At 36.9% G+C, this 576,716-nt stretch overlaps 1 protein-coding gene across 2 annotated transcripts; it reads right to left on the bottom strand.

The window, feature by feature from the left end:
* Positions 1-102,215: 102,215 nt before the first annotated feature.
* Positions 102,216-427,414, bottom strand: NXPH1 (neurexophilin 1). 2 transcript variants are annotated; one of them, XM_003921250.4, is made up of 3 exons: positions 426,216-427,414; positions 425,202-425,365; positions 102,216-114,799 (listed from the first exon to the last, which is right to left on the bottom strand). In XM_003921250.4, the coding sequence occupies exons 2-3, from the start codon at positions 425,253-425,255 to the stop codon at positions 114,038-114,040; spliced, it is 816 nt and encodes a 271-aa protein (XP_003921299.1). In that variant the 5' UTR covers positions 425,256-425,365; positions 426,216-427,414; the 3' UTR covers positions 102,216-114,037. The 2 variants fall into 2 exon arrangements, with proteins under 2 accessions (XP_003921299.1, XP_074235607.1); XM_074379506.1 differs by lacking the exons at positions 425,202-425,365; positions 426,216-427,414 and adding an exon at positions 410,904-418,988.
* Positions 427,415-576,716: the final 149,302 nt, after the last annotated feature.

The following is a 576,716-nucleotide window of genomic DNA, read 5'->3' as shown; positions in this document are numbered from 1 at the left end:
CATTCTCAGCAAGCTGACACAGGAACAGGAAAACACACTGCATGTTCTCACTCATAAGTGGGAGGTGAACAATGAGAACACATGGACACAGAGAAGGGAACATCATATAATGGAACCTGTCAGGGAATGGGGGACTAGGGAGGGATAGCATTAGGAGAAATACCTAATGTAGATGACAGGTTGATGGGTGCAGCAAACCACCAAGGCATGTGTATAACTGTGTAACAAACCTGCACATTCTTTACCTGTATCCCAGAACTTAAAGTATAATAATAAAAAGTCCTCAATCTTTCCTTAATGTTTCTATCAGGATATAATACACTGTGAGGTTTTATGCACAAATTCACTGAAACCACCCTTTTCCACCTCACTAAAGTTTCCTGTGTTGCCGAACTCAAAGGCTATTCTCATATTATTCAATATTCCTTAGCATATGGCTTCAATAGACTTGATTTATAAAAAAAAAAGTTTTCATTGGTTTCTAGGAATTACCCTTAACTGGTTCTCCTCTTTACACACTTGTTAATCCTTCAGTCTTCTCTCTCACTTCTCCTTTATTCTTTAGTGTATTTATGCTGAGACTGATAGTTATTTTATTACTTACAATAGCTCCATTACATTAGGCTCTTTACCATCTTGTTTATTGCCATATTCCCAGAATCTACAGGCCAAACTGACTGGGCTTAAATCCTCATTCTGAGTGAGCAAACTCCCTGCGCCCCCAACTCCCACCCTGCCAGTCTTTTATGCTACTAAATAGTAAAAAATACTATACGCTTGAGGATAAAATTGAGTCAATATACGTAAACATGTTTGAAGCATTTCCTGGCCTAGTGTTAATACTCAAATATTAACACATGTTAATGCTTATTGAATAATTTATGAGATAAATCATTTAAAAACTAGGTGTTTTAAGATAGAAGAGTTGGTATTAGGTCTACGTTATTTTCTTCTCTGAGAAAACACTATAAGAGGATATACTCTTTACAGGGTTAACCATGAATACAAAGCTAAAATTTAAAAGAATAAATATGTTAAAAGCATATTATTATTGATTCAATTTACATTTGATCAGATTAATTTGATTATGCTTTGTTATCGCATGTCAAGAGCAAATGTCTGATAATTAGAAATACATAGCATTAATAGCATAATCATTGTTTTCTTATTTTGATTCAAAATAGACAGCAATACATGGTCTTCCACTTATCTCAAGTTGAAATTAATCAAAAGTTGATTTGCTCAGTTTATCAGTGAACTTGGTATGAGTTTCACTGTAGTAACAAATCCAAATATTACTGTAACAAATATTACTGTAGTAATATTCTCAGTGGATTTACCTTAAAAGACTAGTTTATTTTTTCATTTATATCACATATTCATTATAGACTGCCTGCAACTGAAGTTCCTTTGTTTCTATTTCAGGACTTAGGGGCTGCTTCTTTATTCCCAACTACCTAACTAGAGGCTTACAAGTTTTATGGGAGAAGGAACAGACACCATAACAAAACCATACAACGGCTCAGAAAACATTTGTTTCCAAGTGCTACAAAGCTCCTTTACTCACATTACATTGCCCCAGGCAAATCATATATCAAGCCTTGTGTTAATGGGGCAAGAAACCACTGTATTGTAAAAAGGGACTGTGTAAGTCACATATCCAAACAGTACATTAAACATGTGTGGTATACGATCCTAACATAATGAGGGAAAAAGTATACTTAAAGGTCTTCTATAGCAACTTTAAAATTGTTGGAAGTATGGTACATAAGACGTGGTTGTGTGTGTATGTGTGCATGAGATCAGAGTATAGATTTTATATCATACTCAAAAGACTATTTCCATAGACAAAAGTATATTTCATTACAATTTACCAATCTAGTCAATCTTGATGAAAATTCATGATAAATGAAATATTTGGTGACAGAAAATACTATTGTGAAACTGGCAAAAATAGGCAACTTGCCTGTGCCACAGGCTGTCACTCACTGGAAATAGACATTAAGGCTCTTTGATCAGTGAATTTAGGAATTTCATATGACTCAACTTTAAAATTTATTTTCCTATAAAATATATACATTTTCTCCTATTGCTTAATAAATTCATGCAGAATTAGCTATACCAAGAACTGAACTAAAAGAAAGGTTAACTCGGTGTCATTTATATTTTCAAGCAAGATATCCAGAGACAAATATGCAATAATTTTTGTAATTACATGGGAGTTTGCAGGGGAAAGTAGTAATTTCATGGTGACATCTAGGGAAATGTGATGATTTCATGCAGATTTAATCCCCTGTCTCTAAATCATCCACAAATACTCGGTGGAGTATTAAAAACAGCTCTCTAAAATTTTCAGTATTCCAATTATGAAAATTAATGAACAGGTAAAATAGAGAACTTTGAAAGTTAGAGGACTTGAACCTAGAAAAATTAAGGTAATAATTACATATCCTCTTAAAGCACACTCTTTAAATACATAAATTTAGATAAAATTTCTTTTAATGAAACAATTCCCCATGGACAAATTCATAATTCCATTTGGCAAAAATATAAATTTTCCCATGAATAACACAAACAGCTGTCTGTCAAGTCATCTTACAAACTTTAGTAAATTTTGATGGCTGATATACTCCTTAAAGTGACTCAGTTAATTTTGAAATTTTTAAAATACCATGCTATGACATAACTTGATCTGTGAAGATGTGGATATTGTTCTATATGACCTTCAATACATAAACACACAGCTAACCAGGCCTTTAACTTCAGGGTGTAACCCACATATAAATGGTGAACTCTCAATTCACTTGACACATAGATTAACCTGTAACAACTGACAGTTAATAAAACAAGCAAAGACAAAACACAAATCTTTTAAAGGGAGGGTCAAGTTATATCCTACATAAAGATTTTCTTCAGTCTTGCATTGTAACACAGCTCCTCTGGGACCTATTATCTCTTGGTTTTGTATTTTAACTCATAAGAATCTTCCCATTTGTGAAAGAAAAGGATATAAAAGAATTCAGTTAAGGGGCCAGTAGGAATACACAAGAGAAGACAGCTGTCGGTGTTCATGAAGTCTCTCAACTAAGCTGTAGCAGCTTAACCTTCCTTGCTCATCTTCCAGTCTCCCACATAAAGCATAGATGCGAATGAATGTATGTACTTAGATTTTTGGTGATGATGATGAACCAGACCAATACATAAGAAAAACATGACAAAAATGACTTGAGCAAGATAACCATTTCAATACTGAAACAAACTCACAATTTTAAAGTCTGCTATAATTGGTGAAGTATTTTTTTTGAGAAACACAACTGGGACTATAGAAACAAGTTTACATAATAGGAATGTTTTCAGCCTGAGTGTATTAGTGTGTAAAGTTGTACATTTACATCTATACATTGATATAAACTCAGGAATTATGTCAATCACAAATCAAACGCTCTCAGACTTTCATAATAAAATAGATATATACTAATGACACTAGGTATGTACTAGTGATAGGCTTCTTTGATTTTCCTTATTAGTGGTAAAATGACATGAATCATAGCAATTCTCCATATAATTATCTTTTTCCTAAGTTGGCCTGGCTCATTGTTTTCTCTGACATATCGCAGTTGGTACTTAAAAAGTACTTCATACATTGTATACTTGTAATTATTAAGCACAGTGTTTCCAGAACATAGCAAGGGATAGAGTGGCACAAGGAGTCTGGAAAGACAGGCAAGTAGTCAAACCAGACCATGCACAGCCCTGAGGAATAAGTTGGATGGTATTCTAGCAGCAACAGAAAGATGATACACTGTTACCATAAGTAGTGTTGGATATGCTCTGATTTACATGTTTAACTTGTCCTTCTTGTGTGTATGAGGAGAGTAGTTTGGAAGTGGGCATGTGTGGAAGCAGGAAAACATTTGGGGAGAAGGCCTTGATGTCAAACGTAGGAGCTTGGGGTGATGAGCTACTAAGGATTTGCTAGCAATGTAAGAATAGGACTGATCCTATAATTTTAAAAGAGAACTCTGAGAAAGTGTATGTTGGAAGGCTATTGTAATAGGCAAATAGGATGAGGTAAAAAAGCCACTACTAATATTTTAAATTAGTTAACTGATAGAAACATCAATTTAGGAAACAAAAGATGTTTGACAGGATTTGGGATAGCATCTCAGATAAATCTCAAAGGTATAATAAAAATAGTGTAAAGATACACAGCAAATTATTGAAAATCGTGTTTAGGGGAATGATCTAGATTTGAAAACCATTAAAATAAAGTTCTAAGAACAGACAAATTTACTCAAGGCAAATGTTAAGATAAAACATAAGAAATGGTTACAAAATCTCAAACTGCTTATATTTAAGTAATGGGTCAAGGCTGAAAGCATGCTCCAGTTCTCTGAACAGCCTATAATAACATCTTAGGTAATCAAATGCATAATGCATCAGCTGATTTAGTGCTGATGACTCTATTGATGTCCCAAGATTCTAAACAACAAATTGAGGACATTTAGTCCCTTTAATATCTTAACATCTGATAATCGACATATTCTTAATCATTTGTAAATGGCTTTACTCCAGTGGCTCCATCAATAAAATAATGAAGGTTGAATGTTCATATTTTGACTAATGCTTTCAAGGACATTAGATGGCACCAGTTGATGGTGGTCAGTTTTTAAAAATTACACCAGTCTGAGCACAAATCTGGTAAACAAATTGACATTATCAATATGGAAATAGATGTCATAAAATAGCAACTGATCATGACTACCAAACTCAAAGGACAATGATAAGTTCAGTGAAAATATTTCCTGTAGTGGGTTGAAATGACCTGGTACTCTTTGAGGTTCATTTTTAATTTTCTTTGCATTGTCATGGCAATAATCGGCAAAAAAAAAGGCACGGTAATTTTAATTTCCTAAGTCCAAAATTGTGGTATTGTAAATATGCCTGTGGATTTTAATCTCTCAAGAAGTTAAGCAGTTAAGAAACACAACTTGATGCTGTGACAAATAAAATTATGGTAAAAATTATATCACTTCCGAGGCACAATTGAACCTTATGATTGCAGATAAGGAGTTATTAAATATCCCATGGTAAAGCTGATTGCAAGTGCAAAAATAATGGGTCTGTTCATGATACTAAGTTTGCATTATTTTAAAGCAATATTTTGATGTAAAGCACCTCATGAAGGCAGCAATCACTTACTAGTTTTTCACTATTGTGCCTGGCACTGAATAGATTGTATAGTATTAAATCAAGATATGAATGGATACATATAAGAAAGCGTACAATGCATAGCCATAACACTTTTGCAATGTATTCTAAGAAAGGTCTTCCTGTCCAAAAAAAAGCAACAGAAAACCTAAGAAACCTTAGTTCCTGTTAAAGTGATTACATTATTTTATCCACAATCGTATCAGTGTCTCTATATCTGAAGTTATATTTCACATTTGATGATTTTCTAGAAAAGATACTGACTTGTTTCTCAAATTAACTTTACCCTTAAAATAAAAACCAATTTATAACTGTAGCATATCCTTAAATGGACTGAGTATGATGTGTTGTTGATGAAAGACATCCTTGATTAGACTATGTAGTTAACTGATGGTGCTGGCTAATGTGATCAGTGTACATAGTTGAAAGAGTCAATTATAAAACTGAGACAAATGACGTCTAATATTTTAGAATTCTACTTCAAAGTGAAATAAATGAATAGTCATCCTGGTGTTTGGATTCTGTTTGAAATGTTACATGTGCCATATTCGAGCAAAAGATGCAATTAACATCATGGCTGGCACTGTCATTGCATAGGAAACACTTCACTGGATGTCTGTCAAAATCCAAGCAGCTGTCAAAATTTAACATAAAAAAAACACATTTTGAAGAATTTCTTGTATACTGAGGTTAAGTCAAACCAGTAATTATACAGATACAGACAGTATGCAGACTAGAAAACTAATATATTTGCACCCAAAAAAATAGTTTTGCTTTACTCTTTCTTGAGATTTTTTTTTAAGATTAGACTTCGAAAAAGGAGCAACTCACAAAGATGATAATACTTCTATGACATTAACTTGCCATTCTAGGAAGAAAAGGCATTTTTCCCCATTATATGACACCTCAGATATCATTAATTTAAAATGTAGGGAAATTTTATTCTTGTTCACAAACCAGGCCTAATTTTTCTCTGAGGTTCATTATGAACCAAAGTAAGTGATTTTTGTGCTTTGGATGATATATTACATCATTCTCTAAAGATTATTGGGTTTCTATAAGGAAATGTATTCCAATAATTTTGAGGAGGAAGCATAGATACTTCACAAAGCAAACGAGTAAGCTTACAAGTAATGACAAACCTCAGGGACCAGAAATCGTTAACTTGTTTTTACGAGTACATATTTTCTTTTTTGCTTTCATCATCCTAGAAATAAAAAGTTTCTAAACATAAAATCCAAGAGAATATACATTTAAGATTCTCCTTAAAGGTTTCAATTTGAATAACAGTTTCTGGAGTGTAGTTGGCATTTCTCAGGTTCTTGTCTGTGAAGCAGTTTTAAGATAAATTGTAAATAAACATGTCCCAGATCTTTTGCCATGATCTTGAGACAGTCATTTTACTTTCCTTATTTCACATTTCTTTAGAAATGTTTTATTTTCCCATTGAAGTTTTGGAAAAACAAAACATTATGCAAATATCAATAATACACTGGTCCCAATAGATACTTAAAAGGCTGATTCCAAGGACAAGCATGAGAATCTGGTCCATTATATAGCCTTCTTAGAGATTAATACAGCTCTTATTTGATATATTCGCCAAAAATTCATTTATTTGGTTAGAGCGGAGCCATGATTTACACTGTATTGATTAGGAATAAATCATATTGGTATCAGTAAGAGTACTCTCCTTTGGAAGAATTAAGAGTGAGTAGTCCGATGAGCTTCATGTTTTCAGAATTTTAAAATGATCAACTCAGTTAGGTGAACTTGGGGGAAAGATTAAGTTGACTGAGTAGAGCAGGAAGTGTTTCCAAGAATAATTGGGAGCAGATGCACAAACCAGGCCTGATTTTTCTGTCAGGTTCAGTATGAACCAAAGTAAGTGATTTTATGGGTTAACTGAAATTATCGAAATTGAATATTCAGCATTGGGTTCCATAGCATGGAGGCCCATTGGCTAGGTTGGCATTAAGAAAGATCATCTCCCCTTACATTTCACTAGAGTCTGGGAAAGGATCTGAAACTGTAAGAAGTCACTGGAGCAGGAGATAGACTTCATCTCTCAGGCCAGTCTTCAAACATAATTCTGTTTGGCAGTAACAGGAAATGATAGTAATATATGAATCACTTGCCATTTGGCTTGGAACAGCCAAAATTTTCCTTTTTTTTCTTTGACCGTGTAAGTTATTCTGGTTCCTTAACAATATAAAAGATAGATGCAAATTTTAAAGAGTTGTTGGTGTTATTATTAATAGGTGGAAGTTTAGATGACTGATTAGAAAAATAAGAGAATAGGGATGGGCATGGTGACTCATTACCATAATCTTGCCAGTTTGGGAGGCCAGAGCAGATGTATCACCTTAGGTCAGGAGTTTGAGACCAGCAGGGCCAACACATTGAAACCCACATCTCTACTAAGAATAGGAAATTAGCTGGGCATGGTGGTGCACATCTGTAGTACCAGCTACTCTACTTGGCAAGCTTAGGCAGGAGATTTGCTTGAACCTGGGAGATGGAGGTGACAGTGATCGTGCCACTACATTCCAGCCTGGACGATGAGTGACAGTCCTACAACTCAAAGAAAAAAAAAATAGAATGGTCATCAATTTTGTGTACCATATTTGTGCCTGGGTACAAAGGCGTAGGATGACATATGAGATGTGAAGAAGTTTGACCAAAAACAAAAACTGTAGCTTGGAATGGGTGGCTAAACTCTGTTCCTCATTAGCAATTTTCTGTCATTTAAGAGAGAAAGGGAGGGAAATGTATGCAATTCAATGGAGACTTCAACAAATGGTGTTGGAACACTGGAATACTCATAGTCAAAAAAACGAAACAACATAAGACTCATTTTATATAAACATAACTTAAAATGGATCACAGATGTAAATATAAACTTTAAAGCTCTATAAAGCTTTAAGAAAAAATACAAGAGAAAATCACTGGGATCTAGAATTAGGCAGAGTTCTCATGCTTGACATCAAAAGCATAATCTGTAAAAGGGAAATTTGACAAACTATATCATCAGTCAACAACTTTTGCTCTGCTAAATGTCCCGTTAAGAGGATGAAAATGCAAGATACTGACTGGAAGTAAATATTTGCAAGTTACATAACCAATGAAAGATGAGAATATAGAATATAAAAATAACTTCTAAAACTCAATTTAAAAATCCAATTAGAAAATGGGAAAAATCATTGGTGTGAATGTAAGATTGTATAGCCTCTGGAAAACAGCTTGATCATTTCTTAAAAACTAAAAATGTAACTGTTACATAACCTAACAATTGCACTCCTAGGCATTTATCCCAGAGAAAAGAAATCACACACACATACACTGTACACCAATGTTTATAGCAGCTTATTTGAAATAACCAAAAACTGGAACCAGCTCAAATGGCCTTCAGTAAGTGAATGGTTAAACAAGCTATGGCACATTCATATTAGATAATGATGGTGATAAAAAGCAACGAACTATTGATACACATGACAACTTGGATAAAGTAGAGAATCATGATAAGTGGGGGTAAAAACCACTATCAAAAGATTCCATACTGTATGTTCTGGACTAATGTTTGTGTCCCTGACAAATTAATATGTGGAAGCTCGAATCTCCAAGGTGATGTGTTTGGAGAAGTCACCTTTGGTGGTTAAAGTTAAATAAGGTCATGAGGGTGGGACTCTCATAACGGAATTAGTTGCCTTATAAGAAGGAAACACGAAAATGTTGGCTGGCTTTTTCTCTTGGCCATGTGAGAACACAGCAAGAGGTAGTTATCTGCAAGACCAGAGAGGAGCCTTCACCTAAAACTAAATTAGCAAACACCTTGATTTTGAACTTTGCAGCCTCCAGAATTCTGAGGAGATAAATTTCTTTTAAACTACCTAGTCTATGGCATTTTGTTATGACAGCATGAGCAGATGAAGGCAATATATGGTTCCAATTATACAACATTTTTGAAATGACCGAATGATAGAAATAAAGAAATAATTAGTGGTTGTCAAGGTTTAAAGAATGGGTGGAAATAGGAGAAAAATGGGTATGGCTATAAAATGAGTACCTGAGAAATTGTCATGGTAAGGAAACTTTTTTATCTCAACTGTGTTAATGTCAATATCTTGGTTATACTAGAGATTTGCAAGATGGTACTGGTGGGAGAAACTAAGAAGTGTATGAGATTTCTTTTTATTTTTTCTTATAAGTATATACCCACAGGGTGTCAAAACAAATGTTTTTTTAAAATACTATGAATCTCAGAGAAAGAAAAAAGTTACTAGCATCTAATACTCCCAGCAAGAACCAAATCATTTAGATGAATCAGGACAAAATTTACAATCACATGGAGTAATTAAAGGAGAAATGTTTCATTTTTCTGCTTACTGAGAGGAGCAGGATTTAGCTTGGAAAAAAATCTCAAAGCAAAGAAAAATTTTTAATTTTCAAGATAGTGTGTTTACAATAAACCATCAAGAATCTCAAACGGAGACCTATGTTCAGAAATTGCCAGAGATTTTATTGTTATGGTGATTTTCTCTTTATGGTATTATGTAACAACATTTTATTGTTCTTGTTAGACAAAGTTCTAACGAGAAAGAATTCCCTGGGTCATAACTTAAATCTGTAAAATATTATTGGTAATTATGATTAACAAAAAGGACTTTGTTTTACACTTTAGATTTGGAAATGAATGTCAACCTTCCTCTAACCAAATAAACAGGTTGGAAATGACTTGGTTCCCGTTGAAGGTATTATCACTCGTCAAAAAGTACAAAGGATGGGAAGCAACTGAAATCTTCACTCTTCTGTTTACTATTTTATCCTTTTACCAAGTACATTTCCATTAAATCTTTGTGTTATGGACTGATTTCACAGCAGGAACACCCAGCAACAGACTTTAGAAAGGAAAGAATTGTCTTTTTAAAGTGTAAAAGAATCCATGCATTTATTGATTTTCTTGTCTTTCCCTTCAAATTTTTTTGAAATATGATCAAAAACGTGTCTCCATTTTATATACCACAATTTTCTTTTAATAGCTTTTTCTCTACAACAGAGTTAGAGCTCTGCCTTCCTAACTAAAGAGGAAAAGCTGTCTCAAAGGAAAAACAACTGCAGAGCTAAGCCAACCCTAAACCACTGTTAAACGTATGAACATTGGAAAGGTCGGAGAAAGGCTTTACAAGGGGCTCAACTCTCTCTGCCTTCATGGCTCTGCCCAGTGGGACCTCACTAGATGACATGGTTTATGTTTTTTGCTCTCTCCCAGTCATCACCCACCCACTCCATTTCCATTTTTATTTCCTGCTTTTATTTTTTTTCTGCTTCACTTTTTTTTGCCTTCTGCCTCTAATCTACCCATGGTATTACCTTGCCTTCCAGTCCCTGCTGTCAGAAGACAGTCTTCTGATAATTTGGGTTCTTTTAATGTGTGTGTACTAGCTAGTTTCTGATACTTCATACCCAGCAACAAAACTTGCCAAAATATGTCAACGAACCCAAAGTGGGGAACCTTACAGCTATAGGAAATTTGCGCTCTCAAAGCTTTTTTGAAATTATTTTTAGACAGTTCTGACAAGTAGAAATAGCTTCTTTATATTTTTGGTGAAAATATGTGCCTAATCCTTCTAATTCTAGTCATGGGGCAATTCGAGATAGGTTAATCCCCCCATATGTCATAATACTTGAAGACAGTAAATGTCTACCCTATATTTTCTCCTTATTATGTTTGTCCTAAGTTTTCTTGACCCATTTCTTTCTGAAATGACTGTCTTTTCAGTGTGTTTTTTAATTGATTATTACGTGCCGGATTATCGGCCATTAAACCATAACTTTTTTAAAGGCCTATGCCCTTTGACTGCTAAGTATTTATGACAGTTAAGCATGAATTCAAACATTGGCCCTGTCATCTACTAACTCTATGACCTTCACAAGTAGCTCACCACCTCATTGCCTCAATTTCTATACTCGTGTGATACTAATAATGTAACTACATATCTCACAAGGCTTTCACATAAATTAAATGTTCTCATACATGCAAAAATGTTCAATAGCAACTGGAAGATACTACTCAATACTACGATCATCATGATCATCTCACCTGACAGTCCTGGAGAAGAGTTTGGTGAGACAGAACTATCTCCACTCTCACTCATCACTAAACTTCTTTAATATGGTAGAAACTCTGATTTAATTTTCGATGTTCCAATAACATAAGCCACAAAATGTCATAAGAATTTATCAAAGTGGGCTATAGGCAATCACAGAAGGCATTATTGAATAAGTTGGTCATGAAGCAGATGTTAAAGACCTAGTGGAATTATTACACAATTGGACAGAGCACTGCCAGGATCTTTGTAAGTAAGGGAATACCGATGCAAGGATTGTTCTCCTATCCCAGTACTTAGCCTGGCATAATTGGAGCAGAAAAGACAAATGGGAGAATGAAGGAAGACAGTTTTGGAAAAGTCGATTGAGACCACCCAAATAAGAAAACATGTTGATTTCTGCCAGAGTGGGAGTTCTGAGAAAAGCATGGTCGGTGTCACTCTAGGTTTCAGACAGTAGGAGCGAATCGAGCATCAGTGTTAGTAACGTCTAACAGCTTGCCTCTGGAGTTTTCAGCTTCTTTAACTAGTAAAATACTCTAAGTTAGTTTAACTTGATTTTTCTAGTGCCACAAACTCTTCTGAAATTACAGATTTTGGTCCCTGGGAAAAGATGCTTTTATTGAAACAGATTTCTGTTCTTTAGTCTATAGCAAAATCTGTTTTATTTCCATATGTAGCTTCATCTCTGTAGAAAATTTTGTGTGATTATGAGCATGGTGCTATTGTAAGTTATATGCAGTGTGATTCAAAGGAACATGGACACTCTCCTTTAGACAGTTTGTCTAGTAAAAAACTAAATACACTCACTAAATCTTCTCTGGTTTCGTGACTGAAGAAATTTTCCCCAGAGCTTGGCAGTAGCAACCACAGAGGAAGTTACTGAATTCCTACCTGAATATGGGTCCTGATTTTTCCACCAACATAACCTAACCATTTCCCCTTAAAGGAATTTTAGGTTGAATAATAGAGTGTCAATAACTGAGGAACTGCATCTAGCAGCATAGAAAGATGAGTTGAGTTCTGTCTGTTTGTATAGAACAACCTGCTGCCTTAACTTCTGCAATGGAGAGAGCTATAGTTCATTCAGAAATGACTTTAAAATGTGAAACGGCTTTCATCATCACTGAGTCCCAAGTGGGGTCCTTGACAGCTTCACTCTGGTGCTGCTGAATATCCTAATGTGGAGGAGGAAGGGAAGAGATGAGCCCTGTTGGTGAGATCATCATCCCACAAATCACTCTTATTTGCAGATGTGGCAACCCGTCCTTCACCACCCTGCTAGCTATTTCTCCCAGCTTCACTTCCTAAGACACAGTATTATTAGAAATGACGTCTTGGCACAGAAAATGCCAATTCTCTAATGCTGTAATGACATTTCTGAAAGTATTGTCTAAGAAATGCTCTATGAAATTGTGTTTTTGTGGGCCAGGTCAGTGACAACAGAATAAAAGAAATAAACTCACCAAAGTGATATTTTATTACATGAAGAGAAATCATCATAACTAAGAACCTGAAACTGAAGTTAACACTTTATTTACTTGTCAGGAAATGAGAATAAGATAGGAAAGAACCCATACTTTATCATTTCATTCTCTATCTTGTAAAAGAAAAAATTCTGGCTATAAACAAGCTGTAATTATTCACTATTTAAGAAAAACAAAATAATGTAGTCATTGTATATAACAGAGACATAAATATGAGAATCATACCATAGCATAATTTTTTAAAAAGCAAATTTATCTCCATTTGTGTAAATATATAAAATTTTACCTAAATTTAGCATTCATCAATAAAATATGCATATGGCTTAATGTTGGGATAGTCGCATGTAAACTTTTAGAATAGTTGTAGATAAATTTAAGCAAGCAAATACGGTCTATGCATTGTAGAAACTGATCCTGTTAAGTACACTTACATGAAGCAATTAATGTCCAGAGTCGGTGTTGGGTTTTTTTGTTGTTGCTTTTTTTTTTTTTTTCTATTAAAAGTACTGAATATACTCCTTCCTTGTCTCCCTGGAACGTCATGATTCTTCAATAACACTGGATTTAATTATTTAGATTTAATTTGATTACTGTTAAATTTTAAAATCAAATGAAATATTACCGATTTAAAGACATCACAATGCTTAACTATTAATGAGAATTCAAAAGTTAAATAAATTGTAACATTTAAAGATTATTGGTGGTTGAAAATGTATGCTCTATTAAATTCTTTAGTATACTATTGTTTCTCATAAAATAATATCAAAATCTACAATCTAAATGAAAATCTGCACCTTAACAGTGCTCTCATTTTCCTCACCATCAACAATGAAGAACACCTAATAGTATCTAAAGTGATTTTATGTATTTTTTAGCACATCAGAACTACATAGACTCATTGGATTTTATATTTAACTATATTTTCAGAATCTAACAAATAACAAAATATCCTGTTCTGTAGTAGGAACAGGTATCCACCTATATAGTATGATACAGAATAGTTTCACTGCTCAAAAAAAAATTAATGCTCTAACCATTAATTCCTCCTTACCTCCAACCCCTGGCAAACATTAATCTTTTTTACTCTCTCCATACTTTTGTCTTTCTTAGCATGTTAGATAATTGGACTCATGCAGTATGTAGTATTTTCAAATGGGCTTCTTCCACTTCGTAATATGCATTCGAGAGTCTTCCACAGCTTTTCATTCCTTACTAGCTCATTTCCTTTTATTGCTATACAATATTCCATTGTCTGTATATAGTTTATTCATCCAGCTACTGAAAGACATGTTGTGGTTGCTTCCATGTGTTGGCAATTATGAACATACTGTTGATTTAAACATCCAAGTGCATTTTTTTGTGTGTGTGGGCAGAAGTTTTCAATTCTTTTGGGTAAATGCCAAAAATGTGATTCCTGGATTGTGTAGTAAGAGTCTGTTTAATTTTGCATGTTTAAACTGTCTTTAAAAGGGGCAACATTAGTTTGTATTCTCACCGGCAACTGAATGTTGAGTTCCTGTTCCTCCATAATTCTCACTAGCACTTGGCGTGTCAGTGTTCCACATTTTGGCCATTCTAATAGATATTTAGTGGTATCTCACTAATTTACATTAAATTAAAACATATGATAATATAAGATGTGGAATTTTTAAAATGCTTATGTAAATGCTTATTTTCCATCTGTGTATCTTTGGTGAAACATTTGTTCAGAGTACTTGGCCCATTTGATAAGGTCATTTGTTTATTGTTCAATTTTAAGAGTTATTTTGTATCCTGGATACAGTCCTCAATCAGACATGTGTTTTACAAATGTATTTACCCAGTCTGCCTTGTCTTCTCACATTCTTCAGTGTCTTTTGCAGCACAGAAGTTTTTAATTTTAATTAAGTTGTTTATCAATTATTTTTTCATGGATCATATCTTTGGTGTTACAACCAAAAAGTCGTCACTATACCAAATCTGTGTTTATCCCTGGAATCCGTATTAATTTTATGGCTACTTTGAAAAAATTTTACCCCATATATTCTCATTGGAAATGCTATTGAGAAATTGCATTTTTGTGTATCATGTATTGAATAGATCACAATGTCCTAATTATCTTATTCTACTTGTATATCTATTTTCATTTGGATTTTTTGTGTAAATATTATGTCTAAAAAACTTCCAATATATAACATCTCACAACAGAAGTCTTCGATACAGACATTTCTTATTAATAATTTGATAATGAGAACTCTCTGGCCTTTGTGTGCACACATGTGAGCTCTGTATGCACACATACACCATGTGTTCTTTTTCCAAAATTGCAATGATTTCTTAAATTTTATTTTTGTGCTTTTTCAATTGTTCATTCTATGCTACAAAATACACATATTTCAACAAGCTGAATAAGAAATAGCAAAGTACAAGTTTGTTTTTCACTGTCCTGCATTATTTTGTGGATTTGATTTTTGTTGCTTTTCTCGTCAGAGACTTAAAGGACTGTATAAGAAGTTTTAATTTCATCCATTTTTACCAGTCTATTCTCAAAATATCACTGAGTATTCTGCATAGCAATTACCTCAGTTTTCATTAATAAGACTTACAGCTAATTGACTTTCTGATAAGATTTTGTGAGTTTTTAGGATTAAAAAACTTTAGAAACTGCTTTCACTGCAAAGCCCTACTAAGTATTCCTTCTCCAATATTACTACTGCTAGTTTCTTTTCCTGAAAAGTGGCCTGTATAGAAGAAACGAATAAACTGACAGTATTTCACATTGCTTGGGGCTTAACAGAATACTGACTCTTTAATTATTCTGCTTCTGAATAGATAACATATGCACATGGCACAAAATTCAAAATATTTAAAGAGAAAGCACAGTAAAACAAAGAACATCATTGGTCTCCCTGCTTCCCTGTTTGCTAGACGCCCATTTTCCTCCCAGAGGCAAACACATTTTCTGTCTCCATATAGAAATAGCCTATTTATCTGTGTGTTTGTGGATGTGCGTATATGTGTATACATACACACAAACCCTTTTTGTATTTATGTGCATCAGTTAATTATTGCTGTGCCATTTACCTGCCACCTTAAAATTAGTGGCTCAAAAAAACCATTTACCTGACTTGTGATTCTGTGCTTTAGCATGTTGGGCTTCACTTCTATCACCTTGCTTGTTTTTCTGCTGATAGCTTTTGGCATCACTCATATGGCTTGCTATGAAACTTCAGTGAGAGATCCAAGATGGCTGATTAGTAGCAGCTCGGGATTGTAGCTCCCAGTGAAACCGCAGAGAACGAGAGGATGCCACACTTACAGATGAATTTTGTTGCTCACGGACCGGGAGATTGACAGCAGAGGAGGCCCACAGGTCGCCAGCGCAACTGTTGGGGCTGGCGGCGCGATTCTCAGTGCAGAGTAAACGGGACTGGCTCCCCTTTGGGTCGATGTTTGGAGCTCCGGGAAGGCAGAGTCACCTATTCAGCTGATTGTAAAAGGGGCTTAAGAGGGAAACCAGACCGCAGATTCCCAGGCAGAAAAGCACCAGGAATCTTAACGCCGCTGTTGTAGCCAGTGCAGTGAGTTGTTCAGATTCTGGCTCTGGGAACCAACAACTTGGATGTTGACTCAGAGACCTAATTTGAAAATCAGTAATTACAAAGATGACAGGTGGATAAATTTACAATGATGGGAAAAAACCAGCATAAAAAGGCTGAGAATACCCAAAATCAGAATGCCTCTCCCTCTACAGGGGATCACAGTTCCTCATCAACAAGGGAACAAGGCCTGATGGAGAATAAGTGTGCTCCAATTACGAGAATAAGGCTTCAGAAAGTGGATAACAAGAAATTTCTGTGAGTTTTAAAAAAAAAATGTTCTAGCCCAATGTAAAGAAACTAAAAACCTTGAAAAAAGGTTGGACGAAATCCTAACGAGAATAGGCAATCTAGAGAGGAATATAAGTGAATTAATGGAACTGAAGAATACAATATGAGAACTCCACAAAGTATGCACAGGTTTTAACAGTCGAATTGATCAAGCAGAAGAAAGGATATCAGAGGTTGAAGACCAGCTTAATGAAATGAAACAAGAAGACAAGATTAGAGAAGAGTAAAAAGGAATGAGCAAAGTCTCCAAAAAAATATGGGACTATGTGAAAAGACCTAATTTATGTTTGATAGGTGTACCTGAATGTCTTGAAGAGAATGAATCCAAGCTGGAAAACATTTTTCAGGATATTATTCAGGAAAACTTTCCTAACCTAGTAAGGCAGGACAATACTCAATTCCAGGTAATACAGAGAACACCACAAAGATATTCCTCAAGAAGAGCAACCCCAAGACACACAATCCCTAGATTCATCAGTGCTGAAATAAAGGAGAAAATTCTAAGGGCAGCCAGAGAGAAAGGTCAGGTTACCCATAAAGGGAAGCCTATCAGACTCACAGCAGATCTCTCAGCTGAAACCCTACAAACTAGAAGAGAGTGGGGGCCAATATTCAATATCCTCAAAGAAAAGAATTTTCAACCCAGAATCTCATTTCCAGCCAAATTACGCTTCATAAATGAAGGAAAAATAAAATTTTTCACGAATAAGCAAGCACTCAGATTTCATCACCAGCAGGCCTGCTTTACAAGAGCTTCTGGAAGAAGCACTATACACAGAAAGGAACAACCAGTATCAGTCATCCCAAAAACTTACCAAAAGGTAAAGAGTATCTCCATAATGAAGAATCTATATCAACTGATGGGCAAAATAGCCAGCTAGCATTAAATGAAAATATTAAACTCACAAATATCAATATTAATCCTAAATTTAAATGGATTTAAATGCCCCAAAGACACAGACAGGCAAATTGAATAAAAAGTCAAAACCCAGCAGTATGCTGTATCCAGATCCGTCTCATAAGCAAGGACACACAAAGACTCAAAACAAAAGGTTGGTGGAAGACTTACTAATCAAATGGAGAGAAAAAAAAAAAAAAAACCAGGAGTTGTAATTTTCGTCTCTGACAAAATAGACTAACAGTAACAAAGACTAAAAGAAAAGAAGGACATTACATCATGGTAAAAGGATCAATGCAACAACAAGAGTCAATGATCATAAATATATATGCACCCAATATAGGAGCACTCAGATACATAAGACAAGTTCTTAATGACTTATAAAGAGACTTGGACTCCCGCACAATAATAGCGGGAGACTATTCGACAGATCAACAAGATAGAAAATTAACAGGGACATCTATGATTTGAACTCAGACCTGGAACAAGTAAACTAAGTGAATATTTATAGAATTCTTTACTCCAGGTCCACAGAACATACAATATCACATTACACCTATTTTGAAAGTGACCACATAATTGGAAGGAAATCACTCTTCAGCATTTGCATAGCATTTTACAGACTTAAATGAAATATTGGTTGGCTGCTATTTTCTCCCCTTATTCCTTCCTGTCTCCACTGTTAAGCACAACTATTGGCATAAAGAGGTTTTTAATACCTATTTTTAGATTACATTTCAGCCTGAGCAATAGAGCAAGATTCCTGTTCTCTCCCCCTTTCTCTTTCTTTCAAAAAAAAAAAATGTGGCATGAAAAAGTCTGAAATTTTAAAGGAAAAAAGGAAATCTAAGTAGTAAACCAAATGTACCTGCAAAGCAATGCCGACTTGGTATGTTTTTTCATTGATTCTTCACCTCAAGTAATTAGTGTAAATATTGTAATTTCTACTTTAGACATGAGGAAACAGTTCTAAAGATTGCAAGTATCTTGTGCACTATCTCGAGGCCAGTGTGTGAGAGGCAGGATGGAAACCATGGCTATTTCATGTGGTAGCCTAAAGAGACAGTGTAGATAGGACTCAAGTCACCTTGCTTCAGCGAGTTGCCCTGGTTTCTTTCCCCTTTCTTCTACCTATGCCCTAATTCTTCCATCCAGTTCCACAGCCTAAGGACTTCTCACATATTTTGTGGCAAATTGGATATGCTAAGAATGGTTGCAGATGAGGAGACACATAAGGTGAGGTATGGGGGAAGGCTCAGGGAGCTTCCATGCCCTCTATGGGCATGCTACCCTCCATGTGTTCAGTTAGGGGGAAACTCTGAACCCTGTCCTTCTCTGTTTTCATGGAGGTTTTCATTATGTAGGTGTGATTGATTAAACTGTTGGCCTGCCATTGGTGATCAACTTAACCTTCAGCTGTTCTCCCTTCCCTGAAGGCTGGGGGTGGGGCTGAAAGGCACGACCCTCTTTTTCCCCAGCCTAGAGTCTCCATTTCAAAAAAAAGTTAACCTCCTCCTTGGCCTTGAGCCCAAGAGGTCACACCTTAGTCTCCAGAGTAGCTGGAACTACAGCAACACACATATATACAAACAGTTATGCATTTATTCTTTTATTTTTTATAAAAGGGGGTCTCTTTGTGTTGCCCAAGCTGGTCTCATCTATGTTCAAGCAATCCTTCTGCCTCGGCATCCCAAAGTGCTGGGATTAGAGGCTTGAGCTGCCACATCAAGCCACAGTTTTCAATAGTATCAAATACCTGGCAATAACATGAACAAAAGATGTGCTAGACTTTGTTGGGAAGGACAGCAAAGTTATAGTTTAATGCAACAGATAAAAAACGGAATCCTAAGAGTCCCCCTTTTGCTTACATTGAGGTAGGCTTCAGGATAGACTTTGCAAGCGTATGCATTAAAGATATTTCTAAAGCACACCCTGCTTTCTAGTGCTATAAGGAAATTAAAAGATAGTCCAAGGCCCGAACATGTTATACATAGTTTTACTCAAAATATCATCACCACACAAAATATCTAAGAAACTAAAGAAATTTACCAAAAAAAAAGTAATTTTTTTGTAAACTCACTTTTAATGTTTTGGCTTCAAACTATGGTCTGGATGCCTAGTAGGCTCCAGGATATAGCCTGAAAAGTATCTTTGGAGAAATCAGTTAATGTCCCATTAGGAACTTTAAAAAAAAAAGAGAAACTTCAAATGGGGTCGAAAGGCCCTAATTACATTATCTGGCAGTTGGGACTATGCCTCTGTTTCTACTTGGACTCACTCTCATCTTAGAAGAGCTAAGTCCAGTTTCCTCACATGGATGTCTCATCATGACAAGAAGGCCAGAAAAGATGCAAGCTTCATGAATCCTAGCGTTGGAGCCCTTACAAAGTCAATTTAGTTGCGTGCTGTTGGTCAAAGCCAGTCACAGAGCCAGAACAGATTCAAGGGCTAAGAAAATAAACACCACCTCTTCATAGGAGAAGCTGCAAAATATTTGACATGTTTTCCTAAGGGTGTGTGTACATATATACATAAATGCATATTCATACAAATGGTGAAATGTCATACAACTGTTCTGCACCTTGCTGCTCTTTCTACTTAATATCTTGGTAATGTTCCTATGGTTACATAATAGATCTTTATTTTTTAGTTGTCCATTAGAGGTCATTTGTGTTCTTTTTACTAGTCAAATTAGAAATAATAGTCAATGCTGCAATTATTTCTTATGTTTATTGCTTTTCTGCATATGCTAGCTTATCTATAGGATAAATGCCTGTGTTGGCTTAATGGCTATTTGCACTTTAAATGTTGACATATCTGTAAATTTCCTTCTGTAATGAGTTGAATTGTGTCCTTCCTTCCTCCCAAAATTCACGTTGAAGGTTTAGCCCCCAGTACTTAAGGATGTGACTATTTTTTTAATAGGATTTTTGCAGATGTAAATAGTTAAGATGAGGTCACACTGGAGTAGGATGGGCTCCTAATCCAATTTGACTAGTGTCCTTATGGAAAATGGAAACTGGAAACAGGCACACACACACGCACACACACACAGCCATATGAAGACTGAAGTTACGCTGCCACAAGTGCCTGGCAATGCCAATGACCTATCTGAAGCCAGGAGAGACCTGCGACAGATTCCTCCCCGATGCCTTCAGGGACAGTGTGGCCCTGACAACACCTTGATTTTTGACTTCTGGCTTCCAGAATGTTGAAACAATACATTTCTGTTGTTTAAAGTCACCCAGATATCGGGTATTTTGTTATAGCAGCTATGAAAAAAAACATGCCTTCCATGGTTGTGGTAGCAATTTATGTGTTCACCAGAAAAATTTAATGAATGTGCCCTTTATCTGCTTGCTTGACAGTTTTTTTTTTACTTCTGCTAATTTGCTAAGTGAAAATATATACCTTGTTTTAGTATTTTTCTTTTCTTTTCCACTTTAAAATGGAACATCTTTTAAAATACCTTTAACTGGCATATGTATTTTCTTTTCAGAGAATTAGCAATTTGGTATAACCTAGGTCGTAGAAATAAAATTTCAATACTGTTTTCTCTAAACAATGTACTTCTCAGTGATATGATGGCTCTGTAGAATTTTTAAATGTGCTTATTTATATAATACTGAAATCTTTTTCTTTTCAAGTTAGTCTTATGCAAAAATATTGAACCTTATCTCCTCCTTCAACCCACCATTTTTTTATGCTCTTGTTTTGGAATAGTTTTGTGTTTGTGTAAATGTTAGCCATGCTTCCTCTGAGGGGCAGGAAATAGGTATATCTGTACTTGTTTGAGTGTGTATGTGCCTGCCAAAGTTGAGGGTAAGCAAGCACAGAGACAACTTTGACAGGGAATGTATGATTGGAAGTTGGTGCAGGTGCTTGATACTATGATTCTGCAACAATTGCCCTTTCAGGGAGAAAATGGAAGCTTTGTTCTTAAAGGGATGAATGTCTCTTCAATCCCTATTAGTTAAGGCATAGAAAGGACTAACAGGTTCCAAGGACAGCAATGACCCTAACCCTGAGGGAACTGCTGTATTTTGGAAGGAGACAGTAGCAAGGTACCTATGAAGGGCCAAGCCCTTTGTCCTAATGAAATGAGAACCTAAAACATTTCTATGGGTAAGTGGTCTCTGATGCCTTCCATGCTGAGTGCCAAGCCCAATTCACTCTTTGTATAGTTACTAAATAATGATCCCCTGTCTTCTCACTGCATAGACTTGTGTTTAAGACTTTTCTGAAACATGGGGATTTGTTCAATCTAGTTAGATTTAAAATCTGATGAAGATAGTAGTCCAAGTAGAGGTTGACTTTTTACAAAATATTGTTACCCTATAGTTTGGGACAGAAATCCCATAGAATATTTGTAGTGGAAATCACTTAATGGTTTCAAAGTGTAATGCATCCAAGGTTTTATTGCCTGAAAGAGCACTGACCCTCATGGAAGATCACAAGGAAGTCATTCTTAAAATGTACTTTAAGCTAGTATTGCAAATCTTTCTCATTTTTTCTCCCCATCTTTTTAAAGATTCCAATGACAAACATACTATCTAATGTTGTTTTTGTTCATTTCCATAATTTTGGATGCAACATCCAATAGATAGGCAGAAGAGATATGACAAAGAATAAAAACTGTTTACATAAAGTATAAACTGTTTCCTAAATATAAGACTGCATCTATTGATAGACTACAATTTAAAATGTATATAACATCTTTTTCTTATTATCAAATGCTGTGTAACTAATCACTTAAAAAATTAGTGGCTTAAATCAGTGACAACACTTAGTCTCCTTGCAAAACGGCAATTTGATCAAGGCTTAGCAGAGGCAGCTTGTCGGTTCCACTCAGTGTCAGCTGGGACAGCTTGAAGGCTGGGATGGAATCATCATAAGACTTGTTCACTCACAAGTCTGGCAGCTGATGCTCCGAAGACTCAAACAGCTAAGGGCTTTAATAGCTGGAGTTTTTCACGCATCTCTCCTTTTCTTTTATGTGGCCTCTAATAGTAGTAGTCTTTCTAGTTCAGGAATCCCCACTGCTTACATCTGATCTTAGAGCTCCCCAGATGTATTTCCCAAGAGAAAGCTGTGTGGAAGCTCAATTCTTTTTGTGACATAGACTTAAAATATACTTCCACACCGTTCTATTCATAAAGGCAGTCACAAGCGACACCCAGGTTTAAGGAGAAGAAACATTGTGTCCAACTCTTGATCGGGTTTGACAAGCCCCTGGAAGAACATGTAAGACAAGCAATATTGCTGGAGCCAATTTTGAAAAATGTGCTCTGTCTCACATCTCAAGTTAATAACCGATTTCACCCCGTGCAACTTTCTTCCCTCTTTGCAATCCTGGATCCTATGCATTACTCCTCATGGAAGTAAGTAAAATCAACACAAACGACTGCAATAAATCAGGCTCTATCTCAAGTATGTATTTTCTTTAAATCATAAAAACATGAACTAGGTAGGATGGAGTTAATGTATCCAGTTTCTTGCCCCAATATCTATTTTCTTGTGTTTCTTAAGTTGCTGCTCTGTTTCACAAATAAATCAATTTTTTATAGTACAAACTTCTTAGCATGTGCAAGTGACTGATTCATTCGGTTCATCATAAAAAAGAGTTTTCCAGGGTTAAAACACACCTGAACTGAATGGCAGATTTCACTCTGGTTCCTAGCTTTTGTTTATGTCTGATTCAGCTAAAACTCAGATTTCTATTTTCTTCAGCTTCCAAAGCGTGAATAGTAGGTAGTGAAGAAGATTAAGAAGTTAAAATAAAAAAATAGGAAACCTGTTCCAGGACTGCTTTGGCAGAGCTTTGAAGTTCATGGCTGGGGGGTAGTTATGAGGCTACAGATTTAAGCTATTTGTAATGAAAGGAATGGTTTTCGTTTCACCAGCTAAACTAAATTCTTGCCTTTAGAAATAATTTTTCTCCAGAACTAGTGTCATGATATAAAAACTTTATTTTTTTCTTGCTATCACGTTCAGTCTCTCCTAAAGTTGAAAATGAGAAATTTTTAGTACATTAAAAATGTATTTTAAAAAGTTTTATCATTAATATTGTCAGGAAGTCAATGTTTTTACAGAGAGATGAATACATGTAGCAGGTCATGAATGAGTATCCACTTCAATTCAAAATAATTTATATAACCTATGTGTACAAGGGATGCTAATAGTTACAACACAGATTTCTAGTACAATAGCAGAAAAAAGCCCTGAATTTATAAATCGGAAGCAAAATTTGATTCCCAAGTCCATACTTGAGTTGCTCCTGTGAACTTCAGAAAATCCCTTAATTTATTTCTTCATCTGTAAAACTGAAATGCTAGCTGCCTTATTTCGTTCACTATTATGCTGTAAGCACAAAATGGGATATTATATTGAAATTGTTTTGAAATGTATAAATAATGGTATGATTGCATGATTATATGGCTAATAATAAATTTGATATCTTCTCACAATCTGTATTTGTACCTTGATAAGAAACATCGCCATTACTGTCACAGAGTCCCAAAACCTGGACTCATACTAAATGCTTTCTCTCCTAGGTACTCTCTATCCTAGGTGGTTTTTTACATGCTCTCTTGTTGCCAGCCTCACACGTTCCCTGCTTCTGATACTGACTAAATCAATTCATCCAATACAACTTAATTATGAAGGTTCTCCTCTGAGAAACATTTTCTGACATGCCAGTCATATTAGATAAGTGGAAATTTTGATGAATTTTAAATCGCTTTCCTGGAATTCCTTTTGTAATATGCTCACTGACTTAGGGTGAGAAATATCTTTACAGCATTTCTAAGCTGATAATAAAACTGATACCTTATATATGAAAGGCAAAAATAATTAACCTCTTATTGTTAACAACTTACCACCCTATTAAAGAAAATCTTAAAAATCAAATTAACACAATTCTGTATTATATATTGTCCCACTATAGTATAATAAAACCAGACAATTTTAGAATAGGAACAAAAGAACAACTATTGGTATTTTAAAGGCTGCCCTAAATTAAAAATGAGTTAAAACTGAATATAATATAAAATCACAGAGAAATAATATTTAAAATATGTATTCTAAATGACACAGCAAAAATAACATTTTAAGTGCATAAATTCTAATAAGTAAAATGTAAATGTAATATCTCAAAAAATATAAATACGATAAGAAAATTAAGTTGTAAGTCATTTAAAAATTAGAAGATATAAACAAAATAAAAATAAGAGTTGTATTTAAAACCATCAATGTATATTCAGTGCAACTGTACTTGAATTAAAGCTGCAAATTTCTGTGAATTCAATGTCTGCTCTTGGTTAGCTTTTAGGTGCCAACTTTCCTGGATTATGGGATACTCGGATGGTTGGTAAAGCATTATTTAATCTCAGTGCTTCAGTAGGCACTGAGCCTGTCTCTTTCTGCTGAAGAGAAACCCAGATGTGTTTGCTTTTGATTAGAATAATTGGGCTGCCCGGGGAGGTCGGGGCGGTCTTTGAGGTTGTTTCCAGAGGAGATTGGTGTGTTGAGTCAGTGGACTGAGTGGGAAAGATCTGCCCTTAACGTGGGCAGGCCTCATCCATGTGCTGGGGGCCTAGATGGAACAAAAAGGTGAGGGAGGGAGAATTCTTTCTCAGAACGAGGACATCCTTCTTTCACCCCTGGATCTCAGAACCCCAAGTTTTACACCAGCAGTTCCTCTTGGGGTCCCATCCCCTGACTCTGGGGATTATCCTCAGTCTGAGAATAATACCATTGGCTTCCTTGGTTCTGAGGTTTTTGGACTTGGACTGAGTCACGCTGCCAACTTTCTTCGTTTCCAGCTCTTCTATCCTGGGACTTCCCAGTCTCTATGATCAAGTGACGCAATTCTAATAAATCGGTTTTTATATTTCTCTCTGTGTATTATGTTGGTTTTATGTCTCAAGACAAAGACTAAAAGCATTTTAAGGATGAGTATTTTTAATTGTTTGGGGCTTTTTTGAATTGGCATTCTGTGGACTTAAAAATACAGTAATAGAGAGAGCATTGATAGGCTACGGAGTGAAACTTTTATAGTGATATGCAAAATATCTAAATGGAATATTCCTAATCAGTCATTTATAAGGAGCAAGGAAATGAGTGATTCTGTTTGATACCTTTCAACACTTTTTGAAAACTAGGAAATATAATTGTTACTTGGTTGCTCTACATATGTGTGTATATATATATTTATATATAATTACTAAGCTTTATTGAGGCCTCATATTAATGTTTATGAAACATAAAGTGTCAAAATCTTCGACTGGCAAATTACTAACAGAATGCATGTAAGAATGAATTTTTAAACTTAAGTCAAAAAAACCTACAGTTTATCTTTTTGGAAACTCAAACATTTTAGTAAAAATTTTTATACCAAGTTTCCACAGAAGTCTGAAAATACATCCTTTTTTAAAATTTATTTTAAATTTTATTTTAGGTTCAAGGGTACATATGCAGATTTTTTTATACAGGTGGTAAATTACATGTCACAGGGTTTCATTTACAGATTGTTTCATCACTCAGGTGATAAGCATAGTACCCAATAGGTTTTTTAATCTTCACCCTCCTCCCACCCTCCACCCTTAAGTAGACCCCAATGTCTGTTCTCTTCTTTGTGTCCCTATGCATTCAATGTTTAGCTCCCACTTATAAGTGAGAAAATGTATTTCATTTTCTGTTTCTATGTTTATCCTATACACTTAAAGTCCTCCACCTCCATCCGTTTCTGCAAATGACATGATCTCATTCTTTTTATGGTTGTGTATTCTGTGTCATATATGTACCATATTTATCAAGCCTACTATTGATGGGCATTTAGGTTGATTCCATGTCTTTGCTATTATGAACAGAGCTGCGATGATCACATATGTGCATTGTGTCTTTATGGTAGAAGAATTTAGATTTTGGGGGGTATATACCCAATAATGTAATTGCCGAGTTGCATGGTAATTCTGCTTTGCATTCTTTAAGAAATAGCCAACTGCTTTCCACAGTAGATGAACTAATTTACATTCCCACCAGTAATGTATAAGTGTTCCCTTCTCTCGACAACCGCACCAGCATGTCATTTTTTGACTTTTTAATCATAGCCGTTCTGACGTGTGTGAAATGGTATCTGTGGTTTTGAGTTGCATTTCTCTGATTAGTGATGCTAAGCATTTTTTCATACGCTTGTTGGCTGCACGTATGTCTTCATTTAAATTGTCTGTTCATGTCCTTTGCCACTTTTTAATGGCATTGTTTTTTTGCTTGTAAATTCAAGTTATTTATAGATTCCAGATATTAGACCTTTGTTGGATGCATAGTTTGCAAATATTTTTTCTCACTTAGTTGGTTGTCTGTTTACTCTGTTCAGTTTCTTTTGCTGTGAAGAAGCTCTTTATTTCAGTTCTATCTCATTGTCAATTTTTGTTTTTGTTGTGAGAACACATTCTTTTAAACTGAGCATGTGACTCAGACAATTTTAGACAACCAATTGCCTACCATCGGGGTTAGCAGCATTGAACATCAAAGCGACACAGGCTGACTCAGCATATATTCATTAATTGATTTAAAGAACTTGAAATAGAGCTCAAAGACTATGAGATATTATGTTGTACTGACTGCCTTACCCGTAATCTGCATTCCCTTACCAATTAGATGTAGTAAATTATATGTGGGGGGTATGCCCTTGAATATGTGAGTCTACTGTGTATGGAAATTTGTGAGTTCAATTCCAACCAAAGTCAATACATAGAGCTCAAAGCCATGGAGAAGCTTATACATGAAGAAAGCACCATCATAAAATCATGGCTCTTAAATACTAAAGTTTTCTCTTTTCGATGCTAACTTGCCTATTCATAAAGGTCAAAAACTACAGAGGAGCTGAGGGTCAGAACAATGGTGTTAACATGCCAGAAATCTATATACTCTGGTTTAATGGGATTTTCCAGGTTTTTGGCACTGATTTTTAAAACAAATAAATGGTGATATATATCCTGCACTCTCTGAATAGTATTAATTTTGTATCATTTTATGAGGGCATTCAAAAACTTTCCTGGTATAACAGTTTAAGTAGTTCTTTGGTGCAAACTCCTTAGTCATGAACTCGTAAATCCCAAAAACTCAAATTTTAAATATGGGCAGGTTCTTATATACTATCTTCATACAAAGCATAATCAAAAGCAATATAATACTACCATTTGGCAATGTCTTAGTGGAAAACAATAAAATCGAGACTCAGCCAGCTATATAATACTGATAAACTTAAAGTATGTGTCAAGTGAAATTCCAATAGAACATGATTGTCATAATGTACAGCATTGATTTTCATCCACAGAAATGGAGAATTCACTCACCTTTCCCAGGGGTTCTCACAAATACTTGGAAGCTAAATACTGAATATAAGATCTGTATAACTGCCTATGATATATCTCTCAGAATTCTAACACCCCAGCCTTTGCCCTTCAAACTACCACACTGTATTTCACAAGTGTTTCTTTGACCTAATGCTATAATCTCTTCCCTTTGAAATCAAGATGCTGATACGAAAAGGATGGTTTGGTTTGATTATGTCAATTATAATCATAGCCTAAATCCCATCTCTTCTCTCATGTTTAGGCACTACTGGATTATAAACTGAGAAAATCGACCTTTCATTTCTGTTAAACTTTAGAGATGCTCAAGGAACTAGTCCTTGTTTGTGAAGCCATCTAATTGCTAATCTATAACCCTCTTAATATGTTATGTATTTTGGATTGATCTATTGCCAGCTGACCTAACACTGCCTGTAGCTATATTAATCCTATTATTCACATCCTATTATGGAGTATCAGTGAAACTGCTTAATGAATTCTGAAAAGCTTGCTTGCCAGATACTAATATTTAGGATGATTACCAGTATTCATTCTTGTATTCCTAATTTAAAAGCTTCTGATTGTATTAAGTGTATATGGTAGGGTTCAGCATTTCTCTTCTCCATAACTATCTGTGAGCTGATGTTAGGATTTTGGAAATACCAGTTTTTATAAATATTACCATACATATTGTTTTGATCCCTCTTGATGTTAAACAAATTCACAAGGTAAAAATTTTTAATATATTAAGAGATTAAATCCTGTTGTAAGGTAAAGTATGGGATATGGTAGAATTAAGTAGGGTTTATCAAAAGTAGATAAAATATTCTAGAAAAAGGTCTGCATTTTGAGTTCCTGATATATTCACAGTACCATTAATCCTATAATAGGATGGATAAATCTGCCTTGCATGATAAGCCTAGTTGTTAAGAAAAGTACATTCTCTATTGAATTAATCACTCCATATGAAAGTAGAAAGTATCAGTCTGAATAACTATGATACCTTATCAACTTTAGTTTGATGAGTGGCTAAAGGGAAGTAATATTTTTTAACTCCAGTGAAATGTATTGCTAGCAAGACACTTTTTATTTAAAAAACAAAAAATCTGGAGAAGTATATACACAGAAAATATTGATGATAATATTATATTTCATGGAAAAGAAAACAGATGAGGTTTTATAGTGACTAGGATTCTGGGGACCAGAACACATGGTTGGATTTGCTGGTTTGGGATCTGCAGAAGGAGAGCAAATATTTATACAAGGAGAGCAAGGCTTAGTACCAGAGAGCTATGGAATTTGACAGTTAATGACAAATATATACATATTTGGGCACTATTGCATATCATTGCAATCTCTCTATAGAGAATCTGTCATGTAGAAAAAGTTAAAGAATCTAGAGCCATCATTATCCTCCAGTATATACATTTTCTCCTTTGCCAGATCATGACGACACCATGAGCTATATTTAAAGACCAGCATCTTACACAAAATGTTGCTTTGGTCTTCTAGGCCTCGGTCATCAGAAAGACCACCACTTTGTTCCCCACTGGGTGTTAGAGTGTGAGAGAAGGATGGAAGTAAAATACTAGACACTTAATTAAATTAAATGGAGAGATATATCTATTAGTATGTTTTAAATATTGCTTAGAATATACATATTTAAAACAAGTTAACTGTTTACATGACATTCAAAGTTAAGTTTGTATCTTGTATTTTCATTTTGTAAATCTGGCACTCTAAAACAAGGGTCCTAAACATTTGCGGAAGAAAATACAGAGGAATCTATACCAACACTGCAGGAAGTTTTTCAGCTATGGCTCTTCTTGTACTAGCCAACAGTATGGATGATTTATCTGAAGATATGGCTATGTATAATAAAATTATTTGTCTTACTATTTCACCATTTTGGTGGACGCTGCTTTTTTTCACCCCAACATACTTTTTAATTTTTGCTTTGAAGCAGTATTGTTTAACTCGGCCTTTTGGAACATGATTTTAAAGAAAGACTGTATATAAAAGTAAAGTACTATTGAATTAAATGAGACCTTTCTCTGTACAGGTGCAATTTTCAAAACAGCAAGAGAGATTTTACACAGTAAAGTAAAAGCATTTAGAATTGAAACTCAAACCAACTAAAATAAATTCACACTTCAATTGTGACCTTCATACCCACTAAATGCATTTTAAACAGTAGGTTGCTTTTCTTTTTATGGCATAGAGCTGCATGTAATCATAAAGAACAGCAAATGTACGCACTGAGCCAGTTAAGCAGGGAACGTGGAGGGTCCACATGCCCCCCCACCCCCTGTCAGCTGTGCTTCTTCCTCGATGTTTATCTTAAAACTAGAACTAAAGTTTGATCTGCAGCACAAAGTTAACATGAAGGAGGCAAGTAAATTTTGGCATACACCCACTTTTGTATGTATGCCACAGTTATCCAAAGTGGCTGGGTCTGGTTGAAAGAGCACTGAAGTATAGTTTAAATTACCTGGAAATAGTAATTTTGAGTAAGCATCTTATCTCTTAGCCTTTACTAATAGTCTTTTAAACACAAGCATTTGTGTTGGGTGCAGCAGATCATGCTTGTAATTCCAGCAGTTTAGGAGGCTGAGGTGGGTGGATCACCTGAGGTCAGGAGTTCAAGACTAGCCTGGCTAACATGGTGAAAACCCATCCCTACTAAAAATATTAAAAAAAATTAGCCAGGTGTGGTGGTGGGCGCCTGTAATCATTGAACCTGGGAGGCGGAGGTTGCAGCGAGCCGAGATTACGCTGTTGCACTCCACCCCAGGCAACAAGAGAAACTGTCTCAAAAAAATAAAAAATAAAACACAAGCATTTGTTTTCATAAAATATGGATAATGAAGATGTACAAGATATGTAGTCACTATTTAGAATGTTATTTTATATGACGTGAATATTTGTGTCAGCTGTAACATAAAGGGATAGAGTCCAAAAAAATTGCAAAACTATGTACTTAATTTTACTGCATAAATACTAGACATGAAATTTTAAAGTGCTTTAGGAAAATATTTGAAAAATTTAGAAATAAAATTTTTGTTCCTGTGAGAATGTGACCATAAACACATATATAAAATATATATAACTTCCGTAAGAATTTTTGTGTAAATATAGACCAGAGACTATGCTATAATTATAATACAAAAGGAGCAGTGTCAATAGAGCACTACATATAGTGTTATGTTAACACAGAAGGTAAGGTTGGTAATATGCTGGTCCATGAAGCTCTCTCAAAGAAGAAAACATGAGTGCTAAGCAAGCAATCCTGTGAGCAATGCTTCAGAGTTGGTGATAACAATCTGAAACTAGTTCTCTTGGCTTTCTAAAGATGAAGTGCTCCTGTTGTACCAACTCCATAAAAGCTGAGAGTATTTTAACAGTACTATGGGTTCTCTGGTGTCCTGTTGGTGAATAGACACACATGTCGTGTAGTTTCATCTGAGAAGGTAGAAGATAACAGAGCTAAACGATGCTTTAGATCTTTTTAAAATTTCTTACAGTAGAAGAAATAGCATAACCGTTGACTACAATTTTAGGACATGCTGTTATTAGTCTTTGTGTATGGTCAGTGTAATGACTTGAGTTCCTCTGCTTTCTTTGATGAAATATTCAAAACAGCAAATAATGTTTCTAATTTGGTGGCATTTAAAAATATCTGTGGCATCTAAATTCTATAAAATGCTATTCTAAAATAAAGATTAAAAGTATCGAAATACATTTAAATTTTAATATTACATAAAATGTGAAATGTGTTCTTTATACATACTTTATAATAGGTGTATTTAATCACCTATAATTATTGCAATTTATTTCTACATAACGGTCCTTTTTAAAAACTTAAGATACATCCAATGTTTCTGAAATTTCAACACATCTATTTATTCAAACTATAGTTTGTTTGACATTTAGCCTGGCCGGAATCACCAAGATAAATAAATACAATTTTATTCTGGGAAAAATTACAAATATTGCAATAACAAACATCAAAAATCTGGAATTTTTGCTTTATATACTTAAGGATAGGGAGGAAGAAAAGAACAATATATTTAAACATAATATTTAGCCTCATTTTCTGAAAGGAAAATTCAAAAATTATAATTAATGCATATGTTTTTTGAAACTTAAATATTGCTTTGAGTGTAACATAAATTATATTCATTTTGACACCTTATAAGATAATTCATTTATTCAAGTTGTACTTAATTGAATGTTTCGTTTGGGACAGACATTAGGGATACAACAATGAACAACACAAACCAAAACTTTTGGTTTTAAGTAATGCAATTCCTAGTGGCAGAGGTAGAAACTGACTAAAACACATAAAGAAATTACAGTATTTTGATACTGATAATTTATATGGCAAGATCTAAGATAGAAAAGAGGAGGAATTTATTAGAATGGGTAAGTGATAGTGAGGATTTATTTACGATGGTCAGGGATGGTGACATTTACTCAAATCTGGAAGAAAGGGAAAGGGTGAGCCTCAGTGTTGGTAAGGAGAACAGGTGTGAAGGTCCTGAAGTGGAAGCATGTTTGAGTTGTTGAAGGATTAGCAGGAAGATCATCTTGTTGAGTCTTGAGGCCATTTTAAAGACCAATATTGGTTCTTTATCTGAGACGAGAAAATATTGAAAAGTTTTCAAAGAAGAATGACATGACCTGATACTTGTTGAAGTTTCACTGGTAGCTACTATGTCAAGTGAAGATGTCAAGCAGGCAAGTAGGCATGGATATATAAATATACATGTGCATATTTAGACATATAGGCTTATAAATATATAAAAGATTTATAAATATATTACCAGACTCAGCAGCATAGAGATAGTTGTATCAGTTATTGGATCTATAACTTCTCAGCTTCAAATTCACCTTTCTTCACTCTGCTTGTAATAATTTTTTTTTTCTTGGCAAGCTGGTTCCAGGTACAGCTAAGTAGAAGGTTTCAGAGGAAAACTGAAGAAGTAATGTCTCCTTTTCTTAGGTAGTGAGCTGTTCTTAGAAGCCCCCTGCAATGAAGCAGACAGAAGCACAGAGTAGCTCCCACTGGGTAGCTTCCACTGGCACCCCAAAAGTTGGTTTCCCAGAGGGCTCAATGCAGTTTCACCCAATATCATCTCAGGCAGCTGCCCAATACATTCCAAACTGCAGCATTTCAGCGACCTGTACACCACCCAGCTGGCCATAGCCATACCCTCTTCAAGATTTGGACCTTACACCTGGGGGAAAGAAGTCCTTTTCTAGATTTGTTACTGACTTGGATGTTTTGCTTAGCCCTAGAGATAGTGGCTACCCTTTATAGTTGCATTCCTGCATTCTTCACAGTTCTCTTATCTCCTTAATAGGTAATTACATATTGTCTATGATAATTATTTAATCTTCTGTTGAAATTTCTACATGGTTCTATCTATCCGACAGATACATGCTGCTACAATGGTATTTAAAGCCAGGAATCTAAAAGAAATGTAGAGTATGTTGCAAGAAAAGAAGCTCAGTTACCCAAAATGTAAGGTTTGAGCAGAAAAGAAAGACTAAGGAAAAGGGACTAAGAACAGGTGACAAAACAGAAGAAAGACCAAGAAGAGATGGGAATCTAAATGAAAAAACTGTTTCAAGGGCAAGTGGGAGTGATCAGTTATCAATGCAACTGATAAGGACTGAGAATTAACCATTCCATTTCAAAATATGAGTCATTGTGACCTTGACAATAGTTGTTTCCATGACCGCTTGAACATAAAGGCAGACATGCACAGATTCAAGAGAATAGGAAAAAAAAAAACTAAAGATTAAAAAAAAAATAGAATAGCTCATCATTAGAGAAACACAAAAAAATTAAAAATAAAAAAATAGAACTTAATTAGGGGAATTATTATAATAGAATATCAAGTGAAAGGAAATATATGATCGAAAGAAGGTTGTTTCAGTTGTTATTTATAATAGGGAAAATAACAGCATGTCTCATCACCAATGTGAATATCATTTAGATGGAAAAACTATTGATGCAGGAAAAAGAGACAAGTATTGTTTTCCCAAATAATTCAATATTGGAAATTATTTGTAATGATCATCCAATAAATTAATGACGCACTTAGAATTAGAACTCAAGATTCAACCAAAGCCGTGGTTGCTACAAGAAAATCTTTGAATCACACATTGTAATGTGAAAGTGATAAAAATTATAATTAAACATATATAATTTGACATATATAATTTCATACAAAAATTTAAGAACTCAATATTAAAACTTTCTACTAAAAATAGTTCATTTTGAAAATAGTTTTAAACAATTCAAAGAATTTATGAAATTTTTATAGCTTTAGACATTTGTTCAACTTAATCATTAACTTTTGAAGTTCATATAACTATACATATTATATATGTTCACAAATGAAAAAATATGCATTTAGGTGTGTGTATATCTAGATAATCATACATAAAAACTGAAACAATATCTGCATTTAGTGTGGCCTTTAATCATACTATAATATATGCAAATTATTTCAAGAAAAGAGCCATAGATAATTCAAGTGGTATAACAAGAAAACTATGTTAATAAATGTGCTTACTATATTTTCTATTACTGGACTTGAGAATAAAGAGTTAACAATTTTTTTAGACTAGGTTGCACTGCCTTTTCACACAAAGGCATGATTATGAAACATGAGACCATGACTCTCCTCATGCAAGCTCAGTTGTACACTACATCTTCCTCTCCTCTGGAGAATCATGTTGTGTACTATGGACAAAAAGTCATGGAGCTCTGATTAATACAAACCACAATCCCTTTTGAGTTCCCACTGAGTTCTTCTGTGTAGCTCAGCCCTGATATTTTCAAAATCCTCATTGCGTGAGGAAAATAGCCAGTAGGACTTAGAATCAACATGAATGTTGTTCTTTAAAATCATGCGTATCTTCCGGAAGAATGTCTTTTTCTTTGCTGTCTCATATACACTACCAGCTGAAACATGGGACACTGACAGAAAATAATAGTGACACTAGATTTCCCCAAGTAAACACCCAAAGAGCATATTAAATTTTTGTTTTCCTTCTGGATGACATAAAGTCTTAGATCTATCTTTTATATCCTTTATGAAATATGGTAATGCTTTACTTATTGGCAATCTGACTCATTTGATGAATATGCTACAATAAGTGCTTCATATACTTATAAAGTTTCTAGACAAGAGTAACTGATCATTTGTAGTTGGCTACTTTTTCTGTTTTTAATCAGTCAACTTTTGCATTAATTACAGGTATTTATACTGATTTATATTAGCCAGTGTCAATACGGCTCAAAGATCCCCTTCGGATTTCTGACATCTTCCTGAGCCCTGAGCCAAATGAGATCATCCATCTGAAAAGTCTGGCTGCTTAGACATCAAAATGTATCTCTACAAACATTAGTCCCCCTCCCACTTCACAGAAGCATTCACTACATAAATATGTATAGACTGTAAATGACCTTTTGTCATCTGCATTTGGTTGTGTTGATATTATCTTTGGATCTCCAAGTCATGTATTATATAAGATATTTTGCACTATAAAATCTGTTTTCAGGATGTTTACTATGAACCACCTTTAGTCTTCTTAAAAAATCATGAATGGCTTCATATGGAATTCAATAATACATTAATTTGCCCACCACTTAACTTCTTTATGTGCTATATGCTGCAGTATCATTTTTCATATTCACATATGTTTATGAAAATAGTTTCAGATACATGGATGGCTGATTACTATGAGTTACACAAAAGAGCCTCTGAAATATATTGTTATATAACTTTTAGATTAAAAGATGTGTGTAAATGTTTATGGCTATCTGATATGGGAATTGATCAATCTAACAAGCTTAAACTGCATTATGTTCCACAAAAACAGAACCTTGAGGCAAAGCCATCAAATAGAAATAGCAACATTAATCAAAAAGACTCTCCACGATAATTGTAGCTTTAATAAGTGTATTGAAGCAAAACAGTTGGTTAACACTGTATACTCTGCTGAATAAGCAAACCCATCTTTACATTTGCTTTAACAGAGAATCTTCCCCAAAATAATGGACTCCAATCCCTCTGAGAGCTAATTTCTACCATCAAATCAGCCTTGCTTTTCTGCTGAATATTACAGTTCAACAAGTATTTATGTACTAGATGCTATGCTGAATCTACGTCTTTCTTTTTCCTTGGGAAAAAAGAAATAGAACAAGCACACCAATAAAATTCTTACTTTTATTATTCTAAAGTAAACTAGTCATGTTTTCCAAGTTTGTTACTGAATGGCCAAACTTTGTAATTGATGATTAGTCACTGTCAAAATAACACCTTTTTAATTGGAAAATTATCAGAATTATTAAATATTAAACAAGAGCCCATTTATGCTATTCTTACTTTTTCAGTACAAGCATGTCCAGCTATACAGAGCATCAGAAAAGTTAGCCACTGTGCTACTTATTACCCATTGTTGATTTTTTTTAAATCATGTTTGAGGACTTTATAAAGTATTTCAAGGCTTCCAGATACTTCATGGGTAAAATATGAACATCTAATTTTAGCTTTCTAATGCTCTATTGCTATAACTACTCAAAAAATCTCAGGATACTTTGATCCCCAGCCTCCTTGCATTCTCCTTTGATGTCTCTTACTTTCCCATTTCTGAGCAAATTTTGTCTTCTACTTATGGTTTACTTATGCCATCTTTCTAGTAATCAAATATGCCCTTACCACTCTGTATTTTGCACTGAAAAATATATTTATGTTGTGAGATACTCTTCAGTTAACAGAAGCCAGATGTCAATCCAGGCACTTAATATTTAAGACCACCTTTGTTTATTGTGGGTGCATGCATACGTATTATATATGAGTGTATCTGTATATCATATTCCTGCATAAAAAATACTCAGGTTAATGTCCCATATTTGAAGGGGCTATAAGCAAATTGATTAATTGCTACTTTCATTAATAGCTATATTGTAAAGCATAATTACCTAATCTAAGTAGAATCCTGTTATGTTGAAGTGTCATGCTGAGAAATACTGACCAGGATGGGTTCCTTCTGCCAAATATCTGTCTGTATTATTTACACATGCATATAAATTTCAAACTGATTATCTTTTACTGAGACAATGGTGAGAATAATATAACAAGGAGATTTAAATTAAAACAGATATTTTTCATGACAACAGAAATGCAAATGCGATCTAATAAGCTAATGGTTATTCTCTAGTAATAGATATCAACTCAAGTCTAGCTTGCGCTAGTGTATATATGTAAGATATCTACATTTCCTTCTCTAATAAGATTCCTTAGGGTGGGAATGAAGTCTCATCTGTATTTTATAATTCTTTCATAGAAAGAATTTGTTGCTCAATAAAGAAGTGATTATGGTAATATAAATAGTGATGTAGCTTAAATCTGATAAGCTGTCATGCTTTCCTATAAAGTGCTCTACTGAGGACAAAACAACCTGGAAAAACAACTTTGACTTTTTTGGACATGAGGATAATCAGGTAACTTTTTAGTGACTGGGGAATCCACGATCATTAACTTACCAAGATTTGCCACCTATAATATCAGAAAATTGATAGTTTCCAAAAATACTGTACAGAGTTTCATTGTCCTATTCTTTCTACTTACATCTGTTTGTGAAAGAATCTATTATAAAATTTTAAAATGAAAAAGATGCCATTATTGTGCCACATATAGGCCCTTACTTAAAAAAACTTGATACAATTTAGATTTTTAAGTGTCTTAGAAAAGCTAATATTTATAATCTAGGGTTGCTATCTGATTTTCATTTTGCCATCTTTCCAAACTAGAAAGCATCTTCCTTGAAAATACATAGAAAGTTTTGCTGCAGATGACAGAGTACAATTAGAAAACATGTTGTGGTGTTAATTCCTAAATGAAAATCTAGTATTAACACTAAATGGTTATTAAGAAAACCATTTCTCGGGTAGAGCCTTATGCCAGGTTACCGGTTATCAGATAACATAGCAAGGAAGCAGATGTGGCAAGGGAAAGAAATACTTTTTAACAAGCAGTTAGCAAACTAAAAAAAAGTTAGGCATTTGGGTTGATTCCAGGTCTAACTTTTTCTTGCATGTTCATCACATGTACCCCAAAACCTAAAATGCAATTAAAAAAAGTTAGGATGTTTATTGTGTTATGTTACTTATAATTGGTGAATATTTTTCAATTCAAAAACAATTGGAAAGAACAGCAAAGCAAAATATACTATTTAAGCATGACAACCAACTTAACTAGGAGGGGAAATCCTCTTCTGTTTGGAAAAATTCTAATTTTCTCATAAAAATAGGTACTATCTGTTCTGATGAATTCAATTACAAGCACAAGAGGAATAAAACATCAGTCTTAATAATGGATTTCAATCTGGGATGGAAGACAAAAATAGGCACATGTATTAAAATATGTAAATTTCAGCAGCCTCATAGTATCATAATATGTTTTTAATGTACTTTGACAAACTGGAAACAACCAACATTAACAGAAAATAATAAATGTGGTTAGTCTATGCATCCAGTTGTTAATTTACAAGGGGTGACTATTATATTTCTTGTCATGCATTTATAATGAAATAGCAGCTAAATAAATCTGAAAATAGTAAATAGTGCTGTGATTGGATTTATCATCACTCCAGAACCTAAAAGAAATAAATGGGAAACAGCAAGAAATCTTATATCTATATTACATATTTCATTATTAGCACAAGAGTTTAATTGAATATGTGGAAAAGTTGCCATAGCCCTGGGAAGATATATTCTATTTAAGCTGTCAATTACAAACTCCATCAACTTAATGGAACTGATGTTGAGGTTTCCAGGTAGATTGAATGATATTGCTAACTCCATTCACAAGGAATGGCCAGTGTAAAATAGGATTTTCTTAAGAGACAGGGGAATCATACTGACAATTAAATCAACTTTTAATAATGGAAATGTCACAGAAATGGAAGTCCTATGAATCATGAATACTTAAATGTAAAGGTAAAAAATGGTAGATTAATTTGTAGACCTTCCTTTACCCATTTGGCAACCTTTAATCCACTTTATTTCAGTTGTAATCCCAGTAATGTTATTCTGTTCTTAAGTGCTACAGAAATTGAATAAACAATAGTCATGATCAAATGATGAGCTTGCATAGATAAAACTAATTTTTAAAGGTATATTTCTCACTTTGCAGAGATGCCATATGTACCAGTTGGTAACAATAGGTACTGTAACACTACATTCGTTTTCTATTCATTTGCTTATTGAACCAACCAATATTAACAAATGTTTACCAAATGCCAGGCAAAACAGGTATGTTCTATATATAAAAACTCTATTCAAAGCTTTCTTATTTAGGCAGTTCAATCATTTAAAGTGAGTGTTGAATCCCAGTTACCAGTATTTGGGAAAGAGCAGAGATTTGGTAATTGTTTCTTAATATTTATGGGAAAGATGGTTTTAAAAGTAATACCTGAATATTGATATAGCAACATGATTCATCCATCATTCATCTTACTCATTTATGCTTGTTAGTGCTTACATGTTTAAACATTTCTCAACTGAATTTATCCATTTTGTAAAGAAGAGATATGTATTACAATGAGGAAGTTCTAACTATGAGCACTGCTTTGTATGGAGATACTTCTAAATCACTAGTCAACAAAAATAATGTTTTATATAATTCTAACACAGAAGCCTCAGGTTTTTAGAGCTATTAAGTATTACGTAATTTGCTGCAATTTGGGAGAGAAACATGTTTGGGCTGGTTTACATTTATCCCCCTTCTCTTGGAGGAAGAGGAGTAATCCTGCTCTGCTACTTATTATTTAAATGACTTTGAGTTTGTGTCTTAATGTTTCAATTTCCTAAATTAAAGCGGAATCTTCTTTTCACAGGAAGTTGGAGTAATGAAAATGGCTGACCCATAGATGGTATTCAATATGATTTTTTTTTTTTTTTTACTTTGTGTATTTACACTTGGCCAATTTGGAATGTTTTGAAAACTTTCACATTCCCTAGCAAAAAGAAAGAATATCTGCTCTAGTTGAGATGTGATCCTCCTTTCCATAGCTGCATCCTCTGTACTTAATCAGTAAATGGAGTGTGACTTGGCTCAGATGGAGGCCATAGGGGGAAGCCACTGGAGCAGAATTCTGATGGTTTTAAATCTGCATCTGAACTAGCTCCATGTACTTAATAGCTTTCCATCCCACCCTGACCAGCCATATTTCAAAGAAGAGAAAATTCTCAACTCCCTGCCATTTCTCTTATTTTATCTCCTTATATTTTTCTCCATCAGCTAAAGATGAATGGATGGTCCTCCTCCAATTAAAGGCCATACTCCACCTGGCCTCCCACTCCTATTCCTTCCTACAGTCTTTCCTTCTCTCCTGGATTTGGTCCAGGATTGTTAAGACATTCTGAAATCTCTACCATCTCCCATCTCCCAAGAAAAACATTTAATTCCTGGGGTCCCACTTAACTACTAATCTATATTGCCACTTCAGATTTACATCCCAACTTGCTGAAAAAGCTCCTTAAATATACAGCCTGTCACCATTTCCTCAACTCCCATTCACCAACCTCAACTTACTCATCCCTGGCTCTTCCCTTCCCAGCAGTGTACCAGGACTGCTTTAGGAGAGAGTATTAATAATCTGCATTTTGCTAAATGTAAAGGATGGTGGACCTGACACAGGCTTTTTTGTCCTCATCCTTCTCATCTCTGAGCATTAAAGAACACAGCTGACCCCGAACTCCTTGAAGTGCTCTTCTCCTCAGCTTCCGTAACATCAAAATCTTCTAGTCTTTATATCTCTGATTTTTCTCAGTTTATACACAAGTTGTTCTTCTTTCCTGTCTTACCCTATGTTTAAATGTCAGTACATAGCTCTTTAACTTCTTCCCAGCTTCATGCCTTCGCCCTAAATAATGCCAACCATTTCATAACCCTTAATACCACCAGTTTGCCAAAGATCCTTTATGTCTCTATCTCAAATATCCATACTGACTTACGAAACTGATACAGAAAATCACTTTGTGCTCTAAGTTGCCACTGCTCCATTCCTCTTGGTCTTGAAACCATGTCCTCACCTTTCAGTTGCCCTTTCTGTTAAGTTGTAGATTGTAGATCCCCTTTTTCAATAATCTTCCACACAATCATACTTACCATTGTAAGTAACACTATCTTACAATTAGAATTAACCCAGGCTGCATTTCTCTGTGCTCAAACTAAGGCTGAACCCTCCATGGCCAGCCTAGTTCCTGGGTGTCAGAATTAGCCACATCATTGGGCTCTTACTTGCTCAAACATGTGGCTGTTCTGAAATTTCAAAAGCATACTTTCTTTGCAGCAGTCAGCCCCTAAAGTTAACATTAACTAGGAGAGTAGTAAGATTCTCCCTTGTTTGGAACACAGAGGCTGTATTGGTGTGAGTGAGAAAACATACAGGTTTGGAGGACATCCAATTGTCGTCTACTATATACTGCAGTAGTAATAAAGCATCCAGACAAAAAAGCTGAGTTGATCGCATGTCTGCTTGACATATATCTTACTTTACATATTTATTTTTACTGTTCTTTTTTTCCTATTTCTACCCAAAATAACTGCATAAAACTTGCAAAGAAGAGACATGGAGTTATCAAACTTTCTCAGAAAGCACCCTAAGGTTTTGAAATTAACTCATGTTTTTAAAGTGGAAGTTAATTCAAAGTTAGCTTATGCTTTTTATCCCCAGAGTGGGATAAGTGTGCAATTGATTTTAATTTAATATTCATGGTGTATTACAGCTGCCAAAAAATTTAAGTTGTGTGTTTGTGTGTGTGTGTGTGGTTTTTTATTTTAAAGAATGAAAGCACAGCCTAGACCTAACTTTACCCTTAGAATTATTGCCAGAGTTGCAAGCACACTCTTGAATAGAAAAGAACATATATTTAGGAAATAACTGTACAAACACATTTTTAAAAGGCTGTGCCTCCACACCACATTCAAAAACGTCTATGTGCCAGGAAGACCTCAAGCAGAGCTTTTTCTCTAAGTCCAGGTCTATTTCATATAAAAGTGCTGTGATGGGCCAGGAGTGATGGCTTATGCCTGTAATCCCAGCACTTTGGGAGGCTAGACAGGCAGACCACTTGAACCTAGAAGTTTGAGACCAGTCTGAACAACATGGCAAAACCTCATCTCTACCAAAAAAAAAAAAAAAAAAAAAAAAGGTAAAAATTACCCAAGCATGTACGGGGTCTGTAGTTTCAGCTACTTGGGAGGCTGAGGTGGGAGAATTGCCTGGGAATCAGGAGGCAGACGTTGTGGTGAGCCAAGATGGCACCATTGCGCTCCAGCCTGGGTGACAGAGCAAGATCCTGTCTCAGGAAAAAAAAAAAAAAGTAAAAAGAAAAAAAGTGGCTTATACAATAAAGTTTGATAGTTTTGTGTCAATTTGCAAAAGAGCTAGCACTTTGATGCCAACTCTATTTGTGTTTTAACCTAAACATTTAGAGAGAAAACAAAGCATGTAACAGCTTTCCTTTTGATCTTCAAATTGACAGAAACATCTATTTTCTCAATAAATTAAGGTGGTTGAGGTCATTTAAAGTCAAGTAAGAAAAATATAAATAACACAGAAGAATAAGTTTTTTATGGTGTATTTTGTTTTTATAAATGTTTAGTCCAAAAATGTCAAGCATACTTTGTAAATACTTTACTGTCCCAAAGATGCACCAGATTAAAAAGATTCAAAGGGATGTATAAAGACAGAAAATTTTAGGCCATATTTAAGTAGCTTAGCTGGATAAACAAATCACAGTGGAAGAGGAGTTTGTAAGATATGTCAAGGATGATCTTACAGCAGTCTATCAGATTTGGACATACCCTATCTGGCAGAAAGGTCACCTTCCTGGAACTTTGACCTGACCTCTTTAAGCAGGATGAAGCACTATTTCCTCTGTTCTTTGGTTCAAATGAACACAAAAATCTCTCACCACCTTAAGAGAATATATGAAATACTTCTTTTCCTCCTAAACTGATAACTCTGGGAAGGTAGAGAGTTTATATTCTTAGATTGGATGGTTATTAAATGACTAGAGTTTTCACTATATGCATCTTTTATTTGGTTGTACATGACTGTTCTTGATGCCTTTGCAGATACGTAGATCATTTTTCCTGACTGCTTTATGTCCCCAAAACTATTTTATTTTCTGAGGCCATATGTTAGTTTGTAGACTTTTTTAATGCTTTATCCATGCTGTTGCATTACATATGCCCATAGCAACTTATTATTCTTAAATCTAGTGTAATGAGTACATGGAAACCACACTGGGATTCCCTGGATTAAAATAAGACTATGGAGATACTTCCTATGCATCTGCCTGGCTATGACTCTTGGAAAAGGATTTGGTTACATCTGTCTGCACTTCCCAGTGGCCCTCCTTACTGGCCATTTCTAACATGTCTCAGATTGAATTAATTTCATCTTTTATTGAATAAGTATTGGGTTTAGATTTATTTCATCTGTGAGAATGCTGAGCCTAAGAAAAGATTAGGTTATTTATTTAGGCCTACACAGCTCTTACTGACAGAGTAGAAATCAGACTCAGTTCTGTGTTTTTTTAATATATGTGTTTTCATTGTGCTTTAGTTTCTGGGGTATATGTGCAGATCATGCAGGATTGTTGAATAGGTACATACATGGCAATGTGGTTTGCTGCCTCCATCCCCCTGTCACCTTTATCTGGCATTTCTCCCCATGTTATTCCTCCCCAACCTCCCTTCCCACCACTGTTCCTCCCCTAGTCCCCGCCAACAGACCCCAATGTGTGATGCTCCTTTTCCTGTGTCCATGTGTTCTCACTGTTCAACACCCACCTATGAGTGAGAACATGCGATGTTTGATTTTCTGTTCTTGCATCAGTTTGCTGAGAATGATGGTTTCCAGATTCTTCCATGTCCTTACAAAGGACATGAACTCATCATTTTTTATGGCTGCATAGCATTCCATGGTGTGTATGAGTCAACTCTGGTTTTTCATCCCCTGCAATTTCCTTAGAATAGATCATCCAATAATGCCTGTCTCCTAATAGAGACTCAGTACTTTTTCCCAGGTATTTTTATATATAAAGAATAGCAAATGTCTTTTGCTTTTGAAGTGCTATGAAAAAGTTAAAAGTATATTGTCTGGAAGCAAAATTAAATAGCCAGTATTTACTGAGTGTATTTTCTGTGGCAAATTACAAGATGGTATACTTCATCTATTTAATATTCTATCTTGTTAGTCTCCTTGAGGAAAAAGCAGGAACAATCCCATTTTAAAGACGAGTGAACTAAGGCTCAGAAATTAATTATATCATAGTGTTACTTAAATATAAACAGTATACAAACCTTTTTATAACAAATTTCAAGATGCATGCCTTTATTAATATACTAAAATTTTAAGATACTGAAAGTCATATACACAACACAATGCCACATATTATACAGTGTTCTAAAAGTCATATGTTGTAAGTAAATATCACATAAGGAGATAAAAGATTTGTCATAAGTTGGGTTTTGTATATATATTTGTTATTGTTCATGAAAATTCCATCAACAGACAATACTGGGTATATCCTCAAAGAAAATAAAACGTAGGTGATAGACAAATCATCACATGATTTATTTAGGGGTTTACAGATTCCCCCACTCTAATGACAAGGGCATATTCACATGCCTTTTCCAACAAATAATGCCCTGTTGGAGGCAGTACAACATTTGAAGCCAAACAAAGATGGGATTGCATGACCTCTCCATTTTAATGTGGTAGAATTTTAGGCAAGTTATTTATAATCTGTAAGCTTTACTTTACAATTGGCTAAACGAGACTAATGCCATTCGGTATCACATAACTTAGCCCTAAATATCTACTCAGGCTTAAATTACCTTGAGAAAGTAATCATTTCTTCATATTCCAGAAACAGTGATCTATTTTAATCAGCTGATTTTATTACATGATTCTAGCTGTTTTGTTGTATTATTTTAAAATACTATCTAGCAAAAGCAATGCAGTAGACACCACTCAAAACATGGTTGGAAATAATTACTACCCATTTGACTTACAGTATTAATAGAATTGCAAATAAAATATGCATAAATTGTAAAGAGAAATGAGCATCACCAAGTCTAGCCAAAGATGCTCAAAAACCTCATTTCAAAAGGGCTAGCATATGTTTATATGTTATTTCTTGTCTTAAAATGAGTCTACCTATGAAAGAAAATTGCTAAATATGGGTAAAATTTTTAAATTATAGTATTAAAATTAGTAATCCATTAGGTGACTGCATTTGCAAAGTAGGAATCTTTTGAAAATCATTTACAATAGTGATGGTGCTGATTTGGTACTGTAAGAACTACACTAATCTATTTGCTAGAAATCCAGGTGTTCTCTCCTCCCTTTCCTTACTTTTTATTTTCTACTCTTCCATTCTCCAAGAATGACATTGTACATATTACAATGTATTGAGATCACTAATACATGGTTATTTGATTTGCTCATTAGCAAATGGGCAATTGTTCATACACTGATACTGTCATTTCAGATGTTTAGGCTTGATTAACAAATCAGATTTTCACTTCAGACTGAAAATAAAGGGGAAAGTTGGTATCACTCATTTCGCCATCTTCAGGTATTTAACTACTTAAAAATCCATTTGTAATTGTCAAGGCTAACATTAGGTTCTATTCACTGCCACCATTTTAAGTGGTGACAAGACACTTGATCCTGACTCAAAATCCCCAATTAATTTCAATAGCGATTCTGAATATGTATTTAATACCAGGATCAAGGGTGACGGATTCTGTTCTCATTTCACAGAATCTTCTAGTGTTATCACAGGAATTATTCCCCCAAGGACAACCACCTAGATAGACTGAAACAATTGTGTGAAGGGTTGCTTTGTATCTACTTCATTTTTAACAGCAAATCAAAGACACCTAATTAGATGTGCTATTTTATTATTTCTCCATTTTCAAAAGTAAAGACTTAAAAAGAATTCATCTTTACTTGCTCTAATTATCAAGTCTGGTGTTAGCGCAGATAAAAAAAAATTTGGGTGTTGATTTCCCTGACATTTCAAACTAAAAATTTCAGGTGAAAAAAATACTATTAGAAACTTAGTTATTTGTAATAAAATTACGTTAGCTCTACTTCACTTGATTGCTTTAGAACTAGAGCTTTGAAATCTGTCACAGGTCTTAAAAATAAATTTGCTTGAGTAGCTGAGGAGAACTGTATTAAAATGCAAATTTCCAGCTGTTAATATTTCTTCAAAAACCGATAATCCCTCAAGGCCACCAATATGTCATAATACTTAATAGAAAAATATCCCTTAGGCAGAATGGCCTTTCTAAGTTGCCTTTTGATTAAACTTAAAATATTATATGGCAAAAAAATAATAAAAATAAGGAAATGTAAATGTAAGACTCAACTGAAATGTTGAAATGTCATTGATTATGCAACTAGAAGGAAGAGGGAGTAACACCCATCATTAATTTGTAATGTGCTCTGTTTAAAGATTAACCAAGTAACAATTGTAATATGAAGTGTATACCTCTTCTAACATAGCTGAATAATTATATATAGGTAATCGTGTTTGTGTATGCAAAGATTCTCAGTTCTGGAACTGGCAATAATTATTTTGGGAAAATATACTCATTAGACAAAATGACAAACTAGACAAAGGAATTAAATAGGTACACCTCTAAGTAAGATTTCCAGAGGTACTAGAATGCAGGAAATTCAGTTGTATAAGGAGTTTGACTATTGTTGTAGTGCTTTATGAGACAATTTTTTAAAATTCAGCCAAATCTCCAAAGATTTCTGTGTATCTATTAAAAAATAACCCAAATAATGTAAGCCTATAAATAGATGACATTTTTAAAGATATCTTTGAGTTTCTCCTACTTTATTACTAAATCAAAGCTTTTATTTTGCTTTTAATAACTTTGAGAAATAATTTGTTTAATTTAGGGACTTTTGGTCCAAAAATAGGTAAATGTAAATACCTCTAAAATTCTTTCATTCAAAGGTCTTTCTGTCATATGAACGGCTATTATTTTTGTTCCAAGGTGTTATCCACCTACCAACAAATGGCAACAAAGGGAACTAATTATCTATTTAAGTATGTGTGCATTGATCAAAGAAAATTCACATTATCTACTATGTACTAGACAACCTCACAGGTGCAACTGAATGTAAATGGTCCCAGATTGCAAATAAATAACAAGTTAGTGTGTGGCATTTCATGCTTTAGATCTTAAATACTGTGATAAATAAAACACCGAATGGTGTTTACAGTTATTAAAAAAATTAAAACTTTGTATAGAAAACAAAACTTCTCATTTAATTAATGTTCAACTTTTTCAAATAAACAAGTTTTTCACTTAATGCTGAATAGATTGATCTTTATGACCTGCTTCTTCTAACTACTCTTCCTTCATATTTTTTAAATGAATTTATAGTTATGTATGCCTCTTAAAGTAAGAAAACTGACAAGAATAATAAATCAGAAATCATACCATATTTGGCATTTGTCTAATAAATGACCCTTTAAACAATCAACTTGAATTAGTATTTGGAATATTCTTAGTTTGCCAAGACTATTTGGATAAAATAAATAGCAAATAAAATAATTTACTTTATAATTCTCAATTACTAAGATGAAGAACTTGTGACTATGATAGCTATTGTTTCTCAGTACTTTAACCTTTAAAATGTATTGATTTTTTAATGAAACAATATAATAATAAATGCCTGTTTAGGTAATCAGAACAAAAATACCACATACCATATTTACTCTGTAATTACTTAATAAAATTCCAACTTCCCAAACTACTGTGGGGAGTTTCATGGGTTTGGGAGAATTAGGATATTTGTCCAAAATTCCACATTTTTTACCATAAATTTTCATCACTATTTCCAGCAAATTTGAAATGGTTGTTCTGACACTTGACTTCTCCTAGCTTTCTGCTAACTATACTTGTCAAAACATTTTTCCATTTCTGATTCAAGAACTTAAAAAAACACTGGAACAGTATTCTGCAAACAATTTCATTTTTTGTGAATCTGAAGTCACCTCTTCATTTTATAGAATAAATTCTAGATTTCACAGAAAATCGGCTTTCATAGTTATGTGCTGTCTATGAGAAAATAAATTTTAAATAAAATGACAAGGATGGCTTGGAAATATGGAAAAAGTTATCTCATGTAAACAGCAATCATAAAACTGGAATATCTTAGCATTGTACAAAGTAGATCTCAAGGTAAAAAATGTTACACAATATCAAGTGAAACACTACATATTGTTAAAAGGAACAAATCAACTAAAAAATAAACATTCTAAACTTGTATGCATTTAATAACAAAGCATACAAAAATAAGGAAGCAAAAACTGAAAAAGCACACTACCAAACAACTACCAAAAAAAAAAAAAAAAAAGTAACTGCAATAAACCCATTTTTTTAAATTCACAGGTACCATTCACCAAGATACACAACATGCTGGTTTACAAGTCTCAATAAATGACACAAGATTGAAACCTAACAAATACATTTCTTGCTACAATGGAATTGAAGTAGAAATAAATATTGACTCTGTAGAGAATTCCAAAACATCTAGAAATTTTTAAATCTTCTTTTAAAAAATCTTGTGTTTTGAAGAAAAAAATCACAAATTTTTAAAATTTTCAAACAATATATAAAAATTTAGATAATGAATACTAGAACATCATATGGACAAAAATGTATACCATGAGATATTTGAACTTTCCTACATTTCTGCCTTAAACATGAAGAACCAGAGAAAATTAAATTTAAGGAAGGAAGGAAGGAAGGAAAGGAGGAAGGGAGGAATGGAAAAGGAAGAAAGGAAGTAGGACAAGAACTTGATGAAGTAGAAAACAAAGAAAATTACAAAGGTAAAAGCTGGTTTTTGAAAACAAATAATGCAAAACCACTAGGGAACCTAATCAAGGGGAAAGGAAGATTTTTTTAAAAAAACCCAACTAGCAACGTGAGAAAAATAAGTTGGAATATTGCTGTAGATCTTACTGATATTAAAGGGATTATAAAAAACAAATTTTATGCCAATAAACTGACAATGTAAAAAATAGACTAATTATTTATAAAATGCAACTTACCAAAACTAACTCAAGGTAAAATAGAAAACATTAATAACTCAGTATCTGTATTAGTTCATTCTCACATTGCTGTGAAGAATCACCTGAGAATGGGTAAATCATATGTATCTCCAACTGATTCTATTTCTCTGGTTGGGCCCTGACTGATTAATACCAAAATACTTAAATGGTCTGAGCCTTCATTATATAAAGATGATTTCTGTACTATAGAATTTTTCTTTTATATATTCTCACAGTGATCGCATGCTGGATCAGTGTTGGTCTAGCACCCAGTAGGTGGTCATTTTTCTATAGTTGGCTTATATCCAATAAGTATTATTTGCATATTTCAAGGTCTGTAGCAGTATCCTGAATGTTTGGAAATATGTCAAAGATCTTACCTACTCCATACCCCAAAAAAGTGATAGGACATCTGGAAGAGTGTAATATCACCCAGGCCCTAAAGAGTAGAGTTTTTAAGAAAAAGAGTGAAGGGTATGAAGGACAGCCAGAATATTCAGATTATTTGTGATCACAGAATGAGTTTTTGAGTTTTGGTAGCTCTGTCACCAGACTGGAGTGCAGTGGCACCATCTTGGCTCACTGCAACCTCCGCCTCCTGGATTCAGGCAATTCTCCTGCCTCAGCCTCCTGAGTTGCTGGAACGACAGGCATGCACTACCACACCCATCTAATTTTGCATTTTTAGTAGAGACCGGATTTCACCATGTTGACCATGACAGTCTCCAATCTCTTGACTCGTGATCCACCCACCTTGGCCTCCCAAAATGCTGGCATTAACAGGCGTGAGCCACCACACCTGGCCCCATTCAATATTTTTTAACTGTATCATGAAAACACAAATTGAAAATAGATTTAAGGCCCAGTAAAGGTAAGCAAGCTACTGACACTCAGAAGAGAGATCTTCTTGTAGGTTTTCTAAGAGTAGATAGAATGCAAGTCTCTACCAAACAAATATATTTATTTCAAGATATCTTGGAATAAATCATGGCTAACCAGTTTAGAAATAAGAGAACAAAATTGAATGAGCAAAAAATAGATTTCCGTTTTTCTTTGTAAGCCATTCGTTAACTCAGGTAAGAAGAAAAAATGTAGCTGATTAATTTAGGTAAGAAGAAAGTCCATACCTTAGTTCTGTCAATGTTTTAGAGCTGCTCAATAATTTGAAGTTTATGTTTGTATTTTAGGTTTTGATTTTACTGAGTAGAGTTGTTTTTTTTTTTTCCACATAGGGTGATGCGTCATCTTCAAACAAAGACTTAAAAAATAAAAGTACATCTAATCAATTGCCCCAGAGGTCCAAATATCCAAAAATACCTCTTTTAGTTTATGGTGATAAAATTGTCTCATCAGGGTCCCATCAGTTATCTTTAATATCTACACAAGCAATTGATTAGATTCTTTATTAAGTGCAGGCTATCATCATGAGTAAGCATATCATATAATCTTTATACAATTTTTTATGCCAAAAATACAGCAAATCTTCCCCAAAAGACTTCTAAAATTAAAATGCAATCCACTATGAAAGCTTCCTAATCCTAAAGTTACTTTTAAACATAGTTTTGTGCTACCAGCTGAGTTGCTGATTTTTTAGCTCTCTGTTATAAAATAATTCATTTTTCCTGTTTGTGATCCTCTACCTTGCTGGGCAGCCACATGCCTGGTAGGATTCTTTAGACCTAAACTAATTGGCAAAAATCCTCCTGGGAAGATGGACTTGTAGTATTTTAACATCTCAGAGTATGTCTGTGATCTCGCCTATGTAAGGGCTACTGGACATAAGCAACCCAATGTTCAGTTTGTCAAATGACTCAATTAATATGAAACTACATTGTTACTGTTAAATTTTTCCTAGAGCCCCCCTGGTGTTTGCACATTAGCATCTGAGTGAATATCATCATTTTTCTGAGTTTATTATTATATTCACAACACAATCTTTTTCTTACATTCAAACTAGAATATCATTCTTTTATTTTGCAAGTTCTCGTGGAGATTATATACTCTCCAAGTAATATTAAATCCTATAGAAAGGGATAAATTGTTTTTCCCTAATTAATTCAATTTGCTTATGCATATTTGCTCTGTCTACATGTTGTTCTTTTCTTTTTCCTTCTTTCCATTCCATGCTTGGTGACACTTCTCTAAAAAGAAATTAGCCCACTGAAAGTTTAAATGAAATGTATATTCAAAATAAATGTGTTCCTACACTTACATATGAATGACCTACTCCCTCATCTCTTCATATCTTGGTTAGCATGTAAATCTTGCAAAACAGCTCAGTTTTGAAGTGTCGAAGTTTTTAAAGTACGATTATAGAATAATAATGCTCTTCAATCACATATCACTCTAAACTGAGACCAAGAGTGACTGAGGGGCTTGCCCTCATGATCTCAGTATGATTTAATGTTCTCTTAGTTATTATTTATTTTCCTTTCTTGCCATTTGTTATATACATTTTTTCCTTGCAGGTCTGGGTTTTATATTCTGCTTGTAAAATATTTCAAAGTAAAATTCTATGTACTGATTAATAATTAAAAATCTGTAACTCACATAGAAACAATCTACAACTAAGTTCGTTATACCAAGTGCTCAACAAGTCAATGCTGCCAGATTTGGTAAGGTGCTCAAATTGATGTGTATTCAGAAACAAATGCTTATTGCATGAAACTTATCTATAGAACACTAATAACCCAGAAGTGAAATACCTAAAACCAATGTAACCCTTGTTAGACAACAAAGCAACTATAATTTCTTTACAAGTATCTCAAAATCTTCTCAGTTTATTACGAGACTTTCACAGTGGCTCAATCTTTAAAAATCTTACTTTATACACCATATTCATCATCTTCAAAGTGATTGAAGATTATTATTTAAAATTAAGTTCTTACTAATTTCCCATAACACAGTTCAAATCCCCTTAGCTATGCAGGAGAGTAAATGAATTTTTGATTTCGGATAGAAAGCTTCCCAATAAGATTTTGTTTTCTTTCAAATGGAAATAATTTCATACTCATGGAACGGAAGAATATTATTAATATGACCACATTGCCCAAAGAAATCTACATATTTAATGCAATTCTCATCAAATTACCAATATCATTCTCTACCCAGTTAGAAAAAGCAATCCTAAAATTGATATGCAACCAAAACAGAGCCTGAATAACCAAAGCAATCCTAAGCAAAAATAATAAAGCCAGAGTTTTCACAATACATGACTTCAAACTACACTATAAGGCTATAGTAACGAAAACAGCATGGTACTGGTATAGAAGTAGATCAATAGAGCATCATAGAGAAGCCAGAAATAAGGCTGCATACCTTACAACCAAGTGATCTTTGACAAAGTCAACAACAAACATACACTGGAGAAAGGACATCCTACTCAATAAACAGTGCTGAAAAAAATGGAGAGCCATATGCAGAACAATGAAACTGAACCCCTATCTCTCACCATAAAAAGTTAGCTCAAGATGGGTTAAAGACTTTAACTATGAGACCTGAAGATATAAAAATACTAGTATAAAATGTATTTTTTAAAAAAACTTCTGGACACTGGTCAAGGCAAAGAAGTTATGAGTATGTGCTCAAAAGAAAATGCAACAAAACAAAAATAGACAAATGGGACTTAATTAGATGAAAAAGCTTTTGCACAGCAAAAGAAGTAATTCATAAACAGAAAACCTACAAAGTGGGAGAGAATATTCATAAAGAATTTGCCAAAGGGTCAATATCCAGAATTTACAAGGAATTCAAACAACTCAACATGAACAATACCAAATAACCCCTTTAAAAAAGTAGACAGAAGACATGAACAGACATCTTTCACAGGAAGTTATACAAGCAGCCAGCAAACACATGAAACTGCATAACATCACTAATGATCAGAGACATTTAAATCAAAACCACAATGAGATAGGATCTCATACCAATCAGAGTGGCTATTAGTAAAAAGTTGAAAAACAACATATGTTGGCAAGAATGCAGAGAAAAGGGAATTAGTATAAACTGTTGGTGGGAATATAAATGAGTACAACTTTTATAGCAAACATTATGGAAATTTCTCAAGGATCTAAAAATAGAACTACCCTTTGATCCAGCAACCACGCTACCTGGTATCTACCCAAAGGAAAGTACCGTTATATCAAAAAGACACATAAACTCATATATTCATTGCAGCACTATTCACAATAGTAAAGTCATGGAATCAACCTAGGGTACTCATCAATAGTGGACTGTATAACAAATATGTGGGTCATACACACTGTGGAATACTACACAGCCATAGAAAAAGAATGAAACCATGTTTTTTGCAGCAACATAGATGGAACTAGAGACCATCTTCCTAGGTAAAATAACTCAGAAGCAGAAATGCAAAAACCAGGTATCCTCACTTACAAGTGGGAGTTAAACAATGGGCACACATGAACATAGAGAGTCAAATAACTGATATTTGAAACTTTGAAATGTAAGGGAAAGGATCAAGCAATGAACACTACTTGATTACAAAGTACACTGTTAGTGTTATGGATGCACTAAAAGCCTGGACTTCACCACTATGCATGTAATATAACTACACTTGTACCCCTAAATCCATACAGATACAAAATTCTTTAAATTGGGTTTTAATTTGTAAATCTATCTTTAAAAGTTAATTACTAAGAGGAACTATGAAACTCTAGGGCTATAAGATAAATTAGGTTTCAAGATCACTTCCAAGGGCATATATATACACATATATATGTGTGTGTGTATATATATGTGTGTGTGTATATATGTGTATATGTATGTATATGTATCTTATATACACATAAATTTACATATGTATATATGTAATATACACAGAAGTGTATATTTGGCTAAAGTTATTATATTTCTACATTATAAGTCTTTTATGGCTAAGTTTTAGAGATTGACTATAATTTTAAGATGATGTAACCGTTTCTAGGATTACTTATGTTTACTATCTGAATAAGGATTATAAGAAAGAAAAGAAATTTCTGTTGCGGAAATACAGCAATTTGCAGCTAGAAGAGTCTACTGTTTATTGTAATTTAGATATATCTGGAAGAGGCTGGTAAATATTGGATACTGCCTAAATGTGGTTTTATTCAAAGTAATCTATCATGAAAAATAAAGAGATCATTTCACGATATGATTTTACTGGTGTGACTGTGAAGCAAACATTATAAATCATTTACCCTAGGCTAAGGTCATTAAAAAGAAGAACAAAATCATTGAACTACTGTTGCTTGAGATAACACTGTTTGAAATTAAGGGATAGCTAGTTCTTTCATTCTTGTCATTTACAGGGAGCTATGCTATTTGAACAAAAAAAAAAATTTTTTTTAAAACACTCTTCATGCAGCAAAGAACTACTGTAATTTAAAAATTGCCACTCACTAATCTTCTGTGAGTATGATATCTTATATCCAATACCGAAGGCTGGCTGCCCAAGAAAAACGAAAAACAGCCTGTACTGTCTGGACATTCTGGCTGATACATTAGTTCATGAAGTTTAATAAAAGTTTACCCTCAAGTAGCTTAATATTTAAAATCAAATTTCTTCTCAGTAATTGTTTTATAATATAATTAATCAGTCCTTGGAACCTATCCATTTCTCAATGAAGAAAGGAAACGTTACTAAGAAAACAAGCATTCAGTATTTTTATGTAATTACTTGGCAAACAATGCTAGCAAGAACGTTCACTACTAAAGCTCACATTTTTAATTTCCCAAGGCTTTGGGTCTATAGCACAAATGGAAGTGAAGGAAAGTGATAATGATTTATCCTGGTGAATTCTAGTCAAATTGTTTGTTTCTGTGTTCTTTCCTGGAGGGCAGCGAAGACAGTATGATATAATAGGAGTACCAGGCTGTAAGTTAAGAATCTTGGCACTAATTAAAATTAGATGATGTGGTTACAATACAGTCAAGAAATCTATTGGTGATTTGGGGGTGTACAGTGGATTAGACTAAAACTTTTAGTGGTCTAAGGGTTGAAGGAATAAGATATACATATTTCCTGACAAGATAAGTCTCTTAAGACTAAAAACTTGCCCTAGTATGAGATTTAGTTATGTCTGCAGTAATCTAATTTTACATTTCCTCCATACATGTAAGTATGTATCCTACTAAATAAAATTCATTTGAAATGTAACCTGGAAGTTGCTGTGAAAGTGACGGATCAATGAATGATACTAAACAGAAGAGACCCAAGAATCACACAGTCCTCAGTGAAGTAAGCCAGTTGCCAGACCCTTGAACAAATACTGCCTGCCACCTGCCCAGATGTTATATGATTTTTATTCCCACAAGCAATCTTCTGATCATTTTCAGTGCTTTTGATAAGATACGTGCGCTGTAAATTATGTCATCTGGGAGCTGAACTTAGAAGTTAGCATCTCATTAGCATCACAGCAACATTCTCTCTGAGAACAAAAATCCCTTCGATAGGTTTTATATTCTCCTGGCAGAAGGTAGACAGTTGTTGACATGTGATGTTTCAATGGTTCTTTCTTCTATCTATCTTGCTCCAATGGCTCCCAAAAATTTTTTAAAGGTATGATAATTAATAGTATCATGGATATCTGGCATTCCCTAATCTACCCTCTTCTCCATCATCTAGAGCAACAAAAATAATTGTTCATAGTGGACTAAAAACGAAAATATGACAAAAGGACAATTGGCTGTCACAATGTTAGCTGACATAAGAGATACAGCCATTTAAGAAACACAAAGACATAAAAATTCAAACAGCAAAAACTTCAATGCCAGTGTAAACCTAAAAATAGTTGGTAAAGCAGACAAGAAGAAGATGAAAAAATTTTCAAGGTAGAGCTGACTTTTCAAAAATGTTCATGGTTTCAGGAGCATATGCACTATTTTCATTTCTCAGAAAATACAACATTTACACATTAGTGTAATGGTTAACTTTGTGTCAAATTAACTTGGCTACAGGATGCTCAGATAGCTAGTTAAACATATTTTTGTGTGTCTGTTGAGAGTATTTTCAGAAGAGATGAACATTTGAATTGATAGACTGAGTAAAACAGATGGCCGTCCCCAGTGTCCTGCATAGGACAAAAAGGCCAAATAAGGTTGAATTCAATTTCTGCCTAATTGCTTGAGCTGTAACAACACTCTGCTCCTGCCCTTGGTGCTCCTTGTTCTCAGGCCTTCAGATTCTCACTAGAATCTATACTATCAGCTCTCTGGCTCCGAGGCCTTCAAAATACACCATCAGCTTTTCTGGGATGCCAGCTTGCAGAAAGCACGTAACTGGACTTTGACTCCATAACTATGTGAGTCAATACATTATAATGTATATAATGCAGAACTTAATATACTTCCTAGAAGATTATTCACTAAATTCTTAGGAGAAAAAGTAGCTTTTATATAAATATATAAATGTGTGTGTGTGTGTGTGTGTAAATATATATATATATATATATATATATATATATATATATATATATTTGAGATGGAGTCTCACTGTTGCCCAAGCTGGTGCGCAGTGGCACAATCTCTGCTCACTGCAACTTCCACCACCTGGGTTAAAGCGATAGTTCTTCCTTAGCCTCCCAAGCAGGTGGGACTACAGGCATGTGCCACCACACCCAGCTAATTTGTGTACTTTTAGTAGAGATGGGGTTTCACCATATTGGCCAGGCTGATCTTGAATTCCTAACCTCGTGATCTGCCCACCTCAGCCTGCCAAAGTGCTGGGATTACAGGCATGAGCCACCGTACCCAGGCTAGCTTATGAGGAAGAAAAATTCTTTCTCCCACCATTATACTCAACTTACTAATTACAAAAGAACTGACAAGAATGGGAAACACTCAATGTGTTAATTTACTACTATATCCCTTCCTTTAGAAATATATTCGGATTTTAATTGGAATTATTTTAAAAGCATCTATCATAAAGCTTTTTCAAGCTTTATGCTTTATTTTTTTCTTTTACTCATTTACTTTTTTCTATAACACTGCTACGTGTATGGTTTCAAAAATATTTGACAATCCCAAGAACATGTGCAACAGCATTAAAAGGTCTGAAAGAAGCCATACAATGAATAGATGTGCAGTGAAATTTACAAAAATGTGCACTGACATTTTAGAAGAAGGCCAAATTGTATTTTAAAGCACAATAACTAAAGAATATTAAATAATCTGAATCTGTTTCTACCTGCGTCACACTTGAACTTCCTTCTTCATTATCTCAAGTGAATTGTTTTGTGAACTTTTGTCAGCCCCACTCAACCTCTGCTAATGTTTTACTGATGTTTTGATTTAATGTAGCAGATATTTGATGTCTTCTCTTATTTTCAAACATCCATTTGAGCCATGTGGGATTTCTTTCTATTACTTTTCCCAGATTGTGTTGGAGTTTGGACAATAGAAAGGAGATAATAGTTTGCTCTTGATCATTGCATTAATAGAAGAAAAAAGTACCACTAAACTACTATATATGTTCACTTCGTATCCTGCTATTCTGATGAATTCATTTAGTTCTAAGAGTATGTTTTGTGTGTGCAATCTTTAGGGTTTTTTACATATATGATTATATCATCTGCAAACAGATCATGGGGACATGGATGAACCTGGAAGCCATCATTCTCAGCAAACTGACAGAAGAACAGAAAATCAAACACCGCATGTTCTCACTCATAAGTGGGTGTTGAACAATGAGAACACATGGACATAGCAAGGGGAGCATCACACACTGGGGTCCGTTGAGGGGGTCTAGGGGAGAGATAGTGGGAGGGAGGGTGGGGAGGGATAATGTGGCGAGAAATGTCACATATAGGTGACGCAGGGATGGAGGCAGCAAACTGCCTTGCCACGAATGTACTTGTGCAACAGCCTTGCATGATCTGCACATGTACCCCAGAATCTGAAGTACAAAAAAATAATAAAAATAAATTACCAGTAAATGTGGAGATAAAAATACTTATAAATTGGGAGATTACATATTGTAAGTTTCCCCAAGTTGATGTATAGGTTCAAAATAACCCAAATGAAAAACTGAGATTTGGGAAAATAAAATGTCAATTCTAAAATATAATTAGAAATGCAAACTGCCAAGAATAGTCAGCATTATCTTAAGGAAATGTTGGTGAACTTACACAGTTCGATACCAAGACTTAAACTAGTATACAATAATGAAAGTATTGAGGTGCTGTCACAAGGATAGAAGCATGGTTTGGAGGCATACAAGAGAGTCTGGAACAGTCCTATACAAATGGAGATGTATAATTTATTATAAAGCAGATGCTACAGTGCAATGGAGAATGAATATTTTTCTCCATAAACAATCATGTTTAACTGTAAATGTATAACAGAAAAATAACAAAGGTGGTCTGCTCACTCATACCTGACACAAAAATCAATTGCATGTGGGTTGTTACTCTAAGTAGGAAATATAAAATCAAAGAACTTCTAGATGACAGAAAATAAAACCTTCATAAATTTAGGATAGTTAAAATTTTCTGAGATGAAATAGCACTGGATAAAGTAGAAATAAATAACTAAATGACTACATTAAAATTAAGAATTTCTGTTCAACCAAAGATTTCATTAAAGAAGAAAAATCAGAAGATAATTGTAACACATTTAATGGATAAAAGTCATGAGAACATATAAAATGCTGACATATCAATAAGAAAGACAATTTATTAGAAAAATGAGAAAAGATAGAAAAAAATGGGTTATGTCAAGAAAGAGGATATCCAAATGACCAACAGATACATGAACAGGTTTTCACTTCATCAGTAATCTGGGAAATGAAAACTTAAAGCATTTAAAAATGGAATCACACACATTTTAACAAAAGGCTAAAGTTAAAGGACTGCCAATACTACATATGAAAAAAATGTGGAGCATCTGGACTACAGAAGAAAGTGCAAGAACTTTGGAAACTCATGGGTAGTATTCAGAAAATGTAGATTTACACATATAAATGCAGCAATGTCACTCTTAGAAATGCATCATATGTGTACAAAAATATATAAAAATATTCAAAGCAGCATTACTCATAATCTAACACTGGAAACAACCAGAGTTTATCAACTATAGAATGAAGATAAAAATTACATTTGTACCATATGTAGTATTATAAAGCAATGGAAATGAACTAATTCCTGCTAGATGGAATAATAATAAATATAGTAATTCACAAACAATAAAATATGTAAACACAAATTAAATTTATAATCATAAACATAAAAACATAACATAATATGTTTTTAAATGTAAATTAGGTAAAACAAGCCAGACTCAAAAAAGTAACAAGGAAATGACTCTCCTATTATAAACTTTTTATAAGCAAAGCTAATCTATGGTATTAGTAGTAGGATGGCGATTTCCTCTGGAAATGTGAAAAGGGGTAGTGATTGAATGGGAGCATCAAAAGGCAAAGCCATTTCATTTCTGGACTTGGTAGTGCAACATGCTCTTTTTACTATGTGATTATTCTTTGAACTGCTATGCTTATGATTTATGCATTTTATACTTTAGTAAAAACTTACAAAAGATCCAGAAACAACAGCAGAAATAATTACATAATAAAAATGCTGGAAATAAAATTGAGAAAATCACCCAGAAAGTTGATAAAAAAGATGAACAACAGAAAAAAATAGATAAGGAAATAAGAATAACAATCCAAAAGGTTCAACCTCTCAGGATTTCATGAAGGAAGTAAAAAGAAAAAACAGCAATGTGTCTCTAAAATAATATTCAAAGAAAAGTTTCACAGAAGTGAAGTGTAATTTCTTGTCTGGCATTTAGCACAATAAATGAAAACAAACTTATTTTAGGTCTCATCACTATAAAATTTCAGAAGATGAATGATAAAGAAAATACTGTAAAGGACTTCAGGGAACAAAAACTATACAAAATTTGAGAGAAAATAGGTTTATACTTCTGAATAACAACTCATTAAGTCATATCTCACAATTATGCAGGCAAAGTTATCAGAAATAAAATATATTTTAAAAATAGAAAATCCCATGTCCTTTTTTAGAGAAACTAAAGAAAGATGTGCAGCCAGTACTAAATGAAGGTATATACCAGCAAAAAGAAAAACCCTGAGCAGGACACAGGAGCTCCAACCAGGAGGGTGTTACAGGGAAGTCCCAGATAACAAGTTTTCAGAAACTAGGGAGCATCCAAGCTCACACTAGAGCAGAAAGATAAACTCTGAAGGAATATTTCCAAGAAGAAAAGAGGGAAAATAATTTTAATATATTTGAATGTTAATAAAATATTCTATAATTTTAATAACCATTTTGGTAAAATGACACAGAAACATAAGCAAAGAAGAAAGAGCAATTATGAATTACAGGAAATCTGAACCAAAAAAAAACAAATAAAACCTATAATATTTGCACAGCAAACAATATTTACACAACTATAATGTGAATGTTGAGTATTTAACAACTGGAGGGAAAAGCAGTAGACACAGAGCCATCTTTAACTTCTAATAGTAAGTCAATTTAACATCTAAATTGGATGACTAAAATGTGTAAGTGCAAGCACATCATTCACATCTATAAAGTGACAAATTTGTTTAGGAGTCTTGTAAATATTGATGACTGAGCCAAGTATCTATTTTCCTAAGCCATATACATGCATTAGTATGATATAAACAGGCATAATTTGTAAGTAAAACATTGTCCCTATGCTCAAGTATATCACAATTTTGCTTATATGTAGGAAAACTTACCTTCACAACATTTAAAATCTCTTCAATGTGAGTAATATTTACCACCACCAAATATCACAGATTCTTCCAAGTATGCATGTAGGAAACTTCAGAAACTGGTTTTATCTCTGAGATGGTGAACTTGCAATTCATAGCAGCTCCCTCCAGATGGTGGCAGTGTCTTTCTTTCTGCTTATACAGGTATGGCAATGTAAATACATACCTTGTTCCCGAACTTAGAATAGTTCTTCTACTCACTTTAGTGAATGTGGAATTTTGATTTCCATTTATTATGGAGCAATTAGGATTCAGATGTCACACACTGGTAGCCAGTGACAGAAGTTTTGAAAAATTTCCTCTTATGTTATATCCACACCCTCGCCCCACTGCCCAGTCTCCACCTGATAAGGTTTGGCTGTGTCCCCACCCCAATCTCAAATTGTAGCTCTCATAATCTCCACATGTCAAAAGAGGGGATCCAGGGGAAGGTAACTGAACCACGTGGGCAGGTTTTTCCCATGTTGTTCTCATGACAGTAAATACATCTCATGAGATTTGATGGTTTTCATCTCATGAGTTGTGGTGCTTTTGGGAAGGACAGTTTCCCTGCAGACACTCTCTTGCCTCTCTTGCCTGCCATCATGTAAGACATGCCTTTGCTCCTCCTCAGCCTTCACCCGAATTGTGAGGTCTCCTCAGCCATATCAAACTGTGAGTCAATTAAACCTCTTTCCTTTATAAATTACCCAGTCCCAGGTATATCTTTATTAGCAGCATGAGAACAGACTAATTCACTTCCCTCACGCCATGAACTCTATTCATATGTTTACCTGATCTACCTGATCCCTAAAAATAATTGCTTTAGTATTCCTAAATCTCTAAAAGTAATCCTAAGTATAATCTCTTATCTGCCTCCCATACCTCAATTAATGCTACTTTGATGGCAGGGTCTGTCTTATATCATTACCTTTATCAAGCTAGATTTCACAATCATTATTGCTCTAAAGTTAGAGGCATAAGTATGCCATTTATATCTTCCAATTGCATTTGCTTCTTGTATTCAGTACAAAGGAAGGGGAATCCCTGAATGCAGCTTCCTGCTCTCAAGATTACTAATCTATCCTTTCTTCAATGCTTCCCCATATTATTTTGCTGCTTATATTTAGTTAAATTCTGAATTGCAAGAACTATAAACATAATTTTTCTATAGATGTGAGGGATTTGGGATTCCTATGTACTGAAATAATACTGTAATAAAAATATTATTCATTTTAAATAGAAAAACTAAATTAAGGCAGTCAAAATACATTGTTTTAATCTCTAGATTCACTTTTAGTGTCATAAGTGTCTTCCTATGTGGTTTAATAACCCATGTAAGCATTATTTCTAGCCACAAATGCAGACGTGAAAGTCAACAGCATTGCTGTCTACCAGAAATATCTGTGAGGATGAAAATGTTCTACATATGCAGTGTCCAATGTACTAGCATGTTCAGGAGAGGAAAATGCTGCATATGCTCTCCTACTTTTGGAGCACGACAATGTGCATTACAGAGTAAGTGCTCTGAGAAGGCCTGTGTGAGAGAAACTGGTTTATTAAACCCATCACTTTCCAAATATATTTAGCCAAGGAATGCTCCATGTGAGTTAATACCTCTTGGAACTTTTTTCCAAGGAATGATTTTTCAAAATGCAACTGGGAAGTTGGTTTGGTAAATCAATATTTTTGATACAAAATAAGTTCAGAAAATATTCTAAAAATGCTAATCAGATAGCACACAGACTCTAATGTCAGACTGGGTTGAAATCCTTGCTCCATGGCCTCTAATGACTATGTCACTTTGGGAAAGTTGCCTACAAACTCTGTACTTCAACTTCCTCATCTGCGACATATCTATAAAACAACAAAGAGTACCTACTCACAACATTATTTTGAAAATAAATGTTAAAATATACAAAGTACTTAGAACCATTCCTGACATATTAACATTCTCAATAAACACTAGTTCTGATCATAATGTGCTGTTCTTTTGCAAGGTTTTATTATTTATCATTGACTGGTATTAATGTCCATAAAAAAACAAAATTATGTCAGCATGATGATGCCAAAATCAATGACAGTGCAATGATCATTCACTCCACCTTTGCTATAACCACTTGATACAGGCAATGAACTAGAACTTGAAATGTGGAAAAGGAAAAATTAGCAGTCACAGAAATGGGAAAAGTTTAGAAACTTAATCTGTAGAAGTCTTTAAAATGATACCTATCAAGGTTTGACCTAGAATTGTAACTAGGTCTTCTTAATCTGGTTTTTACATTTGTGAGGGAACATAAAGCAATTATTTCAATGTAGATAGAGAAAATCAAAGTAAATAGCCAAATAGCCATCTGATGAGATACCATTACCCCCTCTTCATCTACACTGCAACCTCACAAATGCATTCTAGAACTGGGATTGTTAGTTGTAGGAAGACCTAAAGTTCTTCATATTTTACGATCATTGAATTTCACACCAACATTATAAAATGTAAACAATGATTATATACAAATAGCTACTTCATTAGTCTAATAAGCAATCAGTGGCAACTTTTGGCAAAAGACAGAACCACAAACATGGATTATATTAATGGAACTCAGTTTAGAAGACAGAATAACTATAGATTATTTTGGCTTATTCTATTTGTCCCATTCTACTCATAACTGTCATCTTCTCATAGCCATTTGCCTCCTAAACCACAGGCAAGAAAAGTAATTAATAAAGTCCTGTAAACATATTTTTAATATTTCCCACATTGTATTTTAGATGTTACAGTTCCTTGGCTTAACGTCTCTATTAAATTCTGTTAATAGAGTGAATTCAAGTTTTAGAGCAACACATACAGCTATTCCTGTCTGTTGTCATCTCAGAAAGCAGACATTTGAAGGTATTAACACTACAGAAGTGATCAAAACAACATCATAATAAAGGAGGCTCCTTTACAATAGCTTCTCTCTCAAGGCAAACATTTCCATGTAACCACCATTTCTAAATATTTTTTATTTCTTGAGGTCCAAAACAAAATAATGACTTTCCTACTTAGAAAGGCTGTATTTTGTTTCCTTGAATATATGTTTAGTTACGATTTAGAAATAAGGACTCTTATGAACCTAGAAATGCTAGAGCTATAGGAGCGTCTAAGTGCAAAACCCCACAGGGCCAACATATACTAATCATATAATGACATTCAGTGGAGCATTCATTCTTGGCAAATTTTAGAAGCATTAAAGTTTATTACTGATAGTCCTCTAATTGGGCCTCATCCAAAAAATTGATGCTATCTCCTCTGACTTGGCATTCTATGGCTACTTCCCAGCCCCCTAAGGTTTCCACCTCCCACTTGTGGGAATTCAGCCAGTCTGGCAGGAAAAACTCTGCTAAAGGTCTAGCATACTAGCAGATCTGACTGATACGTTTGCCATAGGTAAGCCAAGCCAGCAGAAGGTGATATAAAAACCTGTGCCATGAATATGAGGAAGATAGCAGCAGGATAAGTTCATTCTCAATCTACAAGTGTAAGGTAAGGTCATAAATAAAATGACAAATCACAAAGATGGAATCCAGTGAAAAAGAGAAATTTCGTGAGATGATACATCATTTATTTTTTAGTAAATTCAATCATAGTAATGGGAGAAAATTAAATTATGCCCTAAGCCTCCCTTCCAAACACTAGGAAATACAAAATTTAGACCTTAGAGAACATGTGTTTTATCATCCTTACCGACGAAAAAATTCTGCAAAAGCTCAAATGTAGTACTCAAGTGCATGTGGCCAAGTCACTGGTAATTCCTAAGTAGATCTCAGGTTTAAGTCTCAGTACGGACTTCTACTCTAAAATATTTTTTGCAGTCTTCTATAAATAATGCTCTTCCCCATCACTTTTGGATAATTGAACTCAAAGGAATGACTCACATCAGGCAAGGATAGAAGAATAGTAAGATATTGGTAGGTAGAAGAAACTTTGCTGTATCCTATAAATCATTTCATTTGTGCAACTCCATCTGGGCCAAGAGCCAGCCCTGACTTTGCAGCTTCTGTTATCAGTGTTTTCTCTAAGTAGCAGAATGGGGAGGTGAAAGGAAAAGAAACAGCCTGAATTGCCTAGCACTCTGCTCTAGACCTGGGACTAGCAAAATTTTTCCGTAAAAAGCTGGATAGTATATATTTTAGGCTTTGTGTGGGATAAAGAGTTGCTGTTGTTGTAACATGAAAGCAGCCATAGATCTTATATGCAAAGACATGAATGCAGCTGTGTTCCAATAAAACTTTGCTTTAGACACTGAAATTTGAATTCCATATAATGTTCATGTGTCACAAAGATTATTCTTTCAATTTTTTCAACTATTTAAAACTGTAAAAGTAATTCTTAGCTTTCATGCCATACAAAAACATGTGGTGAGCTGAAGGTTGTCAACCTTTGCTTTAGAGGAACATGCAGATGCAGACAGAAGTGATAGAGGGCACAACTGCCACATAAAATATGCTTACAAAAAAGTTTGTCTGGGTTCAGTGTTATAATGCCCACCCAGCTATGTCCTTTATAATAGCAATAGCTATCCCTCAGATACATTTCTTAATTTCCTTTAGAGAAAACTTTTCCAGTCTTTATGTATTTCTAGAAACTTCTTGATGCCAGAAACTGTCTTTTCTCTCCATTGCACTTTGAGTTAGGTGCTCCACAACCACTGTCCTTGTTATTAAGCGTGTCAAGTGCAGTTTCTGCAGTCAAATGTGTGCTTTTCTTCTCCTGCCTACACTTACCCTAAATGACACCCTATTATACCAATCAGAAGTGTAACAAAAAGTTTCAGTTCTTTCCAAATCTGAAAGAATGATCTGTGGCAAATACGAAATGCCCTTACAAAGCCAAGCAAGGCAATTTTTTAAAAACTGTAATGAGTTTCAGGTTCATGAAATGTGATATTGACAACAGCAGAAATAAATTGCTCCTATTTAACTGCCGTCCAGCTCAGAAGAGATGAGCATCGGCCGTGCTCCAACAACGCAGCAGATGCTGGACCCTGAGAGACACACTCTATTAAGACCAAAGTGCTATTAAGGAGACAGACTTATACAGTAAAGTTGGAATGGGTGGAGGAGAGGAAGAATGCTTCAATCTATACATCTCAGGGACTTGACAGCACTTGGCTTCTTAAAAATCTGTCTAAGTAAAGTTATTAAGTGGCTGAGAAATGTACCATTGGCAGCCAACCTGGGACAACAATGGAAAATGGATAGCCAATAGACAAGACAGACAAGTAAAAGGACCAGGAAAGATGCCTGCTCACAGATTCTGAGAGGTAATAAACACTGCAAATGGGATTTGTGCTGCATCTTTCAGCACTAAGAAATAGCAGATTCTGAACAGAAATTAAATAGCTGCATTATCACCTGCTAGTTCCTCAATATGGTTGTGTTAGAAGATCTGAGTTCTATTGGGAAACCGTCTGAAATTTACTAGTGTTAATAAATGTGCTGAACAAAGTCAAAATAAAAATACCAAAACAAGATTCAATGGAAGCTCACTTTTCATGAATTGCAGTAGACGATTAAGACTAAGAAGAGTAACACAGTGTGTGCCTTACTTCCCTATTCTAAGGCTTTATCTAATGCTGAAACAAATCTGATTAACATAATCGAGCACAAAACTAGTAGTTTATAAATGGATAATGTAAGGCAGGCAGTTTGACAATTTTACTTCTGTCACTTAGTCTGTTATGTTGAAGTATTACCCATAACAAAACATACATTTTTAATTTGCTACAATCTAAAGTGCCAAATATATGTATCTTCCCTTATGGAAGAGATGCGTGGAAAGATTTGCATAAGAAAATTGAGGCTTATTTCAGAGGCCTTATATAATAAACTAAAAGGCAAATCAGAGGCACCATGATAGATGTAAACAGCATTAGAAAAATAGTGAGGAATTCTGGGTTCAAACCTCGACTCTACCACTAACTAGATGCCTGAATTTTAGCAACTCCATTTTCCTCTCACTTTCTTCATCTGCAAAATTAATAGATGAAAAGTTTAAGAACTCTTCCAACTCTAACATTTTTTGACTCAAGATATTCTTACAGTGACTGATGTAACTAAATGTTAGAAAATTATAGGTAAAAAGTTTTATAGAACTTAAAAGTCTTATTCTTGAATTAACATGAGAAAATAATGGATAGTAAATATCCATGGTTATGTTAATGTTTGCAAAAATTAAAGGTCTGAAATGAAGTTTGAAAGAAAGCATAAGATAGGCCACATCTTATCCCACAGATGTGTCTTCATTGGCCTGATTGTATAGGACCACAATATTTCTTAATTTTTTATTAATTTCCAACTTTGAGACATACAGAGATATCTTTTTTTAAAAAAGATGCCAGATCCAGGAACATTACGTCTTTATTCCTATATGGCAGCAGTGAACTGAGAAACGTTATTCTCCTGAGACAGTGAATGATGTCCTCCATTCATCATCATCCTCTCTACCACTCCAGATACTGAAGCCCAGGGTCAGCTGCATTTATTATTATACTTGCACTGTCAGTTTTCTTAAAGGGAAATATGAAATATTTGTTGGACTCATGTCTCTGTCAAACTTTAAAAAGAAGAGAAAACTTCTACCAAGAGGACCACCACATTCAACTAAACTGGAGGAATACATACACCTTCTGACAAGTGAATTATCACTGCTTACAAAACCTGCAAAGAAAACAATTCAGAAAATTCAGTGTAGGTAGTTAAGGACACCATTATATGATAGTCTCCACCTACTTCATTCATATATACTATCTGCTTAGTTTTTGTTGGCATTTAATTTTCAAAACTTGGTCTGAAGAGAGCAACAATGGTTTGGATGAAGATAACTCAATGGATAAACAAGTCATTGAACTTCTTTAACAGTCCTCTCTGAAAAATCACAGCTGAGTTTTATTTCCCAGCATTTTATACAACTCTTTGGATTTAAACAATATAGTTTCAAATGTAAATACAGAAGCACTCAGAGAACTATCTCCCTAAACTTCTGTAAACATTACATGGTGGCATATTTAGCTTCATGAGGAGGGATTTCTGTTAACTAAATTAGATGCATCCATGGAGTGGCATATACTCCCTCTGTTGGATGAGTCAGGAGTGCCAGGATACTTGTATATAAAGGAGACTAGACTAGAATAATTTTAAGGACTATATTATTAGAAAAGTGAAGGGGAAGAGCTTGTTTACTTTGCAATGCATTTCTGAAAGTTAATCCTCAAAGACAGGAAGAGTTGCTGCATGTGTCTGACCATCCCAAGTGCTCCCTGTCTTACAGATAAAGAATCTACCTGGAAACACTAATTCAGGTCTGGGATAGGACCTCTGTTTCTCTTAGGTTGTAAAAGCTGCCCAAGCTATTTTGATCATCCAGTTTTGGTAATAACAAGTATTTGTGTTGTTGTTCACATGAATAAAGTACATAAATACTCACATTTATGTATTAAGTTTCTTAATTATTCAGACTTAGAATCTTAGTAAGGATCCCCCTTCCACATGTCTAACAAAACCTATTCCATTGATTATAGTAAAAGAATCCCTTGAAACTCATTTTTAAGTATGACTTGTAGAAAAGTTGAATCCTATAAAGTGCTTCCTTTGTGTCTAGTAAACGGCTTTACTCCCAACCAAAGTAAAGCATTACAATAATTATAATGTACTTGTAGTAGAAATAGCCAAAACAGCAAGCAAAAATAATATATCTATCCTTTGATGCTTCATGTATGTCACATACAAACTTGAACAATGCATAGATTTTCATCTTTGCTAACCTTCACAATAACCCAGTGAGACTGACATTATCTTTCCCATTTTTTAGACAAGGAAACTGAGGCTCAAGGACATTAAATAACCTGTAATTCGGCTTGCAAGAAACAGATGGTTTCTGTTTCTGTGATGCCCAATTCCATACTGTTGATTGCTTCCCTAAGCACTTCTGACTACAAAAGAAACTCACACACTTCCAAACCTAACTTAGTAAGAGGGAGTAAGGGAGTAGCATAGCACTGGGGAGATTCAGGCTCATTGATTTCTGTCCCCCTCTCCCCTCCTTGATACAATTATCCCTTCACCCATGCTGCCTGAGTGAGTAGTTTCTCCAGGCTGTCAGACAATGCAGTAACAAGCAGTCGGTCATAGAACTCCCTTCTTGAATAAAAAATTAACTGAAATTATGAGAACTTGCTTTCTTCATTTCATTTTAAGTTACTATTTTTCCCCTACTAGCAGTACTGAAAAATACTAAGTAGCCCAGGAGTACCCAGAAGAAAAAAGGACCAAAAATCCTTATCCAGTTTTGCTTTATTTTATTATCTTCTTTGATTTGTAATGCACTACAATTTCATCTACAATTTGCACTCTCATTTTTATAGCAGATCAGTTAAAGATAACTGGACAAATGCTTTCCTATATTCTGAAAGTCAATTTTAATACTACTTGCAAATGGGACTTGAATCTTACCAAAAATTCTCTCTCTCTCATCTTCCTTTTACTTATGGGGCATTTCGAGTGCTGTAAATCAAATAAGTCGTATTTAAAATATACATGGACTTTGGTTTATCAGGTTTCTATCATGCAAACTAAGATAATAAACTGAAAAACATGAGTCAAAGAACTCAAATTTTGGTAACTCCTTGACACCAAATCAAACCTGAATTGAATATTAGACAAAAGCTATCAAATAGGTTTGGATAACTTAAAAATCAAACAAAAACATCTTCCAGTTTCCAAATATATCTGAAATGTGAGAAGAATCCCAACTAAACTCATTAAGAACAATGTGGTACCATTTGATATACCTGTCCTGAATAACTGATGACTTTCTGTCAAATTGTGACATAAAAGAAGATTAAGACAGGAAAGTTAGGAATGGTTGTATGAAGTTAAAAGACATACTTTGAAGTGTTGCTTGTGCATCTGTAAAACTCCAAGTAGATTGTGAAAATATGTATAAATTAATATACATATATATATATCTGAAAGAGTATTCTGTAATATATTGTAATACTCAGCTGTGCACACTTTTGACCCAGAATTCCCTAGTAAAAAATTTCTCCTTAGGAAATCGTTACTCTCACACAGATAAGTCAAGGATGACCATCTCAGTTTTATTCAGAATGCATCAGATGTCCAACAATAGGAAACTGATTACATAAATTGTGATACATCCTTATAATCAAATACAGAAACTAGATTAAAATTATATTGCATATACATAAATACAAGATATATCAATGTCATGCATTGCAGGTATGGGTACAAGAAGCCTTGTATAGTGCTGTTTTTCTAACTCACCCTGTTTCTATGCCCTATTTAACAATGACGCAAAAACCCACCTTAATTATATCTGCCAATAGGATATCCTATTCCCTAACAGTACACATGTCTCCAGTTTACAAGGCCAAAACTGCTATTCCTTCTTCTGCTATACTTTGTTCTGGACTCTACTTTGTGAAGTACGAGAACCCCTGAGAGCCTGGTGGTCTGAAAGGCCAAGTACAGCAAACCCTGAATCGGCCTTTACGCTCCACACAAGGTCATAGCTCACAATAACCATGACAACCTGAACCCATCTCAGGCCCCATGTCCCAACCTGTGGGCAAGTAGGCCAGGCTCTGAAACTTCCAAATCAACCACCCCTCTTCTTTGCCTAATTCTGGGGGAGATCCCTGGGGCAGACACTGGCTCTGCCCGTATCTCTCCAACCTTTCATGTTCTCCAGTGAACTACATGCATAAGGGATTTTTTTTCCTCTCAGAACCAGGGAGGAACTTTCTCCTATGTAGCAGGCTGGAAATTCCAGAGAATTATTACTGCTCTTCCACTGGAAAAGGGCTCAACTTACTGGAGTTGGTATAGGTACCCCAGCTTCACCACCACTCAGAGGATGAGGGTAGGTGGTGATAATTTGAGTCAGATGTTTTGCACCACTTTAGTTTCTGCACAGGATTGAGCTCCAGTCACCCCTGAGGGAGCAGGCTGGATAACGCATATTTTATTTGTCTCCTTTCTGTCCCTGCATCGTTTCCCCTCTTCCTCATTGGTATTACCTGTATTTCCCAAGTGAATCTCTGGCACTCAAATCCTTTGTTCAGTGTCTGCTTCTTGGACTAAGCTAAACTACATGATTTTCTTTTTCTTTTTAAATCTGGACACTTCAGCCTCTTCAACTCTCAGAAACAGAAACAGTCCCTCTCAATGAATGAAGACAAAGTAAATTTTCTTTGTGACCAGGAAATACCAAGGTCTCCAAAGATGATCTGAGGCAGGAGAGCTCAGTCTCTGGACACGACAGCCCCAGTTCCTTTCTTGTAGTTTTAAGGAAAATATATTTCTCTCTGTACTTATTTTTTTTTTTGGTTTTCTCTAGCCAAAGAGGAAAAAAACAAAGATAGATGTCTTCTCTCATATGGAAAAATATTATTCTATAATACTGTGGCATAAATATCCCATTTTTATTTTCACTGTGCTAATTTTTATATTCATATACAGCATAGATATTTACGGAAAAAATGCCAGCTAGCCATATATGAAACAAATTACTCCAAACTTTAGTGACTTGAAACCATATTTTTTAATTCTCATAATTCTTCTGGTGTGAGTTGATTTGTCTGGTAACTACATTCAGAGATCAGACAAATGTGAGTGGACTAATGGAGTAGACGCATTCATTTGTCCAGTGCTTAGCAGGCTCCTTTTGAAAGAGTTTCTCTAGAATGTATGAATAGGAGTAGAATTACTGGATTGCTTGTTATCTGTACTTTCATTTACATTAGATATTGCCAAATTGTGTTCCATTAAGGTGGCACCAATTTATATTGACATAGGGTATGAGAGTTGCTGTTTTTTACCTCCTGATCACCTCAACATTTGCAATGCCATTGCAAATGACAGCATCATTGGCATTTGATACTATAATTCTTTTTGATTGGCATTGAGAAAGTATTTCAGTTATGTGCTATTTGCATTTTCCTGTTTACTATTAAGAACACATACTATTTCATATTTTGTATATATGTGGGTATGAGTGTGGTTTTGGTTTTCTTTTTTAATTTTAATTTTTTTGTATATACTTATACAGTGTGATATTTTGATACACATATATAGTGAAATGATTAAATAAGGTGAATATATTTATCACATCATATACTATCATTTTTGGTGATGTGAACAATTTTAATCTACTTGGTAATTTTTAAGTATACAATACCATATTATTGACATTCATCATCATGCTCTGTAATAGATCACTGGAACTTATTCCTTCTAACTGGAACTTTGTACTCTTTATTGAACACCCAGGTTTACTTTACTTTGAATTGTCTTTTTCTACCTTTTACTCATTTCTCTTTGGGGTTGTCTCTTGTGGAATACAAGAATTTTCGTATATTGTAAGTCTTGAATTTTTGAGAATCTTATGCATTGCAAACATTTTTTCTAGCCTGTGGTTTATCTTTTAAATTTGTGTATATACCATTTTGGGGGGCTCAAATGTAAGCTATTCCATTTGTAATAAATTATACATGTCTTTTTATATTTATTGAGGTTGGGTAATCTGAGGCATTAATCTTAAGCATAGTGTTTAAAATGATACCAAAACTCATTTCTACAGAATAACAAGCACAATAAAGTGATTATCCTTTTCAGTTTTAAAAACATAAATTTATTCATAAGCGTTATCTTTCTTCTTTGAAGTTACACACATTTTGGAAATTGCTTTTTCTGGTAAAAGGGAGAATTTTGTTGGGACTGATGTCAAGCTAATTTTTATTGAGGAACTTCTTTTTTATAACACATATTACAATATTTCTAATAAATCTGCCTGGTGTATTGATTCAACTCTAGAGGTCATAGAGTCAACTACCAAAGCGCTTTCTATTAAATAGGGATGAATACTTTCTTGCTCAATAACATTTATGATTATAGAGCTAAGATAATACTCAGAACTTGTGTGAAGACCTGTGCTAATCAGCAGCAGCCCATGATAAAATAGCCTGGCCTCTGGTACACTGCTGGCTAAGCTCAGCAACAAAAAGGGAAAGTTTTCCTCTGAAAGCAACGAGTGCTACCCCCAAAAGCAGCAAATAAAGAGAAATACATTTTTAAAGAGCTATCAAAATATGAGTCGATGAAAACTTTTTTTACTCCCCTACTCCAAGTCTCATGAAAATGTTGAATGTGACAAAATCTAAGTACAAAAATTAGCTGGGCATGGTGGCGCGTGCCTGTAGTCCCAGCTACTCAGGAGGCTGAGGCAGGAGAATTGCCTGAACCCAGGAGGCAGAGGTTGTGGTGAGCCGATATCACACCTTTGCACTCCAGCCTGAGTAACAAGAGCGAAACTCCATCTCAAAAAAAAAAAAAAAAAAAAAAAATTCATGCATCTCATAAACATGTACACCTACTATGTACCCATGAAATTTGAAAATAAAACAAAAATACTGTAACAATATGTAGGTAACTTTTATAGACATTAACATATAGAAAATGCATACTTACCAAGTAAGTGTTCACATTTACTTTTGTAATGGTTGTAATGGTCACTCAGGTGTCTAATCTTTTGACTTCCCTGGTCCACACTGGAAGAATTGGCTTGGGCCATGCATAAAATACACTAACACTTATGATAGCTGATGAGCCAGAAAAAAAATAATACTCACACAAAAATATCTCATAATGGTTTTAAAAAGTTTATGAATTTTTGTTGGGTCACATTCAAAGCCATCTTGGGCCACATGTGACCCATGGGCTGCTGGTTGGACAAGCTTGGTACATCCTAACTGTGATGCTGGGTTCTGAGAAGAACCCAGGTAGATTTTAGGTTAGTTTTTTCTGCTTCTGTGTTTAAAGCACCCAGTTTCATATTACGATTTTTACAGTGCAAATGAGCAGATGATACATGTCAAAATTGTCTAAGAACTCACAGGAAATTTAGCAACTAATCTACCCTTGCACAAAATTCTCCAATCTGAAGAATATACGTAACCCATTGACTGTTACGGGATGTCGGTCTTACAGTAAACAGAAGGCAATAGCCAGAATCTCCATGATTCTTAAAGTCTATTAAGGATACAGATAATAAACACACAAAAATTAATAACTGTGTAATAAATCAGGTTATGATGTGTATTGTGTGGGAGGAAGGAAGCAGAATAAGACGATGGTTAGTTAGGAAATTACATTAAGAGTTGGGGAAAGTGTTTTTATAAGAGAAGGATCTCTGATAAAACTTGAGCAGAGACAATTTTGAAGTAGATTTGAGACATCAATGAATTACTTGATCATCTGATGCCAGTTGGCATCATTTGCCCAGTAAAGTTTCCCAAGATTCTGCAAGCCATATGATTATGGTATATGATTGCATGGGTGGGCTCTGTTATCAGTATCACTTCATAAAATTTAACATTAAAGATTTATAAACATGCCACTTATCATAGCACACCAAAACAAAATGAAATATGTTAAAAGGAGTAACTATACTTATCAAAATAATTTTATGAGACTAATGACATGGAAATACTTCCAAATCTATTCAATAATTTTATGAGAATACTTAATTATACAGAAATAGTCCCAAATATATTCAATGGGAAAGAGTTCATAAATATAGGAACAGTGATAGTCTGCATTTATTTATATTAGTACATATGGAAAATTATATGAAAAGCTATGCCAGATTTTTAACGTGTTATCTTTCGGGAAGAAATTATGAGTGCTATGCTTTTTATTTTCTTTTGCCTTTTGATTTATTTTTTGTTAAAATAAAATTTTATTGTAAAATAAATGGCAGAAATTATTTAAAAAACAAAACCAAAAAAGTAAAGCCTAAAATTGTGTTTCTAGATTGTAAGAAAAACATAGATTTAAGTGATATTTTGATAGTGACTTTGACTAAGGGATTTTTTTTTTTTCCAATGCTAAGGGAAGAATGCTGTAGGTCAAATATACCCGTATATTGGGGCAGGTTTTATATCACCTTCTTTGGCTTATTTTATCTCATTCTGTAACCTTAAAATTCTTTGGCTTATTTTTTATCTCATTCTGTAACCTTAAAATTACTTTCATTTATTTACATATCAATGAAGTTTATATGTTCAAACTGCGTGCTTATATATGAACTGTATATAAGTTTACATGCTCATGGGGGCATTGTCATTTATTTTGCAACTCCTAAGATACTCTGATTAAGCTGAACATTAATAGATGATGACATGAAAAACTGTTTAATGCAAAAGTGACGTTTTACCCATGTCTTATGTGTTCTCCGAGAAGCAGACTGTCAGACAAAGATTTTAGTGCAAGCAGTTTATTTTGGAGAGGGTCTGTTGGGGAAAGGGAGTGGGAAGGGAAGGGAACAAAGGGTGAGCTATTCAGCAAATTGCCACCACAAATAAAAAGATCTTACCAAAACTAGAAACAAGAGCCTGTGGTATTAACACATCAATTTCTCCCCAAAATTTATTGAGGGCTGCCTCAGTGGTTTCTAGTTTTCTGCATTTCCGGTACCCTTTGAAAAGATAAGAGTGAGGAGATATGAGAGGCTATTTATGTCTATTGCACTCTTCTTCATGATGCATTCTTCGGAGGTTCTTTAAAGGATATGTCTGTAAACATGATAGAAATAGAAAAAATGCCAAGTTGATAAGGAAGATGGGGTAAAATATGTAGATTATTTTACAGTATTCTTAGAATAAAAATTATGCTTATGATATATTTTGCCATGGGAAAAATGACACTAAGTAGTAGTCAGGAAAAAAAATCCTAATGGACTTCTTACACTATTCTAAGATATTTTTACCTTATTCTAAATGCAATTGGAGGCCACTGCAAGATTGAAACATTTCTGAAGAGTTTTCTGATGTAGAACTGGAAGAAAAGGGGGAGAGAAGAAAGGGAAGCAGCAAATTAGGATCCCAGAGATAATGGTTTGCATAGACAGTGATACAATGAGAAGAGAATATATATATGAATATGTTTGAAAAATATTTGGGAGGCAGAAAAACTAGGAAGAAAAATTTTACAAGAACAAAAATAACTTCCAAATGTTTTCCTTTACATGCTGGATGATGTAAAAGCAAATGACAGAAGCAATCAAAGGCAATATCTTCACTGGTCTGAAATCAAGATTCTTTATAGCTACTGCTGCACATTATGGTATTTTGTACACTAGATGCGTAAAATTATTATTTAAGTTGAAGCATGTAATTCAATTATAAAATTGAAGGAGGGAGTGGTAAAGGGAATTAAATATTCATTAGGAAGCATTTCCCATCGACCACTTGTTCATGCTTAGATCAAACAGATGTAATAATTTCTTGTTAAATTCATCACTTTTCATTAGAAGAGTAATTGTAGTTGGTAAAAGGTAATGGTTACAGTGTGTTACACAATTAACAGTGTGAAATGAACTAAAATATGCTCTCTATAGATGATTTTGTTGGAACACTAGATACTGAGTTTAGGATTTATAAATGTAGGTGCAATTCTGACATGGCAGGCCCATGGTGCTCAAGATAGTCTCTTTACAAAGTGACACCAGTCTTATTCTTGCCATCTTGTGGAAGCAAAATGGTTGCACCACTGCTGCACATGTGTCCCTGTTACAGGAAATGAAGGGAGAAAACAGATCGGAGGTGCTAGCTGAATCTGCTCCCACCTGGCAACTTCTCACAACTCACCAATCCAAGTTATTTTATACATTTACCCTTTGAGATAAAGAAAAGCTGGGAAATGCAGTTTTTCTTTTCATTGGAACATTGCAAACATTCACATATCACAAAGAATCAAATGAAAGTGAGACCCAATATTCTAAACATTTGCAATAGGTAAATTGTAACTCACAGTTTGGAAACATTATCATATTAGTCCTTCCTTTTTTGCTATTTTACATGTGGATGCCATCTCAGTCCTAGCGTCATTATTAAGAGGCCGCAAGTACAAGTACTTTACATAAACTCATCCATTATCCAGAAATGTGAATTCACAGAAGTGAGGAAAAGGTCTAGATTTTCTGGGATTTTTCACGTAAATAAAATAAATTTTCCAACTTTCATAATTATTTAACTTGGAGTGTGAGATCACTGAGAGTGTGAAATAACACATTTAATTATCATTAGGTGAATAAATGAAGATAACAAAAAATATATCATACCGTCTTAAAACTCCCAGGCAAACTAACATACAAGAGTATAATTTTTATATGATATATACCAAATTGCACAAATATAAATCATCGAATCAATGAACCACTGAAACTGGCAGTTTCTAAGTGGCTTAGCAATGCAAGCAGTTACTGACTATTCAAACAGAGACAGCAGATTCACTGATATATGTCAGATCTTTAAAGCTTCTATAAGCTCTTTCTTGCTGATGACTGTTTTCAGTATTTGTAGGGAAAACTTCAGTGGTGTAAGAGTGCATAAAAATCCAGAGACTAAAATTCTGCAGTCAGACACTATTGCAATGAACATTCTAAAATCAGAATATATATATATATATATATATGGAATGGAAATTAAGTAATTGAAACAATTACAACCAGATTTTCTTATCCAGGCCCAGAAATGAAAGCCAATACAAATAATTTAATAATTACTATAAACTCTTCTACATCCTACACTAATTTCTTGCAAAAGTCTGAGAAAGTTGCAGTGCTACCACGTAATACCTCGCACATTTCCAGGCAGCTGAAGTAAAATGTTTCAAATCTTAATTGAGGGACCATACAGAGTCTCCAGAAATGCTATTTGTAATACTAAAGAAATGCTCAACTACAAATGAAATATGTTGAATTACTCGTGAAAATTCAGACTGAGCACTAATGCTCATTGTGGGTCAAATGACGTCACTTGTATATATGTTGATGTACACTCAGCGTCACATCCTTTGGTCTGACACGCCTACTTAAAATTGTTGAGCATACATTGGATATATTTTTGGTCTCTGTCCTTTGGTGGTTCAGCTTCATCAATATTTACTACCATTTTTAAAATTCAGAGTGCTAGTTTTAAGGAGAAATGATCTGTATGGGAGTAATTTGTCATCTAGTATATGTATCTGCACAGTTACAACTTACTGTTTTAGGAGATACTATGGTATTAATAGTTGGGATTTGAGGGTTTAATTCTAGCTGAGGTGAAGCCTCAAGGTTGCCTTTTTATGCATTTACCATAAGAGGGAGATGACCATGAAACATACCGTTTGCTTTGCTTAGTGAACATATGAATGAAACAATGATTCCCTAATTTTGTATTTAAGAAGTTATTTCCACAGACATCTGTTTATACCGACTAGTTTGATGAAACATGTTTCCCGGAATTTAGGAAATTTTGGCTTTGAAGTAATAAATGTCTAACTTATTTAATTGTATATTGTTAGGAATTTTCCAATTACAAAGTCAGTCCCTGCTTTGTAATACCTTTGGTAACTACCCTTAGCTTGATACATCATGTGCTTTCTGGTCTGGCTTCTGCCTACTTCTCCAAGCTCTTAACACTTTTTCCTCACATTAAGCTATTGTCAATGTCATGGTTCCCTCACATGATTGAGTCTTTGATTGCTGTGTCAGCTTTCTGAAATTCTTCTCTTACCCACCTGAGCCAATAAACACCTATTTACTGTCTATTGACCCCTTTTAATATTCAGATCAAGTTTTACAAAGTCTTTTCTAATCCGCCTATGGCCTATCTTAATCACATCCTTCTTTGTGTTTTGCTTGCCACTCAAGAAATTCCCCAATTAAATGAATAAATACAAAATTAAATCATAATTATGAGATAACAGCAACGTAATATATTAAAAGAAGCTTTTCGTTCAAGTAAATTGGATTTTTAAAAATGTGCATGCCTCCTGGGAAAATAGTGACCTTCACCAATTTTTCAAGTATTTGAAAATATTTGATAAGACAGAACTATGATTTGTACTATAGAGATTCAAATACCCCAAAATATGTGAATGATTTAGTAAATTTTATGTCCTTTAGTGTGTAAGTAAATGTGATGTGTCCACTTAACACTAAGTATAATATTATCCTATAGTGTGATACTGCTTTTCACACAGTATTAACATTATTTAAAGGATTCCACTTTATGTTTATTCCAAAACTACCTGTCAGATAGTGAACAGCTTCTGTTTAATTGATAGGAATGAATGTCTATAAATGTAACCACCAACAAATTTCACTAGAATATTTTTCTACTCCTGCTCAAAATCTTACTGCATTATCTCCATTAACTTTAACTCATTTTCTGATTGAGTCTTAAGTCATTATTGAATTTTATTAGGAGATCCCTCCATTCTTAAAAATACACTCAATTGTTATATTGTCTGGATATTGTTTTGGTTCTCTCTTAAGAAAGCTCCTTTACAAAAATAAGGGATTATCTCATTGGTTGTGAATAAAGTGAGAAAAGCCGTAGAAACACTTTCAGAAAGCAAGACAGCACAGGAGACAACGTGGGTCTCCCCATGTGCCTCTTCGGAGTATGTCCTGGTTTAGCACCAGATGGATAAAACCGGACAGCATGGCAGATGAAAGGGGAATTCCCCAGTGGAAGAACTGTTTTCACACTCTCACACTGCCAGGTGTACTGAAGACAGAAGAGATCAGAACTTGTTAATGGAACAAGCCAAAAAATTCAGGAATTTGCAAATTGAACAGGTGAAAATGTAACTGGTGCTAATTGAAAGCTAATTATCATCAGCTAGCAATTGGCAACCAGGTGTTCTAAGTCACCTAAAAGGCAAAGCAGGGAGGACTCTGAAGATACTTTGGCACGGATGAGATCAATACGTTTCCTGAGTGAGTCCTCAGTATAGGAAGATTAGTCTGTTTATTTTTGCTGTTTTGGTGTGCCTAGGGACTAACCATGAAAGAGCGATAATTGCAAAGTAAAGTAATTATGAATTGTGGGTAGAAAAGCACCTTATGTTTTTCAAAATTGGACTTTTCCAAGTGAGTAAAAGCAGAAACATAGTAACTGTCAAACTCACTATGGACCGTAGGCAATTCTGAGAGAACACAGACTTTACTCTTTAAGCAGCACTAAACACAAAAAAATGCTAACCAACAAACATGCACAGATCTATTGACACATTATATATTCTTTTATTTATTTTTTATTGCATTTTAGGTTTTGGGGTACATGTGAAGAACATGCAAGATTGTTGCATAGGTACACATGTGGCAGTGTGATTTGCTGCCTTCCTCCCCCTCACCTATATCTGGCATTTCTCCCCATGCCATCCCCCCCAACTCCCCAACCCCCGCTGTCCCTCCCCTATTTCCCTCCAACAGACCCCAGTGTGTAGTGCTCCCCTTCCCGTGTCCATGTGTTCTCATTGTTTAACACCCACCTATGAGTGAGAACATGCAGTGTTTGATTTTCTGCTCCTGACACATTATTTATTCTTATAAGGCATGTTTACCTATTCAGATCAATTGGGTAATGTGTTCAGTGTCGTAAAGCTGGTAGTCAGTAAATTTAAAATTGTAATTCAAATTGACTGATCCCAAAGTCCATTCCCAATTGTTATACCATCCTGTTTTTGATGGAAAACATTCTCATGCTTAAAAAACAACAGGTTTCTATTTTTCTCCTATGAATTTCCTATCTCTCTAATAATTTCAATTCATAGTGATTTAAACGGTTTATATTCAAGTTTGGCATGTATATAGAAAAGGCCATACACCACAAGTACTGCTTAATGGAACAGATCTACCTAACTCTATCCACCCACTAAATAGATTTCTACTAGCAGTTCAGAAATTCTACCATGTTCCCCTCTGACCCTACTCCTCACAATAGTAACCTGTAGCCACACTCTTATCCCAAGGGAATTATCCTGCAAGGGATTGAACTTTATATAAATGGAATAGTAACAGTTTGTATGCTTTTGCATCAGACTTCTTTCACTAAATATCATGCTCTTGTGATTTATTCTTGCTATTATTTTATGAGAAATACTTTTAAATTCATGACTATATAGTATTCCATTACACTAATTATCACAATGTATTCTTCCATTCTACCTTTATATGAACATTGGGGTGGATTATAGATTTGCTTTATTACTGTTAATGCTGTAAACTATTTTTTAAATAAATGTTTGTTACATTTCTGATGATCAAACAGTCAGCAATGGTAATATTGAGTCACAGGGTTTGGTTAGATACAGTTTTACCAAATATTATCAAACAGTTCTGCAAGGTTGTTGTATCAATTTACACTCTCACCACCAATCTATGAGTTGCTTTGCTCTACAATCTTCCGAACCATGAATAATAACCAGCATGTAGTTACAACCATCCATTCTGGTGAATGTGCAGTTGTAGCTCATGGATTTAATTTGCATTCCTCCACGGTCTAATGAGATTAAGTGCCCTTTTGTATGTTATTTTAGCTATTTGAATATTCTCTTTTGTAATGTACCTTCTTAAGTAGAAAGTATTTTTGATAGATTTTTCTGTCTTTTAAATTGACTTGTAGGAGACTATTACATATTCTAGATGTAAGTACCTAAACCAGAATATTGCAATGATATTTAACTCTATGAATTGAGCTTCATTGATTAGTATTGTATACAGTCTGTGAACCAATTTAAATAGAACTAACGTTTGTACAATATGGAAACTTCCAATCCAAGAATATATTGATAGGTCCTTTCATTTTATTGAGTTTGGTATAATATGATAATGTATTCCCAACTCACAGAAAAACTTATCAGAATCCCACAATTAAATATATTTTCTTATCTTTTAAGTGTATACTCTTTATCAGACTAAGGAAGTTCTTTTCTATTTCCAGTTTTTCAAAAGCGAAATTGGATAAAGAATTTTAACATAGATTCAACATAGTAAAAGCATAATCTATCAATTATCAAAAGTATACATTCCTGGATATGCTATTCATTTCATATGCCAATGGATTTGGTTTGCTAATGTCATGTTAAGGGTTTTAACATGTATGCTTATAATGAATTTGTTCTATCATTCTTCTTTCTCATATGGTGCCTGTCAGATTTTATCACCAAGATTATGCTGATATTTTGGTGTTTTCCCTTTTCAATGTTTAAAGAGTTTGTAAAAGGATGATACTTATTTCTAAAAATTGCCAAAAGAGTTATTTCACCAGTAAAGCTATTTGAGTCTAAATTTTTTCTTGGTGGGAAGTTTTAAAATTACGCCTAAAGCTTAATATATGTGCTATTTATTATTTTGTTAGTTTTGAATATTTTTTAAGAGTTTTCCCATCACCCCTACATTTTTTTAAACTTAATAACAGTGTTGTTAATATTACTTTATTAGCCTTTGAAAGTCTGTAGAATATCTAATTTTATTTTCTTATTACTAAAATTTATAATTCATACTGCTTTTTTCTCTCTCCCTCTCCTTTTTTCTCTCCATCTATCTTACTAAAAGTTTATTAATTTTTTTAATCTTTGTTAAGAACTATTTATTGGCTTTTAAGACCCTCTCTATTTTATTCCTTTTTACCATTTCATTGATCTTTGCCACTGCCTTTATTATTTTAATTCTTTTAATTTCTTTAGATTTACTGCACTGTTCTTTTAACAACTTATTGAGAGCAATAATTATTTTTAATCTTGTTTGTAATATATTAGGGCCATAAGCTTCTAAGTATTGATTTGCTTTATGCTACAATATTTTAAATGGTATATTTTCATTATCTTTCAATTAAAATCTTTTTATTCCATTGTGATGTAATTATTTAGTCATTAGATTTTTAAAAGAATTCCTTAATTTTCAATTTATTATTTCTTGCTTAATTTCACTGTCATAAATAATCATCTACAATATTTCTGGAAATGTCCTAAAGCTTGCTTTATGCAGCAACATACAGTCAATTTTTAAAATGTTCCATGGACACCTGAAAAGATTTTGTGATCTGCAATGTCAGCTACATAACACCTATGTTATGTATGTATATTTGTGTATTTATATATACATTTCTTACTACATTTTTAAATCTTCTACACACTTAATTTTTGCCAATTTTGTTCTATCATTTGAGAGAAATTCATCTAAGTCTCACAATGTGATGGTGAATTTGGTTAATTTTCCCTGTAGATGTACAAGTTTTAGCTTCATATGCCTTGAAGCTGTATTACTAGGTACATATGAATATAAAGTTGTAGCTATAGAATCATGTGTCTGTTCTTTTGCTTATGATTTAGCAGTGTTTAGTTCTCACTAAAACTCATGCTGAAATTTAATTCTCAGTGTAACAGTGTTTGGAGGCAGAGCCTAGCAGAAGGTGTTTGAATCATGGGGGGCAATGCCCTCATGAGCAAGGGAGTGAGTTCTCTCATTCTCGAAAATAGATCAGTTCCTGAAATAACAGGTTGTTATACAGTGAGCCCAGCTTCTAGTGACCCTCTCTTTTGCTCTTCTAATTCTTTGCCATGTTGTGGACACAGCATATGGACCTCACGAGAAGCCAAGCAGATGCCAGCACCATGCTTTTGGACTTTTCAGTCACCAGAATCACAAGCAAAATAAACTTTTTTTTCTTTTCTTTTTTTTTTTTTTATAAATTATCGGTCTCAAATATTGTGTTATAGCAACAAAATGCACTAATACCAGTGTATTAACCATTTTCCACTATCAATTATTCTTATCTCTAGAAAGTCTGAGTTTAAAAATCTACTTTGCGTAATATTGGATAACTCTACCAGCCATTTTGCTTAGTATCTTTTACAGCATTTTGCATTTAGTCTTCTAACAGCTTTATATTTAAGCTGTCCCATTTATAAAAAATATAGAAATGATTTTGTTGTTGTTGTTCAGAGGGAATGGACCATTCAGCCTTATTCTGGCATTAGCTTCTGCTTCAATCATACCTTTGTAGAAACCCTGCCATCAAGAACTTGAAAACCATAGGATTAATTTTATAAATGGTCTTTTTAACATTTTTTGAGTATTTTTTAATTTTTCTGCCAGTTTCAAACCAAACAGATGTTCAATGGAGGGGGCATCATTTAGGGAAGATAACTCCTGAGATGAGGCCATATGTCAAACCATAATTATATAAATCCATTGAAAGCTAGTTTGAATATTTTCATTGCTGAGCCATTAGTGCAACAACAGAATGGTAGCACCTTCCCTTCAACTCTGCTGCTACTTCACCCAAAGCTATAAGTGTCGTGGGTAAGAAGGCCCCCCCTAGTTACAATCCTGGATCACCCACAGGGAAGAGAACATGTTTCTGCGTTATCAACCCTCATCCTTACACACATACTAAAGTGGAGAAAGAAACTCCTGAAAGCTTTTCTTCCACACAAAAAAGCAAGAAGCATTAAATGCATGTAATATGCTTCTAGGGACATTGATATTCTCATTATTAAGGAAGCAAAGTAATGTACTAAGGGTGCAGTTTCTGAAAAGAAAGAACTAAAACAGCACAAATAGAAACAAGACAAATACCCACTTCAGAATTGCTAGCAGAAGGTGAGGAGAGGTTAAGTACCAAGCAGTTTCCAGGAAAGATTCATAGAACTAATTCAGCTTATGCTACGTTGACAGGAGAAAATTCAGGTCCTTGCAACGAACCATACCAATAGTTTAGGAAGACGAGTGAGTCCTCCTGCCCTACAGACAGTAGGTCACACATATGCCAGGTAATGCTAGATTATTCAAGGGTTCATTATCTTTTTCATGAGTTTCCCCTTAGACCTTTGTTCTAACTTTTCTTTATTCATGTCCATAGTTGGGTCATTTCGCTGCTCATTAGCATCTAAATTAAAGAGTTACAACTTAGGTTAAGTTGAGATTTGTGAGACGCTCTGAGGAAAAGAAGTGGGGGAGTAGCAGCAGGTTCAGGAACATGGCTCAGCTGGTGGCTCAGAGTGCCAGTTGTTTTCTTCCTGCCTCCACATTCCCTCTTTAGAGCACCTCTCCATTCTCACTTCCTAAACACTCCTCTCTATGCCCCCAGTGAGTGGGCACTAGCCCTCTGCTTTTAACCCACTCAAATGGGCTAATATTTGGCCTACGATGAACCAATTAGGATTTTTTTTACTGTGATTTTGAAATTGTGTTGGAGCCATTAGGTATTGGCTTTTTTTTCTTTTTACATTTTCTTTTTACATTTTAATTGCTTCTGGGTTACAAGTGATTTTTGGTTACATGGATGAATTGTGTAGTGGTGAAGTCTGGAGTTTTAATGTATCCAGAACCCCAATAGTGTACATTTTACCCACTAGATGGTTTTTCTGCCCTCATCTGCCTCTCATCCCCCCAACTCCTGAGTCAGCAATGTCCATTATACCACTCTGAATGCCTTTGCACACCCATAGCTTAGCTCCCGTTTGTAAGTGAGGATATGTGGTATTTGATTTTCTGCTTCTGAGTAACTTCACTTAGAATAATGGCCTTCAGTTTCACCCAAGTTGCTGCAAAAGACATTATTTTTAATGGCTGAGTAATATTCCATGGTGTATAGATACCACATTCTCTTTATTCACTTATCAGTTGATGGACACTTAATGCTGATTCTGTATCTTTGCAATTGTGAATTGTGGTGCAACAAACAGTTGCACCACAATTCAAGTATATATTTTATATAATGACCTCTCTTCCTTTGGGTAGCTACCCAGTAGTGGGATTGTTACTGGGTTCTTTACTGGAGAGATCGCATAAATCTGTGACTAAGACCTTCAGTTTATATGTAAACAGAACTAGACTTTACAGAAGAGAATTAAAACAGTCATATAGAGAGGAATAGGGTAAGAGATTATAGCAGGGCAGACCTGGAGAAAGAAATGGCACAAATACTTTTCAATTCCTGATTCTTGTACCTTTATAGTGCCTAGCCAATCTTCCTACCCTTGAATGTAGTAAGTGACTCCTTAACCTTTCCAACAGAAAACAACAACAAAAAACACTCTACTTCCTTTAGTTTTAACTTAGTAGATTGAGTTAATGTGCTTCTCTCTATAGGACCCTTTGGATTCAAAAAATCATGACAGGTACTATGAAAAGTTGAGGTTCAAATAGTATTAATTATTTTTGAAAAATAAACTACCACACATCAGGAAATGATGTTGCATCATATATGCAGTGAAGTGTCACTAAATATTTTATACATATAAATATATATATAATTGAAAAACACGTTTTAAAAAGAAACTGACAGGTTTATGAAGGTTGAATTATGGGTAAATGTCTGGTCGTTTGATTAATGAAGCTGATAAACTCTCAGCACAATGCAACTTTAGCTTGGATTTTATAATCAGTTGTAGCTTTCACTTAGAGAAATTTTACTTTACATGATGAAAAATTTTTTCAGACATAAAAGAGATAAAAGATTGAAGAAGTAAATTAGTTTTATTAAGGAAGACAGAGTCACAGGAGCAGGAAAGGATACATATTTACCATCCATAATAAGACCTGAAATCTGGAGGTATTCCCCTTCTGGTTTCACCGGAAGAAAAATCACTATTTCCTTGAACAAGCAGAGAAAAACTCTAACCTTTTGCTACATGTGGTGAATTATTCCTAATCACAAAAGGTGATGTTACTTTCACCTGCCAGCAGTGTGGTGGGCCCTTCAGACCCCAACTTCCATTCTCTGCCACCACCACTGCTAAACTACTGAGCCCTATAAATATTTCCATACCTGAGTTCTCTCTCTCTTCCTCTCTCTGTCTCTCTCACACACACCACCACCACCACCACCACCACTATAATTTGATATGTTGAATGCTGCCCATCCTAATCATAAGTATGTGTTTGATTAGGGTCTGATCTATAAAATACCCGAGTAAGATATGTCAATAGCCCTCACTGAGTACAGGATAAAATATACACTCCTTAGCATGGCATATAACTAAACTAACTCTGACTTTATTCTAACTAATCCCAGATGTCAGAACTCAGCAACCTCCATTTCACCCTGTTCCATTGCACATACTGTCCATTCTACCTGGAATGTCTAATCCCCTCAGTTCACCAAGTCTATCAGTTACTTATAAAAACTCAATTCAGATTCACTTCCTCTGGAAGCATTCATGAATTACCACTTCCTCCCTACTCTCTGACACAGCATGGCATGATTGTTTATTTACTGCAGATTTTTCTCTATCCTAATGTAACCTCTTTAAGAAAGGATCGCTGACTGTGCTGCCTATCTCGCTATCATCTATGAGTGTATAACCTATAACGTAAGAGTCATATATGTCAATTTGATAGCTACTTACTAATTTCTACTTGTTTTTGATAGCTGATACCTCTAAGAAGTTCAGTTTGACTTTTTAATAGGATTACAATTTAACTGAAAGTTGGTTGCATCTTACTTTGAAGCTAACTTATTTTAATGGATTATTTTTAGAGATAAAAAAAAGCATATTATTGATGTTAATTTCCTTTACAATCCGTCATTTATCTAAACTTTAGAATGAGTGGTCTCTCTTCACAAATGAAATATAAATAGTGTTTAAGTGTTAATGATATTTTAACAAGGAAAGATAACAATTCTATGCCGGACAAGAATACTATTCATTAGCCTGATAATTTTAATTAGCAGCAAAAGTAAAAAGGCGTAGCAAGGTTTTATTTTGCCCATAGGATGCTGTTATTCTTGCGCGGACACAGTTTTGGTTGTATTAGCAAATCCCGTCAGGTGTCTAAAAACCAAGTCATTACAAAGTTTTGCTCATCTTGGGAAATGCTGCTGCTCATCTTTAATAAGAAATACTCTCCCAGGACAAATACTCCTAGGTGGAGGAATCTAACATTAGATGCAAAGCAGTGTGATTCTGCTCAAGATGGCCTTGAGATGGAGCCCATTTGTGGATTTTAGCATCCATGAAATTGGAGGAATAAACATACCTTGAAAATGGTTTTATTTTCTTTTAGCTAGCAGGATAGTACTTTCTTGCTTTGCTGCTTCTTGAAAGTTTTTGGATCTTAAAATGGCATTAAAAGCTAGAGAATGAAAAACAAAAACTGCAAGCAATTGCCCAGCTAATGTGTGCCTTGGATGCAAAGTCGGGGAAAAGTAGAACATCTTCAAAGAGTGTAATCAACTTGAAATGAGTGATAAAAATTCGATTATCTACCAGTGCAAATTTGTGCATCAAATTGCCGTCATCTATGTACGGCCTAGGAACCTATTTGCTATTTTAAGATTGTTTTGACTTGCAGTGAAAAAAACCTATTCATAGAGTTCAAAAACATTTTTAAAAACTATTCATAAAGAGTTCAGAAACATAGGTTTGTTGATGCCTACCAAATGTGGTTAAATGCAGCACACATGAACTTTCAAGTAAATTCTCTTCTTAATGTAATTATCTTTTTACTCAAAATTTAAAACAGATTACAGTAACATTTTTAAAGTATATTTATGGGATGATGATAGATGTTTCTCAAAACAAGAAAATATCAAATATATATTTGATATTAATATCAAAATATAAAAACTTATTTCATTTTCAAAAAACTTTAGAAAAACTTTGAGTAAACAAAGGCCAAGGGATTTCTTTATGTTGGATGCCTTAGAGGCTTTACTAGACCAACATGCTTTTGAGAACCTCCAGGAAATAAATGATTTAGCAAATTCATTTGACCATTGCATCCTTTTTCCACAAGTATCACAAGAAACTACTGTTCTACAGCATGTCCCTAATAAACGCCACATTTAAGTATTTGTGACCAACTGGTAATAAGAAAGCACAATTCCTATGGTATTTTGCTGGATTTTGCCTGTTGATTTTGACATTTGTTTCACTTCAGTTGCTATTGAAATACACTGCAGTGATTGAGGGAGAGCCAACCCTCCGCATGATGTCAAGAGTCTTCTAACCATATGGTCTGACCATTTGGCTTGGGAATAAATAAAATCAGTAATGTTAAAGGAAAATCACAAAATTTCATGAAGTTCATTTTAACAAGCATTTTTACTCTCTTCTTCCATTTGGGTTAAAAAAAAGTATTATAAACTGGATGTTGTATAACAACCAAAGTTTATAATTTCTCACAGTCCTAGGGCCTGCTAAGTCCAAGACCAAGGTGCCAGCAGATTTAATGTCTTGCAAGGGTCTGTTTCCTAGTTCACAGATGGTGTCTTATATCTGTCTTTATAAAGAAGAAGAGCCTAGAGGGTCTGGTCTCTCTCAGGCCTCTTTTCTAAGGGCACCAGTCGATTAATTAGTCCTCTTAAACGAATCATCTTTAAAGGCCTGCCTTTAATACTATTACCTGGAAAGTGAGGACTTCAACAGGTGAATTTGATTGAAGACACAAATATTCAAACCACAGCACATTAACTCCACAGCTCATTTTTTACCCACATCCACTTCCATTTGTTTAAAGCCAGACAGTGGAATTAATTCTTGCCAGTTAACTATTCTCGGTCCAGTCACTCTGCAGATATCCTGGGCTAGAAGAATTCATCGGTCTCTCATTTGGCCCTAAACCTCTAGAACTCTCAGTATTAATGTAGTAAGAAACCAACATAACTCGAAGCTATGTAAAGACATTGTTCTTATCTTTCCAGACCTAGTAAAATATCTGTAATGTCAACAAAAAAATGACTATTCTTCTGGGATGCAGTTGAATGGGTACTTAAATGTAATGAATTTGTCTGTTTATATTTCACTGGTTTCATTAACTTTTTTAATTTGAGGTTTTAATTTTAGAGTAATACAAGTTTTATGAAGGTAGAGCATTTTGCATGTTGTACTAGTGGATATACCCCCAGTGCCTGTAACAATGCCTGGCACATAAGAGACATTATAAATATTGTTGGGTGGGTGAATTAATTTTAGAAAATAAATTCTTACATCTGATATATTAGAACCCTCTTCTGACTATTAGAAGCAAAAGAAAAATTGACAAAGACAAAGGAGATTGGTAATTCTGATTTTATGTAACATCGCTGGATTCATTACTGAGTTCTCAGGTTCAAATAATAAATTCTGCCTTTTTCAACTATCAGTTAATGCCAACTGGCATCACCTTGCCCTTTGAAATACAAATAAAACTAGCTTTGTCGACCAAATGGGAACAGAAATCTCTCTCAATCTCTCCTTGAATTCTTGGGGACTTGGATCCCCTGGTCATCAGTGGCTTCAAGTTCTTCTTTCCTCTTACTTACCTCAGTTTGTCTTGCCACCCACATAGGTTGTCCTTTTCCTTCCCCGAATCACTCCCTGCTGCAAGGAATACTGATTTTTTCATTCCCCACATCAGCCACTGTAGTTGTCTGTAACCAACTTTCACTGCAGATTTGAATCAGTGCATAAGGTTTACCACACAGCAAAGTAAACAAACAAACTCTCTATCTCATCTCTTACAATTCCTTTGGTTATCCCACTACAAAGAGAGTGCAATCAGACATTCCCTTCACAGACTCCAATGTTCCCATCGGGTCACTCTTTCTCATGTTGGTACTTCTTTTTTTTTATTTTTTTATTGCATTTTAGGTTTTGGGGTACATGTGAAGAACATGCAAGATTGTTGCATAGGTACACACATGGCAGTGTGGTTTGCTGCCTTCAGTCAGCCATCAAAAACGATGAGTTCATGTCCTTTGAAGGGACATGGATGAACCTGGAAACCATCATTCTCAGCAAACTGACACAAGAGCAGAAAATCTCACATTGGTACTTCTTATGCAGACAGTTGAATATAAGGATGGGGGTGATTTTTCCCCATAGCTGCATGTGAGAATTCAGTGAAAAATTCTCAACCAAATTTACTTTAAACATAATTTTTTATTGTTTGGTAGAGTTTGATTTCAATCCCACCTCATACCACTCTCCATAGCACCCACAGACAAATGGTGGTGCAAGGTTCTGGGGTGAAATTCAGGTGTAGACTTCTGAAAGTTGGAGCATTTTTCAGAGTTAGAGCTCTATCTGCCTTGATACTGATGGTTGTGGAGCCAGTAAAAGAAATGAGTTATAGCCAAGGTGGTATGGAACATTTGAGAGCTTACTTTCAGTGTCCTATTTCCATTATAAAAATAGACAGACAAAAATTTTCCAACACTATATTGTTTGTCACATTTATTTTGTCTTATGAAAGAATGATCAGAAAAGAAAATTAGGTGTATTGAGAAAAATAAAAGAAGAAACGACCCTATTGGTCTACCACTGAACAGAACTACGCTAATCATTTTGGTATATTTCATTCTATTTTCTCAATCCAATGTTCCTTTATGCAAAGTTATTAAAATCCTGTCTGTAGATTCATTGATAGATCCTGCTTGTTCACTTCACATCTCTTAAGCATTTTCAATAATTTATTTTCAATATTTTCACAATAGTTTATTAAGTATCCTATAATTAATTATTCTGCTAATAGATATTTAATACCTAGCTAATATTTCGTCATTAAAAAAATCTAAACATATTTGTACCTAAAATTTGCTCAATATTTGAAATTCTTTCATTAGGACTTACCCTCAGATGTTAAATTAGCCCCAAAATATAAACATTTTTAAGGCTTTTTATTTTGTTGCCAATTGCTACCAAAAATGTTATCTTATTTTTCACATTATGATGTTTAAAACTTTTCTACATCAGGTTTATTCTTATTTGATATGAACCAAATATTTGCTGCCACCAGGGCTGTTAAACTTGAGAATAAAAGAGCTGACACAAAGCCTTTGTATTTGGCATGAGGTCAGTGGAGGCTTCTGAATATCTTTCATCATCCTCTGTTTGACTGGGATGATGTGGTCTCTCGGTCATGGAATAGTCACCTGGCAGGCTGTATTCCTCCAGTTACTAATGAAAAATTGTGATTGTGCTTCGAAATGATGATCTTTTAGGGTCCGTTGTTATCTTTACTTAGTGGCACAGTTATCTTTTGTAACATCTTTCAAATAACAAATACATATTTATAGTAAAAATTGAAAAAATAAAGAAAAGTATGTGAAATTTTTAATTAACTTTAGAATAAAAAACCAGCAATGATCTTTTTAAAGATTTGATACCTTTTCTTCTGAACGTATTGAAACAACCAATGCAAATCACAACCAGAACCATGTTTTACAAACAGCCTGCAATAGTATTTCAGCTAGTATTAGATTATGAGCCTTCTGCATGCCTTTGAAAATATGAATTTAAAAAGCATATAGTGTCCCACAGCATAGATACACTACAATTTATTTAACAATTCTGTTAATGAGCATTTAATTTTTTTTATTTTTGCATGGTCTTTTGCATGTTAAGAGGTGTAATAAAGGTCATATACATGAATATTTGTATATAATTTTGATTATAACCTAAAGATAAATTATTAGATGAAGTATGAAGGTTTTAAAAGGCATTAAAGGCAAACTTTCAAACTTCAAATGGTTTATACCAATTTCCTTCTGCTGCTGCAAGAGCAGCAACAGATGCCAAATATGGACAGAGTATATAGCAATTTAATTAATATTTATTAATACCCTTCTGTGAGCATTTTAGGAAATAATTAACAATTAAAAACAAGCAAATGTACAAAAATACTTACATTGTCTAACTCTGACTTTTCATGAGGTAATACCAGTTTTTTAAGCAATAAGAATGTAGTTTAAAAAAATAAAACTAGGCCACAGTCTTTCCTTTATATGCATTTTGTTTTGTTTTGAAAGTTATTAAGAAAAGAGGAAAGTTGCCATGTGTATTACTTTTCTTCCAAGATTCTTAAACATTTTTTGTTTTATGAAAAATTCCAAAAATTTCATGTAATAAAAATAAGCTTTCAATCCTCTTGGACAAAATTTCACTGTTTAATACAAATACAATCCATTATATTAATGTGAATATATCTTGGAAATATATGAAATATATTTAACATCTCTAAGATAGACTTATATATAAGGGCATGTATTTTAATTTTTTTTAAGTCTTACTTGTTGAAGAAATTAAAAGCTGAGCGCTGTGGCTCATGCCTGTAATCCTAGCACTTTGGGAGGCTGAGGCAGGTGGATCACCTGAGGTCAGGAGTTCGAGACCAGCCTGTCCTGTCCTGAGTCTAGGATAATTCACCACCCAAACCTCAGCATCACCCAATGTACCCAGGTAACAAACTTAACACGTGTACCTCCTGACTCTGAAATAAAAGTTGAAAATAAGTAAACAAGTAAAAAAACAAAAGAATTCCATAGGTTTCTTTGAACAATCTCAAACACAAAATATACCATATGTACCAATTAAATATTTTATTTACAGCATATAAAATTATAAAGCAAAATATGACATTTTAAAAGCTGAAGATTAATAATTTTAGATTTTCTAAAAATCTGTTCTTTAGCATAGCATATTGTACATAACAGAAACTGAATAAACTGATGAAAAATGTGTTTTACAACATTGGAAAACATTTTCATTTTTATGTTTCTCATTTGCTTCACATTAGTCCACTTATTAATCTATTATCCTTGATGATGTCACTTTCTGTAGGTACTAATAATTTTCCCACTGGACCAAAATTATGGATTAAATTAAGTAATTGCTGGACAGATTCTGGCAAAGCAAATAGTCAGTGTGGTTTCATTGCTCAGTTCATAGATAGATTGTAGCAAAGTATATGTTTACTAATGTGACCATGTACATTCTTTGAGGAGTGGATAGGGAGATGTAGCAATATATATTAACTATAATTGTATGCATTTTAGAAACAGATATATACTATCTACACATGACATCTTGTTGTCTCAGTGTATATATTCCCTATAATAATATGTATTACAAAGAGAAATGTATTCTAGTCAACAAGAATATACTAATTTTATACAAAACAATAGCTATCTAAGTCAGATAGTAACAAAAAATCACTTATCCACATGATTACCATTGCAAGAGTCCTTTGTCCAGATTTATAACTCTGACATGGGCGGAAAGATTGATGCCCTAAATGAACATCACCAGTGCCAACTGCCTGGGGGATGTTAATACGATCTAGGATCACAAGCACTGATTCAATCCAGGGCTTCAGAGGCAAAGTTTGCTTTGCATCATCAGCAAACTTGGATGGTGCATCATTGAATTCGGGCACCTAGTCAATTCCAAATTGATCTGATAATGGAACCCTTCCTTTTTTCATTCTTTATAAATAAACCCAAATAAGCCAAAAGACAGGTGGTTCATAGTACAAGAAAGCAGCCATATGAGTGTCGCAGAGCTTGCACATTCTCAACTGTAAAAATTTTCTGAGATCAGTGTTAATTAATAGTCATGGTTTCTTTTTAAAATAATGGTAAAATGGAGGGCCTATCAATAATCACTAACCTAGCATTTTTCAGTGTTTCTCCAATTAAAAATTCCCTTGTCTACTTACTTTTTTTTTTTTTTTCATTTCTCAGCAGCCTATTACACAGATTCTGCTAAACTTGACTTTTTTGCAAGTTTCTAATGCTGCCCACAAATAACCTAGACTGTAAAAGATTTAGGAAGTGTAATTAAGCATTACAGCCTATGATGCTTACCTTAACCAGTATACTTAACTTGATTTTCTTATTGCAATTTACAAAAAAGATGCATCAGTCTTGGGGCTAGATGATGGTAGGCCAGATATTCTCTTCAATGGCCACACCTGACTTGAAAAGCTCTTAAAAACTGCTAATGTACAGGCTCTACCCTCAAGATTCTGATTTAAGTGTCATAGAACAGAGGACTGAGCATTCTTTTTCCTTTAATTTTGATAACTGTTGGTTGAGATAGTTGAGAACTATTTGTTTAGAATGAAGATAAATTTATATACACATCAACATAGATAGTGAAAAGAACAAAGTCATCTATGAATAGCTTTGACTCTAGGAACTTCAGAAGCCTATTTTTCTCATTTCTATAATAACAACTAATAATGTGGTGGTGGTAGTGATGCTGGTGGTGTGATTTTTTTAACGTTTCATTTGAATTCTCAGGTTAAAAGATATCCTATAATACATCAATAATAGCAGCTAGAATTCATAGAGTATCCACTATGTCTAAAGCTCCATGCTATGTTACTTTATAAATTTCATCTTACTTAATCCATATAACCCTCAGAGGTGTGTATTATGACATCTATTTCACAGATTAGGAATCTGAGACTCAAGAGGGGTAAAATGATTTGCACTAGGTGAAACCAAAACAGCTTAAAAAGCCAATCTGTATAGAGCATCTTTCTAACCTCCTCCCACTTTCCAATTCTACATCCAATTTCTCAACATAAACTAATCTGGTTTTAGATCAACTTATTCTGGAGTCCAGTCAACACATTTCAGAGTGTAGAAACTGTACTCCTCAGCGACCTAAAGTAAAAAATTGAATGCTGACACAATTATCTGTATTTTAGTTTCAAAAAAGATTTTAATGGAGCAAACTTTAAAAGAATAGCCTCAAAAATGCATACTAACTACCTTTTCTCCCTCCCAGAGGACATGAATCCTAAATGAGATGTTTCCTGCCTGCAGAAGAGCCATGGAAACAGAGAGATATTTGAAGCCATAAATATGCTTTGGGGTGACGGTTTACAGGATTTACTTGCACATAAATCATCTCAGAAACAGACCTAAATCCCATGCATTTCCATACAATTTTCAACTACTAGTAAACAACAATCCTGAACAAAAATACTCTTTTAAAAAAATGAAAAGACCCAAAACAGTAGAATCCTTTACCATAAGCTGATACACAAAGTTTGTTTAAAAATAAAATTTTTTCCTCTACACTAAATATTGCACTAGCATAGCTTCAGCTGAAGATGATCAACCCATAAAATGCCATGCAAATGAGTAGAAGATGAAGCTCCTGTGAGTATAGTCCTTAGCATAAAAAATAAAATCACGTTTATATGTTGCATTCCCAATTTATCACTTTCCTTTTTTACAAGAAACAGCTTTTCAAAAATCAGGATTAGGGTCATATTTATTTTCTTAACAATCGTGTGTAGAATACTTTTAAGCTAATAGTTAGTGAAAACATGTATCAATAAGCCCTTTATCTTCAAATATCAAATGAAAAGAAAGTTTTCTAACATAAGAAAGCAAGAAATTCTTCTGTTCATATTATATTAGACCTTTTCTAGAAAACTTGATACTCAGCATTTTATCTCAAAGTCGGAGAAATAAACCAGGTTCAAGGTAAAAGAAAAAAAAGTTTGGCACAAAAAACTGTAATTCAATCCTTTTTGCATTTCTCCAAATTAACTCATCAATTCAGTAAGAGAAAATATGTCTAAAACATTTATCTTGAATAATTTCAGCTCTCTTTCATTATTACTATATTAAATGCTTGTTATTTTTTGTTTCCCTTTTTAATGGACTGCATTGGCCTCCTATGTAGACAGACTTCACATTGTATTTAATGAAAAATAACATCAAAATGGAAAGGCTGACAGAATAGAAGGCAGAAGACTCAGGTTTCACTCGAGCTTTCTAGTCCTCTGTCTTAAATCCATGATGTAGCGTAACATTTTGATTCTTTTCATCTCTCATATTCTGATTTTAATGCCAACCTGAGAAGATAGCTTTGAAAACAAAATAAAATATCATGCATTAAAGAATTTTCAAAAAAAATAGATCCGATCAATTAGTCTGTTAATGAAAGGACAGTAGTCAAATAAGTATTTAAAATTCTAGGTCATTCACTGTTTATATTCAAATTTAAATGTTTTAAGAAATCCCATAGTCAAAAAAATTTTTGCAATCTAACCATCTGACAAAGACCTAATATCCAGAATCTACAACGAACTAAAGAAGATTTACAAGAAAAAAACAAACCCATTCAAAAGTGGGTGAAAAATAGGAAGAGACTTTTCAAAAGAAGACATTTACAAGGCCAACAAACATATGAAAAAATGTTAATGGTCATCAGAAAAATGCGCATCTAAACCACATTGAGATACCATCTCACACCAGTTAGAATCGCCATGATCAAAAAAATCAGGAGACAACAGATGGTGGAGAGGATGTGGAGAAAAAGGAACACTTTTACACTGTTGGTGGGAGTGTAAATTAGTTCAGACATTGTGGAAGACAGGATGGCCATTCCTCGAGCATCTAGAAATAGAAATATCATTTGACCCAGCAATCCCATTACTGGGTATATAACCAAAGGATTATAAATCATTCTATTATAAAGAAACATGTACATGTATGTTCATTGTGGCACTGTTTACAATAGCAAAGATCTGGAAGAACACAAATGCCCACTGATGATAGACTGGACAAAGAAAATATGGCACATATACACCATGGAATAATATGCAACCATAAAAAATGATGAGTTCATGTTCTTTGCAAAGACATGGATGAATCTGGAAACCATCAATCTCAGCAAACTGACACAAGAACAGAAAACCAAATACCACATGTTCTCACTCATAGGTGCGTGTTAAACAAGGAGAACACATGGACACAGGGAGGGGAGTATCACACTGGGGTCTGTTGAGAAGGGGCTAAGGGAGGGACAATGGGGGATGGGTCAGTTGGGGAGCGATAACGTGGGGAGAAATGCCAGATATAGGTGACGTGGGGATGGAGGCAGCAAACCACCTTGCCATATGTGTACCTATGCAACAATCCTGCATGATCTGCACATGTACCCCAGAACCTAAAGTACAAATTTAAAAAAAAATCATACTCTGGGACCTTCAAAGCTTTACTAGCTCAATATTTTTCCAACTAATGTGATGATGCCATTTTTCAAATATAAGCATCTTGCTGCTTAGATATTTTATAGAGCAAAAATTTGGAAGATGATGTAGACTACATTACATTTAAAAGTATAGTGACACTGTTAAAGCTAATTTGGAGCAAAGTTAAATTTTAGTTAAGTTTGTTATTACAGCTGTGTTTTACACTTATTGTTTAGGATAAAGGTGATGCCCAAAATGTAAGTACCAAACTTTAAACAAATAGAAAATTCTTATTTAAGGTATATTATGATGCTATAATTCTCTATATTTTTAACATTATGATTAGTTAAAAATAATGGATTTTCTTCGTTTTGTCCTAAATTACCCCATATTTTTTAATAGGAAAAAACTAGATTAACTTTTTCTATACTTTTTTCTAATATTTTAACATACTTTCTAAAAAATAGAAATATCCCTCCCCTGCCACCTCTCCAACACAAATTGTGGTATTTATGAAGAAGAATGCGTTCTATACACACTCCTGACCTCTCTCTACTCCTTCACTGTCTCTGCCACTTGGGAACACAATGGTATATCTGACAAATTTGAGGAGTATAACTGTGCATGTACTCAGCTCACCCAGAACAAGCTGGCCCTCAAAAGTAGAAATTCCTCTCACCTTGCTCCATTTTCCATGGGAAGGCGATCCACATGGGAAAGTTTATTTCCCCAACCTTTGGGTATGTCAGCCCAGTTCTTGGGTGTGGATATAGACCCATTCAGCATATCTTCATGCAGAGTCTCTATCAACAAGAGAGTTGGTATTTTGGCCTGCAAATTTATTCTTTATCTGTCATATTGTGTAGAATGGAGAAAAAAAATGTTGCTATTGTTAGGGACTCTCTTTTCAATTCCAACAATCTATCTCACACATTCTTATCAAAATCCTTAGGAAAAAAGAATACTCAAAACTATCTACTTGCTTCACAGAACATGCCTATTGGTGAGATATTCTCAGTGGAAAATGTTAGCTTCACACTGCTCTTATATTTTCAAGTTGAGCATTCAAAGTGCTTTGGACTAATTAAGAAAATTGTGAAAAATACGTGTCAGCAAAGCACTCATACAATCATTTTTCTCTATACAAACAGCATCAGTCTGGGTCCCCTAAATTATTTGTTATTCATCTTATTATGAAACTTAGATCCTTTACTTAAGTTGCACAGTTGATGTTATGGCTTTCAGATAATTCTTAGCCTATTTTTATTCTGTGTCCAATTACATGTGTAAATATTACCTCTGCTTACCTACAGTTATTAAAGCCCTTTTATTGCCTGTCCTTCCCAGTCTCACTTACCTACCTTTCAAATAAATTACTTGCATTCGAACTAGAGGGAGCACCTAAACCATAATGCACTTCATTCTATCTAGAGGCAAGATACTTTATTTCTTCATCTGGTTCACCAAAGCAATTTATCTTTCATATCATATCATGCTGATATGATATGGTATAATATAACTATATTTATCACGAGATAGAAATTGTTTTTACCCCTACCATGTGTAATTTCTTAAAAAAAAAAAGTTTGGTGTTTTCACCACCTATTATGATGTCTAGAGCATTGTAGGGGCTGAATAATGGCATAATTTTCTTACAAAAATGACTGCAATAAATAAAGAGCCTCATATTTAAAATATTATTTGATTTTCTCAATTCTAATACCAACAGAGTAAGAAATCAGCAATGTGCAGAAAAAGACAGATACACTTGGGTAGGGTAAAGCTAAGCAGTCGTTGAAAAATGAAATATTCGGAAGAAATTATAGCCATGTATTAGTCTTGTCAGTTAAATATGTCATTTATCATAAAGTAGTTGTTTTATGTGAAAATCCATATGCTTTCTAAAATGTCTTCCTATGCAATTTATTCACTCAAAATTTAAAAATTACTAAAAATAGTTTACCTGGTTTTCATAGCATTAAGGATATCTGTATTGTTTCACACATTATACCCTACTAATGTCAAAATATGCTATGTGCACATTCTTTATCTTACAAAAAGGCAAATCTCTTTTTTCACTTAAAGGTGTGAATAAGTTAAATGTAAAAAGATTTGAGTACACTACAAAAACATTAATCAACATTAGTCTATTCTTAAATGCCTATACTATAGGCATATAGGCATCTACATATATAGGCAGATGCTAGAAGTAAATAGTCACCTTGACCCTCAATTTACAACTGCAGCTATGTCAAACCTCTGCCATTGTTTTCAGTACTTGGTTAGATATTTAATCATGACCCCATAATTCAGAATAAGGGTATAACTAAGAAGTAAGTGCATTTTAAAATGTTAGCATGCAAATGCTACTATACAATATTAATGTATCTAGGTCATCAGAGTTAAATATTTAATGTACATTATCTGAAAATATTTGTATCATCTTCAAATATGAATAACATTAGAGTTCTTTTCTTAAATTTCTTTGTATACTTTACCAACAAAAAATAAAATATATACTCAGAGATCTATTAGCATATTTTGTAGACAAGGAAAAAATTAATACCAAAACTTCTGTTTCATTATGTCCAAAAATTAAGACCAAAATGAAAGCATAAAAGGAGCACCTAGTTTGGAATCAGACTCAAAGTCCACTCTGTTAACCTCTGTGAATCTGTTTCACCATCAGTAAAACATGAGTGATTGCATCTATGGCTCTCACAGGTTTACTCTCTAGGATCGAAGGAGGGAATATGTAAAGTGCCAAGGATAGTAACTGGGACCTAATGTGTTTTCAATACATGTTTCTACCTTTTCCATTCAGTTATCAAATTGGAAACTGATCACTCATCTATGCTATATAAGTACTTCTGTAGGACACTTGCAGAGGGTAGAGGAATAAGGTAAATGCATCTGCCATTGAGTCTACTGATCAGAATATACCAACTCATCTTGCCAGTCAGTCCTGGTATTATATTTTTATCCTGTCTAATCTGAATCTTTAAAAACAAGTTTAAATTACTTTATTTTATAATAGACATGACCCTTTCTAGATTAATATACATCATCAATTCCCAGCTCCAAAGAACATAAAACTCAAGCAAAGCCCACATTTCATAGATTAACACAGAAACGGAAACTTAGTAGGATAAATATCTCTTAACATTTTTAAACATTTGCAGATAATTATTTGATTTTCTATATAATGAAAACGTCAGAATAAAGGTGAAGTATAAAGATGACTTTTTTATAAATGGATATTCTACAAAGAAAAAAACTCAGATTAGCCTCATATTTTTCTGATACATCAACTGGAACCAGAAATGTAATTTCTGAAGACATGATGAGGCAACCCTCTGAAGCAGAAGCAATTCATGAAGAAACTGAAAGCTAAAGCCTATCTGCTGACAGCACTCTCAAAAGCTTGGGCTAGAAGTCTTTTATTGAAGATGTGTATGAGTGACACACCACAGTGTCCACTATACCCAACTGCCTATAAGAAACACATTGTAAAAATAAAGGCATGGGTAGGTAAATAGTAAAAGCATTTTTTTAGGTCCACTATGAAAATACTAACAAATAAACATGGACTGGCTATATAATATTTTAAAATTATATATTTAAGATTGAGAAATATTACCAAGAGTAAAGAAGAACATAAAAAGTCTTAATTTGTCAACAGAATGTAACATTCTACATGTGTATATGCCCAAAATAGTTTAAAACTACATGAAGAAAAAGTGTCAGAAATAAGTGAGGAAATAATAAAACTAATACGGATAATGTCAGATTGTAATACTCTTACTTTGGTAATGAAAAATTAAGTATGCACAAAATATGTAAGACTATAGAATAGCTAAGCATTATTAGCCAACTTTACATAATTGACATTACACTACTCCATAACAAACAACAGGAGGACACACATTCTTTTCAAGGGCACATTAACAAGCCATCCACTAAAATAGACAGCCCATATGCTAACCCATAAAAGAAATCTCAGGAAATCTAGAGAGACAAGTCACCTAGAGTGTATTCTTTAACCACAATAAGGTTAAAGTAAATATCAATAACAATACCACATCTGAAAAATCCACAAATATTTGAAAATGAAACAACATTTTTCTAAAGATAAAATGCGTCAAAAATATCATAATGAAACCAGAAAATATATTGAAATGAAGAAAAATGAAATCATAATATAGCAAAATGTATACATAGAAATCAATGGAACCAAGTGGTGTGCAAAAGTAGACTCCATATATATGTTTAATCGTTTTTTTACAATGTTGTCAACATAATTCAGTGAGGAAAAGACAGTCCTGTCAACAAATAGTGTTGCTGGAAAAAAACTATGTTCATTTGAAAAAAACCTCACAGTTCACACAAAGCTACCTTTAAGTACATCATAGATGAAACCAAAGAATCTAGAACTCTAAAATTTCTGGACAAAATAAAGAGCAGGCAAAGATTTCTTAGATAGGACATCAAGAGCACAATAACTTAAATAATGACAAATTGAACTCTGTTCTTCAAAAAACACTATAGAGAAATTATTTGCAATAAATTTATGTAATAAAGGACTGTTATCCAGAATATATAAAGTCTACAACTCAATCTTAACATTTTAAAGTCAATAACTTTAATATTATTGAGTTTAACAGACACTTCACAAATGGAAAATCTATAAATTGCCATTAAACATCTGAAAGATACCTAGCATCTCCAATAAAGAGTAAAATACAAATTAAAATCATAATGAGACCCTATTCCATACACATTAAAATGGCTAAGATTTTAAAAGACTGACAGTGTCTACTGTTGGGAAAGCCCTGGGGAGACTGTAACTCACATAGTCCGTTGGTGGGAATATAAAATGTATAAAACCACTTTGTAAACCAGTTTAACAAAAATTAAAGGTAAATATACCCTATTAAACAACCCAGAATTCCCTTTTTAGGTATTTAACCGAAAGAAATGAAACATAGGTCCACACAAAGGCTTGTTGACAAACATTCAAAGCAGTTTTATTCATAATAGCCCAAAACTGGAAGCAACCCAAATGTCTATCAACAAACAAATGAATACACAAATTGTTGCATTTCTATGCAATGGAGTATTACTCAGCAATAAGTAAAACCTATTGATTCATAAAACACATAATGAATCTCAAAAAGATAATGCAGAGTTAAGGAAGCCAGAAAAAAAGAGTATATATGCCATGATTTCTTCTATATAAAATTCTAGAATAAGAAAAACTAATCAATAATGAAGGAGGACTATTGGGGGTCATGGGGGTTGACTACAAAGGGGCATGAGGGAATGTTTTAGGAAGATAGAGATGTTCCATATCTTGATTATAATGAAGGAAATTACATCGTTGTATACAAATTTATTGAACTGTACAACTAAAATGATAGTACTTTATTGTGTGTAAATTATGCCTCCATAAATATGATTTTTAAAATCTACATTCACACAAGATGTCATTTTATATGTATGATTGAGAGCAAATACCATGATCAAATACTCTTAATGTGCATTCCCTTAGAAACATTTCCTGAGACAAAAATTTGAATGAAAGTAATTTATATTAAAGGTGATTATATGTGGCATCAATAATGTACTGAAGATGTGAAACAGAAAAGAAGAAGAAATTCAGTAAAGTGTGTTAGTACTGTGGGGCTTGGTGAATTCATATACAATACCCACATCAAAATATCTCTCTTGAGATTATTGGTTGAGGACTTCTCTGGTAACATGTGGAAGAAGCCAGTTCTTGAGTACCAAAGAACACTATTTCCTGAATGCTTCTGTCCTGCTGTGCAGTTAGCTGAGCAGGCTCCAGTGGACAAAGGAAGCCTTCAGGAGAAGAAGTCCAGGTGCTGGCAGTTGGAAATTGAACTAATGTGGACTGCAGTGGTGAAGAGAGTAGTGACATAGGACAGTGTCAGTGTCTGCTACAGCAGTGCTGGAAGAGAACACTACACAACTTAAAGTTCATTGCTGACTCAGGAATTTTAGACATATACATATTAGAGTTAGAGACAACCTTGTATCCTTTATACATTTATTTTCATTTTGTTTTCAAGACTAACACACCTTTTAGATTATAAAGATGTAAGTCAAAACAAGCTGACCACAAATTCGAAAGTCAAGTTTATGCCATTCAAAGATGCTGGAAATAGTTGATATCTTTGAATGTTATCAAATTAAATCACACCATTGGAAAAAGGAGAAAAAAGAGAAATACATTTTTAAAATGTTTCAATTATTCATTCCTGCAGTGATCTTTATTTGACATTGATAACAACATCATCCCCAGGATCCCTTATGAGCAGAAATATATTTAGGGAACATATACTATTTAAGACACTTAACTTTTATAACTACCAAACTATTATTCTACAACAAAACACTGAATGCTATCCCAGAGGCCTATAAATATTAATGTCAATTTCCACATATGAAATTGTGGAACAAACAAAAACAAACTTGTATTATTTTGTTTTGTTTTTAAACAATAATATGAGAAGAGTCAGCATCAACTGACAACTATAGCTGACTATTCAACCACCACATACATGTACATTTCTAAGTAAATATCAGTTCTACATATGTAATCTTCAAGCACAATATTTTTGAATCAATTGTCCCACTAAAGTACATCAATATGAATTAAATGTAGTATCCAGTGTACAATGGCATACCCAATTACATAATTAATTTTTTTCTAGACAGATTATTAAACCTTTCCATTTTGTGGTTTATAGCTTATTTCATGGTTTTCAGTTTAATGTCACATTTCAGGGAAACATGAGTTCAAGTCCAATGTTAGTGCTCACAGATTTTGAAAAGGTTTTATAGATTCACAAGTAATTGTCGTGACAACATCTGATTTTAAAGTATGCCACAAATATGTTTACAGACATTTTAGGAAGAAGTAATATTCTAAGTTATTGTTTTGTTTATTGAACTTTTATTCAGAAGTTTGAAAATTTAAAGATAACTTCAGCTGCATCAAAAATAATTTTTTAAATTGTAGATGGTTAAGTACAAAACAGATACTTTTTAAGTAATCTTCCAAAAATCTTTCAAAATTCTCCTTTATTAATATAGCTAATTAGCTAGTAGCTTCAGTCCCACAAATCATTTTGTTACTCCTTTATCATTTCATTTTGTTGTTACATTTTTTTTTTACATTTAAAAACACTTTTGCAAATATGTTGGAAAATCGAATCTCTTTTTTAAGTAAAAGGAATAAATGCACAATTTGGGGAGTTTCATGGTCTCCATAAAAGCCAACTTCAGAATCTCTGACTTATTGGCAGATTATATGTAGGTATACTTAGATATGAATAAGAAATAATGATTTAAAATGGAACATAAAGAAATTTACATGTTATTTTATTTACTTGTTCCTTTTAATTTACATAATAAATTTTCTCTCAAATTTTCAACACTGGATCAATATAAAACAAGTTTTATACCTGTTGAATGGGTTGTTCATGTATTTTTAAATAGTAACATCTCAAGAAAATAACTATGTAAATCTCATAGTGCTTTTAAGAGTAAGTGACAATCAGAATGGACTCAAAGGAGATATAGAGTATTCAAAATGTAAAATTAAATTATTTCCCTTCTATGGATTTCAAAGGGACAGATCAAGTGTACTAGAAGAGAGAACACAGGGGCACGCACATCTGTAACTTTCTCCTAACATCAAAGCAGATTTTTAAATGTTTGCTTTTATAAAGCATCTTTCTTTATTTGTAACCTGAATGTAAAAAATAAATAAGGCATCAATTAATGTCTCTCTTTTACACAACACTACCAAATCAGCCAGTTAATCCTAGGCTCCACTTTTGTACTATATGGAGGATCTAATCATTCCTCACTGCCAACACTACTACCCCCATGGTCTAAATCTAAGCCTTCACCATCTCTCATCTGTGTATTATGCTAGCTTCACATCTAGCCTCACTGCAGCCACCCTTCCCACTTACAATCCGTTTTCCAGAGTGCAGAGTGGTCCATAAAGTAAGGCAGGTAATAGCACTAGTTCTGAAGATTTATTTCACATTCACAAGTAAAGCCAATATTCTGCTCCCTTTCTTAGCTAATTTTCTAAGATTCTCTTCAGTGTTCACTCCACTCCAGCTACACTGGTCCTTTTGCCTTTCACCAAAAGCACACCCAGTAAGCCGCTGCCTCAGACATTTACAATTGGTATGCTATGTCTTATAGAATGCTTTTGTACTAGATATCCTTATGACTAGCTCCCTCACTTCCTTCAAATGTTACCACAGAATACAAGATCCACCTTTCCAAACCATCAGTTAAAAAAAAAAAAGAAACTAATAAACCCCTACCTCATACCTCTCTTTTGTCTTCCTAACACTCATTACCACCAGATGTACTGTTTTTTTTAGTGAGTGCTGTCTTGTCTCACTAGATTCTGAGCTCCATGCAGTCAGGGACTTTGTCTATATTGGTAACTGCTATATTTTCAGTACCTAAACTGGTGTATAACGCGTGTAGACATTCAGTAAATATGTCAAGTGAATACATGAATACTAAGAAGGTCATACAAATGGCTTGGTTCTGTCTCCTTCTTGGCCTCCTTTATGTCGTATTTCAGAGGCCTCGGCAGTGGCAATTAACTATGGCAGTGTATATTTTTGAGTACAATCTCACAAATACCTGATGAAAATAAAACAAAAATCCTGTGATCCAAACAAAGAAAATGAAATTTACCAGGCATTAGAAATTTACCAGGCAATGGAAATTTTACCATGTCTGGAAATTCTGGAATCTGGATCATATGTGTAGACCATGACCCTAATATAGAAACATGATTTTATAGTTGTACAAGTAGGCCCTCTCAGAGAGAGTGGAGAAAGTATAATTCGGTGTGATGGAAGAGTGTTAGATGTGTAGCTGATGAGTGAGATTGGGTCTTATTCCCAGTGCAATGCATCTCCCATAGCACAGGTGTGTAAGATTTCCTAAAATTTCTGTGTCTTTTAGTATGTCAATGCTTGAAACTAAGATCTACACTTATCCACAAAGTGTAAAAATTCCATTCTTGAAGGGGAAGGGGGGAAGAATTTTGAAGGCGTGATTAGCAAACATATTTACCCTCAACCATCTCTTTCATGCTTCTATAATTGTCCTTTGAAATTAAAACCATTATTTATGAAAATCATTTAAGCCAATATTAAAATGTTGAATTTCTATTAGATGGAAAGCATCATATAAATGTTGCAAAATCATCTCTACATTTTAATAAACTGCATTGTCCTTCGATATAGGTATCTCTATATTAAAATCTCACTGTTTCACTGTGTGCTAGCATTGTACTTTTCCCAAAATATATATCATCAAATTCCATCAAATGATAAAATAACATCTATTTCACGTTAGTCACATAATCAACTGTGAAAAAAGTAATTTTACCTTTCTGTAGCTTAACTTTTTGTCTTAAACTCAAATTCTACAACATGGAAAACACAAAATCTCAGCCAGTCGAAGCTATTTTCAACGTATCTAGAGATGATTAGAACCTGTTCCAAAGGTTACATACAACTCTCACAGGGTATACATAATGCTATGGTGTTGGCAGAAGCTAGCACCCAATTCTTAGTCACCATCAGCCCACACTGGCCTCCCAGAAACTCACATCCCATCTAGTCAGCAGTAGTCAGGTCTGGTAGATGATAGTTCCTATATACTACTTGTTCCAATCTCAGGGCCTTTTTGGTACTCGGGGCTCTGTCAAGTTTATGCCACTCTGCTACAACAGAAAACTTCCTGCTGTTCTCATGAGACTTTTGACACCCCTTTCCCAATGGTCTAGCTGCTCCATACAGCCATCTCAGCTCTGCTGCAAGGCTTACTGTTTCCTCCCATTCCACTCCAGAAGCAAGTATCCCTCTGCTGTCGGATCCCGAAGCCCCAAAAACTCAAGGCTCTTTCGCATGGCCACCGCAGCATTTATAACCTTGCTTCCACCAGAATTCCTTTTCTTCACAGTGTGAATGAGAAACACCTATTCTGAGTTGGTGAAATGAGTGAGGAGAAACTGGCTCTGCATGACCTTAACTTTTTCCAAGTAACTCCATTAGATATGATACAGAATTTACATCCTTGTGCTTGAAGACATTTCTTTTGATATACATAACACAAGTTGAAAGAAAACAAAGCAACAGACAGAGAAACGTTTTATGTCAAGACCATTAGCTCTAGCAAATTTTCAGAATAAATTTACCAAGAATTTCCAGTGTTCTTATTTGGTTTTTGGCTCTAATATAGCAGAGGCTTGGATGTGGAAAGTTGTAGTTGTCTAATTTGGGGGAAGCCCACATGGCACAAAGAGGTGAATGTGTATACAGGAAATGGGGGCACATACTGCGGAAGTCCCCATGAAAAATAACTGCATGAATAATACCTCACAAGTACCTGATGAAAAGAAACAAAAATCCTATGAACCAAAGACAACAAATATCATTTTAAGGTCAACTAAACTTCTAGTGTTTTGAAATTTGTAGAGAGTGAAATAGTTTAGACTTGAATGTGTTTCATTTTAATAAAATTTACTTTTTTCTAAAATTAGTGGAAAAATAAGGTGACTAGGTTCGGTTAATGAAAAAGAGTTCATATGTTGAGTTCATAGATTATTTATAACATGCTACAATTTGACCATGATTCTAGTTAACATAATGGAGTATAACTTGCCTTCACACTTATGGTTCTCTTTTTTACATGAGCAAAACATGAATAAGTTTAAAAAATTGAGTATAAGTGTCACTGTCATAATCATAGTACCAGGGCACAGTAGCCAAAAGCATTCTGTGTATTCCAATTCCTGTTTTTGTGTATAGAGCTGGGTTTCTAAGAAACTTGAGAAAGTCAAGTCAGCCAATTGTTACCATTTTGGGTGTGTGTGTGTGTGTGTAAGAATAAGACCTTAAAAGCAAAAAAAAATGAAACATATCAGAAGAGAGGGTTAAGCAATCTTTTCAAGTCTCCTCAACTCACAAGCTTTTTGCAGAAAATACACCCTCATGTGTTTTTGTTTTGACTAAGAATACCCAGTTCAAAGCCTATAGAAGGGGAGAAAGATTTACTATGATATGAAATAAAAACAGTTGAATAAAAGCCACATGAAAATTACCTGAGTCATTTTTAAGGAAAACTTAAGTCACATTGCTGTAAGTTTCCTAAGCATGCAATGAGATTCTGTGAAGGAATCTTGAGTGATACTGAATTACATTATAACTCCATTCATCCCTGACCTGCAACTATCATATGTATCAAACTCAGAAACGACTCTGGCCCAAAATAAACAATTTTATAAAAAGTAGTTTGGGACCAATGCTAGCTACCATAGCAGTGGATTGGCAGAGGCAACTACATTGCATAGCTGGTATCTGCCTGAGAGCGACCAGGGCTGGAATTTGCCACAGGATTGTGAGGGTATCTGAGCAAAGAAGAGAAATAGTGAACAGCCAAAGAAAAGTAAATTAAATGAATTATTTATCTATATTCCATATAATGATACCATGCTTATATTTACATTAAATGTGCTAATTTTGTGTAAAAGATTTTTTCAATGAAATTTGAAATTAGAGTAACAGAGAGGAATAACAGTTTAAAAAGTCAGCTTCTAGAGTCTAGAGACGGTGTTTGACTCCTTATCACTTAAGAGCTGTGCTACTTCAGGCAGGTTACTTCATGTTCCTAAGCATCAGTCTCTTCTTGCAATACAGGCATGAGAGTACCTACCTCACAGAGTCATGATGCTTAGTGAGGGAATAGGTAGAAACTGCTTAGACAGCAAATAGCCCACCCGTATGTGTTCAATAAGTATTAGCCATTATCATGGACTTGTACTTCTTTCTCTTTTGGGCGAGGAGGTAGTAAGAGAGAATAGCAACTTTTTACCTCTGTTAACGTAAGTTGTGAAATATTTTCAACCTACTTAGGAGATGTCACTTGGCCATGCTTTCTACCAAAAACTGCTATAAAATGCAAAACAATTTGATTTTGGTAATAAAACTGGACTTCAGAAAATTCACATGGTAAATCTTGGCAGTAATAGAAACAGTGATAGATGTTTTATTTATTTTTTTTAAAGTACTTATTCGGCAATAGCTGCATTCTGACAATTTTCTTTATTTCTTTAAATTATCACAATCACAAAGGCCAAGTGTACCTTGTGTTTGAGTGGAAGAGTCACATTATATTTGTCCCTTTGAACTCCTAACATAAGATTAGGAAATAAAAAGCCAGAGACTATTGGGTGAGGATGTGAAGAGAGCTGTACGTCTAATTCAGTAGCTAGATTTTTGGGTAACAACGCCTGGCCTCCAATGGCCACAGCTATTCTAGCCACCAACAGAAAGTCTCTAAGTCTTCCACAGCCATTGCATCTAGAAGCTTTACAGTTATCCTGCAAACCATCAGTGATAAAAGGCATATTGTCACTGATGCAGAATAATAAATATAAAGGGACTTTTGGTCAAGCATGGGACAACTGGCTAGCTGCTTGGCACTAGAGCTCTCCTAAATTAAGGCTGTTTCTTAGACCTTGCTCACGGAGCAAATCCTAACTAAAACTCTCTTATTAGGAGTTTTCTGTATTTCCCATCCTAGTAAACAAAAATTATAAATTTGTTAAGTAAAATATTTCTGATATTATTGCATCTAAAACTTAATAATACACTGCAATTTTAAGCTGTTGCTCTTATGTACCCAACCCCAGCAATCATTCTTTGATATGCAGGGAACTCCTGAGAAAAGCCTGACCTTAAAATAAGTTTTTCAGGATTTCATTCAGTCTGTACTCAATTTTTATATTTAATCTATACTCAATTTTGGTTGCCTAGAGATTGAGTAAATGGTCATAATTGTATTCAAATTAATGTTTATTTTTAAATTTTTGAATCCATATACTAACTTGTAATTTATTTGAATAAAAATGTAAAGAATAAATGTAAAATAGGTAAATAGATTGATAGTTGAACAAATAAATACTGGTCTAAAACTGGTGAATCAACCAAGTCTTCCAATGGTTTATAAATACAGCCATTAGAATGTGTTTCAGGCTAAAACTGAGCTTTCAAAGTTGATGGTGGAGATGGACATTGTTTTTCCAAAGAGCTGTTTATTGGTTAGGCTGCTTCTTACATATAAAGCAGTGGGGAAAAAGTGAAAATAAAACACTTTCTCAGGCTTCTCATGATATTTTTAATCTATTCTGTGCAAAAATATGGCTTACAATTTATTGCTGAAATGTAGGAACCTGAAAATTCCCAGTCCACACTTTTAACAAGTATCTCAATTACTTGCAAAGTAGTCAGAATTTTACTACGTGCCATTACCGGGTATGCCCCTTCCACTAATTCAAAGAAATTCTCCTAAGAACCGTGGACCCAAAAATGTCCAACTCAGAACATAACATGACAATTCATTGTTTTTGTTTCATAGATAAACCAGTACTTTGTATCATTTTTCTTCCATGAGGCAAGAAGCTACAATAATTATTATAATAATTTTGATTTTACTAAAATATTTTTGAAATGAACAATATGAGGTGACAAATCCATGTTTGTGTCAGATACTGTCCCTTTCCACCCAGAAGTTTTTTTCTATATTACAGCAAAAGCATGAAATAACATTTGTTTCTAGAGAATGTTATTTTCTTAGTGATTCTTAAATGTTTTTTTCCAAATAACAAATGCATTTTCTAACATAGTTAAAACTTGTCCAGTTTGTTTAAGCAACAAGTTGGTCTAATAGTTTTCCACTGAGCCTTTGAACCTTGATATTGATCATCTTCCTTCACCCATTTCCTTGTCTAAGAAAGGAAGAATATATTGGGTGCGAGTACATTTCTTTGAAAGTTCTGTATCAATCATTTTTCTCCATTACAGATAGAGGTGTTGTTGATACAGAAGTTTGGGATAAGTGTGTACTGGCCCAGAATGAGGGTCCTGAAAGTTTAGATTTTTTTTTAAGATTAAAATGCTTGTTAGAAGTTTGCTACATCTTTCCTCCTTTTGTTTTTCTTGTAAAGAAAAACCTCAGAAAATCATTTCAGTTCTTTAAATATTAGCTGTGTTCTGTGTATTTTTAAAACTGTATAAGCTGCATTTCACTGGGAAGTTAGAGAGCAAGATAGATGGAGACTGAAGCATTTCTTTGTCTCATTTTGAATTTTGGATTACAAAAGGACTGATCAGACCATACAATGAGAGTCTTAGTCCACTAATCAGATGATCCCTTAAAAATACATTTTTCCTTTCTCACTTACTCTCATGTTTGCTAAGAGACAACTAATTCCTAAGTGATCACTTTTAATAAGTAAACTCCAGAATGACAAGATTTATCTACGGCAAGCATGTTCAGTAGCGAGAACTCATTAAGCTCTTATTGCCTGCTGTGCCACAGAGATGCTGCTCTAACATTAGCTTCTAAATTCTGCAGTAAATTAATTAATATAGTGATATAAATGGTCATCTAGATATTTTGGAGCATTTCAAAAAATGGACATTTAACAGAGTAATGGATATTCAATTTGCAGTTGAAGACTCTTGTTAGTCAAATCGGTTGAGTTCTCACTTTAGAACTCTGTGGTTTTGTTTCTCTTGCAGTACTTCTATTATTTTCTACATGAAAACAGACTTATTTCCAAGTACCATGAGGGAAAGATAATAATGAATTCATGTTCTTAATGTGACATATTTTGTTAACCTTTCAAGCACTTCAAAATCCAATTCCCAACTCGCGGCTTTTAAAATTGGTCACCTCACATATTTCTTCATCTGGTTATTTTGCTGAAATTGTGTACAGCAATTTTTTAAATAAAGTTAATGTCCATAAACAATGCAATATAAATAAGTTGATCCAATATGCTACAGGTAAATTGAGCACTGAGGCCCTCCAATGTTATCACAATTTCTTCAGGTGAATTGAGTCATTACAGTATAATCAGAAAAATTCAGCCACAATCTTCAGGCATCTCGACTTTCTTTTAAAGCAAAAATAATGCATTCACTTTCATTCTTCTGCTAAATAAAGACTGGACAGGAAGCAATTCAACTATTTATAATTAATTTAGGAGCCCTCAATTATCTCCTTATGTTCATTGATTTTTGGTATTCTTGAATACCTAGCATGACAGCAAACCAAAAATGTGTGCAATGCTATATGCCACAAATTCCCCAGGCTTCAGATTGAAACTCTGAAGTTGTTTTGACTGGGCAACTAATAGCAGTTGAGATAGTTCTGTACAAATTTAGAGATACGAGATGCAAAGCCATGACTATATTCCAGCACATTCTTCTTGTCAGAACCACTTAAATCACCATCTTACACAAGTACATATTGAAACTCAACTTTAAGTGTTTTATTTTTATGTACATTTCATTTTGTCCAGAAATAAAATATCTAAATACAGACAGACTGTAATGTTTTATATGTATAGTTTTCAACAATACTTGATCTGAATAAATGCTTTGTACATTAGGTTTGTTCTTTTTAATGGATTTCACAGCTACATTGATAAAATGAATTCCTCATATCCTTTTTTCTTAACCAATAACAAGCAGAGACAAGTACAAGTTAATATTAATAAGCAGCTCAAATAACACTTGGTTAAACTATGTACAATACAAACCATTCATACAAATGAAGACTAGGATATTGAATCTGTTACAATATGTGTAGTAAAGATAAGACAGACACTTACAACTTACATGGTGTCTGCCAGGCATTTCCCTTCTTATATAATGATCAGAACTTAATTTAAGCAGGCTTAGCTGGTCTCAACTTCACAAAAGTCCAATGATTGGTGATGAAAGTTGTAATCCCAATGTCTGCCTACATGTAAATTCCAAATGTTTGCTCATCTTTACTGAGAACAGGCCCCTTTCATAGAAAAAAAGAGCCATCTTGGACCACCTTGAATGTGCCTACTGTATGCTGGAAAAAAGTTACTACATTTTGTTGTGTTCATAAAATAAAGAATACTGAGCTCTAAAGACACATTTTTTTTTCCGTTTTAACAAGCAGATACTCCTACAGTAGTATTTACCAGTACAGCTACTCCAAGCAGCAGGAATGCATGAGTGGGGATAATCAATTAGCATGTACTCAAGACTTTAAAGGAGATTTCCATAACAGCGAGTGTTAGAAACATTCTCTGTCTAGTTAATCCTTCTGTTTGATGATAATTGATCCTGAATCATTATGAGTCAGACAATGAAAGCCCTCTCAACAGGAATCATGATAGATGCAAGCTGAAATGTGCATGACAGTGTGTTTGTGTACCTCTATATGTGAGAGCATGTCTTCAAGAGTGACTTCAAAATCTGTGATGATTTACAACTATACTGAGGGATGAAGCTGACTGGGAAGAAATTACATCAGATTGTTTACCACTAGTGTATTTGCAGCCAGTTGACAAGAGCAGCAGTGTAGACACATTCCAGGCAACAGATGTGACCTTCTTCTTTGAGGTAACAGCCCTGTCATATGACCTTTAGTTCCTCAGGCTTCAGTCTCACCCCCATGTTCACCTTCATCCCGAGGGAAAGTAAGGTGTGTCACTGTGGTAGTTGTAGTCAGGGCACACTTTCTGTACCAGTTTATAATCTGTACTATAAAAGGAAATGTAAATACAGATCACCTTAAAGGGCTTGGAGCAGAGCCAGGATACATGACTTTGGGTCTGCTCCTGGTAACAGGTTTTTGAAGGGTCATAGTTGCAGAGTGTGTTCTTGGTAGCCTTGTCAACCTTTTCATATTCAATGCGACAATTAAAAGACTTGGAATCTTTGGCATCAATCACAGTTTGTTGTGCCAAGTCAAATTCCACAATTTTTGTAGGGGGCACCAAGCTGACAGATACATTCCCTTGACCAGTTGAATTATGCCTGAAATAAACACTAAATGTCCCATTGCCATGATCTACAATTTTCCCAGTTATTAACAGGTTCAGCTTCACTGTTTTGATGTTGGAATGAAAATCACCCCATCCAAACATTTTCTTAAACTTGCCCGTTTTAACAATGGGCCTTCTCTTGGCCCTGGGCCTTGGCTCTTGAAGGTCTGTGGAGTTCCTCAGCCAGTCCCAAAGGTCTTGCTCAGAATAAGGTTCTGGGGTATCATATCTCAGGTCCAAATCTGTATCATTCTCTTTGCCATGAAAAGTCTGTGACAGAAGTCGGCTGATAGACAAGTCTTTGCTGCTTTCTGTCCATATGTGCTTTAGTGTGGATTTGCTGCTTCCTGATTTCAGAAGTTCTGACTTTCCACCATTCGTTAAATTGGCACATGTGACCTGAAAACAGAAGGAAAAAAAGGCATTTACATCTCTTCAACTGAGAAGAACACCCAGTGCACAGATCCAAGTTCTGAGTCTCTGAATTAAATAATTATACTTTTTCTAAAAGCACCATAAGTATCTGGCCAACATTTATTTGTGACAAAATACCACTTCTATTTTTGCATAACAATGGAAGAGGGAAAATGTGGGTGAAAAAAACTAAATGTGATCTAAAAATTTATATAAAACCATTGGTTAATGGAAGAAAAGGCCACCCAGCATGAATAAAGCAAATTGAATTTAAATATAAACCAAACTATTTCGTAGTACCAAAATTCAAACACTTTTAAAATCAAACCTTATAAATCATCATGTTCTTTTTCCTATTTCAAAATTATGGTAAGTTTTAGAATGGTATAATTCTCTGAATACAAAGAGGCAAACAGCACACACCAGGGCCTGTTGAGGGGTGGGGAAGTGAGGGAGGGAACTCAGAAGACGGTCACTCGGTGCAGCAGACCACCACGGCATGTATACCTATGCAACAAACCTGCACATTCTGCACATGGATCCCATTTTCTTAAGAAGAAATAACAAACTGTATTATTCTCAGACATATGTCAACTTTAGTTATCCATATTAGTCATATTAGAAAAGTTAGTTTTTCAGAGAGACTATTTTAACTGGTCCAAATAAAATAACATGTTTACTATCACCTATAATAAGAAAAGAATATACTGAATAAGACATAATTTTTTACCTTGCAGAGCTTAACATATGGTTTAGGAAAGTGACGTTTAGTTATTTTCAGTTCTAGAGAAACCAGCAACATGTGGTCAGTGACTGAGAGGTCACTTCAGGTTGAACCATGAGAGTCACAAGCAGACACTCTTCTCCTAGGACCCCAGGATTATTTCTTAGGAAAGAATTGTATCTCAAACTGCACCAGAGATTGAGAGGAACCAGTGACTACAATGACTACCTCGGCCTATACTTAAAGCAGTGACTTCTTATCCTGACATAGAAGAATCTAGGACAGGAGCTAACAGAACTAAGGACCCACAGGAACCAAAATAGCCAATACCAGTAAACGATTCAACATGCAGACTTGCTGTTTTAAGGCAAGGCTGCTGAAGGGAGTCCCCAGCTACCCATTAAAAAGCCACATTTCACAATAAATTTATATTGCCATGCCCCCGGAGAACCAGTTCTGAGTCTTTTCTCAGATATAAGTCTGATTGCTACTCAGCAGCTTCAGTCGACCCTCCAGTCTCCTTCCAAACTGTTCTCAAAATGAATGGTCATTCCTGCAAAGCTTTTAAAAATTCAGGCCCATTAGGAATTACAGCTGCATTCTAAGGACACTTCCCTAGACTTAGCTGTGCAGGACTCTTGTTAGAATACAAACATGACCTGAAAATAGCCTTTTACTCAACCACTTGTTGCTGAGGGAATGCACTCTCAATCCCTGGGGAGCAAGACCATAAACTTTAGAGCCAGACTCCCTGGAATTTCCTCCCAGCTCTGACACTTCCAAGTTGGGTGCACTCGGTCAAGTTATTTCACTTTCCCCTGCCTCTGTTTCCTGAATCTGTGAAATGTAGGCAATATGATGTCTGACTCATAGGTTTGTGAGGACTGAATGAGCTAAAACAGGTAAAACCTTTAGAACAGTGGCTAGCATTTGGAAAGGGCTCTATAAATATAGCTATTATTGTGAATACCAAGCTGCTGTTTAAAGACAATTAAAGAAGCAAAATAATACATATGTAGATCTTGCCTGGGAATAGACTTGCCCAGGATTACCCAGCCAAGTGCTTAGAATGTGGAAAAAAATGGGCTCCCCCAGGGACATGGATGCAGAGAACCTTGTTCATCTAAACTAAAACAAAAGCTCTTAGATCTTGTCATCCTTTTTTTTTTTTTTTTCAAGCCAGGAGGTAGTCTCTTCTTTGCCCTGTTCAAACTGAGAGTGATTGGATGATTCTCACCAAAGAATACCAGCTGAAGCTGTTATCTTTCCAATAACGTGAGTTTAAAAACCCTGCAAGTTTATCTCCATGAAAATTCATTGCATCTGAAATAAAATGAAACTTGATCATGCATTTGTATCCCATGACAACACCCCAAAAAGTCAAAACTGAAACTTTGGGTAGGATAACATAAAAACTATCAACGATTTTGGCAGCTAGCTTGAGTACAGTTGCATCTGCTGTGATCCCCAAAGAAAGAGCCATGCCTTCATGGAAAGATGCAGAGGGCCATGGTGTGCAGAGATGAAGGAAGAACACATAACACTGTCTAGTGAAGAATCAGATTCTGGATTATAGTGGAGGGCAAGGTCACATCTAAGAGAAAAATAGAGCAGCCCCATGATATTCAGTCAGTCTTTTTAAAGTGTCAGTCACCCAAGATAAGCAAAAAGCCTGGTGTGGAGTCAGATATGGCTATCAAATTGCCATTACTGGTCTTGGGGAAAATACAAGAAATTGAGGCAAGGTTATCTTTGCTGCCAACTATTTTTTAGCTCTAGATACTTCCCTTTCATTTTTCCTCAACTCTTGTTTGGTACCACTCCTTTCCCCTATGCACCCAAACCATTTCCTGTTTACAGATTTTCTTCATACCAAAATATTATCCCAGAAATGGACCACATTGAAACAGTAGAAATGACTAAAAATAGCAAAATGGTTGCTTTAGCAGAAGTAATTTTTAATAAAAATGAAACTTTCATTCCTTGGGAGAGGAGAATTATCCATACGAATATATATGTTTTCTTTTTTATTATTATACTTTAAGTATTATTTAAGTATTATTTTAAAGTCCCTCTGTTTTCTTAAGAAAAAATTACTAAACTTCCAATCTATCCTGACAATAAATCCATTCCCCTATGGAAAAATATTTACTCTCACATCAAAAGTATAACCCTTAGCAGTTCCAGCATTAATATTTTTCATTATAATTATAAAACCAACAAAGACAACTACAGCTCTCCCATTGATTTTTCTGAATGTCCTGCATTTCAAAAGATACTGTTTTTCTATAATACAGAGTAGCTATAATGTAAAGCTTAAAACTGACATCAATTGGTGAGAGTGGTGCATACCTTTAGATTAGGGAGAGTGTGTGTGTCTTTTAATAAAATCTAATTGATTAAACATCTGAATTTGCACTTGCCTAGTTATATAAGCGTTGCCCTTAACACAGTCCCTACATTTATGCCTCGGTATAAAATAAATTCATGTGTATCCTCTTCTCTGAATTTTGCCTGCAATTATATAAACAGTTTCCCATTGTTTGTGTGGCAAAAAGAATAAATACAAGCGGGCATTTAGTAGTGCCTTAGTACTTCTTTCTCAGCATCAGCACAGGGCTGTATTGAGATGCTTTCATGATGCACTGGCTAATGAAGCAGTAATGAAATTATCCCAAAGAAGGAGGAGAAGAGAGATTTACAGTTCAATTTACCGGTAGCATAAAGGGAATAAAAGGAAAAATGTGGAAGTAGTATATATGGTTTCAAGAGGGAAGAATCAATCTATTCAAAAAGATGCTAAAACTCTGACATTCAAATAAATCTCTGATTTTGAGGTAAAATAGAAATTGTTTAGTTCTATAATTTTGTTATCCACAGCTGTAGTAATCATGAGTATGCACTCTGGAGTCAGACTGCCTGAATCCCAGTCCAGGCTCTGATCTTTAACAGCTGTGTGATGTGGGCAAGTTACTTAACTTGTTTAAGCTTCACTGTTTTTCTCTTCTAGGGAAGAGAAGAATATCCATCTTCTTCACAGGGCTGTTGTAAGGATTAAACGGGGCACTCCATTTAAATTGCTAAGGACAGTACTTGGAACACTGTGAGTGTTCAATATTAGTAGTACTAGCTCTTGTCATCAATATTTTTAACCTCTGAATCTACTACATAATATTTTACACAAATTATTCATTTGTAATTGGATTTAAGATCAGAAAACCTTCTTGAAAGAAAATCTTCCTTCACTATAACCACAAACATAAAGCTAACAATTAAAACAAAAAAAAAGCATGCTGTGGGGGAAGGGGAGAGAAGGAAATGGGGGGAAAAATGAACATAAAGTTTTAATCAGGTTGAAATAAATTACAGAGATCTGCTGTGCAACCTCGTACCTATAGCTAATACTGTATTTAGCAGTTTAAAATTTTGTTAATAGGGTAGAACTCACATTAAGTGCTCATACCACAATAAAATAATTTTTAAAATTAGTATTAAGAAAATGTATATATTGAACTCTAAATAATGAAACATAAAATGTTGAAAAGAAAAAGAAGAAAGAAAGCATATATTTTTCAAATTGCTGCTGTGATTACCCAAAAAATACAGCAAGTAAAATAAGTAGTTGAACTCAAGTTAACAAAGGATGAGCATAAATTTAGCTATTGAACAGCTTAGCTTCCAAATGCAATCAATTATTTGCCTTCAGTAGTATAACGGGAAAGGCTTCAAGTGGTGCTAACAGAAGCCTCTCTAGAACATCCTGGTCGTGGGTAAAGGAGCAAAGCAGGTTTCAGCGGTAACCATCATTAACACTGTCTTAAATATTCTTATTCTCTCAGTCCTTGCTTTTTGCTTAGGTTAGGAAAGGAGTAGGGCACTGTATAAAAGAGAATATAAATCTGGGGAAAAACAACAGTATGATTCCTTACCAAAGTACCCAGAGATATTCAATACTAAAAACCCTGATTTCTTTTGTCTTATTAACAAAACAGCTATATGGTGAGACTACATGAATAGAGTGTAATAAAGAAATGCAAACATAAATGGCACATGGACCTGGATCTCAAGAAGTTCACAGTTTAATGGAGGAATCAATTAAACCATCACAATGTGATGCGACCAGCACTATGTGAAACATTCCAGGAGTCATAGTCAAAGTTGAAAGGTAGAGAAGGTATCACAGAAGAGATGATCCTTAGATGTGGGAGCTAAAAGAGGCTTGGTAATGCAACAGATAGTGCATGGGCCACAGTAGCTCTTCCAATAATACAGAACAGGGCCAGGCATTATGGCTCGCACCTGTAAACCCAGCACTTTGGGAGGCAGAGGCAGGTGGATCACAAGATCAAGAGATCCAGACCATTGTGGCCAACATGGTGGAACCCATTTCTACTAAAAATACAAAAATTAGCCTGTTGTGCATGGCTGTAGTCCCAGTTACTGGGGAGGCTGAGGCGGGAGAATCGCTGAAACCTGGGAAGCGGAGGTTACAGCGAGCTGAGATCCCGCCACTGCACTCCAACCTGGAGACAGAGCTGTGATAAACTATTTTCCAGAGTGGCTGTACCATTTTAGCATTCTCACAACATAATAATCAATAAATGATTAATTCAGTGGCTCTGATACTGGCCACCATTTGGTGTCATTACTAATTTTTATTTTGTCATTCTAATAGAGGTGCGGTAATATTGCATTGCAGTTTTAATTTGCATTCCCTCCTCCCCTGTTTTTTGAGATGGAGTCTCACTGTATCTCCCAGGCTGGAGTGCAGTAATGCAATCTTTGCTCACTACAACCTCTGCCTCCTATGTTCAAGCAATTATCCTGCCTCAGCCTCCTGACTAGCTGAGATTACAGGCACGCTCCACCACGCCCAGCTAATTTTTGTACTTTTAGTAGAGACGGGGTTTTACCTTGTTGGTCAGGCTGGTCTTGAACTCCTGAACTCGTGATCTGCCTGCCTCAGCCTCCCAAAGTGCTGGGATTACAGGCATGAGCCACTGCTCCTGGCTACTTCTTATTCTCTAACTAAAATTTTATGCTCATAGACAAACATCTCTCTACGCCACCCACCCCCAGCATCTGGTAACGACCATTTTACTCTATTTTTATGAGTTCAACGTTTTTACACCACATATAAGTAATATCATGCTACCAGTAGATTTTCAGCATTCTTACCACACACACAAAAAGTATGTGAGATAATGCATATGGTAAATAGCTTGATTTAGCCATGCTACAATGTATGTATTTCTCATAGCCTTATACTGCACACCATAATTATATCTCATTTTAACCTACATTTTACTTAAGCCAGAGGAAGTTGGTGTTTTAATACAACAAAAATACATTTCTTCCTGTAAATCGAAACAACAGTGATATATCACCTCACACCTGTCAGCATACTGTTGTGAAAAAGTCAAGCAATAATCAGTGCTGATGAAGATGTGGAGAAAGGTAACAGTTTTATGCTGTGGATGGGATTATAACTTGGTAGGGGGATTATAGAAAACAGCATGGAGATGCCTCAAGAAACTACACATAGAACTACCATTTGATCCAGCAATCCCACTTCTGGGTTTAAATCCAAAGAAAACGAAATCAGGGTCTCAAAAAGATATCGTGTTTTATGTTCATTGCAGCATTGTTCACAATTGCCAAGGTATGGACCTAAGTGTCCATCAACGGATGAATGAAAAATGAAGATATGAAACATATAGTGAATGAGAGATATGCATAATGGATGAGAAAGTTATTCCATCTTAAGAAAGAAGGAAATCCTGTCATTTGTGACAACATGGGTGAACCTGAAGGACTTTGAGCTAAGTAAAATAAGCCAGATAACAGAAACAAATACTACATGATCTCACTTGTATGTGGAATCCAAATAAATGTAACTCAGAAACAGGGAGTAGACTGGTATTTGCCAGAGGCTGAGGAATGAAGGAAATTGAAAGCTGTTGGTTGAAGGATACAAACATTTGATTATAGGATGAAAAAGTTATGGAGTTCTGATGTACAACATGGTGACTACAGTTAATAACAATGTATTCTATACTTGAAATATGCTAAGAGCAGAGTTCTCACCACACACACACACACACACACACACACACACACACCCCACAAAAATGGTAACTATGTGAGGTAATGGATATTTTAATTAGCTTGGTTGTGGTAGTCATTTCACTGTGAATATATAAATTAAAACATCCTATTATAAGCCTTAGTGTATACCATTTTTATTGGTCAATTATATATCAATAAAGCTGAGAATAAATAAATTTAAAGAGAAAAAAGAACAAAAGTAACAGCAAAAAAACAAGCAACAAAAAAAGGAACATCATTTCTTTCATGCAAAGCTGTGCTTCAGGAACTGCAGAGCTGCATTAACAATGGAAAAGCAGAAAAGGAGATTTATGCCTCTCTCTTAACCCAGTAGGCTCAGGTAGCCTGTATTACATAGGCACTAAGAGAATGGGCTTTGCAGTCAGAGATCATAGGTGTAAATGCAAATTGTGCTACTTCATCCTTGTTAACCCCTTAGAGCCACATTTTATCCAATAAAAAAAAATGGAGACAGTATCTAATCCGTTGGGGTTTTGTGAGGACAAAACTAAAAAAATTATATGTAGCACATATCATGGGGTTAAATGCATGCTTGTATGAATTCTTCTTGCCACCCAAACAATGAGAAGCTATTCTACATAATTCTGGATAAAAATCAGGGAAGAGGATATGCATTTATTTCTTTCATTTGTTTTATACTAAGGTGTAAATATACGGGCTACAAATATAAGGCATACATACACCATTTTATGTAGTTTGAGCACAACATATGAGAGCCATTATGCCAAGTTAGGTTAAGAAACCATGAAGAAAAGGAAAACAAGGCTTTCAGAATGTGCACTACTATTCTATTCTTGTCTTCTTGCTAGAAACATTACATCTGCTCAAATAGTTCAAGCAAACTGAAGTAGAAATTAGCATAATTGTGACAACTCTGTGGTCATCTTTAGAGGTACAGTCACACACCACCTACTTATGTTCAGACAAAGATGGACTGTATGTACAATGGTGGTCCCATAAGATTACAATGGAGCTAAAAAATCCTATCACCTAATGATATCTTGATGATCCTGACCGTGTGTAGGCCTAGGCTAATATGTGTGTTTGTGTCTTAGTTTTCAACAAAAATGTTTTAAAAGCAAAAAATAATTAAAAATTTTAAAAACAGAAAAATTTTTCAACAAAAATGTTTAAAAAGCAAAAAATAATTAAAAATTTTAAAAACAAAAATTTTCAAAACAGAAAAATTTTAAAAACAATAAGGATGTAAAGAAAATATTTTATACAGCTTTGTTGTGTGTTTGTGTTTTAACTGAAGTGTTACGAAAGAATCAAAAGTTTTAAAAAATTAAAGTTAGAGAAAAGGTATAGTATGCTAAGGTTAATTTTAAAGAAAGAAAAAAGAGAAAAATAGGTGGCTGGAAGATGACCAAATAGGAACAGCTCTGGTCTGCAGCTCCCAGCATGATCAATGCAGAAGGCTGGCACAAGCAAAGACGCCCTCTCTCACCACTCCTATTCAACATAGTATTGGAAGTGGCCAAGGCAATCAAGTAAGATAAAGAAATAAAGGGTATTCAAATAGGAAGAGCAGAAGTCAAATTGTCTCTGTTTGCAGATGACATGATTGTATATTTAGAAAACCCCATTGTCTCAGCCCCAAATCCCCTTAAGGCAATAAGTAACTTCAGCAAAGTCTCAGGATACAAAATCAATGTGCAAAAATCACAAGCATTCCTGTACCCCAATAACAGACAACCTGAGAGCCAAATCATGAGTGAACTCCCACTCACGATTGCTACAAAGAGAATAAAATACCTAGGAATACAACTTACAAAGAATGTGAAGGACCTCTTCAAGGAGAAATACAAACTGCTGCTCAAGGAAATAGGGGAAAACACAAACAAGTGAAAACACATGCCATGCTCATGGATAGGAAGAATCAACATTGTAAAAATGGTCATACTGCCCAAAGTAACTTATATATTCAGTGCTGTCCCCATTAAGCTACCACTGAATTTCTTCACAGAATTAGAGAAAACTACTGTAAATTTCATAAGGACCAAAAAAGAGTTTGTATAGCTAAGACAATCCTAAGCAAAAAGAACAAAGTTGGAGGTATCACGCCACCTGACTTAAACTATACTATAAGGCTACGGTAACCAAAACATCATGGTACTGGTACCAAACCAGATATATAAACCAATGGAACAGAACAAAGGCCTAAGAAAAAGTGCCACACATCTAGAACCATCTGATCTTTTACGAACATGATGAAAGCAATGGGGAAAGGATTCCCTATTTAATAAATGCTGTTGGGAAAACTGGCTAGCCACATGCAGTAAACTGAAACTGACCCCTTTCTTATATCTTACACAAAAATTAATTCAAGATGGATTAAAGACTTAAATGTAAGACCTAACACCATAAAAACCCTAGAAGAAAACCTAGGCAATACCATTCAGGACACAGGCATGGACAAAGAGTTCAGCACTAAAACACAAAAGCGATGGCAACAAAAGCCAAAATTAATAAATGGGTTCTAATTAAACTAAAGAGCTTCTGCACAACAAAAGAAACTATCATCAGAGTGGATAGGCTACCTACAGAATGGGAGAAAATTTTTGCAATCTATCCATCTGGTAAAGGGGCTAATATCAAGAATCTACAAGAAACGTAAATTTAGAAGGAAAAAACAAACAACCCTATCAAAAAGTGGGCAAAGGATATGAACAGACATTTCTCAAAAGAAGACATTTATGCAGCCACCAAACATATGAAAAAGCTCGTCATCACTGGTCATTAGAGAAATGCAAATCAAAACCACAATGAGATACCATCTCACTTCAGTTAGAATGGATTATTAAAAAGTCAGGAAACAACAGATGCTAGAAAGGATGTGGAGAAATAAGAACACTTTTACACTGTTGCTAGGAGTCTAAATTAGTTCAAACATTGTGAAAGACATTGTGGCAATTCCTCAAGGATCTAGAACCAAAAATGCCATTTGAAGGATAAAGACTGGCTAAAGAAAATGCAGCTCACATATACCATGGAATATTATGTAGCCATAAAAAAGGATAAGTTCGTGACCTTTGTAGGGACATGGATGAAGCTGGAAACCATCATTCTCAGCAAACTATCACAGGAACAGAAAACCAAACACTGCAAGTTCTCACTCTAGGGAGAACAGGGAGGGGAACATCATACACCAGAGCCTGTCAGTGGGTGGGGGGCTAGGGAAGGGACAGCATTGGAAGAAATATCTAATGTAGATGACGGATTGATGGGTGCAGCAAACCACCATTGCATGTGTACACCTATGTAACAAACCTGCATATTCTCTACATGTAACCCAGGACTTAAAGCATAATTTTTAAAAAAAATAGAAAAAAAATTTTTAATTATAAATTTAGTGTAGCCCAAGGGTTCAGTGCTCATAAAGTACAATAGTAAAGAGTGTTGTCCTAGGCCTTCACATTCCCTCACTACTACTCACTCATGGATTTACTACTAACAGACAATAACCCAGAAAAAATGTTTATAATTTATGTCACATTCTTTTAAAAGTTATAGGGAGTATCTCACGTAAGGAACCCTGGGTACATGGTTATAATAAGAAAACGTTTAAAATAACACATTGAAAGACTATTTCTTTGCTCAAACAGACACTTCAGCATCACTCTTGTATTGCCCATAAAAAGATTTGAATTTGTCAGTAAATCCAGATGTCTTTCAAGAAGAGAAATGTTGTATATGTAGGAATTGCTTCTTTCTATCTGAAATAGAGGTCAATGTGAATGATTGTCCATAACAAGGCTATTATATGAATCGTAATAGGCAAGTTTTTAGCTTCTTAAAATCAAAGTGCAGCTCTGTCTAGAATAAAATAAATGAGGAAGGATTGACTTACCCTCCTACCACATTTTCAGAGTAATATATGTATAGATATTTGTACCTATTAGATATCAACATTCCTGATATATGTACAGATGTTCTCATACACAACTTTGGTATATAAAAACATACTTTGTGGCAATAATAACATAGCTTATCCAATAGAAGTCCAAATTCCTTAGGAAATAATGACTTTTATATTTTTTATACGATATGCTTAAAACCCTGTAATTATCCAGAGTTTCATCTGGAAGCCTTTTGTTAGAAGGAAACATTATATAAATTAAGTGATGGAGATGAGTTGCGGAGGAATAACATTCCTGTGACATTTAGATCTTAGATTCAAAACTCGTCTAGTGTCAAAAACTCTTCTAGTGTCTTTTTGTTCAGGGCATTGTGCGTGCAGTGCTCAGAGCTTCCTAGGTTCTGAGTGGACAATGTCAGTCAACCCAGAAATTTTTAAAAAAGAAAGATGAAGGTCCTGGAAATAGAGCCTCTCCACATTCCTATAAAAGTCCTGTAAGCTGGGAATCTCCAACTCTCTGGAGCAGAGCAAATCCAATGTTCTATTGTGGCATTGTCTAAGAAAAAATAAAGTCTAGTAGATAGAATGGACATCTCACCCTTTCAGCAAAGGTGAGTGATGTTGGAGTTTGAGTTACATAAAGAATTTTTTACATTAAGTAAATAAATACTTTTGAATCATACCTTGGTCACAGCAAGAAGTGGTAAAAACACATCCAACTTAGAGCACCAGGCCCTACAATGGATTTTTTTTTTTAAGACAGAGCCTCACTTTGTTGTCTAGGCTGGAATACAGTGGCACAATCTTGGCTCACTGCAACCTCTGACTCCTGGGTTCAAGTGATCTTCGTGCCTCAGCCTCCCAAGTAGCTGAGACTACAGGCATGCATTACCACGACCAGTAATTTTGGTAGAGACAGGGTTTTGCTCAGGTTGGTCTCAAACTCCTGGCCTCAAGTGATCTGCCTGCCTTGGCCTCCCAAAGAGCTGAGATTACAGGCATGAGCCACCGCGCCCAGCCTACCATGGGTTCGTAAGTATATTTCAGGGAAAACACAATTCATGCACTGAGAGAACTGCAAACAGCACTATTTCCATAAGAAAACTATTCCCTTGAGAATTCTTTCAAAAAGCTCTTCCCTAAGAAACTTAACATCCATTCCTTGCCCTTCTGCTTGACCTTGCAAGATTCCTAGCACTGAGTTACTATACTCTGCTCTCTGTAGATCTCTTACCCAGTTACTGCCAGATTTAGAATCAGATGCTACCACTGTCCACAAGCCCAGGCTAGATTTTGCTCTGGTCTTGCGTCAAACCTTTCCTCAATTCCCAGTTTCTTAAAGTATGGTGTATGAAATCTCATACTGAAGAGACATGTGCTGATGAAAAAAAGATGTTTAGCCAGAGAGACCTCATAAATAAGCAAAAAAGAAAGCCTCTGGATTTAGATTCTGTTAAGAAAAGTTAATCAGACATGAAACTGAGTGGTGTTCCTGGAGTTAAAAGAAAAAAATATATCCCTTGGCAACAAAAAACAAGTCTTAAGTAAACAGTTCCACTAAATCAAAGAATGGTATTCACACAAGCATTATAAGATGAAATAGGTCATAGAATGAGGCAGAGAGAACTGCAAAATGATTGGGGATGCTGTAAGATAAGTCACAATACAGAGGTTGGATAAAAATTTGTATATATTAAAGCTCAGAAATTCCCTCAACCCTCTTTTAATGTAGCTCAAAATGGCTTACTCATTATTAGTAGTTTGTTTTGACTTGAGCACTGTGATAGAAGGCATCATAGGGGAACTGAGAGAAAAGGTTGTTGGGGGAGACTTTCCTCTCCTAGTATGTCCCTAAACTCACTGAGAAGTAGTTTAATTGCCCTTTTCAAAGAGCTGGGTAACACTCCATCTGCCGCTAGAGGGCACAGCTAGGACATATGACAGCTGCCTCTATTCGTGGTGCTGAAAGTCAGACAGAATTGTGTCACTAAGGGTCCCAGGGCTCTTTGAAAAAGGATGGACCAGGAACTTTTGTGGTAACTGCTGGCTGAGGCACTCTGTGGAAGCCACCTATTCTGTGAGCTTTAGTGACCAGGAAGGAGCGGCTGTTAATGTACTAATACTAGAAGCCATCATCCACTAAAGAAGTTATTGTGAGCCCTATTTCTGATAGAAAGGGTGTTCAAAGATAAGATACATTTACCTATTGATTGACTGATTGATTATTTATTAGCTTATTTACTTGCTTACCTATCAGAAAGTAGCCTAAGTCAATGCAACATGTGTCTATGTCTCCAGCTTCATTTTGGCTACTTTTCCCTTTAGTCTCAGGATTTTTGTCACATCAGACTTTTTCACGTACTCTCCTTATTCCAACTTTAGAACCTGTGTATAGGCTGCTTCCCCTTCTTGGAATCTTTTCTACCCATTCCCATTAGCTAAGCTAACTCCTCACACTCTAGCTCACCATAAACTTCATTTCTACAGCAATCATTGATCCACTCATAGCACCCTATACAAATCTTACACAAATATTATATATCTGGCAGAGATAAAGGGGTTGGCATTGTAATCCTTTGTGGTGGTTTTGTGCAATTTGGTAAATATACACAGTGACACAAGTCAAAATGTGGCATTCTTCTTGGAAAATACAAGTGACTGCTATAGGCCATCATAACCAAGAATGCTATATCAAAAATCCCCAATAAATTTATTTTCACTTAAGAGAAAACTGAATAAGAACAGACTACCCAGATGAGCATAAAACTATATTTTTGGGGGGTTGACAAACATTAGCAAAACTTAATAAAACAGTAACTATGGTCTCTTAAGTGGCCAGAAAATTAGCACCGTCTTCTATATTATCTTCCTTGCATTTCTAGAAATTTGGTCCTAATGTGGCAATGAAAAGAATACTGATAGAATTCTAGAAGCAGAGAACAAAAGCCTGCCAAACTTTCTGAGAGCATTTTCTTTTCACTACTCAAGTGGACATTTGTATTGACAAATAATAATTGCTTTGAAACAGGCAGTTAGACATGTGTTATGCTATTTGTTTGCATAAATGCCCATTTGCTTGTGAAATGTGGTGGGGTTTTCAAAATGTGAACCAAACACAATTTTATGGGCATGTTTGCAAAGGTTTAAAATAGAGCTATAAAAGTGTTCATTAACAGCACAAATTAAAATGTTATTAAAATGTGAGTATTGAAGGCATTTTTGGCTTCACGCTACAGTTGATAAAGTGTAAATAAACACAGTCTGACTGTGACATTTTTGCTCTGTGATCGTGTCATGAAAATCCACGACTGTTTAGAGTTAGAATCGCTAAACATCTGAGGCTGGAAGAGGCCTTTGAAAATAGTTTATAACTTGAAAAGCTGAGTCCTATAGAGCTAAAGTGAGTCACAAAAGGCTACCAAGATGGTTAGGAGCAGAGCCAAAACTGTGAAGTTTCCTTAGCATCCAGCCCACTCCTCTTGCATTCCAAGGTTTTCCTTTATTGAGAGCTGGTATTTAATGTCTCCTTCAGAGGTTTACGAGCTTCAAAGCTCTGGAAATGACCAAATCACTTCAAAACAAGGAATGCTTAACTTTTCTGAAAAGTTTTGATTTTGTGAAAGGAAGGGATACTAGAAAATTGGCATCATTTGCAAACCCTATCAAAAAGAGGCATTAACCTAGTCCATTGCTAGGGGTCTCTTTCTTGGGTTGACTTTGGACACAAACTTGTGCACAGACCTTCCCAGGCTTTCATCTGAACAGTGAGGGCTGTGAGGAAGGACAGAACTGAAATAAGAGAACCATTGTAACAGAATTTCAGTCAAGTAAATGGTAACACAGAGGGAATTATTCTTCAAGTTCTGAAGGGAAAATGTTTTATATGTGTTTCCCAAAATCTCATTCCTTCCTATTTTCAGAAGGCTTGCTTTTAAAAAGGGAAAGTAAAAGTAAAATGCCACATTTTCTATTCCATCCCAGCCAAAAATAAATAAATAAATCCATCATCAAGATTTTGTTAAATAACTATGATTATTAATTTTTAAAAAAATTATTTCAGGGAAGTCTTTTTTTTTTTGCATATTTCAAATCCATCTCTAAGTAAACTCATTCCATGTGACCCATATCATCAGTACTTTTTACCCTCGAATGGATAAAGGTCCTGGCATTTTGGAGGCTCTCTCTTGCTACAAGACTTGAACATCAGTGACTCTCAACAGGAAGTACTAAAGTAAACCCAGGGTAACTTGATCTGTAATATTTACCAAGGATTATGGAATTTGCAGTGGAGTGGTGAAATTAAATAGCATATTCTAAATGTATCATTAACTTTGTTTTACTTAAAATGTTTATTTCATAGTTTCACTTAATGTAAAAGAAAGGTATGAGATTTATTGTTTTTTCAAACTGGATAATCATTTAAACAATCAAGAAATGCCTTTTTAAGTGACACTGTCCTTCTTTAACTAATCTTGGTTCTTAAATAAACTGCACAGATTATCCATCTTAATTCAAATCTGCACAAAAACATATTTAGATTTTCATCGTATTTTGATATAATTTCCAATTTACAAAAAGTTACAAGAAACTTCCATATACCATTTACCAAGATTCACCAATTAGTTTCATTTGATCACATGTTACTTTATTGCTCTCTCTCTATTGTAATTATGCACATATGCATGTATGTGTATATAAATTTTCTGAGCCATTTTGAGAGTAACTTTGAGGTATCATGCCCATTTATCCCTAAGTAGGTCCTGGAGTAGACCCTAAGAAAATTATATAACAATAGAACATCAAAATCAGGAAATTTAACCTTGAAATATTACTATAATTTAATCTCTAGTCATTATTGTGATGTCATCTGTTACCCCATTATGCTTACCAATTTTTCTAGTCCAGGATCCAATCCAATGCATGCAATTGCACTGCATTCAGTTGTCATGACTCTACAGCTTATTTCCCTTCTATTTCAGGTTCTTTATATTTTTAAACAGCACAGGCTATTAACCTATAAAATGTTCCTCAATTTGGGTTGCACTGATGTGTACTACAAATCATTTTATAGAAAATTTTATGGTAAATCCATCTTTGAGTAAACTCATTCCATATTACCCATATCATTGGTACTTTTTACCCTCAAATGGATAAAGGTCCTGGCATTTTGGAGGCTCTCTTGCTACAAGACTTGAAAGTCTGTGACTCTCAACAGCAAGTACTAAAGTAAACCCAAGGTAACTTCTAGAATTTTAGATTGACAAACGTGATATTAGAGAAAGGGTATTCCTTGATTTGAGCATATATGAAACAATGTATTTAGTAGTTGCAGAGAGTAAAATATATTGTACTATGCTAAATCATTGCCTAGTAGTCATTTAGGCTGTTTATTATAATTTTACAGTTTATTAATCTGCACTATATTCAATTGTTTTACTGTTACTGATAATAAGATCATTAAATCTTGTCATTTTGTGGTCTCTTTCATTTCACATTTTGTTTAAATTAGACTAATGCTTTTTTAAAAAATCCATTTGCTGGATTCACTAAACTTATCTATCAGTCTGAGGCTGACATTTTTTTTTCTTTGCTTTAATCAGAAAGAATTTGAACTAATATTTGCCTAGTATTTATCATTTCCATCATATGTTAGTACATTATGTGAGTGGATTGATCCTCACAAATCTGCCTGGGATGTAGATACCAGTAACCTAATGATAGGGTAGAGGAATGCAAGACTTACTGCCCCAACAGACAGCCTTAGAATAACACATCCAAGAAACAGCATTCAGATTCTTACCCTGTTCTTCTGACCCAAGACCACAGGATTTTTCTGCTATTACCAAATAAAAGGTGGTTGTACTACCTACTGCTGCTTAAGAGTGTATATTATGGTGATTCAGTTCATTGAACAGGCAGGAACCAAGTAGGGGTAGTCAACTTGGACACTTGACCAAGTAGAGGTATTCCCAGGTTTCAATGCTGGAAGCTCAATCCTTGAACTTCAAGTTCAAGTGTAACCTCAATCATCACTCCCCAAAAGGAGCTGACAAACAGATCATACTGTTAGTAATACCTCAGGTTCTCAGGTATACAGACACTCACCAATATATTCAGCAAGGACTTCATAGCCAAGTGACAATTGTGAAGGCATAATCTCTTGAACCTTAATTTTCTTATTCTAAATTAGAGATAAAATACCCCTGTCCCAGTGTTATTTTGAAAATTAGAATGTACATGAGGTGTTCTTCTCGATGGTAGATGTTAATAATATTGTATTTATTTTATTTTTACCTACTAATACGATTATATTGATCTATGTAGTTAAATTTTGCATAAAATATTTCATTTCCATAATTTAAATTCATATGGGAAAACATTGTCCATTTTAGGTAACATGGCATAGTGTTAAGAGCCTATATTCTAGAGCCAGGCTGCAGACTCACATCTCAGCTTTTAAGGTAGATGCCTTTTTTCCTGGGAACTGCCTAAATCATGACTTTCCAAATCATTTTGGCAACCAGAACACTGTTATCTTTTTCAAATGGTTATCCTCCAAACATAAAGTAATTTTCATTATAATAATCCTACTTTTAGGATATGAAATTATGACTTCGCGCATAGATTTTTGGTTGTTTTCTTGATGACACAGAGAGGAAAAATACTACCCAATGTCCCCACTAGGGTTGTACTATCCAAGCCATAACATTTTTGATCTATGCTTTACAGAGCATCCCATTAGAGTTCCAGAGAAACCCTTACTTTCTATTATGTCAATGACACCTTTGCTGGCCTGGAGCCATTATCAGCTCTTGGAGCGCTGAACCACGAAGCAATATCTCTGTAACTAGGCCAAATAGGCCATGACCTGACAGGCCGTAAAGCCGTCATTATCTCCTATTAAGTCTGAAATCTGCGCTTTGCATATTTTAAAACAACTATCCAGTTGTGCTATGGAGGTATATTTGCCAAATGAATAATTAGATTTTTAAGAGACTATAAAGGGGACCAAAATGGTTTCTACTGTGCCAAAAACAAAGTCAATTCAGATTTTATTTTCTCTCCTCCCATATTTTTATCCTCACTCTTTGGCAGTCAAACCAAAAACATTTCAGTAACAGATAAATAGACTTCCATTGCCCAGTTTACTATATAAAATCAAGTCTGGGTTGACGGCATGTGACTGCCAAAGCATTCTGTGTTGTAAACTGTACCCTGTGTTCTCATACAGTTAGGTACAAAGCTGTAGATGGCTGGCACCTACTACTTGCTGTTTGGTTGATATGATCCCAAAAAGGGTGTTATAAAATGTAAAATGACTGAATGGGCCACTTAAATGTCAAAGCTCAGAAGAGATTTGCTTTTGTGGCTTAAAATTTAAGTGTTTTTTTCCCCTTCTTTCTGGAAACGTCTAAGTAACTCATTTCATACTGCTTTAATGGTACAGATGCAAGTGACTTTAGAAAGATTTGGAAGAGGATTGAAATATAACTATATAAAATATCCTATTAACTCTTGCCCCCTGTTTTACATTTCGAGAAAGATTTTTAACTAAACTCTTGATGTCATTAACTATTTTTCACTTCAGTGAATTGTAACTCCAGAATATTTGCAACTACTCTTTTCAACAGGGGATTAAACTTTCAGGGAATAAATTAAATTGGGTTAAAATGTCTAACAGAGTTTTCAGATGAGTGCTTTATTCAAGTAGCACAGAGACATGTTAGCTCTGAAATGAAACTCTAGTTAGGTAAATAACGTTTGTCAAGAACCAATTGCTCAGGTGCTACACTGCTCTAAGCCTACTTTATTAATATTGGTTTGCGGTCTTCAGTACAGTGCAGAAAGGAATTTTAAATGCAATTACAGCTGAGCTGGAAGGCCACATAACTATGTTTTAATCAAAAGCTGAGTTCAAGCCTGCTTTACATATAATATGTTCAAAGAAAGATCTCTTTTTCACCGTTAAGTATAACTGCATAAATACTTGAGAGCAAATGCATTTCAAGTAGAAATGTAAAGGAAAAACAGTTCCACATTATAAGGAATATTATAAGCAACTAAAGAAGTATTGTGCCAGAAATACATTAATGTGTTATTAAACATTAAAAGATATAACATTTTAAATCCTGAGCCATCAAGTCAAAATAAATGTGTATAGGGGCCCTGTGTCTATGTGTATGTGTATACACATAGGTATCTGCATGTTTTATGTGTGTGTGTATATTTATATACACACACACAGAGACAAGTACACACTCACATGATCCAGTTTTTTTAAAGTTTAATATTAGGAAAACCTAGAGTTTATTACTCTCAAAGTCACTATAAAATACACATGAGTGATGTAAAGATCAAGAACTGTGTCACTATTAAATTATATTCACAGGGTGTAGAAAAATAAGTTTACTGCATAAGTACAGGAGGAAGCTAGCATCTCCTAGATGGGAGAACAAGTCTCTTTGATATTACAAAAGATTTTTTTCCAGTGCCATGTGGCCTAGAAAATGAAGGCATCTTTGTTGTGGACTTTTCAGTGAAAAACCAAATGTCAGAAAAGGGACTTAAATGGTAGTCCTTAACTAATGATTCAAAGTTATGATTAATTCAGTGACGGAGCCTTAGGAATCTTAGATACATCTAAGGTATTATTTTTAATCCACACATTATCTCTTTCAGCTGAATCCTAGGGACATTTTACTGAGGTAGCCTCAATGAGGATCAGTCAGTCAATTTGTGGAAGTTTTTTCATCAATCTCAGTACTGTTTCCTGTGGGAATACATACACAATAAATCCTTCTTGTTTTGAACTCATAGGCAAATATAGTGACCAAAAAACCACTTCTATTATTTTCAACACTTTTTTTCTTAAAATCAGAACAAGAATATAGGACATTAATACAAGCTAAAGACACACTTAACTCAAGAGAAAGGATGCATCACCTCCGAAGTTGTATGTTTATGTTCCTTAGCAAACCTACTAAGGGAAGAAAAGTAGGGAAACAAAGATGTACAAACAGAAGTACTTGAGTAAGAGAAGAAATGGTTACATTTTCACATTCACGCAGTAACTTGTATGTTATTTCTTGGGGTGCAATTCAAAATGGTTAACAACTATACAACATGAAGGTGGGTACTGGGGCACCAGGGCAGTGTCTTAGAGCCTCCCTGCTGTACTCAACAACCCTTTAGATACTGTGCATTAGGGAGGTAAAGAAATAATCATGGGGGAAGGGCCAAACACTAGAGTGTCCAGTGCAGCAGTGGAAGGAAAGGTTTAGGGTGTGAGTGGACTCGCCAATGGCTCAGGGTAATGATGGTTTACCAACTAGTACATACGTATTTAAATATTTTAATGCTAATACGTACTTGTTAAATATTCCTTGCAGGTTTTTTTTTTAATCATGTACTCTTTATTATTTGTCAGCCTAGAAACACAGATATATCCCAGTAGTACCCATTTAACTCCAAAATCCGAAGAATTCAAAATGGCTGAAAGGCAATTAAAAGTACAGAAACATATTTTTCACAGATTTAAATTTTTCTTAATCTTTGATATTTGCCTTTTGCTAACACAGAGGTGGAATTCTTTTGAACTATTGCTTTCTGATACAATAAATTGGATAACAATCTGTACTTAATAAGAAATGTAGTTGTAAATTTTCTAAACAAAAATTTTTGTCAAACTGACCTTTCCGTGAGATTACAAAACAAGATTAGTGCCTTTTTTCTCCTTTATTAATCATAATCCCAGGGTCCAAAGTTTGGGAAAATTATATTGGCTAAATTCTACATCCTAGCACTTTTTATGCAAAGAATTGCAGATTAAAGCTATAGTCAGGACCACCTTAAATGGAGATGATATGAGAGGACTTTCTGAAGTTTTAGGTGTATCATATATAAAGAGTATGATATCAAAGTTTTAGGTATGAAATTTATTCTGACAATCACCTGGATTTACTGCTGTGAGGACATTTAAGAATAATTCGAGTCCTGTGGTTCCAGGTTTCTTCACACACACACACACACACACACACACACACACACACACAATATTTTATGTGTTCAGCATTAAGTTTTCTAGAAAGGATTTCGAGTTTTTATAATGCTTTTGAGGACACCTCTCTTCATCTCTCATGTCCACTGACTGACCCTGTTTGCTGTCCCACACCTATAACCTTTTGCTTTGTAATTATAAGCCTGCCATTTCCCTCACCTGGAATGTTCTCTTGAAGACTCTTACCCTAACCCGTGTGTTTTTTCCACAACCCTAGAGATTCCTAAATCACGACTCTATGTAACCTTCCCAAATCATTTTATTTGAAATTAAGCAACAATCACTTTGACATTTTTGCCTTTTTTATAACATTATAGCAACCTGAAAGGAGACCTGGCTTAAAACTTAGCCAAGAATTCAGATTCTGGGGAATTAGAGCAAGATGGCAAAATAGAAGCTTCCTTTTGAAATCCAATTGTCCTCCCTGCAGGAACACCAAATTAAACAACTCTCTACACAATAAAACCACCTTCAGAAGAACCAAAAACTAGTATCTGGTTTCAACTTAATATCACTGAAAGAGGCACTGAAGAGACTAAGAAATAAGTCTTGAATTGCCAATGCCACCCTTCCCCCATCCCCTCCCAGCAGTTGGCCATGTGGTGTGGAGAGAAAATCTGGGCACCTGTGGGAAGGAGAGTGAGTGATGCAGAACTTTGCATTGGAACACAGCACTGCCAAGCTAGAGCAGAACTTAGCCAGTGCCCACAGAGGGACCGTCTAGACAGCCAGAGCCAGAGGGGAATTGCCTGTTGCAGCAATCAGAACTTGAGTTTCAGCAAGCCTCACCATTATAGGCTAAAGTGCTCTGGGATCCTAAATAAACTTGAAAGACTGTCTAAACCACAAGGATTACAGCTCCTAGGCAAATCCTAGAGCTGTGCTGGGCTCACAGCCAATGAACTTAGAGGGCATGTGACCTAATGAGACACCAGCCAGGGAAGCTAAGGGAGTGCTTGTGCCACCCATCCCCAACCCCAGGCGGGGCAGCTCCAAATTCCAAAAGAGACCCCTCCCTTCTACTTTAAGAGAGGAGAGGGAAGAGCAAAGATGACTTTGCCTTGCAACTTGGATACCAACTCACCCACAGTGTGATGTGGCACCAGGCAGAGTCATGAGGCCGCAGTTCCTTTGCTAACAGATGGTATTTCTAGACACAACCGAGGCCAGAAGGAAACCTGCTGCCTTGAAGGGAAAGACCCAATCCTGGAAAGATTGATCCCCTGCTGACTAAAGGGTCCTTGGGCCCTGAATAACCAGCAGCAGTAACCAAGTAGTACATGCTGTGGGCATGGGGTGAGACACAGAGATATGCTGGATTCTTGCGTGACCCAGCACATTCGCGGCTGTGGTGGCTATGGAAACACCCATCTGCTTGATAAAAGAAGAGAGAAAAGTAAAGGGGACTTTGTCTTAAGCTTAGACACCAACTCGGCCACAGTGGGGAAGACCAGGCTTTTGGGATCCCTAATTTCAAGCCTTGGCTCTTGAATCTGCAAAAACTACAGTGTTGCACTTGGGGTACCCCCTAAAAAAGATATGGCTGCAGTGACCAAAAACTTAGATCACAGCACACAAGTCTCTTTCAATACCTGGAAAGGCTTCCCAAAAAGGATGGGTAAAAATATGCCAAGGTTGCAAAGACTACAATAAATATCTAACTCTTCAATGCCCAGGTAGCAAAAAAACATCTGCGAGCATCAAGACCATCCAGAAAAACATGACGTCACCTAACAAACTAAACAAGGCATCATGCACAAATCCAGAGAGACAGAGATATGTGACTTTTCACAAAGAAAATTCAAAATAGTTGTTCGGAGGAAATGCAAGGAAATTCAAGATAGCACAGAGAAGGAATTCAGATTCCTATCAGATACATTTAGGAAATAAATTGAAATAAAAAGCAACAGAAATTCTGGACTTAAAAATGCAACTGATTTACTAAAGAATACATGAGAGTCTCTTAATAGCAGAATTGATCAGGCAGAATAAAGAATTAGTGAGCTTGAAGACAGGATATTTCAAAACACACAGTCAGAGGAGACAAAAGAAAAAAGAATAAAAAGGAATGATGTATGCCTACAAGAAAGTTTCTTTTAGAAAATAGAAAGCCTATCTAGGAAATAGCCACAAAATGGCAAATATAAGAGTTACTGGCCTTAAAGAGGAGGTAGAGAGAGATGGGGTAAAAAGTTTATTCAAAGGAATAATAATAAAGAACTTTGCAAACCTAGAGAAAGATATCAATATTCAAGTACAAGAAGGTTACAGAATAACGAGCAGATTTAACCCAAAGAAGACTACCTACCTCAAGGAATTTAATAACCAAAGCCCCTCAGGTCAAGAGTAAAGAAAGGATCCTAAAAGCAGCAAGAGAAAAGAGGCCAAGAGTTTGAATTCTGACTCTGCAATTTACTAGATGTGTGACCATGAGCAAGATGGCTAACCTCTCTGAGTTTCATATTCCTCGTCCACAAAATTAGTCATGCTGATAACACAACTCATGGAGTTGACACAAGTAGTGAATGAGATAATGCTTGTAAGCTTTTTGGTACACAGTATTTAATGCAGAGATATTATTATTCTAGGATGTTTTGTTTTCACTTAATGCTTAGTCTGTGCTTCTTCTTTCTCTCATTCTGTTGAAATCTTATCAGGAGTGGGACTAGTCATCCAGTTCTTTGTGTATTCCCAAGACACAGAAGGAAGAATTTTCATTCACTGGGCACTATTGACTGACTTTTTGAAGAAGTTTAAGCTACTCATTTGTCAAAGCAGTTGATTTACTTTGCTATCTTAGAGCATCAGGGAAATGCTGCAAAATGAAATCTGGTGAGATCATGATAGGTACTGACATGAAGATTTATTATCCAGATGAGGTATCTAATGTATATTTAATTCAAGAAAACCGCCTTGTAAAAAATACTGGATACCTGGCTGGAAAAAATAACATAAAGAGAACTGATTCCGAAATTAAGCATACTGAGTTCAACACTGATTTAGGGGCACATAATTAATTGTGTTCATTTTTTATCTCAACATAAAGATGTCCTAACAGGCTATACCAGTGCTGTAGTCACATTGCCATATATCAATTAAATCAAGCCCCACTTCTCATCTCTGTTTTAGAAAAGAGCAACCTTGAGCTTTCAGAAGAAATAACAAAACAAGCTGATAAAGAAGAATTTCTAGTTGTGAAACACAAGTGAATGACAGATAATGTAAATATACTTGTCTCACAACTGGATAGCATTCTACTCAGAATTCCTGACCCTGGCCCTTTTCTACTGTATCCCAGCTTCCCTATTTTAACCATAGTATCTTCCCCAAAATTTGTTTTCAACAATGGTTTTATAATCTCTGTAAAATATCACTTACCCTGGCTTCAGGTTCTCAAGGATCAGGCTCCTTTCCATATACTTGACTCTCTTCACCTTCAGTTCCTTATTGAATTCAAGTCCTTATTCATTCTGCAGCATCTCCATCCCCTTACACACACATGCACATACACATGCATACACACCCCACAGGCACACACTCAGGCTCCCAAATGATAGCTTTCTTCCCATACCCCAAAAAAGCATGCATATTCTTCAGTCCCAACAGCAGCCTCACTCCTTCCACAAATTGTGCCAGCACATGTTGACACCATTATTCTGACACTTAACCTGACTGCTTATAATATGACTGTGTTTTCTGGCTGTGGTCTGTCATTCCAACCAGATGATGAGCTTCCAAAGAGAAAAGCTGCTACCTTTATTTTAACTCACGTGGCTGGCTGAGTGCTAGGCCTCTAGAAAGGAAATAGTAAATCCTTTCATGAAAAAATACACTATTTTACATTAAAAGTAAATATGTCTAACCCACTGCTGGACCAGCCTAACAATAATATGTTACTGATTTCAAAGAGAAAACAAAGAAAGGACAAAGAGAACCAAATATATAAACATCTAAAAGGCCAAGGGGTCAAAAAAAATAGGTATGTCAATAAACGCTTTGTTTTCTTCTCCAGGTGTATTGAGAATCTAGGTCACTTGTAGGCAGTCATTACTTGGAAATGGCTCATCCTTTAGTTTTCCTTTTAGTAGAAATACTCCAGGGAGATGACTTGAAAATTATGTTGCCATGTCTACATTTAAAACTGCTGAAGACAGAGCTATAGCAGGAAGATGTAGGAAATAAAATCTACTTTTCATGGAATATAGTATCCTTGTGTTATCACAAAACCTTAACAGTTGACATGCTTTGTTCAACAACCACGTGGGAAAACCTGAAAAGATTTACATGTTTGGCAGTTGATTTTGGCCTTCAATGTTATTTGATTACCCTGTTTCCCCTTGATCTTGTTTTGCTGCAAAAAAAAACTCAAGGCTTAATTCCTCAATCCAGAAAAATATACTTCTTTAAAATGTAAAATGTGAATTGCAGAAGACAGACAACAAAACCCACACATTAGTAAACTATCTCTTCTCCCCCATGGAAGAATTGATTAAAAGATGAAAACCCACCACAAGATTTCCAGATAGGCAAGGAGGCCCATTTGCCCCAGCTGCCTGGAGACATTTTAACAGCAGGGACTTTGAGCTTTTAATGAAAATCAGGTTGAACAGTGTGGTATCAGGAAGCTGCCCAACCTTTCTGTCTGCCAGAATAAACTGCTCAACTTGCAGCACCCCTCCTCTTCTAATCAAGAGCTCAAACACCCCCACAAAGTCACAAAATTGTTCTTAATACGAATTCTGATGCTTAAGAAGAAGGCTTTAAAACAATATCGATACAGACACTGGCTAATTATTCAATTCTCTTCACAGGGCAAAGGAGATTCTTTTCTGACCCCTGCAATGATTAATTTATGCCCTGAAGCATAAGATTTGATTACCCCTCTCTTAACATGTATAACTTGTGAGCCTTATTACTGGTCATAAAATTATTCAGCCACTATAGTCAGTTCAATGGATTCCTGAGGCAGTAAGTTCAGCTACTTGGCTGCCTGCTGGTAAAGATATATGGCCTAACATTAGCTCAGAATTTACCTGCGACTTGTTTTAACAGTACAAATTTGATGTACGTAATTTCTAGATTCTTAGAAAATTATTGTACTTTGGCTTAAAAAAAGGACTAGAAAAATAATTTATCTATAAAGATTTAACAGACTCATATTTACCAGTGTTCACATAAAACAGAATGTTTTAATTGAAGTGAATATTCTGATTTAGTCAGAAATCTTTTGGGTTTTCCACTGTTGTTTAAATTCTTCATAAAACATTTTAGTTCATGTTTCTGGCTCAGTAAGTACAGTATAGTGTGCTGAGTATAATTAATACTTCTCTGATAACTGCAACCCCCAGAGTGCCTCAAAAATCTTTACACTGAACATTAATTATGATGCTACAGAGAGGTAGGTGGCAAAGAGGAAAGAGTAGGTCAGCAACGCTCAAGTTATATAACAAATCCTAGAAATATTTAGGCTGTTTATTTTGGTTTTATTTCCTTATACTCAATCCATCAAGAATTTGTGGCACTTAATACACCACATAAGAATTTTAAAAACTGAAGGTATCAAGGCAAACCGAACATGTGAATGGCATATAAATAAACAAATAAAAGGATAACAAATGTACTTCCAAAAAGGACTACTAAGCAGTATTCAAAAGTGGTAGCATACACTACAAGATGTAGCCAAGACAGGGAGGGAAACAAGATCAACCACAAAGTTCATGGTGTTTAAAATATTAAAAACAGTGACAAATACTCTTATTTGAAGAAGCACAGCATTTTCCTTAATTATGTGTACTGTCATAATTGTATAATTATTATTTTAGGATAAAAAAACTTTATCCTAAGCTAATTTTATGAAGTATCTCATGAAAAGAACACTATTTGCTCATGGAGTCCAGTGCTTCTCACACTTCAGTGTGCATATGGATCACCTTAGCCTCTGGTTGGAAGGCATATTCTGACTCAGTTGGTCTACAGTTAGGGCCTGTGGCTCTGAATTTTTAATAAGCTCTTGGGTGTTGTCAGCATTGCCTGTCATGGAACACATGTTGAGTAATAACATACTGAGAATATCAAGGATCTTCTTACTAACAATCCATCAAAAGTGAATTTCATGATTTGTAGAGCATTCTTCATGATATGATAATAGTATATCACCAATTCATTAAATGCAATTCTGTAAAAATAATTGTATGGGGTGGATATAGAGAAACATGCATTCTAGGCCAGGCTCAGTGGCTCATACCTATAATCCCACCACTTGAGGAGGCTGAGACAGGGGGATCATCTGAGGTCAGGAGTTCGAGACCAGCCTGGCCAGCATGGCAAAACCCCATCTCTACTAAATTACAAGAAATTAGGGTGTCGTGGCAGGTGCCTGTAATTCCAGCTACTCAGGAGGCTGATGCAAGACAATCACTTGAACCCTGGAGGAGGAGGTTACAGTGAGCCAAGATGGCACCATTGTACTCCAGCCTGAGCAACAAGAGCAAAACTGTCTCAAAAAAAAAAAAAAAGAAAAGAAAAAAGAAAAACATGCATTCTATGTACACATATCTCTTAATCTATTTCGACCCAATGACAAAATTTAGAATATCTAGATAAGCAAAGGGGGAAAAATATATATTTCTTCATATCAGTTAAATGAATTAACTAATAGGCATCACATTCCTCATATTTGATCATTTTTCTGAGTGAAGAAAAGAATTGAGAATTCTTTATAGACCATGATTTGGCTCTTTGTCACTATAGCAATTCCAAATGTAGGATGAATCCTTTGTAATAGCATGTTATAAATATTTTCAGCTTCAAATTAATCCAATTTAAAATTTGCATATTCATATATATGAGTGCATATTAAATTATTTAAAGATTTATGTTTTGTATCCTGGCAAAGTTTTAAGCATTGATCATTTTCAAAAGAAAAAAAAAAGCTTTCATCTGCATTATTTAAGTAATTAATCTAAACTATGTGAAAATAAAAAGGGAAATTCTAAAAGTTAACTGTTCCTATAATACAATTTATTACTTTTTTTGAAGTGAGTAATTAAACAGTAGAATTACACATTTAAAAGAGGCCATTTTTAGAAAAGGAAATCAAAGCTCAGGGAGGGTAAATGACTTTCTCAAGGTCACACAGCTAGCAAATCCTAGAGTTAGGCCTTTGAATATTAGACCAATGCTCATCTCTCACGTCGTACTGCTTTACGATCATTACTCAAACTGACCTACAGATCCTGATGGATCTCTGTGAGATGATGAGTACGTGTGTGTGTGTGTGTGTGTGTGTGTGTGTGTTCATTGCTATTCAATATAATGGTAAAAGCAGAAAAAAAATGGAAACTAGCATATTGCAGTCACTCACAATATGTACTGAGTACGAACAATGTAATAGTCATTGACTTGGAAGCAGAAGGGCAGGATCGAATAATAGTATTGCTAACCCCTTGTGGAACATACTATTTAGATGGGGTAAACATGTACTTACAATGTGTCTTAATAGTACAGCCTGAGAAGTATTATATTGTAAATACATATGAAATGTTGTCAGGAATTAAAGGAGGTGATATTTGAGATGGTTCTTGAATATTGAACATTATTTTGCTAGGTAGAATAGAAATGCTGGTTCTGCCAGAAGCTTAAAAAGCATAATATGTTAACAAGTGCCAAATAAATTCCTTGTAACTAAAAAATATGGGGTGGAGAGAGTGTGAAGCGCTAGGGAGAAAATTAAAGATGGAAATAAAGCATAGACACAGGTTTCTAGCTTAAATACTAAAAGTCAAACTAATATAGTTAATAGTCATTAAAACATTTTTGTTTTTTAATTTGTATAAGTTTAAGGAATACAGGTGCAATTTTGTGACATGGATATACTCTGTACTGATGAAGTCTGCAATTTTCTGCAATTTTAGTGTATTCATCATCTGAATAATGTATATTGTACCCATTAGTTTCTCATCGCCCACCCCTTCTCACTCTCTCACCCTTCTGTGTCTCAAATAAAAACATTTTTTAGATAATGAAAAGGAATCTGTCTGATGTAGTCAATCTGCTCCTAAAAGGGAATCCTCCTCCCTCTTCAATGGGGTATGGTACTCCACCCACAGAGGACACAGCCTTTTCCTCTACAACTGTCAGATTAGTCACTCAGAACTGGCAGCAGGTGGACCAGTCTTGGTAAGGGAATATTCGTGTTGTTGACCCCAGGAATAGCATCTAGTTTGGCTTCCATGGCCACCCTGTCCACGAATTCATTGAGCAGGAACGAGAATGGCTGAGGAAAGAGGCAAACTGACAGAGGATGGGTCTTCTATTCCACATGGTTGTTCTGAGCCTGTTTTCTGGTAGTGCCTCTGTTGAACATTTACATAGAATGTAACATCTTCACCCTCTGACCATTCCAAACAGATCACTCATATACCTCAATCAAGTTTTTCTCTCAGCAATCAACTATTCCTAAGAAATTCCCCCATGAAGGCTTAGTTATGCACTGAGGGAGGAGAGGTGATGCAGCAGGATTATGTGCAGTGAAAGTTTGAGACACCTGCTTGTGCCTTCTGGAACTGCTCAAGCCTGGTCTCTAACATATTCTCCCACACTTGATAAATTGTTGCACACATGCTCAATCAAATAGTTCATCATGGCAGCTGAAGTTGCATGGTTATTTGATGATCCATATTCAGGTATTCCAATGCTACCAAGGCCTGATAGCTTTGCAGGAACTATTTTTTGGAAAGAGGCTAGTTAACTGCAGAAGTTCATATAGCTTTGCTCCAAACCCTAGAGATTATAACTCTGATTCTCCTATAAGGGTTTTTAAGAAGTTCCCCAAGTATCTCCATTTCCAGATACATCAAATATTATTAGGTCTACTGGGACAGTAGGCTCAAGCAGAAGAGTAGTTTGCACTGCAGTATTACTCGCTACAAAGGCTTTTCTTTCTATGAGATGCCTTTTCATTACTCAATAGACACAGTGGAGCAACAAACAAATGTGGCTTATGTTATGCCCCAAAGCCAAATAAGCTAACCAAGACTTGTGCCACCTTAATCTTTGAGGACTAAATTAAGGCAGAGAGAAATGTTGGCATAGCCCTGAGGCAAAACTATAAAGATACACTGCTGATCTTGCAAGGTAAAAGCACACTGCTGCTGGTGATCTTTGCAATAGTTACAGAGACAAAGGCTTTTCCCAGATCAATTACTGTGCACCAGGTACAAAGGGCTATGTTGATTTGCTTCAATAAAGAAACCACATCTGGAACCACAGATGCAATTGGAATCAATGCCTGATTACATTTAAGAAAATCCACAGTAATTCTGTAGGATACATATATCTTCTTCAAAATCCAACCAAGTGAATAAAATGAGGACATAATGGAAATCACCACCCCTGCATATTTCAAGTTTTTGGTGGTGGCACTAATCTCCAGTTTCTCTAGGGCTGCAGTAATACTTTAGGTTCACCATCCTGGAAGGGATGAGAAGTTTCAGAAGTTTACACATGTCCCATCCTACCAGAAAAGCTTTCACTTCATGAACCAGGGGTCAATGTATGGAACCTGACAGTTGACGTATGAGTGTGTTCCAATCATTCAAACAGATGCCAGAGAAATAATTATAATGGGGGTCCATGGACCTACTAGGGGGATAAGTTTGTTCAGAACTCCACTTTTTAACTCAGGGTTGAGACTTCAGGAAGAGTCAGCACTTGCATAAACCTGTAGGTGGAGCCTAAAATTTTTTATGCCTTACATGCCTGGCTTGCTTTACCCTAGTCCTGTCTCTATGTCACAACCATCGTAATCTCCATTTTGACTAGTGGATTGTAGTAGCATTTTGGGTCCCATGAATTAGTATAAAGTTAGACACAACATTTAGTAATCCCTGCATATGTTGGACATTTCCCTCTCCCAAATGCATAGTCACCCTGGTTAGTGGTTGCAGGTCCTTTTGGGTAGACCTTGAAGGAAGATTTTCTATATACTTGTGAAAGTGCTTTAGGAGTCACCTTTAGGAGGATTTTACCCCCAGTTCTGGAAGCTGGCTTAGCGTATGAACTTGGTGAGAGATCAGGACCCTTCACTGTAGCAACTCAAGTCAAGTTCCTGGCCACCAGACCTGCAACTTTGTCTTCTTTACAGATTAAGTGACATCTTAGAAAAGTGTTTATATATTTGCTTTTATGAATACCATGATAATTATCTATAAGCAAAACATCAGGCAGATAATAAAAAAAAAGTTCCATGCTAATTGGCTACTGCTGCCTTCTACTCGTGGTCTCCGCCTTAATTCTAAAGATTAGGCATCACCACTTGGAATTACGTTGCCCCTCTAGAATTCTAGCATCCCCAGTGAATTCAGGACGTTACCTCATTGGCAGTGTCTCCCACCATCATCTGTGGCTTATAGAAGACAATGACTTCTGGGGTTTTCTATTTGTCAATGTATTTCTCAATGCTTAAGTTAAAGGAATGCCCTTTGGGCTGTCTCTGAGAATACAATGTCTAGTGTGGTGGTGATGACATGGGGCAAGAGAATTGATTGTGCAGGATCCATGGAGTCAACCTACTCCAAAATACCTACCTACCTCCATATGCCCTTTTATTCCTTCCTTCATAGTGTACCACAGAACTTCTGGGATTTCAACCTAATTGAATGTAGGCTACCACTGACTCCAAGTTTCAGTTGCTAACCAGGTAAATTTTTACAGCCACTTCCAGCAGAAAACTGGAACTAAAATACTAAACAAAGTAAAACATGAAGTCGCAAATTTCTGCCAAGTTTACTATAGCAATAAGTTGACCTTATCCATTATAAATATCTTATATATCTGCTCCTTAGCCTAAAACTCTTGAACGTTTTGATATAAATTAGCAAAACTTTTCAATCATTCTAGAATATAAGTTATCTTATCCTGAGTCAGACTTCATTCTTCTTCTGGAGTATTCTGATATCTGATTCTAGTTCTGGGTCTGGAGGTAATAGGAATGGGTTTGGAAAGAATAACATTTGTTTGGCAAATGCCCCAGGTGAAATAATTGAACGAGGGGAGAATATTATAATTTTATGTCTCTTTCTAGTGGGTTGGCCCCACAATAGTAAGAACTAAGAAAATTTGTCAGGGCGGCTATGAAAGCTCTCTGACTCTCTAACCGTGATTTGAAACAAGGGTTTAAAGTCACGAGTTCGCTTATTTCCTTTTTTTTTTTTTAAGCTTCTTAGTGAAGTCATAAAAAGCTGCCCCACCCATTTAATCCCTCCAACAACTTGTGTCAGCAGACACTTCATTTCAATCAACCACAGGTGATGATTTAATTAATTCAATGCCTCAGCATACTCTAAGCAAAAATGTCAGTACTGCTTCCAAGACAAAGACAAATACATGACCAAACAAACCCCAGAGTATCACTCAATCCCAGAGTGTATTTTCTGGGACTGCTGATGATAACCGCATACCATTATGCAGGGTTTTCTTCAGGAAAACAAAAACCAAACCAGGTATTTCAACAGAGTGCATATCACATGGAGAATTGATTTCACAGGTATTAAATTAAGGGACTGAGAAAGCATGAAGAGAGCACTAAAGTAACACACATCATCATTGTACCATGAGTAAGTATTGAGATATATGCAAGGTGTTGTACTTATCAGAATCCAGAAGCTCAAAGGAGGGGCTGGGACTTGAACCTCTGAGAAGAGGCATTGTTTTTTGGGTGCTGGTAGCTTTAAGGAAGTATGATGAGGTTGGTGTGGGGAATGTCAGAAGAAGTTTCTATTCAATTTCAATTACTAGTGATATGCTGACAGGAACAGCAAATGAAAAGCGAAAGGCAAAATTCCTCTCTTCCTTCAGCAATATCTAGCCTTCCTCACATGCCCCCTATTGGCAGAAACTAACAAAAAGCCACCTAATAAAGGAGAACAGGACCCTGCAAAGCCTAGCCCCATTTCCAAATCCGAGTAAGGAAGGATAGGTTTAGATCCCAGAGGCAATAGTGTGATAACGAGTACATATTTTACATGAAGAAGTAATCACAGAAAAATTGCATAGAATCAGGATCTAAGTTTTACTCTCATCGCATCTCTAACTGTACGAGTTTTAGCTAGTAATTTCATGTTTCTGAGCATCCGTTTCACTTGAAAAAATCTCTATAACAATACCATCCTATGCCTTCCTAGCAGGAGGTATAATGTAGGTGAAAGCACTTTAAATCAGTATAGAGTACTATATAATCATAAGCTTGTCTCACTATTATTGTCCATATTAAATGGAGCCAGGAAAATAATAGATGAATGAAATTCATAGATAATCTTAAAATCTTTATTTAGATGGCTTTATATTCTTTCTCATCCAACCAGTCTATGTAAGGCACACATATAATAGTCCAGTAAGCCCCATGGCTAGCCTCCCATGGATATGCTAACAAACTATAATGTGAATCCAAGGACAGAAGCAGGGGGAATGATAGGACATCAGAAGCTTACCTAATTCCTCAAACAAATGTCCCATTTGAATAAGTGAAACATAACTCATCATATTTTTAAGTTTTATTATTGATTGACACAATCATTGTACATATTTATGGGATACAGTGTGATGTTTTGATACATGTATACAATATGTAATGATTCAACTAGGATAATTTGCATAAATGTTTGAAGTGACAGATAGCCACATACTATTTCTACATGACTATTTTAATATTTCAGATGCCAGAAAACACCAGAGAAAGCTGAATTTGAAATGTTATTGCCTATAAAAATAATTAATTAAAAGTAGTTCAACATAACACAGACAACAAAATTTAGAATGCAGAGGGCTTTTTTTTAACATTTGGGATCATGACTAATTATTTGGGAAGGAAATAGTTAATAGATACATTGGTACCTTTTACTCAATAAATTTGCAAGTTAGGAAACCACAGAATTAAATAAGGAAGACTGTTCCAGATGCTTATCAGAGACTTTTGGATAATAACCCACAAAGATTCAGAGGTTCATTCCAGACCATATAGAATTATAGACTTGATTGTTATTATTTTTAGAATTTTGGTTCTGCTGAATCAAACTGAAGAATCTTTCTAAAAGTAAATGAGCACTTATTCAGCCAACAAATATTTACTGACTATCTTTGTAACAAATGCTAGGTTCTGAGGATACAAAATGGGGAAGAGCTCCAACATCTACATAGATGATTATAACACAACTGCAGAAATTCAGTGGGAGAGCACTTAATTTTACCTGAAAGTCCTTGAAAAGGATTCTTAAATGTGACATTTAAGCTGAATCTCAAAAACTTAAATCAAGTTTGCTATTTAAAAACTAGCAAGAGTGCAATAAAGACAAGGCATCTGCATTACAAAGGCAGAGAATCTTGTAAGGAATCAACATACTAAGAGGACAATAGGAAGTACTGTCTCTTAGGAATTTAAGATGTAAGAGGTGTAAGAGGAAGGAACACAGGGCCATAGGAGAATAAACTAGAGAAGGAGTCAGGGCCAGTGAATGAAGGGATCTGCTACAGTGCTGAGGAGTTTAGACTCAATTCTATGGAAAGAAGGATCCCAATGACATCTTTAATAAGGGAGATAAATGATCTAATTTATTAATGTTCATGAGATGATAATTCTGATGCAATTATAGAACTAAGTTTTACTGAAGAGAAGCAGGAGTTAAGAGGAACTATTGCAATTGTCCAGGCAAGAGATAAAAGTTGCAGTAAAGAGAAGTCTGGTCTGGAGATACGACTTACATACATTAATAGAATATGAGTATGACTAAAAAGAAAGGTTGGAAGGTGATTTAGTGGTTTTAAGATTAGGAGTTGAGAGAGTGGCGAAACATTCCATTTAAATAGAACTAGAGTCATCAACCTGTTTTCTGTAAAGATCCACATAGTTTGGACTATTGTAGGGCTCTCAGATCTACTATATGGATCTCATCACAACTATTCAGTTCTACCATCGTAACACCAAAGCAACCATAATAATACATAAACAAATAAGTGTGGCTTTGTTCCAAAAAAGCATTATTTATAGGCACAGAAATTTCAATTTCATCTAAATTTTACATATCATGACATATTACTCTTTTTATTTTCTTTCAACCATTTAAAAATATAAAAATATTCTCACTTTACAAGGCCATGCAAAAACAAGCAGTAGACTAGATTGGGCCCAGAAATCATCATTTGCCAGTTTCTGTCATAGAGAAAACATGGGAAGGGTCAGTGCCCAGGCAAAATTTAAGGTGCTGTGGGATAATCAGGGAAAGATGTTCAGAAGGCAGGTGGAGGCTATATGGACTTCAGTAAAGGGAGCTACCCCAAATTCTCTGCAAATACTGTTCTTTATGGTCATAAAGAACAAAAACCATTTAAGTAGGCAAATACAATAAAATAGCGAAAGACCACAGTGTACTCTAACGCTGCTTTTAAAGTACTTTTTAATTGAGGGTAAAGCAACATTTGAGGTTTTTATATTAGTCAAACCCAGACACTTATCTCTATAATAGGTCATTAGAAGCCAAGACCAAAGAGGTAAAGCATTTATGACAGAACTTATAAGAGTAATGAAAGGTGATAGAGTACAGGAACTATCTAAGAAGCAAATAATGTTTCATCCTTTATTGGTGAAAGACAGAAATGAAGCCTGATTTAATTTTAGAAAAGGAATTTCATTTGTTACCTGTCAAACACTGATGCAAAAGATAAATAGAAGTAATAGAAACCTTCTTAGGCAATACGTAACACCACTCCACAACATTATGCTTGTTAAATAACATTCAAACTGCTCATAAACAATCCTAAACAGAAAGAGTTTACAATTCAATTTGGTAAAGAAATGATGACAGTTTCTCAGGTGCCTCGCTGGAGAGCTTTTAAACATGTGCTCTGCTGCCTTTCACAGGCAGCGTAATGAAAAGTAAATTTATCTTCAGGTTTCACCATTCATTTGGTTGAGGTGCAGTATCTCTGGTTCACACTGGATTTTTAACACATGAAATATTTCCTAAACCAAGTAATTTGATTCTGTGAAGATAATAACCACAGGCAGTGTAATTAATTTCTTTTATATCTCCCACATAGTAAGTGGATCTTCCCTTTCGACACATAAGACATAGATGGCACAAATCACCATGAAGAGCAAGGTGCAACACGAAGATTAAGAAATCTCCCATGATACTGTGGATTGCCCCACAATAAAAAGGAAATGTTAAAAATCAATCTTTTAATATCATGTCAATTTCCAATGCAAAGTGGCCCAAACAAAAGAAGACAGATTTACTATTTTAACTTATATTTTCCCCATCATCAAAACCCTATCAAAAAACTCTTTGATATAGTACACAATGCACTGATATGTTATTCCTTAGCAACTATCTTAACTGTTGCAAACCCTTTCAACGTTCAAATTTAAATGCTTTGGTGATAGTTGGACAACGGCTCACAAAACTGTCATATCTGCTCAAAACTACTTTTTTTCATGAGAATTACTGCCAAGTAAATTCCTTCTCAGCTATTCTTCTGCAGAATAATAATATTGTTGGTACTTGATGAGATAAAACAGTGATGCTAAAAAGAACATTTCACTATGTGAATTTGCAAAGGGAAAATCAGAGATTAAAAACTAAACAGCTTTTCTAATAAACAATTAGTAGTTTTAAAATCTTAAAAATAAAAATCTGTGTTTTCCATTTGTGATAGCCCTGAAGCATTTATCTAACCAAGTATGAGGCAAGCTTGTGATAAGAGAACATAATTATAAACAAATAGAAAACATGTTTTCATGTTTAAATTAAAAATCATGACAAAACCTAGCCTTCTCTGTAACACAGCTCAACAACTGGATCTAAGTGAAAAGAATCCACAATCAGTTTTTGTTCATCATATAATGGACCATAAAAATTTGATCTGTTCTAATCCTACAAATTTAATTATTTGTATAACTAAATTGGCTGCATCAACGTTTATTTTATTACTAATAGAGACACAGCTTTCAAACATTTTCCTTGCACCAAGAATTTAAGCGCAATACTATACAACAATGAATAAACTTCTGAAAATAAATTTTACCCTAATATAATGGTATAATGGTAATGACTACAGGCTTTAAAGAAGGTCTAAACTGAATTCAAAACCAGTGCAAGTGGCTGATTAGCTATGTGTTCCTGGGAAAATTACATTGATATAAGAGACTACCGATTTTTATTCTATCTAGCCTAAATTGGTCATAACCATAAACTTAAGATTCCAGATAATTCATCATTACATAGATATGTGGTTTTCAACTTATCACGCTAATAGCCTCCTTCATATAGCAATAGTTTATGACTCTGAAATAAAATTCAGATATTGTAACCGATACACACCACAAGAAATCATTATAGTGTTCTGTAAGATGTCTTTCAGTATGTAAATGCATAGATACTTCTATCCTATAAGACATGTTGAAATCAGATGCTTATACCTATACATAGGCCAACCAGTAAGACAGCAAGTACAAACACTGATATATACTAGTATGAGATATTGGCCACACCTATGCAAATACCAGGGTGGCATTACCATCAATGACTTGAGTTTCTAAAATGGTGAATAGCTATTGGTATAATTCTGAACAAAACAAGTACAATATTTTCTTTAATATGTGCTATGATTTTATTACTGAAAAACTTAGTGTACGGTAAAACTATGCAAAAATGGTTTGTGTGTGTGGAGATACACACATATATATATATATGTGTATGTGTGTGTGTGTGTGTGTGTGTATATATATATATATAGAGAGAGAGAGAGAGAGAGAGAATTGAAAATAGGTGTATTGCCTCCATGAATCTTCAGTGGAGTATTCAAAGAACACATGGAATATTGGTGGAAATATTTGTCATGGTAGAGAACTCATTGCCATACATTTTAAGATACATAGTATCTCTGGCTCCGAAAGTCTCCTAGTAAGCTTTTTATCTCCCCCTTCCACTTTTGCTCTCAACACCATCCTTTCTTCATCAGTTATTCATATAACAGCAAAGAGATCACTTTAAAAATGCTGATCAGAAAATTTTACTTGTGTTAAACCCACCAATGATTTCCTGCCACGCTACGAATGCAATCCAAATTCTTGTGCATGAGCTTCAGGCCATAAATGATCCTGCCTATAGGAGTCACCTCTGCGATCTCTGTTCTACCAGGGTGTCATTCTTGCTTCACACTCCAAACACACTGGCTCTCTTACTGGTCCTAAAATTTATCAAGCTTTTCAGCCTTTGTACTTGGAGTTTTCCAGCTCTTTGAAACATGCTTGCTTGAGCCTTTCTCTGGCTCCTGTATCCTCCCTGATTTCTTCACCTGAATATTGCATAAGCATTTTCCAAAACAGATATTTTGTTCACTCTCCTCAAATCACCCTCCTCCCCATCTCATCAATGATGCACAAATTGAAAGTCTGTTTACTGATTCTCATACAACCAATAAAATCTCGATTATGAAAACAAAACAAAAAAAAGACACACCAAGTTGTGTGTGTTGTCCAGGCTAAAATCTCTGACAATACTTATCCCAGAACTTCAGTCCATCTAAACAATGAGTAAGTCTTTCTGTCTCCTCTAAATTATACCACAAATAGCAACCATGGCAACTCTTGCAGTCTAAGCCACAGTCATCTCTCACCTGTACCATTTCACAGGCCACCTAACTAGTCACACTACTTCTATTCTTACCCTTATAAGCCATTCTCCACACAGCATCTACAGCGACCTTTTAAAAGGATAAGCAGATCATGTCACTCTCCCATTTCAAACCCTCCACTGGCATCTGTCACACTTAGGATGGAGCCCAAACTCTTGGCATCATAGTCTACAAAGGGCTTTGACAATCTGGTCCCCTCATTTCATCATTCACTTTTTTTTTTTTTTTTTTGAAACAGAATCTTGCCCTGTTACCTAGGCTGCAGTACAGTGGCACAATTTCGGCTCACTGCAACCTCTGCCTCCCCTGCTCAAGCAACTCTCCTGCCTTAGCCTCCTCAGTAGCTGGAATTACAGGTGCCCACCATCACACCCAGCGAATTTTTGTATTTTTAATAGAGACAAAGTTTTGCCATGTTGGTCAGGCTGGTCTCAAATTCCTGGCCTCAAATGATCCACCCCTCTCAGCCTCCCAAAGTGCTAGGATTATAGGCATGAGCCACTGTACCTGACCTCACTTTCAGTCTACTCACTTTCTATACAAATTGCCTTCTTTCTGGGGGAAAAAAAAAAAAAGTCACACTCATTCCTGCCCTAAGATTTTTGCTCTGTACTCAAACTATATGCCTGGAAATTACTGCAACATATATTTATAATGACTGCTTTTGCCTATCATTCAGGTGTCAGCTTAAAATGTTATATCCCCAGAGAGATCTTTGTCGACCTGTGAGGTCTAACGAAGTCCATGTTTATTCCAATCACAGTATCTTGCTTTATTTTCATCCTAAAAATGTCAGGTGGCATTTTTTGTCTTACTTATTCAGTGATACTCCTCCTCAGAATGTAAGACCCATGAAAGCAAGAACCTTGATGGAATTCATCATTAGTCTGTTCCTAATGTCTGCATAGTCATTAGAGTGAATTCAGAAAAGAATATTTGTTGAATAAATGCACAAGTGGCTCAAATTTCTAGTAGGATTTCCTAGAGGATTATTTAGCTTCATGATTTTCAAACTAGATGATGTGTGTCACCAGAAAACATGAGGTGGCTTTCCAAAACAATTCAAACCACAGGAAAATGTAGCACATCTTCCTGAAACATCAGTTTTACGTGAAAGTATTTTAAACAATATATTTATATCATATAAATAAGAATATATGTTAGAGTACACACATGAATTTTTAATATTAAACAAGATTTCTGTGAAACTTCATGCTTTTAGTAGTTACTTCAGACTATGCTTCCAAATCTCTGACACATGGTGTTATTTTCTTTCAGTTTTAAGGAGTACATCAGTATTTGTAAAAAGAAGGTAAGAAGCAGTAAAAGGATTCCATGAACATTCATTGAGGCACAGTAAAGAATAGGTGCCAAGTTCAATGCTCAGTTAGAAAATCTCACTACAGAAAGTAAGCAAAGCTTCTTATTTATTGAATAATACTCAACAATTTGAATCTTATCATTTATGGGGTATTTTTTGTTTATAAAAAAGTTTAGAGTGCTGACAGTTCTTGTCAATAGCAGTATATGTTTAACTATGGCACCAAATACTTAATATATTAGAAGTTAAGCTAGAAGACCAGAACCAAGAAATATCCAAAATTCCTTAGCAAAGAAGGCTGAAATGGTCTCATATCTACCTAACCAGAGAAAAGTAGGAGATAAAGGTCATATAAATAACAATGTAGTTAAGGCTAATGATGGCAATCTGATAAGTAAGGGGTAAAAAGAGGTGTTTTGCAAGCATTATGCTTGCAGGAAATTGTGCCTTCCACTAAAGTTATGATGACATCTATTAAAAAAAAAAACTTGTAAACAAACTACATTCTGTAACACGGCAAAAGAGTAAGGTATAGCACTGAAAACTGGCTAAATCAATCACTAGCTGTGTGGCTTTGACCAAGTTAGCAACCTCAGTTTCACCACCTGTGATATGAAGATAACACTAACTCTTAAGAAGGTAGGGAGGATTACATGAGACAGCAAACTTCAAAGCCCATCAAACCCTTAAATTGGAGCTAATATTGTTACAGCACAATGTACCTACCTTTTTAAAAATTAAAAGTACCCTGTTCTAATTCCAGATTTAATATAGAAGAAAACTAGAATAATATCAGCAATGAATATTTCATGTTTCCTAAAAGGAATGTTTTAATAAAAGTTGATATCGTAGTTCTGCTAGACATCCAAAATTATATCCAATGCTTTTAAAAGTCTAAACTCTCGGGGTCGGGCGCAGTGGCTCACGCCTGTAATCCCAGCACTTTGGGAGGCCGAGGCAGGTGGATCACGAGGTTGAGAGATCGAGACCATCCTGGTCAACATGGTGAAACCCCGTCTCTACCAAAAATACAAAAAATTAGCTGGGCATGGTGGCGCATGCCTGTAATCCCAGCTACTCAGGAGGCTGAGGCAGGAGAATTGCCTGAACCCAGGAGGCGGAGGTTGCAGTGAGCTGAGATCGCGCCATTGCACTCCAGCCTGGGTAACAAGAGCGAAACTTCGTCTCAAAAAAAAAAAAAAAAAAAAAAAAAAAAAAGTCTAAACTCTCTAATACTTGGTTTTAAAATCATAATGTATTCAGAGTTTTCTATCCTAGGTAGACTGAATTATCAACAGAATCTCAAATCCTGCCCCGAAGTATTTATTTTAAACTCAATTTAACAGTTATTTTTTTTACTCCCTTCTCATTTTCTTCAACATTTTTTCATGTATATAACTCTGAGAATTTAGCAAGCAATCTGAAAGCAGATGCTATTTTATGTGGACTGTTTGATATGAATTTCTAGCTACACTATGGTGGGAAAGAGGTTGGCATAGAAAGTAGAATGAGATAAATTTTAAAGGTCCTTGAAAACATTTGTTAATTATAATATTGTGAATTTTTCAGCTCCTTTTCTGCTAGAACATATAAAAATCAGTCTAATGTTGAATCAAATATGAAGAAAATAGATGTGTTATTATAACCTGTTTAAGGAGAAATGAAATATTAAGAATTCAAAGTTTCATAGTTTTCCAGTCTCATGTGGTACTAGGGTTACGTCCAGACTACACTTTTTAGAGAAGCTTTTTTCTCTACCATATGACCATGTTGAGGAATGAAATCATCATTCCCAAAAAACGACATCCCTGTGGTTCCCCCAGAACCACCTAGATATACTTTCTGTTGGGATTTCAAAGACTCATTTGCCCTAAAGACAGTCATGTTGCTTTTACAAGCATCCCTGACGTGGGTGGCAAGGGAGAATTCAACCCTCCTCCAATGCGCAAAGGGGCACCTGAATCACAGAGACCACCCTGCACCTGCACTTGGGAGAGAGTGAATTGTATTCCAACATCATGAACATATTCCATTATTATGAGCGCTTTCATGACATGCAGCTTGAGGAAATGATAGTTCATTTCAAAATAGTTCAAAGCAAGTGTGTACTTATTTAAGCAAACCTGAAAACCAAAATATAAACATTGTGTAGGGGAGTGATTTTCTGTAATGGAAGATGAACAGTAATAATATACAAGAGTTGAAGAAAATAAAATAACAGAAAAGAAAAAAAATATTTATTGATTGTCTTTTTTGGACTGAGCTTTTAAACAATAAAACTTCAAAAATAATAATGATAATGTATTAGACAAAAATCTTGTGATGTAGATATTAGTCTTGCTTTAGAGATGAGGAAACAAAGTTTTAAAAGATTAATTATCTTGCCAAAGACACTTAGATAAACAGACAGGAGGAGTTAGATTCAAACACAGCCAACTCACTCAATTTTTTCTAGGGTCACTGTGATTTAGACATTACATCTACATTTTCTATGTGAAAAAATTGAGACTCAGAGGCAATTCCCTGTTGAAAGAAGCACGACTGAAAAGGATGCTGCATGTAAGCATCCTCTTCTTACATACAGAAGGACACATGTGTAATTTAGAATGTGGATTCCAACTCAGGCCTGCCTGACCCTGAAGTCAATGTTCTTTCTACCAAATACTGACCTGGGCTTTGTTCACAGACTGAGGTCTGTTTGCTTTTGTTTCGGGAGTTGTTTCTTGGTTTTCGTTTTTGAAGAAAATGGAGAATGGGACTCTTCCCTTCTTCCTGTATTGACTCTGCTTAAGTTCCATTTCCACTCTAAATTTTTTTCTTCTTACCCCCCTCACTTGCCTCTTTTTTCTCTTTTCCTCAGAGCTCCTTCTAAATATTTAATCAAGATATCAGCCGTGGGCTTGTAGGAAGCTTTCGCTTACTTGTAAAGGGCTTCAGCAATGCAGCCTTTGCATCACTTACAGGCAGTGTTTTGTCTAAGGGTGATTTCTTCAAATCCCCTTCTTCCTTGTCACATTCATTCAGCATGGGTCATTTCATCTTCCACTCAACCTACTTACACACAGCATTCCTTTCTATCATGCCTCTTTCAACTCGGCTTTAGAAGTTACCATCACCTTTTTCTAAATTCCATAAAAATGTATAAATTACAATTGTATACACAAAGGATACTGGGAGTTAGACTAACACAAAGGACTCAGTCAATATGGGCAGATTGAGAGGCAACTATGGAGACTTTCCCCATGATATTTTATAAGAAAAGTTCAATAGCATTATTCCAGATAATAGGCCAAGAAAACTAAACAAGAAAAAAGTAGTATAGCTAGAGCACATATAAATCCCTCCTGAGTTCTTACCTAGGAAGCCTTGTTCTGCTAAAAAGAAACAAACAATCCTTTGATTCTAGTCATCCACTATTATATTCCTATAGACTGTTAACTAAAGTCAAACATCCAACAAAGCAAAATGACCCTATTCTGTCTGTTTCTCTCCAGTGCTGTCACCACTAGCTTATTGTCAGCCACCACTATCTCTCACTGGTGGTGCAACAGCTTTTCAATCATCTTCAAGCCCCTTTTCTGGCTTATGTGTATGGTTAATTCTTCACTCAGCTGCCCAAGTGATCTTCAAAATATGTTCATCAAATCATTTCACTTCCGTATATAACACATTTGAATTATAACCCAGAGAACAAAGAAGAAAATCTGAACTCATTATCATGATTTACAAAGCCCAAAAGAATCTGGTAAGCCCTTCCTGCCATCTCATAACACTCCCTTCTTTGCCCACTCCAGTGTCCCTTACCATCTTCTGGTGCCTAGAACCTGCCAAGATGGTTCCAGCCCCAGCCCCCTTGTGCCAGAGATTCCTACAGACTAGGAAAGTGTCTCCCCAGATCATTGCTTGACTGGTGCCACTTGTCACTCACACATTAGCTTGACAGTCGCCTCCTTCAACAAAAGACCTTCCTTAACCTAGAAAGCAGCCATTCTGATTCCGTAACAGCCTTCTCCACATAACGTAGCACTTGACACTCTCTGATGGTTTATAAATTGTTTACTCGTTTTGTAGTTGTTCATTGCTTGTCTTCCCTAATTAAAATTTAAGCTCCATTAGATTAGAGAACATGCCTATCTTACTCACCATTGTACTCCTATACCTGGAACATTTGGTGATAACAGGACTTAAAAAGTATTTTGTGAATGAACAAATACATTCGTTAACCAGTTTATCTGCAAATATTTGCTTTACCTTCACATGATAATTTCAGTAGTTAACATTTTTTCATTTCTACTTTTCAATTTAAAAAATTATATTTGGTAGCAAAAAATATTTTTTTATAATTACATATGCTTTTTTTAAAAATCATGTTTACCAATACCAAATTGCATAAAATTTTCAAATTTGTTTTTATAGAGGTGACATTAAGAAGTTCTAGAAAGAACTCATTGGAAAGTTAGGAAACATTTTTCTCAAAAGATTATACCCTGTCTTTCAATAAGGTTGGAAAACCGTTACAGCTGAGAGACCCATATGTCACCCCAATCAGTTAGACTTATAGTCAAGTGAATCTACCAATTGTTAACTAAAAGGAAGTCTCTAGAGGGAAGGAGTAAGTCACTGCTTGAGGAGACTTTATTTAAATCTGAATAAATGGCAAAGGAGCAGTGCAAGATCCTATGAACAAATGGACACATCCAAGTTGGGTAAAGCAAGTGCTTTCAAGAAAGTCAGTGGGCCAGGACAGGGAAGCAGGAGGTTACTGTTGTTGGCAGGGATGTCACAAATAGGGCAGTAAATGCATCAATATGAAAATGGAACATTGATAAGTAGACATCACCAGAACTATTATTTCTCAAGCATGCTGTCAAAAATCTCAGTAAAGACATATATGAGGAAAACCACAATTTTCATAATTTCCTTTGTTCCGAATGCACGTTATTCCATTTAATCATATTGACATTTCTTCTCTTAAAAAAATTTTAAATCTTTGAACTTACAAGTACCTATGCTGAAATGTTTGTTAATATCATTAATTCCCTGTATTCATTATTATTCTTATTTCAGCAAGAAAAAAGACATTAAAAATGACTCCTGGTCAATCACCAATATTTACACAAACTAAAAATACTAAGCACAGATATCTTTCAAAACAAAGCAACCTACATGTGAAGTAATTGTGTTTAAGATAGAAATAAACAGAAAGACCACAGCTAGAGAAAATAAATAGCTCACCAAATTTCTTCATGCAAAGCATGTACATCTCATTTATTAATAGACTTTTTGCTGCTTCTACTGTCTCCGGTGCTCCAAGGAGGTGTCTAAGCAAGGGGAGACTACTAAACAAGATAATCAGGACTTAAGTTTAACGAATAGCCTAAATCCTTTGCACTCTTCTGGCAGATGTTAGCAAGGGACTCAGTAATAATTATGACTTTGGAAAGCCTGCCACAGAGGTATGAGTCTAGAATGCTTTATTAAAATAATCCAATCTTATTTCTCAAAATAGTCACATTATACTATTACAAGAAGAAAGAATCTGAGAAAAGTGGTTTTAAAAAAAAAAGGCAATTCATATTCACCTAGGCTTGTTATGCTCTTAGTAAGATAACAGTAAGCCCTTATTTGCCTGGCTCAGCTCTGCTTTATGCCTGTTGTTCCAGTGCAGTTATTAATAGTGGTGCCTCCTTTTGTTCTCAAAATTGTTACAATTTGGACAATAAATTATATGGCCACCCTATATGCAAAGTAGCAGTCACTGTGTACATGACAGACCCACAGATCTATAGTTAGCTAGATATGTATGTTTTCCCCTCTGTTCTACCCTGCCCTATTTCCTAGAAGCTGACTTTTATGAATTGCATACATGGAGTCTCTTCTGACTGAATTTGGCCAATCAGAAGCTCTAGCAGAAAATGGGAGAGTAGGAATCAAGTAAAGTCAGTGTATTTACTCCCTGTTCTCATGGCCCACCAGGCTATGGCTCAGCTTCGTTCTTCTACCAAAGGCCACAGTTCCAGGTGGCACTCTCCTGTACCCTAGCATTATTTCTGGGTTCTGGAAACTCTTCACTCCTCTTACTCTTTCACGTATGCATAGTGTGGATCTCCCACTGTTGCTAGCACAGGATGCTTCATATTACCTTGTACATCTCCTTTAACCTTGCCGATACTTTCGTAAAAGAGTTGCTTCTTTCAATTTCCCATTTGAATGTGCCCTATGTTTTCTTCAAGCAAGCTGACTGATAGAAAATTCTTTTTTTCCACTTCATCTACATAGAATGTAGCACGTAATAGAAAGCACATCTATTTCACCTGTGTAAAAGACTAAGCTCAGCAGAGCTACTTTATATTTTCCAGCTAGTATAGGATAGAATGAGACTCCAAGCTGGGTGCCCTTGACTCTGAAAACTATGGGTTATCCTCCTATATCAAGTTAGTAATTCTATATACTCTCATTCTATAAATTAGATAATGAATGGCATAATAAGTGCTTTTAAAAATTCCAGATACATATGAACACATATTCAGTCAACAAACATTTTTGACCAAGAGACCACTATGAATTTGCTGCTGTACTAATTAGGAAAAGCACCAGAAGAGATCAAAAACAAAGACCATGGAAAACAAAGGTACCTAGAAACATTAACAGATGTCAATTTCAAAATGTAACAATACAGTATCCAAGAGCATCTTCAGAAGGATGTGCCCAAAAGCCATAATCCAGTTCTGCAACATGTATCAATTACTTTCTGATAAATTGAAATCCTAACTATTAACTGTGTCCAACAAGGAAGATCTATCTGCAATCTCAAAGTAGGTTTCTCAATAAGACTAGGAGATGATGAGATGAATAACAGCAGGACCCATGATTCCCCTTTCCAGCATAGGACTGTCCCCTGATGAGTGTCAAAACCTTACAAGTTAAAAGAAGATAAATGCATGTGTCTACTTTGAATACAATCCACTAAGTTAAAACATCACTTACTTTCTATCACATCTTTACCATGCAACAGATCAATGACCTGTGATCCTTTGCTTCTTTAACTGTACTTCCGCATTCTGTTGGCAAACAAACACAATCTGAAGGCTAGTTTGGCCTAAAGCAAGGAGGATATGCAAAATAAGCATAGAAGCAACAATCCACCATATTACAGTAATGGAAAAAAGTAACAACCACATTACCCAGGACATTAAATAATAGAAAAGAACACTTAAAATGTTGAACTAACTACAAGATGTGCAAAGGAAGTTATAATGCATAATCGAATCAGTTCCATGACTTACATTACTGTTATTAAAAAGTTTATATTTCTGTTTATCAAGTTTCTGAATAATGAGTCTTACTTACATTGAGAACATGAGATCCCAGAGCATCCCTTTGCTCAGCCTGCTGTGCATTTTGAAGACACCCTTACACACACAGAGCTCTGCCAGAGTAGCAAAAGCTCCTGTCCAAGATGCCATGAAGAAGCAAGTCATAATGCACATTTCATAATGAGTACATTTATACAAAGAACCACAACAATTTTCAAATAAGGAATCTTTACATTTTTTGGCATAAAAAGGGTTAAAATTCTCTTACCTCACTTATTTAAAATCAAATCAACTCTGCATATATTTGTGCCATTTGGAACAAAAGCAACAGGGCCCAGTAATCCTGATTTCAAAGATACTAAAAATAAAATAACATTTGTTTTTGTTAAGTCCCACCAAAGGCTTATTTCTAGAAAGAAATAATTTTCAGAATGTGTCAGCAGAGAGAAAGTGGTATCAATGATAATGATACTAGCTAACCTTGAACATTTACCATGTACCAGCACTCAATGAGGTGATGTACAGATATCATCATACTGCTCTGTAAAAATCTCATCAAGGTTATTATCTCTATTTCACGAATGAGAAAATGGTGATCAGTGTGGTTATTTAACTTGCCCAAGATCACTTTGCTCCTATGTGGCAAAGGAAGTATTTAATCCCATTTTTTCTGATGCTATACCCATGCACTTGGAAGGAAAAAAAATGTCCAGAGACATAAATGTTATAGAAAAAGAGGCATGTTTCTATGATTAGAAAAATGAGGTAAAATGATGTTTCAATAGAACATTTTTCCCAACCAACATCTACATGTTGACTTTTCACAAGCGAAATATCAAATGAGAAAAAATGAGTAATACTAGACCTCAAATTAGTCCTGCTTAATATTAAAAGATTTGATGAAATTTGGATTCTCTGTCTCTCATGTTAGCACTCCCCCACTTTGGAGTCCCCTGCTCCCTTAATCCTAGTTACACAAATGGCTCAGTCACCTCCAAAAGCTCACTCAGGCAGTGCCCAATCTTTTAAAACCCAAACTTAGTCTAATGGGCCCAATACTCTACCAGTCATCATAGTTTACCTGCATGGTATCTTTAGAGGCTATGCACTGATGCATTGCGTTCTGTGAAATCTACCGAAAGGAGCAAGTAAGAAGGTAATGAACAGCATTTACATACAGGCTGCAATCCAAAGGGTGGCTTGCTTTCAGTCTGTGACCTTTACTTAGCACGTGCCAAACTACATTATATGAACAATGACATATTTTGTCTTCATGATAACTCTATCTTGCCAAATAGTACAACTTCTTTCCTGCTTTTTCCTTATTAAAATAAACTTCTTATAGCCAGCACAATTATTGTCCTTCGTATATTGTAATGTGTAATTCAGAATAAAATGCAACATTCTTGGCCATAAATGCAATGAGGGCATAAATGACAACAGTTCCAGTTTCTCATAATATTAAGTTGATTAGAAGGAACCTAGATTCTAGTTGTGTGTGACATTCCATTCCACGTGTAGCATTTTAAAGATTCTCTTCTCCGCTAATTTAATAAGGTTAACATTAAAGGCAGATGAAATAATGCCACTTGTCTCTTTGTCTTTAGCATATTTGTGGAACTAATGTTCTTTACCTTTTTCTCCTTACATATTAGAATAGGAATATAATTCCGATATGAGAAATTACTTAAACTATACTTCTACTTTGTGTAAATGACTTTCTACTCAAGCACAGCTCTCCACTGCTGCTTTAACAAAGCGAGAAAATATATTATTTTCCCAAAGGTCATATCTAAGTGTAATAAATATACCTGATATTTTCTGCATTATTTCCATGTAATTTGTTTATACCTAAACAGACTTTGATTTTGAGGAGTACAAATCTAATTTAAATTTTCCTGAACTACCACAGAGAAATGATAACGGTTCTTTCTGAATTTTGACAGCAATACAGAATTTTCATTAGATGCAAGAAAATAAACATCCAAACACTTGAGCAATAAAACACATTCTAAATGCAAACTAGAAAGAAGAATCTTGTAGGTATAAAAAATCAAGCATGTTTGCCAAACTTAAGGTCATATTTAACAAGGAGCTTTAGAATATTTAATCAAATACTTAACTTTGTAAAATGGCTCTTTTTGATTGGGCTAGGAGAGGATAAATAATACATTCTTCATTTTTTAATTTTTAATTTTTGTGCGTACATAGTAGTTGTATGTATTTGTGACATACATGAGATGTTTTGATACATACATGCAATGTGGAATAAACACATCATGGACGATTAGAGTATCCATCTTCTCGAGCATTTATCCTTGGTGTTACAACCAAACCAATTACACTCTTTAATTTGTTTTAAAATGTACAATTAAGTTACTATTGACTATAGTTATCCTGTTGTGCTAATAATAGGTCTTATTTATTCTCCCTATTTTTTAACCTATTAACTATTCCCACCTCCGCTACATTCCTTCACCACCCTTCCCAGCCTCTAGTAATCTTCCTTGTACTATGTCCATGATTTCAATTGGTGGGAACGTAAATTAGTACAACCACTATGGAGAACAGTTTGGAAGTTTCTCAAAAAGCTAAATATTGGGCTGCCACATGCTCCAACAATCCTGCTGGGTACATACCCAAAAGAAAGGAAATCAGCATATCAAAGGGGTATCTGCACTTCTATGTTTTGTGTAGCACTGTTTACGATAGCTAAGATTTGGAAGCAACTTAAGGGTCCATCAACAGATGAATGGATAAAGGAAAGGTGGTACATATTCACAAGGGAGTACTCTTCAGTCATAAAAAAGAATGAGATTCAGTCATTTGAAACAACATGGATGGAACTAGAGATCATTATGTTAAGTGAAAGAACCGGGAACAGAAAGACAAATAACACATATTCTCACTTATCTGTGGAATCTAAAAGTCAAAAGGATACATTTTAGTAAGCCAGGAATGCCCCTCTACTTCAAACATACCCAACCAAAAAAAAAAAACAAACAAACTCCTTCTTTGGCTTAGGGTATAATAAGCTCATAAAAGCAAAGGCACATAGTAAAGGATAACTCTCAGTTGTCAGTTTACTAACTATTGTGTGAATGAGTTTAAAGGAGCATCATATAAGGGTAGATTTTGAAAGAAACAGGTAGAAATTGTTCCTGAGAAAGAGAAGCCAAGGCCACTAGCAGGAGAGAGAAGGGACAAGAAAAGTGGGTCTAGGATGCAAAAAAAAGTTCCCTTACTTCTAATTATGCCAGAGTCAGCCCTAAATATGCCTAATGTAGTTATACAACTTGACATGGTGAATTTGAGCCTTATAAAACACATTCTGGATTATCTGCACTTGAAATCAAACCCTCGCATTTTCATATTGGAAGATAGTTAAATAATTAACAATGCAACTACATCTTATAGAAGGGCCTAAATATCACCAATGGGACAAAATTAACAGTTTTAAAATAAGGAAACACGATGGTTTCCAGAGGAATATAACAAATAGCACATGGACATTGAACACTGAAGGAAATGATTTGAAATTTTTTCTCATCATGACAAAAGTTGGTTTTAAAATATAATCAATGATTAGATCTGGTTTATTATTGAAAGTAAAGCCTCTCCAAACACATACAGTCTCTTCTTGCAGTTACAGTTCTGTAAATGTGCTGGCTTATTAGCAAGATGATCATGAAGCTCTGAACATCCAGGATCACTAGTGCTTAATATCAGGAGACTGGCATTTTCTTTTATTTCAAGTATCAGTTTCTCCTTGCAACATATATACCATCTTAAAACATACTAAAGAAAGGAGATTAAGAATTAATGAAACCAGAGTATGGCCTGAAAGAAAATGGTCAACAAAGTAGGAAGAGTGAATCTAACCTTTTGCATCAAGTATCACATGTCAAAGGCCAAGTTTGAAGGCCAGGATACTATGTCAAAAGTCTCCAGAAAATAAGCCCTGGTGTGAGGAAACAAACACATACTATGTGGTGATCACAGCTGATGGCGAAGGTGCCTCCCAGGTATAAATAAGGCATTAACAAAGCCAGAAGCAGCCTGACTGTAGAAAGTTGCTTCCTGAAAAGTCAAACCTGTTAGCCTCACTAGAGATGCTTCCCTGTCACTCATCCGACCCATCTTTTCAACTCATTTCCCAGGAATTCTTTTCTCATGTCCTATACATTAAATTAAATCATTTGCTGTTCTCTAAACACGATAAAGATCTTTCAAGTCTCTCTACCTGAAGTGCTGTGCCCCACCAAATTTCCATTTCCAAATCCTCCCTGAACTTAAGTATGCAACACAAATGCCATCTTTATAAAGCAGAATCATAGTAACAATAAGCTCTCCTAGTCTGAATTCTTATGATAATTATCATTTTAGAACAATGCTTCTAACTTCCTGGATGTTGTTTATTTCTTATTATCTCTATTAATCTCTAAATTCCTTGGGGGTATATTTTTCATATTAAGCAGTCTAGTGTCTTGAACATAATATGTGTCAATAACTATTTGTTAAATGAATAAATCAATGAGAAGATGATCTAGAACAGCAACAAAAAAGTAGGCTGGTGCAAAAGTAACTGCAGTTAATGATAAAAAAAAAAAGGCAATTACTTTTCTGCCAATCTAATAGATCAAAAAGCCAGAAAAAAAGGTTAATTTTTTAAATATATATATTTAGAGAATATAAATGGCAAACCCAGAAATGATCTTGTCAGTTGTAGCATTTTACCGGAAGAAAGTAAGTTGTGCTTATGTATTTTCTGTCAACCAACCACTATAGTACTGCAGGAATCTAACCCATTCCTGTCTAAGAATTCTAAATCTCGCTGATAAAATATCATAGAAAATTAAATTTTGGGAAACTTTGGAGATATAGCCCCACTCTTTTTCTGACATGCTAATGGGCAGAGTGCAATGCAGCCAGTGATATGATTTGGATGTTTCTCCCCTCCAAATCTCATATTGAAATGTGATCTCCAATGTTGGAAGTGAGGCCTAATGGAGTTGGGTCCCTGATGAATAGTTTGGTGCCCTCTCCACAACAGTGAGTGAGTTCTTGCTCCTTGAGTTTATACAAAAGAAAAGGATGTTATTTAAAAGAGCCTGACATCTCTCATTTTCTCGCTCACCATGTGACACATCTGCTCCCACTTCACTTTCTAACCTCGATAAAAGCTTCCTGAGGACTCACCAAAAGCCAAGCAGATCTTGGTGTCATGTTTCCTATACAGTCTGAAGAACTCAAAGCCAAATAAATGCCTTTTCTTCACAAGCTATTTACCCCTTTATAGCAATGCAAAACAGAAAAATATACCCAGCTAGTTAGGAGCTGAATGAGAGCTAAAATCCAGATTTCTTGAATTGAAATCAAGGGCTGTTTATGCTGTAACAAGCTGCCTGGTGGTAAATTCATCTTCTCTTGATACCTGAAAATATTCAACACCACATTCTAATGACTTGAACTATTAAAAGGTTAATAATGTGTGCATTCCTTTAAACGGCTTATCATGTACTGCATTTCTGAAGAAGCATCACTCATCCTTTACAAAATGTTACAATGATTGCTTCTGACTGATGGTCAATACTTCTGTTTATTCATGTCCACAGTCTAGTCGGTGGGTACTCATTTCCATTAAGCACTAGAGGCATGAGATTATATTTCAATTTTGTAACTGTATGTTGATTCCACTGATGCTTATTTCAAGTGATTTTTCCCCAGATGATAAAAGGAGAGTAAAGTCTTGCCTCTTATTTGTATGACCTTTATATGGAACAAAGGAATTTCATAAAGTGAATGTGGTGTCTTGTAAATATTCCATAGTTTTCATTAAACATTAAAATATAATCATTTAATCATTGTGTTAGTACTGTAAAGAATTTCCAGAGGAGTATAGCCCAAATCCAGCAGCGTATCAGAATCCTTTAGTGTACTTTTTGAAAACATACACTCCTGATCTCATGCCAAGATCTATGAAGTCAGAATGCATCTTCCTGGAAATCTTATCCCAAAGAACTTTTAATGCATGGCTAAGTTTGAGAATTACTATTCCTAAGGCCAAAAGAGACTTACAGAGGTCTGAATTATTTTCCCACCTATGTTCCTCAGGACACTGAGTAACCAAATTCATCGTCACTGCCTGCTCAGTTCCTTGCTTGCCCTTTCAATGAAACAGGCATATTCATGCACACTGCTGAAGGTGATCAATCACCCCTCACCTCAAGACCCATTGAGACACTTCCAATGGCCTGCTCACCCAACACTTCTCTTCTTCCTCCTGTTTGTCTCCTCTGCTGCCTCCCTGCTCTCACTCTTGATAACTGCCTGGAGGAATTCTGGTTTTGGATCTGAACTTTCAGATTTCCAGGAAAGGGGCAAATCCTTTTTGGTACAGATCAGTCTCACTGCAGTAAACGAGGCACATATGGGCTGGACAAGTTTCTACAACCTCCAAATAGTAGAGGAAGATTGGAAAAATATAGATGAGATAGGCCGGAGATGCCAGTGTCTCCAAATCATCTCAGATACAGCCTGGCACAGGGCTGGCTGATGTTTCTCAAGAAAAACAGCCACGCTGTACTAATAATCACAAACTTTGTAATGCAGTATAATAACTAATATTTCATTTCACCATACATTTTATATCATGAAATAAAAATTTAAATATGGCTGTTAACATTGAAGAAATACCTGAGCTATTGTGATTGCCTTTCCCATGCACGCACCCTTCCCAGAAACCCTGTAACTTACTGTCTAGTTATGGAGACATGGGGTCTGCTGATGCAGCAAAGGTCAGGGCAGTGGCACAATTCTAACTAATGAACTTCCCCCACTCTGAGTAGCTTCATTAAACTATGTATTAAAATATATGTCATATGTATATAATAAACACAAGGTCCCTTTGGTGTCTAGGAAGTTAAAGAAATCCACATTACTGGGTAAACTGTTTCAAAATATTACTTAACTTTCACAGAAGCATAAATCAACTCCAGCTTATATTTGGTATTTTGTATCATATAGCACTTTGGTCAGAAAATAAGTGCTTACATTAGAAAGGTAGAAAGACACTTGAATCTAAAAGTAAAAAGACTGGATTTTTATTATTATAGCTCTGAAGCTTAATGACTTAGGCCACTTAATTATGTCATAAATATCTACTTATCAATAAAATAAAAAGTTTTAATTAGCATATGATTAAATAACCTGGAGAAAATTTTAGGTAACATTTTCCTCAACAGTAATTTTAAAGCAATGTACACTTTGGAAAAGATATTTTTTAGAGATACTGTTTAAATGAATCCTCTTATCATAAAAAACTTCTGCTCTCAAAATTCTTTCCTAAGAATTTTGTGTTAATTTTCTTAAATACCTCCAAAATATTAATTGGTTATTTTTAAAAAAGGAAACATGATAAATCTTTTGAAAGGTTAAGTAATTTGACCAGAGAAGAAAACATTAATTACTGCTTGGTATAAACTCAGTTTGCTTGGGTATTGAGCTTTTTATTTACTTTGATTTAAAAAAAAAGAGCAGAGAGAGAAAAAATTTACAATAATCATAATCAAATCAAATCAACTACCTAACATAAAAGGGGCTGGCTGGGGACAGCAAAGTCTAGGAGAGGAATGCAGGTACAGAACATTAGCGCTGGCTCTGTTACTAACCAGTTGTGTGTTTGAGCAACTCTGTTTACCTCTGTAAGCCTCAGTTTGCTCATCTGTAAAATATCTACTTCCATAGTCTCTTCACTTGTCACAGCTGAAGTATTCAGAAGGTTACTGACAGCTCTAGATTATGATGATCCTTTTCCAGCTCTAATAATACTCTGTTAATAGAAATTTTCTTCATGGCTTATGCAGGAGGTGTTTTAGTACTTTTTTTTGCATATAAAAGATGCTGATCACAGGTATTTTTGATGTGAGCTATCTCATGAGCACTGGCAGCTCCAGGTGTTAACTTTTTATCAACAATTGTCATAGTGATCCCTGATATTATATGAATTCCTTCCTTTGATTATTGCATAATAATTCTACAGTTTTCCTTAGCCACTGCGAAGTGTCTTGGCATAGTACATAACTTTTTGAAATGTGCACTGTCTTCCTATTTCCATCAGAAACATATTTTTGGTTTAGTTTCATTTGAAAATGCTTTCTTGTCATTGAATGAGTTTTAACTAAGCATGTTAAATCTTACTGCATAAGATTTTCTCGTTAGTCATTTGGAGAAATAATCTATAAAATATGAGATTTGTTTTTCTCAATGCAATCGAAGATCTTAGGTTAAATGGCTTGAAGGAACAGACTCCATATCTTTTTAACTTTACCAGCACTGATTGTTCATCTGATCTCACACAGCCCATGATTTTTCCACACTCTGTGCTTTCTCCATAAGCTATTTCCTCCATCTGAAACAAACTATCCCTCTCCCCACTTCACCACTGGCACACCCTTACCATGTTTAATGTACCTTCATATCCCCAGTATCTATCATAGTACCTGATATATCACATATACGCAATAAATGTTTGAAATGAATTTAACTTCTTTTGTACCATTACCAACATAGGAAAACTCACAAATGGCACTGAATAAAAGCTTTATGATGTGGATGATAGTAATCAGACCATGAATGACTACCAGTCCATGTCTGAAAAAATACTAGGTTTTCAAACAGATGATGTAGCTTAAATCTTTGTGAAGAGACTACAACAGACAGACCTGGGTGATTAAGCCCACCATGAAATAAGCCTTCATCCAATTCAGACACATTTGTTTTGTTTGTTTTTTGTTTTTAGTTTTTTTTTTTTTAGACGGAGTTTCACTCTTGTTAGCCAGGCTGGAGTGCAATGGCGCGATCTCGGCTCACGGCAACCTCCGCCTCCTGGGTTCAGGCAATTCTCCTGTCTCAGCCTCCTGAGTAGCTGGGATTTCAGGCATGCGCCACCATGCTCAGCTAATTTTTTGTATTTTTAGTAGAGACGGGGTTTCACCATGTTGACCGGGATGGTCTCGATCTCGACCTCGTGATCCACCCGCCTCGGCCTCCCAAAGTGCTGGGATTACAGGCTTGAGCCACCGCGCCCGGCACCAATTCAGACACATTTGATAAAAAATATTTATTCTTAACCAAAGACTTTCAACTAACACCAAAAATAATAACAAAAGTTAATTTGTGACAAATAAACATTGAGGGAAAACTGACAATAAGATTCTATCTATTAACAATTTCAAACCTCCTATGACTAGAAGGTTCCTTAATTCTTACTCTAACATTATGGATCATGTTACATAATCAGATGTTACATTAATTTTTTAAAAAATCTGGCCATTAGATGAGATACACAGATAAATGGGATATAGTTTCTGTTTTCTTAGAGATCTCCAGTGCAGTACCCCAATTCCTTGAAAATATTTTTATCTAGTTTATAAGGTTGCAAATTGTACTGAATTACACTTGAATGTGTCCTTTACAGAAATATTTCTTAAAATGTTAGGGGCCAATAAGAATTGGATAAAGCAAAGATAAATCTGGAAAAGCGAACCAAAAATAGGAGCGGTCTCCAAGAATAAAATAGATTTGACACTAGGGTCCAAAGCAACTGCTGTGAGACCACTCTAAATAAACAAAACAACAACAAGAGGACTTAATTTTTTCCCCCATAGGAGTAATGTGCATACCACAAAACTGCAGGCAGTGGTAATAGCCTAAATGGCAGAAGCAGCAACCAATGGGAAGTGACCCAATAGGAGGCTCTGTGGACCTGCATGCAGGTGCCTGCGATTTGGCTGAGAGCAGTAGGAGTGAGAGTAATAAGAGATTTTTGGTGATCCTGAGAGGATGGGTGCCCCTAAACAGTGGCATAGCTGCCCATCCACTGCAGCCAGCAAAAAGCTCCAAAGCTGGCTGTAGTGAGCAACAACCAGAGGAAGCTAGGACGCAACTGGAGAAAAAGCACACTGGGATGCAAAAGAGCTGTATGCTAAAAAACTCCCATACACTTCCAGAGATGTTCTAGAAGATAGAAGGGTAAGAGAGACATAAGGAGTTCTAAGCAGAATAAAGGGAGAGGAAAAACGTATCTACTCAAGGGAAAGATGTGAATTTATATAATGGCAATTAGACGAAGCACCTAGAAGTAGGGTTTATTGAACTTCTGGACTAAGTGCTGGCACAAGCTTCTTTTGCACCCATAATTTGGTGAGTTCTGTAGACCCTTGGGATACTAAACAATAGTACTAGCGTACTAGTGATCTAAAACACAGAAAATCACCTACTTTAGGGAGTACTTGAAATAGGATGAATGTATTCCTCTTTTCCAAAGTATTATCTCAAAAGTATCCTCTAACTCCATCAAGCTTTAACTAATTCTGTCTAGCTATTCTTCATTTTCATTGGTAACATATAGCTTATATTTGCTGATAGTAAAGATTATTTTATAACCATATATATGGTTATAATTGTTATGGTAATAACTGGTATTATATATTATAAAATATAAACATGTTTTTATATATGTGTGTGTGTATATCTATATATGTATACACACACACTAATTCTTTGGGCAACTATTCGGTAGTGTAATCTAATTGCTTTTGTAACAAAAAGTTAGACTGAGAGCACATTTTATCAAGTCATTTTATTAGTTTGAAATAAACTTTAATTTATAACCTGTAAAATGCATCGTTTTATTATCAGTAAAAATCATCTTGTTCATAGCTAAATTAATTTTTAGTTTTCTTCTAAATTAAATACATTGCATTTTGTATTAATACAGTGCCTTGTATTTTTGGAAACTAAGCACAGAGAGGAAGGTTTATTTCTTTCTTTTTTCATTTCACAATCATGGGATGGGTTCCATATAGCCTAGAGCTTTCGTCAGACTTCACATTCTAATACCTTGATCATCTGGTTTTGTGCTATCACAGTACCTCTCTTCCTCTCTGGGGAAACATATCTGTTGCTGGCATCTGTGCCTTGCCTTTGCCTGTAAATATCTTAGCAAATAATTCATTTAATGTCTACTCTCCCTATTAACAAACTAGTACTTTCTCTTTGGTCTGTCATTTCTTAAGTGTACTTCTTTTTTTTTTTTTTTTTTTTTTTTTGAGACAGAGTTTCTCTCTTATTACCCAGGCTGGAGTGCAATGGCGTGATCTCGGCTCACTGCAACCTCCGCCTCCTGGGTTCAGGCAATTCTCCTGCCTCAGCCTCCTGAGTAGCTGGGATTACAGGCACGCGCTGCCATGCCCAGCTAATTTTTTGTATTTTTAGTAGAGACGGGGTTTCACCATGTTGAACAGGATGGTCTCGATCTCTTGACCTTGAGATCTACCCGCCTCGGCCTCCCAAAGTGCTGGGATTATAGGCTTGAGCCACCGTGCCCTGCCAAGTGTACTTCTAAATACTTTCCCATTATTTCTTTATTCATATTCTTTCAACCTTCTACTTAAATGGAACCCAACTAAAACATTAACTCTCTAAATAATCACAGATCTTAGTATAAATGTTACAACTTTAGAAATTTCTTAATTTAGAGTAATTCCTAAATTCTGTTATTATCAACATGGGGAATTTCTTCAAACCTGCTCTTTATAATTATTCTAGTTTCCTTAGATCTCAACACCAGATTAGTGGGTGTTGAACAATGAGAATACATGGATACAGAGAGGCTAATATCAAACACCGGGGCCTTCTGGGTGTGGGGGGTAGGGGAGGGATAGCAGGAGGCAGGGGGATTGGAGAGGGACAACATTAAGAGAAATACCTAATGTAGATGACAGGGGATGGATGCAGCAAACCACCAGGGCACGTGTATACCTATGTAACAATCCTGCTCCATCTGCACATGTACCCCAGAACTTAGAGTATAATTAAAAAACAAGAAACAGAGTGCCCAGGGAGAACGCAGAGGATGAGTGATCACCGCATTTCCAAATGAGTTCTTACTGCCCACAAACCAGAAGATTCCCAGGCGGAAAAGCGCCAAAAGTCTCCAGAGGCTGTCATAGCCATTGCAGTGGGTCTCCACACAAAAACTCACACAAATCTGGGCAGCTGTTTCAACTGGTGCCCAGAACACCTGGGAGACAGAGTGGCCCATTCAAATGAAAAAAAAGGGGGTTGAAACAGGGAACCAGGTGATCTGGCTTGGGGGATCCCACCCCCACAAAGACCAGCAATCTAAAACACTCTGGACTGAGAGTTTCACAGCAAGCACAGCTGTACCTGGGATGATCCAGCTCTGTGGGGGGAAGGGTGTCCACCATTACTGAGGCAGTTGGCCATTGAGACAGTCCACCATTACTGAGGCAATCCACCATTACTGAGGCAATCCACCATTACTGAGGCAATCCGCCATTATGGAGGCAGTTCTAACTATACCTCTATAAACAAAACTGCAAGGAATTTCACACAGCAGCTGGGCAGAGCCCACAGCAGCTCAGCAACACCTCTGCTGGCAGACTGTTACTAGGCTACCTCCTTGCTGGGCAGGGCATCTCTGAAAAAAAGCAGCAGCATATCGGGAACATATAAATAAAGCCCCACCTTCCCAGGACAGAGTACCTGGGAAAATAAGGAGGTTATGAGTTCTGCTGCAGCAGACTTAAACGTACTGGCCGGGCAGCTCTGAAGGGAAAAATGGAGCTCACAGCTCAACATTTGAGCTCCTATAAGAGATAGACTGTCTGCTCAAGCAGCTCCCTGCCCCCCTGCATATCCAAAGAGATACCTCATAAAGGAGAGCTCAGGCTGACATCTGGCAGACATCCTCTGGGACAAAGATAACAGAAGAAGAAACGAGCAGCAACCCTTACTGTTTTGAAGCCACAACAGGTAATCCCCAGGCCAGCAGGGTCTGGACTGAACCTCCAGCAGTTCTACAGCAGAGAGTCCTGACTGTTAGAAGGAAAACTAAAAAACAGAAAGAAATAACTTCATCATTGAACAAAAGGACATCCACTCAGAGACCCCCTTCCAAAAGGCACCAACTACAAAGACCACAAGTAGATAAATCCACAAAGATTGGAAGAAACCAGTGCAAAAAGAATGAAAACACCCAAAACCAGAATGCCTCTCTTCCTCCAAGGGAACACAACTCCTCGCCAGCAAGGAAACAAGGCTGGATGTAGAATGTGTCTGATGAATTGACAGAAACAGGCTTCTGAAAGTAGGTAATAACAAAATTCTCTGAGCTAAAAGAACATGTTCTAACCCAATGCAAAGAAACTAAGAACTTTGAAAAAAGATTTGATGAAATGCTAATGAGAATAAACAACTTAGAGAAGAATATAAATTGCGTAATGGACCTGAAAAACACAACATGAGAACTTCACAAAGCATACACAAGTTTCAATAGCCGAATCAACCAAGCAGAAGAAAGGATATCAGATATTGAAGATCAACTCAAAGAAATAAAACCAGAAGGCAAGATTAGAGAAAAAAAGTGAAAAAAAATAAACAAAACCTCCAAGAAGTAAGGGACTATGTGAAAAGACCTAATCTATGTTTGATAGGTGTACCTGAAAGTGATGGAGTGAATGAATCCAAGCAGGAAAACACTCTTCAGGATATTATCTAGGAGAACTTCCCCAATTTAGCAAAGCAGACCAATATTCAAGTCCAGGAAATACAGAAAACCCCGCAAAGATATTCCTTAAGAAGAGCAACCCCAAGGCACATAATCGTCAGATTCACCAGGGTTAAAATAAAGGAAAAATTGCTAAGGGCAGCCAGGGAGAAAGGTCGAGTTACTCACAAAGGGAAGCCCATCACACTCACAGCAGATCTCTCTGCAGAAACCCTACAAGCTGGAAGAGAGTGGGGGGCCAACATTCAACATCCTTAAAGAAAAGAACTTTCAACCTAGAATTTCATATCCAGCCAAACTAAGATTCATAGGCAAAGGAGAAATAAAATCCTTTAAGAACAAGCAATTGCTGAGAGATTTCATCAACACCAGGCCTGCCTTACAAGAGCTCCTGAAAGAATCACTAAACATAGAAAGAAACAACCAGTACCAGCCACTCCAAAAACATACCAAATTGTAAAGAACATCAATACAATGAAGAAACTGCATCAACTAATGGGCAAAACAACCAGCTAATATCAAAATGGCAGGATCAAATTCACACATGACAATATTAACCTTAAATGTAAATGGGCTAAATGCCCCAATCAAAACATACAAACTAGCAAATTGGATAAAATGTTAAGATCCATTGGTGTGCAGTAATTAGGAGACCCATCTTATATACAAAGATGAGCATAGACTCAAAATAAAGGGATGTAGAAAGATTTACTAAGGCAATGGAGAGAAAAAAAAAGCAGGAGTTACAATCCTAGTCTCTGATAAAATAGACTTTAAACCGACAAAGATCAAAAGAGACAAAGAAGGGCATTACAGAATGGCAAAAGGATCAATGCAATAAGAAGAGCCAATGACCCTAAATACATATGTACCAACGACTGGAGCACCCAGATACATAAAGCAAGTTCTTAATGACCTAAAAAGAGACTTAGACTCCCACACAATAATAGTGGGAGACTTTAACACTCCATTGTCAATAGTAAACAGATCAATATGACAGAATATTAACAAGGATATCCAGGACTTGAACTCAGATCTGGACCAAGCCAACCTAATAGACATCTACAGAACTCTCCACCCAAAATCCACCGAATATACATTCTTCTCAGCACCACATTGCACGTACTCTAAAACTGACCACATAATTGGAAGTAACTCACTCTTCAGCAAATGCAAAAGAATGGAAATCATAACAAACAGTCTCTCAGTCCACAGTGCAATCAAATTAGAACTCAGTATTAAGAAATTAACTCAGTATTAAGAAATTAACTCAGAACTGCACAATGGCATGGAAACTGAACAACTGGCTCTTGAATGTTGACTGGATGAACAATGAAATGAAGGTGGAAATAAAGATGTTCTTTGAAACCAATGAGAACAAAGACATAACATACCAGAATCTCTGGAACACATTTAAAGCAGTGTCTAGAGGGAAATTTATAACAATAAATGCCCACATGAGAAGCAAGGAAAGATCTAAAATCAACACCCTATCATCAAAATTGAAAGAGCTAGAGGAGCAAGATCAAAAAAACTCAAAAGCTAGCAGAAGAGAAGAAATAACTAAGATTAGAGCAGAACTGCAGGAGATAGAGACACAAAAACCCTTCAAAAAATTAATAATTCCAGTAGCTGCTTTTATGAAAAGATCAACAATATAGACAGACAAGTAGTCAGATTAATAAAAAAGAAAAGAGAGAAGAATCAAACAGATGCAATAAAAACGATAAAGGGGTTATCACCACTAATTCCACAGAAATACAAACTACAATCAGAGATTACTACAAACAACTCTATGCACAAAAACCATTAAACCTGGAAGAAATGCATAAATTCTTGGATACTTATACTTGCACCCTCGTAAGCCTAAACGAGGAAGAAGTTGAAACCCTGAATAGACCAATAACAAGGGCTGAATTTGAAGCAGCAATTGATAGCCTACCAACCAAAAAAAACCCAGATCCAGATGGTTTCATAGCTGAATTCTACCAGACATACAAAGAGGAGCTGATACCACTCCTAGTGAAACTATTCCAGCAATACAAAAGAGGGAATCCTTCCAAATCATTTTATGAGATCAACATCATCCTGATACCAAAACCTGGCAGAGACTCAACAAGGAAAGAAAACTTCAGGCCAATATCCATGATGAACATAGATGCAAAAATCTTCTATAAAATACTGGCAAACCAATTGCAACAGCACATCAAAAAGCTTATCCGTCACAATCAAGTAGACTACATCCCAGGGATGCGAGGCTGGTTCAACATACACAATCTATAAACATAATTCACCACACAAACAGAACCAAAGACAAAAGCACATGATTATCTCAATAGGTGCAGAAAAGGGCTTCCACAAAATTCAACAGCCCTGTATGCTAAAAACTCTCAATAAACTAGGTATCGCTGGAACGTATCTCAAAATAATAAAAGCTTTTTATGACAAACCCACAGCCAATATTATACTGAATGGGCAAAAACTGGAAGCATTCCCTTTGAAATCTGGCACTAGACAAGGATGCCCTCTCTCGCCACTCCCATTCAATATATTATTGGAAGTTCTAGCCAGAGAAATCAGGCAAAAAAAAGAAATAAGAGGCATTCAATTGTGAAATGAGGAAGTCAAATTGTCTCTATTTGCAGATGACATGATTATATATTTAGAAGACCCCATCATCTCAGCCCAAAGTCTCCTTAAACTGATAATCAATTCAGCAACTCTCAGGATAGAAAATCAATGTGCAGAAATCACAAGCATTCCTATACACCAATAACAGATTAAAAGAGAGTCAAATCAAGAACAAACTGCCATTCACAATTGCTACAAAGAGAATAAAATACCTAGGAATACAACTAATAAAGGATGTAAAGAACCTCTTCAAGGAGAACTATAAACCACTGATCAAGGAAATAAAAGAGGACAGAAACAAATGGAAAAACATTCCATGCTCATGGTTAGGAAGAATCAATATTGAGAAAATGGCCATACTGCCCAAAGTCTTTTATAGATTCAGTGCTATCGCCATCAAGCTACCTATGACCCTCTTCACAGAACTGGAAAAAAAACACCTTAAACTTCATAGGAAACCAAAAGAGAGCCCACATAGCCAAGTGAATTCTTAGCAAAAAGAAGAAATCTGGAGACATCACACTACCTGACTTCAAACTATACTAAAAGGTTACTGTAATCAAAACAGCATGGTACTGGTACCAAAACAGAGATATGGACCAGTGGAACAGAACAGAGGCCTCAGAGGCAACACCACACATCTACAACCATCTGATCTTTGACAAACCGGACAAAAACAAGCAATGGGGAAAGGATTCCCTGTTTAACAAATGGTGTTGGGAAAACTGGCTAGCCATGTGCAGAAAGCAGAAACTGGACCCCTTCCTGACCCACTACGCTAAAATTAACTCCAGAAGCATTAAAGATTTAAACATAAGACCTAACACCATAAAAACCGTAGAGGAAAACCTAGGCAAAACCATTCAGGACATAGGCATAGGCAAGGACTTCATGACTGAAACACCAAAAGCATTGGCAACAAAAGCCAGAATAGAAAAATGGGTTCTAATTAAACTCCAGAGCTTCTGCACAGCAAAAGAAACAATCATTAGAGTGAATCAGCAACCAACAGAATGGGAAAAAATTTTTGCAATCTACCTATCTGGCAAAGGGCTAATATCTAGAATCTATGAAGAACGAAAACAGATTTACAAGAAAAAAACAAAGCAGCCCATCCAAAAGTGGGCAAAGGATATGAACAGACACTTTTCAAAAGAAGATATATATGAGGCCAACAAACATAGGAAAAAATGCACATCATCATGATCATTAGAGAAATGCAAATCAAAACCGCATTGAGATACCGTCTCACACCAGTTAGAACAGCGACCATTAAAAAATCTGGAGACAACAGATGCTGGAGAGGATGTGGAGAAATAGGAACACTTTTACACTGTTGGTGGGAATGTAAATTAGTTCAACCATTGTGGAGGACAGTGTGGCAATTCCTCAAGGACCTAGAAATAGAAATTCCATTTGACCCAGTAATCCCATTATTGGGTATATATTCAAAGGATTTATAAATCATTCTATTACAAAGACATATGTACACTTATGTTCACTGTGGCACTGTTTACAATAGCAAAGACCTGGAACCAACACAAATGCCCATTGAGTATAGACTGGACATGGAAAATGTGGCACATGTACACCATGGAATACTATGTAGCCATAAAAAACAATGAGTTCACGTCCTTTGTAGTGACATGGATGAATCTGGAAACCATCATTCTCAGCAAACTGACACAAGAACAGAAAATCAAACACCGCATGTTCTTACTCATAGGTGGGTATTGGAAAATGAGAACACAGGGATGCAGGGAGGGAAGCATCACACACTGGGGTCTGTTGAGTGGGTGCCAAGGGAGGGACGGGGCGGGGTGGGGAGTTTGGGGAGGGATAACATGGGGAGAAATGCCAGATATAGATGACTGGGGTATGGAAGCAGCAAACTACATTGCCGTGTGTGTACCTATGCAACAATCCTACATGATCTGCACATGTACCCCAGAAGCTGAAGTGCAATAAAATATATTTAAAAACAACAACATGAAACAAAGTATATTTGTAACTTTGCTGTCTGTTGTCAAGATAATTCTAATATATCAGACAAGACATCACAAATGGCTACATTCAACCTGTACCATGCTCTTAGAGACTCCAGGACTAAGTTAAATGACACAGTTGGAATAAACAAAACATAGAGACCCAATATTTGCTGAACAGTGTAAATTTGTAGCATGGTTAGCATTTCTGCATAGGCCCACGTACTTTAGAGTGATGAGTAAACATATTTGGTTCAGAAGCCGTTTATCCTTAATCACCTTGGTTAGCTCTTTATAGCTCTTGATAAATAATGAGATGTGAAACAACAGAGTATAAAACTACAGGTCCCAAACAGCATGCTTTTTCCTCTGGCCTTTAAGCCCTGTGTCATAATGGATTAGATATATTTAAGTTGCTACTTCTTTTCCCAGTTAAACAACTTACTAATATGTCCTAGAAGTACTAGAAAACTATAAAGAAGCAACCAAACTCAATATTGATAAATAAGCACATCTTGGAATCCTGAGTTGCCAGTCATAACTTCTTTTCTTTTCTAGTAATATAAATGCATTTTTTAAACTTTTCTCTATATACATGCATTTCTGTGGATTACACTTTGCTAGACATAGTGACATTTTATAGTTGTATATTCCAATGATATACAAACAACAAATCCTTTTGTCCAAAAGATTTCTAACACTTTTTTGTTCACTAAAACAAAATGAAAATCACAATTGTCTAGATGAGGACGGATTTGGGGCTCTCAGGTGGAGTGTTATGCAAATGAATTCAGTTTACAGCCTACTCATTTCAGCACACACAAGCCAACTAAAGTACAGAGCACCAGAATTCCAACCTTTGCTTTAATAGACTATTTGAATAGAATTTAAACACTGTTTTTAAACTAGTTCCATTATTGCACACAATAGGTGCTTAGGATAACACACATCTTAGACATCGGGAGTCATAATGTTTTCTGGTTATTCAAGTTATAGTACTTCTTTTCAAGATCGTGTGTAAAGTATAGCACCAACTGCTTTCAAATGTAATTTCCCAGTAAAACTTTATACTTTTTTTTTTTTTTGCTAACATATCTGTGGCACTGACTATGGTTAAATTGTTAAGAAAAAAAATTAGATTGTGCTTGCAAATGTAAAGCCTAGCCCTAGAGCTTTGTTAGTTTACACAGCCAAACGGTACAGAAAACTAGACAATTAGAGGTAGCTGGGGCCAAGAATGCCCACTGAGTGGCAAAAGAGAAGTCTAGATGGAAATGGGTGTCCATGATTAGCAGTCGAATTGACTAATTTATTGGAAGCCATTTAAACATTACAAATGGCCTAAAATACCAGAAAGAGACCCATATTTCTCTATGCAAGGCCTCCATATCTTTACATATGTTATCCTTTTTGAAGAATGTATCATTATTCTCATCTACCTTTACCTGGATAACCTATACTCATAGTTTAAAATGCACCAGAGATGTTAACCATCATTCTACCTGTCTGAGGTGCTCCCTTAGCATCCTGTACTCACCATATTGTATGGAGTTGTCCATGAATGCTGCAATTATTAACATGGAAGAAAGGCCATGCCTTCTGTTTCTGCAATCCCAGTACCTGACACTATTCCTGGCACATCATATTTGTTCAATAACTGATTGTTGAATTAATAAATGAATCATCAACTTCAAGAAAAAAGCAAGAATGTGAGGGAATTATAATCAGAAAAACATGAAGTATACTACATACCAATTCTGATCTCAAATATTAATAGAAGGAAGCTGATAAAACCAATATTTATTGGCCTATGCCTAAAACTTGAAATATTGAACTAAATTTTTTAAATAAAATAAACACATTTATTAAGTAGATGTTATATTACAGAAATTTATGTATATTATATTAGGTATTTTGAGGTAGGTATCCTTAGTCCCATTTTAGAGATAAAGACACTAATGTCTAAGAAGGTAAGTAACTTACCCAATATTACATAAAATAAATGAAGAGCTGAAATTTGAATCTAGGTCTTTCTGACTCCAGAGTTCCTATTCTCCTACCTACAACAAGACCAGGAGGATTTAGCCTACCCCTTGTTCTATTTTAAGGTTTACTCATGTATACCCAGTCCAAAAAACCTGTCAGCCCTGATTGGAAATAGTCAAGGTTGCTCTGTCACTAAGTGGCTTAGAAAAATTTCATATTTCCAGATGAAAACATATTTCATCTGGAGCTGTCTACACAAGTAGGGTTTGACTATAAGATACCCCTTGAAATACTGGCCTCGGTTTCTAGGTCAATTGTTCCTGATGAGCATTCATACCTCATCACAGTGATGTATGGGATCTCATTAGTTGGCATCCCTTCTGTGATAGGTCCCCAGAGAGCATGACTTACTCTTTGGTGCACACCACTGCTTATCAGCATGGTTCACCAAAATTGATAAGAACCTGCTTCATTAACGCAGCTACAATACAACCCCTCTGTCACTACGGTCATATTTTCCAATCTTGTCTATTGATCAGTATCTTCTGCTTTTGTGAATGCCTGGAACCCCAAACTCTTTTAGAGTGAGTTTTGTTCCTATTCTGCCTCCAGAGATTTGCTTGCCAGTCTTAGACCTTCAGCATCTCTCCATATGAATGCATCCATGTTTTTTGTAGAGAATAATTGCAAAGAATGAACTTTCTTCTTAAAATTTGGTACATTTTCTGAACATAAAATATAGCAGAGGTACACAGAAAAGCATAATAGTCATACTCTCAGGAAATGAATAAACTTTGAGAGAAATAAAGTGACCCAATGAAGAGTCAACAAGAATCCCATTTACTCAGTTTAGTCATCCCTTTAGGCAAGTCACAGAATTTTTCTCATCTCAAATTTTTCCATTTATACAATAGAAACATTAATACCTGTATTGCAGAGTGACAGCAAGGATTGAATTGTATGTGTGTTTATGTGTGTGTGTATCTATGTCTGTATGTGTGTAGGTACTAGATACATCGATTAAAGATGTTCCTTACAAAAAAACAAATGTGCAATTGATATTTTCACAATAGAAAAAAATAATTTTTAATTAGGCACAACTCCAAAGCTGTATCTTATTTACAAACCAAGTAGACAATAGATCTTTACTTTTTTATATGGAATACATTTCAAGACTGTAGCTATCTTTATCAATAAACAAATGAAATAGTGATAATATTGATCTCTTTGTTTTAGGCTCAGTGTTTTCTTCTAGTCTTTGAAGACGGTCAATGCTCAATCAATGTAAGCCATAAAATAATTTGGAGAAGATGTATTTGTTTTCAAGTAGCATTATCTTCCTGTAGCTACTTCTAATAATAATGATAGTAATAGGAACCTAATAAATATCGAACACTTAGTCTTTGCCAAAGGCTGTTGTAATCCCTTTCATGTGATAATTCAGTGAATTATCATACATACAAGCACACACACACAAACTATGTAAGCACAAAACTATTATTCCAAATGTACACACGAAAGCATAAAGCATAGAGCAGTTAGGTAGCTTGTCCAAGGTAATACAGCTAGTATCTAATGAACTTGGAATACAAACCCAGCACTACACTTAACTCGAATGCCACATGGCCTCTTTGACATCCTTTCACAAACTAACATACAAACTTGAAATCCATTTGCATTTTTGAGCATATGTCTGAAATACTGTTTCTCCATAATGGCCCTTAATGTAGGAACATTACTAAAGGTGTCCATCTTCAAATTATATGTAAGAACTTGATAATTTTCTCAGAATATATTTGATTTAAAAGCATGTATCTTAATTGAAACTGTTTGTTAATAATGCCTGCTTTTATTTAATAACTTTTGCTTTTATTTATCTTTTTTTTTTTTTTTTTTTTTTTTTTGAGACGAGTTTCGCTCTTGCTACCCAGGCTGGAGTGCAATGGCGCGATCTCGGCTCACCGCAACCTCCGCCTCCTGGGTTCAGGCAATTCTCCTGCCTCAGCCTCCTGAATAGCTGGGATTACAGGCACATGCCACCGTGCCCAGCTAATTTTTTGTATTTTTAGTAGAGACGGGGTTTCACCATGTTGACCAGGATGGTCTCGATCTCTTGACCTCGTGATCCACCCGCCTTGGCCTCCCAAAGTGCTGGGATTACAGGCTTGAGCCACCGCGCCCAGCCTTTATCTTTTTTTTTTTTTCCTAAAGCCAATTTGCATTCCTTTTATTAGGCTTCAAATAATTATGTTTAAATTGGGTGGTGGTGGCGCCGGGCGCGGTGGCTCAAGCCTGTAATCCCAGCACTTTGGGAGGCCGAGGCGGGTGGATGACGAGGTCAAGAGATCGAGACCATCCTGGTCAACATGGTGAAACCCCGTCTCTACTAAAAATACAAAAAATTAGCTGGGCACGGTGGCGCGTGCCTGTAATCCCAGCTACTCAGGAGGCTGAGGCAGGAGAATTGCCTGAACCCAGGAGGTGGAGGTTGCGGTGAGCCGAGATTGCGCCATTGCACTCCAGCCTGGGTAACAAGAGCGAAACTCCGCCTCAAAGTAAATAAATAAATAAATAAATAAATTGGGTGGTGGTGGTATTTTGACATGGCATATGAAAATAGAGCAATAATGCGTAATAATTATTGAGAATTGATTATTTGTCAACGATGCTGCTAAGATGTTTTCAATATATCACCTCATTTTGAAAGAGAAATTATGTCAATGTTTTAGAATAAAAAGTCAGAACAACTTAACTAAAGCAATCTTGATGGTGGTAATAAAGCAAGATTCCAATCCAGGTCTGTCTGATTCAAAATCTGTGTTCTTTTCACTCTACCACCTTGTCTCTTCCCTTAACAGCACACAGGGGAAAGAACAGATGCTTAGTCCAGGAAAAGTAATGAGGAAAGAGACAGCAGAGCAGGCTGTGGGAGAAGAAAGAACCATTCGAAAGAAGAAAAAATCCTCAAAGTTGGAAAAGGAAAAAGGATCTACAGCAGTTAGTACACAGTGTTGGTATAAGCTAAAACCACTTAGGTCGCCTCTATGAAACCATGGTCTTCCCTGACCTTTATTTGCACTTAGTATTTCTTCAAATGCAGACTTCTTTTATTAATTGCTTCAACCATCACAACAGTTGAGCTGTATGGAGATAAAAAACAATTAGACAAGACTGTATTGGAGTTTTCTTTCAAGCTGTTTTCTAAAGAGGCAACAGAATGTTTACATTTATTATTTCATTCCATCCTAAAACACTCTCTTCAGAAATGGTGACAGAATTAAGATTTATGCAATAACCTTATGATAGAACCAGTGCCAGAACCAATTTTTTGAACAGGAGTGTTTTTCTGAACCAAACTTATCTAAAACATTAAAACTACTGAAGGCCTAAAATGACCTCAGAAACTATCACGGAATCATTCCTCCCCTGAAGAAAGAGCTTCATCAAGACAACTCAAGAAATATAAATAGCCATTCTGTTTTTAAAGACCTTAATGGGAGGTAATTATACAGCCTTCCACAGTACCTCATTCCAGTGCTCTAAAATGTTTCTCTCGCTAAAACCAAGGGAAAGCATCAGTATGTTCATTCTTTCTGGCAAATATATAAAAGAGAAAGTCTCTGAAACCAAACATCATATTGGCAATCAAAAAGAGTGTTTTTAGGATGCTCAGGCACATATCTGACCATGAAAGCTTCAACAGCCAAAGACAGCTGGGTGCTTAATATGATAAAATCTTAGTCAAATATATGGTCTTGCTAACATGATAGTATTTTCCTGTAATAATGTTACCAATTTTTTTCTCTTTTGCATAGAAATAAAACTGTTCACTTAAGCATCATGAACACGCAAAAATAGGATATGCAATTTATTTAACATATTTTTACAGAAATAGTCTTGCCATAAAAAGTAATCTGGAAAATGTGTAGCCTTTATTAGAGTTGAATGATACGTATCTGTAGAGTGTCTGACTTGACTATGCACAGACCACAGTAGGGCAATTTTTCAGGGATTTCTTGTTAAAGAACACGATGATGATTTAGGTAGATAAGCACATCCCAAGTAGTTAAGACCACGTCAGAGGTACGATCAGCTTGGATACTACCTAACTCACTGTATGGATTTCAATGACTAAAAAGCAGTATCGGAGGGGAGTTCATAGTGAAAAACCTTCCAGACCACAAATCCTTGAAGAAACAGGAACAAAAAGTCTGTTCCCAGCCCTCTACACAGAAAAAGAAAACTCTTCTGCAATCCAGGTAACTGAAGCATCAAAAAGGTTTTCAAAATGGTTTTATATTGTGATACATATTGGACTACTGACCTATATTTTAAAGAATATGTTTTTTTTTCTAGTAAATAAGGATATTGAGCAGCCTAAATGTGATGCTAAGAGAAGTTACAACTTCTATTAAAACAGTAGAGGGGCCGGGCGCAGTGGCTCAAGCCTGTAATCCCAGCACTTTGGGAGGCCGAGGCGGGTGGATCACAAGGTCAAGAGATCGAGACCATCCTGGTCAACATGGTGAAACCCCGTCTCTACTAAAAATACAAAAAATTAGCTGGGCATGGTGGTGAGTGCCTGTAATTCCAGCTACTCAGGAGGCTGAGGCAGGAGAATTGCCTGAACCCAGGAGGCGGAGGTTGCGGTGAGCCGAGATCACGCCATTGCACTCCAGCCTGGGTAACAAGAGCGAAAGTCTGTCTCAAAAAAAAAAAAAAAAACAGTAGAGGATGAATTTCAGTGAGATTAAATGGAAACAAAAAAAGGGAGGGGACAAAAGGACTTGGATATGTTGGCAGAAAAGATAGACGAGTTTACAAAAGAAGATTTGCATTGGGGAGTAATTCAGACAATACCATTAAATCTGTAAGTTACAAAAGTCATAAATTTGAGGTTAGTTAACTTCAATTTTATATAATCCTGGGTAAATCCAATTTGGTTTTAAACATTGGTTTTAAGTGGAAATATTTAGGAAGAAAAGGGTGATAGAACTTGTGAGAGATTTCAACACTAAAAATAGAAATTTCGGAAAAGTAAATTTTCCAGAGAAGAGTTTATTAGACTAGAAAGCAAAGGACACTACCTCGAGGGACATCTACATTCAGGAGAGGAAGAGGAATAAAAAGTCGGAACAAAAAAAAAGATAATCAAAGGCAAGAGGAAAGTTCATCACAAAAGATGCAGCAGCCATTCCAAATGCCAGAAGTCCCAGAAAATGACATTGGTTTGCATCATTAGGAATTACTGACAACCTTCAAGAGAGCAATTGCAGTACTTGATTATAATAGAAAATATGCTAAATCCTTAACAACTGAAGACTGGAGTCCTGATCAGAAACATGTCGGCAATATGGCAGAATAGGACTTTCCAGTCTTCATTCCCCAGCTTCCTGCAGAAATATCAATTTGAACAACTACCCATGCATAAAATATTTTTACGAGAGCTAAGGAAACAGGTGAAAGATTATAACACCTGAGTGTGACACAAAAATAAGAAAAGGTGCATTAAAGAGAATAGGGAGGACAGTTGTATATTACCCACATCAATCCTTCCCAACTGCAGGTAGCACAGCATGGAAAGAAACACTCTCTGCTTCAGAGAAAGGAAGGAAGGTAAACAACAGACTTTGCCTTGGACTCCAACACCAGGGTTGCACCAGTATAACAGCCGGGCAAGCCCACATGCTCCCAGACTTCAGGCTAGTACCCTCAGACTAAACCTCCAAGCTGGTGCCAAAACCAGTTGAGTTCCTATAGCCCCAGGCTTCATACTGTCCCCCAGGCCAGGTAGGAAATCCAGGCCAACCCCAGCGCCAGGCCAGCCCCCACATCCCTAGTAATCAGGTCAGCATCTTCAGACACAAACTCTTGGCCAAGCACTTGGGTCCCAGGCTCCTCATCTACCCCAGGTTTCAGACCAGCCTAAAGCCAGGTGGACCCCACTCAGCCCAGGCTTCAGGTCCACGAAGCCTCAGTCTTCGGGTCCACACAGGGCTAGCTTAACACTGCTGGCCTTGGGACCTAGGCTGGTACCCATGGACACAGGCTCCAGGTCTGCTCAGTCTCTGGCTGGTCCCAGCAGCCCCAGACATCAGCAGACCCAAGGTCCAGACCTCCTCCAGCAGATACAGGCTTCAGACCCATCTCAGTAAATCTCAGCAATTTACTGGGTGGGACATACTCATGGACAAGCTCCATGACCAGCCCTGTGGGCCCAAGTTCCAGGATGAACTAGCTTCCAGGTCAGTACTTACATATCCATGCTCTAGGCCAGCCCCAGAGGACCCAGGCTTCATACCAGTCCCCATGGACTCATGCTTCAGTGGCACCTAGAGTCAAAACTGGTTTCAGCATACCCAGGGTTCAGTTTTACTGCAGTAGATACCTGAATGCCAGGGCAACACTAAGGTAGCCCTCATGAACCCCTGCAAACCCAGGCTCCAGCCTAGGCCCCTATGGACCCAGAAGCCATCCTTGCCCCTTGAAGACAGGCTTTAGGCCTACTGTAGCACCAAGCCAGACTCTGTGGTCTCAGGGTCCAGGCCTGTCCTAGAAGACCTAGGTCCTAGGCCTGTCCCAGTGCCTGGTCAGTCCCTCAGACTCTGACTCAAAGCTTATCCCACAAGTACATCAGCCATGTAGGTCCAAGTTTTATGGCAAACCCTACAGATGCAGGCTCCAGGCCTATCCCCATGGACATAATCAACAGGCCTACACAAGAGGATCCAGGATCTAGGCCCAGTCTCACGGACCCAGGAATCAGACTTGCTTACCTGCTGAACCCAAGAATCAGGCCAGCTTGCATGAGAACTCCAGTAGCAAGCCCACCTGTAGACTGTGACAAATGACCTGCCCAGAATCTCTAGATGGGCTGATTAGTGAAGGGTATTCTCAAACAAAGTCAGTCTGCAAAGACCAAAATAAGTCTCTATTTCTTCAAATGTGCAGTTATCAACAAAACTTCAAGAAAATGCAGAAAGACAATAAAACGAAATCAGAAAATCTATAATAAACAACCAAATTCGAAATTTAACATAGATTAACTTTTTTTTTTTAGTATGAAATCCCAGAGCTAGAAAATACAACGAACTAAGCAAATAAAAAATGCAATAGAGAACATCAACAGCAGAATTGATCAAAGCAAAAGAAAGAATCTGTGAACGCAAAAGCAGGTTACTTTAAAATATGCAATCAGAGGATAAAAAAGAAAAGAGGATTAAAAGGAATAAATAAAACTTATGGAATTTATGGTACAGCTTTAAAAGAGCAAACATTCAAGATTTAGGAGTTCAGTAAGACGAAAAGACAAAGAAGTAGAAAGCTGCTGCAAATAAATGATCACAGAAAACTTTTCAAATCAAGGTGGGGATGTAAATATCTAGGTATAAAAGATTAAAGGTCTCCAGTTAGATTGGATCTAAATAAGACTATACAAAGACTTATTATAACCAAACTGCCAAAAATCAAAGAAAAAGAGAAGATCCTGAAAGCAGCAAGAGAAAGAACACAAATCACATATACAACAGTCCAACCAGGCGGCTAGAATCAGATTTCAAAGCAAAATCATTAAAGGCCAAGAGAGAATGGGATGCCATAGTCAAAATGCTAGAGGAAAAAAAAATACTGTACCTGGCAAAGATATTCTTCAAAAATAAAGAAAAGACAAAGACTTTCTCAGACAAAACAAAGAAAACATTAGGGTACTTAATTACTACCAGACCTAAAATGTAAAAGGGAGTTCTTCAAGCTGAAAAAAATGGGACACTAGGGTATAACACACAATGATCTGAAAGTAAAACTCACTGGTAAAAGTCAAATTCAGAATATGTTAATAATGTAACGGTTATTTATCAGATATTCTTATATAAAGAGTAAAATACAAAAATATTTCAAAAAGCTATAATAAGTTGTTAAGAAATACATAATAAAAATTAAACTATGGCATTAAAAACAAAATGATAGATTACGTGAAGTCAAAGTGTTCAGTTTTTAATGTGATAAAAGTTGTCATCAGCTTAAAATAGCCTTAGTTATAACTATAAGATGTTGTAAGCAAGCCTCAAGTTAGTTACAGAGCAAAAACCTATAGCAGATAAACAAGAAAAAAATAAAAGTAAGGAATCAAAGCATATTACTAGATAAAATCACTGAACCTCAAATGAACAAAGCAAAAGAGGAAGACTGAAGCAAAGAGCCTACAATACAACTGGTAAACAATTAACAAAATGACAGAGGTAAGTCCTTATCTATCAATAATTACCTTGAATGAAAATGAATTAAATTCTCCAGTTAAAAGATGCTGAGTGGCTGAATAGAGAGTAAAACAGACCAAACTATATTTTCCCTGCAAAAGACTCATTTCACCTTTAAGGACGTATATAGATGACATATATAGACTGGAAAGAAAGAAATGGGAAAAAAATATTCCATGCAAATGGAAATGAAAGAGAACAGAAGTATCTGTACTTATATTATATAAAATAGATATTGGGTCATTTGGACTGTGAAACAAGATAAAGAAGGACATTATATGATGATTAAAATGTCAGTTCATTAAGAGGACATAACAACTGTAAACATATATCCAGCCAACAAAAGAGTACCTAAACACACAAAGCATTTGTTAAAAACTCTGAAGGGAAAGAGAGACTGTAATACCATAATGATAGGGGACTTGTGCTTACAACTTTCAGTAATGAACAAATCATTCACATATTAAATTAATAAGGAAACATCAGACAGTATCTACCCTTTATCAACTGAACCTAACAGAAATTTATAGAACATTCCATCCAACAGCTGCAGAATATACATTTTTCTCAACTGCACATGGAATGTTCTCTAGGATAGATTTTATGTTAGGTCACAAAACAAATGTTTAACAAACATAAGAAGACAGAAATCATCAGAAATCATACTAAGTATCTTTTGTGATCATGCTAGTATGAAACTAAAAATCAATATAAGGAGGAATTTCAGAAGATTCACAAATGCATGGAAATTCAACAAGATTCTGATTAACAGCAAATGAATCAAAGAGGAAATTTAAAAATATCTTGCAATAAAAGAAAACAGACACACAACATACCAAAACTTAAGGGATGCAGCAAAAGCAGTTTTAAGAGGGAAGTTTATAGCAATAAGTGCCTACATCAAAAAAAGAGAAATTTCAGATAACCTAGCGTGACACCTGAAGGAAACAGAAAAGAATGAACAAACTAAGTTCAAAATTAGCAGAAAGAAGGACACAAAATTTGAGTAGAAATAAGTAACATAGAGACCAAAAAAAAAAAAATAGAAAAAGAACTATGAAATAAAGAGTTGATTTTTGGAAAAGAAAATTGACAAGCCTTTAGCTAGACAAATTTTTAAAAAGAATCAAAATTAGAAATATAGGAGACATTACAACTAATACTACAGAAATATAAAAGGTCATAAGAGACTATTAGGAGCAATCATATGCCAACACATTGGATAACCTAGAATAAATGGATAAATTACTAGACATACACTACCTACCAAAATTGAATCATGAATAAATAGAAAACCGAAACATACCAATAATGAGTAAGGACATTGCACAAGTAATAAATAGTCTTCCAGCAAAGATAAGCCAGGACTTGATGGCTCTACTGCTGAATTCTAATATCTAAAGAATAACTTATACCAATCTTTTGTGAAGTCTTCCAATAAGTTAAAGAAATTGGAGTACTTCCAAACTTATTTTGCAAGGCCAGCATTACCCTAACACCAATACCAAAGACACTACAAGAAAAGATCATTACAGGTCTATAGCCCTAAGGAACACAAATGTAAAAAAATCTCAACAAAATACTAGCAAAGAACTTAAGCAGAACATTAAAAGGATTACTTATCATGATCAAGTGGTATTTATCCCAGGAATACAATGATGTTTCAACATACACAAATCTATAATTGTGATACACCACATTAATGGAATGAAAGACAAAAACTATATGATCATATTAATAGAAGCAGAAAAATCTTTTGACAAGCATAATAACCTTTCATGATAAAACTTCTAAACAAATTAGTAATAGAAGAAATGTACCTCCACACAATAAAGGCCATGTATGACAAGCCCAAAGCTAACATAGTCAGCAGTGAAAACTTGAAAGCCTTTTTCTATGATCAAGGCAAGGATGCCCACTCTTCCCATGTTATTAAATGTAATACTAGAAATCCTAGCCAGAGAAATTAGGCAACAGAAAAAACTACAGGGCACTAGATCTCTACATTGGAAACTAAATGCTAAATTGTTTCTGTTTGCAGATGACATGATTTATAAATAGAAAAACCCAAAGACTCCTTCAAAAAAAAAACCTCTTAGAACTAATAATTCAGTAAAGTTGCAGGATACAAAATCATTATACAAAAATGAGTACCATTTCTATACTTTAACAACAAACCAACCAAAAAAGAACTCAAAAAAATCCTTTTTATAATAGCTACCAAAAAACAAAATACTTTAAAATAGCTAAGAAAGTAAAAGATCTGTACACTGAAAACTATAAAACATTAATGAAAACACAATAAATATTCTATGTTCATTAATCAGAAATAATATTGTTAAAATGTTCATACTACCCAAAGTTATCTACCAATTCAATGCAATTTCTATTAAGTATTCCTATATTTTTCCCAGAAATAGAAAAAACTGTCCTAAAATTCATATGGAACCACAAATAGACCCCAAATGGCCAAGGAATCTTAAGCAAAAAGAACAAAGCTAGAGACATCACACTATGTGTTTTTAAAATACGCTACAAAATTATATTAATGAAAAAGCATGGTATGGCATATAAAAAGACCAGTAGACTAATGGAATAGAATAGAAATCCAAGATAAAAGTCCATGTTGATGGTTAATTGATTTTCAGTAAACATGCCAAGAATACACAATGGGGAAAGGACAGCCTTTTCGATAAATGGGATTGAAAAATTTGGATACACAGATGAAAAATTAGGAAATTAGATCCTCATCTTACACCATTTACAAAAATCAACTCAGAATGGATTAAAACTTAAACATAAGAACTGAACCTTTAAAACCACTAGAAGGAAGCATAGGGGAAATCTCCCTAACATTCAATTTTTCTTCATATGACCCCAAATTTACAGGTAACAAGAGTGAAAATAGACAATGGATTACATAAAATATAAAGTTTTCTCACAGCAAAGGAAAGAATCAACAGAGTGAAGAGACAACCTATGGAATGGGAGAAAATACGGGATTAAAATACAAAATATACAAGAACTCAAACAACTTAATAGCACAAAAAAAAAAAAAACTAAAAAACAGTCCAAGAAACTGAATAGACCTTTCTTAAAAGAAGACATACAAATGGCCAAGAGGTATATGAAAAAATGCTCAACATTATTCATTAGAGAAATGCAAATTAAAGCCACAATGAGGTATTAACTTGCATCTGTTCAAATGGCTATTATCAAAAGGACAAAAAAAAATGAGAAGTGTTTGTAACAATGTGAGATAAAAAAGGAACCCTTGAATACTGTTGGTGGGAATATAAATTAGTATAGGCATTATGGAAAACAGTCTAGAGGTTTCTCAAAAAATTAAACATAGAAGTACCTTATAATCCAGCATCTTTGAGGAATGGTATTAAAGGTCATTTTTCCTTCCTTTTTTATATTTTTGTAAGTTTCTACAGTAAATAGGTATCACTCCTTGAATCAGAAAGAAGCAATAAATGCCAGTCAAGGCAAAGCAGAAACAGTTTCAGAAGGGGAGTGAAGATTACCAACTGTAAGAGGTTAGGAAGTGAGCAGCTGAGGCACATGTGAAGTTCACTTTGTGCTAATTATTTTAAACAAGTTGGGCAATATAAGGAGGGAAGATAGAGTGACCATGTTCTGGGAAGTACCAGGCAGGAAAGGATATTTTTCTTGGTTCTCACAAAGGGGAAGAAGCTAGGCAAAAAGAAATAAAAATGGAAAAGAAAGTACTCAATGGAGAAGATGAGATAAGATTACACTTTTCTTTCTCTAGGAAGATAGGAGACAAAGAGAAGAAAATGAGTGGAAATACCAAAAACTGAGACAGGAAAAAATGTGTTAGGGATGGAAAGATAAACCATCATGCATGGTGTTCGAAATTCAGTTAAAAGGATAACAAAACCTTTGAGAAGGAATAAAGATTAGGATTAGAGGCTAACAGACCCTAACAACTAGATCTCTCTTCAAGGGACGCAAGCTATCTCCATGAACTAAGACCATCAGACAATGGAAACCCAATTATTTCTCTGTATTACAGGATTAGACTCCTTTCAGCTCAGTTAAATTTAAGAAAACTAATGTTGGATCCCTGGCTGATTTAGTCAAGTAATTAATGTACTGCTTAAGAGTTTTCATAAATTAGAATATTAGATTCATGATTTTCTAAGGGAATATCTTTACATTTTGGCAATTGAGAAACCTGTAACAATTTTCGTAGGTTTTGTAGCCTTAAAACAGTATTATCTGGAACAGAAGCTGGCTTTAGCTATTATTTGTGTGCAGTTACACATACAATCAGTTAAATTAGAAGAAATGCCACGCAGGTTTTTTGTTTTGTTTAGCAAAAAGAAAACTTGGAATTAATCTACAATGGAGCTAGGCAGATAACAAAAACTGTAAATCAGATGGATTGTAAGACCAGAAAAAAAGATGGGGCCTATGGTTAAATGTCAAGTCCATCCTCTTCCAAAGGGATTTAAAAAGGAAAATTGTGCACAGTGTGAGGGCTAAAGGGATGAGAAGGCAGAATTAGCCAGAATTCAACAATGGGGGACCCTGATGTCTACCAATCTTCTTATTTTTTTTTACAAGTGAGAATTCTGATACACACATGCATTAACACCGTGTGTATTAAATGACTCCAATATCTCAATTTCTAGCCCAAAGCTTTCTGTGAGAACACAACCTGATACTCTCTGACTTTGTCATCAATCCTTTGTAAGCAAGTATTTCATCTCCCAACACACCAAAATATGCTATCCATGTCAGTTCAGAGTATTACACTCATACCTTCCTTTACACTTACTGTGTTATAATCAGTAAATTTTTGAAAAATATAAAAACATGTATAACATAGATAATTGTATATAGAAATGTCCTCACTTGTTAAAAAATGCATAACCTTTTATTGTTCCATCTTCTAAGCAGGGAATACACATATTTTAAAATATTTAAGTAACAACACTAGTAGCTGCACAAATATCACAAACTATGGCTTGTTGATATCACTGCAATATTGAATAGATTTTAAAACATTAGTTGTAGTTTAATAAAATGAACATTGAACCTGAAGTCAGACAGCCATGGTTTAAGGCCTGACTCTGACACTTATTCACTTGCTATCTCACTTTAGTCACTTCTCAATTTTCTCATTTGCATAAAGGTAAGCAAGACTCCGACTCAAAAAAATTCGCACATGTTTATGTAAGTTAACAGAGTTTTAAGAGGTAAAGTTTCAGTAGGTTAAGAGTTTTAAGTAAGTCCAAGAGTTTGAATCCTCTCACCACCCTGATTAATTCTGTGCCACTCAGACTGTTACTCGAATTCTTTAAGTCTCACTTTCCTTAGCAGCAAAGTAGTAACAATAACAAAACAGATTAATGTCTATCTGGTAGTGTCATTTTAAGAATTAAAATAAAATAATTTATATAAAATATAAATTTCCCAGTGCTGGCACATAATAAGATGTTCCATATATGTGCTGTCATTATCATTACCATATTTTAGCAATTTAAATTAATTTAAAGTAATATTTCAAGATGAAGAAAGTCACCCTGGGTTTTTTTCCAAGCAGGATTATGCTCCCCTTAAGTATTCCCCAAACACTTGACACCAGTCCCATCCCAGCACTTCTCTCTATAGTGTGAAACGTCTCCAATTGTTTGCCTGCACAGCCATTCACACATCCCTAGCACTGGATGATAAGTTGCATCAGAGCTGAGACTATCTGCTGTGCTGTGTACCCTTAGGTGACTAAGTGCACAGTAAGCAATAATTTGAGTGGATAGAAAAAATAACTCAATGCATTTCTAAGTTAAATTCGTTCATTCTTGTTAAAGAAAACTTATTCTGATAACACTTAACAGAGGGTCTGAGAAACAATACCTCTAAGTACTGAAGGCATCTAATATTTTTCTAAATAGCAATGTTTTCTGGACTGATAAACCTATTTAGTGTCTTTTATTATCTCCTCTTAGTTCTTGTCAATAGCACTCTGGTAATCTTCCTTTTTAGGTTGTTATTCAACTTTCAAAACTTCTGGGATTCTTCTACATCCCTCTAAGTGGGACTCAAAACCATAACCACACAAAGCCAACTGACATCTGGCCCTGATAGGTGAAACAAACCCATTTGCCAGTACATTCAGCTTATACTTTATGTTTTAGTCAAAAAAGATTTTTTATGCCAGCTTTCCCTTTACTGTAAATCACAACGTTTAAATATTAAGTATCAGATACAAATCTTGCACATATAACTCATTATTTCTATTAGACTTACCCTCTTCCAAAATCATCTATTCTACTTCACACTGATTTCATATATACATTTATCTGTATCATCTTATTTTCTTATAGGTAACCTAAATTGGTTGACCTTTTTTTCTACTAGAGTTTAAAAAACCAAAAGTAGGACTATGCACAATACTGTAAAATAATATATTCTTTAGTGAGAATTACATATGATTTTTATAAATAAACAGTGATATGGGGACCAGGATTGATTGTAAGTGACTGTTTTCATCTTACTTGATTATATAACTTACAAATCAATTACAACGATAAATAAGAAACTTTTTTTAAATGTATGAATGCGGTCAGAGTTAATCTACATGTTTTTTAAAATCCCAAAATCAACTTCATAAGCACATCATCATAAAGCAAAGTTTCCTTGGTGCCTGGTATTGCATATTGTATTCAATTTATTATAGCTGAAGTTACAATGTTTTCAGAAATTGTAAACCAATGAAAACTCAAGAAAAAAATTCTTTCTTAAGTACTAAACACTGCCACATGTTAAATGGAATTGTGTTCACTAATCAAACACTTATAGAACACTTAATAGAAATTAAACGCTATGGCAAGTACTAAGATAAAAAGATTAATAAAACATAGCAGTAGGAACTTACAATTTAGGCATTGAGATAGTGTATTAATATATAAGTGTTAAGCCTAATTTTATTCAAAATTTATGTGGAAAGTATGCATGGACATACCTACTAGAAATACCGTATTTTCAAAGTATTAAATACTGGTCTGAAAACAGAAGTGCAGAGTGAAATTAACTTTGAATTATTGCATTTCACTGAATTTGTTTCTTCCTTCCAAAAACGGTATTGTTTTCTCTTTTTTTAGTTTTTATTTTTGAGGTGGAGTCTCGCTCTCTCACCCAGGCTGGAGTGCAGTGGCATGACTTCAGCTCACTGCAACTTCTGCCTCCAGAGTATAACTGATTCACCTACTTCAGCCTCCCCAGTAGCTGGGATTATAGGCGCGCATTACACATCCAGCTAATATTTGCATTTTTAGCAGAGACAGTGTTTCGCATTGTTGGCCAGGCTGGTCTCAATCTCTTGATCTCAGATAATCCACCTGCCTTGGCCTCCCAAAGTGCTGGGAATACTGGCATGAGCCACTGTGTCTGGCCCCGTATTGCTTTCTTAATATTCCAGATGATTTTGTTGGTGCCAAGAAACTTTTAATTTTTGAAGTTTATGACATTGGAAATATCCGTTATGTTTACTGCTGCTGTACTGCTCATCGTGAATGATACCTAAATCTTACACGCTAGGCTGCTGTCCACTCCCATTTCAGCTGCCATGATCCTCCATCTCTGATTTGGTGCTGGTTCCTATTCCCAAATCCTTCAGCCTTTCTCCAGTGACTGCCTATGAGTGGGCCAGAGCTTCACTACGTTCACCTGTTTCCCAGTCAAGTGTCCAGACTCTTCTTGTGAAAGGAAATGTCCTACAAATCACTGCTCAAAAGCAGACAGGACTTACCAAAAATAACCTAAGGGGGAGGTTTCAAAATATCTTACAAAAATTATCAAATCCAACCGCCCTGACAATTCGCACCTACAATGATTCCTCTTACTTCAGAACTCATAGCCCATTTTGCCTGTAACATTTCTTTGTCACTTGCACTACCTGGTGGGATTTATGGTGCTGGTTTTTTGCTCTTTTAATTCAGAATTTCAAATCAAATGTTTGTATGCTTTTATTAGCAATTGCTGGGTCAGATAGACACTGTAAGACTAAGAAACACATTCCCTGCCCTTGTATAGCTAAGACTGTATATTCTATAGCAGTTAGGACATTATGTACATAAAAATACAATAAACACCAAATCACAGATCCACAAGCTGTGGAAAACTCGAATCTTACTCTGCTATACACAACTGGAATGAGGACCAAAATAAAAAATCCATTGCTGAAGAACTACAAATTAATGGGCAGCACACAGAGTGGTGTGGGAAAGTGAATAAGACAAACCTCTGTTCAAACACTAACTCCAGTTTGTGAGGTACCTTGTTTTAGTAAAGTTATATAATTTCTTTGAGTCTATTTCCTCTTCTCTGTAATGGAGATAATAACACCCTGCTCCCAGTGTAATAGAAGTAAAATGAGATAAGCAAATAAATTTACTCAATGTCTAGCACATATCAAGTATTTAATTTTAAAAAAAGTTTTTATTAATCATTTATTCTACAAATATTACAAAGAAACTTCTTGGCATTTTTGTGATGCAAAAGCAAATAACACTTACTCATTATTATCTTTATTATTTTTCTTATCAGAAATGAGTTAGAATATAATGCTTGTGCTACGTTTCCTTCTTATATATATCTTCCTTGTACAGCAACCAAGATGTAAACATAAACTGAAGCCAATGATATAAATCACTTAGATAAAGATTATTCATTCAATCACACTTTATCTTACATCTCATTTGTGTCATAACATTACTATGCACAAGAGATGCAATATTAAATGCCTCCCTAGCCCTATATAGTTTAGCATAGCTGGGGGGAAAGACACATGAACAACAAAATATAATACTGTAAAACAAAAACAAAATTGTGTTTACAGTTGTGTCAAGGAAGCACATGGGAGTAAGTGGTTAATTCTGCTAGAGATCAGGGAAAGCTTTTCAGTAGAGCTGATACCTGAAAGGGACCTTGAAAACTTTGTCACATTTTCCAAATGCAGAAGCTGAGGAGAGAATTCTAGGCAAAGCAAGAGAATGAACAAACAGACCTTTATTTTGCCTGGCTGCCTATGAACTCTTCTTGAAGTGCTTATTTTCTTCTCTGGACAGTTATTTCTACATAAGGGCAGCATCTTATGAAGAAAATGTTTTAATAATCACAAATCGGATATGACAATCACACACACACATATATGCACACATACATATGCATTTATACATTGAGATGAAAAAGGCAAAACTACAATGACACCTGTGTGTTTGTGTGTGTGTGATGGACATATCTGATTTTGTGTGTGTGTGTGTGTGTGTGTGTGTGTGTGTGTGTGTGAAAGAGAGAGAGAGAGAGAGAGAAAGAGAGAGAGAGAGAGAGAGAGAGAGAGACTCCCTCTGTGACCCAGACTGGAGTGCAATAATACACTCTCAGCTCACTGCAGCCTCCGCCTTCCAGGCTCAAGCAATCCTCCCACCTCAGCTTCCCAAGTAGCTAGGACTATGGGTACATGCCACCACGCCCAGCTAATTTTTGTATTTTTAGTAGAGAAAAGGTTTTGTAAGGTTTCTCAGGCTGGTCTCAAGTTTCTGTCCTCAAGCATTCCACCCACCTTGGCCTCCCAAAGTGCTAGGTTTATAGACATGAGCCACTTCGCCCAGCCACCTGTATTTTTTCATTTACTCAAAACTGGTCAATTTCTAGCAAAAAGAAAAAGACACAGTGGAGAGTCTTATCTTCATGGAAAGTTGAGTTTTTTCTGACTATTCAATAAGCAATCTGGATGATTTCAGTTTCTTCTCCCTTAATCTTCCATATACACACCTTTGCATTTTATTTCCTTTAGATGATTAGACCCACCTATCTCTCCCCACCCCCAGCAAGAATTTGTCAAAATCATCCAATGATACTGCCCCAAACCCCTTTTTTCTTCTGTTCCCACCTAAATTCCCAAATCTCCAGCTCAGATAGAATGAAGCTGTCATGGATGTCAGTAGGAATTATTTGGAGCAGACAGAGGTATTCCACCTAGAGCACCTCTTCCCAAACATAAAGTATGTGTCTATGCAAAGAGGTGGCTTGAAAGAGGATGCAAACATTGGAGATGAGACCATTATCACTGTAACTACTGTCACATGCCTCCTGGGATGTTTTATAGGCCACACAAACTCCAGCAAATCCTTCTACCAACTGCTGGGGAAGACTCATTTTCACAGGAATGAGTCTTCCCTTTGCACCTGAATCCCTCATTGTGACACTATATGAAAATTCACTTTTACTACATATTCCTTCAATAGAATGTGGTTTTAGTGGTGAAAATTCAGAATATGAATAAGATAATCATATTCATTTTGTGGCCTTCTAAAAACAGATCATTTTCAAAACAGTTGAGCTACATGTATTTGTCCCTCACCTCTTTGTCTTTTTAACGCCAGCTAAAAACCTTTCCTAATTGTCAACTAAAAGCATAATTACTAGTTGGAATCTAACTCCATGAAATCTGTGGTAAATGGCTTACTCAAAAGGATCTAACACAGTTTGTTTTTACAAAAACAAAAAAGTTTGAACACTAATTCTAAAAATTTTCCCAAGAGAAATAGAAGAAATTGAAACCATCCAAAAACAACAAAGAGTTTTCCGAAAGCTGAAGGTTATGGAAATCTTAGATTTCTGCTATCCTGTCAGCCAGCCCTCCCCTGAAAATACATTTATACATTTAGATGAAAAAGGCAAAACTATAATGAAAACCCAATTAGTTATGTATCTCTGGACTTCCACACATGGAATCCAAGCAAAGTTAACTCTTATATTAATAATGTCACTTTTAATCTACATTTTTCTAATGATAGGAGTTGACTCCTAGCCATGTAAAAGTATGTAGAGGAAAAAATTGTCAGCTATGTATTCTAAGAAATGAAAACAAGAAAATGAATGAAGTCCTATGGTATGTCATGTTTCTGATAAAATGAAAACTCTTCTGAAAAGTTCTCCTATCACCTTATGAAACAATTTAATAATGAAGCAAATTATCCAAGGAAGTAGATGGGCTGCCTTTCTGTATTCAACAGGGCAAACATCCCCAGGATTTAGAGGAGAGAAATTGATGTATATAGAATAGGTTGTTGGTATAGACTGTCCTTCTTTGAAAATTCTGCCATTACTATAATTGAAAAAGACAGTATAACATACTTATGGGAAAGAAGAACCAGAAGCCAGAGGATTACATGGTTATGTATATACAAAAGGATTTAAAGTCATTTGCACCAGAGTCTTAAAAACTACTTTTATGGTAGTAAATGCAATGATTCTCTACCCAGAGCTTACAAGCACCATAGAAATCACCTACTCAGCTTTTATGGTTAAGAATATGGAGCAATGCCACACAGGACAACACTAGAGTAAAAAGTGGCTGTCAAAACTCCACCACCAAGACTACTAAAATATATACGGTCTGTGAGACTTAGATGAAACTGTACTGTAACTCATGTATACTAAAATGTGTTCATTTAGGAACATTTATTTTTAATAAGAGTTATAGTAAAAGATGATTCTTTAGTCAATAAATACAAATATTCCAGCTACACATTTTAGTTTTATACAAGCACTCATTTTCTGTACCATCAAAGTCTTGAAAAAAAAAAAAAAAGCGGAGAAAGTGAAAAGTGCTCCATAAAGTGAAAAAGTTATTCATAGATTTGTGAAAACTTACAAAGAGACAAAGGGAATTTTAAATGCTTCTGCAATTTAACAAAAAGAAGCAGAAAACAGGGTGGAGGTGGGAGGATCAATGACCCTGTATTTTTCTATGTGTCAACAAAATACACAAAAAAGCAAAGTAGGAAGAAGTCTATTAAAGAATATTGTACTTGTTCTTAAAAATTCATAAGCTACATAAAAAAGAGAATTAAATATTTTAACCATGAATGGTTACTCATAGTTTGTGGAGAAAAGGGATGGGAAGATACATCTAAGATATGTTTTTTCCCATAAGAAGGATATAAAGCAGCACCTCTGGACAACAACCTAAGATACCCGTGTGATAATGAGGGAAAATACCTTGGTTAAAGAAAATAAAGATTAATTCAAGGCTACTATTCAGAAATAAGCTCCATATGAACAGAAACTTACCTGCCTTGTTTATTGCTAAACTCCAGTGCCTCAAATATGAGTTGGCATATGGTAGGTGCTCAAAAACTGTTTAATAAATTAATGTTCTTAGAAATCTCTTTAATTTCTAGTAATTGAAGATGAGCTGATTAAAATTGGTCATATCAGGTAATAGAATTTTGTTATGTATAAAATATAACTTGTTAAGCTACATTTATTGTTATGGAAAGAAACAAGATGTAAGTGGCTCTATGTTGAAAGAATTAAAAGAAATGATAAAGCCATAAGTTAACTATTATTCCATTCATTTTATATAAAATATTCATTTAATATATAATAGATAAAATAACTATAATCACATAAATTTAAATACTTGAGGGAGTTTATATCAAAATGTAGCATTGGTTATTTATTGGTAGGCAGATTAAAGGTGATTTTGTTGCAGCTTTTTCTCAAGTTACATTCTCTAATAATAATTTACTGTTTGTTGAAATTTTTTCATCAAATATATGTTCATATGGAAGGCTTACTTTGTCAAGTGAAGGTTAAAATTGAAAATAGGTGCTCCAGAAAGTGAAAAAGTCCTTCATAGATTGGTGAAAACTTAAAAAGGTACAGATGGAGTTTAAAATGCTTCAAAAATTTACCAAAAAGCCACAGAAAATAGGGTGGAGGTGGGAGGATCAATGGCCGTACATTGTTCTGTGTGTCAGAAAATATATACAGAATAAGTCAAAGTAGAAAAAGTCTCTTAAAGATTATACTTGTTCTCAAAAATTCATAGACTACACAAAAAAGAGCTAGATAAATATTTTAACCATGAATTATCGATCATATGCATTTTCAAAAAATGTACTGAAAAATATTTGTAGTGCATTTATAATAGCCAGAGAGTTGATTCTCTTAATGTTTTTCTTCATGTGTCATATGATAAAGGCAAAAGGTAAACTTGAAATGATGAACCAAAATTAAACATTCTAAATTCATCTGAAAGGCTTATAGGTATGGAGAATTTTATTTAGCTACTTCAAATTATAATGTCTCAAATGAAATCCCATCTTTTGGATCAACCTTCAATGATAGATTTTCAATATTTTATTCATGCCATTTAATTTTGTTCTTTTTCTTTACCATTGAATTCAAGCAATACAATGAGCATCTGAATAAGGCTAAAAATTTGCTGCTTAGGTCTGTATTAGTGGCTTCTACCTCCATTGCAAGAGCACTGTCATTCCTCTCTTTCCAGTCATTGCATAAACACAAATGAATTACAGTAGGATTCTGCCAAAACTGAAATGAAAACTAAGAGACCATTGACATGTGGCAACTAAAGAGATTGACCAAGAGGCTGCATGGTTGTCATTGTATAATACAGACATGCAAATATTTTAAAAAATAAAAACAAAAAGGAGAAGGCTGCAAGAATACCAGCATATACTTACATGTTTCAGAGTAAGAATTAGGCAGGCCTTGACAGAAGACAAAACTGAAATGTATAAACTACCTGACTTGCATCAATAACCAACATAATATTAAAACTCAGACCTTCTACCTTCCTAACTAAGGCTCATTCAAAGAAGCTGTGTCTTTAGAACATAAGACATTCTTCTAAATGTTGCAAAAATCATATAAGATAGAGGCTAGTTTAACTGAACTATAAGGATTTGAGATGAATATCATATAGTAGTAAACCTAAGGAATTTTGTAATCTTTTTATGTATTGTTTTGCCTATTTTGCAAATAATTTTAATAGGAAAAAAATAAAGGCAGACTTGGAAGTTTCTAATTTATTTTACTCTCGAATCATGCTGATAAAACCTTTAGAACAAAAGACACTAGATCAGACTTTTCCCATATCACACAAAGACTATTTTTTTCTCTCAGTCAGTAAATTAAGATAAAAATTGTTCATTGCATCCTTTTTGTATAACTGTTCAGAAATACCAGCAACAGTATTCTTGAGTGATTAAAAACAGACCTCCAAGTAGGCAGGTTTCATCAAGTATAATTGTCCAATGTCCAATTCACTGACTATACGTCATAGTATTTCAGTCCCCCCTTAATTTAAGCCTTGTTTACTGGTACAGAGAATATCATAGAAAGGAATGAACAATAGAATAGCATTGGGGGCTTCTGTTTCTGTCAAGATGGTAGATTACATATCCCCTGAACATACCCACTACCGAACACCAAGTAATACTAGTGTTTATTTTACAAAGTAAGAAAAAAAACTCAAAAGAGAATAATAAAGTAGGAATAAAGAAGAAAATTGCAAGCAATAATTTAAGGCTGTGGCTATTATACAAGCATCTGCTAACCTTCAAACTCCATTTCTCTTCTAGCAGCCAACAAAGTCAAGAAAAAAGGCCTTAGTGACTTGCAGTAGACTTGGAACCTAGGTATATAAAGCAGGAAAGAACTTCTCTCCAAAGGACTACATAGTCAGTAAAAACACAAATTGTTTTAAACATGTACCCACCAAAGTAAAGAAATATTTTGTCTCAGTCTTGGTTTTAGATATGTGTGTAAGAGTGCTTCTGTGTATGTATACACATACACACAGGTGTTGAGAGGCATGGTGATTTTCATGTTTGTAAAGTATGTAGGTTGAATGTAATCCTAAAGTAAATGGAAAGAGTAAAACAAAAAACATTGAATACCAAAAAAGGAAAAAATTACATTTTAAAAGAGAGATGAATACCACATGAAAACAGCACAATATAACAAAATTACATCGAAATATGCTAGCAATCACAATGAATGTAAATGGACTAAACTCACTCTCCAGTAAAAAGACGACGGTATGTAAACAGACTTTCATCTTTTTTAAAATTCAGCACTGGGCTGATTTAAAGAGATGTATACAAAGGTTGAAAGAAAAGTAGTATAATATATGGAATAGAGGAATAAGTACCATCAAAAGGAAAAAGGTATAGATACACACACACAAACACACACACACACACATACACACAAACTAAAAAAAGTAATGGAGAGTAAAATAGCAATCTTAAATAACAGATTTTTAAGGCAAAAAATGATTATATTGGAAAAAAGTGTCATCTCATTAATAATAATGTTTCAGTTTAAGACAAGGATATACTGATTAGAAACTTGTATATACTTAAGCAAACATTGGAAGAAAAAAAAAAACTACAATAAGAATTGACAAATTCACCATAAAGTTTGGTTTTCTAAGTAAGGGAACTCATTCAATAACTGATAAATTATGCAAATAAAAAATTAATTTGTTTCAGATGTTTTCAAGACAATGCACTTGGTGTAATGTACAGAGATGTGCTCCAAAGACTAAGCATTCTTCTCAAGCTCATATAGGGATTTATGTATGTTTATAATAAAAAGGCACTCTCATGTTTGTTGCAGCACTGTTTACAATAGCTAAGATTTGAAAGCAACCTAAGTGTACAAGTAAAAGAAATGAGAATGAATAAAACCTATTTGATAGCACAGCAGGGTTACTATAGTCAATAAAAATTGAATTGTATATTTTTACATAACTTAAAAAATATAACTTGGATTGTTTGTAACTCAAAGGACAAATGCTTGAGGAGATGGATACCCCATTCTGCATAATGTGCTTATTTTACATGCATGTGTGTATCAAAACATCCCATGTATCCTATAAATATATACACCTACTATGTACCCACAAAAATTAAAAATTTATTTTGAAAAGGCATACAGTGAGTTTGGATAGTTTCATATAGGCCATATAATATTTGGAATAAAACTTAAGATAGAAATGGATTATAAGAACTACATCAACTCATATATTTCAAAATTTTAAACACAGTCATAGGTAAAGACTGAGTCAAGAATAAATTAGGATAAGATAATGGGTCAAGGATAAAATGGTCAGAGACTTGAAAAAAAAATAACTTACTAAACTGACTCAAAAAAGAAGAAAAAAAAGACCTGAATGTTTAAGAAAATGGAATCCGTGATTAAAAACTTTCACACAAGACAAAACACTAGGCCTACAAAAAAGTTTTAGTAGAGTTGAAGAAACACATAAATCCAACATTATTTAAATATAAAAGAAGGGAATATTTACCAAATCATTTAGAGATACAAAAACCACAGAAAAGCATTTCAAGAAAAAAAAATTACAAAACATACTCACGAATATAAACATTAAAGCCTAAATAAAATATGCGTAAATGAAATCAAACAAATATATATAATCTCACAGCTGAACTGGCCTGGCAATGGGGGCTGTCTTCTACCTGTTCCACCCAATCAAGTGACCATGGATGGACAGAGGACTGCATGCCTCCCTACCTCCTGGCCCTTTCTCCTCCTGCCAGGGCTGGGCATGAGTGGTCTGGAGGTTTTCTCTTCTAGCTGACTTCTGCTTTCCCATGACCTGTGCTGGGCCTGGATGTCCAGGTCCTGGGGAGAAAGTATCTGGGTGAACAGTGGAGACACTGTGGGCCTGAAGGTCAGAGTCGAAAAATCAGGCACAGCCTGTGCATCTGCTTAAGTCTCTCCATACTTGGCTCTGACTGATCCCTGCTTGTGCAAGACAGCAGAGGCTCTTGGGCTCAGAGAATGCATGCGTCTCTGTTTGCGTGTGTCTGTCTGACTGTCTGCCCATCCCAGGGGTGGCTAGGAGCCGCATCTGACTGTTGTATGGTCCCATCTGATAATCCTCCACCTTCTTCCCTCTCTTTCCCGTCCTTACCTCCCCAGTGCCTACTTCCCTGAGTTCTCTCCATGACCCCCTCCCAGCTTCCCATGCACAGTTTCTACCCATCATGTACCCTATAGAGTTGCCAGTTTATTTCCTTTTTAAAAAAAACATATTTGACAGAAACCTGATGCCTTCAGAGGCTCTCTGATTAAGTAAACCTTACTTAAAAATAAATAATAAACATAAAAATAAAATTATAGATGGATTGTTTGGGGTCCACTGATTTCCAGCAAGATTTATATTTTATTATATTAACACATCCAGTGAGAAAAATTATATGATCACTTTGATAGAATAGGAAAAATACATTCTAAAACTGGCATTCAAGACTTTAAAAACAAAAAACTCAAACTAGGAATAGAAAATAATGCTTGAACTTGATAAAAATGTAACTACATATAGTACAACAAAGGCTATAGTCATATTTCTTTTAAAAGCAATAAAAAGATACTCTATTAGCATTCTATTCTAAATTATATTGGAGGTTATAGCTAAGAATATCAGACAAGAAAATAAAATGAATCAAGATAGGCAAAAAAAGAAACAATATTGTCATTATGTACAAACTGTGAAGAGATAGAGCATAAAAATAATAGAATTAATAGCAGAGTTTAGAAGATTGCTGGATATTAGATAAATGTACAAAAATAAATTGTACTTGTATTTACCATTCATAGTTTTAAAATGTATATCTAATAAGTTTATTTACAATAAAAAATAAAATAACTAATTATACCAGTAATATACCTAAGAAAAGTGGTGGAGGATCTTTGCAGCAAAAGTCAAAATCTTTGCTAAAAGACATATGTTAAGACCATTTAAAAGTTGAAGAGTTGGCCACATTAATGGATAGGATAATTTGTAAAAAATTATAATTTTCAAAATTCATCAATTAATAACAAAATCATAATATGTACAGGGTAATAAAAAGACTTGACAGGATGTTACTAAAATGTGTACAAAGGGAAAAAATTATTTATGAACATTAGTGCCTATTATAAAATACAATTAACACAAATAGAATTGGCAAAAAGATGACAGAGACAAATGAAACAAAGAATTGGACCTACAAATATATGCAAACTTGATATATAACAAGTGGAGTTGCTTATCAGTGGAGAAATAATGGTGTTTGGAATTCCAAATGAAATAGAAACATACGATTGTCTAACTATATCATAATGTACTCAAAAAATCAATTCTATATGGATCACACACTTGAAAATAAGAAAACATTAAAATGTATAGAATAACTTTAAGACCAAGAAACAGAAATATTTCCATTAAAAGAAACGAAAAGCACAAACCATGATGAAAATATTAAAAGAAGTAAAAATAAGAAAGAATAAATTTATAATACATGTGATGTTCATTAGATATACTCTCAAAAGGGTTGATATCTGAAACTAATTTTAATAAACTCCTAAAAGTAAATTTTTAAAAAACGGTGCCAATAAAATGTGGAAATAATATTAAGGAGCACTATCACAGAGGGAGTTTGAATACCATAAACATATGAAAGGCTGTTAAAACTCATAAGTAATCAAGAAACCATAAATTAAAACCCAATGAAACACAACCTTCCATATAATATATCTGCAGACATTTTAAAGCTTTGAAAATATTGCTGAATGGGCAGAGCCTTGATAACTTTACATAGAACTTGAGGGAATGTAGTTGGTACAATTTTGGGGAGAAAGTAAGTTATCTAATAAAATTAAAGATGCGTATATAGCTCATGACTCAATCATTCAAATCCTATTTATATAAACCATAAGAATTCTTCTTCATGTGTGATAGGAGAAACTTAAGAGAATCATAGCAGTATTGTTTCTAATAAAAAAGATTTACAACCATGCAGATGTTTACCAACAAGAGAACCAGCACTATTTTTATTCAGAGGTGTACATCTGCAAAAGTGACAAATAAATTATAACTGCATTTATCAATAGGGATGAATCTCGCGAATAATATGCTAAGCAAAAAGGTAAGCTGTCAAAGAAGACATTCTATTTATATAAAGTACAAAATATGCAAAACTAAACTATATACTGTTTAGAGAGAGAAATATATATAGCAAAATTACTACTAAAAGCAAAAGAATAACATGCACAAAATTTAGGACAGTGGTTGCCACTGGAGGAAGATGTGCTGGGCCATAATACACAATAGGATCCAATGGTCATTATCATATTCTAATTCCTAATCTGGGTGGCAATTTTTATAACATTTTTTATACTTAGATATTAAATATTTTATATTCATGAAAAAATCCTAGTCTGTTAAAAAAAAACATGACACTATCAATTTAAGACAGCAGGCTGAGCACAATGTTTTTTCCTAAATCCCAATGTGGCAGAAAAAAATATATATTCTAAAACAAGAATTAAACAGTGTCTGAAGTCATCAAGAAGAAAGGATGCCATCAACAAATCAGAAATACAGAGGATTTCTAGATGAGAGAATCAAGAGAGGATCAAACTGACAGAAACTACAGTGAAACTTCAACCTAAAGTAGGTCTGAGAGAAAGCTACTGCCAAGGTGAGAACCTTTCTTCCCAAAGGAGCTCCAAAGAAACTCCAAGCTCAGAGTCAGCAAATTCAAACAGCAGGACATTCGTGGGTACAATTAATTAAAATACCATCAGTCAAACAGCAACTGCTGTGTCAGTATTGGTCCTCCTCCCAGAAAAAAAAAAAAAAAAAAAAAAAAAAAAAAAAACAGATAGAAACAATGACATTTCTTCCCAGGATAAAGTCTTAAGAAATATTTTCCAAAGAAAGAAGACTCTTCCCTGAGAGGGCTTTTAGCCTAAATATCCAAGCCAGAAAGAAAAGAAAAGCAAATCTCTTCAAAAGACAGGGAGATAACTATGTAATATCTAAGTGTGTAAGGCCCAGATGTGAAACACATCACATTTCTCTACTCCAAGAGCAAAGATTTTTAGGCTGTTGTTGTCCATGAATCCCAAAGAAAGCTCTGAATGAGCACACACTGTAGTATTACTATTAGACAAAATATAGTAAAATAAGAACAAAAGCATGAAATGAAACAATATGAATATTTAGATTGATAGAAGGCCAAATCCATATCAAGTCTTAAATTTTCTAGAACAAGCAACATGGAATTCAAAGTTAAACTTTTATAGATGAAAGAAGATAATGTCAAAAATTACCATCATAGAGAGGTACACTAATAAACCTCCATGCAAAAGTAATAAAGTAATGAAGAACTTAAAAGTAAAAAATTTAGTTCAGTTAAATAATAATAATAATTAATAAGCTTAAAATAATTAGCTATAAAAGGAAATCTTGTACAAATTATAAATTCTTTCAAATGTCCCTTGCAGTAATCATAAAACCTGAACATGTATTAGGCTAATAAAAAAATCTCAATATATTCAGATAAATGAGATTTAAATAAATCAAATTGTCATCTTAACAAAAGGCTAGCCAGAACATTTCTAAAGGCCAACATAACCTGATACCAAAGCAGCAGAAGAAAACCATCAAAAAGGCAACTTTAGAACATCTATTTTGAGAATAATCATGTAAAATTCCCAGTAAATTATTAGCAACAATTCAGCAGTTTCTTAACAAAATAATTTATCATAGGCTCAAATCAATTTTCCAAAGAATTCAAATTACACATGTGTAAGAATATATATGTACATATATGTAGATATAAACATACATATATTATTAAAAATTAATGTCAAATAAAATGGCAAAAAATGTACCAGCTATTTCTCATACTAATCATACAAAGCTGGGAAGGAAATGAAATGTCCTTGGCTTATAAAACTATATGCCAAGCTAGGTGTCATGGTTCACACTTGTAATCCCGGCACTTTGGGAGGCCGAGGCAGGCAGATCACGAGGCCAGGAGCTCAGGACCAGCCTAGCCAACACAGTGAAACCCTGTATCTACTAAAAATACAAAAATTAGCTGGGCATGGTGGCACATGCCTGTAGTCCCAGCTACTTGGGAGACTGAGGCAGGAGAATCACTTGAACCCGGGAGGTTGAAATTGCGGTGAGTCGAGATCATGCCAATGCACTCCAGCCTGGACAACAGAGCAAGACTCCATCTCAAAAAAAAAAAAAAAAAAAAAAAAGTATATGCTCAGACATCCATAAGAAAACATTATGAACTTTCCCATTAAAGTAAGTGAAAATAAAAAAAAAAAAAAATCTGCTGTTCATAGGCCTAGGCAAGGAATTCATGGCTGAAACACCAAAAGCAATGGCAACAAAAGCCAAAGTAGACAAATGGGATCTAACTAAACTAAAGAGCTTCTGCACAGCAAAAGAAACTACCGTTAGAGTGGACCAGCAACCAACATAATGGGAAAAATTTTTCGCAATCTATCTATCTGACAAAGGGCTAATAATCAGAATCTACAAAGAACTTAAACAAATTTACAAGAAAAAAAAAACCATCAAAAAGTAGGTGAAGAATATAAGCACTTTTCAAAAGAAGACACTGATGCAGCCAATAAACACATGAAAAAATGCTCATCATCACTGTCATTAGAGAAATGCAGACCAAAACCACATTGAGATACCATCTCACCCCAGTTAGAATGGCGATCATTAAAAAATCTGGACACAGCAGATGCTGGACAGAATGTCCAGCTGGAGAAACAGGAATACTCTTTACACTGTTGATGGGAGTGTAATTAGTTCAACCATTGTAGAAGTTAGTGTGGTGATTCTTCAAGGATCTAGAAATAGAAATACCATTTGACCCAGCAATCCCATTACTGGGTATAAACCCAAAGGATTATAAAACTTTCTATTATAAAGACCCATGCACATGTATGTTTATTGTGGCAGTGTTTACAATTGCAAAAACTTGAAACCAACTCAAATGCCCATCAAAGATAGACTAGGTAAGGAAAATGTGGCACATATACATCATGGTATCCTGGAATACTATGCAGCCGTAAAAAAGGATGATTTCATGTCCTTTGCAGAGACATGGATGAATCTGGAAACCATCATTCTCAGCAAACTGACACAAGAACAGAAAACCAAACACCATATCTTCTCACTCATAAGTGGGTGTTGAAAAATGAGAACACATAGACACAGGGAGGGGAACATCACATACTGAGGCCTGTCAGAGGATGGGGGTGGTTAGAGAAGGGATAGCAGCAGAGCAGGGATTAGGAGGGATAACATTAGGAGAAATATCTAATGTAGATGATGGGGGGATGGATGCAGCAAACCATCAAAGCACATGTATACCTATGTAACAAACCTATGCATTCTGCACATGTACCCTAGAACTTTAATAAAGATAATAATAATAAAAAAGAATACCTACTGTTTGCAGTTTCTATTCTCCATTGGCCTAGATGTCTTAGACAATTAAATAAGACAAGAAAAATAAGGAATATAGAAATATGGACAGATAAAGTCATTATTTAGTGATAATATTAACCTAAAATATCCAAGAAAGTCAACCAAAAAATATAAGAATGTTAGAATAATAAAGTGCAGTCAGTTGGTCAAACAAAAAGGCAATATTAAAAGGTAACATTTTCTTTTTTACATACTTTGAGTAACCAATTTTAAAAACAAATCTCAGAGGGAACTGCTCAAGCACCCTCATCCTCAAAAAATCTACTAAAATGCCCATCTAAGGGATATCATTTGAACTAAGAATACTTCCAGAGAGAACAAACGAGGCCACCTACAAAATATTTGAATGGAGAGTGGCATCAGACCTTTTAACAACAACACTGAAATCTGTAAGATAATAGAGTGATGCCTTTAAAATCAATAGATAAAATGATTTCCAATTTGCATATTGTACTTAGTTCAACTATCAACCAGGTATGATGCAAGAATAAGGATACTTTCAGTCCCACAAAGTACCAGTAAAAGGACCTTCGAAACATTCTTTTTAAGAAAGCTAATTTAGTGATTCAAAATATGGAAATAGCCTGGGAAAAATAAATTCCAGTGAACAGAAGTTAAAGGAATTCCCAGAATGACGATGAAGGAAAGCCCAAGGATAATACTTGCATAGTAGCATAGAAAGGAGAATGAAACAGGAAGGTGCAGGGCTCCAGGAATGTCTCCAAAGTGGAAGAAATGAACCTTATAGGTAAACTGCCTGGCATTTTATTTTATTGTAGGAGTTTCACACATTCCTTGTGAGTGTAGGGGACAGTCATATTTATAGAAAACTAAGCTAAGAAAAATTAGGCAATTATTAACTCATAAGGACAAAAAGGTCATATAAGAATGAAAACTAAATTATAGTATATAATATGGCTCATAAAAAATATCGACATAACCAATATAGTGTGCATGAATAAAATGAGATTTAACTATTATAGAAAGAGGAGGGGTGGAAAGAAGAAGGAGGTGTACAAGAGTTAAATTCTCATCACTCAAGGTGGGAAGTAAGTACCATAAGCAATAGCTAATGAAATTTTTAAAAAAGAAAAAGGAAACCAACAAGGCATATTTAGAAATAGATACACAAAGTTGAAGAGACTGCTAAAATGTTAAAAAAAAAAATTGTCTCTTGGGGTGGGAATTGGAGTGGAGTAGTGTTGTTACAATGTTAGGCTGATAAATGTTTAAAATTTGTTCTACAAGAAAGAAAAAAAAAGTCCAAATTTATAGCACATGCCAATTTCTGTGGTAGAAATACTCCCACCATGGCCAATTTAAAGATAACAATGTATCATCCCTGAATACAGAGTTGGGAAGAAATCCACACACATTTGCTCTAGCACATAAGGGGTTTCAATCCAACAACTGGTTTTCATTATTGAATGTTAAACTGTGCACAAGTATTACTTTGAAAATTAATAAACATACTTGGTTGGGATGATAGCTTAAAATTAAAAATAATAAAATTTCCCATTCATAAAAAAATTATAAAATACTTAGGAATAAATGTAATTGAGAGTGTTAAAGATCAATATCAAAAATACGATAAAACTTAACTAAATATATATTTTTAAAGACAAGAAATCTTTGTTTTACATGGAAGACTCCATGAAATTATTATACTATAGCATCACAAATTTTTAGTTAATTAACACTTCAGCCTAATATAAATAATATTTTGAAAAATATTTTTTAACTTTTTCAAATTGCACTCTTTTCTTTTTTATTATACTTTCAGATCTGGAGTACATGTGTGGAATGTGCAAGTTTCTTACATAGGTATAAACATACCATGGTGGTTTGCTGCCTCCATCCCATTACCTACATTAGGTATTTGTCCTAATGTTATCCTTCCCCAACCTCCCCACACCCTGCTATTTCTCCCCTAGCCCCCCAACCCCCAACAGACCCCAGTGTGTGTTGTCGCCCTCCCTGTGTTCATGTGTTTTCATTGTTCAACACCCACTTACGAATGATAACTTTCAGAGATGGGTTTTCCGTTTTTGCATCAGTTTGCTAAGAATGATGGTTTCCAGATTCATCCATGTCCCTGCAAAGGATATGAACTATGGCTGCATAGTATTCCATCATGTATATGTGCCACATTTTCCTTAACCAGTCTATCTTTGATAAACACTTGAGTTGATTCCAAGTCTTTGCTATTGTAAACAGTGCCACAATGAACATACCTGTGCATGTGTCTTTATGATAAAATGATTTATAATCCTTTGGGTATATACCCAGTAATAGAATTGCAGGGTCAAATGGTTTTCTACACATGGCTAGCCAGTTATCCCAACACCATTTATTAAACAGGGAATCCTTTCCCCATTGCTTGTTTTTGTCTGGTTTGTCAAAGATCAGATGGTTGTAGACGTGTGGTGTTGCCTCTGAGGCCTCTGTTCTGTTCCATTGCTCTCTATCTCTGTTTTGGTACCAGTACCATGCTGTTTGATTACTGTAGCCTTGTACTATAGTTTGAAATTAGGTAGCATGATGCCTCTAGCTTTGTTCTTTTTGCTTAGGATTGTCTTGGTTATGCAGGCTCTCTTTTGGTTACATATGAAGTTTAAGGTGGTTTTTTTCCAATTCTGTGAAGAGGGTCATAGGTAGCTTGATGGGGATAGAATTGAATCTATAAAAGACTTTGGGCAGTATGGCCATTTTCTCAATATTGATTCTTCCTAACCATGAGCATGGAATGTTTTTCCATCTATTTGTGTCCTCTCTTATTTCCTTGAGCAGTGGTTCATAGTTCTTCTTCAAGACCTCCTTTACATCCTTTGTTAGTTGTATTCCTTGGTTTTTTATTCTCTTTGTAGAAATTGTGAGTGGGAGTTCACTCATGATTTGGCTCTCTGTTAGTCTGTTATTGGTGTATAGGAATGCTTGGGACTTCTGCATGTTGATTTTGTATGCTGAGACTTTGCTGAAGTTGCCTATCAGTTTCAGGAGACTTGGGGCTGAGATGATGGGGTCTTCTAAATATATAATCATGTCATCTGCAAATAGAGACCATTTGACTTCCTTATTTCATAATTGAATATCCTTTATTTCTTTTTCTTGCCTGATTGCTCTGGATAGATCTTCTGATACTATATTGAATAGGAGTGGTGAGAGAGGGCATCCTTGTCTAGTGCCAGATTTCAAAGGGAATGCTTCCAGTTTCTGCCCATTCAGTATGATTTTGGCTGTGGGTTTGTCATAAATAGCTTTTATTATTTTGTGATACATTCCATTGATACCTAGTTTATTGAGAGTTTTTAGTATAAAGGGCTGTAGAATTTTGTCAAAGGCCTTCTCTGCATCTATTGAGATAATCATGTGGTTTTTGTCTTTGGTTCTGTTTATGTGGTGGATTATGTTTATAGACTTGCATATGTTGAACCAGGCTTGCATCCCCAGGATGAAGCCTACTTAATAGTGATGGATAAGCTTTTTGATGTGCTGTTGCAATTGTTTTGCCAGTATTTTATTGAAGATTGTTGCATCTATGTTCATCATGGATCTTGGCCTGAAGTTTTCTTTCCTTGTTGAGTCTCTACCAGGTTTTTGTATCAGGATGCTGTTGGCTTCACAAAATGATTTGGGAAGGATTCCCTCTTTTTGGATTGTTTGGAATAGTTTCAGAAGGAGTGGTACCAGCTCCTCTTTGTACATCTGATAGAATTCGGCTGTGAACCCATGTGGACCTGGGCTTTTTTTGGTTGGTGGGCTTTTTTTGGTTGGTAGGCTATTAATTGCTGCCTTAAGTTCAGCCCTTGTTGTTGGTCTACTCAGGGTTTCAGCTTCTTCCTGGTTTAGTCTTGGGAGGGTGCGAGTGTCCAGGAATTTATTCATTTCTTCACAGTTTACTGGTTTATGTGCATAGAGTTATTTGTTGTAATCTCTGATTGTAGTTTATATTTCTGTGGAATCAGTGGTGATATCCCCTTTATCATTTTTTATTGCATTTATATGATTCTTCTTTCTTTTCTTTTTTATTAATCTGGCTAGTGGTCTATTTTGTTGATCGTTTTGAAAAATAAGCTCCTGAATTTATTGATTTTTGGAAGGGTTTTTTGTGTCTCCATCTCTTTCAGTTCTGCTCTGATCTTAGTTATTTCTTGTCTTCTGCTAGCTTTTGAGTTTTTATGATCTAGCTCCTCTGTCTCTTTCAATTTTGATGATAGGATGTCGATTTTAGATCTTTCTTTGCTTCTCATGTGGGCATTTATTGCTGTAAATTTCCCTCTAGGCACTGCTTAAATGTGTTCCAGAGATTCTGGTACATTGTGTATTCATTCTCGTTGGTTTTGAAAAACATCTTTATTTCTGCCTTCATTTCATTACTTATCCAGTTAAGATTCAAGAGCCAGTTGTTCAGTTTCCATGATTTTGTGCAGTTATGAGTTAATTTCTTAGTCCTGAGTTCTAATTTGATTTCACTGTGGTCGGAGAGACTGTCTGTTATGACTTCCATTCTTTTGCATTTGCCGAGGAGTGATTTACTTTGAATCATGTGGTAAGTTTTAGAGTAGGTGTGCTGTGGTGCTGAAAAGAATGCATATTCTGGGGTTTGGGGGTGGAGAGTTCTGTAGTTGTCTATTAGGTTTGTTTGGTCCAGATCTGAGTTCAAGTCCTAGATATCTTTGCTAATTTTCTGTCTCATTGATCTGCCTAATATTGACAGTGGAGTATTAAAGTCTCCCACTATTATTGTGTAGGAGCCTAAGTCTCTTTGTAGTTCATTAAGAACTTGCTTTATGTATTTGGGTGTTCTTGTATTGGGTGCATATATATTTAGGATCTTTAGCTCTTCCTGTTGCATTGATCCTTTTACCATTATATAATGCCCTTCTTTGTCTCTTTTGACCTTTGCTGGTTTGAAGTCTATTTTATCAGAGACTAGGATTGCACTCCTGCTTTTTTATTCTTTCCATTTGCTTGGTAAATCTTTCTACATCCCTTTATTTTGAATCTATGTTTGTCCCTGTGCGTAAGACCGGTCTCCTGAATACAGCACACCAATGGGTCTTGACATTATATCCAATTTGCTAGTCTGTATCTTTTGATTGGGGCATTTAGCCCATTTGCATTTAAGGTTAATACTATTATGTGTGAATTTGATCCTGCCATACTAGCTAGTAGTTTTTCCTGTTAGTTGATGCAGTTTCTTCATTCTGTCTTTACCATTTGTAACATTTTTGCAGTGGCTGATACTGGTTGTTGTTTCCCATGGACTAGCACAGGAAAGTCTGACCCCTGTAATTCAAATACCTCCCTCTGGATGGAAGGCAGCAAACCACACTGCCATGTGTGTACCTATGCAACAATCTTGCATGTTCTTCACATGTACCCCAAAACCTAAAATGCAATAAAAATAAAAAATAAAAATAAAAACAAAAACAAATACTTCCCTCTGGGTTCCCTCCCACAATACACGGGAATTCTGGGAGATACAATGCAGGTTGAGAAATGGGTGGGGACACAGCCAAACCATATTACTAGGTAAGTTACAATTAACTGATAAAAAGATGCTCAGTCTCACTGATAATTAAGAAAATGTTAATGAAAATAACAAGATCTAACTTTTCAGCCACTAAATTGGCAAAAATTTAAAAATGTATCAAGAAGCAGCCTTTTTTTTCTCTTACACTGCTGGTAGCAATGTAAATAGCTATTCTTTTAGAGGACAATGTGGCCCTATCTGTCTAAAGTAAATGCTCATGCCTTTTGTTTATAGTGTCTGGAAACAAGATGTGAAAATCTATTTGACTACACATTCTCTAGAAAATTCCTTATATCTCCATTTGCTAATATAGAGGCACCTATCAGACTATATATTTTCCAAATTAAAAATGTTCTAGACAGATCTGAAGTTTGACAATGTGGTATTAGGAAGGTCAGAAGCCGCTATTAATTCTATCATTAGTTGGTTATTAGAGCTTTCCTTATTAGTTTATATGACTATTTAGTAATTTCTCTATCAATTTTATTTGTATGTAGCACTGACAGAAAAAAACAAGTTAATAGTTACCAGTAATTGACTGTTTGCCCTTTGCCAGAAACTATATTAAGCACTTTGCATACATTTGATTTCATAGTTTCATTTTATTTATATGGTAAATGTTACTATCCTTAGTTTGGAGATGAGGAAATTCAGGGATGAAGAGGTCAAGGAACTTAAACTTATCAATGATCAAAGAGCACAGTAAGTGAGTAATTCATGCCAAGGTCTAGCTGTCCCCAAATATCCTAACCACTATGTTGTGATTGCAAAATACAAGCAGTAGTTAAATTGCAGTGGGTAAAAAGTAATACAGCCAAGATGGGTTATATTACAAATTATTACACAGAATTAACTATAGGGTCCATTGTTAAAATCATACTATTTAAGCATTAAATAAAAGAATTAGTCACTAAATTAATATGCACAACACTGCATAAAGGATTTTTAAATTTCTTGCTCTTCTCTCTCCCTCTTAAGAGCCCACCTGTTTGTTATCTAACTAAAAACCACAACTACTTATGAAAAATATGATACAACAATCAATCCTTAAATAAGGCATTCCTTTGTTCTCCCCATTCTCCTTCTTCAAAGTTTTCTACTGTGGATTACAACTTTTTAATATAATATTTTAGACAATTCCTTGGTTTTCTGGTATATTTGAATGAGAATAGCACTAGCAGTGGTAAAATGCAAACTTCAGGAGGTTTTCTGGCACCAGGAGGATTCTAATTCTCCCCCGTGGTTGTTGGCCTGCAATGAATGAGAGCATCTACAGGCTGGTGGTCCCTCTGCTTTTTCTGATATGCCCAAGACAATGAGCTCAGCAGTGCCAATTCGGGTTCCTAGCTGTTGGATGTGGTTGCTGAGGTGTTTGTTCACTTTTATTAGTCTATTGTAGATGTTGGCTCTTCTCCCAGACTTTCTGCTTTGTTTTCCTAGTTCGTGTTTGTTTGGACCATCTGCTTCAGTAGATCAGCATTCTCCTCTCCAGGTTCTTCATCTCTGTCACTACAAACTGGAGTTTTTCTTCTCAAAGTAATGACCACCTGCAGCGCATCCATTTTTATATTCAATTCTCCAATTTTCTTTAGCTGACTTTTTTATTTTTGGAGGAGTTTGTCTTATTTAATTTGGTAGTCTAGACTGGGATTCCTATTCCAGGTATAGGCTCAGCTTATTCAGTGCATGTTTTTAAAACCCAGGAGCACATTTAAAATAAATTCCTTTGATTTGCTGTATATCATCAGAGTCCCTCTTATTAATATATTTACCCAGATAAATAATTTATTTATTTTCTGACTTAAACCACCTATGTAAGAAAAATATCAATCTCTGTGTAAACAACAAATTCAATGAAGCTGAAGAGTATGTGTTGTATTGTATCGTGAGTTCATTGCACAAATTAATAAAGGCCAAAGTAGCTCAAAGCCTAAAATTTATTTCTGAATCTAAACAAAACTCCAAACGCCTCATCTAAAAATAAAAAGAAGTGGTTAGTGCAGGCAATTCGATTGTGTAAAAGCAGGTTAATCAGGGACAGCCCAGCCTCGCTGACCAGAACAGGAAATAAGAGTCAGTCCCTTGGCCAAGTGTGGTGGCTGACACCTATAATCCCAGTACTTTCGGAAGCAGAGAGAGTGGATTGCTTGAGCCTAGGAATCCAGCCTGGGCAACATACTGAAACCCCATATCTAAAAACTACCTTTTTAAATTAGCCAGGTATGGTGGCATGAGCCTGTGTACCCAGCTACTCAGGAGGCTGGCGTAGGAGAATAACTTGCACCCAGGAGCTCAAGGCTACAGTGAGCCATGATTGCACCACTGAACTCCAGTCTGGTTAATAGAGACAGATCCTCTCAAAAAAAAAAAAAAGAAAAAGAAAAGAAAAGAAAGAAAGAAAGAAAGAAAAAAGAAAAAAAAAAGAAAGTCAATCCTAACAGTGAGCAGATGAGAAATATGAAGTGTAAGGAACATGGTTTCAAAGATTTACAGTTGTACAAAAGACAAAGTTCCTGGAATTTTCTTGATTTAAGTGTAAAACCTGACCACATATCTATAGAGAGTGCCAAGACTCTACTCCCACGAAGAAAAAGATAGAACAAAATTGTACACAAAAGGATCGTTGTACCATGCACAGGGTTCTCAAGGAGATGAAGCTAGGCTATTTAAAGCAGGTTATGGTCATAAAGATCAAAGCAATGCCCCTAGTTCTAGAACTTAAAGACCAAATAAGCAAAGCTGGCCTGTTACTGAACCTTCAATTATTGCTCAAATTTGAACATAAACTAATTAAAGAAATCCAATATTAATCTTCATATTCAGTTGGAAACAAGCATCCCAAATTAACAGAATATGAATGATGTAGCTCAGAAACCCAAACAGGTAATTTGTAGGCATATACAAACCTGATGTTGAAGATTAAGCCAGAGTGGGACATGTGTGTAACATATACCATCATTTGCTTTCCCCTGCCCATGGTAAAATCAAAACAATCACAGCATGCTTTCCCACTGAATGCAGATACATCCTCGCCATCCCTCTTAGCTTGCATGTGATGTCATACGCAATAAATGATTGGAATCAGCATTCCATTGGAATTGAAATCAATTTGCTATCCTTGATTTGCCCTTTCCTTTTTAATCCTTTGCTAAGTTCTCATGGAAAGTTTTAAAGGCATATCATTACAGGCTGTAGGCAGGTGCTTCTAGTTGTTTTACCTATTAATATAGGCAGAAAGTGGCTTGAAAATATAAGAAGAATTACCGGAAATTCTGCTGACTGATGAACACTTTTGCAGGCCAAAATGTATTTTTCAGATCTTATCTGGAAGACAGTTCTACAGATAAATTTCTTTAAATATGTCCATGGTGTCCTGAGTTAAACTTTTGTTTAAAGGAAACACAGAGACAAACACAGAGAGCTTTCACTTACATTTACTCAAATATCCCAGAGGGGTGTTGCTGGAGTTTGGCTATTGAGTCAAAGAGTCTCCTGAGTCTGTAAGCTCAAACACAATCCTTTTCAGGGTGTAAATGAAGCTGGCACAATTAGGCAGAAAATGATATCTTTAAAGGAAAAAGAAAGTCTATGCAGGCTGCAGTCCAACTTTAATAAAAAATAAAAGAGATAAAGAAAACCTTTACCCTTGGTTAAATAAAGTGACCTTCAGTGAGTGTAGTGAGAGACATTACTTTTAAGCGTCATACTCCCTGGATTCTTTCTCTCTCTCAAAGAACAGCACTTTTCTTCTATAAATACGAGGTAAAATTAATACACATTTTAAAACCCTACCAGTTAGATGAAACAAATGGGCAAACTATTCAAGTATATGTATTCTAAATTCAGTTGGACCAAACTTCCTAATTGTTAAAAAAAAAAAAAAAAAAAAGCTATTTTATCTTTCCATTGGTTAAAGACTTAAATACTTCCAAAAAAATTCAGTAGAATAAAATATGATTTCTATAGGGGGTTGGTTTGTTATTACATTTCCTTTTAAATACTTCAGATGATTTTAGATCCAGTGTCATCATAGTCACTCTTCAATGTTCCAGTGGGTAACTGAGTGATGGTTCTTCATCTAACGTGTCTATCTTGATGCATCTTTATTTTCTTTTTCTATGCCCATAACACTGCCCTTAACATTTAGCAGTGGTCTTGAAAATGGAAGAAATACCAGAAGCCAATCACTAAGATCTTGCAGAATTTAATAGAATAATTCAAAGTGTGCCCAAGAGATTGAATGCATTTATACCACTAAAAAGAGAAAGGTAGGAAAAGAAACTTGAAAGAAACTCTGAAGTTCTTTTGAGTTCAATAGCTGTCTAACCAAATAGAATGTGATGTGAGATTTTAGAGCAAAAGGCAACAAAGACTGCTGTGTGTTAATTCTTAAAGAACTGTGCCTTCAACCTGTTAATAGCTGTCATTCCCATAACCTTTGAAGAATTATACATGGTACTTGGGCTCCAAGCTTATCTCTACCTCGGTGACACAGTTTTTTTTTCCACTTACATATCTTATTCATCACTTTAGGTTGCCTCTAGAAAAATGGCCTATGGTTTGACCACTGCAGACGGGTAAGACCTTTAGTCTGCTTTTAACAAATATGATTACAGATACCTATTGTTCAAAACTCCCAGTATGATAGCTACATCATCAAATATTGTTTGCACCTCCAGTAACACATCAATGGTGAGAAGCAAAAGAGTCATTTCTACACACAGTAGAAAGTCACATAGAAATGATTATTCAAGTACTTTAAAAGTGTCTTGAGAAGGAGTTGAAAATTCTGAATTCTGGAGTTTTCAATACTTACTTTTGAAAAAATTATTAGAGATTTGGGCCAGAGAAGAGCTCTTTTTGTCTGCATGCTTTCCTATTAAGCAGATAGATATAAACCCTACTATTTCCTGAGCAATTTCCATCTCAAAGAAAATTGCATGGTGAAGTGAGGCTGTTCTTTGAAGAAAAACTCTTCTGGACAATCTCTTATCATCCAGATAACTTCAGAAGAAAGAACTCACTCCAAAGAATACCTATTGCTTGTAAGTTAATGCAAATCTGGCCATATCATGGGCTTGAAACACTCATATGAGTATGATAGCAAAACAAAACAAACTTTATCATTATCCAGGCATATTAGTCCATTTTCATACTGCCTTGAAGAAATACTCAAGACTAGGTAATTTACAAAGAAAAAGAGGCTTAATGAACTCACAGTTCCACATGGCTGGGGAGGCCACACAATCATGGCAGAAAGTGAAGGAGGAGCAAAGACACCTCTTACATGGCTGCAGGCAAGAGTGCATGTACAGGGGAACAGCCCTTTATAAAACCACCAAATCTCATGAGACATTCACTATCATGAGAACAGCACTGGGAAACCCACCCCCTTGATTCAATTACCAACCAATTGATCTCTTTGATGATATGATATTATGGGATGGGAGCTACAATTCAAGATGAGATTTGAGTGGGGACACAGCCAAACTGTATCACCAGGAAATAAAAAAAATAAGTAGAAATTACCATGAGACAGATTTGATTTCAGCCTAACACCAGACTCAACTTTCAAACAATCAGAATTACCCTACAATGGAATAAATGATCCGGTGATGGGAAGAAATTTCTATTTACAGATGTTCTTAAGCAAAGGTTTATTAATAAACAAGGAAATTGGCCCAGCATATAACCTAGAGTTTAAATTTGTAAGCAAATAATTCCCCCCAAAAAAATTGAAAAATATTTGACTTTAGTACCACTGACAAGAATCTTCCTTGTGCAGACCTCAGCTTAGTCATCCACAAAAAGTCAGTTCAACTGAAGAGAGACTGTCAAGCATGCATTGTTGCCAGCTCACACAGGGGTCAGCTTGATGAACCATGGGCTGCATACAAATTACAAATTCTTTTTTCAGGTCTTCTGGGTAATGGGCAATTTCTTTTTGCAAATTGTGGAAGATTACTAAATATCCTATTGAGTGGTTTGTTAAGTTTTGGTTTCATAAATGAATGTTAGAAGATTACTAGAGCTTACTGAGGCGGAAACTGAGTATTCTACTAAGAAATTTGGTTGTCACACAACACTGGAGTACAATATGCATGCATGTTCACATTTCTATAATTTTAAGGAAGGAAGCTCTGTTGTCAGATCATCAACAAGGATGTCATGAGCAGCTTTCACTTGCTGTTATAATTATTTATTTAAGTATATAGAGATGGAGACTCCCTCTATAACCCAGGCTGGAGTGCAGTGGTGCAATCTCAGCTCACTGCAACTTTTGCCTCCCAGGTTCAAGCGATTCTTCTGCCTCAGCCTTCCAAGTAGTTGGGACTACAGGTGCATGCCACCATGCCCAGTTACTTTTCTGTGGTTTTGGTAGAGACAGAGTTTCACCATGTTAGCCAAGATGGTCTCCATCTGCTGACCTTGTGATCAACTCACCTCAACTTTCCAAAGTGCTGAAAGGAGTGAGCCATTGCACCTGGCCTTTTACTCTTATTTTAATGATACATTATGCTTGTATTAACTTCATTATTAATTGATTTTATGTGAGTTTTGTTGCGTGTGGAAGCATATGGATGCATCACTGATAATATCTGTAAAATTTCATAAAGTAGTCTTCTATATGCTCGACACATGAATTCATTACAATTTAAAAAAGAATCATCTGGGAGAAGATCCAAGCTGGCCAAATAGGAACAGCTCTGAGAGCAGTTCCCAGTGAGAACAATGCAGAGGGTGAGTGATTACCACATTTCCAAACAAGATTTTACCGCCCACAGACTAGGAGATTCCCAGGCTGAAAAGCACAAGTTTCCAGCATGGTTATTTCAGACAATGACACAAGTCTCCACACAAAAACTCACACAAATCTGGGCTACAATTTTAACTGGCGCCTGGAATGCCTGGGATACAGAGCTACCCATTCAACTGAAAAAAGGGGGCTGAAACAGGGAGCCAGGTGATCTGGCTCAGCAGGTCCCACCCTGACAAAGACCAACAAACTGAAATGCTCTGGATTGAGAGTTTTGCAGCAAGTGCTGCTGGACACTGGACAGTCCAGCTCTGTAGGGGGAAGGGCATTCACCATTACCAAGGTAGTCTGCCATTACTGAGGCAGTCCACCATTACCAAGGCAGTCAACCAATACCAAGGCAATCTACCTTTTAATAGGATATCTGCCATTACTGAGGCAATCTGCTGTTACTGAGGCAGACTGCCATTACTGAGGCAGTTCTAACTGAATCTCTGTAAACAAAACCGCAAGAAAGTTCACACAGCAGCTGGGCAGAGCCCACAGCAGCTCAGCAAAGCCTCTGCTGGCAGACTGTGATGAGACTACCTCCTTGCTTGGCAGGGCATCCCTGAAAAAAGACAGCAGCATGTCAGGAACTTATAAATAAAGCCCCACCTTCCCAGGACAGAGCACCTGGGGAAAAAGGAGGTTATGAGTTCTGCTGCAGCAGACTTCAAAGTACCTGCCCAGTAGCTCTGAATGGAACAACAGAGCTCACACCTCAGCACTTGAGCTCCTATAAAGGTCTCTGACACCTTACATTAAATTTAACTCCAGATGGATTAAACACTTAAACACAAAACCTAACACCATTAAACCCTAGAAGAAAACCTAGGCAAAACCATTCAGGACATAAGCATAGGCAAGGAATTCATGACTAAAACACCAAAAGCACTGGCAACAGAAGCCAAAATGGACAAATGAGATCTAATTAAACTCCAGAGCTTCTGTACAGCAAAAGAAACAATCATTAGAGTAGACCAGCAACCAACAGAATGGGAAAAATTGTTTGCAATCTACCCGTTTGACAAAGGGCTAATATCCAGAATCTACAACAAACTAAAACAGATTTACAAAAAAAAAAAAAAAAAAAAAAAAAAAAAAAACAAGCAAACGCATTCAAAAGTTGGTGACGGATATAAGCAGACACTTTTAAAAGAAGACATATGTAAGGCCAACAAACATATGAAAAAATGCTCATCATCACTGGTCATTAGAGAAATGCAAATCAAAACTACATTGAGATACCATCTCACACCAGTTAGAATGGCAATTATTAAAGATTCTGGAGACAACAGATGCTGGAGAGGATGTGGAGAAATAGGAACACTTTACACTGTTGGTGGGTGCGTGAATTAGTTCAACCATTGTGGAAGACAGTGTGACGATTCCTCAAGGATCTAGAAACAGAAATTCCATTTGACCCAGCAATCCCATTACTGGGTATATATCCAAAGGATTATAAATCATTCCATTATAAAGACACATGCACACATATGTTCACTGTGGCACTGTTTACAATACCAAAGACTTGGAACCAACCCAAATGCCTATCAATGATAGACTGGACAGCAAAAATGTGGCAAACATATACCATGGAATACTATGTAGCCATAAAAAACATAGGGACATGGAAGAAACTGGAAACCATCATTCTCAGCAAATTGACAAAACAGAAAAATCAAACACTGCATGTTCTCACTCATAGGCAAATGTTGAACAAGAACACATGGACACAGTTAGGAGAACATCACATACTGGGGTCTGTTGAGGTGGACTAGAGGAAGGACGGCGGAGGGTAGGGAGGTTGGGGAGGGATAACATGGGGAAAAATGCCAGATATAGGTGATGGGGATGGAGGCAGCAAACCACATTGCCATGTATGTACCTATGCAACAATCCTGCATGATCTCCACATGAGCCTCAGAACCTCAAGTACAATAAAAATAAAATATATGTGTGTGTGTGTGTGTGTGTGTGTATACATACATACATATGTATATAAAAGAATCATCCATACTCTTGTTGATAAAGTGATGTAATAATGCACAGAGCAATAAGGAATCTGCCCCCAAAAAATATTTGTCATGTTTCCTTTTCACCAGTAGGTACTTGATTATTAGAGTGTTCATCTAAGTAGACTGTTGTTCAATAAAATCTAGAAACATATATTCAGAATCTTCTAACAAACTAGATTTCTAGTGGCCTTAGAAACCCTACTTTATGATTACAGCTGTACACCATGGAAAGTCTTCTCATGGGAGGGGAAATTTGAAAGTGAGTTAAGGCAACAGTGTGCTAACAAGAATAAAGCTAGCCACCCAGCTGCCATCTTTGAGGAGAATGTTTTCTAATTCAGAAGAATCATGAGGAGATAAGAACAGATTCCATGCTCCAGTCACTGTGCTAGCTGCTGCATTTGGGAAACAGGGGAGACTAGCCACTAAGCACGCAAGTGAGAAAAATCAAAGGCTAACCCTTAAAGTGACTGATTTCCCACTCACCTCTGTCAAGCAACCCCTGATGTAATCGGAAATGAAGCTACCAGAGAAAAAGAGCCAAAGATAAAATTATACATCTACTTGCAGGTAAACAGGTGAGCAATGAAATGGAGAATGCCAATAAAGAAGTAAATGGCAATCCACATATAAATTATTGAGAGAAAAAACTGTTGGAAAGGCCATGAGATGTTTTAAATCTTCAATCCTGCTTCAAGCTAAAATTCTAAGGTTAGTCATCATAAGGAGATTTTCTTATTTCTGTATATTTTCAACGAAGAAATTAATTAGAGAACAGAAAATTTTAATTATGAGTAAATCCTCAGTCCCAGCCACCAGTCTCTGGAGAGAAAAGAAAGTACATGTCAATTTTCAAATTGCCACAGCCATCTGACGGCAGCTCCCTGAAAGGCAGATATAAGGTCTCAAAGCTGAACTTATAGGAGTCTAAATCTTCATCAGTACTTCAGATATCTCAGGCACAGTAAAGAATACCCTATAACCTACACACAAATAATCGAGTCCTCCTTCAGACCAGAAAGCTTAGGACATTTATTATTACAAAAATTATAATACTCATCTTGATCAAATACTTTTGAAATAAAATAAAGACACATGGAAATTCGAATTATAGTTTTTGGGGTGTTATCCTAACAATGGTTCTAAGGTATAACTTTCTTTTGGTAAGAGAATGTTAGAAATTAAAGAATAGAATAGAATTAAATAAATTGACATCTGGAATATCCAATAATCCATGGCTTTCTGGATGCTGACTACAGCACCTACAAGGGCTATCAACATGGTGGTGACTGAAACCTGTTAAAGTGCTTTAAGCGGTCATTTCGTGGACATACTCAGAAAAAAACAAACTAATGAAGCAGTCAAAAATAAAACTTTAAAAATACTAAACCCATTATTAATGGCATACTAGGGAAAAAAAAAACCTTATAGATGCTGGATATTAGACCCTTGTTGGATGCATAGTTTGCAAAAATTTTCTCCCATTCTGAAGGTTATCTGTTTACTCTGTTGATGGTTGCTTTTGCTGTGCAACTATTCAGTTTAATTAGATCTCAATTGCCAATTTTTGCTTTTGTTGCAATTGCTTTTGGCATCTTCATCATGAAATCTTTCCCTGTACCTATGTTGTGAATGGTATTGCCTAGGATGTCTTTCAGGGTTTTTATAGTTTTGGATTTTACATTTAAGTCTTTAATCTATCTTAATTTTCATTCTTGTTATAAAGACACATGCACATGTATTCACAATAGCAAAGATATGGAACTAACCTAAATGCCCATCAATGAAGACTGGGCAAAGAAAATATGATACATATACACCATAGAATACTATGCAGCCATAAAAAAGAATGAGGTTATGTCTTTTACAGGGACATGGATGACACCAAAGGTCATAATCTTTAGCAAACTAACAAAGGAAAAGAAAACCAAATACCACATGTTCTCACCTATAAGTGGGAACTAAATGATGAGAACATACGGGCACACAGAGGGGAACAGCACACACTAAAGCCTTTCAGAGGATGGAGAGAAAAAGGAGGGAGAGGATCATGAAAGATAACTGATTGGTACTAGGCTTAATGCCTGATGATGAAATATTCCATACAACAAACCCCCATGACACAAGTTTATTTATTTAACAAACCTGAACTAGTACCACTGAACTTAAAGATTAAAAAAAGAAAAAGAAAATCCTGCATTTGCAATTTCAAACAATAAAGTCAAGTCAAATTATGCCTAATCTTCAATAGCTTGACTTCGGCTCAGTAGTATCACAGGCAACAATAGAACTGAAAAATTCATAATAAAAGTTCATTAGTTTTAATTACATCAGGCATATATCTTCATAAAATGACAACTTTGAATGTTAAATGATGGATTTTATTACATATAAGCTTGTAGAACATTTTTATAAATGTCATGCCAAACTATAGTTCTGTTTGCATTATATCAAAATCAACAATCTTTGTTTCTTTTGCTTGGTCAGCATGGGGACAATTGGTGGGAATATACTGCAACTTGGGAGGTCTCATGAGGAAGCATTGCACCTAAAACAACATCCAATCGTGGACACAAAACATATCATTAAATACCTTAATGATAGTGAGACATAATAAAACACTGTACAGTTTTAATTCTTCAATTAGTTTTTCAGTATTGGATTGGATTGAATTAAATTCAATAATAATTCAATTATTGTAATTATAGATGTCTTAGTAGGAAATACTTTTTAGGTGAAGTCTCTTAAGGAAGCACAGGACCCAGAACTATAATGTCACCCTCTGATAGAATCTATTATCATAGTATTATATCAACGTGATGCTTCTGAACAACCCTCAGTATGCCTTACAATAGAAATTATTCTGGCAAAATAAATAGTAGACTTTTTTCTTAAGATCCAGGGGTAAAATGTGGGGGAGTAAAATTTTCACTAAACCACCCATCTTGGTTCCATAGCATAGTAAAACCAAATCAAGTTAAGAGATATATGAACTTAATGTCATTATATAAGCTATTTGGGCCAAGAATATGTAATTCTCACAGAGGCAAAAGGTTGTAAGACCTAAGTTATCCATAGTAGCTACTTAAGCTGATAAAAGCACAAGGCAATTTCTAAACTCCCCACTTTACTTTGTGCAGGTACAACTGTTTAGAAAGTCCCACACAAGGCTTTAAATTGACTCATTTGTAATATACTGCAGATGGTATTTCCACTTATTACTAGGTGTTGCTCTGTGCTGTATCATAACTTAAGCATTTGGACAGCAATCGAAACATTTTTCACCCAGTGGCTGCTGCTTAATAGACAATGCTATATAGTTATTGCCTACCAATATAAAGAACAATTTCAGTAATTCTGATGAATTATATACATAACAGCCTGTAATATTATTTTAACACACCAAACTTAGAATCAGTTTGCATTATTTTTAACCAGCTATGAAAACCTGCCCCAAGATTTTAAATGCAATATCTTCCCCAACTGCATTTTAGGCATTATAGGCCTCCTATCAGAAAGCATTTATTATAGTTCCTACAAATTCACCTTTATCAGCAATTAAAAATTGTCCATAATTTCCAAAAGTTGGCCTCAGTTCAAAATTAAACTTTTCAGAGCTGATCTAACCCATTTTCAACACTCATCCACCATAATTTTCAAAACTCTTAACTGTAAAAATGGAAACTTTTGGGTACAAAAGGAATGCTTAAGGACAAATGTTCATAATGTTTGTGTTTACATATTTGGATTATTACAAAAATCTGGTTTAAATTATTTCTGTGATCATACAATTTTATAACAATGGGGGTAAATAATTTATCTTAAAATCAATCATTTTCATAATGCAACAGTATTTCTGAAATGGAAACTTTCGTACTTGAAAATTTGTTTTTGTTTATATTTTCCTGTTTCTTTCCAAAAACAGCACATAGCTATTAGAAGAGTTCACTAGATTTATCTTAAATTTTGCCAAGAACTAGAATGCATGCAGCCTTGACCAATCTCATTAGCCTAATGATAGTGAGATACATGAGGCTTTCGTCATCCCAACCCCATATGGGGTCTGGCTTCAAGGGAAAATGCAGCTTTCATAAAATAACCTCAGAAGATAACAACTGCACCACCGTCTGTTCAAACATACGCGTCAGACCTCTGCTAAATTTATACATTCTACTTCCAAGCTTTGCTTCTTCATTTATCCAGAAAACATTCATTTATATTTTCTTTCAAATAGATATACTACTCAAAAAGCTTCTCGTATACCACTTAAAAACACTGTTGAATCTTCCTAAAGATAATCTATGCATTGATTATAGTAGATGATGAAAAGAATCATTTCTTTTATACCTCACAGGGTTTTTTTTCTATATACATACACAAAAAAGGCCTGGTTTAATTTAGGGAAAATGAGAGTTCTAGTTTAAATTGTGACTTTTCTTATCCTATCACCAGAAACTACATTCTTATCCCTGATTTTCCTCTTAAATGTTTGTTTGTTGCTAGGTTGGGGTTTTTGGTTTGGTTTGGTTTTTGCTTTTTTGTTTATGACTCTTACATTATCCAAAACATAGTAATAATAAACTATGCATAAAATGCTCTAATGTTTCCTACCTTATTGAATCAGTAAGAATCAATTACTGTGTAGAATTTCCCTCAAACTTTGAAGATAGATGACATCAAACTCTGTAACACATTAGTGACTTTTTTATTTGCACCTTTTCATCTCTCTTCACTGTGAAAAATTTTTGAGGAAATAGTAGGTAGTTACTAAGTCGTCCACATATTCTCTGTTTCCCTTTACATTTCTTTTGCTTTGATTCAGGGAAAAACATATCTGTTATGTTTAAAAATAATACTAACTTCTGAACATGCTAATGATTCTAGTTGTCATGATCTCTCATTTTGACTTTAGCAATAATTCTTATACGTACCCAAGATAACTTGTGCAGTCTAGACATCGCTTCTTCCTTGTCCTTCTCTTTTTATAATATATTTTTTGCCCACACAGTGCCTTTTATCCACAGATCTCAAAGTGCTTCTTTTTCTCTAATATGCCTTTATATTCTCTAAAGAACCAAAGAGGCTTTTTTTTTTTTTTTTTTATTGTACCTCTAGCTTTCTTTTACGGGTGAAATCTGGTCCGGTTGCTAAGAAGCATGGATTTGAATACACACTCTAGCAGCTTCTACCCTTCTACTTTTAAAATGGTTATTTTTTTTTAATCCATTGAAGTGCATTTGACTATCATTTTTAAAAATCTCCTTTTAAAAGTCAAAATGCAACCCTCTGGAAACCAATGAATCTCATTGCCACGGTATGGTAGGTTCTCCTGCTTCACGATCTATAATCATTTCTTCAGTGTCAGTAATAAAATGCTTCAGTAACCTCTCCCAGCCCCTTGGCAATCTGCCTACTAGTGTCAGGACTTTCTCCTCTGCAATCCTACTACTCAAAGAGCCAAGAGTGATGGTGTTGCTGCCATGGCAACTTAGAGCATTGAAAACTTGGAAGTCTTTTCTTTGTTTTATATGAGATATTAACTGAAGAGTATCTACTGCATAATTAAGAGGTTTATTTCATTACCAATTTCCCCTGAGTTCTTTTCTCCTCCCATATAGACTTGCCTATCTATATATGGCCTTAATTTCTAGACTAACAAGTGTTTTTTATTCTGCCTCATTTACCCAATGAGTATTCCCTCGTTACCTTGCCCAAAGTCATGCATGAGTTCCCAGGCATGCAAATAATAATTGCTAGACACTGAGTATACATAAAAATTGGCACTAATCTGAATCTTTTTCTTCTTCCAAGTAGGCGAATTCACTTAAATGTGTATTGGTTATTTACTCTGTGCCAAGCACTACGCTGGGTATTGGAATGATCTGCAGAATATCATTGTCCAACGAATATAATAGACAGAAATACAAACAAGGTGGGGACATAAAGCTAGAGATATTCACAGGGTATTAAAAGAATGCCCAGAGAGACCCTCTGTTCTTATGCTTAAAGAAAGGAGGCATTCAGGAAAAATAACCTGGTAAAGAGGGAGTCTGAGCAGAGATGTAAATGATGAATTGAAGGTAAGTAGGCAGAGTGCAGGGAAAAAGTGTCCCAAGAAGAAGAGAAGCATGGATAATGGCTTGCAGGTGATAAACATCACATCACATCAGGGAAATTACTAGTTTACTATTATTAAAGCATAAAATCTGAGTGGAATGTGCCTTACAAATAGCAGAAGACATTATCAAGAACCAAATCATGAAGGGCCAGATGCCACAAGTCGATTGTGCAAAATGGACAAATAAAGAGCCCTTTGATTTCACATGACCTGAAGCCTCCAACTTCAGTGTGACATTAGTGCAGACGTCCCCAAACTATGGCCCGCGGGCCGCATGCGGCCACCTGAGGCCATTTATCCGGCCCACCGCCGCACTTCAGGAAGGTGCACCTCTTTTATTGGTGGTCAGTGAGAGGAGCACAGTATGTGGCGGCCCTCCAATGGTCTGAGGGACAGTGAACTGGCCCCCTGTGTAAAAAGTTTGGGGATGCCTGCTTTAGTGCAAAGTACTGGCAAAGTGTGCTAATGAATCCTATCTCATGTCACTGTAAGGAGTCATTTAAAATAAAAATTCAAGTGCTTTGAAAAGAAGTCCGTCAGGGCAGTGAAAAAGTAATGGAACCCAAGCTGAGTGGCAAGTTACCCTCAGCAGAAAGAGATATCTTGAGTAAGAAAATATTCAAAGTTTCCCAGAAAAGTTAACTGCATGACAATGAGTATATTCTACTGACACATCAGAATTATAGTCCATGAAGTTCAACAAAGTTATAGTTTGAAATAGAGACTAAGACTCAAAGATGCATAATTTATGATGTATATCCAACCATGCTTCTTCACATGTAATATGAGGTCAATACCAGCACTCTCCTTATTAAAATCTTCTTTTTTTTCAGAATTGACTTTCCTCATCAGGTTAAATACAACCTTTGTTCACCAGTGATGTCTACACGCTCAAGGAGAAAGAGGTCCCCTAGCAGAAATGCAAAAAAAGAATGGATTGTCACAACCTGTGAGAAAAAAATAACATCTTGTATTTCCTAAAGCCCTCAACCACAAACAAAAAAGCAGTGCCCATATATCACAGATTAGATAACTTATTCACAGACAAAAAGAAGATTATATAACTAATTGAAGGTCATGGAGAAAATCAGCCATCTCAAGATCAGAGCCCAGTCCTCTGACTCATTGTTTAAAACTTCCCATTACGCCATTTTGTTAATGGAAGGCGGTGGGGTTAATCTACAATTACACTTTGCCAAAATCCTTTCCAAAAATCTTTACCTTGATATTGATCTAGGATAACAGATGATGCCTGAATCATAAGGAGGATTTCAGACTCTTTATCTCTTTGTGTGATAACAAAGATCCAAAAGCTTTGTTAAGAAAATGTGATGTGCCAGTTTCTGCACAAGCTTCTGGTAAATGTTCTGAGAAATAGGAACCCATCGAGTTAAAAGGAGTTTGCAGATTTCTAATGGAACACTATCCTCTTCAGAAGACCTCTAATTGTATATTTTATAGTCTACTTGAGACACTGTTCCACAGCATTTCTTTTAGTCACTGAGAGCTTTGGCAGGGGTTAATTGACCAGGAAAAGCATTTATCATTCCAGGTTTGTCATTTAAGCAGAATGGTATCATCTGCACAATTCCTTTCTGCATGTTTGGACCTAATAGGATATAAAAAACTTTATAATTGAGTAGAGAAAAGGTTCTGAATTTGAGTTGATCTTCCCCCAACTTCCTACTAGAAATTGCTACTAATGCATAGCAATATAATATAACATCTCCTCAGCTCTTTAAAATAATCTTTGAAATTGGAAATAAAAAACTAAAGTATTATTTTACTATTCAGTTGAGTTACATTTTGCTTATGTCAAAATGCTATATGGATATATCTATTGACCGTTTCAATAATTTAATTGTAAATCAGTGAGGCTGCCAGAAAGAGAATAAGAAAATTCTATTTCTACATATGAACTCTAGAGCCAAAGCAATTGTGACACAATGGGAAGCTGAAAACAACACTATGCTATAGATTGGGACAGCCTTCTCTAAATGTGTATTTTTAAAACAGCTCAAGGGCCAGCGGAATGTGAGCACTCTAACAAATGTTGGACATCACTTAGCCTACCACCACTTTTTTAGGGAACTAGACAACTGAAGCCCAGGGAAGGCAGTCATAGAGTTTGGAGTCATGACTTGAATCCAAGTCTTCCTATTCCCAAACTGCACTGAGGAGCCCTCTACTACTCAGCTTCCCCACTTCCTGGTGCTGTCTTTTGCTTCTACAATGAACCATTGTAACAGCCTCCTCCAAACCTCTAGTCTGAGTTTAAAATAACCTCTCAATTGCCAATCCCAAATGCCTTTCACTCACTCTGCAATTGTCTTTACTGTTCATTTTCTCTTTAATGGCCCTCACTCTTCTGTACAACTCTATTCATTCATGCATTCACAAAGATGTATGGCATGCTTACCATGGGTTGTGTGCTCCCTCCACTTCTCCACAGGACACTATCTTTTCCCTTCTGATTTGGCCTGCTTTGCTCTCCTCACCTTTTCTTCCCACCACCTAAATATGGGCATTTCTTAGGGTTTTTCTCAGTTTTCCTTTTGTATATTTCTTTACTCATAACTTCATCCAATTTTATGATCTCAACTATCGTCTGCTGTGACTGACTATGGAATTGGTATCTCTAACTCCTATCTTCTTAAAGCCCAGACAACCTTCCTCCATCAAGGTTCAGTTGGAAAGCTTACATTCACTGGAATCTAAATCCTTCTGAAAACAAATACATCCTCTCTCCCAAACCTACTTTCTCTAAAGACATTCCTGCCTTTATTCAAAATGTGACCACAGCCAATCAGCAAGGCCTTAATGCCAAGACTCAGGCTTAAGAGGCTCCTCTGATGCTTTGGGTTAAAAAACTCACCCTGTGCTACCAATTATCTCTGCACATCTGCTCCTTCTTTCCACTCATACTGCTTCTGCTTTAGGCTCCAAGGCCTGACCTATTTCTCCCCCTTCCCTCTAGCTCAATTATTATTAAAAATCTTGAACACAGATTTTTATAATAAAAATATAAAAATCTTGAACACATAAAAATTAAAAGAATACCATGGTGCTTATCTGTACATCCACAAACTAGATTCAAAAATGTTTAACATTATGTCACATATACTTCTTCCATATCTATATCTGGATATAGCTATATAGAGAGAGGTAGAGATGGGGTGACTATGAGTATGGGTTTGAGTATGAATATAAATATAAATACAGACAAAGCCATAGAAAAGGTATAGATGTAAATATAGAAACAGATAGAATCCAGATAATACACATATGCATATACATATATTTTTCAGAAAAAAATGACAATAAAAGGTACACAAGACTTCTCAGCGTTTATCTCTTAAAGATCAGAACTGTCCTACTATACCACAAAATCATTATCACAACTAAAAATTGACAACAATTCATTAGTATTACCTAAACTCTAGTCTACATTCAAATATCTCCACTGGTCCTCCAGCTTTTGGTTTTTTGTTTGTTTGTTAACTATGATTCAATCATAGTTTACAAGTTACAGTTATAGTTAATTATTCTGTTTCTTTTATCTTTTTTATTTCTCTGTGTAGTATTTAGTTTTCATGACAGTTTACTTTTCTTACAGAATGTCAAATAAATTAAACTTGTTTGATTATTTACTTGAAATGCCTTTTATCTATTTCTTCTTCCCCCTTTAACTTCTGGGGACCTAACCTGTTCCAATCACTTTGTAGTTTGTGTTATTTATTTCATCCAATTTCCCCAATATTTTCTATAACAAATGAAGCTTTGTCTCTGCTCTCCTCCTGTTTGAATTCTTCTCCCAGAATCTTCCCTGTATCCACTCCTCCGCACCTGCAGCCTTGCACTGCTATTCCCTCCTGCATCATTTAATCCAGACCTCTTAGCTTTTCTTTAAGACTTCCTCAAGCTGGCACTGACCCACTTCCACGATTTTATACCCTATTTAAATCTTGGTTCCAGAAAAACTGCTCTCTGGAGCACACCACCTACTTCCTTACTGCTCTGCTTTGCCCATTCTGATTTCTTCAAGTCCTCCCTTCAAGTAGTTCAAGTACTTCCTCCATGAATAACAATAAATTTCATGTTAACATTTCTCAAGACCACTCCAGCAGCTACAAATATTTTATTCCCCTATATATCCATATCATATCATTCCCCCATTAGTTATGGCCCACCTCAAAATAGTCATTTAATCTTTTCTCAGAGATTACTAACACTTATACTGTATAGGTTTTCACCTTGTCCTCAACCATATTTTATATTCCATTAGTGTAGGTTTTGTGCAAAGTTCTTCTTACATTAGCATCTACTTTTACCTAATAAATTGGTATTTAACAAATATTTGTTATTCTGACTTGTTGACAAATCATAGAACAAATAAGCAGACAAATAGAAAATTCAAACTTTGAGTTTGAAAGAGACTTAACTTTGTCCAATTATCACTCATATTTGGTAATTACTTAGAGTTTTCACACTAACTAGTAATAAACACAAATGTCAAGTCTCATTTGTACTCTATGGCCAAAGGTCTAATATAACTCCAATAAATACAGGATGCCAAGTTTCATATGTGGTTTTTGGCCACTTACGGACTAAGGTAGAAGGGAAAGACTGGACTTTATAATTGAAGGGCCTGAATTCAAGCCACAGCTCTGCTCACACTAACTATATGCCCTTAAATAAGCTACTTAAAAACTTTTGATCTAAGTCTTATTGTCTATACAAAGGGAATAATGACACCCATGTTCACAATTTGTCAGGGGAAAATGAAATAATAATGATGCAAGTACTTTAACTCAACCTCTAGCACTTATGATTTTCTTAATAATTATTACTTTGATCTAATTTATGAGATTTCACTCCCTTGCTTTAAGTGTAGAAGAAATAACACTAAATTTCATGGTAAAATGCCTAAAATCTATTAATTCTATGAATTTGCTAGTAGTAACTCCTAATATTAAAACTTGCCAAAAATACAATACTCACAGAAATGTGCAGAGGACTATTATAAACTCTACATGACATGTGCCAAGTGACTGTTCATCTTACACAGATGGAATTTCATGGCCAGAGCAACTGCATGGACTTCAGAGGCAGACTGTCCTTGGTTCATTCTGCCTCAACCACTTACAGGGTTGGTTGGTACTATAATACCTACCTGAAAGTTATTATTATTAAGTGAGATAATCCATGTGAAGTTTTAACCTAATGTCATGTATATAGTAAGTTCTCAATAAAGAGTTGCTAACGTGGTACTGTTTCTCAATACACATCTTAAGCAAAGAGCTTGGTCCCAAAGTTGTTCTCAAAAGTAAAAGATGGAAATTTCCCAGATATTTTGTTCCTCACCTACTCCTCTGCTGCAATCCATCCTGTTGAGTCACTACCTTCCTCAAACACCATTGTTTCCTGTCTCTGAGTCCTTGCCTGTGCTATGCTGCCACCCCTGGACAGACTTATTCCTCCTCACCTGCCCAGATCCTAAAGATTTGACTCCAGTTATCTCTTTCATGGAGACTTATCGCTTTTCAATCTATGGCATCCTTGTCCTCCTTTGACCTACTCCAGTGACACGTACATCAGATTTAGTTGTATACATTGAATAAATTCAATTTTCTTTTCATAATAACTTGTTTTTTCTACCCACTAAATTCTAAATTTTTTGACAGCAAGGATGATGTCTTTTTGCCAGCCTACCTCACTGTCATAACAGTAATTATTTGATGAATTAATATAGGCAACTATGACAAAAATACCTTTAGATTGTGTGAAACTTTATATAGACAGTTTTTATTCATAGGTTATGAATTACCATTTCAAAGGAAGAAGAAAGACATACAACCTGGAAGAGATCAGATCAAATTGTAACATCCACTTCTAAATCTTCCCTGTCCCCATGAGGCCTTTAAAGTGACAAATTAGAATTTTAAACCATTTATAAAAGACTACAGATGATTTTTTTTTTACTTGGCCAAAAATACATTAGGATTTTGGGAATTTTAAATGACAGTGCTTCATCTAATCATTTTAAGGAAAGGAGAAATGTATTGGTTTGTATAATTCTAAAGTACAGAATTAGCTTCAACATTTTTTGTAAGCTTGACATCAAATGGTATCAGGAGGGCTCAGTTTCTTTCTCAGGTCTCCTTAATCCCAGCATTGGCTTCAATTTTAAGCTACATGAGGAGTCAAGCTGGTGGCAGCAGCTTCAGTCTCTGTGCTTCCAGAGTCAGTTCCAGAGGAGTACCAATATTCTCTTTCCCAAAAGTCACAAAGTCTCATGAGATCTGGTTGGCTCTGGTTGAATCCCATTATTACCCTTGAACTAATCACCATGACAGGAAGAGGCAGCACAGGGGCTCACTGAGGCCCACATCTTTAATGTGGGTCAGAATTGTTGTTAGCTGGCTTCCTGGAACCACACAGACTGTTGGCAGGGAGGTTCCTTAGAGGTAAATATGTATGAGTATCAGAGGTGGATGAACGGAAACTATGAAAACATTTCCAGGACTGTTAGGCACCTAGTAATCTTTCAGTAAACTCAATGAATGACTTAATCAGGTCTCTCTTTTTCCATTATATGTTAGAACTGTACTTCTGTGTTTTCTCAATATCTAGGTACACAGAAGATAATAGAAGTTACGTGATGCTACTTGTAGCTAGAGGTCAATGGCTACCCTGGCAGCTAGAAGTGCTGAGAGAATCATGTCTCAACACAGTACAGCACAGCAGCCCATGGGTGGGAAAACTCTGCTCTTGAGCCAGCATCATATTTGGGAAAGGACACTTGATTAAAAGTCTTAAGTCTCAGATTTTAGATCCAGATTTACCACATACTTGTTGTAGGTAGTTGAGGAAGCTAGTCTCAATTTCTCTAACATCTTATTTTCCTTGTTGGTAAAATAGAGATAATAATGCCTTCCCAGCACACCTCAAAGAACTGCTGAAAACATCATATGAAATAATGCTATTAGTATATTTTGTAAACTACAGAGTGTTATTACAAATGTGGAGAATTATTCCTATTCTCTGGGACTCAGTTTCCCACTTAAAAATAAGTTCAAGAGTAAGATAGGACATGATCTCTGTAATACTTTCTCATACTAAATTTCTAACTATTATTTTATTTTGCTTCATAGCCACATAAATCCACAGGCGTTAGTGAGGTTACCCAATGTAGATACAACAGACAGTACAGACGTGGGTAGAATGCGGTGAACCGGGATATACATACTTACAAAGGCTTAAATTGTTGATCCCATTACTTTAAAAGATATCTGAAAGAGCATTATATATCATTTGCTTAAGCAAACAAACAAAATAAGACCCAGATTAACCAAAACTCTAGTAAAGGGTTTGCAATGGACACATAATTATAAGCTTCATCACAGAAGCAGGAATAAATATTAACAAGAAAATAGAAGATTGCAGATGTTAACTGGAGGTATAGAAGATTCAGAGGCCAATATGAACAAGGAGGTAAGACAGAGACTGCTGACTATATAGAGGACCTGATTTCTTTCAAACAGAAATCAAAATGCATGCCTCTCAAAATGCATGCCACCTCAAAACTGTGCCAGGCACACATGGCAAAAGCAGAAATGTTCACCAAGGGCACCTGGGCAGACATAATCCTAAAATCAAGCTCAAGTTCTCGACTTCCTTCTTAAAGAGAGCAAATAACCAGTTAATGCCACCAGAATTTATTGAAACCTTCTCTTTTGTACGTATTAAATTTTTCTTGCTTAAAATTAGTAAGATACGAAATGAAAAGATTTCAATTTTGTAATTTTCATCTTCTACCAGATTCCTGCCATAAAAATGCAGCAGCAAAAGAGAAAAAAACGGGATCCAGATAACTTCAATTGTGGCATACATCAATAGGCGTTCCTTGAATTCTGTAGTGTGTTTAGCATAAATTCAAACAAAATTTTTTTAAAAATACTCATTCTCCAGTTCTTATGCAGATTCAACATATAAAGATATTGGATTAAATATCTTCCATGATCTCAGAAGGCTCTCAAAATGAAAGAATGATGCAGTGATTACATTTCTAAGAAAACAATGCATTAGCAAAAGGGTAAATTCTGATTCCTTTTTTCCAGCTCCTCTCCTAGTTTACAAGTGAAATTTAAGCCTCAAGAACATCCCATTGCCTGTAAGTTTATGCTATAATGCAATACAGCTACTTTGGCCTCTTCCTGCCTATACAAGCCCATAAAAAGTGTGAAGGAAAAATGTGAAAGTGCTTTGGGCTCTTGTATTTAAAGTTAATAAAATATTTAATTACCTCTTCATAGCCACTCATTAGCTAAACATCCAAGACTTTGTTAGCACAGTGTTGATGCTCCCCAAAAGATGGATTCAATGGATATTTTGATGAAGCCAGCTCTGAGTGTGTCACACATATCATCTGTATGGACACAGTCAGATGAATCAGTGGCATCCGCTAATTGAGTGAAAATATCTAACTAAATGTTGTATTTCCTAACCTCCATACTCATACCATAAAACAGATCCCAAAATTTCCAAATCGTAAAGTAGAAACGTAACTATCCATTCTACCCTTTCCATTAATATTGTTAATATCAATGAAAAGTTAAGATATAGGATGGACAGAAATCAATGATTCCTTATGGGCAGAAGAACCCTATACTGAGTGACACTCATCCATTTAGTTACCCAGGCCCCAAATCTAGGAGTTGTTTTTTTTTTTTTTATTTACTTAAAAATTTTTTTTTAACTTTTCTGGGTACATAGTCGATGTATATATTTATGTGTTGCATGAGATAAACACACTTACTTTTTTAAAAGCTTTTTAATTTTCATGGGTACATAGTAAGTGTTATTGATGGGAGTACATGAGATGTTTTAATACAAACATGCAATGTGAAATAATCACCATGGGGAATGGGGTACTCACCCTCTCAAGCATTTATCCTTTAAATTACAAATAATCCAATTATACTCTTTAAGTTCTTTTTTATTTAATTGCATTTTAGGTTTGGGGGTACATGTGAAGAACATGCAAGATTGTTGCACAGGTACACACATAGCAGTGTGATTTGCTGAATGTACAATTAAGCTATTATTGACTATATTCACCCTGTTGTGCTATCAAATAGTAGGTTTTATTTGTTCTTTTTTTTTTTTTTTTTTTTTTTTTTTTTGTAGTACTGCCATGTTCTCCCAATTGCCACCCCCCCATCCCCGCCCACCTCCTTTCCCAGGCTCTGGCCCATTCTACTCTCTATGTCCATTAGTTCAATTGTTTTGATTTTTAGGTCATGGGATTGCCTAAAAATACGATGACCTAAAATGTGATGACCTAAAAATGATGAGAGCATGTGATGTTAGTCTTTCTGTGCCTGGCTTATTTCACTTAATGTAATGATTTCCAGTTCCACCTGTGTTGTTGTAAATGACTGGATCTCAGTATTTTTTATGAGTAAATGGTACTCCATTGTATATATGTACCACATTTTCTTTATTCACTCATCTGTCAGTGGACACCTGGGTTGCATCCAAATCTTAGCTATTGTAAACAGTGCTGCCACAAACATAGGAGTGCAAATATCTCTTTGATATACTGATTTCCTTTCTTTTATAGGAAATATCCACTTTCTTAACTCCCATGTCTACTCCAACATCAAGTTCTCAGTTTGTGCCTCATTAAGACAGTTCATAAGTTTACTCCTAAACCAGGGTTTCTCAATCTCAGCACCACTGACATTGGGACTGGGTAACTGGAGAGCATTCCATGCTTTGTAGGATAGTTTCCAGCATCCCTGGCCTTTACTCACTAGAAGACAGTAGACATCACCTTTCCCCAAACAACTGTAATGACAAAAAATGTTTCCAAACCTTTCTAATTATTACTCTAGTTCCATTGCTCTCAAACAATCCACTCCCTTCTAAGCCATGAAGCCAGTGGCCCAAAAAATCTCTTGGCACAATTACTATAACAAAATCCTAATTGATCTGCTCACATACACTCTGTCCTCCCCTTGAATCTGATATTCATACTGCAGCCAGATCAATAAACTTGATCTGGTGCTCCATTCAAATCTCAACTTAAAACGCTTTAATAGTTTGTATTTGTTTTTAGGGGAAAATCTTTAGAAACTTCATGATCCAGTCTTCACCTACCTTTTTTGCCTCTAGAATTCCACACTTTCTTTTGTTCACTGCGTTCAAAGGCAACAATGTCTTTCCCTCAGTCCCTCCTAGCTACCATGCTTCCACCTGCCTTGGGGCCCTTGCACATGCTTCACTCTCTGTCCTAAATGCTCTTGCCACCATGTCTCTTCTTCCTTAATTCATTCCTTAAATATTGAATGAGTTCCTAGTACTTCAAGATACCATTCTGGGAGTCAGGATTTCAGCAGTAAACATAACCTCCTGATCCCAGTTGAGTAGAAATGAGTAGGAAGAATAAAAAATAAACAAACAAATAAATTCATAAAATGTGGGACAGTGATAAATACAGCATAAGGGCAATGAGGAGTCCTGATAGAGACAGAGTTGCTATTTTCTATAGGGTCGTCAGGGAAGAGCTCACTATATGGTGAGGGGGTATCTGGGGAAAGTGTTTTGGGCAGAGAACAACGAGATCAAAAGACATCAAAATGAAGTTTACCTCTATGTTCAAGCAACAGCAAGAACAGCAAGGAGGCCAGTGTGGTTGGAGATGACTATGTAAGAAGAGAGTGAAAGAAGATGAGATCATAAAGGTAGCAGGAGGCCAGTCACAAAGGTCTCTATAAAACAAAGTGAGAACTATGAGATTTACTCTGAGGGAGATGTAATGAAGTCATGATGAGAGGGATTTGACCAGAGATCTAATATAATCTAAGTTTCATTTTAATGGGGTCACTCTGACTGCTACGTGGAAAATAAACTTTAAGGAGATAACGGCAAAAATAGGGAGACTATGTAGAAGTCTACTGCTTCACTTGTTTTCCTCTTATACTTCCTTTATTTCCCTGTTTCATTTTCTCAGGGAAGTCTTTCCAATCTCCTATATGCTCTTATAACCCATGTAGCTGTCATTTACATAGCACTTGTCATCCTTGCAATTTTACATTTCTTTATGTGATTATCTGATTAATATTTGTCTTCTTGACTGGTGTATTAGCTTCTTCAAGAAAGGGTTCTTATCAGTTTTTCTTCTCCAATCTTTAGCAAAGTATAGAATATCACTGGTTCTCAATAAATGCCAGGAAAGGGAAAGAAGGAAAGAGAAAAGGGAGAGAGACAGAAAAATATTGACATAACAGTTATTTTACAGACTCTGGTATAGCTGTTTCAAAATGATTCAATAATCTGGGACAGGCAGAGTCAGATTATTTTTCCACTAGCTATAGGAAAGATTATGCCCTCCCATCCAAAGGAAGTGCAGATCACGAAGAGATAGCAATAACACCTAACATCCATTGAAAGCTTACTAGGTCCCTGGTACTTATTTAAATTATTCCCATCGAATCCTCTCAACAGCCTTAAGAGGTTTGTATCATTACATTTTTCAGATGAGTAAATGTACTTAGAGAGGTTAATTACATAGCCGATAAGCTATAGAGCTGAGAGTTTGAATCCTCATGTTTAGCCACCATGCACACTGCCTCCTGCAGGGACAGTCAATAACAATTTTATTAAAGATTTAGCTCCTGCAATCCCATTCCTGAAAATCCATTGTGTCAAACAAATAGCAGGGTTCAAATGCAGATGTATTTCTGGGCACATCTAATTCGTACATTTTCCCCCAACAGAAACAATTCCAATCAGCATCATACAGTTTCATTTGAAATTGTAATGAGGCACAACAAGTAAAAAGAAGGAAGAGATGAGAATTAAAAATCAGAGCCAACTAACAGTAGAAGCTAGTTAACTGGATTTGCTGCGGTGTTAAAATACAAAACAGAATCTTTAATCTCAAACACCATTTAAAAGATCTTGGTTTGTTTAATATATTTAAAAAGAGTATAATTTAGTGTCACTTTGAGGCATAGAATAATTCTTATTTCAGGATGTTTAATAAGAACAATAACTGCCACAGAATGAATCTCTCTTTTTTATAAATCTTTAGAGAGAAATAGGAGAAAAGTCAATTTAAGCCTATACTTTGAAATTCTTTTATCACAGCTACATAATGAAACACAGAGTTTCTAAAATATTTATGGCAACTTTCATCATTTAAATCTTTCCAGTGAATTTCATTTTTCCCAAAGAGGAACTTTTCTTTTTCCTAAATGGAAACTACAGACGTATACATTCCTACATATATATATATGAATATGTCTGTATCTCTAAATGTCTGTATGTTACATATACACATAAACATATATGTAAACATGTATGTCTCTCTAAATGTGTGTATGTATATATATATAACCATATCTATAGACATGCATAAAATCTACAGATATATGCATATATTCACATATATAGATATAGATATAGATACAAATATGAATACATATATATAGCTTTCTCTCTTAAACAGCCAGTAGGAATGTAAACTGGTTCAACCTTTTGGAAGGCATTTAGAGAGCACACATTAAATTCTTATAATGTTCTTATTTTTTACCCAATAATACAATGTCTAGCTAGATATATGTCTTAAAACAGAAGGATTTAACTACAAGTATTGTTATTCCATTATATTTTAGAGTAGTAAAAACAACAACAATATAATCTATCTAACATGGAAAGATGATTTAATAAATTATGGTGCATCCACTGAAATACTATGCAACCATTAAAAATAAAGCTGTGAAAGTACATTTATCAACTTAGGACTGTGTTACTAATAAGTAAAAACAAATCAGAAATAATAAACTCAGCATACTTTCACTTTTGTAAAATCATTATGGACAGAAATAAAAGCATAAGCACAGTTATTAAAACAATATTAGTTACTGAAGCTAAGATTATGGTTTTAGATATAATTTTATGAATTATATATACACATATATGTGTGCTCATAGTCTATATGTGATTTATAGGTGTGTGTGTGTATGTGTGTGCATGTATGTGTGTGACTTTCACAATTTTCTAATGAAAAATGTTGGCCAAGATATATGTTTCTTTCTAGAAAAAAAATTACCAATGTTATTTATTAAAAATAAAATCCTGATAGCCAGCTATCTCAAAAAAAAAATAAAAACACTATGAGAAACAAAATATATATAACCAAAGTCAAAGGCTTAAGATATTGAATGATGATAAAATGAATACAATAAAATTTACCCAACAGCTTCTACTAACTGTACACTGAACCATAGATAGATAATGGCTGCTGATCCCTTTTTACAAAGATATCCTACATTAGCCAGTCATTTTACCTAAACCGCATTTTCCCTAAGCCTTTTAAGATTGTTAGAGAGCTACATGAAGTGTCTTACTGTAATAAAAATACCCACTGTGTTCCCACTCAGCTTGTTAAGAAATCAAAGAAAGAAATTAAGTTAGTTTGGCATGATTTGTTTTCGATGAACCCATGTTGCCTTCTAATTATCACATTATTTTCCTCCAGATGTTTGCAAATTGAGTGAGCACAGAGATTCTCTTTGTTGAAATGCATCATGAAAGCCCTGGACAATAGACTATATTTGAAAGCTTTTGAGTTACCCGATTTGCTAACATTTAAAATGAAGCTTTTCTGGCTCAAAGAAAATGTGCACAAAACTTAAAACATGACTATAATAATTGAAATTGGCTATATGAAAGTAAGTAATGGAGCTAATGGTTGGGAGAAAAAAATCTCTGAATCCTATATATTAAGGAAGACTCAAGGTAGTAGTGGCATGAAAACTCAAACATGGATATATAAATGTGTATACACATGTATAGAGTGACAGGTAAAAACACACATATCTCTATAGTTTGGCAACACACTGATCATCTTTACTATGATTTATTCACAGAAAATTGAAAATTAGTTTGTATTCCCTGGTCACACCCTCCCAACAAAGCAGTTTCACTGCAGCGTATAATTCCCTGGTGCATAACTGAAACCTAACTTTAGGTAAGGTAAACAAGGAAATGAAACTGCATTTTTTTCAATACCTTTATCTAATATCAGCAATAGCAATAAGTGGACAAAACACTTGCCAAGAAGGTTGACCTCTGTGTCTCTCTTTATTTAGAAAGCAAGGTTAATGATACCAGGCCAGGGAAAGAGTATAATGAATGAATGAGACATACTGTGAAGACAGAATGCTAACAAAATCACTAGTGATCTAACATCAAGAAACAAAAATATAAACATGGAATCTTTTAAATATTCTCTTTGGACTGTTAGAGAAGTAGAAGCAAATGCACCGTTAGAATGCAGAATGGATTAGATTCTCTTATAACCTAGCACATAATGAATGCTTATTAATTCACTCTTGGCAATTTTGGCCAAGTCAGTATTTTTATAAATTTAATGTAATAGCATTGGAATGCTTATAAAATTTCAAGGTAAATCAAGTATCTCTTGAGTGCTCCTACTAGCACTGAATCTCCTCTCCTCAAAACTATGTTTGAGAGAAGAAAAGAGAAGCAGCGAGACACCAAAACAGCCTTTATTGCAGCCAAATCCCCTGATTTGCTTTGATTATATCACTATAAATACACAAAAGGGAGAAAAGGAAAAAAATAGGAAAGAGGAAAGGAAGGGAAGAGAAGGAAGAGGGAGTAAAAGAGAAAGACAAGAAAGAAAGAGGGAGAGAGGTAAAGGAAGGGAAAGAAAAGGAAAGAGGAGAGGGAAAGAGGAGAGAAAGGGAAAGGAAAGAAGGTGAAGGGGAAAAAAATAGCAAAAACGAACTCCAACAGTGAACATGAATTCACATATTCATTTAGCTTTATAACAACTTAGATTCCCAGAGTTGGTTCTTGATATTCTATATTACTCTGGAAACTTCAAGAAATTCACAATCTTGAAATATTTATAAATGCGTCTGGCTCATTCTGAAATCAAGTTTTTTCCAGAGCTGCATGCATGCTGGAACTTTCTGACATCACAAATTAATTTCCTAAAGTTTTACTGCTGAGATCATTTTATAATAATTATCTGTGTTACTCTAGAGTAAGTAGTACTAGGAACACACAGGAAAGCCCTGCTGAGAAGCAGCTACTGAGTGGCTGGATAGATGCACCTAATAGCTAACCAAAGTCTCCTATCATCATTTACCAGGAACTTTGTGCAAATTTGGCAAAATTATGCATTCCAACATGTCAAGAAATCTTTGGAGTTATTGAAAACATATTTGTTAAATATGCCACAGGGTTTCATCGTACAGAGCATAGTTTAAAATTTTTCTTTCCCTTTTTCTGTGCCTTCCTTCACATATTCGTCAAGTACTTAGGATTCTCACACTGAGTCCTGGTGACTCAAAAGCCTACACTTTGACTTCATTACCTGATTGCTACTGATAGTGACCCACAAGCAAAACAATTCTGTCTCCTTTCCTTTGTCAATATTCATTTTTATGCCCATTTTTCAGAGATTTGATCTTTAGCAAGTAATCTGTAGAATGGTTGTCTTGACCATGTAACACATGTTTTCAAAGACATTTTCTCAAAATACAGTGACTTAACCCAAAGGAATACAGAGGTAATTGAAAATCCTAGGGTCAGCTTATTGAGAGAAACTTGGGGGTAAGGGAACATTTTAAAAGTCCATCAAATTTTATCATGTAGTCATCTGCCTGCCCTTCAATAATCTAAGTACACTGTTTTGATCATGGCGTATGTCATAATTTGTATACATACATCAAAATACCACTCTGTATCACATAAATATGTACAATCATGTGGCAACTAAAATTAAAAGGAAAAATGAGACAATAATAACTAATCTGCAATTTCTGTGGGTAAAGTGAATTTGACACAGGGTACACCTCTAAGTGGCATTTCAGCTACAGTGGCTATCATCCAGATCTGGTGCTATTGTGACTCCAGTTAAGTGCTGCCTAGGCCCTTAATGGCTATACCATTGGTAATGCCCTCCCAACACACTTGTTCCATGCCCACCTGAGCCTCTTAAACATTTGTGTATCCCTGGAATAATATTTAATAGCAGTCTGCTCTCCTGTTCAAAAAAAGACTCTTTGATATGTAGTACTTTGATTACACTATGGAGATGTGGTTTAAAACATCCACCCCAATTCAGTTGTTCTAAGTTGAAAAAATATTACACAATTAATACATGTTAACCATAGAAAAATTAGAGGAAATTGATAAACAAAAGGAAAAAAAATAGAACCCAGTTGTAATCATACCACCCAGAAATAACCCTGTTATCATTCAGGGATCCACACTAGAGGGATACCTATTCTCCTTCTTTCTCTCCCCTTTCTAAAATTGTACTGTTCTTTGTGGTATTTTTTGTGTGTCCTATTATTTCTTACTGTATGCAATCAAACTTTATGTAATAAAATTCTGCAAAGGAGTTTTTAAATTATGTTTTCTGAAATGTCGTAAGCTACACTGATGCATGCTCCTCTAATACGCCCTGTGATATAATCATGAGGAATAAACATTTGGAAATAGACAGTAAGAAAATGAAAAGAAAAGGGGAGAATGTTGACAGGTGTATAAAACTCCTAGCTAATTCAGTGCAAATTTCCAGCTAATTCAACCTTCTTGTGCTATGGAGAGTGCTTGGATTTTATACATATGTCAACCTATGCATTAATTCACAGAAGGGCTCTCAGTTCTTATAAATTTCAAAGGAAAATATTTACCACTTCCCTTAATTGGAATCATATCTCTTAATGCTGTTAGTCAAATGTGAAATTGCAACCAAAATTATCTCAAAACGATTATAAAGTGCAGTTATTTCTGTTAGCAATTTCCATTTAAAATAAAATGTTATAAATTCTTCATAGCTATTACTCTAGCAAGCAAATAAATCAAAATTAAAGTTCAAAACTCTTACCATGTCCAACAGCAGTACCTCTAAATCAAACAAGTAAATTTTAATAATGCAACACCTTCTTCTTCACCAAGGGATACGAAAGTCTGAATGGGAAAAATAATCATCCTCATTTATTTTAACAGCAAAAATGCTTTTTCCTCTACCTAGCTTAAGGGAAAAGACATATTTCTCCCTTAGAACAGCAAAATTTAAGAAACCCATAGTCTCTGTTATGTTAAAAGTAATATAAAAAATGGCTCTGAGAGCTTGGAAAAAATATATTAAAATGGTATCATGTTGAGATCATTCTTAGCTCACATAAAACCATGAGGCTAATAAAATCTACAACACAATGGAGGACATCACACAAGTGATAGAACTTTTGTCTGTAATACTAGTTTAAAGATAACTGCACTCAAACAGTCATCAATCATAATGTGCTTTGTACCAAGAAACATCTTTGTCTTTGAATCTTTCTGAAAGTGTCTCAAAGTACGTCACAGTCATAATCCCAGTTTTGAGTTCATTTCCTCTCACAAGATCTATTTGCATAATACCAGCTTCTTGATATTTGAGGCAACATCATGAATTCGCTGTCTTGGGTTTCTCTTCCTTCTTTCTTCCACTGCCAATTTTTTAGACTGTTTCCTGATTGTTATATTCTTCATCTACAAAGTGTAAACTATAAAGCTCTTATGTTAGTGCCTGCTATAATTTTAAAATAGAAGATTAAAGAATCATCTAAAATGATGTTTTGGATGTTTCGGGTTGCTTACATATATTGAGCTTCTAAGCTTTTCATGACTTACCTAGCTTAGCTAGTAGACATCAACTATTTGTAGAATAACAAGAAAGCCAGAAATATATCTTTGGACCTAATATATTATTGAATTATAGATATATAATAATATATATATTGTATATATATTATATATCTATATAATTATATATAAATATATATAATTATATTATGATATAATTATATATTTATATATATTATTATATAAATAAAATACATATATAATATATATACAATATATAATATATATACACAATATATTATATATATATACATATATATATATATATGTATGCAGTAAGTCCACACTTAAAATCATTGATAGGTTCTTGCAAACAGTGACATCAAGCAAAATGACTCTTGTTTAGCCTGGGGTAAAATTCATTTCATGATAGAGTAGTCATTTCCCTTGAAGTCATAGTTTCCAAGAACCTATCAAGGACATTAAGTCAGGACTTACTGTACATCCCTGGTTCTCATTTTCATGTTCTACCTACTTACACAAGTGGCTTTTAAGTGTGATTCAAAACTCTCTAGTATATTTGTCAATACTTATATTACAATATGACTCTTTGGATTTTTATGTAAATTCTTAAAATGACTTTTAATCATTTGTTATTCATAACACATGAAAAACAGATTCTTTGGAGTTTATGTGGAGTTTATGGTGGTATTGTGGTGGGGTAGTTTCTCTCATTAGTGCTATATGATGCACAAAAAGTCAATGTTTTCAAAGTTGCATATCAAAAAGAAGACCAAAGCTCCGTATTTTTTAAAAAAACACAGAAAGCTATTTCACTTTCCTCAAATTTCTATATTTAACTTGTCTCTCTTCTCTCTCCACCACTGCCACTACCCCATTCTTATTTATCTATTAAAAATACCACTAGGCTGGGCATGATGACACACCCCTGTAGTCCCAGCTACTCAGGAGGCTGAGGTAGGAGGCTTGCTTGAGCCCAGAAGGTCATAGTTGCAGTGAGTTGTGATCACTCCACTGCACTCCAGCCTGGATGACAGAGCAAAACCCTGTCTCAAAAAAAAAAAAAAAAAAAAAAATCACTGAATTTTTAAGAGTTTGTCCTAATGAATAATTCTTGGACTTTCAAGCCTTCCATTTATCCCTGAGAACATCTGATCACTTCCTCCTAACTAGCTAAGTAGTTAATCTATCGTGGTTAATAATTCAGACAAGAGATTTGTATTAGTTTTCTCAGGCTGCTATAACAAAGTACTACAAACTGGGTGGCTGAAGATAACAGAAATGTATTATCTCACAGTTCCAGAGAGTAGAAGTTAAAATTAAGGAATCAGCAAGGCAGTGTTCTCTCTCTCAGACTCCAGAGAGGATGCTTCCTTGCCTTTCCCTGGTTTCTGGTGGTCAGCACCAATTCTTGGCATTTCTGAGCTTGCAGCTACAGCACTCTTATCTTGGCTTCTCTCACCACATGGCATTTTCCCTAGGTCTGTGTGTGTCTTTTCTCATCTCACAAGGGCACCAGTCATATTGGATCAAGGGTCCACCCTACTACAGTATGACTTCATCTTAATTTACATCTGTTATGACCCTTTTTCCAAATTGAGTCATATTCACAGGAACCAAGTGTTAGGATCACAACAGATCTTTGTGGGGAACATATTTCAACCCACAGCAGTATTCCTTAAAGGCATAGCCAACACAATTATAACAAAGCAAAGGGGTCTAGCAAAATATTCTCACGGTCGAGTGTGAAAACCATCATAACTGAGTATATGGGATGCTCTGTTTCTAAGAGGATGTAATAATGATTTTAGAAAGGAAAGAGTCAAAGTTATTTGCCAAAGCTAACCTGAGTTCTCTTCTTAGGCAGTTCTTCTAAGAATAAGTATAGAAGTCTGTTACATTAATAACCAAGGGCAAAATGTGGTCTGGAGTAATTATACTGATAACATGATCAACTAATGAAGTTCATTAGTCTAGCTGATGGAAACAGGAATTTATTGACTTTTTTATTTGCCACTAGTTAATGAGTACTATATAAAGTGATACCATCCAAGAAAAGTATGAAGCAAAATGCATTATTTTAGCAACTCATTGGTCTTAATTAAATTGTGCTTTTAACTCATTTAAGCAAAAATCATCCAAAGCATGTAAAATTTAAACACCTACTTAAGCAATAATATATAAGTACTGTATTAATTATGGATAGGCCAATTATTGCTACTAAACATAAAATAATCCAGTGTGATTTAACACTGTTCAAATTCAAATTTCTTTGAGTTAATTTTATTAATTTTACTATAATTTAAACTATATTGGTCACAGGCTATATATGAGTCCCAACCATATAATTGTCCCAGGACAAATCAGATTAAAGCCCAACTAAAATTATTCAATAAAATATGTCCTCAGATTACCAAATTTACTAAAAATAGGTTATATTCACAAAACCTCAGAAAACAAGCAAGCAGTAAAATTAGAGTTTGCTTTTCAAGGTAGAAAAATATATCTAGAAAAAATAAAATAAAAATCTTTTTTAATATACTGAGAGCCTATATGCTGTCATCATCTAAACCAACTGTTTTTTCAGTTTCTTCAAAAAGTATCATCACTATCATGTCTTGATTTACACGTATCATTCTGTACATATTCATTAAACTAGCAGGATGTACACTTAGATTTGAATTGAAGATCCTGGGCAAATATGTCAAGTTTACATTATAGCAGAGCCAATTCATTTAACAAGCTTTTGAAAGGGCAGAGGGAGAGGGCAGCAGTCCTATATCTTTGCCCAGTACAAAAAGAGGGTCAAAAACCATGTCTTAGCTTTCAATGCCTGGCAGAAATTTTATGCTGTGCTTGTTTCAGACTGTTTTCTTGATCCCCATTATGTTTTTAGCTCAGCAGAGGAAAGAGACAGTTTCTAAAATGTCACAGTGGGAAGTACTTTAATATTGAGTGGTAAATCCCCAGAGGCAAATGCAAAATACATCTACATTGTTAACAATACCTTTGAGGCAGGCACAAGATTGTGAAAACAAGTAACATAGGTTTCTTTCCTTTAGTTGAAGTTGTTTGTGGTTAGAGACTGCTTATTGTGGGGAAAAGGAGAAGAGTTTTCCTAAAACATAATTTTTATATTCTTAGGTATTTTCTATGTACCACAAAATATAAAATTTTTCTCTCATATATCAACCTATTAGTATGTTTCCTAAATTTAATAATTTAAGAAATTATTAAATTTAGGTATTCAGTACTTTTTAGGTATTCCGTACTCAATTTAACGGAATACCTAAAAATTGAGTTAAATTGAGTACGGAATACCTAAAAAGGTCAACTTGCCTGTTGTACCACATTTAATAGCATCATTAGAGGTCATTGCTAGCCCATCTCTCACACAAAATCACCAAGAACTATTTTCACACATTATACGCAGGAAGAATTATGAATATTCATATGTGAACTAATTAATTTTCTAGAACGAAAGATTCTGTCTTTCAAGGAAAAAATGTTGGCCTCATTTTATTCGTTGTATGGAAGAAAGTAACAAAGACATATAACAACTCCAAACTACAGTCTCTGGAGATTAAAATTAAGAATGGTGCTTTTACAAAGCTGGAAATAGAAATATTAAGATCTTCTGAAAGTTCCACACCAGCCCCTTCTGATGCCTTTTGATGCTTTTTCTTCCTAATCTCATTTGATTTTTATTGTCCCCACTCTAAAAGCTTTAACTTATCTATTTTCAAAAGTGCTTAGATTTTTGGTATCCATTGCAACTCTTTTGTAGGAAAAATTGGTATTTTGATCTCTGGCATTGAACATCTGCAAACTAAATTTATATGCATGATAATGACACACAATCATAAAGGATGTGAAATATTCTGTCTGTGTTACAACAGATGTCAATTTTTGTTGCTTGTTATTACTAAAAGGGGAAATGGAGCTCCTCTCTGTGACAAGTAATGTTGCTTCTAAATCCCTGGCAATAAATGTACCTAGAATATGTGCAGAAGTGGCACTCAGCCTGAATATCCATCAGTGTTTTGATTGTTTGAAATGCATCTGGTCCCTTTGAGTATATTTACTGTGATTACCCAGTTCAAGCCTTTTCACACTATTGCATGTGCCTTCAAATGACAGTAATGAAAATAACTGCAACCATTATTATAGGTTTTAGGACTTTGCCATCTGTTGAGTATTAGCCTTTGCCATTCCCCAACTGGCATTCCAGTGAGCCAAAATTACACAGAAGCTGCCCTACAATACTGCATTTTTATTTCACCTTTCATTTTTCACACATCAAAGATAAGACATTCCTTAAACAGTCCTATTAGGAATCTAGTAATTAAGAATGAATCTGAATGGATTTCCTTGAAGTTATTTCAAATGCTAAAATACAAAGGAAAAGTTTTAGAAGCAAATATGACATATGCTATGCAGTTCTGAGAATTAGCAATGATGTACAATGTTGTGATATTTAAGAATCAATCTAAAATGGTAGGGGAAAAATGAAAAGCATGTTACTATTTCCATGTAATATTTATTATTTGGAAGTACCCAGTGTATCTCCTTTAGGAAATGAGTACATAGATCTGGGCTTATTGGAGACTACAGACTTCCAATTAACAGAAAGTCAGCATTGTGACCAACCACAAATTTGTAAGAAATTTGCATTCACAAATCTCAAAACTGATATTTCTATATGTTATTGCCACTAGTAGTCTAGTACCATATTAGAATCTGCCTATAATACCTCGTTTTAGGAAATACTTCCATACAAATTCCAGATCACAAATAAGTCATATATATTATGTCATAAAATATTATAGATTCTAAATTGCAGTGAAAATCATATAACAATGAAGCTCAAACTTTGACTGAAAATTAGATTTTCTGATAGTGTTTACTTCAAAGCCCCTCTTGCATAAGACAATTTTAAAGAAAAATATGGTGAGAGAAAAGCAATCTACTATGTAACAAAGAAAAGAAATCATACAGTAAGAAAGCAGGAACAGTGCAACTAAAAAGAAAATGCAGGTGAAGCCAATTTAGGGTATTTTCTCATTGTAAGGCTTTATATTCCATTTGCACCACTCAAAGAGCACATTCCGTGTTGAGTATATTGTAGGTAGGTACTTAAGAAATGTTTTTGTACGAGATGAATAGAAATTTAAAGGATCAGGCTATATTGAAAAATAGTTACAGAGAATATTGAATCAACAACTTGAAAAAATACATGATGTTTTATAACAACTTAACCCAAATAACTTCTTATATCATTCTAAATGTACTAAGTAGCACATGATCTTGTCCTAGAAAATGCCGCCAGCACTGAAGGCAGCTACCAGCTTAGTCTTTAGAATAAAGGATAGACCCATCCACGTTATTTTTCCTCAACTGTGCACCACTGATAACACAGCATGGCTAACATACTATCCTCATTGCATTTGTCCCAAGAAAGAACAATGATTTGGAGTATTCATTTTACAGAATGTGTAAGAGTAGATTTCAACAATAGTTCTGATATTTTTAGCAGAATTAAAAATTAACTTTCTCATACGCAATTAGTTTTTGAGAAAGTAAATAAGGAAAGAATACATAAGCAAAAAACATAAACTGGAATGATTTTTTTAATTAAAAGAAAAATCCAGCAAATATAGGAGAGGATGCTGAGGAGATTACACAGCGTAGAGAAAAAAATATATACATCTTCCCACTGAAATCCTGGAAAGAATAAAAAATAAAAAGGTATGTACCTTTCAATGTCACTTAGAGAACAACTCAAAACAGTAAAATCATATTCTATTCAAAAGTAGACTTGGAAAAGAATAATTCTAACTAATAGTTAAAAGCTGAAAAGCTCACGAACTATGGAAAAGCTAAACAAATGATAGCAATGACCAATGAAACCCAAAATGGTGAAGGTAGACTTGAATGGTCTTAAGTAAATGGGTGGAATCCTCTACCTGAAATGTGGCTGATGACAGAATTATTGATTCAATCTGAATGACAAAGTGTCCAGCTGAACAAAAAAAACAAATAGAAAGAACAATGTTTAAAAAGGTGATAGTGGCTACTGAGGTCACTGAGAACACTCTGTAATACACACTGCTGTCTGAAACAATATTTACTTAACCGTATTTCTATTCAAAATGCTTTATACTACTGAATAGGTTTAAGAGTAATAAGCTTACTTCCTTTGAAAATGTTCCAACAAATTTGGACATAGCCCATGTATGTTCCTTACTTACAGTCAATTACAATTCAATTTAACATATATCTCTTAGGCATTACCATATTCTATGCATTACGCTAAGAGTTGCAAAAGACACTAAGGATAGGCAGGGCACGGTGGCACATGCCTGTAATCCCAGCACTTTGGGAGGCCCAGGCAGGTGGATCATCTGAGGCCAGGAGTTCGAGACCAACCTGACCAACATGGTGAAACCCCATCTCTACTAAAAATTCAAAAATTATCTGGGCATGGTGGCAGGCACCTATAATCCCAGCTACTCAGGAGGCTGAGACAGGAAGGCAGAGGTTGCATTGAGCCGAGATTGTGCCACTGCACTCCAGGCTGGGCAACAGAGTGAGACTTCCTCTAAACACACACACACACACACACACACACACATACACACACACGAGTAAGTCCACTATTGATGGGTTTGTACTATTCTCTCCCCAACCAACAGGAACATGATATTGGAGCTATGAAGGTAGACACTGCCTTTATACCAATAATAGCAGAGTGGAGAACACTGACATTAACTGAGTCTTCACAACAAATTGTGAGAATAATAATCATCTCCTTCCAGACTTAAAATCTAGTAGAGAAAACACTATGTAAACATGGAGCTAAGGTAAGGCTGACTGAGAATTATGCTTAATATAAATAAATTGAACAGCAGAGTAAAGCAAGACATTAATTCTGAGAACATTCAAAGGAAGGAGGATTTGAACAGCCTTAGCCAGATGGATAATGATGGGGAAAGGGCATTTGAGCCAAAGGGACCCAGCACCCAAAGCTGCACCCATTCATATGTCAGAGACCACAGGATGAATCAGAAAGTTTAAGGGGCAACAGTTAGAACACCACGAGGAGTCTTATAAACAGGCGAGGGAGACTGCGTTTATTCTATAGACACAAGTAAAAGCAAGTAAAGATTTTTGAGTTTAAGAATAATGTGTTCAAAACTCTAACATAGAAAGAAAATTTTTGAACACATTCATAGATCACTTACAAACAATTTTAAATATAAAGATAAATAACTAAAAGAACATATAGTACCAAAATATTAACCAAAGTAAAATTTTTGAGTAACATAATTTAACTATTCTTACCTATTGGCATTTTCATTTTCATTTTCAATGAACATGACTGGTGTTTGTACTTTTAAAAGCAGGTTGTGTAGTTTTTTGATATACTATATCCACCAATAATAAACATACTAATTATTATTACTATAACATATATATAATAGGTTGGAGGCAAAAAAAATTGAAAGCCATAAAAGTCTTTAACTTTCAGTATTGATTAAGCTAAAATGTGGCCATTGGTCTTCAGTCTAGACTTTTATTGTAATTGATTTAAAGCCAAATATTTCCAGCAGCCAACAAATGATGCCATTTTACCAAACATTCTGCAGTCTTGTCCTAGAATAGCACTGTGGCTCTACGAGTTACAGGAAGAAGAGCCAGTTGGATCACAAATCTGGGAAGTGAAGGAGTTTCTCATCACCGAGCAGTTAGGCACTAAATAAGCTCAAGGACACAGTGACTTCCTGCATTTTAGGGAATCAGGTCCTGACATGATCTATTCCAGGATGAATAGATGTACCTCTTATGGGGCTTGTTCCTATTTTCAGTGCAAGACAATCCAAGCATAACATCGATGAGGACATGGGTCAGCATCACTAACTATTCTTGGAATAATATTACTTGGTCTTCATATGAGGAAGAAAAGAAAAATGGTGAAGAAATTAACAAGGAACTTTCATCCTGAAGAACAGGTAAAGAGCACTGAGAACTTGGATATCCTCAGAGTCACTGGATATACCAATTTGGTTGCATTGTCTTTTATCATATTTTTCCCCTTAATGCATTGAAAAGTGATTTGGCAACAAAAATAATATTTTTTCACTTCCTCTTAGTCTGGTTCCCTATGACCAAACACGATAGAAGATTAAAATTCAGATATTAACAAAAGGAGTTTGGTTACTTCCTTTAGTGGAATTTAAAAAAAAAAAAAACAGAAAAGAGAAATCATATTAACTAATTACATAAGGCTTAGGATGGAAGAAATTATGATCACAATGTGGTAAAATATGTAAACTCATCCCTCTGTATCTGAGGGACATTAGTCCCAGCACCTCTAGTGAATACCAAAATTTGAGGATGCTCAAAATCTTGATATAAAAATGTCATAATATTTGCATATAATTTATATATCCTCCCATACTGTAAATAATCTCTAGATTACTTATAATACCTAATGCAGTAAATTTTATGTAAATAGTTGTTATGCTATATTGTGTAGACAACAGTAACAAGAAAAAAGGTCTACACATTCAGTACAGACATGATTTTTTTAAATCTTTTTGATCCAAGATTGGTTGAATCCATGGATGCAGAACCCAGGGAGGGATACAGAGGGATGACTATATGTGCTTATTTTTTTTTATAAACAAAGAATTTGCATTTGTATTAAGTCCTCTAATGAACAAAGTGGTTCATTTATATTATGCAATAAAATTTAAATAGTCTTGTGAAACTAAAAGTCAATCATAAATAGTAGATAAGAGAGGAGGTTCGATGAAGCGAAGTGGTTTAAAGTTCAGGACTTAGAACTGGTTGTCATACCACATAATCCACAATTATGCTCTGAACATCTCTATCTGATCTCCCCCAATCTGTCCTAGATAAAGCCTAGACATTGATGCAGGTCCATCAACTGGGTCTGTAAACCAGAACTGACCATGGTGACAGGACTTTCATATATGTGGTTCACAGAGGTACATGAACTGGATGGTTCAGTTATGCAATCTGATACCTGGTAACTGAAGCTAAATAGATAGATCAGAGAAAGGAGTCAATACCACTAGAAGCCAGTGAATCAGGCACTGAATGGGCAAAAGCATAAACAAGAAATAAATTGAGCCTTGCAAAAGATCCTGATCCGGATTTCAGGTTTCCAAATTAGCATTTTACATGGTTTATCTCAATCATTGGCATGGGTTTCTAAGGATTCGGTTAAAAAGTCAACACAGTAAAAAACTAGGCAAAGGCCCCAGAACAAGCATATAACCAATGCCCTACAACAATCATTTTTTCAATACTTATTTACTGAATAAATGAATGAATGAATGAATGAATGAATCGAATTTCTTATTTGAAGACCAACATCATATAAATAAATATTTTCTTAGAAAGCAATTTGAAAATGCTGGAAAATGCCGTCACCATCACTACCTCCCCTTCTTGAACTACTAATATTCTTTTCAGATAATTCTTGCTCCCACAATCCCATGTCTTTCATTTCTTAAGCTCTTCCTCCAAAATTAACCTATTTTAGCATCTGCTTAGTTACCGTAACATAACTGAAAGATACATAAACAATGACTGAAGATGAAAATTCTATATGCTACTAAACTAATAACAACAATCCCTCCTTTCACCCCCCAAAAAAATCCACCATCTAACGGTAACATGGGCACAAGTTGTGAACAAGTGTTGTTAAATAGCACTCTGTGATGGTTACTGTCTCCATTCACACTAGCCTGCAGTACTAGTACCATAAACCAGGTCTTGATAGCTAACAATAGTACGAATTGAAGTGACTGAACTTAGTGTTTGATAGGCAGATAAGAAATGAATAATTGAAGGCAGAAAGACAAACAGTGAAAATTCCTGCCTGATGAATAGATAATCCTAAATTAAAGTGCAAAAAGACATGAAATGGCAGACACAGGTGCCTACCAGATCATGGCAGGCCTCTCATACTAAGCCAAGAAAACGGAATCCTATTGTACTTACTAAGTGGGGAAGACAGGATGAAAATGAGATTTTCAAGAAGGATGAGCCAAGAGGAGGAGCACAGCATTAGGAAATAGAAGGATTCTGAAGGCCACAACAAAAGTCATGGCAGAAAACAGTTAAGAAGATGAAATCATAGAGTGTAATGACCTTCGTGAGTGCTCATGGCATTCCCATATCCGGAATGTCCAACCAATCCTATGCCACCTATAACAATCCTTCTCATTTCCGAGACTCAGCTCAAATATTTTCTCTTCCAAGAAGTCATCTCTTTGAGAACTGTTTCTTAATCTATTCTCTCACAGCCTTCTATTTGTTCCTCTTATAGCACAGTTCATTCTATACTGTATTAGAGTTAACTGTTTCCATGTCTACTGTTAGTTAACTGTTTTCATGCCTCCATTATATTACAAACTCCTTTAAAAAGGGTCCCTGGCTGATTCATCCAATTATACCCCTTCTTCCAATAAATTTAGTACAATGCCTTATGCATAATAGTTTGGACGAATAAATGAAGAAATTGAAATGTCTCAAAGAGACACTTTGCTGATTTTGCATTGCTATAGATGTAACCAAATCCCAGAGCCAAGAGCAGGCATAAAATGATCAGAGGCGATTAGCCTGACTTCAGAAAACTCTTACCAGGGTATACAGAGGGAAAAAAGGAGTAACTGAAACACGATCTATTACAAGAAAATCACTGATATTTGTTTCTTTACAGAAATAGTTCTCTGTGCATCTCCCTGCAAATCATGACAATAATAACAGAGATCCAAGAACATTTTATCTGTAAACTGCAAACAGAAAAATACTGACACTATATAAATATACCTATGTATGGGTCACTGAATAAAAAAGGTTTCTTTTCCTCTACCCCCTTGCTCCCCATTCCAACATTAAAATGGAAAAAGAAAACTCATCCTAATTGTTCCTTAGTTAGAAATAAACCAAGCATGAGCCCTTGGGGTTCCAGAAGAGTCTAGTTATGGAAGAGAGGGGAAAAGTGACAAAGATAGCAGCTCCTCTTATTTAGTTACCAAGAACGGGAACTATGTCTATTTTACCAGTATTAGCCAAAGAGAAGATTGGATACTAAGCTATTCATTAACAACTTATCAAGCATTTGGGATCTCATAATTGAGGCAGGGTGAATTATAAAAGGAGAGCCATCCAGGCCTACTGGCTTGTTAAGAATTCCTCAGTATTAATACGACTCCTCCTAAATCCCTTTGAGAATAGCTGCTTAGATGCTGGGAGAAAATAATTGAACAATTTCATGGTGACATTAAACAGCAGCTCATAATTGACCTCAATATGAATAGCAATAAAGATTGGAGAGAATGACATATGCTCTATATACGAGCGTGGGCAGGATTCAAACCCTAATGCCTTTAACTCCATCAAGGAAAGAACACATGAGAAAACTGCTTAATAATCATGCAAAGCCTATTTGCTTTCTGTAGCAGAGCTGGAGGTTTTCATATCACCTCTGCTAATTGACTACACTGAAATGATAGGACCACTCTCTGCAGCAAAAGAACTCTCAGATTTGCATTGATCCAGGAATTGACTGATTTGGTAGTGCCACTTGTTTCCTAAAAGGCCATTTCAACTGGCCAAATCAAAGTGAAGTGTTGTGCAATGTTCTGTGTAATCAGCATTAACAGCAGCTAAAGAATGACTGGTCTTCAGAGTAGTAAGGCATGTTGCCAAATAGAAAGGTGATAGCTACTGCTGCCCATCCCCACCAGCTTTTTCTTTTACATCCTGGACCTGACTGTATAAGCAGAGCTAGAGACGTTTACTTAGTTTTCTAATTCTTCTTTAGACAACTGTGATGTCTGAAAGAGCAAATAGAAGCTGTTTGATTTTTGAAACTGGTTCCTCTGAGTATCTGCCCCCATACAAGTTTACATTAAAAAAAATTCCAGACATAAAGGAAATACAAAATATCACCAAATGACTCACAAAGTAATTGTACAACCTTTATTTAAAGTCACTATCTTCCCCAGGCCTGCTCTTACTCTTGTATTTCCTAACACAGGTGCTCTACCATCTACCCACTTGCCCACCCCCATTGTCTTTGGTTAGATTCTAGCACTGGACCGGAAGTGGTTTCCCTGCCACCAAGTCTGTCCACCATGCATCTATCCAACTAAGTAATCTAGCTAAATAAACTTGGCCTTTGAATGACTGAAACCTCTTACTCTGGCTGAAAAGACCCAACTGTCTTTGTGGTTGTCAGTCTCTATTCTCATCTCCTGGACACTCTACCCACTCCCACCTCATTTAAAAATTTATCGTAAATAGTACTTACAGCTCTATGAATTCATGTTATAATAGCAAGTCTCTTACATTTGCTAGACTCTTCCCTCAGCTGTGAATGACCATATCCACTTTGCCCACCTGGAAGGCTTCTCTTTATCCCCAGTACTTTACCAAGGTGTCACTGACTCTATAAGCTGCTTTCGTTCCCATACAAAGATTATTCCCACAAATAATATAAAAAGTGCTTTTTCCTGTAGTATTCCTGCATCTTGCACAGAGCTGTTTAATTGTATTTATCCTACTATATTAAAATTGTGTGTACCCATTTCTCCTTTATCAGAAGGTGAGCTCTCCAAGAGCTACTCCTAAAGTAAAGCAGCGATTCAGAACGCAGGCTTCAGAATTCCCTGATTTCAAGTCCTGACATCAGCCTTTTTCAACTGCATGACCCTGGGCAAGTCATCTAACCTCTCTGTGTCTTATGTCTTAACTGTAAAATAAGGATCATGATAATATATACCTTAGAGAACTATTATAATTATTAGAAAAATCTGACTTCTATAAAGCTTTAGCATAGTAAATATTTAACGACTGTTATTTATGATATTGAAAGGTAAATGATATCCATCTTTAATCTCCATTGGACACATGGTAGAGTCTTAGACATGAAAGTTAACTGGCCTGCGTGGGCTGACTTAAGAAAAGAAATACTAGTAGAGCTCATTCCAATAAAAAACACTTTGGCAGTGGTTGATGTTAGATTTTGTGGGCCATTTAGCAGGAAACATTCCTCCAAGAGCCCTAATACCTAAATGTCTTCATTAGCTCCTTCTAGGTATGCTATTCTGTTACTTTTCAAACTTTAATTCTCAAGCACTCTCATCCTTTCTAGGATTTTGTTTCTGTACCAATGCTGTCATTCTCTTCCTGAACAGAATTTCCCCAGGCAATTCAGAATTAGCCCATGAGCTTACTTACTTAGCAGAAATGAACTTCCCAATTTCAACTTCACTGCTCACCTTAGGAAAAAAAAAGAATTTCAGTAGTCCTCAATCTTAACTAATTTTATAATAAGTATAAACATGGAATAATGCAAAATACCCAAGAAAAAAATTATATAATGCTTAAGTGAATACAAATACCATTGGTTTTCTGTGACATGTACACCATAGACATATCAAATTTTAAAATGCTAATTTTTAAAAGAGATCTGAGTGTCAGTACAATGTTAAATTTACAAATTAATTCAACTGAGCAACTTAAAAACCGCTTATTATTTATCTGTCCTTATAATAACATTTTAAGAATAGAGAACAGTCTGTAAAATTGAGCCACAAATAGGTACATGACCATTAAAAGTGATGGTAAAGGATGATCTTTGTCCAATTTTCCTTTCATTAGGGAAAGAAGCTTGAAAAATTCAAAGAACATCCCTCCCCAAAAGCTCATGAGCACACACAAACACACACACACACACACACACACACACATAATTAAGCTCAACTAAAATATACTCACTATACTGTTGAGTTCCATAGAAGTCAGATCACTTTCACAAATTGTGGGAAGTTGCAGCAGTAAAAACCGAATTTTATCAGACACCTTCCAAACAAATGTCTAGCAGATTAAATCAATCTTATGACCCAGTTACTAAATCACGTTTACAATGTTTAAGGATTTTCACTATGTAAACTAAATTACGAAATTATAAATAAAATTACAATATAATTTTACCAAATAATTTCCTGATGGTTATCATTTTTCAGCTTTTCAACTTATGGTAAACATGGCTTTAAGTTTATTTTTTCAGTAAAAAATAAATTATTATTTGTATATCCAATGATACTTTAAATACACTAAAATTCATTACATGACTTCTTTAAATGCATATTTGTTGCCTTTATTTCATATTGTCTTGAATTGGGGTTGCTAAAAATGACACAAGCCAGAATTCATGAAATCGAATATTTGTTTATTTATTTATTTATACTGGCAGAAGTAACAGTCCTTCTCTATATTAGAAAAAACCTAATGTCATTTTTAAAAGACAGATAAAAGTGTGCTTCCAAAGAACATTACAATGACGTTGCCATTGAAAATTAGGGCCAAATAATTCTCCAGGGTGACCTTGAGATTCTACTTAGTGTACAAGCTGTAACTTCACTTTTGTGAACCTCAGTAGCTTTTAGTCAGGTTCGAGAGCTTTTGAATCTTACCTAGATTTGCTCATCTTTTGGAGTCATTGCTTCCTGCATTGCTAATTAATGAAAATACATGCTCAGCCTGCAGCAAATTCAGGAAGTTTATTCCCCATGAAAACCTAATGAAAGGCTGAACCTACACAAGGCAATAATTTGTTTAAATTCGAAAGTGCCGATTGGAAGCAGCATCAGTTCTTTAGGGACAGTAGGGTTCTATCAAGTGGAAACTTCCTTGACTGAACCAGAGTAAAGTCAAGTCGACTTCCAAAGAAATATAACTTGCCACCAAGACTCCCTTGAGAAGATTCTACTAAGGCCAGATAAACCTCATTTCTCTTCCCTCAGGTCCTCGTATCATTTTGTGGAAGCCAGCTGCAGAGGTCAGAACCTCCTCACTTAATTTATTTTGTTCTCAGCCTTGTCCCACAAACAAGCAAAGAGAAACGTATTTTTAAGCTTGAATGGCTGCTTTATAGGCACATAGACTATGCATCTATACTGCTGATGTATGCTGTAGTTAAGAAAATATGTTTTCTCTGTTTCCAGACTTCTAAACAGGGTAATGTTAACTCCCTTCTCCAGCTGTTCCAGGCAGTTATCTTTACCAGCTGTTTACCGTTTTCAACAATGACATACTTCTGCATGTCTGAAATATGTGAAACTTCAATACAACCCTTTCATATTTCTACCCAGGGTAAACATCAAAACACTTCCTGTTCCTAAAAATACTAGAGAGTGAAAGAGACTCATTTCAAAACTACTGTAGCTTGTATGCATGTCATTTCATCAGCATTCTCTCAACTTTATATTTACCATTCAAGTAAATGTGGGGGTGGGAATGTAGTGATCTAGTAAATCATGGGCCTTTTAAGGCAGATAATCATTAGGGATCTTGAAGAATTCTGGCTTTCCGAGAAAATTTTTTTTAAAAATAGCCTAAAGTAGTGGTCTTCAAAATTTATTGCTATGATATCCTCCAGAAGACTTTTGAAAAACTACCCACTTACACGTTTTTAAGTTGATGTCTAAAAATGTTATCATAAGCTAAAATGTTTTTTAAAATATGTATTTTTGTATGTAACATATCATGTCTGCTTTAAATATATTTCTACCAAACCAGGGTACATTTTGGGTCTTCCAATCTACAGAAAATGTCTGTTATAACTCATACCCAAAATGACAAGGCCAGTTCTTATTGTTAAAAATATTAGCCACTTTCTATATGTTAATACAGCCCTATGACAATTTTGTCACATCTGAATTTTAATTTTAAGTTAACTAGGAAGGGAGGTGAAGAGGTCCAAAGACAGCAAGACATCAAGATAAACTGGCTATCAGTGTATTATTTAATGATTATGAATTTCTTCAAGCTTTTTCTAATTTACTCATTTTATTCCAATTTTTAAAGTTCTTACATTTACCTTTAATTGACTCCATAGGCACAATTTCAAAACAAGAAATTAAAGAATTCCCATGGTTTAGGGACTAGAGGGCAATTTATTCCATAAAGAAAGAGAAATCAACTTTGTTGTTTTACAAGATTTGCATTTGAAAACTGGAATTATGACACTAATTCTACAACTATGACATGAAAATGGCATCTAGGATTTTAATCATATTTCTAACCAGTTTTCAGGGCCACATTTTAATCAGGTTGCCAATATAAATATGATTGCTATGTATTCCCAAAATTCTACAGTTTATCTATTGAATGCGTCCTGTAAGTGCATCACTCTCATGGAGGGAAACAAGACAAATAGAAAAAAAATAAAAAAAAAAATAAAAAATGCCTCTTACTCTGAGAAACATTCAATCTGATTGGGGACTAAAATTTATACATCAGAAACAATTAGTAAATCATTCTGGAAACCCAAGAAATTGTTAGTGCTGTGAGGCATTTTAGTTAAAGAAATGGACCTTGGGCTCTCCCAGACCTGGGCTTCCATTCTGGTTATGAACGACTTCCCAGTGACTCCAGCTTCCTTGCTGGTAAAATGGGGACAATGAGGAGAGCAGGCCGAGTAGGTAAATTACAGCCCCTGGCCAAATGCTGCCCAGTGCCTGTTTTTGTATGACCTGTGAGCTAAGAATGGTTTTTGCATTGTTAAATGGTTAGAATATTTGAGAAAAAGAAAAAAACTATTTCACAATATGTGAAAATTATATAAGATTCAAACCTCAGTGTCCAAAAATAAAGCATTATTGTAACACTGCCGCGCCTATTTATTAACATATTATCTCCAGCTGCTTTTGTACTAAAACAGCAAAGTTAAATAGTTGCAACAGAGATGATTAGCCCTGTAAAGCCTAAAATATTTACTATCTGGCCCATTGCAGAACCATTTGCCAAGATCCCTGTTTTAGAGAATTAAAAGAAATAACACGAATAAAATGGTTAACATACTACTAGACATATAAGACCTCAATAAACAGTAAATATGATTGTTTTGTAAGAAGCTATAATTTAAACCCAATTTACAAATTCAAAAGTAAACAAGCCTACAAAAGGCACGACTTATCCCCAAATGGCCATTAAAGCCCCTACAAAATGGAAATATTGACATGGTTTAAACTATAACCATGAAATGCACATAAAACCTGTCATGCATGGATTATGGAGAACCGACCACCAGAAAGAAATTGTTGCTATATTATGTATTCCATTTGAATGGACAGTGACTCAATTCTTCAAGCTTCTGCCTACCTCAGGACTCTCACACGTCATGTCCCATAATGGGTATACACCCTCCTCTGCTCAACCCGGGTTTCTCCTTCCCACCCATCAGGTCTCCCCTTAAATATCACTTCCTCAATCACTTCATCCTAACACCTCTTTGGTTTCCTTCATAGTACCCTTACAATTACATATCTAGGTGATAATTTACAATAATTTGTCTCCCCTCCAGATTATCCCTTAAGTCCAAGAATGACACAATTGGTCTTTGTCACCGTCATATACCTGGCTCCTAGAAGACTGAAAGATAAGGAGTATCTGTTGAATGAATGCCTGTAACCCTGGAGGTCACCATTAAAGGACAATGGGCAACATCAGGAAGTGCAAATAAAGAGACTATCAGAAAAAGAGAAACCTCAGCCCTTTTACCCTCCCTTTCAACCCAGAGTCAGAAAATACAATGTTCATTAAGTTGTGAGTGAAATTTCAAAATTGTCAGCAACAAAATTTATTTTGTGTGCCTACCATATTAAAAACACACTTCAAGGCATCAGGGGAAATAAAACTTCTGTATGTTAAAGTGCTGACTCCTCAGAAGCTCACAGTACAGACACAAAATTCCAATACAAGCAGACTCTGAAAGTAATGGAATGGAAACACAAAATTTTATAAGATTAAGAGAGAAGAAGAATGTTTGTGTTGGCTGAAGAGATGTAGAAAATCTTGGAGGAGAAAAGAGTTAATCTGAATCTTAAAGCATGATAAAGTTCAAACACAGCTAGGAACAGGGTATTTTGAGCCCAGCTTGAGAAAAGACTCAGTTGGGAAAGCAAAGCAGGTGTTCAGTAAACAGCCATCTTAGTCAACTAAGATATAAAAGTGGTGGCTAAAAACATGATCTCTAGAATCAAACAATCTGAGTAGTAAATCTTAGATCCACTACTTACTAGCTCTGTGTCATTGAGTAAATTGCTTTCTCTATAAGCCTCAGTTTCTTCACCAGCAAAATAGGAATAACAATATTATCCACCTTAAATCATTCTTGTCAGGGTCTAATAAAACACATGAAAGAGTGTCGGGTGATGTTTATCCCATTGCAAACACTCAATATAACGTTAGTTCTCATTGTTTTTATTATCCTTCTTTGGTAACTATAGGTGTGAGAAATAGTATCCTGTTTTCTCCTCTCTGCTTTTCTTATGCTATTCTAAACTAAGCTATTCCCTGGTAGCAAATTAAACATTTCTGAAACTGCATGAGCACTTTCCAGTTTCTGGGGTGCCATTGTGTACACAGAAGCAATACCTAATTGAATAGTAGCCTAATAGCCTCAGAAAGCCGATGCAATTTTTTAAAAATACTGTTGAGTTAAAAATAGGAACAGTTCAAGCAGGGAGAAAATGAGCTTCTGTGTGTTGCCTTGACATTATTCCTCAATAACATTTTTAAAAGAGCAAAATTTAGCAAAAAACTAAATAAATATGCAAATCCTAATTGCTTACCAGTTCAACAAAATTGGAGTCAATTACTGTGAAAAGGTTCCTGTTTCTAGGAAGAATCGTTGATGAGGACAAAAAATATCTAAGTTAAAATAAATATACCAAGTCAAATAATTAATATTTACAAATAGCAAAATGTGAATTCCATTTTTTTAACTATTTTTTCCATGAACAGTTTGAGTTACTGCAAAAACTAGATGGCTTAAGTTTCAGGATCTTTAACAACCACATTTTTGAGATAAGGCAGGTATTGTCTCTATCATGTAAAAAGATGTGACATCTGTAAAGTTTCTGATTTTACCACTAAATCCTTGAAAACGTTAGCATTTTCTTGGAGAGACAAAGCAACATCTAAAAGGAGCTTGGCCAGTCAACTGTTTTATATGGCTTAGGAGCCTTGATTGGAAGCAGAAGCAACGCTCTAGGGTTTGGCTAACCGTCATTAAAACAAGTTGTTTCCTGGTAGCCTAGACCTAGACTGACTGACTGACTGACTGACAGACTGACTGACTGACTGACTGACTGACTGATTTTATTTTATTTTGGAAGGGAGTGGAGAACTCTGGATGCAGAGTTTCATATCTAAACCCACCCCAGTATCTGTCTCTCTAGTAATGCTAGATGCTTGCCCCAAAATGTCGTATTAGTGTCAGAATCCAAGTAGATTCCCAACATAGTCAACTTCCAATAACTAGGAAATGTAGAATGAAGCTAGAACATGGGGTCAAGGCTCCAGGTTCGTGTTCACTTCAGGCTCACTGTCACAGCTTCTCAGCACCATCCAATAGAACTTTCTGCTATGACAGAAATGCTCTATGCCTGCACTGACTCCTAACCCCTAACCCCATGTGGTTATTGGGTACTTAAAATGTGGCTAATGAGACTGAGGAACTGAATTTTGTTTTATTTTAATACAGTTAAATAGGCACTTGTGGCTAGTGACTATCTGATGGTGCAGCTACAACTGTAGACCTGCCATCTGATCTGTTTGTCCTTTCCCAGAGCACAGCCTTTAACAGCTTCCAGCCAGCCCCAACTTCACATTTGGTTCAAGACTTCATATTTATTCAGCAACTTCTCTTCAGGTTATCTTTTTTGTTCTTTTGCCGACTTGACCTACTCTATCTGCATGACCCATGCTCTTGCCTCCTGCCCTGGAGTCCAGTGCCAGAAGCTGATCTCACTCTCACTTTTTGCTGGGTATAGGTCTCTCTCTGGTACACCCTCCCTCAAAAACCACTCTTCTACCATCTCATGTCTTCACAGGATTCCATCCACATAGTTCCCAGTTATCTTCTCCTATTTGCTGGTGAGCATACTTACTTTCTCCTTCAGGATAGTAGTATTTCAAGAACTAATATTGTGCCCATCAAAAGTAACAACTTTCAGAAGTCTTGCTCAAAAATCTTACACGTTGTGGCTTAATATAATGCAAGTGGCTATGCCTGCCAAACAAAGATAGTTCAGCTCCACCTCTAATTCTCTGATTCTTAGATTTTAATTTAGGTGTCCATTCTCATGGTATACTTTAAGATTAGTCTCCATTTTTTATTATTCACCTATAGCCTTCTTTCCACATCCCAGAACAGAGGAAAAATATTTTAGTTCTGTTTGATATTTCTAAATGTCAGTTATCCACATGTGAAAGCAGGCAAACTTTATGCCACCAGAAATTTATTTTGAATCTTTTTTCCTCCACTGATAATAACATACTGCTTTATTCTTAAATTACAAACTTGGGTAATCTAGATTTTTTTTCTCATTTATTTCCGTATAGTGCTAATACCCAAAGAAAAATTTTTAAATGATGTTATACATGTAAGTAAACTGTACACTTAACAATCTTATTTCCATAATTGTAAACAATGAAGTTCCAAAGTGTTCTAAAGTTTTGTGATTTTATAATCACATTTTAAGGACCCTTTCCATGTCAACCCAAGTGTAGTTTTACAAATACTTCTGACACCAATTAGAGGAGAGTGACTGCTCAGGTTTTTCATCTTGGAACACAAGATAAACAGGAATGTACTCCAATTACCAGGAGTGTGCCATGTGACTCCATTCAGAATCCACCGGGCACCTGACCTAAGCCACACCCGTCTTTCCCCAAAGTCTTCCAAGACAGAACCAAGGAAAAAGAGTCAGTACCTCTCTGGAGGGCTCTGAAAATTAACTCCTGGTAGCCTTGAACAACCATGTTCCCCACCACGTAGTTATGCGGTCTATTGTGCAAAGAGGAGGCCAATGTGCAAAAATAAGTAGAGATTCCATTCCTTTTTTTGGCACTGTCCTGGGGCCCAACTTTTCCTGTGTTTCCTGATTTATATCAGATATTCCAGCACAGTTTTAATAAATTCCCTCTTTTTTGAGTTAGTTCAAGTTATGTCTGCCACTTGAATCCATAGTGTCATTTAATACAATGTATTTAGCATGTTAAAAATAAAATTCACTCCTAGAGCCAGGAGCAGTGGCCTGCACCTATAGTCCCAGCTATTTTGGAGGCTGATTGGAGAGAATCCCTTGAGCTCAAGAGTTGGTGCCTATAGGGCACCAGGTCAGTGCAGTAAATAGCCACTGCACTCCAGCCTGGGCAACATAACAAAACTGCCCTCCAGCCATCTCAATTAAAAAATAAAAAAAAATTTTAAATCTTCCCATGAATAAATGCAGCATTATGGATAAGAATTAGAGATAAACACACAAACCCAGGAAATTTTAAATAAAGGGTTCCACAGCAACTATTTTCAAGTGAATGACACAAATATATTAAGGTTATGAGAAACATGATGCCTGAGATATGACTAGGCAATGAAAAGAAACAACATTGTGAATTCTCTGACATGTAAAGTCTTAACTGTATTTTGAAACCGTTTTTACATAAAAATAACAGAATATAATTTATAAGCAAGTATAGCATGATCTCTTTTTATTATTTATGATTATCTAATAATTATCTAGTATCCATCTTTACATATTCATAGAGAATTGCATGGAGTATTTACCTAATGTCAACAACAGTCTTTTCTCTAAGGGATAGAGTATTACATGTTTTACTTTTTCCTTCATGGTCTTCGGAATTAAAATTCCCAACTCAAATCATTGGAAATACCTTACTCCAATGTTTTACATGTATCAAACATGTAAAACGACACAGAAAACCAACCCAGAGAAAGATCTTAGTGCTATTCCAACTACAATGCAAAAAGTCAAAAGTTTCAAAAATCGCTACTTTTATCCTAACTTAAATCTCCAATTTATTTTATAGTATGTGAAGCTTCTACTCAATGTGTGTGTGTGTGTGTGTGTGTGTGTGTGTGTGTGTGTGTATTCATTATTCTCTTAACATGCCATTCATTCTCCTAGAATTTTTGGACTTCCTTTTCCTTAATCCCCTTTTCGTCTTATTTGGCTCTAATCTTCAAGATTGAATAAAACTCATGTCTTCCTTAGAAACTTCTCTGACCATCTCAGTACTCAGGGTCCTCATTTTATCTTAGATCCTGTGGTCTTTACTTGCATACTAGCAATCAATTTGGCACTAGTGCATGCAACATGGGGTTTTAAGTTTCTATGAAATATTATTGAATTTCATACTAAAATCTCTACTCTTTGAGATCAGACATAAATTCTTAAGCCCATTTGTACGACAACCTCCCTCCACAATCTTCTCCCCATCCACTTCTGTTCTATGGGGTTCTAGTACAGTATCCCAAACTGCGTGTTTTGGGATTTGAATTTCCAACATTTTAGGTTCTCAGTTTTTATTGGATTAAAATTTATATTTGATTTAGTCAACTGATTCCAATCTTATCTAACCAACTAAGATAGATATGGTGTGTCCATGTTGAGATCATTCAGACTTTCTGTCACTACCTCTTCATCTCTACAGCAAACTGTATTACAAACCTCTCCACGATAACTTGTAAAAGGGTCAATATCTGTTCCACACTGAGCTTCCTAAAACGTTACCCCCAACATTCCTATGAAAAAATATTTGAGGAAGAAACAGTTCTATGGCTCTAACCAGGAATTCACCTATTGAGTTCAAGAAGCACTTCTTTCCAAAGCTCCATAAAACCCTCCTGATAAAAATGTGGCACTGTCACAAATTGCAAATTGGCATGAAAAAGAATCTGAAAAGATTTCCAAGGCTGGCTGGCTGTCTGCCTGCCCTGCCCAATCCACTTAAGAGAGTAGCACCAACTAATTGAATATGTTTTAACATATGTGATGCACACTCATCCTTTTTATTTTAAACACAAAAGAAGCTTCTTGAAATAGAAACAGTCCAGCCCAAACATATCATATAACCAGTTTAAGTGCAAGGCTGCAAATAGATTCATAAAACATATTTAAGACTCTTAGATATGAGACACTTCGATGTAAGAGCAGCAAGATGGGGGCAAGGTCTACTGGTCCCTAAGACTCTTTCTACTGACTTTGGCTCTTTCATCAGTAATACTGGTTATGATTTATGCATGAATGATTACATCAAGTTATACTAAAAGAATTGAATTACCCTCTAAGAATTCCGTTTTCGTAAAGCCCCAATTCAAGATGCATAATAAAGGACTGTTTGTAGCAAAAACACCAAACTTCAATTGAACTCCCCACTCCCAGGCAGAGCAAGCATACCTCATTTGGACCCCACAAGCAGAACTGGGAGCCTGTTAGCAGGTTGGATCCCTTTTACAACGGCACAAATAAATAGAAGAGGCATCTGTTTATATTTTAAAAACACAGAAGAAAGAATTATAAGCAGTCCAAATAAAATATTTCATGTTACCAGATGTTGCAGACATAGAGTAATTTTAGAGAAGGTCCCTAAAATTATTGATATTTCCCAATGAAAGGAGAGCAGTAAAAATATTTGAGTAGACCAATTTCTAGACTTTGAACACTACTGACATCTCCAATATAGAAAAGTAATCAAAATGTAAAATGACAATTTTTAACTGTAAAGAGGCCTTAAGTCAAAATTTTTTAACACAGAAAGAGATACAGATAGTCCTTGTTACTAAAACAATTCCCATGTGATCAGTCTAAGCAGCCTAAATGAGACAGAAGTATTTTAAGATGTATAGTGCAAAGAAATATAAGATTGTGAATAATGAGAAGAGGCCACTGAGATAGGCAATAATTTGAAATGGGATACCTTGGACACAAAGGATTGTGAAATTACTAGATGTTTCAATGTTGAACACAGACAACTTCAAACCTTAACAACCGTCTCCATTCTGATCCCACAGATATCACTTGCAATCAGTGGTTAAGGATCTAATAAATCACAAATGTATTTTGAACAAGTCCTCCAAGCCCATAATACTGACCATATTTCCATATCACTTTATCCCTCTGTGATAGCATTTAGCACTTTGTTTTCTATTGGACCTCTGAGTGTTTATTTGTCTCTATAGAAAGTTTGGCTTATTAGATCTTGACTTCTTAAAAGAAGTCTTATTCATCTTTGATCTCCCAATTAAACCTAAAGTAACAGCTTATATATAATAAAAATATAAATGCGTATTTGTTAAATAAATTAAAACTTTATTTTCTGTTAAGGAAGACAAGTCTGTAGGGGAAGAAGGAAAACTAAGCTATTTCTGAGCTCCTACAGTAATTGGGGAACAATGTTATTGGTGCTTCAATAGTCACTTTTCATCTTCATAGTTAAGAAAATCCTATATAGAAGTTAAGATTACAGGCTCTAGAGTCTGACTATCTAGGGCCAAGTCCTGATTCCACCTTACAGCTCTGTAAGACTCGGCAAGTTGTTTAACCTCTCCAGGCCTCAGTTTGATCACATATAAAATTAAGATGATAATAGTACTTACCTCACCAATGTGTTATGAATATTCATTGAGTTAATACCTGTAAAGTACACAGAACAGCATCCATGCAGATAACTGTGTTCTCACTGTATGCCATTAGCTACTGGAAGCTTGAACAGCACTTTACATCTTCCATATCTAAACAAGGGCTCTATGACCAGGCTCTGTAGCATGAAAGAATAACTTGCTTCCCCGCCTCTTCTACACCTCTTAGAGGAGCTCCCAGAGATGAAGAGCAAATGGAAGGGAACTATCTGCCCTGTCACCTTTGTCAGTTCTCAAGTCCTGACCACCTGGCAAATGTCTGTGAACCACTGTGGCTGCAATTGTTGCTCTTGGACCCTGTTCAATATCTGATTTCTCTACAGAAAACCAGAGCATGGCATCCTTCGCCAGGGTAGTGACATCCTCAGTTCTGTCACTAAGTGCTGTGTAACATTTTGTAAACCCCCTGCAACTCAGGCTCTCCCACTGTAAGATGGAGGTAATCCTGGGGTAATAAAAATAATTATAGCAAACATGCACTGAACGCTTAGAATGTGTTAGGCACTGACCTTACTCCACTTAAAATTCACATAATCTTATGATACAGGTGCTGTTATTAATCACATTTTACATACAGATAAGTAAAAACTGAGGCATAGAGAGACCACGTAACTTGCCTGAGGCCACAAAGCTAACAAATGGCTGCGCCAGGATTCAAACTCAGACACTCTGATTCCAGAGCCTAGAAGGCATTTTATAATGTCTGTCTACCTACAGTATATGGTCGGGAAATGCCAGATCTGTGTACCTATTACATGAAGTCATAATAGATCTACAGATTGGCAGACAATTTAGAAGTCAGAGCAGGAGTACCTATTATATCCCTGTGGACAAGAGAACATCCAGCCTAGACTTGAGCAGATCACTAAACACAACTTTCACACTTTTCATGAATTGGCCCCTGCTTATCTCTTTAGTACCATTTGCCTTTCCCCAACACCATGACCATCAAACTTCACCCCACCCACGTGAACTTCTCTCAGTACCCTAAGCATGTCATAATTCCATTATCTTTCTATTCTAGATCTTCTCAACTCCCTATTCTCCAGGCTCAGAGCACTGTGCCTAGCTCCATTTCACCTGGCTCACTACTGATGGCCATGGTGGCCTGTCTCAAGCAGCTACTACAGGCAGGAACACCAGCTGCAGCAAGGGAACCTGCAGAGACCAGGAACAGGCAGGAACCCTGCCCCTACCAAGTTAAAGGGATAGGAGCCCCATGCTCCTGGACACAGTTGCAGCTGTCGAACAGTAGATCCAGACCCAGCATCCCGGGCTATCTGGGACCAGGAAGCCATGCTGTCCCCTCAGGCTTGTTGTCACTCGCTAGTCTCTCCCCACTCCCAGTGCCTGCTCCAATTTTGGAGCAAAGCTGTGGCCAAGCCTGGGCACTGTGGCAACCCAGCCAAGTGTGGGCACATTCAGGGTGGTGCTGACATGCCAGCCACCTGCCGCCTTGCCCCCTCCAGACTTTGGGCACCAGCAAGCATGGGAGGAAGGCCAAGGAGGTACTGAGGGTGGCTTGGCGTAGGCCTGCAGCTGCCCCTCAGCATGAGCAGCCTGGGTGCCATGGACAACATGACTGATGGAAGCAAGAGGCTGACAGGCTCCTGGGTGGAAAGGGGTGGGTCCCTGGTGAAGCCCCACCTTCAAGTCAGGGACAGCCTGAAGCATGGGGGCCGGGCTGCTAGTTCCAGGTGGAGTCAGCACCCAGAGTGAAAATTTATGTATGGTGCTTTTTCTAGCCCACTATGAGGCCCATGAACCAATCAGCGTGTACTTCCCTCCCTTCTGAGCCCATAAACACCCCACACTCACTCAGCCAGACTCACACAGATGTCCAAACTACCAGCTGCAGGAAAAAGCAACCTACTTTGGGTCACCAGGATGACCTTCCTGCAGAAAGGAGCTACATGCTGTGGAGCTCCCCACTGCTGAGAACTGGACACTCATTGGGACAACCTGCCTGAAGAAAGGAGCTATACACTTCAGGTGTCCTGTGAGCTGCTCTGTCACTCAGTGAAGGTCCTCTCCACCTTACTCACCCTCCAGTTGTGCGTCTGCATACCTCATTCTTCCTGGAGGCAGGACGAGAGCTGGGGGCCTGCCAAACGGCAGGACTGAAAGAGCTCTAACACAAACAGGGCTGAAATGAAACACAGCCCCCACTCACCACATTGTGGCATACAGTCAGACCCTGTGCTGGTGCCTGGAGCTGCCCACCCTGCCTCAGTAGCCAGCATGCCTGGCTGTGTACAGAGGCCAGACCCCAAACTTGCTCGCCCATACACCCCTCACCACTCTGCACCTGGCTCACCCTTGCCAGGATCTGGGCTGGTAGCACAAGCAGAGGCAGCAGAGGCAGAAGGCATCGCTGGCCACAGAGGGATCAACACCCCACAGATCCCATGACACTCTTACTTAGTTTAAATGGCAATTTCTCTGGGGAGTCCTTTTTTGACCTCCTCTACTCTCCCTTCCAAATAAGTTGAATGTCACTCCTTTATCCCCTAGTTCCCTACAATTTCCTGTTTTGGCTCCTATCACACTGGACTATAAAAGTTCTGTTTCATATGTGTGTTTCCTTCTACACTCTGAGCTCTGTGAAGACTCCAGCATGTTGTGCTTATCATTAGGATATAGTCTGTATTTGTGTCACTTCCCAAATCTCATGTTGAATTGTAATCCCCGATGTTGGAGGTGAAGCCTGGTGAGAGCTGATTGGATCCTAGGGGCAGATTTTCCCTTTGCTGGTTGCATGATAGTGAGAGACTTCTCACATAGTCTGGTTGTTTAAAAATGTGTAGCAAAGACCTGGAACCAACCCAAATGCCCAACGATGATAGACTGGATAGGGAAAATGTGGTACATATACACCATGGAATATTACGCAGCCATCAAAAAGGATGAGTTCACGTCCTTTGTAGGGACATAGATGAACCTGGAAACCATCATTCTCAGCAAACTGACACAAGAGCAGAAAATCAAACACCATATATTCTCACTCATAGGCGGGTGCTGAACAATGAGAACACAAGGACACAGGGAGGGGAGCACTACACACTGGGGTCCGTTGGGGGGAAATGGGGGAGGGGCGGGGGGTGGGGAAGTGGGAAGAGATAGCATGGGGAGAAATGACAGATACAGGTGAGGGGACGGAAGGCAGCAAACCACACTGCCATGTGTGTACCTATGCAACAATCTTGCATGTTCATCACATGTACCCCGAAACCTAAAATGCAACAAAATAAAATAAAATAAAATAAAATAAAATAAAATAAAATAAAATAAAATAAAATAAAATGTGTAGCATCTCCTTCTTCAGTCTCTTCCTCCTCCTCCAGCCATGTAAGACGTGCCTGCTTCCGCTTTGCTTTCGTCATGATTATAAGTTTCCAGCCTCCCCAGCCGTGGCTTCCTGTACAGCCTGGGGAACCATGAGCCAATTCAACATCTTTTCTTTATGAATTACCCAGTCTTATATAGTTCTTTATAGCAATATAAGAATTGACTAATATACATTATGTCCCCAGTGCCTGAAACATATATACCTTTAATAAGTATATCTTTTTTTTAAAAGGAAGAAGAGGAATAAGAAAGAGAATGGCTTTCTCTTCCATCCTAAACCCTCGGGGGGAAATTTCAATAAATCTGAAACTTCTAGGATTATAAACCAAAGATTTCTAGAATGGTAGAGGTGGAAGGTGAATGTAATGGACTCCTGTTTGGTACTTGAATGTAACTCCTTTCCTTGCTCAGGGACTTAGCATTTCTCAGGGATGAGCACTCATTCAGAACATTAGAGGCCTAGATGAATTGATGGTTATGCTTTTAAAAATCCAAATAAAAGGAAAATGTTAAGAAAATAAGAACAACTCTATCTGCCAAGTTCCAGATGTTAAAATATTTCACGGAGAGAAGGACTGAGATTTGAAGAAAGCAGGTGCCCTAAATCCTCTGGAAGGAATTTAAGCTTAACAGGCCCCAGAAACTACTTTTCTCCCTCCGCAAAAGAAGGAAAAAAGAGTGACCAACACAAGTCAGCCTGCGTGAATACAGCAGATTCAGCTTGGATGTCACAGAACTTCACTCAAGTGCCAATCACCAGAATTCTAAGCTATCCAGAGCTTTGGCTGGATCACTGCCAGTCAGTACTATGACTGATATCTTTTTCTTAAGACATCGAAACATTCAAAAATAAAAGGAAAATATGTTCAGTTGCTGCCTCTTCGGCAGCTTTGCAATTTTCCAAGGATCAGCCTCTCTCCCATTCTCAGCCCTCTAATCTTCAAGCAGAGTAATAGCTTATTCTTGCCCGAGGAAGCAGTCTCTGGTTAGTAAATTCAAGAATTCTTGGTTTTCTAATATTTTTCTGCCAGGAGTAAGTGGATGTTAGTTAAATGTAAGACCTCAAATAACACCCTGTCTCTCTCCTTCCCTTTATTTTCAACTTTTCAAGGTGTCATAGACAGTAGAAGTATAAACTTTTAAGAACAGCAGCCTGTGACTATCTCCTCTAAACTCCATATTCAATCAGCATTATCTTTCGCCCATACCCATTCTCGACTCAGCATATAAATGCTGCATAACCACCTTCCTTCAGTTCTCTTCCATGGAAAGTCACAAGCCCTGTCCCTATCCTTACATGCCCCTTTCCCAGTGAGGCAGGCTTCAGGGACTCAGCCTACTTTGTTCTCCTTAACTAACAGCCACTGCCCATTTTACACTTTTTAGTTCTTGGCCAAAAGCAGTTGTGGAATGGCATAGACGCTTCCCAGCTGTCTCCACTCACTGCTCATGACAACAAATACGTAAAACATTTTTTTTATATAAAGACTTTGCTTTTTCTCTATAGGTCTAAAGACAGAGGAATTCAATGCAGACAAATGTCTGACCCCCTTCTAGATGATTCCCTAGATGCCCTCTACAGATTTAATAGGGATGGCTGTAGCTGGACCATCCTTCAGACTTTCTGATAGCCCCTGTGACCTATGCTCTGCAACACTGCCAAAGATGCTTCTGGCAATCAGGTAGAACGATCATGTGAATTAAATGAAACCAAGTGGATAAAACAAATTACATTTTGAATTTTGTGTCATAAAACTGGAATTCTGGCAGGGTGCCATGGCTCACGCCTGTAATCCCATCACATTTGGAAGCCAAGGCGGGCAGATCACCTGAGGTCAGGAGTTCGAGACTAGCCTGATCAACACAGAGAAACCTTTTCTCTACTAACAATACAAAATTAGCCCAGCATGGTGACACATGCCTGTAATCCCAGCTACTCAGGGAGAGTGAAACAGGAGAATCACTTGAACCTGGTAGGCGGAGGTCATGGTGAGCCGAGATTGCACCACTGCACTCCAGCCTGGGCAACGAGTGAAATTCTGTCTCAAAAATAAAAAACTTGAATTCCATGAATCTTTAGATCAATAGCCAAGTTCCTTATTCTACCACAAATGAGTTATAATTTTAGGTGATTCTTGTCTTTGCCTTCACTGAATCCTCTCTTTTAAAGCCAGATGTTTGGTTGCTTACTGTCTATCTGTCAAGGATACTTCAATAAAGAAATAGTAAGTGCTAAAAGGAGTGGAAAGGAAATCTGAGCTGAAGTCCTAGTTCAGCCACACACTGCACTTTGAGTTTCTCTCTTTAACTTTCACAAGCATGTGATACTGAGGGGTCTAAGGTGATGAGTACCTGGCCCCTGCCTGCTTCTCTAGCATCATCTAGCACCATGTGTCCTCTTGCTTGTCCTGATCCATCCATACCTGAGTTCTTTCAGGTTTTCAAATAACACATGCTGTATCCGACTCAGGGCTTTAATATGCCTAGAATATTCTGCCTCGTCTTCACCTACCATACTTTTTCCGTTTAATAACTCCCTCAATCTTTTAAGGCTCAACTGAACTAAAATACTTTCATAGAAGGCTTTCTTGGTCCTTATATTACTTTGGCTTCCCCATGTTTTATGTTTCCATAGCAACTTATGCCTGAATCTTGGCAGCAAGCATCCTCTGGTAAACATTTAAGTGGTCCTCCCCTCTTCAGTGAAGACAGAGACTTTGTCTGCCTTTATTTCTGCTATGACCCTGGTACCTAGTTCATGACCAGCATACAGTACTTACTCAATATAGATCTGTTAATTCCTCATGTATAAAATTTGCTCTACTTTCAGAGGACTATAGTTATTGTGTGCAAGTACTTTGTAAATGACAAAAGTAAATTGCAAATTGCTAGAAAATTCTAAGTCACTACTATTATCTATGGTATGAATTCTGAAAAGCTCAAACTGTAACTATTTGCTGAGGCTATAGCAGAACTTTATTATTGTTTGGGACATGGCTGAGATGGGAATACAGATAGTCCCTGACTTAATGATGGTTTTATTTAGGATTTTTCAACTTTACAATTGTGCAAAAGGGAGACACATTCGATGGAAACTGCACTTCAAATTTTGAATTTGATCTTTTCACCTTACAATATTTTCAACTTACAATGAGTTTACCAGCATGAAAGCCCATCATAAATCAAATAGCTCTATACCACACTCCTCTGTTATAGAAGGGAGAATACTACCATCAGGTAGGAGCCAGTGTTGGAGTCTACTGCAGTGTAACAAATCAGCCCAAAAGTTAGTGGCTTAAAACAATAAGAAAGATTGATTATTTTTCATGATTTTGATGGGAAAAAATGTAAAAGTAGCATGGTTAGATATTTCTGGCTCGGAGTATTTCATGAAGTTTCTATCAGAGATTGGCTGGGACTACAGTCATCTGAAGGCTTGAGTAGGCTGGGAGATCCACTTCCAAGGTATCTGCTCACTCATATGGCTGACAATTTGGTACTGGTAAGTAGCCTCAGTCCCTCTTCAAAAAAGCCTCTCTCAAGTGATTCAAGGAGCAAGTGATTCAAGAAAACAAGATGGAAGACCCAATGGCCTTTGAAACCAAGCCTTGAAAATCACACATCATCACCTGTATAATACTTGTTCAGTCACACAGGCAAACCTTCACTCACTGTGGAAGGAGACTACACAAGGGCACAGTATCAGGTGGTAAGGAGTACTGGAAGCCTACAGGCCGGCTTCCACCAATGATGTATTTTTCTCTGTCCATAGTCACTGGCAGAGTACCTCATGCATAGCATATAATTGAAAATGAGTGTTTAAAGGGAGCTATGGCTGGAATAATAAATCAACAGATGAAAGGGTGGTCCAAGGAACAGATGTTACATAGTTTTTTATGTTAACAGTGGAAAAAAACAAGGAATATATTGAAGCAAGTAATGAAACTATACATACATATTCCCCCAGTCATCACAGCAAAGAGGATTGTTATTCTCCTGGTTTGGGGGACAAGTGTTAGTGATAGTAGGAAAAGACACATACCCCCGCAACAATTCCCAGGTTTTCTGAATCCAGTCTTACTTCTTCTTGATCCACTAGCATAGCTGTGAACAAAATGTATGGATACGTGGACTTTATCATTTATATTAAAAGAAATGATAAGAGGATTAGAAACTGCCAAAGTCAATCTTTTTTGCATTATCCTTGTAATGGAAATTCAGAATTTAGATACTCCCGTGGATGTTATGCAAATACATTAAACAATACAGGGAGGATTTGAGCTTTTAGAATTTCTGACTAATACAAGCATTATTATAATTATCATTTCAAAGTTCTAGTAATAATATTATTTACAATTTCTTTTGCCCTGCTTTTTATAAGAATTTCTAGATATTTCAGTAAATATTTGTAAGTTTTCACATAAAAGAGTAAAGGCCATTTAGAGTAAGAAAGGAATTTTGCAGACCAGAATTGATTACTTTAATATTCAAGCTTCCTAGTTCATCTGGAAACACAGCTCTGACCCTATAGGGGTTTATAATCTAATTAACTCAAAAGAAAAGCAACATTTCAATGAAGAACAACCATCATCAGTTTAAGGAACAAGTCAAAAACACAGTACTTATCCTATCACCTTTCTCTCCCTCACCTCTCTTATCTAATCCACCAGTATCTCCTAGATCCCTTTTCTCTATTCCCTGTTCCACAAAGTTTTGTATGATATGGTCCCAATATAACTTTTCCACCTCACCTGACAAGACCCCCTCCTAACCCTAAGTGTGAAAGAAGGCTGAACCCTTCTTTCATTCCTATGATACAGTCATTCAACACTTTCTTCCATAGGCTATGTTGTCTAGAATGTCCCTCAATACATCCCTTCATTCAAACATCACTTCAAGAAAGACTTCATTGCACTTCAGGGGAAATTAGTTCTTCCTATTATACGCAGGATAACACCATGTATCTCCTTAATACCACTTATCACAACTGTCACTTGTATTCCCTGTGGAACAATTGAGATAGTATTGATTGCCACATGCTCCTCAATCCCACCCCAAAGGGCATGGATGCTGACTACTTTGGTCATTATTGTGCTCATAGTGCCCTCCATGGTGTTCAAGGCATAGCTGATATTTGCTATAAGTAAGGATACATGGAATGAATGGAGATTTCTAACATATACCCAGAATACAGTTAACACCATAGAGAGTTTGATATACTTATTTAAGAAAAAGAAAGTAAAATACAAGATATACCTCTCGTGATCAGTTCTTGTGTTGCTATCAATGGCTAGAACAAAAAGAGACAGACGCTACTCTGGACAATCAGGGAAGAGGTATCCCCACCCCCTAGATGGGAGGGTTTTACAGATAATAGAGTCTTTCTAATGACCTTGAAATGTAAGTTTGTTGATAGCGGTTCTTTTTCATTTAGAAGGCTTTCAAGCACTTTATAAAGAAGAAAAGAACTGAAGAAAGGGGAAGTAATGGGAAACTATGATATAGCAATAGGCTGCAGAATGTATCTACCAGTATCTGTAAAATGGGACTACACATGAGCCATAGCTAGCTAACTTTCACCATAAGAGCTTAACTCCAAAAAGAACAAAAATAGGATGGTTACCCAATGCCACACCTTTTGGTAGAATTGAAGAAAAATAAAGCAATGCTTCACAGACAAACAGGAAAGCATGATAGAAAATTACATTAAGTACAAAGGCCTAATCAGATCATTCGAATGGAATAAATCTATTCACACTGAAAATACAGAACTTACAGAACTTAGGTTCTTTCTGCAGAAAAGTTAGCAGCAAACTTTTAAGAACAAAGCAATAGTATTTATATAGGTAGAAGTAATTTCATATACTTCAACTCTTTTAAAAGAATTTCTATGCTTTCTATTCATTTAAACAAATTCTAAACATGAACTCCAAATTTCTATTAGAACAGTCACATATAAAACAAAAGAATTTTAATGAGTTTTCTCCCCAAAATACCCAGAGGTATAAATTCACATTAAGGATTAATGACCTGTCAGCTTGTACTTAAAGGAGAAAAGAGACATTTTAGTTGTAGAAATTCAAAAATAAAAGAGTATGAAGTAAGGAAACTTATCATTTTTCCCTTTTGTGTCATAAAGAGAACTGACCTGATTTATTTGCTTTAAATTGGCTAAAAGAAAAATGGATTAAAGAGTTGGCCTTTTAAGCAAAAATTCATTCTGAGCAAACTTTCATAGCAAAATTAGAAGGCTTAGTCAGAAATACTCTTTTAGTCACTTAAATGATATAGCATTAATGTCAGAGTCATAGTATAAAAGGGAGAAGATATTTACATTTTAGATTTAACAAAATGTCTCCGATGATTGCTATAATGTCGAAGGAGTACCTCACTCTCTTAACCAAGCATGTCTTGTGGTAAGTACCATAAAACTACTTGAACTGCTATTTCAAATCCCTATTTTTTAAAGTCTTATCTATTTCAAGTAAAAGTTAATGCTCAGTTTTCTGATTCATTTACACTTGACACACAGCTATGCCAGAGAAACTCTGTTTGAGGTGCTATGAATCTCTTTTCTTCCCTTTTGAATTGAGAAGAGATGTTATGACAGCAGGAGACAGAATCCAAGGCTGAATAGATCAAGTTGAATTTGAAACATAGAACCCTCAATGTTAAAATAATTTGGAAGCTTACATTGTCCCATCCCCTAGAGTATACGTGATACAGACACCAGGAAAACAACCAGTGCTGGTGTTTGACCTTCCTTTTCCATTTGGGGTTCCATCTTCCTTTTTGTGGGCATGTACTCGTGTAAGAAGATAACAGATTCCATCTTTTTCCTTCAGAAAGAGACAACCTATTGACAAGACTAAGCAATCTTAAACTGAATCTATATTAGCTCCATAAAATCATCTATGTGATGAGAGAAAATAAAATAAAATCAGTTCTAGTCAGAGAGTCCCAGCTACTTGGGAGGCTGAGGCAGGAGAACACTAAGGCCCAGCAGTTAGACACCAGTTTGGGCAAAATAGAAAGACCCATGTCTTAAAAAAAAAAAAAAAAAAAAAAAAAAGTTTAATTTTGAAAATCAAAATAACAAGTTTTACCTAGAAAACATAAAATAAATTTGAGTATTTTATTTAGTATTTATTGAGTATTTTATTATTTTTCAGACAAATATTTCATGTCACAGATAAACAGAACACTTGGAGAAATGGTGCAAACTGTGTCCACATTTTAAGCAAACAATATGTACCTGAATCGCCTTTTTATAGCATTTTTGCTCTTCTGGTCCTGCTCAGAGCCCAAACAGTTACAGGGCACGTCATCAAACAAGAAGGTCCTGAGAACATCTTAAATCCTCAATAAATCTTTATGACACTCACAGTTCTATATACCACCAGAGTACACATTTAAAGGTTTCCATGACATAGAGCTGACCTAGCACTTTCTGCCTTCCAGGAGCTTTATGTAGTCACTGACAGAAGTGTGTAAAGATCAATTTTTGTTCAATAAGGTAAATGTCAATGATATCTTTAAACATGAAGAGCCAATGGCATAGTTTATTTCCAGACATTCAAATTTTTCATAGCTGATGACCTTAAATATTATTTGGTCATGATCCAAAAGTTCAGAGACATTTAATAACCTATAATTAACTGGAAGAAAGTTCTAAAGTCAAGGCATTCTCCTACTCAGAAGTCTTCCATGGCTCACAACTCCCTGCAAAAAGAAAGCTCACTGCATTTGTTTGGCATTTAAAAGCTTCCATAACCTGGTTCTAAACTACCCTTTCAGGCTGTTTGTACCCATCCATCACTCATGACTTATTCTCCAAAACATCCTGACCGTTCCTTGTTGCTGAATACATACTACTCTTCCCCACCTCTGGCCTATGGTGCTCTTTTTTTGCTGTCTCTATCTATTGACTCTTCACATCTAAATTGGAACAATCTATTTATAAGGCAGTAGTTCAGTAGTATATATGTCAAGACCATTAATGTCATTTCATATGCTTAACCCCCAAAATTTATTTCTAAGACTCAGAAATAATCAGAGCTATAAATGTATTTAAATGTATAACAGTTGTTTTTACAATCAAACAGAAAAACCCTATCAGTACCTAAAAACCCAAAGTTAGAGAATTATATTAAAAATCACTATTCATATATATAATGTATGATTGGTTAGCTGCTTAAATTATGTGAACAGAGAGTTTTTAATGATGAGGAGAAATATTTAAGATCTTTGTTAAGTGAAACGGCAGGACAGAAAACTGCATGTACATAATATGATCTTAATTAGGTTAAAAAAAAAAACTCAGAAAAAGACTGGACAGAAATATATCAAAATAATACCAGTATCTCTAGGTCTTGAGATTCAGGGTAATTGTTTTCTGCTGCTTTTTTAAACTCCCCTCTGCTTCACAAAATTCATACATGTATTACTTTTAATCAGAAAAACAAAATACTGAGGTTTTTTTAAATCCTGTATTTTAAGAAGACACTCTCATGCTGTCCTCTATAAAACCTCAAATGACCCTTGATGGAATTAATTTCTTATTTCTCTGTAGTCTCATAATACTTTATACTTCCAACTATTTTTAATTACATTTTCTGCTTGATATGTTTGTTGAATTTAATTGAAAAAAACTAATATATATCCATCTCTTAAAATTTTTAAAAACAGATCCAACTGAAAAGGAGGTTTCCGTTATGTATTAGATGCTACCTGTAACAGAGCTCTATTTTCAACATTGCCTTGTTCACTACAAGCACATCTGCTTAATATCAGAGTCTCCTTTAAAAAACAAGCATCAGGCTTTACCTTCACAACTCTATATCTGCTGTTTGTTTGATACCTTATACCTTAATTATAGGCTGTCTTGCCATTCAACGCTGTATTAAGATTATGGAACAAGATCCTAAAAGGTATGTGAGGATTAAAAAAATAAGTCCGTAATTTTATCATTAGAACAGGAAGAAAAATCATGGTATAATTTTTCCAGCAAGACTGTTCTGTTTCTTTTTCCCCAAATTGAATATCTACAGGTTTGTATTTATTACTGCTTTAAATTCCTACATAATGTTTTACAGAATTCTCAGCTTAGCCCTTAAACATTATTTGCTATTTTCACTATATCTGCAATATATATATTATAATTATTTAATATAATTAGGGCATCACAGGGAGTACCAGATAAAATGTAAGACACGTATTTAATTTTGAATTTCAGAAAATAATTCTTTTTAAAATATACATATATTCCATGCATTATTTAAGACATACTAAAAAAGTGTATTCATCTAAGATTCAAATTTAAATGGGTGTCCTGTATTTTTTTTTTTTTCTAAATGTGGCAACTCCTAGTTGGGGAGTGATTGCATATTTAGAGATTCTACAATCTGGCTAAATAACCTTTCAAGCCTACCCCTGAGTAACATTTCATTTCAACTCAGCAGATAGTGAACTCAGATATCTAAATTCTTCACATCCTTCCAAACCAAGTTTAAAAAAAAAAAAAAAAAATCCACCAACATTCATTCCAAGGAATCACCAGGACTCCCTAACTTCTCCAAATTCCAGAGCCTGAATTCCTGCCAAGTCTAAGGAGGAGAATTACATACAAATTACCAAGCTTCGTTGTGTCTTACAGTTTTATTTTTATGCATTTGTACTTAACAGAGGAACCAGAGATTTTTGCCTTTACAAGCTCAAAATTTCTCAGAGTCGTTAATGCTTACTAGAGAATCAATTCTTTTTTTTTTTTATTGCATTTTAGGTTTTGGGGTACATGTGAAGAACATGCAAGATTGTTGCATAGGTACACACATGGCAGTGTGGTTTGCTGCCTTCCTTCCCCTCACCTGTATCTGTCATTTCTCCCCATGCTATCTCTTCCCGCCTCCCCACCACCATCCCTCCTCCATTTCCCCCCAACAGACCCCAGTGTGTAGTGCTCCCCTCCCTGTGTCCATGTGTTCTCATTGTTCAACACCCGCCTATGAGTGAGAACATGCCTAGAGAACCAATTCTAATTTGTCTTTGTTCTGCAGTGGAGTGGGATATGTCTAGAATTTGTCATTGTAGGACTCTGCCTTGACATTAAGATAACTACTTTCTTAAGATATCTTCATTATAAAGTGACTCCTTTTTCCTCAACCCATTTCTTATGGATCATCTATGTCCTACAGGCTGCTTAACATGCAATAAGATGAATTCTTTTTCCCACCTCTATTCCCCCAAATTTCCCCTTTCCCTGTGTTCCCCATTGCCATCCATAGAAACCCCGATAAGTAATCACAGACATATTCTCAATGAACATCCTCTTTACCACCCACTATCCCCATACCCTATCAGTCAAATCTTTTCAGTTACACCTCTTGAATATATCTGGAGGTGGTCTTCACACGCTACTTTACATCCCACTATTCCTGTCTTAGCCCAGACTCTCCTGTGCAATCTTCAAGCCAGTATTTTTCAAATTTCAATGTGCTGTAGCTCACCTGGAGATCTTGTTAAAGATTCTGGGTGCGGTTGGACCACATAATTCTATGGGTGGAAGGGGATCAATAATTTCCATTTCTAACCAGAGATAGGATGGATGGATGGATGGATGGATGGATGGATGGATGGATGGATGGACGGATGGATGGGTAAGTAGGTAGTTAGGTAGGTAGATAGAAAGATAGACAGACACTGATTCTGTTGATCCAGAAACCACCTTATGAGTACGGAGGCTCTAGATTTTTTTTATAAACTCCCAAGAAGTATTCCTTCCATTCCAATTCATCGCCATATTGCTATTGTTCTCTTGGGTAAAATCTCCTTATGACTCTTTGGCCTACAAAATTATCAAAATATAAACCACTCGACCTACCATGACTGTTTCATGTCCTGTTCCTCTCCACTCCAAAGACTCACATTTTAAACTCTAACCCTAATCCACTTCTTTCTGCTCCTGAAACTCTTCCCTCCCACTTCCAGGCCTTTGTACATTCCAGGCCCTTTGCCTAAAGTGTGCTTAATCTTTGTCGGCACAACTCCTTCTTCCTGTCAAATCTCAAATGTCACACTCTCTCTGTGAAGCCTTCCATGATCCCCTCAGCACCAACCCCCAACACCCAATATGATTATCTGTACCTCCCACAATTGGGTGTCTTTGCTCATCACTTTCTACATATGTTGATTATTATAATACACAGGGATTGTTACGTACTAATTACTGTTCTATGTATGTTATGTGCCATCTTCATAACAATCCTATAAGGTAAGTACTATTCTATCCCCCACTTTACAGACAATGACACTAAAGCACAAAAAGATGACTGCCCAGGATCACACAGCTTATTCATGCCAGGGCCAGGTTTCAAGTCCTAAAGGTCTAGTGCTAGAATGTATCATCTTAACCATACTGCCTCCATTATTATATCTCACTTTAGTTACCAGGTTAAACTGTATGAAACTGCTGATATTTGACAGTTTTATATAAACAAAACATCAATCTCTTCTGAGTCAATTTTTTAAATAAATTAAGAACCATTCAGGGGGAGAAGTATGTCTTTTTTGTCACAAACTCGTGGATTTTGCACAGGTTCTAGCACATAACTGGCACTCGACTGATCTTTGTTAAATGAAGTAAAGACAGTAACAGCTCCATTTCTTGAGGAATGAATGCATGCTGGGTATTGTACCAAGTGTTTTACATACATTGTCGTATTTAAACCTCATGAAAATCATGTACTATGGGTACTGTTATTTTCATATCACAAATGATAACTCTAACGGCTCATAGAGGTTAATGTCCATGGACACACAATCAATAATAGAGCAAAGTAATACCGTAAGCATCCCTCTCCTAATAAATAAGTTGTCAGCCTTCAATGTTGAATAATGGGGGACCCTACAGAATATCATTGTTTCTTCCAAGTCAAACCTGAGTTGTGGTTCTAAAGATCTTGCCCTTCCTAGGAAGAAGACAAACCTCTGTTAGCTTATTCTGTAATTTTCTTACTTTGAAAATTTTGAAACATTTACAAAAATAGAGGCAAGAGTATAATAATTTCCCATGGATTCATCATCCAGCTTCAAAACTTATCAACAACTTGCCATTCATGACTGCACCTGCCCTCCCACATTTTTATTACTGAACAAGTTTAAAGTTAAGTTCCAAATATTATATCATTTTACTCAAGTTCATCAATATGTATTGTTAACAGATATCTTAAATTAGTTACAGATTATGATACTTAACAAAATAAATACCTCTAAATAAAATCTAACATCTATTTTTCCTTGTCTCAAAAATATTCTTTTATGGACATATTTGAATTAAAATCCTAACCATGTAGATCCCTTTTGATGGGTTCTTATGTATATTGTTTCTTTTAAAGTACAATGGCTCCTCCTCCTTTTCTATTTTTCTCACGACATTTATTTAGAACTGGTAGCTAGGTATAGAAGCTTAATTCGATTTAGATTCAATTATTTTTGGCAAAACTTTTATAGGTGATGCTACACATGTTCTGTGTTATCAATTAGAATGCACATGTCTGGATCCTAAATTAGTAGATTGATGTAATGCATCAGAATTGGCAGCCTGATGCATTGATTACTGTGTTCAAAATTCATCAAAATAGTTTTAAAGTCGTAGACTCATGTTGTCAAGGGTCAATATTTTAAAGACTTTTAAAATTATAATTTTTTTCTAATTCTATAATCCCTTTGCATTTGTTAATTTGGAATTCTTATCCATTATCAAATCCCCATTGCATTGCTCAGTAAATGGGTCAGGATACAAATGCAAAGATATCAAACATTGCACTCAGTACTGACTTAGAGGTAGATAAAGGTCTCTAGCATTAGAAAATATTACCTATATAAGGTCCAAAGAAAAATCCCTCCATCCAAGTGCAGTTGACATAGACCTCAAGTACCAGCAGGGTCCTCAGTTCTTCACTGAACATTTTGGCACTGGTTCAATAAATATTTATTCTGTTAAAATTAGGATTTTTCTTTCTTTTTTTTTTTTTTTTTTTTTTTGCTAAGAGTGTAAACTTTTTTTTATGCATTATGTAAGGGATATTTGATGACATATTACTTTATCAAAATGTCAAGTTTGGAGATTTACACACACAAAAAAAAGAATAGAACCACAGTTAGGAGGTCAAAATGCTGTGAAAAGAAACAAATAAAAAATAGTCTCCTCATTGCATTAACATAGCTTACATGCCAAATATAGCCTTTTCTTTATGGACCTACATGTAAGCTGCTATTCTGGGGCCTTGTGTTAAAATGTATCATTTAAAATATTTGCACAAAGCATGAGATTAAAAAAAAAAAACACATAGCATCAGGAGGGAGAATGTAGCTAAAGAAAATACATTATTAGTTCTGTTTGCCTATTCATTAGAGGAAATTGGGACCCAAAGAGAGGCATACAAGGGAAATTTTAAATACTGAAAACATTTGAGAAAATTAAACTCCAGCGTCTTGGTTTTGGACCAGTTATAGGCAATGAGGTTTCTACCATTCTCAGGACATTCATAGTTAGTATCTACATGATCTGCTCTATTTTATTTACCTGTATTTAAAGGATTTAACATGAGTATCAATTTTAAAGCTATATGTTTTATTCATCCCTGAAAATAGCATGGGGCATTGAAGAAAGCCTCACCCTGCAATTCAGCAAGCTTAGTTTCACCCACACAGATTATCTGTCTTTGGTCAAATTATTTTCTATAAATACAAAGAGGTTGAACTTTTGGAGTAAATGATGTAAGGCCACTCCTAGCTCAGATGGCCTATGATTTTGTTAAGAGCCACACTGAAAACAAAGTACATTATTGAAATTAGTCCAGTGAAATCATGCGCTGAGCAACACTGAAAGACCATATGTTCTCCTTTCACTAAACTATATTTAGGTCGATTATGAACGTCACACTCCACATAGCCATACTTGCAGGAAACTAACCTCAGAGAGTACCTCAGAGAAATATACAGGCTTTAATCTGGTGGCACCAAATACCACCCCCCAAAAAGTAAAATTATAAAGTTTGAAAAGATGTGGCATAAATCAAAATATTTCAATATTTTGTTGCTTCACAGTTTCACATTTTTTCTTTAGTTTAAGAGTAACCTAACACCTAGTTTAGTTACTGGATAAAAATGTTCTAGTTTAGAATGAAACAAGGTATATATCTGACTCATTGTGAATCTACAGAAATAGTCTCATTCTAAGGATTGCATATCAGACACACAGGTGTTAGTCACTGTGGGCCCTGCCCACAGCCTTTTCCACAAAGAAATGTTATGTTCACAATTCTTAGGCACAGTATTTACTGTAAGACCCCTGCAGAAACAATTTGACCAGAGATGGGAACAGGAACCAAAGGCAAATAATTCACACTTAGCAAGTGACCTAAGAAAGGACCTGTTATTTAAAATAAAATGAAACAGGGCTTCTTAGGAAATAGTTTCTGGAAAACCCAAAAGACTTTTAACTGTTATTTGGGGAAGATAAAATCATATTTTGAGTTGGAACCATAAGATTTGGGGCAAGCTAATAACGTAAGGGACTAGAGCCAAACCAGTTTAGAAAGTGTATAATGGAGATTCACAGAAAAGCAAAGCTTCCACCAGAAATATGTACGTGTGAGAGATAAGGAGACAGTCATTAGAGACACTAGGATGTTTCCTAATGTTGCCATTGAAGTTCCAGGCCACACAAATCTTTATTTTAAGAACTCTTTTTTCTTGTTCTTGAAATAATTTGAGTAAATGATAGATTTCTGTATTAGTGTTGTCCAGAGAAACATGAGAGAGAGAGAGAGAGAGAGAGAGAGAATGAATGAATGAATGAGGATGAGGTTATTAGGGGAATTGGCTCAGGTGATGCGGGAGGCTAAGTCCCATGACCCAGGCCATCTATAATCTAGAGACCCTGTGATACTGCTAGCATGGCTCAGTCCAAGTCCAAAGCCTCTGAATCAAAGAAGCCAGTAGTGTAATTCTTAATTCAAAGCCAAAGGCCTTCGAACTCATGAGGGCCACTGGTATAAGTCCAAGAGTTGCAAGGATGAAGGACCTGGGGTCCAGATATCTGAGGGCAGGAGAAGATGTGTTCCAGCTCCAGAAGAGAGAAAGACCAACTTGCCTTTATTCTGTTTTTATTCATCCAGGGCTCCAGTGCATTAGATGCTGCCCATCCACCTTAAAGGCAGATCCTCATTACATAGTCCACTCAAACTCACATGCCAATCTCCCCTGGAAACATCCTCACAGACAAGCACCAAAATAATGCTTTATCAGTTCCCTAGGTATTCATTAATTTAGCCAAGTAGGTGTTTAAAATTAATCATCATAGTCTCTATTGATGCAACCAAAGTTAAACAACAGGTTTAATTTGGGAACAATTTCATGGTCATCCAAAAGAGAGCACCACAGTGTCATTACGTTCCAATGATTCCATCTGGACAAGGGTCTGAGTCATCAGAATCGATGGTGCCAGAGAACTAGAGAGGCAAACTCCTTTGCTGGAGTCGCTATGAGAGACTCAAAACACAATGCTGTGCTTATTTGGAAAGTATAGTGGATAAAAAGGAAGCAAGAACAGCTGGATTCTCTTGACAGTAGAGTCCTTATCTGGCATCATCCCACCTACTTTGGAGTAATCTGGATGCCCCAAACCAACAGAAATTCCAAGGGAAAATGTCAGCACTTTAAGACACACAAAGGATCCCCCATTTCTAACTCGAGGAAGAGAGTTAGGATACAGTGAGGTTTGTGGGAGAATATTAAACCGAATAAACACTTTAACACCTTTGTTATGTATTTTGTGACCCTAAAATTCAGCAGGAATTGTAGAACTAAAAAGCTAAACCCACTCACTGTGAAGTTGTGCTTCCCAAAACTCTCATTAAAAGCAACCAAGGGCCAAGAGGCAGCATAAGTTTATTCCACAGAATATGTTGTGGGAGTACTTAAACACACCAGTGAAACGTGTCCAAAAAATTATAAAGTTTAAAAAGATGTGGCATAGGTTAAAATATTTCAATATGTTGTTGCTTCATAGCTTCACATTTTTTCTTTAGCATAAAAGTAAGCTAACATTTCGCTTAGTTACTAGATAAAATGTTCTAGCATAGAATGAAACAAGGTTTGTTATAACTAAACCCTCTGTCCTTTATATTTGAATATATGTCTGACTTGCGATTCTATAGAAATAATCCCATTCTAAGAATTGCATAAATTCTTGAATCAGATTTAGGCAACTAATCTAGATTCTAAGTTCCAATTTCTCTATTGGCTTATTCCTTTCTTGCTTTATTTGACTTTAAAAATACTAAGTAACTACATCGCATGCTTAAAAGATGGTTATAAGACAAACTCTTCCCAGCAATTTTCTTCGTAAATACTCTTGAGAGAAAATAAACTGACACTCAAATGAGAGCAAATGCTCATTTTGTTGTTTTGAAAGGATGCCCCAGAGTGGCAGTGAGCTGAAATCTATCCTGCGCCACTCTCTAGGTTTCTGAGAATGACCCAGGAAACTACAAGAATAATCATGAGAAAGAATACACAGGGCCACATCTGATTTGTGATACTGTTTTATATACCACAGGCGGTTGGGCAGGAAAGAGTTCTCAACAAAAGTTCCCTATTTCATTTCTACTGCTACGTCTAATCCAAAATTTAAGGGAGTTTTTTGTTTGTTTGTTTTGGGTTTTTTTTTTTTTGTTTTTTTTTTTTTTTTTTTTTTTTTTGAGACAGAGTGTCATTCTGTCACCCAGGCTTGAGTGACCTTGGCTCTCTGCAACCTCTGCTGCCTGGGTTCAAGCAATTCCCCTGCCTCAGCTTCCCAAGTAGCTGGGATTACAGGCACCTGCCTAATTTTTGCAGTTTTAGTAGAGATAGGGTTTCACCATCTTGGCCAGGCTGGTCTTGAACTCCTGACCTCATGATCCACCTGCCTCTGCCTCCCAAAGTTCTGGGACTCTTAAAGTCCACTTGTTTACTTCCTGAGATGACACAGTCCAGCAAATAACAGGAGGAGATTCAATAGAATGATTCCAGAACTGGTATTGTATTGTCAAATAAACATAGAGCAAAATCATTCTATGTTTCCTACTTCTTCACTTATTTCCAGTAAAGATTGTTACAAACTCTGGTTTCTAAAAAGCACAAACCGCATATTCTTTTTAAACTTGAGCAGCAATGGACTAGCTTTATCTAATGAGATTAAGAAAGAAATGGACCACACTTCACTGGGACTGAGTTCTGGACTAAAAGAAAAGTATCCAGCCCAAATGAATTGGCAGTTAGCAAAGCATTCAAGTGATTCTTACTCTTTTCCCTCCTTCTTGATTTTCTCTTCCCATTAGGAATTTGGAGTAAGTGTTCAATCCAGTGGGGAAGCTACAGTGTTTACTAACCGAGATGGCAGCCAGGATCCCTCAGTTTGAGATATGCTTTCAACTATGTGTTGCCAAATTTCCTTCCAGATGGCTGTTAAGCACCCACAACCTACAACCAACACAGTTTCTGGCAGCAGTTGGGAACAGCCATGAGCAGTGTCACATCCCGAGGAGAAAGCCAGCAAAATCAACTCCTGTACAGTCATTCTCAAGTACCACAAGAGTTCTACTTTTATTAACAGAACTATTTAGAATAGGCATGAAATTAATTTATTGATACACTGGTTTAAGACATTGATTTTTAAAATTAATTTTGCAATTGGCTTGAATCTGTTTTGCTATAGGACATTAGGATGGCAAACAGACAATGAAAAAGAAAGACTACATGGCCCCATCAGAGTAAGCGGATGGCAAGGTGATTGATATTTCTGCCCAAGGAGTGAGCAGATAGTCACAAAGCAGAGGTTAAATCTGTAATTTTCGTGCTCTGGAGGCTAGAGGAAGGATGGGAGGTAGGAATTTTCTTAGTTTTATGCCCTGAAATTGAGGGAGACATTTTGCCTGTTCTTTGCATATATTCTATTCTACCCTATTCGAATTCCAACTGGCAGTGAACAGTTCTGGCATTGGCTAACTGAAGAAGCATCACTTAGTTATTTGCTTCATGGATCTTGGCTTTGCTCTTTTAATCTCAATGGCCCATCAGGTTTTCACTAAGCTCTCTCTAGCATTCATGGTTAGGACAAGCCAGTTGACCACGATAAGTGGCATGCCTGAAGAATTTCTGTGTGCATTATCAGCAGAGCACAGTGGCCGCCTTTGACTCCAGGTAAAAAGATAAAGCATTTGTTGGGGATATTTGTCTCCATCTACAGAGAAGGAGTAACTTCCAAATGAGTAACCTCTTCCCCCAACCAGAATCACCCCAAGGAAATTTGGCTTCTCTTCAAATTCTTTCCCTTTACAGCTCTCATACTAGATCTCTACGTTTTTCTCCCCTTATCACTCATATCAGAAAGTGCTTCCAAAAGTCTGGTTTTAATCCTTTTCGTGTCCTCCTTTTCTGTGTCATCAACAAAAATTATATCATCAACATATTATACTCTTACAAGCTGGTATTTCTGTAATGGAATACACCAATTCCGTTGCTCATACTAGGCTCTAACTAGGAGCACATATGTCCAAATTCTTAATTAGTGGGCATTCTCAAAGAGCTCTAAGAATTCAGCACACTGACTGCATATAACCTACATAAAATTAGGCTGAGTTTTGCCTTAAGACACCGTTTCTTCTTTTTTTAAATACACAACAATGTTTTTCTTCTCCTAATTGAATAGTGCTGTGCACCAGACATCAGAAAAAGATTCCAAGGGCTCAAGGTTTAGAACAGAAACTGGCAGTTTTCTATGCATTGTGTGATAGAGAATTGGTTTCATTTTGACCTTCTGAGGTTTGACTAATCATGTTATAAATTTGTACATCAATGTTCTATCTTGCAGATAAAGTCAAAATATTTAATTCAAATAAAAAGCAGAACTAAGTATGTGTATGTTTATTGGTTAGAATTCATAACTTACTTATCTACTGGAGCCATTTCTGAAACATGATGCCAGAGCCACATTTATTTTTACTATTAATGGCATCTTTTCTGCTTATAGAGATAATGCATGTCATTTTTAAAATTGAGAAATTCAGAAAAAATATGTCATTGAAATTCTCACCACCCAGAGATAACTAGTGATATGTTTTCCAATCTTTTTGAATATGTACACATACAGATACACATTTTTAAACAACACTATCTTATACTAGATATGTTTTTATACCATGAGCATTCCCATTTATATTAAAAATTATCCTAATATTTCATCAATTGTATTTATTTTTAGATTTATTTTAAAGTTTCCATTTAGCATCACTCAAGCACAGGAATGTGTTAGTCATTGAAGAATATCTGTAAAATCACATTTAAGAAACTTATGGTTTAAAGAAAAGGAAAGAAGAAAAGAAAAATACTCATTTCATTATCACCAGGGCTGAATTCAGAGATATGGAGGAAAAGGAAAGTAAGTTAATCAATTGCTTCGAGGAAATGAATCAACCATTAAAAATCATGAATTTACAAAGCTCTCTTTTGTAAGGCATCTCTTTTGCTGAAGTACTTTTGTTAATATTATTCATCTGCCTGGAATAGACATCAGCTCCCCTGCCTAACTCAAGCCTACAGATTTTTTGAGGATCGATATTTTCCATTTGGCCTTTCCAACTGTTCCAACCTTTTCTTACAAAGCCTCTTGTATCTCTTGGAAGAAAGCTGAAGTACAATGGTTGAAGATATAAGGTTGACCTTGAGCAAATTAAAATTTAAGGCTTCTGTGCCTCCAGTTTCTCATCTGTAAAATGGTAATAAAATATTCCCTTCCTCACAGGGTTCTTACAAAAATCATAAGTCAATAGCATGCCATGCACTTAAAATGGTGCCTGGAACAGTATAGCTATTCAATAAATGATTAAGTGCCATTATCTGTAACTCTCATTTGAATGCTTAATCAATATTGCTTGACCATAGTAACCATTTCACTATGTATATCAAAACATCATGTCATTAAATATATACAATACTTTTTTTTAAATCACATACTTTGTTCTTTTGTTTCTCGGCAACTTTTTTCTCATTTGCCTATTTTCTGCAGTTTTATTCTTTTGGCACCACTCTCTTTTTATGTAAATATCTAAATTTTTCCCTGCCTGGTGATCTACATTTTTTTTTCTTTTTTCTTCCTGTTGAGAACTCATGGACCTTTACAAAACCTCATTATGCCCTCTAATAGTCTAAGGCTTTTGACTGTCATCCTGGAGTTAGGGAGTAGTCTAGCAGAAAAGTCAGCCTCAAAGGATTCAGTCTGTGAATCTGTTTCTGCCAACAGGCTCCCTATACCATGTGACTCGACCCATTTTATAATCTTTGCTCATTTGTTTCCACCCTTGGGCTGAATGTCTCAGGGCATCTCTCAGGTGGCAGTTGAGTCAAAAATGAAACGTACTACTATGATTCTTTGATACGACATTCTAATTACTGAAAACAGCCCAGAGGAGTGAGGAGAAGAGAGAGACAGAAACAGAGAGAGACAGACAGACAGACAGACAGACACACACACACACACACACACACACACACACACACACACAGAGGCTTCCCTCGCTTCCAAAACTGAGTGTCATAAGAAGTAAGGAGACCCTACCAACCACCTAAGGGCAATTTGCTACACAGCTAGCTCAGCAGTTGTGAGTGGTTCTCCTTCACCAACCAAATCTCCTTGCTAGAATCATTTTTCTCTTTTAGAGCCTCAAAACACCAAAGCACAAGGAAGTATTCAGTTACAAGTATCAGAGCCCAGCTGAGTCCCTGTGTGTGCATCTGTGTATCCTATCGGGAGAGTATATAGAATTCCCGTAGTTATAATTTGTGCTGCTGCCCTTCGGCTTAGAATTGCATTACTTGAAAAGCAGAGGGGTTGCTGTTGTACTTATGATCATTAATATTTCAATCCAGAGGGACCTGTTTCCTAAACCCTAGGAGAGGTAACAAAGGTTAGCATGGTGAAACTCAGCCAAAATGCTGTAACCTGCAGCCAGATGTGTCATAAATAAAAATGTGTAGAAGAAATAATACAACGAGATAAGGAGAACAAGCTTCTAGTGTTAAAAACCTTAGCAAATTGAGGCTTTGTTTAAATATGTAGGAGCTAAATGCCAAAGAAAAGCCCCCTGACCTAAACAGCTTGCTGAAAGTGGCTGCACATAATTCAACAACTCTGCCAGGAAAGTTACATACAAAAGGTTGAGAAAAGCTGATCCAATAGATCAACTAATGGCCTGGAAGGAAGTTACAGAACCAGACATCTCATCCCAGACTCCTCTCCCTCTCCCGCTTTCCTTGACATTCCCTTAGGGCCCCATTGCCTTGGAAAAGAAATTTAACTTACACACTGCAGAAAGGGTAATAAATACTTGCCAACAATCTACCATTGGAGGGCGCAATGGCAATAATGTGGATTCAAGTAAGTGGCTGCTTCTGAAATGAGAGCATCTCTCTAACTGCAGAGTATACTCCCTTGCAGTCTGTCACATCAAACACAATCATCAAGATCAGACTACCTTTTTTCTAGAATTGGAGTGTGTTCTTTACAGAGTCTGTGTTCAGCTCCTCTGGTTTTCAAATGTCAACAGTCTTTGAGGTCTCTAATGCCAAGGAGTAAAGCACATCTGCATTATAAAATGAGACGGTTGGGTCTGAGAAATCAAACTTCACAGCTTGTAATTTTTTGATACAACTAGACTTCTACATATGCTATTGTTTTTTATATGACCTGACTATACTACGAATGTTGAAATTAAATGGATTATTTAAGATGTGCAGAAATGAGTTATATTAACATTTCAAGTAGAATTCTGTGTAGCTGAGACATCAAAATAGAATGTAAAGGAGTCCTTCCTTGTTTTTTCTTTGGGTTTTTTGTTTGTTTGTTTGTTTGCAAAACGCTCTTTTTAAAATTATACTTTAAGTTCTGGGGTACATGTGCAGATCGTGCAGGTTTGTTACACAGGTATACACGTGCTATGGTGGTGGTTTGCTGCATCTATCACCCTGCCATCTACATTAGGTATTTCTCTTAATGCGATCCCTCCCCAATCCCCCAACCCACTGCTGTTCCTCCATAAGGCCTAGACTAAAGATGGCAAATGCATGGCTCTCCCATTACCATTTTTCTCTCCCTACTTCACGGTAGATACCAATAAATGATTCTGGTAATCTTTCATGTCAGCCTAGTTGTAATTTCAGAAAACCAACACTCCTAACAACCACTACAAATGGATCAGATTTGGCAAGCAAGTTGACTTCTGGCCCAGTATGCCATACCCACTTCACACTGCTGATGTCATGATTAATCATTCTGTATTAAGTGACACATTTGAGTTTCTATGACTGAAATCCATGTCTATGTAACATTATCATGAAAAAAATAAATAAGGTAAGATTTACAAACCTAAGTCTCTAAGGTCTGATCCAGGCTCTGCTAAGGCACCAGACCCACCCTGAGCCTTCTATCAACGCTGAATGGATTAATGGCATCATACTGAGGAATAAAGCTCATGTATGTATTAACTTAATGCTAAAAGTTCTAGGGAACTCAGCTAAGACAAAAATGAGTGTTCTCAGCATAAATTAATCACTGTGTCTTTAGAAAATAGGAACCCAAAGAATTTCTATTTTTATTAAATTTGGGCATCCACATAATGAGTTTGTCTGGTGTTTATGAATTTTAATGAAAACACCTAAGGCAAAAGCATGTATTACCAATTTAAGGGAAATTGTAAATACAGAACTTCTAAGCCACTGGGCAGGTGACAGAAGAAAGAAAGGACTTTTCTTTTTCAATCAAATTGAGATTTTTTTTGTATATGCATATTAATGTTCTAAAATTAGATCCCAGTGGGGCATGGTGGCTCATACCTATAATCATAACAGTTTGGAAGGCTGAGGTAGGAGAATCACTTGTGACCAGAAGTTCAAGACCAGCCTGAGCGACATATGGGGATTTGTCTCTACAAAATTTTAAAAATCAGCCAGGCATGGTGGCACATGTCTATAGTTCCAGCAACTCAGGAGGCTGAGACAGAAGTCACCTTAGTCCAGGAGTTGAAGGTAATAGTAAGCTATGGTCATGCCACTGCACTCCAGCCTGGGCAACAAAGCAAGACTCTGTCTCAAAATAAAATGAAATAAAAACATCCCAATGTTAGGATGTAATCAATATTCTATTGTTTTTAATTTTTTCCTGCAGTTTACTAAACTTCCAAAAACAGATCAAAACACACAAACTATAACAAGATAATCAACAGAAAGGATGGCAGTCATCTATGAAACAAAATGAAAAGCAAGAAAGAAAGGTAGGCAATTTAAACAATCGATTCTAACTAGGAAATACCTTGAAATCTGCCGTAGGCTGATCAAACTTAATTTAAAAATAACAAGGAGAAATGGAAACTTATTAAATATCAGTAACAGTCACATAAAAGGAAAAGGTTGGGCTCACAGGTGACTTGAGCCTATGAGATACAAGAATCTAGCTCAGTATGAAGCCACATTAAAAGGTTTAAAGAACTAAACCTACTTGTAAGAAAAGGTTCTAAGAACAAAGAAAGAGACCACACTGGAAGCATTGTTAATAGATACCATTTTCTGTAGTAACTAAGCTTTATTGGCTCCAGTGTCTCCTAGACATTAAAAAGATAAAATTAAAAGCCTATTTTACTGTTAACCCTGTACTAATATTCTCTCCCAGGCCCCAGCTGCTCTAACTCTTCACGTCTAACAGGATGTCCAGTGGCACCTGAGAAAAATACTCTGGAAGAATTATATTTCACTCCCATTACCTACAGGTGCTCCCACCTCCCACAAAGACTTGTTAATGTTTGCCCTTAAAAATTAAAAAAAAAAAAACACACACACACAGATAAAATGTGTTGCTGAAAAAAAAATAACTAAATAAACAGATAAAATTTTGCCTCATGAAAGCTGATAATAAAGAAACCCATATAAAACCTAATTGTCAGAATTTAAAATCAAAATGCTGCTCATACATAAATTTCATAAAAACTCTCTCAGATTTTATTAAGAAAATATCAAATTAGGGAGGACAGAAGAGAAACTTTAATAACAAGCCTTTTTATGTGTGAAGTGCTTTGAACCTTTCTTTTTTTGATAGGACTGTGGGGGCAGAGGGGATAATGGTCTACACAGAAGAGATTAAGTACATTCAAACCTGGGGATAAACTAGGAGGAAATAACCAGAAAGTAAAGAAGCAACTGCCTGGATTGATTTTCTGTATGCCTTCACATAGTACTAAATCTGCAGGATGCTTTCGAACAAGGAGGAAAATATGGGGTCCAGCATTCTACTGAATGTTGAAAAGTAAGCTGGGCAGTTTATGTCACTGTATATAAGTGATTTGAGACATGAATTTCATTGGAGATTTGTCCTGCCTTTAGAGGGTAGCAGCTACTTAAGAAGGAAATGTTTTTACTGTACCAGTTCTGTGCAACACTCAAATACTATTAAAGGAAATAACACTGGATAAAACCCTACTACTGCTGGGTACATTACACACAGTATATCATTTTGTCATTGAAACCCTTAAAGGCGGTTGTCATTAGCTCTGTTATACAAACCAAGAAATCAGACCCTGAGGGGAAGGGTCAAAAAATTTACCCAAGATTAAAAGGACTGCAAAGGAGTAGCTAGGATTTTGACAAAGTCTGTCACAGGACCCAAAGCAAGCATGACCCCAGTATATAGTGCAAGCCTCCTTCTGAAGGTTTTAAAGGAAGGTGTTGATTGACATTGTTATGAGATATTTGAGACTGAGCCTGCCTTAGAAGGAGGGGTCTAATCACATTGTTGTTGCTGTTGTTGTTTTAACATTTAAAATGCCCTTTTAAGATTAACAAAAGCCAAAGACATACTCACATGAACAATGCTGTATCACAATCACAGAGGTTTCAACTATCCTATAAGCATATATATGAACCCAAACACCAGTTCTTAGCCTCTGTACAAGTGGTATTTCTCATATCTCTGTGCTACGTTAAAATACCTCATTCTATATAGTCATTGACTAGGAAACAGGAGCATTAAATGTATTTGTTATGAATTTAGACTACTTCAATTCATATCCTGCCTTTTCCTCCTAATAGTTGTGAACTACAGCAAGGTACATTACCATGTTGTATCTGTTTCTTCATCTGTAAATGGGAACAGGAATAAATGTTTGACCCATAAGTTGTGAGACTCAAATGAGAAACCATGTATAAGCCATTTTGCCCATGCCCGACACAGAGTAAGCATTAAATAAATGTTAACTATCATTATTGGTTTGAAAAGAGTTCACTGCCAAGGGCTTCCCATGCTTTATGTAATGTGACTTTGTATAGTTTTATTAGTAAAGCAGCATGTGGCAGTCTGTATTTTCCAGATGCCTATGTTTAAAACAAGTGTCATCTTCTGCAGTATCATCATGTTACTCCCCCATAAACAGGTAGGGTTTGTTTCTGATGATGTAATGTGTCAGTTCTAGACATGCATTGTCCTTAACTGGCCAGTTAGTTTTTACTTTCTGCCTGTTGGAGCATTCCTGGAACTCATTGATCGCTCTGTAAGAAAGCGCAAGTAACCTGGTCGAGGGGCCCACATGAAGAGAAATCAAATCCCCCAGCCAACACGTGCAGCTGAACTCCCAGCAGACAACCAGAGCCAACTTGGAAGCCAGGTCAATGAGCAATCTAGGAAGTAGATTCTCCGGACTCAGTAGAGAGAAACTCCAGCTAACATCACATACAATGGAGTTGAACAATTACTTCCAAACCCGGCTCAACGGCAGGTGATTGTTGTGTCAAGTCACCAAATTTGGGGATAGTTTGGTATGCAGCAGTAGACACACAGAACACAGCTCTTTTCCATTTTCCTGATGCTCACCTTTTCTAAGTGGGCCCATCATAAAGATACTTTTTTTTTTTTTTATCAATAGCCTTAACATATGCTGAATACCTGCTGTTTGCCAATTACTGGCCTATCCTAGATGGAGGGAAGAAGGAAGAATACAACTGCATGAGTAAACATGTTCCTCCTCTCAAAAGCCTGTATTATAGTTGGAGAGAATGACTGTTACCAGATAGTTAACTCTAATCAAATTAAACAGTCTAAACTACATCCATTTTTCCCACATACAGATAAAAGGCTAAGTGGGGACATAGTACATAGCCAGGAGAAGCTTAGATATGAAATGCTTCTGTAAGACTTAGATGTAAGCCAGATTTTTTAAGATAAAAAATATAAAGTAGACACACAGAAATCAGGCAGACAATATATTCGCTAAGTGAGCAATGACAAATGCAATGATTGAAAACTAGGAATGAACAAGTGATAGCCAAGATCTATGAAGAAAACTGCCTAAACTCTAGAAGAGGGTCCTTGCCAAGAAGAACAAAGAAATGAGGTTGAGGAGACTGGACAAGAGGTCAGCAAAGCTCTACTCCGAGCTTTTACAACCTGGTGTGCTTTGGCCTTGGAAAAGTTTTTCTTTTCTCCTTTCAGAAAGAAGTCTTCTCTCCAGCCCTCAAAGACAAGCAGCCTGAAAAGTGACTTAGGTGCTTCTGTCATATAATGCTTGGTCTCTTTACAAACTGGCTTGCTGTGTTTTACTCAGCAGTCTGTGTCATCTCTTTTGTGGAATCAGGATTGTTCAAAATCTAGTTGTATCTTCTGCCTGGTGTCTTCTGTCAGAGGTGTCTAAGCGGATTCCTTACACATCCATCAAAGAGACCCACTTCAAAATGGGAACTAAAAGCAAAGTGACCATATCAATAAAAGCTGCTCTTAGTTGATTCACAAGTGCAGCCGCCAATGGAGTGCTGAGCAGAAAATAACTCCCACTGGACTTCAGTCTATCAGTTGTGTGTTAGTTTTCCCCAACCAGTGAACTGTATTCACTCCTCACCATTTGAACCACAGGTTCTTGACACCAGCATATCTGGGTTGCATTCAGTACTTTCATTCAATGCCTTGTACTGAGGACCTACACTTTTTCAGAAATGAAGTCAAGCTGTAGAGCCCTACCACACTGCCTTCCAAAGACTGCCCTTCCCTACTGTCAAGCTTTGGCAGAAGATGGCATCTATGTGTGTCTTAATCCAAAAGAGACTCAACACCCTTGTAAACCAAGACATCATGGTGATTTCCATCAATTTCATATCCCTCTCTGAAATTTTAATGGGATCAAGAAAAAAATTAAATTGGAATTAGATAAGTTAAGGTCTTAATTGTTTCTTTCATTTTTTAAATCCTTAAAGTCCTCTTTCACATGCTGTTACAAACATAATTGTTCTGGTGAACAGACTTTATTATTTCAAGCAAGGAGTCTTCCTAAAGAATGGAAGGACTTCAGACTTAAAAGGCCCATCTCTAGAGCCTCTTTTCTACCCAAATACTGTTTTGCTTTTCCTGAAATGTGAACATAAGAAAGGATGTAGAAGTATGTGGAAACCATAAGTCTGTGGAAAACATAAATAACACAAAACATAAATAGTAGTAAGAGCCTTTCTATTATTAATGTATTTATGGGCCAAAAGTCAGGGTACTGAGGACTGCAGCTCATTTACTCACTCACAAACACCCAAAAACATGTACAACCCCATAAGCACAACATTCTCTATTTCAATTCCAAAGAGCACTGACAGGCTCATTCTGATGGATGTGAGTTGATCCCACACCATATGGCCCATATTGCTCCACTTCTAAAGAGCGCATCATCCCCAGGTTTGGATTACATATATCTCGTTAGACTGAAGGATTGTCCCTGGCTATTATTGAATTTCTAGACAACTTCTGCATCATCCTAAATGCCTGTAGGTTAACACCTAAGCAATGGTAGTATTGGACACTGGCATATCCTTGTTTTGTTGTTGTTGTTTTCTTCCATCATTTTATAAGCTCCCTGAGTCCCACATCTTGTTGGGACCAAGATCTTTCTTAGCTCTTAACAAGCATAACTCCACCTCCAATCAGTTTGTATGCCTCTTACAGCATAGTAGATTAAAACGACACCCCAGTGACTGACATAACCATTTCAGCTTTCTAGAGATTCAATACTAAATTCCACAGTTAAATCAAAGGACATTTTTCCTATGAAGTGTTCTTGGAAATAAATATAATTGAAAAGTTTTTCCAATGCCACAGGAAATCTCAACACTCATTAGAGAGTTATATGATGATTTGGAATTAGTAATAGATCTCAACTTGGGGGAACCTGTCGTTTGTTTTACTTTTATCAAACAGAACAAATGATTACACTGATCATGATTCAAGACGATGTTTTCCAACCAAGGGTGTTTGAACATCTTTGCCTGATGAGTCTTGATGACTCATTAAATCTGTAGAGTTAGGTTAGCTGGAAGATTTAAGGAAAAGAGAGTATTGGCTACATAGATAAAACTAGGAATGTACTGCCACGTATATTTTAAATTATTACCCTGAGAAAGTTTGCTGGGCAGTCCCTCCATCCCTTTAAGACCCATTCTGAATTAAGACTAAAACCTGGGTATATTACCCGTAAGTCAAATAGTCGTAAAATTGGCCTAGGCTTTAAGCCAATATTATGTCAAATAATATTTAATCCAACAAGTATTTACTTAGTAATGATTATGTGCCAGCCAATTTCTACTCCATCATTTTAAACATAAAAAATGATTAGATCGTTTCTGGTTTTCTGATAGACATATAGGAAAAAAAATGCCCCCCACCACCTTCCTCAGAAAAAAATATGAAACTTCTATTAAAAGCTACCAAATTTACTTTGGGATATAAAGTTTCAAACCCCAATGAAGACAAAACTGGTTTGCCCACTGGACTTCCCTTTCCATTCAATGCATTAAGGACAGAGAAATAAATTTGTTTATCCAGCTCTGCTTTTTTCCTTTTTCAGTCAAAGAGAATCTGAACAGTTTCCAGAGGCAGCTTCACTAAAAACTGCTTTTCGCTTTCTCTTTGTCTCTAGTCAAGTTTTATAAAAGGGGTCATTTAAAGGGAATTTGGTACACATGTGCTTTCTTTCTTCCTTTTTCCATTTTGCGGTTGTATTTAGTTTTTGCCAAAATGGCTGTGTGCATTCTTAAATAATGGGCCTTTATTAGTTTTCAATACACTTCATACATGACCATTAATACCTGCATCTTTTAAAAAGAAAAAAATAATTTCTTCTAATCTGATTTGCTTAAAATGTATTACATAATGTCCAGAGATGTAATCTCTTAGGCAAAGAGTAAATACAAGCAGATTTCAATTAAAGGTAGTTGAATGGTGACATTGAAGAAATTGTGGAAATAAATATAGTGTAGCAATCATGCAAAAATGAAAAACAAAACAAATTGAATTTTTTTCTGTGCCCTCATATCCAAGAGAAAAACTTGACAGCACACAGCATATTTTTAAATTGTGGAACTGATTGCCCATTTTAGAGTAAAAACAGTTTAAGAAATGATAACTCTACACAGCACAAGGTTAATGCTATTTAAAATGCAAAAGCCAGGGAGATGGTACCCATATTACCTGGCATTTTTACCATTTATGTACCCAGGGCTCACATGTTTATCTTTCACCTTGACATCTGATTGCTGTGCTAATGCCATTTAAAACTAGATGGAAGAAAATTATGTTCTCTTACGGAGTTGACTGATTCTGTTCTTTAAAGAAAAGGGAAAAAAAATAAAGATAGCCATTTTGATTCAAACAAAATGCTACATAGAAACCTCTGGGTATAAATTGCATCAGGCCTCTATAATTTTTGCTTGCTATCGGTTATTGCTGAGATAATTGCATAGAACACTATTTGTGTAATTGTCAGTAGTAGTACTCCTGACCAAGGCCTCCTGCAGACTTCTACAAATCATTACTCTCCTTACAGTTTTTATGATTTTTGGTGGGTTGTTTGTTTTGTTTTGTTTTTTCTGCAGATCACCGGAGTTAAGCCAAATAGAATTACTGTTCTCAGACTTGGAAAGATTCACATTAATTTCTGAAAAGTACAGATAAATCTTTTGCAGCTAAGCAAACTGTGTCTTTTATTTAAGAAAAAGAGACACCGGAGGATTTACGGGGAAAAATGTTCAAAGAAAATGCACATCTTCAAAGCTATAGATCTACTTGAACAAATTGAAAGCTGACAGTGAACAAGGTCAAGGAAGCTATTAGACTGTTTAACCTAAAATGGTTGGACATGGAGAAAAAATATTTGACAACATTTGTACAACTCTGTTTTCTTGCTCATTTGTTTGCTCTTCAAAGTCATTATATTGCACTGTAGGAATGCAGAAGCAACAGCAGTTCAAATAGTAAATAAGACTTAGAAATGAAACGTATTCCTAAGTCTTATTTTAAAAGAATGTTTTTCTGTTTCAAAAAGAGAATGCTTTCCCTCCTTCCAAAATTGTAAAAGATAATTTTCTCAAAATTGTAAAAGATAACTCAAGGGCTAATTCTTATTTAAACAGAATATTTTACCTTGCTCCAAAATTGTAAAGGATAATCTTGTATTATTTATAATTCATCACCATTTTATAAGATATTATAAACATGCTATTTGTTTCACCTAAATCTTTCCCTATGTCTCATTTTTAAAAGTCTGGCTGAACTTTATTTAATAAAAGAAAATTTTTAAACTCTTTGTGAAGTTGATTGGCATTTAGCATGTTTTGCTTTAACCAAGTTTGTTCAGAATTCAACATTTTGATCATAAAAAAATGCAGCAACTACTTCTTTATTAGATGGTGTGAGTAGACATTTCATTTGTGAAAAAGGAAACACAGATGACAAGAAGTTTAAAAATAGAAATTGAATAGGATGTAATAGTTGACCTTCTAAATTAACCAAACATTTTTAATGATAGTCTTTTTGAGGTTCTCATAAGACAGACATTCTTTTGCACAGCTGATAGAATTTTTTAAAAACTAAGATATTTCAGTTAGACAATTTTCTAATACATACTAGAAGTCTCATTTTAAACTATACATTCTTTGAAGACAAATGCCTGAAAAAGACTATTCTAAAAATAATTTTTAAAATTCAAGAATTCGAGTATAAAAATCTGTGTTATTCAAAATCAAAAACATCTGTATACAATCTAACTGTTCAACGGTAGGAGCATATAGAATTATGGTACAATGTGCAATAGGTTTTTATCCACCCATTATATGGTATTTTCACATTTAAAATTTAAAAATGTGTAACAATCTGGAGAATTATTCACTTTAAGTGAAATGCACGATCCAAAATCGCAGATGCATGCGGTGCAAAAGTTGTTATAAATAGAACTATAGCCATAAATATAGAAAAACTTTAATAGTTTCTGAATGGTGGGACTATAAATAATTCTTATTTTCCTCTATGAGTTGATATTATGGCTTGTTTTGCATATAATATGCCTATTCACGAATCATTATTTCTCATATAAAGTAATACTATTTTTAAAAGTCAATGAAAAACAGAAGCACTGTGCTTCCTGATAAGTCATAACAGTTTGTAGGATTGCCCATGTGTCTTTGCCTCTGAATAAAGAATTAAGGGTGGAAAGTATAGGCTCACTCTATAACAGTGGAACTCAGCCGAGCACAGTGTTCATGCCTGTAATCCTAGCACTTTGGGAAGCTGAGGTCATGAGGATCATGAGGTCAAGAGATTGAGACCATACAGGCCAACATGGTGAAACCTCGTCTCTAATAAAAGATACAAAAAATTAGTCAGGCGTCCCCAAACTTTTTACACAGGGGGCCAGTTCACTGTCCCTCAGACCATTGGAGGGCCGCCACATACTGTGCTCCTCTCACTGACCACCAATGAAAGAGGTGCCCCTTCCTGAAGTGCGGCGGGGGGCCGGATAAATGGCCTCAGGGGGCCGCATGCGGCCTGCGGGCCGTAGTTTGGGGACGCCTGAATTAGCTGGACATGGTGGTGCATGCCAGCTACTCAGGAGACTGAGGCAGGAGAACTGCTTGAACCCAGGAGGTGGAGGTTGCAGTGAGCTGAGATCGCACCACTGTACTCCAGCCTGGCGCCTGGTGACAGAATGAGACTCTGTCTCAAAAAATAATAAAATAAAATAAAAGTGGAACCTAAGTGTTGAACAGTAAGATCCTTTTGGAATGCCATTTAAAATAAATCATCAATTTTGTTTTGAATTGAGTTTGTTGGTGAAGTTATTATCATAAGCCAGATCCTAACAACCCCCAGGTACCCCCCAGGCATTTCATGTTCTGTCACTGAATCACTAATTGTGTCCAAGTCATCTCTATCCCCTACAGCCACTGAAGGTTATCACTGAGCAGACACATTCTCTAGCGGCTTTAGCCAAGAACAGAGTCAGAGTCACAAGCTTGTACTATTCCTGCTTTCACTAAAGTCTCCAGATCACAGCAGGCAAGTTTTATAACTACCTATTCGTGGTTTCTCCTATTTAAAAATTAGATTGCATTTGATATATTGTATTCTTTCTCATTGAGAAACAAAATAAGACATAAATATCACCAGATATAAACTTAAATTAGGTGGGTTCAATCCTCACTGTTCACTGCTTAGCGTGTCTCTCTGCCTAAGGGAATTTGAGAAACAATAGTAGTTTAGTGGTTACAAACACACACTGAATCTGGGCTTCCTGGGTGTGAATCCAGCTCTTTCACTAACTAGCTAAAATGTGTAAATGTAATCTCTGTGTATATTTATTTCCTCCTCTGTAAAAACAGATTAGTTAATTAGTTAACACATATGTGACATTTATAACCATTTCTGTGCAAAATGTTAGCAATTATTATAAGGCAATGTACCCTCTCTTTTTTCAAAGTTATGTATATCTTTACAAAGTTCCAAAAACCACAGATTAATATTGGGGGTGGAGGCTGTTTATAAGTAATTCCATGTTCCATAGAGGGGGAAGAAAATCTATTGAGTTAGTGTTAGCAGTAACTTACTCAAAACAGGAAAATACAGGAGCTGTTTTATATTTAGTTTATATTATTGACAGAAGCTTCATTAAATAGATTTGATATTCAGTATACTTACTCAGAAAAAAGCCTGGATAAATGAGGATTCAAATTCACAAGTAGTTGTGAATATGTTAATATCAGTCTGTGATATGCAACTACAGTCCAATAGAGACAGATTTTAAATAATTACGTTTAAAATATGTATTTAAAATAATTACATTTTGCCTCATGTCAGCCACAAGTTAGCTTAGCACAATTTAATGGAGAATTGCATTACCTGTTGTACTTAATGAGGCCACATTTGATCAGAGACTCTAGTGGGATCTGGAATCAACAGTAATGAAATCCAAGGTTTGAGTTCTTGGTTCATTAGGCAACGAAACTGGCTCTTTAGTATACTTGTTTCCAAAGAGAACGAAAACAACCAACTTATTGGATTGTTTAATTTATCTTTTAAGATGCTAATTAGTGGGATTTTATCTTTCAATTATTAAACAAAGGAGTTCTACAACAGCTTTTACTTCAAAATAATTTTTCTGAATATATATAATCCAAGGTTGCTCAACATGGAATTTTATGAATCATAACTATCATTTAATTACTCTTTTAACTTATGAAGAAACTGATGTCAAGAAGCTAGTTAGTGTCAAAGACAAAACCAAGTACAGCAATAGTAATTGCCAGTATTTACTGAATACTTACCAATCATATTAATTCATTCAATCCTCAAAACAGTTATACTTAACAGATAATGTGATACTGTAATAGGACTAAGTAAATGATCACAAATCACACGGTAAGCAGTAGAGCTGTACTAAGAACTCAGTAATGTCAATTCCAGAAATCATGTTATCGGCCCCTGTATGATACTGACTCTAGTAAACCAGCATTAAAGTATTTCTCATGTCAAAGGCAGCATCAGTGGCACATTACATAGTCTCACTGGGAAAGTACCCAAAAATTTGAACATCCTTCTATCTGTCTCTAGTCCCCAGCATTTACACAACTACTTTATAGGCTTCTTAAGAACTCACCAGTTAACTAAGTCAAAAAGTTTTGATATCTGGAAGAAATAACCTGATAGTAGCCATCACATTCTTCTGGATTCCTTTTAACAAAGAATGGGCCTATACAGACAGAAATTTTCTTAGAGAAAAAATGTCCCTGTGCAGATTGCTCTCTGAAACCAGGGCGGCGTCCAATATGAAACTCAAGTGACAATGAGTTACACTGGGAGTAGTGTTTATTGAGGAGCATGGTAAAGGTCATGAACAGGAAGTATCCTTTTTAATACTTGTCCCATTGTCGTAAGTTATGTGATTTCGAACAGGTCAACTTCCACACTTCTGAAGTGTGGAAACCTAGGAGGGTAAGAATTATACCTTTTACGAATGTTTATACACTGTTGGTGGGAATGTAAATTAGTTGAATGTCTATGCAAAACAGTATGGAGATTTCTTAAAGAACTAAAAGTTAAACTATTATTTGACCCAGCAATCTACCCAACTAGGTATCTACCCAAAGGGAAAAAAAATCATTATATCCAAAAAAACCCAGCATTTGTTATGTTCATTGAAACACTATTCACAACAGCAAAGTCATGGAACCAAACTAAGTGTCCATCAATGATTGACTGGATAAATTCATATATATACCATTAAATACTATGCAGCCATTAAAAAAAGAATAAAATTATGGCCTTTGTAGCAACATGGATGGAGCTGGAGGTCATTATCCTAAGTGAACTAACTCAGAAACATAAAATCAAATACCACATGTTCTCTCTTAGAAGTGGGAGCTAAACAATGAATATACTTGAACATAAGATGGAAATAGTAGACAGCGGGGACACCAAAAGGCAGGAGAGCGGGGACAGGGAAAAGGGTTTAAAAGTTACCTATAGGACGAGGATCCAAGATGGCCAATTAGGAGCAGCTCAGGATTGCAGCTCCCAGCGAAAGTGTGGAGGGTGAGTAGACGCCGTATTTCCAGACAGATTTTTATTGCCCATAGACCAGGAGGCTCCCAAGCTGAGGAGCCCCACAGGTCGCCAGCGCTACGTGTCTCAGCACAAAATACGTGGGTCCCTGCGCCATTTTAGCTGGCGGTTGGAGCTCCTAGGACACAGGGTCGCCCATTCAGCTGATAAAAAGGGGACTAAAACAGGGAACCAGGCTGTTTCAGAGGTCTGAAACAGAGAGTCAGGCCAGGAGATTCCCGGGTGAAAAAGCCCGATGAATCTCCGGCATGGCTGTTTCAGCCGGCGCAGGGGGTCGCAGCTCAAGAAATTACACAGATCTGGGCACCTTTTCAACAGGCGACTGGAACTTCTGGGAGATAGAATTGCCCATTCAACTGGAAAAAAAAAAAAAAAGGGCAATGAAACAGGGAGCCAGGCCAGGAGATTCCCAGGCGAAAAAGTGCCAGGAGCCCTCAGTGCAGCTGTTTCAGCTGGCTCAGCGTGTCTCTGCACAAAATCTCACCCAAATCTCAGGACCTTTTCAACTGGTGACTGGGACACCTTGTAGACAGAATCGCCCATTCAACTGAATAAAAAAGGGGTCTGAGGTAGGAAGCCAGGTGATCAGTCTCAAGTGGTCCCACCCCCACAAAAAACAGCAATCTGAAACGCTCTGGATTGAGAGTTTCACAGCAAGCACAGCTGAACCCAGGACGGTCCAGCTCTGTAGAGGAGAGGCATCAGCCATTACCGAGGCAGTCTACCACTACCAAGGTAGTCCGCTATTGCTGAGGCAGCCCACCATCGCCGAGGCATTTCTAACTATTCCCCTATAAACAGGGAAGTTCACTTGGCAGCTGGATGGAGCCCACAGCAGCTCAGCAAAGCCTCTGCAGGCAGACTGTGATTAGGCTGCCTCCTCGCTGGTTGGGGCAGCCCTTAAAAAAGGCAACAACATGAAAGAAACTTATAAATAAAGCCCTAACTCCCTGGGACAGTGCACCTGGTGTGGGTGGGGGGAAAGGTGTTTATGAGTTCTGCTGCAGCAGACCTAAACGTACCTGCCCAACAGCTCTAAATGGGTAAACAGAGCTCACATCTCAGCACTTGAGCTCCTATAAAGAACAAACTGTCTCCACAAGCAGCTCCCTGACCCCCCTATATCCAAGGGGTCACCTCATAAAGGAGAGCTCAGACTGACATCTGGCAGGTATCCTTCTGGGACAAAGATAGCAGAAGAAGAAACTGGCAGCAACCCTTACTGTTCTGCAGCCGCTGCAGGTGATTACCAGGCAAACGGGGCCTGGAGTGGACCTCAGCAGTCCTAGAGCAGAGGGGCCTGACTGTTAGAAGGAAAATTAAGAAAGAGAAAGAAATAACTTCATCATCAACAAACTGGATGTCCACTAAGAGACCCTATCTAAAAGTCAACAAGTACAAGGATGACAGGTAGATAAATCTATAAAGATGGGAAGAAATCAGCAAAAAAGACAAGAAATAACTAAGATCAGAGCAGAACTGAAGGAGATAGAGACACAAAAAACCCTTCAAAAAAATCAGTAAATCCAGGAGAAATTTTTTGGAAAAGATCAACAAAATTGTAGCCAGATTAATAAAGAAGAGAGAATATTCAAATAGATGCAATAAAAAATGATAAAGGGGATATCACCACAGATTCCACAGAAATAAAAACCATCATCAGAGAATATTACAAACAACTCTATGCACTTAAAGTAGTAAACCTGGAAGAAATGGATAAATTCCTGGACACTTCCATCCTCCCAAGACTAAACGAGGAGAAAGTCAAAACCCTGAATAGACCAATAATAAGGGCTGAAGTTGAGGCAGCAATTAATAGCCTACCACCCAAGAAAAGCCCAGGTCCAGATGGGTTCACAGCCGAATTCTACCAGACATACAAAGAGGAGCTGGTACTATTTCTTCTGAAACTATTCCAAACAATCCAAAAAGAGGGAATCCTTCCCAAATCATTTTATGAGACCAACATCATCCTGATACCAAAACCCAGCACGGGCTCAACAAGAAAATAAAACTTCAGGCCAATATCCACGACGAACATAGATGCAAAAATCTTCAATAAAATACTGGCAAACTGATTGCAACAGTACATCAAAAAGCTTATCCACCATGATTAAGTAGGCTTCATCCCGGGGATGCAAGGCTGGTTCAACATATGCAAGTCTATAAACATAATCCACCGCATAAACAAAACCAAAGACAAAAACCACATGATTATCTCAATAGATTCAGAGAAGACCTTTGACAAAACTCAACAGCCCTTTATGCTAAAAACCCTCAATAAACTAGGTATCGATGGAACGTATCTCAAAATAATAAAAGCTATTTACTGCAAACCAACAGCCAATACCATACTGAATGGGCAAAAACTGGAAGCATTCCCTTTGAAATCTGGCACTAGACAAGGATGCCCTCTCTCACCACTCCTATTCAATAAGGTATCAGAAGATCTAGCAAGAGCAATCAGGCAATAAAAAGAAATAAAGGGTATTCAATTAGGAAAGAAGGAGGTCAAATTGTCTCTATTTGCAGATGACATGATTGTATATTTACAAGACCCCATTGTCTCAGCCCCAAATCTCCTGAGACTGATAAGCAACTTCAGCAAAGTCTCAGGATACAAAATCAATGTGCAAAAATCATAAGCATTCCTATACACCAATAACAGACTTAAAGAGGGCCAAATCAAGAACTAACTGCCATTCACAATTCCTACAAAGAGAATAAAATACCTAGGAATACAGCAAACAAAGGATGTAAAGGACCTCTTCAAGGAGAACTACAAACCACTGCTCAACAAAATAAAAGAGGACACAAACAGATGGAGAAACATTCCATGCTCATCATTAGGAAGAATCAATATCGTGAAAATGGCCATACAGCCCAAAGTAATTTACAGAATAAACACTATCCCCATCAAGCTACCAATGACATTCTTCACAGAACTGGGAAAAAACACCTTAAACTTGATATGGAACCAAAAGAGAGCCTGCATAGCCAAGTCAATTCTATGCAAAAAGAACAAAGCTGGAGGCATCACACTATCAGACTTCAAACTATACTATAAGGCTACAGTAATCAAAACAGCATGGTACTGATACCAAAACAGAGATATAAACTAATGGAACAGAACAGAGGCCTCAAAGGCAACACCACACATCTACAACCATCTGATCTTTGACATATCTGACAAAAATCAGCAATGGGGAAAGAATTCTCTGTTTAGGAAATTGTGTTGGGAAAACTGGCTAGCCATGAGCAAAAAGCAGAAACTGGACCCCTTCCTGACACCTTACACTAAAATTAACTCCAGATGGATTAAAGACTTAAACATAAGATCTAACACCATAAAAACCCCAGAAGAAAATCTAGGCAAAACCAGTCAGGACATAGGCATAGGCAAGGACTTCATGACCAAAACACCAAAAGCATTGGCAATAAAAGCCAAAATAGACAAATGGGACCTAATCAAACTCCACAGCTTCTGCACAGCAAAACAAACAGCTAATAGAATGAATTTTAGACCCATCTGACAAAGGTCTAAAATCCAGAATCTACAAAGACTAAAACAGATTTACAAGAAAAAAACAAACAAGCCCATTGAAAAGTGGGCAAAGTATATGAACAGACACTTTTTTTATTGCATTTTAGGTTTTGGGGTACATGTGAAGGACATGCAAGATTGTTGCATAGGTACACACATGGCAGTGTGGTTTGCTGCCTTCCTTCTCCTAACCTGTATCTGTCATTTCTCCCCATGCTATCTCTTCCCACCTCCCCACCCCCCATCCCTCCCCCATTTCCCCCCAACGGACCCCGGTGTGTAGTGCTCCCCTCCCTGTGTCCATGTGTTCTCATTGTTCAACACCCACCTATGAGTGAGAACATGCGGTGTTTGATTTTCTGCTCTTGTGTCAGTTTGCTGAGAATGATGAAAGAAGACATATATGAGACCAGCAAACATATGAAAAAATGCTCATCATCACTAGTCATTAGAGAAATGCAAATCAAAACTACATTGAGATATCATCTCACGCCAGTTAGAATGGTGATCACTAAAAAATCTGGAGACAACAGATGCTGGAGTGGATGTGGAGAAATAGGAACACTTTTACACTGTTGGTGGCAGCGTAGATTAGTTCAACCATTGTGGAAGACAGTGGGCAATTCCTCAAGGACCTAGAAATAGAAATTCCATTTGACCCAGCAATCCCATTACTGGGTATATATCCAAAGGGTTATAAATCTTTCTACTATAAGGACACATGTACACGAATGTTAATTGCAGCACTGTTTACAATAGTAAAGACTTGGAACCAACCCAAATTCCCATCGATGATAGACTGGACAGGGAAAATGTGGCACATATATGCCATGGAATACTATGCAGCCATAAAAATGATGAGTTCGTGTCCTTTGTAGGGACATGGATGAACCTGGAAACCATCATTCTCAGCAAACTGACAGAAGAGCAGAAAATCAAACACTGCATGTTCTCAGTCATAGGCGGGTGTTGAACAATGAGAACACATGGACACAGGGAGGGGAGCATCACACACTAGGGTCTGTCGGGGGGGAAATAGGGGAGGGACAGTGGGGGGTAGTTAGTTGGGGAGAGAGAGCATGGGGAGAAATGCCAGACATAGGTAATGGGGAGGAAGGCAGCAAATCACACCGCCATGTGTGTACTTATGAAACAATCTTGTATGTTCTTCATATGTACCCCAAAATCTAAAATTCAATAAAAAAGATTACCTATAGGCAATAGGTACAATATTCACTCTTTGGGTAATGGGTACACTAGAAGCCCAGTCCCCATCAGTATGCAATATACCCATGTAACAAACATATGCCTGTACCACCTGAATCTAAAATAATTTTTTTAAAAGAATTACATCTTTTCTAGTCTTTCATTCATTTATCGTACATACATCCTGTGCTGTTGCTATTACTGAGCAAGCTGTAGAGGCAAAACTGTGCTTACTGAGAAGTGAGTGAAACTTAAGCTTATCTGGAACCCATTCAGAAAAAGACAACATGTGTTCTCATAATCATACGTTTTTCTAAAGTTTGCAAAAGAAGATACTTCAAAGACATTAAGGCCACTATCTTTTTCTCCTCTGATTTCCCTGTCTCACACTTCCTCTTCTTGTGTGCTGTGGCAGCAGAGTAGTTGCAGGGATTTGAGGCATTCACCTAAGGGGGCATTGGGTTGCAAATTGTTACATTTAGTTGGACCTTAATAGGATGTATTTATGTGGTTTACAATTACTTTCATGTAGACTTAAGTTATTACTAACCATGTCAATTTAGGAGGGTGTTCAGAGTACTCCTATTTCCCAATTTGCTGACTCATCTGGAGTGATTACATAAGTCCAAAGCCAATATCATCACACAATATGAAAAATCCTTATAATCTCTGACACCAGAAGTATTTGGGGGTAGAAGATATACAAGGTTTGAAATGTGTAAACCAAATATTATTGCTCTTGTTGTTGTTGCTGCTATTGTTGTTTTTGAAACAAAAATGCCGCCATGAGCATCTAATACTTTACGCCCCAATCAGCAGACACATGAATTGATAGTTCATTGAAACCTAGATAAGCCTATAGTAGGGGATGGAGCAGAGAAGAGGGGTCACTGGGAGATAAATGAGCAGAAAGGTAAGCAAGCAAATAGACAAAATATTTGTCCTAACAGAGTTTAGGTTTCTGCTACCTAAGTTAGTGGTTTGAGAACTTTTAATGAGTATCAGAACAAATACTTAGAAAGTATATTCACATGCTCTACTCCAGACCTACTGAAACAGAACAACTGACCATGAGGCCAGGGAATGTGCATTTTAACAAGAACTCCCAGTGACTCTAAGACAGAGTCTATGGATGGTAGTTTGACGTAAAAAGACATATTTCTAAGGAAGCTAACACAGTTAATCAAGCTGGAATACTCTCAGGTATATAACAATAGGCCCCCAAATCACTGGTAAAGAATATTACCATCTGGTTTCAGTAATGATCTGATGTAACCTACTTTCCTCCATATTTGTGATTTTTCTCTCCTAAACTCAATTTCCCTTTGTCATGAGTGGGAGGACCATACAACAATGTACTCAATTTTGCAAAGGAAGAAAACCCAACTCCAGGAACGATTGTCTGAGTATTCTTTAATATGTCAATTTTCTTGGAACTTACACATCGAAATCGTTACCCTAAAGTAAATAGTCACAAAATATATGAAAAAAAAAAGGTTTCAGCTTTACACATAAATCTAAGAGCAAATTTATAAGTTGCATAATTGTTGATATTTTAATTAGCTTGCATCAAAAGAGTTCTGACCTTTTGCTATAATCTTTAGAGTGAAATCAAAAGTACAACAGCTGGTCTCCCTACCCACTGTGAGCATTTAGCCTACACAAACAAAAAGTGACTTTTGTTGTTTATCAACATAATTAAGCCCAGATATTGACTGCCTGTGTCAGACCATTTGGCCAGAAGCTAACTTGTATGAGAGCTTGATGTAATTGTATTAAGGGCTGACAGTGCTCAGTTGCCATGGAATAAGAAAAATGGTATCAGTTATGAACATGTGTATTCTCTGCTGTATGTTAATAAGCTAATTGGAGTCTAAGCAGTTAATATTTATAATTTATTTTAATTATGAAAATCAATATTACAACAGCTGAGTATTTCCTTTAAATATTAAACCACTAATTGACCTAACTGAGCAGAGAGTTGCTAAAAGCAAATACAGCATTTTGTTTCAAGCATAGAAAAAGAAAATTATTTGGAGGTTAGTATTTTGTATTATTTTAATTACAACCATTGTGTATTAAGGTCTCTATGTGCCTATGGCCTCAAAGTAGAATCTCATGTTTAATTCTAGAAGAAAGTTTTTCCTGATTAGGTTTATATTATTAGTTGAGGCATTTTCATGCTATTTTTCATCTTTTTGCTGAAAAAGATTTTGAGCAACATAAACAGTTACAATTTGTACTGTAGATATGCAGCACAGGCATGTCCAAGATCAACTGGCTAAACACTGTCATTAACTGATGAATAAAAATGATCCCAAGAGTAGAAACTGTTCTAATGACAAACCCTGAACTGAAACTCAATCTTCCAGCCCTGCTATGCTGCCTCAATTTCACAAGTTACTCTTTGGGATAAAACTTTCCCTAGATAACATTCCTCTTCCTTTTTTTGGACCCTGATGAGCACTGAAGAGATGTTTCCCTGGTAGCTGTTTGATAACATGTTGCTCATCTGTTAACCCTCAGTTTATATCCTCCTCTGTGAGAGAAGAAAGATACTGTTTCCTACAGCACTGCAGCAAAGATGAGTAGATATACATTAAGGAACTATTCTGTTAAGGTCAAGCTTGACTAAGTGGTCAAATAAGCTTCCCTAAGCTTCTACAATCAAAGAAAGGAGGAAATTTTTAAAAAGATAAGATATTTCATCTAACAAAGTACTATGTGTATTTACATTTTCTAAAGGTTATATATACATAATTTTTCTTGACTTCGGAAAATTCTAAAAAATAAATGCTTCATGCCTAGCATAGATAGACGGTGGTTTATAAATGATGAGAATCACTTTTTATACCATAACATAATGCTCCACTTAAAGAAATAATAGGCATTCTACAACTGAGAAGTAAAATTATTAAAGAGCGTAATAAAAATTCATACAAATCAAAAAGCCATTTAATCAAAATCACACCATCATATGCCTGAGTACAGTCTACATAATAGCATTGCATTGCACTCCTAACTTTACTATTCTTTTGTTTATGGCATATGCCTATGATGTCTTTGGGTAGCAATTATTTCAAATCTCAAGCATCCTTCCATGTAAACATTCTTTATGAGTCTTTCAAGAATCTATTATCTATGTCTTTGTCTGTAAGTAGAGGTTTTCAACTGCAGGTGATTTTGCTTGCCAGAGAACATTCTGCACTGTCTAAAGACCTTTCTGATTGGCACAACTGTGGAAGGAGGGTGCTCCTGGCAATGAGTCAGAGATGACAGGTCAAGGATCCTGCTAAAATTTCTGCAATGTACAAGAAATCCCCCAAAACAAAGAAGTATTGAATCTAAAATCATCCACAGCAAACAAGCTAAAGCTACAGTTGTTGTGATTTCTCTAGAGTGACATGAAGTTTTTAGTCACTCAAATTATTACCAAATGCACGTTTGAATCTTCTCAGCTTACGTGACTAACTAGAACTACTGGGTGAATTACTTGGTAAGAGGCAACATGTTCCCCAGCAAGAACACTAGACTTGGAAGCCTGGATAGTTGGCTTGTCGATATAGCTCTCTTTCTAATTAACTGTATGAACTTGGTTAAGTCTCTTAACCTCTTTTGCCCTCAACTGCCTCCATAAAAAAAATGAGAGAACCAAGCTAAATTAATTCTACAGATCCCTTCCAGCTCTAAAATTCTATTACTCAAATGAAAAGAAAAATCATAAGTTTAGAAGAAAAATAAATTAAAACACCTGGTATGCAATCATTTATCTGAAAAACTAACTGAAGAGTATATACACAAAATGTTTAACTGTACTATGTCAGTAAGTGGATGAGCATTTATTAAGGAACTATTATATGCTTAGCATGCTACCTGTTGGCATAAAAATATAAAAGAAGGATTAGATACTGTGCATCTATGTGTAAACTAGACAAATTATTACAATCCATTAAAGAGATCTGTTTTTTCCAAAGTGTGATTTGCAAATCTTTGCATCAGAATCTCCTGGGATTTTTGATAAAAAAAAAAAAAAAAACAAACAAATTCCTGAGCCCCCAGTTTTAGTGGTCTGGGATTTTTGAGGATTTGGCCCCAAACTTGCATTGTTATAATCACCCCCAAGTAATTATAATGTACACTACAATTTAAAACCTGCTGAATACAAAACTAATGAACGAGAGAGTCTGTGTTATATTGTTTTAGTCTTGATTATCTATGAAATTCTACGGGAGTTCAGAGAAGAAACATAAGTGACAGATCAGAATAGTAGAGGAAATGTCCACAGTGGGTAAGATGGGAGCTTGCATGAATGAGGTTTGGAAAGCAAAATGGAAAGAGCCAGGAAAAGGTATTCCTTTTCCTGTGGAGTTGAAACTCCATGGTGTTTCAACGTGAGCAAAAATACATAGGTTGGAGTGGATAAGATGCAATTGAAGGTCAATGAAGAGTTTTACAATAGCAATATTGAGCAGAAATAATGAATAAAGTGAGTTAGCTATACATATATGATAGAACCAATTTGAAAATGTCTACCCCCAAAAGGGCAATCATCATGGGGGTAGGGGAAGAGTAGCTCAAAGACGTATAAATTCAATTTTAATGTTGTCTGGAGGAAATGTATATTCAGTGATTTTAGGCTGTATTTGCAATGCAAAGACAAAATGAAATTACCCTATGCATTATACCATCTAGATCTCAAAGTCTCAAACTTAAACTATTCATAGCAAAACTCTCACTATCACTTGGCCACTATCTAGGCTTACCATCTCAGTAAATGGCACCACCATTTAGCTGGATACTCATACCGGAAATAAGCAGACATCTTTAGTTCCCTCTTACCCTGTATGTAACCCATAAAACAAATCCTCTTGATTCAATTTCCAAGATACATCCTAAATATGTCTGCTTCTCTCCTTTATTTCCACAACTGTAAGCCACCATATTCTCTTGTCTGGGATATTAATATAGATTCCTAAACAGTCTCTCTTCTTCCTCTCTGGACCCTCTATAATACATTTTCTATCTACCAACCAGAATGTCTTTAAAAGCAGGGAAACTAGATGATGTTACTCCCTTTTTTAAGTCTACCAATGGTCACAATAGCTTCTATAGCTAAGCTTATTAAGCACTTTCCCAAAAGAACCCCCAAAAGTACAACTAGCATCCTTTGTCAACTATCAGTTAACTAGTTTATATATACATATATACAGAATATGTATCTCTATTTGTACCTTTCTTAAGAACAGCAAACAACAAGACATTGCTAGCTACACAATGCAATCACAAAAACAGAAATGTTCTAAAACCATTTTCTTAATACTTCTAGAATCTAACTTACTGACGCCCACACTTACTCCCCTCAGTATGTGAACAGAATTGAGTTTCAAACATTCTATTATTATATGCACTGATATATGTGAGTTCAATTCCCCAACTAGGAGATAAACTCATATTTTCTTATCTTCAAGCTCCACAAGGATAGAAGAAAGAAAATGCAAACGTTAACAGAGCAGCATGATCTTGGCACTCTTATAACTCAATCAAGTGGAAAGACTGATATTAAACACACAATTACAAATGTGATTCCTATTATGAAAGTAGGAGTACAAGGTGTTTAGGGGGATTTGAAGAGACAATGCCTGTCTGAGCAAAGTATCACAAAGTTTAGACCTGGAGAATAAACAGGAGTTACCACCATCACCTACGCAAAGAGGAGAGCTGGGTGGGATATGGGAACAAAGGAGATGCTTCTGGCAGAGGAAACAGCAGGTGGACAAAAGGTAAACATGGGATAGTTTTGTTATCATGTATTGCCTTAATATTTTCACACCAACCACCTCTGAAAATTCCATTTTTTTCATAATTATAAATTGAATTAAATTTATTTTTACCTTGTCCACAAAATGCTTTGCCTGATCCCTTACCTATAAGAGCACTCCAGTCACTTTCTACCTCTTTCTTCTTACCTTGCTTTATTGTTCATCCTAGACCCCTGGAATGGCATATGGTTGGGATTTTTTATTTTCTATCTTTCTTCCCTTACTAGATTCTAACCACCATGAGAGCAGGGTCTTGGTTTGTTCTTGAGTTTGGTTTGTTCGGATTTTTTTCCGGTGCTGTATTCCATACCCCAGTTAATCCCAGTGACCAAGATAGTGTCAGTACACATCCATATCAGTCCCATATGATGGGAATCCAGGTCATCTAATTTAAGGAAATTTTTTTGTTAATAGCCAAGGGTATTCAGAAGTACATCATCAAGGGCTTAAATTGGAACATTCTTTTAACAAATCTTTTCAAAAAATCCCAAATGAAGCATGAGATTCTATTATGTATCTCTAAATTTGTCTTCATTATTTCCACTGATTGTTTTCTTTTTTTTGTTGGTACAAACCCAAACGTGACAGACATCTAACTACATTCAAACCTGAGTCAAATATAGGACTACTACCAAATGCATAATTTGATTCAGATTTTTGTTGTTCATGTCTGTCTGTCTATATTTGAACTTTATCTGGCTTTAAATGGTGCCACAGCATCTGGATACAAGGAAAAATAGTAGCCAATCACCTAGACTTTTTTGGGACACTACACTTTATTTTCATTGATTTGGGCATATCTTAAATACTAAATGGTATGTAAACAAAGCAAACTAGGTGCCAGGTTGTTTTCTTTTTGTCTATTTGCTTATTTTCTTTCATGTTTCATTCAAATACATTTGTGCCATGATGACAAATGCTCAAGACAGACAAAAAGTATATTATATAAATAAGCTCCAATTTAGTAGGCACATAACCTGTGTTGTAGTTTCTGCCCTACCAGTAACTTTGAGCAAATGACTTAACAATGCCTTAGTTTCCTCATCAATCAGGGGTGAAAGTGCCTACCTGACACAGTGCTGTTAACAGGAATAGCGTGATAAAAGAGAGCTGAAAGCATGTCAAATGTTTGAGAGTACTATAATTTATAAATGTAAGATACTGTTACTGTTTGATATTTCTTCTTTGGCTTACATAGAGCAATAAAAGGCTTTTCTTCTCCAAATTCTTAAAAACTCACAATAACATCTTTTGCCATTTTACATACTATGCTTTTATATGAGATATGAAATGCCTTTGTTCCAGATCCTCCTATCCCATTAGCTACCAAGCAACTACTATTATAAAGTAGCTTAATGCATCAATGTGGCTGGGAGATTATTATCGATGTGGAAGATTGTTTCACACAGTCTACAATTTCTTTATACCCAAAGGTTTTCAACCTAGTAGTAAACAGATTCCACTGTGCTACTTTTTAAAATTTAGCAATCACTTTATTAGAAAATGGAATGTTTCCAGCGGTTCTTTTGTGGCCCTGAAGGGTACTAGAGCCTTTTTCATCACATTTCCTTCTGCAACTTCATATTTTCAAAACTATTGTCTTTGAGGCACCAGCGTCTGCTCAGAGTGACCTCTAACTATGTCAAGTGATAAAGAAACAAATGCAGGAATAGTAGAGAAATCCCATCTATAGAGTGATGGCTTGATCTACAAAATAACACCCATATTGATTTTTGTGTGTTTCCAATGACTTCACCGATGTTGTTTTTCATTAAACTAATAAGTTTTGGCATCATGGAAACACAATATGTTGTTAACATTTGGTCAAAATTAAAAATGAATTATCTTGCTTGTTTATTTATTCGGGGGCTTAGTCCTCTGGTTACCCTAGGTTAATTTTCAAGGTCAGTGAACTGAGGCATACTTCTAACAGAGCTCACAGAAAGAATTTTAAAATATTCCCTCTCACCAGTCCCGTCTTCCTCCCCTTGACACCAAAATATTGATCAGCTCTTCTCTGCGTGGCCTATGCAAGTGACCAGTATGTATGTTTAGGAGAGAACAGCAGGCTGAAGAAACCTAGGACCAGTGCCATGGGGTCCTATTTGTAATTAATTTGCTTTTCATTTACAGAAAGCATTTCTTTCCGATTAAAAAAGTATTAATAATATTCGTTATGTGTAGTACAAAATTTGGAAAAAGCAGAAAATGTAAAGAGATAGGCAAATTGCCCATAACACCACTGGCTAGTAATATTACAGCAAATGCGGTAAATAACCATAAACAATACTACATTTTCTATTGGTTTTTAAACATTTCCTTTATGATTCTCCTTGAGGATGAACACTACATGAATTTAAAATATATATATATGTATATACATATATATATACACGTGTATATATATGTATATATATGCATATATATACATTTATATACACGTGTATATAAATGTATATATATACATATATACACATGTATATATATGTATATATGTGTATATATATATTTTGTGCATGTATATATATGTGTGTGTGTGTGTGTGTGTGTGTGTATATATATATATATATATATATATATATATATATATATATGTATATATGCTAAGCTTTCCTGTCACCTAATGTTGACCTTTGTGGGGGAGGGAGACAGAATATCATATTATTTGCATTTCTTACATTTTATGATATAGATTCTAATTTTAGAACATAGGCTAAAAGCCTATATTCACTAATAAAATGTATTAGTGCCAGAATCTATAAAAGAGTAACAGATTAACCAGGAAGACAACGTCAACATTGGGCTGATGACAATCAGATGTAAAGTTCAAAGAAAAAAAGATAGGTGAGCTACAGCTGAAAATACGTAACAATAGTGGGTAAAGCATGTGGTGTTCAAATACTTGTATTCTTGTCTTTGCTCTATCACCTCAATGCTGTGTGACCTAAAACGAGTCACTTAATTTCTGTGTACCTGTTTTCTCAAATATAAACTAAGTATAATAGCAGTACCAACCTAAGATTTTAAAAGAATGGATAAATGTAAAGCACTTAGAACAGTGCCCTTCAGACAGCAAGCCCTCAGTAATCCTGGCTGCTGGCAGTAGCAATAGCACAATATTTATCAGTCTCTAAGCTAAATGGTTAACATATATTGCCTCATTTACTCCTACGCTATCCTAGAAAATAGGATTAAATGAGAATGTACCCAGAACACATTACCATTCATAAGCTTGAATTACAAATGAGAAAACTGAGGTAAAAAAGATGTAATTATCTTGCCCAAGGCCATAGACTATATGAGTGATGGAGTCTGGATTCTCACCCAGGGTGTAAAAGACATGATAGTCTTAGGACCACCAACAGCATACTCAGAATCTCTGTGATGGAACCCAAGAGTCTGCAAATTTAACAAGTTCTCAGAAAGGTTTCAGGCCTCAGATCATGGATTTTTGCTACAGAGTGGTCTAAGTGGGAAAGTTGCTTTCTGTTACCTTTTTCCAAAAAGGACTAACTCAAAACCTCAGTTGAAGCTCAAAACCTCATATTTTATTCATAGGCCTGTATAAAGCAGCCCCTCCATCCACCCCCTCCACCCCCACCAAAAAAAAAGAAAAACAAAGGATAATTCTAGAGCAGGTGAGGGTATTGCTCCAATAAGAAACCAACAGGGTACACATAGGCACAGAGCTACAGCAAATGCTTTCCTTCTTTCCTGCCTGAAGGTGTCTGTTTGAGCGGAATTGATTTTTATCTTACACTGGATGGATTGATACATAGATTTAATTATATCATGTGTTGTTCCATCAATACTGCTTTGCAGCTATTTTACATTCAGCCTGGGTGCCAGATTGAATTAAATGGTTTTTTTAAAGCCTATAAAGCAAGAAAATATCTTTCCCTGGTTGGTATTTTTTACATATTGGTTACTAAGAGTCTGTAAGCTAAAGCGGGTTGTAAAGTTCATTTGCTAGAGAGGAAGCTGATTTGACTTTTATGGCTATTAATTTTTTATGGAGCACAGAGCAGAATTACTGGTGTTGTTCCTAACTTAGACACCTCTGTGGCTGTTGGGATTGAGGGCATCTCTGTTTTGGAAGCAGTTACCCTAACCATCCCCACGAAGACAAAAGATTGGATACAAATAGCTTCCAGGTCCTGATAATAAGATCCAACCACATGTAAGGATACCTACTATGAGACACACCGAAAAATACAGCTACTGCTTTAACACCAGATGTAACATACTGTAGGCTGCAAGTAATAGTGGATAGAGTGAAAATGGCTTATTTAAGAAAAGTCATCGTCACAACCGAGGCATCCCCCAAATATATTAATTCGTCATCTTTCTTATATGCCTGCTATGTGCCATGTATTATTCTATCAACGCAGTTTACAGCAACAAGAATTTACAAAAGCAAGCAAAGAGCCTACCTTTATGGATGTCACATTCCAGTGGGGGAAGTCAGACAATAAATAAGTAAAAATATCACCTCATCAGGTGATAGTAAGTGTGTACTGAGATGGAAAATAAGGCAAAATAAAAGTAGAGAGTACAGTAACCAGAGGGAGTTCCACTTTAGATAGGTTGCTCACAGAAGGGATCACTGATGTAAGGTGACATATTATGCCATCCACCTTACCTGGGCAGAGATGTTGAAGGTTTAAGAATTTTTCTACAATGCTTCTGTACAAGTAAAAACTGTTGTTTCATTCAACAAATAGAGTATGACATTATTATGTAGTACATCACACATTAACTTACTTTGAACTACACTATACCCTTTTTTCATTCATTCAATAGCTATTTATTGACTCTTTCAAATTTTTCAGGTATTGTGCCAGGGCTGAAAAAATAATAGCTCACAGCTATGGAGGATTTACTAAGTGAAACATTGTGCAAAGCACTTTACATGGTTTAATAGACTGGCAGTGCAGATATTATTATCTCCGTTCACCAATAAAGAATAAAAACCTGATGGGTTTCAGAATGCCCTGGTTTGTGTCTCCGTTTAGTGCCAAAGCAAAGGTGAAAATCATGTTTTCTGATTCTTATTCCAGTTCTCCTTAAACTACAACATATAAAACCTTATGTTACATTCTTTGTCCTCTTTTGAAGCAAAAGAGATCATGTACATCCCAGAATAAATATACCTCATTGCTAACTGAATCTCAGAAAGCTATATAACTTAACCCCCTGCCTTCAGACAAATAAATTGGTATGAACTTCATTTATAGACAAAGCTTTCGCCAACAGAGTTCAATCAGCCCAGGAAACAGGCTAGTAACTTTATAGCACAAACCAGATGTCTGAATAAATGATGCCTGTAGTCAGACCTCGTCAGCAGGGCTGGAAAAGCAGGCAAGGGCCTGTACTCACCTCACGCCTAAGAACATCTCCTCTGTCGACTCACCTCCTCCCTCATGCCCCTTCAGGCAAGTTTTCACTGCCACTTGCAGAAACCCTACAACAACCGTCTTTCCTGCTCACCTCCCCTGAGGAAGCCTCCTGGAGCAACTGCTGCTCACCAGAAGGATTGTCTGATTTTATACACTAAGATTAAAGGTCTTAGCTGTCCAGTTCACAGAATCTAGAAGAAGGAAAGGACCTCAGACATCATCCTAGACTAACCTTCATTCACAAATGGGACCCAGAAGGGATGTATGATGTGTGGCTAATTAGTCCTAGAACCAAACTAGATTTTTGTGAGCCAAATGTTCTTCGTATGCTATCACATTGCTTTTTAGCTCTTAATATTGGAAAAGATAAGATCTCTAAGGTTAATATTCGAGGCATTTGCTACAGGTTAATAGCAGACATATTTGAGGAGAGTTTGTCTTTCTGGCATCTCATAACTCATATCCATTAGCCAGCCAGCTACCCTGCTCATCCATAGGGTAAGTCCACTTCCAGCAGGCTCTTCATGATTATTGGTTTTCTCTACATCTCATGGGAAATGTCCTGGGTTTCTACCATTAGTTGTAGGGTGACTCTGATATAGAATGAGCTAAAAGAAATCAGGACTGTTTTTTCCCCTAGATAATCATACACATTTCGAAAATAGCCAGTGATTACTTTAAAGTGCTCTAAAATCACCAACTTACTTTTGGAAAAATTAGCACAATTAACATCCTCCTCATTTTAAAACTGTCAAAGTGACACAAAGAAAGATCACCCAGGTAGCTGGTAGAAGACAGAGGATAGAAATTAAATTCAAACTATTCTCAGCTTAATATAATTATTTGGGACCATTTTTTTCATTCAGGAAGAAAAGGAGGTAGTAATAAAAATTACAAAATATATTGAGCACTCACTGTATGCCAGGATGTACCCCAGCTCACTTAATCTGCATGACATCCCTATAAGCTAAGCGTTATTACTATTATCTTTATTATACACGTGAGAACATTTAAGCTTAATGTAATTAAATAATTTGATTGAGTTAATATATTTAATAATTTGCAAAGCCAAGACTTAAATGCAGGCCGCCTGATCCTAATGTCCACACTTAGCCACTGTGCTCTACTGGCTGTGGAGCCCTTTCTGGCCAGCATGAACAATAGATCTTGGCAGGTGTGAACCTCCATCATGACTCCCAACAAGTCTCCTTATCACTACTATTCTATCTAAGACACTTAATCGTATGTCCCTTTACCTTCCCGTGTGTACAGCACCCACACAGCTGCCTATGCCGTGCTTCCTGCTGGAATCCCTCTCTGTGGCAGGCAGAATTTTGGCCCCCTGGTGCCATATCTATGACTATGTCACTTTACATGGCAAAAGAGACTTTGTGCATATAATTATTAGTGTCCTGAAAATAGATATTACCATAGATTATTTGGGCGAAGCCAATGTGATCACACGAGGCTTTCAGATCAAAGGACAGAACAGAAAGTCAGAGAGATGTGACAGTGAGGAACATCAGAGAGATTCACAGGATGATAAAGCATCAATGCCATCACTGTTAACTTGATGATGACAGGGACCATGTGTCAAGGGAACAGAGTCCTACAACAAACAGGTCAAGGAACTAAATTCTGCAACAAGTGGTGAACTTGGAAGAGGACACTGAACCTCAGATGAGAACTGCAAGGCATACTTTGATTGAGCCTGGTGAGTACCTAACCAAAGATGTCAGTGCTACCATGCTGAACTTCTGACCAATAGAAACTGAAATAATAAATGGGTATTGTTTTAAACTGCTACATTTGTAGTAATTTGTTATGACAGCAATAGAAAACTCATGTAGTCTCTTCTGTCTTACAAGCTTCTGCTTTTCTTTCAAGGTCCAACTGGGACAGGAAAAACAGATGTCTCAACTTTAGTATAAAACTTAAAATATGAACCAAGTATGTGCCATTTTTCTTAGGTCTCTCTTTCTACTCTTCAACAAGGTAAACTAGTTTTGTCAGTAGCAAACCGACTGTTCCTTCAAAGAAGAATGAGAAGAAACCACTGCAAAAAGGAATGTATTTTTCATATGCAAATAAGGCATCATTCCAGATAAAGAGTCTTAAAACAAAGACGATTCAATATGGTTTATGCCTTGCACTTCATCGGTGCAGATTTCATGTTAAAATGAATCATGTGTCCGTACATGTTGTTTACTTGTTGGATGCAATCTGCTGAAAAAACGAACGCATTTCTGTAAACCAAAGTTATGCCTAAATTCCACCACATTTCTTCTGCAATATGTCCATCCTGTATCCCCAAGCCACATGGACACTTATACCCACTCCTGCTACCTACAGAGCCATTACCTCAGCAGGCAGCCCAGAACCATGTAGAAGGGCACAATCGGTGCCACTGCTGGTGGGCACTGCCACAGGCCTCAAAGCTCACCCTTCAGGGGAGCGAGAGACCTTTGCAAGATAAGTGTCTGCTCCCTTTTCTTCTGTTTTCTGCATATGAGACTACTTCTCCACTCCACAGCTCTCTCTCATTTGAACCATCAGTTACTGTGCTTTTGGAGCTAGGTTAAGAATCACCCTTGTGAGTTTTATCAGCTAGAAAAAGAAAAGCAACACAAAGAAAATAGCTTACAGAGGGAAGTCTCTTCCCTAGGAAACTCTTTTCTACCAAATGATCGATTAGAAATAGATAGAATGTCACAGATCATTGACAGTGGATCAAAATCTATCGGATCAATTTCCACATCCCATGTTTCTTCTTTTCCCTATCTCTCACACTAAAAAGTGTATCGAGTTGAGGGTATCATTTTGCCTTGTTAAATTACAGTAGTTGGGTCTCTTCAGGAGAGGGAAATCTCTGTCAAACAGTTTTATATTAGCTACTGGATGGATGAGCTATTTGGAGTACATGATAAAGATTCAGCTAATTTCAACATTTCTCTCCTGCCAGAGTCTGGATCCATGAAAATAGCTGTTGGGAGGATATGCCAAAGATTCACCTAATTTCAACAAGTACTTTTCCCTCCTGCCAGAGTCTGGATCCATTTAGCAGATTCACAGAAAAGGCTCATTCAAAAGTATGGAACACCTATAATAATTCCTGCCAGGTTTATAAATATTTAAGTCCTGGTCCCAACTAAAAGCATTGGTCTTCCCCTTCTGATTGTGTGGACCTAACTTGCCCCCTCTATGTGTTTACCAAAACCATACTTGCTGTGATTTTCTAATGAGGAGGCACATTAGTTTTACCTAAAAAGACAAAATGTTGCAACTGGAAAACGAGTTGTGTGTTCTGAAGATTCTGAAAGCAATTCAGAGGCCATCTGAGTTTCACTGAGTGCCCCCTTCTGCCTACCGTCAAGCCATCATGCATGGATCAGAATTTCATCCACTGGAGTGCATCCAAGAAAACAAAAGCTGAGGCTGCATGGGAGGCGACAGGTCACTACATGATTCCTTGCAACAATAGCCTCAACCAGAGTCTCCACATAATAGGAATCTGCTGTTCAAAATGACCTTGCCTTCTCCTACTCAATGTCAGTTATTAATATTACTCTGGCCACTAATGAGAGAGAAGGAAGAGGCTATTAAGCCTGATTTACACAAATATCAATAAATGGGAAAATTCTGCCCACTTTTTTTTTTTTTTTTTTGGTAGAGGGGCAAATTCTGTTGGAAGATCAATAAAGGGGAATTCCTGGTGAGGTATTATCATCATAGTGGTCCTGACTGGTGTTACAAGAACAGGAATTAAAAGCTGTGATAGCCCCTGTTATCCAAGGAACAGAAATTCATGCATAACAATATATTTACCTGTGCCTTACCTCTGCTGAGACACTGTATTAGTTTGTTTTCAAGCTGCTGATAAAGACATACCCAAGACTGGGAAGAAAAAGAGGTTTAATTGGATTTACAGTTCCATATGGCTGGGGAGGCCTCAGAATTATGGTAAAAGGCACTTCTTCCATGGCAGCAGTAAGAGACAAATGAGGAAGCAGCAAAAGCAAAACCCCTGATAAACCCATCAGACCTCATGAGACTTATTCACTAACATTAGAATAGCATGAAAAAGACCAGTCCTCATGATTCAATTACCTCCCTTTGGGTCCCTCCTATAACATGTGGGAATTATGAGAGATACAATTCAAGTTCAGATTTGGATGGGTACACAGCCAAACCATATCATTCTGCCCCTAGCCTCTCCAAATCTCATGTCCTCACATTTTAAAACCAATCATGCTTTCTCAACAGTCCCCCAGCCTCCACTCATCTCAGCATTAACCCAAAAGTCCACAGACCACAGTCTCATCTGAGACAAGTCAAGTCCCTTCTGACTATGAGCCTGTAAAATCAAAAGCAAGACACAATGGAGGTACAGGCATTAGGTTAATACAGTCCACTCCAAATGAGAGAAATTGGACAAAACAAAGGAGTTACAGGGCCCAAGCAAATCCAACATCCAACAGGGCAGTCAAAATTTAAAGCTCCAAAATGATCTCCTTTGACTCCAGTTCTCACATCCACGTTATGCTGATGCAAGAGGTGGGTTCCCATGGACTTGGGCAGCTCTACCTCTGTGGCTTTGCAGGATACAGCCTCCCTCCTGGCTGCTTTCACAGGCTGGCATTGAGTGTCTCCAGCTTTTCCAGGTGCATGGTACAAGCTGTCAGTGGATCTACCATTCTGGGGTCTGGAGGACAGTTGCCCTCTTCTCACAGCTCCACTAGGTGAAGCCTCAGTAGGGACTCTATGTGAGGGCTCCAACCAAACATTTCCCTTTTGTACTGCCCTAGCAGAAGCTCTCCATGAGAACTAGGCCCCTGCAGCAAACTTTTGCCTGGGCATCCAAGCATTTCCATACATCTTCTGAAATCTAGGTGGAGGTTCCCAAACTTCGGTTCTTGATTTCTGTGCACCCACATGCTCAATACCACACGGAAGCTACCAAGATTTGAGGTTTCCACCCTCTGAAGTGACAGCCCAAGCTATATGTTGGCCCCTTTCATCCATGGCTGGAGCAGCTCCAGCCATGGATTAAAGGGACACAGGGCACCAAGTCCCTAGGCTGCATACAGACCCTGAGCCCAGCCCATGAACCTACTTTTTCCTCCTGGGCCTCTGGTCCTGTGATGGGAGTGGCTGCCATGAAGTTCTCTGACATGGCCTGAAGATATTTTCCCCATGGTCTTGGGTATTAACACTGGGATCCTTACTACTTATACAAATTTCTGCAGCCAACTTAAATGTCTCCTCAGAAAATGGATGTTTCTTTTCTATCATATAGTCAGGCTGCAAATTTTCCAAATTTTTATGCTCTGTTTCCTTATAAAAATGATTGCCTTTTACAGCATCCAAGTTACCTCTTGAACTGTTTGCTGCTTAGAAATTTCTTCAGCCAGATACCCTAAATCATCTTTCTCGATTTCAAAGTTCCACAAATCTCTAGGGCAGGGGCAAAATGCCACCAGTCTCTTTGCTAAAACATAACAAGAGTCACCTTTACTCCAGTTCCCAACAAGTTCCTCATCTCCATCTGAGACCACCTTACCCTGAATCTTATTGTCCATATCACTATCAGCATTTTGGGCAAAGCCATTCAACAAGTCTCTAGGAAGTTCCAAACTCTCACATTTTCCTGTCTTCTTCAGAGCTTTTCCAACTGTTCCAACCTCTGTCTGTTAAAGAGTTCCAAAGTTGCTTCCACATTTTGGGTATGTTTTCAGTAACATTGGTACCACTCCAGGTACCAATTTACCATACTAGTCTGTTTCCGCACTGCTGATAAAGACATATCTGAGACTGGGAAGAAAAAGAGGTTTAACTGGACTTACAGTTCCCTGTGGTTGAGGAGGCCTTAGAATTATGTTTGTAGGCAAAAGGCACTTCTAACATGGTGTGGCAAGAGAAAAATGAGGATGAAGCAAAAGTGGAAACTCCTGAAAAACCCATCAGAACTCATGAGACTTACTAAGAATGAGTGAGAATGGCATGGGAAAGACTGCTCCCCACATTATTCAATTATCTCCTCCTGGGTCATTCCCACAATGTATGTGAATTCTGGGAGATATAAATCAAGTTGAGATTTGGTTGAGGACAGAACCAAATCATATAAGATACTTTGGCATTGTCTCTTTAAACAAAAGTTCCCTTAATTGGGCAAAGGGTAGAGGAACAAGCCATGCTGTTATTTCCAAAAGGTAATTGCCAAGCCAGTGTTAAGTAAGGGAGGAAAAGATGGAGCAACTAAGCTCTGAAGCAGATCCTGCAGTGAGAACCCTGTAAGTCCCACCTGAGTTACTCTTTTTAAGAGCATAGCATCTCACGGGGAAAAAAAGCCAAGGCTTAAGAAGATATTGACTACGATTTGTTGGAGTCATTACGTTCATACTATAAGAATTCATAAGAATGAAAATGACTTTCCTGTATCTTTGACACACAAGAAACACTGGTGTTTTCTCTCACACTTGACATTCTGAATAGGGGAATGCTGGTTGGCAAAAGAATATGGTTAGTGGGGAAAGTCAGCAACTCATGTCCATGTCCATGATATAGAATGCATGAAGGGTAAGGAGTAAGGAGAAGTCAATGAGGCTTCAAAACTGAATCCAGAAAGAGAAATTTAAAGAAAAATAGAAAACTCAGCCATTCCTTTTCTCATTCACTTATGGAACAAATTGTTGTATGCTTCATCTGTATCAGGTCTTTTAGAGCTCCTTAGTACAAATTACTGTACAAAAGCTTTAAGAAATCCTGAACTAAAAGAAAAAAAGATTACTTAACCCAAGTTTCCCCAAATGTATGTAATCCTTAGAATCCTATTCTTTCCCCTCTAAGAACACGTAGAACATCTCAGAGAATTAGGGTTCCCTGGGACACAGTTTTAGAAACACTAGTATAGAAAAACTTGTACTTAATTCTCATAAAGGACAAGTGCATAGGCATATTTATCAAATCCTTCAGTCATTTTTGTATAATCATGAGAGGAAAAAATGATTCTAAGAATTTTTATATAGTGAAACCCTGATTGGAAGGACCCCCAGCTTCAAGATACAGGTGCCAGGAGAGGTCAGATTAACATCTCTCAATATTAGAAATTCTGAGTGTGCCTGTTACAAGGCACCATGTGTAAGAGGCAACAATAGGCTTTCTCCTATAACTCTGGAATATGTGGGCTTGAGGTGGACCTCAGTCAGGTTCAACATAGTCAAAGGGAGTCCTGGAATAAACTGTACCAGCAATACCGGTTACCTCCATTCATCCAACAATCATTTTGCATGATTGTTACCTTCGAACATGAAACGCATCCTCTGTTAGCATTCTCACAACTAGCATACATGCATATTCCCACTTTACAGATGAGGAAGCTCAAGCACAAAGAGTTGATTTGCCCAAAGTCACACAGCTAGTATATGGCAGAGCTGACACTGAAATCCAGTTCCATCTGTCTCCAAAGCCAATGCTCTGTGTTATACTGTGACACTTTCTAAGGGGAAGCCCCATGGGTGCTCAATAGACCACAGAGCCTGCAGGCCTTTGAGCTCAGAGCATAATATAATCGCTGTCTGTACCAGAACGACAGGGTGCACCTAGGGCTGGACCTAGATGTGGGAAGCAGGAATGAATCCAGCTCTGGCATTTATGGAAGATACAGGCGGAGAAAACCAGGCTTGGACTGACAATTCAGCCTTTAAATAGGAAAATTAGTTTTCTGTAACATAGGAGGAAATTAATCTAAATGACAATGGAATAAAATTAACAATCACAAAATAAGGACTTGAATTTTAAGTCCCTCACTGGCATCTCCTGTGCTTTAAAAAAAATGGTGCTAGAGCTGATACAAATTCATAAACATATCTCTCAAAGAATTGTCTACTCTATAAAATCAATAATGCATACTCAATAAAATAATATTAACTACATAAAACAAATTAAATCCATTTTCTAAGGGACTTTTTAGCAGTGTTGGGCATAATTAGTCATCACATTCAATTGTATGAACTAGCTGATTTACAGGCCTCAGTGCTGTGCAACGAATCCTATGCCTGCACTGTCAACACTGCGCATAACTGGAAAGCTAGCCCAGCAGAAGATGGGACTAAGGGATAGAACTAGACTCATGCTTGGTATCAAGGATTTCACAAGAATGGCCTCCTGTTGCCCAAGGGTTCTTGTTGTCTTTATTCAGTTGTAACTTGTCTTGCTCTCTTTCAAATAATCAACTGTGATATTCTCTGCCCTGAATGCCAATAATGCACTGTAGTCCTAAATTCTGAAACAATGCCTCGTAAGAACAATAACTACCTAAATGTGCATGAATTCACAGCTTTTAGTGTTTCAATAATAATACGTTTCTGTTTCTTTTTTTCTTCATATTTCCAGGTAGCAGCTGTCAGTGTCCTACACCAAGGCTCTCCCTTGCAGCATGTAAGACCTGGCTCACAACACCGTTATCACTGCCTTCTCAGAATCTCTCTCCTCCTGCCCCTGCCCTCCTCTTTTCCAAATCTTCCATATCCTTCGAACCACTTCCACCCACACTGATTTGATCTTCCCATGTGCTGAGGAAAGTTGTTCACCTGTATTTTTATCTGGTAATTATTCTTCTACCTGCTTGTGACAGTTACATTGCCGTTGTCTTGCACTGCCATTTAATTCTACGATGTACCATTCAATCCGTCAGAATAGGTCAAACTATGCCATGATGTTGAAAAATTCCTTTATCTTAACTGTGAACTCCTTCTCACTCACAGAAAGTTCAATGGGGATTATTAAGATCTCTCCACCAGTCAACAACTAGAGATCCCAGTTCCCTCCATCTGGCGATGCTGCCATCTCAACACCTGGCTTTCAAGGATGCCATGGTGGGGAAAGAAAAAGAAAGCATGGAGGTAGCTTTCTCAGCTCTTCAATGCCTTGGCGCAGAAGTGACATACATCCCACCCACTACTATGCAATTGGCTGTGATTCATCACACAGTTCCCCCTAACAGCAAGAGGGCTGGGAAGTACAGCATTGTCGAAGATTCCAAGAGAATAGGAAAACTGGATGTGAGTGAGCCCTGGACTCTATCCCACAGTGAGTTTACATAATATTTCCCAAATGGACATCAGTGATGCTAAGCAGGTTTAAACTGCACTTTGATTGTTTGGTAATGGCTCTAACCTGTCTGAGCGCTCCAGGGTCTTTAAGTGCAAAGCACTCATCATATCCATCTTCTGGATTCTGTTTAAGTTTCTAGAACTGTGCCTCCTATATACTAGAATCACTTTAGGAAGTATTTACTGATGGATTTAATCTGAAAACTGACAGAGAAAACATCATCTCTTCAAGTTATGTCTTTTCCACAGCTCTTTGCTCCATCGTCTAGCTGCAGAAAAAGTGCAGCTTATAAGACCAATGAATTTGGCAGGGATGTCAGAATTTCTTGTGGCTGTCTCAATCAACTACATGTGAATGCCACAACTTTGAAATGTCCCCCCTTCATTGCTTTGCACTCTAGGACAGAATGAATTCAGCAGTGATGGACAAGGCCTTACCGAAGAGAAAATAAAATAACAACACCCAGCAAGAAATATGTTTATGATACAATGCAACCCAACAGCATATTTCTCCTGAGCTACCTTAGATGAGAAGGCTCAGAACTGAGACACTGCTATCCCCATTAACAGATGGGGAGAATGATACCTGAAAAGGTTAAGTTTCTTGGGCATGGTCAAACAGTCACACAAGAAAAACCAGGGAGAATACCTGCAAGGTTGCAGGCTTGGAGCTGTTCCTATTAAATTAGATGATGTTCATTCGTCACTGACAGCTTTGGGGGGAAATGGATCAATAAGCCCTTCCCTTTGGGTCACTTTCCTACTGTGTCGGATTTATATCTGCAAATGTTTAAAGAGTTCCCATTTACCTGGGGTTTTATGACTTTGTTATAATTGCCAGAGCTGAGAGAAAGCCACCTTCCGTCTGGCTTCTCCTCCTGCAGGGAGCAGTCCAAAAACCATGTCATCTCAATCATAGAACAAAAATGCTTTGAAGGAAAACAAATGCTGCTTTTTTTCCCTTAAAAAGAAGTTGTTGAATTGCCTGAAAAAGTCAGACAGTGACTTGCAAAAAAACCTTATTTTTAGGTTGTCTAGCTACTACTGGCAGGAGAGGATGGATAGCAGCAATGGATTTTCTGAGTGCCTCATCCAGGTCAGCATGAAAGATTGGAAGATTATTCCAGAGTCTTGTGACACAATGGTCAAGGAGTTCTTTTCAGTCCAGATTTCTCATTTTTGAATTTGGGTTCTATAACCCCATTCATTTTGTATACTGAAAACATATATATTATACATCATCTTTATATAAATAATTTTTGATGCGCATTATGAAGATAGGGAACAACGCTAGAAATTTTTTTTTTATTCCATTTTAGGTTTTGGGGTACATGTGATGAACATGCAAGATTGTTGCATAGGTACACACATGACAGTGTGCTTTGCTGCCTTCCGTCCCCTCACCTGTATCTGTCATTTCTCCCCATGCTATCTCTTCCCACCACCCCACCACCCCACCCCTCCCCCATTTCCCCCCAACGGACCCCAGTGTGTAGTGCTCCCCTCCCTGTGTCCATGGAATATTACACAGCCATCAAAAACGATGAGTTCACGTCCTTTATAGGGACATGGATGAACCTAGAAACCATCATTCTCAGCAAACTGACACAAGAGCAGAAAATCAAACACCGTATATTCTCGCTCATAGGCGGGTGTTGAACAATGAGAACACATGGACACAACGCTAGAAATTTACATGTAGCTACTGTGGCAGTGAGTTTTTTTTTTTTTTTTTTTTTTTGAGATGGAGTTTTGCTCTTGTTACCCAGGCTGGAGTGCAATGGCGCGATCTCGGCTCACCGCAACCTCCGCCTCCTGGGTTCAGGCAATTCTCCTGCCTCAGCCTCCTGAGTAGGTGGGATTGCAGGCACGCACCACCATGCCCAGCTAATTTTTTGTATTTTTAGTAGAGACGGGGTTTCACCATGTTGACCAGGATGGTCTCAATCTCTTGACCTTGTGATCCACCCGCCTTGGCCTCCCAAAGTGCTGGGATTACAGGCTTGAGCCACCGCGCCTGGCCCCGCAGTGAGATTTTTAAGATGATATTTTTTCATCATTAAACTTTCCCATTCCAAATGATACATTAATGTGTATGCAAGTGCATGTCCACCTACATATACCTGTGTTTGTATATATATGTGTGAGTGTGTGTGTATAAATGTGTGTGTGTATATATATATATATATATATATATATATATGTTAGATTGAATATAATATATATATTCTTTCTTGTTAACAAACAATGAAAATCAATAAGCTTTTGTTTGCCTTCGTATTTTTTTCTACTGCAACATCCTTCAGCCCATGCCTGGCTTTCAAGTAATGCACACATATATGGAAAGGTAAAAAGATGGGGAGGGGTGAGGGAGAGAGAGAAGAAGGCACAAGGAAATGAATGTTGTTTTGCAATTTTTCAAGACAGGAAAATTGACTATTGGATGTCACCGAAAAAAAAAAAAAAAAAAAAAAAAAAAAAAAAAAAAAAAAAAAGCAGTTAAAGTGCTTATTCCACATTAGAACTATTTCCTAGAAAGGAATATAGTCTATTCCTTTTCTTTCCTTGGAATCCCCTAGTTTAAGTGTGTCTTCAGTTTAAATGTGTTCATTGCTGAAAACAATGAACAAGCATTTTTAATGTTAGAAAATATTGCAGAAAATTTTACTGAATTAAACAACATGGCAAAGCTATCCTGAATTTGAACAAGTGAATTACAGAATATACATTACTTAACTCTTTCAGGGACTGTCTACATAGGCAGGGACAACTTTAATGTTTGTGTCATTTGGTTCACATTTTTAAAGGTGATTTTTGAGTAAATGTAATACATTTTCTATAATTTTTTACACCATTCACTTATTTAAGGAAATCTTTCCTTATGTCTATCCTTGGCATAATAACAAAAATTCAGAATAAATTAGATAATACTAATGAGGCTTAGCCACACTGCTCAGAAGCTTGAATCTTCAGAACAAAGGAAAGGGTAATGGAAAGATGAGGAGACGAATAACAATCACCTACCCTGTGCCAAGCACTCTGTTACATGCTTTACATAAAGATACAGTCTCCTCGTGTCTTCACAAAACTCCTTCGAAATCAGCACTATCTCCAGTCTTTGGGGGAAAAAAATGGACAGGGGACGGGGGAAGCTGGGAAAGGAGATACAAAGAATTTAAGAACTTGCTCCTATATTACTTCAACAGTGGAAACTGTTAGGTTTAAGCACAAGCTTATGTGGCTCCAAAACCTATGTATTCCATATATTAGAACGAGTTACTTGGGTATGGTGGCTCACACCTATAGTCTCAGCTTCTTGGGAGGCTGAGGAGGGAGGACTGCTTGAGGCCAGGAGTTTGAGGCCACCTGGGGAAACATAAGAAGACTTCATCTTTACAATTTTTTTAATTAGCTGGATGTAGCCTGTACCTGTAATCCGAGCTACTTGGAGGGTGCTGAGGCAAGACGATCACTTGAACCCAGGAGTTGGAGGTTACAGTGAGGTCACACCACTCCACCTGAGCCAGCTCACACAACAAAGCGAGGCCCACCTCTATAAAACAGGGGGGAAAACTACTTGGAACTAGGAAAAAATGTACATTTTGCATATTCTTCTGTTTTTGTTATTAATATTTTTAAATAATTTTATGTGTTAAGACAGTACATAATAAAATACCTTGAAAACTGTGAGACATAATAACTGTGTTGTTGATGATGAAGATATTTATGCTACCCTTATTTAGGACTACACTCCTTCAATATGCCAAAAAATATTACATACCCAGGCCCCTGATCAGCGGGGGTAGGGATAATGCAAAATAAGTAAATAAATTGTTCTTAATATGGAATAAATAAGTCTGGGTTTTTCCTTGAATCTCATATTGACCTATGCCCTTTAGTGATACATTCAAATGTTAACTTCAATCTAATAATATTTTTTCATGCTTTCTATGTGCAAAGTACTGCCTTAATTTAGATGAAGACATACCTCAGGCCTGCAAAGTTTCATAAATATAGCTACTAAAATTCAGCACCTAAGCATTTGCTATTCCTATCTACCTTTTATCTGCATGTTTGATGAATATTGCAATGGTGGAACGAAACTGCTTCAGGACATGAAACATATGTGAAACTCAATTTCAAATACAATTCTGTTTACCAAAACATGGTCCCAGGCAACTCTGCTCACTCCTAACGGTTCTTCAGCGATGTCAAGGATCATCTCCCTAGCTCTTTTCCAGTGCATATGTTATACTGTCTCAAAGAATTGCCAGGAACTGCCTCTGTATAAATGTCACAAGTAGAGTATGAGAGAAATAAATGTTATTCCTCTCCCCCAATTCCCTGATCCCCACTCCACCATTTCTATAAACAGAAGCCCAGGCACAAATAAGAGGAGACATCTCTTCTGGGAGAGCTCAGTAATCCAGTGCCATACGTTTTCTTTAAAGAGAAACATCCCTTTAGTCCTCATGTGCATATCTGTCTGCTTCAAACTCAGAGTCAGATCTTAAGCAACATAACTAAACATGAATGTGCAAGGACCACTCCAAATCACTTCTTACTCACCTAGCTAGGAGACGGGCTCCCCCAGAAACAAACCTCACATCCAGCAGCACCAAACTGTGCCCCCAGCTTCTATGCTTCAGCCATGTCGAACTTCATATACTTCATGTTCTCTTTCATCCCAGTCCTCCACGTGTCCTCCACAGTTTGCAATCTTTTTCTCATTCTGATCAGTTAAATGCTATTTACCCGTTAATCCCAATTTCTAGACAACTCTACCTCTGAGCCTCCAGATCTGGGTGAGGTAGCTCACCTCACTGCCACAACATCCTGTCCTTCCCCTGTAACAGCCTAGTCACACTCCACTGTTGCTTACTGCTAAATCACTACTATACATACTTGTTTGCTAGCTCAGCAAGGACAAATGCTACATCTATCTTCTTTACTGTTGTGTTCGTGTTTTTTTATGCCTGGCACATAGTAGGTGCTCAGTACATTTGTGGATTGGATCAATCCATTGATTAATGTTTGTTTATAATTTACTGATTTATGCATGCTTTCTCAGATGTTCAATGATGAATCCTACCTAATTAAACCCTAAAGAACAAAACAAAAACAAAAGCCCCTCAGGTGGCCAGACCAGGAATCATGACAGGAAAAGATCTGCCCTCTTTCTTTCCATACACCTTCTGCACCCTGAGCATTGGCTCTCTCTGTAATTCATAATTTTGCTGTTAATAAAGAGCTTTGCAAACCTGTTTAAGTGGGAATAAGTAACAAGAGATTCATTCTTTTTCTCTCACTATCACTTCTCAATAAAGTTCTAAATTCAAAAGCCTCCAGAGTTCTGCCTCCTCTTAGTAACTGGAAGTATGTGATAAAGTCAAGAACAACTTGAATAAAGTGATTCCCCGATTTTGCTGCTGGCCTTGGGCAAGTGTGTCTCTTGAGAACAAAACCATCAGTTTTATTGATCAACTTAATGAAAACCTCAGCAAGATCAAGATATCCCTGGGCACCACGTGATATCTGAAGACTTTCAAATGACATTTCATACAAAACAATTTCATTCCTAATCAGCAAAAACAGTATTAAATAGTCATTTGAGGCTTACTGTGATGCTCTTTGATTTGTGTTTATTACTTCACAGTAGAGAACTAAACATATATTCTGAGTAACTGGTTTCTTATTGATTGATGATTCTATTGTCTTAAGGCCCACCCAGTCAGTAACATGAAAGATTCAGCAACTAATAAGCAAATTCCAAGTATATAAAGCATGAGAAATAGTGGAGGCAGGAGGAAAGAGGTATAGATGATCTAACTGATGTGGTAAAAACAGAGAGGTTACTAATAATAGAAAGGAAATGACATCAAAAAATGGTCTTGATAACTGGTGGTATTTGAATAGCTCCATAAAAATGCCCAAGACTTAAGCTAGTAGGATTCGAATAATAACCTATGGTGTTACAGACGAGTAAACAACAAAATCGAAGGTTTGGTGGCAGAAAAATATATGACTAAGACAGGAGGTTGTGCATGCACACCAGATGGGTATGCATGAGTGTGTGAGAGGCTGCAGGAATATGAGGTGATAAAAACAGAAGAAGGGAAGATTTAGAGTTAGGTCACATGACAGAGTAACAAGTAACCCATGGGCCACACAGAAGAAAAAATAGTATTTAATTCAATTTGCTTTGGCTGAAAGGGCTGATGTGATCAGATTCATGCAAGTTTACTGATGTGATTAAAATCCTCAGGTCTCAGTCCTACCAACTATTGAATGAGGAAAATGATAACACTGGCAATCAAAACATTTCTCAACAATGATTCCAAATTTATACATTAGGTCTTACCTAAAGCTCTTTAGAACACCATGGTAAAAAGTAATGTGGAGTTCATGAGTTGTGTTATAACTCTACTCTTAAAGAAAGCTACTTTTGGTGTAATATGTACATTTCTCTTCCTCTCAGTGATAATCAGCTAAAAATTATACTGACTCATAAAAGCCTTTCTGGATTCCAAAGACTGTGAAGCATTTTTATAAACAATATATAAATGAGTCCCTTTAACCAACTGTTCAACCATCCACAGTTTAGCTGTGAAATGCAGCAGCTCTCCAGGAACCCATGGCAGGAGATAAAATATTAGCCTTCGAAGCAGCATACAGTACCATGTGTCCCATGATCCATCTCTCAATAAATATTAATTGATGATGATGAAGCAAAATCACACAGACTGGTGGACATGCTGCAGAACTGTTCTCTAATTTATCCCACCTCCCACCTAGACACACATCTGCCCAGAAACGCAGACTTTTTGCCTCACTTGCAATCATCCCCCACAGGAAACATTTTCAGTTCAGCCAGATTAGAAATTCCTTTAAAAGATTATTTCAGCTGGAAAGCATTTTGTAAACTATAATCTCTGTATTTCTCTCTTAGTCTCACTATCTCTTGCATGTGTATGCACTTAACACACACACATATACACGGGCATCACTTTCTGCAACGCTCTGTTTATTCTAATGTTCTTTGAGAAGGGAGAAAAGGCACTAAGTATGCAGCCACTTCTGTGTGGGACAGAGGACGTATGGGCCATATGAATTAAACTGACCATAAAACATTTGGAAATTAAGACAGTAAAGTAAATTTCCTTTAGAGTATGTAATCTGGGTTAAATCATGTCAACTGAACAGTACTGACTTGTAGCAAGGGGAGGTGAGTGGAGGGGCAGGAAGTGGAGTGGAGATGGATGTCCACTTGGTGAAAAAGAATAGCATGCAATTTAAAAAAATTGATAGGCAGTATTGCAAAGTGTCTGTTTGGATAAGAGATAGGTGCAGGACTTACATGATCTCATAAGCTGAGAATCTAAAAGACCAGTGAGATGATGGGATCCACCCATCTGGGAACATAGGCGCTATAACTTTCATGAGTCCACATCATGACATGCACAGCACATAGGGGATATGAAGGTAGCATCAGGGAATGGAGTCTTCTTTTTGTTTTAACCATTTTCCAATGCACTGGACAAAAGCCAAATGCTTGTCTATAGTAGCAGAAACACTTGAGACACATTCCCAAGTCTGCTATTTGCTATGCAACTTTAAGCATGTCAATGAACCTTTCTGAATTGTCCTTAGAAATGAATATTTTTTAATGAGAAAAATAACTTGTAGGTTTTCTGATTAATCAGGGTTGATAAATGTTGGAGAGAGAGAATCTATAAAGGAAAAGCAACACTTATAGCTTCAGCCTGCTAATATAAAAAGAATGAATTGAGGGTAAGGAAGATGTTGTAAGTTATCGATTGAATTTGTCCCTCCAAAATTCATATGTTGAGGTTCTAACTCTCAGTATCTTGGAATGTGACTTTGTTCGGAAATAGAGTCTTTTCAGAAGTAATTAGTTGAGATGATTAGGATAGACCCCAATCTGTTATATCTTTATAAAAACAGGCAGTTTGGACACAGAGAGGAAACAATGTGAAGAGACACAGGGAGAAGACGGCCCTCTGCAAGCCAAGGAGAGAGGCCTGGAGAAGGTCCCTCAGAGCCCTGAGAAAGAACCAACCTTAGCCAAGGAGAGAGGCCTGGAGAAGGTCCCTCAGAGCCCTGAGAAAGAACCAACCTTGATGACATCTTGATTTCAGACTTCTCGTCTCCAGAACAGAGAGAATACATTTCTCTTGTTTAGGCCCCCACGTTTGTGCCAACTTTTTATGGCAGCTCTAGGAAACTAATCCATGGAGCAAGGTGCAGGCAAGTCTGACAAATCGTATGACATAGGTGGATCTCTGTGAAAGCCTTAGTGGAGAGCTCCAAGGGAATTCAAGGGGTTCAAATGACTCTTCCTTACCTTTTTCATCCTATCTCTAATCACATCTCCAAATGTTCCTTATTCCCCCAAACCATAATGCAATGTCTGCAGCTACCCGAAGGCATACAATCCCTTACCTGCCACCCTAGGGTCAGGTGTGTTGGAATTCAGAATTATTTGAGTTTTAGAAATAAATACATGTAGCATCTATTAAGTAAAACCTCCAGCAGGATATATTGGTATACATTATAATCAACACTGTAATATTTCTACTACCAAAGATGTGAACATTAATGGTGATATGTAGAAACTACATGTAGCCCTCACATCACACAAGGTCAAAGATCAATTTTGTTGCCAAATGAGTTAAGAAAACCCTTCAGTTTTTAAAGATATGAGGAATTCAGAATTGCAGGTAAGAGACTGAGAACGTATAGTTCATTCTATTCCTTGATATCCCATATGTTCCATTTCCTGCACCTGGACTGTTCCTTTCGCAGCCTCATCCACCTGTAAAATTCCTATTCCCTGTTCATGGAATGTTCATGACCCCACTCAAAGAGCACCAATCCCAAATAATCTTCTCTCACTACTTAGGCAGTTGGGCACTTTTGTCTCCTTCTTCTATGATGTCTTCTACAAACCTATTTCTATTTTAGTGATTCTCATATTGACTTTGTACACAGCCAGAAAGAACATCTCTTTCTTGGTCCGTAGAGAGACTGAGGGTCAATACTATACAGCCTCATTTTCATGTAGCACTAAGGACTACTTGCTAGTAATATATCAAGTGTCATAAGTTTCTATCATTTAGTATTTATAAGTGAAAATTACTGTTCTAAGAGTGTAGTTAGAATTCTAATTCACTTTTCTACTAAAAAGTCTGGCTGCCATGCAATACTGGTCAACATGGAAGTGCTCCTTTTCTACATGTGCATAAGCAGAATTTTTTTTTTTTTCTGAATTTTTCAGTTGGGAGCAAATACTTTATTATGGGTACAATAAATTGGATGTAGTTTGCATTTGTTAACATTAGTAAGAAATACTATTAATTTAACTTTCTAGTCATCAATTTACTTTGGGCTACTTGGTTGCATCAAAATTATTTTGGCCTCTAGTTTTTAAATGACTAGACAAGGCATCATGACTCAAATACAAACCACTAATCCTAAAATAAATTCATTATAATCACCCTCTCAAATATTCCCATACTGAAAGGAAAAAGGCTGGAGTTGATGAGCCACAGTATTTTCCCCTCTAATTAGACTGTGTTCAAAAAGCTTAAGAGTCACTTCCCTAAGGTAAGCTACTAAACCTTTATACACCTCTGTCTTCTCACTGTTTGTCATGTATGGGACATTTCATAAATGTTTGTCAATTGACGGAATGAATGAATGCTTTAAAATTCAAAAAGGGTTACAGAAATATAAGGGATATAGTTCATAACCCTCTTCAGCCACTGAAATGATAACACTGGGTTAAGATTATTGCATGATTCTTTGTGCTTCTTAAAATACAGGCAAAAATTGCTCTGTTCTCTTGGCTTCCGCTTAATGCTGTATTTGGAGAGGAGCCACAGCAATCCCTCTGGCTCCTTCCTGTCATCTCCTTCAGAAGAGCCAACTCATTTGGACACTCAGGGGGCTAGTTTGGCAGCTGCCAAGCTCAGGATTATGCATCTTGAGCTTTGGCATCTGCAGCTGTAGTGAGACTTATCTCTAGCATCTGCCCTGGCTGGGTGCCAAGGGCCAGAGCTGCTAGGCAGGGTCACCCATTCCTGGGCTGTCAGAACCTCCTGGTGGCTACTTTCTTTCAGTCAACCTTGATAAAAGAAAATATGCCTTCAATTCAGTCCCCTTGTCCATGTCTTATTGAAGCTGCCTGCATCAGAACTGAAACTGTGCTAGAATCTTCAGTAGCATCTACAAACCTGCTGTGTGTGAGAGGATTTAAAGCTAAGAAACTAATTCAGCATCAGAACAGAAATAACTGTTATTATATTGATGCCAAAATAGTAGTGCATGGTGGCATATAGTCTACAACTTTGCTGGGGCAAGGGGGTTGAAAGAGAGGTTGAAAAGTCTTCCCCAAATCTTTGGGTACAATGTACAGCTTCCCCTTTTGTTCTACTATCAGGCTGTTCGTCTCTACTCCTTATAGAGTGAAGGGGATATTTCAAGGTCTCTAGTTGAATGAGGGGTCAGTCTATACTGTACACACTGGGCTCACATCTGAGAGAGGGAGCAAGGTGCCAGACAGCAGTAGAGCCAAGGCCACATGCAGCAGAAATCTGAAATCAAAGACTGGGACAATATTCATAGGCAGGACAAGTTCCACACGTAGGAAGGAAATGCAAAATTGTGGCTGGCAGCTTCTGTCACAAGAATTGTGGCCTCTATGGAAAAGAAAACAGACTCTTCAGTAATTAACCCAGAAAGTCACCAACACAAAGCTGGTAATATAGCAAGGATTTACAAATGAGATATGAGTAATGGCCTAGGTTGGCTATTATCATTAAGGGTTAGAATAATTGTTTAAGGCTATACATAATGCATTATGTTTTTTAGAAGATTTGCCTGTAACTGTAATTCAAGTCCTATTTTTTTGGATTCCAAGTTAAACCAAGCTCTATGGTTCTACTTAAAATAAGGTTTGTTTGCAAAGTGGAGAACATCTACTTTGACCCTTCCTTTATTGATCCAAGGTCAGGGAAGCAGAGACGATCAGACCAGTAGCAACATACTAGAGGTATTTATTTCCCAAGAGCCCATGACAAAATAAATGGACCCTTCCAACGGAAGGGTTCAGAAGTTCAAACTTAAAATGAATTGGAGCCAAAAAGCAAGTGTCTGTTGAGAAAGACTATACTTTCAGTGCGGAGTGGCAAATGCCTTAAATATAGCCTAGTTCCTCACTTTGAACCTATAAAAGAATATTTAAATTAATAGTAGTTATATAGAAATATATACATTGTGAACATATGCATATAAAGTATTTTTAAAGTTACCTATTCCTATACATTATATGACTATATATTTGTATAATTCTTCAAAAAAGAACAGGCTTTCTATGCTTTTGTTTCCACACTTCTCATTCTACCCAAAACCAAAATATAATATTCCTTCAGCCATCAAACTTTAAAAAAATTTAAAACATTTTACTTTCCCCGTGGCCCTATGTTTTGGTGGGGCTAATGCTAGAATTGTATGTGTAGAACATGTGGAATTTTTTAAATCTTAGATTCTAGTCCAAATGCCATTACAGATAATTGTCTCAGCCTCTCTATGCCTCAATTTTGTCATCTGTGAGATGGGCATATTAGTTACCTCAGAAAGTAGCTGTGAAAATTATATAAAATAATGTTTGTGAAAGCATTTTACTTAATAGTCATGTATAATGATAAACATTGGTAATTACTAATTAAAACAATGATTACATTCATCATCGACTTATAAACAGTCATTTCAAAGTTGAAAATAGGCAAAATGTCAGGTTTATCTTTCTGGCCTCTCCCGTCACCTTTTGTCACACCTGGATTTCAGTCCCACTAGGTGCTAAAGCCTAGTTGCTTTGTATATGAACAACTTTCTCAGCCATCTTGAGAGAGACCCGCTTAAAAACTCAGCATGTCAAAGTCCACAATAAGCTTCTGAAGCTTGTGATTAACTCAGAGCTAGTGACTTTGAAAAGTGAACATCTAAATAGAATCCTTCACTGTAGTATTTATAACTGAGAAGTTTTTACTAACTTTTTCCTGATGAAATTTAAAAGAGTCATTAAGCAGATGCTGCTTTAAGAAGAAATAATCATTGCTAATTCTCAGCTACATGAAAAAATGTTGTCGCTCATCCTTCCCATTCCGTACCACACAAAGGCATTGATGAGACATTTCTCACATTGGTTTTGCTTTTGTTGGGATATGTGTTAACTGTTTCATGGGTGTGAGTGAAGAACATCGTGAAAAACACAGGAAGAAACTCAGGTCACACCAAATAGACATGTCATGCCCGACTTTCCCAGGTCCCTTTTGTCACTCTGCTTTCTCTCAGATGAAGCATAAGCTTCTACCCACGGCAGATCCTTGCAAGCTCCCTAACAAGCACACAGAAAAGGGAGGGGGAATACAATAGCGCACAAGTATCAGAGGACCACCAGTTTCCTTAGGGTTGCCTCCAGTTGCTGGAGATCTTAGGTAAATGAAGATGTTAGTCTCCAGAGACAGAAAAAAAGAGAAAGAAATAAAGAAAAAGACATTCCACATATGATATTACTCTCTATGACATGGCACAAGTTAACACTGTCTTTGAAAAATAAACGTGCTGTTCTAAAGCAAGGTGTTTATCCTAGCCACCCCATCATATTTATTAATGTGAAAATAAGCTACTTAAATTATACAAGATGCCTTCCAAAATTAATTCCATTTACATAATTTGCAACATGAAATCAGCACGACTTAGATTCTTTAATAACCCTGTAGAATCAACATTTTAATTTTTAAATAATATGTGTAAGTTTTGCAGTTTACCTCAAGCTGGTAAATAGTAGGCTCAGCAGTCATGTACTAGTGAATAATGTCATTTAATAAAGATATCAAAATTACCCCAAGTGTAAGAATTTTTGCTTCATGGTGATTCATGCCTCCTTCAGACAACTTTGATCATCTAAAAACAAGAAAACATCGGCAGATATGGGGTTGCTCTTACAAATATCGCTTGTTTGGATTATGCTACAAGAAACTGTGTTTGAGCTTTCTCTTCAGTCGTGGGTCTAGTCCTGTTTTCTCTAATGTGCCCTCCTCCCCAAATAACCATAGGCATATTATTCATAGTCTCAGATTGATATCTTTCCTTTTAAAAGACCGTGACTTCCTTCCACAGAAACTTGAGAGCCAGTAAAAAGATTTCAAACCACTGTACTACGTATTCACTGATGCAACAAATGTTGATTGAACTTAGACCCTGTGCAGCACATGAGGCCAGACACTGGGGTCATAGAAGAAACAGCCATAGCCCCTGAACTTCAAGATTTACATTCAAGACATTAAAAAAAAAAAAAAAAAAAAAAAAAAAAAAAAAAAAGATGCGGAGCAAATATAAGATCTCACAAGTGAAGGGTAATTTATTTTGGTCTGACTCAAACTCCACCCACAGCCGTTATCCAAGGATGGAGAAATGGTTACACTCTGTCTCCCCAGGCTGAGCTAGAAGAAACTCTTTAACAACAGTATAGCTTTCATTGAATGAATGCTTTTCACGTGAGAGATGCTGTTCAAAGCGTTTTATAGCCATATACAACAGATATTTGCTTCATTTAGTTCCAGCAATTACCCTATGAGGGAGATAATATTATTTCTATTTCACAGATGGAAAAAGCAAAGCTCAGAGCTGTAACTTAACATAGCCAACTACTGATTCCACATACCCTTAACAATCACTCAAAGTTTGTTAGCAGAAATTGTCTAAACTGTCTGTTAGGTTGAAATATACCTGTAAATATGCAGGTATTCATCTAATTATGATTTTGTTGCACAGGTAAAGAGACAACTAAATTTATAATAGAGAAGAAAGCTAAATGGCAATTATCTGAGTATTGCTCCACTGAAAGGAGTATCAGTCATGATTTGATAGTGATATACTGGGAACTGTCTAAACCTGAAATCAGAAATATTGGATGGGCACCAGGTGACCAGTGATATGAGATATACTTAAATCAGGTTGGCAAAGCATAAAGATTCTTTTCAAAGGGTGTTCCTGATTTGATCATTAATCAGCTTATCCCCTTTTTTTCCCTATTGACTGGCCGTCTACTTCAATAGAACACTCTGGCTGTTTTCCAAGCTTTCTCATTCAGCCTTTAAATTAGCTAACTGCCCAGCCACAAGGCAGGTAGCAATTTATGCCAAACAAATCATGAGGCAGGAGGTGCTGAGGAAAGACTGCTTATTTTCTCCTGTGAGGAGGGGAGAGGGTGACAAATGTTTGTGGGTTGGTAAACTGTACTAATTTACAAGCCTGCTGTTATCTTTCTAATGTAACACTCCCTAGAGGCACTCTGAAGAATGATCTAGCTGCAGCTTTCAGCTTCAATCAATAAACTTAGAAGATTATGAAACATGTGCACCTATGTAATACAGTAAAGTCCTGCTTTTACACCACTGGAGGAATTACTAGAAGGATTCATGTTATAAGTGATTTTGATGTATATGTGGAAAGAAATTAAAATGAGTTAAAATATTGCTTGCCAAGTTTTATGATGAAAATAATAATAATAATAATAATAATAGTAATATAGCTCATTACACTTAAGGTGTTCACTAGGATGCCTCAATGACATCTTAAAATTATCACCATCATCCTAGTGGCTACTGCTGGTTATGTCAGACACTGGTGTAAATGCTTTGCTTGTGTTTCACTCATGATCTACTCCTTCCTTTTCAAATTCTTCATCTTCGTATTCCACACCCTAATGTATTAACAACCATATATTCAATTGCGCAAGTCAGAAATCTAATAGTCATTTAGATACTTCTCTCTCCCCACCACACCCCTAAATATAACCCATAGCTAAACCCAATCAATTTCATCCCCTGCATCTGTCTCTTCTGCACCCACCTCTCTCCAAGTCCGTCATCACTGCCGGAGCCCATCATTTCTCACCTGAACTGTTGCATAGCTCCCCAATTGGCTTTCTTACATCCTTGGTCCTCCTCCTACTCTCCTTTCATCTACCCAGAGTGGGTACTTGAAATGCAACTCTGATCATGTCACACGCATGCTCATGAAAACGCACATACTTAAAACTCTTCAAGGCTTAGGACCAAACCTCACATGGGCTGCAGGACATGTAGGGTCTGGCGCCTGTCCACTAGCACCACCCTCTTCCTTGAGCTTCACATGGCAGCTACCCAGCATTTGTTCAGATCCTTCTAATGTTCCATGTACCTTCTGCTGCACTGGCCCTCACTTCTTCTACCTGATATGCTATCACCACCATCCCTTTGCCAAATTAATGCCAGTTCATCTGTTCGCTCTTATCTCAAACAATACCTCCTTATGTAAAACTTCTCTGACTTCCTTAAACAGGCTCTTCTCTGCCCATTCAACTCAAATTTCTTTACTGTATGTCCTCATAAGACGCATACTGTCCCTACTGGCTATCTGCTCCGGGAGAGCAGAGATGGTATCTGTCTTTACTCATTAATAGTCTAGTTCCTAGACCAGCAAGTAAGCAACCAAAGGTAGGTATTCATTCACTAGACAGTTGAATAAACTTACAAATTATACCCAAATGTCTTTTCTCATTTAACCTTCACAAGTATCCTATGAAGGAGATATTAATAGCAACCCCATTTTATAAGTGAGTTGACTGAAATATGAAAAGACCCATGTCCCTTGCTCCTAGGTTTCAGGACACTGAATGACATTGCCAAAGCTCAATCTTGGGTCTTTGGTACTCTTTGGTCTTCCCTTAGAGTAACAGAATTCCATCAATCCGAGCAAGAAAGAAGAGTAAAAGTTATTGCAACAACAGTTGCACAACTCAACAAATGTATTAGAAATATTGAATTGTGCACTAAAATAGGTAAATTTTATAATAGACAAATTATATTTCAATAAAATTGTTTTTTAAAATCTCTGTAAGTTCCTCAAGAATATTTTGGAGTTCAACTCAGAAAGCACCTCACCTCTAAAAATGTGAAACACGTGAACACTTTCAGTAAAGACCATAATTTATTGTTTCTTAAAGTATGGTTCTCAGATCACATATATCAGAACCATATGGACACTATAAAAATACAGGTGTCTGGGCCCATTTCTGTATCTACTGAAACAAAATGATTGAGGATGAGTTCCCAGAAATCTACATTTTTAATTTGCATGGGAAATGGTTTTTATGCACACCAAAGTTTGGAATACAGAAACACCTGCATGCTTCTCAGAGCCAACTTTCTAGCAAACAATGAGACTTCTGGTAATTGAGAACAGAAACATCATGTGCCTTACACAGTTGTTTAACTGTCATCGAATGTTCCGTGCATGTAAAACTTTAGTGCAAACTGAAATCTCCAGTTAATCACATGAGAAACCTAATGGGCACAAGTTTTACAAAAAGTATTATATAAATCATCTAACAAGTACACACTGTGATGTCCTCTAGATTTAGATTTGCTAATATAAAAAATGTGATTTTAAGACTGTTTTTCTTTTATTGTTTCCACCAGGAACTCCTGCTGAGTGACTCAGAAATTCCATCTGCAATGTTGAAGTCTATTATTTCTTTCTAGCCATAGGTAGTCTTAAAGCATAATACTCACAAATGACTATATTATCCAGTCAGGCTACTCTGAGGCAAATTATAGGCAAACGTAAAGGATCTAGAACTTGAGAGGAAGTTAAGGCAAGCCTTCAAAGATCAAGAAGGTTGTTAGCACTGAAAATGAGTCCAAATTATTAGAAAAGTTTTAAAAACCAAACAGTTACTGGAGGTCTCAATGGGGCTGAGAATTAGAAACAGGTAAGGGTACATAAAGAAAGAATCAGAGCCAGCAATGGGTCAGAGGTCAGGTATTCACCTTAGTAGGAGGAACACTGATCTTCAGTGTATGGTAAAATAAGAAATTTCACCAAAAAAAAAGAAAAAAATTAAATTTTAAAAAAATTTAATCTCCTACTGCAGGATACCATGGTAGTGAATGTCCCTTTCTCTTGCAGGGCTCTGTAGCTAGCAGGGCATTCAAACTGAATGTCTTAGTAAGTTTGGGCTGCTATAACAGAATACCATAGACAGGGTGGCTCAAACTATAAACTTTTATTTTTCACAGTTCTAGAGGTTGGGAAGTCCAAGTTCAATAAACCAGCAGACCCAATGTCTGGTGAGGATCTGCTTCCTGGTTTTCAGATGGCCATCTTCTCATTATATCCTCATTTGGCAGAGCAGAGAAAAAAGGCAAGCTCTCATGTCTATTTTTGAAAAGGCATTAATCCCATTAAGGAAAACTCTATCCTTATGAATTAATTACCCCCAAATACCCCAACTCCTAACACCATCACATTAGGGGTTAGGATTGCAACACGAACATTCAATCCATAGCATGGAGGGACCACAGAGCATGTGGTTTCTCTGATAGGCCTGTTCTCCGTTAATTCGCTATTAATCTTAAGACAAAAACATGTCCCAGCCATGACTAAGAGATAGAAACTGCTCCTGAATGGCTGCAGTTTCTATGATGCTGCTATTTTACATAGGTGAGTTCCCTGTTCTACATTTTTTCTAGGTAAAATTGCTGCTAAGTAAATCTAATTGAGTCTTACGAGCTTGATTGAAAATCTATATCCTGAGATCTATTTTGGTGGCCTCTCAGACTGAAGAAAATACAATTATATATATATTGAAAGAAAGGAAACAAGAAAGAAAGAAAGAAAGAAAGAAAGAAAGAAAGAAAGAAAGAAAGAAAGAAAGAGAAAGAGAGAGAGAGAAGAAAAGAAAAGAAAGAAAGAGAAAGAAAGAAATAGTAAGGCAGACAGACTAGTCAAGTATTGCGTCTGTCTTCAAGGAATTTGTGATCTAACAGTAGGGTGGAGATTGAGAATAGTACTACTATCCTAAGAAGCAATACTGCAAGAGAAAAATATAGTACTCTACAGTTTCAAAAAGAGAACAAGATTGTTTGCAAATGGGAAAGCCTTTGTGGAAAGAGGTGCATCTGAGTCTAAGATGGGTGAGATTGGACATACACAGTTGGACAGAAAAGCTCCTGGCAAAATGCATCCCTGAAATGAAGCAGGGGCAGGGCAGAAACAAAGTTGAGAAAACACTAAATAGAAACTTCAGCCAAGAGAATAGGCACTAGAAGAAGAGAAGAAAACTAGGGCTGGAAAGCTGTCTACTTAGGACTGTAATGTAGACAGTTTTACAGGCTAAACTAAGGGAATGGGCTTTAATAGAGCAATGCCCAAGGAAGCATTGGAGATTACGGAGGAGAGTGGTGATGTGACCAGGGCAGCTATTCAGGAAGACTAATGTGACAGAATTCAGGATGAACTAGACCTTAAATGGGGAGCAGACAGACTGCTAGGTAGGCTGTGTTCATAGTCAGGTGATACTATGTGTCTAGTATAGCAAGATAGCAGAAAAGAGAGAAATGTTACAGAGAGAACAAAACCACCACTCCTTCACATTTCCTTCCTTACCTGGAACAGGAAGTGTAAAAAGAAAGTAGGTTTGAGGTTTAGGTTGGACACATGATTGTAGCAGAAATTGAAGAAACATCAAAAGCAAGCAGGAGAAATAGTTGAGGAAAAAGCATCAAGAATACTTTGTACTAAAGTTCAAGGACTTTATGGATGTCTATAGATGTAAGAGCCAATCTTCAAGTGTAGTGGGACTTGCAAACAAAGTCAGAGTATAATGAAAGATAACACTGACCATGTGTCACAGGTGATGAAGGAGCCAAAGAGACTGCATGGGGGAGAAATTTAGAGTAGACTATGGAGTCAAAATACTCAGCTTCAACTCTTGTGACCTTCCTTGTGCACATTGTTTCACCTTTCTGTGTCTTAGTTTCCTTATCTATAAAATAAGGATAATAACAGTATCTATTTCACAGAACTGTTAAAAAGTGTTCCAGTTGTCAATGTGTTCATTTTGAAGCTCTATATTCTCCCCTTGTTGCTTGCTCTGCACAAATAGAGTGAGGCCTTTTAAATATTTCTCCTTTGCCAGCTGGTGTGAGCTAAGCACCATCATAAAAGGGCACTAAAAATTTTCATGGTTTCCCACCCAGTTCCAACACGTTGCATTTAACAGGCTCCTGCAGCATGTGGTCTTTCCAGAACCCAGCCCTTGCCATGGATGGGTTCTCCAGTACCACCTTGTGCATCATATACTGGCCAGCCACACCTAGCATCCAGCAGCTTCCCCAGCACTTATCAAACAGTATTGCTGCACATTATGAGGCACAGCCAATCTCTGTGAACAGCTTCCCCAGCACTCCAGAAGATGGGCTCGCAGCACCTTCTACCAGTGATATACTTTGGCGTTTCCTCTAACATCTAGTGATCCATGATTATGGACTTCCTAATGAGTTCTGGATCTTAATCCTGGGTACAGGAGACCCATTTATCCCTTGAAAGCTCTATCTCAGCCTGGGGATAGTGAGTGCTCCTATACTTATTATTCCTCTATTTTTTCAGAGTTCTCTTTACTTCTTACTAGCCAATCCCTCATTACTCTAATCCCTTGTCACACCTATTAATGTTTTATAATGTATTTACCCTACTCAAATTACTGTATGGTTTCTGTCTTCTAGTTGGACCCTGACTGATGTAAGAGGATTAATAAAATCCCATTTGTTGCATGCAAGACAGCACCTTGTACATAATAACCACTTTTATAAATGTTTGTTAAATTAAGTTTTAACATAAGGGCCAGGAAAAAAGGAATAAATATAGTTTTAGAACCAGTTCCTTATCAAAATGTTCCCTATCACCTGGGGAAAAAAAAACTAACATTTGCTTTCCTTTTAGATTTTTCCATTAAATACATCTTAGTATAATAAAATCTAAAATTTCTATACATTTAAAAAAATTATACTCACAACAATTCTGAAAAATACTTAGTAAAGATATTATCACTGTAATTTCTGAGATAGGGAAAATGAAGCTAGAAGAGGTTGAGTGACTTACACACTGTTCCACAGGGCCAATTAGTGATAGACATGAGGAAATATCAGAACTTCCAGCTCTCAGCTAAATGCTTTTTCCCTCCGCTCTATTAAATCCCCATTAACAAGGAACAAGATCACTCCAAACTCAAATGACATCTCAGATTAATTATTTTCTCTAATTGTATAATAATTCAAGACAACTTTAGAACATCTGTGTAGGCCACTGGATGGGTATATAAGCCCTAGGCCTTGTCCTCTAATTTCCGTCTTCATTGATGTACCTACAACTCTTGGGTAAGACTGTTAGTCCATTCTTGCTATAGCTCTCATGGCTGCAATGGGTAGCCACGACAGCCCCATCTTCACTTGCTGTACTGGTTTTCAGTTTCTTCATTTATAAAGTGTCAATGACATATCAGGTAACTGGTGTGCTTTCTCCTTGTTCTAAACCTCTATGACCCTACAATTGCTACATCATTCCCAGTCTTAATTTAATCATCTGTGCGATGGTAGAATGTAAATTCCTACCAGTGTTCAAGTGCTTTAATGCTAATATTTGAAATGGGACTCTAAAGTTTTGAAATTATTTTAATGTCATCATTTGGGAAAGTGGTTCATTAGAATCACTACGGAATTTTTTACATAATTCTTTTCACAAGATGTATGGATTCTAACGTCTTGAATGGACCCAGGAATCTGCATTTGTAAAGATCCTACCCAGGATATGTGGCTGGGTGTGAAAATCACTGTGTCCAGGCACTCAGGCTGTGATTTGTAGTCATATCTTGCATGGTACAACACCTTACAGCTTTCAGAAACTGATTATTTGCCATTTCATTACTCAATAACAAATTGCAGTTTCTCATGTTTGCATTGTGCACATGAAAAGCCTAATTTCAATTCATTGGTAAGAACGGATAGCCACGTTACGTTATGAAATTTAGAAAAGGCAGAAATCCCTAGTGCCCAAAGAGCCAGATGACAGAAATCCTATCTGTGATGGCTGACAGATTTTTCAAAGTTCTGAAAGCAAAAACCAAAACCATGCTGAAGATCCCAACTCATAAACAAGTCTCATTAAAGGATGAGACACCTTCCACAACTGCAGACCGGATCTTCCAAGATTTGAGTTAGAGACTTCTTCCGTGTTATTTACATTATGTTTTATAGGACACTTCTTAGAGCTAAGTGTCTAAAGATGTATACATTCAAATTCTGGCTGCAACCACAAACTAAGGGACCCCTACCCTCATTATTTAATCTTTGATCACACGTCTGAAAAATGGGAGGGCCAACTGGAGAAGGTCTGCATTAAAATCGTATGACACTGTGAAAAATGAGGTTAAGAAAGTAAAAGATGTTGAATCTGTATTTTGCTATTAGGTTTATGGATAATGCATCAGCTGGTTCTAGTGGTTACAGTGTTATTACCTTGAAGCTAGTTAAGAAACAAGCTCCTTTCAAACATTCTGTATTATAGCAGCAGGCAAACTGTGAGCAGTCTAGATAATATTGTGCCCTTCACAGGAGAGGCTTGTGTTTGGAAATAATAACAGCAAACACATGTCAGGCACTGTTATGAATGTTCAAAACACAGCAACTCGTTTAATGCACACAACAGCCAAATAAGGCAGATGCCATTTCTGAATCACAGAGAGGTTGGCAACCAGCCCAAGGTTACACAGCTAGAAAATGCCAAGCTCAAATTCAGACTCAAGCAGCCTGACCCTAAAATCTGTGCTCTTAATCATCATGATATCCTGCCTTTTCTCATATAACCAAACTTTAGAAATTCCCTAAAACTCCAAACACAAAGAAATGCAATTATCTGATCCAATACTGTTACCTGAGGGACTACTAGACAAAAGGTAATTGATGCTGCTGAAGTAAGACTTAAAATTAGAATTTAAAAGTGACTTCTAATTAAGTCCATGCCAGACACCGACAAAGCCTTGCCTTGTTTTGCCCTCTTTGGTTTCCAGGGTATTGACCTGATGGCCAGGAAACTTCTGCCAGTGCCGATTTATGCCTGATGCACTATTTTAACTCACAGATGTATCAAAAAGACAAAAAGATTTGTTTGAAATGTTGCAATCCACATTCTATTATAAAAATGTTAACCGACTTTATAGTTTACGGAATCCATAAAAAACAAAACATAAAGGATATGAAGAGATTTTTCTGTCTGTATGTGCTTTTTTTTCATGAAGGAAGTGATGACCACCTTTAACTCCTAATGTGGCCACACAAGGAGGCTCTTTGCTGGCCCAGTACTTCCCTCTCTGTAAAAATCTGAGGTTCTATGGGAAGCTATGGCTCAGCCAGCTGCAGAGGCCAATGCTCAGCAAAGTGCAGCTACAGCCTCCAAAACAGGGGAATAGACATCTGAGAGCTGCCTGGGGCCTCACCACTGGGAGCCTAGCTTTTCTCGTACTGACTTGAAGGGTTTTCCACTGGGCATGAGTATTGGTTACAGAATTTGGGAGCATCTCTGTATGGAACCTGAAACATCCTGGGAAGATGCTGCATACACTCACTTACTTGTTCCCTTATTTTCGCACTGCTTGTTTTATAGCTCAGTCATTAACCAAACTACAGGCAGTTTAAGCCAAATCCAAGTCTCCTTCTTGCTAATTTGCAAATCCAGACTGCCCTTTTTTAGACTGGTATAGCTCAGCTGGGATCTCCGCTGTTTGTATCAGGGCCCTTATTATAGAGCCTTGGTCTTTGGCTGAGTATATGATGAAAGTAGTCTTGGAGCGCTGGCTGTTTGCTAGGGACCCTGAGAGGGCTGTGTACAGCTGTCACAGCTGGAGGTCACCTGGGCATTGTGTCTGTGCTGTCTCAGCTAGAAGGAGCGTTCTGATGCTCAAACAAACTGTTCTTTTTTGTAGTGGTGACAGAAGGGATTTTTAAGTTCTTTCCTTAAGAATTGTCTTTTCCTGCTTGATATAGAAACCAAAAAAGAATTCTCCACTGGCACAGCTCGAAGATACTTCCTGTCCAATGCCATTGATCATCACCCAGGCACCCGTAGTGCTTCATATCATCTGACCTGATAGGAGGCTTACACTGTATAGAATCTGTTCACTTCATGCTAAATGTTCTCTTAAGTCCAAGCTTCTGGAATGCCAAATACTAAACTTTATACTCAAATATTACATAAAATATATGTCATCTATTTAATCAGAGTTAAATTCTCAAATTCTCAAAGAAGCCACCCACACTCATGCATTATCTACCCAACTCTAACCTAATTCTATTTGACTGACATCACATGTTTTCCTTTCCTAAGTCTAAATCTTATCCCTCTCACGAAGCTCTGAGAACAACTTAGAACAAGGACACATTAGATATTTCCCCTAGGACTTGGCTCATAATTGGTCCTGAAAATAGTGTGTTCGTTGACTGCTAGCACACTGAAGTTTGTAACACACAATTATCAGTATCTATAAACCCATCGTGCTATAATTTCCCAATAGAACTGAAAAAAGAGATGTTCCAGTAAGAACAAGCAAAATGAGAAGCTATTTTCAATATGAAAAGGACTTTCCACAAGTGAAAATTTCAAAAACAATCAATCTCATCCTTAGATTCCTTTTGGTTTGCAAATTTTATTAACTTCATCCAAGGCTGGGTCTATCGAACTGGCAGAAACCTTTTTGAAAGTAGGGGGAAAAAAATAGAGGAACTGACAAACCAGTAGTCATTAAGTTACTCTAAATATCCAATTTCAGCCAAGACAGAATCTATCAACTCTACTTTTTCTCACTAAAATTAAAGCATTCATCCATGATTTGACCAATTTTCCCCTCTGATTTGGCTCTTCTGCCTGATACTTAATAGGTTAGTGGTGGAAACTGGTTGACAGGTGTGATAATGAAAGTTAAATGATTAGCAAACTCCAGGGATATCCTTTCAAAATGAAGCTGATGTCCATGTAAATAAGGTACCTGTAATAATAATAACTTGTGTGTATACAATGCTTCGTGGTTTAAAAAGCATTTTCACAGATAATAGCTTGTTTGATTCAATATTCCCACAAAATAAGCAGAGCACTATGATTGCCTCATACAGAACAGGAAACTTCAGTTTTAATACTACTACTGTAAGGAAACAGGTTAAAATCTATTGTTATTTACCTATCTACCTCCTTTAAATTTATTATGAGAAGCATGGGTAATTAATTAGATATATCTGAGCACAAGAAGAGGAAACTACTTTTTTCTTATCAGACATTGTTCTAGAACAAGGGTTCTCAAAGTAAAGCATGCATCACAGTCACCTGAAGGGCTTGCATTTGCTGAGCTTCCTCTCCCTGAGTTTCTGAGTCATTAGTTCTGGGATGGAGCCCAAGAAGCTGCATTTCTAGCATGTTCCCCAGGTGATGCTACTGTAGCCTGTCTAGGGACCACACTTTGAAAACCATTTTCTTTTTTTTTTTTTTTTTTTTTTTCCTTTTTTTTTTATTGCATTTTAGGTTTTGGGGTACATGTGATGAACATGCAAGATTGTTGCATAGGTACACACATGGCAGTGTGCTTTGCTGCCTTCCGTCCCCTCACCTGTATCTGTCATTTCTCCCCATGCTATCTCTTCCCACCTCCCCACCCCCCCGCCCCTCCCCCATTTCCCCCCAACAGACCCCAGTGTGTAGTGCTCCCCTCCCTGTGTCCATGTGTAACATATGAAAAAATGCTCATCATCACTGGTCATCAGAGAAATGCAAATCAAAACCACATTGAGATACCATCTCACACCAGTTAGAATGGCGATCATTAAAAAATCGGGAAACAACAGATGCTGGAGAGGATGTGGAGAAATAGGAACACTTTTACACTGTTGGTGGGAATGTAAATTAATTCAACCATTGTGGAAGACAGTGTGGCGATTCCTCAAGGACCTAAAAATAGAAATCCCATTTGACCCAGCAATCCCATTACTGGGTATATATCCAAAGGATTATAAATCATTCTACTACAAGGACACGTGCACACGAATGTTCATTGCAGCACTGTTTACAATAGCAAAGACCTGGAACCAACCCAAATGCCCAACGATGATAGACTGGATAGGGAAAATGTGGTACATATACACCATGGAATATTATGCAGCCACCAAAAACGATGAGTTCACGTCCTTTATATAGGGACATGGATGAACCTGGAAACCATCATTCTCAGCAAACTGACACAAGAGCAGAAAATCAAACACCGTATATTCTCGCTCATAGGCGGGTGTTGAACAATGAAAACCATTTTCAAGTACTCATGACACAATTCCCTTTTGCCTCTTACTGGCTCCAAATAAAGACTTGAGCAGGTCTCAAGCCTCTTCTGCCCACTCTTGGATTATATTAAATTGCAATTACTATTACCATAAATTATGAACACAATCTCAATTCAGAAATTAGAATGCCAAGATTATGATATTAATCAAAAATCTGAATTTGATTTAATGTTAAAATTTTCTGCCTTCTTTCTCATCCAGCTTCCTGTGGCTGGAAAACTCTGAGGAAGGAAAGAGGGGCATGATTGACTTCTGGATTTGTCTGCCTTGTACTCCCCGCTTCACACACCACCTCCTCTGAGGTTAGTGGAGGGGTCTTGCGTGCTTGAAGTAAAGGGGGGTGAGGGGTCAAGAAAGTCCCAACATGAAATGGTACTACTGTAACAATCTTTGCACACTCTAATTCTGGCAGTGTGCTATTTGGAGAATCTCAATACTGCAACTCATTTAAAATAACTTCGCTCAAACTAGCTACCACCTAGTCCCTCTTTAGACACTAGAAACCCAACGCTCATACTAAGTTCTTTCCACAGGAACCCTCTGTCCTTCAGGAGGCCCTGTTGGAAAGGCCCATGACAAGCCCGCAATAGTTCTCTCTCCTGTGATTCACCAGAAACACAACTCTACACTTTTCACCACTAAATTCCAAGAATGCAAACCAATACCGTGGCAGCCACGTCTATCCTCCTGCCATAGCCCCATTAGCCACTCACGTGCCTGTGTAAGCCCCAGTCCTCTAGGTCTTCTCCCAAATGCAGGGAACATATTTCAGATTCTCTTGAGTGGTCCTGCAGAAATCTCACTCACAAAGCCTGAGGCAGAGGAGATAACACGCATCCCTCTTCTTTGGGGAAAGGTCTTCCTCTGCATATCCACAAAACAGTATGCCTCTCTTCAGTTACATTTCTTCCTTCTCCATAGACCCTCTTAACATTTTTAGAATATGAAAAAAAGCTAGAAAAGTATGGAATTGGCTTTAGGTTATCTCCTCTATGAAATCAATCTATGGAAAACCAGCTTTAGAATTTCTCATCCATTGCATCATGGTGTGTGATGGTAAATTTTGTGTGTCAACTTAGCTAACATGGTGTTCAGTTATTTGGTCAAACACCAGCCTCAATGTAACTGTGAAAATATATTTTAGATATAATTAGTCTTTAAATCAGTAGACTTAGATTAAGGCAGATTACTCTCCATAATGTGGGTGAGTCTCATCAATCAGTTGAAGGCCTTAAGAGCAAAGTATAAGGTTTCCCGAGAAGAAAGGATTCTACCACCAGACTACCTTCAGATTCAAGACTGCAACACCAATTCTAGTAAGGATATGTAGCCTACTGACCCACCCTACAAACTCCAGACTTGCCAGTCCCCACAATCACATAAGCCAATTTCTAAAATAAATCCTTACCTAGCTATCTATTTATCTAACTACTATCTATCTCCTATTGATTCAATTACTCTGGAGAAGCCTAATCCATGATATTTTGCTGAAACTTCCATTTTAAGATCCTTTTAAAACCTCACAAAAATCTACTATTTTACAGATGAGGAAATAAAAATATGAACTTAACCAAGAGACAGCAGTTAGTGGAAGTACAATAAGGATGTACCTCTGGGATTAGAATTCAGGTCCCTCTGACTCCTAGGATCATGCTCTCAGCACCACAAACTATTACTCTGTGCCCGTAAAAGCTAGACCATTAAACCAGTAGTATTCCACATGCATATGCAGACTCATTCATGAAATTATGTATACCTGGAATAAGATAATTAATGCAGTGACTTAAGTTCAGGATAATTCTGTCAACTCCATACAACCAATTAGTTGTATTTCACAAAGATACAGCATTCAGATGATGGACTCCATTTATTGGCATTGCCATGGTATTTGAAGGTAGGGAGATATATAATAGTAATAACGAAAAATTTTAAAAGCAACAATTTTCTGAAATTGTTACAGTGTGATTGTGACCTTCACTCTATACACATTATATCATTAAATATATATGAAGAAGGCATGATGAGCCTCAGTTCACAAATAAGAAACTGAGGCTTACCAATATCAAATAAAGTTGCAGAAAAAATAAATTAACCCCTAATTCCCACAGCAGTAAAAAAAATAATAATAATAATACCTGCCTCACAAGTGGATACAAAGAGATTAAAATTGAAAAATACATCACAGGGTTTATCACATTCTCTAAAGCCAATGAAAATGTTTCTTTTCCTCTGCAGAAATAAAAAATTACATAGAGAAATTATGCCTATCTGCCAAAAAAAAATTATTCTTTTATGAAAAATCAAAAAAGAAGTTAGAAAACAGTGTGATAAGAAGTACCTCCTTGTGAGCCTACTGACAGCTTGATTCTCAATAAAGGCTTTCAATATTCTGAGACAGTAAAAATTCTAAGATAGTATGCATAAGGAACTTTTCTAACTTAAAAAATAATTTTGAAAATCAACTAACTTCTTAACCTTTCTTTTATTTTTGGATCCTTTTTCTTATTTAGGTAAACAAAAACATGATAAAATATCCCATCCTATGGATCTTATTCAGTAGTGCCATATTTTTCCTGGCGCTTAAAACTTACAGAAAATGAGACAGAGAGAGAAAGATGTCACTGTTCTTGTACCCATGAGTATCACATCTGACTAGAAGTGGTTTCTTCCAGACTTTTGTGCTTAAGACAAAAAGTGACCATGATGCTACAGGAACATTTTCTTGACAATATACTCTTTCTGATCTCAGATATATGGACATTTTATTATGCTACTGACTTCAGTGAGCTGAAAATAGGCAATTAATTTTCTTCTAATCCCATAAATGGACACTTACTCCAGGTCAAGGAGAGATAATATATTGTAGTCATGTAACAGTGAAGTTTAATACTACTCTCCAGGTTTCCACTGAAGGTAAATTAGCCTGAGCTGTTCTCTCTTTCTATCAGGATAAAATGTTCTTTCTTCACATAGTCCAAATATTCCAGAAGAGTATGAGATTCTGGGCACAGCAGTAAGCAAAGTCAAGGCATTAGGCAGTCTGATACACCAGTTACTTACCTGCTGCCATTTTCTATGCCAGCAAACTACTGAGTTTGAACTCTGCCTTTTCTCCAGCCCTGCTGAAATAGCCAGAGCTCTAGGGTTAAAATTGCAAGTAATTTAAATCACACTTCCTTCCATGGCTGGTGCAGAGACTCAGAAGAAGACATTCCTTCAGGTGAGCTAACCATCATCCTCACATTATTTGAGGGGCAGAAAATCCCGTAAGATAACCCTGGCGATGGCAAATACATTTTAGGTCAAAAAGTCACAATCCCTTAAATCACAAATTTACCCTGCCTCACAAAGATAGTCAAGAGGAGAGTGGATTATTCATCACATGCTGCCCCAAGATAAGATCCTGAGGGAACATGGATGAATCAGGAAGGCTTGTTCTTTGAAAATGAACTTCCTGTGCTCATTGACTCTGATAGATTACATTTTAGGAGAGTAAAAAAAAGAGGCCTTTCCTTCTTTTTCTTTCTGTCTCTTTCACTTAGGACACTCGGCTACGAGGGAAATAATCAATAAATAGAGTTTCCAGCCAAACTTAAGGGGATAAACTAGTAAATGCTAAGCTTTGGAGCATTAAAAAGGCTCATTGTGCAGTTTCTGAACAATTTCCATGTCATTAGCTCTAAGTGCTCCCTCCACCAATGGGACCCACTCTCAGGAACAGCATCAGCATTATTGTGCTTTCCACTCAGGCATGACAACAAGCGCAATCTGTAACAGCAGTGATGGTGATGGTGCCGCCTTCCATATGTGTAACATATTCAAGCATATGGAGTTTATTCCAATACCAGCTGATTGGGTAAGCTCCATGAAGGCAAGAATCATGTCTGTTTTATTCACCATTGTATCCCCCAAAACCTGTCAAAAGGCCTGGTTGATAAATGTTTGTTGAATAAGTAAACATCTTATTTACTCTTCAGAAAACAGTATCTCCCAAAATGGATTATTGTTTCTATTTTAGAGAGTTTAAAACTGAGACTCGGGGATGTAAGCAGTGTACCTGCAATCGCACAGCTCTTACGTGGCTAAATCAAAAGCTAAACTCAGATCTTCTGACTTCAGATTTAGTATTCATCACCCTCTAGTGCTGCCAAACTTAATAAGAGTGACATCATGGATAAGGCAAGTAACAAGATTAGCACGTCAAAACGTAGGAATAACTACGCTTCTGGAAAGAATGACAAAAGGAAAAAATCTACAATTCTAATGTCAGATCACAATAAAAGTGCAATAAGGAGTCAAGTTCAAAAGATTGGTCATTATTAATCAAATTATAGATCAGCTCCAATAGCCACATATTTCCTTGTGCTTGCACTCAAGAGACCCTTTTGTAAAACATTCACAGAAAAAGATCGATACCTCTCTGGAGGTAAGTGGCATAAATTATGTCTCAACATATACACCACAGGAGTTTTACTGTGTGTTGTATACAGTAATTGCATTTTATAGATGGCTGTGGAAAGCTTCAGTCCTCATTGATTTTGATCATAAACTAAAAGGCGACAGAAAGAAAAGAACAGCACTTTAGATGAAGAAGTCAGTCAGCTGAAGCTGCAAAAGAAAATGAAAATTTGGCATGCTGAATGTGATCAATTCATGTTTCTTGGAAATGAATGTAGATATTTCAGTGCTTTCATTATGAGCTGTAGCAAGACTTGAAAAGTACTGTGAGAATCCCTGCTCTTCTAATAGTCCGTGGTGGTACCTATCAGCAGGATTTAAGACGATAAGAAGCCAGCCTAAACTACAGCCCTTTCTAACTTTTCACCTTATGAATACCATCAGAATGGCTTAGGAGCCACACTAACTGAATATTTGTGTTTTTGCTAGTGTATTTAATGTGTCTTTGAGATTTATAATCAAAATCAAATGGAGATTGTGATGTAATCTGAGATCATCAATATGTCACTAACATTTCTAACTTCCAGAAGCATATTTTTCAAACATTACTGTCTTGATTTCCTTCATTTCTTCATGCCCTTCACAGCAAGCAATTCTGAAGGGGTATTAATGCAGCATAACAACTCTTTACCCTTTTCAAGGCCAATTTTGCAATATGGGCAAAATGATTGGAAACGGAGTCCTGAAAATGCTGAAACCATCTGTCAGGGACTCAGTTAAGAAGATCCACACTGTTTCACAGCCAAGGACAGGGATAAATTATGTCTGGCTGGAAATGTCCAAAGCAAGTGGATTCCCATTCAAGCTTATCAGTATAAATTACAAAAAAAAAAAATTTATTATTCATTGCCCTGGTAAAATTACACTTTTAGAGGATAATAACCTGCAAGCTACACTGATGAGGAAGAAGGCAAATGGTGAACATTTGGCAAAAAAAAAAAAAAAAAAAAAGTTTTTCTAATAGTAAATAATAATCAAAGCAGGTATCACTAAAAGAAATCATAAGCATCTGTCAGAATGTCTGTCAATCTATTTACATTCCGAGACATAGTCCTGTGAAATGCTCCTATGCATTTTGTAAAAATAACTCTGTTAATATTTAATCACAAACACCAGGAGTACTTGGCTAATATTTATTCATAAAATGTATTTGGTAAAATATTAAAGACCTGGAGGATGGGGCTGATGTGATTAAATTACATGGCTTGGGATATCAAGCTTTAGAATCACTTAAGTAATTTGTCTCCTCCCCAACTTAAATATTTATTGCCATTGTAAAATATTGACATCTTACATAGAAAACAGTGATTCTCACATTTTATAACACAGATTTTTATACTAGCAAACAGTGGTAGTCAAAATGCACCCACAAACATTGGAACCAATCTGCTTCACAGGAGGCAAAGAGCTCCCCAGTTATAAGAATAGTACCACATAAAATGAATCATCACTTCCACATTTCATCACTCAGAGAAGGTTAAATGAAAATGAAAACTGTGCTCCTTTCTGTGAAGTACCAAGTAAATAATTTGGTTACAAAGTTGTCATCAGCTAATTAAACTTGTTAGAAAAACAGCTTGTGTGTGTAACTACAAGCAGCTATTTCTCCGCAACTCCCCAGACTTCCTACTGTAACACTGGAATAGGTGAATTTAAGTTAGTCTAGTAATTCCTGTACTCATTATTTTACATTCAAGCATTCTTTTAATCTCTCCTGTGTTTTTAAAATTAATCTAAAGTATTGCCAGAATGATTTGGTTAATTTCCCACTAAGTAGCTTTCATGAAATTCTTTTTTATTAACAGAAAAGTATTTAAATACCTGGTTTGGAAAATTGTGGACTTTGAATGCACAAATCAGTCACATGCCTTGAGAGAGATGCTTCAAAGAGCCAGACTAAGTCATTAGGATACTGAGGGATACTTCTTTCAAGGCTGGGGCTCAGGAGTACAATAGTCTCTTGCTTTCCCACTGAAGATGCCACAGAACTTGAGTGTTGGAGGGACCAAGACATAGGCTCAAGAGAGTCATATTTGTTTGGCTTAATTAACTCAAGAACCAAATTACCTTGAACCAGAGCATCAGACCAAAACATGACCCAGCAAAGCTGTTGAGATGCAGAGAAATTCTCCTAATCCATTCATTAAATTGGTCCCTTAACCGAGAACAGGCTTGAATTTATAGGTAGAGGTTAAATGTCCAGCTAAGGGAATTAAGGGTATGTTGAGGCAGGTCCTTTCAACAAGTCACTCATAATACTAATAAGCCATGAGTCTAAGTAGTTTTGTCAAATGCAATAACAAAGCAGAAATCTTGAGCTTGTCTTTCTAAATCATAGTCTTCTAATATTTGACAATTATTTTCAGAAGTGTCAATGTTAGCTAAGAAAATATTCAGTCTGCACAGCCCAGGGTCTCATAAATGAATCAACCATTTCATAGTAACAGCACCACCCACCCAACCATTAGCTCAGTCAGATTCCAGCAGAGTTGGCGACACTAAATGTGAGAATAGCTCTAAACTATCCAAGTAAAGTACCTGGCACATCAAACACACTCAATAAATGTAAGTTCCTTTCTCTGTTCATCGTGGTGGTTAGTAGCTTCACACCCTGTATTGTGCCAACAGAATTTTCAGGAACTGGAACAGTTAACTCAGTGATGTTAGGAAAATTCAAACACCCTAGAATCAACAAGGGTCCTTTTCCATATGAGAAGACCAACCCCTTTCCAGAGAGTTTTACAGAGAACACTGAAGGAGGAAGAAAACATCCTAGATAGGCCAAATCTTCCCCGGCACGTGGAGACAGATGTTGCTATTATTTTACACTCCCTTCTCAGCCCTGACAGTGAAACAGTCAATGTGAAATCCCCTTAGACAGAAATCTTCTAATTACATCCCATCTTTCAGAGCTCCATACGTGACGATTTGCAAAAGCAAGGAACCAAATTGTCTGCCTCTGAAAGGTTCGAGTCCAAAGACTCTTCAAGCACAACTAGTATTGAGATGTTAGAACTTACTGCAGAATTCAAAACAGAGTTGTTGAAGTTCAGTAGGCAGCTAAAAGATAAAGTTGACAGTTAAAAAACCTATCATCTTAACAGAACCAATCACATAGCTGTTTTTATTGAGCTCTTACTATCTTTCAGAAACTGCACATAGAATAATACAGAGATTATCTCATTTAACCCTCAGAAGCTTTGAGATGAGTCCTACCATTGTGCCCATTTTACAGATGTAGAAACTCAATCTAGATTTACCCCAGGTTCCACAGCTAGTAAGTGATTGATCTAAGTCAGAAATTCCTATATGAAGGGAAACGTAAAAGCGGTAAGTCCTCAATTTGCCCACAGAAGACCAAAAATATATAAATGAGAATAAAAGGCACAAAATCAAATTCCCTTTATGTAGCTTCTGGTAGCACCATGAGTGGCCACAGGTGGAGAAGGAATTACGAAACAGGAGAAAGGAGGCCTGGGCTTCAGTTATTTTGATTTCTATAAGATTAGCTTTATGCTCTTGGGAAAATCAATCAATTTAATCTCTAGAGTTATTAAATGGTCAAATGTTATAAACATTTAAGAGAGAAGTCATTACTTTTTTTGGAGCCTAATATCACCACTAATAAATATATGTTTTATAAACAGATAGATCACATTATGTTCATGTATTCTATGTAAGATGTAGTATGTATCCCATAGTATGGGATAGTGATAAAAGAAGAAAAAGGGTAAAATTACCCACTGTAGGATAATGCTTTCCATAAAATGTGTTCATGAGTTCTGTAAATTAGATATTGCTATTACCATTAAACAAATGAAGAGCAGGAACTATGGAAGATAAAATAATGAGTAAAAACTTTGCCCTAAACTGGTTTATAATCCGGTGGCAGAGCCTGATAAAGTACCTAAATCCTGCCAAGTTACAGCTCATGACCTTTGTATGTCTTGTAATAGTCCTTTATAATTTAACTTTTTAACATATGTCGTTCCATGTGACCCTTAAAATTATCAGATGAGGAAATTAAGTTTGGGAAGTTTAACTTACTTTATAAGGCAATCAGGTGTTAAAAGAGAAACTCTAAACACGTCCTCTAATATTAAACTCTGAGCCCTTCCCACAGTCCCAGGCTTCAGGTCTCACGAAGCTTCTTCCAAATGAGGAAGCTTCCCTTGTTAAACAAATCCCAAAATTTTATAGACTTCCTATTTTTAGTAAAGTCGCTTGTTTCAGAGCCAGCTAGTGAATAAAATAAAAAGATTTATACTTCAAGACACTTAAAAGTCTTACACAGTGATGAGAGAGATATGGTACCAATTCTTAAGTGGTATGGAAGTAGAGTGATAAAATAGGAGGACAAGAGAGAAGCTAGATTTATTTACTGTATTAGTCTGTTCTCACTGCTGTAATAAAGACAAACCCACAAATGGGTAATTTATAAAAGGAAGAGGTTTAACTGACTCACAGTTCCATATCACCACAGAGGCCCCACAATCATGGAATAAGGCAAATGAGAAGCAAAGTCACATATTACATGGCAGCAGATGAGCGAGAGTGTACAGGGGAACTCCCCTTTATAAAACCATCAGATTTCCTGAGACTTATTCACTATCACAAGAACAGCATGGGAAAACCCACCCCTATGATTCAGTTACCTCTCGCCAGGTCCCTCCCACGACAAGTAGGGATTGTGGGAGCTACAATTCAAGATGAGATTTGAGTGGAGGCACAGCCATACCTTATCAATAATGATGGATCTACCAACACACAAACCAGTGAACTGATGACATATTAAGAAGAAAGAAAAGGAAAATAATATCTATGGAATACATTATATACTAAACAGATTATATATTCATTCCAAAAATTATTTACTAAGAAACTATTATGTCAGGTTCTCTGAAAGGCTCTCAATGTGCAATGATAAATGAGAAAAACACAGTTTCCTGTTCTTATATGCATAATATCTTGTCATGGAAAATAGACATGAAACTAATAATCAAAGAAGGATAAATTATTAATCATAAGGGCTATAAGCAAGAAATAATAAAGGGCCTGTAATTTAAATAAATGAAGGAGATTAGAAAGGCTTCACTGAGGAAGTTATATTTAATCTGAGAACTGAATAAAAGGTAGGAATTAACCAGATGAAAAATAAGAAGACCTATCCAGATAGAGAGAACTGCGTACCAAAATTCTGAGGTCAGAAGGAACATTATCCCAGGAATGAAAAGAATGGGAAAGCTGGAACATTAGAAATAAGGGTGGACTAACACAGGATGAGTTCAGAGAGGCAGGCAGGGCTGGGTCTAACATGGCATTTACTATCTCACTTAATCAATCTACTGAGCAGGTCTTTATGATCTCTGTTGTACAGATGAGGAAACAACGATTCAGACAAGTTTAATGACTTGTCTGAGTTCACACAGCTGGTCTGTGGCAGAAGGCCGTCTTATTAAAAGAAGAATGTATCCTTTGAGGAAATACTCCTTCCTTTCCAAATGATTCTTACAAGTGAAGGAGTCTACTAAAACAATAGGTCAGCCTTTCTCTGCTGCAGAGGAGGAAATTAATCAGAGTGAGTTTGGAAGGTGAAACAGGCAGTTGGAACCATGACCCTGCTTCCTATCTTCTTCCTTAAAGAACATTCTCTGTTCTGTTCCTTTAGGTCTTCTTACATTGGAAGAGGCACAATGCCATTTTGCTCCCTGTGACTGATGGGAATGCTGTCTAGTTCTTCCTTCAGAAGGAGGGAAACTACTTACAAGCAGAAAAAAATACAATCTCCAAAATCAATTTTATCAGAAATAAAATATCTTTGACTCATTCAGATGGGGAAATAAATGGTATTTATATAGTACCCCAAATCCCATCACATATTTATATCTTAAAAATTCAAGAGTAACTCTTTCTCAGCATTGTATCTTCATAAGTCAGGCTGGAAAGGGAGCACCAGATAAGTTGAAACTGATCTTTATAACCAAAGTCAATGCCAGATGAACACAAATGAAGTTTAACCCACAAATGCTTCTGGCATCTGCTGTTCTGCTTTTTAAAACATTGATGTGAGCTTATCCATCCTGGTTTTCTATTCCTTTTCACAGAGGGTCCTAATCAATACCTGAAACCAAAATGTTCTCTTTAGGAAATAATTTGTAATTATTGCCTCTGATGTGTCCCTTGTAATTTATTAGCCTAAGGTTGAAAAATAGTTGTTTTTTAATATAATATTTAAACTACAAAGAAGTTTGGAAAATGAGAAGTTTTTTTGAGCCCCCTCTACCACTTAACCAAAATACAACACCTCTAGTCTATCTCACCTTTCCCCCTACCTATCTCCTAGAAGACAATGGTAGCTCATGGGGGCTGGAGAAGAATAGAGTCATTCTTTGTGCCATCCTTCTGTGGAGTGAGGAAAGATAATGAGAAATTAGAAGTTCCTCTGAGGAACTTCTAAGATCTCCATGAGCAAGACACTCTGGAAGATGAATTGACACCTATTTATTTAATTTGGCTTCAGTCTGGGGTTTGATGTCTTTATTAGTCTGTTCTCATGCTGCTAATAAAGACATACCCAAGACTGAGCAATTTATAAAGAAAAGAGGTTTAACGGACTCACAGTTTCACATGTCTGGGGACGCCTCACAATCATGGCAGATGGTGAGTGAGAAGCAAAGTCACATCTTACATGGTGGCAGGCAAGAGAGCGTGTGCAGGAGAATTCCCTTTTATAAACCCATCAAATCTCATGAGTCTTGTTCACAATCACAAGAACAGGACAGGAAAAGCTTGCCCCCATGATTCAATTGCCTCACATGGGATCCCTCCCATTATACATTAGGATTATTATAATTCAAGGTGAGACTTGGGTGGGGACACAAAGCCAAACCATATCAGTGCCCTAACAAATGTACTTCAGGCTCACAACTACCTCACCTCTATTTTTTTTTCCTATGGTCAAAAGCTTTCATATTTTGCAAATTGCTTAAGTGATGGCTTCTGTATCTAAACAAAGTATAGAATAAAAGAGGTAAAATGTCATTGCTGGAATTTGATCCATTACTGAATAGTGTAATATTTTTCCCTGATGAAAGAAAGGATACCACTATTTTTATAGAAAGAAAGGAGGAAATTAAACACACCTATATATGTCCATTTTTCTATTACTACTTCTAAAATGTGATACCTTGAGATTTTTTTCATCATTTTTTAAAAAGCTCAATTTTATGATATTTACTCAGACAAGCTCAGTAAATAAATTACCCTAAAGAAACTTATGAAGTGGTTATGTTGTATACAGTTTAAAACTTAGATGGCTAATTTCATTTCATTCATTGATGTAAATTCTAGGATTTTGAAAAAATGTGTGATTGAAATATCTAACTTGTCTTATTTTTGGTGAAAGTCCAAGCGCTTTGTCAAAATCACATATCCCTTGACAGCTGCCATCACTGAGCCCTCAGTCACAGTCATTGCTATCATCCTGCTTGATGCTGTAGACCTAAACAAGGTACAGTAAATAAGGCAGACCAAATATTTCAAGCACAAACGGCAAGCTATTTTATGGTACCAGCCCTTAAAAATCTAACAAAATCTTGACATGTAAGGCCCAAAATTTGAATTTCTGTTGTGATTTGCTGAGCACAATTTGAAAACAACTGTAACTGTGTGAGATTCTTGAGGTAGGGCAGTGTCTTAGTGACCCTTGTAACCCCAGTATGAACATTGCGGTTGGCACATGGAAGACACTAAACACATTCCTGCAGAAATTTGTTTGCAGGGTTATTGCAGGCAGAGAATATGAAGATTCAAGGCTTACTAAAGAAAATGGCTTCTCAGACAAGACTATAAGAAACATTTCTAACATCCTCTACAGTCTACTTTAAAAAAAAAAAAAAGTGTTATTTATTCTAGTTGCTAGTTGTGTTTGCATAGGGATGGCCATAAATTTCCTGTTGTTTCCACCATATAATAAGAAAGTTAACAAAGGCACTGAGAAATTAGTAATTTTCCTTATACATTTAGGATTGTAGAATGTTAAAACTTGAATGGACTTTCAACAACATCTGGTCTAGTGGTTATCAAATTTTTAGGGGACCCCAAGATGCTATGGGAATACTTACGGGACACTTTCAGAAGAGGTCAAACAGGCAGGCCTCTGCTCCCTGCCCTCCCACTCTGACATGATTTAGAACAGCTCTTTTACATGTCTCATATCAGGGTTTTAAATAAGATTTCACAAGAATTATGGTTTTGTGCCGGGTGTGGTGGCACATACCTGTAATCTCAGCACTTTGGGAGGCTGAGGTGGATGGCTCACTTGAGCCTAGGAGTTTGAGACCAGCCTGGGCAACATAGTGAAACCTGGTCTCTACAGAAAATACAAAAAAAAAAAAAAAATTAGCCAGGTATGGTAGCACATGTCTGTAGTCCTGGCTACTCTGAAGGCTGAGGCAGGTGGGTTGCTTAAGCCCAGGAGATCAAGGCTGCAGTGACCCAAGATCACACCACTGCACTCCAGCCAGCGTGGCAGAACAATATACTGTCTTTTTTTAAAAAAAGAAAATATAGTTTTAAGTGCTAAGACACAATGCTTAAAACTTCTAATTCAACCTTGTAATTTTCAAATATGGATGTAAAGCCCAAAAAACCAACATGTTGTAAGCAATTAGTTGTAGCACAGAAACAAAAATCTAGATACGCTGATACCCAATCTAATGTACATCCCACAGCACTATTAATAGGGAATATTTGGCTCTTAAAACACCTAGTATATAATTGTTACTGTATGTCTAGAAAATAGACAGGAATAAGCAGGGATTTGCAATGTATTAATATTACATTGCTAACAGCTAGGCTGCTGGCAAAGGAATCCACACCCATTTTTTTATTTTCACATATTGACAACAAATTATAATGTACTTAGAGTAAATATTTTATTCATTTGAATGACAAAAACTAAGCTTCAAGAAATCAAATGTAGCTTTAGTTAACTGGCAAATGGTAGAGCTAGAGTGAGAACACAATTTTTCTAACCATTCTATCCTATATGCCATCCATCATAATGCTGGGGTAAGGCCTGCTTATCAGTCTCTTGGGCCACTATACTCCACTGTTACTCCTAAAAAATAGCCAATAGGAATCAACACATGGGCTAACTGATTGACTGATTACATCATTAAGTATTCTGAGGTTGAATATGGATTTAGCAGAAAGGATCAATTGCCATGAGCATTATCAGCGTTTGGTACAGGAGAGAGAAATGGAGACATACCTGTCAAGGCTTCACCATCCCTCACTTAAAAGGCCAGAATAGAGAACAGTCCAGAATAGAGAAAAAGGCTGAAATACTGAAACTTAAATCCTGAGCTAGGGAAGGCTAGCTTTCACTTTGAGTCACATATCTAGCAGTTTAGGCTTGGGAAGCCCAAGAGGGAACTAAAGACTCCCAGTGTCATATGAACAATAAGTGCTTTCCCTGGCCTCAAGAGCTCCCTGCTAAAAACAGAAGTGGGCCTGGCTAGAGGAGACCTGACTGTGTGGGAAATGGACGTTAGAAAGGGAAATGAAACCACCCTCATTCCATTCACTGAGGCACAATCAGATGGCTGTGTTTGGGTCCTGCTGACAGGGGCCAGATTCCACAAACTCATTTGGGAAAGCCTGAGAAGCTCTCCCCTGCAATTTAGCCCCAGCTGTTCAAGCTGAGGCTGCTCTTTAAAGTGAAACAAACTGGTAAAAAAAAAAAAAAAAAAAAAAAAAAAAAAAAAAAAGAAAGAAAGAAAAGAAAGAAAGAAAAGCTGAGGTTCAGCAGTTTCAGTCTGCTGGGCCAAAGCTTCTGTGTAATCCCAGCCTACAGATTCGGCTGCATTGGCCAGATGCTCCAGGCCTCCCAAGCCAGTCTTACAGGGAACTCCATAAAAAGGTAACAAGTTTGCATGTGCATCAGGTCCAAGTTGAAGGGAAGCACTCCAGAGGAGGTATCCGGTGCTAGCCAGCCTGTTCTGCCAGCACTGAGTGTGGTCTGTGCAAAAACTCCAGAGGGCTCAGAAGTCATTCGGATGGCAACAATAGACACTGGGGACTACTAGAGGGAAGAAGGAGGGAGTGGGGCAAGAAATGAGTAACTAATGATTAGGTACTATGCTCAGTACCTGTGAAATGGGATCATTCATACCCCAAACCTCAGCATTATGCAATATACCCAGGTAACAAAGCTGCATATACACCTACTGCATCTAAAATAAAAATGAGAAAAATAAATGAAATGAAATGAAATAAAAAACTAGTTATTAAAGCAAGATAAAGCATTTTTATTGGTGTGAATATTTGGGTTTTTTTTCAGTTTTGCAAATTACATGACTTACTTGAAATGCTAACTTCAATCTGGTGGATGTCTAAATTATAAACAAATCTAAGATCAATGAAAACACGCTATTTCACTTCTGACCTCTGTGTTTCATTTCATAGTATTTATTTTCTTCCCCAATAACCTTAAACCCTCAAAAGTCAAAAGATCTTTCACAACCACTAACAAATATTTTCATGGAGGTGTTTTTCTTTCCCAAGGTGTTTCTATACCCATCTTATTACCACTGCAACTGGATAAATAGCATCCCTGTGAAGGTCTCTCTGAAATATGTGCATGGCCTCATGAGAATAATTTGCCTTCTGCCCTCCAAGTCACTCTAGCATTATTCATGATGCAGCTTATTCTACATGAGTTCTGCAAAGGAGGAAAAGGAGTTGACCAGTATAATCATCACTAGGAATCTACTCTATGTTTTAAGATATTGATGGAAAAGGGAGACCTTTAATTGAGCTTCAGAAATCTCAATCAACATCCATGAAAGAGGCTGCTATGGCTCATCAGACACTGAACACAATGTAGTACATGTGTGATCCTCATCCTGAGTACTGACGTACAAATGAAGCCTCACTGTTTGAGCCTCCCACGTCTAGTTTCTGTCAGTAATTGAAGTGTCTGGAAGATAAAAAGAGTCTCACCATGAAATGAAAAAATAATACCTTTAGAAATATCCATCTTGACAACGACTAAATGTGTGGACCACGATTGTAAACACTTAGTGAATCACTAAGGAATAAAAGATTTAATTTCCAGGATTGCTTGGTGGGGAGGAGGAGTTTGCCCTCCACAATGTACAAATCTTAGTGACTCATTTTTCTTCTTACAATTCACGGGTGGCAAAGTCCACACAATAGATGGATAAATTAAATAAAGATCAACTCTAGGTGCTGGAAAGTACAGCTTTGGCAGTCATTGTTAGAGGCTGTTCAGGAAATATTAAGGCATGAGTAAGCCACTTAGGGCTGTGGTTTAGTCCACTGAGATTTATTGCCCCATTTCCTGACACCAAGTGTTAGAAATTCTCACTGGTGACAACAAGCCTCTGTCACCTTGTTTTCCCTGGAGGCAAATGAAGTGCAGAATAATTCTGGATTCCAAGAGGAAATTGTCCATTTTGAATCATGTCTGTTCTCTGGAGCACTGGGCATACTCAGGTAAAGACACATCTGCCTTCTATTTCAAGAGCCTTTGAACTGCAGGCATTAATAAGATCTCAGGCCACACATATGAGTAGAGGAAGAGTCACAGAATTCATCCAGGAGAGAAAATAAAAATTCTATCCAACTTCTTTTCTCCTCCTTTGTTTTCAACTTTTTAATTGTAAATAAAACAAATACAGAAAACCACAGAAAATATATGTACAGTTTAATGAGTTATTATAAGGCAAACATTCTGAAGCCACAACCTATATCAAAATATAGGCCTATGTCAGCTACCTAAGAAATCTCATCAGTGCACCCCATCCAAATCTCAAACATCTCCCTCCTCCCAAAAGTAACCACTATTCCAACTTTTATAGCAGTCACTTTTTTATAGTTCTATCACTTGTGTGTATTTCTAGATATCTCTGATTTAGTCCTACTCATTTTATTAAATCTGATACTTTTGTTAAGTCTCTTTTAATCCACAGTTTTCTCAGCTAGCCCTTTCTTTGCCTTACGATTCATTCGTTCAGGGACCTGGCACATTTGACCTGCAGTTTCCCACAGTCCAGATGTTACTGACTGACATGGTACAGTTAGACATGCTCCTCTGCCCTCTGCATGTCTTACAGATCAGCAGCTGGATCGAGGGGCTTGATAGGCTCAGGTCCATTCCTTTGCAAAGACTCTACTTTGTGCAGTCTTTCGTCAAAACGAAACAACATCTGGATATATCATGTTCTGTGTTAGTGTTTGTTGATGACTAATGCCTAGAGTTAGTCATTCATTTAGAGTTTGTAAAATGGTCATAATTTAATTTTATCCATTCCTTTTCATTTATTAATTAAAATATTTTTGTCTTATTGGAAATTCAGGATTAATGTTTGATTCTTTCCTTCTATTTACCCATTTTCAAGACAATGAAGTAGTTGTCTTGAATCTTCTGAAGGTAACTAAGGTTTTAAAATATAGTTATATTCTCACACATTTAACTTCTTTTATAGGTTTATTCTTTGCTACTATTATCTCTTTTGAAGCTTAAATTGCCCCACTAGGAGGTACTTAAAATTGATCCCTGAGTTTCTTTTGACATAACCCCAGGAGTTTTTGATAGCTTCCTAGCTATATAGTTTAACAAAATATTCCAGATTCATCTTATACATTTCCTGCGTCAGACCTGGAATTAGTCATTTCTCTAAGTCCTGGTTTCTCGTGATGAGAAACATTATTTCAAAGCCACCACAATCTGGATGTTAGATGTGCCTCTTGCACTAAGTTGCTCATTGTTTTTAAGCCTTTCCAGTAGGCAGAGATAAGAAATAGATACATACATACACATATATATATATATGTATATATATATATATATGAATGAAAGACTCCATGAGTTCATACTCTTATTTCCAATTTAAATTCAAGAATACAGCCCTTTCAATATTACATCTGTATCTCCTTTCTTCAACAACAAAAATTCTAATGCTCAAAGATACACAGAATGACAAAATTAGAAAAGCACATAATTACTCATCTTTTCCCATATTCATTACATAACTGTCTAAGAGTAACAATACAATACAGTAAGCATACAATACTACCACCATCAGTGAAATTAATGAGAATAGCTTTTAAACATTAATTTTAATATGTTTACCCCATTTATTAAATTATATTACTTTAATAAATTATTCCTTAGATATATTTTACTAAATTCTGCTGTTTTATAGATCCTTGATCTTTTTTAACCCTCATTGAATATTAGTTCTACAAGTAACTGTATGTTTAACACTCATCACCAGTTCTTATGACAATGTCTCTATAGTTATTTCTTATTATCTGAAGTTCACTCTTTAGTAGATCTCTCAGAAATTTCTCAAGGGAACAATATTATGTGGGTCATTGTATGCCAATAATAGTCTGTGCCCTTTATACTTGAAAGTGAGTTTTTCTAGATACAAAAATCTTTGGCTCATATTTTCTTTCTTTGAATTTCTTAAATATGTTATTCCATTTTGTTCTGGTATAAAAAATTGTTATTAAAGTCTGATAATAATCTAATTTTCTTTCACTGACAAATCACTTTCTGTTTGATCAATATGCTCAAATGACCTTTGTTTCCTTTTGTATCAAATTTTGCCAGAAGATGTCTTAGCATTTGTCATTCTGGATGGATTTTCTCAGCTACATCTTTCAATATGTAGTTTCAAATCAGTTTTTTATTTCAGGAATTTTTTTTGAGTTATGGTTTTAGAATTTGTTCTGTTCTCTTGGTTTACTTCTTCAGAAATTTCCATTATACTTATGTTGAATCTTTATTCACAAAAACTTTTTACTTCTTCATTTCTATCTTAAAATTTTTCCATTTCACTTTGTATTTCTTGTAAGGAATGATTCATTTTGTTTATTTATTTTAATGTTTATTCTTTCTTCACTGATTTAAATTTCTGATTCTTTCCTGAGTTGCACTCCCTCATTGCTGAGTATTTTTATTTTTATTAGTCTATGTATTGAGTCATTTTCTTAAAGTTGTAACTTATTTTTATATAACACATTACAGTTTTTATTTTTTTCCAAACATGTTTTTCTGGCGGTTTTCAGAGGAAAGGAGACAGTTATACATTTTTGCAAGTTCTCATGCAAGATAATTTCCAACTATACAATCCAACTTCAATCTCAGAGAAATCTCCAACTGCAATGTCTCCTTGTCATCATGAATTCATCTTTTTATTCATTCAGCAAATGTCCAGTGAGCACCTACTACATGTGTAGCAAATGTGAATCAAATTATTAACAAGATTATTAATGATTAGCAAGAAGAATGATTAATGAGACAGACATGGTTCAGGCCTTTACAGATTTAAAACCTGATAAGGGAGTAAGAAAATCAAACACATAATTGTAATAAAGTCCTTGAGACAATCAGCTTATGTGTTCCTCAATCTGTCTCTACAATAATACACATGAGAAATAGAATAGCAATAGTGGCTAACTCAGCAGTGATGATTTTTCAGCTCAGAAAACATGTTTCCTTAAGGCAGCACATCGAACACTCACCTATGTGATCCTGATGCAGCCTTCCTCCTCACCACCTTCCCTGCAGCAGGAGGTGATTCCTATAAAGAATCATTGGTCTAACCCAAGCACTAAAATGCCAATAAATCTAGACTTACATTAACAGGTCCATTAAGATGTGTGAAAAAATTAGGCACACTTGTATATTTCTTTTTTAATTACATGGCTCTCTCTATCCTACTGTACATTTGTATGTACTGCTAGGCAAAAGGCTAGGAAAGAAAGAAGATTATTGCCGCTTTCCTAGTCATCCTCAAATGTATGTGTATTAGCTGGATCAACAACTCAGCTTGACCACTGGAGTGATGATCTACAGCCATCAGTCACCTGCACTCTAGCAATGTCACTATTTCTTAAAAAAAAAAAAAAAAAATTACAGTTCAGAAAAAGCAGGGGGTTGCAAGGAATGGGAACAAGAGTAAGTAAACACAAGGTGTAGAAATATATCAATCTTTGGGTAGATCTGGTTTTACTCTTCTTTCAATTGCTTATGGAAACTGTAGACATTTGCTGTCCCAGGTCATCCACCAGGGAAATACTTTTTATAGAGTCGTGCCCCATATGGTTGTCTCCATTTTAGAACCAAGTAGAAGAGGAAGAATTCTTCATTTGCTTACTCTCCCAACTACACAGAGATGATGTGTTTTAGGGTACATCATATAGTTAACATATGGACAAACCCCAAGTCTCACAAAAACATGAACAGATTTGAACTTAGGTGTCTTCCTCTGCTCTGGGACAAGATTCCCAGCTAGTCCTCAATTTAAATTAAATTTGAGAGCAAGTATAAGGAAAGAGGTACCTGTGATCTCCTATAGTCAGCTCTGGGAATAGTTCTACCTGGTTGTTAGATTTTTAAGCGCAACAATAGAGTCATTATCTTTATTAACATAAATCCTTTTGATGATATACTTTATAGCTAAGGTATAAAAAATAAGTATTTATAGAGTTGCATTTAAGGATGTCAGATCGGAAAGGTTCATATAAAACATCGTTTAAAAACAACAAACGTAATACCTGTATATCAAAGAACATCAAATATGAACCTAGGTGTCTTGAGGGAAAAGAAAACAAGGTAACATTTGAATAATGTTAGAAAGGAAAAAAATGAATTGGGTCTAAATTCAGATAGAGTAAAAGAGTTCTATAGGAAAGAGGCAAAAGATATGTGTGTGCTAAGGACATGAAGATGCAAACCCAGAACTGGGAACAGAAAAGATTAGAAAAAGTAGGTTAAGTGTTTGAGGGAAGAAGGTTGTCAGCTGACAGAGAAAGAACAGGGCTTTCTTCTATGAATATCCACACTCACTGGCACCACTCAAAGTGTTGCTAAGAACAGGCCAAGAGATTCATGGGCATCTTTTAAATACATACAGAATAGGGAAAGGTAATCAAAGTCTTTAAAATGGAGGATCCATAAATATTTTCAGATTTAGAAAAGGACCTATGGTTCCAAAAACATTAAGAAACCTGCTGTAGAGGAACTTAATCAAATTACTTTCAGAACATTACCTGCATCATTTGAGAACAATATTAGCATCATTTCAGATTCACCCTACCTCCACTCTCATTGCCTTAAAAATAAACGAAAATATTCCTTGCTGGCAAGGTGAGTGGAATTTAGAGATGTTGGGCAGAGGTGGCAGACATGGGTATTAATTGGAATTAAAACAGAGATAAATGTTACAGAATTCAAATGCCTGTTCAAGATAACATTTTTAATATGACTCAATTTAACTTCAATCAAATGGCTTAGTGTCCCTAATCAATAATTATATATGTGATAGTATATCCTTCTTATTTTAACAGGAGAAAAAGAAAAGAAGAGGTGAAAGGTAAACAGATTTTTAAAATTAGAAAACACTAGCACTAATAACCTGAAAGGAGGAAAAAGAGCTTCCCACCAAAGAAATCTTTTGAACACTAAACTTTCCCCAGCAATCAGTCCCGATTCCCTTGTTGCAGTTAGCAGAGAAGAAAGGCATATGAAGACAGCCATTTTATGCAATTCATAGAGGATCGCTTTTTTGGTCTTCTTGGCTTTTCAGCATGGCTATCGCTCTTTTTTATTTAAAAATATTCATTCCATGGGTTTCCTTAATTATTATTTAACTGTAAATCAAATTCTAATTTGCCCTCACACACCTAACACCAAATTTTCCCAAATGATCCACTGATTTTAGGCCAGAGCTACATAGTCCAACCTTATGATTTAGTTATAGAACAGAAAGGATCCCATTAAAGGTAAACATCAAAGGAAACATAAAGTCTCTAAGATCCTCTCCAGGGACACCAAGCAGCAGGGCTGAAATAGAGCCTGTGAGGGATAGACCAGATTGGGAATTAGGCTTCACATCCTTGATTTCTTTACGTAAGAGTTAGACAACTGAAGTTTAGAGGTCCCCAAAGAAGGAATCTAGGAAGACAGAAGTGAAAAAGCAAAGAAAATAATACACTGCAGGAAAACAAGGTCTCAATACCCTCTCCCCAACCCCCGATCAGAGTGCCTCTGCATAATCCAGGATGGCATCCCACAAGTAGGGGTGATGTCCAGGACTGGGACCTTAGTAGTGGCATTCCTGCTCTCAGACCTGGGGCTGTCCTCACACACAGGCCTTAGAAGCACTCATTCTGCTCACCCTCGGGGAAGGTGCATGGAAGAACCAACCAGCACGGCCACAGCTTCACGATGTGCATCTTAAACTCCAGCTGGGAGGGAAGAAAAAGTCCCGTGGGAGATGGGCAATATACTAAAGATGGAGAGAGAGAGATGTAAAAGTGAGGTTGGAAAAAAGACAAATGAAAAACATATGGACCTGAATGAGGTGAACTAGAAAAAAAGATGACTGATTAGGGCTGGATTGAGTGAAACCCTGACAGTTAGTATACAACTATTAAAATGATGTTTTGTAAGATATGTGACACAGGGATCCTCACAATATAATGATCAACTATAAAAGTAGATTTCAAAATAGTTTGCAGAGCATCAACCTGTTTTTTTGTAAATATGTTTAAATATACATACTTGGTATGTATTAATTACATGTATGTGTGAGAGAGAGGAAGGAATAGAGGCAAAGAAGACAGAAAGATGTGTAATCAAATGGTAGCATGAGTCTATTTTGCATGATGAGATTATGAGTGATTTTCTTCATCTTTATGCTTCTCTGTATTTCCCAATTTTGTACTATATATACAACAATGACAGTTAATAAAAACAAGAAAGTTTTGCTACTACTTTTTTCTGTATTTCTCTCAGCACCCATCTGATAGAAGTTGTGATCAAAATTGTTTGCACCAATTGAAGAGAAAGAAAAAAAATAGAAAGCATGTGTAGCAATCCTGCAATTATTTTACACACCTGATTCTTGATTCTAAGTCCTTTGACATTCCTAATTACAATAAGGAAAATAAATATCATGTAAGAGAACATCAAACTCAAACTTTTGACAGGGCAACAGTTAAAATTCATAAGGTTATATTTTGCTATTAATTGGCTATCCACCATTAGAAACTGGCTTTTTGATTCAGAATAGTCACAGCAGGCTCCTGCAGATTGGCTAATGAGCTGTCCACTCACTGGTGTGTCCAGCTATTCATCAAGCCCCTGGGTAATTTGAAGAGAGCTCAGGATACCTACAACAGTTCAAGTGGAAAATGAAATTTGAGTAGCCTATAAAAGAGAAATGACATCCTGCCCAAGCCGAAACCATCTATTCTTTGGGGGTAGATTCATCTTGACTAGTCAAATTGGGCTGTGAAATTAACTAAATGGAAAGTCTATCATTGCTGGTCTATCTTTTGGCAATTTGCCTTCTCTTAAAAAAAAAAAATTCTGATGTCTACCTCAAATCATTGTGTACTTTTAGAATGCCTTTAGAATCTAGCAACTGAGAATATAAGCTTATTTATACAGAAAACAGAGCATAAAGAGATGGAAACCGAAAAAATATAACAAAAGTTTGTGGGGGAGAGAAAAGCTGTTGAACTGATAATACAGCACGATAATAAGTTATGTGGAAAAGCTTCAGTAAGAGAGAAATTATTTAAGTAAGTATTAATCTGAAGCCTCACACCCACATGCTAGTTTTAGATGGCAGGGGGTGGGGGGATACAGGACACTAGAGCTTAGCAATGTCAGTCGACCATCATCCTGTCAAGAATACAAACAAATAGTCACCATGTGAAAATCAATAGCAGAGGGAAAAAGGCTTTCTTGTACATTTATGATGGATAACACAGCCTGAGTGTAATGCATTGAAACAACCAACTTAGATAATGCAGCCTGCTTTGGTCAATGATTTTCAAGCCTTGGTTGGGAACAGCTGCTCAGTAAAGCGTTTATAGTCCTAGGCACTTGACAATGGCCATTTCCCTACATTGAAGAATTAATCCAAAGGGTGTTCCCTGAACACTTCAGATATGAAAATGGTAAGGAAGATTTTAAAAGACCATCAGTTATGCCATGTCTAAACCCATAACCAGAAAAGTGGTTTTTGGCTTCAGATCTTTCTCTGTTTTTAGAATTGGAGAGCAGCACATAACACTAGTAGGAATATGCACCTCTTACACAAGGGCCACAAGGAGATGTTTCAGTGATTAGGCAGATAGGCCCTATTGTTGAACTATAGGGAAACTGAGATCTCAAAGCAGTAATGGCTTTTCCAAACTTCTAGAAGCCTCAGGGCATGCCAGGACTACATGCTAAAACCGAGTGAGTTTCCCTCCTTTAGTCTAGATCCTTCTATTCTAGGCTTCTGCCTTCATTAGACAAATGGGAATCTATTGCAGCTAAAGAGTCCATTCCTTCAGCAGCCTAGTTTAACTCTTTATAAGGCTGAGAAGGATGACTTGAAACCAACAGCTTTTCTGCCATCTCCTTTCTGCCACTGAGGCACTCAGATTATGGTAGTTATCTCATATTGCAATACTTTATCCAGAGTCTCTTCCCTAACAGGCGACTGAGCCCTTCCTTTCACACAGGAAGTGTGGCATCCAGATACTGGTGTCTCTGACAGCACCAGAGGCAACAAGCCTGGGCCCACACAAGGACAGCCATAGCCTCACACAGATGCTCATGCCAACTCAGAGTGACTTTGAACAAACCCTCCAACTCCTCAGTGGCTCAGCCTCTCATTTGTAAAATGGCAATGATCTTATCTCCCTCACTAGGTGGTTGGGGAATCAAATGATATCATGAATATCAAAGTACTTTGAAGAATGTTCTCAAAATCACAGAATTTTAGAAGGGCCTTAGAGATCTTTTATTGCAGTCCCTCATTATACAGATGAGGAAACAATCCCCAAGTGCTTAAATGACTTGAACAAAGTCAAACAGAAGTGGAGCTGCTATACAAGTCAAAGCACAATTATTACAAATTTGTACAGTTTCAATATGAATATAAATATACTACTAAGACACTTTTCTGCATCCTTAGCACAAAAAGGAGACACATCATCTATGGAAATAAAATAATAGCCACTAAGTTTAGGATACAAAATAATGGCTTATTGCTATTATATTGTAAATATGATAAAATATTATTTATATTTTAAATTTTTATGGCCATCCTGTTGGGTATCAAAAAATAATAAATGAATTAAAATTACCCATAATGTCTCTCTCAGGAAAAATACCAATGCTAGCATTATGGCAGACACCATTTACCCTGAGATTATACTCTACCTACTGTTTCTGTAACTTGTTATTTTAAATGAAAATAATTTAAAATGCTATCCTGTATAGTCCAACAAAGGAACATCAGTGAAACATGTTAACAATGAGAAATGTAAAAGAGTAATAGGGTGTTTGTTTTCATCAGAAAAGAAAAACCCTTCACAGAGATTTTGCTCTAGTCTCCAGGGAACAAAAGAATAAATATAGATAGTTCAAGAATAAAAAAGTTAAAAAGTAATTTCTCCAGTTAGTTGAAGGCCATGGATGAATCTTTCCTCCTATTGTTCCATGCCAAGTCAAGATCTTTTCTGTAGGAAACACCAGAATGAGTTTCTAAGGGGAGTTGTCTGCTATTGTATTTACAACCCATTTCCAAAGCAGTCATTGGCTCAGCAGCTCCCATCCTAAGTAGCAGAACTCAGACTGTGATTTTTTAATACTCATCCTTAACCTTCTGTCCTTCCATCCCTCTTCTAAACTAAAGGTCAGTTTTACAGGAATGTATCTCCTGTGTTAATGATATTCTTGTGACCCAGAGTTTTTACTTCTTACAAATCTTTCCCCTCAAAGTGAGGGTTCACTCCACTTTAACTAAGTGCAACTTTTCTTGTAGAGTACCACCTCATTGGCCTGACCTCTGCCTTAAAGAGTGGCATTCAAAGGTGACCACATCCTATTGTTTCCTTTAATTTTGAGTTGCTAAACTTGGCAGTTCCATAAATCATTCAGATCCAATTTAGGTAAGATCAGGCTTACTAAACTAGCTCTGATTTTCAGATATAAACTCATTGGAAACCCAAATGCTATCACTTCGTATCTTCCCACTACCCCAGTCACCCAAAAGGGAAACCCAAGACGTTCCAAGTAGCTGTTCACTTCTTCTGTTCTTGCCCTAACCTCCAGAGAAGTTTATAAAACCAGGGAAATTTGTGAGATCCTATCTGAACCAGAGAATTTTTTAAGATCCCATTCCTATGTTGAGGCCATTGTGCTATTTCCTTCTTCTTTATTAAAAAAAAAGTCCACTTTCATCATCCCAGATCCATAGCTGGTGAAATGCAATAGGGTTCATAACTGCCAGCCTTGAGAACATGCTACAAAAGTAGCACCTCTGCAATAATGTTTTATGGTGATATGTTGACAGCACATTTTAAAGAATTTGCCAAAAAGCCATTATACTAATCTATATGTAAACCAGGCTATGAAATGCCTCAGCAAGGGTCGTAAAGGTGGTTGCTTATTTCATCCTTGCTCCCTCGTGAACCTCCAGTAAAGGTCTGACATTTCACCACTGGCTGAGCCAGGCACCAGATCTCCCTTTTCCTGAGATCTCTGTTACTACTCTGCATTTTTTTATACAAAGCTAAAGTTGGCCATAGATGGTCTAATATTCAGAAGTGATTCAGCTTCAAGCAAGATATGAATTTCTGAGAATCTGGGGAACAGCCACATCTCAAATAAAGCAAAATGTTTCCCTTTGTAGGAAAATTATTACAAAAAATTCAGGAGTCCTCAAGAATGTTAGTCTGTTACTCTTGACCACATACCAAAAACTTCAACTACTTAAATCCTTCTCATTCTTGGTTGACATGTATTAACACCATTTATCCACGCATCAGATGATAGAAATCCACATTTCAGCCATCTTTATAGTCAATGTAGATCTCTGCATAATCTATCCAGTGATATAAGTACAGTGTAAACGGGAAATGGACTTTTCTCTGTAAGCCTGACATGTTGGGGCATGGCAAACTCTAGATACTCAAGCTAAACTCAGCCCAAAAGTATGTTCAACCAATTTGGCCACACCTGAGCTGGATTTCCATAGTGCATGCATGTCAACTACAAAGACAAGACATATAATCCATATTGTCTAATATATTCAACGTTAAGATATAATTGGAGGCCAAGTAGTAGAATGAGAAGTATATGGGCTTTGGGAGCAGTCAGAACTAGGATAGAATGGCAACTGTTCTAATCACTGCCCATATGGACTTTAGCAAGCCAGTATCACTGTAGCTCAGCTTCCTTACCTGTAAACTGAGAGTAAGGATAATGACACTTCACAAACATTGTTGCACAGATTAGAGACAGTGTATATTAAACGTCCAGCATGTCTACCCTTTGGTAGTTATCATACATATTGAAGTCTTCTATAGTTAGCAATAATAGTTACAGTGTATATGTTACCCTCATCATAGTGTACATTTCGGTCCACAATTCAATAGAATTAAAGTGTAATGATCCCTGGGAATCTTCATAGTGAAGTTAGCTTATTCAAGACAAAACATAAATTAATCTGATTATCTGACTGATTGTTTCCTAGGACCATACTTTTAAAAAGAGTGATAAAAGACTAGTAGTTTCCTGAAAGAGTAAGAGGGGAGGGAACCATTGCCCAGGACTTAGGAAAGAAACTGAGAGCACACATACATTTGACCCTCTCTGTCATTATATCCTAGATGACTATACTCACAAAACCGAGAGCTGCTGAAACAGAGCTGAATCGTCCAGTACAGTGTCTGGCACGTGGTAAATACTCAATAAAAAATATGTTAGCAAATAAAGATTTTTTTTTTAATGTTCATGTGACTATTATCACAGAGAGTCCATGGGTCACTATAGAAGTCATTTTCAAAGTCTAGATAAATTCATGTGAAAGTCTAAAATAGTCCAAGAATTTAAATTCCAGAGATTGTAGAATTTCAAAAAAAAATTATAATGGTGTTTTTTTAAATAAAATATTCACCCCTTTCTCTGTATAATAAAAAAATTAATATGCTTTTTCTATATTTTGATATGTCTTTTTTCTATATCTTAAAGATACTTAAATCTTTACTTTTCAGGTAAACTTCAAATATAATCTTGTTTTTAACTGAATGCTCATGTGGAAATTCTTTTTTAATTATTAATTTTTTTATTATTTTTAATTAAATTTTTTAATTATTAGAAAATAATTTCAACATAAGCATTCAGTTAAAAACAAGATTATTATATCCATTTCATGGAAAATAAATGGTCTCAAAATCACAGGTAAAATTTAATAATCTTTAAAAATTGCCTTATATACTTTTCTAGAAACAGAAATAAATAAATTCTTTTAGATGAAACTATCTTTCTAGAATTTTATAATCTCAGGTAATTTTTTACATTGCCTTTTACACTAGCACAGCTAGAATAGTAGTTCAAATCTAGGAACTGAACTGTCATGACAACGTAACCATTAGGGAAAAACTTACAAATAAAGAAATCAATTTCAATCAACCAACTGCAAGCAACACAGAAACTTAACCCCAAGCTTTGAACTTCCTAAAGCCAGTATTATCTTGGAGACTCCCAAGAAAAGTACACATACTAAGATACAGAAAGAATCCCAGACAACAGTTTCCTGATCATTCAGTGAGTACTGGTGAAAAATTAGATAGCAGGACACGGGACATTATCTTTGATTACACAACACAAATTCAAAATCAAAAACCAAAGCAAAAGATTTTCTATTCATGGACAAAATATCTTAAAATGAGATATAGTAAAACAGATGCAGATTGTGGCAAGTATAGCTTTTATCTAATGGTCAGCATTTTCAAAGAAGGTATTTTCCAAGATAAAATGTGAAAAGGCTTTAAATTTCTGAACCGGCCTTAAATCCCCTCCAATTTGTCTAAACTCACCTATGTAACCATTTTAGGAAAAGTTCCAAGGAAAGATCTTCCTTACATGGCTATTTATCTGACATTCATCCAACTTTATATTTAATGCTCTAGCCAAATTCTAGATTTAACTTTATAGAATATCTCATATGCTATATTCTGGAAGCATGTATGTGTATTAACTATAACCTGCTTTGTTTTAGAAATTTTGGTGAAAGCATATTAAAATGTGGCACAAATCATTTTCCTTATCTTTCCTGCTTTATTTCAATGGAATATGATGGATCATAAATTTTTCTTTTTTATTTTTGTGCAGTTTATCTCACAACTAAATGCTCAATAAACTTTATTAATTAACTGCATACAACTTACAGGCATTCGTACAGAGTGCAATCAATAATACTGATAGTATACAATGCCCAAAAAACTTAAAAGTAGCCTCAAAACAAATAGCCGTGCTTGATAATAAATTTTTTAGAAGAAAACAGGCAGAACACCCAGTGACTCCGTTCCTCTAAGGAAATGTGTATTCATGATTACTCACTTTAAATTAAAAAGTTCTAAATTGAAAGAGGTTGCTATCTTATTACTGACCACTGTACTAACCAACTGATCATACTTTCAACCTGATTCCCCTGAACTTCCAAGATACTCTCACATGATCTAAAGACGCTAGTCCAAAAATTCAACATGTTCATTTATAGGCCAAGAAGCCCTGTGAAAAGTTTGTGCCAGCCCTCACTGCCATATCCATCGCTTATATATCTGCTGTCTGAGGCTCATGTTTTTAGAAAGTTAACAACATAAAGAGTGTAAGATATAAGAAAGTCTGAAAGAAGATTAGGGAGACTCAGGAAATTAGTGTCCTAAGGGGAGCCATAATAAAATCATAAGTTAAAAATATCTCAGAACAGACAGGAAGTTTCTGTAAGTCATATGTCAACTATATACAAATGTGCATGATATGACCTTAGGGAGAATTCTGGAAGAGGCTTCATCACCTGATGTTTCTGTGGCTCTTCATTTCAGTCTTTAGCTACTAATACCTTTTCATAGATCTATAAAATACACTGACCTTTTAAACAGATTTTAGTTAAACTTGGGCATACTTTAAGTATCATTATCAGAAAAATCCAAGAGACCCAAAGCAGTCACAGACTTTCATATAAAAAAAAATGTACTCTATAATATGAAGATTTTCCAGGATTCACACCCCAAATAATTTTTTAAATTCACTTACCACTGAATGTCAGGCAGTGTGCTAAGTGATTTCTATTTCTCACATTTATATTATTCATCCTCACAAAAGCCCTGGGAGGCAGGGAGGCTATTAGCTCCATTTTACAGATGCAGAAACTACTATGGTTTAGAAAAATTAAGGAAATGGTCCAGCTCACAGGGTTAGCAAGTGGTAGAGTCCACATTCCCATTAGCTCTAATGCCTCTAGACCCTGTGCTCATTACCACTATTCTATACCACCTCCCAAACACAAAATGGGGAGAAAAACTGAAAGAAAAGTAAAATTTCAAAACTAAGGAACAAAAGACTGGGACTTGACTTCCGTAAGTTTCTTCAAGGTCTAAAGTTTTAGGTTTTTTACTTTTTAAAAAATGGGTAATATGAGTAATATCACAAGACATCAGATGAAAGAATTTTCCCCACAACACTCCTTAATGACATATTAAAACTAAAAATACATTAATTCATAATGTCCCTTCACGTCTTTATCTAGGTGTAAGGCTAAAGAAAAAAGGGAACATGAATAGATCAGAATTCCAGAAAATGTTGCAGACACCTTCATTCTCACAGTCAAAAATGTCTACATTTTATTTTTCTGTTCATAAAAATTCATAATTAAAATTGCAAAGAGCAGCCTAATCTGTTCCTTCATTTTAGTGCTTCCATACATCACTGGTTCTGCTGACCTAATAAAAAGAGCTCATCGCTCCCATACAATTGATGTAGCACATCACTGATTAGCTGGTGTCCATCTTGTGTACTGACTAAGGTTGTATTTAATATATCAACTCCATTAGCTGCTTAATGCCATTTTCAAGATTTAACAAAGCAAATTCAAAAGCTCATTCAACAAACTTCCTGATAATATCATGGTCCCCGTCTTGATTTCCTTTAACTCATTAATTCTTTTGTATTTTTTAATGACTTTTCAAGGTACTCAAAAAAGTCTGTGAGGGTCAAGAGAGGCCAACAGTACCAAATCTCCTTTTCACTACTTCACATTTTTCACAGATCATTTCATTAGGAATGACCTGAGTGAATTAAAGCAAGTCAAGAAATAGCCTCAAGATGCCCCCAAACACCGTAGAACAACCCATTGAAATTGCCCTATCCTCTGAATCAGAGACTTTGCAGTACATGGAGGACAGAAGGGAATTATTCTTTCTTTTCAAGGCTGTGGGCAGAACAGTCTCCAGTTTAGTTAATAGCGTGCCCACACTATCACTTCTGTTCAGGGGGCTGCTGTAATCCCCATGAGAGAGAGTCATGTTCTGTGACATGAAGCCAGCTTTTGCTAAGTGAGGTCTAGGGAATAATCAGAAAGCAGGCATTTTGACTTTTAAATATTCTACTGTCTTTAAGTGGTTTAAATAATTCCTAAGTATAAGTGCCACCAGGGAAAGCAGAGTGTCAGCAGCTGAATGGATGTTGTTGCTAACAGCCAACAGCTGGAAAGGGACTGGGACAATGCCCCCTGCTTTGCAATACTTTCCCAGTATCTTGCACTACACTAGCTTGGGAGTTGAATAGCACAATATGAGAAATGAGAGCTCATCTATCTACTTGTCAAAGACACTGTAGGCATCGCACATACAACTCTTCCCAACTCGACCCAGGCTGAGCTGGACCATGACCTAAAAGGAAGCCTTTCAGGGGTGAGAGGCCTTCTAGAAGGTAATTAATCCTTCAGGAGGCAAAATCCCCAACGTCAACTGAGCATAGAGGAGCAAGTAGGAAATTCCACTATTCGAAATTCTTTACATAGATCACACTGAAAGGAGGCTATATCAGAAATTCCAGTGGAAAAAATGTTTCTGTAAGGATTTCATAATAATCTACTCCATCACACTGGACCTCCTTGTAAAATTGAAAGCTTTTCTTTCAGATTTTGGAGAGAGCTCCTATATTGTGTATTTTCCTATTGTCCTTTCTGTTTTAAGTCCCACCATTTCTAGTTAGAATTCTTCTTCCCAAGTCCTGGTATCTATACCCACCACTTAGTAAGTCTTTATGCCTCCTTCTCTCCCATCTGGCCTATATTGTGTTGCCAGATTTGTTTCCCAAAGTACACTTTGGTCCTTCCCTCCCTCATTAAAATAAAAAAAAAATCCAAAGTACAAAGTCTAAACTAGTTAGGCTAACTTTAAGGCCCTCCAGAATATGTGCATATGAATCCTTGGCTATAAGGATGCCATCCCAATGAGTGGAATACCTGCTGTATGAATTCTTAGGAGAATAAAACATTTCCAGATAAGCTGTCAATAATAGTCTTCAAGTATTAAAAGATACTACACATATTACGCATCTGCTGTGACTCTCACTCCACTAAACTCTTTAGCAAGTATCATTCCACCTTTATTGTCCTAGATTTTAATAAATGAGGCAATTGGTTATCTTTTCCAGGTTACCTTAACAGAGCTAATAGAATTCACATCTAGATCTTCTTGACTCCTACAGGCAAGTGACATATGTTAAGGAGGTGCCTTTATTATGTGTAGGGAGCAAATAAAAGATTGATTAGGATGGTTAAATATCAGGAAGACACTTAAGGATCATGAGAGAATTCGTGTAGTACAGTAAAAAGACTGGAAGATTAAAATTGCAAGATGCTTTGAGTGTCTGGCTCAGGAGTTTGAACTTTAACCTACAGCAACAGACAGCTAACAAATAATTTGAAAAAGATGTATACTAGCATCTTTGTTTTTATAAAGAAAAATTCCTTAAAGAGTGAAAAGATGAAAAGGATGGATTGAAGAAGCAAGGGGTCACAGATAAGGGCCTCTCATACATTGTTGGCAAAAGGTTTTACTGGGGAATATAAGTATGTCCAGGGACAGCTAAGAAAAAAAAAAGAGGTTAAATGGAGATAGATTATTAAACTGGAATTGATACAATTTGGCAGCTGAATAGATATGGGGGAGAAGGAAGAGTGAGCAGTAAAGGACAAAGAGCACTGAGAATTGTAAAACCTGACTATACAGGAGCATGTAAGAGCCACTGAGGTAGAGAACAAAGAAAAGAGAGAGGAGGAAGAGGAGAAACATCTCTGGGAAGATACTAATTGAGCAAAGACAGGAACAGAAACATGAAGCACAAACTCTTAAGAAAGGTCCAAATGACAGACAAAGGTGCTAGCATGGAGTAGTAGAAATAATGCCAGCAATAGTCAACATTTATTAATTGCCTATTTTCTGCCAGACACTGTACAAAACCCCTTACAAAATCTTTAATCCCTCAAAACCTTCATTTTACAGATAAGGAAACTAAACTTAGAAAGCTTAAGTGACTCACTCAAAAAAGAAATGAACAGGTCATAGAAGAAAGCTATATAAATGGCCTTAAGCACATTAAAAAGTACTCAACCTCACTCAAAATTAAATAAATCCAAATAATTGAAATAAGTAGCTACTTTTTGTCTACGAAAATACTAATAATCAAAAAGTTGGAAAGGATGTGAAAAATAGCTCTCATATATTCTTGATGGATAACATAATTTGAGATAAAACTTTTTAAGGGCAATTTGGAAATATCTGTCAAAATTTTAAATTGGTATATCTTTGACCCAACAATTTTACTTCCAAGGATTTGTAATGCTGATATAATTGCACACGAAAGAGTCAGAGTGTGTGTGTGTGTGTGTGTGTGTGTGTGTGTGTGTGTGTGTGTGAATAGTTATTGCAATGCTGTTTATATTTTTAAAGGGTTACAAATATATAAATATCTATTTGAGGACTTTAATAAATAAATTACAGTTCATCATACAAAGAAATACTATGTGGCTGTGAAAAAAATGAAATACATTTATAGATACCATTTGATATCACCTACAAGATGGTAAGTGAAGAAGAAGGAAGTCTCAGTGTATATAAATATGTCTCAATTTCTATTTTAAAGAAACAGTATGTATTCCGCTTTTGAGAATTTCAGATCTATTATAAAAGGGTTATTTTCCATTGCCTTGGCAATGACTGAAGAATTACCCCTAAACTTATGAAATATATGTGTCAATGAATTCCATTCTTTGCTTAAAAAGTAAAGAATGTTCTGGGCTAGAAGGGAGATTACAAAGAGAAAGGAATCTATGTAACACCTAACTCAAGTAAGAGATTAAAGTGAAGCTGGACAGCAACTTGGTAGCCTGTAACGTCTCTTCAGACTTTGAGATTTTGTTAGTATAACTCTAAAATTAGCCTCTCAATCAAGCAATTCCGCTTTTAGCAATTTGTCCAAAGGAAATACCTAAGTAAACACAAAATGATACATAAATAACACAGCGATAAGAAGGGCTAAAGGCTAAAAGAAATGTGCAAAGGTATTCATCTCAGCATTTTTCTGTTTTATTTTTCATTGGCAAATAAAAATTGTGTATATTTATCATGTACAATATTTTTTGAGATATCTATACATTGTGGGATCAGAATTTTTCTCTAATGCAAACAAAAAAAAACTGAAAATAATGTAAGCGTTCATCAATAGGAGACTGGAAGAAACATAGCTGAGCAATTAAGAGCACAGTCTGTGGAGCCAGCTTTCCTATATTTGAATCTCAGCTGCGTGACCATAGGAAGCTATTTGATTTCTGTGTGCTTCAGTTTTTTCTCCATTTCTCAGTGATGACAACAGTAGAACCTATATCTGGGAGTTGTTATCTACATTAAATGAGTTAACATTTGCAAAGTGCCTAGCACATATATGTTTCTTAAATGTTTATAAAATATAATACAAGGCCAGGCACGGTGACTCACCCCTGTAATCCCAGCACTTTGGGAGGCCAAGGTGGGCAGATCACGAGGTCAAGAGATCAAGACCATCCTAGCCAACAAGGTAAAACCCCGTCTCTACTGAAAATACAAAAAAAAAAAAAAAAAAATTAGCTGGGCGTTGTGGCGCACGCCTGTAGTCCCAGCTACCTGGGAGGCTGAGGCAGGAGAATTGCTTGAACCTGTGAGGGGGAGGTTGCAGTGAGCTGAGATCGCGCCACTACACTCTAGCCTGGCACCTGGTGACAGAGCGAGACTCTGTCTCAAAAAAAAAGAAAGAAAGAAAAATACAAAAAGTAGGCCGGGCGCGGTGGCTCAAGCCTGTAATCCCAGCACTTCGGGAGGCCGAGGCGGGTGGATTACGAGGTCAAGAGATCGAGACCATCCTGGTCAACATGGTGAAACCCCGTCTCTACTAAAAATACTAAAAATTAGCTGGGCATGGTGGCGCGTGCCTGTAATCCCAGCTACACAGGAGGCTGAGGCAGGAGAATTGCCTGAACCCAGGAGGCGGAGGTTGCGGTGAGCCGAGATCGCGCCATTGCACTCCAGCCTGGGCAACAAGAGCGAAACTCCATCTCAAAAAAAAGAAAAATACAAAAAGTAGCTGCACGTGGTAGTGGTAGTGTGCCCACCCCTGTAGTCCCAGCTACTCAGGAGGCTGAGGCAGGATAATCACTTGAACTTGGGAAGTGGAGGTTGCAGTGAGCCAAGATTGCACCACTGTACTCCAGCCTGGTGACAGAGCGATATTCCATCTCAAAAATATGTAAATATAATATGGTATATATAATTTATATATTATAAATTGTATCTGTATTACATATTTTTATATTATATATTTATAAAACAATGTGGTCATTTAAAAGAGTAATGTTTTTAAGAAAAGAGCATTGATCTATATTTATTCACAATATAAAAAATAATATACTACACATAAACCCCAAGTAGCTTGTGGAATATGATTCCATTTGTGTCAAATAATGTTTGAGAGTGTGTAGGTGTGCACACATGCACACATGTGTAATATTCTTAAGGTGAGCAAAACAATAAAGCTGTTTGGATTTGAGGAAAATACAGTGACCTAGATAATGCTATCTACTTTACATTAACAATACCAACTTCAGAGTCTACAAAGCCTTCCCTTGAGTCTCCTTTATTCTTTTCATTTATCTTTTCTACTTTTTATCTGTACCTTAGAATTTGGGAGTAGCTGAAGTTACTCTTTCTTCACCTGGTGTTTTGTTTTTTGTTTGTTTTTGTTTTTGTTTTTTAAAGAAGAAGAGAGAAAGGAAAAAAAAATACAATCTGGAGAATGAGAAAGGGATTCGTGCCAACTGAAATCTCTTCCTAACCATGTAATGTGACAGAGGAACAATGGAGAATTGAAAATGGAACAATTGGAGGCTGAATGCTAGGGGGCATGTTTCACTTCTCGAATGTTTTCTTCCTCTGCAACCCAGTGCTGAGATCTTCTCTAAGCAACTCTCCAATCTTTGTGTATTTTCATAACCCTTTAAATAGACAATGGCTACCACATTTTTAGGCAACCCAATGCTTATCAATCAGCGTAGGCAGTTTTTTAATACCTAATATTGAAAAGTTCCAGACACAAATAGCCAAAAATAAAGAAAAATGAAGATGAGGAAATGTGATGAGGCCCTACTGAGCACCAGGTACTTTCACATGTATTTTTTCATTAATTCTTCACAAACTCTTAGGAGATGGTCACTCCAATCTTCCTTTTTATAGATAGGCAACAGATGCTTGACTGTTGTTGAATATTGTTTCCAAAGATAGGTGGTCAGTAATTGGGAATGCTGAGATTCACACTCAAGCATGTCTGTTACAAGGCTTATGCTGTATTCCTTTCTACTTTCCATTATGCAAGAAACAAAAACCTGGAGTGCAATACCCATTCAAAACCCTGTTGGCTTATATCTCCTATCATTCTACTCATCTAGAGAAATCACAGCTAGGCATGTCCAGTGGTCAATGCAAAATTTAAAGTTAGCCTTCCCATTGAATCCAAACCTTCCCACTGATCATGCTCTATTACCAACTAAACAAACCTGCTTCAGGAAAATCCTTAGAAGAGTGTCATGCAAAGAAGAGTCAAGTTTGCTATCAAGGCTTAGACACTAAATTTGCATTCTGCTGCTTGATTTTTTTAAAATTAATTCTTAACAAAAATATAGTCCAAAACAGCAACAACTAAACAGACAAGGAAAGCCCGATATAAAGACAGGCCCCTCTTTACTTTCATCTTATTTTAGAATGGGAAGTCTAAGGCCATTAGGGAGAATGAATAAAAAAGACCAGAAGTACAAAATTAGTAAATAATAAATTTCAGGTAAAATTGTTTTACCATATGTGCTGCTGAAGCCAGCATAAATTTCATATAAAATTAACAAAAGTTTAACTTCAAAAATCTAGCACAGGGAAAAGGATATATTTGTATCATCCTTATATTTGTAAATTAAATATATATTGAGCTTCACTTGTATAAAAATAAGCTTTTGATTTACTCTTCTGAACAAAACTAACAGAAGACCTAACATGGAAACAAGGAATGTCACACATTGAATCGTAATCCTACAGAAAGTCACTTATTCAATTAAACTTTTGGGGTTGTCACAGCATACCTCAGTTTGGCTAAGCACTCATGTTTCATATACTTCATGTTTGCTTTTACTTTCAAGGGATCTTCAGCCCTGTAACATTCATTCATAAATTCATTCATGTAAAAAATATTTATTGCATATCTGGGCCGATATTGCTGTCATACTCTTTATAGACACACAGACTTCATAATGGGATTTTATATCTACCGCCCATCCTTACTCTTTTCACCTAGATTTCCCTTAGCCTTTTTACTCCATTTCAATGCTTTTGCTGCCCCAACCTCAGTCTCTTTCATTCTTGGGGGCCTATAGTGGACAAGTTCAGTAGACTGGAAACAAAGCTGAAGACACTAGTAGTGGAAAGTAGTGACTGCATTTGCATTAATATTTCTAGAAGAAAGAAGATGGCAGGGCAGATTACAATGACACATTTTACCAAATTAAACTGAAAATGCAGTTTAACATTTTAAAACTCTGGCACTCAAAGTTGTTTTCTCTGTTGATGAAACTGTAATTATACTATTGGGCAATTTAATTAATCTTGTGTTTTATTACACAAGTCGACGATTCTGCCTAAATAGAGTTAAATTGATGGAATATAAATTGGTTTGTCACATATCCAAGAACTTTTAGTGAAGGGTGTTTGGCTTTAATTTGTAAAATCCAGTAAAGTCTCTACATGATAAAATTAATCATCCTTTTCTCATATCATTTCATCTAGAATTCAGGTAAAAATGAATAATTTTATGTCCTCATTAACCACTTTGCCTGCAAAATACTAAAATTCTTAGATAAGCATTAAATTATTAGACCACAGAGACAACCCAAGATATTCATTTAGTTAACTCTTTCTGCTTGGAAAGAAAAATCAAGAAAAAATCATGAATAGATCAGAATCAAAAAAGCTACTTTGTGGTAAAGGGACTGCTTAATGTAATTACAGTTTTATGAGTAAGAATGCTCCTAAGACAATAATCAATTTATAAATTTAGTTTAAGGAAAGGAAGGTGTCATTTTCTTTTTCTTAACCTTGCCCCAAAACTCTATTTCCATACCAGGAGGCATCTTTCCAAATTGTTGTGTGAAGTGGTTTCTTCTATCAAGATCATTTCAACCTACTAAATTTGTAGTATTCCACTCAATTATTACTCTACTAAGTTACTCTAAATGATCCTTACTCTTCTATCTCTCTGTCTCTCTTGTCTTCTCTCTCATTAATTAAAGGCTATTCTTTTCAACAACTCTATTAAATAATTAAGCAAATATCACAATCATCACTTTACAAATGAGAAAACTGAGGCTTCAAGAAGCTGAATGACTGACAGCAGTGCATTGTTGGAGAAATATTGAAGGATTTGAAGTTGGAGCTTGGGATGCTCTTCCTAAGTCCCCCTAAAACTAGCTATGTGATCTTGAATTTGTCACTTCATCACTGTTTGGTTCATTTTTTTAAGGAATAAGATGAGGGGATCTTGTAAATTAACTTCAAAGTTACACTTCAGCTCTACATTCTAAGCCTTACCCAAAACTGAGAGAATCTGTATCAGGGTATATTAGGAATCTGTATTAGAGTGTTTTCTCCATCAATATGTCAGTTCTGATCCAGTATATACCAGCCACAGCATGCATCTGTGGCTTGTTTCCTTCCCTCACTAGGGAAGACAGTCTGAAATTGCCTGAGAAAATTCCTCATCTGGTCTTCTCTCCATTAGTCAATTCCATAGACCTTAAGTCAATGACTCTCCATGTCTTTTTGCAGCACCATTGTTCATCTTTTCACATCAGTACAGTCCCAGATCATACAGGAAAAAGTGCAGAATATATGCAATCGGACTAGATCTCAATTGCACTAGTACCAACATTTTATTTTTGTGGAACAGCACTTATTTTCATCATTTTTGAAATGCACCAGTTCCAATTAAGATTGTTCTCAAATACCAAATAAAAACATTTAATATGACATTACTAAGAGTCGCTTTGTGAACTTACTCTGGCATCTGACTAAATCTTGAAGGAAGAAAGTGAACCATTCCTGGCCTTGGTTCTTGAAATGAAGAAACTGGGCTGAATTGTTTCTAATTTTTTATAGCTCTAAAATTTTTTTCAATTGTATTAATCAATGGCAACAAAGACAACAGAAACGCCAACCTTGGTCTTAAAGAAACACATCAATACACACAGATAGCCTGCGCTTAGCCTTTATCAGAAGGCTAAGAAGCAAGGGATAAATATGCAGATATTTTAGGTGAGCCATGACTGAGCACTCCTTTCAAGGAGAATGCTGAGAAACTCATTGTATGAACAATGGGAGAATGCCAGGAGCTATATGAGACCAAATGGCCCAATGAAATTGTCTTACCTGCCTTCTGAAGCTCCTTTCAAGTTTTTTTTTTTAATTTAAAAACAATTTAATAAAATAAAAATAATTTTTTTTAAAAACTAAGCAAGAATTAGGGTAATGAAAAGCATTCTACCAACGGGGGAAAAAAAAGTATGTGACTAGACCCTTGGTTTTTCAACTATGTTAAGAATGTGGGCCTCCAGGCCTAGCTGTCACTGGCACCTTGATTCTTTGCTACACAGCTTGACGAGTGTTTTCTCCATCAGTGTACCAATCCTAACCCAGCCACAGATTGCATCTCTGGGTTGTTCTCTTCCCCTATTTAGGAAGAGGCTCTGGAACTGTCTGAGAAAATTAGACTACATAAACCAGAGAAGTAAACATTTATTTCCATTTGTGTCAGTTGCCTACTGTTGTAAAATGGTTGCACAGCAAAGAGAATTTCTTCAATTCTACCAGAAATTAAGTGGAAAGGCCAAGAATTAATACCTCTTCCACAACTAAGGAGTTTGAAAACATGACTTAAAAGCCATTTTTAAATGGGAAGAACCCCTAGTTCCTACACAATGTTTTTTAAAACCCTTGTGTCAAGCATAAATATTCAATTGAGCTTGTGGACATAAAGGATTCTCTGTGCTAGATGACAGGTACAGTGTTTGGAAGACACTGTGCCACCATTTTGGCAATCTAAGAAGGACAGAGAGTTGGAGAACTATCTAGCCTGTGATGAGGAGAGTGGTTCAAATGGGAAAATAGAAATCACTGGCAAGGAATAAATTGAAAACACAAATCAAAAGCAAAATGTCTCTTTCACCAAACTAGACCTTACCCATGGAATAGATATAAAAGGGCAACATGCCTTAAACTGTAAGTCTCATAAAGTCAAATATGTGTTTTTATTGCAGTTAATTGAATATAGCCTTATGGATTTGGATGTACAAAGTTATGGATAATAGAAAAATTCAACTACTTTTGTTTTGGTTTGGCTTTTCAGCTCAAAATCAAATAGACAAAAAAAGAAAGTTACATTTTCAAGCCTGTCAAATTTCTCTTCCACCATGATTCACTGACCCCTGGTATGTCATGTCTGGCCTGGAAGAGAAGCAGATGTCATTCCAATAAGACCTCTGTTTCCTTAAACCTGCAATTCCATTCATCATTTTTGTCACATGCTGAGCACACAAAGCTACTTGGACCAGACTCAAGGTCCCACAGCCTTTGTGAATTCTGAAGAGATAGATTATACTCTAAAACTGCTGAAATTATTGTAACCTTAGGATCAAGAAATAGTGATGAACAATTACAACATGCATTCATTATTATTATCTCCAATTCAGTAAGCAAGAAGGTAATCAGCTACTACCAAGACAAACCAGAACTCTTTATCTCCCTTACAAACATAGTGTTGTTAAGTAAGGTCCTCCTTAGTAATTTAGACTTTCACTTTTATGTAGAAGGATGAATTGTAAAATCCCGTGGCTATTAATTTCCGTCATGGGCAAGATGGAAATCAGCAGACTTGAGTTCTCACTCCAACATGTGTCACTCAGGTAAGACATTTAACTACCCTATGCTTCATATTCACCACTTATTCGATGACTTACCCATGCCTGACTTTCCTCTCTTCCCATTTCAGAGCAGAGGCTACCTCTAGAAAAATGCCTGATGACTTTGCAAAAATTATGTGTACCATTCCAAAGAATTGTCCTTTTCTATAAAGGTCAGGAAATTAATGATTGGCAAAGAAATATCCCTTAGAACACCCTGCCATCTCATATTTGGTTTGAACAAATTATAAGTATGCCAATGTACATTGTAACAAGCCGCTTAATATTTTATAAGCTAGTGGCTCTAACAGCATCTGATATTGAATATTGGCCCAAACCCTTTTGGAAGTAGCAACAAAAAGAGAATGCTGATAAGCAGCAGGCAATTTCCTCCCAACTTGTGTTCACAAACAGCCTACGAGAGTTGAAATTTCAGGCTGGAACATTGCTCAAATTCTGATCCTTTCTGGGAAGTAACAGTCTCTCTGGACAGTAATGGTAACACAGGCCACAGGGCTGTGCAGATGGTGTACAGAAAGAGGGAAGTCTGTTCTCATTGCAAGCTGAAATGTCCTGGCTTGGAAATAAAGCTCTACCTTTCACCCTTCTGCTAAAGCAGTAACAGTCCTGATTTCCATTAAAAGATCCACTTATTTCCTTTTTCAATAGCAGCACAAATGAAAATAGGACCAGAGATTATGCACCAAGACAATATACTGTACATCAACTTTCGTCATGCATGGAATATCATGACAACTGATTAAAGTCTCAGGATTCATCTTTTAAAGTGTCCACAAGTTGCTCTTTAAATTAAGCCAATTTATTTTCTTTGTAGCCCTATGCCACCATTCTCCAAACACAGCTTTAGTCTCCTTTTATTAGATTTATGTATATAGGAGAACCAACAATATAGTGGGTGGAAAAATTCATTGATTCGTATAGAAGTCTGACAGAAAATAATGGCATGGCATGCCATTGCAAGGTTACCTCTGATAATGTAAGACAAGCATATAGTCCTCTGGCCCACAATTTACTCTACTGTTAATGGCTACCCAAATAAAGAAATCAGCATCATAAATTAGGCTTCTAGGCTCTATTTTTTTAATGTATTTTGCATTAGGAAAGGGAACATACTTCTTTGAAATCTCTTCATATCTCGATTTTCTGTCTCTGAAACACATAAGCACATAAATATAATGCAGTTGTTCCTAGGAAAGATGACTGTAAGCCCCAAGTATGGAGAAATTTGTCATTTACTAACAGTGTCATATTGCCCAATAGGGATGTAAACTCTAGTTTCAATACTGGGATGCCAGTGAGCACTGATTGCGGGAAAAGTTGACTTATCCTTTCTAACTCTACCACAAGCCACCCATGTTCCTCTAGAGCCACGTTTCTCTTTTTAAAAGAGCCCTTTTGTACTTATTTATAATTTTGAGTGTATCATAGAGGGAGGGGAGATATGGAGGGGGTCAGAAAGAGGGGCTATTGAACAATGCATGTTACCAGAGGATCTTCTACATTTAGCTCAGTGAGTGGCCCTAATTCCCAATCAATACAAGCCAAATTTACAAATGAACAAAGGGCTTGGAAACACTGAAACATTCTGTAGAAGGAGAACCATGATGCACAAAACAGAGGATGAATGCTTTGTCTCAGATCTTGCAGTAGTTACAATCTGTCTCCCCTTTAAATTCTAAATACCTAAGACATTGAAAATTATCCATTATTTCAACCATATCACACAGTTCACTGGTAAACTATCAGGTCCCAAAGGCAGTCCACAAACTTTCTCTTTCAAAATTCAGTCCAACAAATTCCTTTTTTTTTAACTTTCATTTTAAGTTCAGGAGAACAAGTGCAGGTTTGTTACACAGGTGTCATGGGAGTTTGTTGTACAGATTATTTCATCACCCAGGTATTAAGCCTAGTACCCATTAGTTATTTTTCCTGATCCTCTCCCTCCTCCCACCCTTCCCCTTTTAAAAGGTTCCGTGTGTGTTGTTCTTGTCTATGTGTCCATTTGTTCTCATCATTTAGCTCCCCCTATAAGTGAAAACGTGGTATTTGGTTATCTATTCTTGTGTTAGTTTGCTAAGGAGAAAGACTATTCAAACCAGCAAGGCCATTACTGGATATATGCCGAAAGGAAATTCAATCATTCTATTATAAATACATATGCATGCATATGTTCGCTGCAGCACTACTTACAATAGCAAAGACATGGAATCAACCTAAATTCCCAACAATGATAGACTGGATAAAGAAAATGTTGTATATATATACATATGCCATGAAATACTATGCAGCCATGAAAAAGAACAAGATCACGTCCTTTGCAGGAACATGGTTGGAGCTGGACTCCATTATCCTTGGCAAACCAACAAATTTCTTAAAATCATATGTATAAAGCATATGCTAGAAGAATCATTCACTTTTGAGATTCAATAGTACCACTACCATTAGTCCTCAGAGCAACTGTAGCCTACACAATTCAGATATTGCTCTGCTAAAGCAGTTTAATAAATAAAACATATTAAATTTTCTTAAAGCAAATGGCTCTTTACACCTCCTGATTAAGAGCATATTGGTTCATCTCCTACATTTAAAAAACAACCCCACTGCAAAATGCCATGGATGGAAATAAAAATGTCATTGGGTTATACAGCCACCTTGGCAACCAATGATGCATTTCTATAAAATTTTTGGTGGTTTTGCATGTTTGATGTTTGGGTGGGTTTTTTATCTCTTTTCTGCTGATTAAAATAGTTAGAATGATTTTCAGATGTTCAGTGACTAAGAAGGCAAGATCGCATGTCAATTGTTCAGCTCATTGGAGAGGGTAATAGTCTTATGATGAGAGTTTCTGAATATAGTATAAATAGAAATACAAGTATTTCTTTCTTCCTCTCCTCCTTCTCTCTCCCCTTTTCCAATTCTCCTTCTAATGCTATAAAAAGGAAGAAAGTAACTTTGAAAAGAAACTTGATGCTTTCTGTCTTTTAGACCATTTTAGTTTCTAAACAAGAGTGAAATTTCTGGTATGTTATCATTATTAACTCTGTTCTTGCCAGAGGCCTGCAGAAATTATATTCCTGGGGTACATGTTCTGATGAGACTTTTCCCAGAAAAGCAAACGAAGCAGCACATTCATTTTCTGGGCTGTCAGAAGGAGCAATCTGCACTGATGGTTTTTACCAAGAAGGATCCAGTTAATTTTTGCCAAGACATTTGCAAAACAGAATTTGTGAAGTGGCTCTAGTATCAAGCCCCATGGCCATTCCACCCAACCCCCCACTCTTTTTAATACTATATCAGGCACCAACTTCTATAATACCAAGAAATTTCGGAAAACTAAGATATGTTTACAGGAGGCCTACTAGAAAAACAAGTCAAGCATTTGAATAGAAGCATGGAAAAGGCTTTCTTTTCCCCTTTTCTGCCACACACCTAAACGGCTTTGCCTGGGATCCTAACTAATTGCTTGAATTCCCCACCATGAGTAATCTGAGTTCAGATGTGAAAGAGCAACCTATTAAATCAACATCATACATTCACAGGGCTACTCCCAAGCCTTGAAGGGTCCTTTACATCTCCTAAAAAAGGAAGCCATAAAACATGATGAAGAATCAAGGGTGTCAATGAGGTTTCAGCCTATCAAGGAACCAAGACATTAAGGGAGATAAAAATGCCTTCAGGGGATCTAATCAATCAAAAATGGGAATAGGAGGAATATTCAACAGGTCCACAGTGCAGCTATTTAACTGAAGTTTTATCAGTGATGGTAACTTATTTAATGAAAGAGTATATCAAAAACACTTGATGGGCTTGTCAGCATAGAAAACTGGGATTCGGTTCTTGGATTATTGGAAAGGAAAGTGCTCTAAATAGTGTTTCATATATTCTTTTCACAAGAAAAGGGTATATCAAAAAAGTATTCTGGTGAGAGTCAGTTTATTTCCGAGTATCTGTTAACTCTAGAAGCACTGACAAAGTTCCATTTCCGGGCCTGGGACCAAGTCTATTTCACCAGGCTCATGCAAGCTGCTGGACATCTGAGTGGCTCGTCAGTAAGTCTTCCTCTGTCAGCTTTTCCCATAACTAACAGTGTACTGCCTGATTTTCATTCAAAAATTTTACCAGATTTTTAAGGAAAGAGTATAGGCTATGTTCCATGAGACATACCATGGTGAATCTTATGCACCCAAGTCCATGAGGACCCTGAATGCCTAATAAGGAAAGGAATATGAAAAAGAGATGGAATATTCTACCTGCCTATGCAGCAACCTGTCATAGCTCATGATTAACCTTTCTCAGTCAGTCATTTGATCATTGAGTCATATGCAAGAGAATCATATAATTTATCATCTATACCAGGATACTTGTGAATATAAGGTATTTTTTGATATAGGCAATGGCCATGAAACAGAACTGTTCCAAGTAAAAAGAGAAGCATTCTCTCACCTTAGTTGCATGGCCTTGGCCACTGAATAATCATCACACACCTACTCAAAGAAAAGACTAATGCTCTTTACTACCAAACAAAATCCAAAAGCTTGTGCAAAAAGAGTAATCTCAATTCATTATTCAATAAACAAAATAATGTTCCAAAGACAGAAAAACTTGAGATGACATTGGTATGCTCATCTTCCCAAAATAATTTGTTCAGCTCAAGGTTAGTAAGAAAAAGAAACTCCTACTGCTGCTGATAAAGCCATCTGTGCTTTGGAAGCGGCTGACAGGTGTCTCCAGAAGAAGCAATCAAAAGTCATTAAGGATCAAAATCATGACAATTAAATACAAGGTTCTATCAGGGTCTTATTATCCAAATTGCAATGAAAAGAATTCAGACACCCACTCTCTGAAAGACAAAACAGTCACTTTACTTTCCAGGTCCATTGACTGCACTCTGTTATTGGGGTTCCCAAACCCTATTTCCTGAGTGATCCATAAGGAGAAATAATAAGCAAAAGGATCACAGATGACAGTTGCAAAAAAAAAAAAAAAAAAGCTAGAGCCCGCAAAAATATTCCAAATGCATATTCTTCTGCAGTGCAGATGTTCATACAGATCACTTTTGTAACTAAGGAAATATATTCTGGGAAGATTTGGCATTTTTTAAAGTTCAAAGTTGAAAGCATATATTCTATAAATAAATCTACAATGAAGTGCTAAAAGGTTTATTTCTGACTTCTTATTTCACAAACTAGAAACTAAGCATTAAAATATTGGGTCACAAAATGCTTAAAAAGTAGATTACTATGAACTAATAGAACACATTATTATCTATTGAGCCAATGATGGGTCAAATGGCATTTTGAATTCTTGTGGAGAATATGAATATGACCTTCATGTATACCATTTACAGAAAGCAATTTTATTTACATTTTTAAATCCACATAAAGGTGAAAGATGATACTGCTGCAAAATGGAACATTTAATTTTTTGCCCCAAGGCATAACTAAGCTCTCCCAAGGTCAAATGTAGTACAAGACTGAAATGAAGCCAGACTCTCCTCCCTCATTTCTTACCAGAGGATTTCCACCTTGGTCAGAAGTATCTTGAATCTACTTTTATTTTTCAGAGATAGATAAATTCCTGGATCCAACATAGACTGAATAATTCTATAAAATATTGTGAGGAAAGTTTTCTACTTTTAGCTTTAGATTACACATGCAGAATGCCATGAAAACACCTATGCTAAGTTAGTTGAATGTTTGAAACTCTTTGACTGTAAGGTATTATGATTGTGCAAAGATTTTACTTTTAAAAGAATGCAGATTTGCATCTCTCTTTTAAATCCAGTAAGCTGTCAGCACGACAGGACTCGCGAGATTAAATGCCACAGAAAAATTAGAGTTTATGCTTTGTATAGATGGTTACCCCTTAGAAATGAACTCTGCTCTTCTCTCCCCACATCTTGCTGCCAAGACATGGCAAATAATTCAAAAAGCATATGTGTGATTTGTTAGGAGAGATACCGATGTTATGTATCATTTTTAAATCTACCACAGATGACTGTGAGGGCTGTGCTTTATGTCCCAGTCTCACTTCTTACCTTACCCTGAGGCCCAGGGATCATTTTTCATATGGGTCAGGTCAATAGACGCGGACTTCCTAAAACGCTTGTGTCCCACATGCCATGAGCAGAAGCTGCAGTCACAATCATCAGTATCAAGCTTGCATTTCTTAATTTTGTATCCCCATTTGATGGGAAGTCCCTAAAGAATAAAAACTGCATCTAATAAAACTACTTTTAACTACAGCAGTACCAACATCAATTTTATGCACATCCCAGTTCCCCAAATAAGGTCTGCCCAAAGGAGGGAGAAAAAGGAACACTTAATTAAAATGGAAGGCAACATAGTTATTCCTTTTGAAGAATTTTTATGAGACTCACCAACACAAACATAACATGGAATAGTGATTAAAGAACTTGGCCCAAGAATAAGACTGCCTGAGATCAAATCTTGCCACCTTATATGAGATACACGTTCAATGCCTCAATTTCCTCATCTATAAAATGGGATATTATCAACCATATCACTAGCATAAGCATATTAATATAGTAAGAGTAAAGGTATTAATAGGATCTTACTAGTTTTAATACTACATGTCATCTTATAGGATCATTAAAAGAACTAAATGAAAAGGAAAAAAAACTCCATGTTAAAGTCCTGGCACAGGGCTTGGCTCAGAATATAAACAGAAAGATGGAACGTTTTATCCTTTGTAGTAGTCTTTACACCTTTCCTACTTTAATGTCAAATATAAAACAAAATAGTGTTTTTGTGTAGGAACCTTCTTGGATACACAGGGCATATGCCCAGGAAGGAGGCATATGGTAACCTACACAAGATATTTTTAGCAGCATATGAGAGGGATACTGTGGCTCTCATTCCACCAAACCATTTCGACTAGTATTTCTGGAGAGTTAATGTGCCACACTCAGGTATTCAGCTAGAATGAACTTCAGTAGAGAAAAGTCCCCTGGCCAAAGACCCATGGACTTTAAAACCCAGAACACTGTTGTAAGTTTTGATTATACTGTGTGCACATTTTAAGAGAATCTCAAGTGTTAAATGTAATTTAAAGCAAATATTACTCACAAATTAATATTTAACATTAGATCTTAATAAATGGTCATGGTGTTTGCCACCTGGAATTAAAACATCGCAAGGAATCTCATCTCAGTTAGGCAATCTATTTATTGAGCCTATTGATGAGTTGTCTCTTCATTTCTATAAACAATTGGCTAGTTGCTGTAGAAATGTCCATTTTCTTCTGGCTGTAATCATAAAGGAAACTATCCACATTAAATGCATATGGCTTTCTGGACAGCATTGAAAAACTGTTTAGCTATCAACTAGCTGAAATAAGGAACCAAAAATATGATGGTCCTAGGATAGAATCAGCCCTTCTGTGTTTTTTGTTTGCTCATTTGTTTGTTTTTTAAGAAACAGAGTCTCACTCTGTGCACCCCCAAGCCAGAGTGCAGTGGCTCAGTCTTGGCTCACTGCAACAGCCACCTCCCAGGTTCTAGCAATTCTCCTGCCTCAGCCTCCCAAGTAGCTGAGACTACAGGCACACGCTGCCATGCCTAATTTTTTGTATTTTAGTAGAGACAGGGTTTTGTCATGTGGCCCAGTCTGTTCTCAATCCAGCTGCCTCAGCCTCCCGAAGTGCTAGGATTACAGGCATGAAGCACCACACCCGGCCTCTGTCTCATTTTTATGAGAACTGTGCTGGAACCACATGGGAACCTGGTCCAGAAAGAAACCCTTCTCTCTGAAGTGTTAGCGAGGCTTTTTTTCTTTACTAGTTCATCATTGCATTGTACCAGTCATCTTTCTAAGCTCTTTATATTAACTCAGTGAATCCTCAATAATAACTCTATGGGGTAGGAGGTATTGTTAGCCCCACTTTTCAAGTAAGGAAACTGAGGATTTGAGAAGTTAAGTTTGCCCAAGGTCGCAGATTAAAGAAAAACTTTGCCATTACCTTCTCTTTTCTTCTAACCAGTCTTTCACAAGGCTGCTTCCCTTAAGAATTGCAGTAGGATCTAAGAGAGAGAGAGGGAGATCCTGGGATGACGAAAAACAGGCCTGTTTTATCTCTTTTGTGGCCACGTGCTCATTGGAGCCAAGTAAATTCAGTGTTAACACCTGGTTGGGTGCCATATTATCCACCTGGTTGGAAGTTCTTCGATTATGGTCATTGGGAAAATATCAGCCACCTGGAGGCACATGGATTTCCCTTTAAAGCCTCCCACTCTTTTAACTACTTTTTCGAGAAACGTCAGGGGGCCATGGGGGAATCCATCAATTGGTGCAAATGCCTCTGGCCACATATTAAGGAGAGTCACCCTAATTGTAAAGAATTTCAGTCAAGAATGCAAGGCAGGATTAAACACCTCAGGCCAAATCATTCTCTTTTCATGCTTCCACACTTCAGAATGTTTATTCAAGAGGTGCAGATCCAAAAGTGGTAGCTCAGCTCATATTCCAGATCTGCATTTATTTGATAATAGCTAGATATTGTAGCTGCCTCTTTGCTGCAGCTGTTCATAATTCTGGCTTGTTAAACCAAAAGAAATAGGTTGAAAAGCTAACACCAGGCACTCATCATTCAATTATATATTTCTTGTGAAAGATGCAAAAACTCTGCCATGTTCTGCAAAATCTCCACATCAATAGCAATTAAGTTCCACATCAAAACCAGAGAAATACTACACTGACCATGCATGAATAACTTCCTTTCATATGCAGTGGCTTGCATATTTCTCTGCATTTAATTCTGTAACACAATAAATGATGGTGCCCTGGTGAAATAAACTATTCACAAATAACTGGAAAAAAATGTATGAGGAAAGGTGTTTTACATCTTCAATATCAGAGATTAGGTAGAGAGCTCTGTTACTAACACCGCAGGTACTCCAACAACAAATCACAACTCATCATTCTGCAAACAGGTTTTAGAATTAAACTTAGGATTAATTATGGCATTTTCACTTAAAATTTCTCAAACAGAAAACATAACAAGTCTCATATAAGCCAGTTCACGCTTTTAAGAATTTCCCATCAAGTATTGGGCAGCATCAGCAGTGCATGTAGCCAGTTGGGAAGTCAGGGCAGACTCTGATTCAGAGGAGATGTTAACAGGATAGCACCGTGGTCATTCTTATAAGGAAAAAAAATGGAGTATTACTATTCCAGTTATCACCGGAATGAAATGAGGAGGGGAGCAGCCTTTTTAAATGTGACCATTTTTGACCCTGTCCAAGAAGGCAAGAAAAAATGCTTCATTCCCCCAGTATGAATACACAAAAAGGAAAAAGGAAATCATAGTGGAACTTATGGCATTTCTTAGAGATCCACAAACTAAATAACAGAATAAATGAGAAAATGTAGTTTTAATTTATGTTCAGAGGAAGAAAAAAATAAGGACCTCAAATTGTGCCTATGGGAAACAGAAACAGATTTGTTTTTAGTGATTTAACTACATTCAGGAAATCTCATTTTTATTATGTTTGACGCTGAAATCAAAACCTCTTTTCATTTACTTATTCAAAAATGCATATAGAATTTCAACAACATATAGCTAATATGTTGTTGATCATTTTAAGCAAAATAATAAAGCAATATTAGAGGGACTTTTTTCTTCTTAGCTGTGACTTCTTTGTGACGCATAGATTTCTTTGTATCTGGTAAGTTAAGAAAATGTATCTTTCCTAAAATTTTGATTATGTACTTAGATGTTACCTTGGACTCTTACAATCAGTTTCAAAACAGGTCAAGTACATAAAAGAAGGGACAACCCATGATTAGCATATCAGTGTTCCTATCACTGCACTAAGGCAGACAATAAATTTCCATTATATTGTCAAACTCACTCAAAACAATCAAATATTTCACTGAACCATTTACAACTATTGATTGCACTCAAAACCTAACTTTATATTCTTCCTATTTTAAGTAGATGCAATATTTTACAAGGGCTTCACAAGTAAGAGACTGTGAATGTAAAGCAGTCCATTAATTTTATATAAGCTGTTTTATATACCTACAGGTCTCTAATAACATCCAGCTACAAGGTTACAAGGAGAAGAATCATTTTCTAAAGTTCGCTTGGAGAGGTTGGAGTGTACAAAACTAAAATTTCAGCTATCATGTCATTGTAGTTCTTCATTACCAAAATTGCTTTCATTCTATAGCTGAAGACACTGACATAAACGGGACAACAGCGCAACGTCTGGTATCACATTCCTATCAAGGAAATGGTAGTTTCAAATCCACGTTGGAATATCAAAGCCAACAACTTATATGAAAACAAAAATATTCTCCACAATTATTTTCCATGGAATCCTCTGAAAAGGTAGATACATAAATACATATATAACCTTGCTCTGCTCTGTGAATATGTGTGGGTATGATCTGTAAATGAAAATGGTTCTTTAAAATCAAGAAATTTTCTCCAAATCTTTGTCATAATTTTTGTGGCAATAACCTCTTAGTGAAGACAGTCAGTACCTCTTTCTTTGAGTTGGTGGTTTTCAATATTAAAATTCCTGCCAATTTGTATCTTTTTCTTGGCTTTAGAAGGCCCTGTTACCCTATGTGTAAATTTATGCATTGTGGTGGGCTCGTGGCGGGGAGGCTGAAAAATGTGGGTCCCTGCAGCTGTTTCCAGTCACCTCTTTCAGCTCAGCTTCCTGCTTCATACTGCACTTTACCACAGTGTACATTTCCAGCAAGTGGTAAGCCTGGCCTTTTGTTCCTCTAAGTTAGTACAAGCTAATAAATGTTTTATTCACTTTATTGGGATCCTTCCTTAAAGAAGTCTGACTGTGGGGTCTGGTGTCAGAGAGATAGTCCTTTAGACTTGAGAAAAGTAAATTAAGAGGACAATTCTGTTAATATCAAAGCAGGCTTATTACTTCAATATAAGCACTTCCTTAATTTTCCTTTCTCAGCATGCTACATAAATATAAATAAAAGGGCTCTCCATTGGATGTATGTTACACATATCTCACAGAGTTTAATTACAAAGCCTCTAAAAATGAAGATAGTGGGAGGGAATGATGCCAATAGATCATACAGTCCTAGTATTGTGTTGGCTAGCTGTCTCTGACCACAGGAAACAAAGACACTCAGGTAACCACAATATACCGTAAAGGCTGGGCTCTGAGGGAAAAAAATCCAAAGGAAGAAGGCAGATATTATTGTTATTTTAATGCCTGGAAGGCCACAATTTTTAATTTTGTTCTCATTAATGTTATTACAAATATGATCATTTTACTGTAATGAAAGAGGGGTTAGGTTTTTAAAAACTGCTACATCCTATCTTCTTTGCAGCGATTGATTCACTGTAATAAGGGAGGGGTGAGCTAGATGAAGACCATGAAGACCAGGCACTCACAAATGCACACCACACACACACACACACACACACACACACACACACACACCTCAGTTAACCCTAAGAACTATGGTATTGCAGGTAACTGTGAGGACACCTGTACAGGAATACAAGTTTCATCCCAGTAGCTGCCCACCGGGGGCGTCAAACAACTTCTAAGTGTGAAAAAGACTGTGCCAGGGAGGCTGGACTAAGGAAGGGAGGAGAAATGGGAATAGGCTTGTAATCCAGCAGGCAAGACCCTGGACAGTTCGGTGACCTCGCTGGGTGAAGGTGGGGCCTATACCCAGTCCTAGAAAACTATAGCGGGCTGACCTTTAAGCTCAAGGCCAGAATCTCTCCAGAGCTTCGGAGAATACCTCCGAGGCGTTGCGCCTAACCCTTCCTTCTGATTCGTTTCCTTCTGGAGGGCTTGCCTGTCTCCGAGCTAACTTATCCTACGGGTTAATGGAGCACTGCATGCCAGATCTCTGCTCCTTTAATACAGCGAGAATTTTCAGAATCGGGTGTCAAGAAAAAGATTGACTTTAACGCTAAGGCGAGAGAAACGGACAGAACTTCCCAGCCAACCTTCGCCTTTGACATAGACAACCCCTAGCGCCAACGCTCGGTACTATCCGTCCTATTTCTGGATCAAATCAACGTTGTGACCGCTGCGGTGGAGAAACTGGGGGCACTTTAAGAGACCGCAGTGTCAGCTCTAGGGCGCGCAGACAGGCCCCACGGGAGTGTGCTACAGCAGCGGCCAGGGCAAGGGGCGAGGGAGGCAGGTCAACGTCGCGTGAGAATGCGTGTTGGGGGGGGGGGTTGTTTTGTTTGTTTGTTGTTGCGGTTTTGTAAGTATAGAGAAATTTCACCCCCGCCTCATCCCAGGACTAATGATGATAGATTTCACGCTGCATCAGGCCCCACGCTGGCGAGCCTAACCGCAGAAAATAATGAGGCTGCATCCCCCATTCGTCTGCATTAAAGGCGAGCCAGGCACTTTCGATAGCAAATATATCGATTTCCCTGCCCGGGCAGTGGTTTGTCCTGCTCCTCGTGAATAATTACTGAATCTTTCGAAATTCATAATAATTAGGACTCTCCCCACTCCATCCCTCACCCCTGCGCTCCGCTTTTTAAAGGCGCCTTAGCCTGGAAGGGGCCTAGGTGGCTCCAGCCGCGTTCCTGGCAGGTGGGAGAGGGACAGGAATCTCTTCTCCCCGTAGGGTTTTACTTTTGCGAGAAAGTTGGTTGCCTCAGTTTCCTTGTCTGTCAGCTGAGAAATTTACATTATTAAAGACACTTCTAACTCTACATTACAGCCTTCACGTTTCTGTTTCGGGGGAGGGGTAGATTTAATGAACTGTGAGAGAATGGGAGGCGGGGTGAGCGGGAGAAGGTGGGGAAAAGAAGATTCGCCTCCCCTCTGCAGAAGCTCGGTGATGATCACGTGACGCCGCAACCACGGGGTGGGGGAAATGGAGAGGGGTGCAAGCGAGGGGCTGTGACCGCAGGGCATCGTGGGGACCTAGCGACTAGAGCTAGCTGCCCCCGAATAACTGGAAGGGCTAGGTGGGTCGTCACAGACGCGACTGGGCCTTGAGGAGGTATCTGCGGAAACGGAGAGTGCTAACTCGACTTTAAGTCCCCAGCCGGAGCGGCGGCGGGGGAGGGAGGCCGAGCTGCGGGCACCGGGCGGGGCGGAGCCTGTGGCGCTGGCCGTGGTGCTGAAGAATCGCTCTCCGGGCCCGGGTGAGCCCCACGCCCACCTACGCGCCATCAGATCTCCTGGCCCACGGCCTCTCTCCAGAGAACTGCTGCTGTCCAGCCCGCTGCCCCAGAAGCACAGAAGCTTCGTGGCGTCGACGAAAAGTTACCCAGAAACAGCGATTTGGTGTGGGGACTTGAAGTCCGGACGCGAGAGGCTGCACCGGTGTTTCCATAAACCTGTCGGGATCGCTCGAGGTCACCTGCGACTGAAAGCAGACAGTAAAGCGCGCAGCTGTGGCGACCGCCACTCCGGCTGGGAAACCCCGGGGCCCGAACACTGCGGCTTTGGTCAGCGGACTGAGTTTCCGAAGGGAGGGTATGAAGCCTACGTCGAAAAAAGTTTCTCGCTTCTTGTAAAAGACGAAGGGAAATGGCCTTTTAGAGTCAACGTGTGAGGAGGGGGTCTAAGACGATGGGCGGGATGTGTGAGCTGGACGCCCTCTCCCTCCGGTGTGGCGAGGAAGCGCGGCTTCCCCCTGCGCCCTTTGCCGCGGCGGCTAGGATCCTTAACGTCAGAATCCATTAGGGTGGCGGGGGTGATGGCGAGGCGCGGCCAGAAGCAGGTTCAGCGGGGACGCGCAGAGCCCCCGCAAGCCAGTTTCTAAGGAAACACTCGGTTTTTCTAAGCAGCAATTTGTCTTATTGTGGGAGAAAGAAACAGTACAAGAAAAGCCTCCCGGTTCTCCATTCTCATGCAGATGAGGCGATGGGCTCCGGCTGCAGCCTGTGTCTCCCCCTCCCCATCGTATTTCCGGCTTGAACGAGTAAAATGCCCTCATTAATTTAAAGGGAGAAGGAGCTAGGAAAGCTTTTCGCAAGCCGTGCCCCAGAGGCACGTGCTACTGTCTTGCTGCGGCTGGACCCCACTGTTCGCGCCGTCCCAACGCCCTAGCTCCCGACGCCATCTCGCTTTCCACGGTCCCAAGACCCTGACTAGACGCCGAAGGAACTTTCTGTAACAGAGGGCACCAGAGCAAGAGATTTCGCGCCCACCCCCGCAGACCCCCTGCCAGCTCCCACCTCTGAGTCAATAAAATATACTAGAGAAAGCGGTTTACAGAGGAAGTAATTAGGTTTTCAGCCCGCAGCAGAAACGCAGCGCGCTCATCGGAAGCTTAAACAACAGCCACCAACACGCGAGGGCAGAAAGCAAACTTGGAAAATGCACAAACGCATTCTTGAGCTCGCTGAGAAGCTTGAAGAAGCCGCCAATATATATCATCTCAATAAAAAGCCGCTCTTGGAAAGCTTGCATAGTAATTGAGACGGGCGCTCTTTTCTGATCTGGGTTGGCATTTCCTCATCTCGAGCTGACAGAGCCAACTCAGGAAATTGCTGGTAATATTCATCTGGGGAGCACTTTCATTAAACGTAATTCATTCGACTTTCACAATAAATTGAGTGACATCCTTACAGCAGAACCTTTTTATCCTTGATTAAGTGCTTGCCAAGCTTTGGTTTCCCACTTTATTGTCACATTCCTTCAAGCAGAGTCGTCAACATGCCAATCCGAGGCAGAAAAATGCGCGCGCTGTGTTTACCAAGCTCTGGGAGGGGGTTAGTGCTGACATCCAGAAAAAGAGCTGGTCGGAAACTTGACTAGTGGATAAATCAAGACTGAAACTTCCTGCACACATGCGACAGGACCAGGCAAATAGTGGCTAAGAGAATGCAGTGGGAGGCGGGAGTGCAGACTCGCTTTGAGATTCTGCTGCACCGAGAAGCCGCTGACCTGACGGCTGTCGGCTGGCAGTCTCGCCCGCTTTCCCTTAATTAAAATGACGAGGACCGTTAAGGTCTCCAAATGAGATCTGAAGACGCCAACCGACATGGTTGCCCAAGAGGAGCTTTCCTGAATCGAATCAAAGCTAGACACTTTTTAGTTAAAAAAAAAAAAAAAAAAAAAAAAAAAAAAAAAAAATCAGAAAGAATGCACACTTCCTAACTTCCCACTTGAGAGCAGGCAAACTTTCAGAACTTCCATCGACTTGCTTTATAGGTGAGGGAGCTCAAGGAGAGTGTTATTCCTCATTCCCGAAATTCCCTTTTGACTCTTAATATCAGCACTTCACAGCAGAATTCTTTGAGGGCTCTTCCGATTCTGGAATTCCAGGCGAAGCTGACAAGCCTCTCGGTATTCCAGGACTGGGCGGTTGGGGAAGGCATCTCTTTGCCAGTGCACGGCTCCTTCTTCTCCACCGACCCCCTAGTCCACTCCCCACCCCCCATAAAAATCAAAGAAGCTCAGGACAGAAAATTTCTTATTTGAAAAAGCAATATCCAAATGCTTTCATCACTCAAATGCCCTTTTGAAAATATTGTCGACGATGGTTATTACCCGGACAATGCTGTCAATTTCTGTAGTCTGCAGAAAATCTTCCCTCAGATAGAAAAGTAGGACATTGGGCACCTATCTCAAAAAAAATCAACCAATTTCCCAGCCACCCGATATATTTTTCACCCAGACAACACTTTCATTAAGGAAAAAATAGCCGTCAACAATTCAAAGCCAAATAGAAATCAACTTCGCACAGAGGAGCCACGAATTTAATGGCTTTCCGAAAAAATACCGCTGAGAGAGATGGAGCAATCCTAGTTCTCTCCTAATACTAAAGGCAGCTTCCCTAAAGCTATCACTAGAAGGCCTCAGACCAAGATAATACTCCTGGAAATGGGGCAGAAAGGGTGGCCCACCCAAGTGCTTCTCACACACTTGGGGGAGCTGCTTTCTTGGTCAATGGAAAGTTGAACATTTCAGGAAAATGCCTGTAATAGTAGCAACTTCTGTGTCCCACAGAGCTCAGAAATACATCTTAAAACTGATAAGTTCTAAGGCTGTGCTGCTGGGGCAGAGGGCCCTCCAAAAATCTAGGCTTGAATCCTGTATCCATCTAGAAGGCTGGCCTGTAGCAGAAGAGTCAGGAAACGCAGTGGAAAGAAACTCTCAGTACAGCCTCCAAGAACTAGCCTTAATAGAAAACACTCAATAGTCACTGTCAGGAAATTTATTTTATTCTGTTTATTTTCAGGAGTAAGTTCAAATTCATTAAGTGTGCAGCTGGCTTAATTTTTAAAAGATGAGACATACACATACCTAGTCCAAAGGAAAGACATTGCTGGTCTCTCTCCCTCTGCTTTTCCCCCAGCTCCCATATACCTTAACAGCCATCTTCATAATGAATGGAATTCACCCAAATGGTCTGGCTTTTAATAGTGCAGAAGTAGTGGTCCCATGGATACATTAATTACTCTCCAAACTCTATTTAACAATTGACGTAGAATTCACATTTTAAGGATACCCTAAATTTGAGAGAATAGATGGTTCAAAATGTTGTGGCACAAGTTTAGAAAGGATTTTGAATTCCCTCCTATTCTGATTTAAAAGGCAACTCAATTATTAGCAATTTAATTTCTAGCAGAACTTGTGGGACCTCCTTTCATTCGAATAGAGCTGTGAATGTTTGACTAGTCACAGTAACATTATACAATGCCTTGTCAGATGCTTTGGACTCAATTTCTGAGTAACTCTTTCATTAGCATGATGAGAAAGTGCTCATTAGACTCACCTTTCTAACTGAGAATTACCACAGGTGAGCCCCCAAACAGAATGCCACACTGTGGGAGATGCTCTCCTGGTGTTCTGGCCTATTCTTCTACTTGATCCAATGAGACTGACTCAAGTTAAAATCCCCATTCTTCACAGCAAGAAACCGTATTTTTCTAGATTATTCAGTATATGCTTCAATAAAGTTAAAATGCTGTCATTCTGCTATCCCATTATATCATACTGAAAATATCCTGGAATTGGTCTAGGACTAATAAGAGACTGAAGATTGCAAAACTTTGTTATTTATTTTTAACAAGTATTGTTAGGCCATAGATTTCTCTCCTATTGAATTCAGGCTTTTAAATCTGCAATATATAACATTCAATAGTCTGAAATATTCTTTACCTTTATTTTTAGAAGTTGGTTTCCCATCCCCATGCATTTACGGCTGCAGCTTGTCCTGTGGCAGATTTTGAGTATCCGAGCTAACATGCTTGAGAAGGTAACTTTGCGGGCACATATCTAATTAGCTTCCCATTAAAGTACTAAAATAAGCTTCTGTTTTGAACTATGACAGACTTGTCTCTTGAAAAACACAAAATCCTAGAATAAGCATTCAGAATCCTGGGCCAAGAAACATACTTTGCAAACAGGCACCCAAATACAGGCAGATAACTGTGGCTTCATGTGGAGCACTGACCTGCTGCAGCGTTTTCATAAGAAATTATTCTCAAATTTGGAGGTTCTTAACGTATTTCTCTTTAAACAGAAGCCTAAATATTTCTGTAGGAGATAACTACACATGCCTTGCTTCCTGGATTTAATGTGGTGATTACTCCCAGGGAAACATAACTGGGATGCCATGGGCTTAAAGGGCATGGTGCACTGAGATATCAGTTAAGAGGCAAGGCATAAAAAGGGAGATACAGGTGGTGTGAGCTCACAAAGACTAACACTATCCATCTTCCCTGGCTTATGTCAGTTCAAGAGAAAAATAAAATAATAGTTTTGCCACTCTTTCCTTCTTTGAATGTAACTTAAAGTGGCTCCTGACGATCTGTATGCATCTAGTGCAGGTTCTTACAAAGAGATGAGATCTTCCAATGCGCACCTACAAACAAATGATCAATCCAGTTAAGTGTATCTGGTGTTTAATGAAATAGATGAAGAAAGAAGCCTTGATCACTTCTTGATTGGTTCATTGCCCTAGAGTTTTAATCAAGACTCTCTGCTTCTTTATTTGCCTAAAACTATCATGAAGTGACTGCCCAATTCACCCTTTTAAATTCATTTCCATGGTAGAAGTCAGCTTTTTGCTCCTCCAGGAAAATAGCTTGGAATTCTGCTGGCAAATATCCACGGGATTACATCCCTGGAAATACTGCCTTGGGTCACAGCCATCAGCCTTTAGTTTTTGTGGTGCATGTGGTTTCTAATCCCCGACACACAAAACTACTTTAGATTGGAAAGAAAAGAATGGACTTCTAAATCGCCTTCTCTATTTTATTGTTCACATTTCGTATTGTTTTGAATGAAATTGGAAAAATTGTCTCCTTTCTCTGTATTGCCAAAAGGCATTCAGGTAATGAAGTCTGTAACTAAACGGTAATTGAATCAGCATAATTTGCACACTGAATGGTTTTCAAATGCTCCCAGTTTACAATTAAAGAAGAATTAATGCGCTTGTTGTTGAGAACGCAGCGCATTAGAATAAATCCAGCACTGTTGCTGTAATGAGTGGAAAACGGTTTAACTGCCAACAAACACATTTAAAATTTAACACAACGTATTGATTTCACTTCTGCTTTTGATAGATTATTTTCCAGACTATCGAAATACTTGCTCCAAGCAATAAACTGCACCATAGCCGCAAGCCCTTGCCGTGTGTGTGAGCACAGCCCAAGGACGTAAGAACAGTCCTCAGGTTCAGGTCATGCGTAAAGGTACGCAGAGGAAAGGGGCAGGTGGGTTACTTTGGTCAAGGGAATCGTTAATATTCCTCCCCTGTCGCTTTCACTTTGCATTCCCTCCCCCCCCCATCTCTCTCTTAAAAAAAAAAAAAAAAAAAAAAAAAAAAAAAAAAATTCTATATTTCCTCTAGCCAAACTTTCTGCCCGCCATCTATGGCCTCTCAATGTCAGTGGGCTTACTGAACACAGGTGGGGGCGAAAATGATTGAAGATGGGAAATAGGAAGGACACTTTTTGCATCCCCCCGCGTTCCAGCGGAGGAAGCCACAGACTTCGGTGACAGAGTCAGAAAGGCTGTTCTTTTAGATTGGCTGCCCCGGCTTTCACCTGTTTACCCCAAGGTGTCCTGTGGGCGAGGACACTGATGCGCAGCGCCCTCTGGCGTCCGCGGCTGCTACGGTCAGGCGATAAAGGTGCAAAGACAGGCAACATTGAGGGTTCTTGGATTGAAGCTGAAATCGGTTAAATACACATTCATACACACCCATATATACATATACTCACTCACATATACAGAATTCACACAACTCGCAGCTTTTCAGTCACTTGCCCCAGGGCAACGGCCGAGAAACGCTGTCAATTCTAGGGGTGGCAATTCCTCCAGGCTTGTCGGTTCTATCTATGGCTCTTGGGATTGAGGGGCTCCAGTACCACCTCCAACCCCGTTTCTGTGGACCCATCAGGGAGCTCAGGCTGCCCTAGCGCATCTCACCCCTAGACAGAGCACCCGGAACCCTCTGTGCACTGTCGCGGCTTAGGATGGGCTATGGAGGTCTGGACACTGAGCACAACTTCACCAGCAGGGCACAAGTGTTTCCACCCCAGAAGCCAGACCTGAAATATCGAACTCTCCTTGGCTCCACAGGGCACAAACAGCTCCCAATTCACCACAACAAAGCGCTTCAACCAGTAGCTGAATTCCAGCAGTGTACAAAGTCCAGCCCCCGGGAAACTCCGCTACTAAAGGACACGGACAGTGGCTTTGTTAGCACTGTCTCTCTGGCGACAAGGCCTACCATTCCCTAATAAAGGACTAGTCACTGGAGATGTGATTTAGTTATTTGGTGAAAAGGAGAGGTCGAGACAAGAAGAAGGTGGATGTGTCTGCTGGAGTATCTCTGACCTAACTCCGATTGCTTGCGTTACTCCTGATAGTTAAACTTATCCTGTCGGAACCCTTACAAGTCAAAGAAAGTTAACTGCGCTTCTTTGTGTGTTTCCTCTCCAAATCGGGGAAGTGGGTGGGTAGGTTGACTTTTAAAGTCACTTGGGCAGATTTGTGCTTTCCACCAACCCCACCACCACACCCCCACTTCCTTTCGTTTAAACTCTGTGCAGGAGCTACTGAGAATTCCTGCCTTCCATTCCTTCTCATTGCCCTCTACCCCATAAAGCACCCCATCTCACTACCCCATTGGGTTTAAGGTGTCTGGGGTGCCCTAGCCGCTTTCCAGAATCACGCGGAGGAGACTGGGAGACTGGAGCAGAAAATGGGGATGGAAACCCCTGAAAATCCGGAGACCAGCTTGCCAAAGTTGCTCCAACACAGCTGCTAGGAAGCTGCTCTCGCTGAACTGGCGGCGTGACCCTCCTCCCGCGTGCCCCCGGTTTCCTTGCCTCCCGGCGGGGGTGCCAATACAAAAGTGTCGGACCCGCCAAGACTTACCAAGTAGACGGTGGGCTGCAGGAGAAGAAGCACGTACCAGCACGCAGCCTGCATTCTCCCGCGTCTCAAACTTCCTTGGCGGTGCCTTCGCTGAGTCTTTGTTCCTTCAAAAACATAGATCCACCTGACATCCACTTTACAGAGCAAGGAGCGCTCTCAGCAGCCTAGATGCAAATGAAATTAGACAACCCATGACCACGCAAGCAAGGTTAGGCTTGGCGACCAACAGGGAAAGAGGGTCGTGGCGTGGAGTGGGGGACCAAAAAATAAACCAGAAGGTAGGGTACAAAAAATTGAAAAGGGAGTAAATCCAGCGCCTGAGATGAGCGAGCGCGCGGTCCGCAGCCTGGGAGGAGGGCGGGCGGACGGACCAAAGGGAAGGTGAGGGGCTCCTTGCGCCCTGTGCTCCTCGGGTGCGAGTTCCCAGGCAGCGGAGCACACTGAGCCGCATGCAGGCTCGTTCGGAGCCCAGCCTTCTCTGGCAGCGAGACCTGCCCTAGTGTTCGGTGGCCGGGCAGCTTGGACTAAAGGCGGCGGCTGGTTCTTCGCCAGCTCTGGCAGTGCTCACACACGTACACAGCAGCAGAGAGAGATAGAGGGGAAAGATAAAGGGAGAGACAGAGATTGAGCGAGGGGGGCGCTGTGAGAGGAAGGGGTAGGTAGAACTGACCACGATTAGGTGTTGGGTATCTCAACACGTTCGGTGAAGTGGGGGTGGGGAAAGCGAAAGCAATTTGCATACAGGAAAACAGGGCTCAGTTTACCCATTGGAGCCCCCAGCACACACAGAGATACATACGAATGTTCACAGTCACATCTCTAGCACTACTTTTTTTCGAGACCAGGTGCACAGCCAGTCGCTAACTTCTAGAGAGGAAGCCTCCTCCGGGCTGTGAGGGTCACCTGCGAGGCATGTTCTCTTCCCCAACCAGCGACCCTCCCTGTCCTTTCCTCGTGCCCACCACCACGCTCCAAGGTGTCCCCTCGGGAACAGTGGAGGCGAAGGGTACGTACCGCACAGGACTTGGGGCGAATCCGGCGAGAAGGGACAGCTATGGGCAGGCTCCATGGAGAAGCTACTCGGGCCTGGCGTCTCCGGCGCCCCGGACGTGCCCTCCCAGGCGCTCCGTCTCCATGCTCCAGCGCAGACGGGTCTGGCTGCCTCGTCCAGCCTTGGCAGAGTCGCCGTCCCAGTGCCCGAGTCGCTCTCTGGATTGGTTCCACCACCTCCCCAAGGCTTGGCACAGTTGGATTCGCGGTGCAGGAAACTTAAGAGGCAAGAGAGGGAGGGAGCAGTAGAGGAGGAAAGAGAGGAAGGCAGAAAGGGAGGGAGAGCAAGAGGGAGGGAGAGAGGCGGATGCGCCGGGCTGCTGCACCGGACGGGCTGGGACTGCCTGCGCTGGCACCCGGACGCGCAGTCCGGGACTCTGGGCTTCCCACAGCTGCCTGAGGATGGTGGAAATGACTTAACGGGAGGAGACTGGGCAAGTCCTCTGGACTTGAAGTTGAGAGATAAGACCCTGGCCTTTCGAAAGAAAAGAGAACCACACGACAGGCGCAAGCAGTCCGAGTTTCTGAGGGAGGGGTGGGGCGGCAAGAACCTGGAGCCTGCGGCACCGGGAGCAGCGGGACCTCTACCCGAGACGCTGGGAAGCCCGGGAGCCGGTCCCAGTGGCGTCTCGGGCGCTGTCCCTGGTGCTGCCCGGCCACCCGGGGACGCTCTGGAGCGCGCTGGGTTTCCGGTCGCCGCGGTGGTCGTGGTTTCTCCGCAGAGCCGCGGTTTAGCACGCCTACCTTCCTGACACGGACAATTACTTTGGCACGTGGGTGAATGATTCCTCAAAGACCAATTAGTGCCCCGTGTAAACAGATCCCGCTCTCAGGCTCTCCCGGGCTGAGCCCACAGGGACAAGGGGCTCCCGCGGCGTCTTCGGTGGCCGCAGCGCCCCCTTCCCGGGGGGTGTAGGGAGGACCGTGCAGCCTTGGGGAGTGGCGGGAAGAGCAGCAGGGAGTAGCGTAGGGCGGGGAAGGGCGCGGGAGCGTGCAGGGCGCCCCTGCCAGTCTCGGGAGCCCACGCGGGGCGCCTCCGACCTGTGGCTGCCCGGCCGGAGGCGGGGGAGCCGCGGACTGCCAGCCATTCAGCTCGAGACAGCCGAGAGGACTGGGCGACCTTGGGCTCTCGCCTCCTCGCTGCCGGCCGGGCTGAGCGTGAAGGAGGAGGAGGAGGACGACGAGGGATGCTTCGAGCCGGCACCGCCTCCCTCGCCACTGACACCTCCCACTCAACCAGCGTCTCCCCGACCCGGCCTCTGTGCTCCGACTCTGGCTGTCTCTGTCTTTCTCAGTCTCTCCCTTACTTTCCCTGTATTACTCAGTGTCTTTCTCATTCCCTCTCTCTGTCTCCTTCCTCTGTCATTCTTGTGGTCCATGTCTCTGTCCCTCAGCAACGTTCTGCCTTTTGCTGCCTTTCTGTGTGTCTCATTTAGGATTTCTGAATAGGTCTCTGTTTCGCTGTGCCTCCACCCTGTTCCTGCCATTCTCCCTCAGACCCTTTGGGTTTTTTTTGTTTTGTTTTGTTTTCCACCCTTTCCAGTGCACAACCAACGGAGCAGCTTCACCAGTCTCAAGAGAGAGCCAGGACCAGGCTATTCTGGTGCTGTTGGAGTTGCCAGTGTTTCTTGAGCTTGCTCAAATTCAGGCCACAAATAGAAGCCCAGATGAGGGTGTCTCTTCCCCAACCTTGTCCATTGCATCTCCAAGCCTGTCCTTGACCGGAGCCTGGCCTGGGATGTGCACATTTCCATATTAATCTGTAGGAATTGTACAGGAATTTATCTCAGGAACCTGAGTTAGGGATGTCAAAATCTAATTGTGGTATTTAATGAGTCTGGAGTGTCCTTTCCTCAAGTGTGGCTGTGGATACTCTGGCAGGTCTGGGCCTAGATACAATGCGTGATCTAGACAAGAGGTCCCAGGGCAACCACAGGCAGAATTCCCCTGGATGATAGAGACCACTCCTCAAACAAGGCAGTGACAATCTGCAGAACCACCCTTTCCTGCAGCAGAGGCAAGAGGAGCCCCACTGAGACCTTCACCTGCAATCAGATCTCCAAAGACCTCTAAATTAGATCCCCACTATAGAACATACCTGCCAGCTCTCTGAGGCCTACACTTTCCCTTCCAGGTAAAAATAGCTCTTTAAAGAGCAAGCCCTTCTAATCTCAAAAGTTGTACTCTACTGCTGTGACCTCCTGGAATTCACTGGGGCATATGCAGAGTAAGGCAGTGAAGCACACCTTCTAACTGGGTCTCTGAAAATCCACTTTAGAAAAATACACATGTACGCATACCATAATCACAATGTTGTCTTGGCTATTTTCACTTACCAGCTATTTCATGTTCTTAAAAACTTTAAAGAAGAAAAATTAAATTCTTGGGGCACCCATATCTGAGGCCAACTGGTCAAAGCAGGGGCCAGAAAAGCTTAGTTTAATTCCATCCTCTAGGATTCATGAGGCCATCCGAAAATTTATTCCTATTTGTACAGGAGTTCCCACACCTCTTAGACTGAAGTACAGAGCTGGAGCAAATGTTGCCTGCCTCTACATAGCTGCCCAAGTACAATGTGTCCGAGTTGAACTTCTGTCTGACCTTTGGGAAAATTAGAAAGAAATCAGGCTAGCTTTGGAATATGCCAAGTTCTCTTCTAAGCCTTACTTTAAAAACATTCTGCTTCTAGTGCCATTTAGCCTTAAAAGATTACTGCTTGTGAAATAGAAAGATGATCAGAGACCTTAAAATCTCTGTCTGAATGGGACTGATTATTTAAGAAAAGCACCACAGGCACCTAGTAATGAGAACCAGTTTGACACTTTGTTCTATGACACAGGGTGCCAAAGAGCTTTTTCTGTTAATGACTTGAGATTTTCTATCCAGATAGTCAACCCTCACTGGATCCTATGAGACACTTAGCCTGGGAAATAAAACAGTGGTGGATTGTCATTTTTTATATTTCACAGAGGTCTTCATTTCCTATAATACTCAACCAGAAAAGGACACTGAGCTACCAAGTAACAGTGAAAAATCTTACCATCGTTTCTGCTAAACCACTCTAGTTTTAATAATATAATACTGGGGGAGAGGTGGGCAAGGATGGCTCATTCACCCTCCTTTTTTCTTATCATTTGTTTTAAAGAGAACAATGGAGCAACAGAAGCATGATTTTCTTACATTTTTCCATTTAAAGTAGTATCCTACTCTAAAATGCACTCTTAGAATACATGAACAGTCAGCTTCACTGAGCAAGAACAAAACTGTGATTACCTTAGGAAGTATAGTGTTTGTAGCAATTTTTACAGTCTTTACTCATGCTGAAAATTCTTTCAGAACTACTGTTTCCAAACTTCATGTGCACTGCCACTTAACACACATATAAACTTAGTATGAATGATAACCACTGCAAAGCACAACCCTCGGCCATCTGCTTTTCCCCATGTCTACCTGGTCCAACCTGAAGTGAACAGTACAAAAAATAATATAGATCTGTTTCTCCAAGAAATATATCTTTAAAGGGTTAGAACCGGCTGCACCAAAAAGAAATAGTGATATTAATTTTCCTCAAAGTTAAAAGCAGAAAAAATTAAAATTAGAATCTTTTGACATATACTGATAGTTCTGTTAGATGTAATTATCTGTTTTGATTTGGTTCATTTGTATGATTCTCTTTTTGGCAGCAGAGAGGGAAGGGAGGGGTTGAAAGTTTGAATAATCTTGGGGCTGGAGAGAAGAGAGGCAGACAGAGACAAACTCTGAGTTCTACAAAACTTTGTCCTAAAATGAACCTGTCTTAAAACACCTGAATATCATCACATTTTACCCAAAACCAAGTAAAAACAGAAAACTGTTGTTATGAAGCACCCACTGTGGTCTTGCTTAAGCTTCAGGCCAAATTATATCACTTTGTACATATACTACATTGTACCTATTTTTTTTTCCTAATAGTGATAGAAAACTTATAAAGATGGTATCATCCTTCTGCCCTTACCTCAGTAACACCTGGCATTTGCATGTAGTATATCCCTGGGAAAGCACCTAAATATTCCCCCGGCCTCAGTACCCTCCTCAGTGTAATGCGGAAGTAAGGTTAGATGATGTTTTAAATGCTTTCCAGTTATAAAATTCCTTTATTCTACCTTTATGATTAAATGCAGGTTTAAAAAATTTACCTGCTTCCCAAAAAGCAATTGTATACTGCATTATGATTTTAAAAGATATTAACATTTTAAAAGAATATTCTTTTCTGGTACATTTCAAAGATTTTTAGTCAAGTGTGTTTATAGGTTTGAGCAAAAGACTTTTTTCTGCATTTCTTCCCTGCTCCACCCTCGTAACCTTCCTTCTAGGTCAGAGGTTGACTCTATTGTATTAAATTATATCACTTTTTCATGTAAATTGTTCTGCACATGTTTTTAATGTTGCTGATTTATGAGAATCTATACTCAAAGTGGCACCCTTATTATACTTATGAATATTTGTTAGAAAAGATTCAAAGGTGGGCTGGGCGCAGTGGCTCACGCCTGTAATTCCAGTACTTTGGGAGGCCAAGGTGGGAGGATCAGGAGGTCAAGAGATCAAGACCATCCTGGCCAACATGGTGAAACCCCATCTCTACTAAAATACAAAAATTAGCTGGGCGTGGTTGTGCACACCTGTAGTCCCAGCTACTCGGGAGGCTGAGGCAGGAGAATTGCTTGAACTGGGGAGGCAGAGGTTGAAGTGAGCCGAGATTGCCCCACTTCACTCCAGCTTGGTGCCTGGCGACAGAGTGAGACTCTGTCTCAAAAAAAAAAAAAAAGGAAAAGAAAAAAGAAAGAACCCAAAGCTGTTTCCACTACTTTTGCAGAATTCTTAAACATCACTCAGGAATACTAAAAAAGCCCCTGGCCTCTCCATTCCCCCAATATATTTTGCTAGTAGAAGGAAGGATTATTTGCGAAGTGATTTTTACCAGCCTAGAATATTTGGTATTTGAATGTAGTAGAACTTGGTTAATAACTATGAAGCATGTGTGCTAAATTACCTTTACAAGAATGCTTTAATAACAAGATCACTGGACTAGAGAGAAAAAATAGCCGTCAAGCTTTGGAATAAAAAAAAAAACTAATGGGAATCAAAAAGCTTTATGTGAAGGCATTTTCTTTTTTAAAGGTAATTTATATGTTCAGTCTTTGTATCCACATTTCATTTATTCCACTAGGTGAAGACAGAGGGTTCTCAAGGTAGGGTAGTTTTAATTATGCTCACAAACTTTAAAAGGAGAATGAACATAATCAGAGAAATTAAAGAAAGCCAGTATTTAAAAGTCAGTTGAATGTAAAAGATGGAAAGATTGGGGTCATCGCCCAAAAATCATAATTAAAATTTTAAAAAAATATTATGACTAAGCAAACCTTTGCATTATAATCTCATTACAGAAATTCTTTATGATGATTCCTCCAGAGATTATTAATTGACAGTTCCCTAAAGCAGAATAATTAGAGACAAAGAACTTGATAACCAATGTTCTGTTAACAAAGCAAATACAGTATCTGCTTTCAGCCAGAAAGAACACTGGGACTCTCAACCATGTAGGGATGGAAGAAATTATAAGGACAAAGGCTACAAGCTCTTTGGTTATCAGAAGATGAAAATGAGTCTGTAAATGCATGTTCATCACCATAATCTAAAGCACTTAGATATTTTGAAACATACATGTTTTTTCAGCTTTTATCCTGATTTGGCAATACAAATACATCGCTCTAAAACAAGATGACTTACACAGGCATGGAACAAAGAGCTGCTTCAACCCAAATATCATAGTGTCACAGTGATAACAGTGTTTTGGATTAGATACCTTTTAAATAGGAGCTTTCACAGGGATGCGACAAACCTTTCAATATCTCTTTTTAATATCAAATTAATGAAAACAACTATACTAGAATTTCACCATAATTAACTTCAGGGGTCATGCTATAAAAATCACATAATATTACATTTTTTTCTGCTTCTTTTAGTCTCAATAATAAAATGCTTTGGATAAAGTTCAAAGCAAAATAGTCTAACATGAAATTTTATATTAAGTGGATGATAATTTCTCAAAGCTCCATAGTTTTCAATAGAGCAATGGCTACCAATTACCAAGGGCCAGGCATATGCCAGGAACCATACCCTATGCTTTATTTCTATTATTCCACTGTATCCCTAGTGAGTCTATAAGCATCAATCAGCAATTTGGTTTTAAAAAGAAACTTCTCAGGTTAGATGAGAAGATCTCATTCACCCTCATCTCCACAAAGGCTGACTTGAAAATCTGAGAATCATTAGACAATTAATGTGTGCTCCCTCCAGTAACTGTCTCCACTATTTTAGTTTCAGTGCCACCATTCTCTCTCCAAGTATTTTAAATAACCAACTAACCATTCCTTCTCAGGTTATCTGTGCACTAATCTTCCTACACAAAACATTGGCGCTCCTCAGAGCTCCGTCGATGACTTTCTTTTCACTCCTACTAGACAAACCTGTCTAGTTCTATATTTGTATTACATATTAACATCCAGTGGCCATCAAGTTCATAAAGTCCATTTCTGATACTTTTCTTGGTCTGAATATTCAATTGCCATCATGTCCACATAGATGTACTAGAGGTACCTAAAATTAATATGCCTAATACAGGACCATTTACATCATTACATTACACATATACCCAGTTGGTTGGTGTCATACACCAACTAACTAAGCTCATGTCCTTTGCCAAAATATCTCATAGTGGAATGGAGAAGTATACCTCCCCATACATACAAAGCCTTTCTCTTTTTTCTTTTCTTTCTTTTTCTTTCCTTCCTTTCTTTTTTCCCTTCCTTCCTTTCTCTTTCTTTTCTTTTTTTTTTCTTTCTTTTTCTTGCTTATTCCTTTCCATCCTAATCAGAGATTTTAAGAGGCATAGCATGTTTCCACTTGCTCCTGCATCCACCAGAAGAACAGCACACACCAGGTAGAAGCTGTGTCCTTCAGCCTGGGACCAGAAACGAGAAAACACATGAAGACCAGAGCCTGACCTGGATCTGGAGCATAGCCACCAAGCTGACCTGCAGTCCTGCAGATCCAAAAGTGAGAAGTAAATGTTTCCTCTTTAACTGTTAAGATACGGGGGTTGTTTTGCAGCATTATCACAGCCAAAGCTGAGTAACTGATGCCACTAACATACTGGAAAACTTAAGTACCAGATTTTCTTATGCATTCTTTTTGGTCCTCCACATCAAACATGAAATTACCAACACTTCTCAATTTTATTTCTAATTATCTCTTATCTCCTCTCTTCTCTGCTCTTGCTCCTGCTCCTGCTCCTGACTCAGGTTCATATCATTAGTCGTCTGGGCTATAGAAATAGTCTTCTCACTGATCTCCCCTCTTTTCAGCTTCTATCTCCATAAATATGCTCTCCTCAGTGTTACCTGAACAATAGAAACCAAAATGTTCCCACATTACACACTTGCTTAAATCTCCTTATAAACTCTCCACTATTTACACAATCAAGTCCAGCTCCCTAGCTCAGCACGGAAAACCCCTTGTGAGGCGGCCTCTGTCCGCTCCATTTTTTTCTCCTTCCACCTGGCCCCTCCTCAACTACGTGCTTCACATTCATCAGTTATCTATCCTTAGAGCTTTCAACACATAACTGTATGTCTCAACTTGGAGCCTCTACACCTTTCCTTTGCTTTAACTCCTCTCGATTCAAATTTCTCGTCTTCCTACAACTTCTGCTCAAAGATCACCTGTCATCCTTTCCACTTTTCTCAGAGACTTGTGCACTAAAACGTATTCCCAAATTTTGCGCCATGCTATTTAGACATGTATCTTCTCTACTCGACAGTGACATTCAGTTTTACATCCCCAGCCTTACATTGAACTAGATTGAGCTGAATGTTCAGCCATGCTCAGAAAGTTCACTGTCCAGAAAACAGCCTAGTGTACCCTGCAGCAGGAGAGCATATCACAGCCTCTGGAGCAGCAAGTCCTCATCTAGGAAGTTTTCAGAGCGTGAATAGTTGGAGAAAGTTTTCAGGCAGACACAAGCCAAGTGAACTGAGCAAAAGGAACAGTACTAGAGTGGGAACTTTTGGCCAGAAGGCACAAGCTTTCATCCCCAGTATCCTCAGAGACGTCTCAGAATCAGGAACTGAATGGAAAATTTGGGCTGAATGGGTTACTTAGGACTGATTCATTAGTCCAGAGCCAAGTATGTAGTGATACCAAAAAGACTCCAATGTCCCTAAATTCTAGCTTGCTCTGCACAGGTACACCCCAAATCCTATCTTACAGTTCAGTTGCTTCACCATTTATTAGTATCTTATTCCCACAGTTTGTTAAAACCAGACCTCGCCTTATCACTCTACCTTCAGGAACAGATGAAAGAGAGAAGGGAGATGAAGGGAGATGAGTTAGAGGAAGGACTGTGCATACCACTGTCATAATGACCACCAACTCTGGACCTGGGAAAGGGAGCTAGACATGCCCAGAGAAAAACACTAGATCTTAGAGCCCTAGGCTTTTGAATTAACCTGACTGCTACCTGTTTAATAAAACCACTCTTTCTAGGTCTCTTTTCTACATCTGTGATGGTTTCCTCTTGTCTCCTGTGCTGGCTTTTCCCACTAACCCCTCCCAGGCAGACAATTTGCCCTCCAGCCCACCCCTTTGATTTAAAACTACAGGCTAATATCTCCATCTGCCAGAGGGAATCTTCATTCAAATGCCTGCCATTCTTTGATACAAAATGTTCAGTGGTAAACTAGACAATACCCCCAACACTTAACTCCACCGCCCCACCCCAACACACATCTTTCTATTCACAGCTCCCATGACTTTATTTGTGGCACCCAAACTTTCTATGCACCTTTATACCTCAGAATTAGTCCGGTTATTTTTGTATGCATCTCATAGACCCGTCAGGCACAGTGTCTCATCAAGCCATGCTTCAGAACATCTCTTGCATTCACCTCCTTGCCATCACCCTAGACAGGACTTCGTCATCTCATATGTGGACAGTTATTTTCCAATTCCTAACTAATTTCCTAATTCTCACTAATTTCGCTTCTATGAGCACTGTAGTGGTAAGGACTATAATGATACAAAGGTCTTGTCCATCTTTGTACCCCCAGCACTTAGTATGATGCCTAGTGCACAGTAGATGCCCAATAATTGTTTACTCAATGGGTTGATCAGTTCCTTATATTACCCATAGATTATCACTTACACAACATATTTGCCCTGTTACTCCCCGGCACACACACAAAGGATTTCCTTTTATCTTCCCATGTCTAGAAAAGGGTTTTTTATGTATTTATTAATTTTTTCCAAGAAATTATTTATTCAAGAGAATTCTCTCTCAAAAACATGGTAGGTAAAATAGAGAAACTCAAAGATTTTCTGGTTGAATCTAGGGTAAAATGTTTACATCCATACCTGTAGCCCTTCCCACCTTACTTCCTTTCCTCTCTCTCATCCCCAAGCAAACCTAGAGCTAGAAACTATCTAACTCTAAGACAGAAATTCCCAAACATTAGTTGGCTTAATTTCCACCTGGAGGGTTTATTAAAATGCACATTATTAGGCCTTACTTTAGATTAGGATTTACTAGTCTGGGCTTTGACCCTTAAAAGGGTGCATTTTTAACAAGCATCCGGGTGATCTGTGAAGGTTGTCAGAAGAATATACTGTGAGAAAACTTATCCTAGAAGGTGATAGATTGGAATTTAAAAACTCCATCTCACAGAATGACATTTGAGCCCCTTGAGGCAGAAATTAAGGTCTGTCAAAGTCTGCTATTTATCCCACCCATCGAGATTTAATAACATGGATACATTAATTAGCTTGATTTGATCATCACACGATGTATACATACACAACTGCCCTTTGATATCCACAGGGAATTGGTTCTAGGAACCCCGCCCCACCCCCAAAGTCCAGGGGAGCTCAGGTCTCTTATATAAAAAAGTATAGTCTTTGCCTGTAACCCATGCACATTTTCCTGTATACTTCAAATCATCTCTAATTACTTACAATACCTAATACAATGTATATGCTATATAAATGGTTTTTATAATGCATTGATTTTTAAATATGTATTTTTATTGTTGTATTGTTAATTTTTTTTCCAAATGTTTTCAATTTTCTTTTGGTTGAATCCACAGATGCAGAATGTAAGACAGTAGAGGGCCGCCAAGTGCCGTGGCTCAAGCCTGTAATCCCAGCACTTTGGGAGGCCGAGGCGGGTGGATCACGAGGACAAGAGATCGAGACCATACTGGTCAACATGGTGAAACCCACTAAAAATACAAAAAATTAGCTGGGCATGTTGGTGCGTGCCTGTAATCCCAGCTACTCAGGAGGCTGAGGCAGGAGAATTGCCTGAACGCAGGAGGCGGAGGTTGCGGTGAGCCTAGATCGCGCCATTGCACTCCAGCCTGGGTAATAAGAGCGAAACTCCATCTCAAAATTAAAAAAAAATAAAAATAAAATAAAAAGAATGTAGAGGGCCAACTATATCATAAAGTCATGTTGTACTCCAAAAATAAATGCAATTATTATTTGTTAATTAAAAATAAAATATATATTTTTAAAAACATTAATGACAAGTGCACCCAAGAACATTTGCTTCTGTTTATTGCCCCATTGCCCTCAATCATATTAATATCAGGCTTGATTCGAGTCCTAAGTTCTTTCTTTTTTTCTTTCTTTTCTTTTTCAGAATCTCGCTCTGTCACTCAGGCTACAGTGCAGTGACACAATCTCAGCTCACTGCAACCTCCGCCTCCCGGGTTCAAGCAATGCTCCTGTCTCAGCCTCCTGAGTAGCTGGGACTACCACTATGCCTGACTAATTTTTTTTTGTATTTTTAGTAGAGACAGATTTCACCGTATTGGTCAGACTGGTCTCAGACTCCTGACCTCAGGTGATCCACCCACCTTGGCCTTCCAAAGTGTTAGGATTATAGGCATGAGCTGCCGTGCCTGGCCCTCAAATTGTTTCTTATGCAGCTTCCCCCTAACTAGAATGCTCTTCTCCCTCCAGTTCCTCTTCCAAATCCAGCCACTATTCATCATCTGGAACAAAGCCTTCCTCAGTGAAGCTTCGCCCATCCATCTATTCAATGCAAATTTATTGAATAAGCAGGGGTTCTAGGTACTGGGATATAAAAGTGACAAATAAACACAAATCCTAGTCCTGAGAGAGTGTATATTCTAGTGCAAAAACACTGACAAACAAACTGTAAGGTAAGATAAAATATGTAGTAAGTTAGATGGCAATAAGTTCTGTGAAGAAAATAAAGAAGGGAGGAGAGAGAGAATGGTAGGACTGAAATGCAGAAGCAATTTTAAGTAGAGTGGCTGAGTATAATGACAAGCAAGTATAGATGGAAGGAGGTGAGGAAGTAGACAATGTAACTATTTGGAGTAAAAGCTTTTCAAGTGGGGAAAGATCAAGTGAAAAAAGGTGGGGCAAGAGTATACCTTAGACATTAGAGGGACAGCAAGAATGCCAATTTGTCTGGGGAAGAACAGGCAAATTTCTGGTGAGCTAGGAAGAAGTGGCAAAGAGGTGATGTCAGGCATGACAGACTGAGAAGCATGTGAAGGGGACTGGAAGAACTTGGCCTCACAAGTCCTTGTGGGATACCTTTACACGGGGCAGAGAAGCATGTCCTGACTCACATTTTAACCTAGTATTATAGATACTGTGTCAACAACAGCCTGGAAGCAAGAGCAGCAGTTAGGAGGTTACTGCAATAGTCCAAACAAAAGGTGATGGTGACTTCATGACATAATTGCAGCAGAAGTTGTGAGAAATAAACCAATTCTGGATATATTTCAAAGGGAAAGATGGCATGATTTGCTGACAGATTGAATGTGGAATGTGAGAGACACTGTTGTCTTCAAGGTTTTTGCCCTGAAATCCTGAGAGAATGCAAGTCACCATTAATATGAGGAAGACTACGGAAGAAGAAGGTAGGTAGAGGCAGAGACGAGGTCAACAACTCAGTTTGAGGCAAGTTAAGTTTGAGATGTATATTTATTGGACATCATGTGAAGCTACTGAGTATTATAAGTTAGGATTCAGGAAAAATGTCTGTGCTGGAAACATAAATTTGGGTATTATCAGCATGTAGATGGTATTTGAAAACATGACATCATCATCAAGGACATCAGTGTAGAAAAGGGAGAAAAGAGCCCTGGAGCACTTAAATGTTACACAGTGGATGTGGGGAAGTAGGGAGGACACAGAAAAAAAAGACTGAGAATGAGAAAATGCTGATGCAGGTGGAGGCCAAGAAAGAGGAGTTAGCAATGAAATCAAAGGCTTCAATAAGTCACGTAAGATTAAAAATGGCTAATTAAAAAATAAGGAAGTCTTTGCGGACCATTGACAAGAGCAGTTTCAGTGAGTAGATAAAGGGAGAGCTGGAATGGAATGGATCAGAGAATACGGATCACTCTTTCAGGATGTTGTTTTTATCCTACTCAATCTCCTTCTTTCTGAGTCTCTGTACTATCTAGAACCAGGCTGATTACTTGGGTATTTTATAATCACCCTCAGTGATACGTAACTTTTAATTGTATTTAGAGCTTCTTTCCAACTAATCTGGAAGCTTTTAGTGGAAAGAATCAGTATCTCCTTTCACATCTGCAACACTCCCCTCCGTGCTGTGCACAATTTTGTGCCCATAATGAATGTATTAGTCTGTTTTCGTGTTGCTATAAAGTACTATCTGAGACTGGGTAATTTATAAAGAAAAGAGTTTTAATTGACCCATAGTTCCACAGGTTTTATAGAAAACATGACTGGGGAGGCCTCAGGAAACTTACAATCATGGTGGAAGGCAACGGGAAAGCAGGCATGTCTTACATGGCTGGAGAAGGAGGAAGAGAGTGAAGGGAGAGGTGCTACACAGTTTTAAGCGACCAGGTCTTGTGATAGCTGACTCACTATCACGAAAACAGCAAAGGGAAAGTCTGCCCCCATGACCCAATCACCTCCCACCAGGCCCCTCCTCCAATATTGGAGATTACAATTTGGACATGAGATGTGGACAGGGACATAAATCCAAATCATATCAATGAGTATCCAAAAATACATTGCAAACCAAATAAATATTTCTCCAATGACTTTCTCTGCCCCTTTTCCTAGCTTTTAACTACTTTAACCAATTTGTAGATTAAATTTCTGTTCTTCAATTTGATATTTAAAGACCTTCATCAAATGGTCCTACCCAAAATTTGCTTTTTAGTACTTTCTTATATAGCCCCCTGCTTTAATCGGGATATTTTATTGACTTTATTAAAAAGGAGCTGCTTATTTTTACATATTATTTAAATTATTATGCTATCATTTGGAAATTCTTCATTCAATCCAAGGGCCTTTGTTCTCTTAGAAATTAACCAAGAAAGACCTCTGATTTCATATTTGGATGCTTTTTGCTTTAATATAAAGCTACCCCAAATTTTAGGTACAATATCCATGTCAACATTATGAGGTATTTCTTGTGCTATCTATTGTACTCAATAATTCTACGTTTATATTTGTTCCTCTTAAAAAACAACTCAACCAAGCTTATTAGTTTTGGTTTTCTGTTTCTTCTATTCATTAACTAGCACTTTCAGGAACAATGAACAATCGAATGAGAAATAAAGTATTACTACATGTAAAGGCATTTAAGTAAGGATTAATACATGATAGAATGAGTAAATAAACGATGGATGGATGGATGGATGGATAGATGGAAAGGGCTTTACGTCGTACAGTTATGTGATACAGCATACATTACCCTGTTTAATCTACATAAGAGCTGTAAGGTGTGGGTAGCATACATACAAAATAGTTTTAAAAAGGTTAACCTTCCCAAAGTTATTCCAGGACACTGGAACCTAAACTTCCTATTTCAGTTCTAGTTTCAGCATCCAGTTCCAAAACTTCTAAAATCCAGTTATTTTTTTCTCTTTCCAACATGGTTGCTTACTGGAAACAAATAAATAGGTAAAACCATTGGAATCCTACCTCAGAGTTGTTTTCAAAGCATGTTCATTTAGAATTGATGAGATTTTGCTGAATCTGCTTTCCACTGAAATTGTAATTCTACAATTATTCTTTTCCTCCTTAATGAATTTAGTCTCACAACTGCTTTGTTTAACTTAACAAAATATCAGCACAGCAAAGTACGTAGGTCTTTAACAACTTTCTTTCCTTTTGATTCTGTACCTCTACAAAGATTTGTCAAACTACCACTGGCTCAAATGCTAATGGTACACAAGCTAGAAATGTACTCTGGGAATACATTTTCTCTTTGGAGCGAACGTCTTTCTGCCACATGTTCATTCTCTTAAATTTCTGATCTTAAGAGCACAAAACAAAGAATGGCTTATTAAGCAAGTGTTTCCTTGAACCTGCTTGAACTCCACATCTTAGACAGATTTTAAAAGATGTTCTACTTACTTCCTTAGTGCAGAAATTCTTGTGCATTTTGAAAGTTTTTTTTAACCATCTTAGATCATCAAGATACCATGAGAGATCTGAGGGAATAATTTAATAACAGGTACCCCAACATGATTGAATCTTTCAGGATTAACAATAAAAATCTGACAATCTCATTTGCTTTAGTTTTGTCCATAGACTCCAAGGGAAAAAAAAAAAAACTAAGAAAGAAGAGTTACATGGCAACATATGGTGCTATAAAGGAAATATATTCTCTAGTTAAGACAGCCACTCAGCATCCCAAGTACCCTCAGTGTATAGCTTATATCCCAAAGTCATCTGGCCTAAAGCTTGAAGTCGTGTTGAGATTTTCAGATAAATTATGTACAAAACTAAAGTGCTATTTTTAAAAATTATCTTTGATAAAGAAATATAAAGTTGAGATAATTTAACTTAAATTTAACCACATATTAGTGAATAAATTTCTTATTTTATGTAACACTAAATGCTTTTTGGTTATTTTCATGGTGAATTGTGAATCTATAATGTACAGGTTTTGGATTTTAAAAGCTTCTATATTTCAAAAAAATGAATTAGACTCATGTTAATTTTGTGAGAATGATCTTCCTATTGAGTAAGATATGAAGATACTTTAGACTTTGTATCTTTAGACTATATATTTCTATATTTTAAGTCCCAGATCCACCACTTCTATCTTGTATTTTAGGTTTCAGAATTAATGAATGCGAAAGAAACTCTCCATATATTGCAGAGGAATATAACAAATAAGCTGATTTAAAAACCAGGTATATGCTTTCTTTCATCATTTTTAAAAAGAGAATAAAAATGTAATTAGTTAACCCTGCATACTATCCTCTCTTTTGCCAAACCTTAATTAGGTTCTGGGAAGTGGATACCCTTGAATGAAAACGAACAAAAAATAGCCCTCAAAGAAACGATTACAAATGAGTTTTCTCATTGAGGAGTAAAGATGAGACATGAAAAGATCAGTTTTGCAGCAGGCATTTTTTATTCTTTTTTAAAATATGAGCAAATGGAAGATGAAGAAATAGTCTTCACCTTTCGTATGCTCTACTATGCTCCAAGATTTACAGTAACGCTTTAAGATAAAAAATAAAAATAAAAAACCTGTACAAAATAGGAAATTGTCTGTCACTAGGGAGGTGACTATCAAGTATATTTTCCTGTGGATAATTTACAATGATTTGGTGACTGTTAACCAGACTAAGACCATGACTTTGAGAGGCAACAAAATTTGAAAATGGGAGCTTCCAAACAAAAGGATGTTGTTTTCCCAGTGTAATTTGTTTTGAAAAGTTATTGCCTAGTAAGCACTGCATACATTCCATTTCACTCATGAAAAAACTGCACTTAGATTTTTAGTAAGCAAAACCATAGTAAGAAGAGAAGGAAATCTGATCATATGCATCATTTCTAACGTAAAAATTCACACTCTTCTTGATTCCAACAATGATACGATTTGTAAAGGGCGCTAATTGTGGTCAATTATTACAGTCCTCCAGCGCCACCTAGTGTTTTCCGTATAATGCTATTAGCCCAGCTCAACTATGAAACCGAACTAACGATTGCTTACAGAGATAGGCATACAGCCCAAATAAAAGGAGACAAGAAGCCCTCAAAATCTGATTTTGATATCGAGTCAAAGTATTTTCCATTATTTTATTTTAATACTCTTAAATTGCTGAAGAGCCTTTGTTGCTTTTGTTGAACTAAGTCTTTTGCATGTTTGATTGAGTTCATCCCACGATAAATGCCTAATTGCCATTGCTCCCTGGCAAACCAGAGTAACGATAAGGTTGACCCTGTTTTTACAAAAAGTACGTCATTTCCATAATTGATTCATTTCAGGTGGAATACCTACAATATAAGAAGCAGCAAAGCAACACGGAAATAAATGTGACCATTGGATACGTAATTTTTGTGAGCTGACAAAATTGGTTGAGCACACTCTCAAGTTATTCTTGTTGAAAATATTGGTCTCAAAAGAATGTTAAGGTGCATGTCAGCTACTTTCCCATAACCTCATTACCAAATCATAATAAAAGCATGTCTCAGACCAAATTATAACACATATATAGACATTTATTAAATAAATATCAAATAGCAGGCAAGTTAAAAAACTATGCAATCTATCTTGAACTAAATAAACTCTCAGTTGTATTCTTTTTAGTGCTCAAATAACCACCTTGCATGAGAGATTCACCAGAGGCAGATGTAACAAATCCTTGAAACAAAATTTTGTTATGTTGTAATCACATCAGGAAACCAGAAATTATCCTAAACCAGTGGAACCCTTACAGGTAAAAATTTAGGCACTATCCCTATGGATGAAAGCTACAGACTTCTAATTTTATGATAATTACTGAAAATAGTTCTGTCATAGAGAGGAAAGTTATTCTTAAAAATGATTCACTTCAAGTGTCAAATATATTAAGTATGTCACTACTTGACACTGCCTAAGGAAACATGTACCCCTTTGTTCTTGAACACACATGAGAATGAGATGTTCTACATATATGCTTTGAGAAAATATTATATTATTCCTTTTCTGATTTACTCTCTCTCAAATCTCTTTATCAAAGTAATTCAACAACCAGAAAAATGTCTTTGCTTTTAGATAAGAAGTGCTAGAATTGGGTCAGATAAAGAGCATTGTCTAAGCAAATAGAATTGCAGTCTGGATCTTTCAAATCCAGATACACACCAGGTTAATAACTAGTTTAGTCTGCTCATGGAAAAGCCAACATTACTGTGCAACTCTCATCATGTTGCACTTGTCAGGAGGAGGGAGAAAACTCAAGATTTAGGCCTGAATGGCTTTTTTCCCCTATTTCAAGCCAAGTTAATAAATGAAGAAGAACCTACATTCCCTATAAAGCTGTTTCAATCTCTTCATTTACAAAGGGTGAATGGTAGCCTAAATGTAACAAGATAAATTGTGATACCGCCTTGCACTCAATTCTCAAATAAATATTTCAAAAGAGACAGAAGAAAATTTACAATACAGGCATACCTCAGAGAGATTGCAAGTTCAGTTCCAGCCTATCACAATAAAGCAAATCATACAGAGTTTTTGGTTTTTCAGTGCATATAAAAGTTATGTTTGTGCTTAATAGACTACACTGTGGTCTATTAAGAGTGTAATGATATTCTGTCTTAAAAAGCAATATGCATACCTTAATTTAAAAATACTCTATTGCTTAAATATGCTAAAAAGTATCTGGGTTTTCAGTCAGTAAGAATCTTTTTGCTGGTGAGGCTCTTGCCTTGATTTTGATAGTAGCTGACTGATCAGGGTGGTGGTTCCTGCAGGTCTTACTGTGACAGATCATACTTGTGGCTATGGCAATTTCTTAAAATAAAACAACATTAAAATTTGCACAGTGGTTCACTCTTTCACAGATGACAGAATACAATGCTATCTGCATTCTTCAAAACTAGAGTCAATCCTCTCAAATTTGGCTGCTGCCTTATCAGCTAAGTTTAATGAAATATTCTAAATCCTGTGTTGTCATTTCAACAGTGTTCATAGCCACTTCACCAGAAGTAGATTCTGTCTCTAAAAACCACTTTCTCTGTTCATCCATAAGAAGCAAGTCATCTGCTCAAATTTTGAGATTGCAGCAATTCATTCACATCTTCAGGCTCTAATTCTAATTCTAGTGTTGTTGTTTTTTTCTTTTTTTTTTTCTTTCGTTATTTCTACCACATCTGAAGTGGCTTCCTCCACTGAAGTCTGGAACACTCCAAAGTCATCCTTGAGAGTTGGAATAAACTTTTTCCAAACTCCTATTGATGTTGATATTTTGACCTCCTCCCATGAAAGACAGTTGTTCTTGGTGGCATCTAGAATAGTAAATTCTTTTCAGAAGGCTTTCAATTTACTTTGCCCAGATTCATCAGATGAACTCTGAATGGCAACTATAGCATTATAAAATGTGTTTTTTAAACAATGAAACTTGAAATTCAAAATTACTTCTTGATCCATAGGCTACAGAATGGTTGTTGTATTAGCAGGCATGAAAACAACATTAACCTTGTACATCTCCATCAAAGCCCTTGGGTTACTAGGTACACTGTGAATGAGCAGTAATATCTTGAAAGGAATCCTTTTTGCTGAGTAGCAGGTCTCAATAGTGGGCTTTAAATATTCAGTAAACCATGTTGTAAACAGATCTGCTGTCATCCAGGCTGTGTTGTTTCATTTATAGTGCACAGAAAGAGATTTAGCATAATTCTTAAGGGCCCCACAATTTTCAGAATAGTAAATGAAAATTGGCTTCAGCTTAAACTCATCAGCTGCCTTAGCCCCAAAGAAGAGAGTTAGCCTGTCCTTTGAAGCCTCAAAGCCAGGCATTGACTTCTTTTCTCTAGCTTTGAAAGTCCTAGATGACATCTTCCATAAAAAGCTGCTTTGTCTACATTGAAAATCTGTTGTTTAGTGTAGCCACCTTCATCAATTACCTTAGCTAGGTCTTCCGGAAAACTTGCTGCAGCTTCTGTATCAGCACTTCACCTTGCACTTTTACATTATGGACATGGCTTCTTTGCTTAAACCTCATGAAGTAACCTCTACTAGCTGCAATTTTTTTCTTTTACAATTTCCTCACCTCTCTCAGTCTTCAAACAATTTAAAGGAATTAAGGCCTTGCTCTGGATTAGGCATTGGCTTAAGAGAATATTGTGTCTGGTTTGATCTATTCAAGCTTGTTTTGCTTTTTTATTATTCATGTGTTCACTGTAGTAGCATTTTTCATTTTGTTGAAGAACTTTTTCTTTCATTCACAGCTTGCCTAATTGTATAGCTCAAGAGACCTAACTTTTGGCTTGTCTTGGCTTTGGGCATGCCTTCCTTACCATGCTCAATCATTTCTAGTTCTTTATTTAAAGGGAGAGAGGTGAAACTCTCACTTAAACACTTAAAGATCATTTTTAGGTTATTAATTGCCCTGGTTTTAATATTGTGTGTCTCAGGGATTAGGCCTGAAGAAAGAAAGAGAAGAGGACTGGCCAGCCAGTGGAGAAGTTAGAACACACACAAGTTTATTAAGTTTTCCATCTTATACAGGCATGGTTCATGGTGCGCCAAAACAATTGTAATAATAACATCAAAGACCACTGATCATGGATCACAGATCATAACAGATATAGTAATAATGGAAATGTTCGAAATATTGCAAGAATTGCCCAAGTATGAAACAGAGACATGAAGGAAGCACATGCTGTCGGAAAAATGGTGCCGACAGACTTCCTGGATGCAGAGTTGCCAAAGCCTTCAATTTGTAAGAACAATATCTACAAAGCGCAATAAAGCAAAGTACAATAAAACAAAGCATGCCTGTATTTTAGAGCATTAATAAATTTATTTTTTGAAAAATATACCACCGAAGACATAATTTTGTTTCAATACGTGTTGTTTCAAGACATAAATAGTTCTTTTCTTTAGTGTTTAAAAAACAATCAGTATATTCATCAGGCAGAACTATATCGTATAATAGGGCCTCACATGTTAATATTATTTTGCTAACTAGAATATTGAAAATGTACAATTCTTAAGTTCTGCAATGAACATTTTTTCTCATTAACACATATGCAAAACATTGGTCTGCATGTTGTCACAATAGGTGACTTGCTCAATGTGGCTGAAAGCATTCCGTAACATTCACATGTGCCTAACTACTTTACCATATTATTTTCAATGACAAAAAGCGCAATTACTTTTGCACCAACCAAGTATCTCTCCACTCACTCTGTGAAGGCCCACTTCCTCTCAATGAACCTTCAATTCTCAATTTTGAGGTTTGCTCAAATGTAGATAACCTCAACAGAATCTTAAATCCTAGAGGCAAAGGCTATAAACACCCTAAAACTGTATGCAAAATATTGTGAATCTGTGTGCGTGTGTCCTTTTTTCTTTTCTGGAAAGTCTGCTCCATGGCTTTAATCAGATGCTCAAGATGTCCCTACTCAAAGACCCAAGGATCACTGCCTCAGGGATTTAAGTAGCCTCCTCCAATTATCTTACTATTATGGATTTTTTTTTTTTTTTTTTTTTTTTAGACGGAGTTTCGCTCTCGTTACCCAGGCTGGAGTGCAATGGCGCGATCTCGGCTCACCGCAACCTCCGCCTCCTGGGTTCAGGCAATTCTCCTGCCTCAGCCTATTGAGTAGCTGGGATTACAGGCACACGCCACCAAGCCCAGCTAATTTTTTGTATTTTTAGTAGACACGGGGTTTCACCATGTTGACCAGGACGGTCTCGATCTCTTGACCTCATGATCCACCCGCCTCAGCCTCCCAAAGTGCTGGGATTACAGGCTTGAGCCACCGCACCCGGCTTACTATGGATTTTTCTATCAGAACCCCCCAACTTCCCCTGACAGGACTCAGAATCCTTGAGAAGCCCAGGCCTTTTTTCAGGTAAGTGCTGCCTTCCGTTTCCCAAACCTATATCAGTTTCTGTGATTAGAGCTTGCATTTGACAGAGCACAGACTCTGGAGTGAGGCAATCTGGGGCTGCAGTCCTGCTTTGCCCCTCATTCCACATGTGGCTATGATCTGAGCCACCATTTGTGGCACCTGGATCCCTGCAGAAGCTCACTAAATGCTTTCCCTGCTTCTGTTCTTGCCCTTCTTCCATCCATTCTCAATGCAGCAGTCAGATCAGTCCTTTACAACGAGCCCCACTACCTGACTCCTCTGCCCCAAAACTTCTGTTTTTTCCTTATTTGAGACAGGATCTCACTCTGTCACCCAGGCTGGAGGGCAGTGGTGCTATCAAAGCTTCCCTGTTACTCTTCTCCTCTCCTCTCTGACCTCAGCTCCTTCCACTCTCCCCTTCCCTCGAGTTCTCTTCTCCTGCCACATCGGCTGCTGTTTCTCAAATCTAAGGACCCTTGTCTCTTAGAACCTGGGGTCTTTGCAGTTCCAATGTGCTTCTCCAAAACACCCTCCTGGATCACTCCCTTCAATCCCAGGCCACCATTTTGGAGAGGTCCTCTCGAATCCTAAATTACCTAATGACCACCACCCACCACCCACTCCGCAACCCCCCCCCCCACACACACACACACAGCCTCCGCAGATGCTCTTGATATCTCCCTCCCCTTACTTCATCCTTCCATTGCATCTATCACCATCTGACATATATCACTCACTAGTGTATTTTTTCTATCTCCTTTTGTGTCTAACCAACCTTGTCCCTGCTCAATCTCTAGAACATGGGTCAGCCAACTTTTTATGTAGAAAGCCAGATAGGAAACATTTTTGGCTTTGTGGGTCACACAGGTCTCTGCCGCAACTTCTCAACTCTGCTATTATAGGGGGAAAGCAGCCATTAACAATATGTAAACAAATGAGTGTGGCTGTGTTTCAATAAAACTTTATTTATTTTGAGCAGATCATAGACCAAAAATAAAGTGAAAAATATGAAGCTTTTAGAAGAAAACATAGGGGAATATTTTTACAACCAGTGAATAGATTTAAAAATTTTTCAGCCAGAAACAGAAAACAATAGCCATAAAAGAAAAACTTCATAAATTAGACATCATCAAAATTGGAAATTTCCGCCTATGTTAGAGACTGAAGAATCATGATCAAGAACATTCAAAGTAGGTTTTCTTACTTCCTTCTGGGTTTAACCACATTTATAGTTATCAATATATATTTAAAGATAAGCATATCTGTTTTTGATATTATTTTGTTAAATAATAATAAACAGAAAACCATATTTTAAAAAACTTTATAAAAACAAGCAGCTACTGGATTTGGCCCAGGGGTAGTTTATAGTTTGCTGAAAGCTGCCCTAGAAAAATAAACTCTATGAAGACAGGGACTTCATCTGCTGTATTCACTTTTCTATTCCCATCACTTTGAAGAGTGATAGATACAAATTAGTTTCTACATAAATATTTGTAGAATGAATTCCCGACTGTGACCAAGATATCAGTTTCTCATCTGTAACATGAGGCGATAATGACAACTTTTAGGGTTATCAAAAATAAACAGTTCATAAAAGTATGTCACACACTAGCAGAACAAATAGATCATAGTCGTTACAATTATTCTAAACTCCTTATCTCAGGAAGAATATTAAAAACTTGAAGATAAACAGGATTTAAAAGGAACACAAAACTATTTATGTGAGAAAACATGGAAGGAAAACAGGGCCTGTTGTTTGGAGAAAACCCAGGAGAGGCATAGTCATTGCTGTCCTAACTTTGAAGATTATTTTGAGCAAGAGAAATTTGTCATTTACTTTTTGGCACCAAAATGGATAGAACTAGGATCACTGGGTAAATATTATGTGGGAACAGATGTCTGCTCACTGTAGGGAAACATGCCTTTTTTTTGACTCTGAATGATTAGATTTTTAAAGGCAAAATTTTTTCAGCTTTTTTTATTATTATAGTTTAAGTTCTGGGATACATGTGCGGAACGTGCAGGTTTGTTACACAGGTGTGCACGTGCCATGGTGGTTTGCTGCACCCATCAACCCATCATCTACATTAGCATTTCTCCTAATGCTATCCCTCCACTAGACCCCCACCTTCTGAGAGGCCCTGCTGTGTGATATTCCCCTCCCTGTGTCCATGTGTTCTCATTGTTCAATTCCACTTATGAATGAGATCATGAGGTGTTTGGTTTTCTGTTACTGTGTTAGTTTACTGAGAATGACGGTTTCCATATTCATCCATGTACCTGCAAAGAACATGAACAGATCCTTTTTTATGGCTGCATAGTATTCCATGGTGTATATGTGCCACATTTTCTTTATCCAGTCTATCACTGATGGTCATTTGGGTTGGTTCCAAGTCTTTGCTATTGGGAACAGTGCCACAATAAACATACTTATGCATGGGTCTTTGTAGTAGAATGATTTATAATCCTTCGGGTATATACCCAATAATTGGATTGCTGTGTCAAAGGGTACTTCTGGTTCTAGGTCTTTGAGGAATCGCCACACTGTCTTCCACAATGGTTGAACTAATTTACACTCCTACCAACAGTGTAAAAGCATTCCTATTTCTCCACATCCTGTACAGCATCTGTTGTTTCCTGACTTTTTAATGATTGCCATTCTAACTGGTGTGAGACCGTATCTCATTGTGGTTTTGATTTTCCTTTCTCTAATGACCAGTGATGATGAGCTTTTTTCCATGTTTCTTGGCTGCATAAATGTCTTCTTTTGAGAAGTGTATGTTCATATCCTTCACCCACTTTTTGATGGGGTTGTTTTTTTCCATGAGCAAAGACTTCATGACTAAAATATCAAAAGCAATGGCAAAAAAAGCCGAAATTGACAAATAAGACCTAATTAAACCAAAGCTTCTGCACAGCAAAAGAATCTATCATCAGAGTGAACAGGCAACCTACAGAATGGGAGACATTTTTGCAATCTATCTATCTGACAAAGGGCTAACATCCAGAATCTACAAGGAACTTCAACAAATTACAGGACGCACTTTTTAATCACTCCTGGAGGGCAGAGGCTACATTCATTTTCTTCACCAATGTGCCTTAATGCCCCAGCCTGGGCCTTAAGGTGCACAATCAGTGTTAATTAAATGGATGAATGGGAATGAAGAGTAATTGTCATAGCTCCCTCAATTTGTGGGTTAGAAAGTTCAAAGGAAACTTTTGAACCACTTGCCAGGATGTAGCAAACTTGACACCTTAAATTACTTTGGTACATTTGTCGCAACTAAAGAACTAACATCACTACCAACTAATCATCACACTTTGTTCAGATTTCACTAGCTTTTTCACTGATATTTTTCTGTTCCAGGATTCCATTCAGAATACAAGAGGACGTTTAGTTGTCATGCTTCTTTGGTGCCTTTGATTGTGTTAGTCTCCCAGACTTTCTTTGTTTTCAATGACCTTGACAGTTTTGAGAAGTACTCGCCTGGTATATTGCAGAACGTCCTTCGGTTTGAATTTGTTTAATGTTTTCCTTATTATTAAACTGAGGTTATAGGTTTGGAGGAGAAAACAGAAGTACAGTATCATTTTTAATCACATTATATCAAGATTTTATACTATCAATATGGTATCACTGTTGATGTTCACAATGATCATCAAGCTAAGCCAGTGTTTGTCAGATCTCTCCACTATGAAGTCACTCTTTTTCCCATTTTTTCATTCTTATGTTCTTTGGAAGAAAGTCACTATACATAGCCCACATTCAGGGGTAGGAGGAATTGAGCTCCATCTCTTGCAGGAGATAGTGTCTATGTAAATTATTTGGAATCTTTCCATAAGTATGATGTGTCTCTCTCCCCATTTATTTATTTGATTACCTGATTAATCATTTATACAAGTATAGATTCACAAATATTTATTTTATCTTTAGGTTACAATCCAATACTACCACTACTTTTTTTCTCTCTTCTTTTTTGTTTCTCTTTTTGCTCTTCTTCCAGCTTTGGCCATTGGTAATTCTTTTACCTCCTGTGCTTCTTAGACATGTTCCCATCTTTTTGTTTTTTTGACTGCTTCCTTGCTTTCTAACAATACAAGATGCTCCAGGCTTATCTTATATTTTCCCTGCCCCACCCCTAGAGTCAGCCATTTCTCCAAGGAGTCCTAATTCCTTAAATGAAAGAATTGTATTAGATACCAAGATCTGTACTCTGAGTATGCTCCTTGCTAATAGGGTTGTCACTATTTCTAGATCCACTCAGCAGACAAAGCTAGAAAATGTATATATGCATCCTAATCCATGTAAGTGGCTTATACACATCTACAATTATGTCTGTATTTATGCATCTATGTATTAAGGGAAACATGACATCATATGGAGATTTCTGTCTCTAATCCAGAGTTGATTCACATGGTTCACTCTTGCCTCCCCCTGGCTTATCTAACATCACTCTCCTGCAGTGAGAAACCTGATTCCCATAATCCACCATTCATTTCTTCATTTGTTCAAATCCCCTATACATACATAGAAATTGTTAACCATTTCTTAACATTAGGAATTTTACGTATTACTATAGTTTATCTTCACAAACAATTTAAAATGCATTTCTTACCTAATAAGTGGTTTGTAACTATTATTTATAATAATTGCTTAATGTTCCATCCAGTCAGTGAACCATAATCTGCTTAACCATGCTTCTATTGCTGGAAATGTAGTTGGTTTCACGTTCTTCACCAATACAAAAAAATGCTGAAATGCATTTTGTATATTCAATAAATAGGATTACTGAGCCAAACTGTTTAAGGTTTTTAATGCATTTTGCCAGATTGCTGTCACAGGAAGTTGTACTAATTTAATTCTCTCCAATATTATCAGAATGGTTGTTTCACTGACATATTTTAATATTATTGTTTAAGAGAAATCTCTACAAATGGTCATTAGAATTTAGCCTTGTTCTTATTATGACAAACTACAATTTAATTTACTCAAGCCCCTAATTCTAGATATTAAGTGATTGTTAAAAAAAAAAAAGTTCAGCTTTTCCTACAGAATCCTGATTAAGCAATAAAAAAGTGTATTGTCTGTTGATACTATAAAGTATGTATTTTTTCCACTCTCCCCCCATATTATAAAGTATTGTTCTTATTAATAAGTCTTTTGAGAGAATATGCATCTTCCTCTAAGACTTAGTCTTGGTTTGTTTACCATGCTTTAATTAAGAACTTCTGATAAGATCAGTAAAATAAATCAACCACTATTTGTATCTGTAGTTCCTTGGCTATCATGCTCTGATCTCAGTTCCAAAATCAACATGTTAACCAACAGTTATTTGTATACAGAATACATATAACATATCTCATAAAGGCAGACCACTATTTTCCAATGTATGTGTCTGTTATTGTGAAAAATACAAATTTACTTCAAAGCACTGCTGAATTCATAATAGCTTTTGTTATCAAGCAATTTCTTAGAAGATTCTAAAAATACGAAGCTATTATGGAAGTTTTAGAGATTTGGGAATATTAAAAAGTTTTCATCGTATTCAAAAATGTTGAACACTGCTTAAATATCTGTTTCAGAGCACATGCGTATATTTGGTGGTATTAGGCAAGGCATGTACTTGCTAAACACATTAAACCACATGTCATTCAAATAGTTTTTCTACAGCTTGTGTTTAACATTAGGTAAAAATTGAGTTCTTTTTTTTTTTTTTTTTTTTTTTTTGACATAGTCTCACTCTGTCACCCAGTCTGGAGTGCAATGGCAGGATCTCCGCCCAGTGAAACCTCCACCTTTCAGGTTCAAGTGATTCTCGTACCCCAGCCTCCTGAGTAGCTGGGGTTACACGTGCCCATCACTATGGTGCTAGCTAATTCTTGCATTTTTAGTAAAGAAGGGGTTTCACCATGTTGACCAGGCTGGTCTTAAACTCCTGACCTCAGATAATCTGCCCACCTTAGCCTCCCAAAGTGCTGGGATTACAGGTGTGAGCCACCACACCTGGCCAGTTATCTTGTCCTTTTCTGAGGTGTTCAAGCACTGTCTTCTTTCAACGAGGGATGCTGCGACAATCTAAAAAAATTTTTTTTTAATTGACAACGGCATCCACACTCAGGGCCAAAATTTTCCTTAAGCCCACAGTGTGAATTTGGGTGAATGTAAGCACAACACACATCTTCAGTTACTATATGTGTGTGCCCAGTCTCTAACACTGATCTCTGGCATTTCCCACAGTGTGGATCAGACGTGTAGTCAGTGTAGGATCAAGAGGAATCTTAGGGAAGCTGAGCCCTCATCAGCTGATGGGAGCAGTGGATTTCTTTGCTACCATTTAAATGTCCTTAAAGCTTGAGTGACAGTGCTAAAACAGACACTATGCCAAAAAAAAAAAAAAAAAAAAGTAGATCAATTTTTATAAAGCAAAATGGAAGCACTGCTACTCAACACTGCTGTAAGACTGTGAAACCTTACAACTGTTTTATAGGAAGGAGCAGTGAAGCAGCATATTAGCAATATTAGCATATTGCTAATGCAGCATATCTGGAAAATAGAGGACATGTAAAGATATCAAGCAAAGGTGCCAAGATTTCAATATCTACCAAAAGCCACTGTAACAGAGAGTAAAGGGTACAGAGTAAGCACTCAAGAAGTTAAATGTCACCTAATTAATTATAGATTTGGGCTTGATTAGTTTTAAGGAAGCTTACAAAGGAAGGAAATGGGGTTAATCCATTGCATTTAGTTAGCAGGCATCCTTCTTTCTTACCAGCTTTGATCTGCCACTCCATGTATTTCTGATAAAACATGGTAGCTGTCTCATGTACCGTGGAGTGTAAGCATGTTATCACTCTTTCAGCATCTCATATAGCTTACTTCTCACATACAGATTTTAAGACATACATTATATCTTTAAGCCTTATAATACCTAATGTTCAACATACAAGAGTCTCCAGAGGACATGTGGACATAACTTTAAGGGAATTCATTTCTAGATCCTCAACATTCACATATACTCTTTCTTAAAACTAATTTTCTTATCTAGCTTCCAGGTCTTGGTTTCTGAATTGTAGTCTCAATAAAAGGAACCAGTGCTCCTTGAAGAAAAGGCTGAGTGTAGACCTGGGGCAGGAGTAAAACAAGATGAACCTGGAAAATCTTGTAATGACAGAAAATAAGGATATGGAAAAGAAGAGAGAGAGAGAGAGAGGGAGAGAGAGAGAGAGAAGAGAGAGAGAGAGAGAGAGAGAGAAAGAGAGAGAGAGAGAGAGAAAGGAGGAGAAAGGAAAGAGAGAGAGAGAATAAAAGCCTGTCTAAGGGACACAGAAGTCAATTGAAAGGGTTCTCCATGACCAAAGCTGAAAGAAATTGAGTAATAAAATAAATAGCAATAGATTGATTTATAACCCAAAAAATAAAATAAAGATTCGTGGTCTATACTGATACAAACAAATGATTGAATAAATAAGTAAATGGAGAAGAAACAAATCTTCCTCATATAGTTGCTTGGCTATGAGTAAAGCCAGGCAGGAATGAATGAAACAGAAAATCTCCATTAAAATGCTGCAGTAATAATTGCTGCAGATAAGATCCACTCATGCATGCTAAAATTAATGGGTAGAATTTTAATGAGAAACAAGATAGTTGAATAGCTTCAAAGAACCTCCCCCAAAATAAGTACTAATTACTGTGGTGGTTTTAAAATACATTCACATACTCTGATACTCTTCCCTCTAGGAGGTAGAACTTAATTCCTCTCCCCTTGAACATGAACTGGATTTAGTGACTCTCTTCTATCAGATAGAAGATGGAAAGGAAAATAGAAACTTTACAGTAGAAACCTGGCATATACCATTTACGAAACGGGTTAATGTTAACATCACCAATAGTGAGTCATGTTGATATCCTGTAACTCCTGATATGATACAATGAGAGCACTTCACATCTGTGGTCTTCTTAAAAATGCATAACCTAAGTCTTTCTATTGTAAATAATGTTGCAATGAACATACATGCTCATGTGTCTTTATAGTAGAATGATTTATAATCATTTGGGTATATGCCTAGTAATGGGATTGCTGAGCCAAATGGTATTTCTGGCTCTAGATCCTTGAGGAATCACCACATTGTCTTCCACAATGTTTGAGTTAATTTGCACTATCACCAACAGTGTAAAAACATATCTATTTCTCCACAGCCTCACCAGCATCTATTTTTTCCTGACTTTTTAATAATCACCAGTCTGCCTGGTGTGAGATGGTATCTCATGGTGGTTTTCATTTGTGTTTATTGCAGCACTATTTACAGTTGCAAAGACTTTGAACCAACCCAAATGCCCATCAATGATAGACTGGATAAAGAAAATGTGGCATGTATACACCATGGAATACTATGCAGCCATAAAAAAGAACAAGATCATGTCCTTTGCAAGGACATGGATGAAGCTGAAAGCCATCATTCTCAGCAAACTAACAGTGGAACAGAAAAACAAACACCACATGTTCTCACTTATAAGTGGGAGCTGAACAATTAAGACACATGGACACAGGGAGGGGAATAACACAGATCGTGGCCTGTCGGGGAGTGAGCAACAAGGGGAAGGAGAGCATTAGGACAAATACCTAATGCATGTGCTGCTTAAAACCTAGATGACAAGTTGATAGGTGCAGCAAGCCACCATGGCACATGTGTACCTACGTAGCAAACCTACACATTCTGCACATGTATCCCAGAACTAAAAGTAAAATTTAAAAATTAAAGGTAAATGCATAACCCCAGTCTACCCATGAGAACACATAAGAAAGGCCCAAATTGATAAACATTCTACAAAATACCTGACAAGTACTCTTCAAAAACTGTCAGGGTCATGAAAGATAAGGAAAGACTGAGAAACTGTCACAGATTGAAGAATCTAAGAAAACTCAGGTACTAAATGCAACATGCTATCCTGAAATGAAAAAAAAAAAAAAAAAAAAAAAAAAGCATTAACAGAGAAAATTGAAGAAATCTGCACTGATCTGTAAAATCTGTACAAATGTTAATCTTTTTAGTTTTGATAAATGTACCATGGTTGTTTGAGATATTAATATTAGCAAAAGCTGGGTGAAGCACAAGGGCACAGCTTAGTCTGTGAATTCAGGGCTAAGAGATCTAAGCTACTGGCTTGTAATGAATGTGAGACCCAAGCTGGTCATCTAAGCCTTTGCTTTTCTTCTCCTGTTTTATGCTCATGAGCAGAGTTCCAGGCTGGCAAGACAGACACTCAAAACAGTCTAGGTTCTATATGAGCAAAGTGATGACAGAGTCATGGGTATGAGTAATTCCTGCAGCCTGTTGATTTTCAAAGTACCATCCTAAACTCGTTATCGAAACCTTTTGAAAATTTCTGCTGATACTAATTTTTATTTTTCTGACTATATTAAAATATATGCAGCATAAAATTTACCATTTTAACCATTTTTAAGTATACAGTTCAATAGTTAAGTATGTTCACATTGTTATATGGCCAGTCTTCAGAAATATTTTCTTCTTGCAAAACTGAAACTTTAAACCCGTTAAGCAACTCCCCATTCCCCCATCTTTCAGTACCTGAAAACCACCCTTCTACTTTCTGTCTATGAATGGGACTACTCCAGGTATCTCATATAAGTGGAATCATACATCAATTGTTCTTTTTGTGACTGGCTTATTTCACTTAACAGTGCTCTCAAAGTTCATTCATGCTGATGCATGTGTCAGAATCCTTCCTTCTTAAGACTAAATAATACTCCAATGTATGGGTATGCCACCTTTCTTTATCCAGTCACCTATCAATTGTCACTTGTGCTGCTTCTGCCTTTTAGCTATTGTAAATAATGCTTTTATGAACATAGGCGTATAAATATCTCTTTGAGATCTTGCTTTCAGTTCTTTTGGCCATGTGCCCAGGAGTGGAATTGCTGGATCGTATGGTAATTTTATTGTTAAATTTTTTTAGGAACTGCCATATTGTTTTCCATAGCAGCTGCACCATTTTATATTCCCATCAACAGAGAACAAGAGTTCCATTTTTTGTCATATCTTTACCAATGCTTATTGTTTTCAGGTTTTCAGTTTTTTTGTTTTTGTTTTGATAGTAACCATTCTAAAGCATGTGAGGTACTAGATTTTATTTTATACAATAAATAGGAAATCCATAGCACATGAGTTTGAGTTCCTCCTCTTTTGAGCCTATCACAAAGTTCCTGCATTTTAGTATCTTCTTGCACAAAATTGGGATATTCCCTCTTCTTATCTCACAAAATGAAAACAAAAATGTTTGCTCCATCAACATGAGAGGAAGGATATACCTAAGAGTACCTTTGAATAAACGGCAAGATATTACTAGGAGTGTGTGAAGGAAAAAGAGGAAAATGGGCGGAACAGTGTGAAGAAATTTGAAGTTCATGTGAGACTGAGCAGGAGACATGAGTAACCATACAGAAAAATGCATGGTGTGCAAAGCATTGAATAGCCAACAGCAGAAATTAAAATGACTGAAGAAAAAGAGAAAAGGAATTCACTCTCGCTGTTCTTTGAATGTGTCATGCCTGGTCCAGCTTATGCCTCTGATGGAAAGTTTTTCCTCTTGTTATCAGCAAGGGTGATTCCCTCCTCTCCCTCAAATCTTTAATCATATGTCATCTTTTCAATAAGCCTACCCTTACTCCCCTATTTAAATTTACAACCCTCATCCAACCCCTGGAACTCTTTATTTCCCCTTACCCTTTTTTAATTTTTATTTTTCTCATAGTTTTTATCACCTTCTAACAGACCATGTGATTTACTGTTTATTGCTTGTCTCCCTCCACCAGAATGTCAGCTCTGTAAGGGCAGGAATCTTCATCTGTTTTATTCATGTGTGTATCCCAAACTAATAAAATAATGTTTAGTACATAGAAAGTGCTTCAGAAATATTCATTGAAAAAAAGTGAAGGAAGGAAGAAATATGTGAAAAGGAAAGAAAAGTGCAAAAATAGAATAAAATGTTCCTGGTGCTTCAGTGATGAACCCAAAACGCCTATGGCAAAAAAAAAGAGAGAAATAGGATATTATTAAGTCTATGTGCTAAAATGTTCGTGATGTCACAGTCTGAGTTTCCCTGAAAGCGAAGACTGATGTAGTCTTAGGCACAGGTAGTTTATTTAGGAACATGATGCAAGGAGCAGGAGTGAAGGACCAATGAGAAGGAGACAGAGAAGGAGAAAGAAAGAAACAATAGAAGGATGCAGGGCTGAGATTGCCACTGCATTACAGGTAACTGGTGTCTGATTGGGCTGAAGCATTCAGAGTAGCCTCAGGAAATAACAGAACCGTCTACTCAGGAGAAAAAAGAGAGACAGACACATTTTATCCATTAGCTTCTGTCTCCCAGTGGTCAAGGAGGAGTCCACAGGCACTTCCAGGTTCCATATGCACGGAACTCAAGCTCTTGACGCTAAATACACCATGATAACATGAAGCAGTCTGAGATGAGGTGCTAACAGATGACACCCATGGGAAGCTGTGTGGAACTAGTCACTGAAGCACAGCTAAGAGGATGCAAAGTAGTGCACAAGAAGCGTCTCGTAGTCTCCTGAGCACTCCTTCCCTGTCGAATTTTTTACTTTCCTTAGCGCAATTCCTTCCAAATATGTTTAAATACTGTGCATTAAATACTGTACAAGCAGATGCCCTACCTTGAAGTCTGTTTCAAAGGAAGAGAATGAGAAGTTTAAATGTATATGATTTCTAAATGAAAAACAAGAGCTGACAAGGCCCCCAAAGATAATTTGCTGTAATATAAGAATACCCTAGAGAAGGTCCCCAAAGATAATTTGCGGTAATATAAGAATGTACTAGAGAAGGCAGCAACTGATCCGTAAGTGAATCAAAACTACTGGCACCTTAAATGCTCCAAGATATTTGATCCAGAGATCACAGAGTATGACTGACACTTTAGTAACAAAGTCTCTAACATCTTTCTGAAGAGCTGGTAATGTTGCAACCTTTACTCATCCAAATGGGGCAGCAAGCAGGCTTGAGGAACTTGAAATTAGGCAGAGCTAGAGCAGGGGAAGGCTGTCACAATCTACTTGCTCTTGACTCTTACTAGGGGGTGGAGAGAAATTATTGTACATGACTTGGGCCAATCATGCCTCCTCATTCAATGTCATTCAGTGTCAGAGACTGGCCATTTCAGTCTTTGATGGAGACCACTGAACAAGGTGCAGATATGCAGGGATCCCGAAAGAACACCTCCACTTACTCATTCAAAGTCCAACAAGAACAAGGGAGAAGAGGAGGAAATGGAAGCAGAAGGAGCAGTTGGAGAAATATGGCTGGCCAGTGATGGTGGGGATGAGAAGTTCGGTTCCGTTAGAATGTTGTAGTAAAAATGGGAAGAGGGGATGAAAGTAGGTAGAGAGGTATATGAAAACAAGAAGGATTTAACTACTGGAACTGAAAATAGTGGAGAGAAGATGACTAAAGTAAATCAAACTAGTAGAGGTACTCATGGACACACACACACACACACACACACACACACACACACACATACACCAGAAAGCTCTGACATATTGCCACCCTCAGTCTTTGCCCGCTCAGTCTTAGTACTTGTAGGACACCATGCCTGACCTTTTCCAGACTGAGTTGTCTCTGCTGTGCTGTGGCCTGCCCTCCTCAACCACAGCTCTCATCACTGGTATGTAGTAATTGTTCTCTTGTCTGTTACCCTCTTCAGAGTGTGAATTCCTTGAAAGCTGAAACCTTGACTCTTCTTTGTATCAGTGTCTCATTCAAATTAGAGTCTCAGGAAAGAGATGTGTGTTAAAACAACAAATCAACTCGTCTTTCCATGAAATGGAGGTGTAGATATGAATGTAAAAATAAGTAGTCCAGAAAAGTCAAATATAGAGTGAAGTATTTATGACCGAAGACAAAACAAAACTTAATAAAACTCAAAATATCTTGTTAACAATACAGATTATTTTTTGTTTTCATACCAAGAGATTTTGATTCAAACTTTCTGGCTAGCTCTCCAATTCTGGCTCTCCCAGGAAATTCTCAGAGTCAAACATTTTCTTCCATTTCAGAGGAAATGACAATTTCTGTTTTCAGTTGCGTACTCAAAATTAAACTTTCAATCAAGAATGCAAAAGAATGAAGGTGGTTCAGACATGCAAATATTTCTTCATGAATTCAGTTATTCTGTCACAGTAGCAGGTATGACAGGAGTCAAATGAGCATGCTCTTTTAAAAGCACTCCTAGGACTTCTGATACAGGTAACCCATAGACCATGCTTTGTGGTAAAGCTACTACACGTCTACTGACCTGCAGACAGAAAACCACACCCTGGCCAATTGTCGACAATGGAAACTATGTCCAAGGGCATGCAAGTATCATCAATAAGTGTATAGTCCTGAACAGGAGGGACCAGTAAGCACTACGACCACATTCGGTATTATCCGTGCCCATGACAGGATGGAAAATAGGAGCAACCCTCAAGCTTCTACGACCAATAGACATAGTAGGTCAGATACATAGTGCATGAATCCTATGCAGTAGAGAGTGTGTTTCATTCTTTAGAGAAAAGCTTAATAGTCAATAACAACAATAAAAAAAATGCTTCATGAGGAACTTTTCTGGAAACACTGAGGAGCTATATTGAGGAGTGTGGGATGGAGATGTGTTAAATATGAGAGGGTAATAAGCAGAAGCATAATAGAGTGAGGTTCCAGAGGGCACAGAGTATTCTTTGGCAGGAGAATTTCCCTGGTGGATTTTATCAAGGCCCTTGACAGTTTAAATAAGCCTTGGACACAAGATTACAGGAAATGAATTGCAATACAAGGATGAATGATATTTCTGAGTAAAACAGAGTATTTCAGTTTTACATCATATTTATCATGTGGTTTTTACTCATTATCTAATTTTTCTTGTGATTATATTTCATCTCTTTACTTGGACTCTGAATTCTTTGAAAAGTGGAATCATGTATTTCAATTTTTTTATCTATATACAGTGGAGTCTCACTCTGTTGCCCAGGCTGGAGTACAGTGGCACAATCTAGGCTCACTGCAACCTCTGCCTCCCAGGTTCAAGCAGTTCTCCTGCCTCAGCCCCCTAAATAACTGGGATTATAGGCACCAGCCACCACATCCAACTAATGTTTATGCTTTTAGTAGTAGAGCAGAATTCCACCATGTTCACAAGGCTGGTCTTGAACACCTGACCTCAAGTGATCCTCCTAACTCAGCCTCCCAAAGTGCTGAGATTACGTGTGTGGGCGACTGCATTCGGCCTGTATTCTGACTCTTTTTTGCTCTTGAACTAAATGGAAATGTCAAGCACGATTAAGGAGCTCAGAGTACATAGTCATAAAACAAATGGAGGAAAGGTACTTAAATTATCTTTTAAAAATTAGGAAAAAATGAAGTATGTATTAAAATGTAAAGTGGTGCAAATACATGGTTTCAATCAAATTTCAGAAATCAATTAAGAAATATATAACTGTAAGGCATCCCATCATGCAGAAGTAGTAAGCACACCTTAACTAGCATGACAATTCCAACCAAGCCATAATGGCTAGAAATCAGCTCAACAGGAAAAAGGCTCTGGATCGGTTAGCTATGTCTGCCTTGGGTGAGATATGGGGAAATTGCCACATTTATGACACTCTTTATAATTGTTCACAGGATAAGGAGACATTGGAAAGTAAAAATAAGGGAGAGAAGAAATAAGACCATATCTCTACACTAACTTTTGCTGCTTGTTCTTTGCTATTTACAGACAAAACACAAGATACAAGCATCACAAACTGGGAGTGTTTTTAAATTTGTTTTGAAATTAGTTTGGACTTACAGAAAAGTCATGATAATAGAACAAAAAGGTACCATACGCCCTTCACCCAGCTTCTCTTAATGCTACCATATAACCATAGTGAAATGATCAAAACCAGAAAATAAACATAGAGATTATATCATTAACAAATATAGAGGGATTATTCAAATTCCACTAGTTTTTCCATGAATAGTCCTTTTCTGATCCAGGACCCAGTTCAGGATCTCACTTTGCATTTAGTGATTTTATCTCCTTAGTCTCTCCTAGTCTGGGACATCGTCTGAGTCTTTCTTTGTCTTTATGACCTTGACACTTTGGAAGGCCAGTTTCTTTGATGAGTTTGACATTCTCTCATAATCAGCTTAAGAGTTGTATATTTGGGGCAAGAATCCCAAAGAAGTGATATTGTATCTTCCTACTCCATGTATTCTTAAGGGACTCGAGAAGAAATCAAAAACGCAATGGGGAAATGCTAAGTTACATGAAAAGATAAGACACTGATATTTTCAAGAAAGAATAATGGACTGTTGACAGAAAAGAAAATGTCTTGGGTAAGTGGGAGTGAGGGCACAGTGGCATGGGATCACTCCAGTATGGCTGGAGTGAGAACAAAATTGGTACAAAATATTTTTAAAGTCATTTGACAGTATATATCTTACATTTCAAACATTTTTATAAGACCTTTGACTGAAAAACTTTACTTCTGAGAATCTATCCTGAAAATAACCAAAAACCTTGCTATTTACCAGGGTGTCATTTAAAATAGCAAGAAAATTTTTTAAAAATCTAAAACCTAAAATGCAATAAAAAAAAATCTAAACATGTTTATAGTAAACAATTAGATTTGTGGGTTGTTGTATTTATTTTATTTGTCTACCCGAACCTGAGCTGATTTAGCGGAAGCCCCAAGAAGTGAAGAATTCGTGACTTTACCTCCCACAGTGGAAGACAAGAAGGGCATATGTCAGCAACCTAGCCTCATCCAATCAGATAAATGTACTCATGGGATTTTGAATATTGAGGGAGTAACACAAAGAGCCAGGGGATTGTTGGAAATTAACAATAATTGTGAATGTTTATCCTGTAAATTACTGAATCACATTATTTGAATTCATATGTTTACCATGCCTCATATGTGAAAATTAGGCTATAAAGTGGAAAGAAATTAAACTCTGAGAATTCTATTGAGGATATGTTTATGGTACTATGAACTGAACTGTATCTCCCTAAAATTCAAATATATGAAAGCCCAAACCTCAATGTAATGATATCTAGAGATAGGGCCTTTGGAAAGTAATTAGTTTTAGATGAAGGTAGGGCCCTCATGATGGGATTAGCGCCCTTATAAGAAGACACAACAGTGAGTTTCCTGCCCCACCTCCTTTGCGATTTTGCCAAGTGGTGTGAAACTCTTAAAAAATTCCAAACAAACTAAAACAAACCCCTAATTTACATGGGAGTTCCACTACAGGAAAATTTGAAAAATATTGAAACTGTGAAAGCATAATTTGCATTCCATGAAAAGTGGGGTTAGGTCTTAGTCTATAGACTATCTGGAGTGTTACTGCAATTTGTGCAGTGGGACGGTGATTCTCATTTGCATAGGTCTGTCTTGTATATGACCTCCCTGGCCCTTGTACACAAAATCCAGTAGCACTGATCATCATTGCAGTAATGAAAAATGTACTCACAAATTTCCAAATGTTCTTCCAGGTGATACCACCCACATTGAGGACAAGTGCATGGAGCGAATGCCGTTACAGCAAGACAGAACAGCTGGAAGCTCCTAGTGGTCTCTGTCTCTACCAAAATGGTAAATCTCAAGGAGCAGTATCTTCCTCCAAACCTGAAACCATTGAAAAGGGGAGGATTCTTTAGAATATAACCTATATGATGTCAAGAACCTTCGTTTTATTCGTTTATGTGTTTTAGGTCTAAAATATGACCTGGCACTTAGGCATTCAATGTTTATTTGTGAAACAAATGAATAGATAATTCCACTTTAGCGTTCACTTTAGTCTGTGTGGAAGACATGTGGCTCTTAGAGAATTTAAATTAGTGGTTACACGTTAGTTTCCTCAGGTTGCTCTACTTGAAAATATTGTTTTAGCTGTGCTATTCTTCTTGAAGCAAATACACGTAGACCTTAGCAGCTCATACGTAACTTTTAATCTAAGAAAACATGCTTTTCTTCATATATATTTTCAAAAGCAGAAAGGACAAGAAGCAGTTTGCTACAATCTGGAAGATAACCTAATGTATCTTTACTATCTTGCTTCAGAATCATACAAAAATCTCTAGCTCTGTGCCACAATTAGTCCGGAAAATTCATTATATCCTCCCACAGTTCATAGTGGTGATTCTCGACATGGATGACATCATGATGATATGATCTGGAAATGAAGATCCAGATAAATTATCCAAGAAACCATAGAAAGATATCTATATATGAGTGGAAGATAAATCCCATAAAAATATAGGAAAGTGTCAACTCAAGGAATCTTAAAGGACCTAATATCAGCATATTCTCTCCAAGAGGACGGGCAAGTGGCTGTGCAACAAGCCTCCTACCACAAAAAATGCCAAAATGCTCATGGGGCTTCTCGGGATATTGGAGGCAGTAACAAAGGACGGCACTGTCCAAAATGAGAGGCCCATGACCAGGATTCTAAGCAAACTATGCAAAATAATCATGGTTACCCTCATCTCCCCAGTTCCCCTGTCTTTTCACCATTCCGTAAGCCACCTGAACATCCTCTTATCACATTATATTCTACTTACAACAGCCAGAGTTGATTCCTTACATTTGCATGCAAGAGCCCTCATTTGTAAAGTTCCCAAATTGAAGAACAGCGAAAATTACAGTTATAATAAATTCACAATCATAAAGAAGTATTTATATAATAGTAAGTAAAAATAGCAAAATATAAAATGTTACACACATCAATGAGTACAATAAATATAGAAACTGCATAGAAGACATTGGAAGGAAATACATCAAAATGTTGAGTGGTTTCTTCTGATAATGGGAAAATAGATGGTGTTTCTTTTTCTTTCTATGTCTATTTATTTCCAGTTTTCTATAATGAATGCCTAATTCATTTATAATAGAAAATGCTTATCTTATAAAAATCAGGTTAGCAGGAAGATAATAAAACCTGCAAAGACTCTATATATTAGACCTTGTTAATGTTTTTGTGTGCTAAGCTAGACTGAAATCCTTCTAATAAAAAAAAATCTGTTAGGATAAATGAACCAATACAGAAGAGTTCTTTGAGCTCATTAAAAGTCACATGTAGCATTCCTCTCAGGAGCTGCATTTATTACTCTCCCTTCTCAGCTGACAGAAATCACCATCAGCTCTATGAAAAAGGAAGTATAAAAGTTACCTTCAAATGAGAGACCAGATCCTAGAAACTTTCTGTATTAGTTTGCTATTGAAGCTTAACAAATTACTACAAACTCAATGCTTAAAACAATACACATTTATTATCTTACAGTTCTGAAGGTCAGAAGTCTAAATGGGATGTCAGCAGGGCTACGCTTCTTCTGGAGGCTTTAGAGGGAAATTAGTTTCTTTGCGTTTTCCAGCTTCTAGAGGCTGTCTGCATTCCTGAGTTCATAGTCCTTTCTTACATGACTCAGACCTCTCCTTCTATTACTACATTTTCTTCTCTGTCTCTAACCCTCCAACCTCACTCTTCAAAGGACCCTTGTGATTACAGTGAGCCAATCTAGGTAATCTAGGATAACTCCCCGTCTCAAGAGCTTTAACTTCATCATATCTGCAAAGTCCCTTTTGCCGTGTAGGGTAACCTACCCATAGATTTCAGGAATTAGAATATGAATATCTTTGGGGGAATAGTGCATTATTCTGTCTACCACACTTTGCTTTTCAAAACCACAGTGATCCAGTGAATGACTCATTGCATCCTGGAATAGAGGAATATGAATTAATCCTTTCAGGGCAGTTCCTCTATGGCAGGTCCCCAGCCTGGCTGTACCCAGCAGGTGAGGGGCTGATAAAGGAGTTGAGGTGCCCCCCCACTGCCGCAACCCTCAAACAGGGCTTCATGATATTTCATTTTAAAAAGAGATTTAATGATGCTTTTTTGAAGTTTGAAGATCACTACACTCCTTGAAAATGCTCAGGCAGACTGGGGAATGCTTGATTTTTTTCATTCTTTTTGTGAATTATTTTTATTAGGCTGGTCTATTTCCTTCACAATATCTGCCAGACTGGAGAATATTCCACATTTATGTGGTAACCCCTCCCAAAAATGATTTTATATCTGTCCAAGAGAGAATCAAAGTGTAAGACAGGAGTCTTAATGCAATTAAGAAGGCATCTTGGAAAAGGAAATAAAAGAAGAAAGTGAAAACTGAACTGTATTCTGGGGTAGCTTTTGCTTAATATCAGAGACAGTGGCCAGGCATGGCGGCTCACACCTATAATCCTAGCACTTTGGGAGGTCGAGGTGGGTGGATCACCTGAGCTCAGGTGTTTGAGACCAGCCTGAGCAACGTGGCAAAACTCTGTCTCTACTAAAAATACAAAAAAACAGCTGGGTGTGGAGGTGCACACCTGTAGTCTCAGCTATTCTGGAGGCTGAAGCAGGAGAATCCCTTGAACCTGGGAGGTGGAGGTTGCAGTGAGCCGAGATCACACCATTGCACTTCAGCCTGGGTGACAGTGCAAGACTCTGTCTTAAAAAAAAAAAAAATTTAAATCAGCAACAGTATATCAAAACAACTAAAGAATCCCCTTTCACACATTTTTCTTTTTACAATATATTGCCATTACAATATATTTGGTGGAATTGGGGAGAAATTTTGTTTGTTGTGTGTGTTTTACGTTGTTACAGGCTATTGTTTCAAGGACTACATTGGTACATAATGCCGTGATTACAAAATGTTTTGCACATTTAATGTATACATTATTTAATACATTTAATAGAATATTCACTTTTAACAATATCTTTGTCTCTATTAACATTTCAGCTTAGCCTCAAAGTGATATGATGGTAATTGTTTAACAACTGGCTCCTTCTTCCACACTACCCTCCCCCTCAGAAAAAGCCCTGATTGAAGATTTCCATATGTAAATATCCCTGCCATAGTTGATTGCAAGCTACCAATGCACCGCTCAAATGGGAATCAGGATGTGCACAATCAGCTCTTGCAAGTAAATTGGAGTGAGCTCCAGAATATCACTCCAGTTTAACATTCAAGCTTCCTGTTAATGGAGCCGGATCCCTAGAAGGCTTAACTAGCAGAAAAGCATTACTCTTGGAAGAAACATCACAGTGGTACTATGAAGCCCAAACCAGTTTTCCCAGGAGTTATGTCATATAGTAGACACAGAGCTCTGCCAAGTTGCTCTCAGATCACCTCTGCCGTTTCTGTGTGCCGCATCTGGCTTCAGTGTGCCTTAACCTCCAACAAATGAGGCTTGCTACTCTGCTATGGAAGCAGCCCTCAAGTCTCTGAACCTGCTGGCTCTGTCTTCATGTGATGGTCAGCCAATGACTGATGGGGGATGGGACCAAGCAAGCCCAGCCGCCTTTCTTACCTTCCTTGTGGGGTTGGAATCCTCTGAGACAGCTTTGAATCACACCCTTGGTTCCCTCAGTCTTTCCTATTTGTCCAGAGAGTGTTTCTCTAGCAAATCACTCACACATTAATTCTCATTTTGAGGTCTGCTTCTGATGCTAAACTGTTAAATCAACAGAAATGTAAGGAGTTCTTACTGATGTTTTCTAAAGCTGCGGCTCCAGGGTGTCCCCAAGATAGTACAGGGCTGTTTGATTCTCCTACCACTTTCTGATGGCACCCAAGCATGGGAGTGGCATTTCAAAAGATGTGCAGTGAGAAAGGTATGCTATAAGATGAGGAAACTCTACTAATATCATAAGCTAACTAGATCTTTTCTGGCTAAGAAAAAAAGGATATCTCTGCTGTCTGTGGAAAAGATTCAATTTGTCTTTGGAAACATGTCCTGTAACTACATGGAAAGATCCACTGTGCTTGTAAAGATGATGCCAACTGCACAATCTATAACAAGAAATGTCTACAATTGTACCCATAAGAAAGCAAAGGAAAGAGGCAGCCATTGGTGCCTGGAGACTCTCTTTGACTTCACACACACACACACACACACACACACACACACACACACACACGCAACAAAGAACCCAGAGGAGTGTTTGTACTTCCAGACTAAACCATAAAAATCCTACTACCATAAAATTTTGAAAAGAAGTTCGCAACCAGAAATGAGCATTCTTTCACTGTATAAAGCACACACCTGTTGGTATCCTTAACTGATTTAAGCAATGTGGGTAAAATAATGCCTTTATTTTCTGTGCAAATCATAAAACTGAAATTGAGTGAAACATACAGTGTGATTGGAAAATGGGAAATACAAAAAGACCCTTTTTAGATTCTCATCTGTCAGGCTATCATTGTCCTCTGGAAGAGGAAAGGTTAAATTCTCATACAGCTTCTAGAGAACAGATAAATGCAGTCCAAAAATAAAGCAGTTGCTTCCAGGCAAGGATAAAAATATGAATAAATTGGAAATATTGCAGAAGTTTGTAATTTGTGTTTGCACATGAATTATTACCACAGTTGTTGAAAAAAAGCAGCCCAAGCATAAATTCTGAAGCCATGCATTCTCAGACACCTTGCAAATTACCATCTAAAGATAGAGCATAAGGAGTTAAATCTTAAGACATTCTTTTTTATTTTACGGATATAAAATCAGTCCACCTAATTATAAAGTTTTCCCATTTGAGGAAAAGAATGATTTCAAAGGAAAGATCTTTAAAGTGCCACACACTGGAAATAGGTTAGCAAGCTAAGGAACATAAATTGACAGAAATTTTTTAATAGTATGCTAACTTTGTACATAATGGTTATGAGGAAAAGAATTGCAAAAGGGCTGCCAGGGTTATAAAAATTAATTACAGACTTTATTTACATAGGATATTACATGTGGAAGCAAAGATATGACAAAGAGATTGTTATGAACTAGTGTGTATGTGTGCTCAAACTCATTGCTCACACAAAGACAAGCCCAGGAATGAATAAAACACATCACACACATATTAGGGTCGCACACAGCTTCTTTACTGTCAGGGAAATGCAGCTTTACTGGATTCAGTGCCTTTAAGTAAGAAGTAGGTTTCTACAGCAGGAAAAGAAAAGCAAGTGAGAGATGGAAAAGGAGAAAGAGTAGTCATACAAGACCATCCAGCTTCAGAGGTAATAAACCAATATCCTAAATAAAATAGTTTGTTTTTCTCTCATGCAAAACCTTGAAGATCCTTATGAATGTTTCTTCCATCCCCATTGTTACTTTGTCACTTTCCCCACAGAAGCGTATTGGTGGCAATTTAATTACAATTTTTTTTTTCTTCCCATTCATTCCACTGGTGTTGCCCTAGGCCTTCAAGTCCAAAAGTTGTTCAAGGTAAAATCCCATCTCATATTCTTCATGGTTCTCACTTGTGGCCATGTGGATAAGCAATAAGTAGTCGGGGGAGAGGGCACAAGGGACGGGGCTAGGGAAGAACTAGAAGACAAGTAACAAAGCCTAGTCGGAAATTGCCCCATAGAGACATAATCTTTGACAGGCGACTAAGTGCATCGCATCTTCCAACCCTGTCTCCTTCTGTGTTGTCCAACAACACCAGATTACGGCACTGAGATTCCATCCAATGCCAGACAGAGGGGAAATGCATGCAGAAAACAATAAGCCAGAGTGTTGGTTTTGAACGGTGGGTGACAAGTTGTTGACAGGCTGTAACCTGACACAAGACTGACAAGGGACACAGCAAGGACACCAATAATGAGATGCTGTTTGCATCCACAAATGGGCACCTAGTAAAGAGACATGAAGAAAAGGTCACTGGGCAGGAATGCATGACTGACAGAGCACAAGAAAGTAAAAGTCGTCCACCCTGAGAGCCATCTTTTCATGGTCAGCAGCAGCTATGATCCTGGGAAAGTGGGTACTCACTGCACAGCCTGGCCCCTCAGGAGCTGCTGCAGAGAAGCAGGGTGCAGTATTCTCCAAGTTAGCAATGACAAGCCAGTAGCTGCCCAGAGGACACACCCTGATGCATGCAGGTCTTAGGAGTCCTGTTTAAGGACTCTTCACTGCCCCTGGGTGTTATTTAATTTTACTGAGTGCCAACAATTGTGATAATCCTTGGGATTAAAAAATAAACTACAGCCAATGCTTCCAAACAGGGCTGTGAAGAATTGAAGAACATGGATGTTCTCAGTATCTTCAAGAAAGCTCAGTAGACTGCACATTTTCAAGACACTGAATCGAAGCTACAGGAAACTCACTGATAAGAAAAACTGAAGTTACTCACAGGTCTATTTGAGGTTATTCCAACTTAGATTGTAAAAGAAAGAGCACCTGAGATCTCAGGCCCTCCTCGAGGGCAAGTATCTGAGAAATACATCTGAATAGAAATGTACACTGTCCTTTAACACCCAAAATCAGCCAGGGTTCCAACCAGATGAGTGTGTGTCTTCTACTCCATGTCACATTGTCTAACATGCTCTTCTGCTTGGTTAAGTCAGTCACTTTGTATCCACAAGGAGGCACCATGTCAAACAGGTCGCCCAACCTTCTCTCTGTGTGTGGATTCTTGACAGACATCAAAGCCAAGATGATTGTAAACAGCCTGACAGCTCTATTAAGACAAAGGAGATGATTCTTCAGCAGTTCAAAGAATTCAAAACAACTCAGTTTGTTAAATATATATTTCAGGCGACATTCCAGAAAAAAACTTATTTTAAACATGTAACGTGCCTCTTAGACATTAGTGTATATGGAACGTAAGCTGTGTTTTTAAATGCCTTTACACATTCTTCAAATTCTTTTTCTTCTAATGTACTCTGAGCCAATTCTATGAAGTTGGCCTGTTTTACTTAATTCTTTCAAATACTACTACCTTAATAAAGGGTTCTGTTGAAGACCTGCACAGCTTGTAAAAAAAAAAAAAAAAAAAAACCGTCACCATAAAAATATCATCCGGTAGTCTTTGAAATTTTCTAAAGTAAAAGAGCAATTAGAATGTAACTCAGGTTTAAGTTTAGCTGGATTCCAGTCCAATTAGCTTTATAAATTAACAGGCCTTTGTATTGCAGCACTAGGGGAGGCTGTTTAATTAGTCAGATTTTTGTTTCCAGTCTTATTTCAGAACTTCACATTCTGATGAGTTACAGAGTTTTAACTGAGTGGATGAACATTCATCTAGAAAAGTATTTGTGCTCAAACTTCTGTCAGAACACTGTGGTAACATTAAGGCTCCCAGGTGGAACACTCTATCTCTAGAATTATACAGTGTTTATGGCAGAAACACAGATAAGCTGCCTACAGTATGCCAGGCCTCCAGATAACTTTTCTTTTCTTTCCTATTCTTTTTGTTTTATTTTTTCTTCCTTTCTTTATCAGGACAATTTGTAAAAATTAGTATCAAACTAAGCAAATTCATAGATCTCATATATGTTCTCGAAGAGCAGAAGCAGTGGAATTGAGTAGCAGCTGCCCCCTTTGGATGGCTAGATGCTGTCCTCTTCTGCCCTGCTCTTCCCAAGCCTGTGCAGTTTACTTACTCTAACTACCTGGCTCTTGTGGGCAGGGGTTCACATTTGCCACCACTTTTGCGGTGCTTGTCTGACCTTAAGGCCATTTCTTTCTTAAAACTTTCCACTTCTTTGCAATAGAGACTCTAAAGCCAGGTTCTGCAATAACTTTCTCCCTTTTTCTCATCAAGCACTCTGGGAATAAAATCAGTTCACCATATATTAGGATATAAAGGCATTTAAGACCACCATCAACAAATCCTTCAGTGCCAATAGGTATCAAAGTAGCCAAACATTGCCTGTGATTTGGCCTAAAAAACAAAGGCCAACAGATAGAGTTATAAGGGCAGGATTTATTATCAAAAGGAAGAGGGGAAAGGGGGATCATTCAGTAGAGAGAAAACTGAGCAAATGAGAAAGAGATAAGGGAGGCATAAATGAAGAGGGAAAGATTGTCACTTTGATAGAGGGACCCTCACAGTGCCAGCCACAACTCTCAGGACCCCAGTAACACCAGTTGTTTACCCAAGATTAAAGCAGATAATACCGGGTAAAAGTAGAAAAACAGATATTGAATAGGAGGAGGAGAGAGTTGGGATATTACCTACTAGGTAATCACTTTAAGCAATCACTTAGAACATGAGGAGGGATGTCCCATGTGTTCCAAACAAATCTATTAAGGAAAAGTTCTCCTGAAATGTGTTCATTTCTCTCAAGGTTTTGCTGCTTTGGGTGTTCAAGCCCCACTAAAAGTCAGTAATAGACATTAATCTCATCATCTTCTAAGCCAACCATTCTAGTGACAGAAAAAAGCTAGTTTCATTATTTTAGCTTATTCCCAATATTTAATAATAGGAGACATTTTGAGGGCACTAACAGGGTTACTTGTCAGGAACTCCTTTTACATAAGGCTAAAAACAAGCCAGGAGTGACACTTGAAATTGATCATCCTTTTAGCCATTCTGTCAGGCTTCCGAAAATTAATGAGTGGGTTGCAGAAGGGAAGTGGCTTACCAGAACATCGCACAAATGTGCTGATCTTGACTTGCTGAAATTCTGCTTACCTAATGCAAAGCTAAACACTTCACTTCTCCACAGTGCTCACATTCCACCCAGATCTTCTCCTGGGTTTCCCCTATTCAACGTTGCTCTCTCCTCAGACAAGTAAGTGCAAAATACAAAAGAAAGCAGTAGAGGCCCCTGTCCTGGCTTGACAGAATGACACGACAGATCATTTTCAGGCTTAAACCACAAAATCGCTGTGCTTACATACAACTCAAGATTCAGGATGCAAGATAACATTTATACAACGTTATTAATGCGGGGGATATACTGTTCAGATGACTACTCAAGACACAGTACGAAACTTACATGGACAGGGAACCACCTTGGTCAGGAAGGTGGTTCCGTGGTGGTTTAGCTTTTGTGTCTTGTAGGAATGACTTCTGCTGTTCCTCCAAATATGAGAAACTTAATGGCATGAGCTGTGTAAAATATATAATATTCCCTGTCTCTAAATACTATAATTTTCTGAGGTAAAGAAAAACATAAAGAAAGTCAAAAAGTTTTAGAATAACAAGTGATAACCATTAGTAAGGTATTCTCCAAGTTATGGCAATGAAATAATAAACATTCTGTACATTTTTCAGACTTCACTTCCCCTAAAAACCCTAGTCTCTGGCTAAGCATCTTTAGCCACAAGACTGTCTCAGACAATACTGCTGCCTGGTGGGCCTTTGAGGAAACTATCAGACCCCACATTTATAAAGTCTTTTTCTTCCTTCTTGAGTCAGTTATAAGGAAGCTTTGGACATATGTTGCAATTCCATGTATTTTCTCTTTCAACTGTCATTTAATATTTTAAAATCTTTTTTCTTAAAAATTCCCTCTTTCCCCTTTCCCTCTGTTTTAAATTCTTCCCAAATTCATAAACTTCACTTTCTTTCTTTTTCTTTATACCCCTTCTCTCTACTTCTCTTTAAAAAAAAGAGAGAGAGAGAAGAAAACTTCCTAAGAAGGCAGCGACTGTCTAGACGTCAATAGAAACATTTTTGTCAACTTCTAAAGGACTTAACAGTGTCCCAAAGTTATTTACTAAAGCCATCTTCTACATTTTCTTTCCTTTATCCCTCAATTGCCACAGTTTCAAAAAATTAAATACCATTAATATAGCAGTTACAATTATAACATTTGGAATTAAACTCATTGGGCTCAAATTGCAGGTCTATCACTTACTAGCTATGTAAACTTAGAAGTTACTTAAACCTTCTTGGGCCTCAGTTTTCTCCTCTGTAAGATAAGCATATTAATGGTACTTACCTTATAGGAATATTGCAAAAAGTAAATGAATTAGTGCTTGTAAAGAACTTAAGACAGTGCTCAGTATAAAGCTCTAATATTAATATTTTATTTTATTTTCCATATTGCAAGATTGTTGTCTAATCTTATTTTTAAATGTTAAATATTTTACTTAACCCATACTTGGGGTTAAATAAATTTTGTGACTTGGCCTAAAGCTGTAACAACTACAGCTTTGTAACACTGTTTCAAATAAAAAATATGCCTAGACTTTTTTAAATGCTCTTGAACTTTTATAAGCCATCTTAGTTAAAAATTAATAAACTGTATACTCACATAAACTTCACAAAGGCTAAGGAATCATTGTGTAGGAGAGTGAACAGAATCTGGCTGTAGATGAGATGAGAAAAGAATAATTTCCTCAAATATTTTATTTGTGTTGTCATTAGCATTAGAAATATTAAGAAATGGGGAATTTAAAAAAGAGGATACATTCCAACTGATGAAAACAGCATGTGCAAAGTCTTGGGGGAATGAGCAAATTAGAAGCCTACAGTTGAGATAAAGCTCTGCTAAAAGATTTTTTTTTTTATTTTTTAAAAGACATCTTGACAATTCACTTTAAAATTCACATTAAAATATGACTTTTGGTCTAAACACTTTTTTCTTACATTCTGCTACAAAATACTGCTCTCTTCAGACCCAAATTTTGATCTAGATCCAAAAAGGAAAGTGAAAGGTACTGTCAACATTCCTCCCCATTATAGTATTTAAAGTGGATGGAAGAAATTGAACATATTAAAAGAGTCTTGCCCTCTGCTTTTCATAAGGCTCTCTGCTGAGCGGGAGCTGCCGCGGGAGATCTGAGCAAGAGGGGCGGGTAGCAAGAGGCCGATGCATTCATGTCTGCAATCAGAATCAGATGCTTAATTTGCGGACTCATGGCACATAAAAGAAAAATTTCAGGCACTTACTGTAGCTGCTGCTGATTACTGACTATTCATTAAAAAGGTATTTGGCTTGTTCCAATGTAACCCCAATGTTCTTTGTGAAGGAAAAGTCCATCGTGCCATTTTCCTATAAATTATGCAGCCCCCTGTTTATTCTTCAAAAGCCCGTGCCTTCTTTTACAAAAGGAACTGTTTAAAGGTTCCTACAGCCTAGGGGTTGTAGCTAAAATACTGGAATCGCACAATTAAAGGGAAGAAAAAACTAAATTAAGCCTCTGAAAGGGATACTGCCCAAGTTAATGCTTCCCTTGTGTCCCAGTGAAAGTCACTCTGACAAGCAGGGCTAAAATGTGTTCCAGTAATTGCTTCTTTCTTCAGCCTTGCTGAGTAATTGCTTTGCAACTTTGCCCTCCCAGCACACGTACATAGAGTTATCATGATGTGATCCCAAAATGATACCTAGACCCAAAGAGCAATGTTTTATAAATGCTGCAGTCAAGAAGAATGGGAAAGATTAACAAGAGAAGTAATTCAGTTTTTAGTGTAGCAGCATCTTAGGCTTTCACCCAGAAAGGAGAGGAATGGACCCAGAATACAATCAGGGTTTGCATTTTGGCTTTATCTGCTCTCTCTAGACAGTAGCCCACACAGCCAAACACAGCATATCTAGATGCTTTGGCTTTTTAGCCTCTACTCCCATCACAAGACCTATAGAACATAAGAAATGTCTTGTGGGATCAGACAAATCTTATACCATCAGGTCATCCCTGAGAGGATGTGTTAATTTTCCTCATCAATCTCAAAACTGGGAAAGTTGATTTTGAGATACCTACAGATTTTCTTTCCTTAAGAAAGCTAGGATACAAACAATACTGCTCCTTTATTTTCTAAATCCTTCCTGATTTAATATGCATTCTCAGCTTTGCGTGCCCCTTGAAGTTCAAAAGTTTGTAAGTTTGGCTGTGATAAATGGTGTCTTTTTTGTTCGCCTAAAAACAACACTTTACTGATGGCTCGCTCTGCAGTAAGCATACAAAAGATGTTTCAAAAAAACACATATCAACTTGCATTGGCTGGATTAGAGAAATGCAAGGTTTGAGCCCTCGATATGAACACACCACCTGATTGGCTCACCTTGACTGGATGCCTCAGAATGCCAACTTGAATGCGTTGACTTGGAAGGGGAGGCAAGATCATGCTATCTGGGTCTCTTGATTGGGCAGGAGGTTAAAAATATTGACTTCAAAAAAATAAGACAGGATTTTCAGAGATTTCACTGGCTGAGGGGCAGGGTTACAGCTACTCTTTTCTTTAATGATGCTAACCAAATTCCTCACCATATAACGTGATTCCTTACCATCTGGAGAATAAATGAGTTGATCTTGCTTTAGTCCACTCTAAACCCACTTTCCTATGAAAAGCAAGTTGATCATAATCTTTTCTCTGTTTCCTTTATCCTCTGTAGACATTGAGCCCTCCACATATCCACCTGCATGTTATTGAGATATCTTACTGAGAATCTCTGCTTTCTATGACAAACCAAGTAATAAACTCCAGAAAAAAAAACTTGGGTAGGTCATTTGTAACTGTGAGGCTTTGGGAGACTGCTTGAAAGAAAAGTTCACCAGGATTCCACAACTAAATTATTTCTATTCACAAGCCAAGCCATCTGTCACCAACAGAATGTTGAACTTTATGTATATGAGACCATGTGTTCCACACAGAATTGAAACTTTAGTTCATATGAGATTGGCTCACTGATTAGACTAATTTTTCTCAGGTTTAAAGAAACCTATGTTTTAATACTTCTCACACTATGAGAAATGTCTTGTGGGACATTAGATCTCTAATATTTGTACTAAGATCTACTACTCTCTAAGTTATATCTTGGTTAAGAGAGAAAAGCACATATTGCTACAAGGATTCATTGATGACATCAATTTTCCCCCTTCCTGAAATATGCCATCTTATTTAATGGTTGAACAATAACAGAGCTGCTCTTCCTGACTCAGAAATATGGCCAACATTTGCCATTAATGTTCCTTTTCCCTCTGCCACTGTCACATCTTATCTCTCCTATTTGATGGTGGGTAGACCCACTGCTTTGACTTATTCTGTTACTTATGTGACAAAGGCCAACCCACCAAGGTCAGTGGTTGGGTATCATCTATCATGTTGCCAATATGTCTGCCATGATTGATGGGGCGATGCACTGCAGGGTCTCTGACTTCTGTTACTGTCACATTTGTGCCTCTCAGCCACACCAGGACTGGAGCTCTCAGGTATTATACCATCTCATCTCCTAAGGGCTCTCTGATTAAAATGGCTCAGGAACTGGCCTGCTTTCATAGAGCACTGAGAGACCAGCACTAATATTCTTGCTGACGCAAAAAGTGTGCTAAAATGTGCATCACCTAGGGTGGGGTTGTAATCCTTTGCTTGAGTATAAACATGGATGATTTTAACCCAAATACATAGCCCTGATAAATAAACAAATCCCAGACATTGAATCCTGGATGATATGAACAAGCCCATTAAAGTAACCTTGAATTTTTAGCAAAGTTAGCAATAGATCAGGGAATTTTATAGCTTAAAAAAAATGAAAAAGAGTGATCTTCTGGCTTTTGTAGATAGCATGCAATCTCAGAGACATGATTAAAATTCTAATCCTAGGTCAATAAACACTATACTCTTGATTTCAAGCTTTTCCTCCTGGCAAACCTGACAACTCCAACACAGACAGAAGCACAGAAGTCGATTATGGGGAAAATGCAACTAGACCGTGTATACACTTCCTCTTCATCGTCTTCTCCTTTTAATCAATAGCACACTGAGTCTCCAGCTTCTATTGAATTAGGTTTACAAAGCTTTTTTGTTCTAACCTGTCGCTAAGAAAAATCATTCATGGCATCCTGGATCTGAAGTAGCAGAGACTGCATGAATCAAAAAGGTAAAAACGTTCCCTCCCCAGGGAGGCTGCCAGCTGTCTCATTGATTCAGTGCTGCTCTTGGCTGATTTGGAGGCTACCCTGGCACCAGTTCCAGAGAGCACTGTATAATAAGGTACCACAATGCAAACTGTTACCAGGGAGAAACAGAACATCTGGTCTGGAACAAAAGCGAAGTCCATCGCTAAGAAGCAGCCTGGCTATCAGCATTCAAGCATGAATATGCCAGGTCCTGTCACCTGAAAGAGGCGGTCCCTTGAGCTAAATAAGAAAATAAAATAGAAACCATAAGGGAAAAGAAACCTGGAAAGAGAAATAGTATATTTTCTCATCATTTTTTATCTAAATGCAGAAGGATACTATTCACTAGTCTTTCTCGGAGCTCTATTTTTTATTTAACACAATTCATTCTCAAAGTTTGGAGGGGTTTGTCTGTTTTATAAGCATTTTTAGTTGCATGGCACTTGGGAGTAGTTTTTCCTTGTTTTTGTTTTAGTGTGACAGCTAAAAACTCCCTTTGTCATCCTGCTGTTACAACCAGAGCTAATGATTGGCCTCTCTTCTGTAGAGATATTTTAATTGCCAAGGACCTATTGATTCAGGCAGCCAATCTGAGAACAACAAGAAATGGCATAGCATGATGCCTACCATGTGCCTTCTACAGCCTGTATCCCTATGCTGGGCAAAGTAGAGTCTGTGGCTGTCTAGGCTGCTTTATATATAAGCTCATTGTCATTTTTGTTGCTGTAAGTACTAACCAACACCTTTGGAAAACAAGAAGAATTTTACTCCAACTGCTTTAAAGCACAGAATAAAAAATAAAAAGGGCTTACCCTGTTGACAAAGCCCCTGTCAAAGTGAGAGTCATTATACTCTACATAAGGTTTGTATACTTCATTCCTTTCCAAAGCCATCTGCCTGAATTTAATTCACTGATAATTTTATCAGTCTCCCCATGCTTTGCCTGAAACCTCTCCATTGCATTTTTTATTCTTCACAGATGTTAACTCTTTGAATGACAGTTCCTATGCCTTTAGAATTTTGATGAAGATACACACTCTCTCTCTGAAAGATCTCTTTCATATGTAACCCTTTCTGCTGTACCAGCAGTTGTGATTTCCAGCAAAAGTTGTGCTTCTCCTGGACGAAGCCAATCTAGATGCAAAATTGTATCCATGACAAGGCTGAGAAAGACACTTGCAATGGCACCATCCCATGCACACAAAATACCTACCATTTAACGTACCTTTTTGGAAACTAGAGATCAGAACTCATTTTATAGGGATGATTCTCACCTTTCTTCCTGTCTTATTAATTCATATAATATTATCTTTAAGAAACTACAGACTATCAAAGAGCACTGTGAATCTATTAAAAATTAACTGTTTGAAGAAATTAGTTTTTTACTGCTTGCTCTAAATAATGCAATCTGTGTTTCTTAGTTTTTAAAGAAACTATTTAAATGCACTTTTGGATTGTGTATAACGTGGTTTATTTAAAGTATATCATCAACTCATTTTGAGGATAGTCTCTTGTTAGTTCCCATATTAATTCAAAGAAAAGATCTTGATACAGCTGATGTCAGATCCTGCTGTTAATTTTTCTCAATAAGCATTTCTAAGCCTCTGCACTGAACAAGGTACTCGGCTGGGCAGTGTGGGATGATGGGAAAGTTCTCAAGACACTTATTTACCAAAAGCTTATGATCTAGTAGGAAAGGATACAAAGCAGACAGTGATTGGCATAAAGTGTTACACAAACACAAATAAGAGAGAGATTTATTTAACCAGAAACATGGTGCAGACTTCACGGATCAGATCAATTGTTACTTGGGCCTTAAATCTCGGTAGGATTTGAGGAGTAGATTTGACAATGAGAAGATATCCAGGTATTGGGAACTCTATTAATAAAAGTATGGATATAGGAGAGCATACAGCAAGTTCTGAAAACACAAAGGACACCAGTTTGGCTGGATCAGAGGTCATATGAGGGAAGAAAACAGAGACAAAGTTAAAGAGGTGGGGTAGAGACATTATTTGGAGATAGGGAAGTTTCATTGGAAACTTCTGAGCAGGAATTATACATGACATGTACGGCACCTTTAGAAGATAACTATCATCCTGCGTAAGATGAATTAGGAAGGAAGATGTTAAAAACAGAAAATTTGAAAGTATCATCATAAAGAAAGGGAAAAAAGGTCCTGGATTAGGGCAGGTGCATTTGAAATGAAATTCAGGGAATTTGTTCAAACATTCCAACCAAGCAGATGGGAAAGATGTACTGAAATCAAAAGAAAGACTCAGGTGGGCTGAGCAAAGCAATCTGATTAAAGTGCTTCACAGCTTTGCCTCTTTCTAACTTAACTCTTAGTTTCCCAGGCATCACCATCATTTCCCAAAGGAACATAAGCCTGCTTATTGGCTGTGTCTTCCTCATATTGATATTTTGTTTTGTTTTGTTTTTGACTATTTATTTAGCACTAGCATTGTTTTCAGAGCAGTTTCAGAGCATAAAATGACACCTATTTTGTGTTTATAGACTCAGAGTTTTCACCGGAAGGCATCATTCTGCGAACCTGACACAAACACAAGTTAAAAACCAGAAAACAAGGTGCTAACTCCATGGTGGTTTAGATCTAAGGGGCAGCACAGGAGGGAATGGTGAGAAAACAAATATCATGCTTTAGTTAAAATAATGTAGATACTACCTGTAGATTGGAATGTCAAAAATTTAAGAATAAAAATGTATTGCTTAAAATCGGAGATTATAATAATCACTACTGGCCTTATGAGGGGCAATGTAATGCATTTATGAACTAAACATCCAAACTTTCTCAGAGTGTGATTTCTGCTAACTTTCACTAACTTAGATGACAATCTGTAGTACCAATCCAGAGCCTCAGACTAGAAAATTTCCGTTTAGAGCAATATAAACACTTCCAAAGGAGCAACTTAAGGGAGAATTTGGTTTAATGTGTTATGGTAAAGATAACTAGTTTTTTCACCAAATCCTTTCCCTTTTCTTCCTGCTACACAGATAAACCACATTTCTCAGCAACCCTGTGGGTACGTGGTGCTTGATAACTGACTTTTGTCCAGCTGCATGTGATAAAAGGCGATGTTTTCCACTTACCAGCCTTAAGAACCTGCAGCTTGATCCTCCACACTCTCTTCTTTTGTCTTCTAATAAAGTGAAAAAGCAGAGAACTCGAAGTCCCCAGGGAAAGGTGGGGCCAGTAGAAGAAAGGACTGTTGGCTGATACACTATCTATCCACACCAGAATTGATGGGAATGAGAACACTTTCATAAACTGTTATCATATTCAGTCACTGAGAGATGAGAGTAGTTTGAGACAGCTGATAACTGTGAGTGCCCAAAGTGTGAGAAGGGGCAACGTCTGCCTAGAAGCACATATCCTCACTGGGGAACCTGAAAATCCAGATCACAGGAGGAGGATTTAACCTTACCTAGAGCTGTTACGAATTTAGAGAGCCAAGTGAAATATAAAAGTAGAAGCAGCAGCAGGAAGAGCCCTGAAGGCACTCCCGGTCCCCAGGGAAGCCATTTCTGACTTTATCTCACAGGGCTCCTGGGGGAGGGCTTTCAGTGGAATTGGGGAAGAACCAAAGGAGAAGAAAACTTCTGATTTTCGCTTTCTTAAAATTACTTTTGTAATAATTTTGACCAAGCACAGATTTTCCTGGGCAGAATCCGATGGGCAGGGGTGAATGGGTAAGTGCAGATATGAGCACAGAAGCCCTGGCAGGCAAGGAGGGGTGGGACCTGAAAGCCCCCGCTTGCTTTCACAGTGGGAAGGCTTGTAGCCTGGGGCAAGATCTCAGCCCTGCTCACTGGCTGCCTGGCAATAAACTTGATGCTGTTGGTGGGGCATAGGAAAAGTGGAGCAGCCTTGCTGACTGTGTGAAAGCTAGATGAGGCCTGTCACTACCAGCTTTCCACCACTTCTCTGGCAATCTGTATGATACAGCAGAGGCAGCCATAATCCACCTGGAAACCATAACTCCATTGACATGAGAACCACACCCCCAGCCCCCATAGCAGCTGCAGCAAGCCCCGCCCAAGGAGAATCTGAGCTCATCTATGTCTAGCCCTGCCCCCACCAAATGGTCTTTCTCTGCCCAGGCTTGGTAGCTAAAGACAAAAAAACATAACCTCTTGAGGGCTCTATGCCTGCCCCCCACAGACTTTAAAGTAACGACAGTTAAAAAGACAAAGAGGGACATTATATAATGATAAAAGAACTAGTCCAACAGGAAAATATCCCAATCCTGAATATATATGCACCTAATATGGGAGCTCCCAAATTTATAAAACAATTACTACTAGACCTAAACAATGAGATAGACAGCAACACAATAATAGTGAGAGACTTTATTACTCCACTGATGGCACTAGACAGGTCATCAAGAAAAAGTCAGCAAAGGAACAGTGGACTTAAAACTATACCCTAGAACAAATAGGCTTAACAGGCATTTACAGAACATTCTACCAAACAACTGCAGAATACACATTCTATCAATCAGCACATGGAACTTTCCAAGATAGATCATATGATAGACCACAAAACAAGTCTCAATACATTTAAGAAACTGTAATTGTATCAAGTACTCTCTCAGACCACAGTGGAATAAAATTGGAAATCAACTCCAAAAATGCACCCTCAAAACCATGCAAATACATGGAAATCAAATAACTCCTGAATGATCATTGGGTCAACAATGAAATCAAGATAAAAACCATTTGAACTGAATTATAATAGTGCCACAACTTATCAAAACCTCTGCGATCCAGCAAAAGCAGTGCTAAGAGGAAAGTTCATAGCCTAAAAGGCCTATATTAAAAAGTCTGAACAAGCATAAATAGACAATTTATCTCAAAGAACTAGAGAAACAAGGGCAAACCAAACCCAAACCCAGCAGAAGAAAAGAAATAACAAAGATCAGAGCAAAACTAAATGAAACTGAATCAAAAAAAATACAAAAGATAAATGAAACAAAAAGCTAGTTCTTTGAAAAGATAAACAAAATTGATAGACCATTAGTGAGATTAACCAAAAAAATAAGCAAGAAGGTCCAAATAAGTTCAATTAGAAATAAAATGGGTGATAGTACAACCAATACCACAGAAATACAAAAGATCATTCGAGGTTACTATGAACACATTTATATGCAAAAACTAGGAAACCTAAATGAGATAGATAAATTCCTGGAAATATACAACCCTCCTAGATTAAACCAGAAAAAAAAAAAAAGAAACTGAACAGACTAATAACAAGCAGTGAGATTGAAATGGTAATTTTAAAAATTGCCAACAAAAAAAAGTTCAGGACCAGATGTAGTCACAGCTGAATTCTAACAGGCAGTTAAAATAGAATTGTTACCAATCCTATTGAAAACCACTCAAAAAGAGAAAGAAAGAGGGAATCCTCCCTTAATCATTCTGTGAAGCCAGTATCACCCTAATACCAAAATCAGGAAAAGGCATAACAAAAAGATAAAACTACAGACCAATGTCCCTGATGGATATAGATGCCAAAATCCTCAACAAAATGCTAGCTAACAGAATCTAACAGCATTTCAAAAAGATAACACACCATTATCAAGGGGGTTTCATACCAGGGATAGAGGGATGATTTAACATACACACATCAATAAATGTAATACAGCACACAAACAGAAGAAAAAAAATCCATGATCACCTCAATAGACACAGAAGAAGCTTTTGACAAAATCCAACATCGCTTTATGACGAAAATCCTCAGCAAAATCAGCATAGACAGGACATACCTTAACGTGATAAAAGTCATCTATGACAAAGCCACAACCAACATTATACTGAACGGGTCAAAGTCAAAAGCATTCCCCCTGAGAATTGGAACAAACAAGGGTGACTACTTTCACCACTTCTATTCAGCACTGTGCTAGACATCCTAGCCAGAGCAATCAGACAAGAGAAAGAAAGAAAAGGCCTCCAAATCAGCAAAGAGGAAGTCGAACTGTTGCTGTTTGTTGATAGCATCATTGTATACCTAGAAAACCCTAAATAGACCAATGGAACAGAATAGAGAATGCAGAAATAAAGCCAAATACTTATCGCCAATTTATCTTTGACAAAGCAAGCAAAAACATAAAGTGGGGAAAGGACTGTCTATTCAACAAATAATGCTGGGATAATTAGCAAGCCATATGTAGAAGAAAGAAGCTGGATCCTCATCTCTCACCTTATATAAAAATCAACTCAAAATAGATCAAAGACTTAAATCTAAGACCTGAAGCCATAAAAATTCTAGAAGATAACTCAGAAAAACTCTTCTAGACATTGGCTTAGGCAAATACTTCATGACCAAGAACCCAAAAGCAAATGCAACAAAAGCAAAGATAAGTATATGGGACTTAATCAAACCAAAAAGCTTCTGCACAGCAAAGAAATAATCATCAGAGTAAACAGACAACCCACAGAGTTAGAAGAAATCTTCACAAACTATGCATCTAACAAAGGACTAATATCTAGAATCTATAAGGAACTCAAATCAGCAAGAAAAATAAATAAATAAATAATCCCATCAAAAAGTGGGATAAGGACATAAATAGACAATTCTCAAAAAAAGTTATATAAATGTCCAACAAACATATTAAAAAATGCTCAGCATCACTAATGATCAGGGAAATGCAGATAAAAACTACAATGATATACCACCTTACTCCTGCAAGACTAGTCATAATTTAAAAATTAAAAATAATAGATGTTAGTATGGATGTAGTGAAAGGGTAACACTTTTACACTGCTTTTACACTGCTGGTGGGATTGTAAACTAGTACAACCGCTATGGAAAATAGTATGGATATTCCTGAAAGAACTAAAAGATCTGCCATTGGATTCAGCAATCCCACTACTGGGTACCTACTTAGAGGAAAATAAGTCATTATATGAAAAAAATACATGATATGAAAAAGAACTTGCACATGTGTTTATGGCAGTAAAATTCGCAATTGCAAAGATATGGAACCAGCCCAAATGCCCATCAATTAAGCAGATAAAATAAAATGTGGAATACTACTCAGCCATAAAAAAGGAATGAAATAATGGCATTCGCAGCAACCTGGATGAAGTTAGAGACCATTATTCTAAGTGAATCAACTTTATAGAAAGCTGTATAATATTGATTCTAAATAAATTGTAGTAAGTTAAAAATGCATATTTTAATATCAGATTAATGTCTTAAGGAAACAAACAGACAGTTCAAAAACCAATTTAGGAAATAAAATAGAATATAATAAAAATATTTAATTAACTAAATTATTATTCTGCCACTTATTCCATGTATAAACTTATATATGTTATTTTAACTCCTTTAACTTCAGTTTTCTCACCTCCCATAAATTTATTTAATAATATTACTATCATTAGTTCCTTGAAGGAAATGGAAATGACCATATCTTAGTAATTGTTATATTGTGTATGCCAGGCACAGTGCTTGGCACGTGGATTTTTACATTAAGTAAATTTTTATTTAAATCCTACCTTAGAAAATGACTCAGTGCCTGGCATATGATAGATATGCAATAAATACTTTTAAGTAAATCTATGGGAAAGTTTTCTATAAAATGATGAAATACAGTAAGATACATCAAAAATAGAACAAATAAAATATCATGGATTTTATTTGATAAACTGTAAGTAAAGAGAGAGTTGCATATGTAAATGCCAAAAATATCACAGAAAGAATATTTGAAGATGGTAAAGGACAATGCTTCATTTTTTTGTCTCATTAACATTGAGATAAACATCAAAATCTGTGATGCACTTTAGAAATACAGCCTAAAATAAGTTTATCCTCAAATAATTTCAAACACATCACATATTGAGTCCTGATGATCTGGAACAATTGGTCTTTCCAAATCAAGTGGCTCCTATGGACTCTAGTTAGCAAAAAGCAGTGAAAGAAAAAAGCTAAGAATCTCCATATGTCAGTTACAGATAATGTCTGATTAGCAAATACTGAGATCCTGGAACTGTCTGGCCAAAAACCCCTTTTATTTAAATATGAAGTAGGGTCAAGGAGAAAAAAAACATTGAAGCATCTCTAAGAAGACATATCAAGAAAGTCTTCAGACCTGAGAAATATTTGCTGGCTTCAAAGGATTTCCACTAACTCTTCTCACAATTAATAATGGCAGTTGTCATCATTTGCTGAGCATAATTTCTCTGGGCCCTAAGTTAACTTTATATATATATATATATATAACCTAATTTAGTATTCACAGCAACTCTATGACTTCTAAGTCCAGCCTTTTTAAAATACTTGACTGTGCTGGCTATCTCAAATATATTATGGAAATAAGGATATCTGATATTAGTGATTATTTGATTAGGCATGCACCTGAAAAGTAAGCCAGCCATGATGGCAAGCACCTGTAGTCCTAGATGCTCAGTCCCTTGAGCCTAGGAGTTCAAAGTCAGCCTAGGTAACATAGCAAGACCTTGTCTTTAAAAAAAAAAAATGTTTAAAGGAATTATTATTATATTATTATATTCTAACATATTTTTAATTGTTCATATTCATCTGAGCTTTTGGAAGGCCTTCATTAATTATCTACTTAGCAAATAATAGTACCTTGTTTACAAGCGTATACACATACAAACACACAAACACACACACCTTAGAGTCAGTGCAGTGAAAGGAAAGAATCCAGGCTTCAAAGTCAGAAAATTTTGTTTCAAATAGTGGCTCTACCACTTACAAGATGCACAGCCAGAACAAAATATTTAATTCTCCCTTTTCTGATCTATGCAATGAGGATAATAGCATCTACCTCCTAAAACTTTTTGAGGTTTAGCGTGGGTAGCGTTTCTGACAGATCTCAGCACAGAGACCCATAAATATTTCTCATCTTCTTTCCTCTTCCAAAAAGTCACATGCATTTAAAAGAGTCCTACTTTTAAAAAATGACCTGCCATGTGGACACCATCATTTGATGTTTTCTAAAAAGTACAGGTCCTACTGTGTTCTCCAAATATTGTAGACTTTGCCTGGTCTCTTGTTTGCTTAGCAACCTGCCACCAGATGGCAGAAGATGTGTGATGAATCAGAAGCATAAAGGCATCTCGACTGGGAAGAAGATATGCATTCCAGAGACAAGTGCAAATAGAACAGTACAGACTCTTCCCACCAATGGATATAGGACATTGTGCAGATAATTCCTACTGTCCATGAGAAGGTAACGCTTAAGAACTCTTCACCTCTTAGGAGCCATACTCAATATGTCCCAGGAAAGCTCTGTTCCAGGCTAGATTCACAGTCACACAGATCCGAGATTCCCATCAGCAGGACTAAGTTAGTGTGGATTTAAATTAAAAAGATTATTATTCAAGTATCATAATGATGAATGGCAAAAACAAATTATAACACAATGAATTTTTTAAAATTATGATTCCATACAAATATAAAACGTGTATGTATATTATATATGTGTGTGTGGTTATGTTTATATGATTAACAATGATAAATAAATCGTATTTTAAGGTGGGGAGAAGGAAAAGCTCTATTTTGCAAAACAATTCTAACTAATAAATTAAGAAGGAATGATAGGATTCAAAAATTACCATTTGCAGCCACCATAGTAATAATGGATTGAGATAATAATCAGTAATAGATGATGCCAAAACCACAAATTAAAGACTGTTGAAGAACGGGATAGTAACACAATCTGAAAGTATTTCTCCTCCAATTACTTACTAATTTTTAAGGAAAAAGCTATGTTTGATAGTGGGGAAATCTGATAGACCTCACTTTAATCAAAAGATCAAATTTAGCATAACCAATAAAAGAACAAATTGACCTAATGCATCTCCTAATTAGATATCCTGAGAGGGTAACAACATCCAGCATCACTTCTGTAGCTGTCTGTCAAAAAATATTTAACCTGAATCATAAGAAAATTATTAGACAAATTCAACTTGAAGGACAATCTGTAAAATGACCAACCTTGACTCCTCAAAAAGTCAAAAGGCCAAAAAAAAAAAAAAAAAACTGTTCTCAATTAAAGGCTCATACAGAGGCAAAATATGGAAACGCAATTTTAATTTTTTTAGTTTTTAATTTTTTTAACTTTTTAAAACACTTGTAAAAGAACATTGTTGAACAATTGTGAAATTTTGAATATGGACAGAAAGTTAAATACTACTGTTGTGTTAATGTTGATTTCTTGAGTGTGGTATTACTGTTTGGTAATTTCAAAGAATGTCCATTTCCTAGCAAACACAGGCAGAAGGGGCAAGCATCAGGAAACCTGCAGCTAATTCTCAAATGGTTCAGGAAAAGAAAAATATGCGTAAATGTTTTATTTTTTACCATACATGAGAAGGTAGTACTTAAGATCTCTTTTGACTGCTAAGAGCCATTAGTCCACATATCCCAAGAGAGCTGTTCTTATATTGAATAGCAACAGAGAAAGAGAGAGCATACAAGGACGAAAGTGACAAAATGTTAATAAGTAAATCTAGGGTTTGGGTTTATGTGTGTTTATTGTGCTATTCTTGGATATGCTTTTTCTATGAGATTAAACTTTATTTGGGGCTAATTTTCTAATTTTTTAAGTGGGAAATAGTCATTGTACATATTTACAGGGTACATAGTGATGTTTTGATACATATAATGTTTAGTAATCAGATCAGGATAATTAGTATATCCATCATCTCAAACATTTATCAGGTCTTTGTGTTGAAAACATTCAATAACCTCTCCTCTAGCTATTTAAAACTATATAATATTGCTAACTATAGTGGATGACTATAGTTTATAGCAATATTTTTTCTAATATAATTCTGGGAAATCTCATTTGAGAAAGTCATTTCAGTTCTAATTGGGATCTGCCATCCTAGGAGAAAAAAGTGTACACTGAAGCTTAAATGAATCAATAAGCTAAATAAGCAGGTCTGTGAGTGTTATCATAAGAAAGGTGGTCTGAATCAGCTGCTTCCCAGAGGTGTGGGGCAAGAGTTTATGCTCCTCCCTCTCTGCTCTTCTGACTGCATCATTCATTTTCTCTTAAAGTTCCTAGTTACAAAAATAGCTCAGGCCAGAGGGAGGAGTCATTTTCTTCTCACAATGACAAAGTCTGCCATCTAAACCTTTATTCTTCTGAATTGCCTTTCCAGTTGGGACCACAGAGATGACTATCAGTGAATCTATAATATCAACCTAGTTTCTCTGAGCTCCAGCAGCACGCCCATTTGTAAGACCACATGTAAGCTCTGTAGGAAAGCAGTGTATACGGTTATCTGAATTTATTCTCCACTTGGAATGAAAGTAGGTCATCACATCCATATCTGAGATAGGTCAGACTTCAGAGCTTCTCTCAGCACCCCAGCTGTTTCCCTTATGCTGTTACACTTTCCAGGGCTCCACAGATTCTATTTTGAGATTTTTTTTTAAGTGGGAAAGTTGGTATGGTGTCCGTGATCCATTGAAATATATTTTCTAAAGGACACACTCCTTTAGAAAACAGGAGGTCTACTGCCCTCCCATTCTGTCTCCTGTGCTTACTCCTCAACCATGTTAAACCTGAAATGTACACAGGAATCTGTCAGATGTTGAAAGAAACAACATGCCCAGGAATCCATTCTGACAGGAACTGGCCAGGTCTGGACTGTCCTTAGGTTCTTCCTTCTTTGTATGACATTTGTAAAAAGGTATCTGTATCTTTCACTACCATGTTAACTTGAATCCAGAAAAAAACACAAGAATTTCAAATATTTTCAGGTGTCTCAGACAAATTGCCTGATCTCTGCATTTCTGTTGCCTCACTTCTGAAATAGTGATGTGTCTCATTAAGTTGCATGGGAATTAAATAAGAATGTGAACTTCTGCTTGATCATGAGCTCCTAGAGAGTAGGGACTTCCTCATTCGTCTTTGTGTCACAGCACCAAGGACTTTAAATACCTGTCTGAGTCAATATCATACCTGAATATAAACAGATGCCTTAACAAAGACAGTCTCCTATTTCGATATAGTCTAGGAAAGAACATTTTGACTAATAGGTTCTATAGTTATATGCTGTTATAATTGATATATAACAAGTATATGTAGCTCTGTTTGTTTGGCTGTTCTAATTAGATGGTTAAGATAAAAGAAGTAATAAGAATATTATTCAAAGGTTTTTCTTTGTTAGGACAAGGGTCAGCTAATTTTTTCTAAGAATGACCAAATAGCAACTATCTAAGCTTTGTGAGCTATATGGTCTCTGTCACAATTACTTAACCCTGTGATTGTAATGAGAAAGCAGCCATAGACAATATTTAAGTAAAGATATATGACTGTGTTTCAATAAAACTTTATTTATAAACACTGAAATTTAATTTAATCTTAATTTAATTTAATTTTAATAACTTTAATAATTTAATAAAATTAAATTTCATTTAATTTTCATGTGTCTCAAAATATTCTTTCTTTGATTTTTGTTTCAAACATTTAAGAATGTAGAAAACACTCTTAGCTCAGAGACTATGCAAAAACAGGCCATTTGATGTTAGAATATTACCTGTATTAAATAATGTATGAATTTATCAAGCATTTTCATATCAATCTAAAATTTGACTTCTAAAAGTATGAGTTAAACAGATACTGAATTGAAATTTATATTTTAAAGAGAATGGGTTAAGACAATTGTTAAGTGCTTCTTTAGAAAGCAGTCCTTTATCGAAAATGTATTGATTTTTTTTAATAACCAAGTTATAATTTTCATTTTTTATTAATTGTTTCAACAAATGTTTATTTAGTGCCAGGTGCTACTCTAAGTGTAGAGGCTACAGCAGTGAACCAAACAAAGCTATGACTTTCATCAAGCATGAATTCTAATGGAAAATTTAAATAACCACATTTTTGAAATACACATATTTTAACATATTTGATTTTATTTATATATATGTATATATATGCATATGCATATATACATAGTGAAAAATGAAGCTGAATTAGGGGATGGAGAGTGAATTAGGGTTCTGTATTTAATAGGGTAGTCAGAAAAGTTTTCTCTGAGGAGGTAGCATTTAAGGCAAATCTGGAATGAAGTAACTCCTATGTCTCCTGACCTGTTTTCTGCTTTGTGTGTACCAGCTGTTCTGTCCTGCTGGTGTATGTATACATAGTCTTTCTCTCCCACCTTATCTCTGCAATAAGCCAGTTCACCCTGTTTATTGCTGCCCATTTCTTCTACATGTCAAGGTCAATTTAAAATTCAGTGATGTTCTACAGCTCGTCATTTTTGGTCAACATCAAATTTAATAAAAGGGTAATGCTGATATTGATTTTTGAGAATTTTAGTCGGAGAGAGTGGTTAAAAGGATGGTTTTGTAAAGAGAACACTGGGGCTAACTTGAGCAACGCAGTTTAACAATCTGTGGTTTATAAAAGCATCAGAGTTCAGGTTTGTTTTCGTTTTGTTTTTCTTCTCCAACTGCAGACTTCAGGTAATATTACTTTATCAGAGATAGTTTGGAATATAGTTTTTTAAATATTTCATTTGACTTCTTATCATTTCTCTATGTAGCTTTGCTATAGTTCTCTTTATAGATAATCGAGCCTGAGAAGGAAGCGTAGGCATTTGAAGGAAATGTAGCTGATTGTGTTTCCAGAGGGACAGGATATAATCCCAGACTCATTCGTGGAACCAGTGAAGCATGAAGCACAGGACAGTCCTTGATTTCGATAAAAGATCCAAGGCTATTCCCTGACAGTTGGGGGGCAGATTGCCAAGTGAAAGGCTGCCTCATCTTCTCCACCATCTATTCAGGGCACACAGCACTCAAATAATAAATGATGGGCCACTGAAGTCATTAACAAGTAGAAAATGCATTGATAACTTATCTTCTTTTCACTAAAATTCAGCAGAAATATTCATCAAGCCTATTGTCAAAGAAAGAGGCATAGATCAAAGAAAATAAATGGAAGGGAGGGAGGGGAGGAAGAAGGGAACAAAGAGGGAGAGAAAGGAAGAGAAAAAGAGACAGAAAAAAAGTCAGGGAAAAAGGATATCCTCTTTTACTCTCAGAAAATAGCACTAGAAACAGATAAATTCCTTACTTAAAAGCACAGAAGAGGTTATGTTCAGCTTTATAACTGGATAGCAGGGTCATACATTACAGACCATTACGAACAGAATCATAGGAAGAAAGCAGCAGATATATACAATCAAACCATCTATTGAGGCATGGAACCACAGAGCTGCAGCAATCACCATAGAAAGCAGTGTAGTGACAATACAATTTTAAATCCATTTGATAGGCAAACTATATCAATTGAAATTTCTCAGGTTGAATGAGTTTAAAGCTCGTTATCTGCAGAGCAGCCTATCCCTGGATACCACTTTATTTATTCAGATGGAGATTGTAGAATATGGGTAAACATTACAGCTCCAGCCTCAACATGCTTTGTAGATAAATTCAACAGTGTTTGTTCTCTATGCCTTTGCATAAGGTTCTTTTCCACTGTAGGAAGAGAGGGTGGAAAGTGCGCAGAATGAAGAAAGGGAATACCTCTAAAAGACACCGTGCAAGGAACTGTGAAACAGCAAGATTTGTTTACCATGCAGGCCATATAATACTAGAAGGCACTCTGTCATTTAATGTTCCCACTTCAGAGTTTTAAAGAGCTGGGGCGTGCTCTCTAACCTCTGCAAACAGTCTACCAGATAGTCAGATTCATTGTGTCTAAAGGCACCAGTTAGCCAAAACACACAGCAAGGTAACTTCACCAGGTACAAATCACGTAATATGTATTTGTTTTTATGCGTGAATTTTCACATTTTCCCTTTTCTCCCATTGGGAACCCTAGTGCAGCTTAATGAAGTGTTTAAAATGGAGCCAAGGGATAAAATGTTTCCATGAAAGCACAGTGAAAATAATTCTTGAAAGAATGATGGATAGAGAAGGCTGGAAACATTTTCTGTGGAAGGGATGAGAACTGGAATATCAACTGTAAGCATTCAATGCAGAAATTTCACCACACCTCTGATGAGTGGTCTGCGGATTTTTTTTTCACTTACTGAAAGGTACAGACAGATTCAGACTAGACAAAGCATTCTGTCTTGCTAAATGTCTTAACTCTTCTTTTTGTCTATTTCATTGTTTACTCATGTAAAATTTGCTACTTTAGGAAGGAAGGAGAATATTGTGATCACAAAGGGCCTCTGTGCTTCCCTCCAAGAAGAACATTTTGGTGAGTTCACTGATTTGGAGCTGAAATACTCTATTTGGAATTTCTTGGAATGGACAGCATATTTGTTTAATGTGCCACATGCACTTAGTGTTACAGCAGAAGAGTCAGGTGTGAAATATTGGTGTAAGATTTGGAGGAAAGTCACTTAGTCTCTCCATGGGTTCTTTTTTCATGTATAAAATCAGAAATTTAGATTAGATCATCTGAAACCCATTCAATGTGCCATGATTTGAATCTTTATTAAGGACTTCAGAATGGTACATAATTTTTTTAGGGTAAGAGATCTCAGCCAGTATGAACTGGTCTTTATCAGGCACTTGGATATGACTTTTAATCCTCTAGTGATTAAAAGCAACCCTCTAAGCAAATGTTACAAGGTTACTAACACAGAATCCTGTAAGTAGTTACTATCACTTTAAAATTTAATTTTTTAAAGATAATTAGCAAGGCTATAAAGATTAAATAAAATTCTCAAGATTTTACAGTTATGAAATGGAAGAGGTGGACCAAATTCAGGTCTATCTGATCACAAAGTAAGTTTTTAACTATTGGGCCGTATTACCACCCTTAGAGAATGTGGTCAATCCCATGAACTCATTTTTACATCTGTAACTGACAGCTAAACGAGGTCAAGTAACTTGCTCAAGGTCTCAGAGCCAAACGTGGCAGAGTAAGAATCTGAATCCAGGTTTGTTTTCCTTCAAGTCAACATACATTACCTTATACCACATGGCCTGTTTCCTGAAGCTAATAAATAGTATGTAAGCCAAGTAGGAAGGGAGTATTTCCTAGGATTCTAATTATCAGGTTTAATAAACGTAAGTTCACATAATTAGAGAGATCCTAACTGAAGTCCAGGGTGGGTTAATTTTCTAACAACAATTTTAAAAATAATAACAAGAGAAAATAAAACAGACTTAATGAGAACTGAAGATTAAATTAAAGGGGCTTAAATGCCACCTTTTCATCAACTTGCAATCTAATTCCCATTATTTCCTGTCCCTAAGAATAGTCTGGATCCAAACACGTTCTGAGTTCAAGATCTTTGGAGAGCCTCTCTAGTTTACATTAAGCTTACTGCCAGCAGGAGCCATAGAGTAGCAATTTAAATGGACCACCTTGGTTTCCTGTAGAAGTCTCATCATTCACAGACACATGAGCAGCTTTTGTCATGGTGAACAGCTTGATGCTTAAAACTTTATCAATTTTAAGCTGTCATAAGAAAAGCAGCAATTCCTTTGCACAGAGAGAATATGTACATATATTTTGTCCCATCAAAGATGACTTGTAAAGTCCTCCTCCAATTTTCTTTGAGAAAAAAATAGCCTTTAAGCTGAGATTAAGAAGGGAAAAACTTCCTATAAAAGGGAATATTTTTCAAAAACTTGCAAGTGACTGCAAAGCCAGTTAACACAGAAAACCTTGTCACCTTAAGTACGCCATTTGTTATCACACATGCTGGAATACATCTATTCATCTTCTTTTAATTGCTTAGCTGGGCTGGAAATACAAAGCAGCTCACTGAAGCAGAGACTGTGAAAGAATATTTTGTCATGGAAACTTTGAAAACATTTCAAAGCAGGACCTCTTCTCTAGTTAAATGAAACCTTCTAGTTGTTTGTTGGGCATTGTATTTGGCTGATACGAGTCTAGAATAGGAGGTCTTCTCTCTGTGTGGCTTTTGCTTGTATCTTCTTGTGCTCACAGATGGCTGGGAAAAGTTCTGCAATTTTTCAAGCAGAGTTTGGAAGAGTAGTAGGTTGTCCTTTCTTTCTCTTCTCTTGCAAAATGACAACTGAGATGATCCCTGAGTAAGTAGGTAAATACTGGTTACCACTCTGTGTAGCTGAGACAAATCTTGGGGCATTTCTGAACCCATCCTTCCTCTGAAGAATTTTGCTGGAAGTTGTTTTACAAAAATTAATTGGGAGGTCATTAGTCTGAGACAGCTCCAGCACCTTGAGTACCTACATTAGCAAAATGAAACCCAACTCAAAGAGAAGGATCACAGCCTAGGAGAATGAAACAAGCTTAAGCAATCAGAAACTGCCGCAAACCTCTGATTCCGGACTTTCCACTTCAGCTAATCAAATATTTTCTCTGTCTTGCTTGCCAGAACATCTTATAAAATTTTCCCCTCACAGCACCTCTGTGGAGCCCTGAATTGCTGGTGATCTGGCACTAGCAGATTTATGAATCACTGTTGGCTCAAATAAACTCTTTAAAAAATGTAATGTGCCTAAGTTTATCTCTTAACAAAATAAATACTGCATATGTATTTATACTTTTTGAAATATTGTTTACTGAGCACTTACTATGTGTTTTATGATCCAAGTACTTTAACTATGTTATTTCGCTGACTATAGCAACTCCGTAACATATATTAATAGATTGTCTCAATTTCACTGATGACAAAATGGCAGCTTAATTACTAATGAGTAACAATGCTGGCCCACAAAACCTACGGTCTTTCCACTGCAGCACACTGACTGACATTGCTCTTGGTCAGACACCTCCCTCTTCACCCAGAGAAGGCTGGAGAGCTAGAAAGTGGTTTTCTTTTTCAAATTGTTCCTATTAATCAATATTCTACCAAGATATATGAAAGGGTTATTTTTCTAGGTCTTACAGGAGGGGCTGCTGATAGTTGAGAATTCAAAATAATTATTCCAAAGGGAAATACGGGCACAGAAACTTTTTAAAAACTGAATTTCCCAATCTAATCTCAGCTTTCACATACAGTATATTATTTCTTAAAAATCAGCCAGAAAATGCGCCTCCATTTACATCTACTGGGTTTCCTTTTCCAGTCCCATTCTTTAAGTTGTTTTTTTCACCACATTTTATAAAAGAAAAGCACACCTTCACCTATACCTTCTCTCTTTGTGGTGTATTATCTCAAGGGATAATTTGAAATATTGCTTGATGTATAATTATCACTAAGAAATAAACTTTCAGGCTGGATGCACCTGCTCACACCTGAAATCCGAGCACTTTGGGAGGCCAAGGTTGGGGAAGATCACCAAAGGCCAGGAGTTCAAGACCAGCCTGGGATATATAGCAAGACCCTGTCTCCACAAAAACAAAAACAAAAAGCCAGGCATGGTGGCACACACTTGCAGTCCCAGCTACTTGCTACTTGGGAGGCTGAGATGGGAGGATCACTAGAGCCCAGGAGCTCAAGGCTGCAGTGTGCCATGATTGCATCACTGCATTGAAGCCTGAGCAATAGAGTCAGTCTCCTGCCTCAAAAAGAAAACTTTCCATAATCTTAATATTTTGCAATAATTTAATATGTTTGCTTTGGTTTTATAAATTCTTAATTAACAAAAATGTCATTGAGAACATAAGAACAATGTTAAATCACTGACTCTTAAAGGAGAGTTTGTTCTTGTCACTTTAATGGATAGAGGTGGATAGAAAATCACTGTCATATTAGAGTCCTACTGCATACATTTAAATATGACTAGTTTTTTTAAATAAATATGGTTTTCAGGCAAGTTTAGGACCTCAAAAAATGCCATATTGATTTCCTATTCTTAACAGAGATGAGCACAGGAAATAGAATGAGTACCAAGGCCAATATTCAGACTCTAATGAATGCATGTAGGTTGGTATAATCTCCTCTTCTCTAATCCCATTAAATTCATTTCATGAAAAATGCTTTCATCTTATACCATTTCCTCTTCCTGTTAATATCTTTGTCATGTGGGAAGATATCAGACTTTTAATGATTTAGTTATTTAAACTTTTTTGATAATCTCTGTCCTTTGATCGACCCTTCCACTTCACCTCTTCTCCAGACACAAGAACTGAGTACAGAAATTGTCAGCAAATCAAGTTACAGAGGGTTGGAAGGGTTATTGTGCCAGGAACTGCTATTATGTTTCTGACAAAAAATTATAACAAGCACAGGAAAAAGTGCAACTCGAATTCATTAATAACCTACTACTCAGAAATAGAGGATACCATGGTGCAGATTTTAGAAACAATAAAAAAAGTTGATATTCAAAGAAATGCCATAATTCATGTTCAGAATTGATTTTCCTCACTTTTTGCTGAGACTGTCAATAAATGAAATGGCTATTAAATTCGGCAACAGTTGGAGTAATATGATGCATGTCAACTAAGAAACTGGAAGATGCTTCATCATTCACCACCATTACATTCTTGCCTAAATGCTGAACATAATGCAGCCCATTAGACCTTGGGGTTCAGTTCAATAAAGGTGAATGTCACTCCTGGAAGATTTTTGTGATAGCATGTTCTCACCTGCATACTTCTCCTAAAGCACGAGCAGAAACACACACACACACCCCACTGCAATAAGAAGATATGACCTTTGGTGGTAACACATTTCACTTTTTGGCATGTCTATAAATTTAGACTTTGTGGAAAAATATTAAGTTGAAAGTGATTTCAAATTCAAATTAGCATTTATTGTAAAATAAAAATTCATATTTGATGACCACAAAATCATTTCAGCTACCATTTATTAAGTGCTATTCACCGTGAAGTACACATGCTTTACATATTGTGTTATTCAGGCATCATGACAACATTTTGAAATAGATGCTTCTAGTATCTCCATTTTAAACACAAGAAACCCGAGGTTTAAAAGTTAAATAGGCCAGACATAGATGCTCACGCTTGTAATCCCAGTACTTTGGGAGGCTGAGGCAAGCGGATCACAAGGTCAGGAGTTTGAGACCAGCCTGACCAATGCAGTGAAACCCCATCTCTACTAAAAATACAAAAATTAGCCAGGCGTGATGGTGGGTGCCTGTAATCCCAGCTACTCAGGAGGCTGAGGCAGGAGAATCTCTTGAACCCAGGAGGTGGATGTTGCAGTGAGCCAAGATCATGCTATCATTGCACTCCAGCCTGGGTTACAAAGTGAGACTCTGTCTCAAAAAAAAGAAAAGGTCATTTGTCAAATAAGGTAAAGAGACCCAACTCCAGCCCAGGGCTAAAAGCCCTTGATCTAAAACTGTTCTTTCCAATACGATGGCAATAGCACTTGAAATGTGGTCTGTCAAAATTGAAATGTACTATATGTGTAAAATATACACCAGATTTGAAAGGCTTAGAATGTAAAAAAAAATAAATAAATAAATAAAAAATAAGGTGTTATCAATCTCAAGAATAAATATTTTTCAGAGACAGATTCTTGCTGTTGTTCAGCCTAGAGTACAATGGTACAATCAGGGCTCACTGCAGCCTTAAATTCCTGGGCTCAAGTTATCCTCCCAGTTCAGCCTCCTGAGTAGCTGAGACTATAGGTGTGCACCATCATGACCAGCTAATTTTATTTTTAGTAGACACGAGGTCTTGCTATATTGCCCATGCTGGTCTTGAACTCCTGGCCTCAAGCTATTCTCACACCTTGCCCTTTCAAAGTGTAATTAAAGGAGTGAGCCACTGTGCCTGGCCTGAAAACTAATTTTTAAGTGATTACATGTTGAAGTGCCAATATTCTGGCTATGTTGGGTTAAATTTAAAATAATATTAAAATTAGTTTCATGTTTTCTTTTTTCTTTCTTCAATGTGATCACTAAAAAAAATTTTCGAATGTATGTGATTCACAATATATTTCTAACACACAGTGCTGATGTAAGCCATTGGGTATAGTGCCATGTTTGTATGTGCATAAGGATGGATTGATGGATGGATGTATATTTTAATATAGAAGAATATAAAAATATAAAAGGATGTAAAAATATTAACAGTGGTGTGTTAGTCTGCTTGGACTACCATAACAAAATATCATAGACTGGGTGGCTTAAAAAACAGAAATTTATTTTCACAGTTCCAAAGACTAGAAGGTCAAGGTCAAGGCCCCAGCATGATCACCTTTCTGGCTTATAGATGGCCACCTTCTTTGTGTGCCCGCACATGGAAAAAATAGCCAATAAACTCCGATATCTCTCTCCCCGTTTTCATAAGGGCACAAATCCTATCAGATTAGGGTCCTTATTACTTTGTTTAGCCTTGCTTACCTCCCAAAACCCCTTTCCAAATACTATCACTGTATTAGTCCATTTTCACACTACTGATAAAGATATACCCAAGACTGGGCAATTTACAAAAGAAAAAGGTTTAATGAATTTACAATTCCACATGGCTGGGAAGACTCTCAATCTTGGTGGAAGACAAGGAGGAGCAAGTCATGTCTTACATGACTGGCAGCAGGCAAAGAGAAAGAGAGCTTGTACAGGGAAACTCTCATTTTTAAAGCCATCAGATTTCATGAGACTTACTATCACAAGAACAGCATGGGAAAGACCCACTTCCATTATTCAATTACCTCCTACCAATTCCTCCCATGACACATGGGAACTGTGACTGTTACAATTCAGGATGAGATTTGGGTGGGGACACAGCCAAACCATATCATTCTACCCCTAGCCCCTCCCAAATCTCATGTCCTCACATTTCGAATCTAATCATACTTTCCCAGCAGTCCCACAAAGTCATAACTGATTTCAGCATTAACTCAAAAGTCCACAAACACTCATCTCAGACAAGGCAAGTACCTCCAGCCTGAGCTTGTAAAATCAAAAGGAAATTAGTTACTTCCTAGATACAGTGGGAGTATAGGCATTGGGTAGATACAGCCAAATGATAGAAACTGGCCAAAACAAAGGGGCTACAGGCCCCATTCAAGTCTGAAATCTAGTGGGCCAGCCAAATCTTAAAGCTCCAAAATGATCTCCTTTGACTCTATGTCTCACATCCAAGCTTTAAAGGGTACAGACTCCCTCCCAGCTGCTTTCACAGGTTGGCATTGAGTGTTTGTGGCTTTCCCAGGCAAACAGTGCAAGCTGTTGGTGGATCTAGCATTCTGGGGTCTGGAGGACAGTGATGGCCCTCTTCTCACAGCTCCACTAGGTGGTGTCTCAGTAGGGACCCTGTGTGGGGGCTCCAACCCCATATTTCCCTTCTGCACTGCCCTCATAGAGGTTCTCCATGAGAGCCCTGCCCCTGCAGCAAACTTCTGCCTGGGCATCCAGGCACTCCCATATGTCATCTGAAATCTAGGCAGAAGTTCCGAAACTTCAATTTGTGACTTTTGTGCACCCGCAAGCTCAACACGATGTGAAAGCTGCCAAGGATTAGGGGTTGCACCCTTAGAAGCAACAGATTGAGCTATACCTTGGCCCCTTTTAGTCATGGCTGGAGCAGCTGGGACACAGGGCACAAAGTCCCTAGATTGCACATGGTAAGGGACCTTGGGCCCACATCACAAAACCACTTTTTCCTCCTCAGCCTCTGAGCCTGTGATGGGAGGGGCTGTTGTGAAGTCAAAACGCATCAGTCTGCTGTATTCAGGAAACACATAACACGTGCAAACACACATAGCCTAAAAATAAAGGGAAGGAGGAAGATTTACCAAGCAAATGGAGAGCAAAAAAAAAGCAGGAGTTGCAATCCTAGTCTCTGATAAAATGGACTTTAAAACAACAAAGATCAAAAGAGACAAAGAAGGGCATTACATAATGGTAAAACAATCAATGCAACAAGAAAAACTAATGATCCTGAATATATACGCACCCAATACAGGAGCATTCAGGTACATAAAGCAAGTTCTTAATGACCTACAAAGAGACTTAGACTCCCACAAAATAATAGTGGGAGACTTTAACACTCCATTCTCAATATTAGACAGATCAACAAGACAGAAAATTAACACGGATATCCAGGACTTGAACTCAGATCTGGACCAAGCAAACCTAATAGACATCTACAGAAATCACCCCAAATCCACAGAATATACATTCTTCTCAGCACTGCATTGCACCTACTCTAAAATTGACCACATAATTGAAAGTAAATCACTCCTCAGCAAATGCAAAAGAACAGAAATCATAACAAACAGTCTCTCAGACCAAAGTGAAATCAAATTAGAACTCAGGATTAAGAAACTAACTCACAACTGCATAGCTTCATGGAAACTGAACAACTGGCTCTTGAATGTTGACTGGATAAACAATGAAGTGAAGGCAGAAATAAAGATGCTCTTTGAAACCAACGAGAATGAACACAAAATATACCAAAATCTCTGGGACACATTTAAAGCATTGTCTAGATGGAAATTTATAGCAATAAATGCCCACATGAGAAGCAAGGAAAGATCTAAAATTGACATCCTATCATCAAAATTGAAAGAGCTAGAGAAGAAAGATCAAAAAACTCAAAAGCCAGCAGAGGACAAGAAATAACTAAGATCAGAGCAGAACTGAAGGAGATAGAGACACAAAAAAAATCCTTCGAAAAAATCAATAAATCCAGGAGCTGGTTTTTTGAAAAGATCAACAAAATAGACTCCTAGCCAGATTAAGAAAAAAGAAAATGGAGAAGAATCAAATAGATGCAATAAAAAATGATAAAGGAGATATCATCACTAACTCCACAGAAATACAAACTACAATCAGAGATTACTACAAACAACTCTATGCACATAAACCAGTTAACTGGGAAGAAATTGATAAATTCCTGGACACTTGCACCCTCCCAAGCCTAAACCAGGAAAAAGTTGAAACCTTGAACAGACCAATAACAGGGGCTGAAGTTGAGGCAGCAATTAATAGCCAACCAACCAAAAAAAGTCCAGGTCCAGATGGGTTCACAGATGAATGCTACCAGATGTACAAAGAGGAGCCAGTACCATTCTTTCTGACAATATTCGAAACAATCCAAAAAGAAGGAATCCTTCCCAAATCATTTTATGAGACCAACATAATCCTAATACCAAAACCTGGCAGAGACTCAACAAAAAGAAAACTTCAGGCCAATATCCATGATGAACATAGATGCAAAAATATTCAATAAAATACTGGCAAACTGACTGCAATGGCACGTCAAAAAGCTTATCCATCATGATCAAGTAGGCTTCATTCCAGGGATGCAAGGCTGATTCAACATACACAAGTCTATAAATGTAATTCACCACATAAACAAAACCAAAGACAAAAACCACAGAATTATCTCAATAGATATAGAGAAGGCCTTGAACAAAATTCAACAGCCCTTTATGATAAAAACTCTCAATATATCTCAAAATGATAAAAGCTATTAATGACAAACCCACAGCCAATATCATACTGAATGGGCAAAAACTGGAAGCATTCCCTTTGAAGTCTGGCACAAGGATGCCCTCTCTCACCACTCCTATTTAATATAGTATTCGAAGTTCTAGCCAGAGCAATTAGGCAAGAAAAAGAAATAAAGGGTATTCAATTAGGAAAAGAGGAAGTCAAATTGTCTCTATTTGCAAATGACATGATTGTATATTTAGAAGACCCACCATCTCAGCCCAAAATCTTCTTAAACTGATAAGCAACTTCTGCAAAATCTCAGGATACAAAATCAATGTGCAGAAATGACAACCATTTCTATACACCAAAAACAGACTAACAGAGGGCCAAATGATGAGCAAACTCCCATTCACAATTGTTACAAAGCAAATAAAATACCTAGGAATACAACCAACAAAGGATATAAAGGACCTCTTCAAGGAAAACTACAAGCCACTGCTCAGGGAAATAAGAGAGGACACAAACAGATGGAGAAATATTCCATGCTCATGGTTAGGAGGAATCAATATCATGAAAATGGTCATACTGCCCAAAGTAATTTATAGATTCAACACTATCCCCATCAAGCTACCAATGACCTTCTTCACAGAACTGGAAAAAAAACACCTTAAACTTCATATGGAACCAAAAGAGAGCCTGCATAGCCAAGTAAATTCTAAGCAAAAAGAACAAAGCCAGAGGCATCACGCAACCTAATTTCAAACTATACTACAAAGCTACAGTAATCAAAACAGCATGTTACTGGTACCAAAACAGAGAGATAGACCAATGGAACCGAACTGAGGCCTTGGAGGCAATGCTACACATCTACAACCATCTAATTTTTTACAAACCTGTCAAAAACAAGCAATGGGGAAATGATTCCCTGTTTAATAAATGATGTTGGGAAAACTGGCTAGCAGTTTGCAGAAAGCAGAAACTGGACCCCTTCCTGACACCTTACACTAAAATTAACTCCAGATGGATTAAACTTAAACATAAGACCTAACACCATAAAACTACTAAAAGAAAACCTAGGCAAAACCATTCAGGACATAGGCATAGGCAAGGACTTCATGACTAAAACACTAAAAGCATTGGCAACAAAAGCCAGAATAGAAAAATGGGATCTAATTAAACTCCAGAGCTTCTGTACAGCAAAATAAACAATCATTAGAGTGAACTGGCAACCAACAGAATGGGGAAAAAGTTTTGCAATTTACCAATCTGACAAAGGACTTATATCCAGAATCTACAAGGAACTAAAACAGATTTATAAGAAAAAAACAAACAAGCCCATCCAAAAGTGGGAGAAGGATATGAACAGACACTTTTCAAAAGAAGACTTATATGAAGCCAACAATCATATGAAAAGAATGCTCATCATTACTGATTATTGGAAAAATGCAAATCAAAACCACATTGAGATACCACCTCACGCCAGTTAGAATGACGATCATAAAAAAATCTGGAGACAACAGATGCTGGAGAGGATGTGGAGAAATAGGAACACTTTTACACTGTTGGTGGGAGTGTAAACTAGTTCAACCATTGTGGAATACAGTGTGGAACTTCCTCAAGGACCTAGAAATAGAAATTCCATTTGACCCAGCAATCCCATTACTGGGTATATATGCAAAGGATTATAAATCCTTCTATTATAAAGACATATGCACTGGTACGTTCATAGTGGCACTGTTTACAATAGCAAAGACCTGGAACCAATCCAAATACCCATCGACGATAGACTGAATGAGTAAAATGTAGCACATATACACCACAGAATACTATGCAGCCATAAAAAATGATGTGTTTGTGTCCTTTGTAGGGACATGGATGAATCTGGAAACCATCATTCTCAGCAAACTGACACAAGAACAGAAAGTCAAACACCGCATATTCTCACTCATAGGTGGATGTTGAACAATGAGAACACATGGACACAGGGAGGGGAGCATTACACACTGGGGTCTGTTGCAGGGGACTACTAGGGGAAGGATAGTGGGGGATGGGAAGTTGGGGAGGGACAACATGGAGAGAAATGCCAGATATAGGTGATGGGGGGATGGAGGCAGCAAACCACTTTACCATGTGTGTACTTATGCAACAATCCTGCATGATCTGCACACGTACCCCAAAACCTAAAGTACAATTTTAAAAAATAATTAATTAAAAATAAATAAATACATAAATAAGGAAACAAGAAAGAAAACACACCCATATTACAATGCTATCGTGACCAAAGCCTTAGGGTCATTCTTCAGGATTCTTCTTTGTGTTATAATTTCACAATAAAGATTAAAATGTTCATCAACATTAGGCACTTATTTCTTATGTGGTATTATTTTGCTTCAGTGAGGAGCAGTTTCATGATTTGTAACTTCCAAATGGTGAGGTGGCACTCATGTTTAAGAGACTCCAGCAGGACAAGACCACCCAGGGTAATGTAGCTAGGTGCTCAGAGGTTCTCCTTCTGCCCCAGGGAGAAGCTCCTGCCCTTTTGCCCAGTGGCTCTGGAAGCATGAAGAAACAAGAAGGATGGCTCAAGCGTGGAATATGCTAAGGACTCCAGGCAGAGAGTTCAATGCCAACACATGAGCAGACACAAGAATTGACCTTGCTTATCCTTCACAAACATTTATCTCTTTGTAGATAAATAAGGGATATTAAAAATACACAAAGATATACATTTATATGTATATAACTATAATATATTATTCTTTATATGAAGCCTGATGAAATTTTCAGGCTCATTTAGCCAGTTGTCAAATGACGAGGAAACCAGCCGGGAGCTACAGAAAAAGATATTTTTGGATAATAGGATGCTAAATGGGAAAGACAGATTAGTTACAAACATTTGATTCTCAACAGATTTCATGTCTTTCTCTCTGCCCCCATTCCAATAACCATATCTGCTAGCTATTGAATAATGGGGTTTAAATTCTCGTGGACTATTATCATAGCTGCAATAGCAATCTTTTAACACAGTGCTTGCTCATTCAACTCCTATTATAATTTCTAGTGAAGTAAAATATCACCAAGTCATTCAAATTCATAGACTAAAGATATATCTATAGTGACAAAGTAAAGTATAGGATAAAATCCATTATCCTGATAAATTGATGAACATGGACAGTCGCTCTGAATAATTTGAGCCAAAGGAACTTTTTCCTCTCAGTGGCTGGATATTTTTGGCCTGATTTATCCACATAATTGCCTCAGCTCTTCATTTCATTTTGCCCATGTCAACACAACGAAGTCTCTGTACTTGATTTTGAAAGCTTCACTATTTCATGTCACGTTAGCAAGTGAGACGCACGTAGCAAATTCTGGATGGGGTTCTTGTGACAAATGACTTCTATGGTTTGCACGTGTCTTCTCAATGACAGCTGCTAGGAAGAAACATCACCTCCCAGCTGCACAACTTGATCCTTCTCTCCCTTGTGAATTAGGAGGAATTGAATGTTTGGCTGTAAAGTGGCACTTCGCACTCCTCTCGTTGAATATCACAATTGTGCCCACACAAAAGGAAACAAAAAATCTCATCATTGGCAACTGATGGGAGAAAAAATAGTCCTCTCATTACAGAGATAAAAAGCAGAATGTTCCCCTGCAGCCTTTCTTCTTAATTCTCCTTATTGTATTTTATTAAATGATTCAGCTTGAAATTAAGGCTCTGGCAACCTTTGTGCACACTCTGCATAAACAAGCAAAACAGAAACACAGCTAAAAGAGCAAGTATAAGCCCCTCCCTAAAGCCATCTGCTTTCTTCTTGTTATGAAACTTCAATTCATCAGCAAAACTCTAAAGAAAATATTTATAGCAAAAGCGTAAGCCTGCATTCTGAAGCTGCTTGGAGGCAGGGTTAGTGGAACATTACAAAACTCGGTTAAACTGTGTCACTTAGTAACCAATCTAGAACTGGTCATTTAACCTGCCTCATTCACTCCTTCAGTCTTTTGTGCACTTGCCCATTCTTCTGACAGAATTTACTCAAGACCCTCAATGTGCCAGGACCTGTGGTAGGTGTTTCCACATCATTAAATGAAGATAATGGTTATCCCAGCCATGTGTACCTCTCCAGGTTACTGAAAGCATTGCTGTTAAATATAAAACAAAAACATCTGTGTTTATTTTCCACCAATAAGCCACTAGAAGAAAATACACATTCATTTAGTTACCTCTGCAAAAAAATGTGAATATGATTATAACTTAAAGGGAAGTTTAATTGAGTATATCCACTGTCAAAATTTTTTTGCTTTTTTTCACCCTGGTTCATCTGATAAAATACATTCCTGTTCTATTCTTACTCATTGCTCTTCTCAATGGAGGGAAACCAGTGAATCATGCACTATAGATTTTTTTTAATGCCATTAGGCAGTCACAGTATATAAACATACAAATAAATATACCATACCTAAGCAATAACGTTAACATATACTCCAAGTTTGCTAAGCAAAATGTCACCTTGAACTTCCTTTCCATTTGCCCCACAATTTATACTTCTCAATACTCACAACCACAGCCCGAAGTGAAATCAAACAGAAACCTAGAGACTTTATGTGAACAAAAATGATAACTTCATTGAAATTGAATTGAAATGGGTATATTTTTTTTCACAGCATATTCTAGCCTATCCTAACAAATTCAGAATTTTTATCAGTGATAAGAGGCCATCACAAAGGAACCTAAAATCTGTAGCAATGACTTAGCCATTAGGCAGAGGGCAATGACAAATCCATTGTTACGGGCTGGAAAAAAAAATGGCAATCCATTTTAAGCAGTAGGAAACCATTTGGCAAAAATCAAAATCCTCTGGTTATTTGGGAGGCAGACCATGTGGCTTCTGAGCCCAATGACTGAGGGAACCAATGTTGAAAGTGAATGTTGGCTGTATTTGACAAAGGATTGCCATAATGAAATGAGCTCAGGAAAACCCTGGCTGACTTGCAAACAGAAATGAAAGAGATAAAAATCGTTAAGAAATTTAGAGGTTTGCAAGTTGGAAAAGTGACTACTTCTAGACTCTAAACTGTAAGACTTTGCATCTCAAAAGACTGCCACAAAATCACCGAGAAATGTCCTCATTGGATGAAATGACTTAGGACAAGGATCAGATTAAGTGTGTAAACAGATTAAGTGTGTGAACGTTCTACCTATTAGTCAGACATCTTCAACATAGCCCCCATAAAGAAGAGACAGAAATGCCCAGAAGTGAGAAAGCAATGAAACAAAGCAGATTTTAGAATTATGCCTAGAAAAGAACTCTAGGTGTGGTTACTAGCACATGGAAGTTATTTAAAGCAAATAGATCAGAAGCCTACTGTGTGTTTCAGGGAATTGCATTGTTAAATGAATCATGAGCCTGGACTAAAAGAAGCCACTGACATTTTGAGACAACCCTTCAGCTGCCAATGTTCTGTGGGAAGGAAGTTTGCTGAGAAAACTGTGCAGCCCCTAGGGAGGACATATTCCCCCTCACCCACTTCAGAGGTGGTTGAAGAGAGTAATGGAAAAGACAGAATATTTTGGAGGGCATAACTTACAGCCTTAAAGGACAACAGATGAAAGAATGCCTCTCTCATGCGGACCAGAATCAAGGCCTAATTAAGGAACACTTGCCATCTGCTGCATAGGGGAACTTTCACCATGTCTGCCCAGTGGGGTGTTATCATTGCTGTGTGTCTCTAATCATCCCCTTTCAAATAGGAATGGATACCATGGTTATTCTGTTCCTTTCCACCACTCTATATGCAGCGGTATAGACAATAGAGGACAATGATATACTTTTTTCTTTCCATTCACAGGTCACTTGATCAAGAAGAGTCTCATGTAGACCTGACAGAGAGGCTCACATATCCCATAAGGCTTGATGTCGTGACTAGATTGGACATCAGGATGTCTCCACTGAGGCTGGATTATGTGGGTGAAGAAAAAAGTAATTGAAATTTTGCTGATTAAAAGGGCAGACACTGGCAGAGATTGTAAGTGCCCACAAAATATTCACATGGTTTTCTAATTTTCCAAGCCCCCATGCACCTGTCTGAATGATCATGCAACCAGATCAGGGCAGTAGAAGGTAAGCACAAAGGATGTGTAACTTCCACCTCAGTCTTGCCCTGTTCTTTGTCTTCTCTGGTCTGGTGGCCTTGGAGGCTATGTGATTCAGATGGCATCACTACCAAATAGAGCTTCATCAGATTCTGCATGAGAGAGAAATACTTATTATTTATACAAAGTCAATAGGATCTGAGGTTTTATTTATTATCACAGCATAGCTGAAGTTAGATTGAGAGATCATCCAATATAAGCCTCATCCTCATTCTCCCTACAAAAATTTTACCAGGGTCTATGCTGACCACTAAATTTTTGGTGTGAATAAATGGAGAAGGATAGATTTGAAAAGGTCCCATCAATGTCTAGGATGAAGTGAAAGGAAGCTGAAAATGTTAAGGTGTTACGTGCAAATAAAGACATTTTGCAATGAAGAGCAGCTGATATGGAGGTTACATTTAACTACCTATCTGTGGGCTCTTAATGTCCCTCTCTCTGGATACAAGAAGCAGATTTCAAAACAATTGCAATGGGATATCATAGCTACATCCTGAGCCAGCGTTCAAACACATACAGGTATGTGTTACATAGTGATATGGCAAATTTACAGCAGTGCATTTATTGGGAGTACAAGAGCCTCCTGAGAAAGAGTCCATCCTCAGGAAGGAAAGAGCTGGGCATGACAAAATTTCACCCAACAACAAAGCCTTTATCATTGAATAAGGTAAGTGTTCTGGGCATAATATGGCATCTTCATTGATTTCTTACCCTTGCCCAGGATCCTGGAAAAACAAAGAACCATTAGTAAAACCTAAACTTTATTTAATTTAAACTTCCTTAAGACATTAGGCATATTGACATAGCTTCAGTGACCGTGTAACAGAGAATAGCAAAAAATTAGGAGTAAGGCGTTTCTGCAATTTCTCCACCCTCCCTTCAAGAAAAGCCTTGGTTTCTTGGAGCACGTGTTGATTTCCATGTACAAGGTAGAAAAAGGTAGAAGTAATGGCTGCCACCAATAGGGTATCAACGTGCCCAGTTGAAACAACAGCACCCAGCAGAAGCGACAGTAGTACATTATGGGTGCTATTTGACTAATAAGACTTTTCATGAATACTTAGAAACTATTTCCTAAGGGCCCTAAGAAATAGTCAGGGTCACAGAGAAAGAAAGAAAGAGAAAGAGAGAGACAGAGAGAGAGAGAGAGAATTTTACTGCGTACTGGATTCTTAGATAACCAAGTGGAGAGTAGAGCCAGTGAAACCTTACATACCAGTCAACTTTTATCACATGAAAACCTCTGAAACTTACAGGGGTATTACAAGGAACATTGCTTCTTTCTCAGAAGTCTAGGTAGATTGGGCAGCTCTGATAACCTGACTGGGCTTGGATTATCTCATCTGGGTTCACTCACATGTATGTGGTCAGATAACTGACCAGATTGAGGTTTTCTGACTGAGGGAGCCTTGACTGAAATGACACAGCTTTCCTCTACCTGTCTCATTCCGCCAGAAAATTAATTCAGGGTTGTCCTGTCAGTGAGACAGGGGTTTGAGAAAGAACAAAATAGCACAAGACTCCCAAAGGCCAAACTTAGACCTGGACCACCATTACTTGTATTTCATTCCATAGGACAAAGCAAATCACAAGGCCACATCAAATTCAAATGTAGCCTCCACCTCCGTGGGAAAAGCTGCATAGTCAATTGCATGGGAGGCAGATTCTAAGAGGGCAATGTCTGGGGTCTTGTTACACTCAATCTGCCATACCTGGTGTTTTTACTTTTATTGCAATACTGTTTGTGTAGGATAAACTTGGTTGCCTTCTCCGTAAGTTTCCTAGACCTATAGGGTTGGGTGGATCTTAGTGATCATGTTCTACTTCAACCTTCTAATTTCAGAGATAAAGAATTTGAGGCCCAAAGTGGTTAAGCAATTTGATTAATGGCTTATAGATGAAGGTGGACTACAAATTTCTTTGACTCAGCTTAGAGCTCTTTCCACCACACTTTAACTCTCTTCCAACGGTACAATTAGAACAGAACAAAATTTGATCCTGTACACCATATTTGTGCCTTCATTTGCTGCAGAACAATTATCTAGAAACTCATCAACTACAGCCAACCAAGCCTGTTGGTCTCTCAGCTATGTTTCCCTCACTAGGCCCTGCCCTGCTCTGCTCTGACCTGCCTTTGGCCGTGAGCAAGCTGCCCATGAGCGTGTTTCCTGACAGTGAACTTCCATGACCCTAATCATCTGCCCTGCCGTGGGACTGTTTCTCCCTCCAGGTCCAACCTGCCCCAGAAGGTGCCAGTGTTTGCCCAGTGGTGTCTCATCTAGAGAGAACTGCCCCACAAACAGTTGCTAAAAACTTTAATCTTGCGATTTTCCCTTCCTATTTTGCAAAAGAAATTTTAGCCAAATTCTGCCTTCTTCAACTCTAACTTTTCTCCTATATTGCAATCTGCATTACAAACCAGAAAACTGAGAGTGTGGTATTTGTTTCCTACCTCAAAAGATATAAACCCATGTTAACTGACAAGGTGTTAAAACAGCTATTCCTCATGTTTTTAACCCATGTGAGAGGCATAGAAGAAGAGAGAAGGTACAACTTTCTGACAACACAATCTTGATCCTAAGAAGCTGCACCTTGAACATCAGATACTATCACTCTCTTGGGGGCAAGCATATGTTCGAGTGACTTGTGAGCAGAGGGCCCTGCTTTCAATACAAACAGCACGACAATAGGAGAAAAAGCTTCAGACTTTCAGCCATTTTTATGATTCATCTCTGTTTTTATGGGCATCCCAGCATAGTTCACCTCATTAGCCATTACAGAGATTTTAATTCTTGAGTTAATCCTGTGTTCATTCAATAGAATGAATATTAATATCTTTCTAATGTAATTTTTAATTAAATATAGCATCACCATTATTATACCCAAAAGATCTAAATAGAGTTTGAAAGAGAAGACAGACACTATCACAATAAAAATCAGCAAATTCTGCTCACATCCTTTTCAAAAGGCTGATCACCTATGAAGTAATGAGAATAAATCGTGAGATAATGTAGGACAGATCTAATTAAGATAATGAGCTATGATTATGGACATGATTTTCCAGGGTTAAAGATCTTAACAAAAGGCAATCTATGGATATATTTTAAATATCTTCTTTGGTCTACTTACTTATATTAGCTATGCCTCTTAAAAAAATGAAAATATTCATCAAAAGTAATGACTCTGAGTCTGCTGCAACTGCAGGGTTTGAACTGTTTGCTATCACTGATGCATTTAATACTTTGACATGCTCTTTTTTAAGGGATATTTGACTGGAACAGATTTTTTTTCCATCTTGGCATTCAAGGGGAAACAGAAATATTAGGATCAACGTTCTCTCTGCACCTTGAAAACTATATTATAAAGATATTTGATTTGACTAGTACAGATTTGGATGTATATTTCTGGAAGGAACTAATTAGCCTAGCTTCAATAGCAGTGGCAGGCAAGACAACCAGGGGCAACTAAGTTGTGTAGGCATGCCTGGGTGCCATCTCTGCTCCCTGTCCAAACAGGCAACTCAAGAGAGAGACAAAGCCCAGAAATAAGAATGCTTAATCCTTGGTCAACATTGTTAACAAGCAGAAATAAATGTTTCCTGAGAATTGTTGAACTACTGCAGGAGAGACTGGAAGGGTTTCATGGCCGTATGACTTGATAGAGATTCAACATTGCTCTTTGAAAAGTAAGGCACGTTGACCGACACCCACTAAACCCAATGAGTGGAAGGAACTGCCGTCCAAGGGGTGGCAACAATTCTCCCCATGTCCTGTGCCCTATCTACAGTGGCTCTCAGGGGAAATACTTAAATCTCATTGGTGATGCTTGTGCCACAGTAGATCCCAGGCCCAGAGTTAGCCCCACTGGCATGCCATTCACAGTTGCTATTATTTGCATCAAGTAGCATTTTACCGTGGGTCTGTTTCAGACCATGGGGCATGCTCAGCTCATTACCAGTATGGAAACTGTAGCTCAGATGCTGTGCATGACTGCAGCAGCAGTAGACTCCTGGGCTCCATTAACTCCCCAGCCTCCAGGACCCTTCAGCCACAGCCTGTGTGGCTACCTCAAGTGGCTCTTCACTGAAATCTTGAGAGCTTAAAAATCTTTGAAAACAGTCGGCAAAACAAAAGGATGAAAAAACATAATGACGCATTTGAAAGCAAAGAAGTTGTTAATTCCCTGTTCCCTGGAATTTTATTAGATTTTGCTTTGCATCCCTTTTCTCTGTTATATATCCCCCTCCCTCCCATCCTCTCATCTCTCTCTCAATCTCTCCCCACCATGTCTATGTGATATCTCAGAAAGCATATTGCCAGTAAGTCAGAAGACTTGTATTTCTAGTACTGGCACCAACTCTTACTAGCTGTGTAGCCTGAGCAAGTCACTTAACCTCTCTGATCCTCTATTTCCTTAACTCTGAAATCTGTCATCTTGCAGGATTGATGTGAGATCACGAAATTTAAGGACATAGAAGATGATAAGCCTTCACTCTGTATGTTCCGTATAACATAGCACTGTCAGCATGTTCCCACTGTCAATATGTTCCATGGTAGATAAATTTGAGAAGCAAAGCCACTAGATGGAATGCTAATAACCAGTGACTGATATGTCGAAGAAGTAAAATTATTATTTTTAGATTTGACTCATCTCAGATGCAATCCTTAGGGCCCTGGCGAGAGATCTGAGGATCTGGGAAGAAGCTTGAACCCAGGCACTGCAATGAGGAATAATGGGGACGTCTTTTCCAAGGACCTGTGTCTATCAAACACATTTAAATAATGTTACTCATTCTTCTTACTTTAACACTTTTGCACCTCCTATTAATTTTCCTTCCTCTCTCCTGTCAGGATCCAATATGATAGAGCACAAAGAGTATGCTGGACTTTGCACGCAGAGAGCTCTGGCTGTGCCACTTAGCAAGTGATTCAACTCTCCAAGCTTCAGATAGTTTGTCTTTAAAATGGACTCACAGATATGGTCATATCTACTTTAAATTAAAAGTACTTGGTGCATGAGCATTATGCTGCAGTTATGGGAGACTGTTAGCAATACAGTAAACATGACCCTCTAGGGACAAAATTCCAAAGTGCTGTAATTGAGACTTTCTCACCTCCCTGTCTAGACTTGCTCCTCCTGACACTTAGCATTCCCTTATTTTAACCCCCTAATTTGGGTGGTGTGCACCCCTGGCTGTCTCGTTGCCACTAATCAGTAATTGCAGCTTCTCCCATATCCAAAAACTAGTTCCTCACACTTCCTCCAAATTTAAGATGAGCTCAGCTATTTATTCCTCTATTTAACATGAGGTTGAGAGTGGCTGGCAGCCCATTAACTTCCACAGGTTATTTTTCTTTTATCACATATCCATTCCAGTGCTGGGGTAGAGAAGTGATACAAGCCACACAGAGAAGCTGCTGATTCTCCTGCATTGTCTAGAGGAAATAACCACATTCCAGAGAGGTACTTTCAAGTCAGTCTGGATAAATATCCCTCTGCCTGTGAGGTCAGTGCCAAGTTGAGCCTCCCTCTATCCATACTCTACACTATCATCTATCAACCAAGTTACCATCCAGGACCACCAGTGTGGCATGTCCAAAATTCAAAAGATTATATTCCCAAATCTGTATTTCCTATCCTAATGAACCAAGCTGCTGGTAACTCAAGCCTGAAATCTGGTAGTTATCTTGACACCTTTCTCAACCACACCTCTGTCCTAGTTCAAATCCTGGTTTCTGGCAATGACTTCCCAATTAGTCATAGTTCCCCTAGTTTTTCTTCAATCAGTTCTCAATGAGGCAGAGAGAATGGTCTTTCCAAAGAGCAAATCAAATAATTTTACGCTTCTTTTCAAAGCCCTTTTATTTGTCCTTCTGGCCTATAAGACAACATCTAAATTCTGAGCCTGTGACCCTCAGCCTTTAGAGTCTGGTGAATTTTCTCCAGCCCTCACACCAGTTTCCCCAGCAAGACAACTGTACTCCGATCTGTTAAACACCCCCAGGTCTTGGCATATGCTTGCTGCTCAGAAGGCCTTTTCTCCCCTCCCTTCTTGAGAACTCCGGCTCAGTCTTCAGAATTCAGCTCAAGGGATAACTGTCTCTGGACTCTCCCTATGCCTTCCCCACCGCTTACCTTCCCTATCCCACCTACCCCTATTTTATACAAATCTATTTAATCATGACCAACATAGTGTGGTCACAATTATTTGCTTATGTATTTGCCTTCCCAACTCATGATGGAAACTTTAGAGACAAGAACTCTGCCTTGACCATCTCTGTGTCCCCAGTGACTGTCATTGGCCATAGTTGTCCCTGCAAGCCTCTTGCTCTCTCTTCTACTCATATATATTAGGGCATCCTTCCAGAAACTTTGTGGGGACTTAGTGGCAATGGAAGAAAGCCTGCTTGGGTATTCAACTTTTACTTCGCCCAATGCTAGTTGGAGAAATAACAAGAAACAGCTGGAAGACAATGGGAAGTAATGGAAATACTAGTAAGTTCTCCGAGTGTCTGAAGCAGTGGTTTATAATCCTAAAAAGCACTGGTACTTACATGAGTCTCGGGGTTGCTGATTCTTTTTTGTTGTTGTTGTTGTTGTTGTTGTTGTTGTTGTTGTTGTTGTTGTTTGCAGGGCCACCCTTAGTGCCTAAGTGTCAAACCCTTGTCTTCCCTTTTCTCTCCCTCCAAATGGAGTTTATTTAATCCTGGGTTAAAGTATTCTGTCTCTATACATTATAGAAGCTATAAATTTTGGAAACCTGGTTTCAATTAAAATGAATTTATCTCAGTGTATTGCCTCGTTATATCTCAATATCACATTACCGTAATACTTGTCATATTTTGGCATTACATACAATGTTATTGCAAAGAAACTCTAATTTGGTATGTTTACCAGAATTTGGGCCTCATTCACATTTCTCTGATGTTGGAATCTCAGGGTTCTATATCAGTGCTTTGTTATTGATTTCATTGCCATCCAAGGCACTTTAATATGAGAATCATGTCTCTCTTTTTGCTGATGACATCCGTTGTCTTCCGTGTGGAAAACCTTTCTTTGGTACTATTCTACAAGGGGTAATAGCAGACAAAATGTACATCGAGGATTTATTCAATTTATGTTGAAATATAAAACAGATAGCATAAAATGTGGTTGTAAAATATTTATTTTTCAAACCCACATAATTTGTAAACCCTTTCAAACCAACTAAAAATATTAATTCATCCTGTTTCTCTGACCTCCCTTATTTGTGTTTACCACCACATAAAATAGAGGTGGTTTTCTTGGACCATACAGTACAGCATATAAGATCAATTTCATTCAAGATTTTGAATTAAATAATAATTTCTCTTGGGGAGTATGGGACATCCACAAAACAAAACAGCACATCCACAAAAGCCTCAAATATGTTCATGAGTGAGTTGTTTGCCTGAGGCTTTTGTGGATGTGGCTCCTGTTGGTGCTTATTCCATCTCACATCTCATAGCTGAATTTTATTAAAAATGCTCTTAGAGCCTGGAAAGATCTCTCTGCATTCTGGATATACTATTCTATGTTGTATTGATAACTATTTATGAAAGGTCAATTTACAAAATTCAGATGCAAAGGATAACTTCTAGTCAAATGAATTCTAGTAGAATGAACTAACCATATTTTGTTCGGCTCTCCGTTAATAATATTAACGATGACCATTCAACCAGTTATTTTTGTGGTGTGGGATAGTGATAACCCAAACCAGACTCTTCCTAACTTTATAACAGCTGTTTCATTGGAAGTATCTATTTTCCTTAAAATTCTACCTCTTATAACCCTGTAAAATTCTGCTACATAAGAAGTACACACATAGTCAAAAGCCATGTTTCTTTAATAGCTAAAGAAGAACATATGACGTCTTGAACTCTTAGAAAAGAAAGAGAAAGGCTGGCTCTCCAGTGCTCAGGTGTCCCTGAGTCAACTCAAGCTGGATGATTGCTGCATCAACAGACTCCCTGAGGCCTTCAGCTACTTTCATGTGAAAATGTAAATTGATTGCCGATCCTTCAGCTCTTGAAAGATGGGTTTTATCTTTTTTTTTTTAAGAAAGAAAAAAAGAATAATAAGAAAAAGAATAAAGAAGAGGAAGAAAGAGAAAGAAGAAGAGGGAGAGAGAATGGGGGTATTGCTTTATTGCCCGGGCTAGAATGCAGTCTAAATATGGGTATGCCTATAATTGTCCTTAATAATGGAGACATGAAAGAAAATGAGGGAAGAGAGTAACAAACAAGGATCCAACCAACATTTCATTTAAACTTCTAAGTTGATATGATGTGGTACTGATAAGAGTGTATATTCTGTGTATTTAAAGTGGAGAGTTCTATAAATGTTAATTACGTTTACTTGTTCCAGATCTGAGTTCAAGTCCTGGATATCGTTGTTAATTTTCTGTCTCATAGATCTGTCTAATATTAATGTTGAAGTCTCCCACTATTATTGTGTGGGAGTCTAAGTCTCTTTATTAGTCTTGTATGTCTGGGTATTCCTGTATTGGGTGCGTATATATTTAGGATCTTTAGCTCTTCTTGTTGTTGCATTGATCCTTTTATCATTATATAATGTCCTTCTTTGCTTCTTTTGATCTTTGTTACTTTAATGACTATTTTATCAGAGGCAAAAATTGTAACTTCTGCTTTTTATTTATTTATTTTAGCTCTCTGTTTGGTTGGTAAATCTTTCTCCATCCCTTGTTTTGAGTCTTTGTGTATCCTTGAATGTGAGATGGGTCTGGATGCAGCATACTGATGGGTTTTAGTTTTTTATCCAAATTGCCTGTCTGTCTTTGGATTGGGGGATTTAGTCAATTTAAATTTAGAATTAATAATGATATATGTGAGTTTAATACTGCCATTTAATATTAGCTGGCTATTTTGCCCATTAGTTGTTGTAAATTCTTCATTATATTGATGCTTTTTACTTTTTGGTATTTTTTAGAAAGGCTGATACTGTTTGTTCCTTTCTATGTGTAGTGATTCTTTCAGAAACTCTTGTAAAGCAGGCCTGGTGGTGATGAAATCTCTGAGTGCTTGCTTGTTCACAAAAAACTTTATTTTTCCTTCACTTATGAAGCTTAGTTTGGCTGGATGTGAAATTCTTGGTTGAAAGTTCTTTTCTTTAAGGATGTTGAATATTGGTCCCCACTCTCTTCTGGCTTGTAGGGTTTCTGCTGAGAGATCTGCTGTAAGTCTGATAGGCTTCCCTTTGTGGGTAACCTGACCTTTCTCTCTGGCTGCCCTTAGTATTTTCTCCTTCTTTTCAACCCTGGTGAATCTGATGATTATGTGCCTTGGAGTTGCTCTTCTTGAGGAATATCTTTGTGGTGTTCTCTGTATTACCTACAGTTGAATATTATCCTGCCTTACTAGGTTGGGAAAATTTTCCTGAATAATATCCTGAAGCTTATTTTCCAGCTTGGATTCATTCTCTTCATCACATTCAGGTACACCTATTAAGCGTAGATTAGGTCTTTTCACATAGTCCCATATTTCTTGGAGACTTTGCTCATTCCTTTTTATCCTTTTTTCTCTAATCTTGTCTTCTTATTTCATTGAGTTGATCTTCGACCTCTGATATCCTTTCTTCTGCTTGATCAATTCGGCTGTTAAAACTTGTGCATACTTCACGTAGTTCTCGTATTGTGTTTTTCAGCTCCATCAATTCACTTATATTCCTCTCTAAATTGTGTATTCTTGTTAACATTTCGTCAAACCTTTCTTCAAAGTTCTTAGTTTCTTTGGATTGGGTTAGAACAAGTTCTTTTACTTCACAGAAGTTTCTTATTATCCACATTTTGAAGACTGCTTCTGTAATTGGAACACACTCGTTCTCCATCAAGCCTTGTTCTGTTGCTGATGAGGAACCTTGATCCTCTGCTGAGGGAGAGGCGTTCTGATCTTGGGTATTAGCCTTTTTTGGCTGTTTTCTTCCCTTCGTTGTAGATTTATCCATCTGTGGTCTTTATAATTACCATCTTTGTAATTGGGTTTCTGAGTGGACGTCCAACTTATTGATTCTCAGCGTCAAAATCTGAGCAACCCACTGCGCCGACTAAATCGGCGGCATTAAGGTTGATCATGCTTTTCTGACTCTGCACCAAGAACCGACGCTCCGAGACGCCGGCAAAACTGCCTCGCCGGTTACAAGAGTCGCGCTGGCGACCCATGGGGCTCCTCCACTGGGAATCTCCTGGTGCGTGAGCAACAAGAATTCAAGTGAAGGTGTGGCGTCCTCTCATTCTTTGCGCTTTCACTGGGAACTACAATCCCGAGCTGCTAGTGATCAGCCATCTTGGATCTCTCTCCAATCAATTTTTGTCCTTTTTTTTTTTTTTTTTTAATTTGAAAAGAGGCAATGCTTCGTATGGAAGAGAGTGTTTTTCAAACAGGGAGATTAGAGTATTTTTCAAAAGTGGAAGGCAAGAGGAGGAGCAACATTTTAAGAAGATTCACTGATGGTCCATGACTGGATTCAGTCCTCCCTCAGGTGGGCTGCTTAGCATACGGTTTTGTATCATTTTTTTCAGATGGAATCTCATCAGAATGCATATTACACATGGAAAACCCAGCCCAGAATTACGATAGCTAAAAATCCAACATAACAAATACCATTTAAAGTTAAGTCCCAATACAGCAGAACTATTTCTGTGTGCCAACTACAGTTTTCCACCACATAATGACATTTTGGTCAACAACAGATCACAAATGCAAGGGTAGTCCCATAAGATTATAATAAGTACAGTATTTTTACTGTACTTTTTTCTTTAGATACACAAATACTTATAGTGTGTTCGGTACAGTAACATGCTGTGTGGGTTAGTAGCCTAGGAACAATAGGCTATCCCATATAGCCTGGGTGTATAGTACATTATGCCATCTAGGTTTGTGTAAATATACTCTATGATGCTCACATAATGACAAAATTGCCTAATGATGAATTTCTCAGAACAAAAGTCGTATCAACTGTATTTGTAGATATGACTTAGCAAATGCTATGAAATATACATTTACTCAGCAAATGATTTCAGCAAGGTGCAGTGGCTTATGCCTACAATCCCAACACTTTTGGAGGCCAAAGCAAGATAATTGCTTGAGCCTAAGAGTTTGAGATCAGCCTGAGCAACATGCCAAGACCAGTTCTCTACAAAAAATGCACAAATTAACCAGGCATGGTGACATACACCTGTGGTCCCAGCTACTCAGGAGGATAGGAGGCTGAGGCAGGAGGATCACTCCAGCTCAGGAGGTCGAGGCTGCAGTTGTGTTCACACCACAGCATTCCAGCCTAGGCTACAGAGGGAGACCCTGTCTCAAAACACATACATGCACACACACACACACACACACACACACACACACACACAATGAATCCCTGGTCCCTGAACATGAAAAGGCCTTTTTTTATGATGTTCATATCTGCTCATCTGCACTATCCAATTTAGAACTCAACTTCACTTTCTTGAACTGACTCTTCACAAGGTATTGTAATCCCAGGAATTAAAAATAAACATGAATGCTTGAAGGAAAGAAGCTTCGGGTAAGCTCCAATCAAGTATGTTTAGCATAGGTAAGAAAGATGTTTCCACATGCACTCAGGAGTATTTCTTACACCTGTACCCATTATACAAAGTTCTACCGTTTTAGCTTTGTCCATGAGCACTGGAATCCCAGAGCACAACAAAACCCAGAAGGTCATTGTGACCTGGCTCTGTCAGGCCTCATCACCTGTGACTCATCTATTTGCTCCCAAACAGACATAAGAATTCAATCCTGAAACCTGGCATCCTTTCTTTCCCAAGGCTGCCATAGAAAAATATTCAATGAACTTCTGCTTTTAGTAATAGCAGGCTATGTAATTAATATCAATATTTTCACTGAGGACAAATTGAAAAATACTAGATGAAATATTTTAATGTTATTAAAATTTTTTAATATTTTAAACAGCTTCTTAAAAGCATCAAAGAGGCTGGGCACGGTGGCTCACACCTATAATCCCAGCACTTTGGGACGCTGAAGTGGGCAGATCACTTGAGGTCAGGAGTTCAAGACCAGCCTGGCCAAAATGGTGAAACCTCGTCTCTACTAAAAATGCAAAATTTAGATGGATGTGGTGGTGCACACCTGTAATCCCAGCTACTCAGAAGGCTGAGGCAGGAAAATGGCTTGAACCCAGGAGGCAGAGGCTGAAGTGAGCTGAGATCGTGCCACTGCACTCTGACCTGAGCAACAGAGTTAGACTGTCCCCCTCCCCACCCAAAAAAAAAAAAAAAGAAAGAAAGAAAATAAATAAATGAAAGCATCAAATAGCTAACATAAGAGTGAGGAATAAACAGGTCAAGCTTTAAGGAAGAGAGAACTCAGAGATGGTGGGCTGCTTTTGCCTGTTAGCTTTTGTCTATCTGGAAGAGACAGCTGAGAGACTAAACTGCACAAATAGCAGCGGGGCTGAGGAGACCAAAGTAAGAATCCAAGGCTCACTAAGGTCAAGGAGCTGGTTAAATCATCCTCTTCTGCTTTAGGCTGGGACCTCAAAGAGCTCCACCTTTGCACTAAGGGGAGACCAGAAGAAATAAAGTTGTCATTATCCACAAACAGCATGATTGAGAATGTAAAGAATCCAAGGAATCTATAAATAAGTTAATAATAAGTGAATTTAGTAGGTCACTGAATACCAAGCCAAAACCAATTGTATTTCTCTATCCAGCATCAAAAAACTGGAAAATTAAGTTTTAAAACAATGAAGTATCATAGTCTATAATAGCATCTACGACTCAAATCCTTAGAAATTAATCTAATAAAAGATACATAAGACTTGTATACAGAAAATGATATAGCATTTTCAAAAGATATTAAAGACATAAATAAATAAAAGTATATATGACATATCAGTTCTCTCAAAATTAAATTATATTTCCAATGCAATCCCAATAAAAATTCCAGCAGTCTCATGTGTGTGTGTGTGTGTGTGTGTGCGTGTGTGTATGTAAGTTGACCACCTGACACTCATGTTTCAATAAAATGCAACAGACCAAGAATAGCCAGTATAAGCATATAGAGAACAAAGATAGAGGATTTCCTCTGCCAATTATCAGGACTTATTACAAAGCTACAAGAATTAAGCTAATGTGCTATTGATACATAATAGACAAATAAATCAACACAGAGTAGAGTGTCCAGAACAAACACATGCAATATATGGTCACTTGATTTATGACAAATATGGCACTGTAGAGAAATGAGGGAGGGTCATATTTTTTTTAAAATGGTGCTGAGTCGATTGGGTATCCATATGGAAAACAATGAAACTTGACCCTTACTTCGCATCATACCAAAAAATCAATTCCAGGTGGATTGTAGATCTAAATGTGAAAGGTGAAACAATCAAGTGTCTCAAAGATAACATAAAAAAGCAATTTGTGACCTTGAGGTAGGCAAAGATTTATTTAACGACACAAAAAAAACTCAAACCATAAAGGAAAAATAGATATACTGGACTTCAATAAACTTAAGAATATCTGTTTATCAAAAGGCTCTACTAGCAGAGTGAAAAGGCAAGTCACATGGTAAGAATACATATTTGCAACACTGATAACAAAGGGCCAGTATCCAGAATGTCTAAAGATACCTACAAATCAAGAGAAATATGCCATACAAACAGGCAAAAGACCAGAACAGGCACTTCAGCCATTTCACAAAAGAGAATATCCAAATGGTCAATAAAATTTTCAATAATCAGGTACATGCAAGTTAAAACCACAATGATTTTAGCATACACATCAGAATGGGTAAAATTTTAAATACTAAGATACTAATGTTTGCAAGATTTGAACAACTAACACTCTCATATACTACTTACAGGCAAATTTGTTACAAGCATTTTTAAAAATTCATTGGCATTATCTATTAGTCACATGTCTGTATGTGATCCAGAAAAACCACTCCTAAGTTTATACCCAGCAGAAGTGTGAACCTGTGCACACCAAACCACTTGTACAGGATATTTTTAGGAACATTATTCTTAATTGTAAGGAAGAGGAAAATTACCAAAATATTCATCAACAATAGAATGGATAAGTTGTGATATAGCTGTGCCATGGAACATACCTATCCTTTGCCGAATAAACTAATTCATTCCTTAAAACCCTGCCACTACATCGAAAACATTAAAAAAATTATATTAGTTTTACTGGGGAAAAAAACTAACATATTTTATTCGAATCATAACAGCCCAAGATGGAAGATCCAGATGGAAAATAGTAAATTGAATAATGAAAACAAATTTATATATGTAGTAAACAATAGATTAGAAGTAAATAGTTTGCCCATAAAATTAATGAAGTTTCTTTCCATTCAAACTTTTCTCTTTCTACACCACTTTTTATAACAATTTTTCAACATTTGAGGGGTTAAGATTTCTTGCACTCAAATGGCACTTATAAAGTACAGAAAAGCAAAATAGAGGGCAAAATAAAGGCTAAATATGAGATCCCTTTTAAACAAGCAGAAATACCACATCCACTCAACACAATGAAGAACCACTGAGATAAGTCACCCCTTTATCCCTCTCTCGTGGCTTGTACGTCCAAAGTAACACATTTGGGTTCACGCAAATGTGGCACACAATTAAAATTTGTTTCATGTGACAGCCTTTGGTCAGGAACAACTGTGTCAGGAATATTGGTAAATGCCTCGGCTTAAAATCATAATGTCAAATATCACTTCCTACAGCATATTTATTTAGTATATTTTAGAGTGAAAAAGTCATTATACTTAATAAAAAGGAGTCATTCCTTAAAAGTGGTATAAATTTCTAAGAGTCATAGTGAAGTGTTATTAATTGAACAGTCATTAGATACGGGAAGTATGAACCACAGGCAACAAAATGAACAATCAGTTGCCACATGAAACAACATAGATGAATCTCAAAAATGTATTTTTGAGGCAAAGCCACATGCAAAATAAAATGTGAACTGCATGCTTCTGTGTATATGAAATTCAAACACATGGAAAACTAATCTATGGCGATAGAAGTCAGAATGACATATCTCTGGGGAAGAGGTCTTTCAACAAAACTTGGGCATCGGCCCCGTTTCCTTTCTGAGTCTGAGACAGTAAGAAATATGTGTCATTCTGTGTTTTTGCTTGACTTTGTTATTCTCCAAGGTGAAAGACATAATTTTGTATAAAATATTTGTGAGATTCAAATAAAAGTATTATGAATGCCTAAGAATTCATTCAGCAAATAGTTAGATTATTTTAAAATAAAGAAAATGAGGTTTGGAATAAAGAGCTAATGGTTCCTGGTTCAAACCCCAGGTCCATTTGTTTATAGCTCTCTGACCTTAGATCATTTATTCTCTCTGAGCCTCAGTTTCCTCAAATTAAATTGGAAAAATATTAATCCTCTACTAGGTTGCTATGGATACTACTAAAATCGAACATATGAAACGACCTGGTAGATAGAAAGTTTTAAGTAAATGTTATTTTCTTTTTATCCTCTGCATTTATTGTAGGTTGTAGTGGGGTCAACCCCCAATTTGTAGCCTTCATTCCTTCTTCAAAGCACAGGCTAGTAGACTTGGTACAAATGAAAGAAAGAAGCATCTTCAGTTCAGCCAAAAAAAAATTTTTTTAAGTGCCAAGTAAGGACACTGAAAATTCATTATAGAACTCCTAAGAACAAAAAAGTAGATATTTTACATAGATAAAATATGATATTGTTGTTTACAATTGTTTGTAAAGGCTCATCTGAAAGTCAGACCCTTGAAATACATCATAATTATGTTCATATTCACAGTGATGTTGTAAATTTCTATTTTTATTTCCATTATCAGTTAATTAAATTTTCTGTCTTAGGAAGAGGTTTGAATCAGTTAAATTCCTGCAACAATAATAATTAGTGTAAATCCATCAACCTCACTGTTTTGAGATTCTAAGTAAGCACCTTGCAAAGTCAGCAGTTAGAAAAACGGGGGAAAATTACCGAATTCACCTGGTCATATTTGAAGATCCTATGTTAATTTAAAAAAAAAAAAGTCAACATTAGACATTTTTTGGCTGGGCGCGGTGGCTCACGCCGGTAATCCCAACACTTTGGGAGGCCGAGGCGGGCGGATCACAAGGTGAAGAGATCAAGACCATCCTGGCCAACATGGTGAAACCCCGTCTCTACTTTAAAAAAATACAAAAATTAGCTGGCATGTGATGCGTGCCTGTAGTCCCAGCTACTTGGGAGGCTGAGGCAGGAGAATTGCTTGAACCCGGGAGGCAGAGGTTGCAGTGAGTCGAGATTGTGCCACTGCACTCCAGCCTGGCACCTGGCAACAGAGCAATGCTCTGTCTCAAAAAAAGAAAAAAGAAAAAGAAATTTTTCTGATCTCTTCACATTATATTCCAGACTTAACAGGACAGCAAATGAAAAGATAACCCTATCTTATTCCTCAGGGGCTTCCTCTATTACATTTTTCCCAAAACCAGAGTTGAGATCCTCTAACTCCCAGGCTATTACACCTTGCTTCCTGAGTAATAGTTGTTCTACTGGTTGGTGCCACTGGAAGCCAAAAATTTACTCCTTTGCTTATTATGTAGTCTGGTCAACTGGGATGCTCTCCTCTCTACCTCATCTGCCGTCAAAGTGCAGCTCAGCTGTGCTGTCCCCTCCAACAAATCTTCCTTCCATCTGCACCAAGTCCTCAGTGATGACCTTCTTCAGAACTCTTACCACATTTTTAATTATACATCATCTTGAATTGCTCCAAGTTATGGGTTTGTCCCATCTCCCTAATCACATTGTAAGTTCTGGCATAACAAAGATAGAGTTCCCCTCCTCGTCTGTTTCTCCCACAGCCTCTAACACAATTCTGAGCACCTAATAGGGCCGTTGAGTGAGGATGCCATTCTAGGAACAAGAAGAATGTCTACATTAGCCTGCTGCAAAAATTCCTTATGGCTAAACTCATCTAAAGTCACCACATGACTTGCCCACGGAAAATCAAAAGCAGAGTGAAGAAGAAAGGAGGAAGTAAACACTCACAAACCCAGACAGAGAAGCCCTTTAATCTTGCTCGCAGATGTTCTGTTTTAAGTTTTACATACTGCATATTGTTGGTCTTTTCATCTTTCCTTGTCTGGGAGATGAAAAGAAGATTGTTGTTCGCCCTGTTCCAAGTCCCAGAGGGCTACGTTGAGTGAACCTCATCTGCAGGCTATGCCACATACTGGCTTCCAGTGGGTTCAATGCATAGCATCAGCAGATTAGAAAGAGGAGAGCGAGATCATTTATTCCTCCACCTTTCTCCTTGAGGGGTCGGTCGCATCTCTCCACCAAAGATCTCAGCAGCCCTCTTCACATAGCCTCACTGGGTCTAGGTCCTGCTAACTTTCCTTACTTACTCTAAGACCTAGGAGTAGTGATGTGAAACCTTGCCACTCTAGCCAGTGATTTCCCTATACTACCCTGCCCGTGCATCTGTAAAACTCTACAAATCACTCCATTTGGATTGGCTGTTTCTTGTCAAAACCTTGTCTAATACAGATGTTTTACTTGGGTACTTTATCATTTTAATGTTTTAGTATTGATAATATTTACAGTAGTAAATGAGTGCACAAATTACACTGTGCCCTTCTCTTAATGATTCATGGTCATCACCAGGACTGTCAGAGGTGGGACCATTGTTTATCAGCTTGTGGCATCTATATCCACGCTGTGCTTTTCAAACATTACCTCGTTTAATCTCCCCTCCTCCCCACACCAAAAAAAAAAAAAAAAAAAAAAAAAAAAAAAAAAAAAAAAACCCTATGAGATGAGTCTAACGAATTCCTTTTACAGAACCAAGGGAGCACAGCTGTTAAGTAATAGAAATAGGAAAATGAACCCAAGAGTGTCTCACTAACTACAAAACCTGTGTCCTTACCCAGTAAATGAAATCACTTCCCTACCACATTGTACGGTCTGAAAGAGCTAGTGAGTTGTGAAGATCTATTGATTCTTACACTCAATGATTCATACTGTTGTTCTTTCTGAATTACAATGATGACTTTATTCCTCCTTTAACTGATTAAAAAAACAGTCTGCAGCTCCGATACTAATCTGACAGTCACTGCCCTACCTGTATACCTGCCTGTGGCAGCCAGCCTTGGGTGTCTACTTTGCTGCTCATGATCTGCTGTAGGTCAAGTAACGTAAAACGCACCCCGATTAGAAATGTGTGTGTGAAAATAAGAGCAAACTTTTTTTTAAAATGAAGGCTGAAAGGTTTTGAAATATGGGGTTTGTGAAAGCTGTTTTTTATCACTCAGGAGCTACATAGTACTGTACTAAATTTTAATGTACAATAAAAATCACTGATGGAAGTCTGAGCTGTATCTAGAGGATGCATATAGACTCATCAGTTGACAGTGTCCCAGATGAGCCCAGGCTTCAAGTTACCTCACCCCAAACAACAAACATGTGAGAGAAGAAGCTTCCAGATGATTTCAGCCTCATCTGATCAGTCACCCCAGCCATTCAAGTCTTTCCAGCTGGGGTCTCAGACATCATGGGGAAGCTAGACATATTAATAGATACAGATAACAACTAAGACTGTTAGATGGAACTCTGGAAAGCTAAGTTGAAATACTTCCTCTTCCCTATTCCAAGCCAATACCTGATTATTTCATCTTAGTACTCAAAGACCAGCAACATGGCAGGGCCAAAGAGAATAAAAGAAAACAGAATCTAACATTGCTTCAATGTGGAGCAAGAGGTAGACAAGAAAACTGCGTATCTCTGCAGAGAGCCACAACTGCGAAGAACCCCACCATGAGTGGCCTAATTAACAGTCTAAATATCCAATCATTCTAACATTTTCTCCTTTTCAGAAATGAGGAAGGGATGGGAGAAGCGAAGATTTTCCTAGAATAAGGAGCTGAGTGAAGAATTTCCACTTCACCCTGTGGATCATTACCAGCTCTGAGGTAAAATTTTCTATGTCTGTTCGCATTTTGCTATTTATTAGTATCATTCAAATGGAATGTGGCTTCTTGAACTAGTCATGTCCAAATTCTGCCTCCTATGTTTGAAGCATGGGTGAGCCTTCAGTTAGAAATGTTCCCTGGGTCTGAGTCACAAGGAAGGTGCATTGCCATGGCAGGTCCAGTGTTCTTTACAGGAATGGAGCAGGGTCCTCGTGCAAAGGAGTCAAGGGCACAGTCAGGAAGATAACAGTGCAGGACCAAAGGCAGAAGGTGAGGGTGAAATCAGAAAAGTAGCAGGTGGTAATTGGATGGGGGAGTGATGAATCGAGCAAGACAAGATGTTATGTGTGTTATCATGCTTTTAATGCGGCACATGGTGCCTGATGATATGGCAGGCAAAACTGGTCAAAGGTGATCATGGGGGTCAAGCCCCTATTTATTTCACTTTGAAGTGCAGGCACCAAAGGAGATTTGGGAGCTGGTGGCATCCAAGGCAAAAATAAAAATAAAAAGTGATTTCTACGAACAGTAACTGCAAGAGCAAAGGCCCTGAAAAAGGAAACACCCAGCATTCAAGGCCAGCAATCAGGCTAGTGCAACTGGAGCAGAGAGAAGAGTAATGACAGATGAAGACAAAGAGAACACAGTGATTAGACAACGCAAGGCCTTGAAGGCTTTTTGAAGACTCAAGCTTGTACTCTGGGTGACGTAAACAGCTGGAATGTTTAGAGGAGATGAATGAAATTGTCTAATTTCTTTTTGGCAGGATGACTTTGCCTGCTGTATTGATAATAAACTAAACGGGGCAAGTTAAAGCAAGACGAACAATCAAGAGGTTAGGGCATTATTCTTTTGGTGACATGGGCCAAGCAGTGGAAGTGGACAAAGTATTGGTTCTGAATATATTTTGAATGCAAAATTATCAGGATTAGTGGACAGATTAGCTATGAAATGTTCCCCTTTCTTGCATTATTTTTCTTCATAGCACTTATCACCTTTTGATATAATACATATTTCATTTTCAATGTCTTTATTATCCATCTCTCATAAATGAAAGCTCCATGAAGGTAGGAATTTTCATGCCTGGTACATAGTAGGTGCTCAATAAATGGTTGCTAACTAGATTAATTTATCTGAAGTGTTTAAGTAACTCTATTAACACTTTTTACCCTTGTCATGTTCTCTTCCATTTGTAAACATTATTTATTATAGGTTTGATCTCATTGTTCCACCATGAGTCATTTACCACAAATGAATGTACTTTAAATTGATCTACATTGTTTAGAAAGTGTCACCTAAATTACTTCTGTGGCTTAGTTGCACTGTTCCAATAACTGGTATACACAAAGAGCTGTTGATGGGTAAGACATGGAATTAGGTCATTGCAGAGTTCTAATCAACTTGATTTAATTAGCATGGGTATCAGTGGTGTACATTTACAAGGGCAGATGGTATAACAACCACTCTTTTGTGAAAGTAATGTTGTTCATCCATAATGAAGCTGTGTTGATGTGGCCATATTGATACCAAGGACAATATGATGAGACCAATTTGAGGGGATCACTTTGAAGGAGGAGCATTATGACACTGTCCAAAAATAAACCACCAGATTTTTACCTTTTGTTTTCTACCAAATAATGATCATCATTTCATGTCTGAGATTCAAGGGACTGAAGTTGAAGATAAGATGGGTCAGAAATGGGCTGAGGGATGGGCTATGGTTAGATTCTATTTTTAAGAACTCATGTTTCCCACACTTGCATATCTTAGAAAAGGGCACCAATGGTTCTAAGTGGAGTTGTTGTCATTCTCTAAATATTTACCTGTATCTTGAATGATCTGCATGTTGCTTTTATATAAATTTATTTGGTTCAAGGTGGAAGTTGTTCTATTTTTCACGTGAGATGATGGACTCCTTTGCTTTGGGGCAATGCTTTCTTATTGCCAAGGCCAGCCTCATTTGATTAAGTTTCTATCAGACCCCAAAAATAAGAGAGGGAAGAGAGCATGTCAGGGCAGAGAATATTCCCTATTCTCAGTTTCAGACTCACAGGAAATCCTCATTTGAGTTTATAATGGTTTGTTTTCTTTCTTCCTTCCTTATTTTCTTTTCTTTCGTTCTTTCTTTCTCTCTCTTTCTGTTTGCTCTGTCACTCAAGCTGGAGTGGAGTGACATAAACACAGCTCACTGCAGCCTGAAACTCTTGGGCTCAAGAGATCCGCCTGCCTCAGCCTCCCAGGTAGCTGAGACCACAGTTGTGTGCCACCACCCCTAGCAAATTTTTCTTTTATTTTTTGTGGATATAGGGTCTCGCTGTGTTGCCCAGGCTGGTCTCCAACTCCTAGTGAAGTAGAAGGGCCACAAACAAACCTCTCGAACACTGAACAGAGAAGGAAGTGATAATTTTATTCGGCCAGGAGCTGCAGCAGGCATAGATGCCTCAACAACCAAGCTCCCTGACAAAGAAAACCCTGGCCCTTTTAAAGGGTCACAGTCTAAGAGGTGCACATGTGAGAGGGTCGAGAGCATGGGGGATTGACTTAGGTGGGGGGCCTAATAGTGATTAAGCAAAAAGAGTACCTTCCAGGAAAATTCCTCCATATCAAATCCACGATCTATAGATGGGATTGTGGTTAGCAGTAGGGGGGTTAATCCTTTGGACCTGGCAGGTGGTGCCAACTGGTCCCTCCTCTGGCTGACTTTTAACTTCTTTTAAGATGCAATGGAGAAGGCTAAAAGGGAAATGGCCTTAGAAGCTCAAGAGGAGGGGGGTCTCCTTCCTTGCTGCCCTCAATTGATCCTCCAACCTCGGCCTCCCAAAGTGCTAGGATTATAGGCCACCATAGCCGGCCTCTAATGGTTTTCTTAGCACTATCAATTATATCTGGAAATTGTGTGATGACTCATTTTTTTTAAAGATCTGAAGTGATGGCATCTAGCTTCCAGAGGCAAAGAGATGTTCACCTGACTGTCTCTCCAGCCAGGCCCGGTCAGTGGGTAGACATCACAGGGACACAGCTGACCACCATGAGTCACAGCCACAGGAAAACTTTAAGCAATTCTGTACTGGCAAACTAATAACTACCAAGGGGGCCATCCCGGGGTGCCTGTGTATTGGCAGGAGATGTGTTGGGAGACTGGAAGGAAAGGAAGAGAATCAAGGATTCAGGTGTTGTGGTCACTGGTCCAGATCTCTTAGAGCCTCAGCTAACACGGGGCTCATTCTTCTCCTTTGATGAGGAGTGTGGAAGGGGAGGAACACGGGGAGCAGGAGAAGGAAGACCAGGCCTTGTCAGCACATTGCCTTCTTTCCCCAACTCTTCCTCCTTTGCTTCACTTCTTGTGTCCATCTCACTTTAGCCCTCCTGCTCCTGCACTCCTGCTCCACCTCCATACCAGTTTCCACCTCTCCCTACGGACACACTTAGGAGCCCACCAATCCTTTTAAGTAATTGCTACCTTAGAAAACAGACTGTAAATTGCTTTTCACTCTGTACTTAGTGTTGCTCAAAAGAAGGAAGGAGTGGGCTGTCCTCATTGTCCTCTTAGCAATGGCCTTCCCTCCTTCCCCTTTCCTCCACTGAGGTGGGAGTGTGAGATGGTTCAGGCAGATTCTCACTTCAACATGTAAAAGCAACCCAAGGAACTCTTACCAAAAGACAATATTACAACAAATTTGGCTAAATGATCTAATGGATTCTAATTTGCAACTCATGAATTAAGGCAATATCTCCTCTAAACATTTAGAAAACATGCTTCATTCAGCTGACCAGAGGAGTTTGGCTTTACAGGAAGAAAAGGGCTAAATAAAAGCAGAACGTAGGAACAAAACGCGGGTTGCTTAGCATCAAGTTATCTTCCTTGCAAGGTTAAAGCAGAGAGGACGTCCTTATCATGCTGGCTAAACTGGCCTATTTGGAGATTTGACTATTGTCCCTTTCCTGATTGCCTGGAAGATCAGATAAACAGCTGTTTCAGTTTGATGATGTTAGCATGAGAAACTTCATTTGGGTTGGTCTATTGGGGCCTATGCAGAAGCTCAGTCCAAATCAATGGCCTCCTGTAAACTTTATTTAATGTGCATTCTAGGATTACTTTTCTTCCAAAGCTCTTTCTTTTATAAAAGAAGTCCATGATCTTCCCAAATCACTTGTCTTTGACCTTATTTTTCATAGACACTTTTCCCACACCTGCCCTACATCACATTACAGTGTTTTCCACATTAACTTTAGAAGACAGAGAATCTCTCTCAAATCTATTCTCACATGTAATGTGGTTACAATATCGTTGACATCACAAAACTCACATATAATGCTGTTTTGTGTGTGCAAATGAATAGAATTGATACCTGTATTTGTTTTCTATTGCTGCATAATAAAATACAGCAAATTCAGCAGCTTAAAAGAACACACATTTATTAGCTCACAGATTCTGTGGGTCAGGAGTCTGAGGACAGCTTAGCTGGGTCCTTGCTAGAAGGCTGCAATCAAAGTGTTAGCTGGGCTATGTTCCTTTCTGGAACCCAGAGTCCCCTGCCAAGCTCACTGGGTTGTTGGCAGAATTTAATTATTTGCCATTGTAGGACTTGTATGTTCCCTGCCGTATGGTCCCCTCCCAAGCCAGGACACATTTTAGGAGCTTGCCTCCTCAGGCCCAGCAGGAGAGTATCTCACCTCAGATAGGGAAGAGTTCTTCTTTTAAGGACTTTAATCTGATTAAGTCTAGCCCATGCAGAATAATCTTTTGTTGTCACATAATATAATAGTCACCTTGATGACATCCCATCGTCTCTGGCTTACTCTCAGTTAGAAACAAGCCACAGATTTCACTTAAAGGGAGCGTATTATGCAAAGGTGTGGATACCAGGAAGTACAAACCCAGTGGGGGTCACTTTAGGCTCTGGAATCAATGGATTCAGCAAGGAAAATGTTCCAGAGGTAATACGTTGCCCTCTTATAATAATTGTTGGAAAAAAACACGGATAAACTAGGGTTGGAAGAATCAAAGACTCATTTAAATGCAACCATGAGGCACACTTAGCTTGGGCTAGAGGTGGGAAGAGGAGTGTGTTATATGATCTCCAAGTGTCCTGGTCTAGTCAAGCCTCTGATAATGCTCTTGGCAACTTTTGGCTCACCTTGCTGTAGAGCCACTTCTGAAGATGGCTGACAATGGAAGCCAACAAGTGCATCCATAAAACCAACCCAAAGCAAAACCCTAGACGATTATAAATAGCTATGAACACTGACTTTTCCCCCAAGAATATAGGGTTCACTACAGACAGACTTTCAAGTGCCTACATGATGCTAATATTGCTGTTTCAGCACTACCTTATAGATTTTAGTATGCTGAATTTATAGCCATTTTATTTATCCTAATTAGTTTCACCACGATTACATACAAAGCCCTGTCCTGTCAAGATGAATGCCTCCCTCCCCATATGCCTTTACAATTGTGGATATAACACCATTGTAGTTCTATCATTATAGCACATTCTTACCAAACAGATAAAATGTGCTATGAATCAGAATATACATTTCTCAAAAATTGTCAGGCTGTGAATATTGAGAGAAAACCCTTTCCTTTGTTCTTTATTTTCTTCAAATATTCCAAATAATTTAAATCGCATCTATCAGGGACCAGAGATTTCATTTTTACACATGATTTTATAAAAATGGTAGTAACTGAAAAAGCCCCACTTCTGATTATGAAAGGTCAAAACAATTCCTTGTACTACAGTCAAGCAAATTTGGACTTTGTTTAATCCCAATCAAGTGCTCACAGTTAAGAAGATTAAATTACCCCAGAGATATTATTCATTAGTCAAGAAGAATGAAATGGCAACAATTCTGCTAAATAGTAAGTGCACTTACATGACTATTTTGCAATTTATTCAACAAATTTTTATGGAATGCCAACTAGATGGCAGGAGCTATTCTATATCCTGGGGCTACACAGGTCAATAGGGCAAACAAAATGCTTTACATCATGGAGATATTATGGGAGTGTGAGAAACAGAAAATTAGACAGACAGATAGATAGATAGATAGAGAGATAGAGAGATAGATAGATAGATAGATAGATATAGAGATTACAACAACTGTTACAGAAAAATAATACATATATGGGAATAGAGTATAACTGGGGATTAGGTGGGGTTATTTTAGGAAAGTGATCAGAATAAGCTTCTCTGAAGAAGTAATACTTCAACAGATGTGAGAAATAAAAAGTAAATCCTATGCTCCCCTGCCCCCTGCAAACTGACTGAATCAACCCCCTCTTGGCAAAGAGGACCCCACAGAAAACTTAAAAACTAAGTTCCTAGCCATGATGGGATGGGAGGTCAGACATGCCTCAGTATGCCTTTTTTTATTAACCTTAAATCAGAACGTCTTTCCTATGGAATAAGCAGAAATTAGCTCTGGAAAACAGGAAATGGGAGATTCATTCCTTTATCACCTTTAGCCAATCATCTGAGGCTGCAACCAGACTTGCAACTGGACTCCCCTCCGTTTTGCAGTTTCAACACAGTAACTAAACAGCATTCTTTCCTGTTAAGACACCACTGACAATAGAGTGGGTTCTGGCCAGTCTACAGAGATGGCACATTGAGGATTTTCATATTTTCTGTTTCTTTTTTTTTTTTTTTTTTTTTGAGACGGAGTTTCGCTCTTGTTACCCAGGCTGGAGTGCAATGGCGTGATCTCGGCTCACCGCAACCTCCGCCTCCTGGGCTCATGCAATTCTCCTGCCTCAGCCTCCTAAGTAGCTGGGATTACAGGCACACGCCACCATGCCCAGCTAATTTTTTGCACCTTTAGTAGAGACGGGGTTTCACCATGTTGACCAGGATGGTCTCGATCTCTCGACCTCATGATCCACCCGCCTCGGCCTCCCAAAGTGCTGGGATTACAGGCTTGAGCCACCGCGCCCGGCTCTGTTTCATCTTTTGATGTAAGAGTGAAACAGCCTTTGCAAAATTGTGGACAGTAGAAGAAATCAAACATGGCAGATTCCTTTTTGCTTCTAGCCTCACAGATGGGCTATCCTCACTCACTCCTAGGTGTGGTCAAGCTAACCATGAGGAATTTAGTTTATAGTTTTAACTTTGAAGCAAGCATTATAATCATCCTTCCCTAAAATTAATCCCCTCTTTGTTCCAGGGCTGAACCACCTTTGCAAGACCGATGAAAAAAAACACAAGATCAGGAATTTGAATTCTGCTAAAATGTAAGCACAGTTTCTTTAACCCTTTACTGCTCAGGAGTCATGTGGTCAGAGGTCACAAGATTTGTGACTTCCCCAATTACTCCTATAGATAACATCACTATTGTCGAACCTAAGATTGGTTTTTTGAGATGTTTTTCAGATTTTCACATTCTAGCAACTAACTGACCCCACCTGTACTCATGACTTATGACTCAACCAGTCCTGTGGTCCCCCAACCAGAGGCAGACTCAGCACATGAGGACCATTTCCCACACACCTATGATTGCATCCCTAGCCAATCAGCAGTACCCATTTCCTAGTCCCCTTCCTACCAAAGTATCCTTGAAAAACCCTAGCCTCTGAATTCTCAGGGAGACTGATTTAAGTGTAACTCTGGTCCTTCTGCTTGGCTACCTTGCGTTAACTCTTTATTCGCTGCAATATCACAGTCTCAGTGAATTGGTATTTTCTGTGCAGTGGACGGGAAGAATTCATCAGGTGATTATAAGAGGATCAAAAACTTCACCCTCAGATCATACTAATGTTGCCATTTTTTGAACATGCAGCCCATGAAGGAAGCATGAAGCTCAACTGTGCATGCACATGTTTCTTCTTTCATAAACATTTATGACTCCTTCTATCGCTTGTTAAATATGTACATTTAGCCAACCCATTCTGCAAAAAGTCGTGACTTATGCTTCCCTCTCTTGAAGTGCCCGTTTCTGGCTACTGTCAAAGGTTATACTTCCCAGCCTGTCAAAATGGCCACCTTACAGTCTACAACCTTTAATGAAAAATAAAGCTCTCCTTTCCAAATTTATGAACTTTATCATTCATCAATTGGAAGAATCCTGAATTGCTGAAGAGTGAATTAAACAAAGATTATTCTAGCCAGTGGCAAGATCATGTTTTTGTTGTTGTTGTTGTTGTTGTTTTGTTTTGTTTTATTTTTAGTTTTGAGACGAAGTCTTGCTCTGTTGCCCAGGCTGGAGTACAGTGGTGTGATACCGGCTCACTGCAACCTCCGCCTCCCAGGTGTAAGTGATTCTCCTGCATCGGCTTCCCAAGTAGCTGGGATTACAGGCATGCACCAGCATGTCCAGCTAATTTTTGCATTTTTTAGTAAAGATGGGGTTTCACTATATGTTACCCAGGCTGGTCTCCAACTCCTGACCTCAGGCGATCCACTCACCTTGGCCTCCCAAAGTGCTGGGATTACAGGTATGAACCACCGTGCCTGGCCAAGAACACATTTAAGTATAGGATAGGAAGGTTGATCAATAGGAAGGTGGCCAAATGATTACTAATATTTTCTAAATGAATCAGGAAGTTATCTTATCAGCTAAGAGCACAGAGAAAGGAAATCTCCAGAGTTTAAACTTGAAAAAGAGAGTGTGATGTGTATGAAACTGCTATCTGGAAGAAAGAGAAACTGAATATACCAAGAAGGTATCATACAGAATGAGAAAAAACTGAAACTCTTTCCCTTAAGATCTGGAACAAGACAAGGATGCCTACTTTCACAATTGTTATTCAACATAGTACTGGAAGTATTCATAATACTGGAAGTATTCATCACAGCAGTGCTAAAAGCACACTTGGATCAGTGAATCTAAATCTAAAGTGAAAATAATCAGCACACTTGGGTATTTTTCTGGAATACTTTTAAATGTTTTGGTGCAAGTGCAAAGTAGTCAGGGAATTGGTTTTAACCAGGAAAATATGATGGAGGGAGGCTGGGGCAAAAAAGTGAAGGGTGTGTGGAATGAAATCTAAGCAAGTTAATGAGGGTGGAGAGAGGATGAGAGACATGAGGTAACACGGAAGTGTGGTGAGGCCAGTGAACTCAAGGTCCCAATAAAGTTTGAATACTATGGACATTGGGTACTAGCATTAGCGAACTGGAAAGTTAGGTGGTGATGTTCAGCTTATCATCTCCATTTCAGAGGCAGTATGGTTTTTGGTAATGACAAGGTCGAGGATATGACTGAGAGGAACAGAAGAAGAGAGAGCTGAAAGCAAGATTAAGGAACCAAAGTCTGACTATTAGAAGACGTGTGACCTATGTTTTGTAATTGAAGTCACTGAGAATGATGACAGGAATAGTGATACACAGAAAGAAAATAAGCCTGGTGCTAAAAGCTAAATTAAAAGGGATAAGAATGTCAGCAAGTACATTAAAGCATGTACTTCAAAGGACTAGACTTCTGAGGGACAAGGGCTAGCAAATGCACTGAGATCCATTGGTTCAGGGAGGACATCTAACCCACTCCCCGAAGTGGATGTGAAAGTGAAAGCAGGTTGTATTTGAGACACCTCCAGGACAACAGGCTTCTGTTAGAGTAAGAAAATGAAGAAAACATTCAACAAAAAAAAAAAAGTTTGAAGAAAGGAGATTTTGCTGGTGATGACCCTTCCAGAGGGCACCATGGAAGCGTTTGTAAAGTCAAGAATCACAGCCAACCTTCCTATCCTGTACTTAAATGTGTTCCTGGCCAGGCACGGTGGCTCATGCCTGTAATCCTGGCACTTTGGGAGGCCAAGGCAGGTGGATCACAAGGTCGGGAGTTCGAGATCAGTCTGGCCAACATAGTGAAACCCCATCTCTACTAAAAATACAAAAATTAGCCGGGGTTGGCAGTGGACGCCTGTAATCCTAGCTACTCTGAAGGCTTGAACCCAGGAGGCGGAAGTTGTAGTGAACCGAGATCACATCACTGCACTCCAGCCTGGGCAGCAGAGCAATACTCCATCTCAAAAAAAAAAAAAAAAGAATCACAGGAGATTGAGTCAAATTGAGGGATGTACCAAGCTGTATGTGGACAAGAGTGAGGTTGCTGGAGGCCTGGGAGGCTTGGAGTTCTGGTGGTGACTAAGGTGAATAGGATGTGAAGCTCGACAGGTCTAGTCCTGAGAGTCTCTGGGGCAAGGCAGGTCCTGACTTCTTATTAGAGCCACCATCTTTCTAGGACTGTCCTATCAGCAGTAAACAGGTGTTGTGCTTCTGGGAGCATGAACAATTTTCCTGCCAAAATAAAAGATAATATCCCTGACCCTGTAGAACATCTAGGATTCTTCTGGATATTCTGTCTTACATGACCGAAATTTAAATATGTATCTACTACACGGGGAGTCCTGCTTGCAATAAGTAATCTAGACTTTGAAAGTAAAATATAGCCAGCACTATTTCTTAGATACCAACCTGTCGGAAAACTCACAACTACCATCTACTAAGTAGTTTCACATCTCCTTTCACTCAAGCACAGCAAAGAGCAGTCAAAAAAATGATGTCTTTCTGGCTTTTTCTCAACTAGCCTGGTTCATCTTGGCCAACACCCATGTGCTTTTAGTAACTTAAAAAACACTGCTCCAGAAAAACTCTCATGGATACCCAAGCCAGTAGGATCCTTCCTCGGGAATCCACAGCATCCTGGGCTGTCACTCACATCCTAACTACATAGTCATTCCCTCTTATTTGCTTGTCTTCCCTAGCAGGGGGTGTGTTATAGACTGAATGTTTGTGTCCTCCCCAAAATTCCCATGTTGAAGCCATACCCACAACGTGATAGTATTTAGAGATTCAGTTTTGGGGAGGCAATTAAGGTTAGATGAGGCCATGAGGGCAGAATCCTTATGATGGCATTAGTGCCCTTATTAGTGCCTTAAGAGACACCAGAGAGCCATGTGAGGACACAGCAAGAAGGCCACCATCTGCCAGCCAGGAAGAAACTCCTGACCAGAACTTAACTATGCTGGCAACCTGATCCGGGACTTCAGCCTCCAGGGACTGAAATAAATAAATATCTGTTGTTCAGCCACCAGTCTATGGTATTATGTTATGCAACCTAGCAGACTAAGACAGGGTATAAGCTCTTTGAAAGCAAGGACTCTATTTTACTGATTGTTCAATCTCCAGTATGGATTACAGTGTTTGGCACTGAGTAGGTGCTTAATTAACAATTAATGAAGGAAGACATTAATGTAATATAATACCCACACTTTTGCATTCATAAAATGAAGCTCATGGTAGAAGAGATATTGTCTACAAAATATAAAACCAGAATTATGTGATCCATAAGAAAAAGAAATGTTTTTAGCCCTATCAGAAAAAAAAAAACTCTGCGGCTTATGGTGAAAAGAAGGAAAAGATTGTTTTACCCCATATTGTCTCCAATCATTTGAAAGAGGCAACCTCACTTCATGATTACTCACTTCACTGTCCTTATATTCCCTAGCAGGATCTGCTATGAGCAGACTTTGGGCTAGCTGCCTGGAGAACACAGGCAAAGAGAAATTTTTTTAAATGTACTAAATTTAAATAATTGAAAATTGGGGGAAATACTGCCAAAGCAACAACAACAAAAAAAAAAAAACGGTGCCAGCTAGGAGAATAGAGGGAAACCTACTTAAGTGAGGTGACCAGGAAAGGCCTCGTTAAGAACATGACATTTCAACTGAGACCAGAGGATGGACAGAGAAAACAAGTATTCCAGGCAGAGGGAAAAAGAACCTGTGCAAAAGCCTTTAGACAGGCTAGAGTTTAAGAAGCCCAGTATAGATGAGGCTGTGTAGGTGAGATGAACAAATTAAGCAAGTCTTGAAGTTCAGGTTCAAAATTGGGACTTTACTGTATATATACAGGACATTTTTGGAGGATCTTGAAGAGGATGGCATCGTCACATTCAGTCAGCCAGTTACATATTGAACACCTGTCACGTGATAGGTATTGTTAACTGCTGGCATATGCATACCCTAGCATTTGGTAAGCAACAATAACCATCATGCGTCACTGTCATGTGTCCAAATTTATCTCCCCCCTAGAATAGATACATGAACATAGGAGTAATATTTTTAAAATACAACTGTAAGTCTATCAAATTTACTTTGACTCTAAATACTTACAATTTAGAAAATTCATCTTCACTGACTCAATGTACAAATGAATAAATGATAGCAAGGCCAACTGCAGCTCTAAATAATAGAGAATATAAATGATTCAAGCATAAAATGCGTAGAGTTCCCTGAATAAATATTTTCCTACAGTCATGTATAAATAATTCCGATTTCTGTCTGAACCACCTGTCCCTGTTCCTAGGGAAACTCAAATGAATACATGTCTGTGACTCTACTCCCTATAGAGTCAAAGTAGACACAGATATAGAGGTGAAAGAGGCTCTCGCCACATTCTCTGTTGCTGGATGACTTTCTTATCCATAATTGTTCCAAAAGTCATAGACAGTAAAGGAAGGAGGAGCTGATGAGGAGGAATTGGATAGGAAGGTTCTCACCCTTCCATGTGTGCAGATAGTTTGGGTGTGTTGTAAAGACTCCAGACCAGAGAGTCTAAAGACCCAGCTTCCATTCCTAACTGCCCTTACTACAGCCTTAGGAAAAGCATTTAAATGCACTTAGACTTGGGTTGCTCCTCTTACATAGTAAGGAAAGAACCAGCAACAGACAAGATAATAATGATTTTTTTTTTTTGAGATGTAGTCTCCCTCTTTTGCCCAGGCTGGAGTGAGTGGCACAATCTCTATTCACTGCAGCCTCCACCTTCTGGGTTCAAGCAATGTTCCTGGCTCAGCCTTTTGAGTAGCTGGGATTACAGGTGTGTACCACCAAGCCCAGCTAATGCTTTTTTTTCTTTTTTTTCTTTTTTTATTTTTTTAGTAGAAATAGGGTTTCACCATGTTGGCCAGGCTGGTCTCAAACTCCTGACCTCAGAGATCTTCCTGCCTCAGCCTCCCAAAGTGTTGGGACTACAGGCATGAGCCACCATGCCCGGCCAATGATGATAATTTTAAACAGTGTTGAAAAAAGATAATTAAAGCACCATGATGGAGACCAAGACTGGGAATAGAAAGAATTCTGAGTTAACCATTTTGGAGAAGGATTAAACTGGAGGTGCCGGTCACTCTGCACTAAAGGAAATATTAAGATTCTACGTGTCACAAATTGTGAATTTAAATGTGAGAGGGAAATAGTATGCATTTCATAAAAGTGCACTTGCTTGTGTACTCATTTATGTATAAAAAATCAGAGCTGTGGAAGACAAGAGAACTAAGATTCAGAAATCAGTGGTAAGGACCTCGCAACCATGAAAGGGAAACCAGGAAATTATGACAAACAAAATGAAGATCAGGGTTTACCCTCCCTCTGTCTATATTTACAAAAAAGGAGCTTGAATCCCAGCTGATGTGTTGTCAGTTTTCTGGGTTCTAAGCCAGAGTACTCAATAGTTCAGGGGTGTGCTTTTATTTCTGGATCTGTGCTGCCTAGCTCAGAGGTTGACACAAGACTAGGAGTTAAGAGAGAGCATAAACAAATTAACTTATTTTTAAATGTACACCTGCAGTAATCCGAGCAATTGCATGGAAGTACAACCTGTTTCAGAGAAGTAGCAACAGAACCAAAGGAATGTGGAGCCTTGTTTATAATACCACATTTAAAAGAAAAGAGTTATCAAAGTGTCATTCACTGAAAAACACGTTGCATTCACCTACTTAATAAAAAATAAAAATAAAAATAACTCATGATATAAACAATAAACTAGAGAAATCAAAACTGAACAATTAGATTTCCAACTGGCCACCGGTGTATTATCAAATGGAAAAGGCAGCCATTTTAAAAACAAGATTTACCAAGCCTTTGGGAAAGCTTGAAGGCGGGTAAATCTGTTATTGGTATATGCAGCCACCAGATGTCACTATTGGCTTAAGCAAATATGCTCTAGCTCGCTCTAGGCTAATTCACATTGTTTGGAATCTTAGAAACCTAGGCAGGCATCCTACCTAGACAGTTGATGAAATTGAAGCTCCAGTTACTTCCTAGCTATTTGCCAAGACATCACGACTCAATCTAGAATCTTCAAACTCCCTTTCTATTACTTTCCTGTTCCATTCATGTTTTTGTTTTTTGGTTTTTGGTGGTGGTGGTGGTGGTGGTGGAGTTTTTTAACTAAATCAGCCCAATAATGCTCTTTAGGTTGGTAAATGACAACCAGGAAGATGAATTATATTAAAACAGTTGCCTGTATCACAGGACTTAGATGCGCATAATTGTGTTTGCTCACCTTTTCCCTGTTTAAAATACTACACTCTTGGGTATTGCCAGTTGGAACAGATCTTTTCATAAAGGCAAAGGAAGTAGTGATAAACTTGCCAATCAAAGTCCAATTAAAATGTATTCCTTTTAGGTAGGTGACATTTAAACAGTAGTCCCTGGAAGGCAGCTCACGTTTCTGAAATTTACAAATGACTTTTTCATTGAATGGGTATACGCAAAATTATTCCTTAGTTTCTCTATTTTTTAATAAGCATAAAGAATAAATGTTAATATCCTTTGTTGCTAATCTTTTGACTTCTCTCTGTAGACTAGTAAGTAGTCTTCCATTTACACAAATCCATTTTCTCTCCAGCGAGACTCCCTCTGCATCCTCACCTTCACTCAAATATTCCAACACGTCGTTCTTTTTCATTAACATCTCTTCCTTCTTACTCTCACAACTTTTACCACCTTCTCAGGCAGAAAGCATCTAATAGATTTCCATTTCCTAAAAATACTACATACTATATCTCAGAAGTTCCTCCACTCCATAAAAACTCTCCGTATTGTTTTCCCCCACTACAAGTAAAAATCCCAAAACAAGAAACAGTACATGGCAAAAGCAAGACCTGAAGAAAGACAAAGACCAAGAGAGAAAAGAAAAAAGTATAAAGAACAGCAATCCAGAAGAAGAAAACATCAGCTCAGTGTAGTGGCTAACACCTGTAATCCCAGCACTTTAGGAGGCCGAGGTGGCAGGATCACTTGCGCAGGAGTTTGAGAATGGCCTGGGCAACATAGAAAGACCCCATCCTTACTAAAAAATATTTTTTAATTAAAAAAATGGTGGCACATGCCTGTAGTCCTAGCTACTCAGGAGGCTGAGGCAGGAGGATCACTTGAGCCTGGCGGATCAAGGCTGCAGGGAGCTACGATTACACCACTGCATTCCAGCCTGGGCCACACAGCAAGACCCAGTCCAAAAAAAGAAAAGAAAAGATAAAGAAGAAAACTTCAAATAGGAATTACTTCTGGCTTGTTCTTATTTAATCACATGATTCTAGTACTGAGTTTTTTACAGACCCGTAATTTTGTTTTTCTTTTATTTGGCAAGAGAATTATGCTCATTGTTCAAACAAATGACAGAATTGGGTAAGCCAAGAAGAACAAAAGTATGCTGTTGATTTATTTAAGTCTTAGGAATAACAGTTGAAGAGTCTGAATAAAAATTGCTGCTAAAAACAGGACATTAAGGATAATTTAAATATATTTGATGCAGTCATTTATTCCAGCTTCAGGAACATTCAATAGTTTTTTAATCTCTAAGTTGCCATCAATGGACCTCTTAGACATTCAGAATACCAGCATGGTATCATTAACACTTTTCTGATCAATGAGTTGAGTAATATAGAACTCATGAAAATATGTACTGCCATTCTCTTTCAAATGAGCTGCATGGTACCTCCATTACCTATATTGATCTAATTTCATTATTTTCAGTAGAGTGCAGTTCAAAAATATAAAATTGACAAATGGGAACCAAATGGGGGAGGGATTAAACAAAAGGTAATAAATTATAAAGCCCCAATAAGGAAGATCCTAGATAATTGCAATAATGTAAAAGTGTTAAGTAGTATTCTTTTCTTTCTTTCTTTAAGAAAATCTTACTTTTTTTGTTTTTTGGGGTTGTTTTTTGAGACAGTGTCCCTCTGTCACCCAGGCTAAAGAGCAGTGGTATGATCTCAGCTCACTCTGATTTCTGCTTCCCAGGTTCAAGCGATTCTCTTGCCTCACCTTTCCAAGTAGCTAAGATTACAGGCACCTGCTACCAGGCCTGACTAATTTTTGCATTTTTCGTAAAGACAGGCTTTCGCCACATTGGCCAGGCTGGTCTTGAACTCCTGATCTCAAGTGATCTGTTCACCTCTCCCTCCCAAAGTGCTGGAATTTCAGGCATGAGCCACCTTGCCCAGCCAAAAATCTTACATATTTTATCCATTTTATTTCAGCCAGACTAAATCTATTAGTGGTAGATGATTTCATCTCCTTTTCAGAGAGGTAGTTTTAATTCACCTAATTATATAAGTTATTTATCACATGAACTGAAGGAGACTCAAATCAGAGGCCTGGATCAGAATATTAGATCCTACCCTCCAAGATTCTGATTAAATCGGCCTGAATATGGCGAGGACATCAGATAACTGAAACCTTCCCAGGTGTTTCTAATAGGCAGGCAGGATTGAGAATCACCACATCAAACCTCACATCTTACACATATAGATGTTGACACATTATTGGTTTATTATTTTCAGTGTTATTTATAAAGGAGTTCACTTCCAAGTAAGGTTTAACATGTGTTTAGAAAAATCTGCCAAGTTACTGCAAAAGGTTATCACAAATTAAACATTCTTCGAGGCCGAATGAATAAAGAATAATTAGTACATGCACCTTCCTTCATTGTCTCTGAATTAACCAATGAATTCATTAGTTAACTTCCAAAAGCTGATTCTAAGGAACTTCTGAAGAATGTTATTGGTGTTGCCCCAGAAATTGAACAGAAAATCCAGTATCAAATAATTTGGAGATAAATACACATTTATAAAGGATCTTTTAGAATTTACAGCATGCTAATAGATTGCAGATTTCCAAAAGGGACAGATTTCCCTGTGTGGCATGCAGTAAATATGTGTTGAATGATTGAAGGAACCTTGGATCTAATGCTTCGTGGAAACACACTTCAGGAAATGCAATCCAAGGATATTTCTTTTAAAACAATAGTAATTAAGACTTAGAACCAAAATGTTACCCAAAGGTTTCACTCTGCAAGCCTAGTATACCACTTGGTTTTTTGTATTCTTTTGGATATATCAGTATCTTGCCTTCAAATATTTGGACATTTTCTGCCAGAAGCACAGCATAGTGATTAAGAGTAGAAACTTAAGATTTGTTAGGTTTGCAGCAGCAACTTTTTACTTAATCTCTGTGCTTCCATTTCTTCACCTGTTAAATGGGGAAACGGATCACACCTATCTCATGGTATTGCCATGCTTACTAAACTTAAGTCATTGTTATTATTATTGTAACAGAATATTGAATGACATTGAAAAGTGAGACACGAAACTGTCATATAAAAATTTTAAAGGAACCCACCCCATAAATTCTGAAGCATCTGACCCACTACGAGGATATGAAAGGATTGAGAGAGGAAAGGAGAAGGGACATTTGTGAAGACAACACTTTGGGGAAAATAATTGCCTTCTTATTGGTTTCTACCATCCCACTCTATTGAGAGGGACTCCCATGGGTCCACTTTGAATTCCTAAGTGGGGCATCCCTGCATTTTGGGGACATTGGCCTTGCATTCTGCCTTCTGTCCAGGAAATCTAGAGGGTCAAGGATAGTAGAATAATTGCTTTGAGGACAGTTATTCCCACATGCATTTCCAGGGTTTTTCAGATCAAAAGACCCTAGAGTGTTTTCTGTGGACCAGAGGTGAGCAGCAAATGAGAGAGCTAACATGAGTCTGGCTGGCCCAATGCAGGTTCTAGAGGGCAGCAGCAAGAAACTGGGGGCAAGACCAAATTCTCAGTATCCAGAGCAGGGGGAACAAGTGGCCACCTGGACTTGACGGGTGTCTGCAGCCAGCAACAAGGGGACTGCAGGAGAAGTCGCCAATGAAGGGAATCACAAAGACTCACAAAAGTGAGTCTCACGAGGGAAATCATCAGAATTAAACCAAAAAGCTCAACATGGACAAGCAGAGAAAAGCGAATGAGGGTCCTTTTGGGAACAGGCCCAGGCTGGGCCAAGGGAGCTCTGCCCGTTAAATAGGGGTCAGAGCCTGGCTAATATCTTGGGCCCACAATCTAATTACTGAATCGAGCCTGTGTCCATGATCTTAATTGACAGCAGGATAGTCTACTACTTAAGTATGAACAGAAAAGACATAGGGTCTCCAGAAATTTTCTTCCAGGGGCACCCAGTGATCACTGAATAAATCTTAAAGGAGTAGGAAAGACAAAAATAAAGTTGATTTGATGATATGCTGTGGATCCTGATATGTACACACCAGATAGATACGTTTTTGGCCAGAATGTGTCATGAATTCCCTTGAACTGAGGAATGGTAATACATACCCTCAATTTTACGTGAGCCCGAAACATCAATATCATCTGGGAGATTTTTAAATAATGCAGACTCTCAGATCCCACCCCAGACCTGGCGACTCAGAACGCGCATTATAGCAAGATCCCCTGGGGATTCATATGTATATTTAAGTTAGAGAAGTATTGCCTTATGCCACCCAGCTGCCCATCCGCAAGTCTTAGTGAAATTTTAATACCTTCTAATAAGTGACATCACCGGTCCATCGAAGCTATATCTTAAAAGACTCATAATAGGCCGGGCATGGTGGCTCAAGCCTGTAATCCCAGCACTTTGGGAGGCCGAGGAGGGTGGATCACGAGGTCAAGAGATCGAGACCATCCTGGTCAACATGGTGAAACCCCGTCTCTACTAAAAATACAAAAAAAATTAGCTGGGCACGGCGGCACGTGCCTGTAATCCCAGCTACTCAGGAGGCTGAGGCAGGAGAATTGCCTGAACCCAGGAGACGGAGGTTGCGGTGAGCCGAGATCGCGCCATTGCACTCCAGCCTGGGTAACAAGAGCAAAACTCCGTCTCAAAAAAAAAAAAAAAAAAAAAAAAAAGACTCATAATAGCAACAAATATTTTATAGTGTTTTGGCATTATAAAGCTCTTCAATCTCATTTTATCTTTCTTATTCTCACAGTTAACTGCTTCACTTTTAATCTGGTGGGTTATTTCATGTGTTATCTCTCGCACTTAGTGCATAAGAAACTGGTTAGACGAGTGACAGGAAAACCTGTCTCTAACACCTGGTGTTCCAGGCCACCTTCCTATAACAAAGGAAGATTACAGAGTTTACCCTCTGTTATTGCATAATGTGTGCTCATTACCTTATCTTTTCAATGCGCCACAGAGCTTCTAGATTCTGTGGGTAACAAAGGAGAGACAGCCCTGCAGATTACCATAGCCTCAGGGAAAACTTGCTTGAGTATCCTTATCAGCAGAAATGAAGACAAATTACCTCTTTTGGTTCTTCACTCTCCCTTATATCAACCTCTCTCACTAACTGGAAAGGCCCTGGCTGCAAATCAAGAGGAAAATTATTATCTGAACTTTAGTGGCTGGATTCAAGGATGGATCTATGAATAGGTTTCACTTTGGAGAACCCAATAAAATGTAACATGGTGTCAGAGTGGCTCCCAAGACCCCGGCCAGGTGTCAGAAGCAGGGCTCATGGTAGGTGGAGGATGCCAAATCAGTGTTTGCCGAATGAATAAATAAATCATAAATGAACTAACAAGATGAACTGGTCTGCAATGCATACCCCCAAGGCCACTTGGTATGCCTAAAACCCTGTGTTTCTCGGATGAAAGAAATCTTTGTGCAGTTTTCTTTTGCATTCCTTCTCATACTTGAACTTGTAATAGCTATAGGAACTCTATTGTGTTTCAGCAGAAAAATACTAAAATCCAGACATTCCTAAGGTCACTGGCTATAGCGTTAGAAGTTTAAATCCAGGTGCCACCACTTGAAGGCTGTGTAAACTTGAGGAGTTACATAATTTTGGAGCATCATTTAAACATTTGGTGGTCTATTTTCTAAAACCCAGAGAAGTGGCACAATCCAAAACAAGCACCAGGCTCTGCTCCTGACTCCTACCTAAGGGTCTCATCACCTTTCTACCTGGTCAACTCTCCTGTCAATCACTCTTCTAATCAGAAGTTCTATTTTCTCTTCATTCTCTACAAATACTGTCTAACATGTGGTCACTAATGTTCTTAATAGTTTGTCTTTGAAAGTGAACCTTCTTTCCCAGGTTCTTTTTCAGTTGCATTTTCTACAAAGGTATTTCATCCTATTTAGCTAGCAACAGAGTTTCCTAGTATTTCCACAGGGCATCCCAAACTTAAATCTAACATAATGTAAGGCAGTATCCTTACTCATGATTCAAGTGATTCCTCCTGCATCTCCAGCATTCTGCTTGGCTCAGAGCAGATGTTTTGTAAATACTTGTTCAGGAAAGGAGACTGAACTGAACCAGAAATTGATTTAGACTTTCATTTTTAATTTCTTTCCTATTTCTCCTGATTCTTTTCTCATATAATAAAGATGTAAAAACTAAACATTATTTGAAAAGAGCTAATTTTCAGTAAATGAAATAATTTTAACATATCTATCAAGAATTTGTCATGCATCCAGCTGTTTTTTGAGTGTTAGATGAAATTAATGATCTGACCAAGCTGGTCCATACTTAATGATACTAAGTGACAGCTTACATTCACTTGTGCCCAGTCTGCCATTTAAAACTAAATTATTGCCAATAAAGGTAGTCAAGTTTTCCGTAGGTTTATATATATATATATAAATCTTAATGATTCGCACACATAAACAAACACAGAGATAATTTCACTGGGTAGTTTTAGAATTATCAGAACTACTAGTGTTTATTTGATTGTCATGTCTATTATTCTATAAATATACTACATTTCAATTAACTAAGTAAGGATATGGTTGAAATCAGAGTAAGTTAGTTTCAACATACTTTTCGTGAGCAGCATTAGATAGTAATTTTGATATTGTAAAGAAACTAACAAACATAATGTAACACAGTGTCCAACCTATGATAGGCACTCAGTAAATGTCTGGCTGGATAAATGGACACAGAGAAGACAAATAAAACAAATGTAGGATAGGTACATGTATGCATTTTAAAACTATAGAATACCTTTATATTAGGGGAAATAGAAGAACATGTTTTTATATTCAATAATCTCAAATATAATAAGAATAATGTTCAATTCGCAGTCCAAAAAATAGAAAAGAAGATGAAAATCATTTAGATCAATGTAAGAATGTTTTCATTATCCCTTATTGATTTGAGTTAATATTAAATACAAAACTCTAAGAACAGTTATAGGTTCAATGTGGTAAGGAAGGAAGGAAATGTAATTAAATTTCGCAGACAGTAATAATGGCTCTTTAGAAAAGAATTGATAATAAAAATGTTAGTATAAATTGAAAAAATCAAAAGCATTGATAAAATTCAGAAAAAGACAAAATTGATTTATAAAGACAGATCATTGCAGCACAGCAAGTACCAATAATACAATAGCAGAGAAATGTAGCAGGAAGCCAGGAAGGAAGTAGTTTCACAGTAATGTATTTACAGAACAAGAAAATGTTTTTCAAAAAGAATCATTAGGGAATGTTCTGGAATGATATGGGTTAACAGAAGCTAAAAATCACACGTATTTTATAGAAAATACACACACAGCAGTATGGCCTATGTATAAGAAAGGTTTATTTAGAATTTACATTTCCTTCTTACTGAATTTCTTAAGGAGTGCTAAACCTAAATTAAAAATTTCAACTTATGATTTTTAAATTGTATTTATAGTAAGCAGCATACAATAGATACAAGGTCAAAGAAAAAATAACTTGTTAAATATATATATATCTCCACTAAAGTGCTTCATGTTGTTTCAAGTCTTCTAAAACATCAATAAGATGACATGGTATCAACAAAAACCAGGGAGTGATGATATTTTCTTCAAAGGTAAGTCCCTTTTCTCTTTGGTAAAGGAGAGAAAAAGTAAACATCATAAGGCTTTTACAAGCTCACTAGCACTCTTAAATTTATAAACCTGGGGAGGGAGATCATTTTTTCAAAGGCAAATAATCCAAATGGCCAGATATTTTAAAGAAAAATTAATTCTTCATAAATGTTATTTGCTATCTTATTTCTGCAGTGAACACTACTTCTTATTAGTGACCTGAAATAGTTAATGCCTTCCTCCCTGGCCAATGCCTACTTTTCTGACACACTTGATCTGTTCTCTACAATGCATGCCCAAAATTAACTGGAAAAGAGCAATGCTAAACCTTATCATCATCTACAAGAGTGATCCTAAACACATTGACAATCGAGCTAGACAAATGAAGTATAATTTCATATTTACATTTAACTATTGCTTAAAAAATACTTTGAAGTATAGTCCTTTAAATGTTCAAGGTTAGACTGTTTCTGGTTGAGTCACTAAACCAGCATTATGGTAAAACACATGGTTCCTTTTTAGTTCTGTTTTATTTTTAATAACGTTGAGCCAAACATCTGTTCAGATCAGTAGCAAATCACAAAGGTTGCAGGAGCTGAGCTGTCCCCAAATTTTTATGGATAGTAAGAAGAATGAGGACCCATGATTATGTTCTCTCCGTCTTTGACTTTCTCAGTCTTCTGGATTACTCAATGAATATTTAATAAATGAATGGGTGAGGGAAGGAAAGAAGGAAGAAACAAAAGTATGGAAAGAGGGAAGGAAGAAGGGAGGTAAGGGGGAAGAAAAGAATTTTGTGATTTAAGAGTACTTAAAGCATCTCAAGAATCACTTGGCAAAACAAGCCTACCCAGGTGATGTGAGTTTTCTGGGACACAGCAGGCAGTCCTCCATTTGAAGAAAAAAAAAATCTACTTGCACCAATTTTTTCTTGTGGCCTAAATTTTCTCATTCATCAAAAAGCCTTTTATACCACCATCAGTGCACATGAGAATAGTCCAAGTCACAGTAAGTGAAAGTCAGTTTCACTCAGCTGTGTTTATCAAATGTTGACCCACGACTGGCAACGACCTTATGTTAGAGTTTGCTTGGAACAGAGCTGTTTTGCACTTGTTATCTCAGAGTAATTGTCAGCAGCAACTCACTTTGCTCTCCTAAGTGTGCTAGTTTTCGGAAATAATTTATATGATCATTCAACCAATGACTAAATGCATTTGACACTCCTGGTTCATATTAAAAGCAGAACTTCCTGGGTCCCACTTTGAAATGAATAAATGAGATTTTTTTAGTGCAGGCTCAGAATAATACATTTTAACAAGCCCTCCTTCCTCCTGCACTAACCTACTCAGGTTAGGTGGCCATTAGGTTCCCCACAGGGTGCTGGGACCCAGCCGGCTCCTTATAACCTGGAACTGCTGAATTGTTCATTTCCAGGCCATAGCCTGATAGTCTGTTGTCACCCAGTTCCATTTTGAGTAAATGGCCTTTTAGACAAACTGGCAACAAAAGTTCTTCAAAACTAAAAATAAAAAGAATAGACAAAATAGGAGAATCACTGCATACCCAATCCCTTGATAATTGTTAGGAATACTAAAGTGTAAGAATCACTGCATTATTATACAATAAAGACTATTATATTTAATGGGAAAGAACCTGGAAAGGCCAGTAAATAAAGAGAAAAGTCAGGTGTAGTGGCTCATGCCTGTAATCCCAGAACTTTAGGAGGCTGAGGTGTGCAGATCACTTAAGGCCAGGAGTTCAAGAGCAGCCTGGCCAACATGGCGAAACCCCATCTCTACTAAAAATACAAAAATTAGCTGGGCCTGTTGGCACTCACCAGTAGTCCCAGCTACTCTGGAAGCTGAGGCACGAGAATCACTTGAACCCAAGAGGCAGAGGTTGCAGTGAGCTGAGATCATGCCACTGCACTCCACCCAGGGCAACAGAGCAAGACTGACTCAAAAAAAAGAAAAGAAAAGAGGACACGGATGTACCATCTTCCCATCTTGTCTGGCCACTGCCTGAGACACAGACGTGGCTTACATTCTTAAGTCCCTATTAAATGTTTCTAAGAAAATTTTACGAAAATAAAAGTGAATGAGGTGACAGTGTTGAATAATATGCCTAAAGCCACCATACAATTTTGCTTATTTGGCAGGTTTCTCCACAGTCTGTATCCACTGCTGCCAGAACATGTATCTTTGTCCCAGTGGCAGCAAAGTTGATAAAATGGCAACATATGAGGAAGCTAGTGCAGGAGGACTTCAACCAAGTTATCGTCCTCTGCTGGCCATTACTCCAGGTCCATGTGTCTTCACTTCCTGACCTGGTTTTCTCACCAGCCTGGCTAACCTAGGCTACCTGTAAAAAAAAAGGGTTCATTCCATTTGACCCAACAACCCTATTACTGGGTTTATATCCAGAGGATTATAAATCATTCTATTTTAAAAACACATGCACACGTATGTTTATTGCGGTACTGTTTACAATAGCAAAGACCTGGAACCAACCCAAATGCCCATTAACAACAGACCGGACAGGGAAAATGTGGCACATATACACCATGGAATACTATGCAGCCATAAAAAACGATGAATTTATGTCCTTTGTGGGCACATGGATGAATCTGGAAACCATCATTCTCAGCAAACTGACACAAGAACAGAAAATCAAACACCACATGTTCTTACTCATAGGCGGGTGTTGAACAATGAGAACACATGGGCACAGGGAGGGGAGCATTACACACTGGGGTCTGTTGGGGGGGACTAGGGGAGGCACAGCAGGGGGTAGGGAAGTTGAGGAGGGATAACATGGGGAGAAATGCCAGATATAGGTGAAGGGGGAATAGAGGGAGCAAACCACATTGCCATGTATGTACCTATGCAACAATCCTGCATGTTCTGCACATGTACCCCAGAATCTAAAGTGCAATTTATATGTATATATATATATATATGTTCATTCCAGATGACTAGGCTTTTTTCCTGCCACATGCCATCCTCCCTAGTGCCTAATTTTAACTGTAGGAAATGAATGTGATTGCTCCAGTAATGCTGTTTTTCCACCAAAGAATGAAGGAAAAGGGGAGAGCCCATGAAGGAAGAGATTGACTCAGATATCTTCTTCTTCTAACTTTCTTCTTCACAAATACTTGATAATTTTTAGTCAAAATTGAGGAACCACATCTAGGATCACTGTATCTATAAGTACTGTTTAATTTCCACACTTGTTAATATCCCACAACTCTGGTTAATTTAGGCAATGAGGGAAGATTATCAGAAGGATTATAGAGCACTTCATAAAATGCAAGGGAGGAGTGAGGAAAAAAAGCCCAAAAGGACGAGAAATGGGGAAGCCCCAGAGCCTCAGCAGGAGTTTACACATCTCCCCATCTTTCTGTCTCATCATGCCAAATGTTAACCATCACAATGAAGAACATAGGTGGCAACTGCCAGAGAAGCAGCTATGGCCAGGGAGACAGAATCACAGCGCACAGATGTGATCTGCTGGGGCCAGTCTGTATACAAACAAGTAATCCTTCTGAATACAGAGCCATGCTTAGCCATAGCCATACAGCTACTCCCAAAACCATCTGCTATGATCTACCCTGTGGCTGCCCAGAACACACACATGCTTGCTTACTCACATACATATCTTTCTTTATATATGTAAACACCCATAACACGTGATTCAACCAATCATCAAACAGTGGCAGCAGAAGACAATCAAAGGCATTTCCAGCAACTGCACTCAGAGGCGAGACATTGTCCTTCAAGTCTATGACCTGTGACTTATATCCATTCCTTCTCAGTTATCACAACCCCATCTCAGTATTTCTACAGCATGAACCACGTGGCAGATTTAATTGCTACATTACATTATATAGCCCTGGGAGAAAGAAAGAGAAAGAAAATTTGTTTAATTCTCATGTTTAAAGGAAATGTGAGATAAATAGTATATTTAGCAGCAAATAAGGAAATACTGGGGCAGGTTACTGTCCTCCATTCTGCAAGAACACATCAGACTGCTGCTGACACATAAAATATGTACTTTCCCTGTTTCTTCTAAGTTCTCCTGGCTATCAGCTAACACCTCAGCTTGCCAAGCATCTTTGCTCTGACTGTATAAAGAATACAAAATATCCAGGTGGCAATCTCAGCTCCCCATTCAATAAAACCTACTTTTAAAAAAACTCTTGCTTGAAGCAGTCCTCCACTGGGTACTGAATTTCTTACTAAAAGAGTTAAGGGTACAATTTTTTAAAGTTAAAGCAAAAATTCTGAAAGTGAGAATAGGTAATTTTAAGAGGTGCCTTTACCCCTAGATTCCTAGGTTGTGTTCTGGCTCTGAAAGTAGTAACCAATGTATTGGTCACTGTTTCTGCTCATGTTCTACATCCTGCAACGTAGCACTCCATATCACAGCTGCTATTTTCCAGATGGTACTAGGGCTAAGTTTTCAACAGGTCATTCCAATAACTTGATCAGGATGGCTGAGTATTTATACAGTAAGGCCAGTGAGTTATTAACCTATTGCCTTACTTATCTTGTCAAGCAGTGAGTTCATTGGTCAGAGGCCATATATAGAATCCTGCTGATGTGTTAGTGGCATGTAATCAGGGAAAGCAAATCCAAGTTCAGAAAGACTATTCCGGTGATGATAAGTTGCTGCCCCTCCATGATAACGAAGCATTCCCAACTTAAAATAACTTACCCACTACCAGGCAGTACACCAAGTTCCCTAGAAGTGCGGTACCAGTCACTGCTACTAACAATATATAGATGAGTCTGATAAAAGAAAATTTATGCTGTTAGGCCCAAGCATTACCTCCATTCTGGCCATAGTAGCTGTTACATCCATGAACCAAGAGACTGGCTGGGGACAAAGGATGACTGACTCCCATAGAAGAAATCACTTTGTCCTCCTGGATATTAGCAAACTAATACGATTTTGCTGTGTCCCTATTGAAATCTCATCTTGAATCGTAGTTCCCATAATTCCCATGTGCATGGGAGGGGCCTGATGGGAGGTAATTGAATCATAGGGATGGTTTTCCCCATGTTATTCTCCTGATAGTAAGTTCTCACAAGATCTGTTGGTTTTATAAGGAGCTTCCCCCTACACTCAGCTTTTATCCTTCTCCTTCCTGGCATCATGTGAAGAAGGATGTGCTTGCTTCCCCTTTCATCATGATTGTAAGTTTCCTCAGGCCTCCCAGCCATGTAGAACTGGGAGTCAACTAAACCTATTTCCTTTACAGATTACCCAGTCCTGGGCAGTTCTTTATAGCAGTGTGAGAATAGACTAACACACAACTCTTCTACAATAATGGCTTCTCAGTGAGAACTCACATGAGTCCAGATATTTTCACATTTGGGGCCTATTTTCAATGGTGCATCGACTTTCCCTAAAACCTACTGGTCATTAGTTCTCCAGTCTTGATCCTTCTAAGCCTCTGACCATCTCATCAAACCAAGACCAAAAATGACTCATTGTGTATTTGTTAGCTTTAGGCATTTCTAAAATGCTGCCCTGTCCCAAGCCCCTGCCCCAGTATACCCACCATTGCTCAATCACTCTGATTCCTCCCTCAGAGATATCTCTGACTTCCCACAATTCAGGAACCAAAGGGCTTACATCTGGCAAAACTAGTCTTCAAGACTAGTTCAAGTATTAGATTAGTCTTACTTGTGAAATATTTTGAATATCACCTTGTTAAATAGTCTTACTTGTTAAATAGTCTTACTTGTTAAATATTTTGAATATTACCTCTCAGCAAATCATTACCTCAGGAATTGGTGTCGATCCTGACCTCAGATAAAGTAGACAATATTTCCTTCCAGGTCAAGTAGATAATAAAATTTATGCTCAAAATCAACTATTGTGAGCATTTTCCTTCTCCATTATACTTCACAGCCACACTGAAGAACAGCAACACTTCCTCTCATCCTGTCTGGGGCTAGCATATTGTGCAAAGCCATCTGTACACCAGGTTCAAGTTAGATCTCTCGGTGAAGAACTCTTTCATTGGGCCACTAGTCACTGGAAATCTCCATGAAGCATAGGAAGAAAGACTAATGTAGTGTGAATACAACTGCCTGCTTGTACCATTTGACTGTGTTTCTAGACTTCTTCACAGGCTCAGCCTCATAGGTTTTTCTTCCTTTTCAATTCACGCAATGTGGACTACTGTTGGGAATGCTTGACTTTATGGCTAAGTACCAGAGACAATCCTCATTCCACGCCAGGCATCGAAGTACTGAGATCACCTTATACCAGAGAGTTGGGTTGTTCCGTCTCTATCAGAGCCAAGGAACAAACCAGAAGTCATGTTTCAAAATAAAGGGCCATCTGCTAAAGGGGTCTTTGCATTTCACCAAACACAAAAGTTCTCCCCTATGATGGTTCTTGTAGGCAATTGTCATGGATGCTGTATAGCTCTCCAGTGGGCTGCAGACCATTTCAGCAGCACCAAATCCGTTTGCTTACAAGGGCCAAGGGGCAGAGCTGCTTGCCTTCCTGCCTGGGCCAGCTGGACAGCTCCTTCTCACTTTGGGCCTCGCTCAAAACAGGCAGCTCTTGGCACAGCAAGGTCACCTGGAAAAAGTCAGAGTATGACACCCAAAATTGGCACTACTGCTTTTAGAAGTAGTAAACCTAAGGAAGCCCCCTACACTATGCCTGGTAAATTTTTTAATATTTGTGAATGAATAATTCATTACCTCCTATTAATTACAAACTGAATGTCCACTTTCAAAGTGCTAATATTTCAAAATGCTGCTACATTATATTAATCACATTTGGTGATTATTTTTCTCTTGCTTCATTTTATTCATTTATTCCTGATTTAAAATTATCTTGTTAGGAAAAGAACTGGAAGTGCCTTGTCATGTCACGTTATTGCTTCTTTCTCACAAGATGTTAACAAGAAGTTACAGAATAAGACAACATCTTAAGAAGTTCAAGAAGTACATTAGTCGCTTAGCTACATTTAGTTTTTATGTTGAATCCATGTGCAGAAATCTGCCTGTTTAGAAAACTATTTGACAACCATTCAAAAAAAATTACAATCTTTAGTCCTGCTATAAGACAAGTAAAATAAATGTTGCCCTGCCTAAGTGGGAAATCATCCTTTGCATTGTTCTTTCTTTGGAAGTCGTCATGGCAAAGCTTTTAAAATGTAAATATTTATGAGGCATTTAAAAATAAATCACTTTTTTGTCCATTGTTTAACAAAAATCAGAAGTGAGTTAACACCTAAATTTGTATGAGCCATGTTTTTAATAGTTCTAACGCAAGTTGATTTTGAGTGCACCCAAGAAGTACTTCATCTACTTCTGCAAGTATTTAATCGATTATCTACAATGTACAGGTTCTATGTGAGACAGTAGAGAACTAAGATTCAAGCAACACACCATCAAGGAGTTTATAGCCCAGTGGGGGATATTAATACATAAACATAAAATTACAATATAGTTTGACAAGTTGCAAGACATGACTCACCAGAGTGCTATGGTGTTAGGGGTTAGGGAAGACTTTCTAAGAGAAATGATGTCTAAGCTGACACCTAAAGAGAAAAGTAGAAGCCACCCAGACCAAGATGCTAGTAAATAAAGGAAAGAGAGTGTATATAGGACAGAGAAAGTTATGTGCAAAGACCCAGAAACCACAGAGAGCCTAGCATGTTTGGGTACCAGAGGCAGTTAAGTCAGGCTGGCTCTTAGAAATGAGGCAGTGGTGGTGGTAGTGGTGAAAGGATAGAGAGGGTAATTGAAATATATGAGTGTGGCAGACACAGTTCCTTGCCTGCACTACAGCCTCTCTTTCCTTTCTCTGCTAACAGAACCTCAGAAAATTAGTAGGGATACCTTGATTTAGGGACAGCTAGGAAATGAAACAAGATAATTTTCAGTTCACAATCATGAGTCTAGGGTTGGGCATGTGAGCCATTTCTAGCCAATGAGAGCTAAGAAGAAGTCCACTAGGGCTTCCTTCGAGGCTAAAAACAGAACCTTGCAAGGAAAAAGCTGTTGCCCTCTTCTTCCCTGTCTGCAATGCTCATCTAGATCTTAAAGACTATTTGGAACTCCTATAAACATCTTGTGATCAAGGAAAAGACCCAAAGAATTGCAAAGAGCTAAGTCTCTACCATTTAGTTGAGCTGATAAACCAATCCTGAAACTGTCCTTGTCAACTCTTCTTGGTACATGAGAAAGCAGGATCCTTTTATTATTGAAGTCTCTTGTCATGTGCTTTATTCCTTTCAGCTAAGCACCATTCCTAAGGGTTTTATAAAGACTGAATTGATAAGCCAGGTCCATATAATAAAGGATCTTACAAGCTATATTCTAAGCGACACCTTTTTATTTGCAGTGGCAGAAATCTATTTCTATCTGGCATAGATGAAAGGAGCTCTTTTTTTTTTAACTTTAAAGGTGCTTAAACAATCATAATATGTTGAAAGGGCTCTATAAATATTAACTTTTCTCATTGTAATTAATGTATTGGCATTTTCTCTATTTCTCGTCAAAGGTGACTTTTCATCTAAGTGTTATTTATAATTTAAACTTCTGTTGAATCTTTGTCAGTTGTCTGTCATCCTTACACTTGCCATTCTGTATTCTCTTCTGTAATTCATGGGCTGGAAACAGGTAAACTATATTTTCGTCACCCCCTTGCTAGCTAAGTTCCTTTAGAGGGTTGGGGGAAGGTAGAAAGGAAGCCATTGTGGCTTTTGAGGCAACTTTGATAGTGGCAGTTGAGGAGAGTTTGCTGTGCTACAGTGACCATTGTTCCCACAGTGTTGATGGCAGCCACATTGGTGACAGAGCATTTAATAGGGATGGTTCTCCTAAGCAGCAGCCACTAGTGGTTCTAGTGGCTGATAGTGGCTCCTGTAGACTACTGGGTCCAGCTCAGAAGTGGTAGCTGCTTCCTGATCCCTGATTTGCATTGTTTCGCCATTTGTTACTCTGTCTAGCCCAACAGATTCCCTGAATTAAATTAATTTTTTCTGGAGAGATTGCTCTCTAGAAGAGGGTGTTCATCAATAAAATCAACAGCTATCATTTGATGTTTAGATATGCAGTAAGGAATTTTGCAGTCTAATAAATGTAGCATATATTCCCTGTATATCTTTCTTACCTGAAAACAATGGTTTTTTTTAACCAGTGTGTCCCAGCAACTTTTTCTGTCTCCTCTGCATTTAGGAAGTCAGTGGACACAACTAATTCTTTTTTTTTTTTTTTTTTTTTTGAGAAACAAATAAAGAATAATAAGAAAAAGAATAAAGAATAGGAAGAAAGAGAAAGAGGAAGAGGGAGAGAGAATGGAGAGAATGGGGGTATTGCTTTATTGCCTGGGCTAGAATGCAGTCTAAATATGGGTATGCCTATAATTGTCCTTAATAATGGAGACATAAAAGAAAATGAGGGAAGAGAATAACAAACAAGGAGCCAACCAACATTTCGTTTAAACTTCTAAGTTGATATGATGTGGTACTGATAAGAGTGTATATTTTGTGTATTTAAAGTGGAGAGTTCTCCTGAACAATTCCCACTAGACACCAAGAATTAGCTGTGTCAAGGAGAGAGATCCAAGACGGCTGATCACTAGCAGCTCGGGACTGTAGCTCCCAGTGAAAGCACAAAGAACGAGAGGACGCCACACCTTCACATGAATTCTTGTTGCTCGCGCGCCAGGAGATTCCCAGCAGAGGAGCCCCACGGGTGGCCAGCACGACTCTTGTGATCGGCGAGGCAGTTTTGCCGGCACCTCGGAGCATCGGTTCTTGGTGCAGAGTCAGAAAAGCACCACCAATCTTAACGCTGCTGATTTAGTTGGCGCAGTGGGTTGCTCAGATTTCGGCGCTGACAATCAATAAGTTGGACGTCCACTCAGAAACCCAATTACAAAGACGGTAATTATAAAGACCACAGATGGATAAATCTACAACGAAGGGAAGAAAACAGCCAAAAAAGGCCGAGAATACCCAAAATCAGAATGCCCCTCCCTCAGCGGGGGATCACGGTTCCTCATCAGCAACGAAATAAGACTTGATGGAGAACGAGTGTGTTCCAATTACAGAAGCAGGCTTCAAAATGTGGATAATAAGAAACTTATAAGTAAAAGAACTTGTTCTAACCCAATCCAAAGAAACTAAGAACTCTGAAAAAAGGTTTGATGAAATGTTAACAAGAATACAATTTAGAGAGGAAAATAAGTGAATTGATGGAGCTGAAAAACACAATACAAGAACTACGTGAAGTATGCACAAGTTTTAACAGCCGAATTGATCAAGCAGAAGAAAGGATATCAGAGGTCGAAGATCAACTCAATGAAATAAAACAAGAAGACAAGATTAGAGAAAAAAGGATAAAAAGGAACGAGCAAAGTCTCCAAGAAATATGGGACTATGTGAAAAGACCTAATCTACGCTTGACAGGTGTACCTGAATGTGACGAAGAGAATGAATCCAAGCTGGAAAATACGTTTCAGGATATTATTCAGGAAAATTTTCCCAACCTAGTAAGGCAGGATAATATTCAACTCCAGGTAATACAGAGAACACCACAAAGATATTCCTCAAGAAGAGCAACTCCAAGACACATAATCATCAGATTCACCAGGGTTGAAAAGAAGGAGAAAATACTAAGGGCAGCCAGAGAGAAAGGTCAGGTTACCCACAAAGGGAAGCCTATCAGATTTACAGCAGATCTCTCAGCAGCAACCCTACAATCCAGAAGAGAGTGGGGACCAATATTCAACATCCTTGAAGAAAATAACTTTCAACCAAGAATTTCACATCCAGCCAAACTAAGCTTCATAAGTGAAGGAAAAATAAAGTTTTTTGTGAACAAGCAAGCATTCAGAGATTTCATCACCACCAGGCCTGCTTTACAAGAGCTTCTGAAAGAATCACTACACATAGAAAGGCACAAACAGTATCAGCCTTTCTAAAAAATACCAAAAAGTAAAGAGCATCAATATAATGAAGAATTTACAACAACTAATGGGCAAAATAGCCAGCTAATATTAAATGGCAGTATTAAACTCACATATATCATTATTAATTCTAAATTTAAATTGACTAAATCCCCCAATCCAAAGACAGACAGGCAATTTGGATAAAAAACTAAAACCCATCAGTATGCTGCATCCAGACCCATCTCACATTCAAGGATACACAAAGACTCAAAACAAGGGATGGAGAAAGATTTACCAACCAAACAGAGAGCTAAAATAAATAAATAAAAAGCAGAAGTTACAATTTTTGCCTCTGATAAAATAGTCGTTAAAACAACAAAGATCAAAAGAAGCAAAGAAGGACATTATATAATGATAAAAGGATCAATGCAACAACAAGAAGAGCTAAAGATCCTAAATATATACACATCCAATACAGGAATACCCAGACATACAAGACTAATAAAGAGACTTAGACTCCCACACAATAATAGTGGGAGACTTCAAAATTAATATTAGACAGATCAATGAGACAGAAAATTAACAACGATATCCAGGACTTGAACTCAGATCTGGAACAAGTAAACGTAATTAACATTTATAGAACTCAAGGCTCTCAACTCAGAAAACTATCAACTCTCTGAGAGCCTCACCTTTGCGCTCTATTTCCTAATTTCTTCGTTGCCGCCTGGGTTAGGGTCTCTACAACATGCTCAGTAATTTTGACAAGCTAAAATAATGGAAAAGCTATTTAAGTACCTTTAAAACATCTTATTTCTCCTTTATACCTTCACTCAAATCCTGCTTTTAAGAAATGGCCATTTGTACTAGGGCACTCTCCTTCTCTGGAATAATCTCTTCTCTGTTGCCTGTTTCTAAAAGTCTCTACTCATATCTGTGCTATCATTATCATAACCAAAAATCAGGTGGATGGAGAAACAGAAGAGGGATATGCTGAATTTCTCTGTAGCAGCTTTTCCTCCATCTCCCAAGACTGAGTTAGTGTTCTCAGGAATAAATGGCGTTCATCTACCAGTGAACTTTACTACTTCTACCATGCTTTCTTGCCATTCTTAAATGACTTGAAAAATCTAAAAATCTCACGCTGACCATTTGCAATATGTTAACTCTTGCTGATTTTAAGTGACCTGGACACATGCCTACTTGAAATAACCCATAAGATAATACAGCCTCTTCACCAAGAGCCTGAAGCTCTCCATTCACTTACCTCTCTAATGCCTGCACCTGCCTCCCATGGCGCTGTCAGGCCTCCTGACTTTCCTCTGAAAATGCAGCATAACAATTGCTACTTTCCAACGTATGTTATAATGTATTGACCAAGTCTAGTTCAGTCTGCCAGCCCTTTGCTTCTGAAAGGCATCTGTCTGCTTCTATTGGGTTCTGATAGATCCCTAGCACCAAGAACAGTGCCTGCCCAGTGTGTGGCACAAAAACTTGCACCTAGCATACAGGAACGAATAAACAGGAATGAGCACACGAACAATCTGCACAAGTGCTCCCTGGCCTTTCCATGAGTATTTCCCTGGGTCACTTGGACAAAATGCACAGAAAGTTCATCTCTGGGAATACCAGCCTCTTACCTTCCTCAATCCTCCTCCAGTTTAAACGACTTCCTCAGCTCCTGCAACTGATGGATCTTTTTCTCCCAAAGCCGTTACTCGCTGTAAAATTCTAAGCGTAGTTTGTTTGCAAGCCACCTGCCTTCCATGGGGCTGTGTCTGATCCATGAGAAATATACCCCCTGATGTGTCTTTGGTGGAGGTACAGCGTGCTTTCAGTGCAGCCTCTCCAGGCTCTGCTGCGGGGCAGATAGCTCTAGCCAGTAGTTCAACTTAACCCTTCTGGGCAGGGCAGGTGACACACCAGTTCTGTCTCCAGGCTGCAAGTGCCAAGTCCCTTAGGGCCCTTCTCAGGCGGCTTTGGTGAGAGAAAGCCCATCTTCCTCCTCTGCCATGGAAGAGGCAGCAGGAATGATACCGAGCTCCAACAAATATCTCCAAAAGTATATCACCTGATGACCTGGCTGCCTCAGCTTCTCCCCTTTTACATCGTCAAGATGTCGGCAAAAATCTCCAGGCGTCTCCTTTTCACGTCTTATACATGTGACATGTTTAGACTAAAAAATGGTCTGAAATTCAATTGGGCAAGCTCTAGTTTCCTCTAGCAACATTATATACAGCTGCATAGTCCTCATGTTGAAACAAGGTATCATTGCCACGTATTTTTTTACCTTGGTTTGTTGGCCTCGGAGGAAGAAAGTCCTGTTTAAATATTGCCAAATAAGGCCGGGCGCGGTGGCTCAAGCCTGTAATCCCAGCACTTTGGGAGGCCGAGGCGGGTGGATCACGAGGTCAAGAGATCGAGACCATCCTGGTCAACATGGTGAAACCCCGTCTCTACTAAAAATACTAAAAATTAGCTGGGCATGGTGGCGTGTGCCTGTAATCCCAGCTACTCAGGAGGCTGAGGCAGGAGAATTGCCTGAACCCAGGAGGCAGAGGTTGCGGTGAGCCGAGATTGCGCCATTGCACTCCAGCCTGGGCAACAAGAGCGAAACTCCGTCTCAAAAAAAAAAAAAAAAAAAAAAAAAGTAAATATTGCCAAATAAAGTACAGGACAACATACCAAACCACGTAGCACTTAACCCAGACTTATACTTTGTCCCCTTCTCACTGTATATCCACACAACCAGATTTTCACTTTGGTTTTTATATAGAAAAGATTCATCAAGGAGTAATTTTTACCAAATTGCAAACCTTTAAGAAAAGCCACATTAGAACTTTAGATGGTGAAGGCAAGGATTCCTAATACTGGACTTCAGAATCTCCCAATTGTTTTTTGCCTGGGTGTTGAATAGACTCAAGCCCTCTTTTCTTTGTGAAGTGCCTTGGCCTACTCTGTAGGTATACCTTGAACTTACTTTCTGTGCAGCTATCACTACTCCACAGAAAGGAATGAAATCGTAGCTTATTAAGTAAGTGAGTCAGCTTCAGGTGATTCCATTCCTGGCCACTTCAACGCCTCATCAAAAACCTCTGAAGAAACAGATGAAAGTGGTAACACCTGTGAAAACAAGCGCACGCTTGTTGTCAAAACCTGAGAATGTGGCTTTAATGCTCCTAGTACCAGACTCATAAGCACCATGCTGCAACCAGGGACCCCTTTGTCCTTTGTTTCTAAAGGGAAAAAAAAGCCGGAAAGAACATTTCACCTCCACTATACACGATATTTAGCTGAGAAACACGTGAACGGTACCAACCAGCAAACTAGCCACCTAGTCCTTCACTAAGACATTTTTTAGGACAGCCAGCTGGCAGTTTCTCATTTCGCTCAACCCTATCTGCAGCCATACTTGTAATCCCTGCACTTCAGAAGACCAAGGCGGGTGGATCACCTGAGGTCGGGAGTTTGAGAACAGCCTGGCCAACAGGGCAAAACCCTGTCTCTACTAAAAGTACAAAAATTAGCCGGATATGGTGGTTCCTGTAATCCCAGCTACTCAGGAGGCTGAGGCAGGAGAAGCTGGAATTTGTGGGGGTGGAGGTTGCAGTGAGCCGAGATTGTGCCACTATACTCCAGCCTGGGTGAAAAGAGCAAGACTGTCTCAAAGGCAAAAGAAATTAGCACAACCTTCTCCAGTTAGTCTAAAAGGGCAGGAAGACAGTTTCTCCTTTGGCTCACTGCTCATTAGTCAATGGCATAAAGGACAGAGGTGGGACAGGGATCAAGGAGCTCTTTATAAAACTGTACTGGAATATCTCACGTGATCCAAGGAAGGGTTGGAAAACCAACTTCTGGAAGGACAGAACCACATAATGAGAGTTTCTAATACCACTTGCAGAATATTCCCTACCTCTAGGCCAGGTGTGGTGGCCTGTAATCCCAGCACTTTAGGGGACCGAGCTGGGTAGATCCCTGAGGTCAGGAGTTCGAGTCCAGCCTGTCCAACATGGTGAAACCCCATCTCTACTAAAAATATAAAAAATTAGCCAGGTGTAGTGGCAGATGCCTGTAATCCCAGCTACTCGGGAGGCTGAGGTAGGAGAATCACTTGAACCCGGGAAACAGGTTGCAGTGAACCAAGATTGCAACACTGCACTACAGTCTGGGCAACAAGAGCAAAATTCCATCTCAAAAAAAAAAAAAAAAGCATATTCCCCACCTCTAATTTCTGATTTTCCCCACGGATTGGTTTAATCTTTTCTCAGTACTGACCAGGTTCCTGAACATGGTGAAAAACATGGCTACCGATAGTTTCTGGGTTTTTCTTTTAGCTTCTCCTCCCCAGGAAGGACCGGCACATGCTACCTCTAATATTAAATTTTAAAAGCCCATTTTATTTCCATCAATGCAGAAAGAAGATCTAGGTGGCCAGAGCAATAGATAACCACCTCACAGGGAACCACCAGAAACGTTTAAGCCAAACAAAATTTTTATTCAGTACAATTAAATGTGTACTTTAGAAAGATGTGCCCTAGGTTTAGGCTAGAGAATGGATTAGGAGGATCATTCCAGGAGGAAGGGCAATTGCCATAAGTTAAGTGTGAAGTTATAGCGCCTACACGAAGGTGGAGATGGCTCAGATAAGATTAAAGCTCTTACTTAAATAGTACTGATCTAGCCATCTGTAGTTAGTCCTTTCAAAATCACAATAAGGAATACAACTTGTTTATGCTGGGGTGCAGGGCAGTGGAGAGAGGACTGCATAGGTAATTACAGTTTTACGTAAAGGCTTTAGAAAGAGATGAATCAAGTTGCCAGCTTCTATCATAATCTACTCTCATTTTTTTGTTTTAAAGTCTAGTCTTAAGATTCTGTAGGTTCCAAGTAATGCTGAGGCAATACTTATTAGATATTGATTTAACATAAAAGTTAATTAATAACTTGCAAGTTTGTTTAGCACATAAAATATCTAAATATTTTATCTAAAATATGAAAATCCAGTGATCCAAGCTTATCATGTGTTCCTACCAATCTAACAAGTTTTAGTAGAAAATCATTTGCTGCATGTTTTGCAAAAGGAACACAGTTTATCTGAAATCAAAGGCAGATGACAACTCAGGTTGTATATATTAAGATGCTAGTAAATGAAAGTAAACTGCTCAAAACAAAAGCATAGTCATGAAACTAAAGAAGATCAAATACAATTATACATAATAGTAAAAATAATCCAAGAGAATTATCAAACATGCTATTCTTGCAACTTAAAGATGAACGGGGTGATTTCCTTGCTATTGATAGGATTTCAGAAAAATATTCTTTCTTTCTGAAGTCTTGTTTTAGATGAGTGTTTCTTCAATAGTGGACCACAACTCAACACCACAGGGAGAAAAGACAGTATATGAAAGCAGGTCAGGTAGAGGAAAGAAAGGTTAGCAGAGGAGGAGGAAGAGGAGGATCACCTCAGTACAAACCAGTAAATAGTTACTGCGTGTCCCAGGTGCCATGCTAAGATTGGCAACATAAGCTGTCAGGTTTTACAGCTGCAAACTTACCAGCCAATGCTTGGTAACTCTCCTTGGGGTTACTGAGCCATATATGGCTGAGTAAGAGCACATTTACGTACCACTATTTACACAAAGATGAAGCACGGGAAGAAGGGAACATAGTTTCTTATAGATCTGCACCTGGACCCTGTGAGCCTTTCCTCTGTATTCACTACCTTACCAAGGCTGCTGCAGCCTCTCAGAGCCAGAGTCAATGGTTCTTAAAATATAGCGTGTATCAGAATAACCTGGGGAGACGGCTTACAATGTGCAATTGCTGGCCTCATTCCAAGGATTGATCCATTAGTTCAAGATGGAGTGCACATTGTTAATAAGCCTCTCAGGTCTCCTCACCCAGGCTGAAGTTTAAGAACCACTGCCCTAAAGAGAGAGCTTCAAGCCCATGAGGGAATCACATATTCTCTGACTTTTTAAAAAGGCAAATTGTGGTCATAGCCATTGGGGAGGTTTGAGTATATGTTAACATACATTTTAAATTAAAATTGTAGGATTAAAGATTAAATGGTAGTAGTAATAGAAAATGGAACCTATATGAATGTAAAGAACTATTTTCTAAAACTGTTTTTTAAAAAACTATTCTAAAATTGTTTTTGCTTTACATGATGAAGAGATTATTTTTGACATTAAAAAGTAGAACGTCTATGACTAAATCTGGTAGACATAGCAGAAGGCCTAACTAGAAATATCAAACTCATCATGGTTAACAACAACAGGGCCTCAGAAACACGTGCTGATCTTTATAAACTTTAGATGCTACAGTCCCACTTCCAGACCGACTGAATCAAAATATCTGGGAATAAAGCTCAGTCAAAAAGAACTTTGATACCTGGTGTGGCTGAGAACTTCTGCTTTAAACCAGGACAAAGACACTACTGCCCCCTGATGGAAATTTACCTAAATTGTAAGGACAGCTTTTGGAATGTTCCTTTACAAGCTGAATCTAAGCAATTGTTGAACTGGCAATCACAATTATAACCACTGAAAATGTAAATATAGAGAAAAATGTAAAGATTCTTAACTGCACATTTGTTAATTTTTGTTGAAAATATTTTGGGCTGGGTGCAGTGGCTTATGTCTAGGCAGAAGAATGGCTTGAAGCCAGGAGTTTGAGACCAGCCTGGGCAATATAGTAAGTCCCCATCACTATAAAAAAAAAAAATTAAAAATTTAGCCAGGCATGTGAGTGCAGATCTGCAGTCCTGCCTGCTCAGGAGGCTGAGGTGGATCACTTGAGCCCAGGAGTTCAATTCTACGGTGAGCTATGATCATGCTACTGCACTCCAGCCTGGGTGAGAGCAAGACCCTGTCTTTAAAAGAAATAGAAAAAATAAAAATAAAATATTTTGAAGACTAAGATACAATGTGTTACATTTATATGGAGTTTGGTCATGTATAAAGTATATTCATGTGCATTTATTAGATTAACTCTTAATTACATTTTAGAAGGAGATTTGGTAGCAACATTTTATATGTGAAAGAACTGGCTTAGAGAGGGTAAATGATTATCACAGCTGTTTCCAAACTTGTCTGCATGTTGGAACCACCTGGGGAGCTTCAAAAAGTACTGATGCCTGTGTGGCAGCCCTAAAGACTGATATTTAGTTGGTCTGGGATATGGCCTAAGTTTTGGAATGTTTAAAAGGTACTCGTGACTTTAATGTGCAGAGAGTTTGTGAAAAACTAGACTAGCCCCCAATCACCTAGATGGTACTGAATGTAAATGGAGTTCAGGTGTTTTGACATCAAATTAATACTCATAGAATTATATTTGACATAAAACTCAAATATAATAATTATTCTCAACTAATGCCCATTGAATTTTACTATAGAGAAGGGTTTACTATAGAAACGGCAATGTCCCTTTCATAGCTTGAAGTTCTGATTAATCTTTAAGAAGTATCTTTGACCAGAAGATGTCTTCGCCATCTCCCAACCTGCTGGCAGAGGTACACCATCAGGTATCTCAAAAGAAGACTGTCGAAGATGCTGCGCTGTGGGTGTAGCTGCTGGGCCAGACACTACTCCAGTGGGGGTCAGAGTCCCAGGGTCAGAGTTTTCAGATTCTTTTGGCCATGAATCAGCTGAGTTGGTTGTTTAAAATGCAGAATCTCAGGTCCCTCCACAAAGGTTTTCTATTTAGAATTGCATATTCCAAATAGAAATGGGTGCTAAAAATTGTGTACACATAGACATAGTGGAATGATAGGCAATGAACACTCGGAAGGGTGAGAAGGTGGAAAAGGGACAGATGATGAGAAATTAGTTAATGGGCATGTTATTCAGGTGATGGATACCCTAAAAACACTGACTTGACTGCTACACAACCCATGAATGTAACAAAATGGCACATGTACCCCATAAATTGTACCAAAAATTTTTCTTATTTGGAAAGAGCCAGTGAATGTACATATTTCACAAGTGTTTACCTGATTTGGAGGATAAATACGTTTGGAAAAACTGTAATAGAGAATATCACACCATGTCAGTATTGTAAAATAATAGTATTGAGTATGAAAGTTTGGTTTGAAAAGTGGTTAAGAATTAATGGAGAGACTTTATCAAAACACAGCCAAGAGAATTAACACCTCACCCTCAGAGGGTCTAGTTGTATGCAAAGTATTCACTCATCCATTAATTCAACACGCTTTTATTAAACACCTAACATTGTACATTCAAAGCACTATGGTGGATGTGTAAGGGAACACACAAGCTGGGCAGACTCTTTGCCTTCAAAGACCTAATTGCCTAAGTATATCTCTTGTGGGAAAATGCGTAATGTTTGAACTGGATCTGGGATATAAGACCAGTAGCTCTTGTTTTTCTAACTGAGAAAGATTTCATTTAAGCTTGCTTCAGCAAACATTTATTCAGAGCTCTAATAACTGGGACATACAGATAAAGTTGCAGTAGTAATGATGGTAGTAGAAAAGGGAGAGCCAGGAGTTTCTGGGGTATTCTAACCTGGAGTTGAAAGTCACTGAAAGTTTGGCCTTGGCAATTGGAGACAGTGATTGTTCTTGGTAAATGTGACCAGGAAAAGGAGGAGGCTGAATGTCGTGGATGGTGACGAGGAGATGACAAGCAGAAATCAGTATTGGAAGGTGAGTAAAGCAAATTAGGACGGACAAAGGCTTTGAATGTTTAGATTAGGTGTTGGATTTGACGTAAACTTTGGGAAATTCTGTGGTTGGGACTGAAGCCAATCAAAATATTATGTAATGAGCTTCCTATTTAAAGAGTAATTCAAAGGCCCGAGGTGTCTTCTATTGCTTGCCATATCATCTTCCATCCCACCACAGCCCACACACACATTCAATTCTTAGCATAAAGTAGTTACAAAAAGCATGTAAATTACTTATTTTGTGATTACCTAAGCTGATTTTGTATTGTTTAAAGTACACAATCCTAGGTGGAGAGACATTTTTAAATTCCAGGTAAGAAACAGGGTTAGAAAGGCAATTGAAATCAGAACGAGAAAAATGGACACAACAGCTGAGAGACACTGTAAAGGACACTGCAATTTCCTGTAGCAAATCACAGATGTGTAATGAAGCAGAATTCAGCAACCAGTTGAGCACATAGGGTAAACTACTAGGAAGGAATTAAAAATAACATTGAGGTTTTTAGGCTTGTCAAGATAAGGAGAAAGAGCTCGGAAAGAAAAAACACTTTCGGTCACAACATGTTTGATATAATAAATGCTTATTGGATGAATGATACACCATCTTCCTATTCTGGGAATAAAACAGAAAACCCTAGTTTTATAGATATTAAAAAAAAATCAGTGCATCCTCCTCCCTTCTCATCCAAATCTGTGCAACCTCAGACCCCTCAGAGGTGATGAGATTCGCAGTGCCACTTCTAGGTTTTTCAAATTCCAGTGTCTTGCTGCAGGTAACCCACTCCACCTCAAGGAATAAAGTCACTTGAAATACAAGAAAAATAAGAATAAGCTAGTGTAAGGGTCTCTTCATTGCGGAGTGTCCAAGATTTACCTAAGCAAGTCACATCTGTCATGGCAGCTGCAGCAAGAGGGGAGGAAGTCATGGACTTTCAGCACTAGATTAATATTAAAGGCCGGTCCTGTCATTAGAAGAATTGAATATTACACAGCAAGGAACTTCAGATGTCATCTAAACTAGTATTTTCCAACATTTTCAAATGTGAGGATCTCTTATTTTCTTCCAGTGTCAAAATTTAAATAGTTATTTTTGCCAATTACAAAATATTATATGTGCACTTTAAAAATTCAAACACCACCAAAGAGTGTAAGTGAAAATACAACTTCCCCCACTTCCAGTGTCAGCCAAAAAAAGATCACTCTGCAGAGGCAGCTTCAGTTAACATTTTAATGAATATCATCACAAGATTTTAATGTAAAATGGAAAATATTTACATAAACAAAATCATATTTCACGGTGTTATATAAGCTGCATTTTCACTTGAAAAAAAAAAATCTTGGCCTCATTTTTTTTAAACAACTGTCAATGTTCCATGTAAATGTACCATAATTTTGTAATTTTGTTAACTAATCCTTCCTTTAAATGGACCTTTTTTTTTTTTTTTTTTTTTTTTTTTTGGAGAAGGAGTTTCATTCTTGTTGCCCGGGCTAGAGGACAATGGCGTAATCCAGGCTCACTGCAATCTCGGTCCCCCAGGTTCAAGCAATTCCCCTGCCTCAGCCTCCCAAGTAGCTAGGATTACAGGCACCCGCCACCACACCTGGCTAATTTTTTGTGTGTTTAATAGAGATGGTTTTTCACCATGTTGGCCAGGCTGGTCTTGAACTCCAGACCTCAAGTGATTCCACCCACCTCAGCCTCCCAAAGTGCTGGGTTAAGAGGCATGAGCCACTGTGCCCAGCCGAGATGGACAATTTTTTTTAATGATATAAACAGTGTTGTTGTGTTTGTCATATTCAGACATTCACTGCTAAGTGGACCTGCTGGGTCAAAAGATATATACCACTAACATTTTGTAATATTGCCAACTTGCTTTCCATAAAGGTATATAAAATTTTTCTTTCTTTCCTCAGTTTATGAGAGTATGACAATGCTCATCTCCCATATCATCAACCCTGAGCATTACATTTTTCATCTTTACCAATAAGATAGGTGAAATTGTTTTTGTTTAAACATTTTTTAGTTAAAAAAATGTGGGTTTTAAAATGTTTTACCATTGCAATTTCTCCTTGAATTGCCTGTTCCCAGAGTTTACTCAGTTTTCAGTTGGAGCATTCTTGAAGATCTTTTTTTTTTCCTTTTTGAGACAATGTCTTTCTCTCTCACCCAAGCTAGAGTGCAGTGGCACAATCATAGTTCACTGCAACCTTGAACTCTTGGGCTCAAGAGAGTCTCCCATCTCAGCCTCCTGAGCAGCTAGGACTATAGGCAAGTGCCACCACACCTGGCTATTTATTATTATTATTTTTTAATTAGAGATGAGGTATCACCATGTTGCCTCAGGTGATCCCCCTACTTCGGCCTCCCAAAGTGCTGGTATTACAGGCATGAACCACTGCACCCAGCCTGAGGACCTTTTTCAATATCATAGAATTCCTAGACCCTCCTCCAAAAAATAGTAGAAATGCATATAATATATATCAAATTTATATAAAATGCATATAAATATATATGATGCATATAATATAAATCAAGAAACACATAATACACATTCAGTGATGGAGGGAACTTCTACTTCTGATCAAAATGGAATAACAGTAACCAGATTTTTGTTCCCAGCTGAAATAGCCATAACAGACTAAATGCTACTCAAAATATTGAAGATTAGGCAAAGAAGAATGGTAATCCCTTAGAGACAAATGAGGTAAAGTCTACACTTTCTCTAACTTAGCACCTGGAAAAAGTTTCCAGGCCATCCTGGAAAAAGAGGGAACCCAGGAAGGACCTGGCAGTCTCCGTGAGCTGAAGAGATGGAGCTCAGAGTACAGCCAGGATGGACTGGGCTTGCAAGGCAAGGTACCAGAAAGGAGAGAGTTGTACAGAGAGAAAATTCCAGAGAGCTACAGTTTTCCCCTCCAGTATTCAGTTGAATATTCATCAGCCCATGCACATGAGGAAAGTATTGGAGACCAAGGAAAGAACCACCAGAAAGGATGTAAAGAACAGTGCCCCCAGTCTCACAAAACTCTGAGAATAGTGCCTGTTTTCAACAGGAAGTGGGGGAATTCCTCATATATCAGGGGCATCAGTCTGCTAGAATATAAAGAATGGTATTGCCTCAGTAGTAGAGAAATATAACTTCTGACTAAACATACCTCTGGTCTCGCATAAAAAAAGCTTGAAAGCAAAACCAAAAAGTTTCAATCTGTTTTCAAGTAACCTAACTACATGCAGAACAAAGCTCAAAATATTTTAGAAATACAAAAGTATGTAAGTACGTAGTATGCAATAACATAAAATTTACCAAGTCTGGAATCCCATCAAAAATTATAGGAAATGGAAATCAGCAGAAAAATACAACCATAATGAGAGTAAAATCAATCAATTGAATTGGCTCAGAAATGATGAAGTATAAAATAAGTAGACACAGATTTTAAAAGTTATTATGATTGCATCCATATGTTCAAAAAACAAGAGGAAAGACTGAACTTGTTAAGACATGGAAAATATTTAAAAGACCCAAATTGAATGTCTAGAAATAAAAACTATAATTGATAAGATTTTTAAAAATTCACTGGATAAAATTAATGGCAGGATGGACTTTCCTAAAGAAAGTGTCAGTAATACTCAAGACATAGCAATAAAAACTGTGAAAAATGAAACTATATAAAAGACTGAAAAGAACAGAACCTCAGTAAACTATAGGACAACTCCAAACAGTTAAATATATGTGTAGCTGGTCCCCAAAGGAGAGGAGAGAGAAGAAGGAGCCAAAAATATTTTTAAAGACATAAAAACTGAAGAATTTTTAGATAATAAAGTATTTTTGCTGGGCACGGTGGCTCACATCTGTAATCCCAGCACTTTGGGAGGACAAGGCGGGTGGATCATGAGGTCAAGAGATCGAGACCACACTGGCCAAAATGATGAAACCCTGTCTCTAATAAAAATACAAAAATTAGCTGGGCATGGTGGTGCATGCCTGTAATCCCAGCTACTTGGGAGGCTGAGGCAGAAGAACTGCTTGAACCAGGGAGTCGGAGTTGATACCACACCACTGCACTCCAGCCTGGCAACAGAGTTATTTTCCATCTAGGAAAAAAAAAAGTCTTTTTAGAGCAGTTTTAGTTTTTAGTTTTACAAACAAATTAAGGGAAAATTCCAGAGAATTCCAATAACCCTTACACACACACCCATGTTTTTGGCAATTACAAATAAAACTGCTACAAACATTCCTGTGCAGGTTTTGGTGTGGACATATTTTCAACTCATTTGAGTGCAACTGCTAGCTCATATGGCAAGAGCATGTTTAATTTTATAAGAGACTGCAAGGCTGTTTTCCAAAGTGGCTATACCACTTTGCATTTCCACCAACAATGGAGTGTTCCTTCATCAGTATTTGGTGGTGTCAGCGTTTTGGATGTAGGGCATTTTAATGGTGTGTAGCGGTATTTCATTCTTTTAATTTGTAATTCCCTAAATATATATGATGCTGTGCATTTCTATATTTGCCATCTGTACATCATATTTGGTGAGGCATCTGTTCAGAACTTTTGTTATTTATTTATTTACTTTTTGAGAAAGGATCTCACTCTGTCGCCCAGGCTTGAGTGCAGTGATGTAATCCCAGCTCACTATGGCCTTGACCTCTTCAGGCCCAAGAGATCCTCCCACCTTAGCCTCCCAAGTAGCTGAAACTACAGGCATGCCACCACCACTCCTGGCTTTTTTGTTGTTGTTGGAGAGACAGGGTTTTGCCATGTTGCCCAGGCTGGTCTTGAACTCCTGGGCTCAAGCTATCTGCCCTCCTCAACCTCCCAAAGTGCTAGGATTACAAGCATGAGCCACCACACGCAGCCCTTTTGTCCATTTTTTAATTGGATTATGAACTTTCTTATTGTTGAATTTTAAGAGTTGTCTACTTTCAATGATAGTCCTTTATTAGATATATTTTTGAAAATATTACCTCTTAGTATATCATCTTCTCATTCTCTTGATGGTGCCTTTAGCAGAACAGAAGTTTTTAATTTTAATAAAGTCCAACTTTTTTTTGTCATGAATTGTGCCTTTGGCATTGTACCTTAGAAGTTATCACCAAACCCAAGGTCATCTAGATTCTCTTCTATATTTATCTTCTAGAGGTTTTATAGTTTTGTGGTTTACACTTAGATACATGATTTATTTGAGTTAATTTTTTGGCAAAATGTAAGAGGTGTGTCTACATTCATGTTTTTGCATGTGGATGTCCAGTTATTCCAGCACCATTTGTTGAAAATTTTTTTTCAACAGCACCAATTTTTTCCATTGGCTTGCCTTTGTTCCCTTGTCCAAGATCAGATGACTATATTTGTATCTGTTTTTGAACTCTCTATTCTGTTCCATTGGTCTATTTGTCTATTCTTTTGCCAGTACCACACTCTTGATTACTGCATCTTTATAGTAATTCTTGAAGTCACATAGTGTCAGTCATTCATCATTGTTTTTCTCCTTTGATACCATGTTGGCTATTCTGGGTATGGATAGAGTTTTTCAAAGTTTAAACTATAAATCCACAGCTCCAAGAAGCTCAACGAAGCCAAAAATATAAGGATAAACAACACTAAGCACATCATAATGAAACTGCTTAAAACCAATGATGGGGGGAAAAAATCTTTAAAGCAACCATTGAAAAAAAAAACAAAAAGAGTGCCAAAAATAAGGATAACAGAAGATTCCTCGTCAAAAACAATGTAAGCCAGGAAACAATGAAGCAAAAGCTTTAAAAGTACTGAAAGAAAAAATTCAGTGTAGATTTCCTTAACAGTGAAAAAACATTTCAAAAACAAAAGTGAAAAAGAATTTTTCAGATGTACAAAGCTAAAAGACTCATTATTAACATACCTTCATTTCAAGCAATACATTAATTGTTCTAAATAAATTATATTTTGTAATCACATCATATACATCCAGAATTTGCTGTTTCTGTTTGTCAAGCAAGTTGTTCTGTTTGCGGACATTACTTGTTAGGGATTTGAATCCCACGATTTTTTGTGTCACCACCACAAATCCTCATGGTCCTGGGACCCACAGATTGAGAATCACTGTTTCAGAATATAAACTTCATGAAAAATGAAGATCCAATCAAACGTCACAGAGCAGACAAATGGATTAATTAGAATAAAGGCTGAGCTGCAATATTTTTTTAAATATAGTGACTTTCAAAAACTGAACTTATTCCTTCTCATAAAACAATCCAGGCAGAAGGACCAGGGCAATATTATTGGCAGCTCAGAGGATCAGAGGCCCAGGTTCCTTGCCATCCCCAAGGTGTTGCCCTCACTTGCGTGGCCAAAGGTGATCTAGTCAGTGGGAAAGGAAAAAAGTAAAAATTGGGATGTATTTCTTTTAAGAGCACGACACAAAAGTTATATGCATGTATTTCCATCATATCCTATTGACTACAACCTGGTCGTATGGCCACATCTAGCAACAAGAGAAGCTAAAAAAAAATGTAACTTAGCAACAATGTGCTCACCTGAAACTTATATTGCTATAGAAAAGAGGAAGAATAAATATTGGGGAAATGATTAACAGTATCTACCAAACCAAGATAGTGACTAAGTTGAAACTAGAAGGGGAAAAGCTCATCAGATTGACAGTTAAGAAACAGGGATTGCAGCTGTAATTCACCCTCTTATTCCATGATTAAGCCAAATGTTTGCCCATGCCTCACCTGAACTACTTTTATTATCTGCACCTGAATTTTGAGTGATTCTTCCCAACTGTCACTGTGTAGAGGGAGCAAGATACACCAAGAACCAAGAGTTTCATCCTAAGCATTTAGTTAAATCCTGTTCTTTATTAGACAGTGTGACCCTTTGAGGAGTCATTTGCTCTAAGTCTATGAAGACCAGGGCACAGCTGTGAACTCTGGGCTGATGTTAGCCCAAACCCCAGTTCCTAGTCAGAAACAGGATTCTACTCCACAGTACATGACAAAATTCTCCACCTGCAGTGAATTTAAAAAAAAAAAAAAAAAAAAAAAAAAGTCCCATTTTGATGCTATCACCAGCATTTTCTTGCAGACGTTCCAATGGATGATAGGGGTAGAGGGATAGAGAGCAGCTTTATTTATCAGAAATCTAAGCTGGTATGGCAATGAAAATAATTACCTTTCTTTTTATGTAAAGCAAGCCTCTTCTCTTCATTGTAGCCTTAATTTTGAAAGGAAAGGAAGTTAATTTTAATTAACAAAAGTTAATGCTACTAATTAAACGTTTGTTCTATTTTCACATGCACACACGAATCTGCCTAAAGATGTAACTAGCTCTGCTGAGGGTATAACAAAAGCTTTGTTTTGCTACATGGAGAGTACAAATGATCACAGGAATTAAACTCAAATTGGCCAAGATACTTAGCCCATAATCTTGAGTAAACCCAATTTGTTTCTAAGTATTACACAATCCAGGAATAAAGGACATTATTTTTATTAATAAAATTTGATGGAATCTTTCTTTAAATTTATAACACCTATAAAAATTAGACAATGATTTTAATAATTTTAAAATCTTTTTTTTTCTAAGTTTATTCTTCCAGATTATCTCATTTTAATCTCCCAGCAACTCTAAAGAGAAAGTGATTTTTTTTTCTTATTAATGAGATGAGCTCTGGAGAGATTTATATGTATGGCTCTTATTAACACACTGATAATGATAATAGCTTAAGCTCTGTCTCAACATCCCCCACTATAGAACAGGTACAATGATTACTTATGCTGCCAAACATGAGTCAGAAAACAAAAAGATTGCAGAGCTGTAGGGACTTACAAATATCTGTCTAGAAGGTGACATTCATTTGCCTTACAGTACCCACACCAAGAGAAAGAGGGGCATTCTGCCTCACTTGCTCACGTTGGCTGAGATTTGTGATTGTTAAGGAACATTTAGAACATTAAAAATATATATCAACAATCCAATAAAACAGATCAGATCATATGTAAATGA

Source organism: Saimiri boliviensis, chromosome 10, assembly GCF_048565385.1.
Source record: "Saimiri boliviensis isolate mSaiBol1 chromosome 10, mSaiBol1.pri, whole genome shotgun sequence".
In the NCBI taxonomy this organism is placed as follows: domain Eukaryota; kingdom Metazoa; phylum Chordata; class Mammalia; order Primates; family Cebidae; genus Saimiri; species Saimiri boliviensis.
This window is presented reverse-complemented; position numbering and strand designations above follow the sequence as displayed.

Coding starts and splice junctions, on each gene's coding strand:
- NXPH1 (XM_003921250.4), bottom strand. CDS start 425,255: ATGCAGGCTGCGTGCTGGTACGTGCTTCTTCTCCTGCAGCCCACCGTC. Junction 114,800..425,201: donor TGCAGCCCACCGTCTACTTG/GTAAGTCTTGGC, acceptor TTCTGTTTTCAG/GTCACATGTGCCAATTTAAC.